The sequence below is a fragment of the Anguilla rostrata genome, chromosome 4 (genome assembly GCF_018555375.3).
Source record: "Anguilla rostrata isolate EN2019 chromosome 4, ASM1855537v3, whole genome shotgun sequence".
Taxonomy (NCBI): domain Eukaryota; kingdom Metazoa; phylum Chordata; class Actinopteri; order Anguilliformes; family Anguillidae; genus Anguilla; species Anguilla rostrata.
In genome coordinates, this window is record NC_057936.1 from 45,901,469 (window position 1) to 46,456,623 (window position 555,155).

Sequence of the window (555,155 nt, forward strand, 5' to 3'; positions counted from 1 at the left end):
CTCAGGTTAAAGAATATAGTCAGCAATCACCTCTTACTAACCACAGCTTGTAGACAACTGTACCAATGGTGACGTATGCACTGTTTTTAAAAAGCTATGATTGACAGTGCATTTTTTGTATAGTAAAGAAAACTGCAATCCACCATTCAATCTTCTCCTTGGCCACATGAGAAGTTCCATAAGCTGATTGAAGGTGGTAAGTGTGTGATCCTATATGCAGTCATTGTCACTTTGTCATGACTGAGCATGCTAAGAATATGTGTGCGCCAGACCTTGGTCAAATATGTATTTGTTTTTTTCTATGCTTTACTGATCTTGTCTGGGGTAATTGGAACCAATGGAATGCTCTCAAAAAGTGAAAACCTTTCCTTCTGGTCATATTGGCAGGCTCAATTACCCCAGGCAAGATCAATAGAGCACAGAAAAGTATTTGAATCCAAAACAAATTCGTACTTGACCCAGGTCTGGTGTGCTCTGCCATCATCAGATGGCCCCTGCTTGAGGGGGTTGGAAAGACTGCTGTAATTGTCGGTTAATACCTGTCCCAGGCACTATACCAGGGCTTCCCAATCTTTCTGTGCCCATCTTCCACTTAACAGTTAATGCAATTGACCTGCCCTTCATTAAAATGTTGGCCAACATATGATTAAAAAAAAACCTTTTAAAAAAAATAAATTAAAAAAAACCCTGTCAAAACAAACTGGACACATGCAGATGAACACTATAGCTAGTGTAATGCATGTGACAAGTGAGATTTTCAGTCTCACTACTCTGAGCATCAAGGGAAATTAATTATATGAAGAAAGTTATTTTTTTGCATGTCTCGCAATCAACAGTTTGGGAGCCGCTGGGACGGACGTTATTTATAGAGGTTACATGCTGTGTACAAGGCAGGACAGCAAAGGACCTACTGAGCATGCTCAGGTTAACTGGCAGGGGTGTGGCAGCATTGCCCACACCCCGGCCCAGAGCCAATGGCAATCCAAACAGCACAGCGGAGAGCCCCCTGGGCAGGCTCGGTTATGATAATTCCGTCTTGAACAAATCAGCGACCTTGTGTTATCAAGCCTCCTTGATCATGGGAAATACATGAAATACATGTGAAATACATGAAACACTGCATGGCATCAAACCAGTCCAACACCCTTCAGCCCTACCGTTTATTCTGCCGGCGCCTTGCTGACAGTTAGTCCATGAGGAAACCGTCTGTCTGTTCCACTGCATCGCGTCGCTGCTGCTGCTGTTTTTTTTTTTTTGTTGTTCATACCTAAATATACCATCCATCCGTCCATTATCTATACGTGCTTATCCTGGACAGGGCTACCAGGGGTGCTGGAGCCTATCCCAGAGTGCATTGGGTGAGAGGCAGGAATGCACCCTGGACAGGCCGCCAATCCTCTAAATATTCCAGAACACCAAATATAAACTGTGTCTGTCAACAGTTTACATGTACTTTATGAACCCTGAACCCGTTATAAGGCATGTGCATAGTGCATTAGGTAAAATTTCTTTGCTCAAGATTGTGCTCTTACACAAGGAGGTTGTACAGCTTCCATTTAATACATAATCCATGAACAGCATTTATTAAATTCAGATTATGACCCATGCCCGATGTAACATTAGCAATATCCAACAATCCAATCTGTGTCCTTAAGATTTTTCTTTACGCTGCTTCACTATACTACAATTAAAAGCACTCATATGAATTGATAAGCTACTGTAATTGCTCACATTATTTCCTCAAAAAAACCACGTACAACTCAAGATGCATAAAAACAACCACTGTTTTTTCCATGTAATCTGTTAATATGATAGCCATAGAGAAACCATCACATTTACTACCATGCAGTATATTTCCTGTTGGCACAGTACACCGTATACCCTCTTGCATTATTAAGCAGTAGTTGGCTGACTGAGTGAACGCAAAGTGCATCTAAAACACCTTCCGATAACAGCCGTTTTTAAGCACTCGTGCGGTAAATGCGGCTTGACAAAATTTTATGAGAAAATTTCTACTTTATTCTCCGTTCTGTGCTTTTTTAAAGCATTCTTGCGTCATCATTCCTACTTTCTCCGGTCATCAGCCCATTTGCGCTCCCCAGATTGGTCTCTCTGTAGTTCTCTGTTGACTTGAGTGATTTGAGTGATTCTCATAATTATTCCAAGCTACATTTCTCTGTCGCGTGGCCCTAAGAGACTTCTCTTGTGCAAAGCTAAACCTTTCAACCCCAAAATCCAAAAGCTACACTTCTTTCTCTGCTGACTGTTCCTTGACTCATGTCCTTCATTTTTAATTCCACTGTGAGGGCGATTAGAAAAGTAATGAGTTTCTGTTCACAGGACAAGAATCTCCAGAGGTTTTTTGGTATTGTCAGTTATGATTGCTCGAGTGAGCAAAACAGTTCTCAAAGACAGTGCAAGACAATAAGTTTAAATTAACCAAGAGATATACAATGATAATGAACCCAAATAGTATTGTCAAAGGTTTGAGCACCTGGTCCATAACTGTCATATATTATGGAGGAAGTAGTAACCAACTGTTTAACTTTGATCCAGAAACTTTCTCACTGGTACAATGGCTACTGCGCTTGTCCATCCATGCTAGATATTTAACACTGGCTGACAAACGAAACAATCACTCGAGATCTCTCTTGTCCATGAGATGTTGATATCTGTATCTCTATCTCTATCTCTCTCTCTATCTCAAAAATAAAATAATACTGTACTTTGGAAAACAAAACAAAACCTTTGACAATTTGAACTATACCTTTCTGCTGGCACCGGTGAGCTCTGCAGGCTCATTACATTACATTACATTAAAGGCATTTATCCAGAGCGACGTACAACAAAGTGTATAACCATAACCAGGCTCACTAGTTAAGCCGCAGGAAAGTGCAGGGAATCGAACGGAATGTGTCTCCCAAACTCCCAGCCTGCCGAGGCCCTCTGAGCTGCAGCCATGGAAAAATAGGGCCTCGGCCGAGTTACTGGCTCCCGGGGTCTCTGGCCATCCTGTCAGTGTTGCAGACCCCAGTTCTGGGTCCAGCAGCCCTGCAGGCGCAGAGCAAAGTGATCTAGTGACGGGCCACCTGCTACCTAAATTCACCCAGACAAAGCCAACCTGGGCAGAGGCTGCCTCTCCATTCAGCCTCAACTGAATGATGGAGTCCCAACAGACACACAAGCCATGTCAGGCATCGAGATGGAACTGATGTGAGACTCAGGCTCTGTCTCAGATAAGCCACTGATCCCCTATTTAGTCCAATATATTGTGAACTAGTGGACCATTTGAGACAGCTCCGGCGCTGTTTTCTCTGCAACATGGATTCTGGTTCATTTACTTTAGCTGTGGAGACAGGTTGAGATTCCATATCCTTTTGGAAGTAATATAACAAAACAGGCATTCAACAAAGTGTCCAATCAAAAAATGAAAAAAATCCCAATATTGGCTCCACAAATCCTCAGAGGCTGGGAAGATGAAAGAAGGGTTTATGGTGAACCAGAAGCCATGTCGATCTCACTGCCGGTGGCACCTTTGGACATGGCAAAGGCTACGAGCAACACCTGGGCTCCTTACCAACCAACATCAGCTGTGCCACAGAGAATGTGTCCACAAGTGTGCCAACTTGACCACCACGTTTATTTTGCCTTGTATACAGCTTTGTGTGGAAGCAAAATCGGTAGCCAAGCAAGTCACTGATGACTGAGGGAGTCTACTGTGAGTAACAAATAAATATTTCTTGTTCATGAATTCATGAATGGTGTATTTAAAAGTGCTGTGAACATGCATTCAGTCATAAATATAACACAAAACATGCAGTATATCAGATTGTGTACATGCACCTCTAAGTAAAAGCATTGAAAGACAGTGGGAAATGTAAGCATTAAATTATATTAAGACAAAGTGAATTATAAGCTATTTTTTTTAAACTCATAACACTAGCACTGTTCATGATATCCTTAGGAGATCACCTAAAGCCATGATGTATATAGCAAGTTACCAAGGTTACAGGTTCCATTCCCAAGCAGGATATTGCATGTTGTTCCCTTGAGTAAGGTGTTTAACCTGATTTGCTTCAGTCAATATCCTACAGTGTAAATGGATCGTATGCAAAGGATGCAAGCAGTGCAAATAGCTCTGAAAAAGAACATCTGGTAAATGACTAAAATTGAATGTACTGTAACTCATCAGAAAGAGCATGAAAGAACACACCTTTTCTGTTGCACTGGACTCGGAACTAAGCACGTGGGATTAAACAAAAACATTCCGCAAAAAAAAATAATATTGGTTGCAATGCCAGATTTCATCTATGCAGAAAGTTATCAGGCTGACTGTTAAAAAAAATGAGTTGATTTATACGTTAACGTTAAACTCAACTGCTCAACCGCAAAATTCTGGTTGGAAAAACAGTTTGTACCAGGAACCATGTAGAGATGCACTTGAAGAGAAACTGTGAATGTGGTGAACCATTAAATTAATCAGACATTTCTGAATTTGAGCAATTTTTTTACAAAGGCTATGACAGAAGTCATTGTTGAAAGGCTGCTGTCTTGGCTGTGTGGTACAGAAACGCTGTCCATGGTGCTGAAGACCATCCAAAATTTTACAGGCTGCGGAAAGATTAAGCCAAAATGGAGAAATAGCCTTTTGTGCTCCTGCAATGCCCCTCCCAGAATCACACACTCTCAGCTGATCTTTTCAAAAATACTTTAATAAGCGTCCATTATGTTTCAGTGCTATTTTAAGCACAGGTATCTCCTTTCCTTCTGTTATATCCAAAAACAGAGACATAGACATTTCTGTCCCAGCACAGTAAGTAAAGCACTACAAGCTTAGTATAATGCATAGATCTGCAGCTTTGTCTGACTGAGAATTTTTTTTCCTTTGTGATAAAATGGTAAAAAATTGTCTTTGATTTCCACTGTGTAAAAAGATTTGAGGAGGCACCAGAATGCACAAAAACATGGAGGAAATTAGGAAACTAATTTATCAACAGCAAAATAAAGTACAGAGGGAAGAAGAGCTGGTTCGGGGACGACGCTATATGAATTTAAGTGTTATTGATTACCTTCCAGGTATTAAGGATCAATATAAAACATGGCTAAAAGTACAAAGAAAACACAGCAATTCAAGGTGGTGACAATAATGAATGTTAACTCAATCACTAGAGCGTGTGCAATCAGAAAACCATTCTGTTCTGTACCTGCACGCAGTAATTATTTCACACTTTAGCCATGATCAGAGGTAGAGGGGCCAGCCACAATTTTTAGAGCGATGTCTGAGTCCACATCACATCAGCGAGAACACAGGAGCAGTGACACTCACTGAACTCCTCAGTACCGCGGCTAACCGAAGAGACAAAACCATGAAGGTGATGTGGAATAATTCATTCAGTCTGAACAGCTTTTTTGTTCATCAAAGAGGAATTACCTCCAAAAAATCTGAATATTAATGCATCTCTCACACATCAAGCAGCACTAACTGAAGCTTTCATTTGGGCAAGAGGCTTCACACACAGTGACAGCTCTCTCAAAGAGAAGGACATTCAAAGGGAAAGAGCCTCGTCCTCATTAGGGTTCAGATGTTCAGCTACTGCCCCTTGTTGTCGTGATGCAAAGTATCAGTGACAACGGCATGCAAGAATGACATGCATGATGAGCACCAAAGGAACAGGCTTGTGTAAGCGTTGATTCCTGTTACAAATCCAGGTTGATTATTTCAGATGTGTTTTCTTGACTGTTTGATATGCTTTTGCCATTAACCTCTCTCTGGTTATGACTAAGTACAGCACACTTTGCTCACACAGAATTGGCTCCTTCAACACTCTAAGTGTCCGGCCTTGTGTTAAACTTCTTTTCCAGAGGTCACATGTATCCATATATATCATTCCTTTCATCACTTTTCACAAATCTGCCATTACCAGCCCCAGTCTTTCCTTTGGTAAGAGCTCAAACAGCTGTCTCCTCATTGCAATCTTCAATTCAACAATATACCGGAGCCACAGTGCATATATGAAAGGCCATGGGTTTCTGAATCACTTTCAATGTTTTTGCATATGAAAACCACTTAAAAGAGCCTAAAATGCTGGCACTTGACTTTTTCTACGAGGAACTGGTAATGCGTTTTGTAATGCATTGGTTACGCTTCACAGTGAAAGCCATTACGTCCCTGTGCACCCTGTATTCACACTTCTCTTAAATTGCTTTTTCTTCTCTCCACCATCCATTCTGCTTTCCACTTCATTGCATCTTCATCATTTATTTATTTTCTGAAGCAACAAGCATAGCAAAGCAAAATAACTCATAGAAAAAGGAAAACTTCAGCCAGTTTATTCCTGAGTTTATTCAATAAATGTCAAAAGTGCAATGTCTAGAAAGAAGAAAAAGGTTCAAAGAAATAAAAAAGTGCAGAAAGAAATCCATGACTATCGCCATATGAGTGATTAGATACCCCATTAATACTGAAACCCTATTTTCCATCATCTGTCTTTTATTCCAGTCCATTACTGCCACTCTGTTTGTTTCAAGACAAGGAAATGGGCAGTTTTGTTTGGGCTATTGTCAGCCTTAATGAAAAAGTGTCATTTGCTCAGAGTTGGAACTGACTGCACACACTCACCAGATAATAACTATTGATTGCTCACAAGAGACAGGAAAAAAGGTGTTGACAGGCACATCTCAACCAGGTTCTATTTTTTTTACTTTTCTTGTTTTCTTTCTTTGTTTAACATTTTCACTCTCCATTTTCTGCTTTTGTCTGTTGCTTTGTTCTGGTTTATCCTCTCGTACATCCTGCTTTTCTGTCACGTTCCTCTCCCAATCATCTTTCGCTTGTATAACAGTCGCATTGAAATTCTCTCAAAGTGAGTGTGAGCTGCTTTAAAACTGTAATTAAGCCCCTCCCCCAAGAAGTGCATACAGCAGGCATAGATTATTTACTTTGTGATGTAACCAATGGTGTCATTGCTGCAGGTAGCAGAGTTGCTGCTTTAAAAACAAACAAGTGATGGGTGAAGGAAATTGAAAGACCAGGCCCCTCAAATCAGGTTTGCCTTCTTTTTTTTCTCTATTTTCAATATTTTTCAGTTTCACCAGTCTAATGAAGGGGAAAAAGTAGAGTAGCAGCTCAGCATTTTTGAGAATGATTGTTGCGAGTATTTATTTTCATTTTGGGAGCATCACAGCAAGCCAAAGCAGTTATCAAGGAATATATGCACGTGCTGATGTCAAAGAACATTAATTTTATAGGTGCGAGCATTCATAGCTTTCACTCTGCATGTTCAAGTTAACACTGCCCGCTGTTTCAATCGCGAAGCAATAAAATGCACTGTGCGAGAGAGGGCACGAGTGGATAAAATATAGAGGAGGACATTAGCAGTTCTTGCGGCTGGCTGACCACGGCAAGTTCGGGTTTTCCGCAGCCGGTTGTACTGTTACGTGTTCCTGTAGTCTGCAGGCACGACGAAGCCAAAAGAATTCCGCTTAATTCTCCAGAATGTTGCGATGGGCGTACCTTCAAGGGTCTCAGCTGTCGAAAGGCCGACCAATTAAAGGCCTGGTGCGTGAGTGGCACCTCCTGCCGGGCTGGCGCGGGTTCGATGCAGCGAGGCCAGCCTCTGGCCGAGTTTGCGTCCCGGCGCACATTTTGAGTCCCCGCCCCCCCGTCCCCCACGTCCAGAAGCACGCCTCTGGGGAAAGCCAGGTACGGAGCGGGGCGATGTCACGGCGGGGGTTGACGTGACCGCAGTCACGCACGGCTGGGCGAGGCAGCGGGGCGGCTCAGCACCTGGCCCGTCTCTTGTGATGAGACGCGCAGCCCCGGGGACGCTAAAAAGCTCCATGAAAGGCAGGCGATGAGAGGGAAAGGGAAGGCGAGGGAGAAACGATAAAACCGCGCCGCGCTCTCTCGCCGCGCCCATCGAGCCCGCGGGCAGAAGGCGCCTAACGAGCGGTCGCTCCCCTCTTGAACTCGGGTGACGCGCGGCGGCGAGGCAGACGGGCCCCTCGTCATCTGACACTGACAGAGCGCCACTAACCTGACTGGGAACTCTGGGAGAATGGCAGAAATAAAGCACTGTAGCAACTGAGGCAGCCCGTACACAGTGGACACACAGAGGGGTGAGCACAGGCCTGGCTATTATTCCCCCTCTGACAGGCACTGCAGTTACACAGTATAGCTGTGACCCTGTCCGTGATTAAAGTTGCAGGCAGCACACTGCATGCTGAATTTGAATGGTTACTCACGATCTGGGTAAAGTACTGTTTAACCACCCAGTTCCTGCATCTCAGAGCATCTCATATGCATACGTTTTATACAAACTTCATGCTTTTCCATACAGTGACTACTCTCTGTGTGAAAAAAATACTTCTCTGTGGGATTTACCTTTTCGCTAATTTCCATTTATGCCCCCTCGTTGAACTAACAAAGCTCCACCTGTAGAATCTCTTGTAGTTCACTTTGTTTAATCACTTTAATGAATTTTAAAACCTCAATCAAATTGCCCCTAAGTCCCCTTTTACTAAGCTTGAAGAGATTAAGCATCTTAAGTCTTTTCCCCATTTTTATCTTTCATTCCAGGAACCAATTTGGTTGCCCTTCTTCAAATCTTTTCCAGACCCTCAATATCTTTCTTGTAGAACAGTCCCCAGAACTGCACACAGAACCCTAAGTGTGGTCTGACAAAGATATTGTATAAGATAAGCATAACTTCCTTGGATCTATACTCAACACATTTGGCCATATATCCCAGCATCCTGTTGGCCTTTTTTTACTATTACAGCGCAGTGCCTAGTCCAGAACCTGAAAGGCTTGGATCAACTATCACTCTCAAGTTTTCAAATAAAGCGCATTCCAATTTTGTTCCTTCCATAAAGTAGTACTGCCTTGTTTTTATGACCCACATATAGAAGTTTACATTTAGCTATACTGAATCTCATTTACCAGGTTTCCACCCACTTCTGGATTCTGTTGAAATCTTTTTGGATTACTTTAGTAGTTTCCAAACTGCTTGCTGAATATATAAGAAATTACCCTCTGTGATACAGCTGTAAAATCAATTAAGAGCAGCCAATTGTAGAGGGTTACAAAAACAATGACAAAAATAACTAGATTAAGAAAATGAACAACTCAATGAAAGCAACTAGTGACCTGTCAATCACCTTTGCTGTACAGATCATTGTTGTTTGTCTGTTTACATTTAACAATGTATCCATTTGGGATGGAAAACCACTTAAAATAACTAAGACACTTGGTCAAAGTTCACTGGGCAAATTTTATACGCTGAATGGTAGCGTATGTTTTTTTTTTTCATTTTAAGAATGAACTAAAAACATTAATGTTTTATGGCCGCATTAATTGAGATGGTCTAGGTAATCAGAAAATTGATTATTTTGAATGAATTCTCAATTATTGGCAACAGGACGAGAAGCCTGGGTCAAGAAAATTCAGTTTTGGTATAAAGAATGGGCTAAAAATGCATGGCCATGATGATAACATTATAAGCCCTTGACTACAGAACTGTAGAAACTGAAGAGTAGGCCCATTGATTATTCCTGCCCGTCTAATCTGCTAAAGGCCAGTTCACCATTAGCCATCATTATAACATGAATCATACCACTAATTAGCCAAGTATATTTGAAAGTTCTGTAGAAAAAGAAACTTGAGGTGAATGCAGTTTTGTTTGACAAGAATTACTTACCAAAGCAATAAGATGCAGCAGACTATGGTATGTTCTTGTGGTTTCTTTATTACATGTCTTTGATGTGCTTTTAATCATTCAGCCTTAGTATGAATAATATATTTCTGCCAATTATTTTATAAAAATATATAAAGTCAATGGACATTAATGGCTCCTTCTAATGGGTAGAATTTGAAGCTCATCTTTAGGCGCTCTCTATTTGTACACCCACATGTTAAAACAATGTGCATAATACCACATTAGCCTCTGAGGGGGAAAAATGTGTCTTATAATCTTTGCTCACAAGCATGCTAACACTGCAGCTCCTGGTAAGGAATGAATCTAACACTACATGAGAAAATCTGAAAAACATGCTTAAGGTATTGGTTCCTTCTGAGGACATGCCTGTGTCATTTCTTGGCTTTAACTGCCATCATTGTAAACTCAAACCTCTCCAGTCCCGATAAGGTGTAAGTAATTAAAGACTATGTAACCCACGTAGAAACTGGTTAGAATTGGTTAGGAACACACAGGGTTAAAAGTTTGTCTCCAGAGTGTTTTTTTTTTTTTTTTGAATTGAACTTTTGATACCTAACAGTCATGCTTGTTTTCTGGATTCCTATTGGTTAATTAGTTGTGATCACGTACGTACGCAGCTGAATTTTTACAATCCCGAGGACAGACTGTGCTCAAACTGTGGAGAGAATCTACGGGTATTATCGACTCAGGCATTTCTCAAAGGATCGTTGTCAGATAATTTTTCCGTTGGTGAAGAATGCCTTTCTTGTTTACATTTTGAACAGATGTGGCTATTGGGTAAATCTATCGTTGTTTCTGTCGCAGCACTTTCGACACAAGCAATATCAGAAGCACTATCCTAAGATTTTTAATCGTAGACATGTGTTAACACGGCGACACGATTACATTGAGAAATACTATCTTTGGAAAAAGCCCTATATTCCATAACTGAATTTTAGATCAAACCTACCATGCACAAAAATATGAAAACACGCGTCAGTCTGTTTATAATGCCATCATAGCGCGGAGTGTTTAAAACCATAAAACCACCCCCTTAATAAAATAAATTTTAAAAACTGTAGGCTACACGTTAACTTTAAATACAGGCCAACCAGTCTGATTTTGACACTTTGTGATTTAACTGGCTCACATTTTAGTTTATAAAACTCAGAAGTAACTTAAAGATTCACTGAGCCCTAGTGTCTTACTACTAGGGGGCGACAGCTCAGGAGGTAAGAGCGGTTGTCTGGCAGTCGGAGGGTTGACGGTTTGGTCCCTCGCCCTGGGCGTGTCGAAGTGTCCCTGAGCAAGACACCTAACCCCTAATTGCTCCCAACGAGCTGATTGGTACCTTGCATGGCAGCCTTTCAACAAGTAAGGCATTCTTCACGGTCGGGAAAAAACTTTTATGACATCGTCTCAGTGGTGAAATCTATAATGGTTCTCTGCAGAACTGAGGGAATCCGTGAGTACGCTCACCGCAGGTGCTCCAACACCATGGAGAAGCGTGCTAACGGGTTTATTTTAATGGCCATTTGTGCATTCTTTTATTTCTGTGAATGCATGTAGATGTATGTGTATTAGAAAGTATTTTGTTCATTGGTAACGAAGGCTACGTGGAGTAAAACTATTTCTTCTAAACCTATTTATTGTTTATCTAATTTGTGGGTTTTGTGATTTATATGGGGGCTTGTATATATTATTTTAAATCTCACCAAAGTTAACTACGTGGTAACTTATTGCTGTAGGGTAGCTCATAATAACAAATTCACCATCTACATTGCTAGCCCAGGCCTCTAGACATGAATCACAATCAGAGCGAAGTTGGGATGTCGCTGTTCCATTTCCATCCGCGGAAGAATTTAATTAAAATACTAGTTAAGAATCTGTTCTTTACCTCATTTCTGCTGATTCCCACGAGGTAGGACAACTATAATTCAGAACATCATGGACTGTGCTTAAATTTAAATAGCCAATTCAACAATTAAAAGAAACAAACACAAATCTAGATTGTAACAAAATGCTGCCTATAGCTTCATAAAATGATTTTGTCATTATGGTTTTCTATGGATTGCATATTTTAATATTTGTGTATTGTTAAGTTACATTGTATCGGCGGGCACTGCAATGATTGGCTTGTAGATCCAACGATGCCTGTAGAAGTACAGCAGCACATACTGTATGCTATTAAAAATTCAGACGTGATAGATGCTTTCAGCCAAAGCAGTTTAGACAAACAGTGTGTATAACATGGAAAGCAAACACTACTAGAGCTCAAGATAGGTAAACACGTACATTTTACGTTACATTGCTGCATTTAGCAGACACTAATCCAGAGTGATTTACATAGATTTTCACATAATCCATTTATACGGCTGGATTAAAAAAATTTCTGAAGCAATTCAGGTAAAGAATATTGCACAAGGGTGCAATGGCACCACCCCAGTCGGAAATGAAATCCACAACCTTTAATCTACAAGCTCAGTCCCATAACCATTATACTACAACCCTATGTACATACAGTATGAAAACTTTATTTCAGATTACAGTGCCTTCTAAAAGTATTCAGGCCCCTTCACTTTACCCACATTTTGTTATGTTACAGCCTTATTATGAATTGGTTTAAATTCTTTTTTTTTATTTAATCAAATTTCATCAATTTCCAGGTGTGTGCCTTTCCAAATCATGTCCAATCAATTGAATTTACCACAGGTAGATGCCAATCAAGTTGTGGAAACATCTCAAGTATGATCAATGGAAACAGGATGCACCTGAGCTCAATTTGGATTGCCATAGCAAAGGGTCTGAATCATTACTGTATGTAAAAGTGATATTTCAGTTTTTTATTTTTAATAAATTTGCAAAAGATTTCTAAAAGCCTGTTTTCACTTTTTCATTATGGGGTGTGTAGATTGATGAGAATATATACAATCTGCTGGTCTAAAAGGTTGTGTGTCTGCAAAAAGCCTTTGCTACGTGCTGTTAACAAGAAGAAAAAACTCCAGTTAGCCAAGCACCATGAACACTGGACCAAGAAAGATTAGGAAAAGGCACAGAAACACAACCTTTAAGATCCGCAGATCATATTTGCTGCTTCACTCTCGTCAGTGAAACTGGTTTCTCTCTAGCTGCATTGTGTTCTTCTTGTAGTTGCAGTGCAGTTTTATCACAGTATCTTTTGCCAGACACAAATATTTTTCTTCAACCTCTGATGTTATCCTTCTTCTTCCAAGTTCCCGCTAACATTACTGCCCATCAGCTGGACCTTTCTGAGTGTGTGCTGAATACTGAACCTGGAAATCTTAAGCTTCTATGCAATTTCTCACTGGGAATAACCTTCTTGCCACAATGTTTACTTGTCACATCTAACACCTAACTCCTCCTTCTTTGCCATATTTCTTGCAAATGTAGTACCTATTTCTTGCAGCTTTAGTGCGTATTTTACTTGTATTACTGGCCAATAAATGGACATAAATTAAATAAATTCTAGTCTACCTAGTTTTGTTTTTTTTAAAGCCCAGATGGCCAAATACTTTTGGCCTGTATTGTGTATGTATGTATATATGCACACACACACACATATAGATTGAAATTATTAAAGTGATAGCTTAAGGTGTGATGCGATCGATGCAAGTGCACCCACATGTCTGCTGCTCTGCCCCTATCCAATCAAAGGCACCCACACTGTACGGAAGAGAGGGACAAATGCCATACGTAGAACAAAAAAAAAAATCAAATGCAAGCAAAACAATGATATGAATACACTACTGCATTTGCCAACCTTGGCCTCTCTCACAAGGATCTTTCTGAATGGTGGAAATGATGGCAGTAATGGCCTATTTAAGTTGTCTGAGAAACAACCTTGAGAAGTGATTGCAGCTCCCAACCCCTGGGGCTTTGGTGCAAAAAAAAATGTGTGTGTGTTTGGGGGGGGTCCGAGGAGGGAGGCGTACATTGCTTAGCATTACGCATGAATTTCAAAATCTGACTCAATGAATAAACCACTTCCTTTCAGGCTCTTCCACCCTCCAAATGTACATGTTACAGGCACGCAGGTATGTGTAGAGTGCACATTCAGACCCACACAATTGAACGCCTTCTTATTATGAACACTATTCTGAAGTGACCTGTATATAACCAGGTAGATAAACTCTTTCACAGTGGTGACCTGGAGACCCTATCATATGCAGGCCTGTGGGTAATAAAATGATCATGTATGATAAAATACCAACAAGTTAATATTTTTTAAATATATGTTTTTACCCCTTAAGATCCACCAGCCTGTATTCAGGCCAGTGTATGTTCATTTGCATTCTTCCCCTTTTTTACGGTGAAATTTTAATTCAATCTGGAAAATAATATGCCAAAGTGTTAAAATTCACGGTTCAATTTCTATAAACTATTTCACGTTGCCATTGTTTCAGCGACAACGCTTCCATTTTGTAAAATGTGGGGAGGCATTTTGGAAATCCACAGACGACATGAATCACAATAAATTTGTTATTATTATCATGGCAAGGGTCCAGCAAACAAAATCCACAGTAGTTTTTAGTACCAAAATGGGCTAACTCAGAGAAACATTAATAGAATGTCAATTGTTTACTTTGCAGTTCTCTGGAGGAATTATCATTGTTGTCTCTCTTCATGTGACATACGCCTCAACAGTGCTATGCAAAATTTTATCCGGCTAATATATACTCTTTTAAACAACATGAGCCCACCTTTGATATTAACAATATGACCTGCCATGTGATAGCAAAGACTTGACATGGAGTACACAGCCAGTCAATGGGTAGCTATTATAGTGACAACTCAGAAGCATTTTAGCCAATGAAATTACATTACGTATATGGTGTTAGGCTTGCATAAAATAAAAGGACAAACATTGTTTCTCCTGCATACACAAACCACAATATTTGACTAAAACGTCAACCAATGGACCTCAACCAATGTATTAGTAAAGACATGCTGTCAGAGGAGGCAAGGGGAGAGCAAAGACAGGGAGGTGGAGGGGGAGAGGAGAGGGAGAGGCCGGGGGAAAGGGAGCTCATTTTAGCACACTTCTTCCATGAGCATATATGATACAATATACAGTATTTTACACCTATAAAGGCCCATCATTTCTTTTGGTTACCAATTGTCCTTTAAGAGTCTCGAAATTGCCTTTTTAGAATACTCATTTTTGGAGGTATTGCCATCAAATTAGAACCAGGATTTGCCCAGTGTTGTGGCTTCATTGTGTTTCTAAGGTGATCTGGCACAGTCACAAGCATCTGTATTAAAAAAATTATAATAATCTTATGGGTGAGAAAAACACCTCTACTTCTAGAGTGTATGTGCTTCTGTTACTTTTTTCAGTACTGTTTAGAGTAATTCTGAAAACAAACGTTCAGAAGAGACCAGAATTATACCTGTAATCAAAAGGGTTCAACAGCCATAGCCATTTTATTTTGGGTATGTCATTTTCAGGCTTGTGTTAAAAATGAGGGCACTACAGAAGGGGTTAAACACACGCATTTTATTTTGATTCATAATCTTCAGATGAAGTTTATCGAGCAATGGCACAGTTAAACATTCAGAAACAGCTTGCGCTTTCAGCTTTCTATTTGACACGAACATGCCATGCTTCCTAGTTGCACTGTGCTTCATTCTCTTGGCGATCATGACTATGATACACATGTGACCCTTCTGCATTTTAAATTAGTGAAAGTCTGTGGTATGCCATTGTGTAGTTTTTTTAGGCAAATATTCTGATTATGTTGCCCAAGGAGACCGTAACAGCACTTGTACTGAGGCTGGATCTACTTCCAGGATACCTGTGTCTCGTCTTTACTTGTTTCACTGTAACTGCTAGTATCAAGGATATTGAGATTCTAAGGGCAATAACTGCCTGTGATAGTGAAACAGATGAAGAACATAATAAAGGATAAGTCACAGCTATTGAGGGCCCATTCAAATTTGACAACCCGTTTATAATACCGACTGAAAGTACCAAGTAACAATTACAACCGTTGCTCATTCCAATTTTACATGTTTTCTCTGTCAAGAAAGTTTTATGCATTGCATTGGATAAAGATTTCATTTTAGGTGGGACTAAATATTATTCACACAATTCTGTCAAGATTGACTCAGTATCGAATGATAATAGCTTTATGCAAACAGTCTTTCAGCCAGTAAAATGAGATTACGGCCAAAATGACAATGTGAAATACACTCCCAGAAAAGTTATACTCTGCTGATGCTGTTATTTAAGTGAAGTGTTGAGCTCAAAAAGTACCCTGATCAGTCATCTGAACTAATCAGTCATCTGAACCTCTTATTCATTATTTATTATTACCAGCCAGACTCACAGTAAAAGCTAAAGAGGCTCGGTAGCTCTCTAGACTGTATGCTTAAAAATGCATACAGCAAGTTTAAATATTTTCATATACAAATAAGATTTGTTCCATTATCCTGCATAAGTTACATCTGTGCTCATCTACTTCTATCATGAATGGTGCTTGCAGTTTGTCTATGTGAAGAAATAATGTAAAACAGGTAGACATCAGCAGCAATTTATCAGTACGGCCAGAAAATGCCAGCTACTGGGTGTGACATTGTCGCCAGAATGTTCATATGATGCTTGCCTAATTCACGCATACTACACATACATACTGTACATTTATCAAATACGTATAACTCTGGACTGATACAGCGTATGCAATATGCTACTTTCCATGTACAGTTTAGGATACAGCAGGCTATAGTGTTAAACGTGATGTGTGCACGCAGCCAAAGAACTTACAGATAAGGAACCAATTTCCTGTTGTTCGTAGGTATCATTCGTTTTTCCATTTATTTGCTTCTTAAATCTAATATGCCTTTGAGCAGGCAGTATGCTCTGTCAGAGAAAGGAAAATAGTAAGTAAATGGGGAAGTGAAATTATTTTTCCACATTGTGGGCATTTCTGTAGTGGAAGAATATAATCAAATCTATTCAGTAAAAATCTAATCTCTTCTGTACTTGGCAGGCATCATATCATAAGTGCATATTAGAGTAGCCATACAAAATTGTTCTTGTACGGTACCAAGGATGATTTCTACAACCAATTTGCCCGGCTTCAAATCTCTGCTTTTACAGTATATTAAAAGCCCATATCCAAAAAATCTTTATATCTTTCGGAAACAGATTTTTTTACAAGCCTCACTTTTTATGGATTTTCTTATTATTTTCCAGTCATACCAAAGCAATTACTTCCTGTTTTTAGTCTAGCTACTGGCACTTGGTAGCTACCAACCCAAGGTAGAGTGTAAATATGACAAGCTTTTAAGCATTAAATTAAATAAGGACTAAATCCATAAGAGCCCTACAGTTTGATAATTACAGCGAAGCTTTTTGGTTGCCAAATCAAAGCTTGCTACCAGCAATTCAGTTACAGCTGCTGTTAGCTCGAACTCCCAGGCTTCAGGACCGGCACCTTCGGATCAAGTGAGCAGTTCAAGCAGTAATGTTACACCCTCCCTGCCCACTTCGCACCAACACAGTGCAGTCAGCGGTGTAGTTCCTGCTGCTGAGAATCATCTAAGTGATCTGAATAATAGTGCACCATCCCAACCAATACTAAAAGTATTTCCTAAACGAATGTTTAGTCAGACGTCTCGTTCGTTTAATCCGAGCTGGTGCCGATCACGGCCCTGGTTGGAATACTCAGCCAAACTAGATGCATGCTTCTGCTTCCCCTGTCGCCAGTTTGCTGGCACGGCTGACAGAGACGCAGTCCTGATTAGAGAGATGACTATGAGAACATAATGTAGAGTTCACAAATAGTTCAAACATAAAATATGAAAATGTCCATGTGCGAAATAGTTCTACCCCCAGAAGTCAGTATTTTGAGGCTCAAGTAAGTGCTAGTGCTCACACCTCTGATACTTCTCTATTAAAATCTTAGCCTATTCCTAATGTGCAAATAATTTTGAGTGCGACTGTATGTAGAGTGGTAATGTTTAAGAATAGACACATCAGTCGTACATTAAAACTAGGAAAACAGCTCAACACTGTAGTACAGCCCACTGTGTGAAAAGGTGCCCACCCCAAATTTCGAATTGCCCCCCCAATCTGAGCAGTCTCGATCCGGGCCTGGTAACAGGTAGAAGAGAGGGTAACGTAGAAGACAGGGTAACTGGTAGAAGGGAGGGTAACTGGTAGAAGAGAGGGTAACATGTAGAAGAGAGGGTAACTGGTAGAAGAGAGGGTAACAGATAGATGAGAGGGTAACATGTAGAAGAGAGCGTAACATGTAGAGAAGGGGCACAGCAGACGCGCAATTGGAGCGGATCGAATGCGCAACCTGTACGGAAGGAAATCGCACATGGATGAGAGTCAGCCACCCTGCAGCAGCAGAACATTCATAAGAAAGAAATAATAGCACCCAGTGAGCGTGCTCGCTGAGTTTGTGAAGCAATTTTGTGCATGGCGCCCTGTGACTCAAGTTCCTCTGTAGTACCCACATTTGTTCTGTGACTCACCTTCAGTCGCTGGATAACTACTGAAGCTTTATCCAAGTCAGTAGCTAAATAATGTGTGTTTGTTAGACTCAGATCTCACTGCTTCTGACCGACAGAACCTCAAAGAGAAGATGCCTTCCTCACATTCATTTCTTCAATCTTTGAAAAGATCTCCTTCAGAACAATGTAAACAGACAGATTAAAAGTGAACTCACAGAGCATGTTGCCATTAAAACAAAGGGGCAGTCAGGATGAGCGCTATGGATGGAAGCCCTACCACTCCTGAAAGACCCCTGCTTTGCCAAAATTGTACTAACTGTACAAAGTAAGTATTGCACTTGATCTAACCTGTGTAGTTGTCCCAATGACCTTTGGTACGCACTTTTGTTTGTCGCTTTGGATAAAAGTGTCTGCTAAATCAATGCAATGTAATGTAATGCAATGCTTCTGAAAGAGCCCTGCTTTGCCAAATGGATCAGAAGCCCTTGGACAGCTCTGCCATGCACCACAGCCGGTCATTACTCTCCACAGACACAATAACAAACCACAGATCAGTGTTTGTATTGCCTGACAAGCGGGGAACATTTGCAGTTGGAGCAGAGGGGAGCCCCACAGCCTTTGGCATGTGTGGCCGCAACCAGGCCCCGGATAACAAATGGGGGCGCTGCATTTCAATAGCCGCCAGCTCCTGAATATGATAAGTGCCAGTGAATGGGGCATTTAACACTCTAGAGCAGGGGAGAGGGGGAGAGAGGGGGGAGAGAGGGAGATACAGAGTAAGAGAGAGAGAGAGAGAGGGGGGAAGGGGAAGAGCGACAGGGAGAGAGAGGGAGAGAGAGAGGGAGGGGGAGAGCAAGAGGGAGATAGAGAAAGGGGAGCAGGGAGAAAGAAAAATGGTTTTGCACTAAGCGGGCCCACCATTAAGTGGAAATTGAACAGTCCTTGCGAAATGATATTATCAATCATAAATGCACACAGCATAAGCAGGCAGATGATGCAAATATGCGCCCAGATCCAATCTGTCCTCGCAACCTAGCCCCTCCAGCCATGGCCTCCCAAAGCCCCAGTCCACCCCACCCACCTTCATGGTGATGTCACTTTTGCCTGCTCTCCTTTTCTTGCGTACACGTACACATTTACCTAACATGGTGCAACAGGCGTTTTGAGTGTTTAATTTGTCATGATCATTTACGGAAATGGAAACTGTTGTAACTATTTTCATGAGTAAATCATTTTACAGACTGCAGACTTGTGAAAATAACGAGGCAGGTAATTTACACCTGCCTTTGTGAGTGTTTTGCATACAAGTGAAAACTATTGTGTTCGCACTCACATAAGCATGGAGTATGGGGGCGGGGGGGGGGGGGGGATTCTAGGAGACCAGTCATTAAAAATGACATGATTCAAAATTTATGACATTTTTACATATTTGTGCATGATTCTATATAAAATGCACTTTGTATTGCTAATACAAACACTTGTATGTATGGAGGAAAAAGGATGAGGCTTTTATTCTACGTGCAGCGGAGAGGAAGTGGAGGAAATCCATGGCTCAATCCGACCTGTCTGCCTACCAGTCTCTACTAGCTACATTTTCTACCGCTGTAACCTCTGCCAAAATTAATTATTATCAAACAAAAATCCATAAATCTGCCTCTAACCCTCATCAGCTGTTCTCCATTTTCTCCTCTCTCCTCAGCACTCCTTCCCCACCTCAGTCCTCCCTCGCTGCAGATGACTTTGCAGTTTTCTTCGATGAGAAAATTGCAGACATCCGCAGCTCCTTCACGTCCACCACCACCCTTCCCCACTCCCCCAGCTCTGTTCCCTCCCCTTGTTTCTCCACTTTCTCTCCCCTCACTGACTCTGATGTTTCCCAGCTCCTACTCTCCCACCGCCCCACCACCTGTGCTCTTGACCCCATCCCTTCCTCTCTCCTCCAGACCATCACACCTGACATCCTCCCATATGTCACCTCCCTCGTGAACTCCTCCTTGTCTTCTGGACGTTTCCCCTCCTCTTTCAAGCTGGCCCACGTCACCCCACTGCTGAAAAAGCCCACTCTGGACCCCTCTGTCATCCAGAACTACCGTCCTGTCTCCCTTCTCCCTTTCCTATCCAAAACAATTGAACGAGCTGCTTCTAATCAACTCTCCTCTTTTCTCTCCCTGAACAACCTCCTAGACCCCTACCAGTCTGGCTTCAGACCTGGCCACTCGACAGAGACCGCACTCCTCTCGGTCAATGAGTCGCTTCACGCCGCACAAGCAGCCTCCCATTCATCTGTCCTGATCCTCCTAGACCTTTCTGCCGCCTTTGACACCGTCAACCATCCCATCCTCCTGTCCTCCCTGGCAGCTATGGGGATCTGTGGCACAGCACTTGACTGGATTGAGTCCTACCTCTCCGGTCGCTCCTTCCAAGTCGCCTGGGCTGGTGCAGTATCAGCACCTCGCCCCCTTGCCACAGGAGTTCCCCAGGGCTCTGTCCTTGGTCCCCTCCTATTCTCCCTGTACACCCAATCTCTTGGTCCTGTAATCTCTGCCCATGGGTTGTCCTATCATTGTTATGCCGATGACACCCAACTCTTTCTCTCCTTCCCGCCCTCTGACACTCAGGTCTCTGCTCGCATCTCTGCCTGCCTGAGGGACATCCAGAGCTGGATGGATAACCACCATCTTAAGCTGAACCCAGGCAAGACGGAGATGATCTTCATCCCTGCTCCATCCTCTAACCTTCTTGACTTTTCTATTTCCCTGGGGGACACTGTGGTGTCATCATCACCCACCGCAAAAAACCTTGGAGTGGTGATGGACAACAGACTGTCCCTCTCCCAGAACATCACGGCGGTGAGTCGAACGTGCAGGTTCTTCCTGTACAACATCCGGAGAATCCGCCCCTTCCTCACCACCTACGCAACCCAGCTCCTGGTTCAAGCGATGGTCCTGTCCCGCTTGGACTACTGCAACTCGCTACTGGCTGGTCTGCCAGCATCCGCCATCAGACCCCTGCAGCTCATCCAGAATGCTGCAGCGCGTCTGGTCTACAACCTCCCCAGACATTCCCATGTCACCCCCTGCTCACTGACCTCCACTGGCTGCCTGTTATGGCTCGCATCAAATTTAAGTCCTTGGTGCTTGCATACCAGGCAGCTAAGGGGTCAGCACCAGGGTACATTCAGAGGATCATCAGACCCTACACACCAGCCAGACCTCTCCGTTCTGCCACCTCTGGACGCTTGGCACCTCCCCCTCTTCGCGTCTGCACTTCCCGCTCCCGTCTGCTGTCTGTCCTGGCCCCTCGCTGGTGGAATGACCTCCCCGTGATGGTCAGAACAGCAGAGAATCTCACCACTTTCAAACGCAGACTGAAGACTCATCTCTTCAGGCTGCACCTCTCCCCACCCCTCCCTAGCCTATAGTTCAGCTCATTGTACCTAGCTAGGATAATTTGATTATGTTAGTGTATCTGGTAGGATTGTTTTTGTATGATTAGGTGTGATTCCAGTGCTAGTTTGTACTTTGTACTTGGTAGGATTCTTGCTGCTGAACAAGCTTACTCTACAGGGTTGGAGTCCTGATCGATGTGGTCACTTCTGGCACTACGATCCTTACTTCACTCTAGTGTTTCTTTTGCGCCTCTACATCTTGAAACCTATGCACTTGTTGTACGTCGCTCTGGATAAGAGCGTCTGCTAAATGCCTGTAATGTAATGTAATGTAATATTCTGAAAAACACCATCCCAACTGTGAAGCATAGGGATGGCAGCATCATGTTGTGGGGGTGTTTTGCTGGAAAATGGACTGGTGCACTTCAGGAAATAGATGGCATCATGAGGAAGGAGGATTATCTAGAAATACTGAAGCAACACCTCAAGACGTCAGCTAGAAAATTAAAACTTGGTCACAACTGGGTCTTTCAGCAGCACAATGATCCTAAGCATACCTCTAAAGTTGTAACAAAATGGCTTAAAGACAACAAAGTGAAAGTATTGTTGTGGCCATCACAAAGCCCTGACCTGAATCCCATAGAAAATCTGTGGACTGAACTGAAAAAGTGTGTATGAACAAGGAGGCCCACAAACCTGACTGAGTTACACCAGTTCTGTCAGGAGGAATGGGCAAAAATTTCGGAAAAGTATTGTGAGAGCCTCGTGGAAGGCTACCCCAAGCATTTGATTCAAGTTAAGCAAATAAAAGGCAATGCCACCAAATACTAACAAAGTGCATGTAAACTTTTGACCCACTGGAATTCTGATGTAGTGAATTAAAGCTGAAATAAATCTGTCTCTAATCGATTATTTTAAAATTACCTCTGATGTGAATTAAGTAGATGCCCTAATTGACTTGCCAAAATAAATGTATGGTAACACGAAATGTGCAGAGTTCTGAATAACTGAGTTTGAATATCTTTAGCCTAGGTGTATGTAAACTTTTGGCCTCAACTGTACTTCATAGTAATGAAAGTTCTGTGAAAGAAACTAGAGAGGTAACCTCTTCCAAATGAACACAGTGTATATCTGAAACAATGGCAGCAGCCAAGAAAATCTATAGGATTTTCAGACAATGTTATATCTGTTGTCAAAACAGACTTTTATTTATTTATTTATTTAATTAATTACTTACATAATATAAAGAGGTGTTGACTTATGGAAAGTTCTATAGCTGGGATTGTCTAAATTCAATTATTACATTTTAATGAATTTTTATTTATTTTTGTCAAATTGGAAAGTTAATGAAGTTTTTTTATTCCATTTTGTCTTCACAATATTAATTTACAAGGCGTTGCACAATCAGGTGCCATTAATTGTTCATTTTTGGGTGAAATTCTCATCGAACAAGCTGCAGTCATTAGATAAGAGAGGGATGTATTTGAAGCAACTGGATCATCTCTACTGAACACCCAAATAATTATTTCTGACCTTGCTCATCAGAAAAAAATATAAGTCTTTGCATTTAAAGATTACCTTTATTTAAAAACATTCCCACATGCACAAAGATATATATTTTCAAATGTAGCCTGCAAATGAAAAGAAATAAAAAAAGAAATAATGTAGGCCTGCTTACATATACGGCAACATGCTAAACAGGAAAAGCCTGTAGCTCTACAGAAAAAAGCATCAGGATGTTTTGAAAGACTTTGAAAAATGAGTTTTTCCGCTTCCACTTCACATCTAAACTAGTCAAGCCTGCCACAGCAGAAGATGCAATTAAACCAAAAGAACCTGCAAATTTAAAAAGTGAAAGGCTCTGAGTTTATATTCTTCCATTAAAATGCAACACAAAACAGCAAGGAACATGGTTGCATGTTCAAATTTGACATTTATCGATTTTTTTTTCCTGCTCGGCAACTCACATTATATGGAAACATCCCTTTTCTGCATTCACCCATATAAATTGAAATCTGCCATGCCTACATATAACCTTGGAAGGCAGTACCAGCTTAAACAGGTTGTGAACTGTACTCTTCACTGCCTACTCCATGATAAGTTATCTTCCTTGATGAACCGCAGACGAAAAAATAAGCATGTATTAATTTACTAAACTATACTTGCTATTCTACCATTATCATCTTTGTGCATTTGATTTAGAGTTCTTATTATCCTTGCTCAAATTGCATGTGCCAAGAATGAGAAATGTATTTATTTATTTATTTATTGAGGTGGCTCCTGGCTCCTTGGTACTAGAATAAACTTAAAATAAAAAAGAAGAAAACAGTATGTCCTGAGAGCTTAATTCCATCAAAATAATTAAAATTAAGAATTCAGGAAGAACTGTTGGAAGTGTGTAATTATTTTAATTGTTGTTGACCCATGGTTGTTATTGTGTATCTTTGGTGTCTTTATTTATGTATTTTTTTTGTTACTGTGTTGCTTTTTTGGCCAGTGCTCCCCAGTCTTTGGACAGTAGGCGGAAACCAGAGTACCTGGAGGAAATCCACATGAACATTGGGAGAACATACAAACTCCACACAGAAAGGCTCAGGCTGGAATTTGAACCCAGGATCTTCTTGCTGTGAGGCGAAAGTGCTCACAAATAGAGTAAAATAAGAGAAAAAGAACAAGAAGTAAAATTGCAAGAAGAATAAGAAATAAAAGCAAGTGACTGGTGTGGTGGTGACATAATTTGAGGCCCTGATTTAAAAACTGACATTGTGTGTGAGCTTCTCTTATTTAAAGTTGCTATGAACTTTTTGGACAGATCAAATGTAAATAGGGCATCCAATCTCTCATCAATAACATCTACGAAGGAAACAAATGAAAATAGGGGATGGTATTTCTTCAATCATCATATTCATTTTTTTGTTGTTGAAGAAAATCACATAAAGTAAGGATTTCTACAGCACTGGTTTACAAGAGTGGAAATTATCTCATTTCACCCACGAGCATTATGTAGATCAAATATCTACATCATATCAAACTATTGTTGCAAGTGAAAACAGCTTGAGAACCATTGCTTCTCTGGAGTGTAAACTGTCTGCCTGTTGACCCCCCAGTGACCTCATTCACTGATTGCTTTGCAAACAAGAGTGAAACAACCCATTTGCTCTGTTTTGTCTAATTATTGTGGTGTGCGTCTGTGTGTTTGTTCTTCAGTTATTTAACCCCCCTTTTCCAGTTCAAATTTCATCCCTGAACGAATGCTTTCAAAAAGCCTTTTGGTCTATAAAAACCACTGCTGGTGTTATGGCACTCATCAGGATTCAGGTTCAAAAGAGCCGAAGCATTAGAAGCACACTACTAGCGTAGGGCTTTAAAAATAACATCACAAAATGTGATTGCCACGTGTTGTCATGGAAACTGCCAGAAACGATTTTCTAGGAGTTTAAATGTAATACATATTTTCAAAAATGGGGCACAAATACAGACAAGCACACACGCGCACAAACCCATACATACACGCGCGTGCACACACTCACACTCACCCGCACACACACACCCACACATGTGGATTGCCGTCTCGCTATTTAAATGAATACACAAACAAAAATTGCCTGACTGAATAGTCTTCTGAGAGCACTGCCACCATAATCATTTAAAAGCTTTGCTGTCATTTTATTACCGAAAGCTTGGTGCAGGTGACACTGCTCAGGATTCTGAAATTAGTGATTGGATTGAAAGCTCTTAAAGGTCTGCTTAATCAACAGGAACACCTGTGACGGGTGTGCAGGAAAGGGAGGGGGGGGAACTGAGTGTTCTGACTGCTTCACAGAAAATTTGTCTGCCTAATCGCTCTCTCTCGGTTTGAATGGCTTTGTGATGTTCGCAGTCCAACTTTAGCTGGTGCAAGGTGTGCTGTCGTGGCCAGCATGGGGACAGCATATGCCCGTGGTAATTCAGTCCCGCAGTCTGAAACACTTGGAGATTCTTTGGTAAAGCCTGAAGAACACTTCAATGTGTACCCTTATTGGGGGAGTAAATACTCACAAGCATAGAGAAAAAGAGCAGTGACACTAAATAATGCATACAGTGATGAACAGGCAGTTTTTTAAGGTATTCACACAAGTTCAAACATCTTGATGCATCGGTAAATTTCAGGGGACAGAAAAAAAATGATTTGAATGTGAATTTTAATTTCACCAGGTGTGTGTGACATTGTGTGTGCGTGTGTGTCTGTGTGTGTGTGTGTGTGTGTTTGTGTGTCTGCTTGTGTGTGTGTGTGTGTGTGTGTCTGCGTGTGTCTACACCTTTCTCAATTGCAAATAGAAATTATGGAAATTACATTTTGAGGATAACTCATGGCTGAAAGTAAAAACTTGAAGTACCCTTTTGTTTTGTCTGTCATACTCCACTGTACACACGAAGCTATGCAAACCATCCACACGGTGTTGATTACAGCTCCGTGACCTTCCTGCCCATCGAGGTCACACAGCAGTGCAAGCCCAATTCAATTATATCATGAAAATTAATCTACAATGCATAATCATAATTTCACATCCATCACTCTGTGGGCAATACCTGACCCCATTTGTTTTTTCCAAATTAATTTTCTCAGCATGTGGAAATTTACAATTGTGTATTTGTCATTCTCTACCCTACTGTTTTTATGTGTGTTAATTGAGGTAAAATAAACTTTGCTCAAGGGTACAATGGCAGAGATCTAAATCTATGATCCATTAATCTGCCCCTGTTCCAACTTTCTTACCTCTGTGCCCCTTTTTATCCCCGATTCGTTTATTGCACTGGGATACAACATAACTCTACAAATTGGCTTTGTTTCTTTTTCAGTAAAACACACGAGAGAAACTCTACTCTAAACTCAATTTGGCTTTCATAAGCATCTCTGCAAAATTTCACACTTATTTCTTTCACTGTTTCAACTGTTTTCTTTTCTTCAATGCACATTTCATAAGAAATTATTATTTCTTAAATGTAATGCATTTGGGCTGAATTTTGTTTTTTATTGTAGTGTGGAAGATGAATCACTTCCATGGCCTGTTTTATGTGGAAATACATGATGTCAATAAAACCACATGCTCGTAATTGCAATCCCCACACATGATGTGGTGAGTTCACCAGAGCACCTGGGATGAAATGCAAAATCACAGTGCAAATGCAACTGTTTTTAAACGGGCCACAGCATGTGCAAAAATTGTTGCAAGGGCGTCTGGTAAACGGAAGCCTTTAATGCAATGCAGAAATATTCCCTTGTGCTGTAGGTACAAGGAAAAGATCCAATTTTGAATCAGTGGTTTGTGATCTTCCAGACAGGTGACCAGATGGCCAATGGAAGTGAGTCTAATCATCAGGGGTTTGCCGATGACCTTGTATCTCCCGTGGCCAGTCTGAACTGGTTCCAACAGAACTCATGACATTTGATAACAAACTGCCGCAATATAGCAACAGAAAAAAAGTGCACTGTGGCGTGGGCGCTAGGGAATCAGATCTCTTTGTTCAAGATATGCAAAATAAACAGTACAAGGCCCCTCAATCCCCCGTGACTGTGCTAGTGCTGTCTGAAGAGTAGAGCACAAGAAGTCCTCATTAGTTATCCCACCTACATATAAGATCCTCATGCCCCCCCCAGCTTAACACACACAAACACACACACACACACACACACACACACACACATATATACAATCTCGCGCATGCACACAGACACACACACATGCACACACACATACATAAACTCTCGCGCACGCACACAAACACACACACACAAACGTGCACGCACATGCAACCACATACACATGCAGCCGCACGCGCACACACACACTCATGCGTGCACACACAAACAAACACATATGCACACACAAACACATATGCAATCGCACACACACACACGCACATGCAAACACACACACACACACACATGCAGCTGCACACACAATGGCGCTCTATGGGTCCATATTACAAAAAGAGCAGTACCCCAGAGTGCACAATGATGCATGAGATGGCAGGATATCTATTACAGTATTAACATAGTGGCCCTCTACTGCCAGGACCTGATAAATGGACCCAGGGACTCACTCTATAAATGATTACAACAACAGACCATTATATCCCAGCCACCTCATATTGAACTGCAAAAACCCTGGATGCTACATTCAACCAAAATACATACAGCACACAGAATAGTAAGCGTATCCCAAATCTCCCAAAGCTGTCTGACCACCTGCATTATTTTCCTCCCTTTTCAATGGAGTCAACCCCCTAGTCCAGCATCTTGGGGCTATTAAACTGACATAAAGGCGCTGGTTCAAAGTCCATAGAGTAGATAATATTTAAGACTTTTACATGTTTTTTTTTTGTGCCTTTGCTTCTGCACTTGGTGAACACCACTGATGTACTTGTATACTCCTTAGGAGACTCCATTATGTTTTTTACACCACAGATATGTAAGTAAGCCATTAACATTTTTTGTGTTGTCAGAATCTTGTACATTTTACCAATATGCTACTGAATGTGCTCACTATATAAAGTCATAAATGAACCGCACACATTAATGTTTGTGTGAATAATTGCACCATAGAACATACGCAGGACAGTGCTAGACCGCTCCTGATGAAATATATATTTATATATATATATATATATATATATACACTCATCGACCACTTCATTAGGTACACCTGTTCAACTGCAAATTGCATACATTAACGCAAATATCTAATCAGCCAATCAAGAGGCAGCAACTCAATGCATTTAGGCATGTAGACATGGTCAAGACGATCTGCTGAAGTTCAAACCAAGCATCAGAATGGGGAAGACAGGTGATTTAAGCGACTTTGAACGTGGCATGGTTGTTCGTGCCAGACGGGCTGGTTTCAGTATTTCAGAAACCGCTGATCTACTGGGATTTTCACGCACAACCATCTCTAGGGTTTACAGAGAATGGTCCGAAAAAGAGAAAATATCCAGTGAGCGGCAATTCTCTGGGCAAAAATGCCTTGTTGATAGCAGAGGTCAGAGGAGAATGGCCAGACTGGTTTGAGCTGATAGAAAGGCAACAGTAACTCAAATAACCACTCGTTACAACCGAGATATGAAGAAGAGCATCTCTGAACACACACCACGACAAACCTTGAAGCAGATGGGCTACAGCAGCCGAAGATCACCTAATGAAGTGGCCGGTGAGTGTATACACCGGGCACCCGGGTTGGTCTTCTACTGCTATAGCTCATCTGCTTCTAGATTTGACATGGGGTGCGTTCAGAGATGCTCTTCTGCATACCTTGGCTGTAACGAGTGGTTATTTGAGTTACTGTTGCCTTTCTATCAGCTCAAACCAGTCTGGCCATTCTCCTCTGACCTCTGCTATCAACAAGGCATTTTCGCCCAGAGAACTGCCGCTCACTGGATATTTTCTTTTTTTCGGACCATTCTCTGTAAACCCTAGAGATGGTTGTGCGTGAAAATCCCACTAGATGAGCAGTTTCTGAAATACTCAAACCAGCCCGTCTGGCACAAACAACCATGCCATGTTCAAAGTCACTTAAATCACCTTTCTTCCCCATTCTGATTCTTGGTTTGAATTTCAGCAGATCGTCTTGACCATGTCTACATGCCTAAATGCATTGAGTTGCTGCCATGTCATTGGTTGATTAGATATTTGCGTTAATGGGTGCAGTTTGCAGTTGAACAGGTGTACCTAATGAAGTGACCGGTGAGTGTATATATACAGTGAGCACCATAATTAATTGGACAGTGACACATGTTTTGTTATTTTGGTTCTGTACTCTAGCACTTTGAGTTTGAAAGGATACAATGACAATGAGGTTGAAGTGCAGGCTGGCAGCTTTAATTTGAGGGTATTCTCATCCATATCAGATGAACCGTTTAGAAATGACAGCACCTTTTGTATATGGTCCCCCCATTTTAAGGTACTACAAGTATTTGTTGAATTGGCTTCACAGATGTGTTTCGTTAGGCAGGTGTATGCATTTGTGTCGATAGTGAATGCAGAAGAGAGCTGTTGATGTCTAGTCTTGATTCTAGACTTTGCAATTGCCTTTGGAGATTGTTGTTGGGGTGTGACAACATGAGGAAGACAGCAGTGTTGATGCATAAAGCTCAGAAATGAAAATCAATCAATCAGGAACATTGCAAAAACCCTGGGCATGTCTAAGTCAACAGTTTGGTTCATCATTAACAAGAAAAAAACAACTGGTGAACTCAATTATGTTAAAAGATCCGGTAGACCGAGGAAGACCACTGTAGTGAATGTCCGGAGAATACTTTCTATGGTGAAGAAAACCCTCCTGACAACAGCTCAACAGATCAAAAACACTCTCTTGGATGTGGATGCAGGTGTAAATGTGTCAAAGTCTACCATATGTAGAAGACTACACCAGCAGGACTACAGAGGGTACACTACAAGATGCAAACCACTGATAAGCCTGAAGAACAGAAAGGCAATATTACAGTTTGCTAAAAAGCACATAAAAGAGCCCCAAGAGTTCTGGAACAAAGTCTTGTGGACAGATGAGACAAAGATTAACATGTACCAGAGTGATGGAAAGAGGAAAGTGTGGAGAAAAAAAGGAAATGCCCATGACCCAAAGCATACCACCTCATCCGTGAAACATGGTGAAGGGGGTGTTATGGCTTGGGCCTGTATGGCTGCCAGTGGAATGGGCTCACTTGTCTTCATCGATGATGTGACGGCAGACAGAAGTAGAACAGTGAATTCTGAAGTCTACAGAAATATTTTATCTGCTCAGATAAAACCAATGCCCCCAAACTCATTGGACGGCACTTCATCATGCAACAAGACAATGACCCAAAACATACTGCTAGAGCAACGAAGGGGTTTTTGACGGCCAAAAATGGGAAAATCCTTGACTGGCCGAGTCAATCACTGGATCTGAATTCAATTGAACATGCATTTTACATGCTGAAGAGGAGACTGAAGGCAAAAGGTCCCCGAAACAAGCAGGAACTGAAGATGGCTGCAGTACAGGCCTGGCAGAGCATCACCAGGGAAGATACCCAGCGTCTAGTGATGTTTATGCATCGCAGACTTCAAGCAGTCATTGCATGCAAAGGATATGCGACCAAATATTTAAAATGGTTACTTTATTCTACATTATGTTAAACTGTCCAATATTTTTTGATGCCTGAAAATGGGGGAATTATGTACAAAAGGTTCTATAATGTCTAAACGGTTCATCCAATATGTATGAAAATACCCTCAAATTAAAGCTGACAGTCTGCACTTCAACCTCATTGTCATTATATCCTTTCAAACTCAAAGTGCTAGAGTACAGAACCAATATAACAAAAAATGTGTCACTGTCCAATGAATGGTGGTGCTCACTGTATATTAGCTTTTATTAGTTTTCAGTATAGATGCTTTATTTCATGTGACACTAAAATGCCCTTTTAACCCTACATTCAGTGTATGTAGGTGTATATTCACCTACTGTGGCCCACAGTCTCCAAGATGCAGTAGTGTTTTTCACAAAAGGCATTAAAAATAAAGAATTTAGAATTGTAGCTCCTGTAATTTGATTCATATTCACTGTGACTGGAGAACAGAGCCAACATGTTATTTTTTAATCTAGCTTTGAACCATCGCAGTGAAGGGCCTTCATAGTTCCCAGCAGCTACATACAGCAAAACAGAACTGATCAGTGCTTGGCAGACACCTCTACTGAGGGATTTCAGAAAATGAGCTTGAAAACAGACTCTGAGACCACACTTCATATTGCAAAAGAAATATAAAATTGGTTTTAAAAAAAACTCTTCTCAAAAGTTTCGTGTGAATTAAAACTGAAAAGTTTGATTTGAATTTGCAATGCGTGTAGCCTATTGAACCGCTTGACAGCTGGACAGGAAATTGCCTTTGTCTAATTCTGGCCTGGACACCTGGGCTCATGATTCTTTCCCTTGCCGGTTACGTGGCCCAGTTTCCACCATGTGATTTAAACAGCCTGATGGAAGCTGAGGCTAAGCTTGCCCTGGAGGAATGTTCTACATCAACATTTTTACTGTTCCAATGAAAAAAATATTTAAAAATCAATTTGTGGGAAAGAGGGGAAATGGCGTAGTTTGGATTGAGGTGGGAGCTGGTGCTCAGGCTGCATTATGTAGTGCCTGTACTGCAGTACACTGAAACAGCATGGATATACCATCTCTACACCATGGGAGTGGGCAGAAATGCGGACTGGCCCACGCCTTAGTCCTCTCCCCCCACCTCAACTCCTGGCTTGAGTGGTCAGCAGGGAGACTGAACTTAACAATAAAAATGTGAGTGCATGTGTGTGTGTGTGTGCGTGTGTCTATGTGTGTGTGTGTGTCCTTTGTGTTGCTCTTGTAATCGAATCTGCCATTGAAGCAATAAACCCATGCCTGTCCTGGCCTTTTTTTTATAACTTGCTGCATTGAACCAATCTGTACTCTACAAGCTGAGAGACTGGGTGTCCGTTTTAGAGGAGCTGACAGTGGGGGTGGAGGTGTCCAAAGGCTCAGGCAGGGCCTTGGGGGAGACTCACTGAGCCAGCACACAGGAGTCCATGCAGGGCTCTGCTCACCACAACCAGGTCCTTCCTCTCTACTCCCGAATAGAAGAATACATGTCGGTTCCAGCGGTCACGTCTGTCAAGTGGGTCAGCCAAGGTTTCCCAATATCTATTACGTTATTTTTGACAGTGGCTCATTTTCTTCAGAATGTGATGAATGGAGTTTGTCAGATGATCAAAACAGTAGGCCATTACCTTCCAGTCCCTGTTCCATTTCTTGAACTTGCTAATAAACCAAGAGGGCCGGATTCCTAAAAAAAAAAAAGACATTTTCTTATGAAAGTAACTGTGATCGATGCCTCAATTCCATTTTTATTTATTATTCATTATTATTTATTTATTACATATTTCTTGAAATGAAAATCTTCGTTATTTGTGAAAATAAAATGTATTTGCATAGGCTTAGTCATTTGGTAAATGTAATCTATTAATAGTAACTCTCATAGTTATGCCTAATATTTGATTGCTGATATATCTACTCTTTCCAGTCTGTATGGGCTGTTCAACAGAACAACCCAATCAGGGACAGGGATCAGGTTACAGTTTCCACTTCATATGATCATTGGTTGAACTCCATACAGGGAACCCCCAAAGAGATGAAATGACACATATCAGCAGTGGCAGTGTGGAGTAGTGTTTAGAGAATTAGTGGTGAAACCATAAGGTTGCAGGTTCAGATCTCTGGTGGGGAAATACCATTATAACACCGTTAGGTTCTTGACTTGCACCACTTCCGTAAATATCTGATTGTATAAATGAACTGTAAGCTATGTAAGCCATCCTGGATGATGGTAAATTAATAATAAATATTACCTCAGTTCCTGTGATTTTGTTGCACTCGCTGCACAGCAGAATGGCCCAGCGGGCTTGGGTCTTCTCTGGGAGGAAAGAGCTTCTTCATCTGGGCATCAGCGTGTCACACCACAAAACTCCCTCCCAATGCACACTTGTTTTAAACAAGACTTTAAACATACAGGTTGTGAATAAGCAAAAGATGCTTTTAGTAGTGTGTACCATAGTTCCACACCCTGTTCGTGATTAAAAATGACCTTCCCCCCTTTTTAATAGCAAATTGTTTTGAGTTATTAAACTCTGCTTTGTCACACATTTTGACATGTTTTATTTGAATTCCCTTAATTAACAACATTTTCTAAATGATTGAAACCAGGCCAAATCCAAATCACAGCCATGCAGGGGCATTAAATATCAATATTCAAAAGCTCTGAAATGAGAAAACTCCAGTTGTAAAGTCTTTCTTTTCCCCAGTTAATATGACGTCACAAATCAATGAACCAAATTTGGGTACTATAAAATTCATAGAAAGGTAAGCGCTTCTCTGCTTCAAAAATCCAGACCTCCCTGTAGCAATTAGTTGCTTGTTCTAAGGTTCAATAAGAAAAGTAAAGCCAACATAATTCTGTTTTTAGGAAATCATTTTCAGCGGCCTCTTGACCATTTCTGAAAAAGTATAGTGTGACTTGGCAAAGGATTAAATCTTCCAATTAGTCAGGGGATGTAATTCTGTTCAAAAACTGAGAGCAATGTTGTGGCTTCAGCATGAGAATAATTTAATATACAACATACAGTGCCGAGAAAAAGTAAGGGGGCAATTAATCTGTCCCATGGGTGATATGGGAGTTTGAGAATCTTTTTCATTAAATAAATTAAATAATAATATTAAAAATGTGTTTTGTGTTTACTCAGGTCCCTTCTTTGTTTAATATTACATTTTGTCTAATGATATGAAACCGTTCAGTGTGACAAATACTGAATGTAATAGAGAAAATCAGAAAGGGGACAAATACTTTTTCCCACCACTGTGTAATGGAATATTGTTAATGTTCTCAATCTACAGCATGTGATCTGAACCCTTTTCAGTCACCCACCTGAGGCAAACAGGTGAGTATCTCAGTTGAGGATGTTATATGGCTGTTCATGAATGGAAGGAATTGGCTACTGAAAAAAGGAGAACATATCTACATTTCTTATGGTGTCTTTTTAGTAATGAACTCCTACCTAGAGCATTTTGCCTTGAGAGCTTCCCAGCCCTTATAAAGGACATAAAGAGGTTTGCCTACATATGATCACACATGAAGGAAGGATCTGGATTGTTGCTGACAAATTATTTCTTCACAGAGCACAGGCAAAGCAAAATAATATGATACATAATACTGTTTGTATTACAACAAACCTTTTTCCAAAAGGAAACTTACATTAAATTAGAATAACTGTTTTATCATTACAATACATTAGACAAGTTTTAGGTACACAATTATGTTTTACATTTGTCCCAGAGTCATGAAACATTGATAGTGCACACAGAATGATGCAAGCTTATGACTCAAAATTAATATGGCAAAACATCATATGAGCATTATATGTTATATTTGACCAAAAAAAATAAAAATAAAAGTATACACAATGCTGAATGACAGACACATGGCTTTGTGATGACCATTACTGATTATGCAGATTAAACCTTTGTTTCAACTTGAGTTGCAGAGTGGTCATTCTTAACAGCTGAATCTGATTTGCCCTGTCCAGCACAAAAAACACAGCAGTCGCAAATGAGTTATGCAAGCAATAATGCAGCATGGGGTACAACACATCAAAGTGCACAGAGAGGATATTTTCTCATGGGAGAATATCTTATGTAATATCTTATGTTTAATATTTTATGTAACCTTCTGTCCCGTGTTCACATAAAAGCCGAGACAAAGGACCTAACCCTTGGCTGACTGAATATGTAGCTTCAAAATATGTTCACTCAAAAAACTTATTTTAGTTCTAAGTTGTAACTGCCTACTTAAAATGCTACATATCATTCATGTGGTAAAATATAAATTCCGTTTTAACCTGCACTTAAGATGCAATATTGTGCTAGTAGGCTATTGCTTGACCAGTTTTGCGTAGGCCAGAAGTGATTTCTTTGTTGTGAAATGTCAACCGTGTCTGTGGGCTTTGCTGTACATGTCGCTGTACAAGTCTCTCTGAAATTCAAATCACCATCCATAGCTTTTTTCACTCTCCAGTCCACCTGCAGGAGCCCAATCAATCAGAATAGAGGAGTCACTCAAATGTGTATTTCTTTAAGGAGTTTCCTGTGGGCAGTTTGGTCTGAGCCTTCATCATTTTTGGGTATACATTTCATTTTAAACCTCAGAAGCAATACATTTTTTTCCCCACACAGGTAGCAAGAAGGCCACATTGTATCTTGGCGATGAAGGTACAGGATTACTTTGAATTAAAAATGTTATTAAAGTGGATCCTTTAAAAAAATATATAAGTATTCAAAGAGAATTTTGCCAACATTGAAATCAAGAAAGTTGCTCTGCAAGACACCACTTTAACACCAATTGCGCACAGGGGTGCCTGAGAGGTGGGTCGAAGGGAGTTAATGACAATTCCAAGAGCCCTGCCATACAGGGGCCCTCAAAAAAATGTGCAGAAACATTTGTGCAGGGATGGGGTGGCCTGGGGTGGTGGGGCCCAATGTGAGATCTTTCCATGGGGCCCAAAATCCCAGGCAGCACCCCAGAATATTCACCTTATGGAGCACTGCAGTTGAAGTGTGTGTTCTTGCCTGATGCCCTCCAAAGGCAGTGGCTGTTTCCCACACATTAATGCAGGACTGCAGTAGATGCTTTGTGCACTGTTTGAATGAGCTATCTACGCAGCAGAATGACTTATTACCCACCCTACACCAAACAGGGCAAAGCCAACCGTGAACTTCCACTGTGGCCTACAGGTCATAACAAGCTCTCCCGTGGTTCAAGCGTGGCATTGACATGCTACTTTGCTCAGAATGCAAATGGTGGAGCACACATAGAAACAGTGAATTTAACCTTTCTGATTCCTCCCAAAACAATGATTATGCAGCAGTCAGATGCAAATCTTTGGAATTCCTGTAAAATGGTGGTTGCATGTCAGAAGAGTATACTGTATAGTCTATTTCAAGTACGTCATTGTAAAGTAATAAAAATAAATAAAATGTATTGCCAAACCCTGCAAAGTAATACCAGACTGGTAGACATCTTTTAATATGACTGGTCATTTTTAACCTACTCTAGGTCTGCCATTCGTGTGTAACCCTATGGTTATAATTTTGACTTACAGTAGCCTCCCTTTGACCACTGAAAGAGGAGGCATCATTGTTGTCTCAATGCTGACAAAAAAAACCCCACATAAAAGCAGGAAAAAATAATAAACACTGTGAAGTAATCATCGTGACCTTCTGGATGCTCTTGGCATAATTCAGGTCTGTGTGAGCCCTAGTCACAGTTTTGCGATAACTAGGAAAGTCTTGTTATCACAAGTGGCATCGCCAAAAACTCATTATACCTTCATAGATTTTCATCAACAATGATAATAAAAACCAGTCCATCTGGCTCACAAGATGCGCGGATAGAAATGCATGCAAAACTGTCCATTAGCAATTAAATGAGATTACATTATAAGCAAAGCACAGGCACAATAGCAGAAATTGCAAATGGCTGGGAGTGCAGAGGGCAGTTTTGATCAATTTTAACATGGTTGCACATGGTCCAACATGCTGAGGAGAAAGATTATTTCAGTGTAATTCTCTGAGTATTCTCTGTGTTTCTAAAATGTTTCACAGATATATTCCATAAAAAGTTGCCAGGGTCCTGATAATGCAGAGCTTTTCCCTTTCATGTCACACCATTTGTGTTCACTCTGAAATTAACAAAACGCCAGTATAGTAAATATCCAGTACTATAAATAACTCCGGTCTCGAATAAGTCTGATAATTGCTTTCCTTATAAAGATATACCAATTATTAATTCAAGAACCACAATACATAGCTAAACCTTTGTTTTTTGTTTTTGTTTGTGAAAAAAGGTTTTGTGAGTCAAAGTGTGGGAAATTCTCCGGTATTTGGATACTGATAAAGACACCACAGAAAGAGATTTGCCTTTTTTTAAAAATTAGTCATAAACAGAAAATTATATTTTCCATTTATTATTATTATTGAAATACGCGTTGGTGATGTGTGAGTGAAATACAGTATGTCCGTCAGACCTCCTAGTGATGTGTTTTAAATAAACTGCACTTGAGCCTCACACGAAAACGAAAAGGAATGGTGATAACAATGGCAGTTGATTACTTTTGAATTTTGTTATAGGATTAAATCCTCTACCACACTACTTGTTGGGCCTTTTATTATTCAAAGAAACAACATCATGAAAATGCAACTGATGAACACACCATTCCCACTTTTAGATGCATCCCACAGCAAAATGTGACTATAAGCGTTCCATTGCATGTTATAGGACGGAGTGTAGCACAGTGGGTAAGGAACTGGACTTGTAACCGAAAGGTCGCAGGTTCGATTCCCGGGTAGGACACTGCCGTTGTACCCTTGAGCAAGGTACTTAACCGAAATTTGCTTCAGTATATATCCAGCTGTATAAATGGATACAATGTAAAATGCTATGTTAAAAAAAAAAAGTTGTGTAAGTCGCTCTGGATAAGAGTGTCTGCTAAATGCCTGTAATGTAATAAAACAGATGCAAGCAGTTCTATGAATGAAGAGAGAGAAAAAAACAGAGGCATAGAAAGAAAAGTGATCAAAAGTAGAGATGAAAAACGAGAGGGCATGGAGGGCCGGGAGGGGGGTAAGCCACAATGCGGCGAAGAGGTGTAGCGGGAACGCATTTCGTTCTCCTCCTACTGTAATTACCGTCTTTGCCCCGAACTGCGGCTTCCCAGCTTCATCCCTGAGCTCCGAGCTGATTCTGCTAATTGCCGTGAAGCCAAGAACTCACTCATTTACACACAATTTCATGGCTGGCGTTTCTTCCATGTTTTATTCATCGGGTACAATGCTTGTTTTACACAGCACGTAGCAACCATCGCACAGCTCTTTGCTCTGCTGCCGGGCTCGCTGTAATCGGCTTATATTTATTACACAGGTTTGCTCTCCTTGGCAATTACAGTGAAGCTCCTTGCCACAGAGTCACGTGACCCCATTGTGGAACTTCTGTGCAGTAAGACTTGGCACACTCTCGGCCTTTCGCCGTGGCACAGGATTTTCTTGTAAGCGTGAGTGGGATCTGGAATTTCTGCAGCATTTCAGTTCAGCAGCAGAATTTTCTCATCTACATGACTTATAACAGGCAGCACGGTGGTGCAGTGGGTAGCACTGTTGCCTCACAGCAAGAAGGTTGTGAGTTTGAATCCCGGCTTGGGGCCTTTCTGTGTGGAGTTTGTCCTCCCTGTGTCCGTGTGGGCTTCCTCCGGGTTCCCTGATTTCCTCCCATAGTCCAAAGACAAGCAGGTAGGCTAATTGGAGACTCTAAATTGCCCATAGGTGTGAATTGGGAGTGAATGCTCTGTGTGCGCCCTGCAATAGATTGGCAGCCTGTCCAGGGTGTAATCCTGCCTCTCGCCCAATAGGCTCCAGCACCCCTGTGACCCTGCCCCGGATAAGTGGGTATAGATGATGGATTGATGGCTTATCCAGTACAGCACTCCAACTCCTCTTCCTGTAACAGTCTGTCTGTCACTCAGGGTGTGTTACGCCATTAAGCCAAAGTGCAACTAGGTCAGAAGGAAAAAAACTATTTTGGGACTTCCAAAGAAGCGTTCGATAATTCTGTAGAAAATTGCAAACACTCCACTGAGAATTTTACATTAATGCATGTGTCAAAATGACCCTCTTTCTGAGAGAGTTTGGACTCTACCTCAAGATGCATATACCTGGAGTGTCATTTAGGTGCTCACAGTTAGGAAAGAGCACTTTACTCACATCCAATCACCAACTCGATTATCAAGTACATCTGCCTAGAGAAAACCAAAGTCCAAAATGTTCCCCACATTCATACATCAAAATGGCTAACAAGCATAAGAGTACATGGTGTATGTTATGATGTCCGTGTATATGTGAAAAAAGGTTTATGAGCTCCAATGCATTTGACGATCAGATATTTCAGATAGAAAGAACTATAGTGTAAGAGGCCAATCATATTTCAGCACACTTGACACTATCTTCCTCTGCATGCCGAACTGAAGCTGGCAACCCCCATATGGAGAGCTGTGCTCTCCACATTCTGAGGTACCTCACGTAGCAGTCATCCCCGCCCCCACCCCTATCTTCTGCTTCAAAACCAGGGAGCTTTCACAGCAGCAGTTCAGCCTGTGATTATCTGTGACATTCAATAAGCCTCATTTCTCCTCTGAGAAACAGCGGTGGTACCTTGCCCTGTTCGGAGGGCCTCATCTTCACTGCTTAGAGCCAAGTCAACCACATATCTATTGCACATATGCCCCCATATTGTCCGTACAAAAGTGGTTTGGTTTGAGAGGGTGGGTTCTTTTTATTTTTTATTTTTTTTACATTATCCAATTCAATTTCTGTAACATTGTAAGCACACTAGCCTTTTTCAGTCTGTCAGAAAAAAAAAACATTTTTGGAAAACTGAGAGCACTGGAGAGACAAACATTAAATAAGCTGCTTAGTAACCCCTTGCAATCCTTAAAATCCCATTACCGCGGTTACGAATACGAACTGGCACCACCCGCTGCTCAGCGGGGTGATCTCACCATCAGAGTGTGAGGCAGAGAGGAGATTCGGGTGACGAATAGCCTCCCTCTGCAGCCGACAGGGAACAAGGAGAATCCACGGGGCCCGTAGCACCCACAGCTCATTGCCCCATCGTTTATGCAGACAAATGGGAAGGAGAGTGGCTTGCATTATACACAAGTAATGACGGGGAGACGGGGGGTGGCTCCCCCACTGCCCTGGATTGCAGGATTCTGTTTACCCAGCAAACACTCCACTCCGGGATGGATGGTGTCTTTTGACGGCTCATTAAGCCATGTTTGTCCACGTGCGAAGGAGCGGGGACGTGCAAGCATGTGTGTACACACACACACACACACACACACACACACACACACACTCACACACGTGTGCGTGTACATGAGTAGGCATGCGCAGTTAATATCTCCTATCGATCCTCACTGCTGGAAATTCACGGGTATCTTGTTTGTTACCATAAAATGAAATAAATAAACTTGTGAAAATGCGCATTAAATGTCTCAGGCTTTTTTCAGACACAGTTATGATATTGTATTGCATAAGCTGGCACAACATGAACTGTGAAATCAATGTACTGTGAAATTATGGAGGAAGTGGCATCAAACATAAAAGGCCACCTGAAAGCTCATGGCACCCCTGTATCAGTGGAGTCTGTGTTTCCACCCCCATCTTCCTGTTCGCTCTTATCCCAGCCTAATCCCTGCCACGCCTGGACCTCACCTTATTTTGCATCACATAACAATGGAAGTGGGAATAATTTGCTTTTTTGCAGCACGTGACCTGTTTTGTGAGGTCACAGTGACCTTCACCTTTGACGACCAAAATCTAATCAGTTCATCCTTGAGTCCAAGTGGACATTTGTGCCAAATTTGAAGAAATTCCCTCAAGGCGTTCCTGAGATATCACATTCACGAGAATCGGAACGGACGGACAACCCAAAAACATAATGCCTCCGACCACGGCTGTGCCGTCTCGGAGGCATAAAAAACACGTTTTCAAGTTACTTGAAATAATTTATGAAAAACTGGGTAACAGCACAGCTTTGGAACACAGTATGTTTAATTAGTGTTAGCTAAGATAGCCAATATTGTGTATTGTAACTTGGCCTAATTTTGATAACAGTACTTTCAATGGCAGGCCTAGGTTTTGCACATCTTAATGACTTATAGTGCTCTGTATGTGTGAGTAGCACGCATTTGTGTACGTTGAAAACGTGTTTCTTTTTTTTCTTTTTTTCATTTGACATTAGCACACCAAGGAAATTATGCTTTTGCAGATCATGTACAGGCCGACGGACCGCTGCTCTATAGACAAGAATACTTCCTCTGTGGTAACTGCAGTCTCGGGTCCAGAAAGCAAAAAAAAGACACTGAGCTGGAAAACAAAAGTGAAGAAAGGCAGTGCAGTGGCTCACCACACATTTACAGTGACAGCAATTCACAGGACTCTTCAGCGCTGGGGGTGACAAGACTACAGCTCGGTTTACGCGGCCCGTGGAGTGAACAAAACAAACGATTTACCTTAGTCGCTGGAAATAGCACACTCTCCTGAAGGGAGACAAAATAGCCCTTTGGGGGGAACAAGGTGATAATTCATTTTCCAATGCAATCACTCTAATCTTGCTATCCTGCTAATTATGGGGTTTAAATAAGGGAGGCACCTGAACCACAGACACCACAAGCTGAGTTTGAATGATTAGTGGGCAGCCAGAGACGCAAGCGTCGCAGGCTTCTGGGGTGCGCAGAAAGAAACATGGGGACTAATTAAAACCCAAAGTTGCCTTCCACTCGGAATTAGCTCTTGGTGGGGGGGGGGGGGTAGCCTGTCTGCCTGTGCCTGCCCAATTGTGCTGTACGACAGGGGACAGCCAACGCACATCACGCTTGGCACAGGCTACTCCAAGGTACCCTCGGGAGGGGAGACAAAACTGGGGGGTTGAACTTAGCAGGATTTCTCCCCCTCTCTAATATCCAGAGAGGGGGAGAAATAGTGTGAGGAGGACAAAGGCGACAGAATACCTTATATTCCAACTTGTCAAGATGAGAGCCAGAGAATCGTATCACAAAGTCTCCCAGCACCATTCTGTATATGACCAAGTGTCAATGGCGTGCGGTGGCGGGAAAGGGAATAAAAAGAAGAGGAAGCGGATTATACCCTTCAAACGAGTCCAGGGCACGTCATTTCATATTACTTTATAAAGCAGTGTGTTACCGCTCATTGCTCACTCCCCCTTTCTGTTCTCTGGTTCATCGGAAGGTTTTTAAAACGGGTCTCTGATGGCAAATTGAGGAAGACAACTGATACCCAGCCTCACACACTCGTCAGTGCTGAGACGCGGCACCGCAGATAAAAGATTCAATTATTGGCCGAGAGCACGGTCAATAGTATCGCCTTTCATCGCTTACGCACATTAAAATTTCACTTGTACATCCCATTTTACAGACTATGGTATAGAAAGGCAGCCAGAGAAATAACGACATTTAAAAACCCAGACGACCTTCATAAACCATTACAATATAATCTGATCTGTGCCCTGACAAGAATAGTCGAGAGCACAAATAAACACCTGGATCATAATTTCCACACAGTGTGTGATAATTTTAGAAGAGATGTGTGGGATGTCAGGGCATTTACTGCGTTTTCTCATTCAAGTTCACAAGTGATTCATTTTACATCTTGCACGTTCTCATTTATACAATGGGTTAGTACAATGGAATTAAATGGATAAAGAGAACTCAAGGAGTTAAAACCTGTGCCTTCCGCCCTATTTCAGAACCATAAACTCCCCACTCTCTGCTGTTTTGCTTTGTTATTTTTTATCATGGATGAATGTGGAAGTCCATCTGAAGGTCTCTCCCAGATGGCGCTGTCTGTGTAGTGGCAAGGTCCCTCTTCATTTGCATGTTTGGGACAGCCGTCCCATCAAACAGCAAACCATCCATGACTTTTAAACTATCTCCAATGAGCCGGCTGTCCTCACGCCTTACTCGTGGGTATTAAAAAATAAGGCTAATTAATAATAACGATGCACGATGGCAGCTGTAGGGAAAACCATCAGAAAAATTTAAAGTGTATATTAAACAGCTGATAGCCTGTTATGCCATCTCATAATGACGCAAACTCAATAAATTATTGATTCTGCCTGCACTTTTGAAAGAGTGCGAGAAGTGAAATCATTACAGGGTAGCCTTCAGCAAGCCTTTGCCATTGTGTCCAAACCAATTAAAGTGATTTGAGGAGAATACTGTATGAGGCTTGGACCTGTACTGCTTCAATACATTATTCAAAATGACGAATGAATGGCATTCAAAAGACACAATGAGCCCCTGATAGTATTTCTAGTCAGTATCATCAAGACGCATCATGCATATTAATATTCTCCAGTGAAAAGGAGGGGGGTCATGTTTACCAAGAACGACATGGAAGAACATAAAATTGAAAGCCTGAGCCAGTTGAAACAGGATCTGTTTATTAAATAAAATCTGATTGGTTGATGGATGTCAATAAGACCACACAAAGTAATAATATATCAGGGTGGAGGCTGAGGCATCTACTTTTACAGGCAGTGTAAAGAGATCATTTCCACATTGTAATTACATGTGAGTGGGTTCTTTCATGCACACCTGTGCTTATTTAACTGGCCAGTCTGTGTGTCCCATAATGGAAAGAAACATTAATTTGCAGAACTACTGTGAAGATGCACGTGGAGGGACAGTTGATGACTGAACAGTATTATTAGATCATGTTCATACCTTTCTCAGATTTTACTCAAGTTAAAAAAATAATTCCATGAAAAAAAATAACTTTCCATTTCAATCTGATATGAACATTAAAATCAAAAGTTAAGGTGATAAGTATTAAGATAAAATGTATTTTGTGCATACAAATGTTAGAGTGCACATTCTAAGAAACTCTGTTATTCCTAGACATACAAATTGCTGTACTCATGTTACCAAACTAAGGCAAGATTCTAGAATTAATTTACGCCCAATTTGTGGCATTAAATAGTTATACAAGTCTTTATGGCAAGGATTTAAAAAAAAACATGTAATTTAGACACACAAAAAGAAGAAAAAGAGGAAATAATCAATGTGACTACAGGAAACTTCCCAGTCCTCAAATTCTGTTTTCATGAGAGTAAAAAAAATATTCAAGTGTCACATTGCTGCAAAACACAAACAAAACTTTCACCACCTAACTCGTTATGCTCTTTAACTAAAGATAAAAGCAGCAATTATTCTATTCCTCAGGCAAAGCTTAGTGCAAAGCAGATCCTGGTTCAACAGAATCTGGCTCTATTACATCTGCAAAAACACACAAAACAAACCCAACTATAAAATTAAATAATGACAGAGTATCATTGAATAAACAGTGACCACACCCATAATGACTGTGTGCAAAAATATACATGCAGAGTGAGCAAAATAACATTTTTGCTGAAATTAGTTGTAATTAGTGTACTGCAGTTTCCAAAATCAAGTCTAAAATAGACAATATAAACAGAAACTGTCATAATTGAACAGAAAAAAACACCAACTTGTGCATGCAAACTAAGGTCTGTCAAACTTACAAAAAACCCAACTTATGGCACTCTAGCTCAAGACGTTTGGTAAGAAATCAAATCACTGAACGCATATTCAGTGCTACTTAATTTGATTGCATTCTCAAAAGATATGATATAAGCTGTTTTTATAAATATACACATGGAAAAAATGAAATATTTTTTCACAGCTGCATCATTAAAAATACATTAAAATGTGGAAATGATGTTTTGGTAAATAACTAGTCCATGATACTCTGTTAATATTGCATCGGCTGTGCATTTCAGTTTTAGAAATGCACTTTTGTGCTTTGCATGACGGACGGCCAGGGGAATGTTCATTCACTCTCACACTCCACTGGGCCTAAACAAGTCTTTTTACTGGGAGGACTGGACTCAACCCCTGAGAATGGACAGAGCAGTCCTTCTGCCTGCAGACTCTGTAAAGAAGCTCATGTGCTCAAAGCAATAGAGGCTGACTGCCACCTGGGGGTCAAAGAGATCCGGCTCAGGACCCTCCACCGCGATTCTGGTCAGGTACTCCAGTGTGTGGGTGGACATCCGGCTTCTGCAATGTGCCTTCAGCGGGCTAACGGCAGCCTGGCCCCACTCCAGCACCATGCTGGAAACGGGAAAGCAGTGGAGGATGTGGACGACATGCCGGAAGTTGAGGAACCCGGCCTGCTCTCATGACAGGACGTGCTGCCACACCTGCTGGCTGGACATCTCTGCCAGGCACTTGGCCCGGTACTGCTTGAACTGCTCCCACTCCTCCAGCAGTGTGGTGACATCCACCTGGTTGAGGGCCAGGAGTTTGTGAAGTGGCGGCTGAACGCCTGCAGCTCCACATTCCCAAAGTTCTCCAGCTCTTCTGGGTCATCCGACCACAGCTCAGACTCGAGGAGTTTCAGGCAGTGGACTGCCTCCATCTGATGCAAGGTCCCGAAACGTGGGAGGATGCACTCCGAAACGGCAGCGACGTACGACAGGAGATTCTCTTTGAAGGCTTGAGCAGTCTCAGCCTCACAGTACAGGCGAGTCCTGATGAAGTAGACCATCTGTGGATCCTTGATGGCATCCTTAAAAACAGGGTCCCCTGTGGTATGCCCTTGCTCAGCTGCTGCAGAGTGCCGTAGAACTTCTCCACCAGGGAGGCCGTGACACCAAATCCACATCACTGTTCTGCAGCGAGCTGGAAAGCTTGGCGATGGGCTCCACCATCTTGGAGAAGAACAGCAGGTGCAGGACAAAGCTGACACTCTGGAAGCTCTTCAGACACTCCTGGAAAATGGTAGGGTTGGGCTGATGTAAAAATGTTCAAACCGGTTTGATATTAAGCCAAATACCGGACCTGACCGGTAATACCAAATTTTACCACTAGGTGTTGCACGTGACTCAGCCGCTCCCGAGTCACACCAATTTTGATCAGGGCTACAAAAATGATCTGGGTGAGGCAATGACATTCTAAAACAGCTGTTATACCTATTGTGATATAGTTAACGTTTCATTACAGCGTCTGTTGCTATGCCGACTCTGCCAGCCTTGATACAATCTGTTGCTATAAAGATTCTAAGTAGACAACAGCAATTTCTCTGGTTTAACGGGTTATTTTCCAGCCTGAAATGCGATTGTATTAGTAAATGGCTGCACATGTCATCTAACTTGCAAGTAGTTGGCTATCTCCCTGGGTATAAATGAAATGTTTTCAACAGAAAATAATAATAATAAATGCAATTTTATCCACGGAAATGGCGATACAAAAAGGCTAAATAAATGTTGTGGTCGCGATCGCCGTTGCACACAGCACTCATAAGGTGGTATGCACTTATAGCTAGCTAGCCACCGCTGCAGAATTTTCAGGAATATGGGAGCACGCAACTGAAACCTCTACGGAAAGCAACCTCACAGCGATCTCATCTACGATCAGTAGGCAGTGTTGTGCTTCACTGGGTTTCCGTCTCACCGCTCGTGCTTCAGCCAAGACCAGCTGCAAAAAGAAGCAGACTTTAAAAATTTTAGTCAGTCGTCGTAGTCCCCCGACCCCACCTTGTCATTGTCTATAGAAATTGTGACCTCTCTGTTGCGACAGCCTGGCACTAAATTGGCATGGCCATGTCACAATCTTTGGCTTCTCTTATATTTTTTTCAACAGACTAAATAATATGCATACCGTCTTAAAACAAAATAAATGTTGTATGTCGCACATGCATCTAGTGTATTACTATAGCAACTACCAAGTTTGGAATATAGCCGCAGCGGCACAGGTTGCTGATGTAGGCTACTTTTTTATTTGCCAGAACGTCTCATAATGACAAATGCCGGTTCAGTCGGTTTGCATAAAATCAAACCAGTTTAAGCTTGTACACCGGACCGGCAAAACCGGGAACTGACCCAACCCTAAAAAATGGTCTTTTCCTTAGGCAGGGTCGTCTGCGTGGACATGTTAGCCAGACTGCAAATGACAGCCGGGTAAGCCTGCAGGAGAGCTCTGGCTGCCCGCTGCCTGTGCCATACCCATCGAGTGCCGTCGGCTTGCTGCATTACCTGAGCCAAGGTCCTCAGCTCTTCCAGCTGGGACGAGCAGGTCCAGTACAGCTTCGACAGGACAAAGAACATCTCGTTCACGCTGTCAAAAGCAGTGCCGTAGAAGACTTTCTTCACTGCCGTCTCCAGTCGGTGGCTCGCACATCCAAGTGAGACCAGGTAGGGCATGTCCTCCTGGAGGAGCTCTGACAGGTTTGTCCTGATGGTGCCCCTATCCGCCATGAAGCCCACCAGCGTTCCCTCTAGGTCGACCCCTTCCTCCAGAAACGCGTCCAGCGCGATACGTCTCAGGCACTCGGAATGGATGCACCCCACATCCCTAAAGCCAAAGAAGCGCATGCAGGGCATCCCCGTGTGGTCCACATACAGCATGTAGATCATCCCTTTCTCTGGCATCGTGGGGTTTGCAGAGCCATCCACCACCACAGAGAAGGGGCCTCCTGCATAGCTTGGATCAGCTCGATCTTAGTAGTAATTAGTAATGTAATTGATGTACTCCCTGCATTTCTGCTCCATGATGGCAGACTGGCCCAGGTCCACGCCATGCCGCAGCTCCAGCTTGGTCAGCGTCTTGAACTTCGCCAAGGGCAGCTCCAGCTTGGTCACGGTGTGAGCAAGGTCAAAGAGCCTGTTGAGGCAGCTTTCCTCAATGGTCTGAGCCATCGCAGAAGGCAGGTCAGGGTTGCTGCTCATTAGCTTCTCCAGCGCAGATGCCTTCTGGTGCATCTCACTCTGAAAGTGCTTCTTGACATTGTCTTTCTTCAGGGAGTTCCCCTCAATGCCGTTAATGAAGGCCGGGCTGAAGTTCCTCAGGCCTTTCAGCTTGGCTTTGTGCTTGCCGCACAGGGCACACTGGATCTTGACTACAAAGCAACCGTCGACCCCGACCTCATACTGAAGCCAGTCCAGCTCCATCTGCCACTGTTTCACCGTCTCCACTCTCAGCGTCATCTTGCCAAAGAGAGACTGCCACGACCAGGAGAACGGATCTTCAGCCCTTTATGCACTCTTTCAGCTTTGGGCCATTATCTTCATGGTGGTGCTAAATGCACCTGCCGCAACCCAAGATTCCCTTATGAAAATTAAAAGTAAGAAAAATGTGATAATGTAACAATATAAACTGTGCACTCATTGTAGACCAAAATCCTGCAATGCCCAATTAATAATCTTGAACTTCTTAATGAGTGTGGTTCACAATTAAATTGTAAAGTCATGTGGTAGTTTCACCAATAGGATTCTCACATAATTTTCAACACATCAATTGAATTAGTGTGATATTATGATGAGAGTATGCCTAAAGCATTGTAGCTACTCGAGCCAAAACCTTTTTATTGCTAGGAATTAAAGGCATTAATGGGAACCTAATTTCACACTGGAAAACTAATTAAATATGAAAAAAGCATTTTAAAAAATAACAAACCTCAAGATTAATATGGTTATTACTGAAATCACAGAGCACAAATTTTAGTCCGTACCAAAATATTGCATAGGTTAGGTTACATCAACAGTGCAAGCATACTTGCCAACCCTCCTGATTTTCCCTGGAGACTCCCGATTTTCATTGCCCTCTCCCGGTTTCCTCACAGGGTCACAATTCTCCTGAATTTCTCCCAATTTATTTATGTAAATAAGTTTTCATACCGTTTTTTCCTTTTCGTTATCACAACCTGTTTCTGGCACTGTACAGCATGTATAAGCCCTACGACTCTAAAATTCTACTGTTTCCACCCGGACAACAATACAGCTACACCAAATGTATCGTTTCCATCCATGGTTACATGAACGTGAAGAGAGCTGCTCGCCTCGTCCTCCTGTCCTGACGGTCTTTCAATTTGAGAGCATGACTTATTGATTTCACATTCAGATTTTGTTTCCCTCAAAACTCTGCCCTTGTGCTCAAATAGCCCCTGCTTGCCGAGATTTGCTCTGCTTCTGCTCAAACTGTATGCTTGCACTCAGACTCGAATATACTATTGTTGATTACACAGATTTCCTGCTAGTGAGTAACAACCGATAACAAAAACATTGTCTGGCTGCCTGAGATTCTTCAAATTAAAAGTAACATAAAAATGCTGTTGCAGTGTACTTATTATTTTGTTATTTTCATTCTTTAAAAGTCACCAGAATGCAGGAAACAAAGACTCTGAAACTCAAATTTTTCTGGGGGAGGACTCCCAGACCCCCCACTTAGGTTACAAAATCGTCCCTATTGTTGAGGTCTCAAGGTTGGCAAGTATGAGTACAAGCCAACAAGGCGGCTAAAAAGAATGAATCGCCACCATTAGCAAGCAGCTATTCATTTGCAAATTACAGAAGGTAGCGAGCTAAATCCGCTTCCTGATACATTTCTGTCAGTGTGGCGTTGGTCACTATTCTGCTCGCTATTGCTTTATGTATAACTGAATAGTTTCTTGCGAAACCCGACATTTTAACAGAGTGCATTGGCTAATGCTAAACTACATAGCTTATAAGCACTTTTCCACAGCAGGGCCAAACCGTTACCAGGGCCACTCCGTGCCATTCTGCGTTGCTCAGGACTCGTGGGAACGGTTATGTCATGGGTCTGTGTTTCCCTTGTTGGGCCGCCAGATGGCGGCACTTCGGTTTTGTGTCCTGCTTGTACCCTGTTTAATTGTATTATTGTTTTCAATTGTTCAATTATTGGTTTGTGGTTGTCTCGTTTTCCCTTCCCTCTCTGTGGCCTGATTGTTCATGGTGCCCTCTTGTGTTTCGTCTGTGTCTGATCTATTTAAGTTCCCTTCTCCCGGACTCAGGTGCTGGATCCTTGGTTGTTTGTTTGTGTATGCCTCTGATCATGTTCCTGCCCCATGTGTTCCTGCCCAGGTTCTGTTTTCCACGTGCTTTTGGACTTTTGGATTTTCTGTGTTTCCTGTGTTTTTGAAGTTTTTCTTTGTGTTGTTTGAGAGTAGCCCGAGGCTTTTTGTTCCCTGCCTTAGTTCCTGTTTTGTTTAGTAAAGTCTTTTTTCCATTTTGGAGTTTTTTGAGTTTTTTTCCCCTCACTCTGCGTTTGGGTCCTAACCCCCCACGCACCCTGACAGGTTATCGTTTCTGTTTCCATCTGTCGGACTGCTAAAACCAGGACTAGGAAGTATCTAAGAAAAACTAGTCATGACAGCAAGTGACGCGGTGGATCCCGTTGTGTGTATAATAAATATGCGCCAGTTGTTGTCGTCACTGCCCATTCTGTTTTGTTTTTGTTATGTTATGTTTCTTGGGTGACGATATGGATGAGGATTCTGTGTATTTTGGTCCATTCTTGTTTTTTATTTTTAGCGTATCCTCTACTGACCATCACTGTTGCATGCATCACAAAAACTATTACACTACTTACATTACAGTGTGAAATATCCACATTATATAATACCACTAACCTATTTAAAGACACTCAATTTCGTGTATAACCAAAATATTTTGAGCAGTAATACTTACATAGCAATGATGAAATTTTATATGTGTTCAGTAGATGGAGACAGAGACAGTAAATCAACAATACAGCTCAATCCGCTTCTGTTTTGCTCCGGAAACGATGATGTCAGATACACCTATCAGCAATTATATTGCTTAGCTATGCCCAGAAGTCCTCAATAATAATAGTATTTTCCAAGAAATTGCGAAAAATCGTTAGCAACATTTTGTTAGGTACAGTGTCTTTTACTGCTACCACAGAGTGAATGCGTAAGTGAATGCGATGATAAGAAACTTTTCGGTTACACTGACCTATAAAACACTATTCCAAAAGCAAAATTAGACATGCTATACAACATTAGAAAGCTTATACTCTCACCTACTGAATAAATGAATTGTCAATCAAGCCAGACTGTACTAAAAAGGGTATTAAACACAGCTATAAATGCGCGTATATTTCACAAACGGATTGTCCAAGACATATATGACCACTCAAAAGGCACATCTCTACACGTAAAACATATGGTAAGGCTATATATTTATTCAATATTTAGTCCCAGATATTGACTGTAGAATGACCTGGTGCTTTCAAGTTCAGCGAACAGAGGCAAATGTGCGTGGTGATGTTTTCTTTGAACAGTTAAATTTGAACGGCTTTTTAAGAACGTTCCAAATTGTTTGCATTAAACATAAACAGACATGACGATGAGAGTGAAGTAGTCCTACTCACAGTCCCTTCTGTGATCATCGATGATTAAAAAAAAAACAATAGCTAGCTAGCGAACAATAATAATATTGGCTAGCATTAGCAATAACATTATTGAAGAAACTGATCACACTTAACGGCATCTTCATTTGAAATACCCATCTGGGAACATTTCCCTCAGTCCAGAGTCCATTTTTGTTCGCCGCAAACAACCTTTTCAGACCGTTCGCTTATGTTTGCAAATGTTCATGGCGAACACAAAGCTAACGGAAAAAAGTTTGAAATAGTTTGCAAATGTTTGCCTTGTTCGTTGAATTTGAACGCACCTCTGGTATCATTTTTTAAAACTTTGTCTCATTTATTTTGTTATTCAGTGAGCAGCGTTTTCACTGCGGTATTGGCATATCTTAGGGCTATTGTCCGGTTTATCTTGTTGCTATGACGGAATACGATTGTTGAGTGGCATTTTTATTTATATTAGCTTCTTTACCGACCTAGCTTACAGAAGAGGACGTGAAGAGACCGTATGCAGAGTCACAAAACTGCCGTAATGTGAAACCAATCAGTGAATACCTACGTCATTAAGCCCGCCCACCCGAACGGTTCTGCTGTAAACGTTCTGCGCCAAACCGTTTCCAGGTGAAAATACCATTGGAACCGTTTCTCTCTGTGCTCAGAACTGTTCGGCCCTACAGTGGAAAAGCGGCTTTTGTTTAACTTTCAACAACCACTGCATCCACTTGTCCATTTACCCATTTCACGTTTCATGCTGAACAAAGTTGTCCTTTATATTCCGTTTAAAAAAAATATTGATTTAACAATATTTGTACGACCATGAAATATATGCAGTTATTTTGGTTGCTTGAAAGACCAGTGAATTTGATAACCTTGGTAACTCTGGATTTTCACCATTTGTCCAACTACTAAAGGCTTGTATATACACTGAGGCATATTACCGAACATCCCGATATGGGTCTTTACGAAATGGTGTTGGGTCCTTCGTTGAAATTACGCAAGAGGAAGTGTTTAAATTAGAAAAAAGAGTGCAATGGTGAAAACTAAATTGTTTAATTTGTGGAACCCTGATGGCATGTACGCTGATTAAATTACAGAATTACTTTACATAATAATAACGTTATTAAAATAAGCATATTACACAGTACAAAGTCTTTTTCCATAATGACCGTTGCTGTAGATAATAGGTGCACTTGTCAGTAGGAAAGTGGCTGGCTCGTGAAGTCTTATTTCATTTTGGTAAATGCACTGCATTTATATAGCGCTTTTATCAAAAGCGCTTTACAATTGATGCCTCTCATTCACCCATTCACACACACACACCAATGGTGAAAGGCTGCCATGCAAAGTACCAATCAGGTGTCTTGCTCAGGGACACTTCGACACGCCCAGGGCGGGGGATCGAACCGGCAACCCTCCAACTGCCAGACAACCGCTCTTACAACCTGCACTAGGCCACCAGTTTTGAAGCCTAGCACAGAGACAAGGGAGATATTATTTAAAACATCCACGTTTATCTTGAAGTGCGGCAAGATGTTATAGCCGTTAGGCAGATGTTATCCATTGTCATGACAAATGCTTTTTGATGGGGATGGCAATTAAAACGCTGTACAGTGATTACCTCACTACGCACAGGTGCAGCCACCCCTGTTCCTGGGTCCAATTAGCCTGGCCAATTATCTAATTATTAACCAATTATCCAATTGGCCAGGTCTAATTAGCTTGACCCAGGACAGGTGTGGCTGCTTAAACCAGCCATCCCCACACCACACGCTCTTACTTCCTGAGCTATGTCGCCCCTCAGTTTTGTAATCAGCTAGCTAACCTATTTACCGAAATTAGCGGTCTGGATTATTTTCCATTCCCTTAGTACAGTACATAGCCTACTTTATCCATTGATTATGTAGCCAGTGCAATGCATTTAGGAATCTCGCTTTTACGACTGTTTTGGTATTCGTTAGCTGTTAGGCACGATGCATATTGCTCATATTCTGACAAATCTATTTATGATGGCAGATCATGGCAACTAAAACAGCATGTCACGTGTGCGATGTGGGACATCTATGACCAAATTGCCTGGATGTCTACGAATTGAACGTGTTTGTTGGCAGGTGTGGCACTCTAATTTTAAGAGCTGAATAATATTATTTCACTGAGACGTTGTATCGATAATCAGATTTTATAAAAAGAAAAATATTTTATCAAACAGCCCAGTTTGAATTGTCTTTCATCAATGTGTAGAACCACACATTCTTTAAACATTTCAGTTCAGTGAGCACAAGCTCATGGTTTAAACATTTTTACATTCGGCGTTAGGCATATCTGGCGTGGCCGTCCGCAAAGAAGGTGTGCTGGGGATGTGGGGATGTAAAAAGGACAGATTGCCACCTGGCAATGTGGACAAAAATCATCCATCTTCAAAGCTCCGCTCAGCAGTGCCAGCGATGCCACCTGCTGTGTAGCTGTGTGCCTATTGCGGTCAGGAGTTTGAGTTATGCCTGCACATTTGGGTAAATCTCAAGGCTGTCCTCCCAACAGGTTGAAAATCCTCAGTGAAACAATCCCTTTAAATAAGACTAGCAGAATAGTTTCATTACGTTTCACACATGTATACACAAGCAGCGCATGGTAAAATGTTCTAATAACCTGCCAGCATTTCATGCTGTTTGCTTCTATTAGCAAACACTGACAGAAAACAAACATGTTACAGAAAAAAAAAATGTTTGCATGGAGGAGCACCTCAGCTGCCAAGTGACTTAGCGCGAGGCCACCTGCGGTGTCTAATTTGTGCAGACGTAATGGCTCGATTGTTGCAAAAATGCCATTGCTTAATTGTCTCTCCCTGTTCTGACTCACGACTGTTGGTGATGTGGATAACTTGTGACACTATATAATTTCCCCTGACCATTAAGTAACAGGGAATGTCTATCTTGATCAATCCGACATCTTGCCGACACTGACAGCACAGCAGGACCGGGGGGCTCAGACGACACAGTGTATTTACAGCACTGAGAATAGAGAGTGAACTTTCACAAGGCAAGGGTGACGGGGACGTTAAAGGTCACTGTCCAAACTGGAAATGCTTTATTTCAGTGAAGCTTGTCTAGTTTGTGAAATCGGTGTTGTGAAATGCATTTATTAGTATAGGTCTGAAAACGAATGTGTTTTTACAACACACATGAGTCCGTGTTGGATTTGTACACAAACACACAAATATGCTGTGCAGTTTGTGAAAGCCTGAAAGTTCTCAGTTCTGGCCTGTTTTCTGCTTTGAAATACACAGATAATGAGCTAAATTGTATGCTCAAAAATGGGGAAAACATTGACCATAGAAAAGGTATGCTTAACAAATGGGAAAGAATTGACAATAGAAAATGTTTAGTTTTTTTAGCAAGTCATAATTTCTGTTTATGTTAATATTTGTATCAAAATGATCCCTGTTTTCAGTACTTCGTGCTGACTTACTTCGCCAGGATGACACTACTGTGTGGTCTTCTACAGTGTTTTATGAGCTTGGTGAATATATTGGGGGATCTTTGACCATTCATCCATACTACAATGCATTGAATAGAACAGAATAAAATATTTCAAGATCCTTCAGATCCTCCTGTGCACTTGCCATTTGTTGATTATGAGGAATCCCTGGGATAACTGTTTTACTCAAAGGTCGGTTTTGACCAAGTATGAGCTTCTCGTGGGGATATCAATGTGTTGGTCCTTGCTGGAGTTAATTATTCCACTGACCTTGATAAGAGCCAGTAATTACTTTATTTTATAAATTAATTAGTGTGGCTTGGCCAGATAAACGCTACAGTAACAGGTAGTATTGTGTGCATTCTCCGAGCTGTGATGACAGCACAGACATTATATGAAATAAAAGTGCAAACAGGGTCGACATTTGAACTTCATCATGATATCAAATACAATTAATCCCCAGTTTTGCAGAAAAGTAGCTTCTCTGTAAAAAAGAATCCCAGAGGTACCAGGTGCCATAAGTGAGACAGCTGTAGTTGAAATGATCTCTCTGCACCTATTTGAAAAATATTTGAGGTAGTGTGCAGTGGCGTAGGTTTTGTTTGAACATTATGGAGGACACATTAAGTGGGGGGTCTTGGGGTCCTCCCTCAGTAAATTTTGAGTGTCAAACACTTTATTTCCTGCATTCTCGTGAATTTGTATGCACCAATTTGTGCCTTTTCTGCATCAATTTATGGTGGAAATGTCTTTTTTATGTAAAGGAAAACACAAAATTCAGTTTTTATTGGGGGGGGACAAATGCACGTGTTCTAAATGTTGAGGGGGAGGTATCCCCTGCGTCCCCCCCAAAATCTACGCCTATGGTAGTGTGGGTCAACCGCTTTGACTTGGTCTGACTTGGATACAATAAAATAAATTTGTTTATTAAGTGAAATGTTATGTTCAGAGTAAGGACCCACACGCAGACCAGGGAAATCCAAGAAAACGTCGTCTTTAATCAGTCCGAAGTTCGAAGCCAGGTGATCAGAGAGAGTGCGGTACCGAATCGAGTTTCCAAAAGAATAGTAAAAAGACAGGCAAAAAGTCAAAAACCAGGAGATCAGAAATAGCGAAGGTACAAAGGGGCAGGCAAAAGAGAAGTCAAAGAAAAGCGAAGGTCGAACCAGAAGCAAACAAAACCAAAAGGGGCAGGCAAACTCGAAGTCGGGCAAAGGGGTGTCGCAGGAATCTCAATAAACAAAGGCTTACAAATAATCGGCACAATGAATATGATCAACGTTCTGACATTGAACAGGTGGAAAAGACTGACATTTATACACTGGGGAAGATAACAATCAAGGAGGGGTTAAGTGAGTGAGGGAGGAGTAACAAACAACATCCAGGTGAAGAACATTAGGAAAACTAATTCAATGACAGGGGACTGACAAAACGCGGACTGGAATCACATAGACAACAATGATAATAGACGGCCTGGGTGAAGCAGGTAAACACGTGCAGAGAGAGAGAGGTGCAGTTAGAGCAAGAGACAGGTGCAGGCAATTGCAGAACTTAGCGTTAGAGCAGGCTAGAAAGAAAAGGGGCGGAGCTACAGCGCAGCATGGAAAAGGGGAGACTGGTTAATGTATTAGTATAGTGATCTAAACTATCAAAAACCCAAAACTAGTGTGTGTTAGTCCATTAGTAATATTCACATGTTAGTATATTAGCGAGGTTAGTACTTTACAATCTATAAGTTAGTAGGGATTAGTAGAAATTAGTAAAACTAGAAATAAGCAGGAAGTAAGGCGAGAATGGAAAGAAGGGGGGAAACCACGAAAACCCGGAACCACCCGAATAGTGAAATCACACAAGTACAGGGGAGTGAAGCAGCTCAGGGAACACAGACACAGAGACAGTACTGGGGAGACAAGTGACCGGAAATACAGACTACAACATGAAATGCTGTTACATTTGGTAATATACCTGTTGCCCATTTCAAGGAGCAATAGGCATATCCCTGAATGGCGTGTGTTTGCTTTTCTCATTAACCTAGACATTGAAACAAAAACAGGACTCATAATGGTAGCTCTACCATTTCATCTATCTCTGCATAGACCGGCTATGCTGACTGCTCCCAAGCACATGAAAAATGTTCTGAAAATTTTTTTACACACTGACCTAAATTCAATGAGCTGCCTAAAATCATCATCTACTGCTCTGGTGCCTTGCTCTGTGCTCACAGTATGATCTGTGTACAGTATGATCACACATCAGTTTGTGCTTCTGTGCAATCTGCTTCTTTCTTTTCACAAAAACAAGTGAAGTGGTGCTTTATTAATAAACTAATTGTAAGCAGCAAGAGGGTGTTCTGTGACCTTTTTAGCGTCTTGCTGACCGGGCTCAGAGAGCTGGGCCTGCGGTGGTATTGGCTGCTCTCTGAACCAGGTCCTAATGGTATTACGAGCGACTGGGAGTCTTGTCTTGCAGCACGGTGTCATCTGTTTGAAGCTAACACTGCAGAAAGTTGAATTCTTGGTTTCCCTTTTGTTGTTTGTGTTTTTATGATTTATTTTATGATTTTTTTCCTGTTGCGCGGCAGACACCAGTGATCCGTGTGGTTACCTGGCAGGTCCGGCAAAGGCAGACCTGCCCCTAGGACAGTGTCTGACTGCAAATCATAGGTGTAGCAGTGTTGAGTCTGCCATAGCCAAGGGAGGATGGTCATGAACCATGTAAACAAATGACAGGTTAGTGTCCTACAAGGTCTCTAAAGGACATCTTACAACAGGCTCCCCACTGAAATAAATTATATGGTATCGATATGTCACTTGTGCTTCTGTGTGTGTGCATGTGTGTGCCTCCAGGCACATGAGGTCTTGTTTGCTTGAAAAATCTATTCTGTTTTCTCTCTGATGGTCTTGAACATGGAGTTGAACAAGCCCCCGAACCCCCCCCCCCCCCCCAGGCTGTTCCACACAGTGCGGCCTACAGCAGTCTGAGCTGAACCAGCTGTTGGTACATGACCAATGCTCAGCTGCCCAGAGATCCATGGTTTAAATGGCCGTTAAATCAGAATTACATTAAGTACCACTTTAAATGGGTCTGATTATAAGCAGACACGTGTTTGCGTAATAAGCACTTCTCCATCACATTTCACAGTCCTGTGCGTTTCTCTGCGCGGGGCACTAAGGGAATGATAAACTTGTGTGCAAAACAGGCAGTGTGCCTTTATCTATTCAGTTTATATACAGGCCTGAGAGAAAACAGCTTTATGTGACATTTGATTCCATGGACCTGAAGCATTCCCGTTATGCCAGAGTTTGAATAATGCAGTTTTTCTTATCGTCTCGGTGCCCACAGTTTAGCTGTGAAATGTAATGGGGCTGACCAGTGCAGTGCTGTCACTGCCCAGTGATAAGGACACACTTCTGTGTGCACGAGGCAGTAACAGAACTGAGGCAGGAGGGAAATCCAATCTTCAGATCTTAATGCACCCGGTGAAAAAAAGCCAGTGAAGAGTTTTGGAAAAGGATGTCTATACACTGGATGTGTGTGTGTGTGTGTGTGGGAACGTGTGTGCAAATGTATTTGTATGGGTGAGCATGTGTTGCAAGTGTGTGCATTTTATGAGTATTCCTGTGTGTGTCTTTGTGTGTGGTTGTGATTGTGTGATTGTAAAAGGCAAAAATATGGGCCCGTGATATTGAAGCAGTAAAACTGTATTTCACCTTGAATATTCGGCAGTAAAAAGAAACGACATCAGTGTGTCCTGGCTGTAAAAGGCATGGCTGATGAGTTTACAGAACACCTGTGTCATTTCCTCTCCTCTCTGGCTTTCGGCAAATCAAAGCCTGCAATTGGAATACATTTCCCAGCTCTGTGCCGTTTCCTGCTTTGATTTTCCACAGTTGGGCTTCTCTGCTGATAACGCTGTGTAGGAATCCCACTGTCACTGCTTTAACCAAACTGCTTCCTTGAGGCAAACCGCATTATAGAAATTTTTGACCGCAGGATTTCTGATCTTGCTGTCACCTTACATGCCATTTTTCATTAATCATTCCAAACTCTCTTGAATAAGGTCATATTCCATTGTTTGCCTTGTTAAAGTGTGCATGTGTCTACAATTATAGATGATCAAAAGACTTGTCAAATGAAATCATCATCAAATCCAATGTGTTGATTGATTGGCAAAGTTAAAGTGAGAAAAGCAGTTTGATCTGAGAAACAGTGTAGTCTTTGAACATCAGAGTCTATCTTCAGTAACAAAAGATAGAGATGCTGAGAGAAGCTTTTGATTCACTGGCAGAATCAAGGAGAAGCCCATAAATTCAATCACAATGAAGAAAACAAAGGAGCCTTTTCATGTTACATTATCTTTTTTTTTATTATAACTCATTTTGCACCACAGTACATTTAGCTTCCGCAGCTGATGCGGCATTGTATCTTTGTAAAGCGTGTTATTGTCCTGTACTTATACAGTACCTGCAAGGTGTAACTTTGTGTAAATATTAGAAATTTTAACCTTCCTGTTCTGGTGTTGTATGTGTGTTTACGAATACTGCAGTATTAGCATCTGGCTGTCAGAGGCCATGTGTCCTTCAGCAGTGCACGTTGGTGCATCTGCACCTGCTAATGCCCTGTTGGTGGCCTTTCTCTGGAATTCTGTGAGAGCTGTTTATCTATTGATTACCGTGATTAGTAGCTGTAAACATTCATTAATCTCGTTAGCATAACACGGAGAAGCGCATCATCAGGTTTCATTTACTGTGAAGCGAAGATAAAGCTCCATTACAGAGTCAGAGAGCTGTGAAGAGCATCGATATTGCTGAGGAGAAAAGGGTTTATATCATGCATTTTCCTTTATTTCTTTCTAAATAATTGCAATTTAGCACCATGACTCCCATGACGAAAAGATTTGTCACCCTTCGCTCTGCATAGTGTTCAATTTGTCAATAAAAACACATCTTTTAATAAAAATAAATAAATTAACAATGTGCTATGCTGGGACTGTAACTGTGGAAAATGCACAACTAGAAGTAGAACTATACATTGTGACTGCAGTGCTACTGGGACTGTGGAACAGTGATACAGTGACTACACCAACCTGGCACACCAGTCACCCTCGCTTCTGAAAATGTTCTACACCAGGGGAGTGTAACATAACTTGATGATGTCACTATATTTATTGGGTTGGACAGATCTCAGTCTTGTGGGCTGGGCTGGAAACAATTAGAAGAGAGAGTCAAGCAAAGGTTTTCTAAATCATAGCTCAGCAGGACGGATGAGATCAAAACACACAAGCTAGAAAATTGGCAACAATTCAAGGAACTTTTTTTTTAGGAAGTGGATTTCCCAGGGAGCAACATCAAAGCGAAATACAAATATGTTTTTATGTATGTTTTCCATCACCTATTTATGTAGTTCTTGCTTTCATATCAGCCCGAACAATCACATGAATACACTGCAGCCACATTTTATCAGCAAAAGTGAAATTGGATGTTCAGCAGCACTCAGCACATGTAAAACGAGTGAATGTTTCTATCCCCGTGAGTCCGGCTTCCTCCGTGCTGTTCGATCTCATTCCCAACAGCTGATTTTAACTTTAAGGACAACTTTTCTATTCAAGACAAGTTGAGTTGTTCCAGCAAATCTGAAAGAAAACGAAACAAAGAAATAAAACAAGTGGTTATAGACAGATGGGGGGGATTTTTTTTTCTTTCTTTTTGCATTACACTGTGCAAAATATCTTTACCGGGGAGTGAGATCCCGGCACTATAAAGCTAGACTGTACGTGACATGCCCACTGATGGTGCGCCGTGAAGATCTCAGGCAGGGGCAGAAGGGAAGCTCTTAAAGAACACTGCTCAGATGGATGCGCCCAGAGAACATCTGCGCAAACAGCCAGATTAAGTTTGTTTGTTGACAAAGCCTTTAAAAGGTGTGTTTATTTGATGGTACGGACGAAGCGAAGCCCCTGAGCGGTTCTAAATCCCACTTCTGAAGAGCAAACACTGCCTTCCTCTCTTCTGTATGCATGAGGAACAGATAGCTAACCTCAGGCGCCTCCCTCTAGGGGCTGTAAACAGAGCTGTTATAATCATGCTTTGCTAATATGAGCCTGCTCTGTGGGAAAAGCGTCCAAATAAGTTTCTAACCTACTGTGATCAGTTAATAAGCCCTCACAGCACCTTCTGTGAGGGGGGCCATACCTCCAGTGGCTACCCTGCCCACTCAACCTGGTCATCAAATCCTCCTCTGCGTAGTGATTGGCCAGTTTGCACCCTGCGCTTGGGTCCTCCCCACCAATGACGGTTCCTTTGTTTTATTTTTGCTTTTTGTATTTATTTGTCGCCCGGTGCTGCTCAGACAGCAGGTGGAGAGCTGGGCTGAACCATAAAAGACGTTGCAGAAGTGTTGCGAGGCGATCAGTGCAAGTTTGTCCTGTTTCTGAGGGACCATCTGCTTATTCAACCCATTCCTTATACCAAGTCTGCAGGATTAGAAGGATGTAATGGAAAAGCTTTCTATTTGCGTGCGCCGACAGCCAACAGCATATTTATTGCAAACAAAATTAATCCCACTTCACGATATTAGTGTGTAGATCAGTAAACAGGAAAGTGGGGTAGAGGTTACACTGTCTGACTCTGATTTCTAGCTTGGATGGGCGTGAACCTCATGTTGTCTGATCTTTCATTTCATCTCGGTGGCAAGATAAGCAATGTAATTTTGTGATGGTGAGGTACAGACAGACTACTAAAATCAAAATCTACCCGGTGTTCAAATGCAGTTCCACGACTTTGCAGTGACCTTTGAGCGATCCTCCAGTCATCCGGGACTGATGGCATCAAAGGGCAGCTCTGGAAACCTGTCTTTGAGGACTGGCCTCTCTCCACCTCAGCATCCTGTGGACAGAAAATTACTCCTCAGCATGGTTCCATATTTCTCTCTCTCTCCCTCTCTCTGTTTTCTCTTATCCAACGCCTGGGGAAAATGCTGAGGGGGCAGTGGCACTCGAATGAGTTTCGAGCAGGGGTGGGGTAAGGAGGAGTGGGGGTGGGGGGGGGGGGTGACAAAGGGCCCTGCATGTCGTGGGAGATGGCAGCTTGGCTGGTGTCAGAGCAAAGGAAGGCCACCGCCAAAAAAAAAGAATAAAAGTGACCCAGATCAGTCAGACGAGGGCTCTCCAGACCGAGAGGAGAGATTAAAGGTAATTTCATTCAGGCTGGGACCATCTTCAAAGGGACGAGTTCATACGAAACACAGATCAACTCTCTCTCTCTCTGTCTCTCTCTCTCTCTCTCTTTCTCTTTAACACTATGAAGGCAGATTTCGATGTTAAGCTAAATTACTGGGTGAAAGGCAGGTGAAGGATTAGTCATTTGATGAAAAAATGTGCAAACACAGCCGAGATCGGTCCTCACTCAAACCGTTCTGCCAGCGTTTATGCATGTCTCTTGTTTCTTCTTTACTTCCGCCTTTGCCCGTGCTCTCCAGTAAGCCCTGCAGCTGCGTTTGATCATTGCCGTTCTATTCCTGTCTGAATGACCTTCCCGTTCGCCCAAGGTCTGTTTGAAAGGTCTTAAAGGTTTCTGCGTCTCCTCCACTGAATCAGTGAATGTGAAGTGGACCCTGAATATCTGTTTCCAGCATAATCTCTGCCATGCAGGTTTACACTGTCAGAGCAAAGCAAGTCCTGCAAAATTATTAGATGTTTTTTTTGTTCTTTTTTGTTCTTTAAACAACAGAATGAACTCAGGTAACGACCCGGGAGCAATCCTGTCTGCACACTGGCAGAAATCAGTGCTAACCAGATCACAGAATCGTGATTTTGATGTTATTTTAGAGATTAAATCTACAGGGGCATCATTTACATGCCGTTGATGAGCAGTGGGCGGGTGGGAATCCAGAGGACAACACAGGGGTATTACTGATTATTTATAGATCAAGTGAACTGTTATAGATTATTTATGTCTGGTGTAGTGTTACAGAATATGCATAGATTGTGGGGTGTTTCAAATGGTTTATTAAGTGTAAGAGTATTATACATATTAAATTATGCAGTTCAGGGGGTTTGTTATTAACTATGTAATAACCATTGGGGATCACTCATAGGGTGTTATAAATGAATGAAAGGCAACGTAATTTTATTTAACCAGGTAGGTCAAGGGCAAGTGATGACCCGGCAAATTAAAGTGGGTAAGAACATAAGGGATTGTGCTGTCAATCAGATGTAGGGGGTGACTCAGTGGCGAGGGGCAGACAGAGGGCTTTTGTGGGGTTTTGGCCAGGACGCCGGCCTTTGCTTCTTCATATTATCTTGTGATCTTTAATGAACACAGTGAGTCAGGACCTCAGTTTAACATTCTGAAGGACCATACGGTGTCATGTATTATGCATACAACATCAGCATTATTAGAGATTAGATATTGATCACAGGGATTATTTTATATTACGTATCAATCTAGGAAGCTATTATAATCCGTCAAAGGCAGTATTGTAGATTACTGTATGTGTCAAACAGAAGGGGCATTACAAATTATGTATCAGTTATAGTGTTATTGATTGCATATTGATATTAGAGAGGTTTATGGATATATATATACAGTACCAGTCAAAAGTTTGGACACACCTGCTTAAACAAGTTTATTCATGATTAAAAATGCTTTAAACTGTATAAACTTGTCTATAAACCCTTAATATTTCATTATATGATATATGTATCATATATATCATATAGTGACATCTATTCAAACATAGGGGTATTATATATTATGTACATAGAGGCATTAAATATTATGTACATAGGGGTATTATATATTACGTACACAGGGGCATTAAATATTATGTACATAGAGGTATTATATTATGTACATAGGGGCATTAAATATTGTGCGCATATGGGTATAATGTATTATGTATACATTTTGGGAGAATAAAAGCATATTTATCAATCAGCGAAAGACCAAAGAGACATTGTGATTCAGTGGAATCCCCCAGGATCACACAGATGACAATTTTACTCACAGTCAGAGTCTAGGTGCTCTCGGGGGGATATGACCTACCTAGCAACCTTCAACTGTAGTCATCTCCCATCTGTGTGTTTGTGTGTGTGTGGGGAGAGGGCTTACATTGGTGTATGCGTTTCTTAAAGATAATTCTGTATGAAGGGGCTATTAAAATGAACATTTGTTGAAATAAAATTTTTGCTCTCTTTCAAGCACAAAATCCTTTTGCACAATAGTGTTGGTAGTAATTCTATTTTAGGAGGCAGATGGGTGAACACAAGTGATCACTGACAATCAGTCAAGCTTCTGTGACTAAGCAGCTTACATTTGGGGCATTGCGCTCCAAAAGTATTATGATTATGAAAAAACATATTCAACAGAAACTCCTTAGTCATTAGACAAAAGTTTTCATTCAGTCATCAGTCAATTTTGGCACATCTATTAACAAGGGTCACCTTCTTCTTTGTGGTTCACAGAATATCGGCAAACAGCTGTTCAGTTTTCTACTACCACTACAATACATGAGGGGAGCCATTCTTTTTTTTGTTTTTGTATTTATCCCCCTTTTTCTCCAAATGGTTCTGCTATGCCCAATCGTATTCATCATCACTGATCAGTGCGACAGCCAACAGCACAAAAACATAGGCTTTTTGAAGGCTTTTCGGGAACGAGGCAGCTTTGAATGCTGAGTTTCAGGACAATACGAGAATCAAAATTGAACAAAATAAGGTCAAACATGCTAAATCAAATCAATTCTCTCCAGAGAAAGCCTAGGAGACCTAACGCCAACTGTGTGTTGCTTCTAGCCACAGCCTGCAATGGCACGGCCCAGATTCAAAATCCATGCACAAGATCAGTACTTTAACAGCACAAGTGAACCAACAGACCCAATGGGAGTCATTCTTTGAGTGTGATGCAATTAAATTCAGTCAGATATAATTTACATGTCTGCATGTTGAGTGGTAAAAAAAAATTCAAGGTTTACATTATTTAATCATCCAAAAAATTATTTGAATCACCAGGGAGCGAAGTAGACAAATTAGCATAAGAAATTAATAACAAGGATAAATAAACATCATGCCCCATAAACACAATCTACATAATCACGGTTTTCATTATCATAACATCAACAGCGGTAATCCATGTAGCTTTCTGAAAAGCCTTTGTATATTTGGAAGTCGTGCTCTTCGCTCCATATCAATGCAAACCAGACGAATGAGGCGATCTTGTCAAAAAACACAAGTGCATGAATGAATTGGTAAGCTATTATGTGCTTGTTTACCGTTTTTGGAAATGTCACCTCATTCCTATTCAGTAATTGTATTGGGGGAAATGCAATGCACTACAAAATTAAACTATTTTCTGAAACAAAACTTAGGGTGGATCAGACATTCCTTTTAGTCTTTTATTTTCTCAGTTGTATCTTTGCCTATCCCCCCAACCTCTCTATGTCTCTCTTTCCCTCTCTCATGCTCTCTCTCCCCCCCCCCCTCCCCCCTCAGTTGGATGCTGAACAGTCAGTCCCAGAGTGAAGACTGGCTTATGCACAGCCTGAGCCTAGGGCATTTGCCTACAAACCAAAATGAGTTTATAAACATAAACTTCATGGGCTGAGGGGAATAGAATCAAAAAGTAAAAGAAATACCAGTCAATCATTTCTCACTCTTTTTTATCAAAAGGGTAAAGAGATTATTTGAGATCAGTGCTGTAGTTTTCAGAGCACTTCTTTGTATCATAATTAAAGGGTGCCACCTGTTTCATATTCATAGTTTGTATCGTGCTAACACGCTGTGGAGATTCCACGATAGCCTTCATGGCTGTGACTAAATTTATATGCCATTCTGAGTTACACTTTTGATATTTGATGGTTGACATTTACCTGGCTTGAGCAGGGCCCCGGTTGCTAATGTTATCTGTTTCTTCTGAATTCCAAGCAGCAACGTTTTCAGGTGTTCAGCGTTATGTACAGGAAGGGTGAGGAGTGTTCAAAATCGAGCTGAAGCTTGGCTGAATGGGGTCTCAGTCGTCGGGGGGGGGGGATGATTTATTTCTACAATGAATCTAGCCAAGAAAAACGCAGACAGACCTTGGTTGCTGGATTTCTAAGAAAGGCACCTTAGTGAGACTTAGGTCTACTACAGAGGGCCTGAAAATGGACAAAATATTTGAACAGAGCTGTTCAAATGCAAATCAAGTACTGTGGAATGAGTTTTGGTTGCATTTTTAACACATTTTTAACACTCTGATAGGCCAAGACATTTTCTGAGTAATCCAATTTTTGGATTACCCATTATGTCACACAAGCCCTGTCCCTAGTTAGGCTTCTGTGTTAAAACAAAATATAACAGTATCAAAAATAAAACTAACATGTTGATGCTATGAAAGCAAACACCACTCGAGGTAGACGTAGGTAAATTTACAACATGCTTACATCAACCATCAAAGGAGCACAAAGCAGAGGTGGTATTTCCCTCTGCTGAAGAGCAAAATCATCCAGAAATAGAGTCAATGCCAGGCTTGCATTTCTGAACACTTCTGATTAACCACATCATTAGCATTGGAATACTATACAACCATAATGTAGGGCAGGGATACTCAAATCTGGCCCTCTGGGCCAGTAGTACTGCTGGTTTTCATTCCTCTCCTCCAATCAGGGACTGATTTAAACCTGACTCACCATGTGAGTGTAATCTCTGACCAATCAGTGACATTACTGGACTACGGACTATCAGGCAGAAGAGAAAACCGGCAGTACTACTGGCCCCAAGCACCAGATTTGAGTATTCCTGATGCAGAGGTTAGAAGCTGTGACAGACTTTTGCCACAGAGGGCCTGAACTCTTCAGAAGCGTACAGCATACAGTAACGGGTAGATAATATTCATTGTCACACTGAGTCCATGTTGCTGTGTTACTCATAATATTTTCGCCATATTACACAGGCTGATTCAGACCTAAGCCCTCCCTTCAGTATAATTTCTTGCTCTGTTCAGTTAAATCACTCACCATTGGTGTTGGTGTGAAGGAAGAGGGGAGTTAAATTACTGTTACGGTGTTATTATTATTGTGATGATTGCAAACAGCAATGATGATGTGCTGTTTCAATAGAATGGACGCTCGTTTCAAAACTGACCCTATGAATACTCTCAGAGGCTTCATGCACGTCCAGGCTTGGCCAGCCAAAAACCAGCCCCCCTTCCACCCACCCGCCTGATCCCCCTCGTCCCCATTCTGTTCAGTTACTGTAAAGCTTTAGGAAAGTTGAAGCCTGTCCCAGCACCCCTAGGGTACTCTGGGGCTCACGTCCTTAATAATTTATTCGGGAGGTTTGTTTGGTTGTCAGTTAAATGGCATTGGACCCCGTGTGCCGGATCCGTATGACGCGCCGCTTTCCTTCGCGTGAGCGAGAAAATTGGAAATGCCATTTCCTCTGCAGCGTTAATCAAAGGGAATAGTCTATGACCCAGGGGAGTACAGCTGCTGTGGTAAAAGTTTCCAAATGAACACGCCGCAAGCTAACTGAACCTGTCTTCTATTCATGGGGAATAATGCGCACGCCCCCGCCCCCGCCCCCGGATCCTTTTTTGTATTAGCGGCCAGCTAAAGCGCTATCTGCGCTTGAATCCCTCCGACACCTCCCTCAGCTTTGCCCTTCCCTCTAAAGCTACACACAGTGCCTGGGCACCAGCGTTCAGAATAGATTGCGGTGACATTTTGAAAGAATGCTCCAGCCACTTTATAGAAATTTTAAAGAATACTCTACCCACCATCTGGGAACTTGCGATTCAGCATGCTGCTTTTGAATCTACATTTATTTATTTATTTATTTATTTATTTATTTATTTATTTATCTATTTATCCTCTTATGCAGGGTGACCTGCATGATGTTAGATGATGCAAGGGCAGAGTAGAAATTTCATTATATGTGCGGAGAAGAAATGTCAAGTGCGCAAGTATAATTATTACTAATACCGCTGACATACTACGTCAGATGGTATTTCTGATCGCGCAGTTTTGCAGCTTTCCCTGTTGTACTGAAGTCAACAGAAAAAATATCTGCCCCCTTACTTTATACATCCAGATTTTTGATCTTTGTTTTTCTCTCTCCCCATTTCTGTCTCTCAGCGGGAGTAAAAGAAACATTTTCAATAATAGCAGACTCTTCAAGTCACAGAAAATGAGCTGGAGCAAAACTTATCCTAAACCAATTCTTGCACCACACCATGGTAAATCTGTAAGAAAAGACAAGAAATAATTAAATGAGAATTGTAATTATGAGCTGTATCTCAATGCATTAAATAGAGAGAGAATAGAAGTTTAGAGACCTTGAAGCAGAAAGGGGAAGAAGTGACTCAAAGCGGTTTACCATATCATTTACATCACAAAACCCATTTATCTTTTTTTTTGATCACTTCAAAGCGGTCTGTAACCTTCTGTCTGTTCTCCCACACAGAGCTCTACCATTCATAACCAAAGCCTACAGTTCTAATTCAAAATTGCAATACCCCACAGCAATACACCTGTTGCCTCTACAGTGTTCTATATTTAACTCAATCATTTTTAAACTCCTTTTTTATTTATTGTTTGGACCTATTTTATACAGCATCGGGCTTGTATTGCACATTTACCTATTTTCATAATCAAGTGAACAGATTATTATGGTGGAAATATTGTAATAACTCTACTGAGCATGAAGGTAACTTAGCTTTGCCTGTTGTTGACTATACTGTAGCCTACACTGTGTTAGGATCTGCGGAATGCCTAAGCTCCCCTACCAGTCTGACTGGCCACATGGGCTGCAATTGAACAACTGTTATAATAATGCACCAAACTGAGGTAGGCACTGAATCCTAATAGGCTATTTATCACATGTAGTTGTAGTTTCACTTGTAGTTGTAGCTTGATGGAGGGCCTAAACATTCAAACCAGAACCATTCTGGGTTACACATAACTAATTCTCAGCACTACTGCAATTACAGAGGTTCTTAGTTAGATGGACCTAACATTTGAAATCTTGATTTTTTCTGTCAGTGGGTTATCAAACTACACTAGCAAAGTAATCTGTTTGCTTTAAATCCAAAGACATACTGTATGACAAGAATGATATGAGTAAGACTAATTTAAATTATCATAAATACCTATATGGCTTGCCATAAATTTAGTATTTAGTAGCTAAAAGTTTTTAGTAAGGCTATTAAATTGCACATTTGACTACATACCAAGATGGTTTGCGCATGAAACTAACTAGCTGGCATTAGGATAGTTTGTGATTGCTTAGTCAAAGCAACTGTTTTATCCAGAACTGAGCAGTGACCACTGGGTATGCTGTCCATTCTTTGCTATATCATCGGTTAGTCTTGTTAAGCGATCACATTGAGCAATGCTGGAGACTAGTACAAGTCTTGTAAGCTTTAGGTAAATCATAAATTGTGTAATATCTTGCTGGCCGCAGTTTAATCTTCATGAGGACTTCTGTGAAATGTAACATTTTCCTATTGTGACCTGCTGAAAATTCAATTTTAAACCAGCCTAAACTGGTCAAACTGGATTAAATTGTGTTTTTGACACTAAACACTTTTAAATTTTGCTTTTAACCAGAATTAGCTGGTTGACCAGCTGTTCACCAGCTGACCAGCCTGTAGTTAGCTAGTCCACCAGTTTGGCCACCAGCTTACTCTACCATCTTCACCAGCTTTAACCAGCCACAGACCAACTTTGACCAGCCACAAAATTGTTTAGAATCCCAGCTGGTCTTAGCTGGATTCTGTAGCCTACTCCCATTTGTGCAGCAGGGTTAATTATTTAATTTCGCTTTTTAATTCTTTACGCTTGTTATATTTCCCTTAAGATTAAAGTTCCTTGACTGTGATAGGTCCATGGGCTCCTCCGTGTGTTTGACCCATTGACCCAAGCTGTCATAGTTACCCACTGATAACGTTACTGCGTTCTGTTTCACCGTCAGCAAATCAGGAACAAATGCCAATCCTACTTTCCAGGTCATTAACAGTCTTGGAAGGCTATATCGATGATGTTTAACGCTAATGTATGGCTAAATGTCAGGTCATTGCGCAGTATAAAACACGCCTGTGTACCGTATGCACACGTTTATTCGTTTGTTGTTGTAATATAAGTTTATTTAGCGTTTTCAATTATGAAGTATCTGAATGTGAGCCGTGAAATAAGAACGTTTTCCCCTCTTGCCATTTCTGAAAGAAACACATCGCCATCTGCAGGTGATATGCAGTACCACACACAAAAACATCATACGAGTGATCTCCAGGTCCAGCGACCAAAAAAAAAAAACACTCTTGTACTGCGGACGAATAAGGAAGGAGTCGAAATAAATTTCAAGTGGATAATCTGCACATCAAAGCGGAGCCGTCCGTTCTGCAGTATCCCTGTGCATGAATCGGAGATGGCCGTTTCTAACTGCAATTATACCTGCATCATCCATTTTCATTTATGCCGTCGCTGTGTGGAAATTCACTCCTGAATAAATAAATAAATAAATAAATAAATAACAATCATTGAACTGAGCGCCATACGGCGAAACGCTGCGCAGTGAAGAAGAAAATCCTTTTTTGCATACGTCAGTAATGACTATGAAGTGTGCTGTGTGCAGAAATCCTGAAAATGACTTGATTGCCTACTTCAGTAGTAAAAAAAAAAAAGACTAATACTGACAAGGAGGACCAAATGATTCTGTGAAAATAATAAAGGTTATTATTATTATTATTTTAATTTTTGCAACAGCTGCTGCCAATGCCACAACAATTGTTTTACTCTTGCACACTTTTCATTAAATCTGGGCACGGCCTCCTGAGTCCCATTTCTACTGTGCTCTGACAGTGAGTTATCCAAGACTTTTAAAGTAGCAGGAATGACCACACTCGACTGTAGTTCACTCACGATACTGAAATAAATTCATGTCATCAGATCATTCAGTCATGCCTGCTCCGGCCGGGGTGGGAGGTGGTCAGGCCTTTCATTACTCATGATTAGCTCATCAGTTATAATCAATATACTGCAATCTCAACTGACTTTGGCACAGAGGCAGAAGTGATACAGATTAGCCTTGTTTTTCAGCGTTGTTTAGCTGATGCAAACTCTCTGCGAGACTGGGGCTACCTAACCCCCCATGGCTTGCGGCTATCTCTAATAGATCACCGTTTTCTGGTTAAAAGGGCACTGGTGGCAAAAAAGACCTTTTCAACCCCTCTGGTGCTAATTTTAAAAACACTGCCTTTCCTTGGGATAAACTCCTGAGATTTTGTCTATCCTGAGACCATTTTGCGCAGGCCAACAGAAACCTATTTGATCCGCAAGAATCTGAAGAGCAGGCTACACAGCCCTACTGTTCCAGTAAAATCATATTGACTAGATATGCATCATGACCATTGAAAATGTTTTGTTTGGTCATTTATCTGGCATATGTTCTGCACATACATCCATGAGGAACATGAACACCCCATTTTTACCATCTTTCACCAATAATCCCATAAAACATGAGATTCCGCTATGCCAAAGTCCTTCCACCACCTGTACGCAGGTCACCACAGGTGCACTAACCTCAGAAGTTACTGATGCATTTTTTCAGCTGAGGTGACCTTTCATTTGAGCTTAGTAGAAAGAGAGAGAACCAATTTAAAAACGCTTATGATGGGAAATGTCCTGATTTTCTATGTGTTGCGAAATTCCGTTTTAGAGCTTGTGTGTTTTCTTCTTAGTTTGGTCTGTGTGTGAGTGTATGGCTCTGTGCTTCTGTTTTATCTGTTTCCTGTGTTTGTGTGAGGTGTTGTGTGTGTGTGTCTGTGTGTGTGTGTGGTGATGGTTGTTGTGATGTGTGCGTTGTGTGTGGGGTGTAGTGTTGGTGCGTGGGTGTTGTGTGCGTGCTGGTGTGTTGTCTGTGGTGTGTATGTGTGCTGTTGTGTGTGCTGTGGTGTGTGTGTGTGTGTGTGTGTATGTGTGTGTGTGTGTGTGTGTGTGTGTGTGTGTATGTGTGCGTGTGTGTGTGCACGTGTGTCTGCGTGCATCTGTATCAGCGTGTGTTTGTTCTTGTGCATGCCTCTGTGTGCTGACAAATGAATGAAAGCTGCGCATCTGGGCATGCAGCTTCCTCATAGAGAAAACAGGACTGCAGATCAAAGATGGAGATATCGCCTAGGAAAGAGGAAACTGGAGCTGAGTGTACTTGGACTGATCACAGAAACGCTAGAAAAAGGCAAAGATCTCCTCTGCTAACTCTGAATGTCCACATGTACATTACCCGTATATTTACCCTTGTAACAGCCAATACGAATTTCACAGAGCGCTCGACACAGACCTTGAGAAAGGAGAAATATTGCGGAATGCATAGAGCATCCAATACTCATTAATGAATGTGCCCTCCATTAATCAAGTATTTGGGAAACAAATCAATGTGTCATGAATATCACATGTGACATGAATCACCAAGACTATGGAATTGTAAATTATGAGGCCAGAAACAAATTCACAAATCCAATTTAACAGTGTGTATTAAACCATCGGTCCAAGATAGGTTTCATTGCCATCAATGTTTAAATGCTGCTCCATGCACAAAATGGAATCGCCACCCCTCCTCCATTTCTTAATGAAATGCACATTTCGATTGTGATTAGGTACGGTATCCATTCAATTAGTGTCCATGTGGTAGGTAAAAAGGACGTGACATCCTACAGAAGCCCGTATATGATTATTGAGTGTAGACAAAGCTCAACAAGGTAGGCCATAGTCACATTTATCTGTCTCACACATTGTATCTTGTTTTTGGTACAATTCCCATGTTTGTTTCCTTTGATCTCACCACCCTTCTTATTGTATCCATTAGAAAAAATAATCAGAAAATGCATTCACACAGCTGGAAATTTTACTGAAGAAAATTGGGTTGAGGTACTTTGCTCAAGGGTACAATAGCAAAGCCCCAGGTGGGAACTGAACCCACGCGGTTTTGCGACAGGCCCAGTTCCATAACCATCCTGCTGCCCAGCCACCAGTGGTGGGGAAAGAAAAGAACGCTCCTTGAAGCATGAAAACTACACTGGGACATGACGTCTGATGAGATAAATGGGAAGCATGTCACAGCAGAGGAAACCTGGAAGAGAAGACAGTGTACATCCGTCTAAGGAGACCTCTGTGTAGCAGCTCAGGAAAGGATGCATAAATGGGCACACACCGCATTTAATTAGATCGCCGCAGAGTTAAACCTCATATTCACGCAGGAAACCATGTGTCGCCTGACAGCTCCTTCTGTGCTGTGCCACCCTCGGCATATTTCCTTCCCCTCTGCTTCTGGTGTTTTTGTCCGTTTCCCCCTCCAGAAAGCGACTTTGCTCATGCAATTGTAATCTCTTTTAAGCAGAGTAAAAGGGGGGCGCAGCTTTGAAGAACTCGCCTGGCGGAGAGAGATAGGAACTTCTGAGGCCCTTTTTTAATCACTCTGTAATGGGGTCTTAGAAAGTGAAAGCTTAATTCTCACAAAGTTGCCTTGGTGTTGCGAAAACCTCGCTCGCAGTAGCAAACTCTTTTTGACATGCCCCACTCATAGCATGGAGTTTCAGAGTCCCTTGAATAAAATTAATTGCTCATAATCAACTCTGCAGCATTTTCAAAAGGTAAACTGCAGTAAGAAAACAAAGCTGTAAGGGAAAAAAGTCACCTAAAGTGAACACGAACTTGAAGCAGCTTCCATCCCTTGTGAAAAAGAACCCAGACACATGTAAACAGTTGAGACGTTTATTTCCTGGTTCCATCAACACAGAATACTCTCTTTCCCAACAACACCTGTCACCACAGCTGGTCCTTTCAGAAAGTAATGTTTGATTATTTATTGGCTCTTTGGTTCAGAGGTAACTTCAATGCCCGTAGCGAGGAGCAACAGTAAACATATGACCTGTCAAGCAAAACAACAGTCCTTCACAAAGGCATAACTTCAATCTTTTTATCGACTAAGTGCCAAGGAGAAAGACTTGGACTGGTCTAGACGAACTGGACTAGACACACAACTACACACAATCCACACTTAATGGTTTCCAATGTTTTTTTTTTGTTTTTTTTTTTTGGTGCTGTTGTGTTTTTAAAGACATTTTGAGAGGTCTGTTTTTTAACACCTCATATTTTTGCCAAAAGCTGCACAGTTTTTCCCTTGGACTTTAAATAGAGTTTAAATGACTGTAGCTGGCAGAAAACTTGTTCATCTGGGTAATTTAAGAAGTTGTGAAAACTTGAAGTTCTTGGTTAACCAGGAGTAGCCTTGACTTTATGTCAGGCTTTTTAGCACCCACAATATAATGTCATGTCTGACTTAAGTCTCATTTTGAAACTGAGAGGCAGGACAGTAGCAAATATTTAAAGACCCTGTGCAGCAGGGCCGGCTGTGGCATAAACGCTCTATGCGGTTGTTTAGGGCCACAACCACCAGGGGGGGCCACATGGCCAAGAGGGGGGGCCACACGAGCCAATGTTTATCTAAGGTAAATAACGTTATTTTTGTAACTACATTATTCTTCCCCTGTCACGGAACTAGCGGTCTAAATTTAAAATGTAATGGCAACAGAACATTTCATAACAATGTAATGTAAAAAGGATTTTACCAACCAAACCCGCTCCCCCCCCCCCCCCCGTCGAACGCATCCCACAGAATTGTTTAGGGCCACCAAAATCCTAGGGCCGGCATTTTCTTACATTGAAATTGTTCCTTTAGTTACTAAATTACAATATATATGTATACAATATACAATGTTATAATATTTTTTTCTACTTATTAGACTTTGAAAAGATAAAAAACCTGCTTTCATGTAAAACCTGATTTTCTGAATAAAGCAGACTCAAGACTGTCTGGGCGTGTCAGTTCTGTCCCAATTCCCAAATGCATTCACTTTTGATTGACAGCCCGGGCCGCTCACTCCCACTGACCTGGATCAGCGCTCATCCCACGTAACGTCAGTTGTTAGCTAACGTTAGCCAGTTATCATACGATTACAGATTAAAATGCATTTACATATCCTTTTTTTTATTTTGTGAATATCAATTGTTATTGAGCACAATGTCAGGTGGCGCGACTGGTCATCTCTCAAAACGTCTTTTTCCACCCCTCTAAATGTCTAAATTCCAGCATTTGTCTCACAGGTCTTGAGGCAAGCACCTTGACAGAGACACTCCCTTGGGCTAAAAGCATCTGCCAAAATGATTATTTTGTGAATATCAATTGTTATTGAGCACAATGTCAGGCGCGACTGGTCATGGTCAGGTGGTGCGACCAGCAAATTTACATTTAAATGCATCTATTCCCATTGCAACTGCAAAATTAAATCAGAAATATAACTGAAAATCTTTCAATAATGTATACAAATAATTTTTTCTGTTAAAAAGTTTTTTTCTTTCTCTCTATGGAAAATAAGGTGCTTGAAAACAAGAAGTGGCCGTTTCTATAAATGGAATAAAACTGCCATAAAAAAGAAATTTAAGTGGATTTTACCATGTGATATGAATTATTGTAGTGTGTAAAATACACATTTGCAGGTTTTCAGTAATGGTAAATACATAAAAAGTGTATTATTCAAAATTCATATGGTCGCGCCACCTGACATTTTTTGGGTGGTAAAATCTGAAATCTTGTTTAAAAATGTATTTATATCACCTTAAAAGCTATGAAACAAATATAAATGTCAGGGTACGTGGGGGGTTCGGACCCAAATGCAGAGTGAGGGAAAACACAAAACTCCAACGGTAACTGAAACAAAGACTTTACTTAAAAAACAGGACAAAACGGAACAAAAGGCCTCGCAGGGCAACTCTCAACCAACACAAGGAAAACTCCAAAAGTCCAAAAACACGTGGAAAACAGAACCTGGGCAGGAACACATGGGGCAGGAACACAATCAGAGGCATACACCAACAACAACCAAGGATCCAGCACCTGAGTCAAGGAAGAAGGAAACTTAAATAGAGCAGACACTGACGAGACACAGGAGGGCACCATGAACAATCAGGCCACAGAGAGGGAAGGGAAAACGAGACAACCAAGAACCAATAATTGAACAATTGAAAACAATAATACAATTACACAGGGTACAAGCAGGACACAAAACAGAAGTGCCACCATCTGGCGGCCCAACAAGGAAAGACAGAGACAAAACACAGAACCATGACAATAAATACACAGGATACCATCTTGTGGAATTAAGAATATATTTACAATCCATTTTGCTCAGTATTTTTTTTTTTTCATTTTGAAAACCTTATTTGTCATTGACACATAAATATGTAAATATATATATATATATATATATATATATATATATATATATTTTTTTTTTTTTTTTTTTTTTACCTAATGGAATCTTGTTCATGAGGTATATGAATCAATACAGCCACATGTTTAAGACAGTGATTCAGAACCTGCTTTGACAGCCATTTGTGATTTTGTACTACAAAAGTGCTTCTTTTCTGATGTAAACCTCAAAATCTGTAGACTGGGATCACAGACGATATTGCTTTTGAAGTGAAATGTGACTGTTTTTCTGCTGTTTTCTCTAAACTCACCATTTCACATTACACCTGAATGTATCTAAGAAACAACATAAAATTTACATGTTTACAAAAAAACAAATAATGAACACTTTCCAGTGAACATTTTTGTGGAGGAAAGTCAGTTAAACATATAGGCGACAACCCTGATACATGTGGTTGAAAAGTGAACATTTCCAGCTTACTAGGAAGTAGCCAGGCTATATCCAGATAGAACTGGAGCTATATTGGGGTTAACCTAGACAGTTTATGTCAAAACATCTCTCAAAATGTCTTTTTCCACCCCTCTAAATGTCTAAATTCCAGCATTTGTCTCACAGGTTCTGAGGCAAGCACCTTGACAGAGACACTCCCTTGGGCTAAAAGCATCTGCCAAAATGATTAGATTGTAAAGTGTAATTGTTGAACCATAATGCTATCCTATGGAAAAGGCAGATTACTCATTACTGATAACAGCTGTGATAACCAGCTTCATATTAAGTCCACTTTTATCTTTCTGCATTTCAGTTCATAGTGGTTCGTATTTTTACCTATCTACATTTCTAAAGTTAAAAGCATAAAGCAGAGTTCATTGTGGCTTGCCTTTGTTCAGAAAATTGTGCAATCCTTTTTTTTGTCCCTGAGAAATTTCAGAAGTTTCTTGGTGTCGTCACAACAGTCACTTTCTCTACTAGAATAAATGGAACATCTCCCTTGTTAACATTCAGAGAGGTTAACAATCTGTGTGTGAACTTATATGGGACCAAGTGACCTACATATCGATGCTCAATGCTACAGCAGAGGCGCTCCATCATGGCTGCACCCATAATTGCCATGTCCTCAAGACCATTTTTCCAACCACAACCCAGCCTAATGCCCATATATCACCCTGTGGAACAATGTGGCTTAGAGGCAGAGGAAGTAGGGGCATTAGATATGATTTATCTAATCATTGTTGTTCACAGCATGCTATGGTTAAAGAAGAGAAGTAAAATTTTATAGGTCATAGGTGTCCAGACAAATCCCAATCTGTGACACTGCGACAGATTTCGTTGAATAAGAGGGCCGTCCTGCTGATGCACAGTGAGAGTGCAGGTGGTGATCTCTCAGGTGAAAAAAATACAGCCTACACTATTAGGTCATCATTGTGAAATCAGATAATGACTCATCAAAAACAGGTTATCCTTCTTCATGAACAACAAGTTCAGGCAAACAGGAATGCCCCTCACTCTGAAAGACTCTGAAGAAACACCCCCCTAATCTTGACAGGCATATAGAGTGAGGAGTCATGCCTCGAAGGAGAAGTGGTGACCTCCATCCTACCACCGACCGGCAGGGTTGTGTAGAGGTGAATTCTCAGCAGGACACAGAAAAATGAATAGTACTAGGGTAAAACTGGCCACTAAACTGGGAGAAAAATGAGGAAAAATCTGAAATAAAATTATGAATATATTGAAGATCAAACATTACACACCCACCTCATACTTTGATTTCCTCATGTGCTCCCAACTGTGTTCTTTCCACTGGAGGCAGTGACGTCTGTGCGAATGAGGAAATGATTGTGCATTCAGTGGATAAAAAAGAGAAGCATTGGGTTTCTTCTTAGTGGCCCTTTCCATAACATTCCTTAAAAATCATTAAATGTTTCCAGAATTTAGTCAAGTAGAATCTAAGCCTTGAAAGTTCTTGAAAATAGTCAAAGTGACAAATAGCATGTTAACATTTCTGGATTTATTTATTTATTTATTGTCTGGGATTGTCTCCATAAAAGGCAACATAAAATGTGGACATGAATAAGGGCATATAAATATACAAGCAAATAAACTCTTCACTGATCCTGAATGAGAATATCCATTATATTGGGACCATTTTGTTTTTTTTTTTTTGTTTTATTTTATATAGAATACCGTATCCTGCTGTGCAGTTTTTATGGGTCCACAAAAGGAAATGGGAGGATGTAAAAATGTTTCCTTAAACCGAGGCTGTAGGTGCCACACTTACAAGGTCTGCACAGCTTAATAGATCAAGAAAACACAAGAAAACAATTTGATATCAATGCAATCATATCATTTTACATTCTTCATACCATCCCCGTCTTTGCCTTTATGAAGCGCACATTCCCAACACCAATGTACAGTATATAAAAGCAAACCTTCACAATATCATTTTCTTTATAACCATTAACTAGTTTGTGCCTTCCTCCAGTCACAACCTTCCGTCTGCCTCCAGCTGCTATGATTATGTTGTGCAATCAAACAGGTCAAATTATTACCCTTGTCTTTGCTTCGCTTTCTGACCTTTAGGTATTTGTGTTCTTCTCGTCGGCTGTCAATCAATGTCTGAGAGATTGGTGGTTGAACCTGTTTTGCTACTTCTACTAAAAAATGACTGAAATGTTTTGAGGATGCAAGTCTGGGTATAATGCATGCTTTTATTGTTTGCCTACGTTCAAAATCATGGCCCACTGAAACCCAATATGCTCTGAGCAAGAATTACCAGTCTGTCTCAGTGCACTGTCTACCCACTGTGTGTCTGTTGTATTTTCCATGATATAATTGTTTGGGAGGAAAAAAGTGAATGACAAACTTCTTTTAAATTCTCAGCCATTTAATCATTTTCATATAATATACACACTGACTCAAGTTAAATGTAATATGTCAGTTCTTCCTCCTACCAGTATGGATGCTGCTATTGAGAGGAAAGCTTTAAGTATTGTAGCATAGTTGATTTAACTGTTTTCTCAAGCACAGAAATAATAACCATTAATAAATTGATGACATTGCTCACCTTATTAGCCCTTTCACAGGGCACATCAGAATCAAGTGGCAAAATAGTCATAATATGTTCCAAACACAAATACTACACATGTAAAAACCTCACATTCACAGGTTAATAATTCAGAAATTGCTCATTTATAACTTTGCAGTATACTGCACAGAGCTGGCCCATCCATTAGGCCATATAGGCAACTGCCTATGGCCCTGGTGTGGCCCTGGTGTACCTAGGGCCCCACAGACTCACAGACCGGCTCTGATATTGTAGTATGTGATGGCTTATACCAGTAGTACAGTTACAAAGATAAATCAATGCAAACTCCACTGAAATGCAACCCGAAAAGATCAACAGAAAGAATTTCTGAACCTTAACATAAAAACATCCTTATATGCAGAAATATAGGTCAATAATGAGAATTTAGCAAAAACCTAAACAAATGACACCTGCAAGAAACCTGTAGAGAACAAGTCCAAGTAACAAAAATTGGACTGAGGTAACGCAATTATACAGGACATTCTTTATACACCATTTGAACTAATTGCTACTAATTAATTAAGTAGTACTTATACAAAGAGGCAATGAATAGGTAGCAAATTAGCAAACAAACAATGAGTAGGCTGTAAAATGTAATACACTTGGTGCAAGAGAGCATGGGATCATTTTTTAAAGACCACAGTGAGCTTGGTGTAATGCCTTATCTAAAAACCGGAACCACATCCCATATCACTGCTGTAGTATAATGGTTATGGAGCTGACTTTGTAAGCTGAAGATTGCAGGTTTGATTCCCTGGTAAAACACAGCTGTGTAAGACACTCTGAATAAAAACATATGTTAAATGCTCGTAATGTACAGAAAAGTTCATGCAGCTGAGTGTCCCTTCCTGTACCCCAAAATTATATTATCGATTTAGAGGGGTCTAGGGGATCGTTGACAGTTCCTGAATCTTTTTTTTTTTTTCTTTTTTTTTTTTGGTGAGTTCCTGAAATTTTCAGTAAAACAAAAACAAAAATAATAATTATGTAAAATCAGAATTGAAAGTGATGTTTCCTTTGCTTTGGTACACAAAGGTAATGTAATGATAATGGGAGGCTGCTTCAACATCTTACAGAAGCTAAGATTTAAAGTCTCTCTTTGTCTCACAGACCGATAGCTGTGTTCCCATATTAGCTAGAGACAACTCAACATCACAAGAATTACACATATGTTAAAAAGTGCAATGTGTGAAAGTGTTACATCAAATATTGTGTATTATTGTATTTTCTGCAAAATCATTAGCATTTATAGAGCCCGTTCAGAACTTACAGTATTTACTGACCCGAACACAAATAATCTACTGCACCAATCTACACCAGAGAAGAGATTATTCTTGATATTTATTTATTTTATATATATTTTTTTTTTTGGACTAACCTAATTCTGGATTCCTGGCATACAGTTATATCATGGGACTAGTACGACTCTCAGTTCAGCGCAATTCAGTTATTTATATTCCACTTTTCTCAAAGGATGAGATGTCATGAAGAAGATTACAGATATCATGGAAACTCTGGGAGCAGAGCAAGTCATGGGTGACATTCCGTTTCAGAGCAATGGATAAAATACAGGAAGCTGTGTTGCTTCGCTGCTTACTTGTTTGGCTTGCATTGCCATCACTGAAATAAATTCACTATAAGAAAACTATGATAAAAAAAAGCTGAGTCATTGTTCACACGTGGTGAGAAAATCAGAAGCTTGTGGAAAATACTTGCATGAAGAGGTCAAATAAAAGCAATCAAGGCTTTAATCAGGATTCTCGGGAATTCTCAGGAATGCCAGGCAAATGGAAAAAATATATCTAGTTTCACAACAATTTAAGAAGAACTCAACCACTGAGACAAAAATGTCAGTCGGTGAAGTGAATGAATGCGTCAGGTGGACTGAATAAACAATGGCTCTTGTCAGCGAGGGCGGGGCAGCCCAGGGGGTAGGAGTCTGCTCCACACTGGGGCTGAGTAACAGAGTGCAGGATGGACTCCTCTACTGCCGTCTTTGGGCTTCTTTTCCTTGTGTGCAGTACAGAAGGGCAGTATGTCACAGGTAAAGAAAATTATGAAACCCTCTCAAAACATGAGTATTTGTTCAAAATTTTGAACGTGTTTATGACGTGTTCGACTTGTTTTCAGGTTGAACTGTGTGTGATACAGGAGACCGTCATTTTGATTTGGGATGCCTTGTTTATGTGAATTTCAGTCTTGTCAGCTCTAGGGTAGCATAAAAATACATTGATATATTTAATGTTAGAAAAACCTGCTTTTAAGAGGTTAAAACCAAAAAGGTTTTTAACTGAGGCTGAATTTGGGTTGCAAATAACCTTTGAAGAATGACAATGATTGGGATGTATACCCTGGAACTTGCTGCCATGTGTGCGTGTGTGTGTACGCGCATTTGTGTGTGCGTGTGTTAATAACCAAGAAAGTGAAGTGGGTTCAATTAGGGGGATGTCAAGGGAACAAAGGTTAGGGTTTTGGATATTTTGTGAGTACGAAACTGCACGAAACTACAGGCTGCACCTCTCCCCATCCCTCCCTTCCCCCCCTGTAAATGACTAAACTTAGGGGTGTAACTAGGCAGCTGTTTAATAGGTGACTTAGTTGATGCGCCAGTCTTAACGACTACTTGTATTTTTATTTATTTTTATTTTTCCATAGATTGCGTTGTTGCCGTTCTCGTTGTTAGTGTTAATCAGTTTAACCACCAGGGTCCAAGTTGAACTATGCGGTTGTTCCCTGTACTTGGACCGGTACTTCTCTCTAGGGGTTTCGTCATACTTGTTCCTGGTTATGGTTATACACTTTGTTGTACGTCGCTCTGGATAAGAGCGTCTGCCAAATGCCTGTAATGTAATGTAATGTAATGAAACATTATGCGGTAATGGCTGATAGAGAGCATTGTGCGAGCCTTCTAAAATGCCTAAGCTATATGTTGTGAGTAGCAGAATACACTCAGAAATATTGGCAGAGAACAACAGGATTACGTCTCTGTATGTGTGACACTGAATGAGATAAAATTTCCTTTGCAGATATTTAGGGATTACAAAATTCCATTCACCCCACTCCCTCTAAAATGGCCACCCTATGGCTATGGCCACCTAAACAAAACTTTTGATTATTCAATTCAAAACTCGAAATCTGATACAGTGCAGTGACATTTTAACACACCAGTACATAATGCCAAAATTGTGTAGTACAGCCATGGAATTTGTTTGGAGATCCCTAGTTATAGAATAATTTTCACCGACAGGGAGACATGTGGCCAGCACTGAGCAACTAGAGGGAGGTGTATCATCCAGATACACTTCACACATCATAGCAAGTTAATACTGTACATGCCCATCCAAAGCCGACAAAACTAATCAAAAGCACATACACACTCCAGCAGATCAAATAAAACTGGTAATTATGCAAGCTCTGTAGTAAAAACTTGCCACTCTGTTTATTTTAGGAAGTTGTGCCATCCCCTCAAAACTTTGTTGCCGAGGACAAGATAATTCCTGTATTAGAACATCATGCTACTGCGATGAGGCGTGTAAAAATTTTATTGACTGCTGTCCTGATTATAATAGTGTCTGTGCAGGTAAGGAAACATATCTATAATATTATATTATATTATATAATATTTATGTTAGTATTCATAAATGCAAATAACTAGGGGAGTGGGGTGCATTTTTCTTGGACTGGGCAAAGGCAAGGAGGGGGGTGGGGGGGTTGGGGTCTTCTTAAAAGCCAAAATCATTTAACATGATGATGTTTTTCATTTTTCATTAAATATTCCTACACAGATAACCAGTTATGGATGTAAACAATCTCATGTTAAAGCTGGTAATCGGCACTTTAACCTCATATTCATTGTTTTATTTCAAATCCAATGTGCTGGCGTGCAGAGACAAAACAAAAAACAGTCCTAATACATTTGTGTGTATATACTGTATATATCAATCAATTCAAACAATTCACATGTGGTTAAATTGCACATTCCCAGCATTTATTAAAGGGTATTTGTGTACATTTTAGTTTCAAGGTGTAGACATTACGAAAGCACTTTTTTATACATACGTACATGCAGTTCCCGTTGGCCTGCACACTTTGCTCTTAATATCACACTGATACAAATGAATTCTGGCCTCAACTATTCACAACACGTTTTTTCCAGAACTCTGCAGACCCTTTTAGGCACTTCTTAAACTCTAACTTGCCCATCCTGTTGTTGCGGCTAACTAGTGGTTCACATCTTGCAATGTAGCTTCTGTAGTTCTGTTCGTCAGGTCTTCTGTAGTGGTTCACATCTTGCAATGTAGCTTCTGTAGTTCTGTTCGTCAGGTCTTCTGCAAACAGTAGTCACTGACACATCCACACCAGCACCCAAAAGAGAGTTTCTGATCTGTCAGACAGGCGTTTCGGAGGTTTTTTTTCAATATGATGAGAATGTTTTGGTCATCAACTGCAGAGGCCTTCCTTGGTCTCTTACAGTGCTCTCTTTATTCTTAACATTGTTCTGATTTTGGGAAGCCTAAGGTTTGGCCTATGTCTCTGACAGTTTTTTCACACTTCTCAGCCTCATGTCTTCCTTGACTTTCATTGGCACAACTCTGGTGCTCTTGTTGACAAAAGTCTATAACAGACTCCACAAGAAGCTAGAATCAAGACTAAATACTGAAAGCCCTCTTATACCTGCACTAAGGAAGCAATTGAACACATCTGCCTCAGAAACATTTGTGAAGCCATTTGTCACAAACATTATGGCGCCCTCAAATGGGGAGGGGCTATGTATAAAAAGTGCTGTAATTTATACATGGTGAAACCAAAATGTATTTAAAAAATACCCTCAAGTAAATGCTGAAATTCTAAACTTTAACCACAAGTGAATTGTTTGTTCTTAAATTATGGAGTACAGCGCCAAATAAAAAAATATGTATTTGTCCCAAACACTATGGAGCTTGCTGCATATATATCACCATGTATTTATATATGTATGTATCATTGTTTCAATTTCCTACACAGGGACATTTCTAACTGTTGCAACAACAGCAATCAGAGCAAACCTGGAAACTACAACAGACTCCACTATTTCATCCACACCAGCCATGACTACTGGGAATTCCAATACCTCAGCAACCCCAGTGGTAGTTGCCAAAAAAACAAGTTCTGCATCAGTCCCAGCAGTTACATATACAAGTACTTCACAAACACAAGTTGTCAGAGATATCACAACTCTTTCTATACCTAAAGACAAGTCCAACATGACTCCAGGCACATCCACTCATACTTTATCGACAAGCGCAACCACATCCACTAGGACTATATCAACTACAGTTACATCTACTAGAAATCCATCTACACCTGCTGTCACAACCACAAATAGTCTGTCAGGGCCTGAAGTCACATCTAGTCATACTTTATTAAACACTACAGCCACATTTACCAGTATTATATCCAGATCCAGAAGCACTTTATCAGCGTCTGCAGTCAGATCCACTAGCACTCAATCAACATCTGCTGGCACATCCAATAGTACTCCAACAACACCTGCGGTCACATCCAATAGTACTTTATCAGCACCAGCAGTCACATCCACTACTACTCCATCAACACCTGCAGTCCCATCAACAAGTATTTTATCAGTACCTATTGTCACATTTACTGGTACACTACCAACATCTGCACTCACATCACACACAAGTAATCCATCAACAGATGCAACCACATCCACTAATACTTTATCAACACCTGCAGTCACATCAACTGGCTCACTGTCAACACCTGATGTCTCATCCACTCATAAATTAGCAACACCAGCAGTCACTTACACAAGTAATTTATCAAAAATTGTAGTTACATCCACTCGTACTTCATCAACAGCTGCAGCTGCGTCCACAGGTACTTTATTGACACCTGCATTTTTATCCACCAATACTCTAACCACACCTGCAGTCAAATCCTCTAATACTTTATCGACACCAGCAGTCATATCCACAAGTATTCCATCAACACCTATAGTCACTTCCACTAATACTTTATCATCACCTGCAGTCACATCAACTCGTCCTTTAGTAACACCTGCAGTTACTTACACTGGTACTTTATCAACAACTGCAGTCCCATTCACCCGCACTGTATTAACACCAGAAGTCACATCCACTAGTACTTTATCAACACCTGCAGTTATATCCACTAAAATACCAACAACATCTGCAGTCACATCCACAATTACTCTATCAATACCCATAGACAAATTCACAAGGATTCCATCAACACCTGTAATCACATCCACTAGTACTCAATCAACACCTATAGTCGCATCCACTAATGCTTTATCATCACCTGCAGTCACATCAACTCGTCCTTTAGCAACACCTGCAATTACTTACACTGGTACTTTATCAACAACTGCAGTCCCATTCACCCGCACTGTATTAACACCAGAAGTCACATCCACTAGTACTTTATCAACACCTGCAGTTATATCCACTAAAATACCAACAACATTTGCAGTCATATCCACAAGTACTCTATCAATACCCATAGACAAATTCACAAGGATTCCATCAACACCTGTAATCACATCCACTAGTACACAATCAACACCTGCCGTCACTTACACTAGCACTTCATCAACACTAGCAGTCACATCCATTAGTACTCTAGTGTCACCTGCAGTTACAACCACAAGTACTTTATCAACACCTGAAGTTTTATTCACTAATACCCCAACAACACCTGCAGTCACATCCTCTAATACCATATCAACACCTGCAGTCATGTCCACAAGATATCTATCAACACCTACAGACAAGTCCACTAGTATTCCATCTGCACCTGTAGTCACATCCACTAGTAATCTGTCAACAACTTTAGTCTCATCCACTGGTACGTTATCAACACCTGCGGCCACATACACAAGCACTCAATCAACACCTATAGTTGCATCCACTCATTCTTTATCCAAACCTGCAGCCACATCCATGAGTACTCTGTCAACAACTGCAGTCACATCAACTGACACACTATCAACTCCTGATATCACATCCACTCATCCTTTAGTAACACCTGCAGTCACTTACACTAGTACTTTATCAACAGCTGCAGTTCCATCCACTCATACTCTAACAACACCAACTGACAAATCTACAAGTATTCCATCAATATCTGTAGTCATATCCACTCACACTCCATCAATACCTGCCAGCATGTCCACTAGTACTCTATCAATGCCTGCAGTCACATCCGTGAGTAAACTATCAACACCTGCAGTCACATCCATTAGTACTCTATCAACACCTGCAGTCAAATCCACAAATACTTTATTCACATCTGCAAGCAAATCCAGTAATACCCCAACAACACTGGCAGTTACATCCACTATTACCGCATCATCACGTGTAGTCACATCTAGTCATACATTATCAACATCAGCAAACACATCCACTAGTACTCTATCATCACCAGCAGTCACACCCACCGGAACACTACCAACACCTGCAGTCACATCCACTAGTACTGTGTTGACACCTGCGGGTATAAACACAAATACCGCAACAATACCTGCAGTCACACCAACTAATACTCCTTCAACACCTGCAGTAACATCAACTGACACACTACCAATATCTGATGTCACATCCACTGATCCTTTTGCAACACCTGCAGTCACATACACTAGTACTTTATCAACAACTCTAGCCACATCCACCAGTATTCTGTCAGAACCTGCAGTCACATCCACAAATACTGCATTGACATCTGCAATCACATCCACTAATACTCCAAAAACACATGTAGTTACATCCACTAGTACTTTATCAACACCTTCAGTCACATCCACTATTATTGCATCACCACATGCAGTCACATCCAGTAGTACATTAGCAACATCAGCAATCACATCCACTAGTACTCTATCATCACCTGCAGTCACACCCACTAGTACACCCCCAACACGTGCAGTCACGTCTACTAGTACTCTGTTGGCACCAGCAGGCATATCCACTATTACCTCAGTAACACCTGCAGTGACATCCACTAATACTTTATCCACATTGGCAGATGCATCAGCTGACACACTACCAACACCTGCAGTCACATCCACTAGTACTGTGTTGACACCCATAGTCACATCCACAAGTACTTTAGTGACACCTGCAGGTATAAACACGAATACCCCAACAATACCTGCAGTCACACCAACTAATACTTCATCAACACCTGCAGTAACATCAACTGACATACTATCAATATCTGATGTCACATCCACTGATCCTTTTGCAACACCTGCAGTTACTTACACTAGTACTTTATCAACACCTCTGGCCACACCCACCAGTATTCTGTCAGAACCTGCAGTCACATCTGCAAATACTGTATTGACATCTGCAATCACATCCACTAATACTCCAACAACACCTACAGTTACATCCACGAGTACTTTATCAACACCTGTAATGACATCCACTATTATTGCATCAACACATGCAGCCACATCCAGTAGTACATTAGCAACATCAGCAATCACATCCACTAGTACACCCCCAACACATGCAGTCACATCTACTAGTACTCTGTTGGCACCAGCAGGTATATCCACTATTACCTCAATAACACCTGCAGTGACATCCACTAATACTTTATCCACACTGGCAGATGCATCAGCTGACACACTACCAACATCTGCAGTCACATCCACTAGTACTGTGTTGACACCCATAGTCACATCCGCAAGTACTTTAGTGACACCTGCAGGTATAAACAGGAATACCCCAACAATACCTTCAGTCACACCAACTAATACTTCATCAACACCTGCAGTTACACCAACTAATACTTCATCAACACCTGCAGTCACACGAACTAATACTCCATCAACACCTGCAGTAACATCAGCTGACACACTATCAATATCTGATGTCACATCCACTGATCCTTTTGCAACACCTGCAGTCACATACACTAGTACTTTATCAACACCTCTAGCCACATCCACTAGTATTCTGTCAGAACCTGCAGTCACATCAACAAATACTGTATTGACATCTGCAATCACATCCACTAATACTCCAACAACACCTACAGTTACATCCACTAGTACTTTATCAACACCTGTAATGACATCCACTAATACTTTATCAACACATGCAGTCACATCCACTAGTATTGCTTCACCACATGCAGTCACATCCAGTACTACATTAGCAACATCAGCAATCACATCCACTAGTGCTCTTTCATCACCTGCAGTCACACCCACTAGTACACCCCCAACACATGCAGTCACATCTACTAGTACTCTGTTGGCACCAGCAGGTATATCCACTATTACCTCAATAACACCTGCAGTCACATCCACTAATACTTTATCCACACTGGCAGATACATCAGCTGACACACTATTAACACCTGATGTCACATCCACTCATTCTTTAGCAACACCTACAGTCACATACACTAGTACTTTGACAACAACTGCAGTTCCATTCACTCATACTCTATCAACACTTGCAGTCACACCCACCAGTATACCACCAACACCTGCAGTCAGATCTACTACTATTCTGTTGACACCTGCAGTCACATCCAGAAGTACTTTATTGACACCTGCAGGTATATCCACTATTACCTCAGTAACACCTGCAGTCACATTCACTAATACTTTATCCACACTGGCAGATACATCAGCTGACACATTATCAACACCTGATGTCACATCCACTGGTTCTTTAGCAACACCTACAGTCACATACACAAGTACATTATCAACAACTGCAGTTTCATCCACTCATATTCTATCAACACCTGCAATCACATCTGCTAGTACTCTACCAACACCTGAGGTCACACCCACTATTACATCGCCAATACCTGCAGTCACATCTACAAGTACTTTATTGACACCTGCAGTCACATCCACCACTACTCCATCATCACCTGCAGTCACATCAACGAGTATGTTATCAGTACCTGTTGTCACATCCACTGGTACACTATCAACATCTGCACTCACATCCACAGGTACTCCATCAACAGATTCAGCCACATCCACTACTACTTTATCCACACCAGAAGATACATCAACTTACACACCTGATGTCACATTCAATTATCCTTTAGCAACACCTACAGTCACATACAGTAGCACTTTATCAACAACTGCAGTTACATCCACTCGAACTCTATCAACAACTGCAGCCAAATACACTAGTACTCAATCGACACCTATAGACACATACAGTCATACTCTATCAAGACCTGAAGTCACATCCACTAATATTCTGTCAACAACTGCAGTCACATCCACAAGTACTCCTCCAACACATGTAATCACATCAACAGCTTCAGTCTCACCTACAAGTGCTCTATCAACACCTATGGTCACATCCACAAGTAATCTATGGACAGCTGCAGCCACATCCACAAGTACTTTATCAACATTTGCAGTCACATCATCTAGTCTTCCAACAACACTTACAGCTACATCCACAAGTACTCTATCAACACTTGCAATCACATCCACTAATACTCCAACAACACCTGCAGTTACATCCACTAGTACTTTATCAACAGCTGCAGTTACATCCACTAGTAATTTATCAACACCTGTAGCCACATCCACTAGCAGTCTTTCGACACTTGCAGTTACATCCACTAATACACCAACAACACCTTCAGTTCCATCAATTAGTGCTCCATCCGCACATGCAGTCACATCCAGTAGTACTTTATCGACATCAGCAATCACATCCACCAGTACTCTATCATCACCTGCAGTCACAGCCACTAGTACACTACTAACACCTGTAGCCACATCCACTAGTAGTCTGTCGCCACCTGCAGTTACATCTACCAATTTTTATTTGACATCTGCAATCACATCCACTAATACACCAACAACACCTTCAGTTACATCCACTAGAACTCCATCTACACCTGCTGTCACAGCCACTCATACTTTATCAACATCAGAAGTCATATCCACTAGTAGTCTAATAACACCTGCAGTTAAATCAACTAGTGCTACATCAACACCTACACCTGCAGCCACATCCACTCAGACTCAATTGACACCTGAAGTCGCATCCAATAGTACTTTATCAACATCTGCAGTCACATCCACTAGTAACCTTTCAACATCTGCAGTCACATCTAGTAGTGCTCCATCTATACCTACTGTCACATCCACCACTAGTCTGTCAACACCTGCAGTCACATCAATTAGTACTCCAGTAACAACTGCACTCACAACCACTATTACTTTATTGACACCTACAATCACATCTACTTCGACTCTGTCATCACCTGCAGTCAAATCCACCAGTAATTTTCCAGTCAAAGTAACTACCAATAAAATTACAACTCCACCAGCAGAACATTCCACAGTCACCAGTACTGAATTTAGCCCCAAAGATACGACAGACCATCTCTCTTCGGCCACAACACAATCCTATGGGGACATCTCCAAGCTTACTGTGTCCAGCGAAACCACGGCAGACAGGGGACCCACATCTTCTACACCCAAGGGTCTGTTGCTGTTCAAATTTATACTGGTGAAATCTATAATGTCATAAAGCTAAAATTATTATGCACAACACAGCAGTGAATTATGGGGTATGTTTTATCAGTCAGCAAGGTACTTTACCCCAGATGCACCAACTGGACAGATGGCTAATAGAATGACCATGTAAAAAAAACAGGTTTTGTATGTAACTATGTGAATAAGGTCCAAATGAGCCAAGGAATACAATAACCTTATAAATTCTTCCTTTTTTGCAGATCTTCAGACAGTGATTGGTCAGATGAAGGTGTCCATTATGGCTCCTGCTCATGTAAAGAATGTAGCTGTGGTGGAAGCTTTCCACAATGTAAGACTGATTTTATAGCATTATGTGGGGCCACTAAAACTACTGTCATAGTCACATAGCTTCAGTACAGCTGTGTCTAACAAGGCGATAGCTGCTAGGCCAAAGGGTTTGACAACTATTAAACTTGTTTGCCAAAGTGCTGTGAAAGATCATAAAAAAACTGGATTTATGATTTCTGTTGTTAATTCACCCATTTATTCCCTGGTTTACTCATGCATTCCATATGTCCATTTTATCTCCACAGCTCGCCCATGTTCTTCAGGATTATTTAAGAAAAAAATACAGTGATGTCAGCTCCGTAAGAATTATCAGAATCACCAAGAAATGAGAAGCCATATTTACAAGTTTTGTGTTAATCTCTAATGCTGCACCAAGAGTTTCATACTTTTTTACCTTTATTTGAATAGGAAGTCACAATGAGATTGAAACTCTTTTACAAGTGAGACCTAGCCAAGGCAAGGTAAACCAGAATTGTACAACAACAAGAACAAATGTAGGCTTCACATCATGCAGTCAAGAATCGGGAAATTTACAACTTGAAACAGGTGCATGGAACAGAAAGTATGTCCATTATTTTCCATTCGCAATCTGGTAGTGAAATGAGGAACTCAAATTTCAGTTTAGCCTCATTCCAGGGCCAGGAACCATGGTAGCACAAGCTCATCATTTCAGTCGTAGTTTGGACACTTGGAACTTTAAAGTAAAACCATTTATTAGATCTTAAATTGCAGCTGCCTTGCAACAATAAAAAGGCAAAAAAAAACGGCAAAGGATGACCAACCAACAAGACTGTGCAAGATACAATGACGGGTCCTGTAACCCAAATTAGAGACATATCTCCATGCTGCATGATACAAGAGATCAAAGTGTGACAGGGTAGGGAGACAAATCTATAAATAAAGTATCTATAAAGTATCTCCATAGTCATGTTGCATAAACCAGCAGGAATAAACCAGCCATTTTAATGACTTAAAAAACATGACAAAAACATTAACCTGTAGAGAAATCCCAGGGTGGAGAACACTTGTAATTAAAAATTGTTATTCAGAAAATTGGTCGCAAATAACACAGAAAACTTAAGAATCCCATTACGTCATGACAAAAGTCATGTCAATGAATGGTAAAAGCACACCAGAAGAATTTGTGAAGTGAAAGATTTGTATTGTGTTCATGAAGACAGAAATAATGAGCTTCTACAACCTTCAAGAAAGATAAATGAAATTAACTAATTTATTTCATGGTCCAAAAATGTATTACGTTGTGAAGGTTGGATCCTTGGTACTTGGTTGCCAGTCATTATGAGTAGTAACCTTAAACAGCCAAGATTGTGGATACTAGTATTGGTAAGGTATTGCATGGCTTTTAAATTGTTGGTATGTTCCAAAAAGGCAGCTTCAGAAAGGTTTTCACAAATCTTTTCATAAAGGTCCTTCACGTTATATTATTATTTATTCAAAGTATTTATTGTTTTTAAATCAACTTTGAACATCATGGTAATGCTACAATTTTATCAAACAGTTTTTCTTGTGGGAAATTTTGTTTTCCAGAGAAAAAATAAAGGAAATATTTTGAATGTAACAGTGTGTATCTGTATGGTTTTTTGTTTTTCAATAAAATATATTTTAAAAGAATGTTGGTCACCTTTTTCTGTATTTTGTTGTCATATAACACGCTAAATATTAACATTTAACTAAAATGTAGTCTCTCCACCGCGAGGTGGCAGTACAGTATAGTTGTTCGGTCATTTGTTCATTCACAGTGTTACATAAATACAAACATAGTATAATACGTGTTCGTGATTTAAATACAGTTTAGTCTACACTTAATGTTCATCTAATATTTCGCAAAAATTGCTGGTAGTACCATCGACTCTGATAGCTATCACATATGCCTACCTTGCCAAATAGCCTCATCGTCACCATTACCTCCGAACAGCAACGTTATAGCCTAAATAAATGCACTTTTAGCGTTTTAGACGTAGCCTATTTGTGATGTTTCCACAAGCGAATAGCTTGCTAAAAGCTTTTTTGCACACGACACCTGCACTTGGATCAATGAAGTGTATTACGGTTTATGAGTAGCATGTCTATACTCTGAGGAAAAAATGAGCAGTTTGATCAGTTCATTATTTAATACGTTATAAATATTATTTGGCCATTCCATGTTTAAGCCAGTTGGTTCCCTGTACTTTGCCGTTTTTAGACCATCACGTGGCCGAATCGCTGATCCCATCGTTTCGATCCGTATTGCAGGTAAATTGCATCATATGTTGTCAAGTGAAACCGGAGTTGATCTAAGCAGTGGATAGCCTACTACGCCAAACTGGTCATTACAATTGTGTAAAACTTGTCCGGATCATAGGCAAATCTGTCTCGCAACAACTAATCTGAAGTTCTGAACTGAAAGTGAATAACATTAACCTGCCGGTAAGGCTACATCATCAGGAACGAACGAAAATCATTAGAAAGTCTAGATGCATTTATAAAAGCCGGTAGAGCTAATCTACACATTGTACGTCCGTAGTATATGACTATGTCGTCTGTGGTGTTGTTATTGAGCTACTTAAGTACTTTGTTTGTTTGTTTGTTTGTTTTGTTTGACACTCTAGAGTCTAGACTTTTGTTTGCAAGCCACGGTCCCGATATGTTTGCAGTGTGTTAATAATGCTTGCTAATCAGCATGTGGTGAGTTATGAAGTTCTTGGATAGTTCTAAAGTCAGGCTCGCTAGAATTTACGTGAAAGCATCATATCTGTTTAGACCTAGGCTATATACAATTAATATAGGTTTCAGTTTATCCTGGAGGGGGCGGCGCTTGTCATGTAAGAAATATCGGTTGGCGACAAATTGACTATTGAATAATGGAATTCCACTACAAAGGTTAAAAAGAGAGGTTTTCAAAACAACTGTGTCGGGAGCTTTTATTATTTATATTCACTCTGTAATATCTTTGCTTGTTACCGAAGAATCAGCGTTGGGAAAATGTCTGAAGACCAGGAAGCACAGGAGGACGAACTCCTGGCTCTGGCCAGCATTTACGACCAGGAAGAGTTTCAAAGGCATGACAGTGCGCGGGGAGGCCAGGTCCAGATCTGTCCAGACTTGCCCCCGGATTTCAAAGTCAGTGTCAAAGCAGGTCGGTGTGGGACTTAAAATTTGTATTACAATTTGTTAAATTGCGAAGGGGCCTAAATCCTGAAACAAATGAAGTGTTTTCATTTTTATCCGGCAGATCTTTCTCACAAAATGCCTTATATTTCAGATTAGTGTTGCTTGTTTGGCAGCTCATTTCACTTGTCATGCATGGCTATCTGTTGTCAGGAGGCAGGTGTGCAGACTATGGGGTGTCATTCCTACCTCCGCTGGTGCTGAACTTTGAACTCCCTGCGGACTACCCTTCGACATCTTCACCTCTGTTTACACTAAGCTGCAAATGGCTTTCAGAAGTCCAGGTGAGTCTGGGACACCAGGGATTAGGATCTCCCAGTGTTTACGGCCAGCTTGACACATGCTTAACTCAGTGGAAACTAGATAAGAAAAAAAAACCTTGAATAAAAAACAAATGCAATGACATAAATCATTCATGAAGTGTACTCCTCTGACACAATTTTTATGTGTGTGTGTTTGTGTGCATGTGAGTGTGTATGCGCACGCGAATGTGTGTGTGTATGTGCATGTATGCGCACATCTGTGTATGTGCACCTGTGTGTATATGCGTGTATGCGCATGTGTATGTGTGTATACGCACATGTGTGTTTGTGTGTATGCGCACGCGCACCTGTGTGTGTATGTGCATGTATGCAAATGTGTGTGTTTGTACGTGTGCATGTGTGTGTATGCGCACGTGTGTGTGTGTGTGTGTGCACACGTGTGTTTGTATGTGTGTGTGTATTCAGGTTCAGGTTCTGGTTACTTTATTTGTACCCGTAGGTAGATTTGGTTTGCAGTAGAGTCATCCACGTGTATGCACACGTGTGTTTGTATGTGTGTGTGTATCCGTCCTCCAGATAGCAGCTGTGTGCAGGCACCTGGATAAGCTCTGGCAGGAGAGCCTTGGAAGCGTGGTCCTCTTCTCCTGGATCCAGTTCCTCAGGGAAGATGTCCTCAGCTTCCTCCAAATCTCCTCCTCCCTAGAACTCCCGTCTCAGTGGGACGGTGACAACGCACGGGCCCACAAGGAAGGGGCGGGTCACGGCGCGTGGGCGGGGCTGCATGGCCCAGGGCCTGCCACGCGGGCCGACTCTAATGCGGAACTCCTGCTCCAGCTCCTGGACTTCGACAGAGCCCAGCGTCACAAGGAGTTCGACAACCAGCTGTTCGACTGCGGAATCTGCTTCTCGAAGAAGCTGGGCGCGAACTGCTTCAGCTTCAGGGAGTGCAAGCACGTGTACTGCACCGAATGCACACGCGGGTACTTCCAGGTCCTGATCCGGGACGGGGCCGTTGACGGCCTCAAATGCCCCCAGTCCGATTGCGGCTGCGAAGCCACGCCCATGCAGGTATGGTGAGCCCTCCCTGCTGCACGAAGACATGGGAACATGTGTTAACATCCCAGGGAATGATCTAGAAAGGATTAAAGAGGGAGGGACAGTTAGGCTGGAACCATACTTGATTCAAGTTACTCGAATGCATGCGCAAGATCACTGTCACGTGTATCCTGCGGACGTGAAGAGCATTCTTTGTAAACGTCCTCAAAAATTAACGTTTCGTGTCCGCAAGGTACAATACCACTGTAAACCATGGGGGGCAGTATACATTTTATGCCGAGTGGTGTGATACTGTATGTGCTAGGAAGAATGGTGGAATCATTTGTAGAGAAGCCCTGATCTGCCTGCTAGTGGATACACCTTTTAAACCTCCAGTCTGACAAAGTAAGCAGACATGTTTACAGTGTCACTCAGGATGCAACCACTTCATGCACACAAACAAATGTTGCGCAGTAACATTCAAGTATGTGTTCAGCTTTGGAGAACTGAGCTTGCAACCTTAAGGTTGTATGTTGGGTTCCTAGGTGGGGCACTACCATTGTACGCTTGAGCTTAACATGGAACATGGCTTTAGTAAATATCCAGCTGTATGAATGGATTACCTATAAAGGAATGTGAGTTGCTCTGGGTGAGAGCATCATGCTAAATGCCTCAATGTAAAGTGTTGCCAAATGTTTTTTATGGTATATACTGTATATCTTGTATATATACCTGACTCCATCTGAATAGAGAGCAGGACACAGCAAAAATGTAATGTCTCATATTATAATATGGTTGATGTTAAACTGTAATTATTAATTAAGTGCATGTTTTATTTGGCTTTGGGAAGTAGTAATGCATTGAGACTGGGATCCTAAGCCGTGCGTCTGGCAGGTCAAGCAGCTGGTTGGCGAGGAGCTGTTTGGGCGCTATGACCGCCTCCTGCTGCAGTCCAGCCTGGACGGCATGGCGGACGTGACGTACTGCCCGCGCCACGCGTGCGCCACCGCCGTCCTGGTGGAGCCGGACAGCCCCAGCGCCATCTGCACCTCCTGCCGCTACGCCTTCTGCACCCTGTGCAGACAGGGCTACCACGGGCTGTCCCGCTGTGCGGAGAAAGGGGCGAGAGGGGAGGCGGAGCCTGACACTGGCGAACCTTACGCTCCTGTTCCTAAAAAGGAAGGTCAGGAGGGTTTGCGTCTTTCCAACCATTTGAAAAACCAGTAGCCCATTCAATTCTGCTTTATTGTCCAAGGGATTCATGTATTTTGAAGCTGAATACCATCAGAAATGCAGAGGTGGGTAACCCGGCTTCAAAGAGTAAAAAGACCATGTATTTGCTCCACCACCATGCACTAAACCAGCTGACTCTAATTAGCATAGCTCTTCAGCATGATAGGAGAACTAATTATTATGATCAGCTGGTTTAGTGCATGGTGGTGGAGCAAATACATGGTCAGTCTTTTTACTCTTTGAAGCCGGGTTACCCACCTCTGCAGAAATGTTACCATACTCCGTTTTAATAATGGGAAGTTGTTTTATAATTCACCGTTCATGTTTCTAACATAAATATACATAATGTTACATGCAGTAATCTGACTACATATGGTTTTGTATTTAAAAAGATTTGTGCTTTTAACGTTGCCTTGAAAGTCTGGCCATCTCTTAAATTACGTGAGCGAGTAGCTTCCATTTTGCAGCCATAAGCTGTCAATTTCCCTTTCAGAATCGCAGCTTTATTTTGGATCTGATCATTCAAACTGGTACATTTCTATGAACGTTAGTCCCCATGTTGGGGCCTAATTTGTGAATTCCGTCTTGCTGAATGATAAGGTATTACAGCCCCTTTCTGGGTGTAGCAGTTGAGTCCATCAAGCAGAAACTCAAATGAAGGAGAAGTTTGCACGAAAGCCTGAAGTGGATCGGCCCTGGTGGTGGATCGGCTCTGCCATAGAGCATCACTGTGCTTTGCCTGTCTGCTGCCGGTTTCACTTTCCCACCTATGTGTTGCAGATGGACTTCGAGGGCTCTGGGATGACTACGACACTGGGAGTAAGACCCGGAGGAAGTTCTTGGAGAAGCGCTACGGGAGAAGTGTGCTCCAGAACAGGGTGGAATATGTCCTCACCGAGAGCTGGTTGGATACCAACACCAAGAAATGTCCACACTGCCAGGCCACCATACAGGTGAGATGCTCTCCTGGCCAGTGGCTCCAAAGGTGGTGATATTAAGAGCCTGGCGGCTGTTCATTTTGTGACACATAACCACCCGTTTTCTAGCCTGAGGGACTGGAGCATGGAGAAAATGAACATTCCATGCAGGGGGAGAGATATTCATAATTGGCTTCTCCGGAGGAAGAATTTTTTATTTTGTTTTTGGATGCATTTTTTTCCCTCCGAGTAGACATAGTGAAGATGTGGATCAAACCGTTTTTGTGTATTTATTCATTTCATTCTGGCATGGTTGGGCAGGTCATCCAATCAAAGAATATCCATGCAAACAAGAGGTTGTTTTTTTGTCTTTCTCTTACTGTCTTCAAAGTGTTTTAGTATCAAGTAGTATCTGCTCAGATCAAGATTTATATGGTTATGAAAAATACCTATGTTTATTTGACATGTTGAGTATGTGATGGTAAGTTCACTTGGTGTTAGATTTAATTTAATTTAATTAATTTTCAAACATTATATACACCATTAGTCCTATATTATGACATGGTTCATGCAGTACCCTTTGAAGTTTGTGTGGGAGGTGTGCATCTCACACACCTATAAGAGCCTTAGGGCACAAGTCTTAAATTGACCTGTTTGAACAGCAAGCAGGGTTCTGATGAAGACCTGTGTGGTCAAAACCTCAACCCCTTGCATAGTAAATTAAGTGTCAGTATTTGTTTTTTGGAGCATTAAGCGAGTGTGCAAGTCTTCTTTGTGTTTGTGACATGTTCCTTGTGACCCAGCACCTTGCGTGAGCCTTTTTTTCTTGGTGCGTGCACGTTTGCTCCGATAGTGGATAGTCTTCTGTCTGAGTGAGTGTCTCTCTCTAGACTGGATCTGTGATGGGTGTTAATGAACTGGCCACATGGAACTGTCTTGTCCCTCTTAAAGCTGACTCGCATGCCGTTTCTTGCCTTACAGAAGGATGGAGGCTGTAACAGAGTGCTGTGCTCCAAGTGTCACCACTACTTCTGCTGGGTTTGCCTCCGACAGGACAAGATTTCCGAGCACTTCTCTGACCCTGCCTCACCCTGCTCCCAAAGCTACTATCACCAGTGAGCCCCATCCAATCCTGCTGAGGTCAGCAGCTTCACTGTGCTTTGATCAGTCTACCCAGCTCTGTATCTGCCGGCGAGCTTCACAGCGCACTTCTGCTAAAACCAGGGAGTTGACATGTTGTATTCAAGAGACTAAGCAGTGTACTCCTGCAGTTCGGATGGTCACTGATGGTGCTCAGATGTGTCGTTCTTAAGCCCTAACCGTCTTTAGGTACACTGCTCCCAGTGAGGGCAGAGTTTCACACGCCCATCATTCATTACATTACATTACAGGCACTTAGCAGACACTCTTATCCAGAGCGACTTACACAACTTTTACATAGCATTTTACATTGCATCCATTTATACAGCTGGATATATACTGAAGCAATTTCGGTTAAGTACCTTGCTCAAGGGTACAACGGCAGTGTCCTACCCGGGAATCGAACCCGCAACCTTTCGGTTACAAGCCCAGTTCCTTACCCACTGTGCTACACTCCGTTCCTGACTGCACACCAGAAAATCGCCCAGGATAGCGATGAATCCTGTGCTCCCCGTGTGCCAAAACTCTGCTCCCAGTGGGGGTAAACTGTCACTGCGTTACATAAATGTTCTAATGTTCTGACATTACTCCAGGAAGCTCTGTACAAGTATATCAGTGTTTTGGAAAGCCCCAATATTCACTGCTAGGAGGCATATTTCTTTATGAAATGATAAATTAAAAGCATGTGTACTCAATAAGAAGCAGTATATTTCAGTGTGTATTTCAAAGGCAGGTATATGGATAAACTGGAGCTAAAATAAAATTTTAATGTTGAGTAATAAGAAGCAGCCTTGTTTTGGTCTGCAGAGTATACATAATCTGATGAAAAACACGTTTTGAACGTACAAAAATGCCAAGTTACTCACACATACAAAGCACTGTCTATAAGTCATTCTTTCAAATCTAGGCCTGCTATTAAATGTATTGATGTCACATTTGTGCCAAGTTACATGCAACAATGTTGTCTAATTTAGCTCAGGCAAAGTAAACAAGCTGTATTCCACAGCAATGCTACCCAGTGTTTCCAAAATTATTTCAAGTAGCTTGGCCCTGTGTGTACAAGCAAACAGTGCATTAACGAGGCAAACGTGTGGATAGGTTCCCTCCCAGGAACTAGAGTCTGAAGTCGGAATCAGTCATTGCATGACTCACGTTCTTGTTCACTAGGAACTGGAGTCAGTGAACGAAAAGTCAGAATTTGGAGTCAGGAATGAAAGATCCAGTGAATGAATCCGGGAACAAATCCTTTTATGAGTCAAAGGTCTCGTGTCCCTGAAAGGAACTGGGACTCCCGCCACTATTCTATTTGTAGTTGTCTATTAATATAATTAAGCAATAGCTCATGGCAGGCCGTGGTATATAGTTATTATATCACAGTTAAGGGGCGTTGTTTGGCCCGACGCGAAGCGGAGTTTATTAGTTTTATAAGTTAATATGAATTACTTTCCCTGAAAGATTATACAAATGCGAAAGCGAGAGGTTAAATGTTTTATTCTTTTGTTACACTGCCAGGCATTGTAATGGACTGAGAGGTTTTCATGAGTTCAAGGGCAGCATCCGAAAGTGCTGCAGGCAGCCACTCTACCCAGTAAGCCACTAGAGTAGGAAACGTAGGAACAGAAAAATTTTGAGGGTTTAAACAACTGCACTTCTATGTATATATGTAATTTCGCGTTGCAACCGATAAGTCATTAGCAAGGTAGCTGACGGTAAACTCGGTGAAAATGCCAAAAGCAGAACTGTCTGAAGTGTGGGTGATTGTGGTGTTTAAATTGACAGCCATCTGTACTGCTATACAGTTGGTCTATCATTTTGTTAGTGTTACGTGTTACTGTGTCCTGTTTTGCTTGTGTGTGTGTATGTCTTTAAGATCTAGGTGCAGCTCACTGATAAGCTGACTGAGGGCACCTGTGTGAAGGTGTGGGCTGAGCCTATATAAGTGGCTCCTTGCCCTGTTCACACTCTCTCACTCCCTGACACAAGACACAGCTTTTCTGTTCGTTTTCTTGTTTCCAATGTTGTTGTCTTTTTGTAAATAAATGTCCATATGCTTTTGCATCTAAACTGGTGTCGTGTGCCTTCTTATGTTGCGGCTTTTCGAGCCGGCCGTAACAATTAGCAAGGTAGCTAACATTAAACTTGGTGAAAATGCCAAAAGCAGAACTGTCTGAAGTGTGGGTGATTGTAGTGTTTAAATTGACAGCCGTCTGTACTGCTATACAGTCGGTCTATCGTTTCGTTAGCAAGGTAGCTAACATTAAACACGGTGAAAATGCCGAAAGCGGAATTGTCTAAAGTGTGGGTGTCTTTTATTTGTATTTCTAAAATATAAATGAGTTTCCTGCAAAGATTTTACAGATGCAAAAGCAGTACTTTAAATGTTGTATTTTTAGTTAGCCAGCAAGCCAGTGTAATGAGTTCAAGATTATCTTCAGTCAGAGGGGGGATTGAACTTGGGTCCATGAGTCATGTAAGATGTTCCAAAGGCGGAGGCACTATCCAGTGAGCTACGAGGGAAGTAGGCATCAGACCTGCAAGGTTATACTGTTTACTGTAAATAAATGTGCGCTCTTGTATATATATGTTAATTTTGTGTGTGTATCCGATGTTTTGGTTGATGTACCTAAAATCACCAAAGACATATTTTTTTTGTTGGCTAGGAGCATTTGAGGCAGGAAAAAGAAGAAAAGGAGAGAATGCAAAATCCCCTTAGTTTGGGGCTTTATTGCGTGGACATTTTTGTGAATTTTGTCTGTTGAAATAGGGTCAGAAGGTACATAAATGAATGTTTTTAAGGGCTGAGAGTCTGTGGTTGTTGTGGTTACTTCTGTGGGGAACTCACACTGAAAAGTGCCCAACCCTCAGTGCTGTATAGGTATGGGGCATAACTTGGTGTAACTTGGCTGGATGGTATACCTGCCATTCCAATTTTTAAAAATCATTTTTATTTTTAATCTTTATGAACTTATGTATACATTTTATTTATGTATTTATTATTATTATTATTATTATTATTATTATTATTATTATTAATTAATAATAATAATAATAATAATGATAATAATAATAATAATAATATGGACCAAGTACCGCAGGTGAATTGCAAACCAGATAAGAACAGGAAAAGCAAGCTCTGTTATGAAAATGCGTAGGAGTGAGTCATCCTGGGTGGAGCAGAAGCTCAAGCGTGATTCTAGGTGCACTGACATTCTCCGTGGTCCAGCATGAAATCCAAGTCATGATGGCCTCGCATCTGTGTGGGTGGGAGAGAAATGCCTTCAGGTTTCAGCCAGCATGTTTGCAGATTGGATATTATTTAGAGACCAAATTAATCTGCTGGCTTTCTCCAAGGATATGTTATGACAGATATGGATTCTCAGTGGAGGAAATGCAGTACATATACAAGTTTCTTGAGACCTACATGTACATATCCACTTACCTTTTAATTTTGGGACAATGATAAACCCATAATTCTTGAGTTTATCAATGAACTTTGGTGTGATTGCTTCAGGAAATATTGTATTATATCCTTGTGGTGTGGGGATGGCTGGTTTAAGCAGCCACACCTGCCCTGGGTCAAGCTAATTAGACCTGGCCAATTGGATAATTGGTTAAGAATTAGATAATTGGCCAGGCTAATTGGACCCGGGATCAGGAGTGGCTGCACCTGTGCGTAGTGAGGTAATCAGTGCGCACAGGTTAAATCTGCCAATCCCACTCACGGAGGAGCCTCTGTCATGACAGTTTTAACATCTGCTCCTTGGCAGTAACATCTTGCCAACCCTCGTAAATAAATGTGGACTATTTGAACATCTTCTCCCTGTGTCTCTGTGCTGGAGGGCCCCGTGGAAAGCCACTTCGGTGGCCTGTGGCAGGCGTGTTTGCCACAATCCTGTATCAAGTTTATCAAAATCATTTCCTGAAAAAATAGTGGGTGAACATTCCATTTATTGAGATGTATGAAAAATGTTTGTGGTTGTAAATCAGGGTTGCTCAACCCTGTTCTTGGGGATGTGCTATGCTCTAGGTTTTCTCTCCAACCCTGTCAGAGACACTGTCATTCAACAGCTAGAGAGCTCATTGAGCTGCTAATCAGTAGTCAGGTGTGCCAAATTATGGTTGAAGCGAAGACTTACTAACCAGTAGAATCAACGATTTTATAAAATATATATAATATATTTTCAAATTTGAGAGAAACTTTTTTGGAAATTTTTTTTTTGTGGAATTAAGAACGTGGTACTGGTTAAATCTGATTGTGGTGTTAGTTGGTGTCAAGCCAGCTAACGCAAAGAAACTCTGGGTATCTTAACCTTCCTTCGTAGTATACCCCTAGCAGTTCTGGGTGCCTGATTGTTTACAAATATTTAAACTTGTCATTTAATATGGGATCAAAACACATACATGAATGAATGTATATTTTCCAAAATATTAACATAGAACAGCTGTAGTTAATCTTTATAACAAAAGGACTTAGGGCAGAGCTTGAAGAAAGTGAAAGTCTCATTCCTGGGTGGGGCAGCCTGTAGGCATAGGCTATGCAGGAGTCTGCTCCACTCTGGGGCTGTGTAGCAGAGCGCAGAATGGACTCCTCTACTGTCGTCTTCGGGCTTCTGTTCCTCCTGTGCTGTTGCGAAGGACAGCTGAATCCAGGTAAATCTCCACACCTCCAGATTGTCACTGATACTGAGGAGCAATACAAAAATGCGGTATCACCAGGAAGAAATAATTTATAATCAATAAGAGTGATGTTAACCTAATAACAATTGTATTCTAACAAAAGAGGGTGCTGGCACGTCAATTTTGATCCAGGCTGCAAAATTGATCCGGGTGACGCAATGACATTCTAAAACAGTTGTTATACCCATTGTGACTTACTTGAAGTTTCGTTGCAGCGTCCATTGCTGCAATGGAAAAAAAAAATAACCCATTAAACCAGGGAAATTGCTGAGTTGTCTTAGAAACATTTATCGCCAAAGAATGTAGCAAGGCTGGCAGCGTCGGCATAGCAATTAACGCTGCAACAAAACTTTAAATGCGTCACAATTGTTCTAGAATGTCATTACCTCTCCCGGATCATTTTTTCAGTCCAGATCAAAATTGGCGTGACAGTGCCACTAGGATGGAAGGATGGAAATTTGTCAAAAATAACATAATGACGTAAGTTTTTGTATGTACTAAAAACCTGCTTGTTCATGAAAAAACACCGTTCACCCTGTTTCGTCATATGGGTTTGCCATATATGTCAGCAACAGTACATTATTTTCACTGATCTCATTTTCAGATGGACCAATGTCTGTTGCAATATGATATAAAAATTGCAACAACAAAAAAACCATGCACATATATCTACCAAGTAAATGTCACTGCTTTCATAATGCACCTTGTTAGCTTGTTGCTTAAAAAAACGTCTCGAATACATCAAAGTCTTGACACTAACTGGTAACTGCTCTTTGTCACATTCTTGCTTTGTGTTTTGCTCTAGGGAACAATTCTGTAACTGGACTACCTTCTGTGACAAATGCAAATTTGGTGACTAAAACACGCACCCTTCTACCTGGTAGCAATGTCACTTCAGAAGCATTAAACTTAACAGAGTCTAATAGCAGTATCACAACATTATTTCCAGCATTATTGAACAATGTTAGCAGCACTGCCATCCTGGACTCTTTTTCCCGTAAGTCTGTGCTATGTCTTTAGTAAATTAAATTTGTCATATGAGTTTGCCATATATGTCAGCAACAGTACATTATTTTCACTGACCTCATTTTCAGATGGACCAATGTCTGTTGCAATATGATATAAAAATTGCAACAACAAAAAAACCATGCACATATATCTACCAAGTAAATGTCACTGCTTTCATAATGCACCTTGTTAGCTTGTTGCTTAAAAAAACTTCTCAAATACATCAAAGTCTTGACACTAACTGGTAACTGCTCTTTGTCACATTCTTGCTTTGTGTTTTGCTCTAGGGAACAATTCTGTAACTGGACTACCTTCTGTGACAAATGCAAATTTGGTGACTAAAACACGCACCCTTCTACCTGGTAGCAATGTTACTTCAGAAGCATTAAACTTAACAGAGTCTAATAGCAGTATCACAACATTATTTCCAGCATTATTGAACAATGTTAGCAGCACTGCCATCCTGGACTCTTTTTCCCGTAAGTCTGTGCTATGTCTTTAGTAAATTAAATTTGTCATATGGGTTTGCCATATATGTCAGCAACAGTACATTATTTTCACTGACCTCATTTTCAGATGGACCAATGTCTGTTGCAATATGATATAAAAATTGCAACAACAAAAAAACCATGCACATATATCTACCAAGTAAATGTCACTGCTTTCATAATGCACCTTGTTAGCTTGTTGCTTAAAAAAACTTCTCAAATACATCAAAGTCTTGACACTAACTGGTAACTGCTCTTTGTCACATTCTTGCTTTGTGTTTTGCTCTAGGGAACAATTCTGTAACTGGACTACCTTCTGTGACAAATGCAAATTTGGTGACTAAAACACACACCCTTCTACCTGGTAGCAATGTCACTTCAGAAGCATTAAACTTAACAGAGTCTAATAGCAGTATCACAACATTATTTCCAGCATTATTGAACAATGTTAGCAGCACTGCCATCCTGGACTCTTTTTCCCGTAAGTCTGTGCTATGTCTTTAGTAAATTAAATTTGTCATATGGGTTTGCCATATGTGTCAGCAACAGTACATTATTTTCACTGACCTCATTTTCAGATGGACCAATGTCTGTTGCAATATGATATAAAAATTGCAACAACAAAAAAACCATGCACATATATCTACCAAGTAAATGTCACTGCTTTCATAATGCACCTTGTTAGCTTGTTGCTTAAAAAAATCTTCTCAAATACATCAAAGTCTTGACACTAACTGGTAACTGCTCTTTGTCACATTCTTGCTTTGTGTTTTGCTCTAGGGAACAATTCTGTAACTGGACTACCTTCTGTGACAAATGCAAATTTGGTGACTAAAACACGCACCCTTCTACCTGGTAGCAATGTCACTTCAGAAGCATTAAACTTAACAGAGTCTAATAGCAGTATCACAACATTATTTCCAGCATTATTGAACAATGTTAGCAGCACTGCCATCCTGGACTCTTTTTCCCGTAAGTCTGTGCTATGTCTTTAGTAAATTAAATTTGTCATATGGGTTTGCCATATATGTCAGCAACAATACATTATTTTCACTGATCTCATTTTCAGATGGACCAATGTCTGTTGCAATATGATATAAAAATTGCAACAACAAAAAAACCATGCACATATATCTACCAAGTAAATGTCACTGCTTTCATAATGCACCTTGTTAGCTTGTTGCTTAAAAAAACTTCTCGAATACATCAAAGTCTTGACACTAACTGGTAACTGCTCTTTGTCACATTCTTGCTTTGTGTTTTGCTCTAGGGAACAATTCTGTAACTGAACTACCTTCTGTGACAAATGCAAATTTGGTGACTACAACAAATACCCTTCTACCTGGTAGCAATGTCACTTCAGAAGCATTAAACTTGACAGAGTCTAATAGCAGTATCACAACATTATTTCCAGCATTATTGAACAATGTTAGCAGCACTGCCATCCTGGTCTCTTTTTCCCGTAAGTCTGTGTTATGTCTTTAGTAAATTAAATCTTAAACTGCCCACTCAACCCCACCAAAAAAGAGAACTAAAAATGCCAAAATTAGATGTTTACCTGACATGGCCCTATGCTCCAGATCTAAGTTCAGGCCAGTCTGAGTTGAGTGGAATTTCCTTGTAGGTGTTTTGATTTGTTAGAATATTATTTTGCTTTCAGGTAAATGCTCTGAGTTCCCACCATTATGCTGTGAAGGACAAAATGATGGTTGTAATAGGGGCTGCTATTGTGATGTGGCTTGTCTACGGCTTAATGACTGCTGCCCTGACTTCACTACAACTTGTGTAACAGGTAAAACAAGATATTTTTTATGATCATAATCTTATAAGATGATTCCATCAGATTATTTGTTATTGTACTTTCAAAGAATGGGGAAGTCAAAGAGGTGCACTCATACACACCAGCCATTTTATTAAGTAACCCTACCTAGTACCAAGTATAACTGCCTTTTGCCTTCAGAACAGCTTGAATCCTTCATGGTATTGATTCAATAAGGTGGTGGAAAGAGTACTGAGGAATTTTAGTCCATGCTGGCTCAATAACATCACGCAGTTCCTGCCGATTTTTCAGCCATGCATTCATGCTGTGAACCTCTTGTTCCACTTCATCCCAGAGGTGCTCTCTTGGATTGAAAGCAGGTGACTGTGGGACCATTGGCGTAAACTGAAGTCACTGTCATGTTCATGGAACCAGCTTAAGATGATATTTTTGTGACATGGTGCATCATTCTGTTGGAAGTATCCATTTGAAAAAGGATAGATTGTGGCCATAAATGTATGCACATAGTCAGAAACAATGTTTTGGTGTGTTGTGGCATTCAAATGATGCTCAATTGGTATTAACAGGCCTGATGTGTGCCAAGAAAACACTCCCCACACTATTACATCACCACCACTAGCCTGCGCCATTGACACAAGGCAGGGTGGATCCATGGATTCTTGCTGTTAATTACAAATTCTGACCCTACCATCTGCATGTTGCAGCATTCAGACATTCAAGGCAACATTTTTCCTATCTTCACTCTTCCAGTTTTGGTGATCATGTGCCCACAGTAGCCTTTATGTTCCTGTTCTTAGCTGACATGTGTAGAATCTGGTGTGGTCATCTGTAGCCCATCTTCTTGAAGGTTTGATGTGTTGTGCATTCAAAGATGCCTTTCTGTATACCACTGTTGTAAAAAAAAAAAAGCAGTTTTTGTCTTTGTGTCATCTTACGATGGTCTAAGTCTCTTATATCACGCATCTTGCCCGTTCTAATGTTTGGCCAAAAAAGACTATACTTCTTCTTCACCATATCTGCATGCTTTATATACTGACACATTCACTGTTCGGATGAGCAGGCTATTTGCGTTTATAAGCAGGTTCACCTAATAAAGTGGCCGGTGAGTGTGTGTGTGTGTGTGTGTGTGTCAGGGCGGGCGAGGGAATGGACCCAAGCGCAGAGTGCGGGGAAAAAACGCAAAACTCCAAAAGTAGGAAAAATAAAGACTTTACTTAATTCAACGGGGAACAAAGGGAACAGAAAGCCTCGCAGGGCGGCTATAACAAACACAAAGAAAAACTTCAAAAAACGGGAAAACAAGAAAATACAAAAGTCCAAAAAAACACGTAGAGAACAGAACAGGGGCAGGAACACTCTGGGCAGAAAGACGATCGGCGGCACGGTCAAACAAAGTAACGGCAAGAGGCAAGAGGCAAGAGGCAAGAGGCAAGAGGCAAGAGGCAAGAGGCAAGAGGCAAGAGGCAAGAGGCAAGAGGCAGGAGGCAGGAGGCAGGAGGCAGGAGGCAGGAGGCAGGAGGCAGGAGGCAGGAGGCAGGAGGCAGGAGGCAGGAGGCAGGAGGCAGGAGGCAGGAGGCAAGCACGCGAGCAACAGGCAAGCAATAGGCAAGGATCCAGCACCTGAGTCAGGGAGAAGGGAGACTTAAATAGACACGACGCAGATGAGACACAGGAGGGCACAATGAACAATCAGGCCACAGAGAGGGAAGGGAACACGAGACAATCAGCAACCAATAATAGGACAATTGAAACCAATGAAACAATCAAACAGGACACAAAACAGAATTGCCGCCATCTGGCGGCCCAACCAGGAAAAACAGGGGGAAGACACAGAACCCTGACACTGTGTGTGTGTGTAAAACAATGGAATGGGAACAAAGAATTTAAAAAATAATGAAACTAAGAAAAAATATACAGTTCGGGACACATTTTCATAGTTTTAGCTGCCCCACAGCCATGGAAAATGGTGAAACAAACAGCATTATTATCTTTACTACTTTAAAAGCCAGAACCCCATGATTGTTTTCATACAACTGCATTCTTTTCTTTGAGTGCAGGCGAGCAGGAAGGAACGCCTGTAAACGTGACAGTGACACCTGGCACAAACAGTACAACATTTCCACTGAACTCATACTCAGGTGGGCCAGTGTCAGATGCAATATGAAATCAAAATCACAAATTCACAACTTTTTTTTTTTAAAGTGCATAAATGTTGGTAAATGTTGCCACTTTCATAATGTGTCTGGCTAGCTTGAGAAAAAGGATACATTGGTAACAGTAATTAGAAGAAACATCAATAAAAAATAAACATGAACACTTAAATGTTTTTTATTTATGTCACAGAAATCATGGTCTATTTGCATATGTGTTGCAAATATGTTTTACATTTTACCTGGAATGTAAAACATATTTGCATTTTAGATGGAAAATCCAGATTCATTAAATATTCTCCCCAGTATTTTGTTCCAGTCACCTGGATTTACTAATCTGTACAATGCTTCCAGCATTTTAATGAAATCAGCTGGTTGAGTTAATGGGTGGAAGAAAACACACGGCAGGACTTTTACATTCTGACCCCTGGACTTTCCACCTTTGTGCTTGTGTTGCGGAGTGAAATGGTGAAATGTTTTGTTTGTGTCGTGCCTTGCAGGGAAATGTTCGGAGGAACCAGCCCTCTGCTGCAGTGGAGGCGACATGAACTGCTTCAGAGGCTGCTTCTGTGATGCTTTCTGTTTGCAGGCTAATGATTGCTGTCCTGACTACGGCCACACCTGCGGAACAGGTAAGGTGTGAGGGCCTACCCTGCCTCAGCTCTCAGGTAATACCATCTCACAACATTCCCACCATAAAGACCCTGCCTCAGCCAACACTTACTGCAATAACATCTCACAACATTCCCACCATAAAGACCCTGCCTCAGCAGATCTCTCTGGTTTAATAACCCATTAAACCAGAGAAATTGCTGAGTTGTCTTAGAATATTTATCGCCAAAGAATGTAGCAAGGCTGGCAGCGTAGGCATAGCAACCGCAGCTGCAACAAAACTTTAAGTACGTCAAAATTGTTTTAGAATGTCATTACCTCACCCGGATCATTTTTGAAGCCCAGATCAAAATTGGCGTGACAGTGCCACTAGGATGGAAGGATGGAAATTTGTCAAAAATAACATAATGACATAAGTTTTTGTATGTACTAAAAACCTGCTTGTTCATGAAAAAACACCATTCACCCTGTTTCGTCATATGGGTTTGCCATATATGTCAACAACAGTACATTATTTTCACTGATCTCATATTCAGATGGATCAATGTCTGTTGCAATATGATATAAAAATTGCAACAACAAAAAAACCATGCACATATATCTACCAAGTAAATGTCACTGCTTTCATAATGCACCTTGTTAGCTTGTTGCTTAAAACAACAGTGTCAAGACTTTGAATACATCAAAGTCTTGACTAACTGGTAACTGCTCTTTGTCACATTCTTGCTTTGTGTTTTGCTCTAGGGAACAATTCTGTAACTGGACTACTTTCTGTGATAAATGCAAATTTGGTGACTACAACACGCACCCTTCTACCTGGTAGCAATGTCACTTCAGAAGCATTAAACTTGACAGAGTCTAATAGCAGTATCACAACATTATTTCCAGCATTATTGAACAATGTTAGCAGCACTGCCATCCTGGGCTCTTTTTCCCATAAGTCTGTGCTATGTCTTTAGTAAATTAAATTTGTCATATGGGTTTGCCATATATGTCAGCAACAGTACATTATTTTCACTGATCTCATTTTCAGACGGACCAATGTCTGTTGCAATATGATATAAAAATTGCAACAACAAAAAAACCATGCACATATATCTACCAAGTAAATGTCACTGCTTTCATAATGCACCTTGTTAGTTTGTTGCTTAAAAAAACTTCTCGAATACATCAAAGTCTTGACACTAACTGGTAACTGCTCTTTGTCACATTCTTGCTTTGTGTTTTGCTCTAGGGAACAATTCTGTAACTGAACTACCTTCTGTGACAAATTCAAATTTGGTGACTACAACACATACCCTTCTACCTGGTAGCAATGTCACTTCAGAAGCATTAAACTTGACAGAGTCTAATAGCAGTATCACAACATTATTTCCAGCATTATTGAACAATGTTAGCAGCACTGCCACCCTGGGCTCTTTTTCCCGTAAGTCTGTGCTATGTCTTTAGTAAATTAAATTTGTCATATGGGTTTGCCATATATGTCAGCAACAGTACATTATTTTCACTGATCTCATTTTCAGATGGACCAATGTCTGTTGCAATATGATATAAAAATTGCAACAAAAAAAACCATGCACATATATCTACCAAGTAAATGTCACTGCTTTCATAATGCACCTTGTTAGCTTGTTGCTTAAAAAAACTTCTCAAATACATCAAAGTCTTGACACTAACTGGTAACTGCTCTTTGTTACATTCTTGCTTTGTGTTTTTCTCTAGGGAACAATTCTGTAACTGGACTACCTTCTGTGACAAATGCAAATTTGGTGACTACAACACGCACCCTTCTACCTGGTAGCAATGTCACTTCAGAAGCATTAAACTTGACAGAGTCTAATAGCAGTATCACAACATTATTTCCAGCATTATTGAACAATGTTAGCAGCACTGCCATCCTGGTCTCTTTTTCCCGTAAGTCTGTGCTATGTCTTTAGTAAATTAAATCTTAAACTGCCCACTCAACCCCACCAAAAAAGAGAACTAAAAATGCCAAAATTAGATGTTTACCTGACATGGCCCTATGCTCCAGATCTAAGTTCAGGCCAGTCTGAGTTGAGTGGAATTTCCTTGTAGGTGTTTTGATTTGTTAGAATATTTTTTTGTGTTTTATTTTGCTTTCAGGTAAATGCTCTGAGTTCCCACCATTATGCTGTGAAGGACAAACTGATGGTTGTTATAGGGGCTGCTTTTGTGATGTGGCTTGTCTACGGCTTAATGACTGCTGCCCTGACTTCACTACAACTTGTGTAACAGGTAAAACAAGATATTTTTTATGATCATAATCTTATAAGATGATTCCATCTGATTATTTCTTATTGTACTTTCAAAGAATGGGGAAGTCAAAGAGGTGCACTCATACACACCAGCCATTTTATTAAGTAACCCTACCTAGTACCAAGTATAACTGCCTTTTGCCTTCAGAACAGCTTGAATCCTTCATGGTATTGATTCAAAAAGGTGGTGGAAAGAGTACTGAGGAATTTTAGTCCATGCTGGCTCAATAACATCACGCAGTTCCTGCCGATTTTTCAGCCATGCATTCATGCTGTGAACCTCTTGTTCCACTTCATCCCAGAGGTGCTCTGTTGGATTGAAAGCAGGTGACTGTGAGACCATTGGCGTAAACTTAAGTCACTGTCATGTTCATGGAACCAGCTTAAGATGATATTTTTGTGACATGGTGCATCATTCTGTTGGAAGTATCCATTTGAAAAAGGATAGATTGTGGCCATAAATGTATGCACATAGTCAGAAACAATGTTTTGGTGTGTTGTGGCATTCAAATGATGCTCAATTGGTATTAACAGACCTGATGTGTGCCAAGAAAACACTCCCCACACTATTAAATCACCACCACTAGCCTGCGCCATTGACACAAGGCAGGGTGGATCCATGGATTCTTGCTGTTAATTACAAATTCTGACCCTACCATCTGCATGTTGCAGCATTCAGACATTCAAGGCAACATTTTTCCTATCTTCACTCTTCCAGTTTTGGTGATCATGTGCCCACAGTAGCCATGGATTCTTGCTGTTAATTACAAATTCTGACCCTACCATCTGCATGTTGCAGCATTCAGACATTCAAGGCAACATTTTTCCTATCTTCACTCTTCCAGTTTTGGTGATCATGTGCCCACAGTAGCCTTTATGTTCCTGTTCTTAGCTGACATGTGTAGAACCTGGTGTGGTCATCTGTAGCCCATCTTCTTGAAGGTTTGATGTGTTGTGCATTCAAAGATGCCTTTCTGTATACCACTATTGTAAAAAAAAGCAGTTTTTGTCTTTGTGTCATCTTACGATGGTCTAAGTCTCTTATATCACGCATCTTGCCCGTTCTAATGTTTGGCCAAAAAAGAACTAAACTTCTTCACCATATCTGCATGCTTTATATACTGACACATCATTCACTGTTCGGATGAGCAGGCTATTTGCGTTTATAAGCAGGTTCACCTAATAAAGTGGCCGGTGAGTGTGTGTGTGTGTGTGTGTGTCAGGGCGGGCGAGGGAATGGACCCAAGTGCAGAGTGCGGGGAAAAAACGCAAAACTCCAAAAGTAGGAAAAACAAAGACTTTACTTAATTCAACGGGGAACAAAGGGAACAGAAAGCCTTGCAGGGCGGCTATAAGAAACACAAAGAAAAACTTCAAAAAACGGGAAAACAAGAAAATACAAAAGTCCAAAAAAACACGTAGAGAACAGAACAGGGGCAGGAACACTCTGGGCAGAAACACGATCGGCGGCACGGTCAAACAAAGTAACAACAACGAGCAAGCAGGCAAGCAGGCAAGCAGGCAAGCAGGCAAGCAGGCAAGCAGGCAAGCAGGCAAGCAGGCAAGCAGGCAAGCAGGCAAGCAGGCAAGCAGGCAAGCAGGCAAGAGGCAAGAGGCAAGAGGCAAGAACGCGAGCAACAGGCAGGCAATAGGCAAGGATCCAGCACCTGAGTCAGGGAGAAGGGAGACTTAAATAGACACGACGCAGACGAGACACAGGAGGGCACAATGAACAATCAGGCCACAGAGAGGGAAGGGAACACGAGACAATCAGCAACCAATAATAGGACAATTGAAACCAATGAAACAATCAAACAGGACACAAAACAGAAGTGCCGCCATCTGGCGGCCCAACCAGGAAAAACAGGGGGAAGACACAGAACCCTGACACTGTGTGTGTGTGTAAAACAATGGAATGTTAACAAAGAATTTTAAAAATAATGAAACTAAAGAAAAAATATGGAGTTCGGGACACATTTTCATAGTTTTGGCTGCCCCACAGCCATGGAAAATTGTGAAACAAACAGCATTATTATCTTTACTACTTTAAAAGCCAGAACCCCATGATTGTTTTCATACAACTGCATTCTTTTCTTTGAGTGCAGGCGAGCAGGAAGGAACGCCTGTAAACGTGACAGTGACACCTGGCACAAACAGTACAACATTTCCACTGAACTCATACTCAGGTGGGCCAGTGTCAGATGCAATATGAAATCAAAATCACAAATTCACAACTTTTTTTTTTTTAAAGTGCATAAATGTTGGTAAATGTTGCCACTTTCATAATGTGTCTGGCTAGCTTGAGAAAAAGGATACATTGGTAACAGTAATTAGAAGAAACATCAATAAAAAATAAACATGAACACTTAAATGTTTTTTATTTATGTCACAGAAATCATGGTCTATTTGCATATGTGTTGCAAATATGTTTTACATTTTACCTGGAATGTAAAACATATTTGCATTTTAGATGGAAAATCCAGATTCATTAAATATTCTCCCCAGTATTTTGTTCCAGTCACCTGGATTTACTAATCTGTACAATGCTTCCAGCATTTTAATGAAATCAGCTGGTTGAGTTAATGGGTGGAAGAAAACACACGGCAGGACTTTTACATTCTGACCCCTGGACTTTCCACCTTTGTGCTTGTGTTGTGGAGTGAAATGGTGAAATGTTTTGTTTGTGTCGTGCCTTGCAGGGAAATGTTCGGAGGAACCAGCCCTCTGCTGCAGTGGAAGCGACGTGAACTGCTTCAGAGGCTGCTTCTGTGATGCTTACTGTTTGCAGGCTAATGATTGCTGTCCTGACTATGACCACACCTGCAGAACAGGTAAGGTGTGAGGGCCTACCCTGCCTCAGGCCTCAGGTAATACCATCTCACAACATTCCCACCATAAAGACCCTGCCTCAGCCCTCAGTTACTGTAATACCATCTCACAACATCCCCACCATAAAGACCCTGCCTCAGCCCTCAGTTACTGTAATACCATCTCACAACATCCCCACCATAAAGACCCTGCCTCAGCCCTCAGGTAATACCATCTCACAACATTCCCACCATAAAGACCCTGCCTCAGCCCTCAGGTAATACCATCTCACAACATTCCCACCATAAAGACCCGGCCTCAGCCCTCAGTTACTGTAATACCATTCACAACATTCCCACCATAAAGGCTATTATTGGATAGTCACAGTACATGAAATATGAATCAATAGAAATTATTATGCAAAATTCATAAAGGACACTCACATGGATTTCCTGTGAACTTTTAGTGTTGGAAATAATCAAAGAAAAAAGTCTCTGAACACTAAAAGATAGTGAATGTGTAATGTGTTTACTTCACATTATATTTATTCAAAAGAATGGTGAAATTAGCTGAACAATGTACAGTATGAGCTACACAGAGGCCTTTCATTGTCTCTTGTGCCAAATGCTCAATTATAAAGTCATCGCTAATTCAAATTTATGGCATCTTTCGGTGTGCGGAGCCTTATTTATTCCTTGATTATTATTATTTTCCCCTTTTTCTTCAGGGATCATTGGTTTGTTCAGAGAACACCCAATTAAGTCTGAGCGTGTTATCATCTGAATTTTACTGTTGGAAGCAAGACATTTTTGATAATTCCTTACATGTTTTAATAGGTTTACATTAAGGAAAAGTTACATTATTTGGACAGAATTTGGGTGTGGGAAGAAACTGAGACCATTTGTATGACTTTGTCACCTATGATATGATAAATACCGTCCTTTTGCTGTAGTATCAAAAAATGTTTGCGTTCTACCCCGCATCTCTTCTGGTATCAAGCGTTGCAGGTAATGAGAGTTGTGTGACCCTTTTGTGTTGACAGATCAAACTGTGACAAGTCAGCTGAGGGTGTCCCTCCTCTTTCCATCTGGCATAGGGGATCAGGAAGTGGAAGCAGCCCTTTACAATGTAGGTCATACTGCGTCCCACTACGCTGTACAGTTAGCCAATTTCTGAATTTACATTGAGACAATTCTTACACTTTGCCAAATTAAGATTAGAAAATAATGTCTCACACCTGGAAGTTGCAGGATCAGCAACAATTAGTTTGTGGATCAGCTAGGAATTGATGAACTGATTTTTCCCTTGAAGATGAATGCAGTATTTATTTATATCTATCTGTCTACCTAAGCTCAAAGAGTTTTTCTGACTACAGAAATGTCACTTTTTCACATTTTGTCAATAATAAGAGCAGTACCCCAACAGCACCGAAAACCGAGAGTTCACTGAACATTCCGTTGTTTACATTTATCGGGCTGTGAAACACTGGTCTGCATACACACAAACACACATAAACACACACACACACACACACACACACACACACAACAGTAGGAGATGCAAACATAGGCTACATGAATACATTTATAATTCCAAACTGTTATTTTCCCCTCAGGCCAGTCTTTCTCTGGAAGCCTACTTAAAGAACAAATTCAGTGCAATCAAGTCTTTCAGAATCCTCCATCTTATGAAACCCTAAGAAGTCCAATTTAACCATGAGGAGATGTAGAGAAAGAAGCAGAGACCTACAAAGCATGGAAGTTGCAAGGGAAGTTATTATAGCATTATAAGTGAAATGGTTCTGTGTTCCTGTCTGTGTTTTCCCTCTGTCTTTCCTCGTTGGGCCGCCAGATGGCGGCACTTCTGTTTTGTGTCCTGCTCCCCCGGTTTAATTGTTTTATTGTTTTCAATTGTCCAATTATTGTTTTTGGTTGTCTTGTTTTCCCTTCCCTCTCTGTGGCCTGATTGTTCATTGTGCCCTCCTGTGTCTCGTCTGTGCCGTGTCTATTTAAGTTTCCCTTCCCCCTGACTCAGGTGCTGGATCCTTTGTTGTAGTTGGTTGGTTTGTTTGTAACGTGTTTTTGGACTTTTGTATTTTCTTGTGTCCAGCGTGTTTTGAAGTTTTTCTTTGTGTTTGTTATAGCTGCCCTGCGAGGCTTTTTGTTCCCTTTTTCCCTGGAATTAAGTAAAGTCTTTGTTCATCCTATTTTGGAGTTTTGTGTTTTTCCCTTCACTCTGCGTTTGGGTCCATTCCCTCGCCCGCCCTGACAATAAGTTTTAAAAATAATTCTATATTTTACTGTACATATCTACACAAGGTTAGGTTGTAACTAAATTGTCATGTATTCACATTTTTGCATCAATATATAATTTCTTCAAAAATGTACATTAAAATCCAGTATCATCTTATTCCTTATATATACAGTATAGTGAAAAAGTTTTTAGTTCCTCTATTATTGGTCATATTTGTCACAATGAATGGTTTCAGATCTTTAGACAAAATGCAATATTACAAAAAGGGAACCTGAGTAAACACAAGACATTTTTATGTTTTTGTTTGTTAACTTTTTTCATTAAATAAATGAAATTTAAAAATATATACTTTGTGTTTGTAATGTCTAATATTACATTTTGTATTAAGATCTGAATCCATTCAGTGTGACAAACATGCAAGAATAGAGGAAAACAGGAAGGGGCCAGATACTTATTAACTCACGTTTCAAGTTTTAACTTTACTTTTTAAGCAACTATGCCAATGCTGATTGTATCTTCTAGTTCCATATGGGCACGCTTGCATCGACCAGGGTATGGAAGGGTTGATTTGCTCTACCAACCACCGCTGGTCACTCCGGAGCCCATGGACTGCAATTTTAAAGCCACATAAGAAATGACTTCCTCCAACTCCATTCGATATCAGTTTAGCTGTAGTCTTCGGAGTGAAAATCTTTTTTTTTTTTTTTTAAAGGACCTGCCAGCCAATCCTGGTGCTTTATAGCAGTTTTTTTTTTTTGGTAAAGATTTTTTTGTTTTGTTTCATATCTGTCCTTCAAATCAATTCCTAAAGCCCAGGACTTGACATTTGTCCCAATGCCACAGTTTAAAGTCCCTTTCCAGGTGAGGTCACCAGGTGAACACCATCTTCATCCTCTCAATCAGCCCCTGAGTAAGAGTGTGTGTGCACACCTGCTCTAAGCAGCACTTGGGGAGTGAATTCAGATCTCAGGGTGATCGACCTGTGCCAGTTGCCATGGTGTACTCTATAGACACACTCACCTCTCTGTACACTTTACTGCAATCCAGTGTAAGCTGACAGGCATCTGCAGATGAGAGAGAACAGAATGTAGCTACCATGATTAGAGAGTGAGGGCCTGATTGTTTGTCCAAACATGCCCAATCCCCCAGATTTACAGAATGTTCTGCAGTCATGGTAAGGCATTCCAAAATAAGTGCGAAATTCAGAATTTGTATTCTTTTACGGCTGATGACCGCTGTCTTTTTGTTCTTTCCCAAGGTAGTGTCCTCTCAAACCAACAAAATGTACACCTTTGTTACTTACCTGTAACTTTTCCACTTTCCTGTTTGAAGACAAATGCAACCCTGAACTCTCACCTCTCATCCTTCTTGTGGTGCAACAGATGAGGCAGTAAATGTAGCAACATTAGCCCGGACTGGACAAGACTACAGCAGACCATGCATGCTTTGGTACAGAACTGTCCTGGACAATACAACTAGTTCTGAACAGTTTTCAACTGAAATAGATGAGTGGTTGTTAACAGAAAGGCTAAAACTTCTCTTTTGATGCACAGTGTGATTGACTTTCAGATTTGAGAAATTAAGCTAAATTAAGATAAATGAAAAGACAAAGATGATGAATCAATTTTATTGGTTGAAAAATAACAATACAATACATATACAAATATACTCTATTGTATAACTATTACATTTTATTTGTACAAAAAATACATGTGTTCACTGTGGAATGAGCTGGCTGCTTTTAAATACATTCTACCTTTTCGTTCTCTTCAGCCAACAAGTGAGATTACATATTATACGCATCTTTGGAGCTTAACAGATATCAACTGAAGGAGGCTGCAGAATGTCATCGCAGTTTCCATTTTGAAGTGTAAATGCAGTCTTTCTGCAGAAAACGTGATTTGTCCAAGAAAGATTGTGCAAAAGTTCCAGGTGAACCTCTTTGAGGTGTGACTGACAGTTTTATTCCTTTATGCTTACATGTTCATATGGACAAAGCCAGTGACATAAAAACAGTCAAAGATTCCATGCATTCCTCATAGCCACGCTTGCCTTTTAATGACAAAAGTGATATTTTGTGACTCCAGTTATTAAACTAGTTTGGGCAAGGTGTGTTATTTAATATTTTTTCTTTTTTTAGAAGGTAAGATGAAATGTCCAAAAGCCAACAGCAGGTGGAATATTTCAGAAAGACTTGTTCAGTATGTTGTGCAGTGTATCTATCTCTGCAGGGGCGGGCACTGCCCACCTTTTACTGAAGTACTGAATTTCAATTTCCCCGGACTGCTTGGCCAGAGACACTCCTGATAATGTGTTCGGTTTGGCCGGGTCCCCGAAAACAGCCATGGCGGTAACCCTGAAAATAAAAACAAATGCTCTCAGAGCCCCGGCTGCACAAACGAACATATGCGAAAATACTGCGCAGGGAAGAAGGAATAATGCTAACAATGGCGGTTATCTGATGATTAGAGAAGAATGCATCAGATTCTAATCTACAGCCTGCATTTCACAGAAGACAATCTACAAGTCGCTGTAAATGAATACAGACTTCTGTGTCCTGATTTGCATCACACAGGTGAAAGAGGAAAAGGTGAAATAAAAATCCCTTTTGTGGGACTTCCCCTCTCTCATGCTGAACAGTTTCATTACAGATATTTTGGTTTCTTGCCCTCAGGCTTCCTCTTTCTCTCTCTGCCCCCTGTTGTTCTAGCACAGGCCACCTTGTGCCCCCCTTTTTTCACTCCAAAGCTCCCGAATGTGGAGCTACGGTGTGCGAGGTGTCAACATGTTAGGAGTTAATGCTCACACACACAAAGGCAGGTGCATTCACGCCTTTGAATTGTGTGCACACGTTTTTTGTACTTTAATAGTGCTGTGAAAAAGTATTTGTCCGCTTCTTTATTTCCTTTATTACACTGCATATTAGTTGCACTGAATTTGTCACACTGAATGTAATATTAGACAAAGGGAAACTGAGTAAACACAAAACAATTTTTTAAAATTGTTATTTGGATTAATGAAAAAGTAATCAATACTACCCATGTGAAAAAGTCATTGACCCCTTAAACATAATGGTTGCTCTACCCTTAGCAGCAATAACTGCACCCAAACACTTCCCATAATTTAATTTCTTAAATTTGTGGTGACTACTTCACTCTGATGGTAGAGTTCAATATGAGTGTGGTTTTGATTTAACGGGGTAGGCTGCAATTGAGCTTGGTTGTTTTCAGTCAGCTGAATCTAATTATTAACTAAATTTGGTTAATTTGTTGACTGATTAACTAAAGGGGCAATAACTTTTCACATGGATGTTTGACTTCTAAATTAAATAATAATAATTGTAAAATGTTCTTTGTGTTTACTCGGGTTCCATTTGTCTAATATTACATTTTGTCTAAAGATCTGAAACCATTCATTATAACAAATATGCAATAATATATGAAATCAAGAAGGGCGCAAATACGTATTTACAGCACTATGAATAAATAAAATTTTTAAAAATGTTAAAAAGACTGAGGGAAAAAACGGTATTCACTCAGCTTACTGTACATCACACTTACTGTAGCAGACGCTTATCCTGAGCCACTTACAAGTGGAGAACACTACAACACAATAAGATACAATACTTATTTTGTACAGCTATTTCTAGCCAGCTGTGTTCTTGGCTAGAAATAGCTGTACAAAATAAGTATTGTATCTTATTGAACCTGTGTTTTGTAGTCGTCTATGACCATGAAGTGCACTTTTTGTACATCGCTTTGGATAAAAGCGTTTGCCAAATAAATGTCATGTAAAATGTAATGTAATGTAATGTAAAGAACGCTAGTGTTAGGCACCAGCTAGCCCAACAGCATGGACCTGACTTGCGGAAGGAATGAAAAGATGCAGTTCTGGAACTGCAGGGAGCAGGCAGCCCCCTCAGGTGATGTAATCCTACCTCTCTACACCGTCCCCCACCTGCACATGGCTTACCTGTCTGAATGGAGCTCCTCTGTTGCTACTGGCTCATAGTCCTTCTCCAGTAAGTCCCACACGTGCAGGTTAGAGGCTGCATCTAAGACGCAGAAGACCCCCGGCCTGGTGAGAGCCCATTGGACAGAGAGCACCGGCTGCCCGGCTGTACTACTGCTCCACTCCATCACTGGCTGCTCGCTGCTCACCAAGTGCATTCTGACACTGCCGTCCGCACAGCCAACCTGGGACAGAAACACACACACAGGCGTGTAATTCTGACACTGCCGTCCGCACAGCCAACCTGGGACAGAAACACACACACACAGGCGTGTAATTCTGACACTGCCGTCCGCACAGCCAACCTGGGACAGAAACACACACACACGCAGGTGCGTAATTCTGACACTGCATCTGCACAGCCAACCTGGGACAGAAACACACACACACAGGCGCGTAATTCTGACACTGTGTCTGCACAGCCAACCTGGGACAGAAACACACACACACAGGCGTGTAATTCTGACACTGCCGTCCGCACAGCCAACCTGGGACAGAAACACACACACACAGGCGTGTAATTCTGACACTGTGTCCGCACAGCCAACCTGGGACAGAAACACACACACACACAGGCGTGTAATTCTGACACTGCGTCAGCAAAAACCAACCTGGGACAGAAACACACACACACAGGCGTGTAATTCTGACACTGTGTCTGCACAGCCAACCTGGGACAGAAACACACACACACAGGCGCGTAATTCTGATACTGTGTCTGCACAGCCAACCTGGGACAGAATCACACACACACACACGCGCCTAATTTTTATTTTTACATTGTTTTTTACATTTTAGCATTTCTTTGAATTTTTTAAAACATTTTTATACAGCTGGATATATACTGAAGCAATACAGGTTGAATACCTTGCTCAAGGGTGAAATGGCAGTGTCCTACCCAGGAATCGAACCTGTGACCTTTAGGTTACAAGCTCCTTACCCATTATACTACACCTTCGCCCCTGTACACAAGCATGAGTACATGTACATATACATACACACACAACCATTCATACACATTCACTACACCACATTTACAGTACACACACACCCTGCTGATGAAATTCAATTGAACAGCTACTCATGGTTAAGGTATCTTCAAATTCAGAACAATAAAGCTCCTTTTTTTTTTTTTTTTTTGCTATTTTGGGGGGTTATACTGAACCCTTTCAATGGGAAGTCATTCATGGGTTCTTTTCTAAAACTTTTCTGATCAGGGATTGTACAATTAAAAAACATGTGAAGCGTAAAACAGTAAAAACAGAAATAAAAACAGGAATGAGGATCATACCAGGAAAAGAGGTTCTCCGAATGGAGAGACGTCCACCGCCGTGATGTGGACGGGTCGGAGTCCGTCCTCCTGTGGCCTGTAGAACTTTGGCAGAATTTTTAACCCGTGCCTGGTTCCGTGAGTCACCAGACCCTGCAATCGTACGATGTTATCATGTTACATATTCATGTGTGTGATGTGTGCTCATTAGGAATCTGTGTATCAATAAGGGAATAGCTCTCTGTCTGCTGTAGCCTGCACCTCACTGCATGACCCTGGATCTGGAGGAGAGAAACCTGCTGGATATACCTTCCCACACACACGCACATGCAACAGACATAAACATGGGCTAAACCAGCTAACTGTAATTGTATAGACACCATGTAGAATAGCATTAACTCACAAATATATATTTTGTTTATCGCTCCCTCCCAAAGCTACAAATATATCTTTTGCTTATTGCATCGATTATGTTCTTTTTTGTGCTTTGATGGCACTGTTCCTCCCTTTCATTACTGGGCTGTCCTCTGTGTGAACATTTTCCTCCCTCTGCTTCAGTCCTGGAGTCTAGGGATAGGGAAGTTCAGCTCTGGGAGAGAACGATTCAGGGGGCAGGTGGATGAAACAGACCTTCTCCCAACTTTGCTATGTGAATATACATGTTTTCCCAGCAAGTTGTGATATGTCAGATGACAGGATGCTAGACCCAGTACCTTGACCTCTTTATCAGTCACTCCACTCCACTGAGCACAAGCAATAGTAATTTTTGGTAATTTGTATTTGTCCTAATACTGTAGCTTATTCTTCTGCCTAGTTGGCTTTGCAGAGGTTAGGTCTGAATAGTGTTCACTGTGTGAACTAAACTGTGTTCTTGGCTTGAAATAGCTGTACAAAATAAGTATTGTACCTTACTGAACCTGTGTTTAGCAGTTGTCTACGACCATGAAATGCACTTTTTGTACGTCGCTTTGGATAAAAGCGTCTGCTAAATAAATGAAATGTAATGTAATGCAATAGACCGCCTCAGAACCACACTCCCACTGTGCTGACTGCACTCCCACCTGGTGGCCAGTCAACAGAATGCAAGCTGAAAGGCCTAAAGGTAATTCAGCAGACACAGTGCTCGCTCTGTCCAGTGTGGATGAGTAATATGTTTACCATGTCTGTGCCGATGAAGAAATGGCTGGAGTCGGAGGGGAGGAACTTTAAGAGCAGAGTGCGCAGGGGTTCTGTTTTCACTGCGTCTCTCTGGGGGGACCTGCTGAGACAGGAAATCATCTCACCACTCACATCTCCGATCTTACAATCTTACATACATCACCTTTAAATGCAAAGCGACCCCCCAACCAATTTCATACCTTCAATATGAATACACTTTCACATACAGGAGAGACAGAAATCTACTGTAAGTGGAATGAAGCCCACTGGTAAACATAGGTATGACTACTACTACTACTACTACTACTACTACTAATAATAATAATAATAATAATAATAATAATAACTATGAATATTATTATTATTATTATATATTATTGAATATAAATAGGAAGACTAAGAAGACAAAAGAAGAACCAGAAGAAAATGCAGTTGAAATAATATGGATATAGTTTGTGTCCGGTTTTTGTCCCAAAACAGCATCATCTTTAGGCTAGGGCGACTGCAAACATTTACTCATCGTCCAATCAGCAGTAACTGATGACCCTACGATGAGATTTCAGAGTTAAATCTCACCTCCCGTTGGTAAAAAATGTGGAACTGTGAAGCAGCTTAACTTTTCCGCCCGGTTTGAGACCTGTGAAAAAGGAAGCTACTGATTAAAAACCTCTCATTTACAATCGCAATGGAAACAACTTACTGTAATCAGACCAATAAAGGGATTCAGCAAAGATGCATCAAATTCTCACCCAAGTCAGTCTGTGAACCCGCTTGGTCGGCCTTCGGTAGTTCCACTACGACCTGAGGGACAGAAAAACTACAAGTCCCAGCATGTCGAAAAACAGAGTCGAGGTCGGAATAGAGGTCCCCTGAGACCCAAATGACCGGGGCCCAACCCGAGTCCAATTTCCAAACTTGTTTCATGAGAACGAGCTGGGAGAGTTCCGACGGTCCCTGATCTTGGGAATGTGTCTGGTAATTGTTCAGGTTCAGGCTTCTGTGATTTGAAAACGACTTGCTCACGGCTGGCGTGTTTAGAAAACCCAAGGGTCCAATTAGGGTTACTTTAGGGATTACCAGCATTACTGCATAGGAATTAGCAAGTGTAGCCTGTGCTAATCAGTCAAAACTAATTTCAGTTGAAACTCACCCACAGATTCATCACTCCACTTTCATCCAGAGATGCTAACTGGAAAGACAGTCCTGATGACTCTGCATTACAAACAGAAGTACAACAACCTCTTACGAAGATGCAGTAAAGAGAAACTCATTAAGCCTTTTTTTCTAAACAGAAGTGTCACTAAATGCATATTTTATTGTGACGACCCTGGTGGATAACAAGCCGGTAATGATACACATTACGTTAAGCATATTTACAGCCGCTGCTGCAGGAAAACTCCATTTGCGGTTTAGCAGAAAGAAAGCGCTGTTTAACTGCTATACAATTACAGCCATACATAACCTGTACTTGCATAAATGGTTAGTGATTGTGTGTGTAATCAGGGTATGTTCTTTGTGTTTTTCACACGGGTTGAGAGTATAACTGTATAAATTGCACACAAATGTACCACAAATGTTAATCATGTAACTATGCAGTAATTACAATAGCAGTTACAATATACCTATAAATTTCAGAAGCATTATCACAGTACATATCACATTGTAGGTAATGAGGGGTTGACAAGCAGGAAGAGAGAGTGCAACCAGAACGCTGAGCCACACAATGGAAAAGAGTTCATGATTGTTCTGAAACTGCACAGTACAATTTATGGTACTTTTTAAATAGAATGTGTGTGGGCAACAGTACCTTGGTGTGACGGAAGCAGAGACAGCTCTGGCCTCACACCCTCAGCCACTGCAACAGGGACCGGCTCCACTGACCTCACAGAGGAGAAGTGACCAACCGGCGACAGAACAGAGTCTGTGAAAACACACATGGTTTATGTACCTGTGAGTAAAGACTACACAAGGACACACACTGTTTATGTAACTGTGAGTAAAGACTGTACATGGACACGCACTGTTTATGTACCTGTGAGTAAAGAATGCACAAGGACACACACTGTTTATGTACCTGTGAGTAAAGACTACACAAGGACACACACTGTTTATGTACCTGTGAGTAAAGAATGCACAAGGACACACACTGTTTATGTACCTGTGAGTAAAGACTGTGCATGGACACATGTTATGTACGTGAGTAAAGATGTGCTGGGCACACAGTTTATGTACTGTGAGAAAGACATTGGCACATAGGTCACACACGTTCATGACCTAGAGAGTACAAGACAGAACAATGAAACACACACTGTTTATGTACCTGTGAGTAAAGACTGCACAAGGACACACACTGTTTATGTACCTGTGAGTAAAGACTGCACAAGGACACACATTGTTTATGTACCTGTGAGTAAAGACTACACAAGGACACACACTGTTTATGTACCTGTGAGTAAAGACTGTGCATGGACACACACTGTTTATGTAACTGTGAGTAAAGACTGTGCATGGACACACACTGTTTATGTACCTGTGAGTAAAGACTACACAAGGACACACACTGTTTATGTACCTGTGAGTAAAGACTGTGCATGGACACACACTGCTTATGTAACTGTGAGTAAAGACTGTGCAGACACACACAGTTTATCTGACTGTGAGTAAAGACTGCACAAGGACACACACTCACATGTTTATGTACCTGTGAGTAAAGACTGCATAAGGACACACTGCTTATGTACCTGTGAGTAAAGACTGTGCATGGACACAAACTGTTTATATACCTGTGAGTAAAGACTGTGCAGACACACACAGTTTATCTGACTGTGAGTAAAGACTGCACAAGGACACACACTCACATGTTTATGTACCTGTGAGTAAAGACTGCATAAGGACACACTGCTTATGTACCTGTGAGTAAAGACTGTGCATGGACACAAACTGTTTATATACCTGTGAGTAAAGACTGCAAGACACACACACAGTTTATTACCTATGCAGTAAAGCTGCCCCAAGGCACAAGTCACTTTAATTAACACTATCAACCTGGGTTCATGCAAAGCCGCAGACTGACAAAACAAACACCCACATTTCCTATGTGTGCACAATTACCACAGAAGACCAGCAGACCCAGATGCACAGCAGTAGCCTTCCACTCACCGGTGGAGAAGGTGGGATAGCGCAGAGTCCAGTCGTTGTCTCCAATCCTTAACGTCTGGTGCAGGGTGGAGTGTTCCCGCAGGTCCCAGACTACCACAGAGCCCACAGCGGTGCCGGCGAACACCAGCGTGGCCTTACCGGGGCTGAAGCAGCAGCACAGCACCTGCCGGAGGAGAGAACCCGGGTCTGCTGCAGCGCTCTGTGGTGAGGGGTGGGGCTTAACTACAGGGTTGCGGGTTCAAATCACAGGCTAGGGCATTGCCGTTGTACACTTGTGAGGGTACAACAGCAATGCCCTGCTCAACTCGCTTTCCTTCAGTACTCAAGTCACTTTCCTTCAGTAAAATAGCCTGCTGTATGGAAAGCATAATATGTAGCCAAGGTTTTACACGTATTAACTAAGCTGCTGAAAAATCGAAATATGTCAAGAACATCAACTTCTTCTGTAAAGCCGGGAGTAAAAACAGCAGTTTGCCTTTTCCACAAGAATCGGTCTATAATTCAGCTAAATGGCATACTGAAGCCTGCAGTAGATCAGTTTTGAGCTGGACGCAGAGATGAATGTACCTCTGATTCATAGACCAGGACCTTCTGAGGACACGAGGGCTGCCAGATGTTCCAGATGCAGAGGATGGTCTTGCTGTCCAGGCGGACCGCGCTGGGCTTGGTGGCAGGACCGTGGACAGACAGCAGCGTCTGCCTCTGGACCTGAGAGAAGCTGATCAGACTCACCTCCCGGCCTGTAAGACCAGAGGAGCATAACGCAGCATCAGGAGCTCATTCGGCACACTGTCAAGTCTTCCCACTTTTTCATTGGTGCAAACAGTAGAAAACACAAAACAGAGAAGACACAGCCTAGACCAGCAAAAAAACATTCTGCCAAATCGGCTTCATCTGCAAACACAGAAGGATGCTTATTATATTCCGTAGATCGGGCCAAATCAGTGTCTGCAACTGTTGAGAAATGGCTTCTCTGTTCCACAAACAAACAATACTAAGCCAACAGGCTTGGGTCGTGCTGGCCAACATATTAATGCAGAAAAAAGTAAATTAATTGAGATATGTTTACTTAATATAATATAAACGTGTCTATGTATTTTATCGAAGTGAATTTAATTCAGATCAGCTTTGCACTAAATGGCAATAGCGCTGCTGTCCCTAGTTGGTTCTAGTGCAAGTCATTACCCGCGTTATTTGCACTTGAGTGCCATAATGGCTTTGAAAGTCATTTTGGACACCAGAGTCTGCCAAATGAATACATGTAAATGTAAATAAGACCCAGTGGAGCGTTACCATGCAGAAATGGCAGCTTAGTGTTGAGCTGCAGACATCCGTCACTGCAAGACAAAGTGCGTGCCTGGGACTTCTGCTTCCTCCAGGAATGCATTTCAGCTCTGTCCTCCTCCAACAGAATGGCTACCACCTGGAAAAAAAACAAACAAAAAAAGACTGATGACTCCAGACTGACCATAAATAGCTTCACCTCAAATAAGTCACAGCTGTTTCCCATGAGAGCACACGGCATAAACCCAGCGCTGACATTTAATAAAGGCAAACAGAATGTGGTGGGTATGCTTACTGTATGAAGACCAATAACACTCATTGTCACCATTTTCATAGTGACTTTGCAAAAGGCAAACAGGAGGGACACTGCTTTCAAGAACAAAATCACATAAGCTATTAGTTTTCTGTTCACTAGTAAAATAACAAATATTTATACCTGAGAGGCTGAGAGCAGAAATTCTGCCAGTCGTTTGGAATCTATGTTCATTTTGGCCATGGATTCATCAGAGGCCTCACTGATGAGTTTTGGACCTGAAACAATCACAAAAAAACACTGAATACTGCCATATACAAAAAAGTTTTAAGACTGCTAAATCTTTTTAAAAAGGTTGAACACTATACAAATTAAACATGTATTTTTCTGGGAAACCTCAAAAACTGCATGCTTTCAATCCAATTTACCCTGTTCTAACATGCAAATATTCATGTTCAAATAATGACCTGTCTCAAGAACAAATTTCATATCCCAAATTCTCATTTCTTGTGAAGAATAACATAAAATGTTATTAGCAATTTTTAAAAAATTTTATACCAATTTGATTCACATTAAATCATGTTTCACACTTTACTGCATGTTTGTATTCAAAATTCTTCAGAATGTCATTGGCATCTATTTAACTTCCTTGAGAGAACATTCCAGCACAGGGAGGCTGTTTCTTCCTTTACCTCCACAGACAGTGCGGCTGTCTCCAGGATGCTGTGTCCATTTATCATCAGCCTCAATCTCCTCTGTCTGAACGTCTCTGTCCGTGTTGTCTTCATTACACTGGACATATGCCTGTCACGGGGAAGGACAAATGCTCTCACAATCGCATCATGTGAATGTAATGGAAAGATATTAATTGTCATGGAGATAGATGGCACTCGTGGAATAAAGCCCTAGGCACTAAACTGGGGCAATTAAAATTCAGGTTGGACGAAATGCCAACTGTTACATACAAAGTTAACCAAATTAGAATAGCCTGCCAATAAGCTCCAATTAAATATACATCTCATTAAAATAAATAGTTGTGATGCTGGAGGTGATTGGGAACAGGGATTGTGCTATCTGGAAATATTTTGGCGAACCACGCGAATGTAATAAAAAATGAATTACACAAAGCATGCCATTGTGTTTTTATGATTTTTATTCTCAAAGAGCTTTTATAATTTATGAGAAATTAGATGTGCGTCAGCTGGGTAACGATTAGGGGAGATGCTGTATGAAGTGAGCACACGGCCAGTCTGTTACAGGAAAGATGCTCTCTCTCTCACACAAGCACACACACAAACACACACAGGCACACACACACATGCACGCACACACACACACGCACGCACACACACACACACGCAGACAGCACATGCACCCACACACACACACACACACACACACGCACACACACACACACGCAGGCACACACGCACCCACACACACACAGGCACACACGCACACACACACACGCACACGCATGCACGCACGCACACACAGGCATACACGCACACGCACACACACACGCACGCACACACACACACACGCAGGCACACACGCACATGCACCCACACACACACAGGCACACACACACACACGCACACGCATGCACGCATGCACGCACAGGCATACACGCACACGCACACACACACGCACGCACACACACACATGCACACAAACCTGTTTAGTGTTTGTCGTCCCGAAGCTTTTAATATACATGTCATATTCATTCACTGGAGGCAGGTCCAGCAGAGAAAAAGTGACTGAAAAGTCCAGATCAATCAATCTGAGCAACTCCGCACTGCGTTTTCTGAAATGGAGCACAACCAGGTGGGAGCTCTTAGCACTGTGTTTTGGGCAGCTGGAAGACTTACATAAACACAGACATTACATGCATAATGGTAATAACACAATTACATACATACTCTATATGGTTTTGACATAATACCAAAGTCACACAGTAATACAGCACAATCAGACTTTTAACACCGACAATGAAACCATCGTGTTGGAAATGACATTAATGAGAATTTCAGGTTTTAAGGGTTAAACCTTAATCACATGGCAAAACCATACATTACTTTCACAGAAATCAACATTCATTCAGACTTACTTTTGCTTGCTGGCTATCTTCTTGCCTACTTCCCTGTGCTTGGCCGCTACAAAGTCTATAAACTTCCCATGCTGAGTGTTTTTTCTTTGAGGAACATCAGAATCTGGGGGAATTCAATTTTGTGAGCGAACATCTCCAAACTGTAATCTTTTACTTGTCAACAATCAATAAACCATCATTAGACTGTATACAATTATGCAAACTGGCAGCCTTGTTATTAATTAAAATGCTTAAAAAACAGGTGCTTCCCCAATTACAAGCAAAACGAAGGTAGATTTCTGTTTTTTGCCTGTCCCATTGCTACCTCCCCTCATGAGCCCTATGAAGCACAAACTAACAGCAGAAATAGCTCCTACTAAGAGCGTAAATGTAAAACTACGACTCAGCCAGTTTAAATTTCTCCTTAAAAACATCTGACAGCCACGTGTAGCCAAATTAGTTACAGGAAAGCAACAGAAACATATATTAATACATATATTAATTTAGCCTCACTTACTTCTTTTCACTATTTCAGACTCCTCTACTGCATGCCACTGCTGGGACGAACCGACCCTCTCATTTTCTGCATTCATGGCACTCCGGATTTCCTCAATTTCCCGCCTTTTCTGTGGGGACAGCTCCTCCTCCTTGTGTCCTTCTTCACTCATCGCCCCATCATCACCTTCCTCTCTGTCACTCTCATCAATCTCTTCAAAATCATCCTCGTAATCCTTTCAGCAGAAAGCAGCACAGACCCAGAGCTCAGTCACTTATTCACCGTTTCAAACATCAATGAGCCTACTTAAGAAGGTACGTTTCTCTAAATGCACTGTCAGTAAATTAACTATATTCCATTTTGACCCAAATGATTTTGCAGATGTTCACTGTACCTGATAGGTTTAATACATTTTTTTTAACTCATGTGAAGTCTCAAGGAAAGATATACAGTCAATACCACAGAGGGCACACATCTCAGTGGTGTGTTAAAAGTACATACAATTAATACACACACTGTAGTTTTCTTTAATTGGTCACAGTGGAATTTCTGATTCAGTGTCATTACGAGTGAACTACAATATGCCTGCTCTTCAAATGTGACATTCACTCTACAACAAAGCTGCATATGTATATATAACAAGCATTCTAACATATCAGGACTTACCATTTTCTTTAACAATGGTCCATTTTAAGCATGCAAAATAACATTATAAAATCAAGAACAAAACCGGAACACAATGTACACAGCTTTATAAATCCTTTAAAAAACCTGCAGATACATAGCTTTTGCAAATTTTTGTTTAATTTTTCATACCTCAAAGTCCTCCTCATAATATTCAGCTTCATCTTCATGCCCCTGACCCTCAGCAGATACTTTCTCAATCTCAACTTCCTCTTTTTCAACCTACAGACATAAACATATTCAGTAAATATAATTTTATCTTCACAAAATAACCAGAGAATTTGTCCATTTCACCCACATTATGGTAAAGTATTCTGCATCTATAACTTTCAATAATTTGGTAACATTAACTGTCCTGAATTGTGCTGAATGATAATCCACAGCACTGTACTGCATGGCATAGGATAATCAAATTGGCACAGCACTCAGCTCTCAGAAATATAAATATCTTCATGTTGGACCTATAATCTTTCATGTCAAATCAGCATCTAGACCAAACGCGTACATGTGAATATACAAACAAGTCCAAATAAGTGCATCTCTGTATTTTGGAGACTACACAGAGCATGTTGCAGCAATGGGAGAAGTGTGCATTTATAAATGAACATTCCCAATAGGCAAAAAAAAACAAAAAGAAAAGAAATGGAAAGCAGGAACACCAGATCACTGCAGTGTGGAAACTCCCAAGGTCATCAGTAAGACCTCTGGGGGCGGGGGGGGGAAATGATAAAATCTCCAATATCTTTCAATAGAATATTTTCCTCTCTCATAGCAAAGAGAACATTAAGAGCAATATGTGTCATTCTTGGATTAGAGCAAGTAATAGGAAGCCGGCCACATATTGCAGGTCCACCCGTGTGAGTATGCTGCAGATGTGTGGTGGCCCATTCCGCCTCTCACCTTGGTTTCTTTGGGCTCCTGCCTCTCTCTGTTTCTTCCTGAGTGCAAACGTGCTTCAGGAGCCACTTGGACCAAACCGTCCTCTCCATCTCCTTCCTCCGCGGGCCTCCTCTTCCCATGCTGGTCATGTGACCTCCTGTCACTGGAGAGGCGGTGCCGGGTCTCCTCCTGGCGCTCTGGGCGTCTCCTCTCTCGCTCTTCCTCCTTCGGCCCATCTTCACGCCTCCTTCTCTCTCTGGGCTGCTTCAGGCCACAGGGATGGAATAAAATAACAGGCACTACCACATACTGTATCAGCCATTCCAGATTTTCTCATTGAGTATCACAGAATGAGAGAGAATGCATTTGTTCACATCACACTGATACACATGACTAGGAAAAACATTTTTAAAAGAATGTTTTTTTATTTTATTTTATTTTTTTGCTTGCAATGCAGAACTCACATGCTCTTCTCTTTCTCTGTGTCTCCTTTCCCTCTCCTCTTTTTCTTTTCGTCGTTGTTCTTGGTACTCTGACAGTTAAAGATCAGTAGGTAAATAAATACATTAATAAATACACAGTTAAATGCAAAAGTATTGGGACAGTGACACAATTTTTGTTGTTTTGGCTCTGTACTCGAGCACATTGGATTTGAAATAAAACAATTAATATGACGTTAAAGTGTCAGACCGTCAGCTTTAATTTAAGGATGTTTACATCCATATTAGGTGATCCATGTAGGAATTACAACCCTTTTAATACAGTTACAACAATTACAAATTTCAATGTAAATATCATGATTGTGCTATGTTGCCCAACGGTGTTGAGCTAAAATTTACCTTTGTCCTCTTTCCTTCTAGAATGTTCTCTTTCACCGTGTCTTTCTCTTATTTCGTTTTCTCTCTTTGATTCATAATGCTTCTCCTGCAGTTCTTCCGTGTAGTCGTTCATTTCTTTAACATGTTTGGAGCTGTGGCCTCTCTCCCTGTCCCTGTGTCTGTCTTTCTCTTTTCTCCTCTCATAGTTATGCTCTCTATCTCTGTCTTTTTCTCTGTCTCTGTCCCTCTCCTTCTCTCTGGTTCTTTCCCTGTCCCTCTCTCTGTCTCCATCTCTGCCCTCCTCCCTCTTTCTCTCCCTCTCTGTCCCTCGCTCGCGGTCCCGCTCCACTCTCCTCTTTTCTCTCTCCCCGTCTCTGCTATCCTTTTCTGCTCTTTCATGCCGTCGTTCCCTGCTCTCGTGACCTCTGTCCCTGGCTCTGCTGTTGTCTCCCACTCGTTCTTTCTCTTCCGCTCTCTCTTGCCTTCTGTCTCGCTCTCTCTCGTCCCTTCCTGCTGTTCTGTCCCTTGTGCCCTCTCTCCGCCTGTCTTGGTCCTTGTCCTTATCTGGGTCTCTGGGCTTGGTTCTTTCTCCAGTGGCATCTCTCTCCCTGTGTCGGTCCCTCTCCCTGGTTGCCTCCCTTTCATGGTCTCTGTGTCGTCGCTCTGAATCCCCACTTCTGCCCTTCTTCCCCTCCTCATCTGTCCTCCTTCTGTCTTTTCTCCTCATATTGTCTTCATCATACACCCCTCTCTGGAATAGATAGCGCATGTAGTTAAACTAATTTAATTTACTGTGCAACCAAACTAACAACCTCACTTGGAGCTAAATATCTGTCACAGTAGTACATTCACAGCAGAAACAGTTGCATATTTGTGATGCTTTCAGGGCGTATACTAAGGATTCATCAGATGTTCTTATATTTTTAATCTGGGTCATGCTTTAATATTTTCCCATAATCTGGCATCCCTTGAGGCTATATGCACATCTGACAAAAAATGGTAAAATGATGTTACTTCAGCATCTGCGTAAAAGAATTGACAGTGTATGACTTACCTTCAAGTGCTTTTCCAAGTCACCTGTTTTCCAGGTATCTTCCATTGTAGGTTTCTGAATGATGACATAACGAGTCAACAGCTGATAACACACTTCATGAATTCAGACACCACACTACAAATTCCACTTCTGGAAGTCGTCCTCACTTTGCAAGTCACTCTGGATAAGATCCGACCTACTGCAAAGCGATTGTAATGTAATGTATCGATAACTACCTAACGTAAGCATGTCATTGTGACATGCTTACATTAGGTAGTTATCGATACCACCAGTTCGATAAAGGAATAATACGCATTATGCTTAGCTACATCTTAAAGAATTTAACTAGCAACCTAGCTAGCCTCTAGTGTTAGATAATTAGTTAGCTGTAAGCTATTAAAAGTTAGCCGTAGTATAGTATTTCGTAACTAGCTATGTATCGTTATTACCTTCTCGCTGTGCATGGGCTAGCGAACTGAATTTTGTCTTCTCCGTAGAAAAACCTACCTTGAACAATTTGCTAGTTATAATGTTATGTTTACAGCGTCCACCGCCATGACTCCAGAAAAGTCTAATACGCGTGCGCAGTTGACTGGAAACCAAGGCAACTGCGTCACAGCATCTTGACAACAGTATGGTAAATCCATAAAAGAGAAATCGATGCAGTGCAGTCATGTAAACAGGCTTACTACACCGATAATAGATTAATAGATTAAGTCCCGATAGCCTACATAACGAGCAAACAATCATTAATTAAAATTCATTTGAAATATGACAGAATAATAATCGCAGAATACGATTACAGAATTTAGCATACTGTCAAATGGCTAACGTTATAATTACCTGCGACTAATAGTTGTAACTAATAATAATGATGATGGTGATAATAATAATAATAATAATAATAATAATAATAATAATACGTTTAGTCTACGTAATAATTCGTAACGGGAACATTACACCAAAGCTGGTAATAGTCAACTTTATTTTGAGATCTACCCTGCAACACGGTTCTGAAACCTTTTTTTATATATAGTTTTCAACAAAAACTGTGTAGACCTAGTGGTATGAACATGTGGCCATATAGGCTATATTCCCAGCCTTGCCCTTTTTAAGTTTAGGGCATATTCTCACTGTACGCATCTTTTTTTTAATTATGGACGTACTCTTTTTGTAAGAATTTTATATTGTACCTCCAATTTATGGCACAGGGTGGCGATTTTGAGCTTTTATACATTTTTGTATTTGAATTTGACCTATAATTCAATGACAATTTCCTGTTGGAAATGGGAGAAGGGGCTGAACCTGCGGCAACTGCGTGTGCTTAAATCGACGCAGTTTCAATTCCTAGATATGTTGCTAAAGACGCTGGAATGTTTCATAGTGAGTAACGTTAGCCGTGAACGGGCGGACTTTATGGGACTACCTAGCTAGGTAAATAAGTCACTGATGTTGCATAGATAAAACTCAGTACATATCAAAGTAACACTATAAATTCAAATTAATAAGAATGTGTTAAACCTTTTCGAAAAGTCGAGTAATAATGCAGGTGCTGCAGCTGGTGGCAAGCGCTTACGAGGTTGTTCGCTTAAGCGAGTAACCCTGTGCGAATACAGCAAAGTATGCGACTGAGTCTGATCTGTGTTGAGGCTTACCGTAGAAAAGCATGGGAACATTTTAGCTGGCTTTGAATCTTATTACTGAGGACACCAGCTAGCTGGCTAGCTAATTTAGCTAGCTATGCTAGCAACAGTTGTGGTTTTTAACACGTAATGAAATTGCATTTCACTTTCTGAATATTGAAGTTAAAAGAGACGCATAATTGCCATAGTTATTTTATTTTGGGGGGCTTTGTTATTGTGATCCACTTTGCTATCTTTCTACATCGAACCTCGAACTAGATAAAGAGCTAGTTCAGAGAAGGTTGGACATGAGTGGACAAGCAAAAAGTTCTGTTCAAGGAGGAGAATCGTATGCGGCAAATTCCACCGGACCAAAGGAAAATGGGCAAAACAAGTCTAATTCATCCGGGATTAGCAAACCACCTCCCGTGGATAAGAGCGAACAGTCACACGCGTCTGAATTTACGCAGACGTGGACGCAGTTGGCAAAAACGTTTGTAATAATTTTCCCTATATACGTATTGGGTTTTTTTGAGTTCAGTTTCAGTTGGATTTTAATTGGACTGACAATATTTTTCTGGTGGAGAAAAAATCAAGGATGCAAAAACAACAGGCTAAACAGAGCTTTGGCATTCTTTGAACAAGAAGAGAAAGCCGTCAAGCAAAGTTTGCCAAGTTCGGAGTTGCCACCATGGGTAAGTCGCCAAGCTGTCACCAGCTAATGTTAACCTGGGAAACGTTTTACCATAACTTTAGGAATGTTAAAGCTGAGTCAATTTAAGCAAAACTAGAGTCGGTAATATTGTGAATGTCGGCACGCCTTTTATCATGTTTAATATTTGCATTGTAGCAATGAACAATCCAGTAAACTGTGGAGCTACAAGATTGCAATTTTTAACCACAGTAATAGGCACACTTTTGGGAGACGTTTTGACAGTTGAGGTTTGAGACGTATTAGGATTTGTTTTTGAAGAGCATCCTATTGTTGTTGCTGCAACATATTTTCCGTATGTTTTTCTGTTGGAAAGGAATTTCCATATTGATGCAGATCTTATGAGCGACACAGCTTTTGGTCTTTTTAACATAATATCCATTTCGTGCATCTGGATTCACTCTTTCAAATTATGAACCTTGCTCAAGGGTAGCTACAGTGTCGTACCTGGGAATTGTACCTGCAGCCTTTTGGTTATAAGCCCAGCTCCCTGACCATTGAACTACCCTGCCACATGTATTTACGTTATTTGTGGTCCAAGTGTGCCGGAGTTGCTTGACCTTGCTATAATATAGAGACATGCTAGTGCATGTGTGCAGCCGCTTGCCAAATAACCAGCGTGCTTAATTAAAGGTTGAGAATGTTCTTCTTTTAACTGTCTCAGATCAAAGATCAATTAAAGCCCGAAAACCTTTCCTTCCCCAGAACATATAATCAACGCCACCTATTTATAAAGTCTCGTTCCCTATACATTTACATGTAGAATGTTGCCAGAGGTTCTTTGCCACTAATTATGTCAGGAAGATGTATAAGAAAATCTTAATGAAACTCTTTCAAATTAATGCAAAATTAAACTTACTTTTGATTTTGACCCTCCCACTTTCCATTGTCACCCAGTGTAAAAATCTGCTGGGGTTCCAAAATTCTGTTAGTAAACGTTCATGCACTAAAACCAATCAAACCAAATTGGCATTTGCTCATATTGGATTTTAGTAAATCATTTTATCAAAGTAAACTACATACCATGCCTTTAATGTAGGTTATGTTCACATTTAACAGCCCCCCTCCCTCCCCCAAAAAAGACCAAAACATAATAGTCACATAACACAAGAACATAAACGTTTTAGACTAAGGTTTAAATGTAACAAGCTCATTATTTTCTGATGGCACAGCCCATTTAGGGCCTTGATCTTATGTCCTACAGTACAGATTGAATCCAGATTGAGCCAGTAGCTGTGCCTGGGAGCTTTTTTACAGTTTGTAATTTCACGGAAAGCCAGCTTCCAGGTAGAAGCGGCCAGTGTGATTCGCAGTGCTGTGGTTCCGCAGCTGTCCTCGGGGATGGCATTAGACTAAGCTTCTTCTAAATAGGGCTTCACACAATGGTCTGCAGTTTAAATCGGTCACCATGGAGAACATGCCTTGAGTGACTGGTGTTATTTTCAGCCTCACTGGTGACATGGTACTGTAACAGGAGTAAGAAGAGTGGTTGAGTTACATGGAAAATACGATACATGTGTTTTGTATTGACACGGGATTCCTTTGATTGGAAATGTATTTAAAAAGCAATTAACATAATGGTGTTGTAATGTACTATGTTGGAACTGCTTTGGTAGATAGTAATCTGTTGCAACAATAGTATTTAGGATACAATATGCATGTTTAGTAAAGTGTTTTTTATGATCAATGCAGACTGGCTTATTGAATAGACCTCCGTGTGCTTACTGGATCCATGTCAGCCTATAGGGTGAACACTGATTCGATGCAGAGGGGAAAAAATGCTCCTTCTCAATTTTCACGCTATTTTTAACCCAAACACTTGACATCGTCATGCTGTCAGGCCAAAGGCTTTACACCTCAGACAAGGCCTTTGTCAGAGCTTTGTAAGTAACCAATATCTCTCTGTCCATCTGCCTCCCTTTACCTCATGACTGTATGACACCTTCAGAAGGCTGTGGTTCAGTCGTGAGATTCAAGATATGTTCCTCTTATCGAAGTAATTTGGATCCTCAATAGTTTCGCATTGGTGGTTCTTTTAATTCACAGAGAAATGGGATTGATAAAATGGCACGTTATACTGACTGTGTCATCACAGGTCATTTGTCCCGCAGCGATTTATTCACTTCTATTGAAAAATAGTCCCAAAAAACCACAACCTGAAGGATTGTCTAGTTAACGAGGTGTGATTTAATGTGTGGAAGAAGTGCGTGTGCCTGTGCGTGTGTGCGCGCGTGCGTGCGTGTGTTCTGTACTCTGACAATATTATGCAGACTGATTAATTTGTGTTCGTTCGTCCCTGGCATGTTCACAAGTGATTGATATACATTCAGCCTGCTGTATGTGAGCACATTTTGTGCAGCTGACTTAAGCCAAGGTGCAGAACTGATTGCTGTGTAGGCATTGCTGTGGTGAAGTATCTCCCACAGTTATGTTTATCCGCTGAGTAGTGGAATATATCCTGGTATGTACGCATTGGTGGAATGGAGGGGATTTTCAAGTGCTAATACATTAATTGCAAATTGATTTTCCTGTTTTCCTGAGTCAGGAATATGACAAATAAAAACAATTGTAACTGTCCATCAAAAGGAGCACGATAGATGTTGTTTATGTTACAATCATTAAGCAGATGCTTAACTGGAGGTAGCCTATTTGTGTCAGTGTGACAGATGAAAATGTCCGCCTATGTAAGCAGAAATGATGTAGGGAATTTAAATGGGTTAGATAAAATGTCAGTACTGCGGAAACCAAGAAGTTACACTCTTAGAGGCAGTAACAGTTCAGCGACATAAGTGTGTCATCATCACAGTTAGACAGGTTTCAGTACTGCATTTGTTCTCCTGCTATTTTTAACAGTATCAGGCTCTCCTTGTATCAGGTGGAGAGACTCTGGCGTCTGCCTCTATGAGTCTCTGAGGTCTTCCAGAGTGCATCTGTTCATCAGGGCATGTCCAGACTGTCAGGCTCACTGAGCACAGCCGACTTCCTTCCAGTGAAATCAGGAGATGGCTTGCATTCTGTAACGTCTCTTCCATCACGCACTGACCTGGGTAGAAATTTGGCTTTTCCGGGTCCAAAAGCAGGGCAAAATAATTAATAAACATACCTACGTATCACTGCTGTGTGAATAATATAAAGAGTTTTGCATTACGGAAATAAATTCTGCAGGCACATTTTATTCACTTGGTAGCCTAAACTTTTTTTATAGTGATCTGTTGAATCAGTTTTTTGCAGTATTTTCAGAAAAAACAGAGGGACATATTCAAAAACCTGCCAGTCAGATAAGGTTAACTAAATAGCCTACTTGTTAACCCTGAACTATAAGTTCTGTGGTAAAATGTTTCATCTTCTTGCTGGGAGATATGTGCATTAAAATTTAAAAATCAGCATTTACAAGTATGAAGAATGCTGTTCATAGTCCAATAGCCTTAATCTTTAATAGTCATTTAGGAATTATGAATGTCAGTTTAAAATTTTAATTTCTCTTTGAATGTCTGATTTCAGTCACTTAAATGAATTGCGCATGTGCCAAAGCACACCAAAGATCAGCAGACACTGCAGCCCTCTGGGACATGCTTCTGAAGCCCCTGGTATGAAGGCTTCACCAGCTTAACGTTCGCTTCAGTTGGCTGCTATACCATGGCTGGGGTCAAAAGCAGGCTCTCAGATCGCCTTCAGATATGATGGAGTAGTAGTGCTTGTGTTGTGACTTCATGGCATTGGAATGAAGGATTTTATACATACCTCCCATGCATGCATAGACCAACAATGCGGATTTGATTTTTTTCTCAGCCATTGGAAAAAAAGTGTAACCTAGCGAAAATCAGTTTTATAACCTTTAGTAAAATCCGTTTCATAGTTTAGTGCTCCAGTCATAAGTGATATAGTGAATGACTAAACGATAAATATCTGTTTAACCAAAACTTGCATTTACATATTTCAAATAATGCTATTACACTCGGCTTACAGCCAACATTTTGATTATATATGATTTTACACTGGTTATGAACTATTATGTGTTAAAGCTAACTAACTAGCAGCAGTGAGCAAAACAAACCACCAATCACAAATTTTCCAAAATGAGTTTGAAGTGACAGTTTAATCACTCACTGTACCTCGGTTGGCATGTTTCTTTAAAACATTGATCTCCAGTGACCTTGTGACTACGTATCTTTACATGTAACTGTGGAATGTTGAGATGGCAGTGTTCTCCCAGTGCACCTGTGTATAGAATGAAATGCGTATAAAAAATGTAGGCCTAGGAGAATGTAGTGTTTATTAATGATCCTTAAAAAAAGAAAAGTTACAAAAAAAAAAAAAAGGTAGTTTGCTTACTGGACACCTGTGATTTTTGGCATTTAGTGTAGGATTGATTTTCCTGGGAAATGTATTGCATGTGAAAATGAAAAACTTTAAAAACTGTTTATATACTTTTGTGTGAATGCTATTTAGCTTAATTAAAGGTCCCCAATTTTTCTTTTTTTCAGCAATTTTATATTATTCCACAAATGCTGCCGAACATGTTTGTAAGGTTTTTTAAGGGAAAAAATATTGCAATATATTTTTTTTAAATTAGAAAACCATATATTCCAAATAAAAATTGAAAACAATGAGCCTTGATCATACAAATACTGCACAATCAATGCCAAAATTAGGCAAACTCTTATTTTTAAAACATGGGTTCTCTAATAGAATGTTTTTCTTGTAGAAGCCTATTTACTGATATATGCTGCATTGCCTTATTGATTTCACTGCCTTTATCGCTGTGCGTAAGGGAGAGGATGGACTGAAAAGTGCACTTAGACAATTTTATTTCATTCTGGAAGGTAGGTAAATATATTGGTTACACCACACCAGAATGGGCATTGTGACTCATGAACTGGCTGTTAACATAAACCTTTTTTTGGTCCACATTTTGTTCTAGATTAGATTAAGGGTGTGTCAGTTAAAATTTTCCCGTATTCATGGATTGTTCATGTTTGCTGTTGACTTATCGCTTTGACCTTTCTTTGACTAATGTGCCTAGAATCACAGGAGGTTTGTTTGCAACTGTTTTAACTTGGTTAGCCAATGCCAGTGGGGTGATTCACTGTAGCCATGCAGCCTGTTTGTTTCCAGGAAACATGAATCAGCACTCTTTTGTGATGAAAGGATAGCCTATTCATTTACACGATTAACACTTCTAAACACAATAAAGTCAACATTACTATATGGTACACCCTGGCAAACTGGGAAGGAAGATAAAATATTTCACTCAATATTAGAAACCTAAAATGGCAGGGAAGCTCATTGGAGCGTATTGGATTATTGACTGCCCATTTTGGGAATATTGCAGCAGATATAGGCTAGCTGTAAAAAGGAAAACTTGGTGGTGCAGTCAGGGCTGGTATGGATTTTATTGCTGGATAGAATATTGCACCTCTAACAAAGTGGAAAGTGATTTGTCATCCCTGATCAGGAATAAAAATTTACTGACACTAAGAGGGACTCTCCATCTGTTACATGAGACCAAGAATGGGAATACATTATTTTTAAGTGTAATTTGAAAAATGTGTTGTTTTCATTGATTGTATTGACTTGTTGATACAATAATCATTAATAATATTTTCCACATGTGAGGAAATTACAGTATATTTCAGCTAATGAAGTAGGCTAATTTGTTTTCTGCAGTCTTTTTATGCATCTCTATTAAGGTTGGAAATAATTCTGGCCTTGTGCATGTGAGAGAGTGTGAGTGTGTCGATTTTTTTATCCAGAACCTGTGGAGCTGCTTTTTGAGTGGACTAAGGGCCATCCCTTCGGGCTTCTCAGTGTGGTCTCCGTGTACACTGAGTTCTTTCTAATGGTGCAGTGTGGTGAGCGTGAGCCAAACCGTTTGTCCTGTAGTCCAGACCGGGGCAGGCCTCTGCCTCTAGATGAAGCTATTGGTGGATGCACCCGTGCAGTGCAAGGCCAAGCCGCAGGGGAAATGCAGTGCAGAACAGCTAACAGAGAGGCCATGCGCATAAGTGAACCAGAAGGAGAGCTTTCTAATTCCCATTTCTTTTAGCGAGTGTAGCCTGCTTCCTGTCAGAGAGGGCCCATCTCTCATTGGCCGTGCTTTCACAAGCAGCAGAGTGCCTGTCTCTGAAGTGGAGCTGTGTTTGATGAAGCTCCAGGTGTGGCAGGGCACCGTGCCATGGACGCCACAAAACGACTGTAAAACCAGCTGGAGCGAAAATAAAATCAATGTGAGGAAGTGTCCGGCTGGAGTGCGGGACCTTGGATTAGCTGTAATGAAAGTAAGCATCTGTGGTTGCGCAAGGTTTGTGCTAGTGTTCTGCTGAAGTACAACATTAATCATTACTGTGTTGGAAGATACTCATTGGTATTTCCCAGGTATAAGTCATGTGTCACGGAGAGCTGAGAGTATGCGGTTTTTCATTCCAACCAACCATTTCACCTGCTGATTTCACTAATTAATGCACCTTCCGTCAGAGAGGAGGGAACTAATTAGTGAAATCAGCAGGTGAAATGATGGGTTGAAATGAAAACCTCCACGGCACATGATTGGGCACCACTGCTTTACAAGTTTCTCGGAACATTTAAGCTCCATGCTGATTTGTCCTAGCATTTACTTGAGTACTCTATGTATTTATTTAATTTTGTTTCATTTTCCAGCGGCAGACCTGATTAAAGGTGCCGCAGGGCATTTACTCCTGTGCGGATTAGGCCGCGCAACAACATTATCTGGCAATTTTTGAAAGGTGCAAAAAAAAAAAAAAAAATTCAGCCTTGAAAATGTTACAATGTAGGACAATAGCATTTTTTTTTCAGTTTTTAGAAAGCAAATACAGCTGTAGCATGGCAGCTGAGTACATGCACTGAGCATTCCCTCCAGCTGTTTCCGCTGATGTCGCCTCCCTCCCTCCCTCTCGCCCAGTTTCTGTTGTACCCCTGTCGTGTTCTGTGCGACATTTTGCCTGGAGCAAATCTTTTCTAAGCAGCTCCACTCGGCAAATTGTTCTCTTTGTGTTGTGGGTATTATTTACGTAGCTGTTGTCAGTATAGCAGGGGGCTTTCATCACTTGAATTTCTTCTCAGTATTATCCATCAACAACGCTAAATGTTTACTGTAGCACTTACGGCTCAGAACTGCGTTAGGCCATGCGGCTGACTGTGCCTCCCCAGCAGTGTGAATCAAACTCGCAATCCTGTGGTTATGATTCCAGTGTCTTTTCAACTCTGTCACAGTGCCACACAACAATAGTTGCCATGATATATGAAGATTCTAGCATGAAAGAACTCATCTTTGAGAGTAATGGTCTAGTACAGTGAAAGAGGGTGTCTGTGGCTCCTATATTTAAAGCAATATAAGGCCGTGCATTTCCACTGGATTAGCCTGTGTGCAGGAGAAGCATATCATGTGATCAGTAAGCGCTCACATTCGACATTTCCCTGCTGAAGGACAGGGCGGTTTTATTTTGTGGTGTGCCCTATGGGGGTATAAGCCCCTGTTGACGGTCAGCGGTTGGTGTGGTGTGTGTCGTGTGGACGGGGTGGGGGGTGTAAGCCCCTGTTGACGGTCAGCGGTTGGTGTAGTGTGTGTCTTGTGGATGGGGGTGGGGGTTGTAAACTCCTGTTGAGGGTCAGCGGTTGGTGTGGTGTGTGTTGTGTGGACGGGGTGGGGGGTGTAAGCTCCTGTTGAGGGTCAGCGGTTGGTGTGGTGTGTGTTGTGTGGACGGGGTTGGGGGTATAAGCCCCTGTTGACGGTCAGTGGTTGGTGTGGTGTGTGTCTTGTGGATGGGGGTGGGGGTTGTAAACTCCTGTTGAGGGTCAGCGGTTGGTGTGGTGTGTGTCATGTGGACGGGGTTGGGGGTGTAAGCTGCTGTTGAGGGCCAGCGGTTGGTGTGTGTGTGTTTGTATGGACGGGGTGGGGGTGTAAGCCCTGTTGAGGGTCAGCGGTTGGTGTGGTGTGTGTTGTGTGGACGGGGTGGGGGTGTAAACTCCCGTTGAGGGTCAGCGGTTGGTGTGGTGTGTGTTGTGTGGACGGGGTGGGGGTGTAAGCCCTGTTGAGGTCAGTGGTTGGTGTGGTGTGTGTCATTGTGGACGGGTGGGGGTGTAAGCTCCTGTTGAGGGTCAGTGGTTGGTGTGGTGTGTGTTGTATGGACGGGGTGGGGGTGTAAGCTGCTGTTGAGGGTCAGTGGTTGGTGTGTGTGTGTTGTGTGGACGGGTGGGGGTGTAAGCTCCTGTTGAGGGTCAGTGGTTGGTGTGGTGTGTGTCATGTGGACGGGTGGGGGTGTAAGCTCCTGTTGAGGGTCAGCGGTTGGTGTGGTGTGTGTTGTGTGGACGGGTGGGGGTGTAAGCTCCTGTTGAGGGTCAGCAGTTGGTGTGGTGTGTGTGTGTGGACGGGGTGGGGGTGTAAGCTCCTGTTGAGGGTCAGCGTTGGTGTGGTGTGTGTCGTGTGGACGGGGTGGGGGTGTAAGCTCCTGTTGAGGGCCAGCGGTTGGTGTGGTGTGCGTCTTGTGGACGGGGTGGGGGTGTAAGCTCCTGTTGAGGGCCAGCGGTTGGTGTGGTGTGTGTTGTGTGGACAGGGTTGGGGGTGTAAGCCCCTGTTGACGGTCAGTGGTTGGTGTGGTGTGTGTCATCTGGACGGGGTTGGGGGTGTAAGCTCCTGTTGACGGTCAGCAGTTGGTGTGGTGTGTGTCGTGTGGACGGGGTTGGGGGTGTAAGCTCCTGTTGAGGGTCAGCGGTTGGTGTGGTGTGTGTTGTGTGGACGGGGTTGGGGGTGTAAGCCCCTGTTGAGGGTCAGCGGTTGGTGTGGTGTGTGTCGTGTGGACGGGGTGGGGGGTGTAAGCTCCTGTTGAGGGTCAGCGGTTGGTGTGGTGTGTGTCGTGTGGACGGGGTTGGGGGTGTAAGCTCCTGTTGAGGGTCAGCGGTTGGTGTGGTGTGTGTCGTGTGGACAGGGTCGGGAGTGAAGCAGAAGTAGACCCCTCCCCAGCTGTCTCAAGCTGTGGGCCCCCGGGGCGGACCTGCAACGTGACACCTGAGCCCCGAGCCTGCGGAGGAAAGCAGTCTGAGAGAGGCCCCGGCGAGGCACTTGGGCCCTCGCTGATGTGTGTGCTCTCACAAATTCTGTCCCCCGGAAGCCACTTGGGTACTTTTCAGTGCCCAGTTCTGCCAATTTGGACACCTTTCACGGCACAAATTGGATTTCAGCAGTAGACCTGTCCCAGGTGAAGTCTGATTGGTTGGAAAGTGTGATATTGACTCAGTGTTTATTTAAATGTTGTGGGGCGTACCTACTTGGCACACTGCCTTTGTAGTACAAAGACATCAGGAGTTAGCTTGGGGCGGCACACGCGCGCACGCACACACACACACGGTTTGACAGATACATCCCTATGCTGTTAGGTGGAGTAGCTGGAGGCAGGTCGCTGTGGACCGCTATCAGAGCATCAGTAGCCTTCCTGCTGATGAGATGTGACATCACATCTGTGTTTGTGCAGAGTACTGAGGCGTGACGGCTTTAGAATAGAAAATGTGGATGGCCGTGTTATGATTTGATAAATGGCCACCACTCTTCCTATTTAAAATGTACACATAGCCTAGTTTAGTTTATTCTTCATGCGGTGTCCAAGCACAGATGCATTACAGCTGTCCTATTTTAGTTATCACACGTGAATCATACAGCCATAGAATCGCTGTCATGCTCGGTGGGCCAGTTGATGAGTTTCTGGTCCCCTTGTGAATGAGTTGCAGTGTAGTTTTTAACTCCTTTCTCAAGTAGATGCAGTCAGCCTGGTTCACAACATGTGGTCACACTGGCTGTCAGATCAGCCAGGAAATTATCTTTCTGTTGTGGCCGTCACTTGTGTATATGGGGGCAAGGCACTTTGAAATCCCACACTGTGTTAATACGTGCGTTTTATTTTTGCTTCTCAGATATCTCTATCCATGGAGATTTGCATGGTATTGAATGGCACTGCTCTGAGCTCCAGACACCCGAGCACCATCCTTACACCTCACTGCTTTTGGGGCAGTTTCCTAGTTGGGGATGCATTACTGGGACACAGGGATACTTAAAATGTACCCAGAATGGACAGATGGATATTGTCTTCATTGCTTGATTTTTACCCATACGAAAAAATAATAGATGAGAGCATGAAGTTAGAGGGGTCTGTCTGGCCTAACATGCTTAACCGCTAAGCCTTAAACCCAGGGTGCAGAGTTATTCAATTTCAGATATCGACAGAATGTCAGATGTCAGTCAGGCAGATCTGTTAGTTTGTGGTGATTTAAAAACTTGAGGAGATGAAAATGAACACTGGGCAGAAGCAGGTTTGATAATGCAGCTCGAAGCGATAAACCTCGTGTGACGATAGTCAGGCTTTTCTATGGCAGTGTGAAGGGTTCATAAACAGACTAGAATACTGTTCACAGGCTTTAAAAAAAACAAAACAAAACGGCACCACCTCCTCCACAAGGTTTGATGAGGAAATTAATGCAGTGAGTCATGGAAATCACCCCCATTTGAAACACGAAACACCACACCACCAAGCATCTGGGTCAAGCACTGGAACTATCCCCTGACCTCAAAAAACCTGTGCTATATAGCTGCAGAAAAAATGCATAGGGAATTTCAGAAAGCAAGAAAATGTGTTCATTATGCCTTTTCAGTATGTTGTATGAATGTTGCTTCCATCTCTTGTTATAAAGTATCAATTCTTTACAAGCCCAATGAATACACTGAAATATTTTATTTAATAGTAGGTTACTGGTCATGTTTATGTATAGGTGTACCAAATGTGCATCGTTTGGTTATTTACAGCGGTAGGACTAATTTGTGTCACTTAACCATGTCCAATCTTTCCTCATGATTTTCTCCCTCATCCCCAAGCCTACTTTATGCTGCTTGGATTTAAAGTCCGTTGACAGAGGAGCTGTGTATGGCTTCTTCTGCCCTGAAAATGCAAAGCTGGAACAATGCTATTTATTCATGCGGACTCGGAAGAATGCCCCTTGCATTTATTGTCGGGGACATTTCCTAACATGGGTTCTGAAGTCATGGCAACCAAGGTCGCAAACAGCTCTCGCATTCAGTGTAATGCCAAGCCAAACTAACTGCATTTTTGGGGCTGAACGCTTTTCCATAGTAACAACAGCCAAGAGTGAGTGTCAGCGGTACCTTCTTTTTCATAATTGCTAATGTCGGGGGAGACATTTGTAAGATGATCTCTCAGAGTGTCACGGTGCTGTGTTTGTTAAGCAGTGTGCTGTTGTGACCTTCACAGGGCATGGCTCACAATGGCCAGCGAGCTCTTTGGGACAATGAAAATGAATGCGTTTAATTATAGTTATTTCATTTCATTTGGACAGCTCAGTCGCATTAGTACAGCATAAAATATTCAGCAAGCAGCAGATGCCCTGCGTTAAGTGTTTGTAGTCAGACACTAGTTCACAACACCTGTCCCCCAGAGGATTTTCAAAAGTCTGTTAAAGTGGAAAACAAAAAAAAAGTCTGTGGATGTTTGATGTGACTGCGTTGAACTGAGCATCACTGCGTACGTGTTATGGTGACGTGTTTAGGCGTTCGGAAAAGGTGCGCTGCCTTGCAGACTCTGCTGTGACCCTGTACTCCTCATTTGCATCTCATTTACTTGATTTGCTTCATGTTGACGAGGCAAAAAAAAAAACCGTGGGGGAGCCATGTGACACAGTGGTACTTAAAATTGTACCTCTAGCCAGCAAAACATTATTAATTTGTGCCTTTTGGTTGTAATATGTAGCTACCTCTGAATACCCAAATAGAACATTATTGTACTTTCAGGGTACAATTGGGAAATTTGTTCCTTAAAGAAAGAAAATGTACCTTCGCCTTACCCTTATTTCCCAAAGTGTAGAGTAGAGCAGCAGTGGGTTGCTGGTTCATATCCCCCCCAGCTGAGCGAGGTGCCTGTAGCCTGGGTTTCTTCGAGGTGTTCTCCTGTGTGGATAAAGGGGAAGCTGTCATGGTAACAGTGCTAGGTACTGTAAGCAGCTCCGCAGTGGTGCGTTCTCCTCATGTCTTGCTAATGACGGCAGATATTCCGGGATGGTGGCTGAATGTTCTGTGTGAGTAATGGGCAGCCCATGCAGGCAGCAGGGCAGCTTCCTGGAGCTTCAGAGCTGGACAGCTTCAGCACACTGCCTCTCCCTTCCGCAAACCGAAGCTGAGCCGCCGCCATAACACTTCCTCAGCACCTCCACAGAAGCACCTCCACCTCCCTGGCCCCCGTCCCCTCTTTCTCCTTTGCGATCGCTCACTAGACCTCCTTTCCTTACCTACGCATGTCCTGTACTGTCATGACCTCCTGCGGCTTTAGAAAAGGAGTTTGTTTGGATTGTGAATGGCTCCTTTATAATGTGTGTCTGTGTGTCTGTGTATGTGTGTCCGTCCCTGTGTGTGTGTGTATGTCCCTGTGTGTGTTTGTGTGTGTGTGTGTGTATATGTGTGTGTATGTCCCTGTGTGTGTGTGTGTGTGTGTGTGTGTGTGTGGTGTGGATGTGGATATGTCCCGGTATGTGTGTGCGCATACTTGTAGGTGTGTGTGGGGGTGCACATGCTTGTAGGTTTGTGTGTGTATGTGGGTGTGCATGCGTGTAGGTGTGTGTGTGTGCACGTGTGAGTGCGCATGTGTGTAGGTGTGTGTGGGTGTGCATGTGTGGAGGTGTGTGTGTGTGCGTGTGGGTGCGCACGCGTGTAGGTGTGTGTGTGGGTGCGCATGCATGTAGGTGTGTGTGTGTGTGGGTGCACATGCGTGTAGGTGTGTGTGTGTGTGTGGGTGCACATGCGTGTAGGTGTGTGTGTGTGTGTGTGTGGGTGCGTGTGCGTGTAGGTGTGTGTTTACATGTCTCGGTGTTTGTGTGCGTGCAGAAGGCTGCTCTCGCTGTGTACAGAGCTCACCCACGCGTGTGCATTGCCTGCAGGGCTTTGAGGGGAGACTGCAGCAGCCCACACTCCAGCCCTGCCATCTTAATGTCACACTACCCTGTGTGTCAGAGATCTGAGCTTTCAGACCCCAATGCAATACCACTCACTTTAGGATAGATTATACATCATACAGTATTCTTTTGTTTGCCCATATCCTGAGCAGCTTAGACACCTCACATCTTTCTGTATCTGTACCTAAAACAGCTGAACTAAAAGCTATACATTTGGATAATGTTATACAGTGCCTTCAGAAAGTATTCAGACCCCTTCACTTTTTCCACAATTCGTTACGTTAAATTAATTTTTATTCTCATCAATCTACACACAATACCCCATAATGATAAAGTGAAAACAGGATTTTAGAAATTTTAGCAAATTTATTAAAAATAAAAAACTGAAATATCACATTTACGTAAGTATTCTGACCCTGTACTCAGTACTTTGTTGAGGCACCATTGGCAGCGATTACAGCCTTGAGTCTTCTTGGGTATGACGCTACAAGCGTGGCACACCTGTATTTGGGGTATTTCTCCCATTCAGCTCTGCATATCCTCTCTAGCTCTGTCAGTTTGGATGGGGATGGGGAGCTATTTTCAGGTCTCTCCAAAGATGTTTGATCGGGTTCAAGTCCAGGCTCTGGCTGGGCCACTCAAGGACATTCACAGACTTGTCCCAAAGCCACTCCTGCATGGTCTTGGCTGTGTGCTTAAGGTCGTTGTCCTGTTGGCAGGTGACCCTTCGCCCCAGTCTGAGGTCCTGAGTGCTCTGGCGCAGGTTTTCATCAAGGATCACTCTGTACTTTGCTGTTTATCGTTCCCTCAATCCTGACTAGTCTCCCAGTTCCTGATGCTGAAAAACATCCCCACAGCATGATGCTGCCACCACCATGCTTCACCGTAGGGGTGGTATTGGCCAGGTTATGAGCGGTGCCTGGTTTCCTCCAGACGTGATACTTGGCATTGTGGACAGAGAGTTCACTCTTGTTTTCATCAAACCAGAGAATCATGTTTCTCATAGTCTGAGAGTCCTTTTGGCAAGGTGCCTTTTGGCAAACTCCCAGCAGGCTGTCATGTGCCTTTTACTGTTGAGTGGCTTAGGACGGAGTGTAGCACAGTGGGTAAGGAACTGGGCTTGTAACCGAAAGGTCGCAGGTTCGATTCCCGGGTAGGACACTGCCGTTGTACCCTTGAGCAAGGTAGGCTACTTAACCGTAATTGCTTCAGTATATATCCAGCTGTATAAATGGATACAATGTAAAATGCTATGTAAAAGTTGTGTAAGTCGCTCTGGATAAGAGCGTCTGCTAAATGCCTGTAATGTAATGTAATGTCTGGAGTGCTGCAGAGATGGAGGCTTTCTAGAAGGTTCTCCGATCTTCACACAGGAACTCTGGAGCCCTGTCAGAGTGGCCATCGAATTCTTAGTCACTACCCTGACCAAGGCCCCTCTGCCCCGATTGCTCAGTTTGGTCGGGCGGCCAGCTCTAGGAAGAGTCCTGGTGGTTCCAAACTTCCCCCATTTAAGAATGATGGACTCCACTGTGTTCTTCGGGACCTTCAATGCTGCAGAAATCTTTTTGTACCCTTGCCCAGATCTGTAGCTCGACACAATCCTGTCTCAGAGGTCTACGGACAATTCCGTTGACTTCATGGCTTGGTTTTTGCTCTGACATGCACTGTCAACTGTGGGACCATATATAGACAGGTGTGTGCCTTTCCAAATCATGTCCAATCAATTGAATTTACCACAGGTGGACTCCAATCAAGTAGTAGAAACATCTCAAGCAGGGTCAATGGAAACAGGATGCACCTGAGCTCATTTTTGAGTGTCATAGCAAGGGGTCTGAATACTTGTGTAAATGTGATATTTCATTTTTCATTTTTAATAAATTTGCTTTGTCATTATGGGATATTGTGTGTAGATTGATGAGAATAAAAATGAATTTAATCAATTTTAGCATAAGGATGTAAGGCAAAAGCATACTGCATTTTTGCATTAAAGAGAGTAACCACTACTGTACTTCACTGTGGATAAGAGCATTTGCTAAGTGATTGCAGTGAAATACTACTAATATACAATTACACAGTCCAGGTATTTACAGAAGAAAGTTAAATTCCTTGCTCAAGAAGGCGAGAGCAGCATCGTATCTAGGATTTGATCCTGCAGTCTCTGAGTTAAACTAATATTTTTAAAATATAATTTTATTATTGTGTATTTTCTCAGCAGACTTGCTTATCTGGAATGATGTACACACTTTAGATGTATACATATGGTATATAGCATGTTTTAAGTTCCTATATTCAACAACTGATCTTCATTATATTGCTGTTTGCTTAGCAGGCACCAGAGCTGTCCAGAGCATTTTAGTCTGCTTACATTTGTATATACCATCTAGTAGTATGTCTTGATATATACTGAATAAATTAAGTACCTTGCTCGAGGGCACAATGGCAGTACCACACCAGAGGTTTGAACCTGCAACCTCTGAGTTTTCAGCTTCATTCACTAACAATTCGAATTCACTGCCCCAGTATATGAGGTTTCATAGGGGGGGAAAGCACCTTTTCTTTCTTTAGCAATTTTTACTGTTCTTTCTTTAGCAATCGTCAGATTAGAAATTTGCCTGAAGTAAATGGTAGAAAACAAGATAAAGGGAATGTGTCTGATCAGACTTTTATTTCCTGTCAGTGGTGGTGAGGGTTTGTTTTCATGGCTGTCATGCCATTCATCTGTCGCATGAACTTGAACAGCAGCAGTACAGGGCTTCTGTAAACAAAATGCTATTCCCTCTTTTATTTTTTCAATGTTCTGTTGTCTGTGCTGAACACTGACAGTTCCCAGGTTGATTCCTCGAATGCCCCTATCCCTATGCACACACGCATACATGCACACGCACACACACACATACAAGCATGTATATGCTTCTCAGTATCATTCATTCTGTGCAATTGTTCCTGTCTTCCAGGTACACTTTCCAGATGTGGAGAGAGTAGAATGGCTAAACAAGGTAAAGTTTCTTGGCAGGTCTTCTCCCCCTCCTCCCTGCTGTGATTTTGCCAGAGTGCTGTGCTGGGATATAAATAGGCTTCTGTGTGGGGCTGTGCGGTGTCCCTGTGCAGCTGTGGGAGACGAGACGAGATGCTGGGAAGAAGCCGCTGCAGCAGGGAGCTGTGGAGCAGAGCTTCCTCCTCTCTCTTATCCACACAAGGCTTTACCATGTCTGTACATCCAGGTCGGGCCTGCCCAACCCTGTTCCTGGAGGTCTTCCGTCCTGTTGGTTTTCATTTCAACCCCAAGCTGGCACACCTGATTCTACGAATTCGCAGCTCAACCAGATCTGTAGCTGTTCAATGACGTGTGCTTTGTTAGGGTTGGAGTGAAAACCCACATGACTGTAGATCTCCAGGAACAGGGTTGGGCAGCCGTGATCTAGGCGATAGGTCGGCCTGTCTGCAGGGCTGCTAAGGGCCTGTCCTGTTCTATTCACCCATGCACTGTGCATATTTCATCATGCAGCGATTGTGAATACATGCAGTAGCCTCCTTTGACATTGCAAATTGAGATTATTTTGTGCGTAAATTTGCCTGTGGTTTTGACTTGGGCTTGTATCTAGCTGTATAATGTATTGGCCATTAATGGAGGCTAAAAGTCATTCTCACCTTTGCTACTGTTTGGCAAATGTGGGACGAAAAAAGATCAAAAGCAGTAGTACAAGCCAGAGGCCACACCCTGCTGTACTGCTATCAAAATCAATGAACTGAATGTGCAGTGTATGGCGCTAATTTAATTCAGCTTGTTTCAATTGGTGCTGAGTACTGTACATAATTTTTGTTTGTTCCAGGAATATGAAGCCCTGTACACTGTGTGTCTCAATGTTGACAGTGTTGTTGCCACACTTTAGGAGTGCCGGTTATTCTGTGGGCCAATGTTTGTCAGAACATGCTTTCCTTCTCTTCCCTCTCCCTCCCTCTGAGATACAGTGGAAAGTACTAAACCGTCAAAGTCTGACAAACGCAAGCTTGTGCCAGGGCACTTCTCCAAGGCCGAGGTGCTCATTCTCACCAGCTGGCCTGTGCCAGTGTGCGGGCAGAGCTGATGTGTTTGTGGTTTGGCCTTCCAGACTGTGAAGCAGATGTGGCCCTACATTTGCCAGTTTGTGGACAAGCTGTTCCGGGAGACCATCGAGCCGGCGGTGAAAGGAGCCAACGCTCACCTCAGCACCTTCTGCTTCTCCAAAATCGACATGGGGGACCAGGTGAGGGGGCTTTTGAAGGACGAGGAGTGCCAAGTGTCTTTTTGGAATATGCTGAGGCGTGCCCGAGTGTCTCCACGTTTCTCTTTCTCTTCCCACGGTTTTTCACAAATGAATTCTTTGAAATGGGTTTTAACCGTTAATTTCCCTGCTTCTAGAAAGCAAGCTTCTGTTCGTAGTCGTATTCCCCCTGATAACGCGATGTCCTCCTTCAGTTAGGGAGAGCGAAAGCTCTCGTGTGTCCTCAGGAGCATACTGGCCTCCACCACCTCTTTACACTCTCAGATCCCCCAGCTGTGCAGTGCTGTCCCTGCTTTGGGGGACTACATTAAATACACAGCTTGTGCTGGCAGGCTGCAGTTGTCCAGATGTCCAGAGCGGTTCACTCTTGTGTGACGTCCCCCCTGCGTGATAACCCCGCAGTCAGTTAGCTGGCTCCCTGCAGGGCTGCTGTCTTCAGCAGGATTCAGGCCCTTCGCTACCCTGAGGAGAAACACTCCACCCCGGAGCTTTGGTCTTAATAATGTGCGCCGGCAGATTTCCCTGCTTGTTTGACCTCAGCGTGTCCTGAGCCGTCCTATCTGAACCTGTTAGGAATGTGTTAACCGTATCCCCGTGCTCCTGACCACGTTTCCAGGAAATGCTCTGCCTATTCGAAACTTGTTTTTTCGTAACGCCTGTATAACTCCATACACATTTCATGATTCATTGTATCATATGTTGGTTTGCGAAACCCTTAGGAATGTGTGCACATGCATCGCCATTGTTCAGACTCCTCTGCTTTTGAGGAACTGCCCTGCTTTTGTTCTTGAAGAGCAATGAGAAGGGATGGCTCATACAACTGAAAAGACCAGAATGCTTTAGGATGATTGACTCCCAGCGTGGTTTTATTTGTATAGTTTATGTAGCAGCCATGCATTTAATTGGCTGAGAAATATGTTCCAATTGGCTGCTGACTCCTTTTTCTAAGTGTGCCTTATGGGAGTGTTCTTTTCTATTATGCCGCAGAATAATGGCATTATGAACATAATGTGCGTGTGTAGTTTGTTTTGACGGTGGCTGTTCTCTTTGTGCTCCATACCTACTGCAGAGATAATGATCTAAAAAGCATAAAAATAAATTTGCACAGATACTCAATAGTTTACATTGCCATAAAAATTCACCCATTTCATCAATTGAGTTTGTTTATTAGCCTTCGTTGCTGTCTGCATTCAAAGCTAATAATGCTATAAAATAGCGCTCCCCTACTCTGAGCCAAAAATTGCAATAAGAGGAGATAATATTCCAGTGGGCCCAGGTTGTCTGGCCCAACGGCGGCTGAGTCTCCCCCCACGGTGATGCTTGCGCACCCTGACGCATCTTTGTCTGTCTCTGCCCAGCCCCTGAGGATTAACGGGGTCAAGGTGTACACCGAGAATGTCGACAAGCGACAAATCATCATGGATCTGCAGATCAGGTGACCAGCGCGTCTCCATGTCACGGTGTGGTGCTTCAGCGCTCGGCGGGCTTTGATTGATGGATTGATTATTTTTATTTTGCGCTCTTTTTTCAGCTTTGTGGGAAACACAGAAATCGACGTCGACATCAAAAGGTACTACTGCAGAGCTGGCATCAAGAGCATCCAGGTGATACTCTCATTGGCTCTTTTTCTAAAATTGCTTGTGTTCCTGTTTCAGGCTAGGGCTGTGCGCTCCCTATGGTGATACAGTAATGTATGGTCACTCAGCCACCCGTTGACAGTACATGTGTCAGTGCAGTGATTATGTCAGTACCTGAGGAGGTGATCGGAGGTCAGAGAGAGGCCCGAGTCTTTGGGTTTCCTGTCTGTGTACCAGGTGGATGTGCACGCTGTACAGCAGGGTTTTACATACAAGGAAGAGGATGCAGGAGACACAGAAATGCTATCTGTTCACATGTGTTTAACCATGTGCTTTGCATCTTTTTGTCAAAACCTTTTCATGTAGTGTATGCCATTTTACACACACACAGACACACCTATGCAAACACGCATGCACACACACACACACACACACACACACACACATGCCTACGCACGCACGCACGCACGCACGCACGCACGCACATACACACACACACACACACACACACACGCGCAAAGAAAGCATGCAAAGCCAGGTTGTGTATTCATTTAATTTTTATTATGTTTTTTCTTTTATCCAATTTGAACGTATTCTGAGCTCATGTGGACCATAAAATTTTTTATTGGCTAATTAAAAAAAACTGAAATGAGGAAATGTGCTGATGCTATCCTTCGTGGAAAAATGAAAAATCTTCCATTATCAGCAAATGAATTAATAAAAAAGCGCTGTTCAGCTTGGTTATGTTTTCACTCCTATGATGTTCCATTTGGGTATATTATAATATATATCATTTGGGTGATAAGAGCTGTTTAAAATTTAAAGGCAATTTCCCCAAATGTGCCTTCTACAGTACATATTTATGAGCATGATTGTTTCTGCTGCAGAACTGACCAGGATTTTTTTGGCTTTTCTTCCTTTAGACCTTTCTGGAAAGTCTTTACTTGATCTATAAACTGTGTTAAGGAACTTCAGATTCCTGATTCTGAAAAGCATTCTTATTTTATGCACAGCTGCGTGCTCCAGTTAACTATTTCAGTAATGTTGTTGTTTTTAAATAAAGGTGTGTTTTGTTTGTGAAGTGTCTTAAAGGCTGTTCACATCTGAAAACTGAAGCAATTAAGGACTGTGCAGCTCTCTGCCTCGTTAGCAGGAATGGCTCACTGACTGCGGTACTGGAGAAAAGAGGCTAAGAGCCATTCCTTAAAAACCTGCATGTCAGGGAACCTCCTGTCAAATTAATTAGGTGTCATGGAGTCAGCAAGCATGTGGTCCATTAGAGCTGTGTGTGTGTGTGTGTGTGTGTGTGTGTGTGTGTGTGTGTTTGTGTGTGTGGGTGAGTTTATGAGTGTGAGAGTCTGTGTGTGTGTGTGTGTGTAGCCCTTTCAGCTGTGTGTGTGTGTGTGTGTGTGTGTGTCAGTTTTTGTGTATTAGATAGCCCTTTCAACAGTGTGTGTATCTATGACTCTGCAGCTTCATGGTATTCTGAGGGTGGTCATGGACCCGTTGCTTGGAGACATGCCGCTGGTCGGAGCCCTGTCCGTGTTCTTCCTGAAGAAACCTGTGAGTAACTGAACATCTCTCTCTCTCTCTCTCTCTCTCTCTCTCTCTCTCTCTTTTTCCCCTCTCTCTCTCTCTCTCTCTCTCTCTCAATTCAATTCAATTCAATTCAATAAGCTTTATTGGCATGGTAAGGGTACACTTACATTGCCAAAGCATTCACTCACATGACAAATAGAACAGACAGGCAATAACAATTTAACTACAATAAACAGAAGAAATGTAAAATCCAGACAATCCACAGAAATAAAATTCTACATCTAGAACATAACGCATACAAAATGTCAATGAACTATAATAATATTACTTTTCTGGTGTCAATGTTACTCCCTGTCCCTCAGTTTGTGGCAAGTGGCAATATATTGTGCTGCCAAATCTACACATTCCCTTCTTTCTCCAAAAAGGAATGGCAGCTTCTCTGTCTCTGAGTGCATCTCAAATTGTGGGCAGATTTTTTTCATTTTGAGGAAGAACAGTGACCTTGTCTCTCTGTATTTCTCACATTTTGTGAGGAAATGAAGCTCTGTCTCCACCTCTTCAGTGTCACAAAATGAGCACAACCTGTCCTCTCTGGGCAGCCAGGTCTGCCGGTGTCTACCTGTCTCGATAGCCAGGTTGTGTTCACTGAGTCTATATCTTGTCAATATTTTCCTTGTTTTTAAATCTTTCACTGTGGTCAGGTAATCTGCCACAGTGTACTCTCTTTTTAGGGCCCGATAGCATTCTAATTTGCTTTGTGTTTTTGTTTGTGTGTCCCAATAGGTGATGTAATTTTCTTTATGTTTTGCTATAATTTGGTTGACTCTAATTGTTCGTATGTTGCTGTTTTGAGGCTGTTTTGTGTTAGTTTGGGTTAATGAACTAAGCTTCAAGACTAGCTGGCTGAGGGGACTCTTTTTTGGGCTCATCTCTCTCTCTCTCTCTCTCATTCTCACTCTCACTCTCTCTCTGTCATTCTTACTCTCACTCTCTCTCTCTCTCTCTCACACTCCCCCTCTGTGTCTCTCTGTCTTAACCCGCCTCCTCTCCTCCTGCACTCTACTTGTGTCACAATAGATCTTCTGCAGCAGGTGTGCTCTCCAGCCCCCCCCCCCACGGCTGAATTCTGTGTCTCGATTCAGGAGAGCACATGCTCAGAAGAGAGAAATGCATTGTGGGAAATCGATCGACCAGCATAAACCCTCTAATCCCTGGACAACGCTAGAGCCAACAGGCCATTGCCCGGCATGACTGCTGGCCACGGTCCAGATTCAACACCAGGCCGCTGGGCCATTCCATTACAGTTTCTGAGAATTTCAGATACATTATAGGGTAATCATATTCATGGCCAGGCATATATATATATATTTTATATTACATTGCCAAAATATGTCTTTCTCTTGGTTTGATAATTCAGGTGAAGCAGTTAACATTATGTGCTTGTTTTCTACACTGGCTACTGCAAGAAACTTCCAGACCAGTCCCCTGCCTCATAATCCAAACCAGTTTCCTGTCCCTTAATCCAGACCAGTACCCTGCCTCTTAATCCAGACCAGTCCCCTGTCCCTTAATCCAGACCAGCCCCCTGCCTCTTAATCCAGACCAGTACCCTGCCTCTTAATCCAGACCAGTCCCCTGTCCCTTAATCCAGACCAGCCCCCTGCCTCTTAATCCAGACCAGTCCCCTGTCCCTTAATCCAGACCAGCCCCCTGTCTCTTAATCCATGACCAGCCCCCTGTCCCTTAATCCAGACCAGCCCCCTGTCCCTTAATCCAGACCAGTCCCCTGTCCCTTAATCCAGACCAGCCCCTGCCTCTTAATCCAGACCAGTCCCTCTGCCTCTTAATCCAGACCAGCCCTTGCCTCTTAATCCAGACCAGTTCCTCTTGTCCCTTAATCCAGAACTACCCCCTGCCTCTGAATCAGTGACCAGCCTCTGTGCCTCTTAATCCAGACTTACTCAGCCCGCCTCCTGTATATTCTAGCAGACAGGCCCTGCCTCTTAATCCAGACCAGCCCCTGCCTCTTAATCCAGACCAGCCCCCTGTCCCTTAATCCAGACCAGCCCCTGCCTCTTAATCCAGACCAGCCCCCTGCCTCTTAATCCAGACCAGCCCCCTGCCTCTTAATAGAGACCAGTCCCCTGTCCCTTAATCCAGACCAGCCCCCTGCCTCTTAATCCAGACCAGTCCCCTGTCCCTTAATCCAGACCAGTCCCCTGTCCCTTAATCCAGACCAGCCCCCTGCCTCTTAATCCAGACCAGCCCCTGCCTCTTAATCCAGACCAGCCCCCTGCCCCTTAATCCAGACCAGCCCCCTGTCCCTTAATCCAGACCAGCCCCCTGTCCCTTAATCCAGACCAGTCCCCTGTCTCTTAATCCAAACCAGTTTCCTGTCCCTTAATCCAGACCAGCCCCCTGTCTCTTAATCCAGACCAGTCCCCTGTCCCTTAATCCAGACCAGCCCCCTGCCTCTTAATCCAGACCAGCCCCTGCCTCTTAATCCAGACCAGCCCCTGCCTCTTAATCCAGACCAGCCCCTGTCCCTTAATCCAGACCAGCCCCCTGTCCCTTAATCCAGACCAGCCCCTGTCCCTTAATCCAGACCAGTCCCCTGTCTCTTAATCCAAACCAGTTTCCTGTCCCTTAATCCAGACCAGCCCCCTGCCTCTTAATCCAGACCAGCCCCCTGCCTCTTAATCCAGACCAGCCCCCTGCCTCTTAATCCAGACCAGCCCCCTGCCTCTTAATCCAGACCAGCCCCCTGTCCCTTAATCCAGACCAGCCCCCTGTCCCTTAATCCAGACCAGCCCCCTGTCCCTTAATCCAAACCAGTTTCCTGTCCCTTAATCCAGACCAGCCCCCTGTCCCTTAATCCAGACCAGCCCCCTGTCCCTTAATCCAAACCAGTTTCCTGTCCCTTAATCCAGACCAGCCCCCTGTCCCTTAATCCAGACCAGTCCCCTGTCCCTTAATCCAAACCAGTTTCCTGTCCCTTAATCCAGACCAGCCCCCTGTCCCTTAATCCAGACCAGCCCCTGTCCCTTAATCCAAACCAGTTTCCTGTCCCTTAATCCAGACCAGCCCCCTGTCCCTTAATCCAGACCAGCCCCCTGTCCCTTAATCCAAACCAGTTTCCTGTCCCTTAATCCAGACCAGCCCCCTGTCCCTTAATCCAGACCAGTCCCCTGTCCCTTAATCCAGACCAGTTGCCTCTTAGCATAATTAGGCCGTCATTCTTCCAGAAACTAACTCCACTCCTCCTCTCTGCCAATATGTGACCAGGCTCTGATGGATGTTCCCTGTGGAGAGTCCAGCACTTTATAGGGGCATAAATCAGGCTTCGCCTACCTTGGTGAATTTATTTTGTCATATGAGCAGTAAAAGTGTCAGCAGCTGAGGCTTTATACACACGCTGTATAAATGGCCCCAAGACCTCCCCCCCACCCCCCCCCCCCATTCTGCACATTGCAGAGGAGATGCTAGTAACGGTTCACCTTTGAAGCCAAAACTGCTTCCGACAGGCCCTCCTGTTGCGCATTTGTAGCTGCGCGTTAAACCCACCTCATGTTCTCATGCCGTCAGACTCCACAGGAAGTTCATGAGCTGAATGTGGCCGTTGCTATTATGGTACACAGCGTGCATGTGCCAGGAATGAAAGGGCCCTGTTTAATCGGGCCTTATTTCCAGCGGGCGGGTGCGAGGAGGGGTGGAGTGGTGCGGGGGCAGGCAGCCTTTTGTCCAGGGAGACAGAGGCGACTTTGGTGGCAGATATAGAAAGTTATTTTTCGCCAATGTTCCGGGACGCCTCGTTACTATTTGTGTGATGGGACGGGGGATGTGTGTGCCAGTCCCATCCTCCTCTTGGCCCTCTCGCGCTCTTATACTGGTCTTCAGAGTTTGGCCGAGTTTGGGCTGTGATGTGTGTTCCAGTGAAAGTGGGTTAGCCTGCAGCAGGAGGGGGAAACTCTGTCTCTCTCTCTCTCTCTCTGTCTCTCTCTCTCGCTCTGCTCCCCTCTTTCTCTTCCCCTCTGTCATTGAGAGAGCTGCCCCAAAGCCTCCAACTGAAAAGGGATTGTGCTGCTGAGGCTCTGTGTTGTGTTGCACATTTTGGGTCTAAACGCAGGTCTGAAAAAAGGCCTCTTAAACCCAGAAATGTAAGTAGGTATCGCCAAGGCGACACGGACTCAGTGACTGCCAGGTTCTCAGTCAGCATAATAGATTCATCCTTTGACTTCTGCCCAGGATTTAAATTCACGGATTATTTCAAGTGTGCTCTCTTGGTAAATTCAAAGTGATTAAGCAATTAAACTTCAGTAGATGTAGATCCTTACATTTTTCCTGAACACTAAAGATTCCTCTGTGCTGCGTACGGTGGCCCCATGAAGGTGAATTCACTCCGTTTGTTGGAAGAAATGGTTGTTGTTTGGAGAAATGCTGGGTAGGAGAAGCAGACCTCGTTCCACCCTGCTTCTCCACCTCATTCAAAGACAACTGGAAGGCTCTGCAGTATGACAGCCAATCCTCAGCCTGTCTGCTGTACTGTAAGTAAGGGGAGGCTGTGAGACTGGACACCCATATCAATCTCACGAGTCGGGAGAACGCACAACTGCGGAGGGCCTGCAGAAGAGTGGGGGGGAAAAATACACATTTTGAAATCCTGATCTTGATCAATATCTTTTCTGCTCTAGTTTAAAAAATGTTCTTAAATGGCCTGATTTCCATGTATGCAGTCCTGCGTGTGGAATGTTGTAGATCTATATAAAATACAGTCTTCCTTTCCTCGATAGCATCGGTGCCCTTTACTGTGACTCCATCGGAATGTGTGTAATGTTCCTGCCCGTGTCTGGAATTCTCCTCTGCGGTTCCTTGATCAGCTTCTGGCATCACATGCCCTTTGACTTTACCTGTTCCGCATAAACTGTTTATGCTCTCAAGGTATTAATTGCCCAGTCTCCTCGTAATGACATCAGAGTGTATTTATCCTTCGACTCTCAGATACAATGGTGGTTTGGTCGTGATTTTCAGTTCTCTCTGTTCAGCTGTGCATGTGTATGCATGGTTGATTAGGCACACATACTTGAAAGCAAGTAGATGGCCTTTTCTGCTATGTATGTACTTCATGTGTCCCATTGCTTACCCTGGATTTATTTTGTTTTATCAGGAAAACCGTAGATGCCCTTTAAGTAACATTGCCATTGTACAAATGGGAGCTGTTTAGAGAAAGGGGAATTTTATTAGCTGTACTTGGAATATTGGCTATGTACTGGCAGATGAGGTGCTTGAGATAGGTCAACAAAGAGAGAAGCTTGAAGTGCCAATTTGGTGATCTACAGCCTGTCCATCACTTTGGTAATGTCCTGCGTGACATAGCGTTTAGTGTGTCATTCTCATAAAGAGAGCATTTAGAAGTGTGTGGTGTTTGAGTTGAAAGGTCTGTGATAGTGTATGCTGGGTTTGCGTAAACAGAGACAAAACAAAACGGAGACACGCTTTCTTATTTATTGCTAGCTGGCACACACTTCTTTTTTTTTTTTTAGTGTCGCAATAAATCCTGGAACAGAATGTATCAATTTGCAAAGGTAAAATTGAATCTTTGCTGAGATTTTCATGTATGCAAAGTGCAGGGCACATACAGCTCGCTGGTGGGAGAACATGTCATGTTTGGCCCGCGAGGCGGGCGAGCGAGCTTCAGGAATAATACAGGGCGTGTCTGCACTCCAGTCCCAGCCTGTCCTTCCCCTGCCCTGCAGCAGGCGGAGGAGTGCTTCCCTCCTTAATGATCCCCTCTCTGCCAGCTCGGAGAGCGAGCGAGCGAGCGAGCGTGATTAAGCTCACACCTGCGCTCACGCCTGCGCTCGCGTCTGCGCTCACGCCTGCGCTCGCGCGCTGTTGTTGTTGCGCTGCGCACCTGAGTTCACTGCTCTATCGGGGTTTGAGCGCAGCCCCGTCCCAGTACCTGCTTTTCTACCTAATGTTTGCTTTCGTGATTCGCGATCGTTTAATATTTCACCAAACGTTCCCCCGATCTTAGGTTTTTTTCTGCTTTGAAGCCCCTGAGAGCAAACTCTGTTTAAATAGCTTGATATGATTTCTGTGGAATGTGCTGGTTTTGTATAACAGTATTGGTGGCTTGGTATTTCCCTTATTTGCTTTAGCCCTCCCGCTGTGTGAGGGCTCCTTTTCATGCTCTCATCATGCACCCTTTAATGGCTGTGCCATTAGCCCTGGGTAAGGCCGTCTGCCTCAAAGCTACAGCAGCAGAATTAGCCGCCGTGCGTGTGCTGCGTTTTAAATACTGGTCATTTACTGGACTGTTGACTGATGTGGTTTGGTTGTGTTGAGTAAGTGTTGTGTTGCTGTTGAGTTGCTGGGTGTGGTTGCTGTGTGTGGGTGTATGACCTGTGCTCTGGGAGATGCTCACCAGGCCGTATTTCCCAGCAGTGTCCAGTGCTGTAGGAGAGGTGTCAACCGATTCAAGTGCACTGTGTTTCAGACGGTTTTTGTGTGGTTCCAGATAATGAGTTTACGTGCGTGTGTGCGCGTGTGTGTGTGCGCGTGTGTGTGTGTGCTGCGTGTGTGCTGCGTGTGTGTGTGTGTGTGTGTGTGCGCGTGCGTCGTGTGCGTGTCGTGTGTGTGTGTGTGTGTGTGTGTGTGCAGTGTGTGTGTGCGCGTGTGTGTGTGCGTGCTTGTGTGCTTACGTGTGGGTGTGTGTGTGTGTGCGTGTGTGTGTGTGCGCTGTGCGGTGTGTGTGTGTGTGTGTATGCGTGTGTGTGCGCGTCCCGTGGTGTGTGTGTGTGTGCGCGTGCGTGCAGTGTGCGTGTGCGCGCGGTGTGTGTGTGTGTGTGCGCGTGTGTGTGGTATGGTGTGTGTGTGCGCGCATGTGTGTGCGTGTGTGTGTGCGCGCGCGTGCATGTGTGCGGTGTGTGTGTGCGTGCGTGTGTTTGCCTGTGTGTGTGAACGTGTGTTTGTGTGTGCGTGTGTGCGTGTGTGTGTGGTGCGTGTGTGTGCGGCGTGTGTGTGTGTGCGCATGTGTTGTGTGTGTGTTCTGCGCGCTGTTTGCACGTCGAATCTAGCTCGTGTGTCGGCTGTGTGTGTTGCTCTGTTGGCAGTGGTGTGTGCGTTGTGTGTGTGCTGTGTGCTGTGCGTTTGTGTGATGTATGTGCTTTTGTATGTGTGTTATGTCGAAGTGCGTGCAGTTCGTGTGTGTTTATGTCGTCGTGTGTGCAGTGTGCGTGTGTGTGTGTGTGTGTGTGGAGTGTTGTGTTGTGTTGTGTGCGTGTGGCGCGTGTCGCTGTGTGCGTGGTGTGCGTGTGTGGGTGTGTGGCGCGTGTGTGGTGCGTATGGCGTGTGTGTGTGTGCGGCGGTGTTGTGTGTGTGTGGCGGTGTTTGGTGCGTGGTGGGGGGCGGTGCGTGTGCCGCGTGGTGTGTGTGGGTGGTTGTGGCGTGGTGTGTGTGGGTGCGTGTGTGCGGTGTGGTGTGCGGTGCGCGTTGCGTTGGTGTGTGTGTGTGTGTGTGGTGTGTGTGGTGGTGCGTGTGGGTGCTGGCGTTGGCCGTGGTTGTGGGGCCCCATGACATTTCAACAGGAATTCGCCTGTAAGTGCTTCCGGCGGTTTCTACTTGCACTATTGCAGTGAAGTGTGGTGATATTTCAGATATGATTCTGATATTTCTTATGTTATTCAAGTGCCTGCAGTTATACGACTTCTAGTCAGCGATTACGGCTGTGGTTCTGTTTCAGTTAGCAGTAGTAGCCAAATCTGGTAAATGATAAGCAGCAGAAGCTTATGTCTTTACTTCAGAAATGATACTGCATATGGCCATCTCATACTCTGGCCTGGATTCAATCAATATTTGCACTTAACCTTGACAACTAAATTTAAGCTTTACAAATTGATTATGCAAAATGTGGAGGTCAGATAGATAGAAATGAAAATTTTCAATTAATTATGAGTTGAAGTTGAGTGCAAACATTGATTACATCAAGGCCTGTGTCAATATAAATATTCTCATCTGTTTGAAGGTCTTAACTGAATGGCCTTAATGCCCTGACTGATTGGTATTCTTTCTTTTCCATTCAGTTGCTGGACATTAACTGGACAGGCCTCACGAATATGCTGGACATTCCGGGATTGAAGTAAGTAATCCAGGCTTTTTAAAGTCACACAGCGGCCTGCGAATGGGCCTGTAGGGACACTGCTCTTCCGCACTGACGGGGTTGTGATGTGGGATCCCCCTCAGTCCGGACTGACAGGGGGTTGGGTTGTGATGTGGGATCCACCTCAGTCCGGACTGACAGGGGGTTGGGTTGTGATGTGGGATCCCCCTCAGTCCGGACTGACAGGGGGTTGGGTTGTGATGTGGGATCCACCTCAGTCCGGACTGACAGGGGGTTGGGTTGTGATGTGGGATCCCCTCAGTCCGGACTGACAGGGGGTTGGGTTGTGATGTGGGATCCACCTCAGTCCGACTGACAGGGGTTGGGTTGTGATGTGGGATCCACCTCAGTCCGACTGACAGGGGGTTGGGTTGTGATGTGGGATCCACCTCAGTCCGGACTGACAGGGGTTGGGTTGTGATGTGGGATCCCCTCGGTCCAGACTGACAGGGGTTGGGTTGTGATGTGGGATCCCCTCAGTCTGGACTGACAGGGGTTGGGTTGTGATGTGGGATCCACCTCAGTCCGGACTGACAGGGGTTGGGTTGTGATGTGGGATCCACCTCAGTCCGGACTGACAGGGGTTGGTTGTTGTGGGATCCCCTCAGTCCGGACTGACAGGGGTTGGGTTGTGATGTGGGATCCCCTCAGTCCGGACGACAGGTGGGTGATGTGGATCCACCCAGTGTGAGAGAATCAGCCTAGCAGCTGTGGCCTGGACAGGTGCCAGCCAGTCCTGCCTGCACTGTGATTGGCTGGATGAGAGTGGTGGGGTAAATGAGGAGTTATTATCTCGTCATCAGTTCACATATCAATTATGGACCCTAATAATAATATCACGCATCTGGCCTACCTCTCTGCTGCATTAAATACGGCCACAGACCTCCTGAATGAAGCCTGGTCCTTTCTAAGCCCCGATTAAGTCATCCACATTAGGCATTATAGATAGTTTATGTAGTATTATAGTTGTAATAACAAATAATGACTTGTCATGTAGAATACTTGTGTGTCATTAGCCCTTGCAAATGATGCATTTGCAGCACGTATTTGATCTCAATTGCATTGGGAAAGTCATTATTTTGATGCCGTGACTTGAATGTTGGGAAAGCTGCTTAGGAAGAGCCGATCATTTGAAATGCAGAGCAGTCTTGCCAGAGGCCACTCATTAAATTGGCTTTGGCAGTAACTGCAGTGCAGTGTGAAAGGAGCTCCTGAATTGAAGCCCTCAGTTTTGTGTCAGGCAGCCCCGAGGGGGCCAGCCAGCGCTCGCTTCCAGCAGCAGGTGCCTGTCCACCTGCAGCTCTTTGCCACTGCAGTATCGCAGCCCTTAGTCAGTGTATCAGCACAATGCTTAGTGTTTTCCGTAAGGGTTTTTTCGCATACGATGCTTTGTGTGCACTGAGTAACTGATGTGTTCCATAAGGTTATTTCTCAGTTTACAGACCAGTTGAGTTTCCGCTCCTCGATAACTAGCTGTCAGACATTCTTTAAGTGTCGTAGATGTTATTTGTGTTCTCTTCTCTCTGTGGGGAAAGCATCGCCGCGCTTCCTTTTACGCGATTGCAGCCGTAACGGGCATTACTGGCGTACTGTGTTCCTCTGGTGGCGATTCCTTTGTGGAGCGCGCCGTGGTGAACAGACGGGGAGTTAACGGACTCCGTGGGCGGGCGCTGCCCTCAGTCCCGGAGATGGCGGGGTGCCGGTTTCGTTGGGAACCCAGAGCAGGGGCCGGGGAGCGAGTCGCATGCTCACACCGCACCCCAGCGCACCCCAGCGCACCCCAGCGCAGAGCCTGCCACACAGCGAGTGGCTCAGCTCCCCCTGTCCCTCCTGCAGCTGCAGGTGGAGCCGCGGGTGTGGGGCGGGTTGCATGAGGAGCGCTCGGGGGAAGTGTGCGCTGAGCTCCAGGGTGGCAGCTGGCTAATATTTCCCCCTGCGCTGTCCCTGTTCCCTCACATCGCAGTGCAAAGTCTGCTTGCTCTCTACGAGTGATAAACAAGCTGAATCCAATAGGAGACACATATTAAAATATTGCTTTTGACAGTATTAATATGCATGCACTTAAGAGTATAATCGGGGCATTGGAGATTATTCAGTAGTAATTCTCTGTGTAAAATGGCTGTACTGTCTTACAAACTGGGAGATTTATGCATCTGCCACAGGAGCATGAAACACATCTCCACGTGCACCCTACCTGCCAGCTGTTTGACTCAAATATGCAAAAGGGATGCTTCACTTTCACACACCACGTGGTTTTGCTCCTCCTGTTTAATGTGCAAGCCCTTGGATTCCCAAGAGAAGCTATGTAATTAAAGGCCTTTCAACATGGTTCTTAACAGCTATAACAAGCATGGACCAGGAGCTGTTTTTTAGTTCATTTTCAGATAATGGCCCAGTTTCGCAGACACAGATTAAGCTTAGTCTTGGGCTAAAATGAGTTTTGTATGGAGAATCTCCATTCAAAGTGGAATTTAATCTAGCGCTAGGCTTAATCTGTGTCTGTGAATCCAGACCAATTTGTTTTAAGAGCACAAAATCAAGTGTCAGTGTCTTAGTGCCATTGTTTTCTGCCTTTGTATGGCTGTTTAATGTGTGGCACACATCCTTGTTACAGGATAGGTGCTGTTCTGATAAGTTAGAAAGATATTTCAAAATCTTACCGTTAACCTGAAACCTGGAATGACTCCTCCCATTTCACTGTATCTTCGACACAGAGAAATCATTCACACCTTATATTTCCTGTTATGCGGGTGGAAATTTCTCCTCGGGCTAATGTGGGATGTCCAATTAGTTGGGATGTTTTTGTTTTTTTCAGCCATTTTACTGGAATATTATGCCACTATATTTTTATTTTCCTGACTCTTATGCACCAAGTTTATTTTTCACTTCTGTTTGTGTGTTAGTGTAGGACCAGACTTGGGTTGCAGAGACATGTTCCTGGTAATTACTCTCGTTACACTGCTATATTTTGCCCACGGTGGTGAGTGGGAAATAAAAGGATTTCATAGAAATGAGCGGAAGTTGATACGAGCTTCTCCTTTCTCAGTCAGGGTTCTTGTTTTGTTTTGTCTTTTCCCCCGTACCTGCATGTCCGTTTTAAAATGGGTGCACTGCATTGAGGGAAAAGAAGCTCCATTGTAGGTTTGTTCTGTTAACTGCTGCCCCCTTCAGGTGGCAAGGTGTATCACTCTCCTCGCAACATTCTGACCATACCAGGGATTCAGTTCTGCGGTGCCTCTTTGATGATGGGTTTAGTATTTATTTATATCCGCTGTCGTAGTTCTAATGTATGTTCTTATGTGCTGTAACCTTTCAAGGGACACTTCAGGGTTGACTATGCGAGAATGTCAGTGAATGAACGTACACTATGGACAGGGCTGAATAACAACACCTTCCTATGGGCATTTTACTTGTCTCTTCCTGCAATATACATGCTTATTGTTGTGTGTTGAACTTCCCTGTGTTACACAAAATGCAGTGATTCAGATTCTCAAAAATCATTCATATTTGATCACATCCCCTCCCATATGCCCCACCCCCTTCCTCACCCCCTCCATTCTGTCCACTGCAGACAGAGACTGCTGCAGTGCACCCTGGGTATATCCGGTGCTTTCCGGCGCGCTGGCAGCACGCCGCGGGTTAGCGGCACGGTTAGAAACGGAGGCGTGAGTCAGGGTGGCAGAGCCTGGCAGACGGGCGCTGTCAGCTGCGGCGTGAGCCCAGAGTGGCGACTGCGAGACGCCCACTGCCCGAAACCCGCCCCCTCCCCCGTATCTGCACAGCACTCCCGCTGGGGAGACGCAAGGGGTGTCTCCTTTTCTTCTCCTCTCTTCTCCTTTTCTTCTCCTCTCCTCTCCTCTCACCTCCTGTCAGCTCATCTCTCGCATCTCCCCTGGGAGGGGTTAAAGAACAGGACTGGCTCCCCCCTCCCACCAAGGCCACCGCTCTGTCTGGGTGGGGCTGGGATAGCCACAGACACTGTTTCTGCTGATGGTGTGCCCCCCCCCCCTCCCCCCACGCCCACCACCCCCCACCCCCCCATTACCAGCTCCAAGTGAAGGATGTACATTTAAAGCAATCATTTATACCTCACGCTCATAAATGGCTCAAATATCCCTGCTCAGATATGAGAATATTAAAATGGGGGGTAGTGATCGATGTGCTCATTTCCAGAACCAGGCGCATCATGGGAGCAGTGGAGGGGGGTGGGGAAGGATCGATGTGACTGGAGGCAGGGTAATTTTAGATTAGTAAAGCGCATTTCTTTACAAGTTTATTAAAGCCTTCTCACGCACAAGAGTAGAGATCAGTATGGCCCCTTTGCAGTGTTCAGAGCATTTCACAGTGGTTAGGAGGCGAGATTTATACCCTGTTACGCCTCTGCCAGCTTCCTGCTCCTTTTATGATGTAGCTCTGCAGTACATTTCTTTGCTGTTTAAAACACTAAAGGATAGGGGAGTATCTGATGATGCCCCGCCCCCTCAGAACTCCACCCTCAACCCTAACCCATGCTACCGCTGCTTCTGTTCTCTCCCACTGCAGAGAAATGCCCATTCGTACGCACAGCCGTGTCTGTAGCAATCCCAGAATGCAAAAGTGACCCGGCCGCTCGTAAGGTGGCAGGCTGTGTAAAGACACGTTCCTCTTCTCTTTCCGTTTTTTAATTAATTTATTTTTTGAATCTGCCAGCGGCCTCGCTGACGGCCTGATCCAGGACATAATCTACAGCTACCTGGTGCTGCCCAACCGAATCACCATTCCGCTGGTGGGCGAGGCTCAACTGACACGGCTGCGCTTCCCTATGCCGAAGGTACATTAGCCGCTAGCTGGAGGCTCTTCCCGGTTCTGTTACTGTAATGACGGTCCTACAAAAGAAGATCCTGCTTTTTTAGAAAGGTAGAATGATGGATTTCATTTTGTACGTTGCATTTCTGCCCCTTCATGGTCTGAGTAACCAGTAACCAGTGTCTCACGCGCATGTGAGTGAGGGATGGGCCGCCATGTTTCTGAGCAGCTGTTCTCCATGCATCAGTCCAGGAGGAGACGCAATTGTTTATTTATGTAATTAAAGCGTGGGATGATAAAATGCGGGGATTTAGAGAACCAGATTGAGAATTTTCCTGAGGCCCATAAAAACCCTCATGGACACGAGAGATATGGAGTAAAGTGAGTCAGATCCTTGTTTCAGTGTCTTTTTTTAAACGTAATGTCATATTTAACGGTGTCACCTCCAGCATCCATCTGTACTGTTTTACTAATTAATCCATTAGGGGCGACATAGCTCAGGAGGTAAGACCGATTGTCTGGCAGTCGGAGGGTTGCCGGTTCAAACCCCGCCCTGGGTGTGTCGAAGTGTCCTTGAGCAAGACACCTAACCCCTAACTGCTCTGGCGAATGAGAGGCATCAATTGTAAAGCGCTTTGGATAAAAGCGCTATATAAATGCAGTCCATTTACCATTTACCATTTACCATTTACCATCCAGAGAGAAGTCTTCCCCCTACTGGCCAATGCCAGCAGACACAAGTTTTCCCTGAGTGTCCTTCTGTTAATCAAGCCCAAGCCCACATAGGTCCTGGTTAAAAGTGATGTCATTTTCTCTGGTTCAAATGCATACCTGTGATGTAGTGCTGTCTGTGCCTGTTTGACAGCTCATGCTGTATGCCAATGAGATAATCTTTCCATTCGTGGCATAGTGAGGATCCTGCTGTATGTTATTGAGTACATCTGTCCGATCAGGGCATACTGAGGATCCACTTCCTGGAAGCCCAAGATCTGGAGGGGAAAGACAAGTTCCTGGGAGGGCTGATCAAGGGGAAATCAGACCCGTATGGCGTCATTCAGCTGGGAAACCAGCTGTTCCAAAGCAAGACTATCAAAGCCACCATTAATCCAAAATGGAACGAGGTGTATGAGGTAACCAACTCAGACTGAACTTCTCATTTGAGGCGGATCATCCTAGTCCTCTAGAAACATTTATTATTACTGGTGTCAATGCCCCAGTTATTGCATAAACCATGCAATTTTAACGAAGTGATTAGTTGTTTTTTGAATGTAGAATTGTCTTTACGTTTTAAGTAATAAGCATAAATTGATTATTACACCCTTGATGTGTATTATTTCATAATGGACAATGATCGGTTTTTAACTGAATCGTCATTTGCTGAGGTTCTGTAAGAGACCTGTGTGAGCTGAGCAGGGTCTGAAATTGTTCACCAGGTCATGGTGTACGAGCACTCTGGTCAGCACCTGGAGATCGAGCTGTTCGACGAAGACCCCGACAGAGACGACTTCCTGGGCAGGTAGGCCTCCTTTCTCGCCTCTTTACTTTCCTATGAATTCTCCACCTGTCTGTCCAACTGCAGTGTTTATATCCACATATGTGCCTTACTTTCCCCTGAATACTCCATCTGACTGTCCCACTGCAGTGTTTATATCCACATATGTGCCTTACTTTCCCCTGAATACTCCATCTGACTGTCCCACTGCAGTGTTTATATCCACATATGTGCTTTACTTTCCCCTGAATACTCCATCTGTCTGTCCCACTGCAGTGTTTATATCCACATATGTGTGGGTTATTCATGAACATGGCTTATAAATACATTTGTCATGGGTCACAGCACAGTTTGGCTGCCAGCATCATAGCTCTGATTGGGTCTGGTTCTGCAGTGGGGAAGGGCTAATTGATAATTGGTAATTAAATAGGATGCATGGTTAAATCTACATACTCAAATGCATTTGTGCCCAGCAGTGATGACTTTTATGCGTTTGCTTGTAGTCTGATGATTGATATGACAGAGCTTCATAAGGAACAGAAGGTTGATCAGGTAAAGCCATTTCCCTCAGTTCAGAGACACGAGAAAACACACACACACAAATTGTCTCACACACACACACAAAAGTTCACACTCAAATGTGTATTTATATAAATACAAGTGGTTGGCCATTGTCACCACACTATTTGAATGAGGTGGAATAATATGTAGAGTAATAAATATAAGCAGACACTTTGGACGTTGAGTGTTGCACACGAGGGAAGATGGAGAGGAAATTTTGAGCAATGCAGCTGCATTCCATGAGGCCACCGGAACGTTCTCTGCTTTTGCAGTGGTTCGACTTGGAGGAAGTCTCCACAGGGAAGCTGCACCTGTCCTTGGAATGGCTGTTCCTTCTCTCCACTCCTGAAAAGCTTGATCAGGTACGATGGCCACGATGGCGGTCGCTAGTAATATTGTTGTGGTTCTTGTTATTGCACTTTCTAAATGATGACTATTATTATTGTCACTAGTAGTAGGGTACAGCATAGTAGTCATAGTCACAGTAGATCATTTTATCGAACGCCTTCAATCTTAATCATAATCTATACTCTAGCATCAGAGGAATTATTTAATATTTAGGAGAGAAACGACTACATATTAGCTTACACAATCATTTTTCATCATTTCATGGGTCCAAAGGAGTGGTTACCTATTCCTGGAGTCATGCCATCCTGTAGGTCTTCATTTCTACTCTAATTTGGCACAAACTTATTATAGTAATGAGCTTTTCTCAATCTCTAGCTGTTGAAGGAGGTTTACTTTGTTAGGGGTGGAGTGAAACCCTACTGGAGAGTATATTTCCTGGAACAGGGTTGGGATTCACAGGTCAAAAGCACTGTGTTTTAGTGATATTCTGTCTGAGTATTTCTGGCTGTGGTCTTGCTCTGAATATTAAACCTGCCTCAGGCCTTCCCGCTAGCTGTGACTGCTCCTGCCCCTACAGGCCCTCACAAGCATCCGCGCAGACAAAGGCCAGGCCAACGACGGCCTCTCGTCCGCGCTGCTGGTGGTTTACCTGGACTCTGCCAGGAACCTGCCGGTAAGTACAGCGGCTGCCTGCACCGTGAGCCAACTGTTATGGAGGGATGTTTGGGTGGAGGGGGGAGGGGGACGGGCGAGGCAAGTTCGTGCCCAACCTGTGCGCTCGTCAGTCGACTTTGTCTTACTGTAGGTAAGAGTAACACTCAGCAATCTGCCATGACTGAAATTCACTGTTAAATCCAGCTTTGATTATAATATGAGGGTATTGACAGCTGCTAGCTTTATGAAAATACTCAAGGTAATTTGTGTGATTTTAAGGACTTTTATTCTAATGTATTTTTCTGCTTGAGCCATTTTAATGTGAGTAGATTTAAAAATGTACTTTTTAAATGTGAATTTGCCTTCATTTTAAATTTGTGTTTTTACCTCCAACTCAATTTTAAATGTGTATTAGTAAATATTTTTGGATCAAATACAGTAGCAGAATTTTTTTTTTTTTTAAATAAATAAATAAATAAATAAATAAATCTGTGGTGCATGCTTTCGTGTGACACAAAAGCCTTATTGTCGTTTATGACAGCATGGACAATACGATCTGAGATAAGCTGTGTAAGCACTGTCATTCTTCTGGCTTGCGGACAGACTCGCTGTATTTCAGAAGTCATTACACTGGATAGTTCAGCCCCCTGTCTGTCTACCTTTTATTTTGTGTTTGAGTTGTGGTCGTTCAGTGAACTCATCAGCCCTGTCATTTCCACACTGTTCCTATCCCTGTTTGTCATGGCTTTTTGACCTTTTCTACCTTCGCCCCAGATCTGGAGTAGCTTCATAAACACTCATTAGCTCTGTTCCACTCTTTTTAATGGATTCTGCTATGGATCTCTCAGGACCGTTCTCCATGTAATGGCAGATTAATTTTGTGTTTTAGGCAAATGACAATCAGAGACTGTCTGAAGGGCCTGTTCCCATCATTGCTCATTACAATGCTCCTAAATGGTCTGATTTGCCAGATGTGTAAATAAACCCATAGTTCTGGGCTTGCAAGAGATGCTGAAATATCATTTGTATGCAGACACATTACGCACCGTGATGCAGACCTGTGTAGTCTCTGGCATTGTCTGTGCTAATGGGGGTTCAGCAGGGGGAGTTTAGAAAACTCCGCCCCAGCATCTCAGTGTCGTCTCTCTGCTGTCTTCTCTCCGTCTCCCCCACCGTAAAGAGCGTCTTCGAAGGGAGCATTGGGTGTGGATTCTTAAGCGAGAGGAGAGCTTCGGGCCTAGTCTTTTGTGAGAATACTACCTCAGTCTATAAAACGTTATGTGTGAGTCTCCCCTGGTATTCTTGCATTATACCGTTAGCAACCTGTGTGATTTGGTGGTGTTTTGGCAACCAAAACTAAAGTCTTGTATGCCAACAAGTAGCATGTTGACTGTCCCTATTGCACGGTTGCATTGCTTAACATGATTATACAAAATACACAATAAATTCGTTTTTTTTAATGGGGCCTCTAATTGCAACTTGATAGCAAGTATTCATGGAATGCTATATGGAAGATGGAAGCCCTATAGATATAGCAGTCATTCATTGACATGGGGCGAACTGAAGGAGATGGCCAGTGTCCTGATTTTGACACATCTGTGCACAGATACTCCTTCTAGTCGCTAATTCTGTGGCCTTTGTGTCTGTCCCTGACACAGCCATCAGTGCGGAGAGAGAGAGAGGGTGCGTCCCATTACTTTTCAGTCCTCACCTCCTTTCCTCCACTCAACCATTACCACTCGTGTCCTTCCCGGAGGTTTGTGCAGAAAAGGGGAGGAGACGAGTGGAGGAAAGAAGAGAAGGAGGAGGCTTGAGGGAAATTTGAACAGCTTATCTGCTTCTCTGTCATCAATTTCGATGTCAACTATTGATGAAATAGCCCTATCATAAGCATTAGTTTTTGTCGAGCCCACAAATAGTCCCATAGCCAATCGCAGATCTTACACGTGGTCAGCCCATTAAAAGCTACAAAATAGCTGGCAAGTTTCATGTAGCTATGTGTACAGTAGCCTATACAAACATGAACCTCACATTAAGTTTTGCATCAAGACACTCATTAATATGTAATCAGCAACATTAGGAAAAAGTAAACATAGCATACAAACATTACAATTTACAGTAATTCCAGAATCCTGATTTGCCTGATGTCTGAACATACAGGGCACTAATTCACCTCATATGCTGTAGATATACTGCCTACATTCTATTCCCAGTATGTAGGAAATTTTTGAAAACTGAGAAAATTGGGAGTCTGCCCCGCCACACACACCTGCGTCCCACTTGCACAAGTGCCGTACATTTTTATTTATTCATTTTTTTGAGCCTTAATTTTAATGGAGCTCAGTTTTCCAGCAGTCAGTTCTCCAAACAATCCGTCTTATCCCGGCAGACATCTCTTGACGGCTTTTTCCCTGCTGTGAAATTTTCTCTCCTTCTGTCTGCATATGTTTTTTACATTGACTTTTCCATGTCTGTCTTTTTCTCTGGGAGCTGGGTTTATCTACTAACCACTGTTGATTGGACGTACATGTTAACCTTTTTAATCCATCCATTTGTTCCGGTTCTTTCCGTGGTGTCCTGGTGTGTTTAGTTTAGTGTTCCTCTGGACCCTGGATTAACTTGGCTGGGTGTTGCATGCTCTTGTAACCCGCTGTGTGTTCCTTCTCTCCTCCCTGAAAAGCGAAATCCTTTTGAATTTAACCACGATGGCTTGAAGCAGGCTTCAATGAATAAGGCACACAAGGTAACGTAACGGTGTATGCAGACGGCTAGGTTATGCTAAGAGAACAGAATATCATTTATGTCCACCGGTTAGGCCGCCATTATGGTTATTTTCCCCTGCAGATCAGTTGTATCGTTTTTATTTCATTAGATCGTGTTATGCTAAGCCACGGTTTACATGCACACCTGGCTAGCTCTGCTTTCCTTCTTCTCCTGGCACTAATCATGTTGTGCTTTGCTGTGGCATTTTGCTGATTAACGCTGTGTTCAGATGCTCTGTATCACCACTGGTGCTAATCATCATCAAGTTGTAATTTCACACTCTCAGCTGTAGGGGGTGTATTTATTAATCACTTCCTTTTGACACCTGTGCTCATGTCTCACTGTACTCCCACGCACTTGGCCCTGAAGGACCTTAAATTACTGTCAAAATGTATTTTGGGTATTAAATTGTCCGCACAGAAGAGAGTTTTGAGTATTGCTGTTTTGTACCCTTTGCTAGTGACCCAATATCATATTTTAAAATAAATTGGTAGTTTTATTTTATTTCTTGTTAATAAACTTGCTGTTGGTTTTAGAATAAAGGCTGGCAATGGGCAGATACACAGTAGATCTCCGTTTAATTGTTGTTTCCATATTGAAGACTCTGTATTTCTGTCACACTGGTTTAGATGATGAGTACTATAGTGGGACTGAGACTGAGAATTAGTCCAGCTCAGTGCAAACTTGTGCATTCAGCCTGTTGTTACCCTGTCTCCGGGCTACCAGACAGCACATGCATCCCAGTTACTGACAGTTAATTAGAGTCTGGTTCAGCTTCATGAAGGGTGCTGGAGCCAGGTTGATACTGATTGGTCCCAACCATTCTTGTTGGAAGCAAAAACAAAAATTATGCGCTGTAGTTGTGTCCTAATGGACAGAGCCTTTGTCTGAAAATGCAGAACTAAAGTATAAATATAAATATGATGGTTATTAAAAATATCTAATCTTTTGCATGCTTTTTTCTGGCAAGGATTCTCTTCTCTTCTGTGTGTGTGTGTGTGTGTGTGTGTGTTTGTGCATGTGTGGGCGCATGTGTGTGCATGTTTGTTTGTGTGTCTGTGCGTGTGCATGTTTGTTTGTATTTGTGCATGTTTGTGTGTGTGTGTGTGTGCGCATGTGTGAGAGCATGTGTGCATGTTTGTTTGTTTGTTTGTGTGTGTGTGTGCGCGCGCGTGTGTGCGCAAGTGCGCTTGTGTTTGTGTGTGTGTGTGTGTGTGTTATGCTCAATTTAGACACAACAATATGTGCAGCTGTTTTCAATGTTATTCACATATGTTTTCAGTCTGGAAAGAAAGTGAGCAGTGACCCCAGCCCTTATGTGCAGTTTTCTGTTGGGCACAAAACCTACGACAGTAAGGTAAGCAACCTGGGACTGAAACCAGCGCATTTCGTAAATATCCCACCTTGGTACTGTAGTTGTCTGGTGACATTCAGTATCCAGTCATTGTACATCGCTGGATGAAAGCGTCTGCCAAATACATGCAATGCAATGCAATTATCAGTTAGCTTGATAAAATAGTGGATTTTTTGGTTATCTTCTCGAGGTTTATAGTGTACAGTTGTCGGTATGCTAAAAGCTTTATGGAAAAATAATTTGTAATGTATCTGTCTTGTAGAAAGAGGAAGCAATTATGTTGTCCCTATTTAATGGACATTTATATATACGTTTAAAATATCTTTTAGCTGTAAATGCATCAGTTCTATCATTAATTCAATGTGTGCTCTTGCCTGTGGATCTGAACTGCTACATTTTTGCCTCTCAACAGATACGGTACAAGACCAATGAACCACTCTGGGAAGAAGCCTTCTCCTTTCTCATCCACAACCCCAAATGTCAGGAGCTTGTGGTTGAGGTATGTTTGTAGTCTCATGTTTGTGTATATACACAAGGGTAAACCTCAGCCCTGCACCTCTGTGTAAATATGGAGCACAGTGCCTGGGAGCAGGCCGGGTGATGTAGGTGTGGCTGCTCTGCTGACAGGTGAAGGACGACAAGCACAAGTGTTCCCTGGGAACCCTGAGCGTCCCCCTGCTGCGACTCCTGGAGGAGGAGGACATGACGCTGAACCAGAGCTTCCCTCTGAAGAACTCCGGGCCCAGCTGCACCCTGAAGCTGAAGATGGCTCTGCGGGTGAGTCCCCTGATGCTCCTCCACACGGGATCTTCCCCACATGCTCCTCCTCACACGCTCCTCCACACGGGAGCCTCCCCACACGCTCCTCCACACGGGATCCTCCCCACACACTCCTCCACACAGGATCCTCCCCACACGCTCCTCCTCACACACTCCTCCACACACGCTCCTCCACACGGGATCCTCCCCACACACTCCTCTACGGGATCCTCCCCACACCCTCCTCCACATGGGATCCTCCCCACACGCTCCTCCTCACACGCTGCTCCACACGGGATCCTCCCCACACGCTCCTCCTCACACACTCCTCCACACGGGATCCTCCCCACACGCTCCTCCACACAAGCTCCACCCCACACGCTCCTCCACACAAGCTCCTCCCCACACGCTCCTCCACACAGGCTCCTCCCCACACACTCCTCCATATGGGCTCCTCCCCACATGCTCCTCCCCACACGCTCCTCCACACGGGCTCCTCCCCACACGCTCCTCCATAAGGGATCCTCCCCACACGCTCCTCCACACGAGAACCTCCCCACATGCTCCTCCATACGGGCTCCTCCCCACACCCTCCTCCTCACACACTCCTCCACACGAGAACCTCCCCACATGCTCCTCCATACGGGCTCCTCCCCACACACTCCTCCTCACACGCTCCTCCACACAAGATCCTCCCAACACGCTCCTCCATACGGGCTTCTCCTCACACGCTCCTCCATCTGGTCTCCTCCCCGCACACTCCTCCATACGGACTCCTCCCCACACGCTCCTCCACACGGGCTCTTCCCCACACGCTCCTCCACACGTGATCCTCCCCACATGCTCCTCCACACGGGATCCTCCCCACACGCTCCTCCATACGGGCTCCTCCACACGAGAACCTCCCCACACGCTCCTCCATACAGGCTCCTCCCCACACGCTCCTCCATACAGGCTCCTCCCCACACGCTCCTCCACACGAGATCCTCCCCACATGCTCCTCCATACGGGCTCCTCCCCACACACTCCTCCTCACACGCTCCTCCACACAGGATCCTGCCCACACGCTCCTCCACACGGGATCCTCCCCACACGCTCCTCCTCACACGCTCCTCCCCACACGCTCCTCCCCACAGGCTCCTCCCCACACACTCCTCCATACGGGCTCCTCCCCATGTACTCCTCCCCACACGCTCCTCCACACGAGATCCTCCCCACACGCTCCTCCATACAGGCTCCTCCCCACATGCTCCTCCATACGGGATCCTCCCCACACGCTCCTCCACACGAGATCCTCCCCACACGCTCCTCCATACAGGCTCCTCCCCACACACTCCTCCATACGGGCTCCTCCCCATGTACTCCTCCTCACACGCTCCTCCACATCCGGTGCCCTGCCCTCCTGCAGATCCTCTGCCAGGAGAAGCTGACGGCGTCGGACCAGCCGTCCTTGGTGCAGGTGAGGAAGGCCAGCGCCAGCGTACCCCCTCTCAGGCCCCCTGTCGCCGAACCGCACCGCCCCGCCAGCGACCACGCCCCCTCCACCTCCGCCTCCGCCTCCGCCCTGGAGCCGCAGCGGTGGGCGGAGAGCCCGGAGCAGGCCTTCGCGGGGAGCCCCGTCCGGTTGGCCGACGCCGGGAGGAGCACCTCCAACCTGGCCATCTTCGGCTCGCAGCCGTACCTGGCGCACAGGGAGTCCACGCCCAGCATCGCCTCGGACCTCTCCATGCCCTTCGCCACCCAGGAGCTGCAGCAGAGGCTGCGGCAGCTGCAGAAGTGAGCGCGCTGCGTAAAGACAGGCCGTTATTAAGAGCAGTGACTCAGCGACACACACAGGTGCCTCTGACAGGGCGTACTGCACTCAGTGTTTACAGTCTGTGACCTCATCGATCAGATATTGAAACGGACACGCTGTATTAAAGTCTTGTATCATATTTTGGCAGTGGTGCCTGCTGAGCTGAGAATTGATGGTGCAGAAAAGCTCCCCTTAAACTGATTCTTGGCTTCAACCTGTTTTAGGTTTTCCTTAATTAACAATACAACAGTTAATTCACAAAATAGCCTACTCAGTACCATCAGATATAGGCAAATAATAAAAGTCTTTTTACTTGCATTGCAAATAGAACACATTTTATTGACATTGCTTAAAATTACTCTTCACTCTAGGAGCTCAGATTCATTGAGTATTCATGACAAAGATCTGCAATGCGCAGATTTCGTTATTTAAATGATCTTGAACTGCAGATTTTGTGATGTGAAGAAAGAAGTGTGTGTTGCCATTGGATTATTCAGATTGTTGGCACACTTTTTAATCAAGTAAAAGTTAATGAAGCAGAATTAATGAAGAGGTGGTGACCAATGATCAGTTTAAAGGGAAATTTTCCACCCTCTCTATTTTCAGCACACGGCCACCACTGGATTTTGTCTTTTAAAAAATGTCGCTGTTGTAGTCCAAGTTGCCATCGATGGCTGTTTACAGAAGCAGTTCAGGTTAAGTACATTCCACAAGGGTACAACAGCACTGCTCACCTGGGACTAAAACCCTCAGCATTTTGAGTTACGAGCCCAGTTCCCTAACCGTTATGCTGCACTGCTGGAACATTCTGTTATAGGCTGGCCTCCTTCGAACACAAATGCTGCTGCCTCTTTTTACCCATAAGCTCCAGTAGACTGTAGATTGCAGAGAGCAGTGTGAAATGCATTCTGGTCTGTAACCCTGCTGGTTCTCTGCTCGCAGTGGGACCGCCTCCAGCCAGTTCCCCCTGGGGGAGATTCAGCTGACGGTTCGACACAGCTCCCAGAGGAACAAGCTCATTGTGGTGGTGCACGCGTGCCGGTGAGTCCAAAGACTGCCGGCATAAGAATAACCTCCTTCGCACTCACACCTAATAAAATGTTTCACAATAATTTTTTTTTTGTTTTGTTTTGTTTTTGCATTCAAAAATGTATTTGATTGGTCAACAATTATCTTTCATAATAATCAAACGGACAATAACTGAAATACCGTTGTTAAGACCAGTAATTCCATGGCACACTCAGGTGTCTTAAGACAGGTCTTACTGTTCTCATGAATGAATGAATGAATGAAACATTGCATTTATATAGCACTTTACCAGATGCTCAGAGTGCTTTACAGTGATGAGGGGGAACTCACCTCACCCACCACCAATGTGTAGCACCCACCACATCAGCTGAGGTGGAGACGGAGAGAACAGTTTTTAGCCAATTAAATCAGGGGATACTTAGGTGGCAGATTGAGATTGGCAGATTGGGAATTTATCTAGGACACCGGGGAACCCCCCACTCTTTGCGATGAGTGTCATGTGCTCTTTAATGACCACAGTGAGTCAGGACCTCGGTTTGAGACGTTGTCTGTCTGTCTGTCTCCACTTCTGTCAGCCATTGAAACTGTTATACTAAAGTCTTGTATTAGAACTTGGGCTTTAAAAAATGTCACGGTAGTAAGACGAGTTGATACAGCTGGATTCAGTTGATAATTGAACAGTGTTTCCAGTGTTGAAGAGTCTTCTCCCAAAATTTTAAACAACTGTATGTGAGTGACCTAACGCCTAAGCCCTGTGCTTCTGGCCTCAGGAACCTCATTGCCTTCACAAAGGACGGCTCAGACCCGTATGTGCGCATCTACCTGCTTCCTGAGAAGAGCAGGTCGGGCCGAAGGAAGACCCACATGCTGAAGAAGACCCTAAACCCAGTGTATGACCAAACGTGAGTTACGCTGCATTTGTAGTAGCAAAGAGTCACACGGTTTGCTGCAGCCTGCAGTGTCCCCTTTTATTATTATCCAGCAGTCTCTCTCCGTCAGGCTGCTGGCTTCTCCCTGGTCTACGACTCCTAAGATCTAGGGCACACGGCTCAGCTCAGCACCAGCTCACGAATAATGTTTCTGGGCTTATTGAGTTCTTTTCACAAAATTATTATTACTAATGTCCAATGAAGCTTTATTTATTTAGTTGTTTATTAATTGTCTTGCAAACAATTTTTTCATTTTTTATTATTATCCTAGAGACAGTAATTGATAGTGTTGTTCTATGCAGAATTGTAGTCATATTTTGCCAGTGGTTGTGGCATGAAATTGAGTATAGGCTGTACTTCCTGTAATGAAACTTAAGGGGGCGCTGCTGCTGCAGCTTGTGGAGGCAGGCATGGGTGATACCAGCGGCAGAGTGCTGAGCGGCTGCTACTTCAGAGCTGTAATGTGCTTCTGCAGGTTTGAGTTCAGCGTGTCCACAGTGGAGCTGCACAGGAGAACCCTTGACATTGCTGTGAAGAATGGAGGAGGACTTCTGTCCAAACAAAAAGGGCTGTTGGGAAAGGTGTGGCTGTGGCACTATTTGCTACTCCTTCTTGACTGTTATCAAATAATGACACAGTATCATGCACTGCATCTCATATGTAGCTGCCTGATAATGCTGACTCAAACTGGCTTTCACAGGTGATGCTGGATTTGACACATGAGGAGATGGCCAAAGGATGGACACAGTGGTAAACCATTAAACCATGACATGGAATTATCTTTTGCCTTGTTTTTATTGTAAAACTATTGTAGGAATTCAATAAAATAAATAAATAAAAAAAGTAAAAAAAAATAAGGATAGAATTAGTTTCTGATGCGTGGACCTGACTGTGTCATCTCCCCACCCAGGTATGATCTTACCGAGGACGGATTACGAAAAACACACCAGGCCTAGATGGGCCTACATCTGGACTTCATTATTTCGGCTTATACATATGGCAAAGATGATCAGCTTTTCTATGGCATTTCATTTTATCTAATGGGCACTCATATGAAAAATATGCACAACCGGGAGTTAAATTTTTTACAAATATGATTTACTTTGAAGCATTTCATTTGTTCCAATGTTCCTTTTCAGATATGTGTCTGTGTACTTGTGTTACGGGAAGCATGAGGTGTTATATGTAAGTAAAATTACATATTTAAAGAACACCAGTTGAACTTGGTAAAAATGTTTCTGAATCTATTGCAATTGATTTGCTGCCATTTTTTCCTATGTGGCCAGTGTCTGGGATGTAAATAGGAACTGTATCATAATGAATCTGCTGAAAGTTTGTAGTGGAAACACGGGTCAATAGTGCTTTGAAAATGAGGATTTCTGCTATTAAAAAAAAAAATGATTCGATCACAAAAAAAGGTTTTATCATCATTACAATCAAGTTTGAACATTTGATACAATTGCTGTTATCATTTAGTGAAAGTACACTAACATTTTATTATTGAATTGTATTGCCCATGTATGTGCACTGTATGCTGAATGTATGTACTTTACGTATGTATTCATATCATGTTGTATTTTTGTTGGTCATCGAAGGGCAAGTTTTTTTGTGCTTTCATGTACAGTACTTAGCCCTAAATTGTGACCTCAGGATGACGGATAAAATCTTCTGGGGTTTGGTTTGAATCCATTTTGAAAAAGCATGCTGACATAATTACGTCCATCAAAAGAACATCAATATTCATATCTTAAATGAGAGCCAATGCCTTCATTTGAAGGGAACATGTAAATCATTTTTATTGTTTCTTATTCTGTTGAATACAATAGACACGAGTCAGGAGTGAGCATGGTACCCTGAGGCATTGGAATGCTCAGTTTAATTTATTTTAATTAACTTTAATTACTTTGTTACTTCATAAATGAATGGTTTTGGTATCTGGGACCTAACTAACAGCAGAGTCATTAAGGATATGGCTTAATGTCTTTGATGGCCTAATAATTAATTCATCCAACTGTATATTTTTTTTAAAAAAGAACAATCTATAAGTATGTGTCATTTTTAGACAGGACCCCATGGCTCTGTAAATTTTGTTGATAATGATGGAATTGTTTCCCTTTTGTCAGAAAAATATATATTATTTGTCATATTTCCTGTTTTCTAAAGTGTTATTAGCTATTTAATCCATCAAATGAAAATGATCTCCAAGCTCACTCCCAGTTTCCAATGCAAGAACTTTTGCCTTCTATATGTATTTATCTTGTGCCTTAAACACAATATTAAAAGATGTAAATGTCTGAAATTTTAATTATTATGCATAAAGACGTTTCCTTGTTTGAGAATGTTTCCTCACAGATTTTAAATAATAAAGAGCCATTGCTCTTTGTGCTACCCTGGCTTTGTGGAGTTATTACAGGCATGTCACGTCTTAAACCTTGAAGAAGACGCCAGATTATTTAATATTCACGTGAATATTTAGGATATACAGGTTATTAATCAGGCAATATGATATTAATTCAGTGGTCATTTAAAGGTTGTTATTTATTTTGTTATTACTTAAAAGTTTATGGTTTGTGATTCTTTTGAATTTTTCACTCACAATGAACCAATGGATCGATGGTTCAGGTACTGCAGGTGAGAATTTTGACGAAGCTTCATTAAAAATAACTCTTCTGTACAATAGAAAGTCGCACTGGTCTCACAAATCGAATACTGTGACGTTGGGATGGACCCACAAATATAATAAACTATTAATTTATATAAAACAAAGTGCATAAAATCGAAGAATTGAAATATTCAATTTAGCTTCAACCATAAATTGTTACGTTGACTTATAATGTTACGTTTTTGTTTAAATTCATTCTAACCAGAGTGTTAATTGCTATGCTTAATAGCAAAACTAAATCAGCGCGCGGTTTATCCTACGATGGAACTGAGATTGAGGCTCATGTCACACTTTCATCATGAATGCTCAGTGTCTATGATCATGCTTGTAACTGTAAAGTCACCATCACTACTGAACTGAATGTTAGCAAGGTAGATTACTTAACCTGCGTTGCTTCAGTATGTCCAGCTGTATAATTGGATACAATGTAAATGCTATGTAAAATGTTGTATAAATCGCCCTGGATGCTAAATGTCTAATGTAACGTAAAGGTAGCGTTGCTCGAATTTAGGTTCATCGTTAGCGTGGTGTCCTGTCGCCATCTGGTGGACATTAATCGCCAACAAACGAGTTCTATCCAAATGTCCGACAATTACGAGAATAATATATTTAATATTGCTAGAAACAACTGTAGTTCACACTCAAAAGTGGAGTCAATTTCAGAGACCTTTAAAAGGGTTTACGTTCACCTTTTTGGGTGGTTTTGAATGGGTGGGTTCTCTTGCATTCCACCCTGATTCCACCTCATCCTCGTGCACGAGCGAAGAATGAGCGAGAACGTGCACGTACGCTCGCTTACGTAGTCTAGTCAAAGAAGTTCAATTTTGCGCGGGCTAACGTTACCAGCTGTATGTGTCAAACCAGAACTGTCTTAGGGTAAGTGTAAAATAAATGCCGGATAATTGTGCATGTTTTTTCGAATATTATAATTGGCTGGTTATCATAGGAAAGTTTTATTTTAGTTGGATAAATCTAGCGTCCATGGTGGGGAACTGGCACTGTTGGGAAAGTTTTGAAAGTTGTTTTGATTTTGCGCCGTGGATTTGAAACCGTGGCTAGCTAGCTAACGAGGATTGCTAGTCACACTAGCGTTAACTAGACTAGTTAACTTCATCAATAAGTCCAGCACAATAACGTTAATTGAATTTCGCTATAGTGACTTTAGTAACGTGACATTTTGGTTAACGCTACCTAACGTTAATTCATAAGGATTTTGTGATCTTCAAGGAAGCTAGACTAACAGGTTACTAACCGTATTCTTGTTTATGGTTAATGTTAGCTGCTGTAGTAAAAATGGATAACAACTAGCTAACTTATAACTCGCATTTCCATTGTTATACATTTTTGAGTTACACACAATAGCTTATTTCTGTTTCGTTGTTTGTGTTTCATCGGTACCAGCACCTTTAAGACATTGTCAGCGAGCTGAAAATGCATAAGCGAGAAGCGTTTCTACGGTCTGTCAGAAAAGAAAATGTACTGGAGTTCCTGAACTTTATCCAACTACATGTAAGTAACGTTGACGCTGGTATTGCTATAGCTAAATTGCTCATTTCATAGCTAATCAGCTAGCCTGGCAAGTGCTGTTTTTTTTTTTTTTTTTAAGTGTAGCTGGATAATAACGTGGGTGGTCAACTGACAATACCTCTCATTACATATTGCAAACCTCGGTATAACGGTGAATGTCATTAACTGGATTATTGCATTCTAGATTTTCCTACACCTTGTTCTAACGAGTGCTAAGGAATATATTATTTGTGCTGATTCTTTGGGAGTTTTGTATGCACATTTTGTTCATTAAAACCTGGACAACATATTGCTTATACTTAAGTCCAGCAGTCTTGGTCTGGATCTCCATGGCTGTCTTGAACTTTTGATTGTTGTGGTTATGTCTCAAATGCTGACGCTACCGTGATGTCACACAGTGCCGATGTGTGACACCCAATGATCTGTATGTAGTTCAGTGGTGACACCAGATTCTCAGACACTGGCATAACGCACTTCCTTCCTCCCCACATCTATACCAACGTAGGTCTCCTATAAAAATGTATTTTGTCCTATAAAACAATACATGTGCCACGTTTCGTTTTTCCACTACTAAATGATATAACAATATTCTTTAATCCCTCTTGGAAAATTTGGTGTCACTGTACTTAATGTGCCTGTCCAATTTCCTGCTTCTCACATGCAGACTTAAAAATAGGTTCTTTAAAAACTCTGCTTATCTCCTGCTGTCCAGAAGGACAATGCAGACCCTTTTGACTTGGAGGAGGTGCTGCAGGAGCTGCCGAAGGGCCAGAGGGAGGCGCTGTGGGAGAGACTGACCAGGCTCCTGGTGGACACGCTCGCAGCGTTCCCCATGGAGCGCTGGAACAATGGCATGGAGAACGACAGTGAGGACGAAATGGAAGTGGAGGAGTCTGCTGACCTGGTGAGGTTGCCACGCACACACACACACACACACTCATACACTTGCACACACTCACGCATTCACATGCACACACACTCACATGCATTCACGTGCACACAGGCACTCACACGCGCACACACACACAGGCACTCACATGCACACGCATGCACTCGCGCGCACACACACACTCATACATGCATGTACACACACACCCACAATCACACTCGAACACACTCACGCGCACACACACACACTCATACACGCACACTGACACGCACTCACAGGCACTCACGCACACACACACTCATACATGCATGCACATGCACACATACACACACTCACACGCGCTCACATGCGCGCACGCACACACACTCACTCATACATGCACACACACATGCACTCACTCACACACACACACACATGCACTCATTCATGCACACACACGAACACATACACACATGCACACAGACGCACGCACTCACGTGCATACATGCACACACACATGCATACACTCACATGCGCACACACACACATACACGCACGCATGCACGCACACGCACTCACATACTCACACGCGCTCACATGCGCGTGCGCACACACTCACTCATACATGCACACACACATACACTCACACGCACACACACACAAACACATGCACTCATTCATGCACACACGCGAACACACACACACATGCACACAGACACACTCACACGCACGCACTCACGTGCATACATGCACACACACATGCATACACTCACATGCGCACACACACACATACACGCACATGCACGCACGCATGCACGCACACACACTCACATACTCACACACATGCACCTACACAAAAACACTTACATACACACACATACTCACACGCACAATATACACTCACTGGTCACTTTATTAGGTACATCTATCTAGTACTGGGTAGAACCCCCTTTTGCCTCCAGAACAGCCAGAATTCTTCACAGCATGGATTCAACAAGGTGCTGGAAACATTCCTAAGGGATTTTGGTCCATGCTGACTTTATAGTATCACACTGTTCCTGCTGATTTTTCAGCCACACATGCATGCTGCAAACCTCCCATTCCACCTCATCCCAATGATGCTATATTGGATTGTGGTCTGTGGACTGTGCACGCTTTTGGAAATGCTAAAGTCACTGTCATATTCGTGGAACCAGCTATACATGACGTGTGGTTGGTGACATGCCTTATTGTCCTGCTGGAAGTGTCTATTTGAATAAGGTTAGACTGTGGCTATTTAGGGATGAACATGGTCAGCAACAGTGCTTAGGTACTCTGGCATTCAAATGATGCTCAGGTGGTATTAAGGGGTCTACTGTGTGCTGAGAAACATTCCCCACACCATGATATTGCCACCACAAATCTTCAGTCCAGTTTTGGTGATCACACGCGCTCTATAGCCTCATCTTCCTGTTCTTGGCTGACAGGAGCCCGGCATGGTCTTCTGCTGCTGTAGCCCAACCGCTTCAAGGTTCAATGTGTTGTGCGTTTAAAGATGTCATTCTGCACACCACTGTTACAAAAAAGCTGTTATTTGAGCATGTGTGGCCTTTCTGTTCAAACAAGTCTGCCCATTCTCCTGGGACCTCTCTCATTAACAAGTTTTCAGCCACAGAATTGCTGCCTGCTGAAAGTTTTTTGTTTATCGCACTATTCTCTGTAAAAAAAAATAAAATAAAAAGTCCCAGGAGGGCAGCTGTTTGTGAGACGTTGGAACCACCATGTCTGGCACCAACAGGCATACAATGGTCAGAGTCGCTTAGATAATGTATCTTGCCCATTCTAATATTTGGTTCAACAAAAAAAGCATGACTTATTCTCTAAAACTATGTACAGTAAAGCGTGAAATAGGGAGCCGTTAGGCATGACTTTATCCTGTGGAAAGTGGCTTCGTAGAATGATATTTCCGTACTTCAAACTTAAATTGTCTTGAATGTGTATTATCACTGATGCGTGATTTCATTCTCATTGGCTTTTAAAAACAATTGCTAGATATTGTGACGTGTTTTTTATTTTTGATTAATTTTTTAATGATGCCTTTAATCCAATTGAGGCGTTCTCTGCCTGTCCAGAAACAAACTATGGCGGTTGTTGCGGGGGTGACTGCAGTGGCTACTGCCTCTGTAGCTGTGATCCAGGAGGACGACACTTACGGTGTGCTGCTGGAATGCGCCAACATATTAAACGGTGAGTGGGGTCATGTATTTAAACAGAAACAGGTTAAGCGTGTGGATGTGCTTGCTTTTGGTCACTTCATCACGTATCGTGCTAACATTTCCCAGGTGACCACCTGCAGTAGTACTGGTCACTATACAGGTGACCACTGCGTCGTTAGTGGTTGCTGTCCTGCAGTTAGCCCTGTAGTAGTCCTGGTATCTATTTCCAGGTATCACTTTGCAGTATTAGTGTTCTGTCTCTCCAGGTGTTAGGGCTAGAGTTAGGGTTAGTAATGGAGTGGGGTTAGGGTATAGGGGGGTTAGTAACCTTGGTTAGAGTTAGTGTTTGGGTTAGTAACAGGTTTAGGGGGCTAGTAATGGTTTTAGGGTTAGTAACAGGTTTTGAGGGTTAGTAGTGGTTTTAGGGTTAGTATCGGGTTTGGGGGTTAGTAATGGGGTTTGGGTTAACGTTAATAACAGGTTTTGAGGGTTAGTAATGGTTTTAGGGTTGGTAATGGGTTTTGGGGTTAGTAACGGGGTTTGGGTTGGCGTTAATAACAGGATTAGGGGGGCTAGTAATGGTTTTATGGTTAGTAATGGGTTTTGGGGGTTAGTAATGGTTTTAGGGTTAGTAACGGGTTTGGGTTAGCGTTAGTAACAGGTTTTGCGGGGTTAGTAACAGGGTTAGTGTTAGTAACAGGTTTTGGGGGGTTAGTAATGGTTTTAGGGTTAGTAATGGGTTTGGGGGGTTAGTAATGGTTTTAGGATTAGTAACGGGTTAGTGTTAGTAACAGGTTTTGGGGGGTTAGTAATGGTTTCAGGGTTAGTAACAGGGTTAGTGTTTGTAACAGGTTTTGGGGGGTTAGTAATGGTTTTAGGGTTAGTAACGTGTTTAGAGGGTTAGTAATAGTTTTGGGGGGTTAGTAATGGTTTTGGGGTTAGTAACGTGTTTAGGGGGTTAGTAATAGTTTTGGGGGGTTAGTAATGGTTTTAGGGTTAGTAACGGGTTTGGGTTAGCGTTAGTAACAGGTTTTGGGGGGTTAGTAGTGGTTTTAGGGTTAGTAACGTGTTTAGGGGGTTAGTAATAGTTTTGCGGAGTTAGTAATGGTTTTAGGGTTAGTAACGGGCTTGTGTTCCTGCAGGTATTCTGAGCGGCCTGCCAGCCTCGGAGGTGCTGGTGCAGCAGGGGGTACAGCAGCTGTGTGAGGCCTGGTGGGTGAAGGGGCTGGAGGGGCGGGAGGAGCTGGGCAGGACGGCCTTTCTGCTTTGCCTGGAGAAGAGCCTCATGCTCAACAAGCCGGTAATGGAGCGCTCACCGCTGCTCTTAACTGGCCTGTGTGGCTTTCAGCTAGAAATGAAAACTCATTGACTTCTGCAAGGAGGCATTTACCTTCAGCTGAACGCAGGGAAATCGCACATGTTGCTCTCGATGCCAGGGGCTTGTGTCAGGGGACTTTGCATAATATTACACGGGTGCCGGTTCACCCTTAAAATGAAACTGCATGAGAGTCTTTGCATTACTAAAATGTCTTGATCCAACAATGAAAGATTTTTACAGTATCTTTTTGAAGATTTGATTAGTCTAACAATAAGGCCTTCAGTCTTGTTGATAAGTTTCTAATTTATTTATTCTGATTTAGATTCACTACGGCATTTGCTTTTACTATTTTTGATATTCCTAAAATATTTTAAAGTAGAACCTTAGCTGGGTCCCTCTTGTTTCCAAAAGAGTCCACGTCAAGTTTTTGCTAACATTTTTACTAGCAGAAATATTTGCTTATTTGCAGCCTCTGATATCCCAGTTGCTGGTAGAAGGATTTTCATCCTCGTGAGTGCGGTGTAGTTGCAGTCTGTGAGGAATGTTACTTCCTGGTGTGAGCGGACGCTGTTCTGCAGAGGGAGGATGTTAAACGGGTGGACGCTGCAGAGCGCTCTGGCGGGTCTGTGCGGTGTGTAACGTCTGCCCGTCTCTCCGGTCCCCCAGTGGGCTGAGATGCAGAGGCTGTGGAGCCTGCACGAGGTGCTGCTCACGCTGGACTTTGAGGCGGAGGACAGTAGAGAGGTGGCCGACCTGCTGCTGCAGTGCTTCCTCAGCGTGGCCCACATCCGCCGTGAGGAGGTGAGCTGAGCCGAGCCCCCCCGTCACCCCCGCCTGCAGCGCTGCGCCCCCTGCTGGGCCACTGGCTCGGTGCACTCTCTCTCTCTCTTCCTGGGATTGCTCATCATCTGTTCAGTCTTTTGCTCTCTCCATCTCTCTCCCTCTCTATCTCCCTGGGATCACTCACTATCTGTTCAGTCTTTTGCTCTCTCCATCTCTCTCCCTCTCTATCTCCCTGGGATCGCTCACTATCTGTTCAGTCTTACGCTCTCTCCATCTCTCTCCCTCTCTATCTCCCTGGGATCACTCACTATCTGTTCAGTCTTTTGCTCTCTCTATCTCTCTCCCTCTCTATCTCCCTGGGATCGCTCACTATCTGTTCAGTCTTACGCTCTCTCCATCTCTCTCCCTCTCTATCTCCCTGGGATCACTCACTATCTGTTCAGTCTTTTGCTCTCTCCATCTCTCTCCCTCTCTATCTCCCTGGGATCGCTCACTATCTGTTCAGTCTTACGCTCTCTCTCGTCTCAATCCCCGTGTTTACTGTCTCTCTCTCTCGTATCTGCTCTGACAGGGAAGGCGTTTTCTAACCTTCCTGTTCAGCTGGGATGTGAAATTCATCGGCATGATTCACGGGACGATTAAAAACCAGCTGCAGTTCTTTCCCAAGTGAGTGTCCGCCTGAGTGTGCAAACGCCATCACATCTCCTAATCTCACTGTCCTGTGGGATACTTTAGTGACTAGCCACACACACACCTGAGCAGCAGGAACAGGAGAGCTTCACTATCAGTGAAGAGTTTCTGTTTTCTTGTGCTTGGTTCATTTGCACATTTAAGCTGGCTAATCTTTGTTGGTGGTTTAGTGACTGGGGCCTGTATATTCATGTTGTGATCTTCAGGATCAGCATCTTCACTAACTTGCAGATTGTAAATATTCCTTGCCAGCTAAAACATAAACCCAACTTCTCAAGTTAAGATTTGTTCATTGGCTTATTTTCAATGTTAATTGTTTCATAAATCCAGAGTGAAGTCCATTAATGCAATGCATCTTCTGCTTTGATGGAATTAAAGGGTTTGATATTTTACATTGTTCGCTCACCATTTTGTCGCATGTGGATTAGCCTGAGTGCATATCGTCTCTGTTTGTTGTAGGGTCATCACAGATCATGTGGCTGAGATATATTTCAGAGCGTGGAAGAAGGCCTCTGACTTGTTCCTTCAGGTATATTTACAGGTTTTAACCCAAACTACAGTTTGCTATGTTACCCTGCACTATAGCTGCATGTTATTACACTGGCCTGCACCCTCTCCCCTTTATAAGATAGGCAGATAGCCTGAAAAACACACATTAAAGCAATGATGTGTCCAGTCTGTGGATTGTCGTGTGGTTTTATATAATATAAAATGGTGGGGCGTGTGCTCTGAGTTTTTGTTCATCTTGTTTTGCTCTAGGAGATCGAGACGACCTGTATCCAGGACTTCATGCAGTATGCAGTTCTCTTGTACAGGAATACCCCCGTCCATGGCAAAGTGAGACAGGTAGTACAGCTAAAGTCAATGCTGCAGGTACACACGGCAGCCTGTGATAATGCACGCAGTGAGCTCTACACCGCTGCCAGAGCCGTCTCCTGTGTGTTCTCATCTGCCCGCTTTAATGGCTGATGCTGAATATTACCCACCATTCCTGCAAGTGAGAGAGAGTGTCATCGCCCATGCAGAACGGTGGAGATTCAGCAGCCGCTGTATCGCTGGATAGAGAGCATTCTGAGCGTTCGCACGTCTGTAATGCAGAGCTGAGGTGCTGCTGGTGTGAGGTACTGAAGGTGGAGGTCGCGTGAGGCCAGAGCTGTGTGCTTCTGGCGCAGCGTCTGAAGCTGGGTTTTCTGCGTTAATGATGTGAATGTGCACTTCTGTCCCCCTGTCCAGATTCTGAGCTACTTTCACAAGCAGAAGCTTCGGCAGGGTGTGGACGAGATGCTGCACAGGCTCTACAAACCCATTCTGTGGAGAGGCCTGAAGGTACAGCGTGGCTATGGCTTTCTAACTGAGCTCCTGGGAAGTGCGTTCCACAGAACTGCTAAATTACGTTGCAGAGTGAAAAGAACTGCTGAAGAAGTTTGGCCCCTGAATGTCTTCCAGTGGGTGTACATATAGGGCTCCAGACCGCCCACTCTCATCTCTACACACTCTAGACGAGGGTCTGTTTTCCAATACAGTGCCAGTGGTTCAAACACCGTGGCCTGAGCAACATATTTTTGGCTTTCTGGCTTAAGTGAATTCAACTTCATGCTCTTGATGAAAACTGCTGAGCAGTTTTTGACAGCGTTGACAAACACAACGTGTAAAATGTGCAGGATTTGGCACCTTTTAGTGATCTGCGCTGATGGTCTGCTGACGTGTTGCCCACGCAGGCCGCTAACTCAGAGGTGCGCGCCAACGCGGCCCTGCTCTTCACCGAGGCCTTCCCCGTGCAGGACCCCAGCCTCAGCAGCGAGATGATGGACAGCGCCATCCAGAGACAGCTGGACACACTGTTTGTGAGTTACTGCCTTCCCCACAAGTGCTGCTGGTTAACTCAAATAGTAAGAAAGGACTTGCTGTTGCCTGCTGTCTGCTGTCAAAGTGTGACCGTTGAGATCATAACGTGTCGTGTAACGTTTGCAAAGCTCGCGAGGAGCTGGAGTTTTGACGTTTGTTGTTGAAGATTTTGGGTTTTTGCGCTGAACAGTCTCTTCTGGAAGACCCCCAGCCGTTGGTTCGCTCCACAGCGGTGCTGGGCGTCTGCAAAATCCTGGCAAAGTACTGGGAGGTGATCCCTCCCACCATCCTGACCGACTTCCTGAAGAGGCTGGTGCTGGAGCTGGCGGCGGACGTGAACTCGGCAGACGTGCGGTGCTCCGTGTTCAAGGTAAAGCCGCGGCGCTCTGTGATCCGATCTGGGTTAGACTGACAGCCTCCAGCGATTACGGGAGGGCCTCAGGTCTAAATGGACAGACTGCATTTATATAGCGCTTTTATCCAAAGCGCTTTACAATTGATGCCTCTCATTCGCCAGAGCAGTTAGGGGTTAGGGGTTAGGTGTCTTGCTCAAGGACATTTCGACACGCCCAGGGCGGGGTTTGAACTGGCAACCCTCCGACTGCCAGACAATCGGTCTTACCTCCTGAGCTATGTCACCCCAAGTCTAAAAATGTGATTCATTCCGATTCTCACATCTTGCGCTATTCAGAGGCTCGGCAGAGCGCATTGGAGGTTTGGGGAAAATGCTACGGTAGGCTAAAAAGAGCCCGCCGCTCACGGCCGCGTGACCCTGCTGTGATTGCCCCTCAGTGCATGACGATCATCCTGGACAACAACATGTGCCACCCCTTGCTGGAGCAGCTTCTCCCAGCGCTGAAGAACAGCCTGCACGACCACTCGGAGAAGGTGCGCGTGGCCTTCGTGGACCTGCTGCTCAAGATCAAAGCCGTCCGGGCGGCCAAGGTGAGCCCGCGTCGCGGCGGTGCCCGCGTCGGTGCCCGCGCTCGTCTGAATGCGTAGTGAAAACGGGTGGGAATAAAGGAACCTGGCTTAGCTGAACTCATCCCTGGAGAACACGGGGAACCTCGTCAGCGTCTCTGCATGACGGGCGACGGAAGGCTCGTGCTTTACTGAGCGTTTACATTACATTACATTACAGGCATTTGGCAGACGCCCTTATCCAGAGCGACGTACAACAAAGTGTATAACCATAACCAGGAACAAGTATGACGAAACCCCTAGAGAGAAGTACCGGTCCAAGTACAGGGAACAACCGCATAGTTCAACTTGGACCCTGGTGGTTAAACTGATTAACACTAACAACGAGAACGGCAACAACGCAATCTATGGAAAAATAAAAATAAATAAAATACAAGTAGTCGTTAAGACTGGCGCATCAACTAAGTCACCTATTAGACAGCTGCCTAGTTACAACCCTAAGTTTAGTCATTTACAGGGGGGGAAGGGAGGGATGGGGAGAGGTGCAGCCTGAAGAGGTGGGTCTTCAGTCGTCGTTTGAAATGGGTCACAGTCTCAGCTGTTCTGACCTCCACAGGGAGGTCATTCCACCATCGTGGGGCCAGAACAGACAGGAGACGTGTTCTGGAAGTGCAGGTGCGAAGAGGGGGAGGTGCTAGGCGTCCTGAGGTAGCAGAACGGAGGGATCTGGCTGGCATGTAGGGTTTGAATATCTTGTGAAGGTATGCTGGGGCTGATCCCTTGACTGTCTGGTATGCTAGAACCAATGTTTTGAATTTGATGCGAGCTATAACAGGCAGCCAGTGGAGGGTAGTGAGCAGGGGAGTTACGTGGGAGTGTCTGGGGAGGTCGAAGACCAGACGAGCCGCAGCATTCTGAATGAGCTGCAGGGGTCTGGTGGCAGATGCCGGTAGTCCAGCCAGAAGAGAGTTGCAGTAGTCCAGGCGGGATAGAACCATTGCTTGGACCAGGAGCTGGGTTGAGTAGGTGGTGAGAGGGGCGGATTCTGCGGATGTTGTATAGGAAAAATCTGCATGCCCGGGTTACTGCTGCAATGTTGTTGGAGAGGGACAGCCTGTTGTCCATCATCACTCCGAGATTCTTGGCGCAGGGTGATGATGTCACTACGGTGTCCCCTAAGGAAATGGAAAAGTCGAGGAGGGGAGAGGATAGAGCAGGAATAAAGATTAGCTCCGTCTTTCCCGGGTTGAGCTTCAGGTGGTGATTGTCCATCCAGCTCTGTATGTCCCTCAGGCAAGCGGAGATGCGGGCGGGGACCTGTGTGTCCGATGGGGAGAAGGAGAGAAAGAGTTGCGTGTCGTCGGCATAGGAATGATAGGACAAGCCATGGGCAGATATTACAGGGCCAAGGGATCTGGTGTACATGGAGAAGAGAAGGGGACCAAGGACTGAGCCCTGGGGAACTCCGGTGGTGAGGGGACGGGGTGGTGATACCTTACCCGCCCAGGCAACCTGGAAGGAGCGGTCAGAGAGGTAGGACTCAATCCAGTCAAGGACTGTGCCGCGGATCCCTGTTGCTGCCAGGGAGGACAGGAGGGTAGAGTGGTCCACAGTGTCAAATGCAGCGGAGAGGTCTAGAAGAAGAGGAAGAGGTCTTAAAGAGGAAGCGTGGTCATGGCGAGCCGCTTACTCCCGATAGTTGCGGATGACCTTTTTTAAGATTAATGACAAGCCATTTCTGCCCTCCTCACATCACCCCCTGGTGCTGAGAGTTTGAGTACACCCCCGTTCCTCCCCCCCCGAACATCCATCCGTAAGCAGTGCTTCTGCCCACCTCCGCAGTGTGCTCGAACCCTTCACCTCCGGGGCAGACCTGGAGGCGGCCCAAACCGACATTCCAAATGTCAGGTCCATCATTTCACAACTTATCTCTTGTGGCATTTCATTTCTTCTTTTCTCTTTACCGTGGGCCTCATCAGCAGCTGGGGTACAGCAGACAGGCAGTGCACTCAAAAACACTTTCGCCCAGGCGATAATGAAAGGGCTGATGTTTTCTGAAGGAGGCCGTTGATTGCATTTTGTTGCATATTAATGCAGAGAGGTTTGCCCCTCGTGTCATGAAGTGGGAATGCATTTAAACTCCAGGGTCTCTGCAGCCTTGATTGTGCTCGATTTTAAATGTGGATAATACAAGGTTGCGAAAGCGCATTGTGCTAGAATGTTCTTTTCCCTTAGATCTATCCATCCTAGTACATTGAAAATGCAATGACGTATGGTGCCATTAGCATTCTGTTTTCCAAGGCATGCAAGCTCGCTGATAAACTGTTAGCACGATTGTAAATCATGTATTAATGTCCTGTTAACATTTTATCTTAGGCCATTATAAAGTAATTAATTCACAAATAAGGTCACTGTAAACTTTTTTAAAATTCAGTGATGTCCTTGACGCCCTTTAATTATGCGTTAGAATTACTGCACCGACCTCACGCACGGTGTGCGGCGACGTGGGCCTCCCTGTGACGTGACGTGTGCTGCATACGTCGTTCTGCTCCCTTCCAGTTTTGGAAAGTGTGCTCTATGGAGCATCTCCTGGCCCGGCTGGCGATCGACTCGAACCCCGTCTCCAAGCGCATCACCAGCCTCCTTTTCAACTCCTTCTTCCCCGTCAACCAATCGGAAGAGGTGTGGTGCGAGCGGTGTGTGACGCTCATTCAGATGAACCCCACGGCTGCCAGGAAGTTTTACCAGCATGCGCACGCCTACACGGCCCCGACCAACATAGGTGAGCTCCTCCCACCAAGCTAAAGTGCCTACACAGCCCCGACCAACATAGGTGAGCTCCTCCCACCAAGCTGAAGTGCCTACACAGCCCCGACCAACATAGGTGAGCTCCTCCCAGCAGACTAAAGTGCCTACACAGCCCCGACCAACATAGGTGAGCTCCTCCCACCAAGCTAAAGGGCCTACACAGCCCCGACCAACATAGGTGAGCTCCTCCCACCAAGCTGAAGTGCCTACACAGCCCCGCCCAACATAGGTGAGCTCCTCCCACCAAGCTAAAGTGCCTACACAGCCCCGCCCAACATAGGTGAGCTCCTCCCACCAAGCTAAAGTGCCTACACAGCCCCGACCAACATAGGTGAGCTCCTCCCACCAAGCTAAAGTGCCTACACAGCCCCGACCAACATAGGTGAGCTCCTCCCACCAAGCTAAAGTGCCTACACAGCCCCGACCAACATAGGTGAGCTCCTCCCACCAAGCTAAAGTGCCTACACAGCCCCGCCCAACATAGGTGAGCTCCTCCCACCAAGCTAAAGTGCCTACACAGCCCCGCCCAACATAGGTGAGCTCCTCCCACCAAGCTAAAGTGCCTACACAGCCCCGCCCAACATAGGTGAGCTCCTCCCACCAAGCTAAAGTGCCTACACAGCCCCGCCCAACATAGGTGAGCTCCTCCCAGCAGACTAAAGTGCCTACACAGCCCGACCAACATAGGTGAGCTCCTCCCACCAAGCTAAAGTGCCTACACAGCCCCGACCAACATAGGTGAGCTCCTCCCACCAAGCTAAAGTGCCTACACAGCCCCGACCAACATAGGTGAGCTCCTCCCACCAAGCTAAAGTGCCTACACAGCCCCGCCCAACATAGGTGAGCTCCTCCCACCAAGCTAAAGTGCCTACACAGCCCCGACCAACATAGGTGAGCTCCTCCCACCAAGCTAAAGTGCCTACACAGCCCCGACCAACATAGGTGAGCTCCTCCCACCAAGCTGAAGTGCCTACACAGCCCCGACCAACATAGGTGAGCTCCTCCCACCAAGCTAAAGTGCCTACACAGCCCCGCCCAACATAGGTGATCTCCTCCCACCAAGCTAAAGTGCCTACACAGCCCCGCCCAACATAGGTGAGCTCCTCCCACCAAGCTGAAGTGCCTACACAGCCCCGACCAACATAGGTGAGCTCCTCCCAGCAAACTAAAGTGCCTACACAGCCCCGACCAACATAGGTGAGCTCCTCCCACCAAGCTGAAGTGCCTACACAGCCCCGCCCAACATAGGTGAGCTCCTCCCACCAAGCTGAAGTGCCTACACAGCCCCGCCCAACATAGGTGAGCTCCTCCCACCAAGCTAAAGTGCCTACACAGCCCCGCCCAACATAGGTGAGCTCCTCCCACCAAGCTAAAGTGCCTACACAGCCCCGACCAACATAGGTGAGCTCCTCCCACCAAGCTAAAGTGCCTACACAGCCCCGACCAACATAGGTGAGCTCCTCCCACCAAGCTAAAGTGCCTACACAGCCCCGACCAACATAGGTGAGCTCCTCCCACCAAGCTAAAGTGCCTACACAGCCCCGCCCAACATAGGTGAGCTCCTCCCACCAAGCTAAAGTGCCTACACAGCCCCGCCCAACATAGGTGAGCTCCTCCCACCAAGCTAAAGTGCCTACACAGCCCCGCCCAACATAGGTGAGCTCCTCCCACCAAGCTAAAGTGCCTACACAGCCCCGCCCAACATAGGTGAGCTCCTCCCAGCAGACTAAAGTGCCTACACAGCCCCGACCAACATAGGTGAGCTCCTCCCACCAAGCTAAAGTGCCTACACAGCCCCGACCAACATAGGTGAGCTCCTCCCACCAAGCTAAAGTGCCTACACAGCCCCGACCAACATAGGTGAGCTCCTCCCAGCAGACTAAAGTGCCTACACAGCCCCGACCAACATAGGTGAGCTCCTCCCACCAAGCTAAAGTGCCTACACAGCCCCGACCAACATAGGTGAGCTCCTCCCACCAAGCTAAAGTGCCTACACAGCCCCGCCCAACATAGGTGAGCTCCTCCCACCAAGCTGAAGTGCCTACACAGCCCCGACCAACATAGGTGAGCTCCTCCCAGCAGACTAAAGAAAGCCTCGCAGTGTCATGTGTGATGCACCTCACATTCTGTGTCTCGTCCTGTTTTATGTTTCTAAATCGCTGTCCTAAATCGTTTTTGGCATAGGAGTAATTCATTCTTTCTTGCAAGTCAGATGCTTAAAGTGCCTAATCTAAATATTCTCCCTAATCTGGTTTGATGTTGCACTTAGAAGGTAACTGAGAATAAAGGGGTTTCTTCTCTTTGAACTGTAGCCATCAGACACTGCCTGGGAGGACAGGTATGCAGTCTGCCGTAGTACAGGTTTAAAGGGCACAACTGTACAGCATCAGGACTTTCAGTAATCTCCATCTCTGATCAACGCTGGTCTCCCGCGCAGTAGGTGTGGCCGCTTGTTTAATGTGCCTTGTCATCGCAGCCAAGCTGATGTTGACGATCCGGCGCTGCCTCAACGCCTGCATTCAGCGGAACGGGCAGGAGGACCCGAACGAGACGGAGAGCAGCAACAAGGAGAACACCAGCGTGAGTCAGACCGCTGCTCGTGTGTCCGAATGCACTTCACTTACCCCACACCCCGAACGCCCCGAAACCATCTGACCATAAGCACTTCATATTCGGAGGCGGCAGTTCAAAATGAGACCAGACGCTGGCGTTCGAGTGGGTCGTTTTTAAAGACACCCCCTGTTTGCTGTCTGGACCCCTATAGCTGCTGATGCCAGCCTGCAGTATCCAATTCCAACCAATTCTCAACCGGTTGTTGTCACCTCTTCTCATCAGTGGGAGTTGTGCTTCACCTCTAATTGGTGTTTTAGAGAGCTGCTTATTATTATACACTCTGATTGGTGTTTTAGAGAGCTGCTTATTATTATACACTCTGATTGGTGCTTTAGTGAGCTCCATGTTATTATACACTCTGATTGGTGCTTTAGAGAGCTGCTTATTATTCAGGGTTCGTACGGTCATGAAAAACCTGGAAAAGTCATTGAAATTTAAAATGCAATTTCCAGGCCCTGGAAAAGTTATGGAAAATAATATTTTTTGAAAAGTTTTGGAAAAGTAATGGAAATATAGCTACAGTTGCATCAAATACAATTGCTAATTAATCCAATCATAAAAATAGTATGTATAGTAATAAAACGTAAATTGGCACGTAACCTTCGTGGTATTTTGGTGGTGTGAGAAGTTAATTCGGTCTGGCTCAGTCTGTTTACAGGCACGCCCAACAGGCACGCTTCTGCTAATGTAGCAGTTAGTAAACGTAGGCCCTACTGTGCCAACAATATGCCAGGGAAGTGCAGCTTCAATTATATATCAGGGCTCGAAATGAACTTTCTTTACTTGGTAGCACTGGTGCTACCAATTTCAAAAAGTTAGGAGCACCCACCAAAATGTAAGGAGCACCAACAATATATGCAATAGATTTTTTATTGATAAAAAACGACAATAACAGTACGGTTTACAAGTAACAGTTAAACTGTCACGCCTAAAATGTGTCGACTCTTCAAGGAATTGCGTGTTATACATTCAAACGACAAAGCGCTTCTCGTCACATTAATACCGCTAATTAAATCAACCGCCAGTAAACTGCATCGGAGAAATTAGCTGTTTCAACCGGGTCGCTACACAAAACGCTACGTTAATGTTTCAAAAAAAATAAAAATGCCGTAATCGTTCGCTTCAACTTTTCAGCTTTCGATAACGCTAATAAATTGAACATAAACTTTTGTCTTCAGGTAACAAGTAAACGCATTAGCTCTCTGTGTCGCGTGACAGTGGAGCGCTGCAAAAGGGAGTGATTGAAGGCTAATATTAACCAATTTAAAATCAGCATTAAAGGTAAGAATGTCAAGCTCACGATTGATTAGAAGGGTCACCGTCAGCTCACAAGGCACATACTGAGTGTACTAACTAGCGAATGTACAGAGAAAGAGACGTTCGACTGAAAAAAAAAAAAAAAAGGTTGCACCAGAACAATTATTTGCACTCGCACAAATGCTCCCAATTATATTTCGAAGTCGCACAGATTAAATTTTGGGAGCATATGCGACCAAAATGGTCGCAATTTCGAGCCCTGTTTGAGACATTGACGAAAATGTTAAACTATTCGAATTAAAAAATGAAAGAATGTATCTAAGTGTGTCTGTCTGGTGTTTATTTGTTTTAGAGAGGCACCATATGTTTCAGATGCAGACCTAATTTTACTTAGTGTTACAATAAATAATTTTAAATCGTCCCGCTGAGATAAAGTCATTTGTTTTGGTCATGGAAATTCAGTTAAAGGTTGTGGAGAAGTCATGGAAAAGTCATTGAAAATCATTGGTGAAAAAGTGTATGAACCCTGATTATTATACACTCTGATTGGTGCTTTAGTGAGCTCCATGTTATTATACACTCTGCTTGGTGTTTTAGAGAGCTGCTTATTATTATACACTCTGATTGGTGCTTTAGTGAGCTCCATGTTATTATACACTCTGCTTGGTGTTTTAGAGAGCTGCTTATTATTATACACTCTGATTGGTGTTTTAGAGAGCTGCTTATTATTATATACTCTTGATCGGTGCTTTAGAGAGCCACTTATTATTATACACTCTGATTGGTGCTTTAGTGAGCTCCATGTTATTATACACTCTGATTGGTGCTTTAGTGAGCTCCATGTTATTATACATTCTGATTGGTGCTTTAGAGAGCTGCTTATTATTATACACTCTGATTGGTGCTTTAGTGAGCTCCATGTTATTATACACTCTGATTGGTGCTTTAGTGAGCTTCATGTTATTATACACTCTGATTGGTGCTTTAGTGTGCTCCATGTTATTATACACTCTGATTGGTGCTTTAGAGAGCTGCTTATTATTATACACTCTGATTGGTGCTTTAGTGAGCTCCATGTTATTATACACTCTGATTGGTGCTTTAGTGAGCTCCATGTTATTATACACTGTAGGGTGGGTAGTAGTTACTCTTTAACAGGTGAGAGCCCTGTGCTGCAGCTTAAGGATTCCTGGGGCCATATTCATAAAACCTTTCAGAGTAAGAGTGGTGTATTAGCACTGCAAGTAGAGTGTAAGGCTCCCGCCTGGACATATCTCCTAAATTACTATTTTATCCTTACTTTAATTAAAAATATCGATTGGCAAAAGCAGGAGTTCAAATGATGTGTGAGCCGTGCACTTTGAGTTGAATGTTAGCTTCTTTGTGCCTTTGATTAACTATATTGGGCAGGTACACTTGAACTAGATTTTTTTTTTTTTTTTACGGAGACACTGTAACATAGACACTTTACAGAGAAAACTAAAAAAACCAGGCATGAACCCCCTTAAAAAAAACGAGCAAATGAGGTACAAAAACATTTCCCTGTGGGAAGAAAAACACTCAAAAGATGGTGGAAATATCATGTAGAAATATGAGATGCCTGCCTATCTGTATTAATACTACTTTGAAGGCCGAACTGCCTAACACAGCAGAGAGATTGAAGTGTATTAGGTGTCTCCTCTGTATTTATAGCTGTCATTGATTTTTGTTTTTGTGTCTGATGTTTGTTTTTGTGTCTGATGTTTGTTTTGTGTCTGATGTTTGTTTTTGTGTCTGATGATTGTTTTGTGTCTGATGTTTGTTTTTGTGTCTGTTTGTTTTGTGTCTGATGTTTGTTTTGTGTCTGATGTTTGTTTTTGTGTCTGATGATTGTTTTGTGTTTGATGTTTGTTTTTGTGTCTGTTTGTTTTGTGTCTGATGTTTGTTTTGTGTCTGATGATTGTTTTTGTGTCTGATTTTTGTTTTTGTGTCTGATGTTTGTTTTGTGTCTGATGTTTGTTTATTCTGCGTTTTGGCCCCCTTGGCTCCCAGGTGCTGGAGGACATCCTCACCCTGCAGGACACAGCCACCATGGCCAGCCTGCTGGAGGTGGTGGTCATACTCTGGAGGAGCATCCGCAGGTCCCTGGAGCTCAACCAGGAGGCCCTGCAGTACACAACCGCCAAGTTCGCGGGGGTGCTACCCGAGTACTTCCGTGTCTTTCAGGTACTAAGGAACCTCGGTCACGTTCCTGTGGGAGCGTGCGTGTTTAAGTTGGTGGACGGCAGAGTGGAGTGTAGGTCTGGGCGATATACCACAGTGATAGTTATCGGATGCAGTAACAATTATCGCCACCATGTGGTGTGTTGCCTTTCTTTTTTTTTTTTCTTTTTTCTTTTCTTAAATTGTACCTCATACAGTAGTAAACATCCAAAATTCAGAAGCTTTCAAATGCTTTTGGGGAGAAAATGGCACTACTGTTATCTGTTGGGTGTTGATAAGACCGCCAATTAGCAGCAACACCAAGTGATCATGTGATGTGCATTTCTCAATCACATGGACGCTGCCAGGCCTTGCTTCCAGCCTTAGCTGAGCGCTTGTTTGGTTTCTCATCTTCTCAGGAGGAGCGCTGCACCGTCCCTCTCATCCTCATCGCCTCCTTCATCCCCGCCGCCGCCGTCCCCACCTTCAGGTCGGTCCGGCTCCTCCGGCTCGTCGCCGCGCGGTGACGCTGGCCAGCGGGGGGCGCTGACGTGTCCTCTGTGTCTCTCCCACAGCTGCGGGGTGCTGTCGAAGCTGCGCAGGCTGGAGGCCGGGGCGGCCGCGTCCCAGTACAGCACGCTCATAGACTGCCTGTGCAGCTGGGGGCAGGTGTCCCACATCACCGAGGTCATCGGCGAGTGGCTGAGCGAGGGCCTGCCGCGCAAAACGGTGCGCCCCCCCCTCTTCTCCCCTAAAAATCATCATCTATGCTGCTTTTCAGTCCGGCTGTCCTTTGTTATCATTTATGTTGTTGATTAACCCAACCCCCCTCCCATTCAGAGCAACATTCAGCTTTGAACTTTTTAATGGCCTTCTTGCATTAACTAGATATTACTACATAGCTCATATCAAAATATCTCAGGATACTATTAAAAAATGTGTGTATATATATATATATTTTTTTTTTAATTATTTTTTTTTTAATTGTTGTTTTAAAAAAAAAAAAAAATTTAATCCTTAGTTCCTGGTGGAATCCCACCTACAGTTAAATGCAAAAGTATTTGCTCAGTGACACAAAAGCAGTGAATATGAGGTCAAAGTCCAGTGTGCCAACTTTAGTTTGAGGGAATCTACATCCATATCGGGGGATACGTGTGGGAGTTGCAGCCCTAAATGTGAGTACGTGTGGTGCTGTGATCTCTCAGCAGGGGAAGAGGGACTCTGACCGCAGAGTCCGCATCCAGGAGACCGTGGATGCGAAGCCAGACCTGGGCCTGGAGTACCTGGAGTACCTGCTGACCAGCACCTCCAAACGGGACTGCCTCCTCGCCCTCAAGCAGACCCAGCTCAACCACCTGCTCAAGTCCCTCTCCTCCTGGAAGGTACCTCTGTCCCGGGTTCTTCTGAGGTCACAGGAACGTCAGCACAGGCTGGGCGGCGTTGGGCCGATGGGCATTGAGTAAACCGACAAGCGCCCGTCACTCTAGATGCTAATGCCATTAGCCGTTAGCCCCATTCATTTATGAATGTAACCCATAATCCACCGAGGAGCTTTGTTGCAGTGGAAATGAAAAGCCTGGCAGAGCTTGCTTACGGTGCATCGGAGGTAATGTTTCACATTAATACCTGCCAGGGAGGCGGTTGAAAAGTGGCCTCAGTGTTCTGCAGGGTTACATAAGCAATGAAACGCTGGGGGCGGGGGGAGGGGGGTGGGGGGGGGGGGTATTTGTGCCTTTCCAGCGGGGCCTGAAGCACAGAATGAGCGCATCTGAGCTTTAGTGCTCATGCCCTACGCTCCTTCCCCTCTTTCTCAGTCTGCGCTCGTTCCCCTCTTTCTCAGTCTGCGCTCGTTCCCCTCTTTCTCAGTCTGCGCTCGTTCCCCTCTTTCTCAGTCTGCGCTCGTTCCCCTCTTTCTCAGTCCGCGCTGTACCTCTGCCTGAGCTCCTCGGACATCGGAGGCAGCCAGGCCCAGGCAGAGACCGCGCTGCGAGCGTTCAGCCTGCACGGTCGACTGAGCGCCCATCTCCAGCACAAGGTGAGCGCTCTCTCTCTTTTCCTCCAGTTCACACTTCTGTCCTTCAGTCTCTTTTTGTTTTGACCTTTCTCTGAACCTTTATTAGAGCCTCTCTTAAGTTTAAAGCACAACCAAGGATTTGCTGCTGGCACTGTATGAAAGCGCCCCCCCTGAAAAGGAATAGTTTTTAGCAGTTAAAAGTTGAAAGTGTTGAGTCTAGTGGTGAGGTGAGCGTTTGCCTTTCCTCTCCTGTGGAATAGGGCTGGGTGATTACATATATCACAATGATCATTATCGAGCGCAATGATGGTCATGACGACCAAGTGGTGTAGTGCCTTTCTTTTCATCTTATTCTCTAATTATTCCTGATGCGGTAGTAAACAACCAAAGTTCAGAGGCCACGTGAAATGTTTCTGGGGAGCAGCGTCACCACTGTTATTAGCTGGGTGTGAACAGTTAACAAGACGCTTTAGAAAGGAATTAAGAGAAGGGAGCAGTGGTCTGCACTGTAAGGGTCAGCAGTCTTTATTTCTCCCTTCTGTAGTTCTCGGAGGGCAGGGACTACTTCCTGGGCCTGGAGAACTCTGCAGCATGGGTGGCAGAGAGGGCCCTCCCCTTCATGGTCGCCCCTGACGACGGGAGCGTGTCCCAGCAGCAGCTGGCGCTGGCCAAGCGTGCCGTGGAGGTGAGTGCGTGGTGCAGGTGCCGCAGCCTGCGCACTAAATCTGGGGGTCACGGGTTCAAATCCCACCGGAGGCTCCCTTCTTTTGTACCTTTTTAAGCAGAGCGTTTCATCGCGCGTATGTTCACATCTTACTTTAGCATAAAAATGTCCACATTGCGTATCTGACATTGAAATATATCTGCACTACTACATTCCTGCAGGATAAGGACGTGTTTTGAGCTGACTGAACTGTGATGAAGTTATAACTAGCGCACGCTGGTTATGGACGTGCTTTGTGATGCTACGCTCGTGGGGACCTGTGGGATTGCTGCTGCAGTTGTGCTGTATTTGTTTTCTCTGCATTGTCCCTGGTGTGGCTGGAGCGCGCTGCGAGTGAGGCGTTCATTAATACCGTATGAGCCCGAGAGGGACACGCTCTCCAGGCTGCAGGTCTGCTGCGCTTGGTGTCTGTTATATAAATAGCCAGCAGGCTTTCAGCGTCTTCCCACTGCACATGGGAGAGCACATCAAAGAGACACAGGACCGGCGTTTAGATTTCCTTTCTCTACTGTCACACTGAAGCTGGCCCAGTGGACTCTCCTGAGGATCGGTCACTCTGAAGCAAATGAGGTGGAAGCTGGCCCAGTGGTCTGTCTCCTGCAGATTTGACACTCTGAAGCAAATGAGGCGGAAGCTGGCCCAGTGGACTCTCCTGAGGATCGGTCGCTCTGAAGCAAATCAGGCGGAAGCTGACTTGGTGGTCTGTCTCTCAGGGCTCCATCTCTCTAAAGCGAATGAGGCGGAAGCTGGCCCAGTGGACTGTCTCCTGAGGACCTGTCTCTCTAAAGCAAATGTAGAGGAAGCTGGCCCAGTGGTCTGTCTCCTGCAGATTTGACGCTCTGAAGCAGATGTGGAGGAAGTTGCCCCTGTGGACTCTCCTGAGGATCGGTCGCTCTGAAACGAATGTAGAGGAAGCTGACCCAGTGAGCTGTCTCCTGTCGATCCATCTCTCTGAAGCGAATGAGACAGAAGCAGGCCCAGTGGTCTGTCTCTCGTGAACGATCGATGTTAAAAAGTGGCCATGCACTGATTTGGGCTTAAAAATGTTAAGGTTTCCGTGCGGCTCTTACCCTTGTACAGTACGCCCCACTAGTGATTGATTATTGTTTTTAATAATAAGCATATGTAAGCATATGGTGTCTGTAAATTCCATGCCTCTTGTAATACTCAGACCTCCCTGCATGCTGTCTCATTCCCTCCAGAGGAAAACCAGCGTATTTTACATTCTCAGCTGCTGCATGCAGTTTATTACACACCGAATCCCTGCATTACTTACCTCATGTCTGAAATATATGAAAGTTTTTTTTTTTTTTTTGATGGCATTTATGAAGGAGTAATGGAATGAATGCAAAATGTGTCGACTCGTCCACCATTTTGCATGCGAGCCGCCCTGCTGTTTTCAATATCAGCATCCCCCGGGTCACATGCTCAGTTGTTAATGTGCTGTTCTGTTGTTATTGTGGCCTTGGTAATACCCGATTCACAGTGCCAGTGGGGTGCCTGAATTGTAAGTGCGCAGTCGGTGGTAAAGTAGACGGCAGATGAATTCTGGATTTTCTCCGTGCCGCTCGCTGTTGGCCGCTGCACTGTCCTCCGCTGGGACACTCAGCTCTCAGGCTCTGGCTTTAATGTTGAATTGATGCGCTTTGTTTGCAGACGTGCCTGGCCGTGTGCAGAGACATGGTGATGGTGGGACTTGCGGACGAGGAGTTCAAAGGGCAGGTCCTTCACCTGTGTTCGGTGGTGCTGCTGTCAGGTGACTGTCTGGAGATCGCGGGATTGGTTACTCGTTCATGCTACTCGGACTGCTTCATTTGACTGTTTTTCACCGACATGTTGAAAGTATACTGGTCTGGCACAATTCATCTGCAGTAAATGCAATGTTTGTTAGCTTTTTTTAAAGGCTTTAATTGACATTCAATCATGGAAATGTGGTTTTAATAGAATATTTTCACTTTAATTTATAATTTTGTTAATGAAAAATCTATCAATTTGATATTTATACCTAAATGGAGAGGTTTTTTGTTTTTTCAATTTTTATTCTGGACGGCTTGTGGCTTAAGTTACTGATATGAGCATTAACGTCACTTAAAATGGTTTTAATCATTTTGAAATATGTGAATGTTTTAAAATGGTGGAAAGCCGCGTGCTGTAATGTGCAGATTTATCTGCTCGCCCAGTCCTCAGACGGGTGTGAACGGTGCTTAAGATGGCAGCATGGAAGCACGGTGAAGCAGCGGACATGTTTGCACACCCCCGCTCTGGGCGTTCTGCTGCCCCTGGGCCCGTCCTGACTGCTACTGTACAATCTGGCCTTATTACGCTCCCCCAAGGTCTCAAAAGCTATGGTTTAAAATATCCCCTCCTCACCCAACCGCAACAGTCATGTGACTAAGGCAGTGGCACTGGGAGGTCACTTTGCATTGTGTGTCATTCAGGTGGCATCAGATAACATATCCTCCCTTCCCATGGTGCACTGTGAGCTCACTGGCAATGAGTCGTCCCTTATGAAAATGAAATATGCTCTAATTGCTTGAAGCAAAATGTATTATTTGCATATGGCAACCCTTCATAGTATTCGGACGAGTATACAAATCATATCATGCTATTTTTAGACATGTAATATTTTATTAAAAAATATAGTCTGGTCTGAAATCCAATTATCACTGCATTTTTCCACTTTTGTGTTTGTCTTGTATGGTAGTGCAGTGCGTGTCTGTAAAGGACATGTTCTTGGTTCCATGGAAGGCTGGCATTGTAGCGCAGGAAGGCCTCTTTGTATGGCACATCGCACAGGTGGCCATTAGTATACCCGTTAACACCAGTGCCGGCCCTCCTGCTGCCGCAAACTGCAAGCTCATTGGCTCAGTGCATGCCCCCTGCTGCAATAAACTGAGCTCATTGGCTCAATGCTGGCCCCCTGCTGTAACAAACTGTGAGCTCATTGGCTCAATTCATGCCCCCTGCTGTAACAAACTGAGCTCATTGGCTCAATGCTGGCCCCCTGCTGTAACAGACTGCGAGCTCATTGGCTGACGGCCGTTGTTTAAAGGAAAGTTGTGTGCTCTGTCTTGCAGAGAAGGGCTACCAGTGCCTGCCACAGCTGTTGTCTGTGCTGAAGGAGGTGGCTGAAGACTGCCTGGCCCAGTCTGCCCAGACCCCGAGCGACCAGCTCAGCGTCCTCCTCAGCGTCGTCGCTAACGTCTTCCAGAAGGTTCTGGAGACCGTGGCGCGGACACTGCGCAAGCAGCCAGAAGAGGGCCTGCTGGTAAAGAAATGGGCTGAAGTGGGGGGTCAGAGGTCATTTTGAAAGGCACAGGGTCTTGTGTAAACACACTGCCATGAATTGTGATGCCTTTTACTTGCACTCTCTATTGCAGTCACATGGTTTGTAGTTAGGATGATGTGGGAGTTGATCATATCGTTTCCATACTGAATGAATAGGGGATAGTTTCCTCCTCTAAACTACATTTATCATCGCAGTTGTGTAAAAAACCTTTATATGTCAAATAAAGGAAATCTCAGGAACAGCTGGAAATGGTTTATTCATTTTATTCATTTACCAGCAATAGTATAGTTCTTTTTTTTCTTTTTAAACCAGCATTTGTTGAGCTGTTCAGTTCTATTGTATTGTTTTATGATATGATATTTACAGTACGCAGAGTTGGGTGTGAGTTTTCTGTGTGCGTATGACTGAAGTGACATGTTTTTACTTGACAGCCACAATAAGCAAAAAAATTGACCCAAATTGATTCATTTTTTGTAAATGGTAGTTAGTAGATCACCTCAATATTGCAACTGTAGTGTTAAGATATGTATATCTGGTATAAGAAGCTGTACAGATCTGCTGTGTTTAATAAAGCTTTCTCTTCTGTTGTAGCTTTGCCATTCAACTATGGCAGTTCTGGGAGACTTCCTCAATGTCATCCAGGACTGGAAAACGGCCAATTCAGAGGCCATACACGGGGTCTTTTCAACACTCTTTGCTGCCGTCATTGTGGAAATACGGCACTCTTTTCGCAAGGTAAGGCCTGCGGCATCTGAAGTCTAAATTCCGTTTTCCCTACATTCGTACTATGCAAGTTTCATATTTCACGGTTTCACGTTTCAATCAGAGACTGCCTGCTTGTAGCGTTTGCGCGACAGATCTGAGCTCGGATTCCTCTCGCAGGTCTCGTGTGCGGAGGAGGTGACGACACCGGAAACCGTCCGAGACCTCCCCCCGCTGTCCAGCAGCTTGCTGGCGGTCGTTCTCAAATCCCCCCAGGTCGCCAGGTAACAGCGGAATTCCGCAGTGCTCCGGCGTTCCGGGCGGCAGCGTGGCTAATTGCGTAGTGCGCTACGGGCTTTATCAGCAGGAGGCTGCGGGTTTGATTCCCAGACAGACCGTAGTGTCCTTGTGCATGGTACTCAACTTTAACTGCTTCGGGAATTATCTAGCTGAATAAATGGATAATGTGCTAAATATTGGCTCTCTATGGTGCGTTATATAAGGACAGCTGCAAAGCTGTCTACATCAGGGTTGTTCATCCCTCTTCCTGGCGATCAGTCGTCCTTTAGGATTTCCCTCCACCCCTAACAAAGCACACCTCATGCAACAGCTAGAGATCTTGTTGAGCTACTAATTAGTAGAATCAGGTGTGGAAAATCAGGGTTGAAATGAAAACCTACAGGATGGTAGATCACCAGGTGCAGGGTTGGGCAGCCCCATTCTATATCATGTAAGATCTTTTGCAGAACATTCATGACTGAGTAAATTCTGTCCCAGGTCATTTCTGGCTGAAATCAGTTCATCTGTGGAATCGGAAGCAATTGACGGAATAACTGGACTGGCTGCAATCTTGCACATTTTGGCAGTGGTGCGACAAAGTAAGTCAAAACTGGGCACGCTAAGCATTGGAAATTGTAACTGATTAATATGAAGAGCAGGCCTTCATTTCTAAAATACCGCTAATATATGTACAGAGAACGCTTCACTTTCTCAAATTATGACTTCCACTGTGAATGATTAAGAGACATTAAGTAAGTAAAAATGCATTTATTTTGGTGTGCACATAATTATTTGTACATGCTGTTTGTTTTTAGCAGGCAAATTGAAATCTGATCTGAAAAGCATAGCTGTGCCAATGCAGAGGCAGCTGCAGAAACACTACTCCATCACAGCGGAGGATAGCGGGAGTATTGAGCGGTAAACCACTCCCCGTTCCCTTATTCCATCATTACTTTATTCCTGATTCCCTTATTCCATTGTTTCCTTATTCCCAATTCCCTTATTCCATTATTCCGTTATTCTTTTTTCCATTATTCCCTTATTCCCTGTTCCCTTATTCCTGATTCCTTTATTCCATTATTCCTTATTCCTGATTCCCTTATTTATCGTCCTTGTATTCCCAGTCCCTTATTCCATTATTCACTTATTCCATTTTTCCGTTATTCCCATTCCATTATTCTGTTATTCCCCATTCCCTTATTCCATTATTTTGTTATTCCCTTATTCCATTATTTTGTTATTCCCTTATTCCATTATTCCCCATTCACTTATTCCATTATTCCTTATTCCCTTATCCCCTGTTCCCTTATTCCCAATTCCCTTGTTCCATTGTTCCCTTATTCCATTATTCTGTTATTCCCTGTTCCCTTATTCCCCTGTTCTCCATTCCAGTATTCTCTTATTCACCGTGCATTTATTTAGCCCCCATGCACCTGGGAATGGAGTATACTGCAATATATTGAACATACACAAGTGCACACACACACACATATACACACACATGCCACACGCCTTTTTAAAATAATTTCTTGAAGATGCACTACTGTAAAATATATAAGTCAGTGTTTGAATATATTGCAGTATATTCTACATGGGTATACTTGGCATTTCTGTAATGTGCACTACATGATCAAAAGTATGTGGACACCTGACATCTCATCCAGAATTATGGTCATTAATATGGAGTTGGTCCACCCTTTGCTGCTATAACAACCTCCACTCTTCTTGGAAGGCTTTATACTAGATGTAGGAGCATTGCTGCTGGGATTTGCTTCCATTGAGCCAAAAGAGCATTAGTGAGGTCCGGCATTGATTGGGTGATTAGGCCTGGCTTGCCGTTGGCCTTCCAGTTGATCCCAGAGGCGTTGGATGGGGTTGAGGTCAGGGCTCTGTGCAGGCCAGTCAAGTTCTCCCACACCATTCTCGACAAAACCATTTCTATACATATGAAAAACAAGCCCCAGACCAAGGGGTGTCCAGATACTTTTGGTCATATAGTGTGTATTTGTTGCCATACATTTAAGTCAGTGTACCAATATCTTGTGGTATAGTGTACATGGATGTACTTGGCATTTCTGTAATGTACATGCAAGTTCATGCCTTGCTGCAGTAAATCCTCAGGCTGTTTTCAGTTGAGTTTCTTTCTCCATGCTGTGCTTTTCAAGTGTAATGTTCATTCTCAGCGTTGCTGTTACACTGGACTGGGCTGCTCTTTTGAGCCTTGTGGTTGAAACTAGTGGCTTGACTACTGCGGTTTTCATTTAAGGCCGTTGCTTGGCTTGAGTCTCCACTGGCCGCATTACGGCTGGCCTCTCTGGTGGAGCTTTGGGAGTGCCACCGTTGTAACATCATGTGCTTTACCTTCTGTTGCAGAGTCATTTATGAGTCCGCTGTCAGGATGGTGAATGAGATTTTGATGCCGTGATGGGGGGCGCCCCACACCCCTCGCACCTAGTGCCAGAGGAATGGAAATGTGTGGACCTGCGATCAATAAGTTATTTTGTGTACTTGACCAAATATATTTTGCCCAGACTGTATTAATACATTGAGAATAAAAAGGTCTGCATATGTTTGTTTGTTTCCCGCAGTTATTGCATTTAACTTTGGGCATGCACACGCACACACATACCGTGCCCTCCATAGAGTTTGGCTCTACTGCACAATTGTATATTTGTTATGAAACAATTATGTGGTTATAGTGTATTTTCTCAGCTTTTATTAAAGGGTATTTTTATACATGTTGGTTTCACCATGTAGAAATGACAGCACTTTTTATACATAAGTCCTCGTCCGCACCACCCCCACCCCCCCCCCACCCCACCTCATTTAAGGGCACCATTACAGAGGGTATTGTATATACAGTATGTGCATGCACAGTCCATAATTGGTTGTATGTGTGTGCATTCAAATGCAATTCATTTGTAATTTTCTAAGAATAAAAGTACATACACCCTGGGTAATTAGTAGGTGAGATTTTCATTTTTAGAATTAAATCTGTGCGGAACATTGCTTAACTCGTATGTCTAATGAAATGAGCAGTTTAAATCCTCCCAACTAAACGTCTTGTTTATAGTGACAAATCTGTTATCAGCCTGCATTGTTCAGTTTGGGGAAAGCTACATGAAACCCTAAGTGTCTGGCACAATGACAAAGGAAATGCAGTGCTATTTAGAATAAAGGAGTACTTCAAATATTAATGAAACCAAAGATTCAATGGGCAGTCTATTGTTCTGTGCACATTAGTGTAAGAAATTATAATTATTAAGCATTGTGTAGACTAAAGCTATAAGGTTCAAATTTAGTTTGAAGCTACTCTGATCACCTTTATGCATTTTACTTCAGAACTTAATTCTGAATCGTAAAAGCCAGGAAATGCGTTGATGTCAAATGAGACTATCATAAGACATAAGCATTGCATGAATGGGCCGGAAAATGGAGGATCTCGGGTAGATTTGAAATTTGAGAGACAACCAAGCTACAACCCCTTATTGCGTGGCAAAGTGTAAATGGCTCGACCATGCAAGATGCATAATTACGTAGTTATGCATAATTAAGTACAGATGAGAACTGCATCCTTAATGACTAATAATGACTATGCATTTGATTGATACAAAGTAACTGTGCCATGTGTACCTATTCTTCAGTATGCATAATTTGAGTGTGGCACTCAACTGAAGTGTCTTGCAAAAAAAAAAAAAGGCCTGGTATTGGTCTCACGGGGAAGGTGCTAGTCTTTGGTGCACTGACACCCTATGGTCCAGAACAGGAACCTAATCATGCTAGTGCTGCTGTGACCAGAGAATCTAGAGTTGTCCAAGGGGGATGATTTTGGTTGGCACAGATTCTCAAGAACCTTAGGATGTCCAGTTTGATTTTGACTTCTCTGCCAGCAGTCTCTCTGTGTCAGTTGCACATGAAGTGTAATCTTCACAATGCATTAACTGCACAGTTCAGTTGGACTGCAGAGAGTGAAAAGAAGTGACTGCCTGCATGTCTAGACTGCTGATATTGGCGATTGCCTTGGTCCAGCTAGCATAGCCTATGTAATGACGCATTTCAGAATGAGGGGAAACAGATAATTAAGAAAAATAGTTTTTAAAAACATGATACGACCTTCGGTACGTTTTTTTATTTATTTTTGATTTGAAATATTTAAATACTATCGTAGCCTTCAATTGATCAACCACGTGCGGTTCTTGTTGATAGCACGTGAGAGTGCACGTGGTCAGGACAAATAATCTGAGGTATGAAACGCAAGTGCATGAATCGGTAGTCCACACTATTGGACAACATTAAACTGCTAAGAGTCAGTTACAGTCCACTCCATGCAAATGTCTCCCATTGAATCGCTTTTGATATGCATATGAGCTCATGAATACGGCAACAAGAAAAAGATATGGGCTGATACAAGGCAATTAAATTCAAGCCCATATTTTAAAATATAAAACTGCAGCCTATATTATTATTATTGTTGTTGTTGTCGTCAGTAGTGGTTGTATAGTAGTCCTAGCGGCCTAACTTATTAAAATATTTCAAAATATTACACAGAACTATCGGAATAGTCGTCATAAAGTACTTGTGCATGAACAGGATTTAGGAGTATTTTATTGACTGCATCCGCCCTATATTTGGGTGTTTTTCAGCACACCAGTGTTGCGCAAAATTCAGCCCGCGACAGTGTAGCCTCGTCCGTCGTCTTTTGCCTATTTTTTTTCTGCATGCCGAATTGCTTAGCATGGCCGCTATATGTTTATATTTTCCCTCCTTCTAAATTTCTCTCGTATCACAGTTGCATGCAGTGATTATTTGGGCTTGTACTGTAATCGCAAATTCGCAACCACGGCCCTTTCGGCATGTGGATTTTGACGTCAGGCCTGAAGGAGGGGCCTGGCCAGGGGCTGCTGTTCTCAGTGCTGATTCCAGCCGCGACGAGGGGCTGACTGCAGGAGAGAGTTAAGCACGGGGCCGAGTCGACAGCATCCTCCCCTCTCCCTCTTCTCCCCTCGTTTCTCTTCGCCACCTCTCAACATCGCTTGGAGAAAAAAGGTCAACGAAATGGTGTGTTAACGAATATGTGCGATGGATCAATAAAAATGATGGATTCACTTCTCTCCATTCTCATCGTCCTCTTGGCTTTCCATACCCATTTGATCGTCACCGCTGACAGGAAATTCGGTAAGTTCATTAATTTGCCTGTTCAGTTTATGGCAATATTTACATATCCTTTTGCCAATGTAAGAGCAATGCTCTCGACGTGTTTCTATAAAATGTGTTATCTGATTCACTGGCATTTCACAGTCTGTTAAAGGACGAAATATTTGTAACCCTCTGCCCGAGAAACGAGCTATTTGTTGCCGTTTCTACGCAGTCTGATCACAGAAACTTTGAACGAAATAACATATGTAAAGGGATTCTTCAAAACCGAATGCTCAAAATGTTTAGCTTAAAGCTGAACGTGAATTTCTTCTGGACACTGAAGTTGAAACGTCTGGTTGGCAGGGCGGTCAGCGTGTACAATAATTTAAAATGTAAACGTATGTGGCTGTGACTTTGTAAATGCATGTAGACAGTTACAAACATATATTGCATGTTTTTTCGGTTTTCGAATTGTACTATTTATCAAAGGTTGGTCTTAGACTGTTTTAGTCTGAGACTGTTTTAATTGTCACAATTATCACTAAATTTATAATCAAAGTAACACAATATTAAACGTGCTTTGCATATAGGCTTTAAGTATATTGCAAATCCACGTGGAATTAAAGATTGTTGTTGGAACATACTGAAGATGAAAGGACGAAATGTCTTAAGCAGTGAGCGGTTATGTAATCGTGGTCCGAGACCAGTACATTAAATTGCAATTCAATCACTTAGCAGACGCTGTGTTATTTAAACCGGCGTGACAGACATCTTGTTAAACGGTGTAAAAACATCACGTGAAGTACATCTTTAAGTACAAATAGCAATCTGCTTGAGCAGGCTTTATATAAATATTTCTGACTACACCAGACCAACCCAAGGCTTTTCCCTCGTAGATGTATCCAGTTGTTTTGTATCTGCTAGTTTCAAATAATAACAGTTTACATGTCTCACCACACCGACTGTTCTCCGGTTCCCAGCATAGTCTGTGTGGAAAGTAGAACCACTTTTTTGAGGTTGTTGTGTCTCCTCTGCCGACTCGGGTTCCACAGGGCATCGCCTGCGCGTGATTGTTTTCCATCCCTTTTGTTTCTGAAAATGGTTCAGGTGCTTAGGTTACCTCTTTAGTTCACCGCTATAAAAGGATGTTAATGCTCCACCTGGAGTTAGTTTAGCCACGATTATGCTGCAGGATTGAAAAGGGTTCAGATTTAAAACAGGCACGACAGACACTATTTGCGCATGATTATTTTATTTCTATTGTAATTTGTTTCTATTTCCTTAAATTAGTAGTGCTGATATTCCATGACCAGCATTGGTAAGTAATGCTAAATGCTTTATGGCACTTGAGTGACACACTATGTAAACACACAATAGTGATTCTAAAGCAGTATACACCAGTTCATTGACAGTATGCTTTTTCACTTTGATGTTTCTATACTGGCTTACCGCAATTACAATATAATACATAATGAATGTACTCTTTCTCTCTCTCTCCCGCTCCCTCTCTCTCTCCCTCTCCCTCCATTTTAGAGAATAACTGATTATCTGTTTAATTAGATTCTCAAATAGGCATTGTTACAATACATACAGTGCCTACGTTACTGATTTTATGCTTTGACATGGTGTGTGTTTGCATGCAAGCACACTCGTGTTAATTTGGTTGATAAATAATTTCAAATGAATTCTTTTCAGCATTGTGTACCATTATCGCAAAGCAGTCTGACTGGTGTCACAACACATCTCATGTTCCCTGTGGCCTTTCTTGAATCAATACAATTTAGAGCACAATTTAGTCTAGTGCATCAAGAAAATAAGGCATTCCCATAAACTATAAACGGGGTTAGTGGTTAAAAGTGAGCAGTATTAATACTATATCATTGGTTAGCTATAACAAGGCTCTTGCCACTGTATCGTATATTTACTTTATTGCAGAATGAATATACTTCAATTGTGTTTCTTTTACCTTCTCATTTTTCTTTTGCCAGGAATTGAACCTCTGTAAAAAAAGATTTTTTTTATTTTAAAGAAAGAAAAAAAAGAGGTTTTGCTGTTCTAAAATGCCTAGAGGTCAGTTGTTATGATTTAATGACATTTTGGTTGAAACCTGTAACTTAAAGCAAGACATTGCAATGTGAAAAAATGATGTGTTCTATGGTAGATATGCATATTGCTATGCTGAGTTTAGCATAAGTTTAGTAATTCTGGCAAAATCTAGCTTTCCTAACTATCCTGCAGAACCCAGAATGCTCCGATATAGCACGAACATCTTTACCCCTGAATGCAGAGGTTATTTATTTATGTATCTATTTTATTTTATTTTATTTTGCTGAGAACCAACCTTGTACTCATAGGTAGGAGGCAGACTCTTCCCCTAGTGCATTCTGGGAACTGGGGGTAGATGGGAATGCAACTATGCGCTTGTTTTAAACTGAAAGCTTAAGGAACAGTGACATTTCAGTTAGATAATAGTTAGATTCAATTGTTCTGGACAGCCATGCACTTTCTTAAAAAATGACTTGTTGCCGTTTGTTATAAATCAAGTTGGCATTCATTTCTCAAGAGCTGATGATACTGTGGGGGTCATACACTGGTGTGTGAGAACTTCACCTATTAGCACCTGAATGTACATGCTACAGTTATTAGTACAGTATTATAAAACATGCATATGTTACAAATTCCTGTTGTCATTGGGCAGTTATTAATATGAATATTAATATTTAATATGCCTATTTTTTAGTGGAATCTTTTGCAACAGACCTCTGTTTCTTCCTTTTCTTATGCTTCTCTGGACTAAAACGAGACATTTGGAAAAGTGTGGCTATCTAACGTTAATTATTTCTGAGTGGACTAGGTAGAGAAGAGCCAAGTTATATGAGTGTTCATTTCCACTGCCTGGAGCAGCTGCTAATGTTTGCTCCTGTCTCAGTGCTCTGTCACATGTGAATTTAGCATGGATTTGAGGCCAAAGGCCCCACCTGTCTGTCCAGGTGTTGTTTTTTTACCTTTAGCATGTGTTGTCAGTGGCAGTTGCTAAGGTACCCTCTGCCTCAAAGGACTTCCCTCAACTTGGATTAACCTTGTCTTTTCAGTGGAGGTCATTGAGATATAAAGGGTTGTTAAAGGGTTGCATGGGCATTCACTCACCAAGATCAGTACTGATGTGCATGTCACTCAAGTACCTTTGCCATGACCTTGTTCTAACCGACCGTTATGTCGTGGTTAAAGCCTATGTAGAAAAGTAATATGAATTCAGTATCTACCATTTTTTGGTGTGTGATACTGTGATCTTTGCTGCAGTAAGTGTCCGTATTGGACAGCTCCTCAGCAGTGGTGGCTGGTGATAAAAAATTTGGGGGAGGGGGGGGGGGGGCGCAGTTTTGGGGGGGACAAACAAACTGAAGCAGCACTTCATAGCTAAGCAAATAAAATAAAATAAATAAATAAATAAATAAATCTAAAAACAAGACAACACACTGTAATGCTGCCTAAACACTGACCAGTAGCACTACTTGAACATATTTTTCCCTCCTTAATAATATAAAACAATATGTAGAGATGACAAAATGCCAATTTCACCTACATCACCTAAAGTTACCAACAGGGAACAGCTCAATTTCTAAATATTGAACTACTAAAATCATATTTACTTCCACTGTTACATTCTATGAAGTCATAAAAAGAATAGGAAAATATTAGCTAACTCCAAGGACATTTATAGAGCCTTCTGCTGCCATCTTCTGGACAAAATGTGAATATGTGAATGCTGAAGTTTAAAGGAGGCAACAAAATTCACCAACCCACGGAATATCATGGGATTATCGAAGCTCTCACTCTCATCGCGGCCATGCAAAGCCAACTCAAAGGCTCCACAAAATTTCACACAGTCTATTATTCTGGACAGGATGTGTCGATTTTGTCACCTCTTTGTTGTGCCTTCTAATGCCAATCCTGTAGCCTTCATCTAGCTGTTCAGCAATGCTAAGCCTGCCAAAAAATATAGTCTCATTGTCTAGATGGCTACGGCTACTTTCGTGCCATTTGCACTTTTCAGAAATATGTTATAGGTCTTGTACCCCCGTCGTTGTCCACAACGCTTCGGTTCCGACACTTTGAAATAGCAATCAGGGAAAGCAAAGAAAGGAATTACTTACACCACATCCAGCTAGCCATCTCCGTTTGTCATAACAAGAGCAGGAGAAGCCCCGGGTGTAGGCTTGTCCTCGATCACTTGCCTGCTGCTGAATTTCTAAATTGGGTCGGTCCGGTCCAAGCTGCTTTATCCTCTTTATTTCTTCCAGTGAACGCCTTGTGAAAGGGCGTTTTTGTAAGGAAATAACCAAATTTTCTTTGATTTCCACGGTTCTACTTGACGTTGCCATCTCCTGAAAGTACCAGTCAGCTAGCTAAGGAGCAGGAGTGACAGTTGTGCATAGTTATATTAATGGCGGGTGTGAACATGAAAGGTAGCATCGAGAATTGTCCAATCACATTAGATCAAAAAACATAAGAACAATACCAATTCGCTGCCAATAAAAGTAGGAGTGTCTGGGGCGCAGAGAGCTGCGCCCCGTGGAAAATCTGAAGCAACCATTTAGAGAGCAGCCTCAGGTGACCTGCTTGCAAAAAGTTGAAGGACTTACATACACACTCATTTGGCTGGCGCCCTTCACCCAGGAAGTAGGCTATATGTAATCACACAGAAATTAACCAAATACAATTTAATTTTGGAATCAATTTTTAATGAATGCTGACAGGCGCTGACAGACTACCAGGCACATTGTACGAGTAAACAATTTTAATTTTTTTATTATTTTGCATTTAGGGGGGCGGCGCCCCAGCGCCCCGCATTAAAGAACCGCCACTGCTCCTCAGCCTAATACGTTTAACACAACTCGATTTGAAATTATTTGATTATTATTTGATTATTTGATTAATAATAATTTTTTAAATAATTTTTTTGTGGTTGTGTAACCCATTTCAGATTATATAACCTGCACAATCCAGAATGCATTGCTTCCTATCTCAAGAAACAATATCCCAGCGTTGCCTCAAACTGTCTCTCGTGTTTAATAATACATACCACGGAACATTCTGAGAACTTTCTACTTAACGTATCACTGCAGCTGCTTAGCTTTTATTATTATTATTATTATTATTATTATTATTATTATTATTACATATAGCATCTTTCAGTGTCTTCACAGAACATTTCAATGCTATATTCCCAGATACCTTACTCTTTTTGCAAAAGAGCACCTGATTATTCTAAGTAAGATTTGTTAAGCCACAAACCGATGACATTGGTCTTCCCATCAGTATGCATGCACATTTTCTACTGTAAAATTAGAATTTATATAAATCTGTAAGATTCTGTGGTAAAATTGGGATTTTTCTTTTCCATTTCAAGTATTCATTTCTCTTGTAAACCATGATGTTGTATCCACTTCAACTGATGGATTCATATTATGTCACATTTGTCTCACATAGGCATTTTTTCTTGCATTGTACTTTAAAATTCCTCCTCTGCAGCATAATGAATAGACGTTGATTTTGGCTAACATGGAAAGATTTAATGGTCATCTGCTGTCCATAATCATACCTATCATAACTGCTATGATAGTCCTGTTCTCTTTTTTAACAGGATTGTTCCCTGTGCTATGCTTATGATTCACTCATTTAAATATTTAACTGTTATGTAGTGTTGTGAGTTGGCTGTTCTAATGTTGCCAGGTTTCACTTGATGGGATTATGAAACCCTAATCACAAAGAGGAAATGGAACTGGCCGTTGATGTTGGTGTATAATATTTATAGCCTTTAAGTGAAAATAATTTTTAGTTTGAGTTTGCGATCATACTTACAATGGATCCATGTACTGCATGTAAAGCATGTGTGTACGTGTGTGTGTGTGTGTGTGTGTGTATCACACATACACTTATTTAGTGAGAATATTGACACAGGCTTTGAATGGATTAATGTAGAATGACCGTCAATGAAATGCATAATGACATTTCTGTATATTGGAAGGCAGTGATATGTTCCACCATGGACCAGACATTGTGGAGGAGATCCTGTGCCTCAATAAGATGCCAAGCTGTTCAGTGAAAGCATCCAAATCACATCCCAGCTCTCACAGCAAAGCCCCCCCACCTCCCAAGAGTTGGCAGAGAAAACTGCTATGGCATCCAACATGCAAAATGCAAAACTGTTCCAGATATCACAGACAGAAATCCACCTCCTGTTGTAAAAGGCTTGTTGCTGAAATCCACTGTGGTTATGCTGTATGTAATCATACACTTAAAGCTCCAAAAAGATTGCGTATCAAAGGTTTTTCACATAATGCTAATCGGGCTCATTCCTACTGCTGAATATATACAAAACATCATAGGCATGATGTAGTCAACTTAGAAATATCAATAAAATATAAAAATATCAGACATAATGGGTCAAATTATATGCTTGCAGTCTCTGCACATATATTATTGCATCCAAATCGTGTTACTTGATTGTTACGTTATCTTGTTACAGTTAATCAATGACTTCCACTGCACAATTGCAGCCATAGCAATGGCCTTTAAATGTATAATGATTTACTTTGTTTTATTTAAAATGAGAATAAATGAGAATACCATGTAAAACTGATCAATTTTCACAGTCCAAGTTATTAATTTGCTATCTTGCATTATCAAAGAAGTTGTGTGCGTGTGTGTGTATTTAATGGTGTGTTGTCATTGTGTGCTTATCTTTCCAAAAAAACATAATTTGCCAGTCAACCATAATGGCAGATAGCACTGGTATCAGAGGTGCAAATTCCCCAGACAAAAAAAGTAAGCACGTTAAAAAAGGAGAGCAACCCTATATGCAAACACATGCACATTTATTTGTGCTATTTGCTTCACTCATGTATGTATAGTCAAATCTATTTGGCTTAAAAAACAATGAAAAAAAATATATTGATATAATAAATACATTGATAGTTTATGGATATAAAAAATGATGCTGGTTAGCTTGTTAGTTATGCTATAGCTAACAATATATATTTTTTGGGAAGGAGGGGTCTCCTACACTTCCTCCTGGCAGGTTAGTGTGGTGGATGTGTGTGTGTAAATATCACATTCATGATTGCATATCATCTGGGCATCTTGGGTTTGTGAAAATGTAATTGGATATAAGCGATCAGCTTTCTTATAAACTGCTTCTGGGAATAGAGAAATCATAAAGAAGGAAACAAATCTGTGTTATATAAATATGCCGTGCCATGAAAAATAATTTTCCCCCTTTCTGCTTTCCTCTATTATTGCATGTTTGACACACTGAAGAGTTTCAGATCTTCAGACAAAATGTAATATTAGACAATGGGAAACTGAGTAAACGCAAAACTCATACACCCATATCACCCATGCAAAAAAGAAATGGCTCCTTTAGTAACTCAATCAATGAATTAACTCAATTTAATTGATAAATACATTCAGCTGATTGAACTCAGCCAGGCTTGATTGCAACCTGCCCCACTGAATCTAAACCTCACTCATATTGAACCTTCTCACTAGATTGAAGGAGTTACCACAAAGCATCTAAAGGTACACTATGCCATGGTCAAAGGAAATTTCAGATGAGATAAGGAAAAAGATGTTGATACATATCTGTCTGGAGAGGGTTACAAAGCCATGTCTAAGGCTCTGGGACTCCACAGAACAACAGTGAGATTTCCAAATGGAGTTCACTTGGAACAGTGCTGAACCAAAATTTCTCCAAGGGCGCATCGACAATTCATTCAGGAAGTCACAAAACATCCCAGAAGAACATGCAAAGAACCAGAGGCCTCTCTAGCCTCTGCTAAGGTCAGTGTCCATGACTCCACAATAAGAAAGAGCCTGGGCAAAAATGGGATTCGTGGGAGAGTAGCAACACTGCTAACTAAGAGAAACATCAGTGTGCATTTCACATTTGCCCACAGCTTAATGGCTAAAAAAAACAAAGACAAAATGAAAATGTTTTGGAATGGCCTATTCAAAGTGTTGACTTGAACCCAATAGAGATGCTGTGGCAGGACCTGAAACAGACCTACCAATTTGTATGAAACAGTTTTGCAAAGAACAGTGGGCTAAAATTCCTCCACAGCGGTGTTGAAGACTGTTGAATTATAGGAAGTGTTTGAGTGCAGTTATTGCTGCTAAAGGTGCTGCGTTAAATTATTAAGTTGAAAGGGCAATTACTTTTTCACATGGGTAATATGGGTGTTTGCTAACTTTTTTCATAGAAAAAATGATATTATATTTTGTCTAAAGGTCTGAAACCATTCAGTGTGACAAAAATGCAATAATAGAGAAGGCAAACCCTTTTTCATGGCACAGTATAATATAATATTTCAGATAGATATTCTGATAGATTGCATTCTTACAACTGCTTACTATATTGTAATATTGTGTTGAATAAATTAATTTATACAGCTTTTTTCCCCCATAACATCGATGCACAATGCCATCTTGAACAAAAGGTTTTTTCCTCAGGACAATTTTTTAAGCTCATGTTTGCAACACAATCACTTTAACAAAACATTGTAAAAATTGCAATAACCTTGTGTGCAAGCTGGGTAACATCTTCTACCTGCTGTTATCAGAGATTTGTAATCTACTGTAAAATGGAGCAAGTAGAGATAAATAATAAAGAGGGACACTGTTGTGTCCTTCTCCTTTGATTGCTATGGACAAGTGTACCATTATGTAAGTCACAGTGAGGTGAGAGGAAAGGTCATTTAGGATGCATCTTGGCTTGCAGTCATGATCAGTTACCAGGATTCTGAAAGTGTATGGAGTACACGGGACATTTTGGCGGTGGTGGAGCAGCCAAAGGTATTTATCATGATACTTGGAAGATTAATGCTTTAATAGAGGTTGTTTCTGCTATTGATTATCACTCCGGCCATCTCTGCACCTACAACAGAAGGAAAGATTTCCTGTCATACAGCGGACCGTTTGTCATGGCAACATGACAGGGCTGCAGTGGCTAGTTCACCTTTTCAAAATTGTCGGCGAAAGTAGGGCTGTGCTGAATTTGTAATGAGACCACTAGATAACAATTCTCCTTGTGAACCTTCACATTTTCCAATTATTTTTTTCTTAACAAGTGGATGCAGATGCTTCAAAAGATTTTGGATAGGTTCTAGCTGATAATGGCTGATTACACACAAGCATTTCATCTGCACGTGTCACAGGAATACCTGAGATGATCATAACATTAATGTTTGAAAGAATGTTTATCTTAATAGCTGCTATCTTTTACTTTGACTTGATAGATTGTGTTTTTGGTTGGTTGAATTACATGATTTATGTTCTTTTTAGTAACTTAAAAAAAAAAGTTACTAAAAAGTTACTTTGCAAGTGCTGGGGTAACTACCGTATAATGAATTTAAAAATGTTTTTTTCACAAAATAATAGAGGAAAGCAATGGCAAATGCAGACATACTCTATTAGATTTAGTTCCAAATGGAATGTACTCTGCTTTTATGTGGTAGAGGCCTTTCAGTGTGTGAGTTCTCGCTAATGTTGGGTCGTAGAAAATGTATCAAGTTTTGAAGCGTGCCCAGTGTGTTCAGCATGTGCAGATTGTGGAGGATGTGGTCATGTGTAAGCATTCTCAGTGGGAGAACTCATACGCCACGCTGCTGCTCTGCTGCTGTCAGAGCCCCAGTTACACCTCCAGACGCTGAGGGAATGGAATACTCCAGTCATTAACCCTGTCCCGGAAAAGGTCACGCTGCTCATTGGTGGTGCCCGTTCCCATAGCAACAGGTATCAGCATCTTTAATTCATGTTGATTTTTCTGTGGCCGCGAGTCGCGGAGACGAGTCTCACCGTTGCGTGTCTCACAAATAAATATGCGAGCCGTAGCTCATTAGTTGGTGACATCCTCATCGGTGAAAGCGTAAATATTTTTGACATTCTCTGCACGTGTGAAATGAGCGAAACCGCGGCGGCGGCTCGGCGCTGAAAGCCAGAGGCCTTTCGCAGAGCACGCTGTTCCCGCGGCGAGGACGTCTCGGGGGTCTGATGCTTTCACCGAGGGCCCCTGTCTGTTCTTCCTGTGCCTTGCGCACGGCTATACCTGTGCTCCTGCTCCCAGGAGGGTGTCAGACGCTATCTTACGCTGAGGCCTGTTGTATTTATGCTGCTAGGCCCCCCCGGGGAGATTTGAATTCAACACGGTCGTGAGCGAGGAGCCCAGGAGATGGACTGTCACTGGAGGTGCTCAGGAGAGCGCAGGCACAGTAGTGTCCTCGTTAAGGAAATGCATTGTGGGGTAGCTTTTGGAGTGTATTCACATGGCGTTCTCTGTGCTGTGTGTTCTGTGGGCTTCACTTTAGAGCACCTTAATAGCTGCTGTAGTGCGGTGCCACACTTAAACTGACTAAAAGCTCAATGTTAAATCTTTTCATAAATCCAGATGGATGAGCTTGTGTTCCAGAACACTTTAATTACAGAAATGTTGCTTCTGTTGCACGTTTAAGACCGATGCGATTACTTGGATCTCTGTCAGTGGACCTTTGCTTATGATAGGTGCCCTTTTGAACAGTGGTATCCAGGGGATGTCTTCTCCTTTGCAGTTATGCTCTAATAGCTATGTCTGGGCCTGTCTTTGACATTTGTATTCATTATCTATAACATTCAAATAATCATGTAATTGCCTACTTCCCTATTATGTCCAAGCATGTTCTGTATCACCTGTTTCAATCATGGGAGCATCAACCTCAATTGCTCATTAGGACAAATTTTGACACAAAACAAAAAAATGCTCGGTTAATCTTGGTTCGCACAGTGACATTACATCCACCATGATGACCATATACGATGATGTAAAAATAGCGTTTCAAAGAAAGCTACAATGTACTGTAGGCCATGTGACAATTAGAAACAGCAAACTAGACGAACCTGTGGGAGCAAGAAAGAATATAAGGAAACATACAAACTATTTAAGTCTTTTAAATACAGTTAAAAAATAGCATAGCGTGACATAGGCCTACTTTATCATGTGGCAAACATTGCAGAAACTCTGAACTAAGGTAGGCCATTAGCTGCTCTGCAAGATTTTCTGTTGTTTATGTTCCTTTTTTACGAGCACTCATTTTTGTGTCATATTGCGTTTTTAGAACTACGCCACACCATGTCCACCGCTTCAAATTATAAACTGCTCGTTTTTGTCATTGACCCAGGAGCTCATTTGTTATTTTATTTTCATTTATAACACAAGTTGCTAAGAAAATGTCAAAAAAATAATGATGTCGTCCTGATATGGGTCCTTGTTTTTTTATATTTTTTCTGTGATTTTTTCAGAATGCATGTCTGTAGCTTGCTTACGATGTGCAAGCCCATTCACTGTAATGAACTGGTAATAAATAATGACGAGGGAGCTGGGTATAGAAATTGGGGCTTAATTGTAGATTTTGTACTTCAAAGTTCTTTAAAAAAGTTGATAGGGCTGCTTTTTACTGCCAATGAGGTGACTAGTTGGTAATGACCTGAGACTGTAAAAGTAATTTTCTCCAGTAGCTTACCAACATAAAAAAAAAAAACACATTTGTCTCATTCTCTCATTCTCCTGTTTTAAAAGTCTGTCAAGAATATTTAAATAATAGTAATTCCACATAAATTAGCATTGTGGGTGACAGAGTGGCTTAGAATTCCCTCCACAGGTGGTTCACACACTTGTATAAAACCGGTTTAACTCTGAAGCGATAAGAGCCATACTCATGGCAGTTAATAGGAATAGTGGTATTGCAGTGTAAGTGAAATGTGCTGGAGCGAACACCCTCCTTCAGTTTGGTTGTGCTGCGGGGGGGAGGGGAACCTGTGCCTTGTGCTGTAATCTGATGGTGCTGCACACGGAAAATGTCCAGTGTTAATTCAGCTCTAACAGAATACACATTGTCCAGTTGGGACCATATGTACTCTGTAAGAGTTGAAGTAACACTGAAAATTCTATCGTGCTCATTATAAGTGCATACTACAAACACTGAGCAAGAAAGCGAAGCCCAGTTTAGTCGCCTCAGGAGTCATTAGAGTTAGCAGCATCTGGTAATGACCTACTTTCATTCAGACAAAATACAGCACCTTCAGGTATTGCAATAATGAGCTTGGCTCTAGCTACAGTACACGCATGTGTTTGAGACAGAGATTATACATGTTTCCTTTCATATAAGCCCTGCATTATGCTAGACTGAGTCTGATCCAAAAGTAAGCTATCACCCTTCTTTGGCTTCGGTCAGAAATGATTATGTAAGAAACAAACCTATTTTTAGAAACAGAAACTATTTTAGAAACATTTTAATTTTCCTGAAAATGTCCAGACTAACTGTAGATGTGTGTGATGTCATTTTGTTGATACAAAATAACAATATCCCATGTTTTTAATAATTAGTTATTACATCTAATGTATAAAAAAAGCAAACATACATTGTTTAATTGCTCAGAAAGGACATCCTTTTATTAAACAAGACAAACATTTCAACTGCTATTCTAGAACACAGAGAGCTGGATCTGGAATTATTTTTGGTTCAAATGGTTAATCACTGTGCCTGCCTGGTTCGGGACATCACTCTTCGTAGACCTTTGAAGGAGAGCTAAAATCAGGTCACCACACTTGGGCTATTTTTAGGACAGCTGTACTTTATTTAGCCCTCCTTTTTTAAGTTGAGCAGTGTTTTTTGTTTTGTTTTTTGTAACGGCTGTGCAGGCTGAGTGTGGTTCAGGGAGAAATTAGCTTGGTTTTGCCCTTTGTAGAATCCTGCTGGGTCCCATCTAAACCAATTGCATGAGTCATGTGGTTAATGTTATACTGTTTTGTTACAAAAGAATACTAACCGCCAGTCACAGCATGAGCAACATTTTAGGAAGCTCCGAATTTGAGGGGCTTCTGAAACCAACATCTGTTGTTGTGATCATTTCAAGTTGTGCATGAAGAGCATCTTCAGATTTCTATCTTCATTTACCTTGCTAAAGTACACAACTGTCGCAGTGATTGTAGTCTTGGCAATGTACAATTAAGTCTGAATGTTTGTAAGTCTGTTTTAATTGGGATTCTTTAATTGGGAAGTGGGCATCTTTTTCTGTATTGTTTAGATCATTACTGATCATTACTGTTGTAGCCGATGAATGAAACTGAATGTGCTGAATATTTGGGGATTCATTTTAAATGCAGTTACTGTACAATTTTATTTCTCAAGATGGACCAGTTAAATTTGAATATCTATAATACTTTGAGGACCATTGTTTACTACATTAAATAAATGAGAATGGCTTGCATGTTCAACCTCATGATGTAAGTGAAAATATCACATTTCATAAACAATTTTATAGGAGGTGTTACTGTTTACATGTCAGCTTGTGCCAGCTATCACCACCCAGGACTTCCGGGGCATTTTTATAAAGGTAACGATGCAAAGCCCTGTTCGATACAAAATGTTTTTATTCATAGGTTAACATATGTCTTGTGGAGAATTCAAAGGTGATTTACCCCATTTGTATGATGCCATCCTTTAAAGTGAGCGGTTAATAATGTTTTAGTTCAGCATTCATGTTTTTAAAAAAAAAATAGAATGTGTACTTCTTGTCTCTTGAAATGTTCTTATGCTAGTACGAATTAAATAATAACTTCAGAGATAGCTCCTTAATTACATTTTGTTCTCTCCATTTTTGGATGAGCTGTGTGGACTCCAAATGGTGTTCAGCTTAATTTGACTTTGCAACATATTGGTTAAAGTGGCTACAGAACTTCTCAGGTTTAATAGGCTTCATACTGACACATACGTGATTAGGCAGAAGGCTAATTAATATTGAATGCTGACAAGCACTGGCTGAAAATGCAGTGAATTAAGCTGGAGTAATTACACAGAAAAGTTGAGTGTGCAGAATTTAATAGTCAAATGAGCTGCCTATTGAAGTGGGAGCCTGTCGAGAGCTAGCGCTCCTCAGTGTGGTGCAATCCTCAGGGGACAGGTTAGGGTGAGGTCCTCCTCAGTGTGGGGCGACCCGTCACTCTGCTATCGTCAGAGGACAGGTTAGGGTGAGGTCCTCCTCAGTGTGGGGCGACCCATCACTCTGCGATCCTCAGGGGACAGGTTAGGGTGAGGTCCTCCTCAGTGTGGTGCGGTCCATCACTGCTATCGTCAGAGGACAGGTTAGGGTGAGGTCCTCCTCAGTGTGGTGCGACCCATCACTCTGCTATCGTCAGAGGACAGGTTAGGGTGAGGTCCTCCTCAGTGTGGTGCGACCCATCACTCTGCGATCGTCAGAGGACAGGTTAGGGTGAGGTCCTCCTCAGTGTGGGGCGACCCATCACTGCGATCGTCAGAGGACAGGTTAGGGTGAGGTCCTCCTCAGTGTGGTGCGACCCATCACACTGCGATCGTCAGAGGACAGGTTAGGGTGAGGTCCTCCTCAGTGTGGGGCGACCCATCACCTGCGATCGTCAGAGGACAGGTTAGGGTGAGGTCCTCCTCAGTGTGGTGCGACCCATCACTCTGTGATCTTCAGAGGACAGGTTAGGGTGAGGTCCTCCTCAGTGTGGGGCGACCCATCACTCTGCGATCTTCAGAGGACAGGTTAGGGTGAGGTCCTCCTCAGTGTGGTGCGACCCATCATCTGCGATCTTCAGAGGACAGGTTAGGGTGGCGTCAGACTGACGTAAAGGCAGGTGGCCTTTGGGACAGCTCAGCCAATGACCTCTTTGCCCTCGCTTCCTCTGTTTGTTCCTCTGTCACGTGACTCTCTCGCCGTCACCACCTCTAATCCCATTGGAAGAGTGGGCGAGAATGCCGTGTGCTTCGTCAGCTCACTGTCGCCAGTATGAGTGAAATCGCTCAGTGAAATCTTTCTGCTAACACATGTCGTGTGGAGAATTCAAAGGTGATTTACCCCATTTTCATGATTGCATCCTTTAAAGTGAGCACTTAGTATTAATGTTTCATTTCAGCATTCATGTTTTTTTTAAATAGAATGTGTACTTCTTGTCTCTTGAAATTGCCTTATGCTAGCAGAAATTAAATAATAACTTCAGAGATAGCTCCTTAATTACATTTTGTTCTCTCCGCTTTTGGATACGCTGTGTGGACTCGAAAAGGTGTTTAGCTTAAACTGACTTTGCTTCCATCTAACATATTAGTTTTATTGGTTACATGTTGGTTATACAGTACATTGGTAACATGTTGGTTGAGTGTTGAACGATGCACCAGTAAATATGATAAAGTGCACACAGTGTGTAATCTGGCCCACTTCACTGGTAAATATTGCTTGTGATTCAGGAGGGTAAAATGGTGTGATGATGTATGGCTGAAACATTGGAGTGCAGTGCAGTATGGGAGAATGCTTTGTCATAGTTCCCCTTTTCCTTTTTTATGATTTCTTATATTTATGGTTTCAATAACAACATGACGCTCAAGAAAAGACCAATATAGGATGGGACATCGCTTGACGCAGTCAGATAAAAATATTTTTTTTAAATGTGAAAAATTCTCCTGTGTCAAGTAGGATGTGTTTCGGGCTTCTCTGGGAATAATAATCCCATGTTTAATAAAATGTGGGTGGAAGAACGAGGTCAGTCCGTTGAAATAACATGTCTGTCTGAAGGGGATTTATATTTTTGGCTTTTTTCACAGTCGCTCCTTGTGAAAGCCAAATGCTTAATACTGTGTTTGAACTGTTACACTTTCATGGGCTTTTGTTAACAGTAATTAACACCACTTTTTTGCGGTAAATAATATTAATTGCTATCCAGTTTAATTTAAGTTTGCAAATAAAGACTTTACTGAGGTATAAGTGTTAACCTCTTGTGCCACTTATGGAAAGTGGGGCAGTGTTATTATGCAGTACCTACAACAACACATGATATGACATCTTTATTTAGGGGCGGTTAGGTGAGATGCCCTTGGTGAAAACATCCATACAGACACACACACTTCCACATGCGTCCATAAACACACACACACACACACACACACATACACATACACACACACACACTCCCACGTGTCCATACACACACGGACACACATACACTCCCACATGCGTCCACACACACACACACACACACACACACAGACACACACAGACACACACACACACAACACTCACACTCCACACACACACACCACACACTCACACTCACACCACACACACACACACACTCATACACTCACACACACACACACACACAGACACTCACACACTCACACACACACACACACACACTCATGCACTCACACCCACACACACACACAGACACTCACACACTCACAGACACACACACACACACGCTCTAATGCAGCTTTTAGAAGCAGGTTTTTGGCTGCGGTCCTGCCTTAAAGGCATTGCTGACCTCATCCCCAGGGCGAGGACACATGTCATTGTCAACAGGATGATGTAATGCCGCATCACCCCACCTGCCCGACAAAGAAGAGATTGCCATTAAGATACTGTACCTGATTCCCAGATGTGACACAGCCTCGACTGTTCCACAAAATTGCTGTTTCACCTGTTTATTAAATGCGCTTTTGGATTTTTGGAGTGTTGACATTATTTAATGTGTCCAATTATGGATAATCTGGCATTTAGCAGATGCTCTCATCCAGAGTGATTTACACAGCTATAGTTAAACAAAATTAATCTGGAGAAAGCCACTTTGCATTTGCTTTTCATCTTTCTGAGATATATCACTCTAATGCAAAGTGGCTTTCTTCATATTTTTTAAAACTAAAACCCATCAAATCCAAATCCATCCTGTAGGCCTTAGAGGCCCGGGCAATGCTTATTTTTTCTCCTGCTATTGACGACTTACACAGCTTTTTTGCATTTTTAATATATTTTTTGACATAGTATTGGGATGGAGGGTATGCCATCCAGCCAAGTTACGCCTTGGCGAGGCATGCCCCATACCTATACTGCACCGAGAGTTTGGTACTTTTCAGGGTTCCCCACAGAAATAACCGCAAGACTCTCAGCCCTTAAAAACATGCATTTCTGTACATTCTGACCCTATTTCAACAGACGGAATTCATAAACAACTTCACACGTCTACACAGTAAAGCCCCAAACTAAGGGGATTTTGCGTTTTCTACTCCTTCTTTTTCCTGCCACAAATGCTCCTAGCCCACAATGAATATGTCTCCCCATTGGTCATTTTACGTACATTAACCAATAAAAACATTGGATACAAACACAAAATGAACATATTTACAAGTGTGCACGTTTAAAAGAGTACAACTTTGTAGCTCTGACATCTACTTCCCTTTTAGCTCACTGAGAAGTGTTTACCTTTTGGTGGAACTGTTTACAGGACTGAGAGACCAGTGACCAGTGAGAGCGAGTGTCTGCGTATGTGGTCAGCTAAAAGCTTTTATGTTTTATTTACAAACAATTTAGGAAACATTGCATAGCATTGCTTTGGAATACAGCTTCTTTAATTTCTGTGAGGCAATATAGTCTATATTGTTTGTCGTACGGTAACTTGGCATAATTTTGATTATGCTTTGACAATGCTTTGTACATGTGAGTAACTTGCCATTTTTGTACATTGAAAATGTGTTTTTTATGAGATCTATTTATACAGCTAGATATATGCTGCAGCAGTGCAGCTTAATTACCTTACTTAAGGGTGGTTGTGTCCTACCTAGCAATCAAACCTGCAGTCTTTTGGTTTCAAGGCCAAATATGAAGAGGAGTGTGACTTTTTAACTAAACTAGCCAGCGTGTGCCTTTTCTTCGAAGTCTTTTTTTTTTCTTTCTTTCTTATGAATGACTAAATAATGTCAGAAGAATAATTTAGTTTAACCTAGGACTCAAACTGGGGTGTGGGCTTTGGACATGAATAATGGAATTTTTTTGGCTTCTATCATGTCTCACAGCATGTACTGAACAGTAAATGCAGTGATATAATTTGGTAGTTACTTGATGTGAATGTGATCTCCACGGGTACTTTGTCTCATAATCGAACCTGAGACGAAGGCTTTAGGGCAGAGTTGGGTAACTCCGGTCCTGGAGTGCTGTTGTGTGGCCAGGTTTTTGTTTCCACCAGTTACTGTGGTTAAATGAGCTAATTGGCTATATACACCAACACTGGCTCACGCGGAGATGAGATCGAAGTAAAACGTTTCATGCGGGAGCACGAGAGAGTTTTCGGCTGCCATTCTTGCACTTATCAAAAAGTGTAGCTAAAATGTCAGACAGCGTAAATGTTAGGGCTAATTTAAGCAGAGAAAACCAGGAACGGCTACGGTCCCCCGTCACCCACCTCTGCTTTTGGGTAACGGCAGGCAAGATTTATTCCGAGCATTTGAAAACTTCATAATACCCCCTCCCCCCCTCATTGTAGTGAATCACTTTTAACGCGTTCCCCTCTGCTCTCATTGTTCTACTGTTCTCAATCTCAACTCCCACACATTGCACACCGGGGCTCCATTTTGATCTAAGAACGCACGCCTTCATCCCCTCGAATGGCGAGATGGATTTCAAGTATGAGGGAAAACCTTCAGGTGATTCGCCAGCTGACGTCGCAAGCCTTTTTTTCCTAAGCGCTAATTAGGTTGTGTTCCTAAAGCACAACATTTTGACAATAGTGATGCTGCCTGTAAATGTATTTGCAAGCATTCTAACCCTCAAGGGGGTTTGGGGGGGACTACTATGCAGCTCTCTTGTGTTTAGTGCTTCTGTTCTATCCTCTATTCAGTCTAGAATACTTTGTTGTCGAATGACTCATGTTTTTTAATGTTAATGTTATTTATTTTTGGTTTCTATTACAGCTGGTCACATCTTTTACCCAAAGTTTGAGGTGAAATTATTGTTTGTTAGATTAGGCCTTGGTGTGACTTCCCTGTGTGAATCCTTGTGACAGTTGGAGTCTGAATTGATCTGTAGCCAGGTATATACTGTGCATGTAATTGCAGTTCATTTATAATGGAGAAAAAAAATCCTCTGGCATGTACAGCGATAACCTTATTGCCTGAACCCCAGTTTGCTTTCAGACCCAGAATAATCCAGTGATGGTGTTTGTAAGCCTGTCAGAATGGGGGGATAATTATTTTCAGTATTTTCCGTAGGGAAAGTGCTGTGTTTTTTTCCTTACATAATCGCAGTGTGCACCTTGCTGCCCTGCAGCATCGCTTTAGAAAGTGTGGAGTCAAAGAGCTTGTGACTTCAGCCAATTCGGCAGCAGCCTCAGCCTGCTTAACTCCGCTGTCCCGCAGAAGCTTTGTCTTTTACTGCCCGGTTGTCCTTCTGCCCTGTTATCTCAGGCCGGAGTGTCACAAGGACACTTTTGTGTCCCATCGTAAATCTCAGTGAGTGTAAACACAGCCTGACAGCTTGCGTTGATAATCCCTCCGGAGCTGCATCTGAAAAGGTCCGCGTGGCACTGAGATGTCAAACGGCGACATTGAGGTGCCTGGGGCTCACCTGAGAAATTGCGTTTGGCGTTGTACTCTATAGCCTGCTGCTTCTGACGCTGTTCTGTGTTTCATCCAAAATGGTCGGTCCCTTTCTGCCTTGTGTCCTGAAATTTTCACCTGCCAGCGAAGAATAACTAGAACGGATTAACAAAGCAGGTGACTGAACAATGAAACCACTTTACTCCCCTCTTGCGAATAAGCAACAAAAATCAGTGGTTGCTATGTGGTTGCTGTGCAGTGCCGCGCTGCACAGAGTTCACAGTCAGACTTGGCAGGGAGTTGACTACAGCTACAGGGCCACCGTTCTCCTGCCCCTTTGCTCTCCTGTTGTAAATCACTAAAAGATGCTGTGATCTACATGAACTGATCAAAGTGGTGTGCAGTCCAGATTCCCGCAAAGTACAAGTATGAAATATCACCAATCCGGACCTGCAACTGTAACCTGGTGCTGTCTGTTAATAAATCAGTCTGGAGCACCAAGTTTCCTATGCATTAATATTTATATAGTGTAACGCGGTTGTCAGCCATGAAATATGAGACTGAAGCAGACAAAGGAAGCTGGCTAATTGGCAGTATATAAATAGATGTGCTCTTAGCGCTCATGTTGAAAACTACATGGCATGACGTGACATTGTGGTCGAATGTTTAAGGAGATTTTTCTTCGATTAACCTTGTTGTCAAATTCAGTGATTTTGCCTAACCTGTGGTGGCAGAACCTCCCGTAGGGATTGAGAAGTATGTCTTAAAGATCCAAAGTGTTATATTTTGCAACTACATTGTATGATTGAACTACATTCACATCCCAGCTAACTACCTGATATTGAAGTGCACAACTAAGGATTTGTACCATCACTGATATCACATGCTTGAAACGTAATTAGAAGATAAAAATTAAAAAAAAAAAGAGAGAACAGGTATACATTGGTATTCCCTTATATGATGTACAGTAACCTTTTGTTATGTTAATTATTTTGTGCTGTAAACCTGACCAGTTTTTCTCTTTATTCTGCTTCCAGGCTGCCTGTTGGAGAATGGGCTGTGTTCACCGTATGAGTTCTGTGTCAACGGTAAGCTCATTTTATATTGTCTCTCCCACACAGGCTGCAGTGTCTTTTGGATATAAAAACTGACCAAACCATTAACATTTTTAACCATACACAAGCCCTTTTACAATGGTTTGGTTATCAACCTTCAGCAGATTCTGGCACTGTTATTCCAGATACTATAGACTGATCATTCTGAGTCGTATTCCTGTTCAGTGTATTGCATGGTTTCAGAAAAAAAAAACAATTTAGTGATGTTTCCATAGCCTCTCCGGTAGTATGTGCAGCACAGCTCCCAGGCTCTGGAAATGGAGCTTACACAGAGTGTAGGCAGAGCCTTCAGTTTAATGAAATCAGTTTTCAAAGTGATTGACTGACGCAGAGAGCAGGAAACCCAGTCTCACATAAAACAAAGAGCGAAACGTAGCCGTACGCGACTAATTATGAAACCCGACCCTCGCGCTCCTCCAGCGCGCGGGCCCATTCAGGAGCCCCTCTGTGCGCGGATTCGCCCGCGCAGTCATTTCCTGCCTTTGAGACGCCTTGTGTGCCTCGCAGCAGGGCTTCCAGCTTCCCATGAATGCGCGTGACGTCGTCGCGCCGCGCGCTGTGAAAAAAAAAAACCTGTTCGTGAAGGACCTGCTTTTTCCCGTCGCAGATAAGAGCTGCTAGTTCATGTCGGTTATGATGTAGATGATGCGCATCTTTTGTTGGAAGTGGAAGTTTCTTTGTCTGGTTTGCTTCCTCTAAGGCTGAGGCCTAATCTGTCTTTTTGGCCCAGGCTAATGTATTCGCCATATTGTAGCGCTCTAGAATAAGATATTTTCTCAGATGATGTTTGTGTCAGACCAAATGGTGCCAGCTTCCAGAGTTATACAGTTATCCAGTTCCTGACCCAAACTCTAATTGTGTATGCTAAGGCTATCTCGTTAGCCGAGCAATTAAGGACCAAATGCATCAAATCGCATTGTGATTTCAGAACCATGTCTATAAATACATTTGGAAATGCTTCCTGAATGGCAGTGAGTTTTAAAACTCTGTTGTATGATATTGGCAGCGCTGAAGAGCTTTTTCCAATGCGTCAGACATCACTTGAATTCAAAATGCGGTAGCTTTGTACTCAGACCTAATGCATTGAGCACAGGTTCCAAATCACGCAACACAGTCAAGCGTTTAAGCCTTTGAAACCCTGGGCATCGAGAGATTTGGGCAGTCATCTCCGAGCCCACGATGCCCTCGAGACGTTTCTCACTCAGAACGCATTAGCATGTTTGTCTTTCCCAGCTTGGCATGGTTGAGTCCAGGAGAAGGAGAGCTAGGCTCATCCTGCGGGCCTTGGACTGAGCTGTGATTTCACAGACGTCAGTTCTGATTACCCAGAATCCTGCATCCCCCCCCCACCTTCAGCACCCTGACAGCATGTTTTTGATGGGGCACACAGCTGGCTATGTCTTTTTAAACCCCTCTCACACACATGAAAAATGTTAAAGGGTAAATGGTTGCCCTGCCATGAACAGCGAGGTCATCACGGTTTCAGTCTCTAGTGGAAAAGTGCCTAAAGCCACCATTTTGGATGTGCCTAAAGCCACCATTTTGGATGTGCCTAAAGCCACCATTTTGGATGTGGAAAATTGCTGTCGTGTTAGGTGCGGTTTAATAAAATGTATAATGTTCTAACAGCACTTTGTGTCTGTGCCAAGGAAGACATGAAATTGCCTATGTCTACCCAAAATATAGAAGCGCTTTTCATGGGAAATATGCTCTCTCACTGATGGACGTATACATTTGTTTTGTCTATAGCAAGGTGCCAGGGACTTTGTATCTCTGCAGTCCCCTGTAGGATGGAATGGTTAGCTCCATTGCGCCACATCCTCATATATTGTGTCTGTACATTCACGGCTGAATGGCTCTTTACATTCAGCTAAAGATGAAAATGAGGCCATGCATGAACTATACATAGTGTTTTTTTTATTCTTTCTTTCTTAGTCAGAGTAGAAAGAGGGACCATTAGATGCTATAGCAGCCATGTAGCCTGTCTCAGAGCTCAGAGCTAAGTGCAAATGGAAAATAACTGCTGAGAGAGGATCGGATTTTTCCCTGCTTCTCTCCGCGTATGGAAGATTAATTCCTCAACCTGTTTCCTGGTCTATGACTGGGAACTGGGATGTAGAGACGGGGCGGGGGTGGAGTAGGAAATGTTGGGGGGGGGGGGGTGAGAATGGAAATGTGGTGTATATTTAAACACGGAGGTGCCTTGCTGCAGAGGTTGATGCCTGCAGTACGTAAGGGGAGTCGAGCTGACTGTGTCTACCTTGGTGGCAGGATGTATGATGTTGGGTATGGGTGGGCGGGGTTACGGTCTAGTTTGTGTGGGCATTGAGAGGTCTGGATCCAATCTGTGGTGATTAGTAACGGGTGAGGAGGTGTTCGGAGCGAAGCGTGGCGTTCACTAATCTCTCTCGCCGACTGACAGACTGGCAGGCCATCAATCATGCAACCAATGGGGCCTGACCGCTGGGGGTTGGGTCAGGGGCTTGGGGTTCTTGGCGGCCACACCTGTCTGGGTCCCCGCCAATCAAAAAGCGGCATCAGAGAGTGACAGCAGTGGCAGAAATGATAGCAGCCTTCTCGGTTACTTTTCTGCAGTCTTTTATTGGTGATTTAACAAAATACATATTTTGATGATTGAACTAAATGCAAATATCCACTTGTGTCACACAAATTTCACAGCTTTGTAAAAGACCTGGCTTATTTCTCATGCTTGTTGTCATTCCATGGCACAAAAGATATAGTTTTTTCATATGCGATTCTTTTCCTGGAGGAATTCTCTCTCTGTATTTTATTCAATTGGCTTGAGATCTTCATATTTACTTTACAAAATACCAAAGGTTATGCATTTAATCTTTGACTGCATTTTTTGCATTGCATTTTCTGTAGCTTGTATTCATTAGTTAATAACATTTTCCCATGTTCTGATTGGAACATGACTATATTAAAATACATGTATCATTGTATCATTGAGCTGCTTCTCTTTGCTTTGTATGCTTGTATAGCTGCCTTTGTTCATTCCCTATGTCTTAGTGGCTTTATTTTGTCATATCTTTAATATCCTAAGCTTGTCATGAGCAACAATGATTGAGAGAATTATAATGTGGCAAAGCATGTATTATCTTTTCAATACACATACATAAATCTTTCAGTCTTTTCAAGAGCCTTTTCCTGCTGTTAATCTGATCTGTTCAATTGTGATTTCCTGGTTTGAGTGTTGGGGTACTCATGTCATGTGACCTAAGGGATTAGGCAATAACATTGATTGATGCCTGTCACATGACTCTTCTGGTAATACTTATGAGGCTGTCTCTTGTTAAATGTCCTGTTTCTTATGTTGTCCATGTCTGATCACGTTAAAGTTCCTTACTGCACTAATTCTGGAGTACACACGTTCTAATTTTTCTGGGTTGCTACAGTAGAAGGTGGTCTAAACACCTGCTAAGTATCACCTGCTACTGTTTCTGCTACAACACTCACTCACAGACACACGTAATAAAATCACATATATTTTTAATATAATGTATAATGTAATATAAAAGCCATATGACCTGTGACATAGACAGTTTGAGGCACACTGTAAAAGGAGCTTTACTGTATCTCTGCATTTGCTTTCTATGTTAACTCTTGGACATTTTTTGCACCTGTGTGGTCTTTTGGGCAGTAGCTGAGCCATTGCGCTGAGCACATGGTGATGGCAGTGTGTAAGGGGCAGTTCTGCCCCCTCCCTGGGTCGTCTGTCCATGCCGTTTCGGGGGTTAATGGCATTCCGCAGGCGGCCCATCCCCGATTTATCTGCATTTGCTGTTTGTACAACGTTTGCCATCTTCGCGGCTAACAGGCTGGCGGCAGATGGTCTTCGCGGGACCAATCAATGGCCCGGCTGAACAAGCGAGCGGCACCTGCTGCGTTCTTACATCGGCGGTTAACCAGGCCAGCTGTGGGCAGGTTGCGTCGCTGGCCCGAGGAGACTGTTTGGCTGGCGTCCCTCTCCGCTGCGGCCGCAGCACCCGTGCAGAAATGCGACCGCACACGTGCGGTGCTGACGCATTTTCCTGCTGGAGAATCACGGTCAATTAAATACGCGCAAGCGAACCGGACAGCTGGCTCCCCGTTCCACAGTCTGTCTGAAAGCGCAGTCTCACTGCGGATCACCATCGACTTTACGAGGATTTTTGTGTTCACGCTGATTTTCGTTGGGCCTTCCTCTGTCTTTAATGGATCTGCCTCTTGCTGTACTAGAAAATGGCCTGAAGTCAACCTCCCCTGCTAAATAGTGCTAATGCACTCAAGAAATTCCATCTGGTTGTATTTTCCACCGAACCGTAGGAATTCTATAGCTTCTGTTCTCATCTACAGTGAGTTTTATATCAAATGAAAGGGAGTTTCATTTAATTTTTTAGCCGATACGATTATTTCTCAGGTTTTTTTAATTAATCTGACTTAATTAGAGTTATGCAGAATATACAGTGGTGTGAGAGAAAAAATGCAGAATATGCAGTGGTGTGAGAGAAAAAAGATAATTATTTTTTAGGGTTTCAGATGCTTCATTTTCCTGCTGCCGCTTATGCATGTGCATATCCTGAAAAAGGAAGTGTCTTGCTGAATGGCAGAGGGATATCTCCATGGAAACGCATCCTAATTGATTTGCTTGAAAGATACGTTTAGCTGGTAATGCGGTTCATTTTCACTTCAAAGTGAAGTGTTTCTGAGTGTCCAGTTTCAAAACCAAACTGGATTACAGTATGTAACTCATGGCACTTGTGATTTGAAGATATGAACTGCTCTGAAAAAGAGCACAAGAAATGAAATGGTTATAGTTCTATATCAGCCTGCACTACAGTCCCTTTGACAGTGTAGTAAAAGAATGAGGTCACAGGTCGCAGACGCTAGACTGCAGGGCAGTGGCTGCAGACGAGAGTGACAGGGAGCCTGGGAAAAGGCCTGCTGCATTTGGGTGCTGCTGGATGCTGTGGCTGGAGGTCTCTGCGATGTGGTTTAAATGTTTGAGGAGTTAATGTGCGGTGCCTGAGTGCCTGATGGGCCGTGGTTCAGCATTTCATTTTTATTAAAGTGCTTTAAAGTGTCAGTATCGACCACTGGCTCGCTGGCTCTGACTGCGACTCAATCCTTTCTGCTGGAACATCTTCTCATCCACAGTCCTTCCTCCCTCTGTGTGGATAATGGGGCGAAATCAAAACCAAGCCTGTTCAGCTTATCGTGAATTACCCGCCACTGCACAATCAATGGCTTTTGAAAGTTTTTAAAAAAGCATTATGAAGTTGAATAAAAAAAACGGATGAAAACGTAAAGTTCAGAGTCCTTTTGAATTCTGAATTTTCAGGATTATTGGAATTCTGTATAGTTAATGCATGGTGAGCTTTAGCACAAGCTAAGGGCTATCTTCAAAGCCTGGACTAAAGCGATTTATCCCTGTTTTCAAAGAAGAAAAGATTTAGGGCTAAAAGAGTCATTTTATGAGACGAGAGATGTGAGTTTAAACCACCTTTGGGAAGGGAAAGGTTTAGCCGTAGCTACAGACAGTAAAGTCCTGTAAATCCTAAAAACATCTATACTGTCAACATAACTTTAAATATAGAACAGTAGAATTCATACGATTTTTTGATTCAATAGCACACACTCTAAGGTAGAGCGTAACATCAGGCATATAAGAGGCTTCAAGTCAGCATATCTGGAAATTTGCAATATAATTTGAAAGTCTTAGATTTCAAATTTGAATAAAATGATCTAACATTGCTCAGAGCTGTTTGCTCTCTGAAAACATGACAGTTTAAACAATGAACAGAACAGAAGAAGTTGCAAGATAGGTACATTTAATCACTTCTGTGATTCACGCAGTTTCTACTGTTTAATTGGTTTGGGTAGGACTATGTCCTTATTTTGCCTTAGCATCATCTTTGTTCACTCAGCCAGTCTTTGAAAGACGAAAAAAAAAAGAAATCTTCTTGGTGCTGCTGTAACATTGAATTATTTTCCATTGTGGACATACATTGTTCTGGGCCTCTAATGTTCTTTCTCTAACCTGACCCTCTGCCTAATTATAAGCAACACATTTGGTTGTGAATGTTAATTGGATAATTGGATAATTTAATGATTGCCAGCTGCTTCTACCCAGTGATTGTGTCGCCTCCCAAATTGTAGCCATGTGTATATGTGCTATGCCTTTGTTCAGGCACATGTATGTGTACATATTTGTGCGTCATAATGGTGCACTTCAAACGCAGCCAGTCACATGCAAACAGATGGCTTTCTGTCACAGGCACAGTAATAGCTTTCCACTGATAGCTCTGTGTCACAAATGGATGGGTGTGAGGCTCACGGTGATAGCTGTTGGTGCCACTGAAACGGCTTTTTGTCACACAGGGATGAATGTCAGGCTTACAGTGATGGCTGTCTATCACTAAGAGGCTTGGCACAGATACAGTTATGAGACTTAATGTAGACGGATGGCTGTCTGTTACACTCATAGAGCTGGGTGTCAGGCTTATTGTGTAGTGATATCTGTCTGATACACTCACAGGTGTCAGGCTTATTGTGTAGTGATATCTGTCTGATACACTCACAGGTGTCAGGCTTATTGTGTAGTGATATCTGTCTGATACACTCACAGGTGTCAGGCTTATTGTGTAGTGATATCTGTCTGATACACTCACAGATGTCAGGCTTATTGTGTAGTGATATCTGTCTGATACACTCACAGGTGTCAGACTTATTGTGTAGTGATATCTGTCGGATACACTCACAGGTGTCAGACTTATTGTGTAGTGATATCTGTCTGATACACTCACAGGTGTCAGGCTAATTGTGTAGTGACATCTGTCTGATACACTCACACGTGTCAGGCTTATTGTGTAGTGATATCTGTCTGATACACTCACACGTGTCAGGCTTATCGTGTAGTGATATCTGTCTGATACACTCACAGGTGTCAGGCTTATTGTGTAGTGATATCTGTCTGATACACTCACAAGTGTCAGGCTTATTGTGTAGTGATATCTGTCTGATACACTCACAAGTGTCAGGCTTATTGTGTTGTGAAATCTGTCTGATACACTCACAGGTGTCAGGCTTATTGTGTAGTGATATCTGTCTGATACACTCACAGGTGTCAGGCTTATTGTGTAGTGATATCTGTCGGATACACTCACAGGTGTCAGGCTTATTGTGTGCGCTGTGATGGCAGTCACAGGGACTGCTGTCAGTGGGTGTGTTTGCTGTCAGGAAGCAGCGCTCTGCTGTAGTACAGTGCCATTCATCACACAGCAAGCACAGTAAAAACCGACTGGACCTACAGCTGCGTGAAAGTGTGACTCCCCTGCTCAATCTAGCACATCTCTGTCAGCCTGTGCCGTGCTGCAGTTCCTCTGCTGGGATCCTCTCTGATGGGTGATTGCCGCTGATGGGCGTGTTGCAGTGTTTCCCTCTCAGACAGCGAAAGAGCAGAATGTGACCTAAAAACATGTCATCTACTCATCTTCCTGTGCCTTTATATTTCTAAATTGTGACTGTAATGTGTGCAACAGTATTTGTGGTGATATTGTATGAAATTGCAAATTAATTAGTAAATACATTTTATTATTTATGAGTAACTTAAGACCTGTTTGCCTAGCAGACTCCCTTTGTGCGTTTGTGTTGCATACATTCATACAGCAGTTTGCTCATGTGCATTTCTGAAGGGGGCAGCAGTGGTGGTCTCCACTTGACTCCAACCCACGTCCTCCTCCTCCTTCCGCAGTGAGCAATTGTGAGCAATTTATACATCTATACAGGTGGTAATATAGGCTGAGAGACTGTTTGACATAAACAGACTAGGTTAACCTCAGTATAGCTCAGGTTTTACCCAGATATCACCTGGCTACGTTCTAGCCGGTTTGGAAACTTTAACCTTTCCAACAAGTGTTGTTAGATTTTCACCTTAACACCTGGACGGTATTTCACTGTCTTCTTTACAAAACTGTTCACTGGGTCTGGTTGGCCAACAAATTCTCACTGCTGTGCCATTACATCCAGAAAAGAACAAAAGAATAATGTTGCTTTGGTTATTTCTTATCACCTGAGTGAAGATCTGGCGGTGGGGAGGGGTGCAGAGAGAGGTATTAGAGTGACCGTCTTGCATCCAGCTCGGTTCAGTTCCTGCTGCAGTCCGGAGGTGAGCCAGCTGGAATTGGCACAAACGAATGGCCCAAGTCTCCTTTCCCTCCTTTGGGTTTCCGCGCCACGACGGCATGTTCGGCAGACGTCCGGTCTTTCCCAAAGGCGTCTTGTCTTACTGTAATTTGGCGCCTTTCGTCAGTGCCTCTGACGCCCGGCAGGCCTGCTCTGATTGGAGCGTGGCGAGGACACGCGCCTCTCGAACAGCGAGCCGTGTCCCCGTCGGCGGGGTGTCGGGCTGTAAATCGGACGTGGTCGTGTTCCGCCAGGCGGGCTCTGTTCCGCGCGCCCAGGGAGCATGAAAAAAAAAAAAACCCGCCATCTGGACGAGCGGCCGGCCTCGACGGTCCGGACGTGGCCCGACGTGGAGCCGACGTGGAGCCGGCGCGGAGGGCTCGCCGTGACCTTCGTTTCCGCTCCGACGGCGTTCCGTCGCGGGGCGGTGGCGGGGGGGGGTGGGTTTGGGAGGCAGACGGACCGTGCCCGGCCGTTATTGCAAGCCCCCATTCGCAGACAGATAGGTGGTTCGGTACCCATCTGTTCCGCTGTTGGCAGACAGGCTGTGATGTTAAACAGATAAGTCGCGTAAAATTCGTGTCTGTAATTGGTCGGCTCTAATGGCCCTTTTCCTTAGTTTTAATGATCTGTGGCTCACCCGGGCCTGAAATCGATTATGCACAGCCCTTTATTTATCAACCGGATAGGCTGCATGCTGATGGAGGCTATGTGTGTAGCATGCATAAAGTACAGTCACGCATAAAGAGACCCAGGGCTATCAGGACTTCAGTAATGGTTCCATATAGGAAAATACATTACGGGTCATTCCAGGAAATCGCTCTGGTGAGGGACAATTGACATTTGGGCGATGTCTATCGATTGAAAATCCCAGAACTGAAAATTAAATGCAGATCTTATACTTTTCTTCACAAACACAAATTGACAAGCGCAGTGCCCAGTTTTTTTTCTTCAGAATACGGTACAAATAAATGCAGTCCTGAAGACTCCTCTCCCTTAATTGTTTCAGTATTGCCTCCGTGGGCACGGTTGACGCGTCGGTTTCAGAACCTCAGGAACACTCCGTGAGGCTGGCGGGTCTGTGGAGAGAAGCTGATTTGAATGCCGCCAGTGCCGCGTCGCCGGTGTAGTTGTTGTTGTTGTAGTCAAGGCCGATGTTTTTTCCCCCGTTGTGTTGGGATTGACAGAAATCCTCCTGAAACGCCCGTGGTGGTTGACAGGCAGCGGTGTGGCGTGATTCAGCGCTCCCTCCTGAGAAATGCGCTCTCTGTGCTTCAGCAGCCTTATCCTCCCTGACAGCGCCGTATGCGTCTCTGTCGGGGGGGGGGGTGGGGGGGGGGGTACAGGGAGTGTGGCTTCAGGGATATTAAAGGTCCCAATCCTCACCTCTCCGGCCAATAAATAATTGTGCCTCTTACATTCCCCTTGTAATAACAGACCTGTTCTTGTGCATTTTCTCTTGCTTCTCTGCCAAGTGAAGAGGCTTTAATGTGGAACATAAAGGATTGTGCATTTTACCCTTGGGCTTCATTATCTGGATTTAATATAACTGGGTTCTTAATTAATGTTAAATGCAAACTGAGCACGTAAGAAAGACATCACTATTTCTGCCTACGAGTTTTTCATTTTCAGTATGCAGATTTGGAATACCAATGGCATGTTTGAAGCATCATTCTGGGCATTTGTGGCTGACCTCGACATGTCTCAGTCACTGTGACTTCTGCAAAAGCACTGCAGCATTCTTATTACTGCCTTCATTTTTCTGAGAGATTCAGGACAGGCGATGAGGTGATTTAAGCTAGTAAAATAAAAGCCGAGCCTGGTAGAAAAAAAAGTGAACGCAGTAACAAATAGGCTGAGAGATGAGTGCCTCAGTGAAACAGAGATATTGAAAAGACTGTTAGAGACTGAAGTGTCAGGGCTAAGCTAGCATAGCGGCTCAGCGTTTGCACTGTTCACAGCCAGCAATTAACCACCTGGCAACCCCCGACAGCCAAATCCAGTTTATCAATTACTGACCACAGTCTCTGAGACCGCGAGTCGCAGCACGGCGCCAAAGCACACGGACAGACCCACGCATTCATTGGTGAATACGGCGGGCCAGCCAATGGGAGGCTCACACACGGGTCTGTCTGGGCGGGAGAGCTGTTGCTACGGAGCGGCGTTTGTAGTGATTGATGGCCACCTGCCTACGCGGCGCCTTTGATTGAGTGAGAACTGGGCTCGCCGCAACCTGGCCTTTGATTGAGCGGAACTGGCCGTGAGAACGTCGCCACGGAGACGGATCAGGATGGTCTCTCAGCCTTGGCGAGGGGCTGTGCCTCTCGATCTCCCAGATTGACTTCAGGCATCGATGGACAGCTCGCCTCATAGCAAGTTTGCGGCTGCGAACACCGCAGATGGAGAGCAATGACTAGGCCAGGCCATTAAGACCCTCTCCTGCTGTATAAAAGTGTGGTTCTCTCTGTGTGCGTTATTAGCCACGTTCTGTATTTGTCCGTCTTAATTTTTTATCAGGTTTGATCTCCAAACGTGGTCTGTCAGTCCCTGCTTATTTTGTAGTCTACCTGTGTCGATAGAAAACCCACACGCCTTGTACAACTGGCTTAAAGGGCCAGAGGGGGCGCTAGTGTGTAGTAAAGCGAGGCACTCCCTGTTGATGGGAGTCCTGCCGGGGTGATACTAAAGCTGGTTATGTGTGGTCCTGAGAAACCCCTGGTCAAGACCAGCACTGGAGCAGTCAGCAACCTGGACCAGGGGACACGTTACTGCAAACACTTTCATTATATGAATTGTAAAATTATATGAAAGGTATCTCTTTTCTTATGATTGACATTTTCATGAAAATTTGTAGTGGCAGATCAGGGTGGTGGTCCCCATTCTTAAGAAGGGGGACCAGAGGGTGTGTTCCAATTTTCGTGGAATCACACTCCTCAGCCTCCTTTGAAAAGTTTAAACTAAGGTGCTGGAAAGGAGGCTTTGGCCGATAGTCGAAGCCCAGATTTAGGAGGAACAATGCGGGTTTCGTCCAGGCCGCGGAACAATAGGCCTCTCTCAGATATTTGAGGGGCCATTGGGAGGTTGCCTATCCAGTCTACACGTGGTTTGTAGATTTGGAGAAGGTATATGACCGTGTGCCCCGGGGTATCTTGTGGGAGGTGCTGCGGGAGCATGGGGTGACAGGGTTGCTTTTGCGTGCCATTCGGTCCGGGTTCACCCGGAGCGAGAGCTGTGTTTGCATTCTCGGTATTAAGTCAAGCTTGTTCAAAGTGGGTGTTGGACTCCGTCAAGGGTGCGCTTTGTCTCCCCTTCTGTTTGTGGTATTCATGGACAGGATCTCGAGGCACAGCCGAGGTATGGAGGGTGTCCGGTTTGGGAACATCTCTGCTGTTTGCAGATGACATCGTTCTCTTGGCCTCATCATACTGTGACCTTCGATGTGCACTAGAGCAGTTTGCAGCTGAGTGTGATGTGGTCGGGTGACGTGACGTGGTTTGCCCCCTTCAAGCAAGAGAGGAGCAACTGCCCCAGGTAGAGAAGTTCATTCTTGGGGTCTCATTCACGAGTGAGGGGAAAAGGGATTCGGAGATCGATGGCCGTCTTGGTGCAGAGGCCACAGTAATGCGGGCACTGTATCGGACAGTGGTGGTGAAGAAGGAAGCTCTTGATTTACGAGTCAATCTTCGTCCCTACTCTCACCTATGGTCACAAGCTATGGATAGTGAGAGTGAGATTGCAAATACAATCTGTATGCCTCCGTATGGTGGCAGGGCTTACCCTCCTTGATTGGGTGAGGAGCTCAGCTACCGGGCAGGATCTCAAAGTAGAACCACAGCTCCTCCACACTGAAAGGATCAGTTGAGGTGATTTGGGCATCTGATAAAGATGCCTCCTGGACGCCTCCCTCTGGAGGAGTTCTGGGCTCAGCCACCGGGGCGGAGACCCAGGGGTAGACCTAGGACGCAATGGAGGGATTATTGCCTTGGGATCCACCAGGATTTTGCAGAAGTCGCTGGGGAGAGGGATGTCTGGGTTGCTCTGCTTGCCCATTTTCCACCCTGACCTGGACTAAGCGGTTAGAGGATGAAATTTGCTTATAATAATTTGGAACATGTAACACATAATGCATCACTGAGATATGAAAGGGATAAGAGCGTCTGCCAAATGCCTGTAACGTAATACAGGTGTATGAAGTTACAAACTGTAGGTGTACAGCAGGTAATAGCGGCTGTGGTGTGTCTGTGTGTGTGTGTGTGTGCGTGGCGGCTGTGCTGGTGCAGGGGTCTCCTGCCCCCCCCCCCCCCCAGCACACTGAAATAGGTTAATATTTACATTAAGGTTCCAGTCCATCTCCTCTCAGAAACAGCGCATTAATCTGGTCCCCTTGGCGGGTGAGAGAGAGCGCTCGTGCATCTTCCTCAGTCCGCCGCGTCGTGCCCCGCCTCCGGGTCCCTCCCGGCCAGCGCCCCCCCCGGCTTCTCCGGCACACTGCCGCGCCGCTCGGCAAGGGAGACGCCGTTTCTGCCAAATGGGTTTTTTAATACCGCCGAGGCGTTCGACGGCGGCTTTGCCGGCGATGATGTGGACAGCGATTCGGCGAGAAAGACAGACGCGCTAATTTCCCCTCCCGCCAGTAGCTTCGGCTCCTCCGCAGTGCGCTGTGTCATCACGCACACCCCTCTGTTCAGCTGAATGTTTCACTTGTCTTTTTGATGGCGCGCAGTCTATCAGCCGCCCCCAGAACACCGTCATCACCTGTCTGGCCACTCCAGTAAAGCAGTTAATCTGAATTTAATTTGTGTGCGCGTGTTTGTAGTGACACAGGTTGCTATGCAGCGCTTATGGTTATGTAGGACTTCATTACGTGAAGCTGGGTAGAGGTTATTTGATAATCTGACCATTGAGTCGCTGTACTGTCTGTGCCTCTGTACCTCTGTGACTGTCTGTCTGTTCATTATTTCCTGTTGTTTTTGTGTGTGTGTGCATGTCTGGGTACGGGACAACTGAAAAGAACATGGGTAGATTTTGCTGCAGCTGCTTTTCAGTCAAACAGGAAGGAAGTAACCTGATGTCAGGGCTGGTAGCGCGGATGCTGGTATTGCTGAACGCTGACAGTGCACATTGTACAGAGCATGTTGTTCATTCATATCTGACAGAGCACCAGTCATCATGTCACTGTTCAGTTCTGTTCTGAACAGAAAACCCCCAGAAAGATTTAAAATGTCTAATTTAAATAATCTCACCATGTACCCTGGCCTCTCAATATCCAGTACACTCCTCAATGACATTCTCCATAGAGCTAGATCAGTGTCAATGTGTCAAAATTACAAACATAAGAATACACTCGATGTCATATTCACATAAAAGGATCAGTATGTTCTTATTAGATGCTGACCCTTTTATGTGAGTTCATTTATGTAATAAATGAAATATTTCCCTATTATATAACTGGCTTTCCTGTACCACTGTGTATGAATAAAAGTGGCTTGATACGTAAGACAGTGAGGGATGTGTGGAGGAACTCCCTTGAGCTTCATATAAAAACAGGCAAGGGAGGCTACAGCCACACAGTATGCTCAGCTGGTTTCATTTAGTTTGTGTAGTTGTAACAGCCTCAATAAATTTGGGGGAAGCTTTAAAATGTTTTTATTATAAATGACTGTGTGTGTTGCAGACGTTTATTTTGTTTTTGATTACATTTATCATACTGATTTATATATTCTCCCTGTATACGGAGTTGCTGGGCGGAGGGGCTTGGCAGCAGCTGATGGGGACCTTCCTCCAATAAGTGTGAACTACTTCAGTCGCCACCTTGTGGTGAAATGTGTCTATTACATCACATACTGTATAAGGATTATTCTTATGTGTTTGCAGCTATTGTCGTAGACAACATAGCATTCAGTTATGCTCTTAAATAAGTCCTTAGTCATTCTAAATATCAAAAAAATGAGTCATATTCACATTATCAAAAGATAACAGAGTTTTGTAACCATGACACTTAAACCACTTAGATCCATTAACGTTTCCCCATGTAAGATTACATTGAAAGAGAAAACTAAGCCCTTGATGTCACTGAATAATGTATCCTAATTATCTGTTTCAAACTCTAAAAAGAATAATTATTGTTTTAACGTTTTTTATTCAAATGTCACATTGTGCACTATCCATTTCCACGTATGCGTCATATTTCAGGTTTAAAAACAAGTTAATTTCAGTGTTAAAAGTCCACACTGCTCTCTCCTGTGGTCTTGCCTGCATTCCTTAGATATATGTCCTGGGCATTCAAGGATGAAATTGAAATGAGGTTTTACTTCGAAACACACAAAAATCAATCTGTTGTGTATAGTATCAACAGCCAAGATTGATTCGATTTGGACCTCTTTAATTTGTTAAAACAAAGTCTTGAGGGTGTCATGTTGCCTTTTATTGAGAATTAAGTGGCCTGACTTTTAGAGGCTGTGTCAATAACGCTAAAATGTCTTGGAGTAACTCCAAAACTGCTGTACACAGTGAAATCCTCGAACCAAGTCTTATCTCACTGAATCAGAGGCTTTTTATTTGATTATATCAGGAGTTGAAGGTAACTGAACAGGATTATGATCTGTTTGAAATCCAGTGCTGAAGGTATGGTGTACACTCACTGTCAGCAGCACCCGTTATGTGCTCATTTATGCTTCCTGTGGAAGTCAGATGTATGTGACAAACCCTTTGAGATGAAACAAAAACGATAATTACGGTCATGTTGTAAAACGCAGGCTTCTGCAGACAGATGGGTAAGAGTAAGGCTCAGTCTTGTTACTGTGCATTGTCTGGAACACACGACAGGCTCTTCAGCACAGAATCAATGTTAGTAGTTTAGCTGCTTTCGCGGAGAAGAATCACAAAACTGCGGTCTGTTGTTCTGAACTGTTGTTCTGAGGAATGCATTTGTGAAGTTCTTGTCACGTTGTCCGTTTTTTCAACCGCATTTCCATCCCCGCTTCCTCGTTTCTCTGGATGTGGCGCACCTAATCGCACCTGTGGGCTCGCCTCGTTTGCGCAGAGCCCTCCGTACGAACGGAGAGAGTGCGTTCGAGTCATGCGCGGCAGACGGAAGCGTGTGTGGCCGCACGCGCAGTCCTTTCAGCTCGCGGCCTGGCGCTCGAGCTGCACGGTCGAGCTGCGCGGTCGAGAGCACCACGCGCGCATGTGATACGGGCAGACTGCCTGGTGGAGGCGCTGTTGTGTCCCTGCCTGCTGAGCCCCCTCCCCTGAGCGATGCCCTGGGTATTTCTGCTCCTCCCTGGTTTGCTGCTGGGTCCTGTCCGCGCCGGCACAGTCAGAACTGGATAGCAGAACCGCTGTGTGACAGCCCGTGTGGTCGCTCGTTAAGCTTCACAGAACATTTACATTTATTCTTATGTAATATTTTTCATTCATTTCAACAGCTGAAAAAACTGTCACTGTTGTGAAATTCCAAGAAAAAGCATTAGTGTGTTTCGCATTGAAAATACATTATCTCTCTGTGCAGCACTAAGCTAAGGATACTGCAATATATGAGAGCACAACTAAGGTTGTTTTGTGGAGTTTTGTTCCAAATAACAAGCATGTGTTCGTGTGAGTGTGTGTGTCTGTGTGCGCTGGCTTGTCTGAATGTGTGTGTGTGTGTGCGTGTGTTGAAGTGTGGGTGTGTGTGTGCTGGCATGTCTGTGCATGTTTATGTGAGTGTGTGTGTGTGTTTGTTTGTTTGTATGTGTGTGTGTCTGTGTGTGTGTGTTCAGGCACAGGCGTGCACGTGTGTCTGTGTGTCTTTGTGTGTGTGTGTGTGTCTGTGTGTGTGTGTGCACATGTGTGTGTGTAGAGTGCCTGGAGGTGACCCAGCTCCATTCTGGCTCTGAGTAGCAGCTGGCTTTTCCACAGGGGAACAGGAGCAGGCAAAGGGCAGAACACAGCATGAGAGGGAGGCTGCGATCGATAGAGCCGCAGGGACACAGAGCTACAGAGGAGCCCAGAGGAGAAACAGCAGAAACAGGGACAACAGAGAGACTTTCATTGCAGGGACACTGTAATGACGAATGGGACAGTTTGCCCTGGGCATCACACTCAAGGCCTGAAAAGAGCTGCTGCTTCTGACATGATTCAGGAGTTTTTGGGGGAGAGGTGGGCTCTCTGGGGCTCCATCTTTCACCTCTCCTTGTTTTTTTGTGACAGCCGTGCAGAAATCTCTTTAGGAGCAGAGATTTTAGGCAGACAGGAGGGGTGAGGGAGGTTACGAAAGGCGGGCCGGGCTGACCCTTGGGGAACGCCTCTGAGACTGGACTCCTGATATTGCAGTTTCTGCTCTGCTGCAACAGGAGTAGTGCTCAGAGCAGTGCTATCTAAAGCAGACTGAAAGGAGGGGAATGCAGTGCTTAATGTTTTAAAGAGTGCAGTTAACTGGGTGTATAATATTGGAGGTTGGGCACGTGGACAACATCCAGTCACTGTTTTGGGGTTTCAAAGTAGGAGGGGTTCTGGTGGATCCTTAAACATTGAGGCCTGCCTGTGTGACATTTTCAGTGGCACTGGGTTCAGGAGTATGGGAGTACAGCTGTAGAAATGGCAGCAGTACGCGTGGAACACAAACGTGTTGGACGTAGAGGCGATGAAGCATTTGTCAGTAAAGCACAAACTGCATCATGGTTTATGCAAAATATGAGTTGCTGACCATGTATACTATAGTTATAGAAAATATTGGCCATTGAAGAAAATGCATCTGTTTTTCCCAGCTTTACTGACACAAACCTCTCCTCAGAGGGAGTGGTCTGCTCATAATCTGGTCACCTGACCGCTGGACTGACAGCTTAATTCTCCCACACCTGCTGACGTCCGCGTTCAGACACCAGCAGAACGGTACACAAGCCGGTTCTATTCACTCTCCAAGTGGACACTTCTCTGCAAACACAAAATAAGCATTTTTGTGTTACTACATTTGTTGTCATTTCTTCATTTTTTTTTCCAGTTTCAGGCTCATTAATTTATGGTCTGAGAAGGCTTTCCAGAAAACCAGATTAGACACTTATTTCACAAGGAAGGGCTTCCCATTGTAATCTAAGCAATCATGATGCAAATGATATCACAGAGGGCATGCGGCCCTAATTAAAATGCAGTAAATGAATAAATCAGTGCAGAGCCGTGGTTATGGGTGGCTACACGCAGAACACACCCTACTGAATCGCAAGTCTGCAAGGGCCACGGTAATGAAGCAAAAGGATTGTTTTAATCTAATGACAAATTAATTCATTTGAACTGTAAGCTAATGTTGAAGAAAATGAGCTGTCAACCCTGCAGGTCCCTCAGAATTAAAGTTTAACCAAACTCACTAAATTAGTATGTGGCAACACTGCACCAGCGTAAAAAATTTGGACGTTTAAAAAATATTATTGGCACAAAAAGCAACCTACCTTGTGATGACACTGAAAAATCGAGATTCATCACTCTTGTTTTCTGTATAATTAATATTTTCACTTTCACATTACTGTAGCTATATCCAGCAGGATTTTCTAGTTCTTATATGGAGGTTAGCAATCCGCAATCTGCTTTACAGTTTTCCATTCAATTACTGACCAATCCATGTACTGCTTAGCTTTACTGACATTTGGGAATATGGGCAACAGGTTGGGAATGAAAACATTAAAGAGAAAACATAAGAAATGTTGTATTGTAATTATGTTCATAGATAAATTGCTTGTTTTAATTCATGCATAGCCGGGAAAGGCATACATGTTATTCTTACTGAAACGATTAAATGCTATGCGAGTAATTAAATGCTTTTTTACACGTTAACTGATGTGCCATGCTCTTTAAATTCCTGAGTAACTCATGTGCATCCCGTAGCCATGTCCACCCAGTAAACAAAGTACAGTTGCAAATATTCATTCGCTTTGTAGATATCAAAGAGTTCTGTGTGGATTTTTTGGCCTCAGAATCCAGCTCTTTCTCTCCAGTTATTTCCACTTCTATCCTCCTGTGTCCGGGGCTTCAGAAGCTCTGTGAAATGACTGAAAACCCGAAAGGCAAAGATTCATCTCGGTTCAGAAACGCTGCCACTTTCCGCTGCTGTCGGTCTGCCCAAGCTTGTCTAATGTACGAGTCAATGTCCCTGCACAGGGGTCTCTGTGGAGCCCATAACTACATGCAAGGTAATGTACTGTGCCCAGAGAGGTCAGGACCAAAGACCCTTCCAGCCGATCCCCGATGGCATTGAACATGACCAATCACTCTGGCATCTCTGGCATGGTCTGATTTGTTTGTTAACTGAAGCCACGGTGCTCCCACAAACACTTTGCGCCAGGAGACCTACCACCTCTGACGCACAGCAGTTTATCATGTGTACTAAGGGTGATCAGCATGGTTCAGGACACCTCAATTCACTAGAGGAGGCGGTACCTCTCTGTAAGATAACTTAAAATGGTCTTTTGCAGACACAGATAAATATACTATATGTATATATGTTAATATAATGTATATGGCTCCTGGAATTAATACCAGAGACTCATATCCCCTACAGGGAACAAAAATGAATTGTTGGGTCTTAGGTGGTTAATATAAAAATAGTCAAATACCAAAAGTATTTCTTAAGTTGATAAATAATTCATGTATACTGACTTTGAAGCTCTCTACATATTCTGTCTTTGATCAATGAATTCTGTCTTTGATGAATTACCTGTCCGCTAAGGTATACTCCAAATGGTTGCATGTTTGATTTGCATAATGCAGAAAGGATCATGTTTTATATCCCATAATCCATGTCAAAATATTTGTCCCAACATCTTTGTGCACCTGGATTTTTTACCATGACTGTTGTTATGAACTCTTGGTAGCACACCGGTTGTGTTTGGTATTTCAGTCAAAGTCATCTATGTCACTGAAGCTACATAGTGGCTTCCCTGGGCTCATATGTGGGAATGGAGAGTGATAAAGAGGCAGTGTTCCTTATATGGAAGGGGGTGGCATGCCAGTGGCTTGACAGGCATGATTGGTAGAAAGAAACAGAGGGGAAAATGAGTGAACTGCTATATACAGCCACCTGACACCAAGCTACAGATAAAATATCTTCTTGTATCTCAGCACTGCTAGACTGCAATAAAAATCCCTTCAATCATAATGCAAGCATTCAGATTAGCGTAGCCTTCCTATTACCCTGTGCTGCAGTTCAGGCTATAAGCAATGAATCACATGACAAACAGCGAGAAGGCAGTTTAAATCAAGGCTGGCTCAAAAACTTGAGTATGCGTTGCATGCATGCCATACTTTTCAAATGCTTTATGGAAAATAATGTATTCTAAAAACAGTTCCAGTACTATCAAATTCAGCTGGTTTACTATAATAACAATTTAGTGATTTAGCAGACACAGTAAGTGCATTCAGTTAAGGCGGATGAGACACCTGCGTGTCACAAACATTGCAAGTAAAACATGTCTTCAGACAGCTGGTACACTTTCATAAGTAAAGGTACAATTGAGGTACAATTTTGTTCTTTAAGAATAACAATTTTGTTCTTTTTTCCCAGATATACCCTGAAATGTTCTAATAAGTGAACCAGCAAAAAATATTTTTCACCTTCCTGAGAGGCATCAATTGTAAAGCGCTTTGGATAAAAGCGCTATATAAATGCAGTCCATTTACCATTTACCATTAATAAGTATAATTTATGAACAAAGAAGGTGCAAATGAATTATTAAACCCATGGCTAGGGGTACAGTTTTTTGTATCTATAGGGTACCACCCCAGTGACAAGCGGACCTTTTTAAACACCATTTTGTACCTTTTTTCTGAGTGTGTAGTAATGACATTGTTGTCTTTTTTTACTACTTTTTCCCTTTTTGATGTACTATATGCAATTTAACATTTCAGGTTGAGTAATGCTAATGCTTCAAACATTGAGGCAACTAGCTTCAATTGCACTGAATTGGTAGCAGACTGAAATGTTGCCCTCAGTCAAATGGCCAATGGGCAGTGGTGATTGTGCAGTGATGGCTAACACATGCTCTGTCTGAAAAAGAACAGGACTTTTCCATGGCTGATTGCAGTCATTCAGCACAGATAAAAGCTCCCCCTTGGTTGGTCAATGGGCAAAGCTTTCACCTGGATCAGCTTTTGCAAAATGGCATTGGTCCCAGAATGGAGCAGTATTCTACAATGTTATTACAGCGGAATACATGGTTACTAAAGGTGTTATGTTTTTTTAAAAACATTTTTTAATTTTAATTATTGTGTATTTATTTAATTATTGAAAGAACTTGTGAAATAACTGTTGGAATATAAAATATAATTCCACATATAACATTATTTAAATGGTCATTGAAATAGCATTTGGTTAGACAGGATTATTCTGATATTCTGATCATGTGCTAAAGCAGTCCTATAGGTGAGTTAGATAAACAGGAGTTTTACAAGATTTGCATGTGATCATGAGTTAAAAATCGCAGTGCCCTGTGTCCAAATTTCTGCAATAAAACTCAAAAACATTTATGCTCAGATCCAATTAATTACAAAAAAAACATTGCTTTCAAAGACAGTGCACATCTTTTTAAAATGTGGCACACGTCATTTTTCGTTTTCAAAACACATCTTAGAAAAATGAAAGGAATGTGAAAAGATATTGGGTCATTTATATTCCGGGAGAGCTGTTATTTCCCCTGTGTATTGCGACCCTGAGTGTCCCAGCTTTTCTTTCTTGTCCTGATAGTCGTTGAATTATGAAGCTGATAGCAGCCTCTGCTTGTGTTGCCTAGCAACATGCATTGAGTGGCGCTTGGGCCCTGCTGATTTGGAGATAAGCAGCCGCAGATAAAGGCTCTCCATTGATGGCCAAAAGCTTATCTTAACGCCGATTTAATGCTGTCAAAAATGCAGGCTATTAGCGCCCAAACAAGAACACCAGGTTCACAACCCCCGCCCCCCCCCCCCGCCCAAAAAAAAAACTAGTCTCATGATCTTTAGTGAACCAGCAAAAAATAAAAAATATTTTTCACCTTCCTCTTGAAGGAAGGTGAAAAGAGACAGAAACCGATGTTGTCTCCGTCCGCTCAACACTTACTTGTAACACTGTGTTAGCGTGGATCAGAGCGGCTTTGTTGTATCCAGGTCGTGGTGTACAGTCTTCAGATTGCTGTTTCCCGAGGATGAAGATGGCGCCCGTCGGTGCCGGACCGTGGTGTTATGGGCGGAGTTCTCTGAGGGGGTCTGTGGTCTCGTTTCAGACGGAGTGTTTGGAAGGTGCCAGAGGGTTCCTGTGACAGACGTACGCCCGTATGAAGTGTCACCATCAGCCCTACTGCGCCTCCGGACCCTCCTCCAGAAACTGTCCCTCAGAGGTACTGTGAGTCATCTACACCGTTCACACACACACAGAAACTGTCCCTCAGAGGTACTGTGAGTCATCTACACCGTTCACACACACACAGAAACTGTCCCTCAGAGGTACTGTGAGTCATCTACACCGTTCACACACACACAGACTGTCCCTCAGAGGTACTGTGAGTCATCTACAACGTTCACACACACACAGAAACTGTCCCTCAGAGGTACTGTGAGTCATCTACACCGTTCATACACACAGACTGTCCCTCAGAGGTACTGTGAGTCATCTACACCGTTCATACACACAGAGACTGTACCTCAGAGGTACTGTGAGTCATCTACACCGTTCATACACACAGACTGTCCCTCAGAGGTACTGTGAGTCATCTACACCGTTCATACACACAGAGACTGTACCTCAGAGGTATTGTGAGTCATCTACACCGTTCATACACACAGACTGTCCCTCAGAGGTACTGTGAGTCATCTACACCGTTCATACACACAGAGACTGTACCTCAGAGGTACTGTGAGTCATCTACACCGTTCATACACACAGAGACTGTACCTCAGAGGTACTGTGAGTCATCTACTCCGTTCACACACACACAGAAACTGTACCTCAGAGGTACTGTGAGTCATCTACACCGTTCACACACACACAGAAACTGTCCCTCAGAGGTACTGTGAGTCATCTACACCGTTCACACACTACTGAGAACACATCCACCACACAAGCCAGGTTCAATACAGCGTCAATACAGAACATTCTGACCAAGAGGAAAAAATAATTGTATGCGTGTGTGTGTGTGTGTGTGTGTGTCTGTGTTTGTGTGCATGTTTGTGTGTAATGTGTGTGAGACAGAGAGAGAGAGAGAGAGAGAGAGAGAGAGAGAGAATAAAAATGTTTTGCTGGTGCACATAGTGTTCGGGCTGTTTTTCTTTTATTTTCCATTTCTCTAACATCATAAGAATCATGTTTTTCTTTTTTCCTCCCCCTAGACACATTTGATGCTAATGGTGCTCGTAGTCGTTGCACATCCATTTCACAGGCCGTTCAGACAGCACAGCTCCGCAACATTATGTTGCACCATGTAGCAAAAAGCAGAGATCTAATGGCTGCATCTTTTTACAGCATGCAGGCACTCATTTTCTAGACGAGTTGCTCTGTTGCCTCTAATCACATTAGGCAGACTACCCTACCCAGTCAATAAGTGGATGCCGTCTAATTAGTCTGCTGAAACAGGGCAGTGGCTTGGTAACCCAACACGTTTCAGACGCCTCGAAGGCAGTGAGACCTGAAGTCCGTGGGAGCCCACTCATTCTAACTTCTGGCCTGTCATCTCTCCAACATCCTCCCCTCAGAGAGGAAATGACCATTCCACCCTAGACATTAGCAGTTAAAATCACCAGCTCGTTGAGGACAAAGCAATACTGTAAACAAGCAAACAAGACAATGATGCTCTACTTCGACTCCCACATGTGTCAAAACAACTTTTTTTTTAGCGTGTTATGAAAAGAGAGATACCACGTATTGAGTGAGTGAGGCAGAGACTGCTCTGTGCTGACACAAGTCTGGTCTGTAGGGATGTCGGTGACAAATTAGTTTCTATAAGGGGAGAGATGGACACTCTCCCTTTTACTCTGCGCTGCAACTGGGGACTGCTGTCTTTCCTGTTGTCTTTTTTTTTTTGTTGAGGCTGTGCGTTCAGTTTACTCACACCCAGAAGTGGCTCATGTATTTTCGAGCACTGGTCTCTTCAGCATAGACCCTAGGCCTGGTTTTGGTCAGGTCGCAGAGAAATTTTCGGAAAGTGGAGATGACAAAGGCCGGGTGAAAGAGAGGCTCTTGTTTGCTGACCCATGACAGGCTGGGAGTGTGGAGCTGAATAGTTACTCTAAGGTGCATGTTAATGACATCACACCATATCAGTGCCTATCTCACCTACCTCTCACTCTTTTTTCATATATTTGACTTTACTTGGAATAAATTATTGCTTATTTGAAATTCCACCACACTTACAGTGTGTACAGCAAAAATACAGTTGAGGCCAAAAGTTTACATACACATTGGCTAAAGACATTCAAACTCAAATTTTCACAACTCCACACATTTCATGTTACCATCCATTTCCTTTGTTAAGTGAATTAGAGTATCTACTTTAATTCCATAAGAGGTAATTTCAAAATAATAGCTAAGAGACTATTATTTCATGTTGTATGTGCTATATCAGATTTTCAGTGGGTCAAAAGTTTACATACACTTTGTTAGTATTTGGTGGCATTGCCTTTAGATTGCTTAACTTGAATCAAATGCTTGGGGTAGCCTTCCACAAGCTTCTCACAATACTTTGCCGGAATTTTTTTCATTCCTCTTGACAGAACTGGTGTAACTCAGTCAGGTTTGTGGGCCTCCCTGCTCGGACATGCTTTTTCAGTTCAGTCCACAAACTTTCTATGGGATTCAGGTGTATCTTTAAGCCATTTTCTTTAAGCTATTTTGTTACAACTTTAGAGGTATGCTTAGGACCATTGTCCGGCTGGAAGACCCAGTTGCGACCAAGTTTTAACTTTCTAGCTGATGTCTTGAGGTGTTGCTTCAGTATTTCTTGATAATCCTCCTTCCTCATGATGCCAACTATTTTCTGAAATGCACAAGTCCCTTTTCTAGCAAAACACACCCACAACATGATGCTGCCATCCCCATGCTTCACAGCTGGGATGGTGTTCTTTGGATTAAAAGCCTCACCCTTTTTCCTCCATACATTGCGCTGATCATTATGGTCAAACTGTCATTAAAATCATAAAAAGCCAGAATTAAGTTTTCAGGTGATCACCAGGACGAAGACGTAGCCTTTTGGAGGAGAGCTCTCTGGTCACATGAAACAAAAATTTAACTGTTTACCTCAAGATATCAGCTAGAAAGTTCAAACTTGGCCTTCCAGCAGGACAATGATCCTAAGCATACCTTCAAAGTTGTCACAAAATGGCTTGAAGACAACAAAGTGAAGTCACCAAACCTGAATCCCATAGAAAATATTTTTATTATGAAAAAGAGCAGTTACTTGTACAGGATGTTTGTTGAGTTTGTCAGCTGATTACATAGTCATAGTAAATAGTAAAAAATAGTAAAATAGTCATGTCACTGTTGTATACATGCTGTTTTTATTATATTTATATTTCATGCCTATATTAGATTTATCTGTATATTATTATATGTGTTTTTTTTTTTTTTAAACATTAATCTGCATTAATATGTTATTCCAAACATGGACATCTTTTGAACTATGGCTCATTATGGCACTCATTTACACTTAATGGAGTCCTGTCAATTCCATTTTGTTGTTGTTACATCCTATCACTGCCAGGGGGCAGCAGATACCTTCCTCTCTGGCTGTGCGAACCTTTTTTAATTGGCTGCCCAGGCTGCACTGAAGCTTCATCTTTTTTTAACATGCATAACTGAGAACTGAAAACCATGAAAAATAAACAGCCATCGTTAAGAAATTATCAACATGGTAATGAATGTTTGACGTTAAGCAAGGCTGTGGATTCATTTTAATTACCTCATGAAAATTAAGTTGGTGGATGAGAGGAGATTCTTTTTTGTTGATGCATCTTTCCTGATGCAGAACAAACTGAAGACATGGGAGGCCTTCTGATTTCTGGAATGTAATGACCATCACTGTTGCCTCTGTACTAGGGCCAAGTACATCACGCAAAAACCCAAACTGAAACGATTCACTGATATTGGAAATAGCCTATATCCTTCCTGTTTTTGTTTCATTCTATTATTTTCTCATCGGTGGAAAAAAAAAATTCCCTCTGGAAATAACCATCTCTGTAATACTGAGTCCCTACCTTTGGACAAGGTGATTGTAAGTAGTGTATCTTCAATCAATGCCATTGATTTGTGATTCTCTCCCTTGCATCTAAGTGGCCTCAGAAATCATGCAGCTTGTGCTTTGCACATCAGCCATGTCATTAGATCAATAGAATTGACCTGGCGAAGAGGTTTTCTCAGTCTTGACATTCTCCCTCTTTAGCTGTATTCCTTTGAGGAGGGTGGGGGCGGGGGGTGTTGGTGGTGGGGGGCGGGGTATTGTCTGGTATTACATTTCCAACACAATGCCTCAGAGTGCAAGGCGCCGTCAGCACAGTGAAAATTACTTTGGTATTAGACGCTGCCATGGCCATTACGCACCAACGCGTCTTTGTTATTCACAGATAGCAATTACAGAGTGTCCGGCCCTTATTGCTTTGCCTCAGAACTGTCCTCACTGTTTTATTGCGGTAGGATGCTGGAAATAGCTGCTTGATTCAGATATCGATAGAGATGGGGGCGTATTACCCAAGTATCAAAAGCAAATTTAGACCTGTTTGGTTGAACTAAGTGTCTGTCAGTGCGCTATTAATGAACCACACAAAGAGGGCTATTTGGGTAGTGTTTAGTGTGCAGTGCAGTTCCTCGGCAAAGCTTCGCAACCCTGGGACTGTCTCCATCACTGTATTTATCGATAAAGAGGACGTGACCCTCTGCCTGCCTGGCCAAATGCATTGTTATTGGTTCCTGAGCTGCAGAGCAACTTAGGCTTTTTTTCTGTACGTACTTCTGTAACATCATAGAAGGAGAACTCCGCAAGCGCTGGTCATCCTCATGACTGGAGCATAATAAGGAAGGCTCATCTTATAAGCATATTGATTGTCGTAAACGTTGCTTGATTGCTGAGCCCATGTAACTCCACTTAAAAAAACCATCCAGATGATACAGCGATAAAGCAATGTGTTCGCATGTGCGACGTAAGGAAGGATTAGCAACGATAGGGAAGGATGTATGAGACAGGGCTAATGCGCGGCTGGTGCGTTAGTCACAGAGATGTATGCTGCAGTTGCAGGGCCTCCCGGGGTCCCAGGCTGAGCGTATGAGCCGCTGTAAACCTAGCCAGGTGCGATAATGCACAGTGGCATTTTCATTAACGCCATGCGCAGCCCCAGTGTAGGGGCTCAGAGGGGGAAAGGCAGTGACCACGAGCAGGCCCGGGTGTTTTTCCTGCAGTTATCGGGGGGGGGGGGGGGGGGGGGTGTCCTGAGAAGGGCCGCCATCTCGTCCCGTCAGCGCCTGACCTCACGTGTGCGCTCACACGTAGACGGGACGCGATTCATCAACCTGCGTTTTTCCTTTTTCCTCTCCTTCCTTTTTAATGGCCTCCAGGTTCAGTTGTTTCTGTGTCTGCCAGGGCCAGGAGGCCTGAAGTAAGTTTTTTGCATCTGCCCTCCTGACCTCTGACCTCTAACCCCTATTCTGTCCTCTCTGGCAGCCAACCTTGTTTTCCACGCTTTATGACGAGGCTCCCTGCCATTCCAAAGTGTTGTGTGGCGTGACCGACGCCGAACCCTGGAAGGCTCGCTTGAAAATCACGCCTCCCGTTACTGGTGCTGAACCCCAGGGCCGAGGCCTAGACCATATTCCTCTCCGAGGTGCTCCTCTGACCTTGCGCACTTACCTCAGTGAAAGCTTGGCAGGCAGAACAACATCCTGCACCATATCACTTAATGCTGAGGGCCAGAGACAGACAGACTCCTACGCTCTTCATTAAGGCCCTGTTTAGTCATGTTTGAAGGCGGCTGGGAAACGAGGCCCAAGGATGGTTTTCGGCACGCGTGTCGAGGCGTCCTGGTGTCAGCTGCAGTGATGCGTTGAGGTGGGGGGTGTGGGGGTGTGGGAGTGTGGGAGTGTGGGGGTGGGGGCAGGTGTTGCAGGGCTCTCTGTCTCTCCGTGCACAGCAGCTGCAGGACTGGCCCACGCGTCGTGTTCTAAAGAGATTTGAACGGCTGTCATGGAGGAGAAGGATCTGTGGCGTTAATCTGCACAAGCTGACAGGTGGAGAGCTGGCAGCAGCGAGCAGGTCAGCTCTGATTGAGTCCAGAGCCACAGCCACACTGAGGGCTTTCAGGGGTTAGAGACACAGCTCCATTAGGCAGAGTCACACACACGCTCACACACATGCACATACACACACACGCTCACACACATGCACATACACACACACGCTCACACACACATACACACACGCTCACACACATGCACATACACACACACGCTCACACACACATACACACACGCTCACACACATGCACACGCTCTCTCACACACGCTCACACACACATACACACGCTCTCTCACACACGCTCACACACATGCACACGCTCTCTCACACACGCTCACACACACACATACACACACGCTCACACACATGCACACGCTCTCACACATACGCTCACACACACATATGCACACACGCTCACACACATGCACACGCTCTCACACACACGCTCACACACACATACACACACGCTCACACACATGCACACGCTCTCTCACACACGCTCACACACACATACACACACGCTCACACACATGCACACGCTCACACACACACGCTCACACACATACACACACGCTCACACACATGCACACGCTCTCTCACACACGCTCACACACACATACACACACGCTCACACACATGCACACGCTCTCTCACACACGCTCACACACACATACACACACGCTCACACACATGCACACGCTCTCACACACACACTCACACACACATACACACACATGCTCACACACATGCACACGCTCTCTCACACACGCTCACACACACATACACGCACACGCTCTCACACACACGCTCACACACACATACACACACACGCTCACACACATGCACACGCTCACACATACACGCTCACACACACACATACACACACACGCTCACACATGCACGCGCTCATACACACACGCTCACACACACATACACACACGCTCACATGCTCACATACATGCACATACACACACGCTCACACACACATACATACACACACACGCTCACACACATACACATATACACACACGCTCACATACATGCACACACACACGCTCACACACACACACATACACACACGCTCACATGCTCACATACATACACACGCTCACACACACATACACACACACACGCTCACACACATACGCATATACACACACGCTCACATACATGCACATACACACGCTCACACACATGCACATACACACACGCTCACACACACATACATACACACACACACGCTCACACACATACACACACACACTCACATACATGCGCATACACACGCTCACACACATGCACATACACGTTCTCACATTCACACACGAGCTCACACATACACGCTCACACACATACATACACACGCTCACACACATGCACATACACACACTCACATTCACACACGCTCACATACACACACATACACATACACACACACACGCTCACACACATGCACATACACACATGCTCACACACATGCACATACACACACACATACTCACATACACACATACACACACATGCTCACACACGCTCACACACATGCACATACACACACTCACGCACACACACATGCATACACCCGCTCACATACACACACACTCACACATGCTCACACACAGGCACATACACACACACACTCTCACACACTCACACACATACATACACACACACATGCTCACGCACACACACACACGCTCACAGACATGCACATGCACATACACACATGTGCGCTCGCACACACATGCACATACACATGCTTGCACATACACATGCTTGCACACATGCACATACACATGCTTGCACACACGCACAGACCCACGCTCACACACTTGCACACACGCATGCTGACATGCACACACACACACACACACACACACACCTCTGGACAGCACACAGTGGCTCCCCCGTTTCTCCAACAGCCGAGTCAAATAAGCGGAATTATCACTGCAACAGATTGTAAATTATAGACGGAATACTGATGGCGGTTTGTTCCCTAGAGAAAGGCTCTGTGATATGCAAGAAGGGCCGATATCAATGACAGTTTGCAGTGTCTTATTATTCATGTACTGAATCCCAAATAAAGCTGAATCCACTGTGATAACACCCCTATTTAATACCTGTGCTGCATTGGCTGCAGCCATCTTTCATCAATAGCCCTGAGTAAGAAAGTGAGGAAAATTAGACCCTTACACTAGAGTATGTTTCTGGCCCTGAACAATCCTTGGTTTCTTTAGCAGTCTGTTTGTCCTGCTGCAATGAGTTTTGAGGCATTTGGCCGGATGTGAGCAGATAGTGTATAAGGTGTTTCTGAACCCTTCACAATTCATCGTGTTGCTGCTGTCAGTAAACACATCCAATGGCAGCCATATTTGCCCAAGTCATGACCTGGCCGTTGTGCTTCTGAGGCTTACCAGGGGTTTGCATCTTGCGGTGAACCCTCTGCTGGTGTAGTTTTCTCTTCATTTTAGTCCTTGACACATCTATACCTGCATGGTTATTGTTAAGCTCACCAGTGCGTTCTTTCTCCATAACAAAGCACCAAACAATTAATTTTGATATACTGTACCTCATTCATTGTTTTCTCAAGTGTTCTTTCTTCTTCAGAAAAAAATAAAATTTTTGTATAAAAGTTTTTGTTGTCTTTGAGACTTCTGAACTCAACAAATGTTGTTTACCAAGAAAAATGCTAACACCTATATATATTTGTAAGTCAAAGTTGTTGATTGAATCCAGGGCTTTATCTGACACTTCATTTGCTTAAATCTATTCTTCACACTTTCTCACATTGTTACCAATTGAAACGAGTGTTAATCAAAATGCAATATACAACTGAAGCTGGAATTGGTCTGGAATGCAATATACCATGGTCTTTTTATATTGCCGCCTACATTTTGAAAAGCAGTTCCTAATAGCAACAGGAAAATAATCACAAAGCACAGGTGTGTGAAAAATACATTGTGTTTGACTTGAAAAAAGGTTTTATCACAATACATAATTATCACATTTTAAAGAATTATGGCTTCTGTCTCACTTTGAGACTTGACATGGACTTGTTTTAAAATGTGTCAGACAAAACGTAATAGTGTCAGGGAAAGAAAATCGAGCCCTGGCTGGAAGCCCAGTCAGGATTGCTTATGTAATGAGCAATAATATGTTCTTACCGACTCCCTCTTGGACCCAGTGCTCAAGCTCCCAGATTGGCATACCCCACCTCCCTCTGATACAGTGTTAGCCCATAAATGGAACAGAATACTGTGTTCAGTTTTACCGCACAACAAAAATAACCTCAGGAACATCGCACCTCCCTAATTCGTTCCACTTAGAATCAATCTCGTTCTCTAAATTTTACATTTATTGACTGCTAAGTGTAACCTAGTGATAAAAAAGTTATTACTGTGTTAAGTTATTCAGTAACAATGTAACAGGCTACTAGGCCACAAATGAAGAGAAGCTACTGTGTAATCTGATTTTAAGAACATTGATTTAGGTCAACCCTTTTTTATATTTGATGGATCCTCACACAATCACACACACACACACACACACACACACATGCATTCCTTCAAGCACAAACACATGCACGTATGCACGCACACGCACACACACTCATGACCATGAACAACTCCCAGCACTGGCACATTCATACATACAGATGCACACGCACACAGGCACACACACATACACATAAATATAAACACACACCTCCCAAGACAGACACACACAGATGTACACACATACACACATCTCCCAATGCACACTCTTTCTCGCTCCCCCTCTCCCTCTCTCTCACAAGAAGGGTGAAGCCCTGCAAATTTTAGGTATGCTAGGAAGATGGTGTGTGTGCCTCCTGAAATGAGAGAGCAGACAAATGAATGGCTCTATTTGTTGCATTTCTGTGCATTGTATTTAATGAGGAGCAAAGACTGTAGAGTTTAATAAGAGTTTAAGTCCACATGGTGATTTACAGCTCGGTATTGAATCCGGCCACACCAGCGCGGTAAGCACAGTATCGACAGCGTCTCCCCACGGAAACTTAAGTATTCATTACTGTTGCAGAATCGCGCGTTTCCCATTGATTGCGATCTATCTGGCTCTCTCCCGCATCGTCCGCGATTGCTACCCCTTCCTCCACCGCTGGCCTCGTCCCGATGGCGGCACGAGTGAGCTTGTTTTAGGAGACGACCGCATCCCCTTCCTGTTATTTCCTAAAACACATCAGCCCAACTTATTTATTTATGTTCTTACATAACGCTCTGTGAATAATTTAGTGTTCATCAGAAGAGATTGGGAGCGTGTCATGTGCCACAAAGAGTGGTGTCACGAATCAGTGGCTGGCAGTTGGGTCATACGCTAAGAGATACTGCGTTTAGTCAAATGTGAAGCAGACAAGGCCTTGACGATCGTGTCAAAAGCTGGTGCTTGGGGGAAAATGATTGGTCTTTTTTTTTAAACACAACTGTGATGAGAACTGCCGTTGCAGAACGTTTGGGGAGCCCAGCCTGGCCAAACAGCAGTAGTGATCTGCCTGAATTTGACTTCAATTTCAGACCACGATCAGAGATAATAACTGCTCACCTTGCGAGTCTAGTGGAAACGAATGTCAATAGCATAATCATAGTCCATGTGTTAACTGCACCGGGAGATTTTGCCACCTGGGTCTTAAATTTGCATTCATTTGCTTTAAAATACTAGTTTTATTGATTTATTTTTTAGCTACGAGATTAAGCGCTGTGTGCAGTTAAACCCACTTTGGAAAACAGTTTATTTACAGGTCTGGAAATGGTGGTTGGATTTGCAGTGGTCTGCTAAAATTGCCCCTGAGTCTGGCCCAGGCTGTGGAGCATGGAGCTTCAATAAGACCTTGTACTTACAGCAGAGCTATCTGAGATGGTGAATCCTTCATTGCAATGAACCACAGAACCAAAGGGCCATATGGTTCTATGATCATAATTCAATATACTGGTTGCCAATGGAGGCAAGTAGGTTGTCTCTGTGCACTTATGTACTGGTGCAGGACAGCGTTGTACTGCATCAGTGGGCCTCTGCATCAGCACACTGATATGGGTCACAATCCTCACACATGCGCACACACCCACACATACACACACACACACAAATGCATGCACACACCCACACATGCGCGCACATACACACACACACACACACACACACGTACACACACACGGACACAAATGCACGCACACATACACACACACAAATGCGTGTACCCACACAGATACACACTCACACGTGCACACATGCACTCACACACACACACATACGCACACACATGCATATACATACACATGCACACACAAACACATACTGTATGCACGAATACACATAGGCACACATACGCACCCACACACACCTCCTCCTGCTGGACCCAGTGTGCGTGTGTGAATTTTACGCTCACGCATTGTGTCTCCCTCATCCATAACCCCCTCTGTGTGTTTTTTCCCGCTTGTTAATGGAACAGACTTTTTTGTCTGCTGCGGTCAGATCAGTTTTATTGTGAAGCGCTGTGCTATTCATTCACCTGGTCATGCGGATGAAAGAGGGGCATTCACACGCAGCGCCCACACGCACCGCAGCGTCCGCACCAGCGCAGCGTCCGCACCAGGGCGCGGCGCAGCCAGGAGAGGGGAATGACGGTCTGGGGAATGATGAAGTGTCACGTGGTAAGATGGCGTGTTTTAATGGATGGCTGGCTGTAGAACGCAGATCCTTTTCATCCGCCCTTATGTTCGGGTGCCTCTCCTATTGCATTTGAAGAGCCCTGAAGTTGACAGTTCGCGCACGTAACGCATCGCAGCAACGTGAGCTGTTTGCATGGTAACACCACTGACTAGGTGACACAGTCTCAATGAATGTGACATGTCACATAAGCGATGTTGTAATCAAAGCAGTGAACTGTGCTTTATTTTCATATTTTTGTTTGTTCATTCATTCGTCACTTTGTAGTCACATGTGGGCAAACATGGTGGTGCAGGGGAGAGCACCGCAACCAAACAGTAAGAAGGTCCTGGGTTTGAATCCCGTACTGGGACTTACTGTGTGGGGTCTGCGTGTGGATTTCCTCTGGGTACTCCGGTTTCCTCCCACAATCCTAAGGCATGCAAGTTAGACTACTTAGGGGAGCATTCACAGGGCGCTTCTGAAAAAAAGCATGCATGACCAGTCAACCCTACCCTGCATAAATAAAAGGTTAATTAATAATGTGTCAGCAAGCCCATTACAACCTAGAAGTGAATACAGAACTTCCTCTCGTATGTTATTGCTAATTATTATTCAAGACTTTTGTCTTAGCTACTTACAAATACAAATGACAGTGTTAGACAGGATGTGTGTCTATTTTATGAAGTCATCGTTGTTAACTCCCTCACTGCAATGTCATTGTCCTTTTCCTACTGCAACGTGTGTCAGCTGGGGCTGTGTCATGCCAATCATTTTGAAAGAGAGCCGTGCAGCCAGCTTCCCAATAAGTTTTGGTTCCCTAAAATGGGTGAATTATGTTTAAAACTGTAATTCCTATAAGGTTCACCCAATTTGTCACGGTTCGGGGGGGTTAGGACCCAGGTGCAGAGTGAAAAACGCACGAAACTCAAAAGGATAGATTCAAATAAGGACTTTACTACAAAACAAACAGAACAAACAAAACCACGAGGGGCAATTCCAAAAGAAAACTCAAATTCTTACAACAGAAAAAAAACTAGACAAGGGAACTCAAATTTCCTCAAAAAGAAAATCCTAAAGACACAAGGAACAAACAGCTAGGGCAGAATACAGGCAGGCGGAACACATACAAACGAAACAGAAGCAGGACAAAAGCGGGCAGGTACATGTAGTCAGAAACAAACACAAGGAACCAGCACCCGAGTCAAGGGGGCAAAGAACTTAAATAGACAGGGGTAACAAGACACAGGTGAACTCGAAGAACAATCAAACCAGAAAAGGAGGGGATAACAAGACACAGGTGGGAACAATGATAGAATAATTAAAACCAATAATACAATTAACACAGGGTTGGAGAACGAACTGAAACACAAAACTGAAGTACCGCCATCTGGCGGCCCAACAAGGAAAAAAAGAGACAGAAACAGAGAACCATGACACAATTATTATGTAAATACCCTCAACTTAAAGCTGACAGTCTCTGCACTGTAATTTGCTGTTTCATGTTTGATCCAATGTGCTGGAGTACAAAATAAAAATGACAACAACAACAACAAAAGTCTCACTGTCGAAATGCTTAGGAACTGCACTGTACTCTAAGTATTGATCATTGCATTGTGTGAATGTGCCTGAGAACCCTGTGTATTTGTCCAAATGAATTGACAGTTACCCTGAGCATTTCTGTGAGTGGCTTCATTTCATCCTGGCAAATAAATGTGTTAAAAATTAATGGGTGGAAAAATAAATTTTCAAAACTGCTCATGTCAGTAAGATCCGCGCTTCAAAAACAGCATCAGGTGAAATTGATTTATTTCTGTGTTTAATGTAAGGATTAAATTTAAGCTGTTACCAATGTTGCCATGTCTGTGGTTTTCTTGCTCACTTAAGAAAAATGTAAGCCATGGGTAGCTATTTTTGGTATGCTGTTAAAATGCATTGCCACTCCCTAACATTGCCACTGTGTGTGCAATTATTGGTACAGTGCTGACTTAAAGTAATCTATGTTTCTTCCTCTTCGACATATGACGGAACATTTATCATTGTCAGATTATATGACAGCAGGATTCTTTTACATACTACTACCACTACTACTGCTAATAATAATAATAATAATAATAATAATAATAATAATACATCGTATTTATGTATATACCCAAAGAGGTATTTACCTCTTTTAATGAATCTTTCAAATTGAACTGCCTGCAGTAAATATTACACGGTTGTAGTATAATTAAGGATGCCCCATTGGAAGGATGTTTTGGTTCAGATGCTGGATGCAGAATCTATGTTACGTGATGCAAAATGCTGGATGCATTCTGTTCATATTGGCTGAATGACACATCGAGCAGCCAGACTACGGTCCGACTTTCAGCATGTCACACGCACGTGTGTAGACCCTAAGCACATCTCCCCTTCTGAGACGACTCAAAGCCTTGTTAATTCTGCTGCTCTCCTGCTCTGTCCTGTTCAGCCAGTGTCCCGCAGCAATAGTCCCGAGGCTTTCACAGCCAAATTACATTTAACCCAAATTTCCCTCAGAGGTGCTGAAGAAAATCAGCTGAAAGCAGCTGTAGGGCAAGGGCTTCTCCAGACCCTGATTTTCTTAGGAGGCAGTTACTGTTGGATATCTCCTCTGATTTTGTGTGTCACTTCAGCACATGTTCAAATGAGCATTTCCATATTGTGCGTGGTTTTAATGTGCATTTTCTGGCACGCCATCACAAGAGAATTATGAACATCAGTGGCACTCCCAAAGTGGATTGAAATGTTAAATGTGGCTGCTGTTCAAGATGCTCTATACATGCTTTCTGTGTTTCAACTCTGTAGGCTCTGATTGATATTAACAATGAAAGAGTGTGAATTCGTCAAAGTGCAAATGGTTGTTTGATTGCATGAAATCAAATGCAGGCTCATACCAAAAGCATAAGGGGTCCAAGTTAGATTTACTGTTGTTAACCCGTCTTTCCTGTTCTTATGCATCTATAGCTGGGAATGGAGAATGGGACAGCACTTTGTTGAAGCAGAACCATTGTTTAATTGACAGACAATGTTATTGTTTTATAATGCATTAAGGCATCAACCTGGCTCTTATCAGCTGCATTAATTAGGTTGAAATTTGTTTCTAAATTATTCATCCTTTTCAACACCCCCCCCCCCCCCCAGCACACACACACACACACACTCTCTCTGCTTGCTTTTAACATCAATCGGAAGACAAAACTTAGGGGGAAGAGCATCTGCATTTCAAAAACAGGATGAAACAAGGCGACACCAGACAGGATCTAATGGGCCTGGAATATTTAGAAGGCCGCTCTGTCGCCAAAAAAAAAAAAAAAAAAAATCAGGCTCACGGAAATGTCTCTCCTCTTTCAAAGCGGCAGCACTAATTAACAGAGGCATTTTGCTGGAGACGTCGTCCTGGCTTTAACAAGCAGGGCCACTGCGTACGGCGGAGGGCGCTACCCTTTTGGAGGGATTTAGAGGCGCATTTGCATGATATTAAGTACTCTGCCAGCGGTATAATCAGAGCTGCCGATTTCTGAGGGGCACCCAACCATGTACAGCAAATGCAAAGCGCGGGGATTCGGCTTTGGAAAGCCGCGGTCAGGATTTTTCACACCAATTTCGGAGACTCTTTCAGTTCCGCCGTCACCCTCTGAGGCGTGGCCGGGGGGCCGCTGGTGTCTCGCACCATACTGTTTGCTGTCTGTTCAAAAATCTGCTGAACTGACCACCATCCCTGATGGACAACTGTACACAGTATGTACTGTATGGTAGCTGCTGGCAGTAGCTGGTTAAATTTGGAGATGCAGTTTGTAGGTCGCTTTGGTTGAAAGCAGCTGTCAAATGATTACAGCGAAATTGAAAATGAAGTTGTATTCTTTTTGAATTGTGTACCGTAACTGCAGGAGAAGGATTGTCTCTATTCCAGAACTCTGGGCCGCATCTGTCCGCCTCATGTTCACAGTGCATCATGGGACATTGCTTCTGCATTGTTTATAAGCTTTTTCTAGTAGCTGTGAGAGCAAATTAGAATACCTAATTGTGTGCTTGGGAAAATTAGACTAATGAGGTCATACCTAGACAATTTTTAAATAGGTTTCTGTCCTCCAAGTAATTCCGCATTGTCACCCTTGACAAATAGCCCTCAGGAATTCATTCTGCTTTCTCAGAATGCAAAAAAAAAAAATCTAATGCTAATGATTAGAAATATTTTTTCATAGACAGCCTGCAGTTCTGTTCATTAGCGTTCCTTACAAATATGCAGAAACTTGAAGTAATGTGTGCTGCGTCAAATCACAGCGCATCTTAGCCACCGCATTCCTCTGTGCACAAACTCTCCTCAGACCCATACGCAGCTCTGGCGTCTTTCAGTTATGGGGCTGGATTTGGGGTTACATACCACTCTGTGTGCCCTCCATTCTAGGCACAGCTCTTTAAGCATTCTCTGGCAATTAGCAGAGACGACAGAACTCTGGGCTCGAATGACACATGACTTTCATTACTGGTTACTGATTGGCTTGGGGAAGCAAAATGAGAAGATCTTCAGATGTTCTCCTACACTGACGTTCAGGAATGAAACGCTTTCGGCAATCCTGGGCTGTTTACTGCGTATGTCTACATGCCATTCCATAAATTTCAGACATGGTGCAAAATGCTTTGCAAAAAAAATAACTCAGCCAGGCATCCTACGTGTTTTTGCTGAATATTTTTCAAATTAGCGTGTTGACTTCAGCCAGCAGTCATGATGATAGAGTTTTTCAGAAAAGCTCAGCCTGCTTTTCTCCAGTGGGTTTTTTAGTCTGTGCAGTAAAAACACCCATGCTGTGATTAAAGACCCTTCAGCAAAGCCTGAGATAGTTACCTTTGTCAGTTACACACTTCCCCATTAAGAATATGCCAAAACGTAAAAATGGGGAAAGCATCATTCTTTCACATATTCCTGGTGAAACTGCATAAAGGAAGATTAGGGAAATATAAAGCTGTATCACTGTCTGGTCTTTGTGCACTCATACTGAAAGCCAAAATCTTTAAACGCTTTAGATCATCGGATGCTCTTCAAGTCAACATTATTTTTTGTGCTTTCTTTTGAGCATGCTTACAATCAAGCCCATGTGTGTGAAGCTCGTTTATTCTTCTCTCTATTGTGGTATGGAGCAGAATGCTTTGGTCACCTGATGCATAGTAAATCCGTAGTTTTGTTTGTGAGGTTGGGCATTAGGGACAGATGCACAGGGGCAAGAGCTGAACTCCTGTGCCACCTTCTCCACAGGCTTGAGTTGGCAAGATGACGCAACCCAACAGGCGGTTTCCAAGGAGCTCTCCAAACTTCGGAGGGTTTCCTACGGACGCTCCGAGACTGGCCCAACCAGCGGTCCCAGGTGTGTGCTCCTACCGTGCTCCCTCCCTCCACATTTCAAAGGACTGGCCTCAGATGCCGATTGGCTGCATTTGTGACAGACAAGAAGAGCAACAAATCAGTTTCTCCATGCAGAACCAGTCAGACCGGTGTGTCGGTACCGCCCCCCCCAGGCCTTTGATACCGAACGTGCTGTAGGCATTCACTTGTGCCATTGCTTTCTTCACTGGTGTCACTCTATGTTGGCTCTCTACAGGAAGCCGAAACCTGTGGAGGTGGGGCTAAGCCGGTCCCTGAAGAAATACCTGCAGGACCTCAGCTTCAGGCCCCGCCCTGCTGCCCCACCCATCCCCAGACTGAAGGGCGATGCCCTCTTTAGCAAGGTGAGAATCCCAAGCCCGCCCACATATGCTGCTCACCCTGTTGTCAACCCTGCCCCCATAGAGGTCGGTGATGTCACTAGCACTTCAGTAATCAGTTTAGTTACTTGCTTAGTACGGTTTTATGGATATCCTGCATGTGGTGTGCTTATGACAGGGTTCTACATATGCTGGTAGCATTAGTGTACACGCAAGCACCTCACATTTCCTTTAACCCCACGCTGGCCTAACTGATCTGCTTGCTAAATTGCACGTGCAGATGCTTGATAGCAGGGTCATCACATTGCCCTCTGCGATGGCACATAAGCACAATGTACAAGGGTATCAAAAAATAACACATCCAGGCCTAGATATTTTGTGACTCACTTCTATAACTATGTAGGTACATTACTTTCTATTTGCGGTTGTTGTCATCTCGATTCTCTTGTGACCATTAGGCAGGAACAGGGCTGAGTTCCTGTGGTCCTCCATGCTGCCTTTGTTTGCCAGCTTTGCGTTATGCTTAATGTCGCGCAAACCAAAGGCAGATGCCCTCATTAACAGTGGGCCTGTGGGAGACCCCCGAAGCGATCTGCTTAAATCAGGATAGAGGGCGATACGTCTGTATGCTTAGCCAAAATGGCGGCGGGCTACCCTGCCGATCCGATGGCATTAAACCTCTGACACCAAAGTCAGGCGAGAGCTCCCTATTCATCAGACTGGAGCACTGACAGCTGTGGAAAGCTAAAGAAAGTATGCCACACATTTGGAGTGTGTTAAGAGTACCGGATAATGCCGCTTGCTTTTTCGTTGTCTTTTCATTTTTGTTATGTATTACTAGAGATAGATTAAAGTTGGACTTAAATAGCAAGTAGGTAATTGTTTCTTTGTTCCATAAACATGTTTTTATGTAAATACATATGGTGATATGATATTACAATGTGTAAATGAAAACAGCAACTGTAGCTCAAATAAGCCCCAGATTTTTCAGGCCATATCCTTTTTCAGGAGCGTTGGATTTTACCTTAAGAAGCATAAACCAGTGCATCGGAGTCTCTGGCCTCTTTTCAAAAAATAATTGCTGGAGTCAAGATAGGATACAAACAGATGCTTTAATTAAAACAGGAAAGATAAGCCAGCTGAATGATCAAAGAAATATTAACAAATAGACACGAAAACCCAAAGGGAGAAAAAAATCTCTAATCTGCCGAGACGGAATACACAGTGATACAAACATTATAAAGCTGGCTTCAGTGACCTGACTTCAGTGTGTGAGCTGCTGTGTTTCAGCCCAACATACCCTGCTGTGCAAGTCCTACTGAGCCTGTACACGTCATTATTACTGAAGGCTTTGCCAGGTGTTTAACTCTTCTGCTACAGCCTGTCATGGCATCTGTGGCATCTGTTGGTCCAAGCAAGTACATTAATGCATTATAGGAATACAGGAATATTGTATTTCACTCTGTTCATTAAAGAAATACAGCACAATAGAGAGGTTAGCCCAAATGCTTCTGCTTTTGTTATTTACATTTTGTAGAGCCCACAACAAAAACATTTTTTGAGTGATCATAATTACAGTATATATGCATCCTGTTTACAACAGGACAGCTAAAATTATTTATTTTCATCTTTCGATATGTGAACGAGACCATGCTAGTGCTACCTACAGTATCATGGAATAACTGTTAAAATTTCACACAGCCACTTCCACTTGGTAGTGGCTAACCTGCTGACCTGCTAATGCACTGTTGTATTTGAAGTCTGCAAGCATGTTTTTCAGACCAGGCCTATTTGCAGTGGAATTGCCTCAAGTATAGCTTACCTCCAGATCAGAGGAAACACAGCCGCAGAGTCTAGAGCATTCTTAGAGTTAACATCCAAACCCTGATATACTGAGGCATATATTGTGCCTACACAGCTTCCCCTTGTTTACTGCAGTTAACTAGCTTCATCCTAACCCATCACATAACTGTCCTATTCCAAAAAATCACAGGATTTTCACATGCATTTCGATGCCATCAATTTTTACGAAACGCAAATGTATATAATGCATTTGAAACTCTCCAATTAACCAGTTAACATTGCTTTAGAGATATATAGCTGTATTCTGTGAAGCTAAAATCCAATAATCCAATGAAGTACTGTCCTCCAGATCAATTATATTGAGTGCTGTGCGCTCAAGTGCTTTTCATAAAACTATTACCAAGACCGTGTCAACCAAAGCAAACAAACCTCTAGACACAAATATTTGGTGAATGCAAAATGAGTTGCATTTTTGTAATAAATTAAGAAAAAATATGAATATCTTCCACGAAAACAGGAAACATGTAATATGTGCTCCAAATCCTATGTGGCAGTGGTTCGCAAAAATCAATTCCTGGAGATCTACCATCCTGTTGGTTTTCTCTTCAACCCTAACAAAACACGCCTCATTCAACAGCTAGAGATCTTGCTGTGCTGCTAATTAGTAGGATCATGTGTGCCAAATTAGGGTTGAAAGGAAAACCTACAAGACGCTACGCTGTAGCTGTCTGGGAACAGGGTTGAGAACCACTGCTATAAGGCATATTAAAAAATATGGCCACCGGGCCAACACAAGCATTTTCCCTTATTGAATGCTCTGCATTTATATAAATGCTCTGCATTTATATAGCGCTTTTATCCAAAGCGCTTTACAATTGATGCCTCTCGTTCACCAGAGCAGTTAGGGGTTAGGTGTCTTTGACACCTGGGACAGTCCCTATTCGTGAACTGGCTGGAATCCTGCCTTAGAGACATACAGTATGTACTATATGTAATAGACAGTACTACATAGTACACACACATATACATATATATGCTTTTCCCATCAGGCTTTGTACCAGGACACGCCCCCTGCTCCGAAGGCCTTTGCCCCACTCCCAGCCAAGGGCCCCCCTGCAGCAGCAGCTCCAGCAGGCCTCTCCAGTGCCCCGCCTGGCAAAGCCAGGGTGCTGAAGCTCCTGGCCGCCCTGGAGCAGCACCCGTGGAGGAAGCCGCCAGCCCAGCGACCCGCCGTGGCCCGCCCCCCTGCCACGGCGCAGGGCTCCCTGGTGCACGGTGGGAGGTGGCGCCCGCTCCTCGACACCCAGGCTGAGAGCGCTGGCCCCAAGGGACACCTGGACATGTTCGCAGGAAAGGCCCTTTTCCAGATGCTTCCGGAAACCTCCAGACCTCAGAGGCCCAAAGCTGACAGGCTTCTCCTCAAGGCCAGCCCCAGCCAAACGATGACCAAGGAGCCCCTCAGTGCCCTGGATGGTAGGCTTGCTTTCGTAATGGCGCATGTCCTCGGCACATCTCTGCTTCCACTTCCTGTTAAGAGCCTTTGTTCATGACACACATGTCCATTAACATCTGTGAGATATTTCTTCTGGCTAATTATTTTTTAAAGCCAATGAAATGGAGTGTCGTTTTTCTCATGCAAATCAATGTTGATTTAATTTGGTTTGCAAATTGTTGGAAATGGTAGAGCAATATTTACTTTATTATTCTTCTTTGCATTTTGTATATTTCATCTGAATGTATTAAATGGTTTTTCGTTTTGCATAGACTTGGGTATTATGAAAAGATGGGTAAAATATGTCTGTGTGCCTTCTCAAAGAATATGTGTCCTCCCATCAATGGCTGTAGTTCCTTTCCTTGAAAACAGGTTCTTGTACTCTAGTAGAGAATATTTTTTTTCCTCTAATAGAGTGTGTTTGCATCTCCTCAGGCAGTATGTTTTCTTCCTTTCAAAGAAGACAATTGCTCTTCTTAGAGAGCCTTTTCTTCCTGCTAAATGAAATGTTTTCCTCCATCTGAAAGAACATGTTTTCCCCCCGTTAGAGAAAAATGGTTCCCTTGTCAAAGAGGACATGTTTTTCTCTCCCTCTCTCCCCCCTTTCTCTCTCTCTCTCCCTTCCCTCCCCCCTCCCCCCCCCCCTCTCTCAGAGACATTTATCCAGAATGTGGTGAGGCAGTTGGGCAGGCACAGTGTGAACGTGGATGCCCTGAACCCCAAGGAACTGGACCAGCTGGGTGACATCATCGCTGACACCCTGCAGGTGGTGGACGGGGGTGGGGCCAGAGAGGACACAAAGAGAGAACCGCCGTCCTCCACCGCGGCGGACCGAGATGGGGAGCTGAGCGAGGACACCGTTCCCCAAGGTGCCCTCACACCGCAGCTGCCTGTGCATGGCCTTGTTCCATATGGGGTCCGCTTTAGCTGGGCGGGTGGTTAGTTTGGGGTGTGGGGTGAGGGTCATATAGGCTGAAGTGCTAGCCCTTTTATATTCTACAGTGTACACAGTGCTAGCCACAGCTGCCTCTGCTTTCCGACACTGACAGGCCACACAATTCCTAGTGCTTTGATTGTCCTGATATCCTTTCAGACATCTTGCAACCATCTGTCAGGCTGACAGGACATGATTAAATCCATGTTTCTTCATAATCGAAGGCCCAGATTACATATCTAACCTCTATGGTGCTTTGTCCTTAACTTTGAATAGTGGCGCAAGCTTTTTTTCTTTTCTCGACACACACACACACACATCAGCTAGAGTTTGGCAGTCACCCGAAATGAATGAAAGATATCGTGTTGGAAAAAGGTAATACCTGTAAATAATAAATGTTGTTTGTTAGACAGAAATGTCTTTGTTAATGACATGGCCCTGCAGCAGTTTGCTTTAGACTGACACAGCACGCGAATGGACTGGAATACACATTTTAAGTGTTTCGTTCCCACATGGTTGGTAGCGGTTGTTGGGACTTGCTCAGTAACTGGAGAGAGAGCTGTGAGGAATTCCATTATCAATCAATATCGCTGATGCATTGAAGCGATACTAAAGAGGATTTATTTGGTTTTTTGCAATAAACTGTTATTTTCTACTGTTTTCTATTGTGGCAGAGCAACAAATTGAGGAAGGGAAGCCCGACTCCAGTGAGAAGGTACCTGCTGTGATTCTTTTAACAAGACGAATGGTTTTGTAACGTGCATAAATGTCAAGCTGAACAATGAAAGTGTTGGTATTACGCTGCTCTGTAAAGGTTGTTCAGGCTTCAGCTTTGTGGTTACTCTGTGGAAAGAGAGGATAACTTTGTTTTATTTGGTCAATAGAGGAAAGCCTGAAAAACCGTACAGTACATAATGAAACTATCATTATGTATGAGAAACAGTGAATCTTGGGACATTATTTTTGCCTCCGTAGGAACACATCACATAGCTAAGTTGTTTGGTCGGCTGTTCTTTTTCAAAATAATCAGTCATGGGATGTCATGCCTGAAAGTTATTGTTAGTTAATACATTTATTGACCATAGAAAAAATATATGATAGCTTGGGTTTCTTCGCTCATGTGGGTAAGGTGACAATGCAAAATAATGTTGCTATGGTGCACATTCTTTTTAATAACATCTTGTGAAGATACAGCACCTTTAAGAAGTTTTAATGGTACCCTTACGGCTGCCTTGTGGTACTCCACATAAAGAAGCTACTATGCCCTCCATAACATTTGCGGAAAAAACATATTTTTTCTTGATTTGGCTCTGCACTCTACAATTTCAGATTTGTAATCAAACAAAGTACAGATCCTCAACTTTTATTTAAGGGTATTTTTATACATTTGGTTTCACTAGCAGTTTTATACATAGCCCCCCCCTCCCATTTTCATCGCAAGATAATGACATTATAGATGGCACTGTATTTTTGAATCTTATACATATGTAACCACAGAAGTCATTTGATGTGAACAGAGAATTGCAGTCTGTGTGTGTGGATTGCTTAGCTCTCTCTCTCTCTCTCTCTCTCTCTCTCACACACACACACATATTTTTGGATACAGAACAAGATCTTCCTGAACAAGTTGTTAGAGTACCTGGACAGCAGCTCCTCTACCGACACCCCCAGTTTGGACGTCCAGAGGGAGGAGGGTCAACCGGGAACCCCCGGCAGGGCGGAGGCTTCGGGCGGCCCTTCTGCTGATGAGAAAGGGGTGGGGACAGAGAACGTGATGAGCAGGACCGTCCAATCCGGGGCCACCGTGGAGAAGGAGGCGGGCCCAGGGGATTCCGCTGAGCTTCTGGAGGTGGAGCGCTGGATCCAAAGCCCCGCCCCCATCGCCATGTCTGCGATCCCGGCCGAGCCGCAGAGGAAAGCCGCAGCGGCGGAGAAGGAGGCGGAGCTAAAGCTCGATGTCCATTCCGTCTCAGCCCCGGAGAGCCAGAGTGACTTTGGCTACATCATAACGGACTCGGAGTGAGTATCTCTCGAAAAATTCCAGAGTCAAAACAAATAAAAATAGACTTAGATCCCATATTACCAAATAGCCTGTTTAGTATGTGTGGCACATTCACGGTCTCTGTTCCCTCCAGTTCTGTATATGGAAGTGTAATTAAAAGAGCATTATATGAGCTCTCTATAAAGCTAAGTGGATTAATTTCGAAAGATCTCTGCTGTGGGTTTAAATATGGTAACAGAATCTGTATCTCTCTAAACATACTCCGGCATTGCTCGAAGAGGAAGAAAGCATTTTGCATGTTTTTAAAAAAGATACATAAATGGGATGAGAAACATCATCACTTAGATACAGCTATTTATGTATTTGTTATGCTGTTAAGCCAGGGTCTGTGTGCTAACAGAAGCTTTAACCTGAACAGAGTTCCAGCTTCTGTAGTCTGTAGGCATGGAAATCAGATTTTTAAAAACATACATGTTTCTAATGCCTTTGAAGTGCGTTAATTGGCAACAGACATAAACCAGCTTGGCTCAAAGGGTAAATGCATTTCAGAATCTGAAGTGTATTAATTATGTGCGGTTGCTCTGCTGATATTTCTGTTTTAGTTCTGCGTCGTGTTTGTGAGTGTGGTGTTCCTGTGGAGTTAATACGGAACAGACAACGCACGGCAGTCAATAATTAAGATATGGAGACAACAGAATCTCCACCTATCTGACTGTTTCACGGGATGCATCAAATATCATTTAATGATGTGCCTGGAACACGAACGCAGCTCAGTGAACTACCCTGCAACGTTTGAGGTTTTATCTGAACCTGTTCCGAAAAGTGAATGGAAGGATATTAAGGCGTGTTTATGTCTCACGGGTCTTCCTGTGTGCTCGTGGAGTGAAGCTGGGAAACATGAACCAAGTATGAGGATGACGACTATGAACAAGACAATGAAGTTGAGAGTGATGATGTTGGTGATGTTCATAATGTTGATGATGATGATGATGATGACCTAATCAAATTTTACTAATCATACTAGTTAGTCCAGGCCAGTCATATTTATTATCTACCAGATTTATACAACAGGAAACCCTCTATATCTCATTCAGGGCTTGACTAAATGTGAACAGTAATCTTTAATTAAACAGTATTGGGAATGTCATTGTCACAGTATCAGTGACGGTGCACCACGGCACAGTGTGGAGTCTTTCCTCTCGAATCTATTCTCATGGCTTTAAAAACCCCTGTTCAGTGTAATGGGAGAAAGTGTCAGCTGTCTGTCCTTCGTCTGTTAAACAGAAAGGGTTTCTGTAGGTGGGCCCACGTCAGGAGGGATGGGGAGGGGGGGGGGGCAGGTTTTCAGGCAGAGGAGCGGGTCACCTTCGGGGCAGGTGGGGGTGCCCCTAGCCTCTCTCAGCGGCGGGCCCTGCTGTGACCAACCCAAAGCTGCGGCCCTGGTGATTGCACGGCTGTTACCTCAGAATCTCTAGTAGCGTGGCGCTAACCCGCTTATCTGACATCTCCTGACATTGGGGGGGGGGGTGGGGGGGTGGGGAGCATGCCCACGGGGAAGAGCGCCAGCATCAACAAGCAAGTCACTTCACGGCCCCAGCTGTTAGATTTACACCGGTGGGATTCGGACGTGCCTTGAATGTCTCTATCAAATCTTTTAACTGTATTTTTTCCCCCCTCCCCCCTTCAACACAACGCTTGTATAGAAATATCAAATTTTTCTTAAAGGAGCCAAGTTAAAAGAAGTGTGTTCATTCATGTGTTTTTCATGCCTTTTCGTTAAGTATCAGTTGATGATGTTTTTTAGCATTTCTCCATCTCACTGAAGCAGTCTCTTTTAGTCAAAGCCATACGATAGCACAGCGTCTCAGAACTGGTGTCAAATATTTGAACATTTATAACAAACCACATCCAAACTGTTTCTTTGGGAAATGGGTAATTTCCCTCAACACATATAAGCAGGCACACACACACACACACACGCACACGCACACGCACACGCACACACCGTACACATGGACACACACCCGCATGCACACAGTGACACACACCTGCATGCACACACACGCATATACCGAAACATTTGAAAGGCGTTAAACATTAGGTATTTGTGATGGCATCTCATAATTGTATTAACTGGCTGCAGGTATGTCGGACACTGCCACAGTCCCGCTGTCACGGTAACAAAACGGCTCGCTCAGCCTTTTGCGCTTACCTTTCTGGGATGGATAGCGAAGCCACACTCTTAAAACAGAATTGTTGAAAATAGCACATAATGTGTCGTTTTTTGAACACGGCTCAATGTCTGCAGTGTAGCACAGTGGGTAAGGAACTGGGTTTGCAACCGAAAGGTCATAGGTTCAATTCCTGGGTAGGAACACTGCCGTTGTACCCTTGAGAAAGGTACTTAACCTGAATTGCTTCAGTACATATCCAGCTGTATAAATAGATACAATGTAAAAAAAAAAAAAAAAAAGAATGCTATGTAATAAGTTGTGTAGGTCGCTCTGGATAAGAGCATCTGCTAAATGCCTGTAATGTAATGTAATGTACAGTGGCTCTGAAGTGCAAAACACAAAAACAAAAAGAAAACGCAAAAACAATAACTTTCGGTCCTGAGGTGCAGATGCAACATACAAAAACAAAAACGTGCAGCCCTGAGGTGCAAAACAAAAACATACAAAAACTAGTAGCCCTGAGGTGCAGATGCAACATACAAAAACAGAAACTAGTAGCCCTGAAGTGCAAAACAGAAACATACAACAACAAGCAGCCCTGAGGTGCAGATGCAGCATACAAAAACAGAAACTAGTAGCCCTGAAGTGCAAAACAGAAACATACAACAACAAGCAGCCCTGAGGTGCAGATGCAACATACAAAAACAGAAATAGTAGCCCCGAAGTGCAAAACAGTGCACTTTGGGGCTACTAGTTTTTGTTTTTGTATGTTGCATCTGCACCTCAGGACCACTCCTTTTTGTTTTCGTATGTTGCATCTGCACTTCAGGGCTGAAAGTTTTTGTTTTTTGTTTTTGGGTTTTGCACTTCAGAGCCACTGTAGCGCAATTGGCCAAAGGACGCGATGACTTAAATCAGCATATGGGCACACATTAGACAAAAAAAAAAAAACACCTGTTGTGACTACATGTTCTTGTGGGAAAATGGCTGGCTTTGTATTTTGTATTTTGCATTGGTACCATTGAATTTAATGGAGCGGGTGGCTGAAACACCTGTACAGGAGCCAACCGCTGTAGGCCTGAGTGAGCAACATCACTCAACAAAGACCATGAAGTTAGCTTCAAAGATGCAGCCCCGCCTTGGTCCCTTGGGCACACATCTCGCCAGCATCCTTTCTCTGCAACAGACATTTGGATTAGTTATTGTTTCTTACTGATTTGGGTAATGCCTGTTATATGTGCCTCCTTTTCTCAAACTGGGAGATATGTCAGTGGATAAGATGTGGAAAATGTGCAAAATTAGCTGCGGCAATAGGAGCCTGTTCCATAATTTATGCCATAATAATCATATTTAATATCAGACCTTTTTTAAAAAGTTGCTTTTGTCTCCCCCTAGTGATCATAGCAAATTGATGGGAATGTGAGTGCTTGGAATTGGGAAGTCAAAAATATACTTTATAGGTGGTATAAAATATATTGAATATTTTTATGAATAAAATATATGTGTATTCTCTGCATATTTAAAGAAATACTTAAAGGTTATCAGATCTTTTGAAAGCATGAGTTTTTTTTGTTTTTTTTTACAATACAAACATATTCATGCACTGCACTCAAGATATATGCTGCTAAACCACTGTCTTCCGTGTATACGTTATGTAAATGATGACATTTTTTAAATTGTGTCAGCGGAGGGTGAAGAGTCTCGGTCTCGACGCGGCGCGGAAGTCCGGCTCTTGATTTGGCGAACGGCGCGTTTCCCCGCGCTTTCACGCTCCGGGGTTCCGGCTGCTTCCGCGCGGCTCCGACGGCAGAGCCGGGGCCGAAGCGCAGCTGCATGGGAGAGCCATTACACTTCCTAACAATTCCATTTGCACCTTATTGTTTGTCTCATTGCTGGAAAATTCAGGTGATTTATCATGCCTGAAGAAGCACCTGATCCCCAATTCCCTGGGCACGAGGCTCGGCGTGTGACAGGAATGTAATGTGTGGGAGCCTGCCCGCTCTTAACAGGCCAAGGTGACAACTCTGTTGGGACCTTTCGCCTGCTGAGTATTGACGAGTTCCATTTTTAACGGCGTGGTCTGCCCCCCCCCCCCCCCCACTTCCACAGCTCACTCAGCACAGACGAGGGCTTGCGGCTAATGGACCTGCTGGCACGTCGCGTCAAGATGCGTTTCAGCGACTTCCTGGAACTGTCGTACGTATCTGCGCATTTCCTGCGTTTGGTTTTCTGTCACAGTGTCGCTCCGTTCGCCGTAGCTGGGTTCGGTTGATAAACTGCCATTATGGTCATACACCTTCAATCTGGATAGCGGCTTCCTTACGGACTGAGCCTCAAGGCTTTCCAGCTGCAGCTTAGAGTGTGCTATCCAGAGTAAATGAAACATCTGAAAAACTGTGTACGTTACATTTCTTAAACTTCAGATTGCACCTAACAATAAGTATTACAACATAAAAATATGCTGCACTATTTATATTAATGTAGACTTCTTTTGGAATTGAAAATACCCGAAGACCCGGAATTGTGTATCATTCATTTTATTTTTAGAGAGCCAAATGTTTGTGTGATTCAGCGTATTCATGATTCATGAAAAAAACAACACAGCCAACCAAAATTGTATTAGTATTTCTGGAAATCTTAGAGAAGAGTATGAAATTACCAGATATAAATTTAAATAGACTAATACAGGCTGTTCATGTACGGTTTTATTTGGGTTTTATTGGTTTTTGCCACTGACATCTGACATGCCCTTTTTTACCTCCGACAATGAAAAATAATTGCCATTGTCAATCATATTGGAAGGAAACCAGTGATTATTTGCTTGTCTCTAGGACAGGAACACATTGGTTAAGCTCCACGCTGCTTTTTGATATATTCATACATCCGGTCCGTATGTTTGCATTTTCACACCAGGGAAAGACCAGTTTACACATGCCTTGCTTCGTAACGCGGGGTTATGTTCTTCTTCACTGAAAGTGCCAGTGAAACTAGGTCAGGTGGCCCTGTCCACCTGACCTGCTTTTCTGAGGTTCGCGCTGTGGGTTTGTGCTGTTAGTAAGGCAGGTGAAGCACACCTGTCTCTCTGGATCCCCGAGAGCCATTCTCTGATTACTGCGACTGGAGCTGTCTGACGGAACTCGACGGGCCCCCTCTCAATGTGCTACATTGAGCACCCGTGTCTGAATTTGGTCTGTCACTCTACTGCTCAAATCCCCCCCCCCCTCACCTCGTTCATCTTGAAGGCAGGGTGTTGCCCAGCACTTTGGTGAACATTGGTATCTCTGGCTATGGGCTTTGGCTGGTTTCTGCTCGCCTCCTGTGCGTGCAGTGCTGCTTCTTTGCTAAGCCTTGTTTGCGAAGCCTCCAGCCCTTGTCAGTGTGCTGTAGACATCTCGACGCTAGACTGAAGCAGCGTAGCTCTACCATCCTCAGCTGATGTTGTATTGACCTTCAATCAAATCATACAGTTAATTTATTATGCCCATCATTTCAGCTAGCTTCCTCAAAATACAGTGATACATTTTTTAGTAGTCCTGTCCATACAGACAGCAGACATAAAAATATTCGGAATGCAATATGTTAATTGTATCTCCAACTATGACAAAACGGCAAACTAAATAAACTGAAAGAGACAGCATGCGCTTTGAGACTTGCTTGTTTTCCTGTTATTTATTTATTTTTGCTTTTTTTTTCAACTCTGTTCACTGTTGAAAAATGTGTAGGCGTCTGTTGTATTGTGGCATTTGTACGATTTAACCTCCTCCTGGGAAAATAAATCAAGTCTAATTACCTCTGGATTCAAACATGGCTAGTCTAAAGAAGCTGTGCTCACTTTGAGATGTGGCTAATGAATTCAGACCGCTGTCTTATTTCCAATCCTCTTTTAAAACCTGTTGTGTATTGTAACAGACAATATATACTTCGCAGGCAATGCATTTGGAAGCTACCAAATGCATTGTGATTCCACAGATGCACTGTCGTATAGAGTAAATTTAAAGAGAAATTTCACACACACCAATTATTGACAAGTAGCCCTGTGGTGCAGCAGGGATAATACTTTATTAATGAGAGTGAACTTTCCTTGACCCCATCCCCGCTCCCTTCTCATTCTTTTTAAGATTGTTATATTTTCCCTGTAGGTATCAGCCTGTGCATTAACTTAGAAATGCAATGAGCCTTTGAGGACATTCTTACTGAAATTAACCCTACGTGTGGGTAATTATTTCCAACATGCTGAGCAGCCCCAGCTTATACATTTATAAGGCCCTACTGCAGAAGAGAAGCCTGATGCATTGTGGGTAGAGTCTGTGTTATAGATTTTGGTATGGATGCTATGGTTCTTTCTGGATCGTTCCTCTGCAACTTGTAGAATTCAGACTTGTGGAGTCTATGTTTACTTACCGAGCCTCTAGACTAGACTGTGTTATCCTCTCATTTAGTCTGTCCCCTTTAGACAATCCTTTAAAAAAAAAAAGATGACAATGTGATGATTTGCCATTTTTAGCATTCCAGCATATTGTGAATGTTCTTACATCAGATATATCAGAAATAAGAAAATGTGATTATGCACTGACTATGCAATAATAATAATAATAATAATAATAATAAATGTATATGTGAAATAGATAACTGTTACTACTATTTGTATGACATTTGATACAGGAGTGAATTACAAAAACCCAACATGATGAAAAGGTGGAATTTGAAGTTTTTTTGTGCCTTTCTGTGTCAGCGCTGTTCGGTGTGAACCCCCTGAAAGTGAAATAAAAGAAAGCCTGTAACCACTAGCCAAGAAACATCAATACCTTGAAAAATTCAAACTCCGTATCTTATGTGTTCTACCCTCCATTAGGGTGGCTGGGCTTTTTTGTTTGCCCGAGGCCGCTCCGCTGTACACAGCCTTCCCAGTGATCCGTGCCGTCGCCACACGCGTGCGTTTACACACAGGTGCGCTTCCAGCAGGTGGATATTGCGGTACGGGACCCCGCTGCCGAGGCCGGCGGCAGAAGCGCGTCTCCATTATTGCTTTTCAGAGCGTCTCTCCTGAGGTGGCGAGGCCGTCGGCGTGGTCGCGAGCGCGGAACGGGCGTTCCTCTTCGCGCGGTCGAAGACAGCTGCGTCCGTCCGAGGCGCGTCAATCCCGGTCTGCGTTCTGCTCGTGGGCAAGATGCGGGGCCGCGATAATGCGTCCATTGTGCTCCCCGCCTCCGTTCTGAAAATAGCACGCCGTCCCGGTTTGTGAGATGCTGAAGGGTTATAAAAACAAGCTCTTTGTGTGTCTTCCCACTACTCCCAGCAGGACAAACAACATGGCCGATCCGTTCAGAACCGCCCCGGAACCTGGTCCGGGTCGAGTCGCACTGCTTTGTGGAAACTTTTTTTTTAAATATAAAAGTTTTGTGTGTGGGTTTTGTCCCCATTTTCATTGCTTGGCCTTTCTTCTTTTTTAGACTCGGGAGAATAATTTCCATTTTGAAACAATTTAGTGTAGTCATCACCTGTGTGTGTGTGCGTGCGTGCATATTTAACTACAGCCAGCAGGGGGAGTAATTTGTTCACGCACAGAGTGTACTCTGGAGACAGGGAAATAAATGGCCCCTAATCCACCTTTTTTCCCCTTGTTTGAAGAGTGAGTTGATAGAGATCTTTTCCCATTTGTTTTAGTCAAACTATAGAACACAAAAATATACTGAATACGGCACTGTCAAAATTCAAGTTAGTCTTTCATAAAACCCAGGTTGGTTTTGGTGTTTTTCAAATGTGTTTGACGTACAAAAAGATAGAATCATGGCCATTTAGGGCTTTACAAGCCACATCAGTCCTCTGACAGTCGTATTGACAGACTGCTTTCCTGGAGCTGTATTACAGAAGTCATAAATCTTCTTGGAAATGAAGAGATAGAGTGTATGAGTGCTACGGAGAAGCCGGGTCTGTTTCTCTGCTGGAGTTCTGCTGCCCGTGGTCTTTGGTCCCAGACTAGCTGTGCTTCCTGCTTTCTTTTGTCAGAAACCACCGACTACTGTTCAACCCCACAATACTCACGACAGTGTGCCACACACATGCACGCACATGCACACATATGCACCCACGCATGCATGCACACACACACACGCCCAAATTCACACACACTCCTGCACACACACCTGCAAAACACATATGCACACTCACACACACACACATATACAGACACACACACACACACACACACACACACACACACGTGCGCACACACACACACGCACACACACACACATCAGGAGCTCAGTTTCGGGAGAAGCGCCCAGGGAGTAATGGAGTTTTGGGGAGATCAAAGACACGAGCAGGGATGTGTGGGTGAGGGGTGCAGGGGCATCCCAGCCATTTGCAGACACCAGAGCCAGCTAGGGGACAGAGGGAGGCCCAGCCCAAACCCCTGTGTGGAGAGAGACTGTGGAGCTGGCTGTAGACCTGAACAGCACTCAGGGTTCTGCGTTTCAGGGCGTACGGGTGCAGACGAGGCAGCACCGATGCGTCTGCACACGCCACATTGTTTCCAGCCTCTCCGTCACTCACCGTCCAAATGACTCGCTCGTAAACCCTGGGAAAATCTCGCCGCGGTAATTTCGTCCCACAGACCTTTGAGGCCCGCCACAGAAGCTCTTCAACTTCAATTTTTCACATTCAATGTGCTGTTGAACGTTGACACTGAAACACTTTGCATTCTGATTGAATCTTCCCCCCTCAGCCAGCTTTCTTCCCACCCATCATGCTGGAAAGAACCAAAATGGCCGCTGCCATGTAGACTAGCTCATTAAACTACACATTGTTGTCGTGGAAAACAACAAAACATAAATCCGTTTGATTGAATGTGCAAACAATTGGAGCACTATGACAATAGGATTAACCATGTATGTATGGAAAGCAACACATTACTTTTTCATACTGACTGACAGTCTAGGAGTCCGTTAACATTTCAATACTGCGGTGAAAATGGAGCGTCCGTTTGATGGCAGACAGTGGCCATTTTAACTGCACTGAGGTCGCCGGGGGTAGGAAGCAAACAAGGTTTTGAGCCACAATATGGCAGGGCTTTCATGTTTGTGTTTGGGCGGGGGTTGGGTGGAGAAGCTTTCAAAATAGAAAGAAAAAAGTGCAGCAAACAGGTCTCTGCCATGAAAGAAGTGGTTTTTATTGGAAGCACAGAGGCTCTGCAGTCACTTTATTCCTCCCCCCACCCCCGCCATCTCTTTCAGAGTGCAGGGCCCAGCTGTGACCTTCAAAGTGCGGCCCAACCCTCAGCACGTCTCCGCCGCAGATGTGGCCCATGCGGCAGGTAGGTCTGCTCCTCTCTGCCATTAGCGCTCACACCCCCGGGAAGCGTGTAGCGCGCCTCACGTGTAGCTCCACCTCCATCAGGTCAGAGTGGACAAAATGGCCTACAGAAGCTGTCTGAGCATTTCTCATTAAAAAATGTAAAAATAAGAAGTATGTATATAACTCTGTGTGTGTATATAGTTCTGTGTGTTTATATTTGTGTGTGTTTGTGTGTGTGTGTGTGTGTGTGTGTGTGTGCATGAGTGAGTGGGTCCTTTTCAAGTACACTGTTTTGTAGACGTATGTCAAATACAGAAATACAGTTCCATCCTATGAACTGACATTGAGGCTATATTTTTGCTCCCAGATATGAAAAAAAGAAAAGAAAAAGATTTTTAGTCTATTGTCCATGCCATGATGGTGGCTGTGAGTCTATGTTTTGTGACCTACAGTAGACTGCCCCATGGGGATCTCAATCTTACATTAAACATACCTACTCAGTGGCTGCATTTGAAAGAATTTGCTGGTAATCCTGTTCAGTTAAACAATCGATTCTTCCAGATTGCAATCAAAAAATCTCCACATTTCATGATGACAGACAATTCAGTGGAATGGCAGGATATGTTATACAATTCTGATGTTCCATACGATTGCTAATTATGACTTTGCTTTGCTCTTTTATTATATTCCGTAGCTGAACATGTCCGGACAGGCACATCTTTTTATAGTGAGACAGCCTGAAGTGTGCTGACAGAAAAGTGTCAAATAGAAAGAGAGAGAAAAAAAGTCCAAGCATAAAGCTGCACCTCTGACATCATCTGATGTAGGACCAGCTCAGTGGTCTGACACTACTTCTCAGGATGACAGAAACAGTGTGGATCTCAGAATCCCCGAGTCGCTGTGGTAAAAGTGAACATTCGCACGTAAATTAAGCGTAAGAAAATCAGCACACGCGCTCTCGCGTAATCACAGCGCGTGACGGCGCTCGGTTCAGTAACGAGACAGCAGCAAACTGTCTCTTCCAGTACGTAGAATTTAAATTTCTTAAAGATTAAGGTGAAACGCCAAGCCCTGGCCTGTAGCCTTCACTGGGTAGAGCTGGGGCCGTGTCATTAGCTGGCTGTGACCAAGGGCTCACAGCAGCATGACACAATTACTGCTATCCTCCTGCTGGGTAAGGGTGGGCTGAGGCAGGCTGGAGTTCCTTCGGTTGGTACTGTATTTATGCTCCATAGTTGTGTACAGATTACTGGTTGTTTTTATTCGGAGATGCGCCTCTCCTCAGACCAGCGCTGGCTCCCCTGTTGTACTGCCTGGCCTGAAGCGTGTAGTGCAATCTCCGTCTCTCGGGTGTACGGTATTTGGACGAGTGCACCTGTCCAGCTGCAGCGCCCCCGTGCAGGTTTTAGCATAATAATAATAATAATAATAATAACTAGACAATCCCTGCAGAAATTGTGAAGTGTGGTTGCCACCAATGCGAAGTCGACTTTGTGCTGAACAGTCTGGCGTCTGACATGAAGCCAAACATGACCCCGTTTAGCCAACGGCTGGTTCTGTCGAGGCTGTATTCGCTAGCAGCGGTCAGTCTTCTCCAGATTCGGTGAGGGAGGATATCCAAAAACACCAATTTTGAACATGGAAAAAGAGAGTGAATTTCCCTGATTTCTTCCTTAATGTGCCGCATTAGCCTAACCCTGTCGTTTCTCTCCAATCCAATGCCGTTCCCTCTGAGATGTTATTGTTGGATCATTTTACTATCATCCTTTTTATGAGAAATATCATGATATGAAATGCCAAATTGCCCATTCCTTAGTGAAGCTGTTTCAATGAAATGGGCTTGGTTTGCATACGGGATGAATGAGGATTTTGGTAAAAAAAACAAAAAAAAAAAAACAAAAGGGAAATATCGTGACACCATCCTGCGGTTTAATTTGAAACGTTGCGAGAGCGTTGGGCTGCGGTCGTGAGTCCGCTCTGAGACGAGAGGCGCGTGCGAGCGGAGCTGTCGCCGCGGGTTTCGTCTGCAAAGATAACAACGCACCTGCCGTAACCCCGCGGATGAGACGAAAGCGGCTAATTCTCCAGATAGCACCTGATCCTGCCTGAGAACGTGAGACTGGCCTCTGGGCTACAGCGGCTGGAGACGGAACCCGCTACCCCTGCTTCACTGATCAGCTGTGCACATCTCGCTCGCAGTTCTCCTGTCTGACTGCAGCGTCAGCAGGGGGACCGCGCGATTGTTGATTATCAACACGTAGGGAGGCCCGTTGGGAGCGCAGAGTCGGACATAAATGTCAGACAAAATGTTAGGTAAACACGGCTCCCCCTTCCAGCCGATCATCCACAAATTATGAATGCGCTTTGTGAATCAGACCGGAATGCACGCTTTGGCATATGGAGCCGAGGCTCCTGTTTGATCAGCGCTAGTCCTTAAGACTTGATTCACGATGCAACGTCAAACCCTGTCTGATGAGTTGTAAAATCAACAAAATCGACGAAGGTATTGCGCTAGAATTAAAAATGCCACTTTAATTTCTTAGTCAAAGCTGTGTTAGTTCATACGCAATAAATGCCGGTGTATCAAAACATTGTCCTGACAAATTGCAGTGATATCACCACATTGGAGAGAAATAGCAGTATGTGACCCCTAAACTGTTTTATTTCATGTTTATTTTGAACCAGCACTCATTTGTAATTATATTTCTTTGTGTATTGGATGTGCATATAGATAGTACACCTGGCTTTGCTCAGGAAACGCAAAGGGAGCACTGTCATCCTGTTTTGGACACTGAGACACAGTCAAGGACAAGTATTTGTCCTTAATCTCTATTTAATGGATGATATATGCTCAAATATGGATACACTCCCAATATGTGCTCAAATGTGTGTGTGTAAGCATGCATGCGCACACACACACACACACACACTTACATTCTCAGTGACTCGCATATGTAGTTGCTTTTTCACGCACCAACAGAAAAGTAAAAGAAAACAAATGATTCAAAACAGCAATAATGCAGCCGACCATATTGAATTCATATGTTGATGAATGCTCTGCTTTGATACTTTTGAAATCAATGCTCTGCGCATAGGTTATTTATTTTGTTGCAGATACATATTATGAATGTGAAGACTACTGCTCTGTTGATCTGTCATGACTGTGGGATTACTATGCTAACAGTTATGCAAATGTGGGAGGAGAGATGCGATATCCTGGTGGAAGCCATTTAAATGATCTATGGCCGCTCTCACCACCACCTTGAATATTGAAAGCATTTTGGGAGGTCCCCCTGCATTGTTGGTTTGATGGCTGCTACCCTTGTTCTCTGTTCAACTGGAAAACCTGTGAACAAAGGCCTATTCTAACTAATCCCGATGCAGCAGGAAAATAAAAAGATTAACGGCTCCGCAGTAAACTCTGGGAATGTTTATGAAAATCATTTTCTGACACTTGGGATGGAAATGAGGCGAGCGGTTGATGAAGTTGAGAGCGGAGCTGCAAATACGTTGTTAAAATGTGCCGTTAAGCCCTCTCCACTCCACCTCGGCGTGAATGGCTCGCCTTGATGAGACGCCCGTACCTCGGAATCGTCCGCGAGCGCGTAAATCACCAGGGGCTTTGAAATTGCTTCTGTCAGAATAGGTTACGCTCATTGCTAACCTTTTTTTCTCCTCCCTCTTTCTGCTGACAGATTTGGGCTTTCACACATCCCCTTTGTTTTTGCGGGGCGCACGTTGAGGTGTATACATTTATTTAGCGTTTTTTTTTACTCTTCGCCGGCGCCTCTTTTTTTTTTGAACGCAGTGAGGATACGCCATTGATCTTGGCGAAAATGTGAACCGCACACAGTGGCGTGGTGGACTTTGATTCGGCTTGGCGTGACTCGCCGCGTCACGGAGCAGAAAGCCTTATTGCATATTAAGCCTTCTGCAATGCAGCTCTGCACTGTATGATGTAGTGTGCTGCAGAAGTCCATTTTGTAGGAACACGGATACAAAAATGTGCTTATAAAGAGGGTGTCTCATTTTAAATGAGGATTCTCATCAGTAGGAAATAACACTCCAGCCACTGTTGTGTGTCCAACGTGTAAAATGCTAAATGAATGGCATACTTATACAATATTTTGTAGGTGGCTGTCATGCCACCCTAACATGTCAGTCTTAATGGAGTTATTCTATAATATTATCATGGATCTGCAAATGCTGGACATAGAGTTTAATGTACATTCATGAAGGAAAAGTTGTTTCGTTCTTACATCATTATAGTTTCTACTCTGTGAGAAGGTTTCTCTTCATTGAAATACAAAGAAATGGTCACCCATTGTCCTGTCCTAACCATGGTAAGCAGAAACATAATGTGTTGGAGTGTAGTTAGCGGTTTGAATTATGATTCTCTTGTCTTGTCCCTCCTTGCATGACTTGCCCCATATAGCCAGAGGAGACCAGTAACCTGTTAGCCAAAATGGATAAGCTGCACCCTGGGTTCCAATTGGGAACACAGGACTGTGTTATTTTTCACTGGGTCCTGCTGAAATGTTTACAGTGTACAGTCAAGTCATGATCGGGTGTAATTGTGTGGGGCTCAGTGTAAAGTGCCTCCTTTTAAATCCTCAGCAAATGAAGATCACGAAAGCCGTTGGCTGCGTAGCCAGAAACTGGCGTCAAGCGGAACAGAGACAGGGCGTCGGGGATTGTTTTTTAAGTCACTCGCTCAATGCCGCGCCCGCCAGCCGTCCGCGAAGGGAAAGAAAGAAAGAGAAAGAAAGAAAGCGTCGGTCAAAGGGGCGAGCAGATTGTTATTTCAAGAGCCCGGGGCCCGCCGGCCCCCTCCCCCGTCAGATGCTCAGAGGAGCGTTGGGGGCAAAGGGCTCTGTTGTCAGGGCCGTGTAGATGGTGGGTGGCAGGGGTGGTGACCTCGATTGTCTCCACTTTTATTTTGGGGTGGGGTGGGGGGGTGAGCTGGAGCCTGTAGGCCACTGCCAAAGCTACGCCCTGACCGTGAGAACGCACACCAGTGAATATGGACAGGGGTCAGTGCCACTTAACACAGGGATGTCACACCCCCCTAAAATATAAAGCCAGTGTTTTAATGCCTTGACTTTGGCAGAGGTGGGGTTGCATTGCTGGCTGTCCATTGGACAGCCCCCAGAAGGTATTGGGAATTTATTTAAACCTTTTATGAGTTTCAAAAGTCACATTTGTGTATGCACACACATACCATAAACACGTAGTGTGTATATGTTTGTGAATATTATGAAATGTCATGCATATTAAAACACCTTATTAAAATGTTGCATGGGTCAGGCATTACATTTGCTGGTGGCATTTATTGAAAGTGCGATCTTAGATTCTTCTAGACTGTTCTCTTACTGAACCAGTCTGAACCTGTTGCCTGTCTATTTTGAGTCGTTTTACATACTTGCTCTGTTCTTGCACCTGCTGGTGTGGTGTGAAGCATGCTAAAGGGTTGTTAATGCGTGTGATTAGCGTCGTATTTAATGTCTACAGTAGATTGCCCCAGCTTTCTGTTGTGGCATATTTAAAGGAATGAAAGCAGCCACATTCAAGGAACTGAAATAATATAGTAGTAATACGTTTTATCATTATAATGGTCAAGCTCTAGGAACATGAGGTTTAGCCTGCCGTCAGCTGTAAAATTAAAAATATTAATGGTAGTGAACTAAACATGGCTGATGTGACCTATATGCTGTGGCATAGAGTTTACCAACATCTGGAATTCTGCGGGTGGAATGTGACATCACTTTTGTACGTGATAGTGAATGAAATTACACTTAATTCCTAGAGGCAAAAAGCACAACCTCAGGCAGTATTTTAGAATAGGTCTTGTAGGCTTGATTGGACTCAAAATCGGAGGACCGAGAAGCCCATGACATTTGGATACTGTCATTGTCATGTTCTTCAAACCACCGGCCAACTACTCCTGCTCTGTGAGTACGGACATTGTTATAGTGAAAGACAGCCCTCTCTGCAGGAAAGAAATGCTATAACGTGTGGCGAAGATGGTCACTTAGTAACCATTGAGTAACAATCAACACCAATTTTGCCTTATATGGTTGTGAGTGCGCCAAAGACATGGCATTACAGAACTACAAGAATCCTTCACTATTGGAACACTATTGTGTTTCAGTTTTTTTTTCCACTACGTCTATTTGAAATAGTATTATTAAGCGATGATTGACATCGACCTTGCCTTCAAAGCGTTTGACTGCACCAAACGCGTGGTGTTACAGGATCAATAGAACTCTTCACTGTTAGAGCGATGTTGTGTTTCAAATTTTTTGTTCTCTACCTGAATTTACAGTACTGCTGGGAGTGCCCTTCACCCATTCACTGTACATTTAGGAGGGCTGCGTGGAACCAAACATTACAGGTCCTGTGAGTTGAATGCACATTGTATTGACCTGCAGGAAAGTTCTGAGCACATCATAGCTGGCGCCATCCTGGTTGACGTTTCACACTCAGTTAGAGAGCGCTGAAGGCATGCATCGCTGCAGATTCAACTGAATTCCTCCATATTTCCCCCCAAAAACTAAATGATAGGGCTGCCAAGAAAGATAATGACCAGTACTCAATCTTTGTTGCTTAGTGTCTCCAGTTCAATCCCCTGCTAGTTTCCTGTGCCGCCTCCCCCCCTAGTTCAGTGTCCTAATATGGATGTGATACGGTTGCCCTGACCTCACACAGTCGCAACGCTGTCGAGGATTTTTGGTGTAGATTTGTGAGGAGCCAGTCAATGCCGTCTTGCGTGTATGCGTCAGGAGAATGGGAGGGACGGCGTTACTATTCCCGCGTCCCGCGTTCCGCTCCGCTAATTCTTTGTATTGCGCGTAAGAATGGAGCCAGCCTGCTCCACATCCCCCCCCCCCCCCCCCGCTCCCCATTCGTTAAGCCTCTGTAGCCCTGAGGGGCATCGGGTTGGACGTCACAGTAAATCGTGACAAATGAAATCACGTCGTATTATTGCCTCATTAGCACGGCGTGCAAAGTCGCGATGAAAACCGGGGAGTGTGACTTATAATTAGGGAAACATTGGCAGCGAAATCCTCTTCTTCTTTTTAATTAATTAATTTATTTATTTTGCAGCTGAGTAGATTAGCATAGATCTCGTACGCTGACGGAGTTGACCTTCACTCCAGCAAACACTTGTCAAAATGCCAAATGTAATTACCTGGCTCTTTAGGAAAAGTAAGAGAGTTTATCTGCCCGGATACTCGGTGCTGCCAATGAGAAGGGTCGGTGGAAGCCTTCAACAGCCATCGGAGTCGGCCGTACCAAGTGTACATTTGTCCATAGGTGAGGTCAGGCTAGGTAATGAATTAACAGACTTGGATGGGAGAACTTTATGTGCGGCAGGGAGAGTATTGGAAGGGTTCTGAATATATCATGAGAAGAGAGAACTGAACCATACCTGTATACGGGTATATGCACAGACAAGCTTCCGATGCAAGTCTACCCATCCACAGGCTGTATATTCACATTAGACCATTCTGTCTCATCCAAACCCCTTCTTAAAACATCAAGAACATGTAACATATAGGCTACCTATCAATCCGGGCAAGAAGCCACACGTCCCCAAACAGATCTCTCTTTAGTGATTGTGATTTGGTGTTTCACTCTGAATGCCCTCCACAGCTACGCTGCGGCGTAGCGCTCTGGCAGATAATTACTATGCTCTGGCTGTGCGGAGGCAGTGTCGCGGTGCTCCAAGTGTTAAACGTCTGCTCTCGCAGTTCCCTCCACCCGCGTGACACCAGACTGCTAATGTCATGATCAGTAGTCTAGCCTTCATCCCTCCATAATGTCGCGGAATAAGGCCCACTTGAAGAATGACACATCGCAAATGATCCTTGTCGTCTCTGTCGATTACCGATATAGTATACAGTACGCGCGCGGATTGCCTCCGCAATTCTTTCTTTTCTCTCTCTCTTTTTCCTATCTTTCCATAAACACCTGGCTTAGGAGAGGACTTGCGGGGGGAATGCGGGTTTGATAATACTGTACACAAACGATTCCATCGATTTCCTTCCCTTTCCCGCCATGCAGTCCTTGCATCCATTTGCAAAATGACTGAGAAGGTGGCTCTGGACTAACATCCCAGCATTTGTCAGTACGGGTATTGTTTGGGATTACCGGTTCCACCATCGGCTTCATCGATTTCTCTCCTCATTGCACTGAGAATTGGCATCCCACAGGAAAATGGGTAACTGTGCTAAGCCAGGAGGGAGATTGTTTCCGAACTCCACCGAGCAATTAACAGTTACTTTGCCTGTCAATCAAAAACAATCCCACCAGGCTTAAAGGTAATCGATTACATTTGTTTCTCAAGACTAAGTCCAGGTCTTTCTCCCCCCCCTGTTTTTACATTTTACCTCGATTGACTTCACAACTTTGTATGGTCAAAATAATCTGGAATATGACAGTACTAGTAGTTTTTGACCCAGTATTTCTTCTGTGCTATACTGCCTGGCCGAAGGTACGTGGACACCTGACATCCAACATTTCATCCAAAGTTATGGACATTAATATGGAGATGGTCCACCTTTTGCTGCTTTAACAACCTCCCCTCCTCTGGGAAGGCTAGATGTTGGAGCATTGCTGCAGGGATTTGCTTCCATGCATAAGTGAGGTCGGGCACTGATTGGGCGATTAGGCCTGTCTCGCAGTTGGCTTTCCAATTTTTTATTTTTTTTAAATTTTCATTTCACCTTTATTTCACCAGGCAAGTCATTAAGAACAAATTCTTATTTACAATGGCGGCCTGCCAATTGATCCCAAAGGCGTTGGATGAGGTTGAGCTTAGGGTTCTGTGCAGGCTAGTCAAGTTCTTCCATACCGCTCTTGATAACGCCATTTCTAAATGGACCTCACAGTGTGCCCGGGGGCATTGTCATGCTGGACCAGGAAAAGGGCCTTCCCCAAACTGTTTGGGAAGCACAGAATCATCCTGAATGTGATTGTATGCTGTATTATTTAGATTTGCCTTCACTGGAACTGAGGGGCCTAGACCAAACCATGAAAAACAGCCCCAGGCCAAGGGATGTCCAGATACTTTTAGTGATATAGTGCAATATTAGTAATATCCTCTTCAAACAGTGCTTCCGTTGTAGCGTATGGATCTGAAATGGCCCCGGGCGCTCTGTTGTTTCCATACGCTGCCCTTCACTGTGGGGTCTTCAGCGTTTCCTGCTTGCGTTTGTGCGCCAGGCTTTGACCTCCGGCTGGAGGACGGAATCCGCACACGCCACGCTCCTCTGCTTCCCTACCTCGCTGAACACCCCGGCCCAAGTCACTTCCTGTCTGTCTCAGAGTCTTCATCCATGGCTGCTCTGCCCAGCTGAGCGTGCTCTCTGACGGTGATCAAAGTCTTCCTCAGACCCCCCCCTCCTTCTCCATCAGGGGCTCTGGCCAAAGGAAAGAATCGTTCACCCTCCTCCAGCCCAGCACCACTGGTCCCGATGGCACCTGCCAATCACACGCGGCCCCCCACCCCACGGCCCTGCGAGAGCGTTACTCACGCACCCGATCCCGCGCTTTCAGAGCTCAGTCAGATCAGACATGTCTGAATGTACGTGCGCTGCTACGCGGTCACCGAGAGCTGGGGCATCGCCATAAACTCCAGGTCACTGGATCCCCCTGTGCACTGCGCTCATCGCCATGGCTACGCTTACATCGGGTGAATGGCATGACTGACACGCTGTGCAGAATCCGTCTGCCTCCATCTCTTTGTATGAGAACAAAAAGGGATGCATATTTTCCATGTAGCGTACATTTAGCCTCACAGGTCAAAGGGTCGAACATTTATCCTTCAGTCGTATAAAGAACATTGACTCTCACCCATGTAAGCTTTCACCATTTTCTGTTTTATATTAATTAAATCTCTAAGTAATGCTAATTCATATATATGTGGATTGGAGCTCCTATTGGAGCCTGGTGTTATGGCCAAAATTGAGTTTCTAGGCTACACACACATGCATGTGTTTGGTGTTGGAACAAGGTTGTTTATGCTAAAAAGAACATCATACCTGTGATGAAATATCATGGAAGTATCACCTTAGATTCTTCTTTTCCTCTTCACAGTGTGTGGGGACAACACACACCTGTGTCCTCTGTCTTCTGTGCCTGTGTCCTCTGTCCTCTGTTTGAAGCTTTGTGGCTATTGTCCTATCAGTGATTCGTTGTATGTTTAGCCATTTATGTTTTTAAAAACCCATGACCTCATTTGTGTAGGTCAGCAACCGTCTGTCTCTTTTTATTTGACAGCTCTTTGGCTTACCTCATGGTGACAGATGACAAAGGGAAGTTATATGTGTGTTACCTAACTTTTTTTACTCTAGTGACACAGGATGTGAGTCAAGGCTCATATAGAATTGAGACTGAGATTAATTTAAGTCAGTTACATTTTGTTGCAGTTTTTATGTTGTTTGATTTTATTTAAAATATGTGGTGTGCCAATCATTTTGGCACTTCTATTTTTGAGAGGAAATAGCATTTCTCAATAAAACAAGCCTTTTAAAATAATAATTGTAATTTGAATAAATGTGAGCATGAAACATCTCATAATCTGTGAAGTTTGTTTTATATTTTATTATTATTATTATTATTTTCTTTCTTATTTTTTTCTTCATTCTTTATCAAGGGTGGCAGTAATTGTGGACCTGACTGCATATGTACACATTGTATTACGCTGATGTATCAAATGTTCTCATGCAGTGCACGTAAGTGTAAATACAGGGGAATGTAAATGCATTCACCTGATTCATGAGCCAGTAGTGCCAGAACCGGCAAATAACATTCCAAGACCAGTGAGTGTATACAGTATGCAACTTCAGTAGTGCACTAATGCAAGTCAGCTACGCAGCAACATTTACAGTGTATATTCGCACCACATACAACCATATACAAGAACCTGCATCAACCCATTCCTTTAGAGGAAACCCAGTCAATATTGGTATAAAAAAATCTTTAAGAATGTAATATTTTTCAAGGCCCAGATGTAAGCGAATGGTTGTTATTATCACATGGGGTTCTGTCCACTTAAAGGGTATGTGTTGGAGGGGATGCATTGGCCTTTTCCCCCACTTTCCATCATGGAGGTTTGTAGAAGACAAAATGAGCTCTTGTTCTGGAACAGTCTCGCTCTTGTTTAACATTTGCATTTGATCTCAATTATCGATCATATTGACCTCCCCGTGAACTTGAGGCTTCTCGATGCACTGAAAGGAAAGCAACTGTTACTTGAAAATCCAACTGTGCACACGTGGCTGAACCACATGCTGAAATGCATGTTTGGATTTCTCAAAGTGGAGTTAGACAGAGAGGCCGTCAGACTGAGTTCATGTTCATCAGTGGGGCTGCTCTATAGAGGGCATTAGTAAGTGTGAACACCGTTTGCTGGTGAAGCACTTTTCCAAGGTATTTGGAGAATCCTGACATTAATAATTCAACGCTATTTTCAAGTCCAGAAGTAAAAAATCAAGTGAGCACTGAGATTTATAATAGTGAAAACAAGGTAGAACAGAAGGTAAATCATTTGGACGTGGGCATAGTCCCAAATATTTTAACAGTTGTGAAACATTCTGACACCAATGGGAAGGGAATCTGCAAAAAAACAAAAAAAATTAGACAATATTTTATAGTTTTGGACTTAAAATCTAATTTATGTTGCTTTTTTTGCTCAATGACACAAAAGATTGCTGGTGAACAGTTTAACTAATTTCAGGATTTGTCAATGGAGTGAGTCAATTTCACTTTTAAAGCAAAAAATGATTTTAAAACAAAACTTTAAAAAGGTAATAGAAAAAAAAAATTAAATCTCATTGCAAGATTAAACCACTTGGTAAGACACTTTTTGCTACGGAGTTCTGAAAAAGTGTGAATTACATTTTTTTTTTTTTTTCGAAAACCATTTTAGATAAATTGTTGATATTTGACAGACTTATTATGGCTAAATTATTTAGGATTTTCCCTGTATTCAATAGTATTCTTCTAGTTCAAAATAGTATGATCAGTCCCGGAAGGAAATCAAAATATCATAGTCAGAAGTTCTGGAATGAACGGAACCACTTCAAAAAAATCTTTAAAAATGTGTTTGCAGGCATCTGTGCTTCAGTGAGGGAGTTTGTCTGTGCTTCAGTGAGGGAGTTTGTCTGTGCTTCAGTGAGGGAGTTTGTCTGTGCTTCAGTGAGGGAGTTTGTCTGTGCTTCAGTGAGGGAGTTTGTCTGTGATTCAATGAGGGAGTTTGTCTGTGATTCAATGAGGGAGTTTGTCTGTGCTTCAGTGAGGGAGTTTGTCTGTGCTTCAGTGAGGGAGTTTGTCTGTGCTTCAGTGAGGGAGTTTGTCTGTGCTTCAGTGAGGGAGTTTGTCTGTGCTTCAGTGAGGGAGTTTGTCTGTGCTTCAGTGAGGGAGTTTGTCTGTGCTTCAGTGAGGGAGTTTGTCTGTGCTTCAATGAGGGAGTTTGTCTGTGCTTCAGTGAGGGAGTTTGTTTGTGCTTCAATGAGGGAGTTTGTATATATAGATAAAACCTCAGAAATGATACTGTGCTGGTACTGGTTTTACTTTTAGCAGAGGTCTGTTTGATGCAGATGTCTTTTTTCTGTTTATAATTATATATATTTTTTCAGACGTATCCCCTGATGTAGTTTTCCAGGTTATTTATTTCTTTTGCTTCACTGCCACACTGCGTTCACAGTTCTTATGTTTTATAGGGTCTCATAAAACCCCTTACCGTTCCATTATATACCACTGCACTCTGCACATGAAGATCAAACCTGCCGCTGCATCCGAAACAGAGTAATGCTTCACCAGCAAGGAACGGGCGATGAGAAATATATATGCTGAGTCATTTTAATGCTCAGCAGGATTTAGGGTGCGCGTCCGTCAGTTCCGCCTGTTGGGGTACCGGTGGCTGAAGCTTGCTGTGTTCTGAGCCGGACAAATCAATAGATATCAGCTCTCCCCAAGTCAAGTCAGCGTTCCGGCAAAAACGAGGCCCCCGTCTTCTCGCGGGTGGCTGCGGCTCGTCGCCGGCAGAGCTGCGGTCCCCCACAGTGCGCCGCCAGCTCCTCCCCCCCCCCCAAATGTCCTAATGTCTAGGCTGACGGTTCCCCGGGTGACCAACGCTGGGGGAGGGCTGATTAGGCCTCTCCTGGTATGTGGGCCCTGATTGCAGCTGCGTTCCAGCTCACGCCTCAACCTTTCTTTTCCAGACAGGTTTCCAGAGTCTCCTCTCTCGCTACTGATGTGACCGCCTGTAATATCTAACGCTCTTGGTGTTGAATTGGGAAATCGTCTTAACTATACCACTACTCTGTTTGTTTTCTGTTTTTTTTTTTTAAGTATGTTTAAAAATGAATTTTTGGAAATGAGGGTGGTTACTGTACACATCTGTGAGCTGTTGTTTTGCATACTGTAGAAACTACAGTTGTACATAAACGGAGGGAATCATTTAAAATCCCTATTTCTTACCCCTTTCATGGCAGGCCAAGGGGACAGGCATGGAGGCACGCGTTAGGAACACACAGAGTCATTTGGCACATAAAGAGGGACTGACTGAATAGCCCTGGGCATTTTTTACGTTGAGATTCAAGAAATCCATGGCTTTCATTCTCATGGGTTTTCTTTCTGCAACAGCATTCTTGCAGCAGGTCATTTTTTTGCATATTGCGCTGCTGTTTAATACTGATGCTGCACTGTCAGCACCCACAGGCATTTCTGTGGAGGAACTCAGAAGTGCTGGAGACTAAGACAGGCGAGCGTTATGATAATAGCTTCGCTGAGACTTGTATTGGACGTGTGTAAAACTGCAATTCAGTGTGGTGCCCTGAATGAGCAGGAGCGTGTACTTGGGCACGTTGTGCCTAACGGTCTACAGCCGCAGCAGCCTCTGTTCTGCCTTATTGAACAGGTACAGGTGCAGAGGCTGCTGGGTGGGCTTTCAGTGCAGAGACACACGGTACGGTCTGGTATGGAATCCTGACTGCGCCGGTGCCAACTGCACCTGACAGCAGCGCAGAACCGCGTGTGATTGGACGCCGCACGGCTGAGGGGCGGTGGGTTTGAGGCAGCCTTGTCGTCCGTGTCTCCGTCCGCGCACAAGGGCAGCTCCTCTGGCCAATCAGGCGCATTCAATCTGCCTGCGCCGGCTGCACAGTGAAGTAGAGCAGATCTTTGAGGAGATCCCACACTTTCCTGATTTGTGCAGACAGGCCTGCAAATATGACTGGCCATTCCTGCGCAGGATAAAGCCAAAAATAAATAAATAAATAAAAGAATAAACCCGCTACCGAACATAATGACTTTGGATTATGTTGAGATTATGGCACAGCCATTGTGTAAAACTGGATTACGACACCGCGCTGCTCGTGGCAGCGTGCGTGCAACAGGTCGTCCAGATTCATCCTAGGTACCCTTGAGCTTAAAGACTCGGCGCCGCCTAGGCGTTCTGTGGAAGGAGCTGGAGGCATTCATTCCCAGCAGGCTCCCCTGGGTCCCGCTCGCACGCGTGGGCGGCAGCCTCATCCCAAAGCGTCTCAGCGGGATTTAAGTCACGTGACCACGGCGACAAGCACTCGCAACCTCAATTTCCTCTCCCTTAACCCGCGGGCTCGCACCGGCAGCCTGCTGACAGGTGGCATAATCCCGCTTCCAAAAGATCCGCCGCCTCCACTCATCTCGGCAAGGGCTTCAAATCAATACAGCATTTCAGGTGAGAACGGCTACGTGTGAGGACTAATTCCTGTCGAACACCAGTGTGGTTCATTTAACTTTGCTGAAAGATGACAATTTGATTGTCTGTCACGTGACCGTGTCACCTGTCATCTGCTTTTACACATTCTGCTCCTCCGTTGTCATTATTTGTCATTAGCAGGGCTGCTATAGAATACATAGGACTTGCTTTAAGCCAAACAAAGTCCATTATAAAAGTCAGAGTAATTTTCAAAAAGAGCCATTCAGTTGTTTCGTTTTCCGCCTGAATTGTGGAAAACGCAGCTCGTTCCTCGCGGCATCTTCACAACGGCTAGCTGCGCTAGCCGACCGGTCTGCCGAAACCGCGTCTTAATTGCGCCGCCGCCGCCGCCGCGCGTTTAATTTGGCGCTCGGAAGCGCGGAGATGGCTGCTGCGCGGGCGCCGGGTTCGAGGGGACCTGTTCGGAGGCGCGGGCTTTTGTTCCCGCCGTAATGGCGCGGCCTACGTGAAATGCCCCTTGAAAGCGGAGGCTGTCTGCTCCGCCGCGCTCGCCGCATTACGGGCGGGAGACAAAGGCAGCCGCGGAACTTCAAAGCCCACCGGTGACATTTGGAGCGCTCCGTCTTCAAAGCTCCATTTGCTTTTGTAGTTCCCTCTTTGAGTGTAACTAATATGTTTTGCCGATGGATTACGGCTTGATTAATACGCCGAGTGGACATTCCTTGTAATTTCATTACGGGTTGCCATGAAAGAAATAGTACACATCGGCTGTGTGTTTTGTTTATGTGATTTAAAAAAAAAAAAAAATACACTTCAGACATTTCGTACATCAGTGGAAGAAATAAAACAAAAGGCTTGCATAGATTTCGTGCTGATTGATGTGGTAGAACACGCGGTGAAAGGGGTCTTAAGTGCCAGGCTAAAAAGGGGGCCTCTTTCACTTTGATTAAATATGAAATGATTGTGCTTCATTGATATTCCTGTTCCTTTCAGAGCGAGCATTAACAATGTTTTTTTTTTTTTTTTTTCTTTCACGCTAACCAACTGCCTCTAAAGCAATACTGGATCCCGGCTGTGTTTCATTTTATTAGTGACCTGGACTTGAGTTCACCAGGCAGAAGCTACAGTGCGAGGTCTCCACTGCGTGGAGACGCGGCGGCCCAAGCCCGGGGAATGCCTATTGTTGATGTATTTGACACCTTCCTGTGTTCGGTGTGTCCACCTCCACGCCCTGCCACGCCGGATGCCTACTGATGTTTCCGTGCCCTTAATTATCGCCCCGGCGAAAACCCCTGGCGCCTGGCCGCGGCTCAAACCCGACTTGACGGCCTCATTTAAATTCAGAGGGTGACCCCCGCCCGATGTTTCCTTGTTTTATTATTCATAGATGTGGCGGCGCTGTGGCGCGGCTGCGACGCAGTGAGAGAGAAGGCAAGCTCATCCTCAGCGCTGGCTTTGCCTACACGTGTTCCTCTTATCCCTTCCATCTCGGCCCCGCTGGGGTCGGTGGAGGATTCTCCGGGGGTCAGTTCCTCAGCCTCCCAGCTCCCCCCCCCCGACGGCCCCCACACCCCCCTCGCTGCCCCACGTCACCCGTTAGCATGTGTGACTCATACTGTTTTCCTGTCACAGCTGGTTGGTCCTCACCCACCCATGGCCAGCTGTCCACTGGCAAGCCTTCTCAGTTTTTTCAACCTTAGAACTACATCACTGGCAAAGACGGAGGGATGCACCAAACCCCCTCCCTCTCCCTTTCCCTCTCTCTCTCTTCTCTCCCCCTCCTCTCTCTCTTAATCTCTCTCTCCTCTCCTATCTCTCACTCTCTTTCTCTCTCTCTTTCTCTCTCTGTAGCCCACTATATTACAGTGCAGGGGAGTGCATATCGATGCTGTACTCACATGAACTTCAGACATCCTCGGCATTGACAGGAAGCTGACAGTAGTGTAGGAATACTCGATTAAGTGAACTCGGTCTTTTTGGGCACTGCCACCGCTTGCCAGGCATTGAGCTTGTCATTGTGTGCATCGGAATTAAAGACACATCACAGTTAACAACATTGCTTGGCCATTTAAATGCTGGAACCAAGGTTTTACAGTGTTTGGAACAGTGCATTAAGCATTTATCAGAACTGCACGTGATTCTATGCAATCTAACTCCCCATTGTTGGGATTTATGATTGCAGATTTTATATAGTCTCTTGGGGGCAGGTTACCACATCACTGTTTAAAAATATTGTAAAGTATATCATAGGTAATGCGTTCCTTTTATGTTATCATAAGGCGATGTTGCTTTCTTATTCATGTATGTATTCACTTAATTATTTATGTAATTGTGTGTAGATTTATTGGACAGTGGGGTCTAAGTATGTCAGGTATAGCTTTGATCGGAATGAATAGAAATTGTGCTTTATAGAACATTTCACATTAGTTATTCTCCCAGAGCTCTCCTGTTACTGAGGGAAGTAGGGAGAATCTGAGTTTCCATCTTAAGCTCGCCGGTAACAGAAAGGAGAAACGGGCCCAGGAGTGGTCTTAAAGGCAGGAACTCGCTCTGCTTTCTGGCCTCAAACGCTTCGTCCAGCTGAAGAGCGGGGGCGGGGGGGCGGGGGGGGTTGGGGGGGTGGTCACTGAAGAAGCGATCAGCTGCTGCCCCGGGGCAGACGACGCAAACGAGAGATGAGTATAAACGGGCCGAACAGCCTCAGCGACCATTCTGCCTTTCGGAGGAACGTTCGTCAGCGCAGCGATTCTGAGTCACCGGGAGACCAGGGTTCCTGCTGGAACCTACCGTTGGAAGATGTGGTTCATTTGAAAAGAGGAAAAATCACTGTCTTTGCCCATTTTTAAGTGTGTTCCAAAGGTATTGTGTTATGATTAGGGCCACCAGTTTGTCTCCCCTTGATTTCTTGCACTGTACTTCAGTCTACCACAAGCTAGAGGTCACGATGGCCTCTTTGTCACACCCCTTCTAGAGTAATTATCCTATTTGCACCACCGCAATAATCTAAGTTGATAAAGTAATTGCCATTAATTAAGCACAGATAATGATTGCCAGCGATGTTTACAAGCGACACTCACATGTTAAATTCAGTTAGACAACTAAGTACCGTGGACATGCTGCAGTATTTTGTACAGGGCCATGATAGGTTTTGTTAGAAGCTGTGGGAAATGTCCACATAAAAATGAAAGAAGTTATATAACATGTAACTTGGAAAAAAAAGTTAAATAATTCAATTCATGATTCAACTAAATAATCATGGTCTTCAATCAAGACTTTAAGTAGAATCAAGTGTCTTAGTGATTGGCTAAAAGAAAAACCAGGCCTTTTCAGCTAAGATTGGACACCCCAGCTTTATGTGGATGAATACTTATTTTTACTGCTCTGATACTCCATCCTGATTCTGGAGATCCACCCAGTCTGCTGGTTTTTGTTTTTTCCTGATTCAGACCCAGGTAACCAGGTGACCTGAGTCAACTGCTTTAACTGATCAATCGCTATGCTACTCCAGTGCTGAGTAACAATGAAAACCAGCCTGCTTTTGGGAGCATTTAAACTTCTGTCCATGTTCACTTTTCTTCCTGACTCTCCCCACATTAGATAAACTAATTGTTCATAAATGTCTCAATTAGAAGCTCATCTGTACAATTAGTCATTAACGTTGGACTGCCTATGGGGACCCCTGGAGGATAACCATTGAAATACAAGTTTAAATCCTTGCCGGTCACATGGTGGAGATGAACTGGTGGCCTTAGTTATGATATATTTAAATGATGGACTAAACATTGGCACATGGCACACCAGTAGTTATGTAGAGTAATATTCCTTTTTGGTATCATGTTCACAGTCTGTGGTTTTAATGACCGTTTGCAATGGAACAGCTCCTCTCACCCTCGTTTCAGCCCCTGGTTTACTACTGAGTTACTACATCACAAAAACTCCAGCTGGCACAAGGCTCAGCTCCCAGAAACACCAGCTGATTGGCTGCTCTTTAGGCAGCTGAGGAAAAAGTGCTCGCCGGTTGTGAGAAAAGCTAAAATAACTTATTTTAAACAATGATTTTCTCTGCGTGAGTCTGACCCAAGGAAATTAAGTAAAATAGTGAAACACCTGGAGAATGATAGATAAACTATCTGGACCCATTCTTCCTAAAGTTTTAGCTCCCATAATTGCAGCCTCTGTTTTACAACTCTTCAGTCTCTCAGCAGAAATTCCCAGGGCGTGGAAGGCATCTGCTGCTTGCCCGCTGTTCAAAGGAGGAGATCAAGCGGACCCTGACTGTTACAGGCCCATTTCCATTCTGCATTATATATCAAAACTCCTTGGAAAAACTAGTCAATAACAGACTAATTTCTCTGAATAATTGCACATCCTCTCAGGACATTCAGTCAGGCTTCTGTTCTGGTTTTGGCGGTATCACAGCAACATTGAAAGTTCTAAATTATGTCACCAATGCCCTAGACAATAAACAACTCTGGCCTGCCATGTTCACAGACCTAGCCAAGGCCTCTGGTGCCGTCGACCACTGTGTTCCCCTGTCTAGACTGAGAAATGTTGCCATTAATGAGCAGTCACTTGCTTGGTTTAATGATTCAGACAGGGTGCGATATGTGAGAGTAAAAAATAGAACCGAACAGGCCCTGCCGGTCACTATGCCCGTCCCACCAGGTTCTGCTCTACCCTCCGCACCGTTCTCTATTTATATCAACAGTGTAGCACAGTCAGCTGGGGCATCCCTCACCCATCCTCACGCAGATGACACTGCACTATTCTCCATTGGACCTTCTCTAGATTCTGTTCAAGATAAGCTTCAGCAAAGCTTCAGCCATATACCGCATGCTTTCTCTGCCCTGAACCAAAAGCTTTTTTTTTGGGGAAGAAGACACCACTCTGGATGGCGCTGAGCTTCATTTGGTCACATGGTGTAAATACCTTGGATTCTGCCTGAATTCTGCTCTCTCATTCTTACCTCATACCTCAGGCAAAAATCGAACGAAGACCTGGATTTCTTTATAGACATAAGTCCTCCTTCAGCCCCACTGCCATGCTGACACTGATAAAGATGACCGTCCTCCCTACACTGGATTATGGAGATGTGATGTACAGATCTGCCTCCAAGGCTGCGCTTGATAGACCGGATGGTATGTACAGCTCAGCCATCAGCTCCTCTGCTCCTCTGTGAACCGCTCGTCACTGCATACAAGGTGAAAAATTCACCAGGCCTGACACCTTGCTTCCTGTCCTCTCTGCTAGAATCCTCTAACCTCACTTACAAATCCAGATCCGCCAGCTACGTCTAACTAGCGACCCCCAAAGTCCAGACTACTCTGGACCACTTCTCCTTTCAGCGTGCTGCAGCGTCACACTGGAAGGAGCTGCTAAAAACCTGGACAATCTTTTCTCATTACCTGTTGACCATGGACCTTTTCATAGCTCCTGCTACTAATGCTTCATGACTGCTGTGTCGTCTTGATTTTATTTAATGTCAGTGCTGTGTTTGTAATTCCTGTTTCTTGATTTTATGGTGTATTTTGCTTTGTTTGGTCTCTTAGCTGGGCCGTTATTGTAAATGAGAACCTGTTCTTGCCAGATTAAAGATTGGTTAAATCAAAATAATCTAATCTGCTTGCAACTCAGCCCCACGGGTCCTTCTGAAGCAGATTTATAAATGGTTCCGATTTATTAAGTGCAAAAACGTTTTTAATCGCCAATAATTACCCAATTTAAAATGAGAGTCACCTATAGGATATACTTCCAAATCCTGACCTTACCTTTCAGGATATCATTTGGTCTCATTACAATTCAGCAGCCCTTGTTTGGAGAAGACAAAGGCTTTCTGCCAAGATAAATTCAAAATGGGTCACAGCTGATCCGCCTTAAAATGAAAGTACCTTCGCACCCAACAAAAAAAAAAAAACGGGGGGGAAAAGATGAATAATTTATAGGATGAAGGAGGAATGTCACTTCCTCAACCCTGGCTTCTGGATCTCCCTTTGAATCAATATGCTCACGGGTCAACACGTGGCCTGCCCTGACCCGCTAGCGTCGCGTCTCGGGCCCCCCCCCCCCCGGCCCATAACTCTCTCGTATCCACGGCCGTCCCGCGGGGCCGCCGGCGTAACTTAACGGCGATATCTGGTGCGGGCCGACCAACGGAAAATAAAAACGTAGGGAAACTCACCGAGCGAACGTCGGGCTCTCCCACAGGTCAGCGACCGCGGTTTCACAGGAGCTTCTCCTCGTGACCGCGTTCACCGGCCAAAAGAAATAAAAATTAAAAAAAAAAAACAAACGGCTGAAATAAGTGAGAAAGGTGTGAGAAACAAACGAGTGTGCGTGCGCTTTGCTTTTCTCTTTTCCTTTTTTTGCCCGCGTGGCTCTTGGATGAAGCATAAGGGAGCTGTCAGCTGCTCTCCGGCCCTCGACTTCATTTAATCATAATTTCAACGATGCTTAGATGTCTCTGGGTCCGCTCCAAAAGAGAATAAATAATAAATCTTTGACCGAAAGACCGTGCGAGAAATATAAATCGAAATTGAGCGGCATTGAACCTCAGCGTGCTCCTTAATGCTTCGGGGGGTTTCCATAGCGATGTGTTGGCTAGAATATTGCTTGTCACAATGTGACAATTTGCATATTGGCATATCTTTCATGATACACAGTTTTAGAAGACATGTAAATTGCTTGTATAAGGGCCAGTGTATCTAGACAGGAGGCTTATCGCTGTTCTCCTACTTCACACAACCGTCTCCTTGTCAACACATGGGAGAGAACTACCTCCTTTCCCATAATGCAATGTAGGAAGTGTTGCATTAGCGCCTTGAAGTGTTAATGGTTTCAGAATTACCTTTCACCCAATGTTACAGTAACAAGAAAGCTTTTCACAGAGATTGACTCTTCCTCTCTATCTCTCTCTCTCTCGCTCACTTGCTCGCTCTGTCTCTCTCTCCTTTCCCTCCCTTCCTCCCTTTCTGGGACATTTTTTTCTTGTTATCATTAAAAATGTCAGACGAGACCCAAGGTTGAGAAGTCATTGCTGCTATGAAAGTCAGTCTAAACTTTCTCCTTCATTTCCTTTGGCACTCATCAAGTTGTGACACTTCCCCAATACCCCCCCCCCCCCCCTTGGCATTTTCAGTGTGTTTGATGAATTATTTCTTTGTCTAACAGTACTACTAGTGATCAGCTAGCAGGGATGATATTGGAAATGAAAGGGTTCCTGTTTCTAATGGGGGCCTGGTGATGCGTGTATATGTACATTGGTCTCCTCTTAGCAGCTGGCAGAATTTCACTGACAGGCAGCACTGTACCACTTTTTAAAGGAAATATTGGATTATATGTATCTTAACAGAATGAACTCCCGCCTCGATCGATAGGAGCGCATCGCTTATGCATCAGCAGCTGAAGAGGTGCGGCCACCAGCGTGTGGTGGGGCTCCAATTAGAGAGATAAGCGGCTTTGTTGGAAACGCCTCGTGCCACTGATCAGCTGCCTAATGCCTAGGGTAGGGATGCTGGGGGGTGGGGGGGAGGAGTCAAGAGCAGGGATGCCAGGTCTAGGAAAGCCCAAGGCGGCGAGGCAGAGGTTGTTGAGTTCGCGATTGCGGACTGGGGGTGGGGGGAGGCAGATTATGCTGGCAGACCAGTGGGGGGGACATGGCGCAGGTGCCATACCCTAACACATACAACTGCTCCTCTTAACTGTGCTCTCTGGTTGACACAGTCCGGGAGAGCTCGCCTTCTTTGCGATTTGGTAAATAATTTCCCCCAATAAAATAAAAGAAAAACACGACCCAAGGCAAGTCATTTTCTACCCACACCTAAAGGCGTCGTGGGGAATGTGCGGCATGTGCAAAGGTTGCAGGCCACATCTGCGTTGATGTTGCGTACCTCCCCAAGAATTTAAAAGCAGTAGTTAGCAACCTGCCCGTATACTCCGCATAGATGATGATTGGTCCTGTAACTCACAGGGTCATGTGTGGTCACATGTTCAGGAATTTCAGGAACTAACAACCTGCACCTGTGCAACAATGCTGCACAAGTATAAATGCTCTGCCAGTTTGTGAATGTTACACACAATGCAAATCACATATACTATGCAGATGTATAAAATAGCCCTATGTCTAGAATGTAGTCCTATTTGGAATGAAAACTGCAAACCTGGCAACCCTTGTCAAAAGTAGAGGTGTCACTGAGCCAGGGTTTTTTTTCCTGCTCTTGAGGCTCAGGTCCATTTCCCCTCAGTTCCTCCATGATAACCCTCTCCCCCCTTTTGGAAAATAAGTATACTGCTGTCTGTCCTTATAAAATACATTACAAGATCAGAAAAATGTACTGCAGCACTTCACAATATTGGTTGTGCTCATAATGCTGAGCTAGTAAACAGGGTTGATGTCCACGATACATTTTCATCTGTGTTTACTCCAAATTGTTTAGTTTCTGGAAATTGTAAGATGGATTTTTGCAAAGACTAGGAGAGGCAGCAGGCATCCCAGCTGTAGCGTATCGAGCTCTAGCCTGGAACCCCAGAATCTGTGAGCCCATGCAGTAAATCTGGTTTGATTTAATGCTGTTTTTGGGCTATTCTGTGGAGCTGTGAGCAGTGTCTCTCAGTCACAGGTCCAGTGTGGTGGTTCTTTCCTGTTCAGCTCTGTGACAGACTTGAGCCTCTCTGGGCTAGATGATTCAAAGGGGAGGCTGGGCCTGTGAAGGCCTGGTCCCTCACAGTCACTCACAGTCGCTCACAGTCGCTCACAGTCCCTCAGAGTCGCTCACAATCCCTCACAGTCGCTCACAGTCCCTCACAGTCGCTCAGTCCCTCACAGTCTCTCGCAGCCGCTCCTGAGGCCTGGCTGGCCGCATCCCTGGTTACAGCATGCTGTGTGCCGTTTTCTCTGGCCCCGGGTCCCGGTTCCCCGCATCGCACTTGCCCCGTCTCGTCTGGCGTCTGAGTGACACGTGCAGGGTGGCAGCGCCTGCTCTGATACGCTCACGTGCGAGACCCGCCAGGACTCCTCCCCTCTGCTCTGGCCCCGCCCCCAAACGCGTGAGAGCCAGCGGAGCAGGCAGAACGTCAGGACACGAGCTTGCGCATTCCTGCTCTCCGCACAGGAACCTCTCACCTCTCTCTCTTCTTCGTTTGCCTTTCCCCGCTGAGATGGTAGTGCTGAAGCGCTCGCTCCGGCATGAATGACAATATTCATACTTCGGTCTGATTGGCTGATTAAATAAGAAGGTTCTGACAGGTATATCACCCACCTTATATCTGCAGAGCGCTATATATCATTATATTAAGTAGGGGTGATGCGTATTGAAGTTGCAAAAGAAAGAAGCATTCACGGGGTGAAATTTCATATATTTTAATCTGACACGCGTATCAGATAGATTTTTATTGCGCTTCAATTTTGTGTTTGTTGCACACAGTTCTGTTCTTTAAGCAGAACAGCTGGGTGCTGCATATACAATGCCTGCTTCTATTCCCATTCAGCAAGAGCAGAGGAGACAACGTTTTAATGTTTATTGCAATTCCAAATACTGTTTATATACTGATTCCAGAGTATATTCTGGAATCGAACAGAACGGAAGACTCCCTGGTGGCTTCTATTCATGCTGTGCTAATTACCCGTAGTCCTGTACTGAGATGAACCGAAGGCATAATAAATCACCATATGCAACTGTGACTTCTTCATGATGATTTCCATAATCATTCAGCCTTATTTATAAAACATGTGGCATCACATTTGATTTGTACAGATCAACCAGTGTGTTTGTGTGTGCGTGTGCGTGTATATGCGTGTATGCACGTGTGTGTGTGTGTGTGTGCGTGTGTGTGTGTAGGCGTTTGTGTATGTTTGTGTATGCGTGTGTGTGTGTTTGTGTGCGCATGCGTGCGTGCGTGTGTGCGTGTATGTGTGTGTGTGTGCACATGCGTGCGTGTGTGTGTGTGTGTGTGTATGCGTGTGTGTGTGTGAGTTTGTGTGTCTGTGTGTGTGTGTGTGCGTGTGAGTGTGTGCGCGTGCGCGTGCGTACGTGTGAGTGAGTGTATATGTGCGCGTGTGTGTGTGTGTGTGCGTGTGTGTGTGTGTGTGTGTGTGTGTGTGTGTGTGTGAGTGTGTGTGTCTATGTGTGTGTGTGTGTACTTGTGTGTGAGTGTGTGTGATTGCGTGTGTGTGCGTGCTTGCATGTGTGTGTGTGTGTGTGTGGTGTGTGTGTCTATGTGTGTGTGTGTGTACTTGTGTGTGAGTGTGTGTGTGTGTGTGTGTGTGTGTGCGGTGTGGGATGTGTGTGTGTGCGTGCGTGCGTGCGGTGTGTGTGTGTGAGTCTGTGTGTGTGAGTGTGCGTGTGTGTGATGTGTGTGTGTGTGTGTGTGTGTGTGTGCATGCGTGTGTGTGCGTGCGTGTGTGTGAGTGTGTGTGAGTGTGTGTGTGTGTGCGCGCGTGCGTGTGTGTGTGTGTGCGTGTGTGTGTGTGTGTGTGCGTGCGTGCGTGCGTGCGTGCGTGTGTGTGCATGCGTGTGTGTGTGTGTGTGTGTGCTTGCGTGTGTGTGTGTGTGTGTGTGTGTGTGTGTGTGCGTGCGTGCGTGTGTGTGCATGCGTGTGTGTGTGTGTGTGTGTGCTTGCGTGCGTGCGTGCGTGCGTGCGTGCGTGCGTGTGAGTGTGTGTGTGTGTGTGTGTGTGTGTGAGTGTGTGTGTGTGTGCGTGCGTGCGTGCGTGCGTGCGTACGTGCGTGCGTGCGTGCGCGCATGTGTGTGTGAGTGAGTGTGTGTGTGTGTGAGGGACAGATCCCTGCTTTAGCTCTTTAGTTCCTCACTAGGCAGCGGGCCTAAAGGGGACTCTGCCTGGGTGCTGTGGAAAGGGCAAGTCTGAGCCCCCAGCCTGGCGCTGGTGCCAGGGGCCGGTGAGGGAGCGGGTCTTGCGCCCTCCCCGGCAGCGCTGGATGGAACCATGCCCGCCTCTCCCACAGAGCCTGGTGGCAGGGGGGCCGGGTCGGCACAGGCCTGGCACAGGCCCGGCGCAGCAGCCCATCGCCTCCGACAAATGAGGATGTGGCGTCCTCCCGGTGACTTCCTGTCACGCAGCCAAGCTCTGCTGCACAGGGAGGGGAGGAGGGTGGGGGCGATGTTCTCGGGGCGCAGCGGGCAGCGCGCTGAATACCAAACAGCCGGCAAAGCAAAGTGGGGGCGCCGGCTCCTTTCCGGGACGCGCCGATTTGTTTTTTATTGCCGTTTCCCCCTTGTGTATCTCCACACATCAAATTCCACCCCCCCACTAATTTCTGCATTAGGAGGAGCGGCAGCCGCACTCCTAGGGCTTACGGCAACCTGCTGGAAAGCACATTATCATTGTCTTTCAGGAGGTGTCTGTTCACCAAGGATATATTGGAGAAGGGCGGGGGTGGGGGGGGGGGCAGCTTGGGTAAAATACTAATCTGCTGTTCTAGCAGCAGTGTGGTGTAATGCAGAAAATATTGAATTGATTGTTATTCTGGCCATATGTTATATGAAGGCCACCTGCTTACAGCTACCGCACAAGTGATAAAAAAATAAAAAAACAGTTCAGATTGCAAGAGAGCTGTGGCAACCTGAACATCAGCTGTACAATTTCAGAGATTACTCAGAGCATCAACCGGAATGAAAAATGGTGATAACTGTAACTTCATCTATCCAATTACATTGAGCTCCACAATGTTTGGGACAAAAAACATTTGGCTCTCCTTGACAAGTTTAGATTTGTTATCAAACAATTCACATGTGGTTAAAGTGCACAGATTGTATTTTCGGGTATTTTTATACACTTTGGTTTCGCCCTGTCAAAATTAAATCCCTTTTTATGCACAGTTCCCCGATTTCAGGGTTCCATAATGTTTGGGACATATTCCTCTTATGTAAATGAAATTAGTCATGTTTAGTAATTTGTGTCATATCCTTTACATGCAATGACTGTTTGAAGTCTGTGACCCGTAGACATCACCAGGTGCTGAGTATCTTCTCTGGTGATGCTCTACCAGGCCAGTAATACTGCATTTTTGTTCATAACCACAACAGTGGAAAGAGTGCTCTTTGTTAGCAGCAGGACATGTACTGTATCTGTGATGTTAAAACACAGGAAATTTGTTGTCAAGTATGCAGTGTAAAAGTGTAGTTAGGTGCAGTCTATCTGACACTTAAACCTGTATTCACTCTATATTTGTCCTTAAGTTTGACTTAAGGCAAGTGTTACGATATTCATGACAAACCCATTTTCCCCCCATGAATTCTGGTGCGCACCGAACTCTCCAAACTGTATTTGTGAGGAAAAGAGCTGATGCTTGCATTTAATTGAGATTCAAATTTAAAGGACAAACGTTGATTCTACCCAGGCCTTCTCTCTTCTCAGGATATTAGTTGTCAAAAGAATGGATATCCCTCCCACGTTAAAGTTGTGTTTTTTAATTTTACATTTGTTATTAATCCTTTAGAAGCAGATGTCTGCAGAAAGATAATATTACACATACAATGTTCCTTCCTCTTGGCCCTTTGCTGGGCCATCTGTAGTCAGTCCTCGCCATGTTGCGGAACTGTGTGAATGCTTTTGACACCTTTGTGAGTTTTTTATGCAAATGTTTGAGGTCTTTAGCAGTGATAAGCAAGCATTTAAGTAATCGCATGCAAGTCAGGCTGCTCAGTTTTCTGAGCTTCTTGTAGAGCTGTGTCCTTTTGCTGTTTGACGGTGGCTGTTGACGAACACGTGCACGTCATGACAGAGTTAGACACAATGAATACATTTTTGAACAGACATCATTGCGGTAAAATTGCTTACATGCTTTTAGTTCAGGGATGGCACGGTTATGGTCAGGGGTGGCACGTGGTGCAGTGGGTAGCACTGTCGCCTCACAGCAAGAAGGTTGTGGGTTTGAATCTCGGCTTGGGGCCTTTCTGTGTGGAGTTTGCATGTTCTCCCCATGTCCGCATGGCTTTCCTCTGGGTACAGTCCAAAGACATGCAGGTAGGCCGATTGGAGATGCTAAATTGGCCATAGGTGTGAGTGTGTGAGTGAATGGTGTGTGTTCCCTGAAATAGATTGGAGGCATGTCCAGGGTGTCTCTCGCCCAATGTATGCTGGGATAGGCTCCAGCACCCCCTGTGACCCTGACCCGGATAAGCACATATAGATAATGGATGGATGGATGGGGTTATGGTTAGCACAGCTCAACTATTTTCTGGTTTGGAGAGCACGCAGAAAAATGTGCAGTGTTAATTCAACACTTAATAGAATAGAATACATTCCAGCATGGGACCAAATGTTATCTGTTGAGTTAACACTGTTAGAATTTAATTAGCACTGGACATTTTACTGTGCAGTGTCATATTTATATGGCTTTATGGAAGGCATGGCGTTTGCAAAAGTTTAATTTGGGAAATGAACATTTTTGTGATGCTCGTTCATCGAGATGTCATTTGTACACTTACTGCTGCATTAAGATTCTACATTGGGAGTACATGAGTAAAAAGCCTTGCTGAAAATTGCAGCTAAACCCATCTGGGATTCTAGTCTGGCTTAAAATGGTTTACACTGCGGTTTCAATACTTCCAGCTGGTCATTGCTGATCTGTGGCTGGCCAACGCTGTTCAAGCTGGTGGAGTAAGTGGTCAAACTGCTGGACTATTTAGGCTGGTCAGCTGGTGAATAGCTGGTTGACCTGCTAAAAGTGTCAAAAACACAGCGTAAACCTGATCGATCAGCTTAGGCTGGTTTTAAGTTGGAATTTCCTGCAGGGAGTAAGTTCTCTAAATGTATCCAAAGAGACATAAAATATCCTTCTGTAGAAGTGCCAAGTGACGTCAGTAGTTGTACATTATATAATTATTGTATTAATCATTAGACATTAAAATTTCAAACAAAATGAGAATTTAGTAAATGTTCCCAAAACATTTAGTACCAGTCAAGTGCTTGTTTTACATATGCTATGATGTATTTATTATTTAAATGTTTAAAATCATATTTTTACATTTTCACTAGGTTTTGTACCTGTTAGCACCCATAGCTGGTTCAAAACAACAAGACTTAGTTAATTACAGCTGAAAAGTATTGTCATGTGTGGAAATGAATGTGAATCTGACTTTACAAATAAATGACCTTGGAGCGTCCTCAGAGATATCCTGTGTGTATTTCGCAGAGCGAATGTGTGGATTTTTTGATTTGCAGATGTACGCAGTGCCTCTACATTTGGCGGAGAGTAATAGAATGGCCTAGACTCACTCTTTGTAAGCCTGTACCTTGATTGTTGATTGCCTTTTGTCCTTGTCTTCTCATGTTTTATGGATGACTGTACTGACTTACTCTATGCAGCATTTTGAGTGCAAAACAAATATTGTTGTTGATGCTGTTGTTTTTTTTGTTGTTGATAAATTACAGAAATGCATTGAGATGGATATGAGCTTGAAAGTCAAGTCTCAGAGACAGTGCCTGTACTGACCGAGAGTATTTGAGGGTGAGAATATCACGTCTGTCTGTGAGATGTTCACGGCTGCTTTTATCATCTCTATGAAACAAAGGGGGAAATTAAGACGTGGAATAGCCGCTCCCGCAAGCAGTGGGAATTAATGAAAATAATTCCAGATCCATAGAACTTTCCTTCTCCAACCAGTGTTATCTCTGTGGTGAGATGGTAGCACGTTATTAAAATTTGAATTCAATATTAAAATACTTTGGCATAGTCTTTTTTCTTCCCGGTAGTTTAAAAGCTAACTTTTATGTAACTGGGAGTTAGATTGAATTTAAAAAAAAATAATAAAAAAATAATAATAATATAATAATAATTATTATTATTATTATTATTATTGTTTTTGTTATTATTATTATCAAACTATCTCACAGAACATACTATTATTATTATTATTATTATTATTATTAATAATAATAATAATAATAATAAAATAATAATAATAGTAGTAGTAGTAGTAGTTGTAGTAGTAGTAGTAGTAGTAGTAGTAGTAGCGATAATAGTAGTAGTAGTAGTACTAGTAAGTAGTTTATTTTCTTTACTTGACAACAGTTTATTTTACAGTAGAAATCTCAAAGTGCTTTATATGGGAAGTCCAGTAAATTCTGATTTTATGAGTGCTAAGGAATGACAGGGTCATTGTGTAACAGCCTTTCCCAGCACAGGGGGTCCTCCCTGCATGGCTGCATCTCCCATTCATGATGCCTGCCTGCACTGGCCCCACTGCGGTGGAACAAACTTCCCAAAATGATCCGGGCACAATCACTGGCCTGTGACGCACCTCTTCAGCCTGCACAACGGTTCCCCTTTCATTGTATGACCTTTTGTCCTATTTCAGATCATGGCATTTTATGGTTTTAGGTAGCTTATCTTATAGATGCAGTTATGTATTTAGAATTTGTACTCTGGCTTTTGGTTACCATAGTTGCAACTTGCACTAGTGCTTTAGCGATCTTTACTCGCTGGTCTGGGATTACTGCTCAAACTAATCTGGTGAATACATTTATGTTTCCTCAATATTGTAATTCACAGTGAATGAGAGTTAAATTAATGTAATTTAATCTCAACAGCTGGTGGTTGCCAGGGCACCAGTGGGTTGTACTGTTTAGTTCAGTGGACACATCACCATGTCGTGGTGCTGCCAGGGATTTTTGGCCCCTTGAAACGATCTCACATTGGGTCCCAGTCCACCCAATCCCTGCACAATTACAGCACAATTTTTTGAGGGCCCCTGTCAGTCAGGGCCCTTGGAATCATCCTAAATTTCCTGCCTCCATGCGTTGCCCCCGCCATCATCATGCTGAGCCACACTGGGTAGCAAGGCTGTCCTGTCATGTGATATAAGTGCCATTTGGATGGTGTCAGGGTTTTTAAATCGTGGCAAAATTCTTTGTGTGTTCACTGGTGCTGGTGCCATTGCCTCTCATTGGTGCCTGGGCTTGAGTGACAGCGTGTATGATTTCTAATGACAGCTGGAACAAATTTCAGTAATGAGGTCACCTTGGGCATGTATTGGTCGGGTGCTGTCACCCCCTGTACCCCCCACCCCCCTCTCCCAAATGATTTTTGAAGAATGTGTAATTCCCTTGTTGAAAATATAATTCCTGGAAATTCTGTGTCATATTATATGCAGAGGGAATAGAGAAAGAAAAACTGTCAGTCTGCACATTACCTGAGGGACCGCCTCCCTCTTCCACCATCTTGCTTAAGAGAGCCAGAGCTTTCTCCTCAGAAAATGGCACTGGCCTTCATGGAAGGACAGTAGCACCTTGATTTCCTATATTTTCCTAATAAATTATTGAATTGCCTTGTACCTGCACACACACACGCATGCACGCACATACACACGCGCACCCACACACATACACACACACACACCCGCACACACATGTGCCCACACGCACACACAAACACACATGCCCAGACACACACACACACACACATCCACACACATCCACACACACGCGCCCTGACACACACACACATGCACACACACACAAAAACTCTGATTAGGGGACTGGATTATTGACCCGAAAGCCACAGGTTCAAATTGTGAGCAGGACACTGCTTTTTTACCCTTAAGCGAGGTAAACAAGATGCACTTGGCCTGAAATATTACGTACCCAGTGTGGAGACAAATGGGTATTGTGCAAAATTGTAACATACAGGAGTTACCCTGGATAAGAAATTCTGTTGAGCAGAGTAAATAATGTCATGCGTAAATGTAGCATAAACACATCCCAATATATAAAGCTTGGAGTCTCATCATACAAGCCAGCTTAGTACCTCAAGGGCAAAAACAGAATGTCTGTGATTTTACAACTTAATCCCATAAATACTAAATATACCAAGTGTGAAATGTGTGCTAACACCACCCTCCCCCCACCCCGCCCCATGACAAAAACATACTCAAAATGGTGGAGTTAAATTTTTGTGTAATCAGTTTTATGTGATTATAGCTATTTTAAGACTATTAAAATAAGGAAATTCATTATTCTCCCAGACTTTCTGTGTTAAGGGAGAATTGCTTATCATTGTGCTGGTATAGTACCAAACAGAAGACATAGTATTTGGAGAGGTGAACAAAAACCTATAGTACCGTTGCTTTGGATCAACAGCAGTGTGTATAAAAACTTACTCATTCTGTAACTGATACTGAAGGCCTTTGAAGTTTATAAAACTTTTGGAAGATAGCTGACCTTTTTCTTTACGCAGTACTGTTTCTATCTGAGGAAAAAGCCCATGAGACGTGTATGAAGCTGAACCCTGCCTCTCTCAAATATCCTGGTTCTTCGGCAATATATAACAGCTTTGTGAAGATTGTTGTGTGCTGTTGCTTTATGATTTACAGTACACTGTACAGCAAGTCACCCTGTGTTCAGCTTGCTAACTCTCATCAACTGTAAATACTGCTGATACTGCGGATACTGCTTACCTGATTAGATTTGTTTTACATTTTACAGAATATATGTGTTATAGTGTACTCATATTTTATTACACATTCTTTAGCAATGCAACTTTTCCTGTCAAACTTTATTCAGTGGGTGTTTTTGTACATATCGTACATGGTCTCTGGCATCGGGGAGAGGTGGTGATCTGCGGTGGGGCCCAGGCTACGGCAGGCTTGTTAATCGTGCGCCGAGCCTCTGTGGCGTGTGAACTGCGGGATGGCTCAGCACTGACTGCCTGTGAAAAAACTGTTATTTTCACCTCGTCCAACACCTTGGGTGAGTCCTGGAGGGGCCTCGGGCACGTCTGTGTGTTTGGTCATCGGTCTGGAAAGAGAAAGAAATGTCTCTATTGTGGAAGGTGTGACCAGGTAGCGGACGTGTGAAACAGGAGGGAAGGTGGAGGCGGAGGGGAGAGGCACAGGAGGGACAGAGAGACCGATCGATAGTGAGCTGGAGAGCGACTGCGCTGCAAATATGTTTTTACTGTCATACATACAGTTAAAAAGAAGCATTCTGAAACATGTACATTATAAATGAGTGGCCACCAATTGAGTTGATTTGAAAGGGCTCTGGCCTTGAATTTCTCTTAAAAATTCAATGCAAGCATTTTATTTATTTATTAAAATTTTTGTTGTTGTTCTTAAGGGGTAGCTTGGCGAGTTCAGCACTGATCAGAATTAACTAGCCTGTGTATAATAAAAAACAGCATTTGCAGGTATAGTGTGAAAGTGATAGAAAGAAAGACATAAAGAGTGAAACCGAGAGAGAGAGAGAGAGAGAGAGATATGCAGGCATAACATAACATAACATAATGACAAGAACAGGCCATTCATCCCAACAATGCTCGCCATTTTCCTGACTAAATTGTACCTCATGCTCTGATTACTTACAGACTAGATATAATTTAAATGACGAAGGGGGGGGGTCTGGGTTTAGACTGTGGATCTGAGCCCCACTGTGTGCCTGTGGGCTGTGGGCTCTCTCCTCTGGACTCCCCACTGCCCACTCCCACAGAGCAGCACCGGCCCCCGCCCGCCACCCAGCCCCCTCTCTCTGCATCTGCTGACCACGGCCCGGCTCACTGGAGCACGTTTCCTGGGCGTTAGCACCAGTGCAGACACGCTCTCTGTGTGGGGCAGCTTCAGGGGAGGCTAACGGTTACATATAGAGAACGCTCCATTTCATTTCATTCCTTTTTCATAGATTTTGGTGTTGTCTTGTGCTTTCTGTTGACATTAATTTGTTTTTTTGTTTTTCTTTTACTTTCAAATATGTCAATACTGGTAAGTGAATTACCATATATTGGACTAGCCAAATTATTAAATGTATTTTTTCTCTGGGCTACAATCACGCATACTCTAAATGCTTTATTTGAGACTGCAGTTAAACAGTTAACTAAGAGCCACACGATACCATGTCTTGATTAAAAGTGAATTATTAATCAGTTTGCACAAGTAGCTCAGTGTAAAAATATATAAAGCAGCTCCTTCTCTGAACTGGAAGGCTGAAACAGAGCAGCACCTTGCTCGTTGCTTCGCTGCATTTTTGGAAGCGCGCACAATCGCGTGCACGTACACACACAATACCTGCTGCATGTAATCTTTTTTGCATCGCACTGTGAATGGAAGAGAGGCTAATGTAGTAATACTGTATATGTTGATCTGTCAAACTGTTTGGCTGAAAGGCTGTCTAGCTCATGTGTTACTCATTAGTATCTCAACACCTACCACACTGAGACTTTAGTTTAAACTCACTCCATATCGTAGATGAGCCGATGGTTCAGTCCTCCACTTGAAGCATGGACGAGATACGGACACTTGGGATGAGGGTTGCCTGGAGAAAATCGTGCAAGGACTGAGCCCATATGTCTAAGCTAGCGGCAACTCTGCAATACATGTGCACCATTAACTGGACAGATAACTGTTGTGCAATAACTGTAGTGCGAGGTCATTTATTTCCATGTTAGAGGTCTCATATGGCTTTATTTGGACACAGCTGTCTAGCTCCGGTGAATTTTCCAAACAAGTGCCTCCATTGATTAGTATGAGTAGGCACAGGACAATTCAGATGAGAGTTTTTCAGCCGTACACATTGTGCTGTAGAAAGATGAGAAGTGGCCATTATAATTACTTTTCTCTCATTGATCAGCCTTGTTCATTTGCTATAGCGGTCGGTGTTTGGAGAGAAGCCCTTTATCTTTTATTAATTATATAGGGTGAATATGACAAATGTGAACAGAACTCCTATTGCTTTCAAGCTATTATAACCGCCATTCAATTAGGCTTTTTAAATTTAATCGCATGAAAAATGTGTTGAAGTCTTTTTTTTCAGATATTTGTGCAAACAGTGCTCTTCTCACCAAGACCATAATCACCAATCTGTGCAAACCAAGTTTTATGAAGTGATTTACGAAACTATTACATTATTTTTTTTAAAACATCTTATTCTTAGTAAAAATCTAAATGTTTATTATTATTATTATTTAATTTGCTATTGTGGTCATGATCTAGAGCACATTCTTACGCAATGTATCATCTGCAAGGTGCTTGCTTTAATGGAGACATATTAACAATATTCATAGCATGGCTTAAAAACATTAAAAAATCTGTCAATTATTTACTGGCCACAAGATTTCTACATGTCGGAATGATAAGAATTCAAATAGACTATGCTGTGGAGCTCTGCTCAGTAGAAACCAGGATTGATTTAAATTTTGAACATTATTAGAATTCTCTGTCACAGAGTTAATTAAAAATGAATATCTCATCAGCTTGTGGAACAGTGATGTCATCACATTTTGAGATAACCATTTCTTAAGTAACATTTTTCTTAAATTAACTTAAAATCCATATATTGCTGTGAAAAGGAAGTCAAAAGTTTCTTTTAACCCTGAAACTGAACTGAAACTGAAAATACACTACAGTTTTTGTCCACATTTCCAACAAACATGTTTCTACAGATTCAGAACTTCACATTCCAGATTCCCTTCTCAGTAATATACAGACACAGTCGTAACCTTGAAGACTTGGTTTTAATGTCCATTTTCTTTCAGTATTTAACAGCTGATTTCCTAAATGAAAATGTGCGCTGTGCATTGCAGCTAGATCACTGGTAAAGAATGTTCTCTTCTGAATATTTACTTACGTGTATAAGCTCAGTCATTCAGTAAAAATACAAAGCATAAGTAAACATCCATATGCGATAATATTAGACATTGCTGTGCTTGATAAAACATGTATGTGATTTGATATGTAATTGCAGCTGGAAAGACAGGCTGAGACATGATTGGTGAGGAGAGATTCTCTGAAGTAGGAAGTATGTTCCAGACCTCCAATCCCCAACAAGTGCTTTCTCCATCACGAACTGCCTGATTGCCAGATGTATCTTGATATTCATTGCTGTAACCAAGGGCCTGAAGTGCTGAGCTTCTCAAACACATGGCATTCTGACATTTCAGATTAACACTGCTTTTTTTCTCTTTTACCCATTACAAAAGTTAAATAGTGAGTTAAATAGCAAACATTAAATATTAGGATTGTAAAGAAAGCTTGGGGAATGTCTGTCCCCACATTGCATAATAGAAAGTAGGGAATCTAAATGTGGGGGAAAAGAGCTTATTATTCCATTTTCAGAGTAAAATTGCCTGCCTGAAGAGGGGTTTGACCGTTGCGCTACCGAATGCAATTCTGTTATCATCCCTGGTGTCAGTTTTGCTTGGGGAAAAAAACGGCTTATGAAATGTATTGAATTTATCTCATCTCAAGTTCAATGGCATTACGTTTGAGAAATTATTAATATAACCCCACAATCCACAGTGTGCAGAGAACCTTTCAACTGCTAATATTTTTTATAGATTGTCGGTGACGTGACAAATGCCGCTACCACTACAAGCTTATAGGACTAATGTCTTTCACAACACTTAACATTTACTCAAATGCCAATTATCATTTATACACACAGTAGGACAGTAGGTGTTTAAGGGCGAATTTTCATTTTACAGACTGTCCTTTTTTACAGCTATGTCGGGCCTGAATTCAATAAAAATGTGTTGTTTTTTTTCCCCTTCACAAACACACTTTGGCGAGTTCTGCAGTCACCAAATTTAGCTCCCGCAAGCTGTGTTTGTGGAGACGAAACTGACACTTACATCCATTGATTGAATCCTGGCTCTGATGTGCCTAACACTTGCGTTTAATTGGGAGTCACGGTCAAGGGCATGTGTTGATTGAACCCCGGGCCTAAACCTGGAGCCCTTCAGGTGAAGCGCGTTGCTCGAGTGTTCCACAGCATCTCGCTCGGGGTTGGAATGCCTGCAAGTGACATCTCTTTAACGGCAACGCCACGCCGCCGCCAAGATGTGTGTGTGCTAAGCCCTGTACCTCAGAAGCACTGTAGCAGGGCCTTCTTATGAGTCAGTGGCGATACGGCTAGGACGCTACGAGACATTAACGGTGTTGACCTCGCTACAGTTGACCTTGGCTCGCTGAAATTCAGGACTGTGACAGGAGTGGAATTCAGAGAGAGCACAAACTTGCAAGCCAGACTGACCTTCAACCGTTGACCCTTCTCATCGCTTCTCTGTGACCAGTTATTTCAGTCACACAAGAGGTCCTCTATATGAATTTATGACTCTTGTAGCCATTCTTGGTTGGATGTTTATCACATTTAACACCCCAGATAGTACAAGATGTTTATTTGAGCTTTTCTATTCTTTGTATTTTTTTTTAGTGGCGCATATGAATATGGATACTTTCTTCTTGCTTGAATACTCAAAATCTCCCTTCATAATTATTGCTTTTTATGCATTTGACGTGCACTTTGGGTCCCATATTCAGTGTTAATGACATCATATTGGGCTTGTAAATACAACTTTCAATATTCAGCATGTTTAGGTGTCCAGGTCTCAGCACTTAGATATTTTAACACCTGGCATTCAATTCACGTCTATATCAGGTATCATTCTTGTAAACACAGAACAATTAAAAGATTGAGTGACACCCTCCTGGTTCATTTAACATCTGGAGTGTCTGCAATTTAGTCCACTGCTGGGACCGGCTCGCTTTTGCCCATATTTTAAGCTCACCATCCAGAACGCATGAATAATTGGCGTCGGCACCTATCAAAATGAAAATTCCTATTGTACACAGAGTGTCACAGAAGCCACAATCTATTAATCAACCAGGAGACTCGGGACTGCTTAGCTATTCAATTGGAGTCTCCAGACGTGTCTGCGTTTGATATTCTGCTATCTTTAAAAGCCTCTGTTTGGAAGATCTAATTATAAATATGTCATTCAGCATTTATTTGATGGGGGTAATCACGGTGAATGGCCTGTAATGTACATGACAAGTGAGGCAGCCGGACGGCTGCACGTGCTGATTGCCGACGCCCAGATTACAGGAATTAAAGACGATGCCTAATAGCAGCGCCCGTCCAAAGCACTGTCTGTGCTTTTGTTCCAGCGCTGAAGCTTTTCATCTCACACGGATTACGTAAACATGAAGCAGACAGCCTCGAGTCACAGTTCATATTTATGAAGTGGCCCAATTGTTCTGAGTAGGCAGCGATGTTCCCTGAAAATTATTGGTTGCTAGGCAGCGGAACTGGAGAGGTCAATCAGACTGGTAACTTCGGCAGTCAGAAAGCACAGCTGTGACCATTCAGTGATCAGATATCGATAACATATGATCACAGTGCCTTCTGCGATTGCCCTCCCCTCCCCTATGAAAGATGTCATGCTTTCAAATGCATCAAAATTCCATATGTTTATTTTAATTTCATGAAAAAAAAATTTTTACAGTCCTTTTGTACGAATCGAAGGCACGTGCCTGTCTGCACTTTGGATAACTTTCTCGACCTGAATTGCCAGTACGGCGAGTCTGACTCGCTGATAAGTAAGCCAGTGGTCTGTGGCAGAATAAACATACCATCAGTCTTTTGTATCTCAGGGAAATGAGAACCCAAAGAGGCTAGACTGAGGCACTCAGGTGGATAGAATCTTCAGAGATGTGCTTATATTTTCCAATGCCACTTTTTGAATTCACATTACCGTATGAAGGGTGTTGAGTGCTAACCAAGGTTTTGGTGTTCAAGTTCGTACTGGTCCTAAGCCCATTGCCGTGTGTAATACCTGGAAGCAAACTGAACAGGATGTGTTTAATTCTTTCATTCTGTCAGTCCTCAGTTGTAATAAAGCCCCCCCTCCCCCCCCCAATGCTGCTAATCTGCTTCCAACACTGAAGTGTAATATGTAGGAAAGAAGTCATTTAGCTTCAGTCCAATACCCAGGTATTTTACGCATTTGGATTTTTAAAGTAATAATATCGAAGATTTTCATTAAAATAAATGTCTGTTAAGTCACTGTCTATCGCTGAATTAGGTAACACAATGGTGATGGAGCCTATTATTATATTCATTTATATTATTATTATTATTATAATTTATGATTAAAGAACTGGGTGTCTGTGGCGACATTCCCGGGAAATAATCAGAAGCAGCGCATAGTTAGTGACGCGTTTTCCATCACCCATCAGTGGTTGGTCCGCCAGAAAGGGTAGGTGGAGCTAACGCAACGGGCTCACTCTTCAACTTACTTGTGTGTGAGCGGTGCACTGTTTTTTCCGGTGTCTGCTAGCCTTACAATAGCAGAGAAGGGGGGGCGGGGGGTTATGGAACCCTAATAAGTTTTTGTGTAACATGAGAGGTCATATTATTTGTTGATGTAGATTTCCTATTACATTTGATGACAATGTAACGTTACTAAATTGCATAGCTATTTGCACAGCTGACGCTAGCTACCGGACCATGTCGAGAAAGGCAACATTAGTTTCGACAACGTTGCGCACAGTATCCATCTCTCATATCAGGTAACGTTGCATTAGCTAGCTAGCTAATGTAATTAACACAATCTAATGTCAGCTAACAATTAGAAAAAAAACGCTAGCTAACGCTACCGACCGGTACCGACCTCGCAAACCGTCTCTCGAATGCAATGCTACCTTGTTGCAAAGTAGCAATGTAGCTAACTAAAAAGTCAGTTCAGATCAATGATTCGCAACAAGACTGGATGAAACTTGCAAAATTCCAAGACGTCTGATTGTAAATGTTCTAAAACTGCACTTGGCGATTTGTCAAGGTGGGTCTTTTGAGTCCCCAGGCAACGGCTTCAGACACTCTGCAACGAACGAGTTCACACCGCTGCAATTTTCTCTGCAACATTCTAAAACCGTTTCGTCTCATTGCGAATCATTGATCTGAACTGGCCACGTTACCGTTGTTTACATTGCTATCAAGTTCATCAATATATTGATCAGAATAAAGCCGTAAAGAGTATAGGTGGAGCAGAGCCGGGTCTGATTTCTGTGTAAAGATGTCAAGCCGGAGAAAACTAAATAAAAGAATACAGCAGTATGGATTAGTGTTGTTATTATTTTATTACGCTTCCTCATATATTCCTTCAGCCTGATGCCCTTTTTTGGTGAAATCTCCTTTGTTTTATTCTTTTTGTTCTGATTGCTAATTTAACACCCAGCTCAGCTTTATTCTTGAACAGTTTAGCTAGCAAAACCAGAAACACCAGGGGTAACATTTTGCAAGGCAGTTGTTTCAAAAATATTACACAACAGTCATTCATGAAAAAGACTGTTTATTGTGCACGAGATACATAATTGCACGAGCCACAGAGAATCCGCAATTCTCTCTGCAGTGTAAGATGTTCATACGGCAAGGTGGATAAGAACGTTGGAAATCGTCATCACTAATTCTACCCTAGTCTGCTACAGCATTTTAACGCTCGCAGTGTAAAGACAGTTTGTTAGCTAATGTTAGACAATGAATGAGTATGTACAAAGGTTACTTTATAACAACCATTTTATTCGTAAATAATAAGTGTTATAGTTGGCGTGGCCCAGGTGCCAACTGACCGACGTCACACAGGCGGTTGGATCCGGTTGGATCTCTGGGAAGGGAAAACACACCTGCAATTACCGCTTCTCGCCATTGGTACCGCCATAGAGAACGAAACGGAAATCTTTGAGATTGTAACTTTAAATCAGGGTCTTGTTCATACTTGTTTTTGTGTGCAGATTTTCCTGAAAGTTGTTCAACTCAAAACAGCGCCACGTCACTGTTTTATTACTGTCTTTAAATATGGACCCAATACTCAGTATGGTAATGAGTATTCAGACAAATATATTTGAGATATGCTTTTCTTTTTCTGATATTCAGCAGAATCAAGAATCAGCAGAACACTTCACAGAAAAGTAGAAGCATAATGGTTTTTTTTTGGTGGCGGTTTAATGTTTTGCTTTTTTTTTCTTAAAAAAAAAACTAATTTTCTGATGCTTTGATAAAATTAATTTTTACTTTTCATAGTCTGAGGATACTGAGTTTTTGATCTCAGCTAAGCAGTGTAATGGAGATTCATACAGAAAATAAAAAATTAAGTTGCTATTCTACCATAAATCACAGACCACTCAAACATAATAACTTGTACACAATCAAAATGATGACTGTACAATTATTTTCTTCTTTGCAACTTAGAAATATTACCTTTATGATTACTGACATCTTAGTGCCTGATTTACTGAGGCCTGTAGCAAACCTTGTAGCACTTGCACAACCAATAACATGACCGCTGATTGGTTTGATATTTGTTTTGCACCAATCATTGGTTGCGTTGTTAGTTTGGCACGTGCTAAAAAGGTTTTACGCATCATGCTAAAAGTCTTAGTAAATCAGGCGCTTGGTGGTTACTGTAGGCACCTCACGATGGATGAGTAGAATGTGTGAAAAGCGTAGGGTGACGGGTTAGCGGGAAGGGCCGTTGTCTCAGACACAGCAAACACCTGTTTGCTGACTTCCTATTGTGTGGATGTGCACTCAGCTGACTGAACTTAAACATCCCCAAAACAAAATGAAAAAAGAAGCAAAAAAAACGTGTTTTGCTTGGATAGGCTGTCAAGTCCAGCCCTGCTGTATTTAGCTTGGAGAGCCACGCAGTGACTGCCAAAATAGGCGCCAAAGGATATCATTGAGTGCCTCTGTTGGATAAGAGAGCCTGGTTTGTTATGTTTTTGTGGATTTTTTTCCCTCTCTGACACTTAACAATATAAAATTCCCCATGTAGTCTAACATATCACTTAACATGTTAATCCAGCGGCAGAAAGGATACTTAAGCAGGATTGCCTGCTTCCATTTCCCAGTGCTAAGTGCGTAAAGCCCTGGGAATTTCAACATACTGTGAATCTATGAGTCCAGTTGCTAGAGCAAAGCAAGCCTGTTTGTATGCATTGGTTGTGTACAAATGCCCTTGCACAGTGTATACTGAGAGAAGAAGTGCGGCTGACCTATGCGAGATTATAAACCATTACAAGTGTTGTGTAAGAGAATAGGTAAAATGTGAAACATGAAATGCTTTATTTTATGTAATTAAAGCCATTGCAAATATCAAAGGTATAGGCTAGACATTACAATGCCTACAGGTCCCCAAACCATCTTCCCGGCAGTGTTACAGTATGATCCAGAATGTGATTCTTATCTTTATTAAGCTTCTTTTCCAGACCCATCATACCAATGCACTATTCAAATTATACGCATTCATTAATTGCTCAAAAGCGTTTTGTTGCTACTTTTACTGCATGTAATGTAACTGGTTGAAAACAGATATTCCTATGAAGTAATATGTGTGATAGTATCCATTTTTAGTACAATGGATACTGGCTTCCTTGGTAGATAGCCACGTTATAATGGATTATGGGAAGCATTTTATCTCTCTCTATTTCTCTCTCTCTTTCTATCTTACATTCTCTCTGTTTTTCCCATGCTCTCTGTCTCTCTCTTTCCGTCTTTCTCTCTCTCTCATCTCTCATTTGTATGTTCTCTGAGGTGAAAGCCCAGTCTATCAGGGCTCTCAGCCTTGATTTCATCTTACTGTTCATCAAAGCAGAAAAACAGCTCTGAGAGTAAAATGAAATGAAAAGTACAAAGAGAAAGAAAAAGAGAGAGAGGAGGAGAGAGTACAAGTGAGAGAGAGAGAGCACAAAAGAAAGAGAGAAGGAGAGAGAGTGCTCAAAATGAGAGAGAGAGAGAGAGAGATATTAATTAATTATGTCCCTTTTACTGGTTTTGAGTTTAGGGAGTATGTAACACATAGGATTTAAGTTGACCTTCAACTTACTGTGTTGCATATACAATATGTGTTTTAATTGGCTGGAGTCTTTCCACCAATGGTGTTCTTGCTGAAGTTTCTAAAAAAATAAATGCTATTTGAAGTGGTGTTATTTATATTGCTATTGATTCTAGAATAAATTTGTCACACAAGTGGGTGAATCACATGTAAATATCCTCTAATAAAATGCTGTTCAGCATATTCAGTAATAGTTATGGGCTAAAGCGTACTCTTGTAAAAATTTCACATTTATTAGTTATTTGAAATTTTACATGATGTACGTAGGCTTTAAAAGCTTTAAAATCCGCTAGCAGTTACAAAACTGAAACCATTCAGAATTCTTATGTATTTGTCATTTACAGATTAGAACTGTGCTCTCCACTTTTTTAGCATATACTGTGTGATGGCTCATTAATGTAATTATTTTTGTTGTGCGCAGTTAACTCACACACACAGTACGCGTTTAGCCTTCTAACTCTTTTCCCTTGTGGTGTATTGGGCAGCAGTGCAGTGTAATGGGTAACGAGCTGGTCTTGTAACCTAAAGGTCACAACCTGCATTGCTTCAGCATATGGATGTAATGTAAATGCTATGTAAACGTTGTGTAATTTGCTCTGAATAAGAGCATCTGCTGCATGCCTGTAATTAAATGTTTAGGGATTACTGTTAAAAACGGTTGCTGTTAAAAATATCTGAGGGTTAGGGTTACTTTCGGGGTTTTTATATTGTTTTATTATGGTTCATTGCACACAAAACTGTCCAGTTGGACCAGTCAAATCATACGCTGAAACTAAAATAATATCCAAAAACACAGAACACAAGCTATCCTTTTTTACTTCTACTGAGGTGCATGCTTTTCCTTGATTTTCAACAATTTAACTCTCAATGCAAATGTTGAAGCTTTTCCTTGAAAATACAGTTTGGGAATCGCATATATTAAATATCCATTCACATAAATATCTATTTTTGTGAATAACAGTAAAAAAAAACAAAGGCTTGCATTTATTTTGAAGTTGAAAGTTAATGGTAAACACAGATTTGGTCTAGGTCCATAGTAATGTAAATGCTGTTATGCTTGCCACTGAAATCTTAGTCCTACCAGCTGCTGTACTTCCTATAAACACGATGCAGGGCCAACAAACAACACAGTAATAGGACAGAGGACAAAAAGGTCAAAAAGCAATCAGAGGGTTCTCAGGTGGTGCATGCAATCAAATCATTGGTTACCAGTGCAGTGATGCACCCCGTGGTCTTGCTTTGAATTCTGACCACTCCAGTGCAAACTGTGGCCAGTAGTCCTTCAGGGCAATTCATTGGTATCATTGGAGTCACCCAGGGAGGGAAGGAAGGTTGTCCATGACAAACTTACAGCTGCGACTGATCATTGTAAACTGGGGAATATTAATACAGGGATAGAAAGTTGTAAGGAAACAACTCATGCATCGAGGCTCGAGCCACTGTGCTGTACTGCACGTCAGTGTCAAACATGCCCAACGGCAGCTATGTTGCCTACCCAACATGTCAGCAATTGCACACGTTTTCGTGAAATTCTCTTGTAAAAAAAAATGCACACGTGCACACGGCGGTGAGTCAGGAGCACGTGCAGCGTTCACGTGCGCTTGCACAAGCAACTTGTGGAATGGCAGGTTCAATATAAGACTGATCGCTGCTGATAACAGCAGAGCATCATCCCTCTTCGGCAATAAACATTTTCATTTTGTTTCTGCTGAGGCAGAAAATGATTTGGTGAATAGGTGACCTTAGACGTGGGGGCGGGGATGTGCACTTCCATATTAAGAGTCGAATCAGAGACTGTGAAAAACACATTTTGGCCAGCCTGGGATCCATTTTGGAAATATAACATCACCAGAGAGTGTTTTGTTCTTGTCTTGATGACCCAGTGATAAATACAGAAAACAAAGTCTTTTGGGGGGGAGGATTTCTCCTTCAATTGGAGGGGGGGATCAGTTACCTTTCAGCTGATAAAAATATGTGGTTAATGTCAATGTATGAATTTTGGCTGTTAATCTGTCCCTGTGCATGAGAAAGAAGATTTGTTTTATGTTGAGGTATTATTACTTTTGGATGTGAGTGCTCCACTGTGGAAATAATTAACAGCAGCACAATGTTTTCAGATGCCCACAAGTCTCAGGTTCAGTACTGTTACATTTTACGATGTGGACTGTAGCATTTATCAGTCAGCTTTGTGGGTTTGTCTGTTTTGTGTGAACTGGGCACTACAGTACTATACTGTAAGTGGTGCCCATCCAAAAGCTCTCCACAGGTTCAATTTTCCAATGCATCACGTGCGGACAATTGTAGAGTTGTTTGTATTTGGAGATGTTTTGTCATACATGCAATAAGAACGCTTTTTGTTTCGTCCTCTTCTGCTACATCCGTTTGAACCACTGAACCATGGACTTTTTGAACCATGTTAAAAATGCACATAGCTTTAATACAGAACAATGTCACGGTATGAAACTAAAGCTTGATATCTGACGGCTATACTCTCTCAGGCTAGGGCACCGTACTCGTAACCTCCCAAGGTCACCATTTCCATAGAACAAAAGATTCATTTCAGGCCATCTGCCCGTGGACAAGTGGTATCGTACCATTTGCAACCCAAATACATGTACGGCAAACAGAATAAATGAAGATGTGCTACTCTCTGAGTGGATTGATGAAGTTAATTCAGATCAGCATATGAGTGTAATCCCGGGGAGTATGCAGTATTGGATGAGCTCCAACAGGAGACATGCACTTTTGAGCACTGTCTGCTTGCTGTACAGCCTGAGAGACCTGCTGGCAGTGGCCTGTTTATTTACTGCTGGGGTTGTGCTCTTCCTCACCAAGGACATTGCAAATTGTGGCTGCAAAACAACAGAACGCTGATTAAAATCATCTTTACTTCACAGGCCTGGGCCTGTCCTAGAGGCCTATCCTGAGGAGTTGTTTTTAAGTATAATCATTTTATTGTATGGAAACACAAGGATCCACTCTCCTTTGTGTGTGTGTGTGTGTGTGTGTGCATGTGCGTGTCCATAAACAAATCAGAAAAAGAAAATGAATATTTCAGAATATATACTGGGGATAGAGATTATAAAACTGTCCCATTTAACAAGAATAGAGCGGAATTGATGTATTGGACAAGCTAATTGTTGGCGAAGCCATAATCCACATTATTAGCCATATACATACGTGTGTTGTTTTGAACAGATACTGAAACCTGCAATATTTAAAAACAGCTTAGTTATAAAAATATTTGATCAAATTTGTCAAATCTGCAAGTTAGACTGAAACAATTTCCAATTAAAAAAAATGTCATGATTGAAAAATTAAATATATCAGCATTTACATACAAAAAAGGTCAGACTAGGACGATGTATAATGCACCCCTTATGTTTGTTAGTACAGTTAGTTTTTGTTCCTTTCATTCTTGTCAGTGGAGTTGTAAATTTTATCTGAAGAAAAACACATTTTCAACGTAAAAGAATGACAAGTTATGCACACATACAATGCACTATAAGTCATTCACACTGGCTAAATCTAGGCCTGCCATTAAAAGCACTGATATCAAAATTATGCCAAGTTACAATAAACAGTAATGGCTACCTTATCTAACACTAATTAAACATGCTGTATTCCAAAGCAATGCTTCCTAAATTCTTTCAAGTAACTTAGCCCTGTGTTTTTTCATCTTACCATGTGAAGAGAATGTGGTCATTCAAAGCATGTGTCATATCGAAGTGTGAAATAGCAATCATTTATAGTGGGAATAATCTTACTTTCAGTGGTTTTACAGCAATGTATGTTTTTATGCCCCCGGCCTCTGTAGGAGACAGGAGGGGCATTGTGTCGAGGCCCCGTCTGTCCGTCCGTTGTCCGTCAACAATATATATGTAAAACAATGGGTGTGACAAAGGGTGTGGTGCCGTAAGTATAAGAGGCTGGCACCATCAGAAACGCAACAGTAATCCCCCCCAGTGTGTGTACTCACTGATTTGATGGCCTTCCAATGAGACTTCATTGACAAAATTATCAGGAAGCTCGTAGAATTTGAGCTCCCGAGGTCGCAACTTGTGTAATCCTCTGTCATGCTCCGTTTTGTTATTTCATCTGAGATCCACTTTTTGTGTTTATGAGGTTTATAAGGCATTTTGATATGTTTAGCTGTAGGTAGGACTCCTCTTTGCTGTTTTCTTTAGCTAGATCACTGACCTTACGTGACAATTCGAAAAGGAGAACTAGGTCACAGTTGTGACAAATAGAAACATTTGACAGTGGACAATAGCAGCACAGACAGCAATTTTTGCATAGCAGCAAAGAACAGTAGTACGAGAGAAATGGCGAGATATTATGAAATTGAATAGTTGAAACTATATATTTTCTGCAGAATGGGCATTTAGGTGAAGTTTGACATGATCACAGACTATAGTGCAAACAAAATATAGTGACCATGAGCGAGATGAGTTTCCTTATTGAACGGTGTATATAACAGACGGACGGTATTACTAATTACTTGTTTATATAGTTGAGAAATTGCGTACGAGAACTGCATTTGTACTTTTTTCACGTTCACTACCAGTAGTTATAATCATGAATGAGCCATGTTTTTAAATGGAATTTTTTAATGAGGTGTTGCATAGTACATAGTGCATATGTACATAGTAATTGTTTGTATGAGGGTAGATAGAGACAGAGTGAGGTAACATGAATGTAGAAATGTGGCATTTGCTGATAAGAACGTGCTACAGTAGCCTAGTAAAGAAATATAGTTAGTAGAAACGCCACAGTGGTCAGCTGGTGTAACTTTTTAAGAAAATCAAAAATGTGCCGTCATGAAATGCATATGGCTGCCTGTCCATGACTTTTGCTAAATATATGCATTGAAGATTCAGATATTCTGATAAGTGCAAAAGCAATAGTTTAAAAGCAATAGACAATTGTAAATCAGTGGGTTTACATGATGTTTGAAAAAGTCGATTTATTGTTTTAGTCCAGCTAAAACTGGACTAAAACAATAAATCATGTAAACGTTGTCCGACTGAAATCGTACAATGTGGTTGGGGTTCGATTTACAACGGTATATATACGCTTCAGTAGGCCAAAAATTGGCTTAGGCGTTCTGCGCATGTTCCGTAATTTGCATAGCAACTATACACTTACTGTGGCCAAGCGGAATCGATAACGTTTAAGAAAATATATAACTTTAAAAGATTTAATTCAATCTTCTACTGGGACTTTTGCCGTTTATTGAGGGTGTGACAGAAAATTTCAGTGCTGCTGACTATAATCAAATGTTTTTCACATTTACCGTTCGATTGAGCAAGTACCACCATCAATAAAGGCTAACAGCACAGTACTAGTATTATTGTCACTTCTATCACCACTGTAATGAACTAAAAAAGGCGAAAAAAAAAAAGCTCCGGTTTGCCCTCCCCAGTATCATGGCAAAAAAAACATATTTCTGGACGAACTTCATGCTAACGTAACTAAAGGAGTTAAACATCCCAAAATACATGGATGGAAGAAAAACGCAGAATGGCGAACTATTCAAAAAAAGTTGCGACAAAATTGGAGGAAGCAGGATTTATAAGAAGCCTTCGTCAGACACACCTTGGTCAATAAATCGATTCTTTCCAAGTCATGTATATTGGGACAACGACAATAATCCAATTAAATCTCATCTTTGGCCAAATCAAGCTATTAATATAGATCGATTTCAACTGTGCATGTAAATGCACTGAGTGTCAGAAATGAAAGATTTGCATGTGGGCGACCCGGGATCATCCAACCTTGTGCTTTCAAGGGAATGGTATTAACTGTGCACCACTGACAAAGTAGTTAGTTGGGGTGTGAATTTTCTTGGTGAATTTTGTCTGTGGTTTTAAAGAAGGCAGGGCAGTAAGCACAACTCAGTTCTGGTTGTATTTCATATGGCCTGGCTATATTGTAGCCGGCTAGAAAACTTTCACATTGAAAGGAAATGTAGCCGGTCAACTGAACGTGTAGATGGTTTGTTATAATACAGTCTATACCTTTGGTGACATACAGGCTAGATTTGGTGCAAAAGCAATAGTTGAAAAGTAATAGACAATTATTAGTGAGCAAGTAAGCATTTATAAGAAATGAAAAATTAGTTTCAGGTGTGATTCAATCCTATAACTCTATAGCACTGTATAGACTGTGACATTGCCACTGAGCCACAAACTTACTTGTTCTATTGACTGGAAATTTCTTGGAGAAAAAGATGTAAGTCCATTTTGTGTGTTTATGTGACATTTTGTTTGGCTGGTGTAGGTAAATGATTGGCAGGTGTAGGTAAGTGTCCAGTGGGGAGACATATTGTTTGTGGGCTTGCAGCATTGTGATGATGTAATCGGGCAGGGAAAAAAAAGAAGGAAAAGAAGGAGAAAACGCAAAATCCCATAGGTTTGGGCCTTCATCGTGCGGACGTGTGAAGTCGTTTGTGAATTCTGTCAGTTGGAATGGGGTCAGAAGGTACATAAATTAATGTTTTTAAGGGCTGAGAGTCTGCGGTCATTGTGGTTATTTCTGTAGAAAGGCCTGAAAAGTGGCACACTCTCGGTGCTGTGTAGGTATGGGGCATGCCACACCGCCAAGGCATAACTTGGCGGGATGGCATACCTGCCAAGTTACATGAAAGAATAAAACGAATGAAACTGAAAGATTTAACTTGAAAAGAAGCTTACTGAAAAACGACTTGAGGAGTGTAGGCATACTAATGGCTGCTGCGAGCAGCAGCAACACAAACAGCAAATGGTATGTTTTACAAAAGACGTGTTTAGGTTTTTGAAAAATAGTGTCACTGGGATGTTTATAATGACGTTAATGGCAACGTTGATGATATTTTATTGAATTTGAATTTTTTCAACAGTGTCATGAGGGCATACTCGCCGCATTTGGTAAAAAAAAATAAAAATAGCCATGGACCAGTTCTCTCTACAAAACCAAATGTATGTGTATAGCATTCTGTTATTTCGCTTGTGCTGAGAAACGGTGCTGCCCTTAATTATACAGTACGAACAGATCCTAGCAATGAACTTAGTCTTATTTGTAATTCATAATAAGCAATTAAATGACGTGTACGACTTCACAGCAAAAGTTTTTATTTATGTCAACAAGAAAAAAAAACAAGATAAATAGGAATATTTGAATATAAAACATGCATACAATCTACAATACAATATTCTTAAGTTAAAAATATAAGAAATAAAGGCAGCCTATGGCAAGATCAACAAACAAAAAATAACAGCAAAGAAAAAAGAATAATGTTTATAATTAAATAACAATATTAAAAAAAACTAAAACTTTAATAAAGAATGAGAATAATTAAAATAAAAATGTATATTAAAAATATATAAATAATCTACGTTTATTTAACTCAACCTTAACTTTAGGCAATGTGGGGACATCAAATTTCATGGTGGTGTATTCATAGCCAAGGTTGTTTGTATTAAAAATGATTAATCTATCGGTAGTTCTTAATTTTCAGAATTAAGCCAAACACGAAAGCCATTATGAATTTTCCTGCTCTCCCCTATGTTTGCAAAAGTGATTATTATTATTTTTTTAACACAGCAGAACCAAACTGAAGCATCATGTAGAAAATAATGTGAACAACTCAATGACTCGAAAGTTTTTTTTTTGATGAGCTTACTCAAACTGAATCATTTTAATTAGTCAAACTTCCCAACACTAATTATGACATCACATTCAGAAACAGGGCATTCATTTTCATTGCCCATACTTTGCTAATATGACACCTAATATGTGTTTGCCGTGAAACATCAGGTAGTAATTTGTATGTAATTTGTTGTTTGTTTTCTCCCTCATTGCCAGACCATAATATAAATACAGAAAATCCCCCCCCTCCCCTCCTCCCCCCAAACTATGAGCCCTGTATTCTTTGTGTTGATTGTTTGAGGGGTGGCACTGTTCTGTTATCAAGTGGTGCATTTTGATGCATGCGTCGATCATTTCCATTTCTAGTCTCTGTTCTCTTCCACAGAGCAGAAATGAAGACGTTTCAGTTGGGGTGGAGGTGGGGGTGGTGTTGTGAGGGGCATGTTTAGCCAGGGGTGGGGGCGAGCACCGAGGTGACTCTTGCCGAGGTGGCGAGGTGACGGCCTCACACAGGCACAGACCCACAATGGCGAGAACGGTTCCCCTCGTAACTGTTGTGCCTGAACTGTACAGGAGCTGGCCGCGGCGGCCATATTGGATGGAGCCGAATGAGCCTTTGTTCAAATTGAAATGGAGTCCTTTCTGTCTGTCACAAAAAGATGCTGTGATTGGAGAACATTCAGGTAGCTCCCTGTGTGCTCGGCCATTCAGTCCACTGCTTTGGACAAGACAGATTTGCAAGGACTGAATGGAAGTGTTATGCAATTCTTTAAGTAAGACAGGGGGTAGGGTTTAAAACTGCAGCACTGATTCAAAACTCTCTCACAGATTAGAGCACACATAAAAGGAGAGAGGAAAGAGATCGAGAGTTGGGGGGTGAGAGAGAGCGAGCGAGGAGAGAGAAAATGGGACCGTGAGAGGTGGGAGAGTGCGAGAGGAGAGAGAGAGACAGTTAGGAGAGACACAGTGAGAGTGGGAGAGTCAGTGATGGGGTTAGGAAGGGAAGTGTGGCGCGAGAGAGGGAGTCTTCTTCTGCCCCCCTTCCTCACCTCTCCATGAACAGAGAGTTGAGAGGGCCAGTGGCACTGCTGGGGGTCTGCAGAGCAGGGCAGCGCAGTCAGTAACAGGGCACTGCAAGCTGGAGAAATAAAATGTGGGATTCTAGGGGCCAGATGGACGCCGGATTCCTTAACTTACAAGATATGAATGTAATTTGCATTTGTGCTGTTTGTTATTGTTGAAACGGCAGCAGCGCTGGAGAGCACAACAGGTCTGCATCTGTCAGCTCAGACATACAGTATATCAAATAAGATAAAACATGTCTGTAACATAACTGTGAGTTCAACTGTTAATAAAAAATAAATCCTTTATAATATTTCTCAGGCACGGTTCCATCTGCATAGAGAATTACATATAAAAGTGCCTTCCTATAGCACATAGACTATGCGTATCCATAGCTTTGAAACTATGGATATTTTCAGGTTATGTATGCTTGTGTTTGGATCTGGAATCTTGTAAAAGGATTATCACTTTATAAATGCAGCCTAACTGAAGGACCCGCACGACGTGTATGAAATGTAAGATCAGAAGACACTCGACAGCCATAGCGTGTGACATCCTATATAGAAGTTGCAAACAGTACGCTGGGCTGCGATGCGTTCTGTATGTTACATTTGCATTTAAAGTGGGTGTAGAGAGACCGTTGCTGCAGGTGTGAAGAATAAAAAGCAGCGCTTTGAACCACAGCAAATTGTGGCCTGCCAGATATCGCAGGAAGTCTTTTCGCCTCGTTCCTGGTTTACGCTGTTCTGCCGGCCCTTGTCAGGAGCCTAAAGTGGAAGAAAAAACAGCCGGTAACAAAGGCTTATTTATGGCGGCTGAGCGGGGAGCTTAAAAGCTCCAGGGTCATTGCATGTTTATCAGCCCGCTCATCTCTTTCAGCTGGACGGAAGACTCCCCGGTCCCGCGAATCTCTGCAGTATTCTCGACGGTGTCCTCATTAAGACAAAACACCGCTCCTGACCTTTCAATCGACGTACTCTCCCCTCCAATGTGGCCTAATTACGGCTTTTATCATTCCCCCTCTAAATAGCACGGGCAGATACTGCTCCAGCTCCTATCGGACGTTTCAACAGGACCGAAAGGTTGAAATATGAAAAGGCGCGGACTGAGTAAACAAGGACGGCGGAGCCAGCTCTCAAACCGAGCGACGATCTGTCGCCATTAATTATGACCGCCGGGTGACAGACTGTCTCTCAAGAGCCTGGCAGCCCTCAAATTGCTTTATTTGTCATTGCATTTGATTCGAATGGCATTACATGGTTTGGGGATTTCAAGTGAATAATAATTCCCTTTCGATTTTGCCTCTCATTTTTTTCCCCCCTCCTTTTGATTGACGACTGACCGTGGCAGTCATCGCATTGCTGACCGGCACCAGACAGAGCAGACAGAGTCATATTTTTGTCCCTGTCTTTTTTTTGTTTGAACTTGTTTTTTTTCATCCTTGGTGGCAGAATGAGAGGACACACACGACGTGTCCTCAGCCACCCGACCCCCTTGTTTAAAATCTCCCCTCCCTCAGATTCTGATTCACTACCACACCGCAGAGATCCGCGGTTTGATTCTCGGGCTTTTTCCGGCTCTGAATCGCTTTGTCAGCATTTTGCTTTACTGAACACATAAGGAGCTTCTACTGAAGTTATGAGGATATTAGGGCACCGCACCTAACTCGGAACAAGGGAGCCGTGCCATTACTGTGGTCTCCTGTTTCCATTAGAGCCGTGCACTGCTGACATGGGCTCACCCCGTCATTAGGCTGGGAATTGTACCAGTGGGGTTCTGACAAAAATACTGAATTCTGAACGGAAGGGACCGAACGCATTAGCTTGAGAAAAATATGAATTATTTTGCTGTGTTTGTGCAAAACTCGAGTGCTTTATTTGTGAGTGATTTGGATGTAGGTAGCATTACCTTCACCTGGCATTCTCCTGAAATGAAAGCCCTGCATATTGTACTGTACTTCCCTGTTGTGAATGCATTATGCACATGCACGGGGTTTCGATCAATAATTTGTAGGCTGAAGTTGAGAGTGTTAATTAAAGTGCAGTGTTTTATTGTTGCAGTATAATGAGCATTTTGAGCCATTTGTACATTTGAACAATATTATTGTCTGGATTTTTGAAAAGCATTGCTGGGTCAATATGTTTTTAAATTTTTGTTGCCATCAAGGGAGTATTTGAGGGAAACTTTGTTTTAGTTACCCAGAGATACATACATTGTGTCAAATTTACTTTTCCTACATTTTAATGGCTTTTGAAAAGCTGTTTGATGAAAGGCTTCAGCACACAAAATATTTATGCAATTTTATTTATATTATGTGGTAATTTTAATGTTGCTAAACAAGGAATAGATACTGTTGTATTTTTTTTAATTTACCTGCTTTAAATAACCTGCTTCCAATAATTATTTCATACGTGTGTATTTTAATCAGAGATCCCGTGCTGCATGGTCTGTGCATTGTTCTTAATAATGCAGAACAAATAATTAATTCAATAAACTTTTTTCATCTTTGTCTTTGCATAGGAAAGGTCGCTGATTTTGTCATAAAATGACAAAACAAAAACCTCTTTTTTCAAGCCTCGGTTTTGTTCAAAGAATTGAGAAGCGCCTGAATCCTCATCATTTAACTCCTGCATTGTGTCTTCATACCCAACCTCAATACAGCACTGTTGGAAATGACAGCATTCTATATAACGTTGCCTTACACACTGAAACGAACAAAAAAGGTAATATTAATAATCAAACTCGCACTTGTACGTTCCTAGTACTGCAGTTTGTGCGGTCTGCTCCCAGTTCCGGACCAGCGTGGCAGATGGAGATGTGTCTGATGCGTGAGCTCACACAGGGGAGGGACACGTCGCTTTTGTGCTGGTTGAGTCAGCTGACTTGAGGTCCCCTCCACCAGCCCTGAGCTGTGACAGACCTGAGATCAGTCTTGACAGAGCCATTAAGTTGTCTCCATTGTTATTGAGATCACAGACGAGACAGGGCCTGATCCTTTCAGGTTAAAATAACCACTGAGAGGAGCCTCCACCAAATTATTCCTCTGAAGCGACGTGCTTAATTATATGGAATACTGCATAAATTGTCAAGTGCAAATAATTATTCTGATAAATTAAAATACTAATTAAATAGGCTATTGCAGAATTTTGAGAACATTGTAGGGTTCGGCTTTTTCGGGTAATTTGCATATCCTTTATCTGGGGAATATGATTTAAAGGACTCCGCACTTCCACTCCGACGCATTCACATGCAAACAAACACAATGTAATTACGCTCATTTTTTAAAATTTTATTTTCCATTGTGTAAATTATTAGAACCCCTGTGATTTGATCTCGCAATACAAACTATTCTCTTCAGGTGGTGTTTGCTTAGCTAAATCTGGACAAAAAGTATATTTTAATAAGTATCCTTGTATTCAATTTGGGATATTCAACACTTTTTTTGTACATGGAATTATATGCTAATGATTTCATGTGGAAGTTTGATAAAGGGGGTGTCAACCACAGTAGTGGATTTATATTTATTTACATTATATAAACCAGGCACACAATCAGAGCTGTGTAACACACATTTTGCACTTTCATGTATTTATTTTATTTTTTTTTGGAACTTTATTTACATATTTGTTTATTTCTCGGTTTTTATGTTTGTTCCATGTGTTGCAAAAGTTCATTTTGACATGTCTGTTAGTATTCAAACTGAATAATGAGGCAGGGCCATTCACAGTCTATGGTAGCACAGTTTTTTTGATTAAGAGATAAATAATTGAGACACTGGAACTAGAAAATAATCCCTTTAGCCTTTCATGCTTTCAGATGACAAGCTGCTACAATCTAACCCTCGAGTCAACAGGACAGATTTTATATGTTGTATTCAGTCTTGTAGTCCTCCATTTTGAGTGCCTTGATAATGTAGCTGTATTAAGCCAGTGGGAAGAAGCAAATGAATGGAATTTGAAAGACCGGGAAATCTTTTTGTTTTGAGAAATCACTTGATTTTATCCTCATAAATAAATGAATGGATTGATGTTATTGTTTGTATTTCACTAATAGTCTACAGGTAAGACCTCCGGGGTGTATGCCATGCATGCATTTCCCTTGAACTGTTAGCGCTGGTTACAATTGAATGCTTTACAAATCTATTGTAAACCAAACTTATTTGTGCTCTGTCTATGTTCTCATGCAGTAGGTTTTACTCCAAGGAAAAATGTTTTTGGGAAACAGGAACAGCAAAAGCAGCCTTTATGTACATGAACTTTCAGTGCCCTGTACTAATGACTCTACTGTGGGTGGCAATATTCATGCTCTGAATGCAGCCATAACTCTGAATAATATATTTCTTTACATTTTTACATTAAAAGTATTTTTAAAGCTTTGAGTCCAAACTAGAGTAAAAGTGATTTACATTTCAGTGTATGTTTCATTTACCAAATACTAAATTAATCACCAAACAGAATAACCAAAGAGAAGCATATCCTACTAGTTCAGATGTGCTAAGTTAAGGCCAGTCCTCAAAGCTGAGAGATTGCGTGGTGTCCTCGTTGCCTCTGTTCTAACGGGGGCTGAAGTGCAGGAGCCGCGGAGCTGTCTGACCTTGCGTCTCCTTCCTCTCACAGCTCAGAGCAAAGGGCCGCTGGAGGAGGAGACGGGCCTGCAGATCCTCCAGGTCGGAGTGAGTGATGTAAGTGGAAGAAACTCCTCTTTTTTTTTGTTTAAGGGTTTGAGTGGAAGTGCTTTTTATTCAAAGGTAGCATCCTGCATGTTGTCATTCTTCGCTGTGAAAAAAAATAATAATGTGCAGGTTAAGTCATACATTTGGATTTAACAGTTTCAGTCATCAGTGTGTTATGTAATGTGTGGTGTTCTCTGAAAGTGTTTGTGTAGGAATCAGAATTGAGCAGTGACCATCTTAGGGTGTTAAAACTAGTTTAGACTGAGGTTCACAATATTTGAATGACACGTTTCACGTTAATAGGTTGGCTAGCTGTTTTGGTGTTTTTGTTTTAATGTAAAACCTTTTATGAAAATCCATATTTTCAGTATAGTATAGCTACATTTTCTTGCAGGTAATAAAGAAATAACCCAGACACGGTGGATTACTGCAAACCTTTTAATAAATGACACTACAGGTTGAAATACCCCACTGGATGCATCGGTACTTATCTTTTGAATACTTCTGAGTCTAAATGGGGAAAAGAAGTCTGTGGCTCTTTGCATTAATGCCAGCAAACAACATCCCACTGCCATCAGATTGATGATAACATCATCTCACTTTTTTCCCCCACGCAAAATGTATTCACACCAGCAGAGAACATTAGGATTGCATGCCATTTTTTTTCTTAAATAGACTGTGGAGACTGTGCTGTCTGTTATTGATTCAATAGACAGTCTGCTTCAATGACCGCGTGCCAAATGTAAGCTGTCAATCAAAGTGGCAATCCGAGGGAGCTAGGGCTCCACGGAAACAACCGGGATTCAGCTGAGAGGACTCAAGTAACTCAGGTCCATTGGCTTGTGAGTGTCATTAATAGACCGATCCTCTGGTGTCACCCAGTGTGCTGTCACTGTGAATTTTTAAATATCAAGCAGTGCCGTTTTGCCACTCTATCACAGTATCAGAGAACTGTGACTCATGTCCTGTGCTACTAGCCTAGCGCATACCTGTTGGGGATTGTGCAGCGTTTAAATAAGCGAAGGATCGGGATGGACAATTAAAAAACGTATTTCACATGCATGTATTTGAAATGTGTATTTGCATTTGCATTACAAGGCTTGTAATGCAGATTGCTGGCCTCACTCTTATACACATCTGCGCTACTTCCACCATTTTGATTGTAGTTTATCAGTGCATTTATTTTGGAGTCCTTTTTGCATTTTTGCCTATCCCAACTGACTGTTGACAATGTGTTTGTGCGTCTTTAAAAATTACATATAGACTGCAAAGCAGCTCATTGGTAAAGATGCAGGCTTGTGAGTGCTGTGGACTACGTGTCACCAATCTGTGCCAGGGCTATTAAAGGGGCTATAAACCTTCACACCAGGCTTGGGTTCCACAGGCCAGACAGGGAGGGGTGTGCACCCACTCCTAGCTAATCACCAGGTGTGTACTGGTAGCCAGCTGTAGTCAGTGAGAGAAGGGCCAGTTTGTTGTGTGGCTCGTAATGTGGGAAAGAGTCACTGGCTCACATGTGAGTGTGCTGATGGGACTTCAATCGCAGTTCCCCTGTATAGATGCAGGGTGCATAGCTCTTGCACAAGTGCGCAGCACATAAGCACATTCAAAATGGGAAGATAGAGTTTTTTTGTTAGGAATGGAGACCATTAAAGTGAGAGCTAGCGGGGATGATCTTTGCCGTGGTCTTTGCTGTGTATTATGCATTGCGTGGATATGATAAATACACACAGTATTTCTTACAGAAATCGGTTAGTTGGATATTTCAGGTGATGGATACTGGATATCTGTTTGAGAGAATTTGTTAGAATACAGGCAACATAAAGGCTTTTTTGCAATATTTTTTTTTTCAGTGCTCTTGCACGTGCAAACTACCTAAAGCTATGGAATTATTGTCAGGATTCACCATTAAAGTACTTCTTCCACAGCCTTTGTTCACATTAAAATGAGCTGTACCGTCACATTTGAATGAGTCTGTGCTGACTGCCACATCAACACTGCTAGCAATAGGAATAGTGATAGTTTCCCAAAGGAATATAAACTGATGGTAGCCAGGCAAAGACCTTTCTTTGGAGAAATGCTCTCCCTGTTTTCAGGGAGATATTAATAATAGCCTGTTCTCAGCTCTTGGCAGAAAACTGACCAATACTTGAGATGGAAGCTGATTATACTGAATATTAATTTGAATTATTTAATTTAAGGAACAGTTATAAAAAAAGAAGTCAAAAGAGTACTGTACTTCGGTATTTTTACTTTTGCACCCAAACACAAACACATGCATACACACACGCACACGAGCACGCATATACACACGCATACAAATGCGCGTGCATGTAAACATGCACACACACACACACACACACACACAAACGGATTTATTTTGCCAGACCTAGAGCAGGTACCAGATCCTGATCAGCATTGTGTTAATGGCTTGATCAAACATGGCTGATATAGAGGCCAGCTAGAACAAAAACCAACACATGTCCTGGGGGCCCAGGAGTACTTTACTTTAGAATTGGGAAAGATATTCTGGCAGATGGCTGTATTTTAAAAACAAAGAATTCAGCATTTTATTACAAAATATAATGTTTTAAAGCGAGGTTGCTTATGGTGTGCCCATTAAAAAACCATCAGTTGCCATTAATTGAATATAAAATATTCTTGTGTTGTAGTGTTTCTTTGATATATGCTTTCTGCGTTATTTTCTTTAGATTTTAATGACATAAAAGCAATCTTACAGCGCTCCTCAACAACAATGAACGAAGTGAAGGGAACAATAACAGGATTATCTGAAGCACCGTCACTTTACGGGCAAACACTGCGTTCCCTAAATTTTCATTTCTATGAAAAAATAAATAAAAATTAGCAGAGGATAATATTCAAGATCAGAGCGATGCAAAGAGGGCAATCTACATCCATGGTGATAAATATTCATATTTGTTGGCTTCCGAGGTGAAAATCTAATCAAGGGGGCTATTGATGCGCTGGATTCTTTTGAAACCAAAGACATCAGATTCAAATGAGGTTTTATATGGAAATAAGGCTCGCTGAGAGTCCTCGGGGCCCTGCTTCTGCAGCGGGAGGATCCGGAGGTGTCCGCTATATTGCACATTTCTGCCAGCATTTTAGATGCCCCCCTTTTTCGAGCTGCCTCCATCACTGTCTCCAGTCCCACATTCCCAAACGTGGCACGTTGCATTATATATTAATCAGCCAATTGTTTGGGATGTATGGCTTTTCACGTTATGCCGGTTTGGTTGATATTGCGCCCCGATAACTTTGTGCTGGAAGCGAAGGGGCGGGGACGCGCCGTGAAGGCGTCCTGTCTGGAATCGATGCGGGATTGAGTGGCGTTTCCCTCACTCTGGGGGCCCGTGGCTTTTTGAGTAATTTGTGATGAAGCTCGCCGCGAGACACCGCGAGCCCCCCGATAGGGACAGCCCCTCTCCCGTCAGCGCTTCACTTCACATCGGGTGTTTTTTTGGGAAGATCAAGCCTCGACTTGTCCAGAGGCCACCATCACATTAAAGCACAAGTCCGGTCTGCCGTGGGGGGTGCTGCTGGCCCCCCTGGCCCCGAGGGATCGGGCCTACCCAACAGATCCAGGTGCTCTAACAGGGGCCCTGTTCTTTTTGCGGCAGTGTGCCTCCTTTCACTTTGCTACCCAGTAAACAAATGAGGAAACAGCTTAGTAGATTTCCAGATACTGTAGACATCAATAGCAGACACTTAGATGCTGTCTAAGATAAGCAAATGTCAAAGGACAGGGTGGAAAATAAATCAATAACTCCATACATGACAGAAACCCTGGGCGCCTCCCGATGTGTCTAATAGCAAAGTGTCGGAACCCAAAGATATTTTAGCGGTTTCGAGGCCAGTGGGTGTCATTCCAGATTAATTCACATTCATATAAATGTGGGAATCTCTTTGCGGGAGCTGTGGGATCTTGCTTATCAGGTCACCGTGTGAGACTTTCCCTGTGGAAAAACAGGACTTGTTCAAGCTGAATGAAGTGTGCAGTTTAAGAGAAGGATATCTTATTATTATCTCTAGCCTACTGTTTCATTACATAGCAGCGATGGACTGTTTGTTTCAAATATAGCAAATATATTGTAATGCGTTATTAAATACTGTCTCAGTAATGTGAATGATTCTGTTTCAAACATACAGATATTTAACATAATTAACATACTGACCTGGTCCAGACATTGCCTCGGGCAGGTTCATAGTGTGAAGGTTTACATTATTAAGGTTTACGTGTGACACAGAATCGACATGCCGATTTCCCGTTGGGGATCAATAAAGTATTTATCTTTAATGTTTAGAAATAGTGTTTAAATCCTCAGTGTTTACCAGACACACCTGAAATTCATTCACTTATTGTAGTTTGCAATCAACTGACAGGCAGCCAGTTTAGTGCCATTTAAAAGCTGCTTTGGTGTACGGCCTACACTGCACGCAGGGTTAATGTAATGAAGCGCTGTGGCTAAATGAGGGAAGATGCTTAATAAGGCTTCCATTGTGTATAAAGGCCAAACACTGATAGAGATGTAATTGCAGTGTTTCCTTCTTTAATTGCCCTATCACCATAATCTCATCGGAACTGAGATGTCATCTGTGTGTTGAAGGGTTAACAATAAGAGTGTTAATCCGTTTTGGAAAATGAGTAAACATCATATTCCTTCGTCGTTGTTTGGCCACAAGGAAATAATTAGGAGTAAATGAGAGTAAACCGTGACCTTTTGTAGCCTTTACTTAACTTATCATTAATTTTTCATTTGAATGCAGATTCCAATCTGCATTTGATCAAAGCTCCACAGTGATTTCCATTTGCCAATTTGTCTAAATGGCCTAACTTAAAAAATTAAAAATAAAAAAAAACTGCATTTATAATCAAATTGCATCGTTCAGTTGCTCACTTTGGATGTGCAAGGTAGGCTTATCAAAATACATATCATCGACATTACAGAAATGCAAACAGACACACACACACACATATATATATATATATATATATATATATATATATATATATATATATATATGAATATATATTTATTTATACAACGGTTTGTCTGTGCTGAAGCGTGTAGCGTGTAAAAATTATTTACTTACTACAGAGATCCAAACTACCTCTGGAAACAACATCAGCACACGAACTGTTTGTCAAAAGCTCATGAAATGGGTTTCCTTGACCAAGCAGCCGTACACAAGCCCAAGATCACCACGCACATTTCCAAGCTTTGGCTGGAGTGGTGTAAAGCACACAGTCTTTGGATTCTCAAGCAGTGGAAACACTGAGTTTTGAGTTGAGTGAGGAATCTCACTTCACTATCTGGCAGTCTGATGGATTTTGGTTTGACAGAATGCATAGTGTCAACTGCACTGGTCCGAACAGTTCCAACTGTAAAAAGTTTGGTGGAGGAGGAATGATAGTCTGCGGCTGTTTTTCATGGTTTGGGCTAGACCCCTTATTTCCAGTGAAGAACTCTTAATGCTAAAGGATACAAAGACTTTCTGGAGAATTGTGCGCTTCCAACTTTGTGGCAACAGTTTGGGGAAGACCCTTTCCTGTTTCAGCATGACAGTGCCCCCATTCACATAGCAAGGTCCATTAAGAAATTATTGTCTGAGTTTGGTGGGGAAGAACTTGACTGCCTGACCTTTTCCCCATCCCTTTCGACTGCGAGCCAGGATTTATCGCCCCACATCAGTGCCTGACCTCACTAATGCTCTTGTAACTGAATGGAAGTGAATCCCCACAGCCATGTTCCAAAATATAGAGGAAAGCCTTCCCAGAAAAGTGGAGGCTGTTATAGCAGCAAAGGGGGACCAACTCCATGCTAGCGCCCATGGTTTTGGAATGACATGTTCAACAAGTACATATGGGTGTGGTATTCAGGTGTCCACACATATAGTATACATGCACACAACGGGCGTATTCTGCACAAACACCATTTCTCCATCCAGGCAGTTTTCACGTCACTGAAGCGCGGCCTCGTTGACAGTCTGTGGTCCAGTTTTGTCCGTAAAGGTCTCGGCTTGGTGTTAGCTGGCTGGTGACAGTGGGGGGTGCAGCGGTGGGGAGTCCAGCTCAGCATCCTGTGCCGTGTGTGACGGGGGAGGTGTGGCAGACGTGTGAAGATCAAATCACTTCAGTTGAATTTTATCTATATAGCTTCTTTTTTTTTTTTACAGAGACACTATCACAAACATACCTTACAGGTAAACAGAAAATAATAATATAAAGAACTACTGTAAATACTTTGCGAGCAATGGATATCTCCTAGTTCTTAAGAGTAAGTCACTGTTTCGCTGTCAGTGTTTGAACACTAAGTGTACCATTACATGATTGACCCACTTGTTTGAGCAGCACATGGCTTAGCCTCACCTTTTTATGTCAGACATAGCATATCTCTTCACTCTGTTCTTTAAGCAACACTGTCCACATGAGGGTCACATGATTATGTGAAATGGGTACACATGGAGGCTGAGCTTATTAAGCTGCAGATAAAATAAAGTTATTTTGTTCTTCATCCTGGTTTTTAAGAGTGATGTCAGTGATGCAACGTGTTAATTTTCCTCTTATCTTTTACCCCCAATTCAGAATGCCAGATCACGACTGTACGCCTGTCCAATCACTGCAAAATCCTCTTTTAACTTGGGACTATCGCTAGTATCCTCTGAAATGCATGCAGCCGGCCGCCATAGATGTGTTAGTTTTTAAGCTGTGCAGTATTTTCAGTTCCTTATCGCCCATTATTGGCTGAAATCACACTGTGAATTATAAACAAGGCATTGGTTCATTCTCATGTGCGGTTATTTGCAAGTAGAGTGCAGGACCAAAAGACATGAATACCATCTAAAATAAGGAAGCAAACTTAAGCACAACTGCATCTACAGCTCTGAACGGAGTGATAATTTTGATGAGTGAACAGGGAATGCATAGGACAGAGCATCTGAATACTGCCATACCATATGAAGGCTCAAAGCATTTGAATCTTTGAGACTGGTATTCATGTGGATGACTGGAACCTGCTTCTGTAAGATTTATATGCAATCACACATATTCACATGTTGTATTTTAAGGACCTGTTGTTTTAGTTAAATGTGTATGGGTAGTCCTTTGTCTTTTAATATCTATGTGTAGTCAATTTGTATGGGGAAATGCATTTCGTTAATGCCAATCACTTAATACCAATATAATTGTTTATTTCTGACTGGACTTTGTGGATTGTAGTCTAATGTGTAATTCAGTCATTTCCTTGGCAAATCTGTTCCCCTAAAACAAAGTCTTGCTCTCACACATCATATAATCCAGCTGGAATGTGCAGCAGGCCTTGTTTTTCCAGCCAGTAAGCAGTGGATGATTCATTACTCTGTGAATCTCGGTTTTTGATCTTGGACATCATGTGTATCAGTGCACGCTGGTAAAAGGAAGGCTGGGGTGGGCGCTCAGTGGCCAGATTACATTAAACCGGCCATTCGATTAACATTTATCCAAATAGAGAAGAACTGACATTTTGACAACATCCTTGTTTTGTATAGCTATTCTGCTGATGGATAATATGAAGAGTTTCACATTAACCTGAGAATATATGGGATATTTGTAATGGTGCCTTTGTGTGTGAATGTGTATGCAAGTGTGTGTGCGTGCATGCGTGTGTGCGTGCATATGTGTGTGTGTTTCTTTTTTATCACCTTGGAATTGCATTACCTTCTAGGAACCTTTAAGGATTTCCATTCAATTTCTCAGAAGCCACATAATGGAATTTGATGCAGGAGGAATAAATATTAGCATATAGCTCCATCATATGTCAAGTAGGTAGGAAATGTTGTTGAGTGCCATTTTTGAATGGGGGGAAGGACCTACTTATCTGCAGAACTGCAAAGGTCTCTGGGAAAACGTAAGTGGTACCCATCTTCAGTAAAGGTCACAGATGACCTCACCTCCTTTAATTTCCTTCCTGACGCTTTCCACTGGTCTCCTGTCAGCACAAATAAGAGCACTGACAATCAGGATGCAGAGGCTGCTACACCCAACCGGGAAGCTTTTCAATCTAGTCGTGTGACCAAAACAAAATTACCATACATATAATGCAATACCAATGCGTGGGTCGTGTGAATGGTTGCATCTGCAGAAATATTTCGGCAGGTAGCTGCAACCTGATCGGTAAAATTTCAGCAACAGAAATAGTTTCATTTGATGTCAGTCATTAGGCCCGTGGAATAGCCCTCAAAAAGCTCACGCTCAAATACATGCTTTCCGGTCACATCCAGGTGAGTCCAGGTATCCTGTGTGTGCACGCTATTGAGGTTTCTCTCTGTTGAACTGCAGGTATTAATGCTCATTCCTTTCCAGCTCATGCTCATACCTCTGAGGTCCTGCAAGGCCGTTCTAGCGCATCACTCTGAGGGCACACGCATGGGGGTTTGATCATGAGGGTGGACTCGAGGAATGCTAACCTGTTTTTGAATGGGAAGAGCCCATTTATATTTCAGCCCTTAGCTTTTAATGCACCCTGGAATTTGCTCAGTGAAATTCCAAATTTCGGTGGATAGGTCTTATTTTAGATTTCATCCTTGGAGGGGAGAATGTCATCAGAATCTCAGAAGCTGCATGTCTCCGGATGTTAAGAAAATGGTGTATTTGGAGATTGTGGGTGTTGCATGAAGCAAATCACAGAATGCACTGTGCACTCAAACTGCATACACCTGCTGTGCATTATTGTTGTATAAATAAAGTAATAGTTCATAAATACAGTTTGCCGTTAATACAGCTACAGCTTAAACCTCACATATTCTGTTTCCCATACTGGAAAAATAACCTGGTAATGCCACAAATGATGAGGCTACATCTCACCACCCAGTGAACATTTTTGTGGTGAAAAGTCACAGAGGTATTCATGGCAAAACCGGGCTACATTTGGTTGAAAACTGAAAATGTAAAATCTGGCTGCCCAGGACATAGCCAGGTGATATCCGAGTGAAACCTGAGCTATATTGGGGTTAATCCCGTCCAATTATGTCAAAACATCTTTCACCTTTGATTTCCACTCCTCTATGTAGATTCCAGCTTTTCTCAACCAAACCCTCAACCTCCAGGTCCTTATTTCAGTGTTCCAACCAATGCATGACTAGCCATGTCTACACTAAATGGTACTATTCACAGATCAGCATTACATTCCTTGCTACTTTGTACCATTCACTTCATTATTATGAATGTTTTCATAATATTTTCAGCCACATTGTAATGACTAGTATGAGATTTGCGGTTCTTCTTTTACTATAGTTTGAGTTGAGTAAATTGAGCTGATTTTAATCAGGACATCCAAACTATTTAGCAAGTGATTACACTTTGTTAATTTCCCTGAAGCATTTCTGTTGAGAACTCTTGTATTACCTACTTGATCAAAAGCAGCGGGAAGTATATTTTAAATCGGTTTGCAAAGTGGCTCTTGCTGAGATGGGAGGTGAGTTTTAGTCATCCAAAGTACTGTCGCTTTTTAAAGACAGCTTTCCCAGGAGAGAGTGATTCAGGGTTTATTCACCACAGAGACAGAGACCGAACGATCCAGCCCTCCACTACAGCTCTGACCTTGCCGGCTTTTATCAGCTAATTATTTGAGAAAAGATTACATCATTTCTTAGGGGATACAAATATTTATGTCTCCGAAAGACAAATATGTCCACCCCTCACGTAGGACTGACCTCAGTTCTATCTCTAAAGGCCAGGTTACAATTTGATTACTTTCTATGGTCTTTCACAGCCAGGTCAAAACACAGATTTTATGCTCCAGTGCTTGTTTTCATTGAATGTCTATTTATCTTGTCAGATATGTATAAATGAGATTACAGAATGCAGAAGACTGCTACGTCTAGGGCTCCTGAACACCACCATAACTCAAGCAGCACCTATTTGATTTTATTTCATTCAAAGCAACCATTAAAAGGTGTCTACATGTCAATATCGTGTGCAGTTCACGTGTGTTAATGTCTGCGCTTGGTAAATTGGTCTAATATGTTGTTTAATTTTATTGGAACACAAATAGAATTGGCATGTTGAAGCATTCTAGTGTGTTCAGCACAAACACAACCGTGATAAATACCCATCATCTCTGCCTGTTTTCCATAATGGTACAACAACTGTAATGGTTTTCTTTGTAGCCAATGTCCTTTGTATTGTCAATATATTCTTCTGCTTAATGTGAAAATAAGGAAGCTTGGCTGAACTAGTTTATGTCTGCTGCCTTGCGTCCAAATCCAAAAGTACATTCAGGAGAATGCATTTCAAGATTGTTGATTTGTTTTTGTTTTTTTGGTTTTTGTTTTTTTTCCATCTGTTGCTTTTCATACAGTGATAGTCATAAAAGTACTACTGCAGGGATCCTATTTCCAATAGCAGTGTGTGGAATGGCTTCTCTTTTGTCTGAGTCTTCTGAAGGAGTTTTAAAAAAAAAATCAGATTCAGACAGTGAGAATGAATCTGAAGGGGTCATTCACACTTGATCTAAAGGAATACAGAATGATACAGAATAATAAACTATGTTGATCTGAATAGGGAATCCACACAGCAAGCAGAAGCAACGGGCCCAGCTAAGCCCGTTTCTATTTCTGTCTGAGGCATTTGTCACAACCAATCTGTCGCAATAATTGACGTGGATATTGACGTGTCTTCAGTTTTAGTGAAGGTTCAGAGGTGTAGTCCAAAAGTCTGTAGTCGTACGTGGCCTGCTGTTTTCTTCTCGCATGCAGGCTCGTACGCATGCATGCACACACACACACACACACTGACACACATGCGCATACACGCACACATAAACACACACACACAAACACATGCACACACACATGCACGTATACACACCCTGTATTCTGTAACATGCATATGTGTCCATCTCTGCTTTACCAGGCAGGTGAGTAGCTAATTGCACAGAATAGAAGAAGCCTTACTGTCCCATAGGAGTCATCAGGTTGGCTTTTCCATAGTGGAAGACTCCTGGTTCTTTACACAGCTGGTGTTAGGCCACTGGATATGTACACAAAACAGATGCACATGCATGAGCAGAAGCAAATCATGGTCAGGCTGATAGCCAAAGCAGTTACACATACACACACACACACATGCACACACACGAACACACGTATATGCACACACACATACACACAAACGCATACACACACACACATACTCACGCGCACACACACACATTCATGCACATGCACACATACATTCACACACACACACACACACACTCACATGCACACACACGCACACACACACACACACTTGCACACACACATTCACACACACACACACACACACGTGCACGCACAAACACACACACTCACACGTGTACACACTCACACACTTGCACACACATACGCTCGCGCGTGCACACACACACACACACACACACACGCTCACACGCTCACACGCAGCAGTCTTCGCAGCTTGCCTCGAAACCTTGAAGGGCAGGAGTAATCACACCTCCGCGTTTGTCACACCCGTGTCCATTAAAACAGAGAGACGGCAGAGGTGGGGAAGAGCCTTGCCCTTTTAAATCACTAGCTGGTGTTATCCTGTCTTCACTGACTCATTTTTAACTGCCCGGAATGGTCTATTATAACCCCATCAGACCGTGGCCACTCTAGACACATAAGTGCCTGTGGGAGGCCGTCTGAGGAGGAGGCATGAGACACGTTTCGAGTATTCTTTAACGCTGATTAAAAATTCGCCATTTCAGAGATCAACAGGAATGAACTGATAATTTCCATTGATATTCCATTTACATAACTGTCTGCTTTTAACTATGAGAACAAGGGAACTAGTGTAACTTTATTTTACCATGTGCCTAAGCTTAATAAAAGCTGCATGCTTTCTTTTATTTCATACGCAGAACTCTTTTTTCAGACAGATCTGATTCTTTCAGTAAACTGAATGCTTTTGTCTGGCAGGATAAGCTTTTATATTACCAAGAGGAAATTATAGGTTGGTGTTTTGCGGACACTGATTTTGTTGTGCATTCTTCGGGCCCAATTTCAAGTGGCTTTTTTCTTGAACCATATGAACACCTGAAACCTGCTTGCGTTCATAACTCAAAGATAAAGAGACAGTGCCTTGCAAACTGAATCTGGTCTTCAGTTTATATTGTTTCATTTATCCTGACGCTTCAGGATTTAACTCCCAGAGCAAAGCATGGGTTGTCCTGGGTTGGGTGATCAATCGTGCGCTGCTCTCTTGCAAATGAGCCCCTGGTATTTTAAAATTTTTATAAGCCAGAGGCACGGGCGAACATGTGACACCATCATGCATAAAAATTTCAGCAGTACAGGAAAGCGCTTTTACGGTTTAAAAGCCTCTTAAATGCCAAGGCCAGTCCAGATTTCTGTGTGAAATGTCATATCATTGGAGATGCCCAGCTGTGCCAGTAGCCTTGTTTAGATTTGTCTCTTTAGAGACTGTCTGGCAGCGACTGATGAAAGCCACGAACAGATCTTTAATTCACAACCTTTTACCATTCCCTGACCTTTGGACTGGGGGGGAGGCTTTGATAGTGTTTCATATGGTTTGTCCCTGGCCTCAGCCACAGGTTATGGCACCATTCATGCCTAAAAGTTAGGCCAGCAATTATATGGAGGCGAAATATTCAACACTATGAACCACTGTGCTGTATGTTGTGTTGTATGTGTGCCAGTTGTGCTGTATGTGTGCCTGTCACACACAATCTGCCATACCATGATTCAGAATAACATGCATATGTGACCAGAGCGTTCAAATGTATTCATGTGAAACTATTATTGAAATAGATATATTTGAAATAATACATGCTTTGGGGAATCATTTCGGTGGATGTGCCAAGTCTCAATGACTTATATAACTGATTTATAAATCAACAGTTTTCTGTGCTTGGCTTTCTTGTCATTGTGCCACCCTTGTGCCTTTTAAATGATTCCAGCTTTCCAGTTGTCACATTGTGATTTAGTTAACGCACATTACAATTTGCATTTTAATGAAAAGCTACTCTTTAGTGTGACACAGTATCCTGAAAAAATATTTCTTACCTATATTAAGAATGTGTATGGTTTTTAACTGAAAACTACAAACATATCAAATGGCAATACCAGTGCCCTGAATATGCAAGAGCCTGTTGCTTTCTTCTGCAACCACATGGAAGAACTCTGTTTTATTGAACGTCAACAAAAAAAGCTATCATGATGTGTTTCATTATAAGAAGAGTTGGACTCTAAAACAGGGGTCTGTGACCCTGGTCCTGGGGAGCCACAGGCTCTGCTGGTTTTCTCTTAATCTTAAAATCAACACCCAATTTAGACCCAAAGAAACCAGGTGAAGTGAGGTAACTGTGCAAGCAGTTACTTTAATTGATTAATTAAGTATGGAGTAACAACAAAACCCAGCTGAGCCTGTGGCTCTCCATGACCAGATTTGCGGACTGTTCCTGTCCTTGCAAAGTTCAGATTTGAAACATGGCAGGGCCTTGTTGAAGAATGGCTTGTTCACTATGGAAGGGATAATCCCCGAGGAGGTGGTCATCTATTGGGAAATAATGACCGCCGCAGAGGCGAAGTTCAAGGTCACTGCGAAGGTCATTATTTCCCAATAGCTATCCCCCTCGTAGGGGATTAACTCGCTTTAGTACACGACTAATTACCTAACACAATGGTTACCAACAATGGTTGTATATAAGTTACTTTTACCTTTATTGATTTTTATCGACTTTATCAGCTGAAATTGAAATATTCTTACATGGCCCTTTGTGCATAAACCATTACTCAATCAAATTTATCTCCCTCTGTTTTGGTTTTTGGTCACGCAATCTAGATATACAGTAGCGTCTTTCCAGTCCTTCTCAATCTTGTTCAAATGCAAACTAATGTTAGTTTTATGCTAGGTTCCCCATCGCTCATGCTACCTAGCTAATATTAAAATTCAGTTGGGTTTTAGGTCAAAATGGCCTCATGCTTGACATGCTTGTTTAACATGCTTGCCTGTTCAAGAGTAGCTATTGGCTAATGGGGTATTGGAGTAAGATACGAAGAAAGGTAACACTAGTAACAGACTCTTCGTAGTATATATTTCTATATTAAATGTAATAATGAACTCTCTCCTGACGTCAATGGCATAACACTAACTGGAACAGCTGTACACAGAGCAGCTGTATCGAATAAATAGCCTAAATAAAATATTGTAAACGTTTCTTGTTGGGGAGTGAAGCTATTGCTTCCCTGTAGAGGTCGCAGCTGGGGAGGAGTTTAAATGTCAGGCTTCAAGGGCTTCCCGTGGCATTTTGGGCTGGCATGCTGTATACTAAAGAACTGGCATACCTTTGGTGGCATGGCCTTGTGTGGCATATGCGAGAAGGTGAGCCATTCTCTGCCATTTGTCAACCTGTCCTGTGGGTCATTTCGAGGGTTTGCAAATGTTGGGAAGGGGGATACAAGAACAATGAACTATGTGGCAACTTCTGTTCTGGTGGTACTCTCCTGCCACTGACAATTGTGAATGTCTCCAGCCAGCATAGTAATGAAAGGGGCCCTTCGGTCAAAATCGATGATTTGATGTTGTGTAATAATGTAACAAGCATTACCTCATTCCTCCCACTGACTTACAACAGCCATTCAGGGCTTGTATATTCATAAAACATCTCAGAGTAGTAGTGCTGATCTAGGATCTGGTCTCCTCTGTCCATATTCTAACTTTATTTATGGGTTTGGAAGCGAAACTGATCTTAGATCAGCACTCTCGCTCTAAGACACTTTTGAATAATGGCTCTGCAGCTGCTGTAGTTGCAATTATGTCACCAGCGGTCGGAAGGCCGGGTTTGGCTCTGGGCTAGCCGGGCTTTGCAATATGTGTTCACAGCCAATCAAATAATGTCTTACACATGCGTCATGCAAATCTTTATAGCCAATGAAGTAACGTTTCACACATGGCATGCAAAGTGCCAAAATATAGATTTCTGCCAGAAGCATTAACTTTTCAATCTTGTGAGACTCAAGTGTTAATCAGTCTCTTGCCCCAAACTGATGAAACATCATTTATAATTAATATATTTATAATAACTTTTTCTTAAAGCAGCATTGCATCTGTTATTTAGCTTAATGGTTGTAACAGTAGTTAAACACAGAGGAATAATTGTGAGGGGATTGTGGGGGGGGGGGGGGGAGGTGTCTAACATAACATGCAATGACACTTATTACACATTTACCAGACGCTCTGCTTTTACATGCGACGCATAAAACACAAACGACCCAGGGAATTAAAAGGTTAGCATTTAGGTATTATTAAATTATGGCAGTTAAGCTGCTTTTATATTCTCTCCATAGTTTAATTGGATTGATGGTCTTCTGAGTCACCTTTTTTTTTAAGCGCCATAAAAGTAGCTCAGATCCCCCTTGAAAATGGAGCCTTTCATGGGGGCTTATTGGAGTCGGTAGCATCCGTGTGGTAAAAACAAGCGGCCAGATAGGGGTGATTGAGGTGACAGCTCAAAGGGAAGACAGAGTGCCAATATCATGTGAGATAATACCCAATGAGTTACAGCAGCTGGCACAGAGAATACAGCTCTGTTTTATCAGCATGCACGTCAGTGCTGGAGACGCGGTGCAGGGTATTCAATATGTCTGTGTGTGTGTGTGTGTGTGTGTGTGTATGTGTGCGTGTGTTTGTGTGTGTATGTGTGTGAGTGTATATGAGTGCATGTGTGTGAGTGTGTGTGTGTGTGCGTGCGTGCGTGTGTAGGTGTGTGTATGTGTGTGAGTGTATATGTGTGTGAGCATGTGTGTGTGTGCGTGTGTGTATGTGTGTGAGTGTGTGTGTGTGTGTGCATATGTGTGTGCGTGCGTGTATGTGTGTGAGTGTGTGTGTGTGCCTGTGTGTGTGCATGTGTATGTGTGTGTGAGCATGTGTGTGTGTGTGCGTGTTTGTGCGCATGCGTGCATGTGTGTGTGTGTGTGAGTCTGGGCCTGCGCTTGTGTGTGCGTGTGTGTGCGTGCGTGTGTGTGCATACGTGTGTGAGTATGTGTGTGCATGCATGTGTGTGTGTGTGTGAGTGTGTGCGTGTGTGTGCTTGTGTGTATATGCGCATGTGTGTATGTACGTGTGAGCATGTATGTGTGCGTGTGCATGCTTGTGTGTGCACACGTGTGCATGCGTGTGTGTATGCCTGTTTGCTTGCGGGCATGTGTATGTGTGCCTGCCTGTATGTGCACGTGTGTGTATGTACATATATTCATGCGTGCGTGTGTGTGTGTGTGAGTGTGTGCATTTGTGTGTGTGTGTGTGTTTGTGCGTGTGTGCATGCGTATGTGTGTGTGTGTGTGCATGTGTGTGTGTAGGTGTGTTTGTTTATGTGTGTGTGTGCGTGTGTGCATGCGTATGTATGTGTGTGTGCATGTGTGTGTGTAGGTGTGTTTGTTTATGTGTGTGTATGCATGTGTGTGTGTGGGGGGATCCTCTGTAGTCTGTGAAGTTTGTCTCTCTATGACATCTTGCTGCTCAATATCACAAAATTGTATTGCAAAGGCATCAATCAGTATCATTGATTGATACTGACTGTCTAAGAACATATGATTCACCAATCTAACCGGTGCTGTTTTTATATTAACCTACATGTTTATTGTTAAACTGTAATGACCTTATTAAAGACCTTTCTACAGTCAGGTCATGCCCATACAGTTTAGCTTTATAGGATTTAAATGACGATTAACCAAATTTTATATATATATATATATATATATATATATGATTTTCTTTTAATTTGGCACTTTCATCTGTGCACATGATTGTGTATAGTCAATTATAATTCATTACAGAAGTGAACGCCTTATGACACATTAATACCAAATCGCATGTACGCCTTTCATCAAAATCAGTGTGGTCATTATCTATATTGCTGAAAATAACACAAAGCTTGAAACAGAAAAAAAAAACTAAGGAATAATTGCAATGCATAGATTAATATTGATTTTTCTTTTTCACATTTCTGTACACAGTCTTCCTTTTTGTAAAAAGCAAATGTTAATTTAATCTTCATATTAATCTTGATTTATTTTTAACACAGCAATGCACTTAAAAGATGTGATTCTAAAAAGAAGTAAATTGATTTTTGTTGTTCCGTCAGATTGCAAAAAGCACTCCCTTTGCAGTAAATTAAATATTTTCCTTTGCCTCTTTGACTTTTATTGAATTTAATTGAGAATTAAACATTGCCAAATGCTAATTCCTCCCACTTTATGAAGTGAAAATGGCCTGTTAGATTAGTTTTAATCCTTTTACCTGCCTGTCTCAAATGTTAGGATTTCACTAGCAGCCTACCTCTGCCCACATTGACAAAGCAAATGAAGACATTATTTTACTATTCTATTCTGAGTTTGTGAGAACGCTATTTCATGAAACAGCATTTCAGCTTCACTATTAATCATTGCTTGTTGAGAAAAAGCAATGATGTATTAAATAATGAGCTGTATAGTTGTCTGTTTATCCTATTTCATTCTTTGCATGGGCTACAAAAAGCGCTTGTAGATTCCTTCTTATTAAAAAAGGCTCTTTTCTATAAAACTAACATAGGTGTTGAGATGATTTGCATTAGACACATACAACTGTAGCCTTTGGCATTGAAAGGAAATAATCTTATAATACTACAGGTCATATACTATACACATACGTGTGTATCAATGATGTTGTGAGTGCAATATTAGAGAATGCAGAATTGAAAATAAGATTTGTGCAATAACTAAAGTAATGAAGAAGGGGCGATTCAAGTGTAAGGTATGATTATTCACTCAACGGGATTTTAGCTGCTGAGGTGATAAGCTGTCCCTTAGTCAGGGAAATCATTATCTTGATCTGTGTGTTCTTTGCCGTTGTGGTGTATAAGTTATAGGGAGGGCACATGACTGGTACACTCTCTGGCAGCTGTTTGCCACAATAGGCCATTATATAAAAGAATGATGCGTCTCCTTGCTAATAAGCACTGGATATCTCGAGCAGTCAGGTGGGCCTGGGTTACAAGACTGACATTCTGTAATATACTTTGCCAGAGGGTTGTGCTTGTGATTGTCCTGCTCATTGATTTCTACAGAGGAATAGAGGCATGCATGTAGGCACACACACACACAAACACACGCACACACACACAGGCATGCTCACAAACTCATTCCTCGATGAACAGTGACAAATGGCTAATCGCGCTATGGTATGTAAATATATTGCAACCTAGCTTAACGGTTGCTTGCACAGCCTGCACTGTGTCAGACTTGGGTGGGCATTAGGTGTTGAAAACAAAAGCGCCTCTTATACGACCGACTTCATTATAAATTCACAGCAGTTGACAAACTTGCTTAAGGGCAGAAGCTGTAAAAACTGCGCGGCGTGCAGATAGCGGCGCGGCGGCGCCTGGTCCGCACGTCCCCAAACTGATTGGTGTCAGCTCATTAGCATTGGCCCTGTTTCCCCAGATTAGCGGTAATTAAACTGTGAAATCAGAGTGATTGCCTTAAGTCGGGACACCATATCAGCCTGTCAGGAGAAATCACGGGGGACGGATCAAGGGCCCTGGCACGTCTCCACTCACCCCTGCCACCGGAGAGGGGTTGTGGTGGTGGGGCGGGGTGGGGTGGGGTGGGGGGGGTGGGGGGGGCACTGCGGCCGTCCAGTCTTTCCCGCCTTGTGTCGCGGAGACTCGGGAGGCGTTGTCATGACAATGACAGGGGCGAGGATAAGCGCCTGTTCCCACTGGTTGTGCTTAATGAAGATGATAATGAAAATTTATGCCAGCATTACTCCACCCCCCCCCACCCCCCCACCCCCTTCCCTGTAGTGGCACACGTAACCTCACGACTAATGACAAAACACCAAAGTGACAGCAATTGTGCTTTGACAAATGGGGTAAACATTTAGAAAAAGCGGCGCTGCACGCAGGGCACTGAGAGCTGTGGTGGTTCCCTTGTGCTGTTTTCAGACGAGGTGAGAATCAAGCGCTGTCCTCTGAGTGGACTGGTCTGTGTTAGCAGGATGTACCAGCATAAGCCGGGTTATTATGTGTGTGTGTGTGCGTGTACCTGTATAAAACATATATGCATATAACCTGTATAATGTATATGAGCTCCATAATGTTCCGAACAGACATTTTTTTTTTCTTGACTTGGATCCATATGCCACAATTTTAGATTTGTAATCGAACAATTCACGTGTAGTTAAATTGCAGATTCTCAGATTTATTAAAGGGTACTTTTTAGCATTTTAGTTTCAGCATGTAGAAATTAGAGCACTTTTTATATAGTCCCTGCATTTCTGGGCACTGTAATGTTTGGGATAAATGGCTTCACAGGTGTTTCTGTTTAGTCAGGTGTGTTCACTTGCTTCTTTAGTGCAGGTATAAGACAGCTTTCAGGATCTAGTCTTGATTCTAGGTGTCTGATTGCCTTTGAAGTCTGTTATTGGTGTTTATCAGTATAAGGACCGCAGTTGTGCCACTGAAAGTCAAGGAAGCCATTATGAGAAATTTGATTAAAAAAAACAGTCAGGGACATAGGCCAAACTTTAGGTTTACCAAAATCAACAGTTTGGAACATCACTATGAAGAAAGAAAGCACTGGTGAGCTCAGTAATTGCAAAGGGCCTGGTAGGCCAAGTTGGTTACCGAAGAATTCTCACCGTAGTGAAAAAACCCTAAACACCTGTCCTAGTCATTCTGTTGCAGCTATTAGCAGTTACATCATCAGTAAAGACAAGTGAGCTAGTACATGTAGCAGCCATATGGTAAAAGTAACAAGCAGTAACCCCCCGCTATCATGTTTGAAAGATGAGGGGGAATGCTTTGGACATTGGGGAATTCCTGTGAGTACACTTTGCTCTTCCCATCACTTTGATTCAAGTAAATCCTGGTCTCATCTGACCACAAGACCTTTTTCCGGAGGGTACTTCTTACCAAACTGTAACCTGGCCATCCTGTTTTTATGGCTAACTGGTGGTTTGCATCTTGCAGTGTCGCTTCTGTAGTTCTGTTTGAGAAGTCTTCTGCTGACAGTAGTCACTAGCACATCCACGCCTACCTCCTGAAGAGTGTTTTTGATCTGTCAGACAGGTGTTTCTTTATTATGGTAAGAATTATTCAGTCATAAAATATATTGTTCTTCCCTGATCTACTAGGCCCTTTGTATTTACTGAGATTACCAGTGCTCTGTTTCTTCTTAATGATGTAAAAAAAAAAAAACAGTTTATTTGGTAAGCCTCAGGTTTCTTTCATATTTCTCAGCCTCATAATGGCTTCCTTGACTTTCATTGGCACAACGCTGGTCCTTATACCCTGAGAAGCTGCAATAACAGGCTCCAAATGCAATCAAAAGCTTAGAATCAAGACTATACACTGGAAGCTCTCTTATACTTGCACTAAAAAAGCAATTGAACACACCTGACTAATCAAAAACACCTGTGAAGCCATTTGTCAAAAACATTATGGTACCCTGAAATGGGGGGCTATGTATAACAAGTGCTGTTATTTCTACATGGTGGAGCCAGAATGTATAACAATACCCTTTAATAAAAGCTGAGAATCTGCACTGTGACCACATGTGAATTGTTTGATTAAAAATCAAAAATTGTGGAGTACACAGCCAAATCAAGAAAAAACATTACTTTGTCCCAAACATTAGGGAGCTCACTGTATATATGGTGAGCACAGGCCATTATCCAGCTTACAGGTATTTACCGTAACCCTCCTGGGAATATTAGCCTAAAACCTCTTAATTACAAGGCCAGCCCCTTAAACCACTGTACTACACTGCTGCCCAGGGAGCATTATGCATTACGTATCCCAAAGGAAATCACAACAAAATGACAAGTTTAATTAGATAAAGATGAGAGTTGGTGTAGGCAAGTGTTCACATACATTACAATGAAAGCCACAGAAGCAGTCTCAGTCTTTCATGGTACAGGAGGTTCTATGATATATAAACAAGCAATTAAATAATGCATGGATGAGAAGCTTTGTGAAATCCCTGCACTAGCAGTACGTGTGAGGCTAGGGAAAACCCAGACAAGTTTGTGGGCAGCATTAAATATTTATGGGGCGAAAGCAGACCAGGTCTGCCCTGGCTCTTTGTGACACCTAAAAGACAGTATGCAGGAGACAGAGCTCCTGAACTCTGACACCCGACTCGAGCACCTGCCTCTCTCCTGGAGCCTGCTCCTGCTGGAGGACCTGGAGGTGCTTTGTTGTCAGAATACCCGTCTGCTCTTCACTCTCATGCTTCTACTTCTAATGGATACAGTACCTGATATCAGACACAGAAGCGCTCCAAGTACTCTACGGTACGTTGGGATTTTTCTTCCGACTCAAATGTTGACTCAATCAACATTTATCTTTTACTTTTACTTGCAAAAAAAAGTCAAGGGTTAGTTTTTTCTACACAGACGCACCTTGGCAAGAAAACAGATTTGGGCTACCCATGAGCTCGTCAATCTGTGTTTGTGAATTTTAAAGACAGACCACGTGCCTAATTTTTAACCATGATTTATTATGAGTTATTAAGTTATAGGAAAATGTTGACTGAGTACAGGCTACTTATTTATTGTGTTTTGCATTGATTGGCTTTGACAAACCTATCATCCAAAAATGTTTTACTGCATAAATGGTTGCTGACTTGCCTTACACAGTTTTCATTTATGCAGAAAACATCCTGCAGAAACTGTAGCATTCTACTCATGAAACGGTGCATTCAGAAGCAGAGACACAGCAGTTTAGGCTTTGCTCTGCTCTCAGGACATTATTCAAAAAGGACACTGAGATTCTCAAACAAAGAATAGCTTCAGGAAAAAAGTAATCAACGAGGAAAAAAGCAATCCATTTCTAGATAGTTTCCCCCCTTTGAGCTTTATTAAGTGATGTTTTAAACTGAATACAAAATTTGTATTTGCTAGGAATTTAATATTGAATGATATGCTCAAGTGATTATAATATCTCGCACAAATTTTTCACAGAAACCTCATTAAATCTCTAAATGTAGGTCTTTTCATATTCAGGAAGAAAAATTTAGCCACTGCTTAATACAAGTAGACACACAATAACAGAATAAGCACCTTCGAAGATGAAGACTGGCTTTAATTCTTAGTTTGTGAGTTCTGCTTAATGCAGTTGTTTTGTGATATTGCTGGGGGGGTCCATTTGAAAGGCTAAGATTTCAGACACATCTGAATGGGCAATAATACAAGAATCTGCTGACGTGAGTTCATTTGGCCTTCATTTTAATTTCTCAAAGTCACCTGAGGTAATACCATTTGATTTCTGGGAAGCTGAGTTCAAATGGATGTGATGCACACGTATTGACATTGTACTGTACGTCTTGGGTCACAAGTTTTCCTCAGTGTCCTTGTCAGGTTTCCATTTGGAGGCCTGAAATTTTCATATGTAGTATTGATTCAGACTGCTTTTGAAAATCGAGGTATGAAGTGAGTAATTAATCTGGCTCAATAAATTATTTGCTGAGTATTGAGTATCAGAGTTGAATGTACATATAAAAAGGTCTGTCAGCCGAAGTGAAGTTTTGTCTCATTTGTAAAGACTCTGAGGTTGATGGTTGAGCCTGATCAAGTGTCTGACCTCTGTGCTCGCACACTTGAGTGCTGACAGAGCGAGGGTCAATTCCATTTCAGCTCAAGTCAGATCAGGAAATGGATTAAAATTAAATTCATGAATTGAAAATGCCAATGATGTTCTGTATGGGAATGGTGATGAAATTCTATGTATATGTAATTTCTGCTCATTTCCTGAATTTACTGGATTGAAATGAAATTGACCCCAACCAAATGTACTGCTGTGCGTGAAACATTTCGTATGTGTCCTCTGGAAATTTAAGGATTTGTGTGCTTGGCAGTCAAGTAGTACGTGTTGGATTGCATTTACGTGTGTGGAGGCAGTGGGACGAGATGTATGTGAGCTGAACAGTCAATGTGCAATGCATTGACGTATTGTCTGTGTCATAAAGCTTGTGAATTCTTCACCTTAAAGACCAGCATACTGTCTGCACTGCATGACGCTCAAGGTTTTTTTTAAAATTTATTTTTATTTTTTATTTTACCATAAGTACACTATAGCAGTGCAGGGATATTGATTATTTGTGGGAAATGCCTGTATAGATTAGATTTTAAGACTTTTCTGTATGATGTAAATGTTGCATGTAATATTTTATGTACTATCCCTACTCAATCTTTATGCTGACACACGATAACACTAGACAGTACTTTCAAGTTGTGTGAATTCATTCTCTTCTAATGGTTGTATTGATACGACACAGAGCAAATTGGAGTAGAAGTGAGATACCATTGGGGTACCTGATTAATTTTGAATCTGAATTATTGATCTGTAGGACATACCGATAGCTGAACTGGTGGGAATGCCAGAGTGCCTTTCATAAATCACCCAACAACCACCCCTTATTTTCAAAGGAAATGATTTTTCCTTTTGTGAACTACTCTTTTTAGGTGTATTGCTGAATTATCCACTTTTAATCAAAATAAATACTATGTCTACCTTCAAGTTAAAAAGGATTTGTGCAATAGATAAGAAATAAGATAACTATGTAAACAGGTAGTTAGATTCAGACAGTTGGAGATCTGTGAAGTTGCAGTCACTACATAGCGTATCATGCCACCAACGACGGCAGAATGTTTTGGTTTCACCTTTAATAGGGTAACATTCTTTTACAAACACTGTTCAGTTGGTAAACCACAGGAAATAGTTCCAAATGCCATAGAGCGTAAGCATATAGAGGTCACCCCCAGTCAGCGGTCCAAACCATGATGCTTTCATGAAGCGACAGCAGCTGACACTGTAAGAGTCCAGCAGGACTCAGCAAACAGAACTACAGCTGGAAAAGGGCATTCACAACAGACCGCGGTGTTGCTGCACTGCACACTGGTAATCACACACACATCTCAAAACTCCACTGAGGTCTACTGGGCTGGGATTCAAACATCCAGCCAAGTGGCTTGGGTTTACTTTCATAACAAATCTAATGAATCTGCTTAAATTCTGTAATGATTTCCTTTTATTTTACACCAACATAGTTATACGAGCGCTCGGACGCTCGGACGCACGCACGCACATGCACACACACACACACACACACACACATGCACCTACACAAAAGGAGTTTCACATCTCTGCCACGTTCAAACTTCTGAGCTGGGCTGCTTAATGACATCCTATTTGAAATGCTTTATTCTGAACTTTTGTTATTTTATTGTCTGCGATTATGTCTTGTGCATTATCATTTTCGCTCCTTAATCACTTCAGAGGTGTCAGTGTGCGGTGGAGAAAAGAAAGGGAGAGGTAATGAATTGTCTAGCTTGTGGGGGAGAACCTTTTGGGCGCAGTGTTCTAAATAAAATCCATTTCTCTTCCAGATAATAGCTGTTCATCAAATGCATTCACGTAACTCTGATATGAGGCTCTTAATTGCGGAAGCTGACCCGGCATAAACCTTTTAGCACATCTGATCTGTTTCTCCCATTGTACACCGTGACCTTCTTTCAGCATACCCGTAAAGCACTTCCGCTTTAACTTTATATAAGTATGAAGTTTTAGTTACTTTAAGTAGCGCTTTAGGCATTTTGTCAGGTCTGATGCAACACTTTTTTTTTGGTCGTAGCGCAAAGTTAACATCGCGGCGAACTGCACTGAGTTTTATTCCACAAACTTTAATCTGAGCATGCACAGAGGAGACTGCCCGGCCGTAGGTCTCCATGCATGGACTGTTCCCGTCATCACAATTATCAGGTTATTACATACTGTGCATTTAAAACTGGTTTAGTGGAATTCTCATTGGCCCCAGTTTTAACACAGGGTTTATTAAGATGTCATTTTACTTGGGTTTTAAGGAATTGTCAAACTAAATAACATTTACCGATTTAATTCCTGCTCTACTGCTCTTTTTACTCCCGAGAATCAATGTAGGACAATTTCAGCCTCATGTAATATTATACACCCTATTTGAAATGAAATATGTATTGAGATACTCACGTCCAGGATTTTCTATTCAGCCCCAATTTATGGTACATGTTTACTAGAAATACCCAGGAGGAAAAAATGCTGTACATTCCCTGACTGACACTCTTTTCCTTTCTGGAAGCCTGTACACTTTTTACACATTGCGACATCGCTGTCATCATGCTCTGTCTTAGAATGCAGTCTGGATCATGCAGGGGATTAAATGCGGGGTTTTAGGGATAAGCAGGAAGACAGGCGTGGAATTCACCTTGATCAACAGTGTATTCGTGGCTTTGAGCTGCTCGGCGCGCTAATGCTCTGGCTTAGAAGTAAACAATGAGCAGGCCTATTTTAACAAGCTAATCTGAAGGGAACACAGAGGGGAAGCAGCCAAACTACATGCGCGCCGTACGGCACAGTCTGCATGCGAGGGAATACTGAGCCTAGATCCAGCGCAGGTGAACTGTCGTCCCACCACTGCGCTGACAAGCAGGGCTGGGGTTTCAGATTAAAAGCGTCCGTCTGCAACCGTAGTATGCCAGCGCTCAGGTGGCCAGCTAAGAGGTTTGTTATTGCGCTGCTGGCTCGTGCAACGGAACCACGTATGCGAACAGTTTCGCAAGATTTATTCTCGAAACAACGGGAAAAAAACTGAAATATTTGCGAGTGAACGAAATGTTTTTCTGTGTGGTCGCCAGGTGGCTAAAAGCACAGGCGGACCTTTAAAAGCGTAGCTTCTCTGCTAATGCTCGGCAGCCGGCCTTAGAGGAACCCAGGCCACAGAAAGCAGGCCTGTGAGCCAGACCAGCGAGGGAGGGGAGGCGGAAGCACAGCTGGCAGCCCCAAAGCTGTCACCCTCCCGCCCGTCCTCCGAGCTCCTTCAGAGCGCACTTCCTCTCTGTCAGACCGTAAGGAAGTCCCCGCACACCCTGTCCGACTGAACGCGGTGACCTGTGAGCGAGCAGGGAGGGAGAAGCACAACACGTGTGTAAAAGATGAGATTTCATTTTGAAAGTCTTACAGGGAAGTGCATTTTCATACGTGAGCGGGCAGGGGAAAGAGACACACAACATATGTGTAAAAGAGGAGATTTTATTTTTGAATCTGTTGCAGGAACGACGTTTTCATACATTTAAGGCTGGTCACCGCAGTGAGACGTTCAGTCCTCAGTTAATGTCCGATTGTCCTGTGGTTCTAATGAGTGTAGCTATTCTGGGACAATCCACACAGTTTTAACAGCATTTGTTATATTAATATCCGCCAGCTTCACTGAGGATTGACTGTTGTTTGTTTTGTGGCCGCTGAACTGAATTACTTAGAAGAAAGAGATCGATACTGAGCATAGCAAGTGATGATTCTTGGAGTAGGCCTAATAAATGTGAATTTCAAAGAGAACATCCAGAAACTACAGGAAATGCAATTGCAACAATATTTGCTTCACATTTTTAACATAAAAGGAGCAATTCTGGTGTCTGTAAAAATAGAAGTCAGTAAGCCTCACTTGTGTATTTAGCGTATTTAGTTTCCTCCTACATCATGTATTGCCGCTGTAGCGACAATAATAACATGCTGGTATATCTGATAGCGATGCCCCCTGAAGTATTTAGTCCAATTTCCTGGTATTACAGAAAGCGTCTAATCCTTTTTTCCTCCTCAGAAATGTAGCGCCGCTAACAGCATCCCCTGGATTTATTAATTATTTATCGCAATCACTCAAAGGCTGTAGCAGATTTTTGTAAGAGTATTAATTTTGGTATTTATTTATTAGTTTCCCCTTCACTTGTTCAGTATGTTTGGCTGCGATTTTAAAAATCTGATTTTATTATGTATGTGTGTTTGGGACAGACTCATTTCTTAGCATGAAGCAGATGTTTGTGTAAGAATTACTCCCTGACCTTAATCCGGCCGTAATTATTTTTTTCAGTTTTTTTTATTTATTTTATTTTATTTTTTTGCATTGCAACACAGTTGCTTCATGTTTTTCACATACTCAGAAACTGCCTAAATGGTGTCCCTGGTATAAGTACCATCACACTTCTTAATTCTCAGAATATACACTTAATTTTCAAGTGCATGGCCCTTTTCTGTGAAATAGGATAAAATATTCCTTGTGCTCACAGGAATAATGTCCCTTAGTCACAGATATTGATTGAAAGTGTGGACATAATTTGTCCAGAAGGCTGATTGGATAACACTGCAGCTCTGGGCCGACGGCCCTGGACTTTTCTTTCTCCCTGTAGTAACTGGAGCTTTATTTGTCGAGGAAACACTGCAGTGCTTGATAGCTAACCACATTACACTGCTGCACACACACCACAAATGATGCTAGAGGGATATTGGGTAGTATTAACGGTATATTAAATTGCACTTGCCGGAAACTCTAAACTTTCTGGCATTTCGGAGCAAAAATGCATTTCTTTTTGCATTTTTGGAAAAGGAAACTACTATACAGCATTGGTATATTGTAGTGATCAAACTGAGATTATTTAGCATATAACGGTCTTTAAGGTTAAAGTCCTGTCACATAATGAAACTCATACTAGAATGAATTGCATCCCTTACAGGGGTTTTTCCCCCTACATTAAAGGTGTATGAAAGCATCTCCGCCAACCAATCCTGCTGTTCCTTTCCTCATTCAGACAATGATGCAATCTCACTGTAGCACCTAGCAATACTCTGTTCCAGCACAAACTTCTCAACTTTATTTCGCTTTATACTCCTCCATGCAGAAGAGCAGCTGACATTAAAAAAAGGTTTCAAAGCCATTCAGCTGGTCCTGTCTCTTACCAGTAATTGCCTTCATCGAGTGTCTCTTTTGGTCAGGGGAGATTCACAAGGCAATATGCTCTTCAGCCAAAAACTCGAAAATACTCAAACTCAGAAAAACTACACAGCAGGGTGACATTGAGCCCAACCATTTCGGTATCCTGAAAGTTGTTCGATTACTTGGGAAAAAAATGACATCTCCATGGCAACATGTTAGAGAAGCAGGGTAAATGAGGGCACGGGGTTGGGAACGGAATCAAAAGTAGCATTCAGGTATGGTAACGTTTAAAATTTGGTGCACTGGGTAGCACTGTCGCCTCATAGCAAGAAGGTTCTGTGTGGAGTTCTGCTCGTGTCCGTGTGGGCTTCCTCCGGGTACTCCGGTTTCCTCCCATAGTCCAAAGACATGCAGGTAGGTGAATTGGTGACTCTAAATTGCCATAGAGTGAATGGTGAGTGAATGGTGTGTGTGCCATATGATAGATTGGCAGCCTGTCCAGGGTGTATTCCTGCCTCTCACCCAATGCACGCTGGGATAGGCTCCAGCATATAAAATATGTGTAAATGGTTAAGTAGTTGGCATGGTGACAAAGCAGGGACTGTGACATCACAGCAAGGAGTTCCTGTAAGAACGGTCACTGTCCTTAAGTGACTTAAGCTTTTTAGATTTGGTTTTAGGACCACCATTGCTTTAGCAATGGCAGTACTAATTCCAACCAAAATATTATCACATGCGTTTTGCTGTATAGCTTGGAATATTTGTGACTTTAAAGATTTTGCATCATACATTAAAACTCCTTTATGTTCTAAATTTAATTTACTGTCTCTGCTCTTCTATACCCAAGATTTAACAGGCTTGGTTTCCGTGCGCAGTGTGCAAATCTGCCCTTGAATGACATATTGTTCCCAATTGGTACCCATGTTATTATTTCACTGTTGACAGAGGAAGCACACACTGTGCAGACATGGAACACTGCTTATGTTGTATACATTCTAATATACCTTAAGATAAATTGATTAGCAACTATGGAATTCTGTGTGTTGTGTAATGAAACAGGAAAAGGATGCCTCATTAGTTTTGATGCATTATTGCAGCGAATGTGGTATTAGAGACTGAAGCAATGAGGTAAAGTGAGGCGCAGAGGTGGTACATATTTCATTTAATGTAATATAGCAAACCACATTATTAATTGGCATTTTGAATGGGTATGGAAAGTCATTATGAACTTACATTAATACATTTTACAAGAGCACAAATCAGCTTGCGCACACATTACTCTGGATAAATTATAGGTCAATGTCAACACAATGAGAATGGGAACGGCGTGCCTAACTTACGAAGCCCTGCACAGTGCTATTACATTAAATGTGTGTAGGAATGTTAATGGGGTTGGGGGTGGGGTTGTTGTGGGGCCCATGAATGCAAAAAATAAAATAAAATAAAAAATTGTAGTCTCGTGCCAAATGCAAAAGAATGTGTTCACCATTTCTGAGAATAAGCTATATAAAAGTCTGAAGCCACAGTCAAACCCTGCAAGGTTTGGTCGTAAATATAATTAACTTACAGTAACCTGTGGGGATTAATTTACTTTTATTCCATCCTTTTTATTTACTGTATTTTGCATAATTTTTTACAAAAAATGTTTTTTAACATTGAGCCAAATCCCAAATGGCCAAAGTAAAGTAACATGGGATTTTTGAAAGCCAGATTTCAATTATAATAATGGTTCACAGCTGAATGCTCAAAGTCAGGGAATGACACAATGAGAGTCGCAGATATGTGTAAAAATACTCAATACATTCATGCAATTTCTTTTATCAAATGAATCATTATCTTCTTCCAGCCAAACTCTTCAATGAAACTATCTACAGGCACAAGGTAGTTATCTTGCCTTTGGTAACATTATGAAGAATGCATTTTCTGTTTTGTTAAGAGCTTGGAGTAATCTTGAAAATGTGGTCCATGTAGAGCTGCTGCGATGAAACTGGATCCACCAAGTAAAGTATTACCAATAATACTAATAATATTAAAGGTCAAATACAAAGAAATGAAAGGGGTTTTAAAACCTGCCACAGTTTATTTCCATTTAATGTTCAGATTAAGAAAATGTGGCTTAATTAAATTTGCAAGCAGAAACACCCAGTAATTAGTTTAGCAAGGCAGAAGCCATATCAAATTCCCCTCGCAATGTCTCCTCTGTCTTATGCTCTGTAGTAAAGTGTCCCCTACCTTCAAAGTCTATTTAAACTGCAGCTAATTATAATGCTTAAATTTGTGGTGCAATTAATCAGCTCATTAATAGCCACAGCACCACACTCTGACATTTAAACTGAGCGGCAGTAAAGCAAACGGAAACATAAAAAGCAAAAGCCGCCAGAAAAAAGGAAGGTAGTTCCGCGCAGCAGCGCGGTTTCTGGGTAGCGGCTCACAATGCTCGTTCCTCTCTGCGCAGCCCAGGAGCGAGCCCTCCTTGTTTCTTTATCCGGCGCACGTGGCGTGATCCCTCCCAGTCCGAAATGTACCCGTTCCTCAGCCAGGGGAGCGTTTCGGGGGGAAAATGGGCGCGGCCTGTTCTCCCACCGCGAGAGACGCGACGCGTGCTCGTCACGTCCTGCGCGTGGCACGGAAATGCCGTCTTCCCGCGCCGGGGTTCTGCTGGCAACGCGACGCCGGCGGTTCGGTTTCCTCTAACTTCTACCGGCAGACTGAGAGCGACGTCAGGCGACTGGTGCTTGTCAGGCTTTTTCACCTCACGCAATTATCTGGGCCCGGCGCGGCGGCGTTAACCGCCTCGGTGCCGATCAGCGGAGAGCCACGCCGTGCGCCCGCGCTCCGGTTCATGGGGAAAAGGGAAGCGCGTGTGAAAATTTCTCCGTTCGTTCAGCGTTCTTCCGTCGCGGTTGTCGCACTATAACTGCGGATCCACAGTAGTAATGCGATAAATAGTTTAAGGTGTGTCGTAAGAAAACCTGAGGTTCCTCTGAGACTGAATTTCAGCATTTCACAGCAGGCCCCTTGGTAGAACAACTGAACAGACACGCAGTTAAGTATGCTTCGTATGTCTCGTGTGTTTGAGACAGAACTGAGAATCACAGAATAGCAGTCTCTCTGAACATCCTGGAGGCTGTGTTACCGGGTGAGAATGATGATAATGACTAGGCTAATTGTCGTAATTCTGGTTCTCATTTCTTCTATCGAACTTATTATTTTTTGTCATAGGAAGGCATGCATGGTTCTACAATAAGTTGGTTGTATGAAGTCACATGAAACGCTAGAACATTCCGTTATCCAAGGTTTATTTCTGAGTAATGTGCGGTAATTCTCTTGTAATGAAGGCGTTCAGGGAATAAATCATCCATCGCATTATATAGCATAAAGTGGGGCTATGATATTGCTGCAGAGAGCTTCGTTTAACATGAAGGAATATTAAAAACAAGTGATTCTCGCAAGTCTTGAATTTAAATGTTGGCATTATTATTGGGAATAAGAAAGAAAACCCATAATAAAAAAATATACCAAAATTGCAGAATGACACAAACAACATGTTACAAATGTTCCAGTCTGCTCATTCATAAAGGTCACCTTTATTATTACTAAACATCCAAAAGGGCTCCCTCATAGATTTTCCCAATAAAGATTGATTTGATATTCTGTATCAACACAACCTTACACTAGATATGCTACATGTAACACAGGCAGGTCTATGTATCTTCATTTAAAAAAAAAAATTTTTTTTAATGATTTTTATTTAAAAATGTGCTAAAACAAAGAACTGACAAAATCCTTGCCCCCCTTGAATGGACATACAGTATGACTCTTCCTGTACATTTTTTTTTCCAGTTTCTCAAATCAACTTCTTTACCACAGCCTCGAATTGCTGGGCCCAGATACAGTCATGCGTAACTGCTGGCAGTAGCTCACAGTTCAGATAATCAGCCAACAAATAATACTGCCATTTAAACTTCATAAAACAGTTATTAGTGCCACTGTTTTTGCACTATGGCATGGTTGCTTTTTGTAAAATAATGTGTCTTCATTGCCCACCTCTTGTAATTAAAATCACGAGGTCTTTTATTTTATTGCTATTTACCTTTTATTTTATTTGCTGTTTAATTTATTTCGGATTTAGAGTCACTAATTGTGCTTGGCACAAGCCACTTTGCCATTAGTACTCTACACAGGGAACACTGAAGTTTAGGTACACTCAGATTTTCTACACTACCTGCCATGCATGTACTACAGCATGGTGAACTCTGATTGGAGGAGAGGCCCATTTAGCAGTTACAAATTGTAGGTGCCTGGTTAGTTCTTGGGGGACAGTTATGTATGTACAGTTACCATAGTAACCATGGTCAATTTCAACCCACCCTATACTTTGAACAAAGCCAATTATGTCACATGACCCACATGCTAGGAGCATGGCCCAGACTGAATATCGCTAGACTAGGAGGCGCAGCTCTGAACATGCATGCTTTAATGACTCAGGAGCCCTGTTTATCTTTGAGGTTTACAGCACACGTGTAATTCAATATACCATTACTACTCTCTAATATCCCTGAAGTATCATTTGTGGTCTGTGTGCATCAGTGTAATGTGGTTAGCTGTCTAGCTTTACAAAAGGGCTAACTTTAATATCTAATAAACCCTAATATCTAATGGTATTCAGGTAGTGTTGTTATCCAGAGGTTTACTGGTAATTTAGCAAGTTCTCGACTAAATGACTCATTTTGAGTTGAAATGGATAAATGTCTCAACTGGTAAAAATACCAACTTTGAGTGAGTTTTTTTTAAAGCAGAATGAATGAATAAAGGCATAGTTGTGTTCATTGTTTGAAACAAAACTGATTATATCGTAGATATTTATCTAAATTTAATCTTACGCTGTATCAGCTAAGCTGAAAATTGTAAGTCATGATGGTAATTAGTTCAAGACCCGGCCTTGATATCAGCAAAATATTCATTTAATTCCCAGGTGAAGGGAGCATCGACACATTCGGATTTCCCAAGTAAATGTAGTCAATTTATAACTGTATGTAAATGTAAGTTACTTGCATCACCATAGACTACAGTGTGCACCAAGCATATAAATAATAATAATTAAACTCTGGAGTCATGTCAGACGGTTGATACCTGAGGGGTGGAGTGGGGGTAGGGATGGGGGTGGGATGGAGGAAGGGGGGGGTGCAGCTGTTCTTTAAAATTTCGATGAACCGAAGCTTATAACGTAGTGACCTTAAATAAGCAGCCGGGCGCTGTTTGGGGAAACGGGACGCCATGGCTCTAAGCTGGACCTTGCTGTGGCAGCTATTCTTCCAGTCAAAGCGCAGCCCGGTGTGGCTGTGAAAGGCCTTGTTTTGTCCGGGGTCTGGCCTGCCAGCTCCAGCTGTCGCGCGGGGAAACAATGGCGGTGCGCGGTAGGAGTGGTATTGAATGGAAAGATAAACTCAAGAGCCCTCCCAAGACCCGTCATCTGCATTTGACAGGATTTCCTTCTTTTCTGGTCTTTCTCTTCCCTCTTTCTTTAATCCCCCACTCCCTCGCTCCCTCCCTCCCTGCCTCCCTCCCTCCCTCCTTGTTTGCTGCAGCTGTGGCTCTCTCTGCCATCATTATTCCTCAAACTAATAAGTAATTAGTATTATACGTGAGATTTGTTTGCCGGGGGAAATGTTCTTCTCTGCTTACTCTGTCAGGGTTTGCTTTTTTTATTATTCTGTGGAAAGTGTTTCTTCTTCAGTGATAAGCAAAGATGTTTTCCAAAGCCTCTTGTGTACATTAAAAAAACTCCAGGATTCCAGGATTTTGCTGTGCAGTTCATAAAACCCTACAGCAGTGAATTTTGATATTCATTCATTCTTCAAAAAGCTTGCAAAAAAAGCATTAAAATCATTTATAAAGCCAAGTTCTGCTGCTGAATAATTTACGATCATCATTCAAATTAGTGGTTGTCTTTCAACACACATGGCACCTATTGAATGGGCTTTCTTTCAGTTCTGGGGTAGAACGTAGAACGAGTATAGCACATGATACAAGTTACTAGAAAGGGGCTTTGAAAATGCATTTAAAAATGATTTAAATCTTTTTGTGTCATCTTTCTGTGTGTGTGTGTGTGCATGCGTGTGTGTATGTGTGTGTGCGTGTGTGTGTGTGTGCGCGCATCCATATTATTATTTTTTTTGGTTTTCAGCTTCCTCATATTTTCCTCATGAGTTCCAATCTAATACCAAGAACATGGGTAAGAGAGTAAGAAGGAGTCAGAGAGAGAGAGATAGAGAGAGGTAAAGGAATAGCAATTCACAAAAAAGAAACCCCAAGCAGCATTACAAATGAGTGACAAACCCAATGTCCATTCATATTCAATCTCCACCACAAGCTTATTAGCAAATCATCCCACCTTAAGCAATCGCTGTCGGCAACATGTGGAGGCATTACTATAGCAACCAGTGGATATGACATGTGCTACAGACAGGGACTCTGAGGCCACTGAATATAAGGAGGGGCTCAAACCCACACTCCGTGGTCACAAAAAAAGGAAAAAACCTCCCCTCTCTTTTCAAAGGCGAACCATCACTGGAGGGGCTCAGTAGTCCCGCTGCCGAATTCTGTAAGACTTGAAAATCTGGCGGGCATTTTCTTTTTTCTTCTCTCTCTCTCTCTCTCTCTCTCTCTCTGTCTCCCTCCCTCCCTCCCTCTCTCTCTCTCTCCTTTTTCTCTACTCCTCGATGAGAGCGTGACGGCGAGCTCAGCCTTTGTTGCTGCTGAGGCGGATGGAAAGGTTGCTGCTAACTTTTAGACCGGGGATTGAGAGAGGGGGGCTTCAGAGCTGCTGGTGCCTCCCGCGCTGCTAGTGCCGGTTAGAAAAGCTCTCCTCTGGAATAGCCGATAGACCTGCGCTTCTGCACGAGGTGGGGGGAAAAAAACAGCACCACCCTGCCCGTCACTTTGCCATGGATTTAGGTAAATATATTCAAGCGTGCATGCAGCGATACTTGTGTCTCTGTTTGATTTGTGCGCCGTGTGCTGTGGGACTGTGGCTCTCGGACGCGTCGCAAACGTAGGCTTCCGGCGTCGTCCCTCTCCTGCTAGCTTCGCGGGTTTAATTACCTCCTGCGAACTGGGCTGTGACATTCGGAGTCTATCGCGAACTGTCATCATCAAGTGACGGTCTGTGTCTGCTGTAGCGAGGTGTTCAGTTAATGCTGCTTTCATCCGCTGTGCTTTTAACCATTGATCTTTGGGCAGTGTGGTTGCATATAAATCACTATCTCGATATTCACGTCACTTTATCCATCTAAGTGTTCCTGTCAAGGCGGATGGATTTTCCTCCCTTGTAATGTTGTCGCCTGGGAAACGGGCATGTTCGAAGCTTACACTATTGCGTAGAAATTATGTGTAATTGTGCATGTCATTAAATTTGGATTTTACTCCAACTGCTAAATCTACGCGCCTTGCATTCGAGAACACCGACGTGCACATCTGGTTAATTCGATGTAAAGTTTGCACGTTCACAAAAGTCATTCACGGGTTTGCAGACTACACTGGAGAGTGATACATTTTATCGGTTACCCTCTTCTTCGGAACAATCGATGCCATGAGTTTTTTTTATTTTTTTTATTTTTTTTTTAAAGCTAAGACAGAATTGTTACTTTATTTTGTCATGCATGCTGACTTTTGTGACATTTTTGTTACACTTTTCATTTCCACCGTTAAAATCTCAAAATATACTTGTTTGAAGTAATTAATAATTTAGAAGTCAAATAATTACTTACAATGTTGATGAATATTCATAAATATAGTAGACTTCCCAACTGAATACAATGTTTTTATTTATCATGTCCACATACAATGGATTTGATTATAACCAAATTGTATCGCCTGTATTGATGTTTAATTTTATTTTTCATATAATTTTTGTATTTTATTTTTTATTTTCTTTCCTGTAAAGTATATAAACATGGCTGGTTTTATTCATCTCATATTTTCTAAACAGACATCTTCTGTTTTCATAATAACCTTTTATGTTGGTTATATTGCAAAATATTCCCGGACTATTGATTTAATATAATTATCAAGATATTTATGAAAAGGATCTAATTAGCACCACTGCTCTATCGGCAAATGCTACCACATGCTCTGCAGTCATGACAGGAATATGGATTTCATCTGGTGATTGTCAGTTTAACTTTCAATTTTGCTTAAAGGACATAATTGCATGATTTCTACCTGCTGCAGTATGTCCTACTGCATTGCTGCTGAGGTTGAATCGTTGAAATCTGTTAATGACTTTTGTCTGAGTGAATATACAGTATTTTGAAGTGGAACATTATGGCATGTAGTCAGAAATAATGCAACTCCCATTATACTGCAATATTCTTTAGCACATTACACTGTATGCATTTTGCAGGGGACTCTGTTCGGCTCTCTGATAAATTCTATTTAAGTGAAAATAAGTCAGACCTTAGAATGAAGATAACCTTTCCAGACCGTTAGGGCTTCCTTCAACTGTAAATGGGCACATCTGCCTAAAATGTGTTTCCAGTGATTCATCATCTAAAAGCAATTTGTAGCTTAAGTGATTCTCCATTTGAATGGGGCAATTTGAATCTTTGAGGTGAAAATATTACGTGTGTGTGTGCATGTGTGTCTGTGCGCGTGCGTGTGTGTGTATGTGTTTGTGTGTGTGTGTATATGCCCATGTGTGTGTGTGTGTGTGTGTGCATTCTTGTGTTGGGTTGTTTACTGAAAGGGGTGACGATAACTTTTCAGAAGTATTGTGCTTCCAGAGGTTGGCGAGAGATCATTGTGTCTTCTCGGCTGAATGGGTGCAAGGCTCTCGCTGTGACCTTTCTCAATCATTTGAATAAGCCAGAGCTCCAGAAACCCATCTGCCCTTTGTCTTGTGCGGATTTGGCTAATCCCTCATACCCCCTCACAGAGAGAACGAACCCTTTTCAATCCCTCCATCTCCAGCCTTACAAAATGGCAAGGACTAATAAACGCGGCCTGTTTCAGGTGGTGAATCGACCAAGCAGCTCAGGCTGGAGTTAGTTTGTTTCCGTTTTTTAGAACCTTGTAAAAATACTGCAATCAGACAGGGTGCTCATGCCTTACACGTTTAAAAAAAAAGTTTTTATTTGTCATTCCCATCATTATAAATTATTTGGAAATTGGTATTGTATTGAATATACGTTTGAGCTTTAATTTGAATTATAATTATGACAATAAAATAATATTTGACAATGTGGAAATAAATATCCATTTTGAAGGCGAAAAAGTAAATATATACAGAAGCTATGTTAAAAAATACAAATTAAGATTATATTTTGTTACTGTAGTTTAATGCAAAGTTTGATGTAGTAATTTTCTTACAAAGGTATTCTGCTGAATTTTAATTTGTTGTATTTCGAAGATAAAAGTTTTTCTGTTGACCCTTTTTTGTTTCTTTTTGGCAAAAAAAACAGGCATGTCCAGTAAATGCAATCTAATTGTTGTCTTTTTGAAATGATTTTAAATAATGGGAAGAAACTGTATAGGTCAGCTAAGTTGTTCCACACAAATATGAAAGTTTAATTTCATCTCAACAAATCAACGAAAGTAATTTGTCGTTAGACAAAGCCCTCTTTGCTTTTCTTTGGATTCAATGCTTTCTGTTTTTAAAAAAGGCATTTGGGCCTGCTATTTAAAAAAAAGAAGAGTTCAGCAAGGATGCTTTTCACTTGGAAAGTTTCCTATAATAGAAGATATATTAAGAAAAAAAACAGTTATAAATCTTTTTGCTTTGAAAAATATTTGCACAGTATTTTAAAAGTTTATTTAAATAATAATAATAATAATAATAATAATAATGCCTTCAAGGTAATTTTTGAAACAACTTGGTTTTTTGAACATTTAACCAATTTATTCACTGACGACAATCACTTCAAGCGTGTAATAAGTCCGATAGAAATGACTGCTGGGCCTGCATACCATTTTTAATGACACTTTAAAGCAGGAAATGTGTTTAGACCAAAAGCCAGGAACTCTTGGAAAATAATACTTTAAAAAAAAAAAAAAAAAAACGTTTTCAGGGTCAGAGCATGAAGAACCTACCCGTGTAACTGGGCCATTCATTGGTTCATCTCTCCAAGCATTTCCATATTAGTTCTTAAGTGCCTTATTTCCCTCTGCAACACACATCTGATGTAATTCACCTCATTAATTGTTGGCACCATATTAAATTGATTTTGTGTAATGTTTGTGATATTTTGTTTTAGAAATGATTGTGTATTTTTTTTATCGTATCGCTCTGACTGACATTCTTCTCTTTCCTTTGAAATAACTGGCCTGATCGTACGGCTGGACATCTCCAATACCCTCAGCTCATTTTTCTATTTATGTTTATTGTTTTTCCGCCCGTGTTTCGCCAAACATAATTAGAAAATCTAAATGCATTTGCTCTGTTTAGTTATAATTAATTGTAGACATTATTTAGCTAACCGCAATCTTCTATTCATCAAGATCTTTTCATGTAATTCGATTGAAAGTGTTAAGCCTATTGAGAGTGAGGGAGGGGTAGATTCTAAAGCCGCTTCGTTGGAAATGCACCCTTTCTGTTGCTTGCTCTGCTCTGTTTTTCATGCTGTGGTATAATGGCCTTGTGTGCCGTTAAACCTTCCAACATACGCCGTGCACACACGTTACATTTTAGTCTTCAATGTAGATAATTTTTTTTTTCCAGGTAGTCATTGCATTTGTACAAATAGAATGGGGTGTCAAACTTACGCAGCTGCTTGAACAACTTTTTTTCACAAACAAATCCCTAAGCACAAGGTCCCTAATCCCTCTACTCATGTCAGACTCTGCGGATATGTTTGTATCATCACTATAGATACAGAGAAAATGTTAATGAGTGTTAGTATGAGCCAGGTATCTCAACACCTTGGGCTCACTGGTGCTACTATCTTAGGCAGTGGTGGTGGTGGTGGTGAGGGGGGGGGGGGGCTTTTAAGCCTTTTTCTGTTTGGAAACAAGGTAAATTGCATGCATAGTTTTTAATTGACAGGAAATGCGCACTTTTTTTTGTCTGTACTGTAGTTGTGAATTCACACGCACACACGCACATATATTACACACACACCACACACACACACACATGCGCACACACGTATAAGTAAGCATTATGCAAAACAATCGCCCCATCCACATCTGAAAATGGGCTTTTTTTCCTTCTTGCCAGTCCTTAGAGTGCTGCTTTTTCCCTCAGTGCTAAATTAGGGGCTGGGAGCGCAGATGCGTGGCTGAGGCTGGGCTCTCGCTGGGCCCATAGTTTTCTGCCTTTGAGGCAGTTTTCTGGCTGCCTTTTTTCAGATCTGGTGTGAATGCTGCAGCTAAGAATAAATAAAAAAAAACCTGCTACTGATCTACTCGGTCCCTCAAAAAAAAAAAAAAAAAAAAAAAAGAAGGGACATTGAGCCGCGCAGGCATTCCGAAACAATGCTCCACAATGGCTCACAATGCTGGCGGATTAGCCGAGGCTGTCACCTCACCTCCTGGGGCTAACAATCTGACAAGCCTCCCTCTGTAGAACATTACCAGGCAGGACTGTCCTGGAGTCCCTTTCATGCCATGTTTCCATTAACTCACAGTCCGGACCCCAGCCTAATCCAGCTAACCAAAGGCAAGGGGGCTAATTAGGGACAAGCTTCTTACAGTCAGGACGGACGATAATTGCTCGGTGGTCTCTGCGATGCCGAGGTAAAATGAGCCTTTTGCGGTTCGTGCAGAGTCAGTGTTTACACCGTGCAGGACAGTGTAGAAAATAGAAGCCACAGAACTGAATGCGCAGCACAAAAATTGCTATTAGAACAGAATAATGAATGGCCTAACTAGGCATTTCTAATGGTGGGAGGGGCAGGTGGAGATGTGTCTCAGCTTGGAATTTTAATTTTATTTATTTAATTTTTCCTTTTTTTTTTGTGTAACACTGTGCAAGTAGGGTGGCAGCACCAGGCCCCTAATTATTCCCCTCTGGTGAAAGCCAGCAGCTGTTTGTTCCTTAGGATATCCTCCATAAATGGATCTTGGGGGGTAAAAAAAGGGAGCCGTTGGAGTGGCTTGAGTGAAACAAGGGAGAGTGCCTCTTTCTTCTGCACCTTGCCTTCATAACCGCGGCGTGGATGGGCGTCTCAATGCGGCCGGCCCGGGCCCAGCATCCCGCCGTTGTTCGCACCGCGGTGGCTCCACTGAGCAGCCGCTGCTTCCCTCGGTCATGGTTCAATAGAAGTGAGGAGCGGAATGAATGCGCATTCACAACAATGAGAAAAAAAAGAAGAAAAAAAAACCCTTTCTTTTGTAGCATCTCCTGTGTCTGTTTCTGCAATGCACGGCATTGCCTGAGCCTTGCCACAAGTGTGAATGGCATCTTTCAAATATTGACATCCGTCTGACATTGACAGCTGACATATGTCAGTCACAAAAATCTCATTTTTTAAAAAGTGCTTGAAATAAAATCAAGCTATGTGTGCAAGTGATCATCCCTCCAATAACATACTGTATGATAGACACATCACCATCATGACATCATGTATGTAAATGTGAGAATGCTACTCGCTTCTGTGTGTAAAATATTTCTTTAGTATAACCATAGACAAAATCCAAGGTTTATGAAATATAAATTTAGTCATTACGAGCATGGTAAATATCAGTAAAAATGTGTCCGTCTTCTATTTCAGAAAAGCAAACCGAGCCAGCTGCCCACCGAGTACAAGGGCTCGGAGTCGGTGAAGTTCCTGGCCCTGACGGTGGTCTCCATCGTGTGCATCATGGGAGTCTTGCTGGGCTCCGGACTGATGTTCTGCCTCCGCCACCGATCCCACCACAAGCTGAAGGAGAAGCTCACCAACCTGGGCGCAGAATCCAGCGCTGAGGCCCCAGCCGCCTATCAGGTGAGAGGATTCTTCTTTATCACCTTTGACCCCGTGCTGTGTCTCATCCCTGGCTCACCGGCTGGGCAAGGCGTATTGATCGCGCGTTCTGATTAATTCCTATTGGTTGGGAGCTGCAAGTGTGTACACGTACGTGTGCACGTGTGTTTTATATGCACAAGTGTGTGTGTGTGTGTGTGTGTGTGTGTTTGATTTGCATTTTGAATTTATATTTGATTTGATTATTTTACACAACATTTTGGGTACTGTGTTTGTACAGGAGTTCAGTACCTTAATGGAATGTGGTTGTTTTGCATGAACTGAGTTTGTGTAATGGTCCAATATAACTTTGTCAGTTAGGATCCTAAATGGTTGTTTCTTAGGCTTCTGTTTTTGCTTTTATCTATTTAACAATTTAATCAAATCATGGTTAATGAGCCTCTCTTGTGTGAATTGTTTTAAGAACCATATTCAAATTGCTTTTTAAATAATTATATGAAGCAACTGCTTTGACAAAACATTGCAATCCACGCAAATGCAGAATATAATAAATGTATATTTTACTCGCAGGTTCATGATATGTAATATTTGAAATAATAGTTGAACATTAATTCAAATTATTGATGTGCATCACTACATTTTTTGGTGATGTTGTTTAATGTAACCTAGTTAGTTTTTAGCGTTTGAATTTAAACTTTGTATGCACATTGTTACTTCATTATTGTAGTAGTTTAGCATATCAGTTACATTGCATTACATGTTCACAGTCTAATGACTATTTTATTTTCTTGTAAAAATAATATTTTCTTTTTGTTTAAAGCATGATATTTTGTTACCATAATTCATTTTGTTGCCATAAGAAATTTTGAAATGAAATTAGTGCACATGAACCAGGAGTTAATCCATGTCAAATGTACATTAAAAGTGTCCTTTATTATCTGTGTGGTGAAAATATCATGAGCATTTTTACTACTGAGTATTATTCAGTAGTAAATACTGTCTGCAGTGAAAACTTTGCAAGTTGTGAATCAGACTGAGCTGGAGATTAAATATGTATGTTTTCGTCTTCAGTTTTAATTTAAAGTTTAAAATTTAAGCAAGTGTTAACTTTTCTTATTAATTTCATTGCATTTTAAACTAGGTTTAATATCTGTATATACAGCACACTACAGTACATTAATGTATATATTTAAACAAGCTTAAAATCAGCACTCAAGTTTATGGGCTTTGTTGCAAGATTGAATCATGGCCGTATTGTATGCCTTTTGATTAATGCTGATTGTTACGTTTCCTTGGAATAGTACATTTTCTCATCAGCCACGTTGTTTGGATGACCTGTGAGACAGGCAAGCTGATTGAAAGCGCATGCTATTGCTTCCTAGGAGGTCTGAACTGGGGTATTAGCATCTAGGTGCCTGGCTCATATAATGAACAGGACCAAAAACTGACAGTTTTAATTAATGTCATTATTAATATAATCCATAATTAAAATTTTGCCTTTTAGCAAAGAAATAGTTTATATTTCACTGTCTGACATTTTCTTCACCCATTCCTTTCTTGGGTCAGGAGGGGCTTAATCTGCAGTCTGTTTTTATAATGAGCTCAGCTAAATTTAACATTGAAAGTCTTCACGGTAATTTTACAACTTCAGAGTGGAAAACTTGACGGTAGTTTTACAACTTCAGAGTTTATGTACTCCTTTAAAATATGTCATGCTACGTTGCTGCCTGCCTTAATTACATGTTGCACTGTGATGCGGACTGTCACAGCGGTGTGCTGGAAGAACAAAATACTTATGTTTTATTGTAGTTTTTTTTTTTAAGTGGTTTGGTATTTTGGAATATAAATATTTTATTTATATAGATCTTTTAAGGCGTCGTGAACACAAGATGCACATACTTTAGCTGTCTGTAAATCACACAGAAGGATAATTCAACCAAAGCGCAAACTCAAAATAACAACAATAGCAACGTCATGCTGCTCTTCTTTTTCTTTTCTCTTTTTTTTTTTGATTGATGGTGAAGATGTCGGAGGAGCCGTGCTGTGTTTCGGGTGTGCATGTTTGCGCGCGTTTGTGTGTGTTTGCGTTTGTGTGCGTTTGCGTTTGCGTGTGTTTGCGTGTGTTTGCGTCCGTTTGCGTGCCTTCGGTGGCGTAGCGTTAACAGCCATTCCCATGGCTGCTGTGTAGTCTTCCTCGCTGTAGACCACGGAATTAGCTGGATGCTCTACATGCAATTAGAGTCTGCTTTGCTGCAGCAGACGCACACCATTTCCTATTCTGATGCTAGGCACACTTCAGAGCACCTGAATGATTATGATAGCAGCCCTCAGTGTTGTTTTCTGTGGCCTTGGTTTGAATATTAAAATGAGCTGATTTTGTGATGAGAATATAAATTCATATTAACATGGAAGTGATATATATATATATATATATATATATATATATATATATATATATATATATACACATTTTTTTATATGTAGACTTGTAGTGTAATGAGAAATGTAGTGTAATGTGAAGTGCAATGATAAATGTGTGTCATAGCAGTGAAATAAGTGTGGAGACAATGTGAAAATATATTTTAGTTCAATATATTTTCAGTACATTCAATTTCCGTAAGGTATAATGGTGAAATATTTTCTATTCTCCTTTATGTCATTTTGCATCACACTGCAACTGTGCTGTAATTCCCTTAAACCGGGACAGTGACATTACCTGTTTCAGTTCATCTGAGGATCAGAAATAGGTGAGATGTCGATGAGAGTTCGTATTCTGTCATGATAATGAAGGGTATCTCATGTTAATGAAGGGACATGCTTTTTGCTGTCAGTACGGGTGATAGTTACTCAGTGGCATCTGTGATGCCAAGTTGAAATTAACCTTTTACTGTTCTTAAGAAGTTTGTGTTGACACAGCCCTGGAGAGCGCATTGCATATAAGAATTTAACACGTTGAAATGGTTTGGAATTATCAGGTCATTTTCCGGATGAAGCACCACCAGGCCTTATCACTGTATAAATGATATTAGCGTTATGGCTGGAACAACTCAATATCATGTCACAGGTGTGTTTGATTGCATTTAATCCATCCTACCTCATTTGGGCTACATTTTATTTCGCATAAACCCAGTGAAGCCAGATGACTTTAGCATGCTAAATAGGCCAGCGTGCAGTCGAAACAGAGGGGAGATTTATGTGAGCGTACGCGACCGTTTGAAAGACAATGGCGGGGCGCGCGTCGGAGGCTAATCAGGCGGACTATGGCCCCGTTGAGGAGCACGTGCCTTCTTTCAGCGACCCGTGGGCCGGTCCCCGCTTCCCAGGCTGCCGAGCGTCTCCCTCCTCTCACAGGAAGGGGAAGTCCGAGCGGGAAGCAGCGCCGTTGATGCTTCTGTGAAAGCGCGCAGACATCGCCGCCAAGTTCAGATGTGGCCTGTCACACCCCTCCCCCTCCCCCCCCCCCTTCCCCATTAGCAGGCAATTATTAATGCTGGGGAGCTGGGGCTGGAGCACGTGCCGAAGACGACGGCTCTTTGCAGACGCTCCCTGGGCATGGGGTGACGCATCACTGTCACCCTGCACACAGGCTCCTAACCCCTCAGCTGTATTTATGAGCACCTCAGGTTTTTTCTCTTATTCTTCTTTTTTGCGTCACACATTCTTAGGGACCTGCTTCAAATGGCAGTGTTTTTTTAATGGATGCTGGTTTTGTGGGTGCCTGTGTAGGCGTATAATTGATTTAATGGGGCTGTCTGGTCAGTCCCTTTTATGTTGCTGGCTATTGCTTGTGTTATTTTTTTGTTTTTGCTTTTTCTTGTGAAATACTTTTTTTTCACTATCTAGCCAACAAAAAAACTTGAGCCAGTGATGACTGGGGATTCTGGGTTCACTGCACAAAACATTCACCCATTATATAGCTACTGCACATGATACTTGATACATGTATTTAGGTGTATGAGTGATGTCCTCAGATCTGCATGGGTTATTTTGTGGATCAGTACACCCTGACACACTTCTGTGAGGTAAACTAACCCTTTTAAGGGTAGGTTTTTTTGGGAATGTTTTTTTGTGTTCTGGAACTCGTTCAGTTACCAGTGGTGATCGTTACGCCAGCATTAGAATGTTCGCGTGTTTGTGATCTTGCACTCGAAGGGTTAATGGACTCTTCCTCTCAGCAGTGGAGCAGCTTTTGAATTGAGACCGTCTGCTGCTGTCCTTGCGATTCAGCAGATCGCCTCGTTCGAGCTCGCCGCGCTCGACCTCCCCCCGCCCGGCCGCCATCGTTGCTCCCTCAGTACGGGTGACAACGAGGTGTTAAAGTGTTGGAACCTCAGTGTGCGTTTGAGTGCATTTTTTTTCATTCACCTCCCTCCCACGTCACACTTTCATTGCGTTTGTTTGAATGTAGACCGTCCCTGGTTTGTCTGGCGCACCCTGCATTGTTAGCAAGACAAACTTCCATTTCCGTGTGTGATGAGCTGAAAAGGAAAATTTTACAATGAGATAGATAGACTTAGATAGAAAGGGCCCGTTTCGAAGAATGACGTTTGCTCTGATTTGGATGGAATGACTGAGTGATTATGTAAAGTCTAATGATCTAATCCTAACAGTGTCCCTGATCCAAGGGCAATAATTTCAGTTGATCGGAGTCATTTGCAGAGAAGTGCTCTTCACGTCTCTTTCACAATGACTGGTGAAGGCAGGTTACAGTGCTGCAAACCTTACGTATTTCACATGGAAAAGAAAAACAATTGCTCAGTTACCCATAGTATTGAACAACATTACCTTTAAATATGGATAATGTGCCCTCCTGTCATCAGTCTCTACTTATGAAAAAATGACTTATGAAAGTACCCCACCACTTGCCATTTTTGTTACCTATAGCTGCTGTTTGGAAATATTATAGTGCAACATTCCTACTTTAAGTATTACTATAATAATACTACTAACATTATACCATTCTGTATTGTTTCTGTAACTATAAGTAACACTTATATACTCACTTTATCTCATAAAGTGAGTATGTAAGAGTACATGAGGGTGTACATACATGTACATAGTTATCTTGTCAAATTTCTGTACATTTTCTTGTGTGTGTGTATGCTTGCTTTATCTTTCTTTAAGCTGCAAGTAAATGTTGTGCTGTTCTTTCTTTTTTTTTAAAAAAAAGACAAACAACAGTTAAGTAAGAGTGGTTTCTCAAAAATTAAGTCATTAACCTTGTTACATTCATCTACTGCTGAGCCACACCAATGTATGGTTTACGTGAGGACTTCTTAGGCCAGCATTTTTATGGTTTTCAAAGGCTGAAAAATACATTTTATTAGATACGTACAAGTCAGTAGTAAAAATTGCAATGCAAACAGGAATTTAATATACACACAAGAGCGCAATAACACTACACAACAGCTGTTCACCAAAAACCATCAAAAGCAAAGCAGTCTTTTCACACAAAAAGCATTATTTTTGTGTATTTTTTCCATTTTTATTGTGACATAAAATAATTTTTAAAATACATATTTTTGAATCTCCGTTGAACAGAAATGATCAGAATACATCCAGATATAATGTAGTGTATTTGTTCATATTATATATTGTCATGCCATATCGTCCCTTACAGAACTGGAATATATTATAAAACATAGAAAAAAATATACGACCTATATACTGCAATTCTTCATAATATATTGGCAAATATACTAATTATTGCTACTTTAAGATATAGTAATATATTGCACTTCAGTGAAATAAATGTATTATTATATTTTACACATATGTCCACATATTTATAATTTATTGCATTTCTATAAGGGATAAAGTTTGTTACTCTGTTATTTCTTTGTGTTTTGTGTTTAAAGTACACTTGTAAAATAATATAAATACTCAGGCGCATACTGAGAATTCCCAGCCCAGTTGCTGAATTTTGCAGAGAATTTATTGAATTTTGCTGTGTCATTCTATAAGGGTTTCTGAGACACTGTGTCCTCAATTCCATGAACATTTCCCTGTGAGCGCCAAATTAATGCTATTCTAATAAACATCTGAAGATAAATTTAGACCACCTTTGAGGACACATGTTGAATGAATCCAGGCCTATATCACATCCTGTCAGATGTATCATCACACTCACTCAAACTGTGGAATTGTACCTGTATATGTATCTTTCCAAAATCCAAGTAAATATATGCTTTTCAGCCACATATAATTTAGTATGTGACACAGAAATAATAGTCTAAATGCAAACTAACTGAATGAGGCACAGCATTTTGCCATAAGATGCTTTCATTTTGCCATAAGAATAATAAAAAAGTTCAAATAATTACTGGTGCATTTCAGCTGCGGCTTTACCTTCATAGGAAATCATGTGTATTTTCTTACATTTTTTATTAAAATAATCAAATGAAAAATAAGAAAAATGAAAGCATTACTTTCAGTTTAGGGCACCTTTGCTGTTCTGCCTGGAAAATAATTTTATTCTTTAATTCCATACTCCATTGTGAACAATATTTAGGGGAAAAAAGGAAAACATATCCATATCATGTCCAAGAGTTTTGACAACGTCACCACTCAGGAAAACTTTGGAATTGTGGTACACCTTTTACAACGAATCAAAATTTAGATGTCAATACAGACTGAAAACATGGCCCCTTAACAAGCTTTAAAAATAAGAATACGGCAGATGTCTCCTGAAAGAATGATAAATTATTGATTAAATGCGTGTGGATGGAAATCAATAAGCCCCAAATGAAGACGGAATCGGTTGCCCCCCCTCCTCCCCTCTGCGTTCGGTGAGCTCAGATCATAAATGCTGGTTTTAATGCAGCGCTGACCTTGACTTGGGCCTTCATTTTTTCCCCCTGTTTTTCCTGATTGACACAATTAGACTCTTTAGTTGTATTTTTATTTCTGGGGTGAGGGGATTTGCATGCCCTGCTGTGTCTTCTCTGAGGCTGGCTGCGTTAACCTCCGGGCCCCAGAAAGGTCATCGATTAGACGGGGGAGGGGGTTTTGGCGCGGGCGGCGCCTCTTCCGCGCTCGTCGGCGGAGCGCATCCGCCCACCCGGCACAATGGCGGCAGCGAGGGCGGCTGGCATTGTCGGGGAGCGGCGGGGCCCCTTCCTGTGCGCGGTACCCCCAGAGTTCCTGTGGCACATAATAGAGGAGTATGATTGATCCTGCTGTGCCATGGAATTAGCATGCCGGGAAGGGCAGATCGCTACCACCCCCCTCCCCCCCCCCCGATGCCAGCCAGCCACCCCCCCACCCACCCCCTCGTCTGCCGCCGTCTCCCGAATGGCGGGGGTCTGCGCCTCGCCTCGCTCGCCTCTTCCCGATGCGCACCTCCGCCGCGCGCCCACGGACTGTCACCCGCCATCAAGGCGTCGCTCAGCAGCAGGAATCCCCGGCTGCCGCCGCCGCCGCGGAAACCAGCACCAACCCCAACACTTAGACAAAGGAAGGGATGTTTTATTTCAGGAAGTGCAAAATGCTCGCACATGACCCCAAAGCAAATACGTTATAGAGGTTCACAGCAGATTGGGGCTGGTAGTCAGTATGATCTTAACTGAACATTCTAATGCTGATGTAATAATCACTACTGGTAACTGAAAGTAACAGAATTCTAGAACATTGACTTGGAATTTTGGAAAAAAACCATTCCAAAAAAAACTATTCTTCAATGGGTTATTGTGCCTGTAAAATGCTTGTGTTGGGTTTTATTCAGCTTTTTGGCGATGCTGTTTGCTACTGGTCCTCGGCGAATCCCAGACACCCTGACAAAATTTCGTCTTAGCAATTAGCGCCAGGGCAGTCTGAGGACAGGTAGAGCTGATTTGCATATGAATCATGTCCGGCTGTCACAATAAGGCTGATTTTATGCAGGGGCCATATTGACGCTGGGCTGAAAGGCCGGGTGAATCGCTTGATTTGGTCTGGATTTCAAAGGAGACCACCTGCTATTAGCAATCCAGCAGCATTTATTATAGAATGCATGCTTCCATTCAGGGTTTTGGTAGAAAGATGGGAGATTTTGTAAAGTAGGGATGCACAAATGCTCTAACAGTACCATTAAATTAAGGGAACATACTTCCTCACTGCTCATCACTAACACTGTTAGAACTCTTATGTGGTCAATGAGGTCACCATTGCTATTATTGTTAATGGTGATGATACTTGTTCTGTTGTGCTGACTGTGAATATTTGGACTCTTATTGTTTTTATTTAAAATATGCACATTTTTTGAAAATAAATATTCTGTAATCACATAGATGAAAGTGACATTAAGTTACATAACAGGATCGATAATAATGGCCATATGTGTACTTTAATACTGTGACAGATTAAAGGGAATTTTGTGGCATTATGCAAAAAAGAGTCATATTAAAATGACCAAGCTTATTTGTGAAACCAGAATTTGGAAGCGAAACTGAAACATACTTCAGCAGTTAAAGAAAATTTTGTTTTTGGAAATGACTCCTCTCTCAAACATCATCCTTCTCAATGTTTATGTTACTTCATTTCACAGGTTCAGCATGATTCAGAATTACTTAAGGTGCTGACAAAACCACAGAACTGTGGTATTTTCATCCAAAAACAACATAAAACCACTTCATATTAGAAACAGTATTTTATGACTGTCCTGTAATTTGCTGGTACGCTGCACTATATTGTCATCTTTTTATTGCACACTGTGGTAATCTCTGTGTTTCCATGTTTATGCTCACTGTTGCCCACAAATACAATATGTGTGTTTGTGTGTGTGTGTGCATGTGCTTGTGTGTGTGTGCATGCATGTGCATGTGTGTCTGTGTGTGCATGCATGTGCATGTGTCTGTGTGCGTGTGTGTGTGTGTGTGCGTGTGCATGCGTGTGTGTGTATGTGTAGCTGAAGTTGCTCTGTAATGCAGAGGTCCTGGTGTGTGTGTGTGTGTGTGTGTGTGTGTGTGTGTTTTTGTGCATGCATGTGTGTGTATGTGTGGCTGAAGTTGCTCTGTAATGCAGAGGTCCTGTTGTGTGTGTGTGTGTGTGTGTGTGTGTGTGCTTGTGCATGCGTGTGTGTGTAGCTGAAGTTGCTCTGTGATGCAGAGGTCCTGGTGTGTGTGTGTATGTGTGTGTTTGTGTGTGTGTGTGTGTGTGTGTGGCTGACGCTATTCTTTAATGCAGAGACCAATATTTTTTTAGACCATAGGAGAGTTGTATGTGCATGTGGGTGAGAGAGATACAGAGTGAAAGTGAAGTGTGATGTTGTGTTTGTGTGTAAATGTGCACATTTGCAGTGGTTGAGGACATATACTTGAAAAATGCAGTATTGGTGTGCTCTTCATGTTAATGGTTATATTTCTGTTAGTGTGGCTTCACCATCACCATCACCATCATCTACAATCTACAGCAATTCAAAAAGTCTTCAATTAAAGCATGCATCCGTAACTTTGTCTGTTGTCATCCTATTACAGTAATATGTAGATATTATGTCAGAAGTCATGATTTCTTTCACCACTTATCAGTTTCTTCCCTTGTTTTGAAGCAACAAGCGCATGTAGAAACACTCTAAAATAATCGACACCAGTGTTTTATCACTGAAGGTGTGTTTACGCAACACAAACACCTCAGCTTTGAAAGTGTTTTTTCCCCTATTTGCGGGTGTCGATAGATGAATAGATTTAAGCGTGTGTGGCGTGTGAACTGTGAACCGTGTCTCAGGCACTGTTCTAGGGCTGTGACCTTCCTCCTGATGCTGTGGCGTGTGCCGTCATGTGACACGTGCCGTGGGCTGTCTGATCCACGGCGATTGAAGGCAATTTAGAGACGTGGCTTTAAATAAACAGAAAGGGTACCGGGTACGGAAGCGTGCACCGGCAATGGTTTCACATGATTTAGCATTAAGTGACAGGCTGTATTCCCTGGGAAGAGGGACTCATTTGTGGAACCCCCCCCCCCCCCCTTCCCTCCCAGGAGCTGTGTCGACAGCGCATGGCGGTAAGGACGGCGGAACGTCCGGAGCCCCTGCACACCTCCCGAATCAGCAGCGTGTCGTCACAGCTGAGCGACGGGCCCTCTCCCAGCCCCTCCGCACGGAGCAGCACCTCCATGTGGAGCGAGGAGCCCGCCCAGTCCAACATGGACATCTCCACCGGTCACATGATCCTGGTAAACACTCCCTCTCCGTTTCTGTCTCCACCGGTCACATGATCCTGGTAAACACTCCCTCTCCGTTTCTGTCTCCACCGGTCACATGATTCTGGTAAACACTCCCTCTCCGTTTCTGTCTCCACCGGTCACATGATCCTGGTAAACACTCTCTCTCCATTTCTGTCTCCACCGGTCACATGATCCTGGTAAACACTCCCATCTCCGTTTCTGTCTCCACCGGTCACATGATCCTGGTAAACACTCCCTCTCCGTTTCTGTCTCCAATAGTCACATGATCCTGGTAAACACTCCCTCTCCGTTTCTGTCTCCACCGGTCACATGATCCTGGTAAACACTCCCTCTCCGTTTCTGTCTCCACCGGTCACATGATCCTGGTAAACACTCCCTCTCCGTTTCTGTCTCCACCGGTCACATGATCCTGGTAAACACTCCCTCTCCGTTTCTGTTTCCACCGGTCACATGATCCTGGTAATCACTCTCTCTGTATCTGTCTCCAATAGTCACATGATCCTGGTAAACACTATCTCTTCATTTCTGTCTCCTTTGGTCACATGATCCTGGTAAACACTCCCTCTCCATTTTTGTCTCCATCGATCACATGATCTTGGTAAACACTCTCTGTCCATTTTCTCTCACCATCTCTCTTTATTTCTGTGTCAAACCATCCCAGTTTAAATTTCTGTTTGCTTTATTAACATGGCAAATATACAATTGCGTCGTCAAAGCATGTACTGTACAGATAATACACCAATACCCATAACAACCGGAAACCAGGAAGCTCAATAATAATAATAATAATAATAATAATAATAATAATAATAATAGGCGGTGGCATGGTAGTGAAATGGGTAGCATTGTCGCCTCACAGCAAGAAGGTCTGTTCAAATCTCGGCTGGGGGCCTTTCTGTGTGGAGTTTGCATGTTCTCCCCGTGTCCGCATGGGTTTCCTCCCACAGTCAAAAGACATGCAGGTAGGCTGATTGAAGACCCTAAATTGCCCATAGGTATGAGTGTGTGCGTGAGTGAATGGTGTGTGTGCTCTGCGATAGATTGGTGGCCTGTCCAGGGCGTATTCCTGCCTCTCGCCCGATGCACACTGGGATAGGTTCCAGCACCCCCCGCACCCTGCTCAGGATAAGCGGGTATAGATAATGGTGGATAATAATAATAATAATAATAATAATAATAATAATGTATTGTAAGTCATTAATTTTATAAATATTATGTATTACCATATTTATTATATCTTTCTTTATTATTTTCATATGTTAAATTGATAAGGTATGGAAGAAGTGCTTTTCCGGCAGGCAGCAACATGCTAGACAGCCAGCGCTGAACACCTCTGTTCCTCTCCAAGGAGGAGGGGTAATCTGTCTGTGTCCAGTCGGATAGGGATTCGTGAATTGAGCTGTGTTATTTTTGGAAAGCAAGTGCCCCCTACTTTATGTTGTTTTGATGAAGTGCGGCAGTCTCTCAACGTCTTGTCGAATCACTGTGGTCACAGCTTGTCCTCTGAGGCGGCTCTGTTTGTTTGTGTCAGGCAGTTTGTATTGCCAGGATGTGCTCAATGAGTCTAGTCTTGGTCAAGCTATTAATTTGATTAATGTCTTTCACCACAGATAGATAATCTGCCACAGTGTAGCGTATTTTAAGACCTGATAGTACTCAACTTTGCTCTCTCTCTCTCTCTCTCTCTCACTCTTTTCCTCTCTCTCTCTCTCTCTCTCTCTCTCTCTCTCTCTAACCCCCCTCTTTCTTTCAGTCTCTCACACTAATTCCCTTTCACCAGTTTCCATTGTATTTTGTTGAAGCCAAATGAGGTGTGATGAGAGCCATTCAAGAATCCAATATGGCTGCTCTCCTGATTGGCAGCTGCATTTTAGTTTTTCTTGCTGTTTTCTTTTTTGCTGTTCGTTAGTAAAACTTTCATTCTCGGCTGAGGGAAAGTTGTCAGCTCAATTGATTGTTTTAATTTAATGCGACGTTTTTTTTTCTTTTAGTCATTTGGAACAAGTTTAAGAAATCACTGAGCGGGTAGCTCTCAGTGTGGACCTCATTATACGAAAGGCATTTGTCTAACGCCACACTTCTCAACAGTGCAAACTATTTAATGTGGTTTTGATTAATGGTGTGTTGATTTTTGTGTGTACATGTGCATTTGTGCGAGTAGTGGAGTGGCTTGGTTGAGTCTGATTTAGAGCATCTGAGACGGGATTTAAATATATTATATTAATAAATCACACCATATTTTTTATCCGATCATGATTATCGCATTGGGTCACACGGTGTCACTTTTAAGGTATATGAAGCTTTAACACTAGTGGCCCTTGTGAGCCCGGTTACAGCTCACTGCTTGCACCATTTCACCCTCCACCTTAACTACGTCGGCCATGAAAATGCCTTCAATCAAAGAACACCTGCAGAATTTTTATTGTTGTCAGGAAATTAAGCTTTTATCATGGTTTTCAGTAGACTAAGGCTGCCCAACCCTGTTCCTGGAGATCTACCACCCTGTAGGTTTTCACTCCAACCCTAACAAAGCGCACTGCGAGAGATCTCATTGAACTGCTAATGAGTAGAATCAGGTGTGCCTGAAAGCCTACAGGACTGTAGATCTCCAGGAACAGGGTCGGGCAGCCCTGCGTTCCCGTCTTTGCCGTGCCGCCCACGCGTGTTGACGTCGTGCTGACGTTTCCCCTGCTCTGCGGTGGAGCCCTGTTTGCGCGACGCGCAGCGGGCTGTCCCGTATGCGTGCAGGCGGCACGCAACGCTCCCTGCTCCAATATTTCCGTACCCTTCGGCGCTGCTCCGCGGGGCGGGTTCAGCAGACCCCTGCTGTTTGCTGTTCGGACCGAGATGATGAATATCCGAATCTCGGGGCTTTTTTTTCTTTTTCTTTTTTAAGGAAGCCGTTTGTATTTCAGGCGCAGGCCCCCGTCGTCGCGCGGGGAAGGCCGAACGCTCGACCCCCGGCACGTTTTTATCTGGAGTGCGGGCGCAGCCGCTGAGGTGAAGGGAGACGTAATGACACTGTACGCCCTGAGGTTGGATCAGCATGTACCTTAGATGTGTGCATATTGGCAAATACAAAGCAGCAGCGTAGCACGGGGAATACTGAGAGGAAGTGCTGGAGACTCAGCCGGGGCCATCTGATGTGTTCCCCTCACCGGGTTATACCACCTTTCCCTCTCTCCTCTCCCTCTTCCCTACCTGTAGATCTACACGCAGAGCATGAACATTTTACCAGCTACCCTAACCCTGTGAATTAAAAGCTATGATGCTTCAAGCACCAAACACCTATATTTACATTTTTTTTGTATCAATTGTCTTTTTAAAAAAAAAATGCAGCTGCCATTATATGGAGATTGCATGTCATTGGACTATTGCATGTCCATCTATTATTATTTTGGGTATTATAATGGCAATAGAACTGCTTAAATGTTGTTAGCTACGTCCTGTTTTTGCTCCCTGCTAACTGTTCTTGCTTTTGCTCTGTGTCCGCGCATAAAGGCTGAAATCATTGGTTTGCCATGTTCCATGTATCTGGTAGAACAGCAAGGCTATGAGGATTTCAGTACCTTGGACAGCTCCTGATACAAACGCCATATACTACTGTATGCGTGTATAGACATTATGTTGTCAATATGCAAACATTTTCAAAAATACAACAGTGATGTAATGTATGCCAATTTATGAAAGAAATGTATATATTGCCCATATATTGTGAAGTGTTGCAGTATGTTAATAATTCATTATAATGATATTCTATTGTAGTATACTTCCATTAGATTCCATTTCTGAGCGGGAAGATTTGTTTGTTGTGATATCATTTCTGAATGATTCTTGCCTCTTTATCACTATTGTGCCAATACTAAAGTCTTCAAAAGAAGGTTTAAGAAACCATCAGCAGGTTTATTCAGACTTTGATATTGGGTGCTCTGCGTGTGTTTGCACATGTGTATAATATAGGAACTGCTGGTGATCGAAGGCACTATTTGCTTCTCTCTTTGCCACAAACTGTTTCTTTATCCTCCATTTCTCAAGTTGCAGTAGATTTTTATTTTTAGTTCTGAAAGCGTTTGAAAGCAATGCATACCCTCCATCAATTTCTTTTTATTATTATTATTTTTTTACTGTGGTAATAAATCAACAAGAAAACAAATTGATAAAGAACATGATTAATAGCAAACATTTTTTTTACTGAATAAGATGTATGTTTGCAAACGTTCAGACACTTTTTTTTTACATCGCAGCGATGCCAGGGCGTGTGATGCTGTGGAACAAGTCATTGGACTAGAAGCACTGTTCTGAAACCTAAAACAGCACACTGTAATTATTCTACTTATCCATTAAATATAGTCTCGCAACGAGAGCGGCGCGGTGTGTTCATTCACAATGGGCCTCCGATGCTTTGGTTACTCATTTATTCTCATTAGAAACCTGTGATTTGAATACCCTAACAGCTGCTGGGAGAGACGCCGCTGCACTGGGGCTGCGATGCTGGGCTCCCTGCTTATTGCACGCTCTCCTGAGTGGATTAGCTGTCGGAATTATGCACTTGTGCGAATGAGCCTCCGTCAAAATTAGCATCTGACGGTTCGCTGTGTGCGCGCGTCGGCCCGTCTGTACTGGAAGGGGATCCGCGATCGTGGAAAATGCGCGGGGAACAGAGAGGAAAAAGGAAGGATAATTGGAGAAGAGGGAAATGCATCTTATAGAGCAGTTGTCTATGTGGGTTTGAAGTGGGGAGGAACTGTGCATTGCACCTTAATTGCATCTATTGCAGTATTTTTCTGAATTCAGTGTATTTGTCCTTCTCATTTCTGTAGCTTAGCAAGACTGAGACCAAAAAGTGGTATTTTATGAAAAGCCCTTTTTGAAGATTTTAAAACTACCATTCTGAAGTTTTAAACATTTTAAATGTACTATTTGGGGAACCTTATTTGCTTTTCAAATTTTTTTTTTTTTTCATTTTTGCACACTAAAAATAAAATGATATTACATTCTAACAAAAGCATTCAGATACAGGAATGTTTTAAAAGAATAAAGGCACAAATCGGAACCTCTTCTCAGTCAAAGCTGTAACAGAGGGTTTCACGTGTAAAGGATGAAAGGCAACTTCTTATGGCTAAAATCTTTGTGGTTAGGGCAGAAACAAAGACCAGTATTCTTTCACAATGATATTGTCATGAACACAATTTTTATTTCCTTTTTTATATCTGTCAGCGCTTTCTGTTTTGAGAAGGGCCCACATTTTAAAAGCAACATTTTACATTAAAAGCATTGCTACATAATTTTTCCGCCTGTGTATATTTATTAATTACAGGTTAGGACATACTTTCATCAGATAATGTTTATCCACATAGGACTAAGCATAAGCCATCCAGGATGGAACTCAAGTATATTTGTCCCCACAGCTGTACCCTGATACACCACTTCTCCTGCTAGTGCATTACTTAATTTTGATTTTCATTGAGCACCTTTGACAGCTCTGAGCCGAGCGAGGGGGGATTAGCGAGTGTTTGCCTCAAACACACTGATCTCGGCGCCTCCTGATTGGCTTGCTGTAATCTCTTTACGCATTACGAAACCCCATTACTTCGGCATTAACAATGGGCAGACCAGTCGCGGTCTGGGATGAAGCTGATGTCAGATAAGAGCAGTGCTGCCGGTGAAGGGTCACTGGTTTCAGCCACCAAATAAATAAATAAATAAATGAAAATGTTAAAATTCAGTCACTTTGGCGTTTTTGTAAAATGAGGGTTAAATAGAACAGGTCTTTGCAAGCGTGAGTGTTAAAAAGCTTCCAAGGATTATCTGTGTATTGAAGGCGTGGTGCTCTTGATCTGAGCATCTTGTGTTGGTAAGAGGATAGCACCGTCTGGTTTCTGCCAAGGGTTGATGGGATCTTGACATTCAACAGTTATTTTTGGAGAATGCGCTATGATTTGTGTTTGAGTGCATGGGAAATATACGAACGCTGCAGTTTTGTGGAAAGAGGATCAGCTTTCATGCTCTATTTGTTACAGTTTAAAATGTGACTTTCGCTGCTGCAGCGTGGTAAACTGGCTCGTGAGGAGGAGGGAGATAAATTTGGCATTTGATGAGTGGCATTCGCTTTGTGATTTGAGATGTGATCAGCTGTATGAAGATGTCACAGTTGTGAGGTATTTTCTTGTTTGTCAGCCCATTTTCCTGGTAAACGGGCGGCCTGGATGTGGGTCCATTTATATCGGAGTTCTGAGTGGCTGCTGTTTTGGGCTGTGTTGTTTAGTCTGCCCTGCCGGAGAGATGCTATGTTTCGGAAGTAGAATACAGACACCTCTATTTGTTGGTAAGTCCAGGTGAAAGACAGGTTTTGATTGAATTCAGGCCTGGGTGATTTGAGCTGCAATGTGGCAGTAAGGAAGCTGATTCTAAATGGTAGTGCTGCTGATAATGAATGCTAGTGCTGCTGATTCTAAATGGTAGTGCTGCTGATAATGAATGCTAGTGCTGCTGATAATAAGTGTTAGTGCTGCTAATAATGGATGATAGTGCTGCTGATAATGAATGTTAGTGCTGCTGATTCTAAATGGTAGTGCTGCTGATAATAAATGCTAGTGCTGATGATTCTAAATGGTAGTGCTGCTGATAATGAATGTTAGTACTGCTGATTCTAAATGGTTGTGATGCTGATAATGAATGTTAGTGCTGCTGATAATGAATGGTAGTGTTGCTGATAATGATTGTTAGTGCTGCTGATTCTGAATGGTAGTGTTGCTGACAATGATTGTTAGTGCTGCTGATTCTGAATGGTTGTGCTGTGGTAGCTGTAGCTAGCTGATTGGGGAGAAGGGAGGGCTGCATACTGGGATAGCCACACAGACTTACTAAGGAGGGAGAGAGAAGTCGTGGAGAAATGGTGATCCCTTTCTCTGGCACATCAGGAGAGGAGGAGCTCTGTGTTCTAAAGTCCCTGCTTGAACCGGGGCTCAGTCGGACCGGCACGTTGCCAGACCACACACCCCCGCCATTGCATCAGTTTCGCGGTGTGAGATGTGTCAAGATGCTCTTGCCAAAATTGTTTGGCAGCATTTGGGTTTTTATACAATGAAATGTTCAGTTACAGATAGAGTACATTTGATCCCTATCGGACTCGCATGAACTGTGTAGGTTTTGTAAATTGGGACAATTTTGGAGACCTATGGGGTGCTACATGCCTTTCTGACTGATTTCATCGACTTCTGGAATTTTTTCATTGTTGGACACACACGTCCATGCTGATTGTTAGCCATTTCTTAGATCAACTCCAAGCAGAGATGCATGGCACACCTTAAATCCCATTGAGCTTTCTCCTCCACTGAATAACATAGACCTATGCATTCTCAAAATCAGCCACCACCCCAAAGCAATTCTTGAAAGAAATGTAATCAGGTTATTGACCAGAGTGTCAGTGAAACCTGGAAATTGCAATAACTTTCTGCAGGAAGATGCCCCATTACAGTGATGCTTGTACATTCTAATCAAAGTTCGTTTTTACTAAATAATGAATGCAGCATGAGAGGTAATGGGTGCTTTTTTGCATAATCATCCAAGATATGACTGTGGGCCTTGAGGAAAAAATAATTTCTCACTTTTAAAAAAAATTTAATTATGCAGTGCTCACCCAAAACAAACCTGCGGTGAAAAAGAAGCTTTTCTGAAATGGTTTCTGTTGCTGTGTTCCTAATACAGGTGCATTACTCTTCTTTTGATAGTGAGTCTTACATTAACAGCTTACATTAATTGAGCTAGCACCCTTCTGATTTCTGTCTTATCTCTCAGCTCTTTGCTCAGTGCTCTTGTGACCTGAGCTACAGCCTCATTTCATTTTGCTACTTGGAATGTGTATTCTGAAGACAGTTCATACACTTGTTTGTACAAATCCTTTCCTGCTCTTGCCATCCATTCAAGGTTGATGGATGACTGAATGAACTTTCTCTCAATGTCACCGATGGCTGTACTTAAAGCTGCATGGATATCAGCTGCTATGCATAGCTGGAGCAGTGTGGAAACCATACGTGCATCACATAGAGAAGTTCTGGAACATTGAAGCATGTTTCCAGAGCGCCGTGATGCGACATAAAAATATAATGCAAAGGTGTGATGATCAAACATCGCCTGGGCAGAGAGAGTTTCCGTCAGCCGTCAGAGTTTTTGTTCTAGAGGAAATTTCTGCCAGTTTGTGCCCTCTACAATTTGCAATGGTGGTCCTCAGTGAGGAGATGAATTGTGGAAAAGTACTCAAATATGTGCATTCACAAACAAATACACCACAGTGTTTACCTTTCTGTATAGATCCCTAGTGGTGAAGTCATGTAGATGGTTGGAATATCTGGTTTGCTTTCGGTTAACCTCTTGAAATGTTTGCAAACAAACATGATCAGTATGCACACTCATACACAGGCAGCAACTCCACAATCGATGTAAAATCAATGCAAACCCAACCTGAGCATCTTGCAAAAGACTTACAAAGAGAAACCTTCACCTTTCTGTCTTACCTATTACTTCAGTCAATTGGGGCTTCCCACAGGTGAGAACCTACCATACCTACATAATCAGATGTTTAGGAACCTTTGACCGGCACAATAGAAAAGCTTTCTGTTTTAACATTTCTGTGTGTGGATTTTATATATATATATACTGAACTGACCTTTGTGATATACACCCACAGAAATGCAATTATCACACAGTATGGCAGAAAACACAGAAAAGTATATCAGTCTGTAGCATTCAGAAGTTTCTGCTGTTATAAAATTTATTTTAGAAAAATATATCCTGCACCGGTTGTATAAAAAAATAAAATCGACAAGAGTAGAAAATGTAGCCTTGAAAAGCATCACATGGTCTTGCTGACAATACTAGAATGTAGCCTTGAAGTGTTGATGGAGCTACACATACAAGATGAAACTGCACGTACCTTAGGTGTACTTGGTAAGTTTCTTAGTGAGACACAGTGATTCATTCAAATCACTGAGTCACACAATTTCTCCTCTCATCGGCCTCTCACACCCCAACACTATCTTCACTGCAAACACAAGATGATTCGTTTAGGAATAAAATAAAATCCTACGTTGCAGTTTGCTGTTATGGGTTGCAGTATGTGTTCTGCTCAGTCGTTTACCTGTAACCGTATTATCCAAATGTGATGATATGTAGTGTGTTTCTGAGTAATATTACGCAAGCTACACAGCTTTGTGTTGTGTAAGAAGTGTAAGAGAGAGGTACGAAACAGGAGCTAGTCATATTGAGGTTAAGCTTCCTGTTACCATGTGTGGCCTCCCTGATCAGAGTGTTGCTTGTTAGCGTCTTTTAATCTTCCGTGTTAAAGTGTAAAATAAGCTACTCACCTAATTTTCCAATCAAGGCTGAGTGTGGTTTGTCTAGTCTAGTCAGTGATAAACCATTAGCCTGTTTAGATTTGCATCGAATTGTAGTGTCGTGACTGGGAGGATGCTCAAAAAGACTGAATCATACAGATGGCCTTAACATTTCTAAACCAAACAAAGCCCTATAAATGGTGCTGCAGGTATGAATTCATCCTTAGTCATTTCGAATTTGAAAAAATTATTCCAGTCTCCATTTGGATGTTTTTTTTATTTATTTGAATTTAAAAACTCCTACACGCTGCTCTGCAATTTTCAAACAGGAGGATGTAAAACAGAATGTGAGTGATGGAGAGTATTACATCTGAATGCAACAGAGACATAACAGTGGGAAGGTAAAGCAGCAGTCCTGGTTTTAACCTCTTTCTGACAATGGCACCATAACTGGGTATTGCCGTCCCGTTGGGGGGCTGGGGGGTGGGGGGGGGGTTACAGCTTTCGAATCAGTTCATAAAGGTGTAATCTTCTTTCTCATGCAATACCCTCTAAATCATTTAACCCTGTGGGGTCCATAGACGGGACTATCTAGCGACAACATGCCAATGCGGAGTCTCTCTTAAACAGCTTGACTCAGGCCGGTCCCAGTTTTTTCAGACGAGCTGATCCCCCCTCCCTTTTGTCTCCAGTGAATTCAATTTCTGCGTCTCAGCACGGCAGCTTAAAAACAGACAATCTTATCAGCGGTTTCACAAGCGGTAAAAGGGGTGATTGAATCACCCTGAAGTATTTTTCGAATGGCAAAAAAAAAAAACCGTTGGGTAATCTTAATTGCGCGCGATTGTTGGTCTTCCTCTCGCCGCGTGTTGCTCTGAGGTGGGAAGGGGGACGCGATAAGCATTCTGCTGGCTGGATCATGGCCGGATGCCGTCAGGTTGACGGGGGGATTGGTGTTTCGGTTCTATGTGGACAGGTGGAGCTTTCACTGCTACAGTAAAAAAAATGTAAAAATTAAATGCAGCGTGTCTTTATGTAGAGGCCATACTCAAAACCTCAGGCAAATATTCGCACAAATGCACACACACACACACACACACACACACAAATGCATTTAATACCAGCTATGGGCAGGGGTATGAAGTTGTGTGTATCAGATTTACTTGTAAAGAAAGTTTTATGAGGAACCTGAAGAGGTTCTCCGCCAGTGTTTTTTTACGTGGCCTGATAAAAGGGGAGGCTCAATGCCTCCCCTGAGCCCCACACAAAACGCTGACCTTGCCTGCCTGCACTTCATCCTTCCCTCTCCCGGGCTCTTGTTTGATACGTCGACGCTCCAAACGAAGGCTTACATACCGCGGGGTCTGATTTACATGGGCTGTCTTTGTCCTTCGCTACCCAGACTTACATGGAGGACCACTTGAAGAACAAGAACCGGCTGGAGAAAGAGTGGGAGGCCCTGTGCAGCTACCAGGCCGAGCCCAACGGCTGCACCGTCGGCCTTAAGGACCAGAATGGCAAAAAGAACCGCTCAGAAGCGGTGGTCGTGTGTAAGTGCAGCTTTACCCTGCCGTCTCTCCGTAGCCAGAAGCACGTCCGATCTCACTGCTTTTTTTTTTTTTTTTTTGGTGTTCAGAGCCTCTTATTGTGAACCTGCTTAATTCAATCAACCAAAACAATTTCTTACGTGTTTATTTCGACTCATCGCTCGGGTGCATTGTAAAAAATGTCCCATAAAAAACAGTGAAAAGACTGGCAGTAGCGTTGCCAGTGAAAAACATTTTAATGAAGGGAAAACACTGTATAAATCGTGTTCTTTTATGGAATGGCCATTAAATCATGAGTCGTTGCTGTTATTCTGCATGGCTTTGACAGTGTTTTCAAAAAACAATGAAATCCTGTAAATTTTTTACATTTTACCATAAAGACAGTTTTTTCTACAGTGTTCTGCCTCTGCATGTATAGTTGGGTAATTTCGAGCTGGACTCCCTGTAACGACTTTCACTTTGCCCGAACAGCTCATGTGTTACCGCGAGAAATGCAGACTGCCAATGAGAAAGGAAAAGAAATCACTGGAACCAAAAGCTGGCAGCTGGTTTTCCAGGACTGGCTTAGCTTTAAGTTTGAAACATATCATAGTTATGCAGCCTCTCAAATGAAGCTGGTGAGGAAGCCAATCATATTGCAGTCGTACCTGGTGTGTTGATGTGGACAGAGTTGCTTGAAGGTGCCTAAATCTGTTGTTAATCCAGCAAGGGTCAGTGAAGTAATTAAGCATTGTGTCTTTAAAAAAATGGCCAACGGAATTTAAAAAATCAGTTGTTGTGAACATTGGGTCTGAAAGCAGCTCAGGAAATAAATTTGCCATTTTGTATCTGTATGAAAACAGATTTCAATTACAAAATTTAATTCCCATCGTCCTCACATTAACTCATCCAATAACAATCTCATAAGAAACCCCTTCTTATAAAACTCTGTATCACCACAACAGTGACACTGAAGTTGATGCTGGCTCATCGATGTTGGAGTAGGTCTGCCATGGGATTTGGGGTGTGGGGTTTGAGGCGTGGGGTGTAGGGTGTGAGGTGTGAGGCGTGGGGTGTCGGATATGGGGCTTGGGGTTTTGCTGAACGTGGAGCATGTGGTTTGGAATGTGACACAGTGTGGGACAAGGGGTGTGGGGCATGGGACGTGGAGCTCCGCCCACTCGGCAAGCCCCTCCCACAGCACAGTCGTAATTGCATCAGAGACAGAGAATGCCTTTTTTTAAAGTGCATGGGAGAGAGCAGCCTTTGAGTTTGCGTGTGGCTGAGTCAATATGCTCTCCTCTCTTCTTCTCCGCACTTTTTCATTTATTAGCCCCTCGTTTTGACTGGGCGGTGAAATCGTGCTCTTTGGAAATGTGCTAGCAGAACAATTCCCTCAGAGATATTGAACAGATACAGTATACCAAAAACAGAGCATTCATTCACTGTAGATATTTCAGTTATAACTTATTTATATTACTCTTACATCTTTACTTTTCAAAGTTTAGCGTTTCTCCAGTGGTTTATGTATTTTTTGTGTTGCCCTATTGACGCTCGTGACCTCCACCATAAAGCATCCCTTTATGGGGTGCATCAATGCACAGTAATCTGATAATCATGAATTATGCATCAACTGTACACTTAAATCCCATTGCAAGTGTTAATGTACTTTACAGTCAACAGTGTTGTGATGGGATGGTAAATGCTTTATTTGTGTATTTCAGATGACCACTGCAGGATAGCCTTGAAGGCAGAAAACAACCTTGGAAATTCAGATTACATAAACGCCAGCCCAATTGTGAGTATATATCCACATGCATAATTATTGCAGGAGATATATTGTATTTACAGTAGTATTATAAAAAATAATGATTTATTGAGTTATTGTGTTATGAATATTTGTCTGGAAATGAAGGAGAGCAGGATTCATCAGGTGGTTCTATAATGTACTTTTTATTTTTATTTTTTTAACTCTCATGCTTAATGTACCTCGACAGACAATAGTGACCACTTTTAATGTGGCCTAATGCACGCTCCAGTGAGATGAATTTTGGGATTTTTTGATGGATTTTTAGCCTGAACTCATCATGAAACCGTCACGCGCAAAGGAGTACATAATTCATACATTTTTTTTATCTATAGATTAATACCGTATATTCCTCCAAAATCAAAAATAAATCTAAAACAGAAGCAACAATGGATTTGGTTTCTGAACACATCTGGCGGAAAAATGCTGGCACTTTTTAAATGTGGCAAAATAAATGCAGTTTATGATTTCCCCAGAGGCTGTGACAGAAAGAGATTCCATTAAAAGAACAGGAAACTATGCATTTCAAATGCAGGAGTCTGAGAGAGGAGCCGAGATCCCATACCCTACTGCACCAGCAACCCCCATTTTAAACAGCGAAGGCTGAAAACGATGGAAATAACAAGCTGCATTGCACCGGCGTCCGTCCACTGAACCCAAACAATGGGAGTTCTGAGAATAGATGCGTGCTGCTTTCAGTGTGATGTGAGAGGGGTGAAGCTCCCTGTAAACGCCCCACGGTGTTAGACCTTTATTTCCCCCAATCAAGTTGTACTCCTGAAAATCTCTTTCTCGGGTTCTCAAATATCAGTGCGTCCGGTCGTACAAATGGACACGCCGTATCTATATCTATAGTATATGATATAGCGATACTAGATAGTACAGTACTCAGCAATTGCCAACCTTTTCACAATCTGACATCACAAAACGTCAAATTTTGTTTAGAGAAAGCATTTGCCATGGAGCAGAAGGCAAGCCGAGCAAACCGCTGCCCCTTCCCACCCCCACAACCCCCAACGTCGACCCCTCAACCCCCAACCTCGACGTTAATACCAGACAGAAGCAGAGAAGTTCTGAGCGATCTACAGCCGTGCGGAATAGAGGCCTGTAATTACAGCACAAGGAGGCACTGGCTGCGCACAGCAGAATTGTGATAATTATATCTGTCAATGATTGTACTTTGTCCTCATTAAGCATCAGGGAAATGGTCCACAAGTAAATAGCGTATAATCTTTTCCTTGGAATCTGGGTTTGTGGAGGCGAAGGGGGAGACTGCTGTCGCCATTCTGGGGCAGACTGACACGCTCACATCCAGAGCTCAGCTCCCTCACAGCCACACACACCTGTTAAACCACATCGCTTCGGGAAATGTTTTTTTTTTTCTCTTCGGGAGTCTTATATATACTGTATATTTGGGCCATTTTGGTCTGGGTGAAGGGGGCCAGTTATTGAAGGGCAGTTAAAGACCTCATCAGGTGGCAGATCTGGGCTCCAGGGAGTTGTGGACTGGACTGTCTACACATTGAAATCAGTACAAACATTCACACCACGTGGGTGGAATGTTCCAATTATATAGTTACAGCCACAGGATCTGATGTGATGTCACGTAATGACAGCAGAGAAAGCAAAATTTCTACACTTCTACATCAGTTACTGTGGAAATATTTAGAAAAAGTTTTTGATTTACACTCTATCATTCTATAGTCGCTCTACACATAAAATCTGTGCTGTCACAAATGTTACCTAACATGGAAACACAGAAGCAAGCATTTAATTCTCTCCCATTGGTATCATGATCGAGCAGAAATCTGATAATAACAGATAGAATTCTGGTTGTGTGCGCTCTGTGTATCTTATACCATCACCACAGTCTTTGCTCTTAGCCTGAACATGCCAGCCACCTGTTTTCTATCTTTGACTTAATCTTGGTCTCTTGTTCTTAGTCTTTGGTTTTTAGTGTAAAGACTTTTACCTTCAGGCTCAACTGCATCTCAGCTCAAGATCAGGGTGTAGATTCAATCTAACCACAATGAAATGTGTCCTTCTCTGGGAGTAATGATTTTGAGTGAATAACAGAATGTAGTCAGCAGTATTTGAACAATGTTCTAAGAGATGTAAAAAAATAAATATAAATGCACTTTGTAATTTCCTTGAATTGAATTTACTAGAAATTAGTTCTAAGAGGCAAGGATAAATCATATTGCTGTGCGGCTGAATTTGGGAACAGATGAAGTGTGCACATTTTGTGCTTTTATCAGTAGCTGGAATGGTCACCCCTGGAGTGCCCAGTCTGAACCTGATGAGTTGAGATCTTGTGAAAATAACCCAGCTGTGTCCATGGACTGTGTCCCTTCTGTTCTTTATCTCAAACTGACTGAGATGTGCTTGATATGGATATGTGCTCAATGATATTTCCAAATGATTCTCGTGCCCTGCTGTTTTAGCTCAAATTAAAGAAGCTTGCTGTCAATGTCTTTATGCATTTGTATGATTTGCCGTATTTACCCACATGTGACTGTTGTCACACAGCAACTTCTGCATACTGACAATCAGATCCATTTTTTTCCCAGTTGCTATAAAAAACATAATTAATACTTTATTGCAGTGTGGGTACTTTTGGTTGGTCTCATTTGTGTTTTATGAGTGACATGGTCCCTGCCCACTGCCACCAACCCCCCCATCTACCTTCTCTGTTTCTTTCAAAGAGTAGTGTTGACTGCACCTGCAGACAAATTGGTCCTTGTGCTAAATGAAAAAGAAATGCTTCGTAGAACCTGTTGTGTATGGAGTTTTTCAGATTTCGTTCTTGCTATGGATTGCCTATTCCTGATGTGTTTTTTTTTTTTAAACAGCATATCTCCTTACTTTCATGTCAAAGCCCTTGTGTCCATGCAGAGATGTCACAATGATGCTGCCTGGGTCCTTGAACTGAATCCATTCTAGAACAGCTCTGTCATTTAAAAACTGTCATCTGAGAAATGCAGGAAATTACAGTGCCACAGTCTTGTATTACCTTGAATCTTCTTTTAGTCGACCTGTCTTTCATTCAGCCACAGTGTATTAGTGAGCCTTTAAAAGCAAGATTAGCGTCAGAGCACACAATCTTGGATTGTTGCCTTTTCTAGTATTATTTTAATTACAGTCCCTTTTACCGTGCTTGTCCTAGCTCGAATATTAGCCCTTCCACATTTTTTATTTGTACGGACTGCAATTAAGCGTTCACAGAAGAGATCCTCTGGGTAAATCAGTTAATGTAAAACCTCCATTACTGTAGTTCACGAAAAAGAAGAGATCAGGGCCACGTTTCGTACACACAAATGGCCGTCCTTCCATTAATTGTTCTGAGCCGGATTAGTCCATCGCACAATTACGGCTTCCATGTAGTGGCTCTCATTTACCGCGTAAGAGGCGTGCGTTTCTGTCACTTATTGTCCGGCTCGCGACACCGGAAATGGCCGCTGGTTTCTGAGCCATCGCGGTCCTGTCCAGAGCAGCGACAGACAAAGAGCGCACTGACACACTCGCCTGGCTAATGAGACTCCACCGCCCCACCGCCTTAATCCAACACACAACCTTTGCAGATTCACTGACTGCCCTGCATTTTTTTTTCCCCAACCAACTGTAGTTTTCTGGTAAGCAATGCATTTAATATGCAGACACAACATTGAGCTTAATGCTTGGGTTCCCCCCATTTAACTGCCACAATGCTTTCGAGCGTGTAAGATTGATGGTCACGCGGTGTTGCTCTCCAAATTAGAACAGAGCTACTGAAATAGCATCCAGCTCATTATAATAGCCCTTGCTTTCTATTTAAAACTAATTATGTACAAAGCATTGTTTCCCAGGGGTTTAGAAATGACAAACTTATTTTTATTTTGTTTTTGTTATCCCCCCTCCCCCCAATTTAAACATTTGTTCTTCCGTATTGTGCAATGGAATTTTATTGGCATAATTATTAGATTGGGTCTGGTTTTGTTTTGGAATATTTCTATTTGAGTCCTCAAACCGGCAGGACAGGATGCCGTACTGAATTTGAGATGCTGTAAAATTGCGACACAAGCGTCCCCCTTTTTCAAAACGAACACATTTGTTTTGCCGATCGCTGAACCAGAATGAAGAAAGAAACGTTTCCACTCGACTGGGATTCATATTTAAGGACGGATGTTGACCAGACCCTGGGGTTTGCAGCTCGCGCTCTGAGCTGCTTTTTGAGGAGCCGCTCCGTCAGGCCTCCCTCCCGCCTTTGATTAGGGAGGCCATTTTGCTCTCCAGGTTTACTTTAATCATGAATATGAAAGAGCGGTCATGCTTTGAATGGGGAGCGGACAGAAGGCTGCCTCTCTCCCGGCCTTGTCTGATTATCTCCGGCCTCTTCAGAGCAGGGAGCAGCGCCGCAGCCGTTTCCTCTCCTTGACAGCTTGCGGCATGCCTTCTCAAATCCACCCGAAATCCGTGCCTGATTGGATAAATTCCTCACAGAAAACAACCAAAAAAATAAATAAATCTTTTATGAGGGAGTTATAATGGCGAATCTCATTAAACCTGAGCGGGTACAAAGACTCACTGTACTCCGTAGCTTATAATGATTGCTCTCTTTCTGTATGAAGAAATATTACTAATATTAGCAACGCTAATTAACAAGGTGCTTTTGTGCATAGCAGTGGTAGACATGTACTTTCAATTATGTTCAGTATATACTTGGATTATGTACTTTTTACAGACAGGGAATATGCTGTACATCAGGTAGGATGAAGAGATCCGTGTCTAATCCATTGACCTTTAACGATGCCTAAATGTATCAAGCACTGTTAACACCACATAACACCACTCCGCCCCCCCCCCCCCCCCCCCACCCCACTCCGGTTGTCAAGGAAACAAAGATGATCACATTGGTTGAAGGTCTGTCGATTGTCTGATATATTGAAATTCTTTCTGGTATAGAATTGAGTAGAATTCATTCAGTCAGTGCACATCATAGTGGTCCCATTTACAGTGTCTCTTTGTATCCTCTTCCTAACACAGTGTTTCCCCTTTCTCACACAGTGTATCCTCTTCCTCACACAGTGTTTCCCCTTTCTCACACAGTGTATCCTCTTCCTCACACAGTGTTTCCCCTTTCTCACACAGTGTATCCTCTTCCTCACACAGTGTTTCCCCTTTCTCACATAGTGTTTCCTCTTTCTCACACAGTGTATCCTCTTCCTCACACAGTGTATCCCCTTCCTCACACAGTGTATCCCCTTTCTCATTCAGTGTATCCCCTTCCTCACACAATGTATCCTCTTCCTCACACAGATGGACCATGATCCTCGCAACCCAGCCTATATCGCCACACAGGGTCCACTGCCATCCACCGTCGCCGATTTTTGGCAGGTACAGTGAAGCCACCTGTCTTCTACCTGTTACACAGCTGCTAGTTTTGTTAGCTAGGTTTCCATCCTGTATGTTCAGCAGGTTGCAGCCAAAACTGGCCTCAAAAAAAGTATAGGGTGTAGGAGACCTCAGGGCTAAAATGGATGAAGGGGTACTGAGCTATATCCTTGTGCTACAGGTTTATGCAGCCAATGGGCGACTTAAGATCATTCATGGTTTATGTACAGATTTGGAGATAGTATACAGTAAAGGTTCTCCAACACTGTGACCAGTTATTTTTATATAGAATATTCAGAAGCAAATATTATCAACAGCGCTATGTATTAGCTTTTACAGTGTAAAAGTAAAATAACAGTGGCCTCACAATGGAGTTAATTAAATGCATTGTAGGGTGACAAGAATTAAAGGTCGTCTTGGAGTAGAAGGTAACTTGATGCCTGTCATCTCCGATAAATGATGTTAAATATACAAATAAACATTCATTTTAGGTGACTTCATTCTCAGCAATGAATGACTTTGAGCAGTTAGATGCTCCAGAATAAAAATACAAATACTTTTTGATCACAAAGAAGGCCCTTCCTGAACTTCCAACAGTGATAATGGTGTTTGATATCTCCTGACTGCTTTAAATCAGAGGAACGGATCTTGTTTTGTTCATTATGTGTTAATAAACCAGCCATGATCTACAACCAGAGATGTTTGAACAATTGTGTACTAAAGAATTCCACTTGTGATTCAGAATTCAGTTTAGCTTATTTAAAGCAACATGGAAGAGCACAAATATTCCTCAGGAAATTCCATGTTTAGCTGATGAATCTGTGCCTATCGCCAGTCATTTAATGGTGCGATAAACAGAATTCACAAGTCACGTCGGACAAAAACATAAGGCAAGGTTAGTATCTTTAGATCATGGCCTAGCTATCAAATGATTCTTTAATGGTAACGTCGTACAGTAATTAAGGGGGTCGTTGCACCTGTGCCGCAGCAGAAACCATCAAACCCGACGCGTTGTCAGGGAGACGTGAGCATTGATTTAGAGGTCAGCTGTTAGCCTGTTCAGGTGCGGTTGTGGTGGCATTAGGGTCCATGTGCCTGTGAGTTCAGAAAAGACCTCGGTAACACCTTAAAAACCAGAACAGAATACTCTATTTTCATACTGGTAGAAGAGGAGCCTTTTACAAAAAGAGCACAAAGCCGGCTCAAAGACCGAGAGACGCAGAACAGTCCGAACTGAGAGCAGTGTTAACCAAATCCATTCCCATTGTGGGGGTTCCAAATTCATTGCTATTGTGGGGGTTCCTTATGTTTGCAGGTTGCTGGCAGTTTTTCTTTATTGTTTGTAATGTGTTGAGTTGAATTGAATATTCATATTTGAAATGGGTTGTTCTCTTTATCAGAATGTCTGATACTGCTAGAATTAATCACAAGTCGCAAGTCTGAGAGTGTGCTGTGTTATTGAAAAAATCTGCAGCATTATCTTTCAGTGTTAAAATTTCTGTTATTATCCTGGTTTTCGTTAAATGTGGTTTGCAACATGTATACGTTGTCAGTTATTTGGAAGTTTTTTGTCAGGTTTTGGAAGTTTTTTGAAGTTCTTTTTCTGCTCTTTGTTTGTTTGATTTTGCCCACATTTCAATGTTTCAAACAGATGCGAAGGAGAAAGTTTATATATTAAGCATCAACATGAAGGTGTATTCATAGGAAAATATGGTTAAAACTCACCTTGTACCTTTAAATTATGGTATAGCATCTGTGGTGTAATGCATTTTCACATAAAACCTAAAGTGAATTAACAGTTTCCTGAAACAAATGCATATGCATTAGAAAACTGGCTCTCAAGAATATTCAGTGTGATTGACAGTGTCAGTTTCAGTGACCCTACAGTGGTGATTTCTAAATCCACATTACCTTAATCAAAGCCGTTCCTTGGCATTATTTTGTCATTGAAACCCTCAGGTGCCATTGAAGTCCTCTTCGAATATCTCTGCTGTTTGTCACTGATAAAACAGTAAAATAATGATTATTATAATTTTTTTAGTTCAGGGGTAAGTGATTTTAATATGCGGGCACAGAGACTGTGCTAACCTTCTGCCTGTGGTAAAACTGTGTCTGCACCCCTGAAAATAATGTAACATGGACAAGGCCACTCTAATCAAACAGGGCTCTCACTGGTCTTTGAAAAGCTCTTTATAATCCTCGCCCCCGCATAACCAAAAACACCCTAACACCCCCCACCCCCCCTGCAGCCTGCACTCTTTTTATTCAGTCTACATGATTACTCCAGTTATACAGCAGTTATTTTCAATCTTCCTACAGCTTATTGAACAAGCCAATCAGCACATTACACCAAATTTGGAACAGCATTATTTTTTTTAAAGGCAGTGAAAAATGACTTCTAGGTAGTTTACTGTGTCCATTGAAAAGCCGCCTGTTCGTGGAGTTAATAGGTAGGTATTTGGTTTGGTCTTTTATTCTGAGCTTTTAAGCAATAATGTTTGTAAGTGGTTTTAAAGTCATTAACTGGAGTGTACAAGGGACCCACACTAAAATGATTACTGTACAACTCATTTATTCTGTTTAATTTAATTTAATTTTTTTATAGTTTAGAAATGGATTAATACAGCTAAGATTGAGTTTGGACAGCAGAAAAACAGTGTAATTAGGTAAATTTCTCATTGAAACATGTTTTTCAAGTAGACGGTCAATAATTCTCAGAAGAGCTTATGAGGACTTGTAGTGAAAGTGCAGATCCCTGCAGTGATCAAAGACCAGGCTTCAGTCAGTACTGGATGCTCTCTAGACCCTCTGGGCAAAATGACAAGATTAAATGGATGCATGGTCTGTTCTCCTCAAGTTCACATTTTGACTATTATGACTTCTTGGTCATTTATTTTAAATGATATTTAGGCTTTCAGCTTAGACCAGTACATCTGAAAGTATCAAGCTGGACATCATTTTTTACTTCAGTTACATCACTGAAATGCATTAAAAATGCATTTAATACATTTCAGAGTTTAAATAGACTAAGGTCCCTATCCCTCTAACATTGCCTGTGTTTTGTAACAATTTTTTAGTTGTAAATTATGTAAATGTGTAACTTGAATTGCCACAATTTAGTACATTATGTATGCAAAATACAATTACCTCTGTGTGATATCACCTTAACTAGAATGGATGCAACATTTATTTAGGTGCCTGGTGAAAAATGTCAGAATTACTAGTTTAGAACTTACTTAGATATTAGTTGTGAAAAGCAGAATATGAATTTGTTTTGTTAAACTGAAGTCTGATAAGTAATGATGAAACTTTGATTGGATTGAATAAATGTTTAAAGATGAGCATCATGTTTAAAGTTCTTTCAGTTGAATCAAATATCTTTGTAAAAGAGATTAGTTTTACATAGAATTTCTGTTAAAAGATCTTGTGAGAAATTGAGGAAATGACTGTCTTTACAGAATTTATTTTTTCAAAAACTACAGCAGCCCAAGCAATACTGCTTATAATATTGAAATTGATAAATTATCCTTTATTAAATAAATTGATGAAATATTCTAAAATTCTAATGATAAGGAGGAAAAATTATATAAACTTTCAAAAAAGTGAAGGAATATTACAGCAAAAACTGTTTGGTCTTTCATTTTATTTTGTCATTTTGGAAAGGGTTCATTCGATTTCTTTTTCACCCCTCCCATAACATGTCTTAATTCCTAAAAAAACAGATAATTCTTTAGTTGGGCTTTTCTCCATGGTTCTTTTGCCATCTCGTCCTGTATACATGCAGTTCATGAACCATGGGGTTTATCCTTGGTGGAATCTTTGTGATTTTTGTGTAATTGTGTGATTATTTTATATTTGTTGCCACTGTGTTTTTTGTTGATTGTTTTATTTTTATGGCCTAAGTTAGCCTATGTCTTTTAAAAAATGCTCACTAAATTGTGCTAATTAACCATGGCAATTGTGCTATTTTAAATGCCTTAGGGAAGAGGAGAGGTTTTTCCACCCTAACTTGTTGTAGATTTAGGTATGCATTCTTAGGCAGTGTCTGGCTATGCACTGTGTGAGGCCTGTACTCTTGACCAGTGTTGTCTTAAGAAAGCATAAATTGCACAGGACCGGTGATTCCTTGGGCCTTTTAGTGGTGTGATGAGAGCATGATAATGGAAATTTGTTCAAAACACTAACCCAACAAATATAAAACTGATTTCGAACCAAATGGCACTGTATGATTCTTATTTAAATGCAAAGCATTGCTGTCTGACCTTAAACCGTCTATTTTCCCTGGAAGGATGGAGGCAAAAGTACATGAAATACACGAGACTCCGGCATTAGAGCATTCATGAACCAAATGCTTCAAATTTCATGTTTTTTTTTTTCTTTTATTATTTTTTTTGCATGTATTTTATGAAATGAGTTTTTGAAGCGGAGGCATAATGAGGCTGTGTGGTGGGACCGGCTCTGTGCTCTGGGTGTGGGTGGGTGGGTGCGTTTGGAGCCGCCGCGCCGCGTGCGGTAACTAGCCAGTCACACTGCGGCCGTGGGCCCCGTTCTCTGTTGTCCGCAGATGGTGTGGGAGAGCGGCTGCGTGGTCATTGTCATGCTGACGCCTGTCGCTGAGAATGGAGTCAAGCAGAGCTACCACTACTGGCCGGACGAGGGCTCGAACCTCTACCACATTTACGAGGTGCCTATGAGAGACTGCCTATGGGAGTGTCTGTTTGCTTTTTTTTAAATCAGTTTTTTATTAATGTTATTAATTTATCTGCAATCTACCAGATGGTTTTATTGTTGCTTTTCTAGGGTGTTACGTATGATGCAGTCTGGAATCCAAACTAACAGCATGAAATTATGAGTATAATGGCATTAATCATTCTAGTTAGTCATTTTTTTGAACCTTTGCTGGCTTTTTTGTTGTTTCGTTTTTTGTTTTTGCAGGTTACACAACATTTTCATTTCAACCATAAGCAAACTCTGTGTGATGTTGGTAGAAAATTATGTAAGGCTAGCTAAATCTGTCTTTCAGAGTACCCAATCCCAGAGGCTGTTTATATCGGTCATTTCACTTATTGTTCTGTGGGAAATGACCAGTCAATTTCATGTGTTGTTTTTTCAAAACTACAGAAAATTTCAAAATGTTCAGGTTATGTGTAGGCACATAGAGCATCATCTCATTATTCATTGTCCAATGTTATTAGAGGGCAATACTGTGAAGTAGCAGGTTCAAGCACAACTCTCATCCTGTATCTTTGACCAAAAAAATTTACCTTCAAATATATCAGCATAAATACTGCCCAAAACACATTTTTGATAAATGTCAAATTTAATGAACAACTATTTTTAGTTCTAGTTCAGCATGTATGCTCCATTTTCATACACAGAGGCGCTGATACTTGGGTCAGAGCTTATGCAACTCACTTTTTCTCCACTGAAGGTGAACCTGGTGTCGGAGCACATTTGGTGTGAGGACTTTCTGGTGCGGAGTTTCTACCTAAAGAACCTGCAGACAAATGAGACACGCACGGTGACTCAGTTTCACTTCTTGACTTGGCTGAACCAGAATGTTCCGGATTCAGCGAGAACTCTCCTGGACTTCCGCAGGTACAACTGCTTGCAGAGCAGTGGGCAACACCTGCTCAGCAGGGCTTTACTTGCTTTTGGTTTAATCATGTGAAGGCTACAAATCAATTCCTTTGTGAGTGTTTTTTATTGCTTTACCTCTGGTCCTTTTATCCTTTTCTTTTCCTTTGGTAAAACTGTGAATGGTGTTTTAACAAGACCTGTGGCTTCGCACCAATCCTTTCATTGCTGGCTTTCCACCTGTCTCATACCCAATGTCAAATCTCCACATAGTACAACAATCCTTAGCCAAGCATCCCATTAAACACAAATTGTCACTTGCAAAGAAAACTTCAGCAAAGCCAGTGACTGAATTGTTGTAGGCCACTCTAATAAGAATGTAACAGGCCCTCTGGGAAAATTGTAAGACCTGAAATCATCCTCCAAATGTGAATGGACAGCAGTAACAGGAAGTGAGGATGGAACAGCAGTATATAATAAGGTTGACAGGAAATGAGACTGTACAATAATCCATTAGGCTAACAGGAAGTGAGGATGTGCAGCATTACATACCGCTAACAGGAAGTGATAATGCCCTGCACAATATGCCACACGGAGCAGGAAGTTTGAATCTACTGTGCTGTATGTGTTGTGGATAATGGGGAAACAATATTTACCAGGAAACAGGCACCTTAAGATGCTTTCCTGTTTTATATTATGTTGAACAAGGATAGTCACATGAATATTAAGGGCTCTGCAATGTGCAGAGTCTCTGTCCAAATCCAGCCAGTTTTAATGACTACTGCTGTTATAACTGGGCATATATGTGTGGGTAGCAGCTTTGTGTTGCAGAATGTAATGCTTTCACCACTGCACTACCAGCTACCAGCCTTATTAGTTTGACTTCACTTGTACTTGTTTTTTAACAATAGTTATACTGTTTTAAATTATTTCTGCCTACACACACACTCACTCACACATACACACACACAATTTCAGCAAATTGGCATCAGATGAGCTTGTACATCTCATGTTGACACGTCTAATTAAATATTTTCTTAAGCCTATGGGGAGCACATTTGCACTTTAAAGAAAGATTGCTAAGCTAAAGGATAATTAGAGTTACATGCAGGGGCTTTTTAAAGGATAAATTGCGCCTTAATTTCTCTCTGCGTGCTGCAGTGTTTACTAACACAACTCACATTCAAATGAGCGCACTTTTACTTTTTTTTTTTTTTTTTGGCCAGCTAATTAGCGGTTGCCAGTGTCATTTTTGTGATGTTGCAGCTAGTAATATGAGCCCAGTTGCATAGTCACAAAAGTGATCATTGGAAACTGTGACTCTGCAGCCGGGGCCTTGTGGGAAACTTTCCACAGCCTCTAACGACCTTTGACCTTTGCTTGCCCTTGATTTGCATGATGAGTCCTTTTTATTTTACTCTCAGTGAACTAAACATCTGGTTTGTATCAATAATTGCTTGCCTTTATAATAAGTTTTGTTTGTTTGCTTGTTTATTGACTGCTGTCTTGGTGGGTATCTTTGTGATTTCCATTTTGTTTTTGTTAAGGACAAACTTAAAAACATAAATACTTTTGATTCTTAATTCAAGCATTTCAGCAGGAATGTCAAGGACCATATAAAGTCATAATATAAATGATCCTTTAAGTGCAGATTTATTTTGTGGTTTTCTCAAATTAATTTGCTTTGTTTTTTAACGATACATCCTTTTGTATTAATATATAGCCCATTCTTTAGCCCATACTTTTCTCATCCATTAAATATCCCCTAAAACATTTTCATATTTAATTAATTCTTTTGAAATCATTAAAAATTGCATAAAGCTAAGGATTCTTTAGAAATATTGGAAGTACTGTCTCCCTGACATTCCTACTTAATGAGCTTTAAACTAAAAAAAAAAAAAAAAAATCTTATTTCATTTAAGAAAGTGAAAAGTGGACAGAATCCAGTGTAGTGGGTGTCCATGGCAACAGGCAGTTAAGCAAATTAAACTGGTTCCTCTAAAAGGAGTTTTGCCCCCTCGCCATTGTGCAAGTGTGTAACATTGTTAATTGTGCAAGGTTAATGCACTGTGAGTGACAATATGTCACCATGGCATCAATCATTCCTGTAATGGCATGTCCCAATGTAGATTTTAAAATGCTATTCATTTGTTTTAATTGTGGAACATGGACTTTTTTCCTCTTCAAATTATTTTGATTGACATGGGATGGACTGGGGTTCCAGTTTGGCTATTGTTCCTAACATTTTTCAGATGTGCTCTCTTTCAATAAGTAGCCCCTATTTTTTTAAGCATGTAATTGTGGAGAGGAAAAATGAGTATGAATCAGTAAAATAAACATTTTCACTCATTCTCAAATTTAGTTGAAAATATATAGTATATAAATTTTGAAACGTAATATTTATGATTTTTTTTGTATCTGTTTTATTGCAGAAAAGTTAACAAGTGCTACAGAGGTCGGTCTTGTCCAATAATTGTCCATTGCAGGCAAGTATAAAGAAAGACTTTTGTTGTTGAAAGACTATGAAGCGCCATTTATTTGGAGGGATTTACTCATCTATAATGGATGCTAAGTACTGTATAAATAAGTTGTGTAGTAGTGTTAATAAGCAGCTGACATGTATTCATCTATTTCAGTGCCTCAAACACATTGTATATGTTAGTCCTGGAAGCTGGGCCTTTATTGTTTGCTGTTTATCAGAATCCCCATTAGCTGCACACTATAGTGTACGAGCATCACACCAATATCAAAACTGTCCAAAACTGAAAACTCGTAGACTGACATTGATCTGGCTGTTGAAATGACTGTACTGAATTGGGGAGGGGGGGAAACCAAAAAAAAGAAAAAATTGAATAAATCTGACTATATACGTCCTACCTTTGGATGTGAAAATAAAGATACAGGAATGCGTGGGTTTATTTTCGCGATTAGAAAATGGCGGATCATGGAGGGAGAGCCCTCGTAGTTCCTCAGACCAGAGCAAATTTCCCAGTGCCAAACCCGAGATGGTGACCATACTCTTTGATGACTGTATTGTAAGCAAGCCCCCCCAAGCCAAACCCCGAAATCCACACCATCCTTCCAAAATGAAAATCCATCAGAGGCAAAGATGCCTTAACTGGGTATCGGCCGTTGTTGTACAGGAGAGCTTCTGCGCTCGTTGGCTCCTCTGCGATGGGCCCCAGCGTGGGGAGTGTTGAGCGCGCCTCCATTGAGACGCCTGCTCAGTCCAGGCCGGGTGTGGCGCGGCTGGGCCGGCGTGCTCCAGCGGCGGGGGCGTCCGCTCCACCGCGCGGCCCGGCCGTGGAGACGGGGACGAGGCGGCTCTCGGGGGGCTCGCCTCTCAGGCGCGTCGGGCGGTGTAATTGGGCCGCGCGGCTTTTCCCGGGTCGGCGTTCGGCAGCGCCGACGCGTTTGCCGTCGCCCGGAGCGCTGGCCCGAGGAGACAGGCAGGATTTATGAAACCCCGACGCCCGCGCAGCTCTGTCTCCATTAGAGGGACGTGCGCCCCCCGCTTGCAATTAAAAGGCGGGCGGATTTAACGCCTGCGCTCCCCTGAAGAACGCCGCGCGACGCTATCGCTCAGGCGACGGGACAGCCTGCTTTCCAAAACCCATTTTTCCCAGCGTGCTCCCTTAGCTCTCTGTCAACAATTGATTGTTGTTCTTTTTTTTATTTAAATGAAGAAAGGTTATTTCCTTGTTGAATTCTCCTTCATTTTATTAATTTTGTATCAATCAATCCAATCATTTTGGGCATTATCAATATAGAAATTTGTGTTAAATTTAAGCGTGATAATGCTCTGCCATTCTATGCTTTTTGTCATAGAGGTGAAATAAACAGTAGGGGCTGGATTCTGCAAGGCTTCTGTTAATTGCAGATATGAGTGACATGGATAATGCAGACCGGTGTCTGTGTCTGAAATTGGTTCTGTGAGCAGCGAGCCCTTTGAAAACAAGACAATTATATTTACTCACAGAGAACAGTCAACAACAGACATTATTTTTAAAATCTGAAATGAGCAATTTGTTTGCTGTTAAGAGAAAAGCAGTACTAGGTTGTAAAAAGCCATTGTTTAAAAGGCTTGTGTGTGTTTTTTTTTTTTCAGTCATGCTAATGGTGTTTTTCTCTCATTACTTGCAGTGATGGTGCTGGAAGAAGTGGAACGTATATTCTGATTGACATGGTTCTCAACAAGATGGCTAAAGGTGGGAGTCGAAAAGGCTTTTTTTCATTCCTTATGCTTGTATGGAGATGTTACCATGGCAACAATAAAGCCTCAATTTTCAGTAGGTCTCGCAATGCATTCGAGGTTGACTGAAGCCTTCTCTGAATGCTCAATGGATGAGGAAGAAGGAGGTGCATTAGAAACTGGAGTAAATTATTTAAATAATTCAGACCTTTGATGGGCATTCAGTTCCTATTGTTTTAATGTGCGCACTTGTAATTCTGCTAATTTGGTTTATTAATAACAATGAATATTATTTAGGTAAGAAAATGAAAATAGAAGGCACTGTATGTCAGAATAATATTTTTAAAGATTAATTCAAAATATACTACTCACAACGCTGACAAGTAAAATGATGAGAATTGATTCCTATGAGTACTATAGGCTTTCTGGTTGCATAGGTGCATGTTTGGATGTGTGTGTTTCTGTGTTACATACACACACACACATATATATATATAAATTACATATAATTTATTTGACTGTGTAATACCAGGCTGTGTCACTTTTTGATTCCAGAAGCAGCCTTAGTTTTTGCATAATGCAGAATAAATCATGTGAAACTAGCCAGGGAAACAAAAGCAGACCCCATCCCACCGACCCCCCTGGGGAAGGTCACCCATTTATTTGTTCTTGACCTGTTCCCCTTTTTTGCCTATAGTGTGTATGATTTGAAATCTCCTGACCGCTGCAGTGGCTCTGGTCTTAATGAAAGATCAAAGGGCAGAGCGGCCATCTTAACCCCGCTGGGAGGGGCTTTCCCAGGCTGTCTAAAGGTTTTGTTCTGATAGGAATCTGGGCCTGGCCTGCCAGTCCCGCTCCTCTTTGTCTGGGCTTAGAAGTGTGAGGCCCAGGTTGGAGCTCCAGCATGATCAAAGCCCTGTAGCCTCGACACAAAATCATTCTCCCCTCTCGTTTTTTTTTTTTTCCATCCCTTTTCTTGATGAATGAATTGTAAATTACTCAAGAATGCCATTTTTCCCCCCAAAAGCCCCCTTTTCTTGTAGAGCGTTCCCTCTAACTTGAGAGTCCAACACGTCTTTAACATGAAAGTGTAAGAGTACTTTCAGAACGGGCCCAGCTGCGTTACCAGCGACTGCTTGGCTCTTTCAAAACGCTCTCTCCGAGGACGAAGGCTTTCTCTCCTATTTTCTTGAGGAGATTTTTTTTTTTGTCAGTGAATCTCAAATGAGTCATTATGTCCTCATTCTTCCACCGGTTTATTAGAATAGTTTGGTTGTTTAAGTCGTTCAGAGCAAAGGTGGAAAAGAGTTTTAATCAGGAAGCCCAGAGCATGAATTTTTATCATAGTGTTCGCCATTCAGCTGTTGCTATTGAAGCATTGTGTTCATTTAACTGTATAATATGCTTCTGGTAATCAGCGTTAGACTTGAGAAAATTGTGTTGTAAGGAAAAAATGAAAGTGAAGAAAATTGTATCAAATGGCCTTTTCAGTTATTTGTTCCAAAGTTCATTATTTTTCAATCCACGCGGTCGAATTCACTCAAATGCGTCTGCGGTATTTATTTATATATATATACCGCAGAAGATGTATTTGTCACTCACCGGGGTTTCGCCGGGGTCTTTGTTTGTCTCTTTTTCGCGAAAGATAAATGAAATTTTGCGCCGCGCGCTCCCGAGCGACAGGGCTGCATTGTGGCCTGTCCATTCGTCTCGGGCCCCGATGGCGGCCATCTTCCCCTTGACACGGGCATTTGTTAAGTGGGGGCCTGGGGAGCCCAGTGCCAGTTCCGTGCCCCCGCAGGGGCCGGAGCCTTCCATTGCTGGTCTGGGAACAGTGCCATGTGGGTCTGGAACTCCGCTCATCCTTATCCCGATTCGGGAACAGCTTGTGTCCTGCCCCTCCTTATCTTTCTGTTCCCCGAACAGTCCTCTAAGATGCTGTTTCCCAAAACTTTTCATCAGAGAGCCAAAAAACAGCGAGGAAATGCCAAGTTCATTAAACGTTTGAAACCGCCAAGATCATTAAGCGCCTTTTTTTGTTGCCCTATTCGGTTTTCATTGTTAATCCATCATGAGGGGCAATTCAGCTGATGAAAAAACCCCTCCCATTTGTAATTTGTTATAGCAGTAATGATAACTCGATTAGGAGAAACAGGATGATAAATATTTGCTCTGTAATGTATTCTGAAGCTCTTTTATTGCATAAGTCATTTATTTATTTCAGCTTTCATTAATCCTCAACCGGGAGAGCCCATGGGATGCCATTTTGAGAACTCCTACTCAATAACAGTCACATACCCTGGTCAGCCCAGATTGCTTAGTGCTGTGTAGATGCACTGCTTTCATGGCGCATGTATTGATTTGTTGCAAGTATCTTTTGCTTTTTTCACAAACTGACACAGAATATTGAATTGCATCATCTGACAACAAGAACCTTTAAGAAAGAAAGCCGAACAAAAAAAAAAAGTGTTTTTCCCTTTTGTTGCACTTTTTCGAGCAGACTACAGAAAGGGTTGGCGGCGGACTGCTGCCAAGCCTTTGGAGGGGCGAGTGTAATAATTTTCAATCTCTGCACAGGTCCAAAGGGAGCAGCGAGCGGGAGACTGGCAGATGCAGGCTGGATTATCTGCAGCTTTGAACTTAGTCCAATTTGCGATTTGTTGCAGGTGCTAAAGAGATTGATATTGCTGCTACGCTGGAGCACTTGAGGGACCAGAGGCCTGGTATGGTCCAGACAAAGGTACTGTCCTCATCCCCACTGGGAGGGCTAATGGATGTTTCTGTGGGGGAGGGAAGGGTTGGGATGGGGAGGGCCTCACACCCTTTAAATCAAGCCAGCCATCGTTGTGCGTTATGGGTGAGCCATTTGTTCTTCAGTTGCTGCAACACTAGGTCAGATCTGTCCCGAGCTAGGTGAGCAGGTTGGAATTTTAAAACATATTGTTCAGGTGAAATGCAAATTTTTAAATATATTTGGTATTTTGTGTGAAATGATTGCCCCAACCTGCACAACACATGCAGGAGGGTTTCCCAATGATGTCATTTTTTTTCTCCTTCACGTGTCTGTTCAGAAAAAAATGGCAAATTCTTTGCTGGAGCAGGCGGTACACAGGTGCCAGAATAAATATGCTAATGTACTCCTGAGCTGTTCACCTCAAGGGCCCTGCAAAGTCACACATGCCCTGCAAGAGGCTGCTGAAGAGTCATTTAGAATGTCGCGCAAGTTTAAAGCAATAATTTGCTACACATTTTAATATGTCACTCGGTGGTACCGCGCTTGCAATAGCATAATTGAGCAATATCGGATCCCTGTGTAATCTAAAACTTGGCCTCGGTACTGACTTGAAAACAGTAATCAGAATTAGCGTTCAGAGAAATTGCCGTCTCCTTGTCAGTAGGAGGGTAGTTCTGAAACAGGCGAAGCTGCTGGCTTTGGGCTTGTTGTCAAAGGCACATTTGTGTCTGTGCTCTGCTGACCACAAAGGCTTTTGGAGATATATCTGAGGAGCAAAGCTGGAAAGACAAGCTGCAAATTTGTGTAGTGCTTTGTGTCTGGGTCTGTGCGTTTGTGTGCTTTTGTATTTGTGTGTTTTCTTGTGTGTGTGCGTGCGCGTGAGCGTGTGCAGGCGTGTGTGTGAGTGTGTGCATGTGCATATGCGCAGGCGTGTGTGTGAGTGTGTGCATGTGCATATGCGCACGTGGGTGTGTGCACGTGTGTATGTTTATGTGTGTGTGTTAGTGTGTGTTAGTGTGCGCGTGTGTGTATGTGTGAGTGTGTGTGCGCACATGTGTATGTGCGTGCCTGCATGTGTGTGTGCATGTGCGCATGTGTGCGTGCGTGTATGCGTGTGTTAGTGTGCGCATGTGTATGCGTGCGTGTGTGCGCATGTGTGTGCGTGTGTGCCTGCATGCGTGTGCACATGTGTGTGTGCATGCGTGCGTGCATTCAGTTTTCTTCTCTCCTTGCCCTCTGAAGTCCCTGCTGATTTCTGAGCTCATCTTTTCCACCGCGCTACTTTTTAAAAGTGGCTAATTCATTTATCCAGACGATCGTGTGGCGAATCTCGCACGTGTGACTGTATGGCAGCAGGGCTCCCTCCAGAGAATTTGTCTTGATGGGTTTAAACAAACCAGCCACTCCAGCCACTGAATACAAATGCTTTCAGAGTCATTTAAGACTGTCCATTAAAAGTCAGCTAGGAAATGTCAATTACGTCAAATGCTTGGGCAGAGTCAGACTGCGTCACTTGGTGAATGCCATTCGTGTCTGCTGAGATGGCAGTACGGTTTGGACCAATTACACAAAGACTGTGTGATTTACCCCAGCCTCCATTGTTTTTAAAATACGTACCCAGGAGCAGGACTGACGGAGCCAAAATGAGTCAGTGACTTGGGGCAGAAGTATCTGGTAGTACCTGTAGTGTCATTTTTAGCATGTTACTTCACATTTCATTTTATTCATTTGGCAGGTGCTCTTATCCAGTGCAGTTTGGAGTGTGGGAGCAACAGCAGAGCAAACACCTTTTCTATATCAGAAATTGTGTCAGACCTGCCTAACAACCTGACTTTCCACAGCACGTGAAAATGCAACAGCCCAAAAGTGCAATTTAACTATGCTAACCAAAACACTAAAGCACTAAATACTACAAACTACATCCATAACAAGCCACAAGTAGAGAAATATAAAACCATAGGAATGTAACCTGAATCAATAAAAATAACACTTAAATTATTCAATTATTACGCACGGTGGGTGTGAATGGGTGGTAAACCAGGATGCAGTCCTCAGTCTGCGTCTGCTGTCCCGCCCACTTTGTGCAGTCTTCTCCGGCCAGTGCAGGCCAGACGGATGCTTGTGACTGGCAGTAAGTTGCTCTTGGATTGTAGCGTATTGCTGTGGGTTTCTCCGTGGTTTTCAGGGAGAGTGCTGGTTGTCTTGTAAGTAAATTGTAAACCTGTATGTAGTGGAGAACTATCCATAAATCTCAAATAACTGGGTGTTTCAACCAGTGTCTCTAAGAATTCTCTTTGTCATAAAACCATTGAAATACACTTAAAATGCCTCTTGATGGGTTTCCCCAATACAGAATTTTTATTTTATAATAATCTATGGCAGCAAGTCTCTTTATACAATTTTTACAAATATGTACAAATAAAAAAAAGACTCCCTGTGGTCCCTGTGGTGTTTGAGTTTTGACTCCCCCTTGTGGCTAAAACTACACAGCTATTCCACAGGCAGGCAGCCCCACATGAGCGTCACAGGATGCAAGGCTAAACGTGAATGTAATTATGAAGTGTATGGTGCATGGAACATTGATGCATTGATGGTTACTCATTTATGTGCGTGTGTGTGTGTGTGTGTGAGTGAGACCGTGTGTGTGTCTGCATGAGTACGCTTTTGTTCTTTGCATGCATGTGTGCATGTATGCTTCGCCCCCCTTTCATTTTCCCACTGAAATTAATTTTGCGTCTATTTATTTTAGAGTGTAATTCAACCATTTAGCAAGTAAAACTAAAAAAAAAAAAATCACCACTTCTCATGGAGTCCTTTTTAGCCACTGAAGGTTAGTGCCTTTCTCCACAGAAAGGCTCACACATACTTGACACAAATAGGGACACTAATTTTACCTTTCATTTACCTAAGTCATTCATTAAATAGAGCTGACAGTGCTATTTGCTGAAGAGTTAACTTCTCCAGCTTTTAGCAGGTTTAATGAAAGAGTGAGTGCTTTCTAAATAGTGCTGCTTGACTGGTTTGAATACTGAGATGCATGTATTTGCCCTTTCCTATTTAAACAGAATACTCAGGACTCTACGGAGCTAAACATTGATTGTTCAGATTGTAATTTGTAGAATACATGTAGCGATAAATATATGCCCAGTAATAGTTTATTTCTATCTCTGTACCAGCCATTAGATTTAGTCTCTTTCTGCGCAATGGTAAATGTCAATTGGCTTTTATCTTGGCGACTCTTAAACTTTTTTTTTTTTTTTTTCAAAACGCCTACCTCCCGTGCATATATTTCAAGGCCCACGGCAGGAACGAGGGGAGGGATATTTTCAAACGGTAGCTTCAGGAGGGTTTTAAGAAAGATTGATTGGTGCCAGAACCCTTGTGCGGAGATACGCAGTGACTCACACTTGAAAGGGTGATGAATCAGACCCTATTTAAAGACAGCACAGTCCCCTCTGCCACTTATGACAGTACATTTTGTGATGGGCATGTTACACATATCTGCTCAATGTAGGGCAATCAGTGGAGTTTCACCTCTCCGCTTCCCCGGCGAAGACTGCGTAGGTTTGAATGCTGCTCATTTATAAATAAATCACAGTGAGCATTTAAACTGTGCGGGGCAATCATTCCTGCACTCAAGCCTTTTTTATTTATTTTCACCTGTTGATATTCTGTGACAGGATGTGAGCATGTTCGACTTTTCAAAAAGCCTGGGTCCCAATTTGATGTGTTGCAGAGTATGGTGCGCTGTTACAGGATCAGCTTTCTCCTGTCCATGTCTTACCCTTATGAATTATGAGTTAAAAGACAAAACTGATTCTAGATCAGCACTCCTACTCTGAGACTATATATATTTGAGTTCAGAATGAGAGAAATCTCAGCACTTCATATTTCTCTCCAGGCCCCATCACTGGAATTTCTATATGGCATGAAATCATCTCCCTTTTATGTGAGAAATACACCATTTGATATCGGCTTTTGATATCAGCACTTTCTTAGCTTGCTGCAATGCTTTTTGAAATATTTCCTTTGATATAACTCTGGTTTCATTCTGTGCCAGTTCTCTTTTAGATATGAATGTTTTGCTTCAATGGTACGAACACTGTAAACACATATTTGCCTGTTTATTTTTGCATTGATCTGTTGTCCCAGTGCCCTGTATCCCAGTATCATGTTGAGCAAGCACACAGTTTAGCGTGATATATAACATAAATTAGGTATCATTTATCTTTGATATCAACCAGTTTTCGGTAGTCAGGCTATAATTTGAGAATATTGCTTGTAAGTGGAATGATGCTTTGATATCAGGATGAGCAGTGAACATGAAACAGACATTTGAAACATGTGTAAGCTTATGATGTCAAGAATAATATCCTAACCGCAAAGATAAAATTAATGATATTTTTTATTGTGGTATCAGTAAGAAAATATTTTGTTCAAAATTACAAAGCAAACTTTGTAAAACTTTTAAGGACATGTTTTGTAACCGCCACCGCATGTTTATATCCAGTAAGCTGACTAGCATGTCTTTCTGATGAGAGCACTATCTCCAGATAATGGTTTGATATCAAGATCTGCTGTCATTGATATCAAAGAAAATGTAGCACATAGCAAGACACCAAAAGTCAATATCACCTAAAGCCAGCTAATCAATGTAAATGAATGTGATTGACTAAATATATTAAAATAAAGAATTGATATGGAAGAAGGAAAGGCTGATGCGGGGGGTGATCAAATGAAATAACTTGCCATGTCACTGGCCACTGTTGTGGCGTGAGAAAGGGACCCGGCTGTGTGCAGAGGTCAAAGGTTACTTTCCACCCGTCAGTCCCCCCTTGCCCCGTTTTATTGGGAACTGAGAATTGGGTTTGACTTAAAAGAATGGGGGAAAGTTGTGTGTGGGGGTTAAAGTTGGTATTAAGGAGCAGCTGGCCTGCTCTGCTGAATGGTATGCAAATGGCCGGCAGTGTCGTGCTCACCAGAAGCAGGCAGTGAAACCTGTCCTCTCCTCTGCCTCTCTCCCCAGGAGCAGTTTGAGTTTGCACTGACAGCTGTTGCAGAGGAGGTGAACGCCATTCTCAAAGCGCTTCCACAATGAAAGACGCAAGCTGTCCCTCGCTCCCATGACGACCGCTCCTGGCCCTTTCTTCTGCCGTCTCCGTCTTTGTGAATGTCGTAGCAGAAACGTGACCTGATCTTAACCGTGTCGTAATCTGTTAGAAGCGTTTCAGTGCTGGTAATGAAAACTATTTTCACAGATATAAAAGTGTTTCTCTATTGTAAATGGAATAAATATAATGAGTATCGGAACCTTGGTTTTTAGGTGTGTGCATATTACATCATAAATTGGGTCGAGTCAATTATTTAGACTGGTGCAGCTTCAGGAAATTGTAATGACTTTAGCAATTTTTAACCTTTGGTCTTAAACCATTATACTCTTGGTTATACTAATGAACTCTGTACCTTATTGTGTGTCATTGGCTATAACTGTTATGTACAGTGGGCTGTGTGTGCTGATGGGCTAGTTTTAGAGATGTATAAGAACATGAACTATTTGCAGCCATCACTGCATTCATTTAAATTTGGTGACAAATAGCGAAACCTCAGTAACAACAAAATTATCAAGCAATATGCAGTTAGCCAAGATAATCAGGATTTTAGAAAAGTGATTTATATGAATTTTCACATACCAGGTTATATCTTTCATCAGTGTGACCCATGTATAATTATTGAAATAACCCTATGTACAAATTCATCCATTCAGTGGTATGAAAAACAGGTTCCATAAATTGTACAATGAGAATAATCTTTTGTGTGTAAATAGCGTAATTCCACCTGATTAAAAATAAACCTCCATCATGGTTTATTCATGCCATTATCCTGCTACAGTTCTCTGCTTATTCTTCATTCTTCCAAGGGGCGCAGGCTTCACAGAAATAATGCTGTGTTGTTTCACTGTTCACTGAAGCTCCTTGGCATCCTACTGGACTTATTTTTCACCAGTGTACCATATTATAATGCCTACGCCAACATAGCTATTATTTTACGAACGTGCTTTGATTTCCATGATAAATCAGTGCTAGGCCCTTGTTTGAATTCTCTTATCATTGTAGTGCACCATAGTTTGATTCAGATTATTGCTACTGTAATATTGCTTATATCACAGTTGCAATAGTGACCATGCACACGAGAAGGCGAAATGCATACAGTATACTGTACATGTGAGTTGTAATTTTCACCAAATAAACACACCCTGCTACAGTAAGCATCATATTAGCACAGGATCAGCTGGAGGCAATCTGCGTTAATCAAAATGACTGTAAATGCCAACTTGTAAGCAGCCAGCAACAGTCATTTAATGTGCGGCTAATTAAGTACTTTTGTAGGGGAATTTACAACTTAGGTGTTAATTTTATCTCATTTGCTGGGTTGTAGAATTCCTCCAGATCCTCAGTGTAAAAAATCAAGACTGCCTTCTGCAATTTTTGTCCAGTTCCATTGATCTGAGCGGTATTTGGCCCTGGAGTCTGTACTTGCACATCATTTCTAATCCACACGTCCACTCACCACCGATTTGGGAGAACATGCCAGACTCGTTTTTAGGAGTCCCACTGAAGACATTTTATTTTATTTTATTTTATTTTATCACACTGAACACTTGCCCTATCCTCTGCAGCTGAGAAAGCTCTCTTTTTGATGATGTCCTCTGACACGCTCTGAAGGGATTCTTTCCTTAACAGGGGTCAGAGTCTTCTGCAGCATGTTACACAGGCAAAAATACAGTATTTGGGCTTGCCTTTTTAAATTTAACTGACACAACCTGATCTAGTGATGTGCATTACTGACTGCCTGTGTGAGGAAATGTGTATTATTGCTTGAAGGTTTCTCAGTTTCTTTCGTCCATTTCAGTGATTGATGCATCAAAAGGTTCAACAAGAACTGGGTCAATGTTGCCTTACAAGCTTCATATTCACTATTATGCATCCATTCAAACCCTTTGGTGACAGTAGGAGTGAATTAAGCCTTAATATGAGCTCATTCAGAGCAGCACCATGGTCTTCCTACATTTACCACATTTTTATGGCAAAATGAAAGAATAGGAGCTTTTTGAGAGTGTAATGGGTAAAGTCAATGATCCTCTCAGTAACAACAACAAAAAAGATTATAATTTCTGATTACTTTGTTTAAGGAGCATCTGAAATCTAAGTAATCCAGGACACTGGCCTTAGATTAAGCCATGTAAAGTTTAGTATAATTTCGCAAAGCTGAACATCCCGACATTAGCAGTCTTTTGACTGCAATCCCTGAATACTGTCATTCCTACAGAAACCTAGCTATAAACATAAATCATGTTGGAAACCAATAGCTAGTGTAGCTACATAATAATAGCTCACAGCAAGACTCATAGCATGTAGCATGATGGTCTTGTAAACAGTTCTGCGTACAGCTTGCACAACATATCTCAAAAGGCTGGATTCAGCCAAAATTCTTCTTCAACAAATACACCAAAATGTTATTTGAAAAATGTATAAAAGAAAGACTTTTGTTAGTTTTAAAATATACTATAAATACATTTTATATATTTATTTTGATCCAGTTAAGAAAGTGACGCAGTCGGTTCATGTTAGAAAAGGTGTGTTGATTGCAGCACAGAAGTCTAGCAGTGGTACAGTAGTTACAGGTGCACTAAGTACAGGGGAAACGGTTTGCTGTTGAATTTGTTTGAATCTTCTGGGGATCCTCCTGAGGTTAATGAAATGCTGCTTTAGCTAACCATGCTATCCCTTTAGCTCAGTGACCTTCATAGGAGTCACTGGGCAAACTCTGACTAATCCTGAGTCCTCATTGGTCCTGCGATAAAATTGTCTCTTAAAAAGTGAATTACAGAAATGTGTGACAATTATATTCATAAAATCCAACTTTGACGATGTTACGATGTCTCTAAGTTGATACTAAACATAAGTAAATGACGTGCTGGTTACGTGGAGGTACTGCATGTCTGAGCGCTGAGAGGGAATCCCCGAAACGTGCTGTGCTTTAAGAATAGCATTTAATTGATAACCAATTTTAGGCATGAAGAGTGTAAGAAATTTTGAAATGCAATCTTATTTTAGTGGAAAATGTCTGTTATTAGCTACGTTCACGAGACGGGGTAAGTTTAAACAGGTTCACGTGGGTTCGAATTGACATTCATTTGCGATTGAAATCGCACAGGTGTGTAAGGTGCAGAAGCCTCAAACCGTGGGCCTACATAAGCAAATTTTCTCAGCATTAGCCATTTTTTAAAATAAATCCAGCATTAGCACAACTTGGGAAATGATCTGAAGATTATGATAAAGTTTTAAATCCAAGGACACTTTTATGAATGAGGCCTGAGATGTGTTTCAGTATTTATCCAGTTCATTTGAACAGGCACCATGCCTTCCCCTAACTTGAATTTGCATTGTGGTACCTGGGCAGAGAACACAATGCAAGTAATGCATCACAGGAAGTTCACTAATCAAAATGTAATGGTCCAGCAGCACATGTCTCACTGCTAACTTCAATTTAGCATTTCAATAAATCGAGCTTCTTTTCAAGCTGAAAAACTCTCAGAGTAATTTCAGTTATATTCATTTACTTGTAACGTTATTGTGTATTCTTCATTTGGCAAAGCAGGTACATTCTGACACATACTGAAGAAGCAAAATACAAAAGCTTGGGAAGTTTGGTCATAGTTTGGAGATATCATAAGAGCAGTGCTTCTGAATACAAACATAAACCTCAACTGCAATACATTCTCTCAGCAGACACTCTTATCATGATCGTTTACAGAAGTAGAGCACATCAGTGTTAGTTTCAGGAATACAAAGTATTCATCACCAAGAATTCCCAAATAGCTGTGTAGCCTTTACCCAAATAGGGAAATAAGTACACAAATAGTAAATAAATAAATAAATAAATAGCAGACATTCTCCATGATGCATGCAATGACAGACCAAGGATATTGCATTACATGGGAGCAGTTTATTTATTTGCAGTTTTAACAGAAAGGAGGCGACATAATTGCTGAAGAAAAAAAGGTTCCTATTTTAATCTTGTCCTCCTCAGCTGACGCTGTTGTCCTTTCCAGTATGTTTAAGATGTAAGCTGCTACTTCTTGCCACATGTTATTTGTTTATTGCTTTTGCGATGCTAGTCTGCTATTTTCACCGACCAGGCAAATCTCTTTTCTTTCATTTTCTCTGACTGCTCCACTTGCGCATTTTCATTTTTATTTAATTATTTTCACATAATCGCTATAATTACAGGAGCCATTGTGCACTGTCTCTGTAAAAATGGGAATAAATGCTCATTGTCTGCAGAGTACTGCCAATCCTGTTATTATTGTTAATTTTTACTCTCTTCAAAATTTTCATTCAACATTTTTGAGACAAGAAACGGCCTTTTCTTTTTCCGTTGAATATAATTAGAAGAATGTTTCTCAGATTTCTGGCTGTAAAGAACCAAAAAAAAAAAAAAAAGTTCCATGCAGTCAGCAACTTTAAATGTATTAGAGTGTAAAGTGTGCTACCTAACACAATCCATATATCCTCAATGGGATCAACATTGCTGAGGTGCTATTCAGTGGATTTTGTACATCAAAGTATGATAGCAAGCTATTATACCACTCTCAGTCAATATTTGCCATATTTTTGAAATGACTCATGTGCTCTGTGGTGAAATGTGTTTTTTCGCTGTCGGTCTTGCACAAAGCCCCGTGTTTTTTTCTGAGCATCTACTGTACCTATCGCCGAGTGATCCCTTAGCCCAGGAAAAAAAAATGAATCGCTGCGCACGTCCATCTGTCATACAGGTGACACGGATGCTTGGGAAGAGAGAATCAATCCTGTCTGTCTCAGCGGAGCACCGCGGGGCTGACACAGGAAGGGAAAGGGTCTCCGTGGTTTCACAGGCGGTGCTAAGTAGCCGATTGGTCCAAGATTATGACACCGTCAGGCCAATTAGTCAAAGTGATTTCAGCTGCCGCAGCTCCCCTATTGTAGCGCTGAAGCTCTTCGCTGCTGGGTTTCCGTCGCCTGGGCTTGCGGCGGTCCGCGGCCGCCATTTGTCCCCTGCGGTCAGGCTCGCTGATGAAGGCTGTTCTCCACTCTCTCGGAGCCTGCTCGTATTCAGCCACTCATTCGGGGGCTTTTAGGGACAAGATGGCTGCTGCCTCTTCAGGTCTCAGAGAGTTTTGATGGCGCATTACAGGTTCAAAACAGTGAAGAAAAAAGCACAGAACATTCAATTGCCCTTTTTTCCTCAATTTGTTCAAGAAAGACCCCTAACACTTCTTGAGTCTTTGCTGTCTACTCCGACATCTCAGTAACAGCTGAAATTTGGCAGTTTTTTCAATTTTGTAACTTGTCACATTATTTTTGTGAGCCCTTGTTCTTTCCAAAAGAGACCACAGTGAAATGTCCAGTGTCAATTCAACTCTAGCCGAGTTTATACGAGTCCACTCTGGCCATGATGGACTCATATAAACTCTGTTACCATTTTACTTTACCATTTTACACACACACACACACACACACACACACACACACACATGCAAACACACAAGGTTGTATCATGCATAGTCTTACTGCATACTGAAATAACTCATATATAACTATATATATATATGTGTGTGTGTGTGTGTGTGTGTATGTATGTATGTATGTATGTATATTGTTATGTCCAAGTCTCACTTTACCTTGTGTTAAAATATGCATTGTGCCACCTACAGCAAACATGATCCACTCCCAGGTACGCTGTGATATCATGTGATGCCACACACAAAATTAGAAAACCCACTTCATTTCTGTCAGTGTAATCATTATTGACAGTCCAAATGAGCAGATATGGCATCCTGCTATAGTTTGATTCCTAATTTGCATGGTGACTGAGATTGGTCGACAGGTTGGTCCTCCTCATGGGTTTAGAGCATACTATCGCCACTGCCAACAAGAGCCAAACAAACACGGTATGATTCTGGCTCTAAGCACACACTAATCAGCTTATGAATAACTGTATAGAAACCATAATTACGCATGTTTAATTGGTTATCATCTGAGGCATACAAGTTTATTAGAAAATTATTAATTGTAATTGCTTCCTACCTAGCATCATGCCATTTGATAGCCTGTCATCAGCCATTAGGGTGTTTGGAGGATTAATATATTCTGAAATCATTCAATATTACTTGAGCACAATAATTAATTATTGCTTTTCATGACTGGTTCAGCTCGAACTGATTTGTAATTAATGCATTTCAAGATTGCTTTCACTGTCCTCAGAGAAATGGTGAGATATTTCTATACTGATAAAAGGACACTTTCAATTAAAGGTAGCACTGGTGTCGCATAACCGGCTGACAGTTGGAAACCTCAGTTTCGGTCATATACATTTTATCTATGCTGGATGAATCATGGTGTATATTGAGATCCCAGTATATGTCTGCTATGTGGAGAAAGACTTTGATACACTCTAATTATGCTCTGATTTGCCTGTAATAACGAATGGATTGCAGGGTAATGTTTTTTTTAATATAACGGTGTCAGGTTTTTTTTTTTCCCAAGGTAATCTCATGAAACTATTTTTTCATACACATCAAAAGCTTTCAAACATACATTACATGCATCAGTGGGGTAATTCCATCTTGGTACATACCGCTTTTATATTTCTGATGAAACAGCATGGTATTAATATTATTATTAGTAAGCATAATTAGAACAGCCAAAATAATGCGTCATTTTTTCAAAATAATTAGATGTTGCTTTATGTGTTTATCAGGCTCCCACAAAAATAACACAGTGACCACTTTTGGAGAAAAGACATTAATCACTAATTTTTCAAAACACTTTCCTTCAGTGAATTTGAAATGAGGCCCCTCTCACAGGCGCGTTTATTTCCCCTGAGTCTAGGGCTCTTCCTGTGGATACTGGCATTTCCAGCAACAATGACCTCTGGCGTGAGTGATGGCTGGCATGCACAGTGTCGAAGGCAAATCGCTGTGAGCCACAATCGATGCGCCGAATGTAGCTTTTTCCTTTTTACAGCTCCTTAAACAAAATCACAAGACTCGTCTACAAAGCAAAGCAGCTTATTAAAACTGATTTTGAATGGACTACACCAGGGGTGCACAACGTGGACTGATCCGGGGGAACTAGCTACAGTCGCAAGCTGAAAGTGCATCCTAAAGATTTTACTGTGCTCAAGTACAGGAGTGCACCAGCGCATTTTACAGAGCTGTCAGAAAGCTAAAACTAAGGTAACAGTCGGAACAAAAACCAGCATGCAGTTGTGCACCCTTGGACTACACTTGTAAGCAAACAGTAGGAGCATTGGGAGTAAAGCTGGATCATCTTGCAGAAGTGAACCCATCAGGGGTGCAGCCAGGGGTTTTTGGGCCGATGGAAAGATCTCTCATTGGGCTCCTGCACTCCAGGCCACCCCTTCCCTGAACAATTACTGTGACGGCCCCTGTCTGTGAGGGGACCTGTCAGTCAGGGCCCTTGAAATTGCCATAACTCCCCCCCCCCCCCCCACATAAGGCACCATCTGTTGAAAACCGAGGCCTGTTTTTCTGGCCCAGTCATGGCCCAGTGTTGTTTTTACTGACTCCAGTTCTTACGTGAACACACTCCTCTGGAGCCGAACATCCACATTAAAATCCTATATGAGAAAAGAATTAGCGCCGAAAGACTGCAGACAGAGAGCTGGAAGAGCACAACCTTTCTCCGTTATTGCCATGGCAACAGGATCTTGGGCTCGATTTGGACACTCGGTGGATGATCCATCAGTAACGAACCAGGAGTTAGATTAAAGTTGTCCCTGAGTGCATGACTCATTCAGGCCCAACAGGGTCATTGAGAGACCCAATTACCCCTGGATAGCACTTCACGTCCCTCTGACAGCGGGAATCCCAGTGTCCCAAAATGCAGAGCAGACCTCTTGGTGAGAGGTTTTTCATTTGCACTTTACCCTCCGTTACCACTAGCCCTGTCATCTCTAATGGTCTCCCAGCTATTGAGACTCCATAGACTCTGACTGGGCCATGCCCAGCTGCCAGCACCCATTTTGCTATTTTCAATCTTCTGCCTCACATGGTTCTCATGAACGTGCGCTCCTAAAGAGCCATCACTTACAAACACACCGTTAAATATTCTGGCGCGTATGCAATCCTAAAGAGTTGTTCTAAGCTCTTTAAGGTGTAAGATCACAAAGATGTGATTAGAATGTTCTGAACATTGTAATACTGATGTAAAGTTCACTGGTTATTGAAAGCAATGGAGTTCTATAACACTGCCTCAGAAAACACATTCCAAAAAACCTACTCTCAAAGGGTGAAGTATGCAGGTGACTGAGGATACAGTGTAAAATAATTATGTAATAAAATATGTTAAATCATTGCAGAGATCCCTTAATTCAGGTCAACAAGTATTCCCTGCTTTTGAGGATATCGGGGGGTTCTGGAGATATGACTGCTCTTGCGAATTGCACCATGCTGTTAAAATATACAGTGTTTTCTCTGCAAATACCAGTGGGCATTGAAGGAATGCAAACTGTGTGAATGCATGCACTCTCTGTGTTATGTTTTGTTTAAATAAAATCATTTCTTGAACATGAAAACAACTCCTGGTATGCAACATTACTTCGATATTTTCAAACACCGTAAGTCGTAGGAAAATAAAGAGCAGCCATTCTCTGAAAAGACAGAGTGTGATATTTCACAAAGTGATCAATGAACAAGGAGGTCTATTGACTTCAACATACATCCAATGACAGCAAGCATGAAAAGGGCATAAAACACACTGTTAGGTTTTATCTATGTCAAAGCCAACACAAAATTGTAAATGGGATTTGCACTGACATAATCCTCACTCTTTTTTGGTTATGTATATACAGTGTTTCTTCAGAGGAAAACCCCTCTTGATTCCAGTAATTACTGAATCACACTTTCATCCTTTGAGGACAGTTGGGCTACAAGTGTCTGTTGCATTGATGTCCAAAGTTTTCCCAAAACATCCACAAATACTGTGCTTATGTGCATATGTTTTCACTTCCCAGTAGCCGTAGGGCACAAGTAATGCCTTTGAAAGTCCACGGCATAATTTCCCCCCTGTTGTACAAGAATACCTGCTGACAAGTGGTGCTCCGCCCTAATTTTATGTATATTTATACCCACCCTTGTTAGATTGCAGCCCTTGTGTCCTACATACTAAATATTCTTAAATAATACTTAGAATACTCTCTGGGACACATATGACAGTGTATAACAACTTTTATTTTCCCTGAATCCTATGCCACCTTTTTAGATTAATTGTTGATAGTAGGGACCGACTTCATCAAGATTGGCCCTTCCAAAACAATATGGGTGTTTTTATAGCATTTAAAAGATTTTATAGCTCACAGGTTTTATATTTTACAGCATTTTAGCAGAACATCTGGAAAGGAATTGTTTAGGTAGCAAAACTGACATCTTATAATTGAAGGTGTTTAATTGAATGTGTTGGAATGTGTCTAACACTCAGTTCACTAGAAAAAATAACTAATAAGTTGTCTTGTCACAATATTTAATTCAAATGAATGCTTTCCGACAATCATTTTGCAAAAAAGAAAAGAACTTCTATGAGCAATAATTTGGTGCATTGAAAGTTTCCTGTGGATGAAATATTTATTTCACAAAGAATTAATTAAAATATAAAAACTGAGGAGGGGAGAGCAGACTGGGGTGATCCTGCTTCACACTTATTTGCTGGGTAACATCCTGAGTAGTCTGGGATTCCTTCCAAGCCGCCCAAATAGAGCTGGCCGTTTGTGAAGCGCAAGTGATTTCCATGAGGTAATGAAAGGCAAGCAGATTGCTGGAGCAGCTTTTCAAGTCTTTCCAGGGCCTTTGATACCTTTGATCTCTTTTAAACAAACAGCTTTTAAAGAAGTGCTGGTGAGCAGAGGCACCGTCCTCTTCAGCCCTTTCTCAGAGTCCTTTCTCCTCTGAAGAACATCGGCGTGGATTAGACTGCGCTACCGCGGCAAATAAGACAGCAGAGACAATGGCGCTTCTATGGCGCGCATTTCATTCCGTCAGGAGCATTCTCAAGTCACGCTGTAAAACCGGGCGTGCTAAGCTCGGATATCAGCATTCCTTTTTGTTTTTATTTCACATGAATTCCACAAGATTGTAATAAAACGAAATGTGGCGCTGGTGTTTTCTTGTCTTAGGATATGGTTCTGGGTTCATGTAGCACGCCCCCCCCCCTTCCCCCTCCCCCCTCCATTTAAAAAGCAGCAAGACTAGAGAGCTCTTAGTCACAAGATGGCATCCACCTGAAGATGTAAGGTCTTTACATTCTATTTGGTGGAAGAGTGTGGAGGAGGAAGGAGACACGAGCTTGAGCCTTCAGCCTCGTGTTGGCTACTGTCCGAACGAAGACCAAATGATCGGCACGCGTGGACCAGCGTCTCACGTTCTGCCCAGGGTGTCATCAAACATGTCAGATTCATTTAGAGACAGCCACACTTGACAAATGTTCATTCTCCTCGCTTCTTACGCCAACATAGTGCAACAGCACATTTCTGAGTGAATCCACAGGCCAGGCCAAAGCAGACGGGAGTGTGAAATGTGACAAACGACAAAATATTGTACTTACAGACATACATACATACATGCCGTCACATAATGCCAATCTGGACTATTGTGGTCTACAGGAGGTCATGCAATAATGGGCAAGCTAAAGCACTGTCAAATCCGATGAAACACTCACAATATAAATCATATAATAACATGCCCTTCTGCTTGTGTAATTACATATACTGGCTAGTCTGTTATGCAAGTATAAACATGTAATTACTGACTGAAAATATTGTATTTTTGGGGTTTACAAACTATATATATATATATATATATATATATGTGTGTATATAAATTGTTCATTTATTCAGGTCCCATTGAGCTGAAATTTCATATACGTGCAATTGCAGTTACCACCTTAAAATTGTAAATTACATTTGTTTAGTATTTGATCATTTGAATGTTTAAAAAATGAAATGAAAAACATTTAAGGAAAAAGGGCCTTTGTTCTTCTGTTTACGTGTTATGAAAGGTTACCCTCGTATAAAATCACTAACCAGTGGTGCTGATTGATGATTGCATTTTGGTGGCATTTGTGCCCTGCCTCACCCTGCTGCCCAAGGACCACAAATTTAGGCGGATTAATTTCAGCACAGAAGATTAATGTGCGACTCCGGCGCTGGCGTGGGTGTGGGCCGATTGCAGCATCCTGCGCGATGCAGAGGGGGTTTCTCACGCGGCGGCGGTGACCAGAGCGGCGGGGTGTAACGACCGGGGAAGGGGTTCAGAGAGGACACCGTTCGCTCCGCGCCTGAAGAGCAGGGTGCATTTCTGAGCAGCCAACATCTGGAAGATAAAAAAAGAAGCGAGCCTTCAATCACAGTGGAAAAAATCTCTCATTATTTAGTTATTAATAGGAAATGGCTAGACACTGACATTTTACTCTCTTTCATCCCAGCAGGCATCAGGGGACACTTCTGGCATTTAGTTTATCATTTTCATCAGTGTCATCCGTAGAGTGACCGCAGTGACCCCAATATTGCACACTGTCACTCATCATGAGTGAGTTTATCAACACACATCTAATCACTATCCACCAGGGGATTTTAACCATTTGCATACTAAGATTGCTTTCTTCTGCATGGTGGAGAGCGGCTCCCTCTACATAATTACTGATGGGTAAGGAGATTGTTATTGGGAATCAGGGTGGGAATATTATTGGGTATGTGGGGGGAAAAACATTTAGCAGGGGGTAAGATGACACAGTGAGGGGTTTGGGATGAAAGTTGTGCGTCTGTTGCTGCACTCAGAAAAAAAATGGTTTGAAAAAGTGCATGAAAGGTGCAAACACTTGTCACTGGGATGGCACCCTATAGTTGCATAAAATTGTACCCCCGGTAAGCAATGCATTATTTATTTTTACTTTTTTTGCTTGTAAAAAGTACTTATTAGTCCCCAAATAGAGCATTGTGCTCGTGATGGAAAGACATGCTGGAAACATGGGTGTTGGTGAGTATTTTATACAAGTCTCACTGGGGCCATGTAGAGGTCCATAAGGGAGCTCACCACTGTGTGAATCCTCTGTCGTCCACCTCTGGTACAGACATATCCCACAAGCCCATGCTTCACCCTGGAGCCTGGTGCTTAGTTACACCTCTCACTCTATCTCTCCACCAAATTCCAGTCACCTCCTGCACATTGGTTGGGGTTTGCTCTCCATGAACATGAGGGGCCTCATTTATAAAGTGGTCTTACAAACAAATTATATCTTAAATAGTGGCATATGCAGAAAACCATGACTAAATAGCTATCCCACTTTAAATAGTCGCCCCACTTTAAATATAAAACTTTGACTCGGATATGATTGTATCTGTGCGTAAAGTTTATATGAAACGTAAGATTAATTACCTGCTGGTTATGTGGAGGTACTGCACATTTGAGGACTGTACACAAATCCCGAAGTGTGCTGTATTTGCACTTTCAGGATAACATTTCATTGATAATGAATTTTAGGCACAGAGAGTGCAAGGTATGTTGGAATGCAAACTCATTTAGAGGAAATTGTTTTTTATTATTCACAATACGGGGTAATTGTAAAGCACATTAAAATTTAAATTGAAGTCGATTTGAGATTTATATGTTACAGGTCTATAAGACGTAGATACGCCACCAATGTAAGCAACAAGTGAAAGCACAACATGGAAAATTATCTTGAGAATAAGTTTAAATTCAAAAATATTTTTAGAAATGATGCCCCAGGACTTATAAACACCATCCTGGGCACTGCATTTTTTACTTGTTTATTTTTGGAGCATTGTTGTGTGAAATCCAACACAGCAATCTGAGTTTGTTAATTGCACCATCTGACACGTGACCTCTCTCCGTAGCTGTCTCTAATCTCTCCTGTTTCACATGCTGATTTGACAAGAAAGTTCTGGAACAATAGTATCATGAGCAAAGATGCTTGGTGGAATTCAACCATTGCCTTGCTATCTAATTAATATTTGAAAAACCAAAACAATATTTGTGACTTCACAAGTTTTTAGTGAAAGGTGCTATCAATGACAGGACATATATTTATTGGGTACAATAAGGAAAATAAATAGCTGTCCACACCTGTTTTTCTCTTTTTTAGGATGAGAGGGGGGTGCTGGGGGCATGTCCCTTGAACAGTCTATCAAATTATTTTCAGATTTTCCGATGGAGAGAATTATGAATTATGAAGTGATTCTGGGTGACGTCTTTTCAGACGCACTCAAACATGTCTTGGCATTTTTTAAAAGTCATTTTGAAGTCATGGACTTGTTTGTTGTTCACAGAACTTCTTAAACCATATGACATTGTGACATTTCGACCATATTGCTGGTGATTTTTATGGTAATTGGTACTTTTATACTCTTCCATCATCAGTGGTTCATTTTACAGGGTATATGTGAGAATGGTTCCATGTGGACAGTTTAAATGCTCACATTTTTATTGGAAACAGCTGTACTCTTTTGGTAGAAAATCTTTAGTGCTGAATACATTTGGTGAGGAAGGGAAAATACAATGTCTTTGGTGCTGATTAATCTTGATACAGGCCTGTATTTATTGCACGCAGATTCAATAACATGTTATTAAAAATGCTTGGAGCTATTGTGACGTCCCCTTCCTTTCTTTTTTACAGAGAAGGACGAGCTTTCTGCATTTTAATGAGAATGTGTTTCATGTTTCAAAAACAAAATGCACCGCGCGAAACAATAAGCAGTGTAACTGAATTTCAATACTTACAAATTTACATTTAGAATACACAAACAGGGGCCTCAGCTGTTCAGCTGTTAAACAGAAACAATATGTGCACTCCCAGCCCACTGAGGTTAATCCAGTTTCTGTGTACATGTTCTTCACTGACACTTACTGCTGCATACACTGGGCTCAATTATTGTTTGCAGGAAAAATTATTTTAAGCAAGTGAACGAAACAAGTGTAATATTAGCGTATATATTAAACTGTTGGCAGGCATACATTTCAAAATGTGTTCCACATTAGACAAAAAAATTGTGTCACTGTCCCAATACATTTGCATTTAACTGTACATATATATTGGACACCATACTGGATTTGAAATTATTAGGTTAAAGTGCAGCCTGTCAGCTTTTATTTGAGGGATTTGTATTCATGTTGGGTGACTTTTTTACATGAAATTTCACCTTTTCGGGGACAAAAAGTAATTGGACAATTGTCTGTTGCTGTTGTCTCGCAACATACCAGTAAAGCAGGCCATCATGAGGCTGAAAAATCTAAATAAATTGATCAGATGAATTGTCAAAACATTGGGTGTGTCAAAATCAATTCTGAAGTACATTCTGAAAACTGTTAGAGTTCTGGAACAAAGTCTTATGGACAAATGAAAGGAGTGTTTACCGGTACCAAGGTGATGGAAAGAAGAATGTGTGAAGAAATATTAGAACTACTCATGATCCAGAGCACAAAACACCCCACCCCCCAAACTGAGAAACATGGCAGAGGTAGTTTTATGTATGTTCATACAGGGAATATATTTTAAAAAAACAATCCAGTGCAGACATATTCCAGATTTTTGCCTTCCAATAATATATAAGCTATGAATAAATTGCCCACAGAGAGGTTTTTTTCTATTTGAAAATGTCACAATGCACATATTCTTCTAAGAACATCATTACACAGAAAGATTATTTATTTCTGACCCTGGAGGTCTGTGAGAGAGGAGTGAGTGCCAGGAACTGGGCAGTCATTCAAGCCTGTCCAAGCTCCATAGCGCACCGACAGTCTGGTCGGTGGAACTCTGCCACGCCGGAGTCGAATTATCGGCACGCGCGCGGAAGCTCATCCGTGCTCGCTGCGCCCAGTCAACGAGCCAGACCTGCCACCGAGCCAACATCGCTCATGCTTTCGCACGGGCACATTACTGAACACGCCCTCACGGGAGATTACCCTTAAGGTCTGGCATGTAGAGACCTCTTCAATCTAAAAACCAAGCAAGAAAAGGTAACGCCAAAATATGGGCCCCTTTCAATCTTACAAGGAAGTAACACCAATACCTAAACAAATTTTACATTGAATTAAAGTTAGTAATAGTGGGTAATTTCACTGTAAATCTGACATTTTGACTTCAATCAAAAATATCTGTAATATGTAGTTTCTTAAGTAGGCAAGTGGGAAAGGAATTTTTAATTTACATGCAGAATACTGACTTTCTCCCAGTCCATGTGCATTTACAAATTCTTTATTACTTACTCTAATTTTTTTTTTTTTTTCCCAGATTGCAAGCGGCTGGGTAGTTTTTCCTTCCAAAACAATGAGGCCAGGATTTAATCAATGTTCTTCATTAAATCTGATTAACAATCAAATGCACATTTTGCTTTATTCTTAAAAAGCAGTTTATTTTGGTGATCCCTGTATGTGGAAATCTATTCTTGAACTTTGATATTATTGTGAAACTAAGGTGAAGGATAATGTTGATAGGTCCCAGGCCTGGGTTTCAGTTCAGTGATGTCACTGAAAAAGATATGAAATCAGAACCTTGTGTTTCTGGTAGCCCCATTGGGGAGCACATAGGCAGCCTGTCGATTGGTCAGGGAAGGAGGGTTTTGCAGGGTGTCCCCATTTCATTGAACAAGAAAGGCTCCTCTTGGTGCATAAGAGCATGCAATTGAGATGAAAGTGCAGGTTTGTCTCCATCCTCCCAAATTGGCATAGGAAGTTGCAGTGAAACAAGTCAACACATTTCACTCGGTTTTCCAACTGTAAATAAAAAACATACTTTACATTGCATTGTATTTATATTGCATTCACTAAGAAGACTCTATTACCCAGAGTGACTTACTGAAGTGGAGAAATTCATTGTAACACAGTACACAATCCCTAGAACCTTTTCAAATGAAGAACAAAATGTTGAGCCAAAACTTCCTAAAAATGGTTCAGAACTGAGATGAGATGGTATCCAAACTGCTTGTACTGTGTAATTTTCCCATTATATTTGTACATTGAAAAGATGATTAAATGCAATTTTTTCCTACTTATATTCAGTTTACAAACAGACCATCATAGGGACTGGTGTATACAGTGGGTGGAATTTGTGAATGGAAATAAAAATATTCAAATGCAGCATTTGTTTTAGATAACCCCTGTAGCTGATTTTAAACATTTTGTACTTTGCACATGATTTAGTACATGAATATAATTTTTTGCGTGTAGATCAGTAAAGTTTTCATTAAGAATTCCAAAATGTAACAATCACATCTTTTCTCATATGGTTAAAACTACTGTCTGTGGCAAGGATAACTGTATTCACTGAAATCAGACTTTACTGTAGGTATCTCTTCTGAATCAAAAAACAGACAAAAGTGTTACAGGCATATTCATTCAGGAAATCCTAATACTCCAAAGCTCCTAATACTCCCCCCCCCCCCCCCCCCACCCCCCCCCCCCCACACACACACACACACCTTTAAAATAATGCCTCTTGGGGTTTTTTTTGTCTGTGTTTTGTCACTCATCTAAAAATAAACCCCAGGGGTCGAGGAGTTCATAGTAAATCCCCCATGCTTTTCCAGAACAAATAACAGATAATGACCTCTGACCTTCCCTTTTGCATAAGAATTGACATCAGTATTCTGGAGTCGCTGCTGTGGCAACTGAGACTTGGCAAATGGCAGCTCCCGATTTAAACCGCCCGATTTTTTAATGAACCTAAAAAGAAGAGGGGGGACTTGGAACTCATCTGCATTTCAGATTAGGGCGCTCAGAGAAAATCAACCATCCATAATTCATTACATGTTTCCTGCAGAGCCTAGAGACGGCGGCGATCCTAGCAACAGGATCCTAGCAACAGCAACAACTCCCCCCCCACAGCCTATCACGAGGCGAGATGTCTGTTCCCATTCAGCCAATTGGGAAGGGGAACTGAGAGGGAAAATGATGCGCTTCCTTTCACAAGTGGTGAGACAGACCGAGGCCGGAGTCTGCCGCTCTCACCTCAGACTCAATGTTCAGGTGGAATGTATTCTCAGGGCCTTTACCATGGAGATGTGCTCCGTCTGTTTGCTGTATCATGCTGTTTTCGTACCATGTCTAATAATAAACTCCACGAATAGCATTAAAGCAGTTAAGTAGCAGTTTAAAATAATACTACTGGAATTTCAATTCCACTGTAGACTCTGTAGAACTGTAGAATACGGCAATTATAGACTGTTATGGTTTTGTGGGTATACACAGTGTGTGTGTGTTTGTTTGTTTGTTCGTGTGCGCGCATGCCTGCATATACTGTATGTGTGTGTGAGCGTGTGTGAGCATACATATTTACACACATATAGACAGATGGAAAGAGAGAAAGGGATAGAGACAGTAAATAGGTAACTATACACAATACCTCATTTTCACTTTTTAAATGATTTCCCAGGGAAACAGGCAGAAAGTCTTTAGAGAACAGTTTTACTGCTGAAATGCAGACACCAAAGCTTTATTGATTGACTGATTCTGTATGGTGTCACTCACCTTCATTCTGTGTGAGTATTGTTTGAGCAGGTAAGCCTTCTAAATCCTCTTTTCACTCTCAGATTTGGCTAAAGAATGGATGTCCTGATATTATCTCTTTCTCTTTCTTTCTCTCGTTCTTTCTCTTTTTCTCTTTCTCCTTCTCTCTCTTTATCGCTCTCTCACAGACAGAAAATGAAAAACTGTAAGTTGGGGATGCAGGTGGATATTGCGTTTGTTGTAAGACTGGTGTGCATCATATGATGCACCTGCTGCCTCTGACGGTCTCAGGCAGCTCAGATCAGAAGACCTGTTCTTTCTCTTTTTTATTGAAACTATTCCCTCTGAGAGATGCTCATTCAGTCTATAGCTGCTCTGACAAATAATAATTTTTTAACACAATATTTCTCTTAATTTAAATCATGGTCACACTAGGCAAGTGCACTGTAAAATGTTCAGTGTTAAATCAACTGGAACAGAGTGCATGCGGTCCCAGTTGGTCTCATATGTGTTCGATTAAACTTAATGCTGGGCATTTTACACTGTGTGCAAAAGCACCAGATAGGGTTTTGTTTGGGCTTATTGTGTAAAGTTGAGGACACACTGAATTTGCCCATGAACCTGGTTGGTCTATACTTTTCCATGAAAGCATATGGCTGCACTGAGCCTGACAGTATACAGCAGGTAAACAGCAGTTGGCTTGTGCTGAATATCCAAGCTGTCTGCACTGATCCCTCTTGTACACAGAGACAGAGAACACAAGCTTTCTTTACACACAGGCACGCACAAACGCACACATGCACACACATCCCTCTTAGACATGCAATCCTAACAAACTCCAATACTCCATCTGCAATTGTGACACAACAGAAACAAAACACATTTGAAAATATTTCACATTCACCAATAATGTAAATATGTGAATTGTTGAAATAGTTTAAGTCTAAAAAACCACACCCAACTCTGACTTTATCCCTCGAATATTAAATGACAAATCCTAAACCATGGTCATAAAGTAGTATTTCCATAACACTGTGCTTTCTTCTTTTGATCTTCTGTATTAGTACTGATTAAACCTTAACACGCGTTCATTTTGGTTTTTTTGGGAGTCCCTTTTCCTGTTTCTCGCACATATGTTTGTAATCTGATCCTGCACAGACTAACACAATATCTGCAGGACATGGTCCTAATCTATCAGCCACTAATATGGTTGTATTATTGTATATTAGCTGATATATAATTATGAAATGCGAGCATTAGTAGTAATAAAGATATGCCATAGGCCACAGTCTGAAGCTCTTTAAACCTGCTGCTTTAAACCTGGCAGGTGTTTGCAGTACACCCACCTGTCTGTCACTACAAAATGGCTGTTGCCAGCATCTCTCCTTAACTTCTCCATGAAGGACAATTTATAGAGCAGGCGCGCCTATGCAGCGTTGGCTGATAAGAGGCTGCGCCCTCGTCACCAAACTGTGACAATCACATTAGAACTAACCATTGCATTAAGAGTCTTTAACTGCGCTAAATCAGTGTTATCAGTCTTTAGCATAATTAATTATGGACGGTCTAATACCAGCGCCATACCATTGCTGTAATCTCCAAGAAGCACCTGTCTCGTCTAAAATATATAAATAATGTGAACCCTCCAAAAAAAAAGTTTTAAAAAAAAGCATATCCAATTTTGTAAATGTATAGGTCTTGGTGAAAAAAAGCTGCCCTCTCTGACCTTCCGAGGGAATATGTCTGTAGATGTTTGCTCAGCGGTGCCGACACGGAGTGAGCTTGCACTTTCCTTTATTCCACTGCTTGTCTGAACACAGGCAAAAATCACAGATCACTTTGACAGGCCTAATGAAAGCAACTCCAGCGCGCTTATCCAGCGAGCAGCGCGTGTCTGCTCGGCCGGCAGCCCGCGTGTGCCACCGCAAACCCCCGAGAGATCGGCGGGGGTGACGTCACAGAGAGAACAACCATGTTCCCACTCGAGAATTAACGGAGGAAGCAGGGGAAAGGAGGGAGGCGACTGTCCTGGCCAAACCATAAAGCGCTCGTCCTGACCCCGGATTGTAAAAAGAGAGACACAGAAGGGAGTGCCATTTGGCGTTAATAAATTTGCAGCAGGTTAATGTGGGTCACCCTTTGTTTTCAGCGCTGGTTCAGAGTGTTATGAGAATAGTGATAATACGTTTGTGCTTTATAAATGCGCTTTTTATAATAGTTAGTAGCTCACAAACAGACAAGCAGTATACAGGCAATAAGCAGACCACCAGAATTAGTTTTTTAACATTTCATAAATAATTCTGGATAATTGATATAGATGTGCACAGTATTATATATATATATGTGTGTGTGTGTGTATGTGTGTCTTCTCCATGGATTGTCACCTTGTCGTGGTGGAGAAGCCTGTGTGGTCCTGAGATTCCGAGAGCGATGCTGTCTGGAGCTATGCTCCTGGTAGGGTCACCCAGGGCGGTAAGGTCGAGGGGGAGGTCTTTGACGAAGAGCAATCCAACCAAAGACCTCAACGGTGGAACAGGCGGAGGATGATGGCTGACTTTAGGGAAGCATCACAACGGCTGGGAAGGTGGATGAAGGCTGCAGCAGACAAGGGCCCCCAGTCGTCTTGGACTCCATGCCACTGGATCCTGACCCAGATCTGTCAAGGACTGTGAGGTGGCTGTCCGTGCACCAGCCTCCCCACGTTAAACAAAGTCACGCACAGGCGTGGGAATCTACTCTAACATCCCGGATTAAGTTCTATGGCGACCAGCAAGTGACGACGAGGGCAGGATTGTGAGATCTGGAAGCCCCTAGTCATGAGCCGGCACATCAGGCAGACGCTGGGCTCTTGGAACGAGGCAGAAAGAGCCCTTCGGCAGCTGCACCCATGACTGAGCAGCCCTCTTTAGGATCCACTCTGCTCACCCCGCTTGGGGAAGTGGCTAGAAAAGGTGCCCTAAAAATAGCCTGCCTCAGACCTCCTGACTGGATTACTGCGTCCAGTACATGTGGTCAGAAACACAGAAATATGAACTGGAATGGAGCCTGGAATGTGCGCACACTGATGGATAGTGCAACCAGTGACAGACCGGAGAGGAGAACCGCGATCATCGCTAGAGAACTGAGGAGATGCAGGATTTACCTAGCTGCCCTTTCTGAAACCCGACGAGCAGACGAAGGACAACTGAAGGAGGAGAAGGGTGGCTATACTTTCTTTTGGAAAGGAAAAGCTGCTGATGAGCCCAGGATCCATGGTGTAGGATTTGCCATTAGGAACCAGCTCATCAGTCACCTCTCTGAACTTCCTGTGGGGATCAGTGAGCATCTCATGACCATCCGTCTGGTGCTTGCCAACAACCAGATGGCAACAGTTGTGAGTGCCTATACCCCTACTTTAGACTCTGAAGAGGAAGTAAAAGAGACCTTCTATGCCTGCTTAGACGAGACACTGTCAATAATCCCCAGGGAGGATAAGATTATTCTCCTAGGACACTTCAACACCAGGGTCAGCCAGGACCAACCTCTGGAAGGGTACTATAGATGCTTTCAATGGTAACAACGTAAACAAATGTTACTGCGCATGTGCATTGTTCTGGTCCAAACATAACTTCCAGCAGACTTCCGCAAACAATCAATAACAACAGAGTCCTTGTAGACTATTTCTGATAACAAGCAAAATAAATAACAAGTAAATTATGTTAGCTAACTATGTCTAGCCAGTATTATTTGAGGTTACCATTCAAAGAAAAGAACCGTTACTTGGCCAAACTCAAATGCAATAATGTTACACTACCAGAAAAACAAGTGACAGAAACAGATAATGGTTGACAGTATTGCACCTTGCTGAGCATCATACATTCCTTGCATAATCCATAACTGTTCTGGGTTACATGCATATTCCTATGTAAAAAGTGCACTCTTTTATTGATATTGCTTAAAAACGATGATTAGAGACACAAACTGGGGATAGTGGGCAGCATGTGTAGCTAATGCAATTACTGTAGGTTATTTATTTGTATAGCATGCATTGATGGAAAAACATCATGGCTCTTAATGGTTTGGGTCATCTTGCTAGGTTACCACAACAAAAAATGATCAGGCAATGTAACGCTGTCAAGTCATTGGAAACAGGTATCATAATGTTAGTTCAAAACGTAGCTAAAGCATATCAACTACTAGCATTGATCTAAGGTTACTGTGGATAATTTATACAATATTAGCTACGTTTAGCTAGCTAGCTACAATCAATTTAGTTAGCCAATTCATGACTATTGCAGGCTTGTTACTGGTCAGCTAGCTATTAGCTATCGCTTATCACGAGTTTGTTACCTGAAACAAAGTCAGTGCTGGAGTGAGTATTCAACCACCTTCGTTCGACAGACAGGGAAGCGTAAACTTATTTGCAACTATATATGAAATAGGTGAAATATCGGTAACAACCTATACCTAGTTATATAGGAAAAAATGTCCTTGTTATCCCCCTGCGATTATTTTTTCAGTACTTTCACAATCTTTTTTCTTCTGTGCTGGCAAATAAGTCAGAGGTGGTCCAACGCTAGCTTTTGGTTGCTAAGGGGATGTGTATCGACCACCCCATGTAAATGAATGGAACTTGACATAAATTTGCTAGTATCCTGTCGTGCGTATTTGAGGTTAATATGAGAAAGGGTGGTCTCTATCAGCACGTCTGGGAATCCATACACATTCACTGTTGTAACCCAAGTCGCAGGACGCAAAATAGCCGTTAGGAAAGCAGTTTAAAATTATGAAGCAACGTCTGCACCATTGGCTTTAATGGGTCGCGATGAGATACTTACGAGCGCGTTGCTTGTCATAAAGGAGTAACGTGGTTGAACTTAACACTTCCCAGTTGTCTTTGGGCAACAACAAAACATATGTGCATAATTTTTTTATTATTCAGTCATTTCAATGTACTTTAAAACGTATTTTTCTAAGCCTAAATTTCCCACTATAAAAGTTCACCGAACCGTCTGGGCGTGGTAATGTTAACTGTCAGTTAGCTATGATTGACAGACCGTGCCCCGTTACCATAGCTACCCCCATGATACGCGTTCTTTTTGGGAGACTTTTCACAAGCTAGCTAGTTAACGTTAGCGTTAGCTAGCTAGCTAAATGAATATAACCAGAAATAATCTAAGAGTCCTTAAAAGGCACTCTAATTTAAGTGAACCTAACATTAGTCAAATATTTGCATTGTCTTGCCTGTAAGCCAGCGGCGCAAACTATGGGTCTCAAGTTATCCAACAGAAAAACAAACTTAAGGCATCTTGGAGACACCCCCGCTCCAAACAGTGGCATCTCATTGACTATATCATTGTATGAGCCAGGGACTGCCGTGACATGAATATCACAAGGGCCACGATCAATGCAGATGACTGCTGGACAGATCATCACCTCATTCGCTCCACAATGTCCATCAAACTCAAGAGGAAGAGGAGGGTTCAAAAGAAGCAGATCCGGCCAAGACTGAACCTTGAAAGCCTGGATGAAGCTGCCACCCAGCAGCGACTTCAGGCCTCTCTTGGGGAAAGCCTCCAACAGGAATATCCTGATGACATCAGAGAGCACTGGAGCCTGCTCAAATCCACCATCCTCGATACCTGTAAAACCACCCTTGGGTACATGTCCAGAAAACACCAGGACTGGTTTGATGAGAACGACACAGAGATAGAACAGCTCATCTCAAAGAAAAGGAAAGCCTTTTGTGCCTGGCAAAATGATGTAACCTGCAAGGCCAAAAGAGTGGCTCACTCCAGAGCCAAGGCGGACATCCAGAGCCGGGTGAGGGAGCTTAAGAACTCTTGGTGGACAGAAAAGGCTCTGGAAATCCAGAGACTGGCTGACTCGGGTGACACCAGAGGCTTTTTCAGCACTACTAAGGTTGTCTATGGTTCAAGCTACCGCAGCTTATACCCCGTGCGCTCAAAGGACGGGCAGGAGCTGCTGAAGGACGAGTCCATTAACGCCCGATTTGAAGGACCACTTCCAGGAACTCCTCTAGCGTGACAGCACAACTGAACCAGACATTACCAGCCACATCCCCCAGAGTCCCATCAGAGAAGACATGGGAGAACCTCCCACCATGACAGATATTCAAGACGCCATCATCAAGCCGCCGGTCCAGATGGGATCCCAGCTGAGATCTTAAAGGAAGGTGGACCACAGCTCCTGTACCACATCCACGCCCTACTCCTCAAGGTCTGGGAAAAAGAAGAACTCCCTCAGAGCTCAGAGATGCTCTGATAGTGACTATATTCAAGTAGGGGGACAAAGCTGAATGTGGAAACTACAGGCAAAGTCCTTGCTCATGTCTTCGCAAACCGACTGCTACCACTGTCTGAGGACGTACTCCCAGAATCACAGTGTGGCTTCTGCCCATCCAGAGGTAGAGCAGACATGATATTCACAGCACGCCAACTCCAGGAAAAATGCCATGAACAAAGGCTGCCTTTGTACATGGCCTTGATAAACCTGACAAAAGCCTTTAACACGGTAGACTGTCAGGCTCTGTGGAGCATACTATCAAGGTATCGGCTGCCATGATAAGTACATCAGAATATTGAGACTTCTACATGACGGCATGTCAGTCACAGTGCTCAGCAACAGCGGTCCTAGCCCTTCACTGTGGAAACGGGGGTCAAACAGGGATGCATCATCGTACCCACCCTGTTTGCCATCTTCATTGCTGCCATACTCCACCTCATTGGCGAAGAGCTGCCACAGGGGATCCCAATCCTGTACAGAACTGATGGCAGGCTCTTCAACCTTAATAGGTTCAAGGCCAAGATCAGCCTTCTCTCCTCAAGTCTTTGAAGACCGAGACCTAAAGGCCCACACAAAACTCCTGGTCTACAGAGCCGTTGTCCTTCCCACCCTGCTGTATGGACCGAGTCATGGACCACCTACAGCAGGCACCTGAGAGCCCTGGAACAACACCACCAACGATCCTTATGAAAGATTCTGAGGATCAGCTGGGAGGACAGACGCACCAACATCAGCATTCTGGAGGAAGCCAACATCACCATCACCACCACAATAATGCAGCACCAACTCCGATGGACAGGCTATGTCATCCGCATGTCCAACACACGTCTCCCCAAACAGATCCTGTACTCCCAGCTGAAGGAAGGTCATTCGAGCCCCCAGCGGGCAAAAGAAACATTTCAAGGACAATATCAAGACCAGTCTGAAGAAATTCCACATCACATCGAGCAACTAGGAGCATATTGCACTGGACAGGCGCTCCTGGAAGAAATCCATGCAGGAAGGAGCTGCACGTCATAAAATGGAACTCCGCTGTGCCGCAGAGACAAAGCGACAGCACCGTAAGGAGAGAGAGAAAAAGGCTCAACCACCACCATTCTCCCCTGCCCACACTGCACCAAAGTATGTGGATCACGGATCGGCCTCTACAGCCATCCAAAGACCCACAAGTAGACGACCCAACAGAGAGGACAGTCATACTCGCCTCAAGTGACCGCCGATGAATGATGTGTGTGTTTAACTACATATTGTTTTTCGGTTCTTGAAAAAAAGGCAGCCATCGGTGCATTCTTGTTGGTTAACTATTCTTGCAGCATGAAGATGTTCTCAGAGTGGGGACTGGCCATTACTTCTGCAATATGATGTACCACTTTTTCTGTGCTGTTCACAGCTCAAGTTCATTCAGACTATTAAGCACTCTATCATTCCTCCCTAGCTTCAGCCAATCAGGAATCTGAGAAAAGTGTGACAGAAACAGCTAGAATGAGACAATGAGTGGGCTGACATGTCATTAACATATTACTCGTACCTCAATGTGAACGGGGGGACACCTTGGTAATTTGGGTCAGTATAAGAAACTAATACCCATCCCCTCCCCACCCCTGCAATGTGTTCTCTAAATGTTTTCTTGAATTTTAATGAAATTAATTACATAACTGGTTCCTTCATATGTGCAGGAAAGCGATTGAAACTATTCATTTTCAGTTTACCTCCTTAATGTGGATTCTGTTATGAAATCTGAAACGGTCTGCCTTGTCAGTTACTGTGTCCCATATCTATAATAAACTGAGATGAAAACATACTTATACAGACAAAATGGGAGACCAATTTCTTTGATTTTAAAGAATAAATACAAATATGCAAACCACTGATCATTTTCCATTTTATATACAGAAATGTTTTTTTTTTTCCTTACAGTAAGAAGGTATTTGCTGTGGCCTTTCCCAGGAAGCATAACTGCAGGCTCCATCTGGCAATTTCTTCAACTTTTTTCTGTTTGATTGTAAATTTCTGTCATAAATTTGAACTTCAAACTCAATGCACTATCCGACTGAGGTCTCCAGATTGTGATGGAAAGATAAGAAAGGTTGATTTTGTGTTCACTTAACCATTTCTTTAGATTGTTGCTTTGCTGGAATGTCTATTTTCTACACCACCGAAGTCAATTGTTCTTTAAAGTCAATTGTTTTTGCTCTGGCTGCGGGAACCAAGTCCCAGGCGTCATCGAGGTGCTCTGCCAAATCTCTGATGCTGCTTCTGGTGTTGTGCTTTTAAGAGGAGGCTTTCAAGAGCTGCCAAGAACACCGGATCAGTGCAGAGCAACAGAATCTGGAACAACGAGCCAAAAGTTATCCTTTCACGTTTGCACACATTTGGCCGACTTTGATTCACAAATTTCAATAACTATGCATTGCGCTCCCCGCAGATTTCGCCTCTGAATCAGTGTACAGATGACACGCTCATGGCCTGAAGGTGTAGATATATACAGTATATATGCAAAACAGGCCCTGTAGGGGGATGGAGGCTCATCCCAAAACTGTGGGATGAAACACTGACCTTCGATTCTGCCTCCACCCGCCCCTCCACCACCGTGAGAGAGGTGAGCAGGTTTACGCCTGTTCACCGTCTCCCAAAAAATTAGCTGATCACTGGGACAGGGCCTCATTAGGAGACATTATGTTTTGTGTTTATCAGGCTGTGTCCTAAATCAGCCAAAGCCTGGCAGCCAGCATCCCCTGAAGGAGCCGCCGCCGCCGCTGATCATCCCAAAAGGCAGCCCCAGCAGGCAGGGGAGCGCTGCCTGATCCCAGAGAAAACAACGCTGCCGAGTGCATTTCTAAAGGCCTCAGCCTGCTCCACAGGTGCCAAAATGTCTCATTTGTTTGTCACTCGTTCAGTCCACTCATTACATCTGCTTTGGAGCCAAACGTGTGAACAAAACCCTACAGACTTGAGTTTTTGCAAATTAAGTTGCTTCATAATGAACCTCTATAGCCGTATGTGCTTTGGTCAACACCCCGTCTTCGGAACACAGATATTACACTGTGTGCTTATTACGTACAGTGCAAGAAGCCCTGTGATCCACCGCGAAGGCTAACAAAATCCAGAAATGAGCGCAGTGCTATAACTGCCCATAGGAAAGCTCCAGTGAGCGGAAGACTAATTTGGCCGGTGTTATTGATGTCCACATCGGTGTACCGGCTCTGAGACTTTCAGACAGCATAGGGCAGGGGTGGACCACTCCGCCCCTGCAGGGCCGGCGTGGCTGCAGCTTCCAGTAGACATCAGTTACACTGGCCAAATTGGCTCATTTGCGGGATACACACTGGTTTAACCGTAGATCAGACCACAACAAGATGTTTCATGTTGGGACAGTGTTCAGCAGTCATTCACAAACTTATCAAGAAATGTAGCTAAAATGTTGGTTACTGAATGATCAAGCTAATTCAGTAACTAAGAGGAGGAGTTGGTATTAAATTCAAAAGGATACCGCCCTCCTTGGACCCCCCCTTGGTCTTGGGGGTTCTGCTTATGGTGTACATGAAGCACTGCACTTGATTTAGAGCTAATGACTGTTACAAATATAAAGCTTTTCAATACTTCTGGAAAAATAAGTTGGGGGGAGGGGAGGGGGTGGGGGGTCATTTTTATTCTGTAAATATCCTTCATGGTTTTCATTTCTGGCAAACACACACAGACTCTACAGTTCACTACACATCTGTTCATTACTGTGATAAAACCAATTTGCGCTCCAAATGTCCAAATTTATTGACAATTTTGGGAATGAGAGCTGCGGTCACGGTTCCTACGTATCTCCGGTCTCACTTCGGGAAATCCCATTTTCACATCTCCCTCTCACGCTCCACTGGCCAGTCTCTGTCTCCCGCACTGCTTAGACCAATCAAACGCTTCCGGCTGCCACCCGACGAGGTGCCCTAATTGGCGCCACCCCAAATGGGAGCCAGAGACCCACAATGAATCAGCACATTAGCAGCGATCGAGGGTAACCCCTCCTTAGCAGTGGTAGATCTGAATCTCACCTGTTTTATTTTTATATTCTGTGTTTTTGATAGATAAAATATACAAAGGCAAACTAAAACAAACCTGTCTGGCGGAGTTTTTTTTTTTTTCTCCCTTCTCATTTTTAATGCCTTTAAATTAATCCAATCTGGTCCAATTAAAAATCCAATTAAAATAGTCATTTAGATAACAATGTGCACCTCTTGTTTCAACTCGCCTCAATATTAAAGTAAAAAACACTGCAAGCAATTACAACAACACAGAGTAGGCATTTACCCCCCTTTCTGTGATAAAGCTTTGAGATTTTTTCAGAAGAAAACTGAATATATGTATTCTATCATAGTTTCACTGGCAGTTCAGCATTTTGGAAGTGACATTATTTACAGCTTACATGGTAACAAAAAGCATTTGTTCTATGATTAAAATTTGATATGAGTCACTGAAAGTACTCATGATCAGATGACAAAAATCTGCTGAAGTTGGTACTTATTTTCAAAAAATGAAACAGCCCGAACTGGAACAAGAGTGTCCAATCTTCTCTGAAAAGGGCCAATGTGAGTGCAGGTTTTTGTTTTAGCCCCGCGCTAAGACACCTGTTTCAACGAATTACCTAATCATAGTCTTTAATCAAAACCTTGTTAAGTGGAATCAGGTGTCTTAGTGCCGGCCTAAAACAAAAGCCTGCAGCCACACTGCCCTTTCAGAATAAGATTGGACACCCCTGAGCTGGAGGGAAGATCCCGTGCTTATCAATACATTTGTCGATACAATATTCTGTATGTGAAATAATTTGTGTACAAAATCATTTCATATAGCCTTTGAGCATTGGAGAAGACAGCAGAAAATGAAAGAGATGACAACTGGACCAGTGTTCACTGACATTAGCTTCTGTACAGATCACCTGGTGTTTATGATCACAGGTGAGCTGATGCAGGTGGACACAGAAGATTAGATTACCCAATATATGTGGTGTAACAGACTATAAAGTGAGCCATCTTCATGCTGCACCTACTATAAACTAATGCTCCTGAACAAACAACCTTTTTCACCATCAGATAAGGTAATTTCAAGCATGGATGTTCACGTCAAATTTTGAGTTTGAGCGTTCTTTGGAGGTTACTGCCAATGTTATTGGAAATCGATGTGTTCTCATAAAATCATAACATCAGCCACCACAGTCCACCACCAGAAGTGCAAACCTGGGTATGCAGTTTCCAAGCTGTATATACTGTAATACATTCACAAAGAGCCAAAATGGATTTGTTGGTTTCTCTGCTGCCTTCTTGTCTGTCCATCACGAGCAAGATATTTTACAAAGAGTCTCCAAAAAAATAGGCTACAAAGTATTAAGTTTTCTGAAGTTTACCCATGCTAAATACTTAAAATCGGATGTAGCACCATGTACATGACAAAAACAAAAGTGTTTTTGCATTTAAAATCAATGATTTGCATAAAACACATTCAAGACTAACTGATACACAATAATATGAACGCCATTAATATTTGGCAAAGTTCTTTTAAGAAGAAACTTTTTTATTTTTAAAGCTTTATAACTAACTGCAGAGTGGAAATAAAATTGGAATATATTTTTGAAGAAGGGACATCTCTTTTTCAACCATTCACTGGTTGTATATGTGTGTATTTTTTTTCTTCAGAACGAATAAACAAAAAAAATCAAGCAGAGATAAAAAATAATTAATTACAAATTTGATTGCATCCTTTGTTATTCAGATTGTTAATGAAATGATTACTAACATGCATTTCAAGGGCTTGTATTAAGAAAGAAAATGAAAGGAAAGGACAAATCAAAGCAATTGTACTTTTAATCATTCCCACCTAATGTGTTTAGCATATTATCAGTATTCCGTAGGTATTTTTTATATTTGTTTAAAATATGATGCATTAGATTAGTACCCAGAAAACAAGCAAGGGTAGTTTAATATTAATATTAGCCTGACAACATCACAGTTTCTAAAAGGCACCAAGGTCTCGCATTTATTGCTTGTTTAATTTATCAACTTACTATTATGCAGAATTAATCTTGCACAGACCAATATAATTTTTAAAAATTTCTAAGGTATTTACACTGCAGGTATCAAACTCACTGCTGAAGTATCAAATACAGGATCTCAGATACTTTTTAAAACAGCGATGTTGGCATTTGGCAAAAGCAGAGAGGGGATAAGAGCATAGCAGTCCAGGGCACCCAGTCTGACATGATTGACAGATCGCCTGCAGAAAATTGAGACAAAAATAAGGATGAAATAGAAGCGGAATACTGTGGTGAGAATGTGTTTTTCCAGAGACTTAGGTAACACTTTTGAAAAGTGTTTGTTCTTCGGTGACTCGGGGGACCAGAGGAACTGTGGTTTCGAGTAGAATGCTACCCCAGGCTCATTCTGCTTTTAGAACACTGGCACAGGGGGGGAAATTCTTCAGGAAGTAAAGGTAGGCAACTCCCCCGCTCTGCACGTACAGTACAGCACAGAGGAGCTGGATAGCCGGCCAAAGCAAGTGCATTGTCCTTTCCAGAAGTAATTACAGCACACTGAACACTGTATGAAAATGCAAATGCGGTTTTTCCTACCTGTGTTTTATGGTTCTCACAATGAATGTTCCCTCTCCCTTCACTTCTCCCTCAATAAGCCTTTGTAATGCCATTCATTCCTTGGCTTATGTGATGCATAAGCAGTTGTCCACCAGTGAAAATTTGTTTTGTTGTTGACGTATCCTCAAAGTAATTATTGCCAGGATTGATAAAAACTGACAAAGTTCAGTTCTGTTGAAATATCACAGGACACAGGAAGATTTAGTAGAAATCACAAATCAAATCAATTTGGATTGAATTGCAAATGAACATACATATATCTGTAATCAAATATTGATCATACATCTTCAGTCAAGCCCCCTTTAGTCAGGGGTCTGTTCTGTATGCTATGGATTCTCCTTTTCCGGTTACGTTTGATTTGTTTGCAGTGTTGAGGAAACATAAAGAGGAAGCTGTGTGTGTATGTGCATGTGTGTGTGTGTTTGTGTATGTACCTGTGTATGTCTTTGTGTGTGTGTGTGTCTGTGTGTGTGTGTGTATGTCTTGTGTGTGTATGTTTGTGTGCGCATTCATGTGTGCATGTGAGATAGTGAGATGCATGTGTGTATGTGCCTGCGTTGTGTGTGTGTATGTGTGAGAGAGAGACAGAGAAAGTGATGGAGTGTGTGTGCGTGTGTCTATGTGAGAGATAGAGTGAGAGAGAAAGTGTGTGTGTAAGAGAATGAGCGTGTGTGTGTATGTGTGTGAGAGAGAGAGAGAAAGTGATGGAGTGTGTGCGTGTGTCTATGTGAGAGAGGGTGAGAAAGTGTGTGTGTATATTTGTGTGTAAGAGAGAATGAGACAGTGTGTGTGTTTGTGTTTGTACACGTGTGAGACAGAGACAGAGTGAGTGTGTGTATACATGTGTGTGAGAGAGAGTTTGAGAGAGTATGTGAGAGAGAGTGAGTGTGTGTATATGTAAGAAAGAGAGAGAGCGAGAGAGTGTATATATGTGTGTGAGAGTGTGTGTGTGTGTGTGTGTGTGTGTGTGTGAGAGAGTGTTAGAGTGTGTTTGTGTGTGTGACTGCATGTGTGTGTGTGAGAGAGAGAGAGTGTTAGAGTGTGTGTGTGTGTGTGAGAGAGTGAGTGTTAGAGTGTGTGTGTGTGACTGCATGTGTGTGAGAGAGAGAGAGTGTTAGAGTGTGTGAGTGTGTGTGTGAGAGTGAGTGTTAGAGTGTGTGTGTGTGTGACTGCATGTGTGTGTGTGAGAGAGAGAGTGTTAGAGTGTGTGTGTGTGTGTGTGTGAGAGAGAGTGAGTGTTAGAGTGTGTGTGTGTGTGTGTGTGACTGTGTGTGTGTGTGAGAGAGTGAGAGAGTGTGTGTGTGTGACTGTGTGTGAGGTGAAGCTGGCCCAGGAGAGCAGTGTTTTGTCTTTGTTTATGTGAGACGGGTCGATCAGTCAGCAGTGTGGGGGCCAGCAGGGCTCCCGCTCCGATGTTGATCTATTCTGGGTAAACAGCCGCCCACACTGGAGCAACTCTCCAGGTTCATGGGACCATTCCGAGTAGAGATTTTCTCCCAGCCCCAAGTTGGTGCACAAACAAGTTTCCCACACATGATTTCATCCTTAACGATGCTTGCTTCTCATCAAGACTTTATTTATTTATTTATTTATTTATTTAGTCGTATTTGGGCAGCGAAGAGATGTCTGTTCCATCCGTTTGGAGTTGTGTATAGTGTATGCCTGCATTAGTTTCATCTTATATTTTTACAAACATACATATGTTTGTGTAGTTGTATTTCCTGTTGTTTTGGCTTCTTTTCTAAGTAGATAAATTAAACACAGATTGATAACAGATGTATTTACAAATATTTGTTGACAAAGATTTATCTATTATTTTATTTCCGTCATTATTTAAATAAAAATACAGGAAAAGGATGTTTATTTTCACAAATAGTGATGCGACTGTCAAATGTATTAAAAATAATTTATTTATGAAAAATAAAATATATTTAGAGTTCTGTTAAATAACATCCTGCAGTTTATTTATGACAAGATTGCAGGAATAGTCTGGGCTGAGTCTGGACTCTGAAGTTCTCTGAAACATTTTAAATCATTAATTTTCTTTTGATGAAATGAAATGAGCACAATGCATCTTTAATTGTGCAACAGGGTGAGCCATATAACCCACTAGGATTCAATAAACTCATGTTATATCTCACAATTTATTTCAACGGCTTTCGAACGCTCTCCTCAGCCTAACACAATGAATGCTCTCATGCAAACCATCTCAATAAACTGGCTGCATGACTTTTAAAACGAAGTGGTTCACTACAAAGCTCATGAGCACTTGGCAAACACAGCTAACGGAGCTGCGTGTTAATCTCTCTCTCCAGTTCGTTTTAACACTGCCTTGATGTATACCCCCCTCTAGTGTCAGCCAACGCACTGATAAGGTAGAAGACTTTTGGCATAAGCCCATGTAAAATTCCCTATATTAAAATTACATGTTACTGTCAATTTACTCTGATTGTTTATCATGTACTCATGGAGAATTTAGTTTTTCCATCCAGTATTTTTCCCATATTTAAAAAAAGGTGTAAATGTGATTTGAATGTAATTAAGACCGCAAAATGATTTGTCCTATGAATTGTGCACCAAATATTTTTAATTGTTTTATTTTTGCAATGCAAAATGCAAATATGTTATCTTGAATGTTTTTGAATTGTTTAATTTTGTCTTAGCTATTTGGTGGTGAGGGGAAGGAGGGGTCTTCACTTAAGTGTGTGGTCTGTGTTTACAGAATTCCTCAAAATAATCTGATTGTGCAGAACAGTTTGCTTAGTGCATTGTTCACTTTTACTGTATATTTTATATTTTCCTACATTCAATATTCAAGGTATAACATACTGAAACAAACCTTGCAACTGTAGTTTGAATATTTGATTCTAATGCTTTCCCTATTGTGGTAATAGAACATGTAATAGAGCGATGTGTCCGGGCGGTGACCCTGCCCTAATTTCCACCCGGCCATCCTCGCGTCCCGTCTGAACGGACGGGAGAATCCTGACTGACAAGACTGAACTCGGTCTGAAGTAGGAGACGAGAACACTCTGCGGACACGGGCACATTCATCAGGCCACAATGCCCTCTGCCCGCCTGGGCTGATTATCAAACAGCGTGGAGTGGGCGAGAAACGTGCTCGTCCTGTGGACTGAGCGCCACCGCCCACCGGCTTGCTTCTCAAGGACAAGTGGGCTGGACAGGTACGCTTTCCTCAGGAGAAAAGCCCACAGAACGGCTCGATAACGCGGTGGATTTTGCCCAGAGAAAACTCCACTCTTAACGGTGCATAACCACTCAGGGGCACCAACCACAGAACATTCCCAATGACCTGAACAATTACCCAGACGCAGCTATAGACACTAACTCTGTATGTGGATAGATGGGGATGGTCTGTGCTTCACTATTGGTATACCTTAAAAAAACCACATTTGTTTACTGCGCAAGGGTGGTACAACTCCTTGGTGACACTTTCTATGAATGGCCCCTCATAACAGTTATATATCGTTTATAGCACCTTCATAAAATCGTAAATGTTGATAACTGCATATATGCCTGTTGACATTGACATGAGTATTTATGAATATGTATCTAGTGGTTATGAAGGTGCTACTGTATGTAGAGCTTATTACGGAGTTATATAGCTCGTGAGGCCACATAGTACTGCATTTACTTTTGAATGGAATTAGTAGCGAAGAAATGAGCACCAAATCAAACTTTTTTTAGTCTAAGAAAAGAGGTTGTCCAGTAGTTCTATTCAGCAGTGGTAAGCAGGAAGAAGTCATTTGTGACCACTTTTCAGGGACAGTTCATCTGTTCTACTGGCCGAAAGTCAGTTTGTGACCTTCCGGGTTAAAATTGTTTTCAATACATGGTTCAAGTGAGCATTGCATTTAAATTTGCTGTTAAAATTTGTCATGTAATTTACTGCATCATTAAAATTAATATTAAAATTATTAACATATTATTATGTTAATATTAACGTTAACATAAATCTATGAAAGAATACTAATTTCAGCATATTAGGAGGGTTCCAAATCTGTAGGGAAGCTTGCGTGTGATATTTTTATCGTACCTGTGAAATAATGTGACTGTGATAATACTGATTTTCACTGTGTGGGGACATTGGCTGTATCGTTTCAGTTCATCAATGAGAAAATGTATTAAAGCGATGGCTTCAGAATTTCCCAATAAGATCTTCAAAAGACTGACTGCAAAGACATTTAACCAATTGAAAGCAACGCAGGACGGTGGGCCACTACTCCAGGACTCTTTAATTAAACCCTCTGAGACCATCAGAGACCAGGGCTAGGGAGGGAAAGCCAAATTATCCTGTAGGTCATGTGTGTTTTTCTCAACTGTATGAATTATACAGCATACACTGTTCCAGTATGCGCAAAATGCCACAGTCTTTTAACAGCGAGTCATTTATAATCCCTAATTTGGTTTTCTACTCCATCTCAGCGACACCAGGGCTGTTTTCAAAAAAAGGTATGCCATTTAATTCATTCCAGCATTATGTTCTAAGGTTAGAAATAAATAAAGGCTGTTTATTAAAAAAAGAACAGAAATGAAAAAAAAAAACAATTTCATTCAGTAATTACTCTGCCCTTGTTGTTTATTTTACTGACATGCAGGTAAGTTAATATAAAGAAAATCATTACACCTTAGTGTAATAATTTCATTTGAAGCTTTATGGACACATTTATGTTATTATATATATATATATATAAACCTTTGGTAAAATAAAACATAAATTACATCCACAAATTACCACAAACAGAACAAAATTGCTGTCTATACCTTGCAAAGCAATACAAATGAGGAAAACAGTGAGGGAAGGCCGAGCTGAGTCTTGTGCGTCTATTAAAGAGCGCGTTAATGCAAGCGGAGCAGACAGAGAGGAAATGAAGGGTCTAGAATTCTCCACAGCGGTGCCTAACACAGTTCTCTTGAGCGCAATCAAAAAGATCTTTTATTCAGCATGAAAAATCAATGCACTCAAATGTGTTTTACACAGGCCCGTTGTCTATGCATCCCTGCTGATTAAACGCATTACGCTACAGCAACATATACTTTTTCTATGACAGAAGGCCATGATCTTCAGAAGTAAAACATCGCCAAGTTACTTTAACTAAAAACCCTGTGGTTTTACCGGAAAGCTCTATTACGTAATTATATAGCGACTTATACCTGCAATACTGACACAGTGCTTAGGGCAGGTTAAGTGGTTACTTTAGTGACAACCTGCTCCCTCATTTCCTGCACGAATTATGTGGCATTTCACCTTGCTTTACCCACCTTTCTCATCACCTTTCTCTGGCCCACCTTGTGACCCCTGGAGACAGTGAAAACATTCTGCTGAATATCCATCATCCTTTCATCAACAGCTCATTGGTTATTGGACAGCAAGCGTCCAATAACCAATCATTTGACTCTGTCCCTCAGCCCCTCATTGGCTGCGCCCATGTGAACCCTGCCCTCCCTGTGACAGCTCAGCTGGTGGGAAGAAGGTTGCTGCAGGTGCATGATTAGGTCACTATTGCAGGGTCACATTGGTGCCCTCCAGGACTCCTTTGCACCAAGAGACTGAAGGCACATCATGGATCAAATACCTTTAACTATGGTGAAAGCCAAACACCCACCTTGATCAAATTATTTAAAAAGTTCAAACCGGTTTTCTGACTGAGTGAAATCTACTTCAGGGTACCCCGCAGGTTACTCTTTAAGTGGTAACTAAATCGAAGGATCTTATCCCTGGGCTATGATACTGACTTGCAGTCTATATTTATTTTTTTTTTTTTAGAAGTACTTAAAAACAAGCCTGGGCTATCCATCATTTGGACTTCATACTGGAAGTTGGGATGTATTGTATGTATTGGTTTCTGTATATGAATATTTGTATTATTCATTTGCTCCATACCTTTGCATGCTATAAAAGGATGAATGGAAATGTTAAAATAAGAAGCAAAAGAAATGGAGACATGGTACATCAGAAATAAAAAGAAGTTGTTGGCGTTGTGATACGTATCTTTAATCTGTTGTCCAGGTCATTGCTCCTGGGATGTCCTAAAAGTCCACTCCAGCCTGAGTTTCTTTTGTTTTGTTTTGGGTTTTTTTGCTTCCACCCTCTGCCTCAGCTTCTTCTTTTTGGCATCTAGGCGTCCTGAGGAAATTGGACTGATAAAGACTGTTCTCTCCACTTGCTGTGGTAGATGATGTTTGTCTCTAACAGGTTTCCTCCCAGTATTCACTGTGATAAAAAACTTTAGGATTCAGATATTTTAAGGCAGCAAACAACTGCAATTTACCTGGTTTAGAAACATCTTGTTTCGTCACAAACTGCAGAGCTCGACTGCGTCCCCGTAACATTTATAGAATGTAGATTTACTTTCAAGACCAGGAGTGAAAACATGCCACTTACCTTGACTGAATACGATTCTGCAGTCTACTGAATGTCAACAGATTCATTCCTTCTGCTGTTAATTTGATCTCGACTTGCCGTGTTACTGCCCTGGTTTGTGGCACCGATATATGCTAAAGCTCATGTTCCTGATAAGAATGTGAAATACCCGCACGTTCTTTAAAAACAGAGCAGCATTCTACACTTACCTTTGTTTAAATATGTTTATAAACAGCCACATTAAAGAACATTCTCCATGGCCCAATGTTGAATGGCATTCAATATTCTGAGAAAAAAGCACACCAAATTTAATAAAGCCCTCATTATTGCCAAGGGCCTCAGTGTCTGTGTATATATAAGCTAATTGCTGTGACTATTATGCAGCTCCTTGGGCTCTGGGGGCAGCAGGGGTGACCATTAAGACAGCTTCATTACCTTAAAGAACAATAGAGCTCTCTTATGCACGTCAATCTATTCCCTTAATGTATAGCTGAGTCGGTCAACATTACTTCCTTTGTTCTCCGGCTTTGTTTAGCGACCAAATCAAAAGCAGCCAATTAGAAGTATTTTCTTAATTAAGGTGTTACACAGCATATCTTTAAAGGAAAGCCAGATCCACAAATCATCCACCCAGCACCACATTCAGTTTAGGATGGTCTCTGCTAAATGCGAAGTGAAGTCAATGGGTTCACACAGAGCATCAAAGACCTCAGTAGATCTCACAGTCTTCACCATAGATGTAAAATAACTATGCGTTAATAGGTGATAGGTGGGAGCAGTAATGAAAAAAAGGTATTCTAAATCTACAGCAGATGCTGCTGTTCTTCTGTGCTTCCATTCTTCATTTCTTCATTATTTCACCTCCGTGGCCAGTGAGAACTTCTGGCACACGTTCCTGCACAAATGAGGAAGCCATTGCTCACAAAAATGAATTCTGGGATATAAGTGAGGGTCATCCTTGTAATTGTCCTTTAACAACCATGAAATTTTCAGCAAGACTGTATCAGCATGGAGCCCAATCTACAGAGGAGCTGTGGGGGTTGTGGTGTGTTCCCTGCCAGGGGGGAATTTTATACACACTTCACCTTCTGCTAATTTGGGGGTCAGTTAGCCTTGCCACACCAGCTTCTAAGTGTAGTCCGCACTTCCTGGAGCAGCTGGTTTGTGTAGTGGAAGCAAGCTGTCCTCAGGATGTCATACTGAACAGGAGCTGTACATTAGAAATGTGCATCAGATGAGAATCTCACACGTTTATTATTCTGTATCTGTAATCTGAAAGTACACGATGGGTTCAGTTTGGACCTGAACAGAGTGACTGCTGTTTTTCAGATTGGATGATCATAATAGGATTTGTTCAAATAAGAAAATGGCAGGACATTTAACCAGAACTGCACAAAGCGTCAGACTAAGCTGAAGCTATTATGTTCAGTTTGACAAAGAGCTTATATTAGCACACATTGCTTTTGATTACACTGACAGTGAGAGATATTCATTATCAATTTTTAGTTTGCTTCAAGTCCTAAAGGTTAGAAAATGCATTTAACAGAATCCCATTTTGTTTCAAAAGCTGTTTTTCTGTGATTATGGTTTTAATAAAAATGTATATTTATGTTTCTGAAATTTGAAAATTCCGTTATCTGTTCTTAATGAATGAAATGTCTGATTTGTGTGGCTGCACTGAACAGAGTAACATTATGACAGCAGAATCCAGCAGTCCTGCCCCTCTGGCCCTGTGGGTAGCCTTGCTCTCCTCCGTCCAGGACTGAACACAAGGTTCGGAACTGCACGTCAGGACGGAAACAAGCCTCGCAGGCTACATTCCTCCTCTTCCTCAGGGGGGTTCCGGAGTGCGTTCCTCAGGGAACAGGGGAAGGAGGCGGGGCCAGGGAATGCATTCTGCCTCTGACGTCTACGCTCCTGCTCCAGGGTGTCCGAGTCAAATACTACCTGTGTGGGAGGAGTCACAGCAATTAGGGAAGGTCACAGGTGAAAGGTCATCACTGGCTCTGACCTCACAGAGGCACAATTATTGGACCCACCATAGAGCAATGGCCTCCAGGATGCATCTACTGTCAATTTCAGCTCCGGAGGAGAAGATGATCAATCACTGCCATTCATAAAGGGTGTGGCCTCTCCATCCAGTCATCAAAGCTCTGCCTAAAAAGAACATAGAATACTAACAAACCGCTCGAAAGACCAAAGGGTTTCTGCACTGAACGTTATGCTGAACAATTTGGTCAAGGAATACATAGTTCAAAAACAAGCTGATTGTCAGCACGGTTTCAGAGGCTTGGAAAAAGTCTTCCATTGGTACACAACAACAACGTTTAACGCCATGTCTATTTCCCTAGCAATCCAAGCATAAATAGATTTCCTTGATCTGCACTTGGCTTACGGTACACAATTGAGAGCTAAAAATGAGATGCATTCCTTATTATACCCGGGCGGTAGAGGACAGGAGTATAAAAGTCACTTGTGTGCCAAAGACAAATGTAAAGAAACTTCAAACACCCCCTCAAGCCTTGTCTTTGCTTTCATATGCCCGCCTTATATATTCCATTCATATTTCATATGGCAGTTTATTGTGATTAGTCATGTAAATAAAATGAGATTTCTTTATTCCTTTCTCTTGGTAATTTACATTTATATTGAATTAGCAGCAGAGGAGGTGGAAAAAAAAGAGGAAAGACTGATTATGCTGTGAGATTAGAGGCAGATCGCATCGCCATTGTGTTGTGTAATTAAAGCGGGAGAGCGGGAGAAAGCGCCCAGATGCTCCCTGGCAGGGTCCATTTTCATTTAGAAAGGTCCCTGCTACCTTTCAACACTCCTGAAAATATTTAATAGCCCGGCCTTTCACAAGTCACACATCCTTAGAAAGAAATATCAAACCCCTGTTTGGGATAACAAATGGCGCGGTGGGCCCGCGTCGGCGCAATTAAGGGCCGGCCGGATGAGGCAAGGCGTGGGCCGACGGGACCGCTTTGAAAAACATCTTACTCTGTTATATCGCTTCGTTAGGCCAGCTGCTCCTGAGTGCCACTGCTTTTAAATTCTTTTTTTTTTTTTTTTTAAGAGCTCTCGGAGAAAATTGAATAAGTGACATCGGTTTCCTCACCCCTTCACACGCGCTTTTTACCCGCTGTGTACGAGCGAGCCATGTCTGGAATTAATCATCTGACCGATCCAGGGAGAAAATGAAATAATTAAACAAACCCACGGTGCGAGATTAAATTATGTAAGGTACGTTTCTTGGCGCATTTCGGAGAATGTGTTGTTTACCACGATAAAGATAATATCACTCTGCATGTTGTTGAGTAGTCTTTTAAGCAATTTGTGGGAGTAAATACATATTTAGATGGCACATAACAGGCAAACAGATAATTAAGGTGAAAGACACCGGGAGGTGGAATCAAGAGTTTTGCAATTAACATAGGGGGAGAGGCTGTTTAACTGATCCAAACTGATAAGTGCTGGTTTGACTGACAGCTGTGAAATGAGTTTCTGGCATTTACCCCAAAGGTGAACTTAATTCCCATGGATCTTCTGTAAAACATACCCACAGGTCCAAACACACAGCTACTGCTTCTTAACTAATCACCCCAACAGAAGTGAGAGATAATAAAACAAAGAGCAAATAAGAGGAAACTCCATTCACCTTAATATCACAGCAAGACGCAGTGTTCACTGGTACAGCAATGAGGCATACACTCATTTATGTAGGTTCCCTCCATAAATGCCCTGGAAAGGGTCATGATTTATGGATCATTTTTTTAAACAGAATTGTTAATGCATTCACAGCAGTCTTTTCAAAGTTCTGAGGAAATTCACTTGTGAAACTTGTGCGTTTATTTACCTGCTCGCTTTAGATAAAGCCAAAGGAAGCACAGCCCGTGTCCCTGTGATCGTGGGGCGAGAACGTGCCCACGTTCTTCTGTAGGGGAGCTGAAGCGAGCTCCCTAAAAGCCTGCCTGACACCAGCCAGCGGGGGCCAGCCAAGCCTGCTACCCTCCCCTCTAATTACTCCATCTGCAGACCTGCACGGGCTCGGTCTCACAGTTAGGGAGTCCTAACTGTGTCAGTCCTCTCGCCGCAAGAGGAAATGTGACAGATGCATAATGGAGCTGAGGCGAGGCAGGAACGGGCAGAGAGACTGGGGGAGACGTGGGGGGGGGAGGGGAGTAATGAGGCTAATCAGAGAGGCAGGATCACTGCAGAAAGACTCAATTTGCCCCCGGATGAGCGGACATCTTATTACCTTGAGGTCACGCTGCGACCCCTGTAAATTCATATTAGCAGCGGCGCATGGGCAACGGCAAAAAGGCATCCAGACACGTCTGCTTCAGAGGCCGCAGCAGAAAAAAAGGAAGGTACAGCCTATGGGCTGGGATCATGGCACAACATTGGTATCATGCATATCCCTGCACTGCAGGTGATGTATTACAGTATCATATGCTACATGCCCAATGCAGGCATGGTAAAAGTACTGTATACTGTATGCTCCTATCATGGATAAATAGTTCCAGTGAAACCCTTATGTGTCCAGGAATAAGTACTTCTATCCGAGAGTGTAGAAATACCAGATCTACCTTCATGACAAATGGCAAAAGTACTGCATGTACCCAGTAAAAACAGTAAATGCACTATATTCTTTATACCCTCACAAGGAACTTTAAATGTACTATATTCTGTGTGTCCCCATTAGGAACAGTAAATGTACTGCATTCGGTATGTCTTCACTGGGAACAATAAATGCACTACATTTTGCATGTCCCCTTTAATAACAGTAAATGTACTATATTCTGTATGTCCCCATATGGAACAGTAAATGTACAGTATTCTGTATTTACCCAGCATAGATGGGAGAAATACTAGACATTCCGATTTATGGAAGGGTAGAATAACAAATATGCCCCCAAAAGAAACTGACACGCTAGAAGCACTGTTTATGTCCCCAATAGGAATGGCAGAATTACCTTGCCAGAAGAGCTGGCAGCAATACACAGGTGGATTATGGATCTTGCTGCTTTGAATTGCAAATTATATTTATTCCCATCTGAAGAGCTGCACTGAAGATTGGATCAGATTGTATCTGATGAGTAATTCTCTGCTGTGTGTCATCCTGATGAGAGAGAGATGTCTGACTGTATTCACACTGTTAGAGCAGTCAGGCTTTACTGATCGATATTAGCTCCCGTTATAAGGTCATTACCTGGGCGATAAGACTAATGCTCCAGTAACGAATCTCACAGAGCAGCATAATCCATTATCATTTAATTACTTTGCACAATGACAACAACAACAACAATAATAACGACAATTAAAAAAAGTTACAGAATATTCAAAGTGCAATAATGATAACGAGATCTTTTAATACTCAGCCGTTTATATCCGTGATCAAAGACCGTTTTAATGTTCAACTACAAAATACTAATACCCCGCATCATTATTCACGCATGAGCATACAGCCATTGCGGTAGTGTATCATTTGTCTGAGTCTCAAACCAGGATGCAGAGCTCAGACTCTGGCCCCTGATGAAGTGGGCGGGGCTGAGAGAGAGACCCCAGGGGGCTGGGTCTGACGGTAATGTGTGCTGTAATGAGCTCTTTAGTTAAGAGGTGGAGCAGGTCCAGCCAGCTTTTCACAGGCCGCTCTCTGGCCTCTGCCCGCTAAGGGGGCCTAGCAGGCTGATGGCGGACCAGGGGGCGGAGATCAGGAGCTGTCAGTCAGAGAGAGTGCTGAGGGGTCGCAGCAGTGGTATAACTGTATGTTGTACCTTTATCAAGCCAAGTTTGAATGAACTGCTCTAGTTCTCAGATTTTCAATTTTAAGATATGATTAGTAATAATAATAATAATAATAATAATAGGTGTTACACTCATGGTTCTGTTGGTACATTCTGAGTAGTAATGATTACTCTAAGAATGAATACTCTTAGAATAGTCTAGTCATGTTTTGTCTGAGCTTTGTAGATATCATCAAGACATGCTGAGTTTTTTTTTTCTTCTTCTTCTTCTGCAAGGAGCGTCAGTTGATGGCCTTTAGCCAATGAGAGGCAAGTGTCTTTTATAGTTAATGTATGTGTTTTTTCCCCCGTGATTTTAAGATGATATGCTTGCGACGCTGCTTTTCCATTGTGGCTTCGTTCAGTTCCTTCACATGCATATTCAACTCATTTGTATTTCAGCGTGATTGCCCCAACTTGCATTTTAATATGCACATATTTAAAAAGCTGCCCCCAAATAGGAATGTTTCTTACCGTCCTGTGCCTCGAGGGTACATGCCAGAGAACCACACATTCATGTTCTCTTTCATCGTGATTTCTAGTCAGTACCATAGAGGGCTATGTTCTGTTTTTAAACATCCCGTAAGGTCTTTGACCCCAATCAGAACTAATTTTTGCAAAAGCATGTAAGCGGCGTCTAAACAATCATTTCAGTTGGATTTTCCAAGAGGAGTGTTGTCAAAAACGCCTTACTTGTGCAGGAATGAGTAAATATAGCTGAGTGTTTCTTGCTTTTCGATTCTCCGTATATTACAATCTCTACTGATTGCATGCGGCCGTTCAAATAAAACACGCGTCTGGGCACAAGGCGTAGCTCTTATTAACTTGGAGCCGCTTGGAGCGGAAGCCTGAGAAGATGACGTCGCAACCAGGTGGCAGTGTCTGATGCCAGGTTTAAATTCCAGTCGGAGGATAGTGGATGTGCACAAATGGTTTTACTCTGTCTTTCTGCGCCTGAAAGGGGACCTGGTTGTTGCCAGCTAGCACAGGTTAGAAAGTGGTGCTCCCAAATGAGCGGGTTGCTGTGCACAGCTGGTGATTCTCGGAAACGAAAATAAAAAGGTGTTATTTATCTATTCAGCAATAGCTAACCCACTGTTCGCGCTCATTGTTAAAATAGTCCTTTCCCCTCAAACATAAAGGCTTAGTGAAGCTTTGAGATATAACCAGACAAGACACATCTACGTTGTGGATAACAACCTGCGTTTAGAGAGGAATGGCAGCTGAAACTAACACATAGTTCTGTAGATTCATCTTGTTTCTGTCATAAGGATGTTCATACTAAGTTACAGAAAAAGTAATATTGATAATACATATACTATTCTTACAATATTGCAACCATTATAGCTATTATTCAATTATTGATTGAAGCCTAATTGAGTGTCCATTCATATTCGGTTATTGGAACCAACCTGTTCAAACTGTATTTTTGCCCAACAAACTCTGACTCTTCCCTATCCTACACTGAGCCTTTATATTAAAGTGGACATACTTACAGTGTATTATTTTAACACCATACCCTGTAGTCCTATGCAATGTACCTTAAGTCCATTATGCACGTAGCATTACATCATCAAACTCCCTCTTGTGCTCACTCTAGTATAGAACCTGATGTCATGTTATTGGTCTGCATAATGACGCTTACCATTGGTTGTGGCGCTACAGCAATAACTCACAAAATAAATGTACACTTAACTTGTAGTTCATGTTCTGTATACTTAATGCAGCTTTCCCATGTGTGCCCATTGCACATTGCTCAGGACGGATAACGTCGGTTAAGTGTCAGCTAAATCACTAAATGCAAATGTGAGATGTAGAGATCACCTGAAGTCATGAGCAATGGCGTCTGTAAACACCATAAATGTCATCCAAATGAATACAGAAGCAGAGAGTTTTGTCTGACTTCAGTTTCATCATCCCCTGCAGGGGACCCGATCACTCAGCTTGGGGAAATGCCAGTTAGCAGAGAAAAGACAAACTTTCTCTGTTTTAGTCATCAAAAGTGCACAAAGGTACCTCTAACCAGCCGGAAAACAGCAGTATACAAGGTTAGGGGGAAAGTGTGTAGGTGGACTTGTGGAGTGATCTATGATCCGAGGGTCACCTCCTCAGCTGAGTAATATGAATAAATTTGAGAGTGCACATTTGAATGTAGTTAACTCGAGGGTGTTTTTGGTCTTGCAGTGACTTGTATGGCTATCTTCTAACGCCTACCGTTTCAACTTTAGCAAAGTTCACACAGAAAACATTGTCTGGCATTTCATTTTGAATACTTCTTTTAAATAGGATTTTGTGGACAGAAGAGCGAACAGTTCTTAATTTGTTGAAAGTAGTGTCTTGGTTTTCGCTGTACCTGCACGCACCAATCCAACATGCATGTTTGAGATGTGTTTTTAAACAAATATCCATAATAGAAAATAAATGGTCAAATATTGTTTCATTGTAAGCAAGTCTTCCAGCCAGGCTATAGCATACAAGGCTTTTCAACTGTCACTGTCCCTGTCCACATATAGATGGTTTTGATGAGCTAAGGATAGGGGTTAAACAGTGCCACCCAGTGGTGAGACTCATTACTACCTGCACAGCAGTCCCATAGGAGAGCACAGTCCCTCTGTTTGCTAAATGAATCTGTTTATTCCTCATGCCCATAACCAAGGGTGAAAAATGGTCCATGCCTCAAAAAGGGATTACCGCAAAACCACTCAGAACTTTCTGGGACCTGGCAGGACCATATAGAAGCTGAAACATGAATGTGATACTGTGAATGAGTCATCAGTGTATCCATCAGTCAAAGTTGTCAATGATTCTGATATTTAATCAATCATGTAGAGTGATTAGTAGCTCATTGTAGCTCTACCAATTATCAGGGCTTTGAAACCTCACGTAGATCATCACTGTTACTAGCCCACTGGCCAGAATACAACTGGATGCAGCCAGATATGGTGGATCTAGCCCTCCATTCAGGACTTGAAGGACCCAGAAATGTCTAGCCAACTCTTTACTTTGCAAGGCTTTTCTGTGATTGGCTGTTTGCACTGGATTAACAGCAGCAATCACAATGCCAGTGCATGGGAGGTGTAATGCTTAAAATGAAGATCTCAACCTCCACTGCTAGACAGCCACATTGTCTGCTGGTTTTTAGCATGATTCAGTTTATTCACTGACGGGATAAGGGGCCCATATACTTTGTTTTCAAGGCATAGATTCAGTAAAGGAATATAAAGCATCAATACCTCTATGGGTTAATAAAAAAATATGACAATACAATTCTCATTAAAATGATTAATTATAACTTTTTTAGATGTAATTGCAGTTTTATATTTGCTGCCAGAATTTTTGGCATTTAAAATGTTTCACATCTACTGTTTTGCTTTTGACATTTTCGTAGAAGTCTGAAAAATGTTCTTTATGAATAAAATTAGTTATTTGCATTAATTAGCATTAATTATTGCATATGCAACATCAGCTGTACTGAGGTACTTATTGAAGAACTTCACAATACATTCCCAGACACTTTTTATAATTCCCTTTTATAACTCAATTTTCATTTGTACTTCCACTGCAAATCATCTTTGTGACAGTGTCTCTGTGAAAATCGCTATACAAATGAAGTTGAGTTGAATTGAATTGAATTTGAAATATTTCTCTTGACATCACTTAGAAACTCTTCTGGAAAATACCACTTTTGCAAATGGTGTCAGTCCATTCAGCAGAGATTGTAAGATTGACCCTTATTTGACTCCAATAAATAAATGAGACCAGCTAATTTCTTATAAATAGCAGAATGATGTGAATTACTAATGATATTGATGCAACAAAACAAATATAAGTCACTGCAATAAAATGTGTTTGATCGAGCTGTAAATTTCCAATACTTTCACAAACTGAAAGATGGATTTTACCCAGCATATTTTACCATTTTGATCAATGAGCTGTAATACATATATATATCCTGAAGAGGGAGGTATTGTACTGTGAAAAAGCAAAATTCTTGGTAGGCCATTGCCAAATTTCTCTAAGATAATTAAGCATTAACCTAAGAGGTGTTACCAATTAGTGTATTTTTATAAATAAAATAACAAACATGCATTTTGTCAAGTGCCGCAGTAGCTATTTATTAGCATGGCACTAGCCCTTAAAATCACAGGAAGATACCAAAGGTGTGATAACAAAAAAAACCCTAGTATTTGTTTTTTGTTATTTTGCTCCTTACCAGCAAATGCCTTTATTATGCAAAACCTCCAAAGACTTATACTCAAATTAATTAATAAATAAACATTGAAATCTAACATTTTGGATCCTAAATGTTTTTGGCTGAAGCTTTATTCTTCCCCACTCATCAGTAGATGTGACCGGTCCCACTGGCCAGCTGCAAAGGTACTCATAACCTAGCAACGCCAGCATTCATGCAGCCATCCAATCCCCTTTCAGGTGAAAAAAAATGTAATGTCTGTCACAGCTGTGGTGGAAGGGCAAATGCTCTGTTTATCTAAGTTACAGGAACTCCAAGAAACACAGTTATATTACCCAAAAATGCATGTGATTCCACCTTCATTTGGGAGGACAAAGCCATTTAAACAGATGGGTAGAGAGAGAAAAGTGAAGAATTGTGTCTGCAGGTCTGTAAAGTGCACCACTGCACATCTGATATCAGGCTTCAACCATGACCCTGATGGCTAAGACTACAACTTTTACAACACAACATGTACACACACACACACACACACACACACACATGCACACACAACAAACACAAGCACACACACACACACACACACATGTCTCTGTGGGCTTGTCATGCTGTCTGCTGTGTAACCCCAGCCAGCACTGTACAAAGGCAGGGACCCTGCAATATTTTAGAGGAGAACATTTTTCCATCAACCACCATTTTAATGCTTCATAAGAGCACCAAGAAAAGGGATTTAAAAATCCAAAAGCTGAAGAATGTAGAACCGGCTGAATAAATACAGTACTGATCCATCAAAAGCAGAATCTGTAAAAGACGAAGAGGGTGATTCCACAGACCTCAGCTGTGGAGAAATAAATCTGCAAATCTGAGGCAAATTTAATTAGCACCATGACACAGGGTTCCAAGAACAGTTTGTGCTTCATGCTGAGGGCTCGTAATACACATGAACTGAAAGCACAGCATCAGCTCAGAAGGTAATTAGCCCCATTTCAACTTTATCTCTCACCATGGGAGAAACACAGACTCACTATTTTTAATACAGTGTTTCAGTAATAAAAGCATAGATACAAGGGAAATGAAAACGATAGACAAATGTGTATACTTATAATGTGTGTATGAAGTAAAAAATAAAATAAAAAGAGGCTTTCATCTGTATTCTGGGATGCGCTGTCACACTGGCACTTTTAAAATGGAGCAGTGAGATGTTTACCTATGAGGCCTCACTTTATTCTGCTGCTATTAGCAACTCTACTGGATGAACATGATTAAGGATTAAATTCCACCATTACTCTTCACAACTCTGATGACAGACACCCGTGGACACTTCCTTCTTTTCAGACATTGGTTAAATCGGTGTATTTAATGTTGAAAACTATTTATATTTTCCCCCAAAAAGAGAATTCTAAGGAATTCAAAGGGGTTTGACAAAGAAACAATACAATGTTGTTTTTCATGTTAGGTGCCAATGTTCTGGTCTTCTTCAATTGTACCAAAGACCTTTCCTAGTCCCTTTCAAATGGCAATCTGCAAAAAAGCTTATATATGCTATATGTATTACACTAATGCACATAATATCACATAATATGTCCGTATTGTATTTATATTACAGTAGGTCCACTCCTATTTCTTCAGAATAAAGGTGGTAAGGATACTGAACTAAAACTAAATTCCAGTTTTAATCCAATGAAAAACAGTGGTATGGGGAAACAGACAGATCCATTTCCTTTTTATTACAGTCAACAATTTTAATGCAACCAGTCTGTACCTACAGTATACATAGAAGCACATTCATTTAGATCTGTCTCTTCTAGATAAGCGCACAGTGTCCAAAGATGCACTGGACCGACTAGCGCAAAAAATATATAATTATTATGAACCCAGAGACAAGTTTCACTGCTGTGCATGCACAAAATGAAACATACTGTTAATGTTAGCAGTGATCACCCATTTGATTTTAAAAACTCAGTGCATTTCAGCAAATGTGAAAGTGAAGGTGAGTTTTTTTTTAAAAAGCAAATGGTAGCAATTTCATTGTGTCAAGCAGAGGTGCAAATTAATAAAGGATCAAGCAGACTCAGTTGGGGAATTGAGTCCCTCAGGCTGAATGATTGGACTCCAGGAACAGCATCCCCAAAATAATGGCACTTGATTTTATTGGTTCCAGATCCTCTTACAAAGTAAAGCGAAATCCCCAAGAATACTCACAGTGCATTTGTATTCTGAGGTCTTTCCACAATAGGCATATTAATATGAAGAGCAATTATTGGCAATCATGCAGAAATGAAAAACACCTTTCTAAATAAAGAAATAAAAAAGAAAATGCTAAATGAATACCATTGATTAATTAATTAATAATAATGGCAATTGCAAAAAGCAGCTACAGGTTGACAGTTAAGAGTTAAGGGCTGGAAACATGTCAAAACAATGATGATTGATTGAGTGATGGAAATACCAATTGCATGCTTCAGTTGGTTAAGCATAGCCATGCTCCATCTGGATCATTGAGAAACTGCAGTATGGCAAAGTGCATACAGGGGCGAAAAGGTATAAAAACCAATAAGATACAGAAATCTTGTGTTTTTCCCGAAAAATAGTGGTCCCAAACAAAAGATAAAAAGCACCTGCTCCGAATTTCTAAACTAAAATGTAACAGCATTTTGTCAAAAAGGAACTTTGCCCTGAGGAGGTGGACATGGGGGGGGAGAAAACACACTCACACATCTGAGCAATCAGATTGTTTCAGGTCATTTTCTCCACCCAAATCTGTACCAGGATATTACTTGTTAATCAACTCTTCCTTCCCATTAACGGTAACAGATGTTAATTTTCCATCTTCATATACCTCTACTCGCTCCCCGTCACTCCCTGACATTCTATGAAGGAAAAAAAGACAAAAAGAAAATGAGAGGAAGAGAAGATAAAGCACACAGAGGCTGACTTATGGACAAGGGCTGCAATCACAAAAACTAATAAACAAGACCATGCAAGCTGGTGGTTAACAACAAAACTCCTCTCCAATCATACCATGTAAGAGATTATTCTGGCAGTTATGTCGAAATTAACATCAAAACCTGCTTTAGTAAAACTAAGTTTTACTAAAACCTATTTTGAAAATATTTCAACTTTCAAATTTCATATTCCAAAGTATCTGACTGAACTTTGAGACGGATACCATATGCGCCCACTGCCACACAGAAGCCAGTCGGTTCATTGTGGTGCTCATAAATACAAGAATCTCCTTTACCTTTTAGTGGTGATTTTCTTTCCATTCACGATGCTTGTGGAGGTTGACACAGACTGGTAATTTCCAGGCCCGCTTCCACCGAACGAGGAGAAAGAGGTGAAGCCTCCTTGTTGTCCCATTCCAGGCATTCCTCCTGGTCCTCGCATCCCTGGCAGTCCACCTCCGTGCATTCCTCCCATCCCACCTCCAGGCATTCCTTGCATTCCTCCCATCCCACCTCCAGGCATTCCTGGCATTCCTGCCATTCCACCTCCAGGCATTCCTGGCATTCCTGCCATTCCTCCTGGTAATCCTCCACCCATTGGTCTGAATGAGCTACCTGTGCAAACGGCATTAACTTCCTGCTCAGCCACAACAAAAAGCCATTCTTAGCAGCACACCTACCACACCAGTCTGCACCGGTCAAGCAACACCTGCTCTGGTCCACATCAGTCACATGCAGCTGAGGTCAGAGATAGATGAGTTAGCATGTGAACATCTGCTACAGAATGTGACATCACCTCTGGAGATGGAAGAAGTGTGATTAGTTCCCTTTGGTCTTCAGCTAGGCAGCAGAGTGTAAAACCTGCAGATAGTTACCTGCCCCAAAGGAAGGGAAGCCGCCAAATCCCTGGGAGAAGGGCGCCTGCATCTGACCCATGTTCATGCCGCACGCGGGCATCTGCCCGCCCCCAAACATATTGGCAGCATCATTTCCTGTAGGAACAAAAAGAGACCAGGGGTACAGCGAGGAGAGTCAACCGCAGTCACTCTGCACAACAGCAGCGGGGCGACATAGCTCAGGAGGTAAGACCGATTGTCTGGCAGTCGGAGGGTTGCTGGTTCAAACCCCGCCCTGGGCGTGTCGAAGTGTCCTTGAGCAAGACACCTAACCCCTAACCCCCAACTGCTCTAGCGAATGAGAGGCATCAATTGTAAAGCGCTTTGGATAAAAGCGCTATATAAATGCAGTCCATTTACCATTTTCCATTCACTCCACAAGCACACGCTGTGACATCACTTCCTTTACCATGGAAGAACACTTCAGCAGGACATATTACCCACTGCTTAGGGAATGCTGCAGTAACCAGTGTTTAGACCAGAGCATTTAAAAATTAATTTGTTAAAGTGTTATCTGTTTGAGATGAATTAACACTGGAAATTTTACAGTGTTATTTATGCTATAATGGTTGCAGTTGTCATCACAGATAACAGATTAATTTTTAAGTCATCTTCTTCATTCATTGTATTCATAATCACTTTATAATTTTAAAAACATTTTTTAAACAAAAATAATCAGTCACTACTTTTGATTCGGTTCGATCTGTAAGGATTTGGCACAATGCAGTGGAGACCAGGCTGCAGAACTTTGAGTACATTGGGCATCAGAATAGTTTCCTGCTTTTACAACTGCATATGGGGTTCTAAAATGCAAGAAGAAAGTAATAGACTAGAACAAGAAAGATTACACTGGGGAAATATGAAAAAAGTTGGAGTCTGCTTTATAATTCAGCTATATATCTTGACAACAGTTATTTATTATACTTCCTGTTCACAAGAGCATCTGACCTTTTCCATTAGAGACCCTTAGCTCATTCACATGTGAATCCCCTGCAGTTATGTTTTTAATTCTAATTATTGTATTAGCCTACACAGTTTGGATTGTACCACTGATTCCTCCACACCTGGAATTTACTGGAGGGTGGACAGAGCCATAGTCCAGGGAATACAGAATGAACAGCAGCAGCTGCTCTTCAACACAGTTTAAATATAGAACCCTGTTTGTACACAACCATGGCGGTTCCTCAAATAGCCTTTATAACAATTCGCTTTCCAGTAGAACAACACGTGGGTTACAGTAACTACCACCTGTTTCAATCGGAAGCATGCTGTTGTATATGTCATCAGTAGGTTTGTCAGAAGAGGTATAACAATGGTATGCTCCAATCAGTATCCTGCTCTGACATCAGGTCATGAACTGCAATGTGACTGAAGGTTCTTGGTGTGAATTCAAACAGTAGACTGGCTAAGCCCTCCATTTCAACTGGTCTGTTTTCTCTTGTCAGAAGGCAGCCCTTTCTAACAGAATGACTGCAGGCTGGTGTCCTCCTTGGGTTCTCTGAAAGCTATTTCCACAACATTTTTGGGTATGATGCATAGTCTTACATTGGTGCACGGTTTAGAGTGGGGTCTCCTTATTTAGTGCTGGGAGCACAAACCAGACACTGATGTCAGATTGAAAGCACACAGAGATGGACAACAATAGCTCCTGGACTTCCCGGAAAGTGATAGCAGGAACTGTGGATATCAGCAGACTCTATATCCAGTCATCCAAAACTAGAGTACCATGGAAAGTGACACACACTGTATAGCTTCAATGTATGAGCTGAAAAACACAAAGCAATCCACTGGCTGAAGTAAAATCCTCACAGATTCAGAGTGGCATAAACACAAATGCATAATTTAGTCCAAATGTTTGGCAAAAAAATAATTATTTGAAAGAAAAGAATACAGGCAGAGATCTAATATGCTCCAAGGGGATACATGAAACTGTGTCCACCAACAATAACATTAACAATTTAATCATCAAGAGAAAAAGACTGATTTCCACAAAATGAGGTGGAATAAAACCTTTTCAAGAACATGCTAGTGTGTTTTCAGATGCAGGCCCTGCTCAAAGAGAAGGCTGAAACTACTGTAAAAGCCAGGCCACAGCAACTCTCTCAATCCTCCACGTCACTACAAAATCCACTCTGCATGAGCGGAGTACACCATCCGGCTGTCATAACAGCTTGAACTTACTTCCTCACAAGTTCGAGAGGCTACCACCAGTAAATGAACACTATAAACCCACAGCAGGAAAAGACAGATTCATTAGGATTCTCACTGCTCCAGTATTTGCGCTTCATTGGAATAAACGCGAGACAAAACAGAATTCTATTCCACTAAATTCCAGCCGTGCACAGAATAAGACCGTGTCGTAGCCCCGTTGAGCTATCAACAGGAGAAAATGAATCAGTTTGTCATACTGAAGCAAGTGAACAACATAGCTTCCATTGATATTCCTGTCAAAAAAACTGACAAAATGTGCTAAGGCTAATGTAACAGAGAAAAGTAAAGGCATTTCCACATTTACATCTTTAAAAATCTTATGGATCTTCACTTAACCCCTCTTAATGAAACTGTCGTTTTGAATGCAGTACATGTTCCAGCTAGCCTATAGTCTAATTCAAACACTTCAGAAACTGTTTTGCCTTGATCTGTAAAAAAAAAAAAAGAATAGTCAAAAATCTATAAGTAAAAAAGCAGAAAGAAATTAATAGAAATAAATCCTCTGGATTATCTCCATCTCCATTATCTCCACACGTCACCGAAAGTGTCTTTCATTAGATGTGAATAAACCAGGCATCAAGACATGAATGAACAATAACACAATAAAGTACAACAAGACAGCTGTGCCAGTCCTTAATGATATGTATAAATATGGTAATAACAAAGCTTTATGACACGATAATACAGTTTAATTCTCATTATGGTTCGCACGATGGCATTGCAGGTCTGAAGTTAATTTGTTGTGTTAAACCCTTGGCTAACAGGGCACCAGATTTACAGCCAGGCACTCTTTGGGAGTGCCTGCTGTAAATGGGATGAATTGTTAATATTTCTTCATTAGCATTAGAGCGTGGCGTCAACTTTGCTCACGTTAGAGATGGCAGGGGATTGAACAGACTTACCGAAAACCTGGGAAAACGGGTCTTGCCCACCAAAGAAATCCCTGAAGACGTCCATGGGATTGCGGAATCCACCAAACTGGGGACCAAAGGGTCCTGTGTCAAAGAAAAAAATGGAAAGAAAGTTCTCACTCGTCAGGAAGGACTGACCATCCAGAAGGAAAACCGAGAAGGAAAACTGCAGAATTTGTGAATACTTGAGTATTCAACAATTTACATTCACTGTGAGACCTAGAGAAGGGAGTCACACAAAAATGGATAATCATTGAAATGATCAAAATCAAACTTTAATAGGGAAGTGGGCAGGGAACTGATGATCCTTGATATAACCCACCTTGGTTCACAGGGGGTTAATAACAAAGAATTATACCTACAGATTCTACTAAATGTTGTTGATTTAAATGGTTGCTGAGTTGCGAGGGATTTTCCTGCGGACTGGCTACCGCAGGATGACTCAGGCCTGGGAGCAATGCAAGCGTGACACCTATAGGAGGCACTGTTTTCAAAGGAAGAATTTGCACTCACCTGCGCCTCCAGTTAAGCCCTCTACCCCAGATTGGTCATAAATGTTCCGCTTGTTGACTGCAAGGAGAAACAAAATCAAGGTTTTAAAATGACAAGCATAATCAACGCTGCTCCCCTCCCAGCAGGAAGCCGAAGAGGCAGATATTGATACTGATATTGATTATTGGTTAATGAGGGTCAACTTTAGTTCATGGCTCATACACTAGCCATTTTGTGGGGCCAATAGGATCAATTATCAGTGTTCACAGACAGCACTACAGATACATATTTTCAGACAGTGTGCTCAAAGTGTGCAACGAATACATCTGAACAAGATACAATGCACAAGGCATTAACAGCAAATAAATTAATCCTCACTGAAGGAATTCCACCTGACCGTACCGTTAGGAGCGACTCCAACGGTCATCCAGTGCATTAACCCTGTTCGCCTCATGGCTGACCATGACTGAACTCTGGCTAAGCGGTCAGACCATGCAGCCTTCAATGTGCTGACTGGAGTATCCCACTTATGGACTGCAGCTGGAATTGGTCACCTGTGGTCTAAAATTCAGTCTCAATGCATCTCACAGCAGGTCTAGGTCAGTGGGTCTCCAGTCGTATCTGAAAAGTGCCAGCAGGGGTGCTGATTTTTCTATTAACCCAGCACTAAGACACCGGAGATACATTCTCTGGATAAGATAGGGTACTATTGTTCTTGATGCTTTGGCTGTTTTCTTTTCTTCTTTTTTTTATTGACTTTTTCAATATAATGTTACCCAAAAACAGCTTTAAAAAAGACGGAATGCAATTAAGCTGATTTATTTCTATTTATTTATTTAATTTTTTTGTCTGATCTGACAGATGAGATGTCAGAAAGAATGGTGTAGGCAACAAGTCGGAAATTACGTCTCACACTGGGAACTTCCTTCAGCTGAGAAGTTTTACTCTTTATGCAGGACCCGGGGTAACTATGCATCTCAGTATTGCACAACACTGAATATGTTTTGCTGAATCCTTTTAATTTAACTTTAGTGTAACTCAGCACAGATAACACTTGATCCATACTCTTTGGGCTGTTGTTTAGATTCTGGATGAGAGCGCATAACATCACAACAATCCTTTTTGTTCAGAAAGAAAATAATAATAATAACTCTATATATGAATGGATCACAGACGCAGTATTTCGCGAATGCGCTGGTAGTGGGCGGAGACTCTTACGGTCGGACAGGACCTCGTACGCCTCTGAAAGCTGTTTGAACCTCATGTCTGCCTCCGCTTTGTTGTTGGGGTTTTTGTCTGGATGCCAATGCAGCGCCTGGGTTCTGTACCTGATGGAGGACACACACACACACACACACACACACATACACATACACGCAAATGCACACACAAAGGCATACACACACACAACACAGAAACACAAACAGACACATACAACACAGACACACACACGTGTGCACGCGTGCAAATGCACACGCACACAGGCAAATGCGCACACAAAGGCACGCACACAAACACACACGCACGCACATACATACACAAACATAGGATCAAGGGATTGCATGGAAAGAAGTGAACACAGACTACCATGGTATGTAAATACTGAGTGAAATCCAATACAAGGAATGGTAATGAGGGAGGAATAGCATGAAACATCTGTCATTGCAGCGTGTAAAGAATGTTCTCGGCATACGCTTAACATCCACACATCCATGTACACTTAACATCCACACGTCCCTGTACACTTAACATCCACGCACCCCTGTACACATAACGCATCCACACATCCCTGTACACATAACGCATCCACACATCCCTGTACACATAACACATCCACACATCCCTGTACATGTAAAACATCCACACATCCCTGTACACATAACATCCACACATCCCTGTACACATAACATCCACACATACCTGTACACGTAACATCCACACATCCCTGTACATGTAACATCCACAAACTGAGAGGCAGCTGGCTTCTCAAATGTATTTTCAGAGTGTTTCAGGCAGACGCATTGAGAGACACTGAAAGCTTTCACAGACTAATCTGGTAATAGCTACAGTAGTTTAGGTTTATTTAAACACCGGAGTTGTATGTCTTTAATCGCTTACTCTGTTTACTCTGCTTGTTTTCCCCAGATATACTGCTGACCATGCAGCAGCAATAGCTCTTGTGAAACATGCCCATGGGATGCCCAGCCAAAGCTCTCTTTGGTGTGTTTAACAGCAGGTTCATGGTTTGTCACAGTGCTGGTTCTGGCCATTCTCAGATTCTTCAGTCACATATTAGAGCTTACTGCAATACAATATCAGCAGCTCCTTGACTAATCCAGGTGAAAGCAGACAGTATATAATATCTAAGGGCCTATTCTCCCAGCACAAATGTCATCCAGTGAGATGACCTGGATACTGCAGATTGGGAAGGCATTACTTTGGGTGGGGCGCATTTTGGCTGATCTCCTCCAGTGACGGGCTCCTTCAGAAGCACCGTTCCCGGGATGCAGTCACCTGCCTGTTCTCACACCTGAAAATGTGCTTCTGTAACGGGCACCGCCTTCCCCTGCAACCAAATGGGCGGGACTTTAGCACTGGAACACAACAGGGGTTGGCTGGGAGCAACAGGGCCCAAGGGCGTGTCTCGGGTGGGGGGAGGGGGGGGTAACAGAGGTGCTGCAGGGGGAAAATTGCTTTGAGGGCTATGCAGTGTGTCTGGAGCTTGTGCTGTGGGGTAGGCAGTTCGCGGAGTGAAGCGACTGACCGGGGGGGGCGGGGGGATGGGGGGGTAGAGCAGGATTACTTGCCTTTTGATTATCTGTCAAAAGGCATAAGACAGGAGGCGACATAGCTCAGGAGGTAAGACCAATTGTCTGGCAGTCGGAGGGTTGCCGGTTCAAACCCCACCCTGGGCGTGTCGAAGTGTCCTTGAGCAAGACACCTAATCCCTAACTGCTCTGGTGAATGAGAGGCATCAATTGTAAAGCGCTTTGGATAAAAGCGCTATATAAATGCAGTTTATTTACCATTTACCATTTAGGAGCATTTACACTGCTGTGTCTTTATTTCACTGCCCACTAAGGGCACTGACTCTCCACACAAACCTCCCAAAAAATATGCCTGTTTTTCACAGCCAAATGAATGATGTTAAAAGACATGGAGATGGAGAGATGGAAAAAGTGGCCAGTAAACCCCACACCTCCCCCTGAATAAAAAGGCACTACCCCACCTCTAGGCTACATATATCATAACAACTAAATAGCACATTAAAAAGCCCCAAATTAAACAAATATGCCAGGTGTGTTTGGGGCGAAATGGCTTCATTTGGCTGATTCACAGGTGATGCACCAGCCGTCATTAGGCGCAAGTTCCCAGGAGTGCTCTCCACATTTACATAAAGGCAGACCTCCAAACAAGGTAACAGCGAATTAACCTTTAACACTTCTATTCTCCGGTAACCTTTTGAACAGAGACAGAACAGAAAAGAAAAAATAGAAAATTAACTGGAAATAAAGGTCAATCGGTGGGGGGAAACCGCTGTTAGGCTTCACACAATAATTCCACGATAGAATTTAAAAGCCATCGAATTTAAAAGTCACTACCGAGAAAGGCTTCATTTCCAGCGCCTTCACTGGCGAGACCCAAAGGTGCATGTAAACATCCACATCGCCCACAGAGGGCCGAATCAGCAGGGTTAGAGCAGGGATGAGAACACAGGAGCTCCATTCTGCATTCCACTTACCCTGTTCATTTGTGTGGGGATATAATTAGCACATTACACCCCTCGCAGCCACCACGGACATCATCTAGTGCAAGCAGCAAAAATAGCCACCGCGCATGCCGAAGCGGGGAACTCACGCTTTTTTAATGTCCTCTTGCGACGCATTCTTGAACACTCCTAAAATCTGGTAATAGTCCACCATGGTTGTGCAGAGTCCACGTCCACAACAGCGTCAGGGGGTCAAACCTGCGGAGGAGGGGTGGGGAAAAGGGCGGGACGAGGAGAGGTGAGCCCTACCCTGCCAAACCCCTGCCGAACCAGCGCGGTGCTGGATCAGTGTGTGACAACCAACCCTGACCCTGCGGTGCTACTGTGCTGTGAACAAGCAGGACGAGGGGGAGGAGGGGAAATGTGCCTCATGTTTTAACCACAACTTTATGTAATCGGAGACACTGCTGCAGGCACCGCCCAAATGGGAGACCACCTGACGCCAAATTAATTCCAGCTTGGGGAGGACATCCCGCATGACATGAGGCTTTCTGTTTAGAGTGGTACCAGAGGTCTGGACAGGAACATTATTCCATTCAATTCAAGTGTCTACAAAAAATACAAAAGCAGTTATTATTTCATTCTTGTATTAAAGTAACAATGGAACAGCCTTAGCACAAGGAAATTCCAGCCAAAAGGAACCCCATAGGCATGTAAAAATGATAGCATGTTCTTTTAAAGGGTATTATGTGATTGGTGTGCACTTCTGTGTGTGTGTGTGTGTGTGCGTACAGTACATGAGTGTGTGTGTGTGTGTGTGAGAGAGAGAGAGAGAGAGAGAATGTGTGTTCATGTGTGTGTGTATGGGTGCAAGTGTGTGTGTGTGTGTGTGTGTGTGTGTGTTTGGCAGGGAGTGAGGGTTAAAAGGGATGGCACTGTTCAGTTCTATAACTCCATGTGCAGTTCTGATTGCAGAACCAACCGGTTGGAGTGGTCGGGTGGAGGAGGGGGGCATGACAGAAAAAGTGTCTGTCAAAGTGCCTAAAGCCCTTTTCTCACAGAATGTTTTTCATATTCAACGTTAAATCATTAAACAGGTCAGCCCATGTAAGAACAAGAACACCTGTGGATAAACACTTCTAATCATTTACATGCAATTCAGCAGCCCTGTCCAAAATTTACCCACCGCATCTGCGGTCCCAGGGAAACATACAAAAAACTGCACTGATGTGACTAATGATTGGAGATGATCTTAGCTGACAACAAAATAATGCAATAAGGATTGCATTTCCATAACTTGGGTGTAATGCACGGGTAAGAATACAATTTAGGTAATATAGTTCAAACTAATGATTTGTTTGAATTTCTGGAAACTTCAAGTTGAATTATGATAGCTTTTTTAACATTTAGGGCTACACAGCATCTGTTCAACTTAAGTTTAAAATGCCATCTACAATGTGAACACTGGGCTTGACAGCAACAGTTCATAAATGTCCACTAAACCAATGATTATAGCAATGAGAATTATATTATTCCATGTTCCTTCATCAAGCTTAATTTTAAGTGAAAACGCATACATTTCATAGTGAGTGTACACATTAGTTATATACCAACTGAAATTGCAGTATGAGCTGACTAAGTTGGCACGCATCATTTTACTGAAAAAAACGGGGTGGGGGAGATTCGGGCATAACATGTCCACAGGAATCTACTTGCTCACTGAATCATCAGACAGCTGCTTGTCAGCATTTCAGTCAAATGTCAGAAATGACATCACAGCTCATAGCTCAGTTCAGGGGTTGCAACTCTGGTCCTGAAGAGCCAAAAGTTCAGCTGTTTTTTTTTCCACCTTAAAATCACCACCCAATTCAGACCCAGGCAACCAGGTGAAGTGAACTAACTGTGTAATCCACTCTCCAGGACCAGGGTTGCAGACCCCCTGCCTTAATATAACCCTCCTGTAGACTGCCACTGTGATCAGATGCAACTTTGATAATGGGGCTTCTTCTATTGTACAGCACAAGCTAAAAGCTTCTTCCTGTTTTCCAGACTCAAGGTCTGTGGAACAAGGTGACTAGGGCTGCTTGTTAAAGCATTATTAAGACGAACATAGGAAGGACTATTATCAATATGGACCTCTACATACAAGTATAAATTCCAGGATAAAAATGTATTTGGTTTTAATAAACCTCAAAGAATATGTTCAGTTTGATGGACAGTTAAAGTAAAGACATCAGTATAGTACTGCAGATGAATGCAGTCACTCACTGACCGTGTCTGAGAAGCTCAAAACCAGAGACGCATTCTACTTACAGTATAAGCAGATATTCTTGCCTGGAAATAAAGTTCTAACCCTTGGGAGAGTTCACATACAGCAACGTTGTAGACATGCAAATTTACCAACAAAATGTGGATCACTGGTTATGCAGGTTTCAGCCGATAATGACCTCTATTGCCGTACAGGATCTCTAATATCTTGTTAAGCTGAAGAGCAAAACAGCGACATTAAGTCTGAGCCTATGTGGTAGACTCCAAATGGAAAATTAGAGTATTTGTACAGTATGTGTCTCAGTGAATATAAAACTGCACATAAGCAACAGTGTATTTGTATGTGAGTACACATTGTATATAACACCAGTACACATATGTACCCAAAAATATACAGAGATATACAGGATATGGCAAAACCCTATATGGAAAACCAAAAGACATCACATTGCAAATGCACTTATTCTTTAGAATAAAGACATTATTCTAAAGGTTAGGCCAAGAGAGACAGTCAATCAATCATGGCATAACTAAAATTAAATATATTTATGCCCAGAACAACCAATGTACCCAGGGCACAAGATCCCCAAAGCCACTATTCAAAGCCAGTATTCAAAAATTAATTGCCAGTTACCTGTACAAAATAATATAAAATATAATATTAAGAAATGTGCGGTAACATGGATAGGGGCTGGGGGCCTGGCCGTCCCTTCATTGCAAGGTACACAGTAGGTGTGTGATGGCCAAACTGCTCCCTCAATCAAACACAACAGGGAAAAACACTGAAAAGGATAATAAAGAATACATTCTGAAGCTGACTGTCTGCACGCACACTCTTGCAGCACTTCTGACAATAATGATGAGGGGCGGGGGGTGAGGGGGTGGGGGGGATTGAATTCTGCCTCCAACAGTGATGGCAGGAACCCCCCCCCCCCCATCCCACCTCTCCCAGCCCTCATAGCACTGAAGGTGAACTTATCCATAGAATGGCTGACATCTTGCTGATGGTTGCTAGGCAACTAATTGACATATCAGAGACACGGAGGAAGGACAGGCATCTTGACAATGGGAGCCATCAGGCGCTGGCAGTACTCCTCCTGCTTCCTCAGCATGGGCCAGAGTGCAGGGAACAGTGGTGTCAGTACATAGTCTGCTCTGTGCAGAACTGGGTCCCACCGCTCACAGGCACAGAGGACACAGAGGAAGCCATTTTATCAGAGGCACTGCACTGCTCGTGTGAGGCAATATTATCACATTTACAATCCCCCATCGTTTTCACGACTTAAGCTGCAAATACTCATTATGATTTTACTGCTGCGGTTAATGCTCATCCATAATCTCACAGAGGAATGTTCCTGTTCACTGTGAAAATTACAAGACGCTGTCATGATGCTGTATTCCACTATTACCAACAACAACCGACTCAAGGCCTTAATTGGCAGCTGACTGAAAGGAAACCAAAAAAACCACAGACACTTCAGCCCCCTTGGGAATGAGTGTGACACCCCTGCCCAAGGAGGTATTCCCAAGTCCAAATAAAAAACAAATATGATGCTCACAGTATCCATTTCTATAAACAAAATTCCTAGGTTTTGTTATATTTACATATTAAAATACTGTGCAAAACAAATGCTTCATTTTAGGGTCATTTTATACAAATAAGCAAGTTGCTGAGGATAATTAAAATTATGTGAGGTATTTCCACAGTGCCTAGCAACAGTTGGTGTTTCCCATACTTCATCTAATATACAAACTACTGTAAATGTAATGACAAAATTGCAAGCCAATTCCCAGCAACTGCTATGCAAATTATAATTTGTGTTCCAGAACTGCCATGCAAAACAAAAAAAAAAAATTATTTTCACTCTTGTTGTACCTTTTGGAGAGTGACTCATCACGATGCTAAGGCAACCTGATCACACAGGATTCAGGAGACCACAGACTCATGTGTGACTACAGCTATTAGCTAACAGGTTCCAGGCTGAAACATTATCAAATGACTGCAAATATAGTTTGCATGCTAGGCCCATGCAAACCCAGCTGCAGGCTACGCACTATCACAGCAGACCGTTTGCTCCATCAGGCAAACAGACATATTTATTAAAGATTCCTCTTGCAGTAGACTGTTAATCCAACTAACTAACTTACAGACCACATCAGATGGCTGGCATCATCATACCTGTGCTGTGAAGCCATGGAGCTGCCCACTCACTAATACCTCAGCATTCAGCAGAGCAGCACAGACCACACTTTATTTTACACACAATCCATTGATACAGCTGGATATTTTACTTAAGCAATTCAGATTAAGTGCCTAGCTCAAGGGTACAATGGCACTGGCCCAGGTAGGAAGCAAACCCAATTTTGAGTTGTAAACTCAGTTTCCAAACCATTCAGGTACACTGCCAAAAGACCAATAAAGTACATGCAGTACGCATGGAAAATCTGGTAATAACTGTGCTAACTGGGCATGGCACTGATTCATATAAATAGTTACTATCAAAATAAAGAATGCAAATAATGCTTGGCAATGTATTTGGCAGACAAATATTAATGGCTGTTTGATTAACTATTAACAATAGCAGCTGAATCATTACTTTGTAATGAAATTGTGCGAAATGTTATCTACCTTACCTTTTTTTAAAACCCCAGGTAGCCTAATACCTTTAGCCTGTAGTGCAAGTAAAACAGACACTAAAGTTGCAAGAAATATGGCAAAGAACGAGTTAGGCTTAGATGTACAGAGCCAAGTAAACTTTGCAGCAAGAAGGTGCAAGAAATCGCAGTGAGAAATTACAAAGAAGCTTAAGATTTCCTGGTGCAGTGTTCAGCACACACTCAGAAGGTTCCAGCTGATGGGCAGTAACGTTAACAGGAGAAGACCAGGAAGATCAAGAGGCAAAAGACAAAAAAATCTTTTGTTGTCTAGCAAGAGAAACCATCGTAAAATTGCAACTACAAGAAGAACTCAATGCAACTAGAAAGAAACCAGTTGCCCTGACAAAAGTGAAGTGGCAACTACGATTTGCAGGTCTAAAATGGTGTATTTGCAAAATGATTGGATAGACTTCCAATAATTTGTTTATTGGTAATTAAAGACAAAGAAGGCTATTTTGAGAAAAACCTCTGTCTAAGATTACTTTTGAGCAAAACTCATCTTTTTGAGTTATTGTAGGTAGAAATACAAAACAAATGGTCGTACTTTGGTTTGTGTTCAATAAATGTGCATACATTAACTGAATTCTTCTCTGCCTAAGGTTTTTTAAAACAACCACAGGTGGCATAATACTTTTGGCCTGTGCTGTATATAACCTTTATCTAAATTCCAAACAATATAAACAACATGGTAAAGGGTTTCCATCTACTTCTGCTTCATCACATGTGATTTATAGCAAGCCAATATAATGAAGGCATGGGGACATAAATCAGGTTTATCTGTGAAACATGAAAACGAAAAAAGGTTTTCACGCAGTAAATTATTGGTATTTATTGTTTTGAACATTTTTGTCATTGTTATATGTTGTTATAGAGATTGATAGGGGCAGCACGGTGGTGCTGGGACGGACGGAGTGTGGCACAGTGGGTAAGGAACTGCGCTTGTAACCGAAAGGTCGCAGGTTCGAATCCCGGGTAGCACTGCCGTTGACCCTGAGCAAGGCCACTAAACCCTGCATTGCCATGCAGTATATATCCAGCTGTATAAATGGATACAATGTAAAGTGCTATGTAAAAAGTTGTGTAAGTCGCTCTGGATAAGAGCGTCTGCTAAATGCCTGTAATGTAATGTAATGGTGCAGTGGGTAGCACTGTCACCTCACAGCAAGAAGGTCATGGGTTTGAATCTTTCTGTGTGGAGTTTGCATGTTCTCCCCGTGTCCGCATAGGTTTCCTCCAGGTACTCTGGTTTCCTCCCACTGTCCAAAGACATGCAGATAGGCCAACTCAAGACTCTAAATTGCCCAATGCATGCTGGGATAGGCTCCAGCACCCCCTCGACCCTGCTCAGGATAAGCGGGTATAGATAATGGATGGATGGATGAATATAGATGGACAACAAATAGAAATATAAAAGAAGAACCCAGTTTACACTGGTGTAGGCACTGGTTATGAAATGCATCTCTTCAAAGTTCAATTTTTAAAAGTTTAAAATGGGTCAATTTGACCCAAACCAGACACAAGGGTTATAATACAAACCACTCTATCTGAGGACACTAGGTAGACAGTCATTCACAAGGAACCAAATACCAAAGACAGTTGATTACCTCATTAATCTAAATGAAAAAATAAAATAAAATTCACCATGAATCAAGATGCCACATGATTATAAATTTTTCATGAGAAATTTGCTGGAATTTAGCCAAGATCCACCAGGCATTGACAGATTACATAAATGTAAAGTTAATGTAAAAAAGCCAATTCAAATGTTAAATACCGGGCCTGTACATTTCATAGTACTGATCAAAGCCTATGGATAGTGAAGTGTAGAGAAAACTGGCTGAAATGGAGAGGTATCTGTATTAAACCATTTCCCAAGTTAACAAATAAAATAAAATTAAGGTTCAAATGTTTTAACATCAATTTCTAAATATTTAGGGAACATTCACTTACTAAAAAACCACAGTGGCTTCATAAAATCTGTATCAAATCTCAATTGTTTTAATATCAGGTCACAAAGTGTCAGCAGTTAATTTCATTGTTCTTAAACAAGAAACATTTGTTGACTGAATGAATGAGTTATTGACTGTACTGAAATTATATAGATAGATAGATAGTATTCTAATAGTATTCTAGTTAGTACTCTAAAGCACTGCACCAACAGGTTAACTGAAACACTGGACGCCATTCCTAAACAGGACCAGTAGTAATACCATCATGCGCGCGTCTTTCTGACAACCAGTTCAAATCAAGTGGCAGTGCTGTACATAATCAGCCACGCGATAGTTGCAGCGTTACATTTTGCTATGTTTTAGTGTTATCATACAATGAGTATAAATTGATTTAACTGGTTAGCAGCCGTGTGTGCGGGACGATTTACTTACCTTCAAGAGATGCTTTCCGAGAGTTCCTTTCCTCTCTTATGTTAGGTTGCTGCGCGCTTTCCCGACAGTTGCGTTTTGTACTGTGCGCGTCTGCGGAAGGTCTGTGCATATTTGCCAGAGCTCGTCTCTGAGTGGTCGATCGTCACTGCCTCCAGCAGTCGAAGTGGGAGTGGTGTGTGATATGCATTCTGTATGTTCTGTATGTAATGTTGGAAATCGGAATGGAAATTGCTAGTGTGGAGAAGAAAGAGGTGGAAGCGAGAAACAAAGTATTGACATTGCAAGGCAATTTATATAGTGTGAGGTGTCACAGTGACCGGCACTGTGATGATCCTTTATTGCAAACAGCATAACTTCGCCACAGAATGAATGAAGGAAATAACATAACATAATAATGATGAGAACAGGCCATTCAGCCCAATGATGCTCGCCATTTTCCTAACTAAATTATGCTCTGATTACCCACAGACTAGATAGTATCTAACACTGTATCAATTCTAGTCTTGAAAATCCCCAACTAAATGTACCCAGCCAGTAATTTACTCATCCAATGAGTTATCCTTACTAGCTGAAACCTGGATCATTCCAGAATTCTAATTGTGATGCTGCTCAGGTGATTTCTAAAGGTTAAACTACATAACTCTTAATGTAAGTTACTATATCGCATACCTTGCAGATTCCATTGCCCTGCCCGTCTGTATGACTGCTATCTCCGTGTGGGAGATAAAGTCCATTTAGACATCCAGCCTTGTCAGCAGCGCAGGCCTAAAAAGCACAGGGATTGTGGTTCAATGAAAATGAAGGATACCTATTAATTACATGCATTGGGGTGGTCAATATCTAATTACTCCCGGGAAGAGACACTCTATAGCAGTGGTGTCAAACTCGTGCCATGGAGGGCCGTGTGTATGCAGGTTTTCATTCCAACCAATTAATGCTGCCTTAATTGAGTCCAATTACTCATTCAGCCATATGCGTTTAACTGCATTGAAGCACAGAATATAAGAAAATTTTTATTTAGACAATGCGGGTCACCATAGACGTCGGGTCACCATTGTGCACAAACCTGCATCCCTAATTCATCAAATAATTTAAATAATTATATAATCAAGATCTGAGGCTGGAATGAAAACCTGCATACACACGGCCCTCCATGGCACGAGTTTGACACCACTGCTCTATAGGCTGCATAAAGCAAGAATAAGTACTCACACCAGATTCATTTGTAAAAAGGTTAGACATTTCTTGACTAATTGTGTCTGTCTGTACATTCATCAGTTTCTTACTCACCAGAAAACTGTTTAAAATATATATTTCCAGCAATACAATGCATCTCCAAAACTCCTATACAGAACCAAAGGACAAATGGTAAATGGACTGCATTTATATAGCGCTTTCATCCAAAGCGCTTTACAATTGATGCCTCTCATTCGCCAGAGCAGTTAGGGGTTAGGTGCCTTGCTCAAGGGTTTGAACCGGCAACCCTCCGACTGCCAGACAATTGGTCTTACCTCCTGAGCTATGTCGCCCCTACAAATAATTATCAGTAAGGGTGATGACACCTTTTACAAGTTATTTCTCTCTACTAGTAACCCGCAAATGCTGCCTCTCACTAACCACACTGTTAATGCCATTTTATCCAGTATTATTGTACAGGCGTAGCTATCATCAGTGTTTCTGATGTGAACTAAAATTTTCACAAATTACCGGTATGCAAAGCACCCTCCTTTATGTCTAAACCTGATCCACCACCTAAAGAAGGCATGCGGCCTACAGCATTGCTGCAGGGGCTGGCATGGCTAATGTGAATACACACCATGGACTTTACAGACGTAAATAACAGTACCATGCCATATCATACAAATCTATGCATTAGTCATGTTTGGATACTGTCTCCTGAGAGTCTTCTGTGCATCCTGTCAAAAAAAAAAAAACAGCTTGAACAAAACACAGCATTGTAAAGCTTATACAGTGTTGTGAAAAGGTATTTTCCCCTTCCTGATTTGCTCTATTATTGCATATTTATTACACTGAATTGTTTCAGATCATTAGACAAAAAGTAATATTAGAGAGAGGGAACCTGAATAAACACAAAGCACGTTTTAAAAATAATTTTATTTATTCACTAAAACCCATATAACCCATGAGAAAAAAGTAATTGCCCTCTTAAACTTAATAACTGGTTGCACCATATTTAGCATAAAAATTACTGTAATTTTAGCCAACTCTTCTTTGCAGAACTGCTTTAATTCAGACGAAGAAGCAGGTTTTTGAGTATGAACTGCTCATTTCAGGCCCTGCCACAGCATCTCTATTTGGTTCAAGTGAGGCTGTAAAGAAAAGATACTCTTGTAACGGCCACTCCAAAACTTTATTTTCAGCCATTCAGACATGAACTTGCTTTTGTGTTTTGGTATTGTCCTGCTGCATAACCCCATTATGCTTCAGCTTCAGGTCAGACAGATGGCCAGACATTCTCCTTCAGAATATTCTCGTACAGAGCAGAATTCATGGTTCCTTCAAAAATGATAAGTATTCTAGGTCCCAAGGCAGCAAAGCATCGCCACACCATCACCCTCCCACCACGTTTGACTGTTGGTATGATGGTCTTACGGTAAAATGCTGGATTTGCTTTACACCAGACATAATGGGACCTATGTCACCCAAGAAGTTCCACTTTTGGCTCACCTGTCCATATAACATTATCCCAAAAGGCTTGAGGATCATCCAGGTGCTTTTTTGCAAATGTGAGACGATCATTGAGGTTTCCCTTGGTTAGCAGTGGTTTCCAGCCTGCTACTCTCCCATGAATGCCATTTTTACCTGGTCTTTTTTCTTATTGTGGAGTCATGAACACTGAACTTAGCTGAGGATAGAGACACCTGCAGTTATTTGGATGTTTTTCTTGTTTCATTTGAAACTTCCTGGATGAGTCCTCGCTGGACCATTGGAGAAATTCTGGCAGGCAGCCACTCCTGGGAAAATTCACCATTTTGAGATAATTACAAGGATTCTCCATTTGGAGATAATGGCTCTCATGGTTAAGAGTCCTAGAGCCTTAGAAATGCCTTTGTAACCATTTTAAGACTGACATATTTCAACAGCTTTCTTTGGTAGTGGCATTGTGATTTTGTGGTGACTTATGTACTCTGAAGGCAGGGTGCAATACGAGTGAGGTTCAGATTCAACAGGGCTGACTGCAATCAAGCCTGGCGGTGTTCAGTCTGCTGAATCAAATGATCAATTATCAAATTTGGTTGATGGAGTAACTAAGGAGGCAATTACCTTCTCACAAGGGTGATATGGGAGTGTTCATGAAATAAATAAAATAATCATTTAAAAATGTGTTTTCAGTTGTTTACTCAGTTTTCCTTGGTCTAACATGACATCTTGTCTAAAGACATAAAACCATTCAGTGTAACAAATATGAAATAATGGAGTAACTCAGGAAGGGAGAAAATACTTATTTGTGGTACTGTACAAACTATTCAGTACTGTTTCTCCACTGACATTATCAACAGTTCAATCTTCTGCACACATCGTATGTCACATAGTCTATTCATAAAGACAGTGGAGTAGGTACGAAGGTGGATCCGCCCACTCGTACTCTCTTCTTTTGGCCTCTTTTGAGCCAAGTGAGCAGGGAGAGCCCATGAGGACAGTATCACTCCTGTAGATCTCCTCTGAATGCGTAGTACATTATGTGGGCACCAGGTGGCACTGGTGTTCCACAAATTGCAGAGAAAGTGACCTGCTACTAATGGGACACTGCCTATGGAGAAATAACAGGTTGCATCTTTTTTCACCTGCACAATCTTTAAATCAGAGCTGTGATCACACTATATGCAGTCATCCTTTTTCTGTTAAGAGATTTCGCAGGACCTTCTGGTTGTATCTCTCTCTCTCTCACACACATACAAGAGGCCCGTCTATCACAGGCGCAGATACATAAAATAGGCCGACTTTTCCTTATCGTTGTCTTGTTTATAAAACTCTACAGTGTCCTGTTAAAACTCCACAAAAAGAAAAGGGGCCTTTTGAAATTTTCACCAACTTAAAAAGCGTGCAATGAAAAATGAGTTTTTCTTAAAGCCCAGATATACGTCGCTTCATAATTGAAAATTCTGCAGTAAGGATAATTCTGTACATTATAAGGGGGGCAGAGAGCAGAAGATTTAGGCTCAACATCACAGCGACGCACTCCTGATAAACCAGTCGAGAGGATCCGGTGTGGCTGCGTATCTGAATAACGTGCTCACTTACCAGAGTAAAACTAGTAGAAACTCAATATTCTATATACCAGATTATATCTGTAAAAAAAGAAGCCTATATACAAGAGTATCTTTTCTTTACAGCCAGACATGCTTCAGGGATCAAAACGACCAATTTCAGCAACAAAAAAATTATAAAATCAAGACCCATGTTTCCCTCCTTCACAGGTAAATTATGCAGTCTTTCTTATTATAAGTACGATTATTATACTTACAATCATATAGCTGTACCATATAACCATCTATTATACATGTAGGTTTGTATGCATTTGTTGATATACAGTTTATTATTAATAATAATAATACATAAAGGCCTGCAATTGAAGTAAAGCAATGACATCCAAGGCACAGTTATTACTGTACTTTTTTTCACACAATAAAAACACACACAATTATCTGTAATACATGTAGGAAAATCCATGGATTCCTCTGCCCCCAAGCTCATTATCGCAACTTATTGGCTCACTATTATTAAAAATCGCTTTATTAATATTCATACTTTAACTGATTAAAAATACTGTGAAGTCACCCTGAAATTTTACAATCATCTCTTTTAAAAGCCTTAAGTACAGCCTGTGTGCAGGCGTGATTCATGACCACCAACATTAAGTTCGAACCGCCATATTCCATTATATAGTAATAGGTTTAAATAAATCACTTTGTAATTGAGACCGATCCCTCATATGGGCAGGACAAGTTGCTTTTTAAGACTCAATTACCCCCTTTCCGAGTTTCCTTCTAGAAGGCGCGGGCGCTGGCCGTGGAGGGGGAGGAGTCATCGGTCAGCTATTCCAGGGATGGACCCGATCCAAAGATGAATAAAACCACTTCCCTGCAGCCGCAACAGGCATTAACAGATTTATGACAATTGCACACAACCTTAATTTGTATCCAGCCGGTAATGCGTTTCAGGGCCAAAATACTTCTGCTGGGCGTTCCTTGACTGGATGTTTCTTTAATTATATGTCAGAGGCCATGAATGAGATTTTGAGATTTTTCCTGGGAGCGCGATGTCTGAAGGCTCGCTCTGATGATAAAACCACGAGAGGACAAACGGCGACTTGCAGATTTTTTTTTATGCAAAAAAAAAAAAAAAAAAAATTTAATCATATTCATACATTTTTTTTCTCACTCTGTTGATACATAGATTTTTGCCTGTTCCGCCTGTTCCGCCGTCCCCCCCCCCCCCCCCCTCCCCCTCATAAGTCATAAGGATCAGAGAGCTTTAATTACAACGCAAGATCGGGCACATAGATTGTTCACTTTAATAGGCGGCGAAAGCTTCAAAGGTAAAGCCTCGGTCCAAAACACAACAAAAAGAAGAGGGGCAAGGAAACTATACAGACGCGGTAAATGAGCGTAAAATAGTGTAAACGTACACATATTCACAAATCCATCATCGGCAGACAGCTATCTCTGATCATATCTCAACATGTAGAATCCACACGACAGGCAGGCCAAATACTGCATTATATGATGTCAGTGTAAAAACATAAATCACTAAATTATTCTAAATAATTCCAGAGGGGAGGGGGAAGGGATTTGGGGCGGGAGCCTGTCATGAACCTCCCAGTCTCATCGCAGCGCTGGATCCACGGAGCGCTGGATCCGCGGAGCGCTGGCACACAGCGGGGGGATCCGGTCAGCGGTGTTCCGCTCGGCCACGGCTCGCTCGCGCGCTCGCACTCTCTTATTGCCTGTGCATCCACATCAGAGCTGAATCTTTGGTGAGCACGGGGGGTTTCTTTGTGTGTGTGTGTGCAGCTGGAGTAAAGTAAGGGGGGTGGGGGGGGAGGGGGGTGTCAAAGAGCGCTAAAGCCTCAGGCCAGACAGTCAGGAGACGCTTTTAAAAGCAGCTTCGCTTTTTTTTTCCCTGTCGCTCTTACTGGATACAGTATGTAAAGTCGTTTAAAACTGAAATTAAAAACCAAAACACACTCGCTGCACAGCCGTCATTTCAGCTAAACCTACAATCCTCGCTTATTTCTTTTCCCCCTGCAATTCATTTCAGAATCTGGTTCTAGTGTGTGTGTGTGTGTGTATATGTGCATGCGTGTGTGTGTGCATGTGTATATGCGCATGTGTGTGTGTGTGTGTATGCATGTGTATATGTGCATGTGTATTTGTTTGGACATTAGGCCTGAGTATGACTGTGCATGTATGAGTGTGTGTGTGTGTGTGTGTACTTGTTTGGACGTTAGGCCTGAGTATGACTGCGTGTGAGTGTGTGTTTGGACGTTAGGCCTGAGTACGACTGCGTGTGTATGTGTGTGTGTGTGTGTGTGTGTGTGTGTGTGTGTGTGTTTGGACATTAGGCCTGACTATTGCTGCGTGTGTGTGCGTGAATGTGTAAGCCGGTATGGTTGTGAATGTGCCAGCCTGTGCTTGTGTGTGCATGTGTTTGCATGTGTGCGCACGCGCAAACGCGTACGCTAGCTTTCTCCACACACAGTGCTGTCTCTCAGCGGGCCGCGGGCCCCGGGCCCTCCCTCTCGCCTGCCCCCGGGGCCCCTCAGCTCAGCTCGAACCCCGCAGAGGACTCGATGGCGTACAGGAGCTTGTTTCTCATCAGCTGGTCGTCGCAGAACTCGGGGAGCTTGAGCAGGTTCATGCAGGTGCTGGCGGTGGGCAGCCGCTCCAGGTCATTCCCCCCGTTATGGATGCAGAACGCTGGGTACAGCTCCTGCAGACACAGACACACGCACACACACACGTACAGACACACACACACACACGCACATGCACACGCACACGTACAGAACACACACAACACGCATTTACCACCAGTCCACTTCAACACACAATGTCACAAGATGTGGGAACCATCAGCCAATGCAAAGGCTTAGAGTACATGCTATGCCACAAGCTATCGACGCAACGGACTTGCACCCGTTTCACATTTCGGTAACTCCACTGAAATACCGTGCAAGAGGACAGCGGCCGTTCACACCTGGTGCACACAGCGCATTAGATTAGGCCATCTCTCTACTTACACAGGCAAAGACTGAACAAATACGCTTGTTCCACGCTGTCTGGAGCTTTTCTGACAGCCATGTCGTTTTCACACACACGCACACACACACACGCACACGCACACAAACGCACTCGCACGGACACACACACACAAACACACGCACACACACACACGCACACGCACACAAACGCACTCGCACGGACACACACACACAAACACACGCACACACACGCAGACAAACGCACACACACACAAACACACACACAGGCACATGCACACGCACACAAACGTGTACGCACGCGCACACACACACACTCGGCTGGACAGACAGCGCTGACAGATCTGACGCGACTCCGACCGCTTGCTTGGCTAATTTTAAAGATGGCGGGCGGCTGAGGCGCGACAATTAACGAGCCCGGCTAAATGGACCTGAAGGCTTTTCCTTAACAAGCCCATTTTTCTGACAATTACCGTATTAAACCGTCATTGCTTATTGAGAAAGTGTCATTTTGAGGGAGATCATTCTGAAAAAAAGGCTCTCCATCATAGTTCTTAAACGGCTTCTCCTGACAGCGCTATTTCTTGTCTAATGAAAGCCGGGACATTTACGGCGCCTCATTAAGGGTAAGCGGGCTGCAGCGGAGGCCAATCGCAGTGCAAACCGAGGGCACCGATCCCTGGCCACGGACGCGGCACGCCGCATTCCTCCCAAAGTCAAAGGAATGAAACGAACGGCTTCACCGTGGTCTACCTGAGGATCGGCGTGAAGCAGTGGGTAAGGAACTGGGCTTGTAACCGAAAGGTCGTAGGTTCGATTCCCGGGTAGGACACTGCCGTTGTACCCTTGAGCAAGGTACTTAACCTGCATTGCTTCAGTATATATCCAGCTGTATAAATGGATACAATGTAAAATGCTATGTAAAAGTTGGGTAAGTCGCTCTGGATAAGAGCGTCTGCTAAATGCCTGTAATGATCGCTGCACAGGAGCTTCCTCCTCCCTCCACCGCGGGGCTCTCACTGCGTTTAAGAATTACCACAGCGGCGGCACACGGGTAATAAAAGCAATCAGCGGCCAATCGCAGCCTCTGGTTATGCTACAGTACGCAAAGCAAAAAGCCTTTCAGGGATTTCAACCCCCCGTTTTTAGTGCCCACTTCAATCAAGCGATTAAGAAAGGGAAAACGCTCTATAGCAGAGCAACTGACAGCTGATGACGCTGAGTAAGTCTGTTCCAATACGAAGTTCGTATCGTCACAGATTTTCTTATTATACTGTTGGTGAAGACTAAATGAAAGGAAGCAACGACGGCCATTGAGAGGATGCACAATCATCACTGCTGACCTTCACCAGGTTTCTATGATCACAGCTGCTTGAGCGTGGGGACAGGCTGAGGAGCCTCTCACTGATAATGCCCCTCCAATGCAGCAGTGACTTCAGCGTACACCCGTCAGCAGGGGGCGCTCCAGAGCCACACCTCGGGCCGGATCAACGCTGCCTCGTCGCTCTCCGTGCCCCAGTTAAGCCAACAAAGACCACTTTTCACACCGCGCCGGCTCTTAACTCCAATGTTTATCGAGCGGACGCCGCACGCTGACACACAACCCAGCACAGCACTACAACGCCCAGGGTCCTGAGCTTCCCAGCGCATGCGCGATGGAGATAAGGCCCAGGAGGCCCAGCAGGCCCAGCCTCACTGCGGCCTAATTTGAAACGATCGTCCTAGTGTTACCTCCTGATGGAAATTTCAAGACGTGCCCATAACCTGCGAGCGTTCACGGACGGTGCCGCTCCTTGGTAAACCTCCAGTGTACGGTTAAAGGGCTGTGATCACATGACCAGCGACGGGACAAACAGGACGCCCTCCTGCCGAACTCTCACCTTGAAGCCCAGCAGCGGGGGTCTGGAGCAGCTGGTGACGAACTTCAGGAGCTTGCGTTTCTCCTCGTCCGTGAAGCTTTCCACCACCTCCCAGAAGATTTTGATGACCGGGTGATTGGCCGAGTAACCCCCTGAAGAGAGAGCAGAGATTAGCCGAGCCTGCAGCCAATGAGCTCCCAGATTTCACCGCACAGCCTGTCCAAACCCACTGGATATTTCTACATCATTTGTTTCTGATAAACTCAGGGGCTGAATTTGGTCAGTGACAGAGCTGTGGGACAGATCACCCTGATGGATCAGACTGTGTATACCATCACGACCCTTCAGCCAATCCCACAGCTCAGCGCGTAGTTAATGATCACATTTTAAGACCATCTGCTTCACTGGCCAGCCGCCGCCACATTTTCAGCCATGCTCTTTTGCCTGAATGTGCACTAAGAGCCGATCTCTCACTGGTAGCTGAAAATGGCACCGTCTGCATGCCACAAGTTCACAAGAGGAGACTCGGCCCCACGAAAGGAAAACAAAGCCATGTGAAAATACATCTCAATTTTACTTTCTAATTATTATTTTTGGAATATCTCAAGATTTATTTGCATGTCAATTTTTTAAGCAACGGTTATGCGGGGAAAACCCATGGAAATGAACCCCTCCTATCTGTAAACAGTTGCCAAAAAAGTCATGAAATGTTGAATTCCACAGAGCATGCAAAGCGGCTCGCCATTATCCCACACTAACAACAGGGGAGTTCTCCAGGACAACTCTTCTCTCATGCAGCCTAAAGCCGCTTTCACAGTGTCCTTTGGAAAAACACTGCCGTCAATCTGCAGCATGGAGAAGACAAAATAACAAAAATAATCAAATGGGAAAACCTTAATTCACTCACCGGAATAGTTTGTGAACTTCTTCAGGTCGTCGAGGCAAATAGGAACACGTGCACCAGAAATCAGGACCTACGGAGAGGCAGAGGAGGGGATAAACACCGTGTTTTTAGCGCTTGCTGTGCACACAGCACACAGACGTCCCGTGTCACAGGCTCCGCCCCCCTGCGCCGCTCACCTGGATCTCCTGCTGGTCGAACATGCGCAGCCACTCCAGGTTGACCACGTTGGCCAGGCCCTTGCGGAAGGCCAGGCAGTGGGGCCGGATCTGCTTGTTCAGTCGGTAGTCGGCCACCAGGTGGATGTAGGCTATCCGGTTGGCGGTGGAGACCGGGATGTCCTTGCCGCCCGGCTTCAGCTCCACCACCTGGAAAAACGCAGACGGGAACGTCAGTCCGCTGAGCCACTGCCCAACCGGCCCTGAACACACACACCACTCTCCGTCCAGCTGGGACCTTCCTTATATGGTGCTCAGTCAAGGCCTTTCATCTGCTCTCAGGGCTACTTCAGATGAGGCAGACTCTAGACTCTGGTGCACAAAAGCAAAAAATTTATTTATCCTCATACTGGCAGCTCAACTAGGCCTTTCCCATAATTTATAGGCACCCATGATAAAAATGAGCAACGAAAAACAAAAAAGGCTAATTATATTACTTCATACTGATACAACTGACAATAGCTCAGAGATAATTTAAGTAATTAATTTAATCATTTTAAAATTATTGGCGCCTGTTCTCCTGAACTTTGCCCCCTCCCTTCACAAGGATTAATCTACTTAGTGGAATGATCCGTTTTCAGCCAAGTTTGAGGTTAACAAGGCCCCAGGACCAGTAGATGCAAATAACCCAGAAATATCAAAGATCCATCTGGTTATTTCACTGCAGGTATGACACAGGCATGCAGGTGTGACTTATGAGAACATGCGTGTCCTCATTCTGACATCAAACCATGGTCGTACATGCTCACCAAAACGCTCACTCTGACCACAACACCCAGTTCCAACCGTAGTTCCACTGCACAAGCCTGGCGAGGTGCGAAGCTATGACCTGCCTCCTCGGTGACCTTTGACCCTTTACCTGCCTCACAACGTGCTGACCCAGAGCCCCGTGTTAGCGCGGAAAGCGCCGGAGCGTAATGACCAGGCCCTTAATGATGGGGCGGGGGGGCGCCAGCGGAGCGACTGGTCCCCCGGGCTCTGAGACCTTGTGGCCCTGCTCCACAAGGACAGCTCCTCAATCCATAACCGGGCGAGAGGCACTGGAGATGGGCTTCAGAGAGCAAGCGGACATCATCTTTAATTAGCTTTAGTGTATTAAGCTGTGGGTCACGCTCATTAAGGTCTGAAGGAGGGGGCCATGGCTGGATCCAGCACCATCTTCTTTTGACCTGGGACGCATCTTCCAATTCAAGACATGGTCCTCTATTTTCTAACTTACAAAGGCCAAACTCACAAGCAGAACATTTTATACCCATAAAAAACAGAACGCCTGAAACTACAGTGAACAGTATCATGCTGGTGCATGTTCCTGAATCTTAACGATCATTTCAAATATAAATTTTTATCCTCCGAAGATTTTTGCAATCGCAGTCTGTTCCTCGCCGTATGTTTTTGCTTTCTGCAGGCCAGTCTCGCCCCAGACAATTGTGCACTTTATCTTGCTTACTTTGGCACCAGCCAGAGGGCAAACGCAGGGCAGTCTGGCCTCACATGCCTAATCTTCAGAAAATAGTTTTCTGTGCGGTGTTTGCCATGCGTGCGCGTATCGGGCGGCCGGGGACTGCATTGTGACGGCGGCGTAAAGCGTATTTAAAGAGCGGCTAATAACGCCGCGCGGCCCTGAGCAAACAGCCCACCGCGGGTAACCACGGGCTGGAGCCGCCGCGGGAGAGAGCCGCGCCGCTGCCGCCGAGCGTGCGCGCGAGCGCGCGGGTCAACCGCCGACGCGCCGGGGGGCTCGCCGGATTTGAGGGAGCCCTTCGTCGCTATGACGACCGGTCTTGTTTGTTTCTCTGGGCGATTGGTCCCGTAACGGTGAACGGCGCCGCTCCGTACCCGCCGAACGGCGGGGTTCAGATCCCGGCCCAGGCCGGAGACGTGCTTTATCTCCCTTATCTGCCGCCGCTGCCGCATGATCGGAAGGAGCTGTTAACACTTAACGTTAACGCCGTTTGGCTGCCGGGAAGGATCAGGAATATGGGAGCGGTGCACAGGGAGAGGGGGAGAGAGAGAGAGAGAGAGAGAGAGAGAGAGAGAGAGAGAGAAGGGGGAAGAGGAGATGGGGAAAGAGGAGAGATAGGAGGTATAGAAAAGACAAGGGGAAAAAGGGAGAGAAAGAAAAAGAGAGAGACATTTGTGTCACACCTGCGCCTCCCCCAGGTCGTTGTTGACCACAGTGAAGTTGAGGCCCAGCTCCTCCACGTCGCCCTCGTAGCTCTTGAGGAACAGAAGGTTCCGGTACATCTCGGGGTCCAGCGAGGCCAGGTGGTGGATGTCCACGTCGGCACTGGTGCCCAGCAGCTTGGACAGGAAGAAGGTGGCAAAGGGTAGCTCCACCAGCATGTTCTCATACAGGGCCTGCACAGAAGAGAGGGAAAAGACTCCTCACACACAGGCATTCAGCATGTTCTCACAGAGCTGCACAGAAGAGAGGGAAAAGACTCCTCACACACAGACACTCAGCATGTTCTCACAGAGCTGCACAGAAGAGAGGGAAAAGACTCCTCACACACAGACACTCAGCATGTTCTCACAGAGCTGCACAGAGAGGGAAAAGACTCCTCACACACAGACACTCAGCATGTTCTCACAGAGCTGCACAGAAGAGAGGGAAAAGACTCCTCACACACAGACACTCAGCATGTTCTCACAGAGCTGCACAGAGAGGGAAAAGACTCCTCACACACAGGCATTCAGCATGTTCTCACACAGAGCTGCACAGAAGAGAGGGAAAAGACTCCTCACACACAGACACTCAGCATGTTCTCACAGAGCTGCACAGAGAGGGAAAAGACTCCTCACACACAGGCATTCAGCATGTTCTCACACAGCTGCACAGAGAGGGAAAAGACTCCTCACACACAGGCATTCAGCATGTTCTCACAGAGCTGCACAGAAGAGAGGGAAAAGACTCCTCACACACAGGCATTCAGCATGTTCTCACAGAGCTGCACAGAGAGGGAAAAGACTCCTCACACACAGGCATTCAGCATGTTCTCACAGAGCTGCACAGAGAGGGAAAAGACTCCTCACACACAGACACTCAGCATGTTCTCACACAGAGCTGCACAGAGAGGGAAAAGACTCCTCACACACAGACACTCAGCATGTTCTCACAGAGCTGCACAGAGAGGGAAAAGACTCCTCACACACAGGCATTCAGCATGTTCTCATACAGGGCCTGCACAGAGAGGGAAAAGACTCCTCACACACAGACACTCAGCATGTTCTCATACAGGGCCTGCACAGAAGAGAGGGAAAAGACTCCTCACACACAGGCACTCAGCATGTTCTCATACAGGGCCTGCACAGAGAGGGAAAAGACTCCTCACACACAGGCACTCAGCATGTTCTCACACAGAGCTGCACAGAGAGGGAAAAGACTCCTCACACACAGACATTCAGCATGTTCTCACAGAGCTGCACAGAAGAGAGGAGGGAAAAGACTCCTCACACACAGGCATTCAGCATGTTCTCTCACAGAGCTGCACAGAGAGGGAAAAGACTCCTCACACACAGGCACTCAGCATGTTCTCACAGAGCTGCACAGAGAGGGAAAAGACTCCTCACACACAGGCATTCAGCATGTTCTCACAGAGCTGCACAGAGAGGGAAAAGACTCCTCACACACAGGCATTCAGCATGTTCTCACAGAGCTGCACAGAGAGGGAAAAGACTCCTCACACACAGACACTCAGCATGTTCTCACAGAGCTGCACAGAAGAGAGGGAAAAGACTCCTCACACACAGACACTCAGCATGTTCTCACACAGAGCTGCACAGAAGAGAGGGAAAAGACTCCTCACACACAGACACTCAGCATGTTCTCACAGAGCTGCACAGAAGAGAGGGAAAAGACTCCTCACACACAGACACTCAGCATGTTCTCACACAGAGCTGCACAGAGAGGGAAAAGACTCCTCACACACAGGCATTCAGCATGTTCTCTCACAGAGCTGCACAGAGAGGGAAAAGACTCCTCACACAGGCATTCAGCATGTTCTCACAGAGCTGCACAGAAGAGAGGGAAAAGACTCCTCACACACAGGCATCAGCATGTTCTCACAGAGCTGCACAGAAGAGAGGAAAACTCTCACACACAGACATCAGCATGTTCTCACAGAGCGCACAGAAAGAGAGGGAAAAGAACTCCTCACACACCAGACATCAGCAGTTCTCACAGAGCTGCACAGAGAGGAAAAGACTCCTCACACACAGCATCGCATGTTCCACAGGCTGCACAGAGAGGAAAAGACTCCTCACACACAGCATCAGCATGTTCCACAGAGCTGCACAAAAGAGGAAAAGACTCCTCACACACAGACACTCAGCATGTTCTCACAGAGCTGCACAGAGAGGGAAAGACTCCTCACACACAGGCATCAGCATGTTCTCACAGAGCTGCACAAGAGGAAAAGACTCCTCACAACAGGCATCAGCATGTTCTCACAGAGCTGCACAGAGAGGGAAAAGACTCCTCACACACAGACACTCAGCATGTTCCACAGAGCTGCACAGAGAGAGGGAAAAGATCCTCACACACAGGCACTCAGCATGTTCTCACAGCTGCACAAGAGGAAAAGACTCTCACCACAGACATCAGCATGTTCTCACAGAGCTGCACAGAGAGGGAAAAGACTCCTCACACACAGCACTCAGCATGTTCTCACAAGAGCTGCACAGAGAGGGAAAAGACCCTACAACAGCATCAGCATGTCTCACACAGAGCTGCACAGAAGAGAGGGAAAGACTCCTCACACACAGGCATTCAGCATGTTCTCACAGAGCTGCACAGAGAGGGGAAAAGACTCCTCACACACAGACACTCAGCATGTTCTCACAGAGCTGCACAGAGAGGGAAAAGACTCCTCACACACAGGAACTCAGCATGTTCTCACAGAGCTGCACAGAGAGGGAAAAGACTCCTCACACACAGACATCAGCATGTTCTCACAGAGCTGCACAGAAAGAGGGAAAAGACTCCTCACACACAGACATCCAGCATGTTCTCACAGAGCTGCACAGAGAGGGAAAAGACTCCTCACACACAGACATCAGCATGTTCTCACAGAGCTGCACAGAGAGAGAGGGAAAGACTCCTCACACACAGGACATCAGCATGTTCTCACAGAGCTGCACAGAGAGGGAAAAGATCCTCACACACAGCATTCAGCATGTTCTCACAGAGCTGCACAGAGAGGGAAAAGACTCCTCACACACAGGCATTCAGCAGTCTCACAGACTGCACAGAAGAGGAAAAGACTCCTCAACACACAGCACTCAGCATGTTCTCACAGAGCTGCACAGAGAGGGAAAAACTCCTCACACACAGCATCAGCATGTTCTCACAGAGCTGCACGAAGAGAGGGGAAAAGACTCCTCACACAGGCATTCAGCATGTTCTCACAGAGCTGCACAGAAGAGGGAAAAGACTCCTCACACACAGACACTCAGCATGTTCTCACAGAGCTGCACAGAAGAGGGAAAAGACTCCTCACACACAGGCATTCAGCATGTTCTCACAGAGCTGCACAGAAGAGGGGAAAAGACTCCTCCACAACAGGCATTCAGCATGTTCTCACAGAGCTGCACAGAGAGGGAAAAAGACTCCTCACACACAGACACTCAGCATGTTCTCCACAGAGCTGCACAGAGAGGGAAAAGACTCCTCACACACAGACACTCAGCATGTTCTCACAGAGCTGCACAGAAGAGAGGGAAAAGACTCCTCACACACAGGCACTCAGCATGTTCTCACAGAGCTGCACAGAAGAGAGGGAAAAGACTCCTCACACACAGACACTCAGCATGTTCTCACAGAGCTGCACAGAAGAGGGAAAAGAACTCCTCACACACAGACATCAGCATGTTCTCACAGAGCTGCACAAAGAGAGGGAAAGATCCTCACACACAGACACTCAGCATGTTCTCACAGAGCTGCACAGAAGAGAGGGAAAAGACTCCTCACACACAGCACTCAGCATGTTCTCACAGAGCTGCACAGAAGAGGGAAAAGACTCCTCACACACAGACATCAGCATGTTCTCACAGAGCTGCACAGAAGAGAGGGAAAGACTCCTCACACACAGCACTCAGCATGTTCTCACAGAGCTGCACAGAAGAGAGGGAAAAGACTCCTCACACACAGACATCAGCATGTTCTCACAGAGCTGCACAGAGAGGGAAAAGACTCCTCACAACAGACATTCAGCATGTTCTCACAGAGCTGCACAGAAGAGAGGGAAAAGACTCCTCACACACAGACACTCAGCATGTTCTCACAGAGCTGCACAGAGAGGGAAAAGACTCCTCACACACAGACAATCAGCATGTTCCACAGAGCTGCACAGAGAGGGAAAAGACTCCTCACACACAGCATCAGCATTCTCACAGAGCTGCACAGAGAGGGGAAAGACTCTCACACACAGCATCAGCATGTTCTCACACGAGCTGCACAGAGAGGAAAAGACTCTCACACACAGGCATTCAGCATGTTCTCACAGACTGCACGAGAGAAAAGACTCACACACAGGCATTCAGCATGTTCTCACAGAGCTGCACAGAGAGAAAGACTCCTCACACCAGACATCAGCATGTTCTCACAGAGGCACAGAGGGAAAAGACTCATTCACTAGCATAGACATTAAGAAGGTTAATCATCAGTGCTGCAGTCCAAAGCAGTGAAACGACTTACCAAGGAAATGTCTCCAGTATGCGTAACATGCAAAATAAATACGGTACCTCACTGCAGTAAAACCGAGCATGTTTCATAGGTATTGCTGACTGCAATGTTGGACCCAGAAACATTTTTTCTTTATTTTCAGTAACAGCTGATAATGCATGTACACAGGGGGAAAAAAAAACAAAAAAAAAAAACAAGAACCGGAGTGATCACTGTAATTCTGAACCTAAGGAACATCACTTAAAAAATAAAAAAAACAAAAAATGAGGTACAAACATGCGATCAATAAATGTGATACGGATACTAAAGGACCCATTAGATGACGGCTCTGAAAATGAATTCCACAGCATCACATAACCATATATAATCCGGACTGATCGGGACTATCGCTTGATAATCAGGAGTTAGTGGACATCTGAAACACGCAGGCCCCGGACTTCTCTAGCTCTAACTTTATAAATGTTCATTCTCCCCTTGACCTTAAATGCCATTAGGAACCACAGCTGAGCAGGTGAGTCATAAAATGTAAAGCTAATGTACTAGAGCAGCCCTAAAAAGACCACATTTAAACCTTTAAGGCATTAAAATATACAGGTCTTAATAAATGATTGCACTAAAAACCCTGACCACATCAGCTAAATGGATTATAAATTTAAAACATTTCCATAATGCATGCATCTTAAACACACACGGAGGCATAAATCAAGGTATTTTCTAAACACCGGTTAATTATGCAACTTCAAACACAGTCTATTTTTTATGCAAAATAATCCACTTAGCATTTCTCACACTAGCCCTAATTCCAAGCCATCTGTGGCGGGTGCCCCTTGAAGCCTATCAATAACGGTCTGCTGTGAAGATATGGCAATAAGTATATGGAAAAAACCTGTAGCATATTTTTCAAACCTCCATTATTTATGGGTGTTTATTGCCAGAAATTGTGCCAAAATGACTCGAAATAAAAAGGATTAATTATGGCGCGGGCCTTTTAATATAAGTGAGTGCCGCCGCCGGGCAATTAATGCAAATGGTGCCACCGTCAGAGGACTAAATGTGAGCAACATCACAGGTGGCTTCTGTTAGCTGCCAAATAAATTTGTTAATTTACAACATTAAGAATCAATAAAAATATAATGCTTTTGAAACGCATTACTATCAATCAGATTTCCTCCCCCCCGCCCCTCAGGCACACACGCGTCCCGGAAGCCAACCTCTATCCCGAGGAGATCAATGAGGGACGGGGGGCGAGGCGGGCGCGGGGAACAGCTGCCGCGGGCCTGAAGGTTGGCGGGACGCGGGGCGGCCCCTAATGCCTCCACTTTTAAGATTGGCATGGGGGGGCTCTTTAACGCCCCCGGCCGTTCAGCAGGGGCGTCAGACGGAAGAGCGCGCGTTAAAATAGCGGCTCGCTGAGAAATACCGTAATCGCAAAAGGGCACGGTCGCCAAGGAGACGGCTACCGGGGACGACGACAGCGGGTCCGTTATCAGAGCCTGCGGTAAACGGACAGAGACTGAGAGCCGATGCACAGGAGGGAAGTATGCACTAGCACAGGCAGTATGCAGTATGCAGTACTCATACTAATAGCCACACTAACAGTAACCCCTTTGAGCTTCATGCCTCCTTCACTGCTCACTGCAATGCACTGGAGGAGTCCCAAATAAGGCCACAGAAGTGCAGGGAGAATCACTAAATTTCACAGGCTAATTACGCCCAAATCACTGAAAAGCTTCAAGCAGGCCGATTTCTGAGCAAAGTTCACAGGGATGTTGATGCCAGTACAGTGACTCAAAAAAAGCACAGTCTGCTTATATCCTCCATCTCTCCAATGGTTACTGTTCATACTCAGTACTACAGTATACTGCAATTAGGTGTGCTCGAAAATCCAGTGCACAATAATCTGAACCCTTAATTATCCTCAATTAGCTTAATTTAGAGGACCGAGTGAGAGGAAAGATCACAGGCGTGTATTAAATTCCCCTGTGCTGAGCATCCCCAATAGGGCACTCCTGACCATAATGCATTACCCCCCACAACAACACAGGACTTCCACCATTAACTGAGAAATTAATCTCAAGCGACGAAGGCCGGGCTCACGCACCAGAGCGGTGACGCAAATCTAATTTATATCGCGTCTCTCTGCCTGGGTTAGAGTATAGCAGCACTAAACAAATATATCAATGCGCTACCCCAATGACTACTTTGTTAAGTGTTTATGGGAAAGAGGAACTTAAGGCAGGGTTAATTGAAAGTCAAATTCAAATTAATTTCTCACCCTAATTGCCTAAACCATTAGCGGAATGGCGCAGCGGGCACTGGCAAGCCATTTCTCAAAAACTGAGCGCAGGGGGGTGGGGGTGGGGGGGCGAGAGAGGGGGGGGGGAAATTACAGCATTCTAATAAGCGGGCTGAATCGTCTCGGATAGACTGGGATGCCTCTGACTGTAAAACAGATCAAAATGCTATTACCACATGCTTTTGAGTGCTTATTTATGTCCTGCCCGGGCCGACTGATTTAGCACCGGCAAAATGCAACCGCTACACAAACAAGCGGCGGGAATCATCGCCTAATGGAACGCCTAATCGCGGAGCGACCGGTGTCATGAGGTAATCTTTTTCCCCCGGGGGGCGCCATGACCTCCCAGCGGACCGCGTCGCGATAAACAATCAGCGGCGCTCGCGTTAATGAAAAACCTAAAAAACCGTAGGCTCTAATAAACAGTGCCGGAGGAGGAGCGGCCAAACAACGCCATCCACAGATCACACGCCGGCCAATCGCTGGCTCACACCGCACAGGACCCGCCCCCGTCCGCTCGCACTTCCAGCTCCCAGCGGCGGACCGGGATCTGGGGGGGGGGGGGGGGGAGGTCCCTGCCCAGGCAGTGCTCTCTGATAAATTAATTAGCTGCATTTACATGATAAGCATCTATTAAGGATGCCAAAATGCGATCGGACTGTATTTAAACTGAAGGTGGAATGGTGGGGGGGGGGGGGCAATGTCAAAAACGCAGTCAGGGGTGCGGAGTGTCAACGAGATTCCACGCATGGCCGACTGCAGTAATTCTGCGAGTTGGTTTTAATAATAAAATCTGATTTAATTAAACAAATACACGGCGGATGAGTCAGCTTCGTGGCTCCGCATTGGCTGCACTCGACCGGGCAGGGGTGCGGGACCAGGTTATTTAATCACACCTCTAATCACAGAGTGCTTTCATTCAGCAGCTGGGTGCTGGGGGGGAGGGGGGGGGCGGGGTTGTGACTTGTTTTCCTAGTAAGAGGATGACCTCTGACCTGTGACACACTGGAGTCCCACAGGGAGCTCACATTCACAGGAAGAGCAGGCTGGGACACAGGCTTCAGTCACTGTATCAAGCCTCAATAAACTCCTGACTGGATTTAGCTGCTTGATATTATTAGGGTGAAATGTGTGTTTTCTTAAAGATAAAATCACTTCATAAAAGCACCGTCACAATGAGCACAGACTTCAGTAACGACCTCTGAATTTATCTGCTCTTCGACGGTGAACCCAGTATTAAAAACATTTGTAAAATCAGATTTTTTAAATGAAGAAGTCACATATGAAGATGACAGTTCCCCCCCCTCATGTCCTATTAACCTTCACTACTAATAAAGCTGCTCGCTAATGTTATCTGAAATAACTCTAGGTAAATTTTCTCCAAACATGTTTTGGGCGACAAGGAGAGTTGACCGAATGAGACTTTAAACTCCATTAGATTACAGCCTAGGAAAAGATACGCTTGACGACAGAGCAGAATAAACACATCGCATGACCACTGGTCCGCACGTGCCCCAATATCACCGCCGTAAAGAAGGAGAATAATTACGATTCCTCACGCGCTTTGTTTACAGTGGTCTTTCATTTCAGTGACATTCACAAAGATACTGATGGTAAAACATGTGGTTGTGCCTTATCACGGGAACAGTGGACCCCACCGAGCTTCTGCTGCGTTTTTCACAGGTCCGAGCCAATGGCCATTATCAAACGGCAATTATTTCACGCGCAGGACAAACACGCGCGGGACAAAGCACACGAAACGGGAGTGTTTTAACGGCGGGGGAGAGCGGGGGGGGGGCGTGCGGGTTTGAGTCCGCAGCGGCGCACACACGGGACGCTCTCCTCTGTTGACAGAAGCTGCGCCGCCCGGACAGGCCTCCTCCGTTGCCTGGTTACGAGCGCCTCTACACACACGGCCTCTTTCCGGAGAAAGAGAAACCTTTGGACCGCGGCAGAGGACAGACCCCTGCAGCGGGAGCGCCGGTGTCACAGAAAGATCTAGAACAAAAAGCGCTGGCAGCAAATCCACTTGGATGAAAGAGCGTGCTCAGTTCAGCGCAAGAACATCTCACACACACGACCGGAAGACTCGAGCAGCAGTACCTGACCTCAGATCCCTGAAAGAGGAAAGAGATGCAGACCACTCACTCAGTCACGGTTAGTTTCAATGAGCGACAGCACCCACGAATGCGCATGTCTTACCTTTCCTAATATCCTCCCCAGGAAGTAGTAGTGCCGGGCGAAGGAATCCCCCACCAGCATCTGGGCGGTGGGGCTGGGGTACAGGAGGCCCTCGTTGGTGGTTTTGAAGAAGCCCTGGTTGGGGTTGAACCCCGATTTGAGCAGCTCGTTGAGGAACTCGCGGAATATCCCGCCCCCGTCGATCCCGGCCTCGTCCAGCCCGTGAGCGTTCAGCAGGTGGACCCGGATCCTCTTCTTCAGATCCGGCTCTGCAGCGCACACAGACGTTCCTTACGTTTCAACGTGAAAGGCACCACGTGCCCTCAGAGCCGAACAGCACGCACCTCCACAGACAAACACACACGACTGCAGCACCGACAGGTCAACCGTCAGAGAACCCCCAAACAGGCCTGACCCCCGACGGGAACACCGAGAGGACCTGACGCTGGACACGCGCTGAGCACGCGCTGAACACGCGCTGGACACGCGCTGGACACGCGCTGGACACGCGCTGAACACACGCTGAACACGTGCTGAACACGCTAAAAATGAGTTACCTGCATTTCCCCTTTCTGCACAGGAAAGGCACCCCTTTGTCCCACAGGAGGTGGATTACTTAAGCACAGTGCTGTCAGAATATTTAAATCAAAACCCTTAAAAAGGTCATGTTTCAGCCTAATTAATTGGCATCCATAAATCCCCGCTGCTATAACTTATACAGACATTCATACATTGTATGGATCAAGTGATCATCATGCTATATAGAGGCCCTGTCACTTTTTAATCACATTATTCCACAGAAGTGCCCTTTCAAATATTTTCTCTAATGGCTCAAACAGAATGACAGACTAAAATAATTGATTTGAGATATTAAGAGATCCATTATTATAATCATGATTATAATTATGATTATTATTATGCTTTACAGAACATCAGTGCATACTGCACTGCATTCATATTTTTCATTTTTCATTTTCACCTTTAGTTTAATTCCTAATTCAATTAACACTACTAAGAAAAGGTTTCATTACTGAGAAAAGGTTTCACCCATTGTTGTTAGGGCCATTTGAGGTGACTAAATTTCAAAGCCTGTAATTCAGTTTGAATCTACTACAAATATCTATAGTCACTTCAGACGAATGTTTAATAAGGTAACTAATTGTAATTAGACTGTGATTAATTAAATTCAGAGGGAAATTGCAATGATGCAATGCAATCTACCAACAACATAAAAGCCTTTGCTCAAATGAATGAGCATAGTACTTGGAACTGTATATAAAATTTTCCTCCCCATTTCATTTAATTCATTTTGTTCAGATTAATTTCTTATTTAAACTGCAAGTTCTCACAACAAAACATCAAGCCTAGAATACAAGTTCGGCAAACAATGTTATCCAAACAAAACACAGCACTTCTATACAAACGTTCTTTAAAAACATAATTTTTAATCAATTCCAGTCTCCTTATATAAAAAGTTGCAGCCACAAGGAGACAAGCAGAACTTTTTAACGATCTCTCGTTTGCTCTTGTGACTATTTGAGAATGTCGAAAACGTTCCTTTAAAACACTTTCTGTTTTATAGCGAGCCCGTCCGTTATGAAAGATAAGGCTTTAATAACGTCCCAGCGTCGGGAGCAGCTGCCAGCTCACATTACAGGCGGTAAGAGCCACTCAGTGAAAACGGCATAAACACCGCTCTTACCGCACGCATCCACACACAGCCTCCCAGAAAAACAGTCTCACATTCAGCTGGCATAGTTTCGGTGAGGAAAGCGTACCGTTCTCCGGAGACAGCTTGTCGTACGCGTCTTCGTAAATGTAGTTCCGCCGAATGGTGACGTTGATTCCGTCCAAGAACGGACCGTCGCCTTGGACGTCTCTTTTGTCTGCATAGATCAACCGCTGGAAGATCTTCAAAAAAATAAACGAAACACGAAGAGGAAAATATTACCACAAATACTACCGCAGTCGGATTACAGAGAACCCCCGTCTTATATAAAATGCTCTTTAGTGTCAACTTTGACAACTCAATTTATTTCACATTCTGTTTCCTGTTGAAAGGGCTCCCCCCCCCCCCCCCCCCCGAAGCAGCCTGGCAGCCTATTGGGATTCTGGGCACAAGAACCAGCACCAAATCAAACCCCCACATATATCCCTTTATTAAGAGAAAGTTTTTCTATTAATTTAAGGCCATACATATTTTCCAAGTTATCAATTGTGGCATGAGAGGACTTTACAGTAGCCATTTTGCATCATGGCCATCAGCATATGATAGATGAGTTGGCATGAAAATAGCAGAATCTTTTTTTTTTATCAAACTGACAAGAAAATAAGACCAAAAGGCTACAAATGACTAGAGCTCACTTAAACAGCAATAATTACAGCAGTACCAACGCCCAGGACTACTGACAAAGAGTCTTAACAGGTGTGAATCCATAGGCAAGGTGAATGACGGGTAATGGAGATTTACTTTGACTCGTTCTTCAAAGGGGACGACGAAGGGCAGCTCTGTGAGGATGGCGAGATGTCTCTCCTCCGACACGGACAGCTGAGCCGGCTCCATTCCAACTGCGACACACAACGAAAAAGAAACAAAGAAAAAACGACAAAGAAAATCAACAGCAAGACAACAACCCACCAACCGCTGGCTCACTCTGAGGGCCTATTCACTCACTCAAATATCGTCCATTATCCCAACACCTGCCACTCATTCCTAATGTATATAACCATTTATAAATACATCAAGTGAGAAAATATACTCCGGAAACAACTGAAGAACAGACAGCAATTATTTGAAACTTCCAAGGGTGAAAAACATATTAAACATTTTTTTTTATTATCATTACTCTGGCAAAGTCCACCATTACAGCGCTCCCAGGTAATCTTTAAGCTGTAAATGAAGGCGGAACTGGTCTGGATCGTTTCTCATGCCGAGCCCGTAGGTCAGCCGGCCCGGTGAAACCCACACGGTTTATCTGAGGTGAGGGTCCGCAGGGCGCGTTTCTGCTGAGCTGGCCGGCGGGGCGAAACGCGCGTCGCGGCGGGGGCCCCGCTCGGCCCCCCTGAAGGGCCCCGCCGCTCAGAGGCAGGCTATTAAAGAGCGCTCAATCCTCCCGCCGACGCCGCGGCCTCCCCCCCCCCCCCCCGGTTACACGCACTTTTAATTAACTCCACCGTTAGCCGCCCATCAGCTCGCCCAACAATTTTCATTAAGCCGACGTTTGTTTTATATTAAACTCAGGGGGTTCCGAGCGTTTAAACCAAAAAAACTGCCAGAGCAGCACGGCCGGACCACTATCCGCCTACTAGAGCTCAATTATTCCGCTCAATTAGTCAATTCTATCCGCATTTCTCCATCAGGTTTCCATCTTTGAGGAGAAATATGGGCCGCGGTGGTCAATACGCAGGCCATTCATCACAGGAGGGCCTGCCCATTTAAGCAAATGAAAAAGGCCAGGCAAACACACCGCCATATGTGCCTCATCAGTACTTTCACACTAATTGAATTCAGCCCGCATGGACTGGAGTGGCGTTAAGCAAATCATACACACATTGTTAGCCGCTTGTTTTCACACCGCCTGGCCCTGGCCGCGCTAGCTCCAGAGCTGGGGCCGGGGCAGGGCGCTTCAGCAGAGCTGAGGCTGGGGCAGGGCGCTTCAGCAGAGCTGGGGCAGGGCGCTTCAGCAGAGCTGGGGCCGGGGCAGGGCGCTTCAGCAGAGCTGGGGCCGGGGCAGGGCGCTTCAGCAGAGCTGGGGCCGGGGCAGGGCGCTTCAGCAGAGCTGGGGCCGGGGCAGGGCGCTTCAGCAGAGCTGGGGCTGGGGCAGGGCGCTTCAGCAGAGCTGGGGCCGGGGCAGGGCGCTTCAGCAGAGCTGGGGCTGGGGCAGGGCGCTTCAGCAGAGCTGGGGCTGGGGCAGGGCGCTTCAGCAGAGCTGGGGCTGGGGCAGGGCGCTTCAGCAGAGCTGGGGCCGGGCAGGGCGCTTCAGCAGAGCTGGGGCCGGGCAGGGCGCTTCAGCAGAGCTGGGGCTGGGGCAGGCGCTTCAGCAGAGCTGGGGCTGGGGCAGGGCGCTTCAGCAGAGCTGGGGCCGGGGCAGGGCGCTTCAGCAGAGCTGGGGCCGGGGCAGGGCGCTTCAGCAGAGCTGGGGCCGGGGCAGGGCGCTTCAGCAGAGCTGGGGCCGGGCAGGGCGCTTCAGCAGAGCTGGGGCTGGGGCAGGGCGCTTCAGCAGAGCTGGGGCTGGGGCAGGGCGCTTCAGCAGAGCTGGGGCCGGGGCAGGGCGCTTCAGCAGAGCTGGGGCCGGGGCAGGGCGCTTCAGCAGAGCTGGGGCCGGGGCAGGGCGCTTCAGCAGAGCTGGGGCCGGGGCAGGGCGCTTCAGCAGAGCTGGGCCACATCGCGCTTCAGAGGCAGGGGAAGGACAGCCACGCGCACGGGTCAGCGCTAATCCAGAGCCAGAGGGCCGCTCGCCTCACCGCTAAACTCTCTCTGTGGGGTTGTCTTTGCCCCCTGACCCCCCCGATTGCAACAGCTACAGGTGTGTGGAGGTGCCCTGACTCAGAGGAAGACAGGGTTTAATGGTATCCTAGTCAGAGCCACAAAACCTACAGCTACAGCTTCTCTCTTTCTGCGTCTTTCTCTCTGACTCTTTCTCCGTTTCTGACTCTGACTCTCCGTTTCTGACTCTCTCTCTCTCACACACACACACACACACACACGTGGGCAGAACTGCAGCACTGCCATTTCAAAACTATAGCAGGTGACATGACTTGCTGAGAATGTGTTCGTTCTTGTTCTTATTCTAACGTGAAGGAGTTTAAGTTCACACAGCGGGCCCCTTTACCATCCAGGGTGGACTGCAGGGGTCCGATTCGGCCCATTCTGCGCGTCCTCCACACGTGCCGGGCCGACGGGACGTACAGCTGGGTCACCTGGAGGAGGCGTGATTAAAAAAACAGCAGCGTTACCGAAGAACAACACCAAAACAAGTTCAAACCACAACTCAGTTTTTCCACTGCCCTGAACTGCTGCGAGACCAGAGACCACCCACACACACAAACACGTGACAGCCTCTGTCTGTGTTGAACTATTAAACTTAAACACGTCCCTAAATTAAGAACACCTACATTTCTGTGGCGAATGCAAACATTAGCATTTCTACAAATAGCAAGCCCTTATCTTGATGTCGCTCAAAATGAACTCGACAACAATAGCTTTGACATTACTACCCTCAAGTCCCCATTTTCAAAGTCTACTGCAGGCTGTTTAAACAGTAAAGGCTAAAGCGCACATTCACACTGAAGCCCAAGTAGAACCGCTGCAATTCCCCAGCTCACTCACAGAGTTCAGATGCACAGGGATGGCGGAAATGAATCAGACAGCGCAGGCGATGCCCGAGAGGACCGCGCGGAAGGCTAACGGGGGAGAAGCTACCTTATCTGCTCGGATGTTGACCTCTTCGGACAGCCAGTGACCGCGAGGGCAGAAGGGCCGCCTGATGTCTCTGGCCTTTATCATCTTGACCAGGTTAGTGATGACCTGTGAAACGGGGGAAAACATCAGTCCGGTACTCCAAGAAAAAAAGCGGCTTCTTCTGAAAATGATGGCAAAACAAGCCTGCATCGTTCTCATTTTGGAGCTGTCAGTCAATCAAAGAAGGTGCCATACAATATCATTCTCCGGATAACCATCCTATTTTGTGGGGGGAAAAAAACTACAGAAGTACCGAGGGGAGGAATCTACATTCAATCAAAACATTCAAATAAATCTTCACCTCTTAATCTGACAATAAACCTGCTTCAGGTCCTTCAAGCTATTAATATAGCTTTAGGAATGTCTCAATTTACCATCCACACTTAAACACAGCAGTTTATATGCAAGGTACACATCAGGAGCTTTCAGTAAAAGGCCATTTGAGCATTTCACCATTGGTACGCTAAGAGACAGCTCCCAATTCAGCACTCCTCTCCAGCAAAACAACAAGCCATGATTCAGAATCCCTTCTCTGTTGTGTTTGAGAGGGAAACGTCTGAAAAACTGGTGGGCCCCTCCAACACTGCATACAGCTGAAAGACATACAGCCCAGATAGATCTCTACCGTGACAAAATTCAAAGCGAGGCGTTCTGCAGAAGGCGTTATTAATCTCGACCCGTCATCCGCCATGTCTGACGCGGGCAATAACGGCAAGTGGAAAACGCTGTAAAATCAAGCCCATCGGTTTGGGCTGCGTCGGCCCCCGACTCCGTAGAATGAATAAGCATCCCTTAATTAGCCCATCGGGTTAAGTGCAGGCCTTAATGGCCCTTTCCCAAACTCCACGGTGACATCTCTCTCCAAACATGGCCAAGAAGAACGTTCCATTAGCAATATTAATACAAGCTTAGTTGATCATTTTCATTCAATTAACTTCTTCCAATTAAATAGATAGCTTGACAATAGGAGTGATAAAAGATCCAAAGGGACAGCTGATGACTCGAACCAAACATTAGCGTGCTAGGGGTCAGCGGTATTAAGCGGACTGTAAATCTAGCATTCAATTTGGAAAATGCATTTCCCCTGCTCCGACTTCTTTAATGGGTCGTTTTAGCTGACAGGAGGCGTTTGCACCAATCTTTTATGAAATTTCAGAAGCGTTCGCGCACACCTCCCGCGAAGCGGCGTCCGCTTCGCCGCCCTCTCAACAACTCTCCCCCCGGGCCAGAACAAAGCACCTCCGTCAGGGCGCGGGAGAAGCCACAACAAATGGCTCTAATGTGGGGAGAGGCGTCCAGCGCGCTCGGCTGGCTCTGCGTAAACAACCTGTCCGCCTCTCGATTAGCGGCCGCTAATTGGCGAGCCCCGTCCGCGTGGCCGGGCATCGCCAACACAGCGCGCCCGCCAAACGCTCTGGAGACCACAACCCCCCCCCCCCCCCAGCCAAACACAAATCCAACTGCACTGCGACCAATTCACTTTTTTATTGAGCAGTACTAAAACTACAAAGTACAATAAAGACCTGAAAATGTTATATAGATATTCCATATATGCCCAGTAACTCTGTAGTTCTGAACTTCCTGTTCGGTAAGACCCTGGTTCAGCTTTGCCTGCCAGACTGTTTCAGCACACAGAGAGCGGTAAATAACAGGCTCATAACTTTTCATCGCAAACACCAAAGGGCAGAGTTTGCTGCCAGCCTTTTCCAAACGAGTCTTACATGTTCACGGAGCATAAGTCACTCCAGCACTAAAGGGAATGAAGTGTTCCCCCCTGAATGCGCGACATGTAAATCCTCCCCACAATGGAGAACGGTCTACAAGCCCCGCATTCCGGCCTGCTCCCATAAAGTAAACATCAACAAAGAGAGAGCCGCTAACTCACTTCAGTCTGACTGCCTTCTCCTGAGCCAGCGGCTGCCTGCGAGACAGACCCGCTTCTTAACACTGTACAAACATATTATACGCAAAATACTGTCCAGAAGTAAGAGATGCTGTCTGCAGTGCTTTAACTGTAGTCAGCAGCAACTCCAGTTTGCAGTTCCGGTATCGAGTAAAACTGCTGTATGGGTTTACAGTAAGACTACATTCTCATGTTTTCTAAACGAGCCATTCCTAATCCGGGTGAAAAAAATGCCAGGAATTTGATTTCCAGCAGAAAATGTACACATGGCACACAGGTGATACGGCACACTCAAAATCTGACAGACAGCAGACAGAAGTAGCCTTGTTTTAATCCCAAGACTAATACGGAAGCGTCCATCGGAAGCCTGCTCTCTGCATGCTTCCCCATTGGCTACATTTATTCTCCCAGACACCGGGGGGAGGGCGGGGAGGGCTCACCTTAAAGAGCTGCACCCAGCGCTTCTGCTCGGCCTGAATGCGCTGCTGCATCTCGCTGTTGGTCTTGACGCCCACGCTGCGGAAGGCGGCGATGTACTCCTCGCGGTGCTCCGTCTTGGTCTCGGGGTAGGCCAGCTTGATGATGCCCAGGCAGGCGTCCCGCAGGCACCGCGACAGAGTCACCAGCTCCGCCAGCGTGAAGGGCATCATGGACGACTGGCTCTGTCCTGCGGACGGGCGAGGCCAAAACAGGGCTGGGGTCCATTCCAGGTCAATTCGGTCAATTCGGCAAAAGAACCCAACTCCACACATTAAACAGCACTGTGTAACGGGATTTTTCAATAGACCCTTTAGGGTCTGAGATCACAGCCATGATTAGAATGTTCTTAAACTGAACATTCCAACGCTGATGTAACAATCACTACTGCAACTGAAAGCAACAGAGTTCTAGAACACTGACTTAGTATGCTGAGAAAACATACTCGTCAAAGGGTTAATGAATTTAATTTCACTTCATGCCATTTACTCAAATAGAATCAACCAGAACTTAAAAAAACATTTAAAAAAATAATTTGTTGAGCAGTAAGTTAATCTGCCAAGAAATGAATTCATGTCTGAGAGTAAGACAGGAAAACAGGGCTACTCCAGGGCATACAGAGTAGCCCTGTGGGTCTGCAGCTACCTTCTAGGGAGTGGCCGAAGAACTCGCTGTCGTGCACGGAAATGAGAGAGTGGCTGAACAGAGAGCTGAACAGATAGAAGATGGGGATGATTCTATTGGAGTCCTCTAGAGACATGGGAGATCCGCGCGAGATCACCTGCAGCAGAGGCACCATGGACCTGAGGAAAGAGGACAGCAGAACGATGAAGGCCGCTCGTCTGCACAGGTAAACTCACTGCTAAACTCACCGCTAACCCTACTGCTAAACTCACTGCTAACCCTACTGCTAAACCACCACTAAACCACGGCTAAACTCACTGCTAAACTCCCGACTAATCTTACTACTAAACTCACCGCTAACCCTACTGCTAAACTACCACTAAACCACGGCTAAACTCACTGCTAAACCTACTGCTAAACCACCACTAAACCACAGCTAAACTCACCGCTAACACTGCTAACCACCACTAAACCACGGCTAAACTCACCGCTAACCCTACTGCTAACCACACCAACACGGCTAAACTACCGCTACCTACTGCTAAACCACCACTAAACCACGGCTAAACTCACTGCTAAACCTACTGCTAAACCTACCTCTAAACCACGGCTAAACTCACTGCTACCACCAACCACGCAAACTGCTAAACCACCACTAAACCACGGCTAAACTCACCGCTAACCCTACTGCTAAACCACCACTAAACCACGGCTAAACTCACCGCTAACCCTACTGCTAAACCACCACTAAACCACGGCTAAACTCACCGCTAACCCTACTGCTAAACCACCGCTAAACCACCGCTAAACCTACTGCTAAACCACCACTAAACCACGGCTAAACTCACCGCTAACCCTACTGCTAAACCACCACTAAACCACGGCTAAACTCACTGCTAAACCTACTGCTAAACCACCACCAAACCACGGCTAAACTCACTGCTAAACCTACTGCTAAACTCACCACTAAACCACGGCTAAACTCACTGCTAACCCTACTGCTAAACCACCACCAAACCACGGCTAAACTCACTGCTAACCCTACTGCTAAACCACCACTAAACCACGGCTAAACTCACCACTAACCCTACTGCTAAACCACCACTAAACCACGGCTAAACTCACCGCTAACCCTACTGCTAAACCACCACTAAACCACGGCTAAACTCACCGCTAACCCTACTGCTAAACCACCACTAAACCACGGCTAAACTCACTGCTAAACCTACTGCTAAACCACCACTAAACCACGGCTAAACTCACTGCTAACCCTACTGCTAAACCACCACTAAACCACGGCTAAACTCACTGCTAACCCTACTGCTAAACCACCACCAAACCACGGCTAAACTCACTGCTAAACCTACTGCTAAACCACCACTAAACCACGGCTAAACTCACTGCTAACCCTACTGCTAAACCACCACCAAACCACGGCTAAACTCACCGCTAACCCTACTGCTAAACCACCACTAAACCACGGCTAAACTCACCGCTAACCCTACTGCTAAACCACCACTAAACCACGGCTAAACTCACCGCTAAACCTACTGCTAAACCACCACCAAACCACGGCTAAAGTCACTGCTAAACCTACTGCTAAACCACCACTAAACCACGGCTAAACTCACCGCTAACCCTACTGCTAAACCACACTAAACCACGGCTAAACTCACCGCTAACCCTAAACCCTAGCTAAACCACCAACCAAACCACGCTAAACTCACCGCTAACCCTACTGCTAAACCACCACTAAACCACGGCTAAACTCACTGCTGAACCTACTGCTAAACCACCACTAAACCACGGCTAAACTCACCACTAACCCTACTGCTAAACCACCACTAAACCACGGCTAAACTCACCGCTAACCCTACTGCTAAACCACCACTAAACCACGGCTAAACTCACCGCTAACCCTACTGCTAAACCACCACCAAACCACAGCTAAACTCACCGCTAACCCTACTGCTAAACCACCACTAAACCACGGCTAAACTCACCGCTAACCCTACTGCTAAACCACCACCAAACCACGGCTAAACTCACCGCTAACCCTACTGCTAAACCACCACTAAACCACGGCTAAACTCACTGCTAACCCTACTGCTAAACCACCACCAAACCACGGCTAAACTCACCGCTGAACCTACTGCTAAACCACCACTAAACCACGGCTAAACTCACTGCTAACCCTACTGCTAAACCACCACTAAACCACGGCTAAACTCACTGCTAACCCTACTGCTAAACCACCACTAAACCACGGCTAAACTCACCGCTAACCCTACTGCTAAACCACCACTAAACCACGGCTAAACTCACCGCTAACCCTACTGCTAAACCACCACTAAACCACGGCTAAACTCACGCTAACCCTACTGCTAAACCACCACCTAAACCACGGCTAAACTCACTGCTAACCCTACTGCTAAACCACCACTAAACCACGGCTAAACTCACTGCTAACCCTACTGCTAACACACCCTAAACCACGGCTAACTCACTGCTAACCCTACTGCTAAACCACCACCAAACCACGGCTAAACTCACTGCTAACCCTACTGCTAAACCACCACTAAACCACGGCTAAACTCACTGCTAACCCTACTGCTAAACCACCACTAAACCACGGCTAAACTCACTGCTAACCCTACTGCTAAACCACCACTAAACCACGGCTAAACTCACGCTAACCCTACTGCTAAACCACCACTAAACCACGGCTAAACTCACCACTAACCCTAACCGCTACTAACCACCACTAAACCACGGCTAAACTCACTGCTAACACCTAACCCTGCTAAACCACCACCAAACCACGGCTAAACTCACTGCTAAACCCAACCCTCTCACGTACCTTGCTAAACCACCACTAAACCACGGCTAAACTCACTGCTAACCCTACTGCTAAACCACCACCAAACCACAGCTAAACTCACTGCTAACCCTACTGCTAAACCACCACTAAACCACGGCTAAACTCACTGCTAACCTTACTGCTAAACCACCACTAAACCACGGCTGAACTCACCGGCACACCACCGCTAAACCGTCACTACAGCTTCACTCTGAATAAGAGCCGTGCTCATCCTTCACACACGTGGACACAGCTCACGTTCTCCAGCCCTGAGCTCCTGAAGGCTCTATTCACAGACCTGTCAGTGATGTGGTGCGTCTGGCTCTTTACAATTCCCCAGCGCTCAGTCTCCCCCACAGACTCTTAAAGCCCATCTCTTAAAATAGTGGGGGGGGGGGGCATTTTCCCATAAAGCCTCATTACATTCCACTGTGCTCTTTGTGACGGGTCCTGAAGGAACAGCCACTGTGAGAAATGTTTTCCAGCAGATGTTTTTGAGCAGAGGGAAGGCTGTCCTCACACACCCGGACGCTGTGTGTACCTGTGTGTCTAGCGATGTTTCCCTGTGAAATACCCCTACGGAGGGTCTGGCTCTGACTGAGGAGGTTCTTCTCCACTAGCTGAACACACTGAGCCCTGCGCTAGCGGCGAGAACAGCTCCGCGCACAGCTCACACACCTACCCCGTGATCATTTTCGTCGTCATCGAAGTAATGAGGTGCCAGAGGTGGCGCAGAAACCTCGCGTTGAAGGCCAAACTGTAGAGAAGCCTGGAAGGGGACAAAGACAAAGACAGCGTGTCATAAAACACAGCAAGCGCGAGCTGTGTGAGTACGAGCTGTGCGCATTCACCTCAGCGGCAAACGAGGAGCCTCTAAATGGCACTGCGCAAGAAAGAAATTTAAACAAATGAGTCCAAGGAAATGATAAATGATGTAATTATGTGCACCAAAACACATCTCCAACACAGAATTTACCTTCCAAAAACATCATTTTCATGCTATTGTAATCAGAAAAAGCTGTACAAAATTACTTTAAAATCGAACATAAAAGATTAAAATTATTTTAACACCGTATTACCTGTTTCACAGTTTGTGTTCAAGAACTTGAAATGACTTAATTGAGCATTATCTGTCACAGAATCCCATTCCAGCTTTTTATTCACCCAAGCCCTTTTTTTCTCCCCAGAAACGGCAAACGTGTGCAATTAAGGAATGGACACATAAAATAAAGGAGAGGGCACTGTTAACCAGCCAATCCCACAGGAAGGCCTGGACCTCCGCACCCCTCGTGTGCGAGGAGAGGAGAAAAAAAAGATGAAATGAGCCATTAAGCTTTATTTAGGTGAGGCTGCTTCCATTAGTAAACTAGTTGCTGGTGAGCGCTGCTGCCGGGTCATAAACTGCCCCCGGCTTCCTGTAGAGCCCATTTAACTTAATGAGCAGGAGACAATGGAGGAGCCGCGGGGGCCCGGCGCGCTTCCACACTTCCACACAACGGCAAGATGACGCGGGCGAGCCGCCACAGCCCCCCTCCCCCCGCCCCCACCCGGCCGGCCGGCCTAACGGGAAGCAGCGGCCCGCGCGCGGGCGCCTCTGGGGAGCGACCCCCGCCCCCGGCCCCAGCGTCTCACTGTCCAATCAGACCACGGGGGTAACGGAACGAAAGCTAAACAAAGCGGGGAAGCTAGGAGCGCTAAGAGCAGCGCGCGGCGGGCCGTGTGCACCAGGGGTCAGTAAAGGTGATGAGGGGACGGCGGGAGGGACGGGGTCGCGCGCACACACACACACAGCGCGCGGTGGGCCGTGTGCACCAGGGGTCAGTAAAGGTGATGAGGGGACAGTGGGAGGGACGGGGTCGCGCACACACACACACACACAGCGCGCGGCGGGCCGTGTGCACCAGGGGTCAGTAAAGGTGATGAGGGGACGGCGGGAGGGACGGGGTCGTGCACACACAGAGCACGCGCGGCTGACGGAGGCCCGGCCCGATCTCCCTCCACAGGAGCGCCGGCCTAACGGGACGGGCGAAAACTAAAACCAGCGGGGCGGGGCTTGGGAAAAAGAAAAAGAATGACTGACAGCGGTAAGAATAGAGCGGTATAAATCTCACATAACCCCCACCAGCCCACCATGAGGTGGTATGTGTGTGTGTGTGTGTGTGTGTGGGGCGGGGGGGAGACCGCCCTTTTTTTCCCCATCTTTATAGCACGCTGGTGTTTGATTGAAATTAGAAACAAAGCACTAAAATGCTGCCTGACATGATGATGTACAGCCGGTTAAGACACAACCCTCTCCCCCCCCCCCCACTTCAATCAGGAAATGAAGCCCTAATAAACACCGCAGGGCCAGCTCCGGGTACGAGGCGAGGCCCGAAATATAAAAATGACCTTGATGGAGCACCCCGGCCATTTCCCCCCCAACACGCCGGAGAATTATTCAAATACGGCCAGCAGTAAAACACCAGGCCGCGGACGTCCGGCCGGGGGGCTGGCTGTAGTGCTCAAAAAACCCAGCGCGGGCTTCAACGGACTCCCGAAATCAACGGGATTAACACACTTACGAAAATAACAGCACGGCTGCCTTTAAAGACGACTGAAAGGCATAAAGAATGCATTTCGCTAACAGACGCGGAAGCGTTCGTAACAGAGGTGCAGCGGGGAAGGCCTCGCGCTCGGCCCAGATGAGACGCAGCTTAGGGGCCATCTGGACTCGAGCTCCGCAGCGGCCCGGCGGATTGAGACATCGCTGCGAATCCGGAAGGCTCCTTTGAAGGAGCGGCGCGGCCGTGTCCGAGACCATCTTGCGGGCGGAGATGAAACGAAATGGCGGGCGCCGGTGTTGGTTTCTCACGCAAACGCCGCGCTCGCAGCCGCTGCCTCAAAAGCAAATCCGGGAGACTTTGAGCCCGCCCGTCGGCACGAGCGGGGTTCGCGGGGGTGTTTGAGGCAAACCATTACAGAGAGATTATACCCGAAGCAGCTGGTCAAACCATGGCACGTCAACACTCAGGTAAACATCAGAAATCTAACACCCAGAATCAAATGAGCGGAGCTTTGGCGGCTCCTTCGAGCAGGCATCTATTAAATGCATCACACGGCTTAAGGAAGCCTTTTTATTTTTTTTTAGAATGCTAAAATGACCACGGAAGGCAATTTGCTCCCCTTTGCCTCTTGTAAAGCTATCCCGTCCTCTTCTGCGGTGATTCATCTTCTTCAGTGAGCTAATTATTTTGTACAGATATCCAATAATGATGGAGGGCGAGGAGCAGGATTTATGGTTTGAGTGTTAGCGCTGAGGAAGCTGGCTTAAGTGTAAAGGGGAGCAGTCCTGCGAGCGCTTTTTCAGGCGAACAGTGCGCTTTCCCTACAGCGGCTTCCTAAACTTAAGGGCACAGGTGCAGCGCTGGCTTTGCTGAAGGTCAAAGGTCAATGCGGACCCTGCCACAGAAGGGCTGCAGCGACAGGACACAGTCACCGGGGACCTCCTCCCTCACAGCACCGTGCAGCACAGCAAACCAACCCCAGCGGAGAGTGAGATAGTGAAGGTGAGCTTCCTGGAGCTCCGATGGACATGTGCCCAATCAGATCACCTGATTAATGTGCCCAATCAGATCACCTGATTTAAACAGATACATTACCGTGGGCGGAGCCATGGATCAATGATTACAAGGTTTGAAATACAAAGCTGAAATCCAACCAGGGACAGCACAAAGAGTCCTGACCAGCATCTTTAACTCTGACACAACATCAATGGGCGGGGAGGAAAGAACTCAACTCAATTTTCCATTTGCTCCAAGATAAATAAAAAAAAGGAAACGTATAAATGGTCACTTGCTGCACTGGCCTACAACCGTAGAGCGGAACTTTGCCGCACACGTTGTTTACGCGGTTTGAGCGCACGCACAGCGTCTGTGTATGGTCTCCACGGTGACAGGGCCATGTGGTGAGCAGTCCTGCTCCACTGGGGGCTACTCGTGGGCGAAGGAGAGCTGTGATTATCTGTGCTCGCAGCCCTCTCACACGGACGTGTTAATTTGAAGGCAGAGGCAGCAAACAAAGGTCAGGGGATGTAACAGCGCTCGCACACAAACAAAAAGCCGGGGAGCTGTGGGAAAGCAGAAGACACGTACGCAAGCACAAAACCGGCCGCGGAAAAAACCAGCCCCCAGAAAGGCCTCGGACAGCAAACCCTGCCACCGACCTGGACAGGGCTGGGCTGGCAGGCCGACCGAGATACCGGCCACTGACCCTCACACAGGGTCACCTAAAGCAGCCTAGTCCCACAGCAGGACATAGTCCCACAGCAGGACATAGCAAGACCGGCATCACGCTCCATGATTACACACCTACAACAGGCATCCTAACACCTGTTCATTCACCTCAGAAAATGACATTGATGTCCAAGGCCAAGATAGCACCGACCAATCTGATTCAGGCAAACTCATCCCCAAAATTACGCGTGCTCTTACAGAGGGGAGCGCTGCAGCACACTTAGGCAGAAGAGTGTAAATATCTCATCTGAGAATATGGAGGCTCGCATTGTGTAGAGAACTGAACACACAACCGCGACTCAGCAGGTTTTAATGCTGGGTGAGGCTGGATTTGATGAAGGCCGAGGGAGAGGAAGGGGCGGAACCGGATTCGTGTCTAATTACAGCCCCGTGGAGGCGGGACCGCGCGGCGGTGCGGGCGGGAGGAAACGGGCTGGGCCCGCACTCGCTGACCCCACACCGGCGGGCCGCGCTCTCCATCCTCCAGCGCCCACCCCCCCCCCCCCCCTGGCCACTAAACCCCAGCACGGGGCGCCCACTCCTTAAAGAGTCAAGTAATTATTAGCCAGGGGAGCCAGTTACCTGCCGCCATAAAGCCAGCCGCCCTAATTCAGCAGCAACTATGATCTCTCCATCTCACATCCTGCCCTAATGCAATTAGCCCACAAAGAGCTAATTACCCTAATCGAGCAATGACAGCTTCACTGACATCCTGCTTCCTCTGCTAGCCATAAACGCTAGCGGGCGAAGACAGGAGCTAATTGGTTTGCCTCATCATTATTTACATTAGTGCTTGCATTAGTTAAAAAGCAGGTCGAACGGCTCGCAGTATAAATAAATGGGTTTGAACTGAAAGGGAATCTGCTTGTAATCAGAATTTTTTTTAAGCATTTAAGTTTCCTCTACTATACTGCTATGAGAGCAACCAAACCAATACATCACATTTAAAATTGCAAGAGTCAGGCCCCCCACCTGGAATAGATGACATACAGATAGACAGACAAACACACACACACACACACACACAGACACATATACACATACACATATACATACACACACGCACACACACATTAAATACAAGTCTAAAAGAAACCTAGGGCATAGGTGCATACTGCCACAAATAACTAAGCACCTCTACTCCTGATACACATTTTTGGCATATTTATGTTGAAAAAAAAAACATCTGTCCTGTTCCATTTAATATTAAACAACCTTTATTATTGGTTTACCAAATCATGTGATCCATAGTGGCTTAGTGAGAACCATAAAATTTTACACATTCCTTTACCTTTACCATTACCTAAAGCAGTTCAGGTGACGAAGATTGCAAGTACAGCAACAGTGCCCTCCCTGACTCAAATAGGTAAACCCCTGGTCCACCAAATTGGTACATCCCCAATGATGACAATATCGAATGCAAATAACTCCAACACCAACATGGGACTACAATACCCAGCATCCCTGCCTGCTCACCTGACTTTGGGCACCATCATGCGGTGCTGCACCATGAGGGTGTGGCAGATGGAGGCCATCATGGTGAAGACCTCCTCGCTGGCAGAGTCCCTCCACACCAGGTTGAGCAGGGCGTTGGTCTGCTGTTTGGTGTCCAGCTTCCGTAGGCACTCCTCCGTGATCAGCTGCACCGATATCCTGCTGTCCTCCTGCACAGGCCAGGGGAGAGGGACAGTAAGCATGTGATCACGTGACACAACAGAAGACAGCTGATTTGCTGGGTTTCCGTTTATACTCTACCCGTGGCTCACAGCCCACGAGCCCATGACAGATCTGCAAGCTCTTTGAGTCACCCTATGAAAAGGGCTTAAGAACCTGTGCTGTACGCCTTCCAGTTTATATCCACGTTCTGTGCGGCCAAATTAACTCTGACTATAGTGTACACCTCCTCCTACTCTCCAGATGCTTTGAATAAGCTGAAGGGCGCCTGGGCGCGTGTGTGTGCATATGTGCGTCCGCACGTGCGTGGGTTACCTGTGTGTGTAGACATATGTATACGTGCGGAGCATGTGGCTTATCCGTGGAGTGTATTTTATGTGAATGTGGTATCGTGTGGAGTGTGACGTGTGGGTTACCTGTGTGTGTAGACATATGTATACGTGCGGAGCATGTGGCTTATCCGTGTGTACGTGTATGTGTATGTGTGGAACGTGCGGGTTACCTGTGTGTGTAGACATATGTATACGTGCGGAGCATGTGGCTTATCTGTGTGTACGTGTATGTGTATGTGTGGAACGTGCGGGTTACCTGTGTGTGTAGACATGAGGCTTATCCGTGTGTATGTGCATGTGTGGAACGCGCGGGTTACCTGTGTGTGTAGACGTGGCTTATCCGTGTGTATGTGCATGTGTGGAACGCGCGGGTTACCTGTGTGTGTAGACGTGGCTTATCCGTGTGTATGTGCATGTGTGGAACGCGCGGGTTACCTGTGTGTGTAGACGTGGCTTATCCGTGTGTATGTGCATGTGTGGAACGCGCGGGTTACCTGTGTGTGTAGACGTGGCTTATCCGTGTGTATGTGCATGTGTGGAACGCGCGGGTTACCTGTGTGTGTAGACGTGGCTTATCCGTGTGTATGTGCATGTGTGGAACGCGCGGGTTACCTGTGTGTGTAGACGTGGCTTATCCGTGTGTATGTGCATGTGTGGAACGCGCGGGTTACCTGTGTGTGTAGACGTGGCTTATCCGTGTGTATGTGCATGTGTGGAACGCGCGGGTTACCTGTGTGTGTAGACGTGGCTTATCCGTGTGTATGTGCATGTGTGGAACGCGCGGGTTACCTGTGTGTGTAGACGTGGCTTATCCGTGTGTATGTGCATGTGTGGAACGCGCGGGTTACCTGTGTGTGTAGACGTGGCTTATCCGTGTGTATGTGCATGTGTGGAACGCGCGGGTTACCTGTGTGTGTAGACATGTGGCTTATCCGTGTGTATGTGCATGTGTGGAACGCGCGGGTTACCTGTGTGTGTAGACATGTGGCTTATCCGTGTGTATGTGTATGTGTGGAACGTGCGGGTTACCTGTGTGGAAAGTGCTTTGATGTTGCTGTCCTCCTCGTCCTCAGAGTCGCTGATGACCTCCAGTCGGCTGCAGGTCTCTGACACAGGGAGCAGAGGCAGCAGGGACTGCAGCGCCCGCAGATACAGCAGCAGGCCTTCCTCTGACAGAGTGTCTGAAACACACACGCAATACTGACTCCAGGGCCTACAAACGAGCACACGCACACGCACACGCACACACACACACGCACACACACACGCACACACACACGCACACACGCACACACGCAATACTGACTCAAGGGCCTACAAATGAACACACACACACGCAATACTGACTCAAGGGACTACAAACGAGCACACACACACGCATGCATGCACACACACACACACACGCAATACTGACTCAAGGGACTACAAACGAGCGCACACACACGCATGCATGCACACACACACACACACACACGCACACACACACGCACACACGCAATACTGACTCAAGGGACTACAAACGAGCACAGGCACACGCGCACGCACACACACACACACGCACACACGTAATACTGACTCAAGGGACTGCAAATGAACACACACACACGCGCACGCACACACACACACGCAATACTGACTCAAGGGACTACAAACGAGCACACGCACACGCGCACGCACGCACACACACACACACACACACACACACACACACACGCAATACTGACTCAAGGGACTGCAAATGAACACACACACACGCGCACGCACACACGCAATACTGACTCAAGGGACTACAAACGAGCACACACACACGCGCACGCGCACGCACACACACACACACGCACACACACACACACACGCACACACGCAATACTGACTCAAGGGACTGCAAATGAACACACACACACGCGCACGCACACACGCAATACTGACTCAAGGGACTACAAACGAGCACACACACACGCGCACGCGCACGCACACACACACACACGCACACGCGCACGCACACACACACACACACACACACACACGCAATACTGACTCAAGGGACTGCAAATGAACACACACACACGCGCACGCACACACGCAATACTGACTCAAGGGACTACAAATGAACACACACACACACACACACACACACACGCAATACTGACTCAATGGTCCTGCCAGTGAACACACACACAGAAAAACACACAGACACGCGCACACACACACACAAATACATACAACACAGACTCATGGGGCTTGTCAGTGAATGCACACGCGCTCACAAAGACACACAATACAAAGTCACGGGGCCAGTCAGTGAAAACACACATACACAGACACACACAAATGCACACACAACACAGACTCATGGGGCCTGCCAGTGAACACACACTCACACACACACACACACACACACACACACAGTGATGACACCTTGAAACAATAAAACCAATGATGCCTACAAGCAAATTCACACACAACGACAGCCCAGCACAACAAAACTCAAAGTTCCAGACACTAAACACACCTACACGGACAGACACAATAGCCCCACATCACACCTGAATCAACAGTCTTCCAGTGCACACACCCTCAGCCTCCCACACTATGTGACACCGAACTAACATGCATGTAGACAGCCACAGTACCTCCTTACACCTGAATAAAACATCCAGCACACACACAAAACTCCCACACCGTGTAGCAAGACTCGCACAGAGAGACGACCACATTTCCATGCCTTTTAGTGCACCAGAAGCTGTGCCGCTGTTTAGACCAGGGCACAGCTTACAAATAGTACCGTGTACTAGAGCTGGGGTCACATCATTTCAAATTCAATTCATGAACTGAAAAATGGCCACAGTGTTCAGTGAAGACATGTTCAGTGAAATTTTTTTTGCCGAACAGACACAGAAATGAAATGGTACTGACCTCCAAATCCAATGGGAACGAAACCACGCGACACAACACTTTCAGCCTCACGTAAAACCCGAAACCTGTCTCTCCGTCAGCACAAAATGGCCGACCCAGAGCGGCCTCCCCTCCCCCATTGGCGCTAAAGGGGGGGCGACAGACGGCCTCGGAGAAGCGGGCGGCGCGGCTCTCTCACCCAGGCAGGTCTCTCCGACGGCCAGCACGAAGTAGAAGAGCCAGGGCGCCCGCTGGGCGGCGCCCGCGGTGGTGCCCACCGTCCCCGGCAGCGAGGCCAGGAAGGCCTCCAGGGGGAAGGAGAAGCGCCGGTCGGCCAGCGCCGGGATGAAGAAGTGGAACACCTGCTCGGTGAAGGGCGCCGATATGAACTCCTCAGTGAAGGCCGAGAACACGTACTGTCTGCGGACGCAAGACGCCACACTCAGGCCTCACTTCCACAACAGATATTACACGCGTCTAACAGTGACGTCTCACTTTCAATTTAACTAAACTGCACTAAATTAAACAACACGCCTTTTAGGTCAATCAGGACACTAGACAAGCAATTCAACTACCATAAATAATAACTGTAATTGCGTTTGTTTTTCACAAAACAGTGCAAATCATCACTGCTATGGACCAAACCAATTAATTAATTCACAGGTGGCTGTAATACATTTTTGTATTAGAGCCCAAATGAACAGGTTAAAATACAGAAGTACTTTTGAAACAGCAGGGATTTTAATTCTAATCAAACAGAGTTGTTTTTGATGCAGTGGGTCTGCTTAAACATGAGGCAGGACGAGTGTGGCAAGTGCCCACAGGACAGAACCCTAACCAACTGCACAAAGAGAGGAAAACTGCATGCCATTAAGAATGTTTGGATTTAAGGGCAAATACTCGATATTTTGTCTATGCGTTTAGTCAGCACGTCTGCTGAACTTTTATTGCTTGTTGTAAACAGGTCGGTGAAGCAATTACAGTGTCCCTGTGACCTCGGGGTCAAGCAGAGGAGCTTAAATTTTCAGTTTACTGTGTAAGTTTACTGTGTACGTCCCAGACAAAGAAATTCCTGGCCCCTGCGTGGGCCTTTCCCACGTGCCCGGGGGGGTCTGTGGTGCTGGAGGGGTCCGTGGTGCTCGGGGGGTCTGTGGCGCCCGGGGGGTTCTATGGTGCTCGAGGGGGTCTGTGGCGCCTGTGGGGGGGGGGGCGGTGACGCTGAGTGGTCTGAGCGGCAGCTCGGCCGTCCGCGTCACGCCGCGTACCTGGCGTGTGGCGTGCAGGTGCTGTAGGTAAAGTGCAGGGGTTTCAAGGTGTGCTCCAGCAGGGTGCCGGCCAATGGGACACGAGGGGCGTCGCTGTACTCCAAACTCGAGGGAAGCCTGTAATTCACTAACATGTACAGTGACCTGTAGTATCCTGAAACACAAACAAAAAGACGTGCCGCTGCTTGAAATGCCTCACACAAATTCACGTATGTCCCCCCCCCACCCCCCTCCAACACACCCTTAACAATTGGGGGACAACTTTACCTTTGTGTACCATATAGTGCAAAATTTGTTCGATCAAAGACGCTACACAATTAGCGTCCAGAAGAACGGGCAAATAAGTTCTCTCTGAGGAAAATATCTCCAGCATTCTCAAGGGAACGGTAACATTCACACTGTCTGACTTGCAGGTCTGCAGAAGTCTAAAACAACAAGAGGAAAAAACAACAAGAACATTACTTGTTGAGTGTCAGTCATGCATGCATATCCAAAAAGCAAAGTCAATTTAAGAACATTCTCATTTATTCACTTATTGTCTTCAGTAGTGTCAAACTGCACATGAAGCAGACAAACAGATGTGAAATATTTTATTTACATGCTGAAGGATTTATCTTGTCAATTACACTGATACAGCAACAACTTTCATGTCAGAATTCCTTCTGAATTTTGATGACAGCTTTAGCTTTGTTAAGCTAAAGAAAAACAAGGCATACGTGTTGCACATCTGCATGTATGTGAATGCGTTGCATGTCTGCATGGAGAATGGCTGCATGGCCTGAGATTCTGATGTACCTGCAGGAGAGGCCCAGAATCCTCTTTATCTGAAAGACACACGTCTGTCTTTCCACTCCAGAAAGCAGCTTCACAAACTGGACGTGATACTTCACCAAGTTCTGGCACATCCATATCTACGAGAAACAATGGAGGTTCATTTCCACAAGACTGCCCCCTGCTGCGCGTCATGTACACACCGCAGAAGGGAGCCACGTGCATTTCACAATGAACCCCACGGGCAATCGGACGACGAGCGACGCAGGGCGCCAAGCGCTGTCCTTACCAATCTGCTGGAGTCTTCACTCTGCCGGTAGAAAAACAGGAGCTGCCGTACTAGGAGACTGAGGCCGGGTCCTTCGGGGGCGGGCAGCGCCCCTCCCGACTGCACAGAGCAGGCACAGTGGTCAAACTTGCTCCTCTGGATGGCATACTGCGGGGAGAGGAGGGCAGCATGCAATCACCATTCTGACAGACGTCAATGGAAGAGTTTTTACATTCAAGCAGCGCCGAGACTTGAGTCTGACACAGTCAGCTGCGTCCAGTTCCAGGGAGCGCCGCCGCCGCTCTCCCCTTGGCAGCATACCTGCTGTTTTCTGTCCTTGTACCCTCGCACATACGACTGGATGATTATTGCATTTTTCAGTCTTCTCCTTTCATCCTAGGAAAAAAAATACAGAGGAGGTGAGGAAACAAATATTGACCATGCACTTACTAACAAATCTATTTAATCAACTCTTTTACTTCTTCAGCAAAAAAAGTCCAATACTGCATTAAGGCCAAGTCCACTGATAGCAGGCAGAAGACACTGGCGTTAACTACGACCACAAATCCACTGCTTGTTTAAGCCCGGAGGTGAGTCTATCATTCCAGCCAGGCTGTTTGTGCTACATTATGCATTCAGGCCCCCGGGGAAGTCTCTGTGTAACTATCACGCAAGCGGGACACAAGTGCAGTGGTGAGTGTAAAGGTAATTACCCCACAGCATTTCAAACAGAGCGCCATCGGTCTCTGGAGAGTACAAGATCCGCACAAATGCACTCTAAATGTTGTAAATGACTACATAAAATTTCCCTCCACATGCAATCCTCTGTGCATGAGTTTTCCAAGTTTTTTCCAGAAGTATTGAAGTTGAGGCAAGCAAAGTTGGAAGATCCACGTTCAGAAAGTAAAAGTCCTCCCCAGTATTTTGTTACAATCCCCTGGATTTTCTAAATTATCACAATTCTCCTGCCAAGAGGTACAACTAATTAGTGAAGGCAGCAGGCTGAGTTCATGGGTGAAAGAAACACATGGCAGGACTTTAACTTTTTGACCCCTGGACTTTCCACCTCTGAAGGCACAGTCATGCAATGTTTTTTAAAAATGCTATGATATTGCTGCAGTATGTAAATCACAGTCTGAGGTTTGCTGGAAGTGTTTAAGATTCACGTTAAATGGAGCTTCTCATGTGAGAAAAAGCACACAGTCCTTAGATGATATATAACCAATGTGGCAAGGTTCAGCGGTCCACATACTTTAAAAAATTCAGTGGACCAAGGTCACCAAGGTTGTATGTCACGTACATACAGTAATACCGAAACCACCTGATCAATTCACAAGTTACTTAACCAGCTGGGCAGGTAATGTGACAATAGAAAGCCTCAACCACAATAAGACACAATGCTTTCAGCCTTTCCAATCAGACCAATCAAAACACAGTTAACAGGCTCCATTTCGACTTCACTCACAACCGCTATTTAATGTAGCATGCTTACCTCTCTTTTCCTCCTTTCTTCCTGTGTTCGATGCAGCAGAGATGCTTTTTCCTCCTTCGAAACATGACAAGCAATAGTGAGAAAAATGCAACAGTTTGGAAGAAACACACAAAATCATCAATTTCATGTGGAAGACTATGTTGAATGCCAGAATGTGTGTGCAGGGAGCGGGGTAGACTGAGGTTTGAGGCACAATCGGTTTGCCCCCGAGTTGGATACACCTTTTCTCCAGGACTGAGTGTTCTGTACAACCCATAGTAATGTGTACTTTTTCACTATCACCAGTGTAATTCAATACAAAAATCACATCAAAATGAAAGTTTTCTTGTGCTGAGTGCACTTACCACACCTGTCTGTCATTACAGGGTAGAATTACACACAATAATACTATATGATATAATCAGAAAGGCATGTTCTCTGCTTGATTTAAAACACACCGGGTGGCATGTAATTAGACGCATTATGAAAATATAATGCATTCTTTTCATCAGATTGAAACCTGAGGAACAGATTCTGTTAGTGTATCTAATTTCAGTCTTGCCTTTTTACTTGCTCCTCCAAGAGACACCTTGGGCCTTGTTTTGAAATCTCCCTCAAAGCTGAACATGGTCAAAATGTTTCCATTGAACCAAAGTCCAGATGACGAAGCAACGTGGCCTGAAAATAAAGAACAAAAAAAAAAAAAGTGAAATCACAGAAGCACGTGAACATGAAATATGAAAATTGCTAGGTTATTTTCAAATTTCAACAAGACACAGAAAGTCTTACAGAGATTCAAAAAGCACAAATCCCTGGAAGTCAGGCCTCAATGCTACATTTTCAGTAGATTGCAATTCCACAATTCAAAGAATTTTTGGTTTGGCTGGCAGGGCACCAGTTAGGCATCTTTAAAATAAAAGCTTTTTTCCTCCATGTGTTAAATCAAGCGCAGCGTTTTACACCAGATTGCAAAAGGGTTCTTCAGGCGGTTGAAATATAAGCTAAAAATAATGATAGTCTAACTTGTTAAGGCTGTAAGTGCAAACTGCTTCCTCAACTTACACACGACTTACACACTTAGGTCCATTATATTTATGCAATTATATTACACAATATGTTATATTATTACATCACCTAATTCTGACTTCAACATAGATCTATTTGAGGATCTTCTATTCCAGTGCTTCCACATAAAGTTAACTCCTTATTAGTACCAGACTCTGTCTTGAGCACAAAATCCTTCTAACATAACAGGTTTCGTTTTGGCCTTACTCCGCAAAAATAAATTAATTAATGTGACTGATGCTGATGTAGACTGAATAGGTAACTCTACTACTGCTTGTTCTCTCGGTTACCTTGATGGTTGAAACAAAGCACCAGTCTGCAATTTGTTGGATGTCTGAGTATTCCTATCACCATCAAATGCATTATTCGAGACCAATGCGAAACTCCCTAGCTATACCATCACAGAATGAAACGCAATCAGCACACCCACACAATTTGTAATATGAAGCGGATGAAGTGAGCTATAACTCATAATCAGATGGTGTAAACCAGTAGTAGTTTAAAAAAACTGTAATTGGCGACAATATGTAATTCTTAGCTTATTTCCAACACAGCTAGCAAGCAAAATTTTTTAAGAAAACCAGCAGGTCTGGCTAAGCTTCCACTTTCATTTTCATGCTTTAGTTAGATTGCCAGAGCATTCATCTGTGACTGTGCATAGGCCTTCGTTCGACTCAGTGTGAAGAGAATAGCTAGCTAGCTAAATCTCAATGTGAATGTCAGCGTGATAGCCCAGGGCAGACGATGTGGTATGTACATGAGTCAACTTGTTTATAATGAGGCAACGCACAGTTCGTTTTGGTAACATCAGCTTCAGTGGAAGTGACAGAGAATGTTAGGTATGTCATTCCCATACATCAGCTATTTAAGCGAGTGATGCAGCAACCCAGCTAGTTAGAATACATAACGCTGTATATCAAAACTGAGGCTGGTTGCTCAACTTAAAAACGATTGTTCAGGATCCAAACGACACTAAGCAACCATGGTTTAACTTAGCTAGCTAACAAGAAAGAAGTTAGTACTAGTCTGTCTAGCTAGCTACCCAACATTAGCTTGCTAACTTATTTGTCGTAGAATCTCTGCACGCTCATAACTAGTTAGCTACCAATTACTTTGAAACGATTGTAGCTGACTATGGTCAAAAGTTAAAGAAGCAGGCTATTTGCAATCAATTCTGCTCCCAAACACAATAAAATATTAGCGAGCTATATTCATTCCCGTTCTTGATGCTCCTAAATGACTCAGCAACTGGCTAGCTGATGATTTTATAAATACTGCTGTAGCTAGCTAGCTCCAGCCAACTAGCTACCCAGGAAGATAGCCAGCGAGAGAAAAATGTACCGCAAGAACAAAATAGGTTTATGATTATTTACACTGCCAATGTATACATCTAACTACTACGTTAGCATGGTTGTTAATTTCATTAGTTAGCTAGTTCTAACTATCAAAAATAAGCCCGGTTATGTTTCTAGCGAACAGCTAACACCAGCTATTACAGGGGGGTTAGCTATCTGCTGCTAGCTAGCAATAGCTTTATACACTGGGCTAACTATTCGGACATCTTTATTTAAATGTATTTCACTTCTTGGGCTACTATTGCCTATATAAAATGTAAATCGTTTTACCTGTAAATAATGAAAGGAGCAACTGAATTACAGTCAGTCTTAAATGTTGCAACCACGTAAACACAGATCTTTTCCCTTGTTTTTCCCCTTTCCAGAAACACCACCAGTGTCGCTGACGCCCCGCCTTAGTGGTCCCATTGTGAAAACTGATTGGGCAGTACAGTCATTTCTACCGTTCCATTCGTTGAAAATAACGTCACTAAAAGTGAACGTTGCAAACTACTTCCTTTCACATTCGCAATAACCCGCTTCCTGAAGTTGTCACCGGGCATGCTGATTTTAGTACTATGTCCGAAAATACAAAAGGGGTGTGTTGAAGAGCGCCAAGCAGTTTTTTTGGGTCCTGATTGGATCTCATCATCATGGTCTTAGCCAGACCGCAAAAGGCAGTCAAAATAGTAGAACTGACAATCAATTTTGACTAGAACAGTGGTCTCCAACCCTGGTCCTGGAGAGCTATTAGGGTCTGCTGGTTTTCATAGTGACTCTTCACTTCATGAATCAATTAGAGCTGTTAACACAGTTAACTCAACTCACCTGGTGTCTTTTGTCTCAATTGGGTGCTGAATTTAAGGTGAAAACAAAAACCAGCAGACCCTGTAGTTCTCCAGGACCAGGGTTGGAGACCACTGAACTAGAACTTATAACCCATTGACTGACTCTCCGTCTCTTTGTTTTGAATTATGTTGGCGATGCAATATATAAGAGGTGCATATCATAAGTATGACTGTCAATTGTATGAGGAGGGTCCCAAAAACATGTTTTGTCACCCCTTCTGAGGTGAATGCAAATCTAGAACTGATAAGTATGGCATGTGTTACCTGTGCGCAGTGTGACCCATATTCATTGAATGAATGAATGCAAATAAAGCCTAGAATAATCTTTTCTAACAAATTTGTGTAGCCTATATACCATATAATATTAGGCATGGCTAATCACAGTCAAGGCCTACAGCCACAGCTAACAGTTTGCACACACCCAAAGTAAATGGCATGTGCAAAGTATGAAATGAATAAGCAGAATAGTTAAATAAATCATTTCATCCTGTGAAAAACTGACTCATGAATGTTTGGTGTTAATTAGTAGTATAGCTTCTGACCAAGGAGAAGAAAATGATAAAATAAAACTTACAGGTATCAATGTGATATCAATCTCTGTTTATTTTCCTTTAACCTTGTCAAGCAGTGTTGTGAAAATGAGAATGCACAAAACTCCACTTTGTGACCATCTGGAATTTCACTGCTTCTGGCCTGTGATGAATGGTTTGAATGCACATATGCATAGTTCATGACTGTAAAATGGACTTCATTTACAAGGATCAACAATAAGGCTTTCCCGATTGCCCGGGGCAAGTAAAATGCCACACCGGGCTATTAAATCTAGCAACTCACTTGCCCGATCAGGCAAGTGGTAAAAAAAACCTTAACATTGAACCTTGATTTATATAGCGCTTTCATCCAAAGCACTTTACAACTGATGCCTCTCATTCTTTCACACACACACACACACACACACACACCCACACACACACACACACACACACACACACACACACACACACACACACACACACACACACACACACACACACACAGTGAAAGGCTGCCAGTCAGCTTGTTGGGTGCAGTCAGGGGTTAGGTGTCTTGCTCAGGGACACTTTAACATGCCCAGGGCGGGGGATCGAACCGAACCCTCCGACTGCCATACAACCGCTCTTACCTCCTGAGCTATGTCGCCTCTATGACAAATGTGCCAAATGTGAGACAAATGATGGAGAATGTGGATGATGTGGAAGGCTATTTATGTTTCTGAAACATGCATTCAGGGCCATATCGCCACCACATCATGATTGTTGTATTTTGAAAGTACATATTTCTGAAGCAAAGTTATAAAATTCACATAAATCTTGGGTGTTGAATGTTAAAACGTCAAATTCAACACTCACATCCCAGAGGGATTTTTGATGCAAGAAAACAGTACACTGTTTCTGCTTTCTCTGAAGAAAATGCACAAACCCTTCTCAGACTCAGAAATGTAATAAGGCAACACTTCTTACTCTTCCTCATATTCTGAAGGATTTATGAGATAATGAGTGCTTTCATTCTCCTTGTAAGTTTGAAAATGATACATCGGGGCCATTTTCCTGATATTTCTGGTGATACATCCATATAAAATCAGTGACTCCTGATCACCCATTGGGTCACTCCTTTTCAGGAATGTCACAAAGGTCCCGCATTTGTGCCACAGTCTATGTCCAATTAACCCATAATTCATCATCACAGCATATTAATTGCTTGATTGTCACAGAAAGGACTCCCATTTTCCCTGTGTTGTTCCAGTACCTTTCACAGCAGTTATTTGTGATTTATTGTTGGTCTTCTCTTTAAAATATTATGCATTTGAAAATCATGAGTGAATAAGCTATGGTCTTTTTTGGCTAAAATATTCTAATAAAATTTGTCAATATACTGAATGTGAAAAAACAATGGTGTCAAAAGCTATTTTCTCCATTTACTGAAAGATGTTGGCTGTGCTGCCAGTTTGGCATTTGAGAATGAAATCTATTGGATGAGTGAACAAGGGCAAAAAGGACGGTACCTCAGACTGCCTTCACCCTCTTGATAATACTTTATCAATTTTCCTTGAAATATTTTATTTTACTCATAGTGGGGGGCTTCATAAGAATCTACAGACCTGTAAGTCTGTTGTTTTTAAATAAAATTAATCTTATGGCAAATTCATGTCAAATAGTGGACAGTGAAAAATGGCACCATCTTAGGTGTTGCACATCTAGCTAATCTACTTAGTGGGGGGAATGCGCTTTTGGAAAAGACATCAATGTGATTTAGTGCTTCAAAGCTGTCACAACATGTTTAGCATCTTTACCGAATGAGCAAAAGCTGTGTTCTGAGGGTAGCAACCAGATGAGGTGAAACAGATTTTTGGATGATGGATACATCACAAGGGAAATTAATTGGAGTTTGGGTAATGAATGAGAAGAATGGAGTGCACAATTGGGCACAGTTCATGCCTGCTGCCTGAGGACACTGCTAATACAATCACTAAAGAACTGGAGGTATAGCCCTCGTTAAATGGAAAGATATAACCTGCCGAAGAGGTCATTTCAAACGATGTTCACCACATTTGACCACATATCTGAATTAAAAAGACTGCCCTCTATATATGCTTATGCATTAATTGTGAAACGAAACTGGGTGTGTTTATACACAGAACAACTTATAATGTTTCATGTTTAGTAATAACATTAACGCATTCAAAACAAAACCAGAACAAGGAATTGTTTGTCAAAAATTATAAAGCAGGTGTGCATTTGGCGGCAAAGAGAGTTTTGTAGCATTTAAAGCAGGATCATAATAATAATTATGATCATAATAAAATTAATATCTACAAAACAACTTTACAATCACCACAACATTCATCTCTAGAGACCTAATTTGATGATGATTCTCTGTCTGTACTGATAGCTGATGAAAATGTCTAGGGTTCAAGAACAACCGCTGCTGTACATCTAGATATAACTGTAAGGATATTTGTGTCCTAATCGCTTTGACTTCAGTCAGTTTTCACAGTTGTTTTGTATCCTTTTTAATTAAAAGTTTTAAGCAACATTCGTAAGATTTTCACAGGTTATAATATTACACTGGTTTGGTAGCAGTGGATTAAAAAAAGGTATGCATGTGCAAGATGGGTTCAAGTTGGACATGAGGCTGAATTCAGCAACTATTACTTTCCAGATCAGATGATTATACTAGGGTTTGTTCAAATAAAATGTGGCAGTGACATTTAGTCAGAACTGCACAATGAGTCCGACTAAGCTAAAGCTATTGAATTCTGTTTGACAAAGAGCTAAAATGAGCACAAATTACTTCTGATTACACTAACAGTAAAGGATGTGTTGTTACTGGCTTTTGGTTTTCTTTATGTCATAAAGCAGGATAATGCATTTTACAAAGCCCCAATGTTACACCACAATAGTTTTTTCTGTGATTAAGGATTTAAGAAATATTTAAATTACACACACATACACACACAAGCGCCTTTTGTGACTTAATCTCACTAAAGCTAAGTTAAAAAATAACATTGTGTTTTTGAAGTTATGTGTTTTTATAATGTCATAATAATAAATATTGTGAAAAATATTTACTTACCAAGTAAAGGTAAGTGTTTAATGATATACATACGTTCATTTGTTATCCTTGGCAAATATAATTATTTTTATAGCATCAAAACATTATATCAGTTTAGCCTTTCAAATTATTTTCAATAATGCAATAGAATACAATGTTTATAAAACAAACAAAAATATATTTATATAAGTCATACATTTCACATAAGTAAGTTTTCATGTCATCCATGCAAGAGGATTGTGTGGTATATATTATATGAAACTCACAGAAAATCATAGAATCAACAATGTATAACACAAAACTCATTATTTTCAGTATACTGTATGTATCACAGCAAAACCAAAATCTACAGGCTGTATTGGACGCAAGCTTAGCCACAATATAAGAAATGTTTGATGTGGCAGAAAAGATGACAGGTATCATGCAACAGAATCCTTTTTCTAGTGAGATTAGCTGTCATTAACAACTGTATTAACATTCCATTAATCTGACCAGGCTTATTCTGAATAGCATTGTTAATGCCAAAATGTGTTGTTCTTGCATTTCTTAAAACGTCCTTAATATGTTATAGCAATAATTATTTATTATGTAAGTAACATACTGTAAGTAGCTCTTATTACATTTTTAATAGTGGAAATAGAAGGTTGTGCAATTCATATCCCAGGTAGAAAAGAAAACAGCCTGAATTGCTTCAATTACATCCAATTGTGCAACTTAAAAAATGCAAGCTAGACAAATCCCCTGGATATGGGACTCATTTTACTCAAAAAAAAAAAAGTGTAAAGATAAAACAATCACACACACCCCACCCACCCCACCACCACCCCAGACACTTCGTGTCCACAGTGTTCGCATCGGTATAATGTTGCATTTCTACGTCTTACAACGCTGAGGTCTTGTGATGGTTTTGGTATTTATTTGTGCTTTTGCTGTGAAACAACTTTATGTGGAATGTGATGACTTGTGAATATGAAATAATTCGCATTTCATTTGCACAACAAGCTGCTGTGCTTCGCTAGGCACAAAATTGAATCATTTTAATAATTTAAATAACTTCTGAGAAAAGGCCGTCCTGAAATAATCTTCCTGATAAAGTGCCCTACTGTTTCCTGGCATGCCCTTTTGATACGTGTGTAATAAATCACTCTCAGCTACTGGCTTAAGAAGGTTGCTCTAAGGGCATCTGAGATCGCCTGTCATTAAATCTGATCTCGTGGAGATGCGGAGAACTCAAGTGTTGAAATTTAACACACTTGAAATAATAGGATATAAACGTCCAATTTGATATAAAAAGATGTTGTTTTGTTTTCAGAGCAGTAGACCTTCATAGTACACAGATGTTTGGCATTATAGAGTGGGGATTACGAAAATCTTACACTGTAGTGCATTACATTCCACAACAGACCTGTGTAAATCATAATTAGAAGACAAAAGTGTAAAATTGTGAGTTATTTACGTATTCCTTTATATTTTGCTGATAAATCTAAATAAAGATTTACGGGTAATTGTTTGTACCATGTGTGAACTTAAACATTTCTGGTTTGATTTGGATACTGAAGGTAAAGGGAGACCCTAAGCCACTCTCAGAATCCATCCAGCCATTATCTATGCCCGCTTATCCTGAGCATGGTCGCAGGAGGTGCTAGAGCCTATCCCAGTGTGCATTGGGCGAGGGGGTATCTACAGTGAAAGTGAAATTCATCTCATCTCAGAATTACAATCATGTTGAGAACTCACATTTATGCCCAAGCATGTCCATGTAAGATAGCCTCCCCCATATTTTGCTCTTACTGATTTACATGGGTAAATCACCTGCCTTAATCAGTGACAGTGTGCCTATTTTAAAGGATAATAACTGTTTCATTATAACATATAATATATAACACCTTTTCCCCTTTGGGTAAGGTTTCAGTGCATCAAAAGTGCCAGCAATAATTATGTATACAAAATACATGAGCCTACAGCATTTAATGACTTGTCCTCAATCATTGTGTCATTATTATTATTATTATTATTATTATTATTATTATTATTATTGTTGTTATTATTATATTGCTATTAATAATGATAACAATAAGAAGAAGAAGAAGAAGAAAGCTCATCATCATCATCATCATCATCATCATCTTCATCACCATAATCATTATCGTAATGGTCACGTATTTAATAATCGGTATTACACTAAATCGAAACAAAATGGATGCCACTTAACTGCGCCGGAGGTGGACCCCTCTAAATTATCTAATAATATTGTCATTCTGCGGGCGTGTATACTTCTCTGGATAATTAGTTTTACAATCAGTTCCAGCTGCCCTCAGAACACACATGTAATTATTGCCGCAGTTGGACTTGATCCCCTAATGATAACAGACAGCATAGTCTATCGTTCAAGCGCTTTTTCCTGAAAGAAATGCACTCGGAAAAACCTTATGCAACAAATTAAACTGACAAAATGATGATGGTCCACAAATGCGATTAAAAGCAGCCCAATGCATTTTAAGACAGCGGCCATTTGTGCCAATTTAATTGAATGCATTTATTGCTATAAAAGAGACAGAACGGGTCCTCTTAAATTGCCTTTTCATAATGAACACATTTACAGTGGGTAATTAATATATAAACTATTTCGATTTGTCACATTGATTTGTATTTCAGTTAATTGTGAAAGTAATTACTGGACAAATTAACAGCTTCAGAAAAGACCGGGCTTTTGGGGTCTGTATCCATCTCAGAGTGCAATATTAATTTTCTCTTCTGTTGATGTGATGAATAAGAGTCATAAATCTATTTGATCGGTGCAGGCCAAGACTAAATGGCTTCATATTTCACTTGTGGTTTAATAGAAATATTCATGCCTTCTCTTAATGAAATTAAACCAAAGGAGGAGGGGACACAGCACAGACGGCCAGTAAAAGACACGGACAATCTTTTTGAAAGAAAGATAAGCGAATAATTCATCTGAAACAGTATACAATTTAAAAACAGAAAATATTTTTAAAGCGTTCAAAGCTTTCAAAACAATTTTTTTTCGCAAATGTTAGAATACAGCGCGTTGTGCATTTTACATTAGCTTGCTATAGGCTAAACGTACCTCAGAATTTAACGTTGCCATTGTGGGACAACTTTATTGCGAACTGGTTATGGTTAATCAAATTTATCTTAATAACAAACGCTTAGTTGGTGTGTACAAGACATTATAGATCTTCGTATTTTGGAAACATTAAAAAATCTGATCTGATGCGAAGAAAAATTTATCATATTTGCCTAATTTCTTAATTCAATTTAGTGATAGAGTCGTAGTATATATTTTGTATACGTCTCCGTCGTTTCATAGCGCGGCGGGTAGTGCATTTCATTATTCATTTGTCGTTTTTCAAACATTCAGCTATCATTTTGTAATCGGTCGTGATATCATCTATACGTCCTAATTAAAACGTAATCCTTTAGTTAAAACTGCCTGTGACTTGTTGATTTCCCCAGTGCAAATAAACGTTTGACGCCGTCCCACGAGAGTGGTTAGCTGATGAATTGACAAAAACTAATCAGCTTTATTGGGAGACAGGTTAAGGGCAACAGGGTGTCAATAATTCTCATCCCGACCTCTTCCTCCATTAACTTAAAGTGGCTGATTAGAGCGAAAGACCCCCAATACATTTCACGCGCTCAATTGCTTAAGGAAACATGCATTTTCCCTCCATAGATCCACTATACGCATTCCAGACAGAGAGACGGAGAAAGAAAAAAAGCCATCAGATGTCACATTTATCACCGAGGTTTATCACAGTGTCATCTACTAAATGTCACACTGCAATGTCTTAAGTTTTGATAGCGCTGGGTTGTGTCCTATAATGCTATTACCTATAAATTGTGAGAACAATTTGGATTATTGGGAGTTTACATAATGTAGTCCCCTTACCACAATAAAAGAGTTTTATATTGCAAATTTTCAGTCTGCGAAATTTGGGATAGTTTTTTTTTTCCGTGATAATCGTTGTTTTGTCGGTTAAATTGTATTGTGTCGGCTTGCGTTGCTACCAATTTGCTCATAGTAGCAAAGTGTTGTATAAAATGCGTAGCCTAACCTTGAATTAACTATTAGCTTTATAAATCTGGCAAATTATTTTTAAATGGCTTTTAATCCTATTTTTAGGACGTGCTGTTGCTTGACGAAAATGCGGATGGATGATTAAATTAAAATCATCAGGCAAAACTAATCTTAAAGGCTCTTCTTAAGAGTATTTATTTATTTATTTATTTTATTTGATAGCCGATTTCCATGAAGTAAAACGGGTGGTTACAGCACGAGGCTGGCTTTTATTTTTAAATTTCCCCTCAAAATAGGCCTATCTATGTCGGTCGTGGCACATGACAAGTTTTAATCACTACTTTTGTCAGATTATTTGTTGGAATAATAAGCAGATGTTCCTGTCCTAGACTCAGCAACCCAACGAGAACGGTTGGCAACCAACAAGGATGACAGTATGCCATAAAATTGAGATGGTCAAACATATATATCCTCATAAAATAGTATATCTAATTAGCATTATGTTTTTAATACAGTCGGCATACTGCACGTATTTAAGACAAAAAAAAAGTTACAGCATTGCAAACTAGGAGTACACTTCTAACTAAAATCACGCACGCTTAAGACAAGGTCAAACATTATACCCCTTTCTGCTTTTTGCGTGAGAATTTCGTTATTTTTAGTCCACAGCTAGCATATAACAGTCGCACCACATAGGCTACAGTTATAAAGTACATATAGGCATAAAGCAAACTCAATAATAGTGAAAATGTGTGGGTATGTAGAAATAAATTAAAAGTAAATATAAAAATTGTATGGAAGTCTGACGGCTCCAAGTCATTGTCCATGCATTTAAAACATCGACATCAATTATGTCTTTCCTTTGAGTGATCATACAGGGATTTCGTGGACATATGTGAGAACAAACTGTTAACATGTGTTTATGATAGTCATCCCCCTCCGAAGGTTTACACTCTCAGAAAAAAGGTACGATTCAGTACCTAGAAAGGTACAATCGATTGTCACTAATACTTTTAGAGGTACAGTTTTGTACTTGTACAGAACTTGTACCATTGCGTACCTTTGTTTCTGATAGTGTAGGATGTGAACGAGAGGGTCAGTGGAATTCAGTAAAGACAAAGCAGTGATATGTCAAATAAGGATAACCTTTCTTGGAAAAATGATTTTGTTGAGGGCACAGGTGACAAATATTTCTAAGTAGGTAGCCAGTGAAAGAATAATTACCGTGAAGTGATAAAAGCATTAATGTCTTCTGAACACGAGACAACAGAAAATGTGGGGTATGGTAGTGAGGTATTGAGGACAATAAGTTAATTTGTGGTTTAGAGGGAAAATCTATTGTTCTCCTCCACCTACCAACGCCGCCGGACTGGTACATCCTTCTTAAGCAGAATAACTTTCGGCATATATAGATTAATAATAGTTCAATTATTAACCTAACCCTGCAGGAAAGAACATACTTGATAAATATATGTACTATGATACGTGTAAAGTACTTTGCTGAGTAGGCTAATCATTTGCATGTAATCAACAAATTAATCTAATTTTTCACGGAACATTCTGAAGACCAGTGGGACTTCAGGCTACAAAAAC

General features: G+C 42.9%; 9 protein-coding genes and 1 long non-coding RNA gene across 25 annotated transcripts; 6 read left to right on the top strand and 4 right to left on the bottom strand.

The window, feature by feature from the left end:
* The first annotated feature begins 80,691 nt into the window (after nucleotides 1-80,691).
* LOC135253452 (mucin-2-like) lies at nucleotides 80,692-92,191 on the top strand. The gene is made up of 5 exons (XM_064332753.1): nucleotides 80,692-80,772; nucleotides 82,177-82,308; nucleotides 83,733-90,239; nucleotides 90,492-90,580; nucleotides 90,825-92,191. Exons 1-5 carry the CDS (start codon nucleotides 80,703-80,705, stop codon nucleotides 90,906-90,908), a joined length of 6,882 nt encoding a protein of 2,293 aa, XP_064188823.1. The 5' UTR covers nucleotides 80,692-80,702; the 3' UTR covers nucleotides 90,909-92,191.
* A 214-nt stretch (nucleotides 92,192-92,405) lies between these two features.
* Nucleotides 92,406-100,957, top strand: LOC135253453 (E3 ubiquitin-protein ligase RNF14-like). 2 transcript variants are annotated; one of them, XM_064332755.1, is made up of 7 exons: nucleotides 92,406-92,832; nucleotides 93,546-93,715; nucleotides 93,901-94,031; nucleotides 94,587-95,078; nucleotides 95,940-96,228; nucleotides 97,059-97,231; nucleotides 98,177-100,957. In XM_064332755.1, the coding sequence occupies exons 2-7, from the start codon at nucleotides 93,562-93,564 to the stop codon at nucleotides 98,312-98,314; spliced, it is 1,377 nt and encodes a 458-aa protein (XP_064188825.1). In that variant the 5' UTR covers nucleotides 92,406-92,832; nucleotides 93,546-93,561; the 3' UTR covers nucleotides 98,315-100,957. The 2 variants fall into 2 exon arrangements, with proteins under 2 accessions (XP_064188825.1, XP_064188824.1); XM_064332754.1 differs by lacking the exon at nucleotides 92,406-92,832 and adding an exon at nucleotides 92,840-93,006.
* Nucleotides 100,958-102,858: 1,901 nt separating this feature from the next.
* Nucleotides 102,859-116,331, top strand: LOC135253454 (papilin-like). 2 transcript variants are annotated; one of them, XR_010329620.1, is made up of 16 exons: nucleotides 102,859-102,985; nucleotides 103,818-104,009; nucleotides 104,308-104,499; nucleotides 104,798-104,989; nucleotides 105,289-105,480; nucleotides 105,779-105,970; nucleotides 106,169-106,300; nucleotides 108,346-108,426; nucleotides 108,939-109,070; nucleotides 109,795-110,476; nucleotides 110,773-110,964; nucleotides 111,175-111,306; nucleotides 113,432-113,512; nucleotides 114,026-114,157; nucleotides 115,177-115,262; nucleotides 115,750-116,331. XR_010329620.1 is itself a non-coding variant. In XM_064332756.1 (11 exons), exons 1-11 carry the CDS (start codon nucleotides 102,871-102,873, stop codon nucleotides 115,831-115,833), a joined length of 1,590 nt encoding a protein of 529 aa, XP_064188826.1. In that variant the 5' UTR covers nucleotides 102,859-102,870; the 3' UTR covers nucleotides 115,834-116,331. The 2 variants fall into 2 exon arrangements, 1 of the variants encoding a protein (XP_064188826.1); XM_064332756.1 differs by lacking the exons at nucleotides 109,795-110,476; nucleotides 110,773-110,964; nucleotides 111,175-111,306; nucleotides 113,432-113,512; nucleotides 114,026-114,157.
* A 1,667-nt stretch (nucleotides 116,332-117,998) lies between these two features.
* dync2i1 (dynein 2 intermediate chain 1) lies at nucleotides 117,999-134,143 on the bottom strand. Of its 4 annotated transcripts, none has more exons than XM_064332760.1 (22): nucleotides 134,029-134,143; nucleotides 133,543-133,596; nucleotides 132,510-133,239; nucleotides 132,135-132,202; nucleotides 131,692-131,934; nucleotides 130,924-131,013; nucleotides 130,129-130,342; nucleotides 129,633-129,735; nucleotides 129,200-129,329; nucleotides 128,215-128,326; nucleotides 127,706-127,800; nucleotides 127,279-127,408; nucleotides 126,553-126,725; nucleotides 125,986-126,148; nucleotides 124,634-124,747; nucleotides 123,977-124,038; nucleotides 123,576-123,627; nucleotides 123,403-123,463; nucleotides 122,827-122,929; nucleotides 121,690-121,821; nucleotides 120,360-120,583; nucleotides 117,999-118,743 (listed from the first exon to the last, which is right to left on the bottom strand). In XM_064332760.1, the coding sequence occupies exons 2-22, from the start codon at nucleotides 133,585-133,587 to the stop codon at nucleotides 118,572-118,574; spliced, it is 3,216 nt and encodes a 1,071-aa protein (XP_064188830.1). In that variant the 5' UTR covers nucleotides 133,588-133,596; nucleotides 134,029-134,143; the 3' UTR covers nucleotides 117,999-118,571. The 4 variants fall into 4 exon arrangements, with proteins under 4 accessions (XP_064188830.1, XP_064188829.1, XP_064188828.1 ...); XM_064332759.1 differs by having other exon boundaries at nucleotides 131,692-131,931; nucleotides 133,971-134,127; XM_064332758.1 differs by having other exon boundaries at nucleotides 122,827-122,926; nucleotides 133,971-134,127.
* Nucleotides 134,144-134,815: 672 nt separating this feature from the next.
* Nucleotides 134,816-183,208, top strand: esyt2b (extended synaptotagmin-like protein 2b). 2 transcript variants are annotated; one of them, XM_064332767.1, is made up of 23 exons: nucleotides 134,816-135,838; nucleotides 151,770-151,811; nucleotides 152,925-153,059; nucleotides 154,436-154,512; nucleotides 154,609-154,681; nucleotides 156,128-156,217; nucleotides 164,275-164,330; nucleotides 169,041-169,161; nucleotides 170,090-170,266; nucleotides 170,570-170,652; nucleotides 171,132-171,180; nucleotides 171,462-171,551; nucleotides 172,115-172,210; nucleotides 174,872-174,934; nucleotides 176,237-176,311; nucleotides 176,721-176,807; nucleotides 176,936-177,085; nucleotides 178,476-178,843; nucleotides 179,805-179,903; nucleotides 180,662-180,793; nucleotides 181,296-181,401; nucleotides 181,521-181,570; nucleotides 181,731-183,208. In XM_064332767.1, the coding sequence occupies exons 1-23, from the start codon at nucleotides 135,452-135,454 to the stop codon at nucleotides 181,774-181,776; spliced, it is 2,652 nt and encodes an 883-aa protein (XP_064188837.1). In that variant the 5' UTR covers nucleotides 134,816-135,451; the 3' UTR covers nucleotides 181,777-183,208. The 2 variants fall into 2 exon arrangements, with proteins under 2 accessions (XP_064188837.1, XP_064188838.1); XM_064332768.1 differs by lacking the exon at nucleotides 174,872-174,934 and having other exon boundaries at nucleotides 134,817-135,838.
* A 1,061-nt stretch (nucleotides 183,209-184,269) lies between these two features.
* Nucleotides 184,270-212,066, top strand: ncapg2 (non-SMC condensin II complex, subunit G2). Of its 5 annotated transcripts, none has more exons than XM_064332763.1 (29): nucleotides 184,270-184,358; nucleotides 184,884-184,991; nucleotides 185,722-185,913; nucleotides 187,989-188,103; nucleotides 189,215-189,372; nucleotides 190,057-190,191; nucleotides 190,745-190,839; nucleotides 191,323-191,392; nucleotides 191,623-191,709; nucleotides 192,097-192,189; nucleotides 192,582-192,707; nucleotides 192,899-193,078; nucleotides 193,501-193,653; nucleotides 196,189-196,411; nucleotides 198,914-199,017; nucleotides 202,339-202,512; nucleotides 202,908-202,978; nucleotides 203,064-203,217; nucleotides 203,697-203,870; nucleotides 204,407-204,523; nucleotides 204,697-204,729; nucleotides 205,047-205,187; nucleotides 206,883-206,982; nucleotides 208,304-208,494; nucleotides 209,107-209,250; nucleotides 209,398-209,501; nucleotides 209,995-210,095; nucleotides 210,312-210,414; nucleotides 211,870-212,066. In XM_064332763.1, the coding sequence occupies exons 2-29, from the start codon at nucleotides 184,914-184,916 to the stop codon at nucleotides 211,919-211,921; spliced, it is 3,468 nt and encodes a 1,155-aa protein (XP_064188833.1). In that variant the 5' UTR covers nucleotides 184,270-184,358; nucleotides 184,884-184,913; the 3' UTR covers nucleotides 211,922-212,066. The 5 variants fall into 5 exon arrangements, with proteins under 5 accessions (XP_064188833.1, XP_064188831.1, XP_064188836.1 ...); XM_064332761.1 differs by having other exon boundaries at nucleotides 184,271-184,358; nucleotides 203,694-203,870; XM_064332762.1 differs by lacking the exon at nucleotides 184,270-184,358 and adding an exon at nucleotides 184,477-184,725 and having other exon boundaries at nucleotides 203,694-203,870.
* Nucleotides 212,067-214,379: 2,313 nt separating this feature from the next.
* On the top strand, nucleotides 214,380-432,585 carry ptprn2 (protein tyrosine phosphatase receptor type N2). 2 transcript variants are annotated; one of them, XM_064332769.1, is made up of 23 exons: nucleotides 214,382-214,671; nucleotides 235,082-235,132; nucleotides 256,567-256,680; nucleotides 273,506-273,614; nucleotides 273,849-273,975; nucleotides 276,804-277,227; nucleotides 277,900-278,115; nucleotides 278,855-278,895; nucleotides 279,787-280,199; nucleotides 284,466-284,552; nucleotides 289,589-289,668; nucleotides 345,280-345,344; nucleotides 385,820-386,032; nucleotides 395,963-396,157; nucleotides 406,904-407,051; nucleotides 408,752-408,825; nucleotides 414,130-414,207; nucleotides 418,769-418,888; nucleotides 419,636-419,802; nucleotides 422,214-422,267; nucleotides 423,925-423,989; nucleotides 426,640-426,713; nucleotides 431,734-432,585. In XM_064332769.1, the coding sequence occupies exons 1-23, from the start codon at nucleotides 214,569-214,571 to the stop codon at nucleotides 431,803-431,805; spliced, it is 3,090 nt and encodes a 1,029-aa protein (XP_064188839.1). In that variant the 5' UTR covers nucleotides 214,382-214,568; the 3' UTR covers nucleotides 431,806-432,585. The 2 variants fall into 2 exon arrangements, with proteins under 2 accessions (XP_064188840.1, XP_064188839.1); XM_064332770.1 differs by lacking the exon at nucleotides 284,466-284,552 and having other exon boundaries at nucleotides 214,380-214,671.
* Nucleotides 432,586-469,456: 36,871 nt separating this feature from the next.
* Nucleotides 469,457-475,219, bottom strand: LOC135254309 (uncharacterized). 2 transcript variants are annotated; one of them, XR_010329832.1, is made up of 3 exons: nucleotides 475,058-475,219; nucleotides 470,618-470,735; nucleotides 469,457-470,525 (listed from the first exon to the last, which is right to left on the bottom strand). It is a non-coding gene; the product is annotated as an uncharacterized LOC135254309 (long non-coding RNA). The 2 variants fall into 2 exon arrangements; XR_010329831.1 differs by having other exon boundaries at nucleotides 474,839-475,219.
* Nucleotides 475,220-480,682: 5,463 nt separating this feature from the next.
* dnajb6b (DnaJ heat shock protein family (Hsp40) member B6b) lies at nucleotides 480,683-497,184 on the bottom strand. Of its 2 annotated transcripts, XM_064332772.1 has the most exons (9): nucleotides 497,028-497,184; nucleotides 489,870-489,978; nucleotides 487,230-487,339; nucleotides 486,033-486,089; nucleotides 485,511-485,603; nucleotides 482,377-482,493; nucleotides 481,982-482,116; nucleotides 481,798-481,930; nucleotides 480,683-481,426 (listed from the first exon to the last, which is right to left on the bottom strand). In XM_064332772.1, exons 2-9 carry the CDS (start codon nucleotides 489,932-489,934, stop codon nucleotides 481,330-481,332), a joined length of 807 nt encoding a protein of 268 aa, XP_064188842.1. In that variant the 5' UTR covers nucleotides 489,935-489,978; nucleotides 497,028-497,184; the 3' UTR covers nucleotides 480,683-481,329. The 2 variants fall into 2 exon arrangements, with proteins under 2 accessions (XP_064188842.1, XP_064188841.1); XM_064332771.1 differs by having other exon boundaries at nucleotides 481,798-482,116.
* A 5,356-nt stretch (nucleotides 497,185-502,540) lies between these two features.
* ube3c (ubiquitin protein ligase E3C) lies at nucleotides 502,541-545,612 on the bottom strand. Of its 3 annotated transcripts, none has more exons than XM_064332773.1 (24): nucleotides 545,370-545,612; nucleotides 543,242-543,357; nucleotides 542,701-542,754; nucleotides 541,530-541,604; nucleotides 541,230-541,376; nucleotides 540,965-541,080; nucleotides 540,437-540,594; nucleotides 540,170-540,323; nucleotides 539,104-539,324; nucleotides 537,039-537,190; nucleotides 535,480-535,667; nucleotides 530,415-530,501; nucleotides 526,894-527,051; nucleotides 526,212-526,465; nucleotides 523,830-523,934; nucleotides 523,240-523,327; nucleotides 520,878-520,975; nucleotides 520,186-520,318; nucleotides 518,429-518,676; nucleotides 509,394-509,606; nucleotides 507,210-507,398; nucleotides 507,037-507,103; nucleotides 506,151-506,281; nucleotides 502,541-503,981 (listed from the first exon to the last, which is right to left on the bottom strand). In XM_064332773.1, exons 2-24 carry the CDS (start codon nucleotides 543,305-543,307, stop codon nucleotides 503,811-503,813), a joined length of 3,273 nt encoding a protein of 1,090 aa, XP_064188843.1. In that variant the 5' UTR covers nucleotides 543,308-543,357; nucleotides 545,370-545,612; the 3' UTR covers nucleotides 502,541-503,810. The 3 variants fall into 3 exon arrangements, with proteins under 3 accessions (XP_064188843.1, XP_064188845.1, XP_064188844.1); XM_064332775.1 differs by having other exon boundaries at nucleotides 526,212-526,438; nucleotides 545,370-545,611; XM_064332774.1 differs by lacking the exon at nucleotides 545,370-545,612 and adding an exon at nucleotides 543,469-543,626.
* Nucleotides 545,613-555,155: the final 9,543 nt, after the last annotated feature.

Coding starts and splice junctions, on each gene's coding strand:
- dync2i1 (XM_064332757.1), bottom strand. Junction 131,014..131,691: donor AGGAGCCCAAAGAAACCAAG/GTGAGAGGCGGA, acceptor TTATGTCTGTAG/GTTGAAAAAGAGGAAGTTGA. Junction 118,744..120,359: donor GAGGAGCTCCATTCAGACAG/GTAAGCCATGTG, acceptor TTTTATTTTCAG/GGTTACCGCCATGGCTGTTT.
- LOC135253453 (XM_064332755.1), top strand. CDS start 93,562: ATGTCTGAAGACCAGGAAGCACAGGAGGACGAACTCCTGGCTCTGGCC. Junction 94,032..94,586: donor AATGGCTTTCAGAAGTCCAG/GTGAGTCTGGGA, acceptor TCCGTCCTCCAG/ATAGCAGCTGTGTGCAGGCA. Junction 95,079..95,939: donor GCGAAGCCACGCCCATGCAG/GTATGGTGAGCC, acceptor TGCGTCTGGCAG/GTCAAGCAGCTGGTTGGCGA.
- ube3c (XM_064332773.1), bottom strand. CDS start 543,307: ATGTTCAGCTTTGAGGGAGATTTCAAAACAAGGCCCAAGGTGTCTCTT. Junction 539,325..540,169: donor ACCTGCACGCCACACGCCAG/GTACGCGGCGTG, acceptor TTGCGTCCGCAG/ACAGTACGTGTTCTCGGCCT. Junction 527,052..530,414: donor ACGACGAAAATGATCACGGG/GTAGGTGTGTGA, acceptor CTCTTTCCTCAG/GTCCATGGTGCCTCTGCTGC.
- LOC135253452 (XM_064332753.1), top strand. CDS start 80,703: ATGGACTCCTCTACTGCCGTCTTTGGGCTTCTTTTCCTTGTGTGCAGT. Junction 80,773..82,176: donor AGAAGGGCAGTATGTCACAG/GTAAAGAAAATT, acceptor TGTTTATTTTAG/GAAGTTGTGCCATCCCCTCA. Junction 82,309..83,732: donor TTATAATAGTGTCTGTGCAG/GTAAGGAAACAT, acceptor TTTCCTACACAG/GGACATTTCTAACTGTTGCA.
- dnajb6b (XM_064332771.1), bottom strand. CDS start 489,934: ATGGTGGACTATTACCAGATTTTAGGAGTGTTCAAGAATGCGTCGCAA. Junction 482,494..485,510: donor CCCGTTTTCCCAGGTTTTCG/GTAAGTCTGTTC, acceptor TTGTTCCTACAG/GAAATGATGCTGCCAATATG. Junction 482,117..482,376: donor CTTCCCTTCCTTTGGGGCAG/GTAACTATCTGC, acceptor CCGTTTGCACAG/GTAGCTCATTCAGACCAATG.
- ncapg2 (XM_064332761.1), top strand. CDS start 184,914: ATGCATAAGCGAGAAGCGTTTCTACGGTCTGTCAGAAAAGAAAATGTA. Junction 184,992..185,721: donor TGAACTTTATCCAACTACAT/GTAAGTAACGTT, acceptor CCTGCTGTCCAG/AAGGACAATGCAGACCCTTT. Junction 191,710..192,096: donor TCCATGGCAAAGTGAGACAG/GTAGTACAGCTA, acceptor CCCCCTGTCCAG/ATTCTGAGCTACTTTCACAA.
- ptprn2 (XM_064332769.1), top strand. CDS start 214,569: ATGTGCGATGGATCAATAAAAATGATGGATTCACTTCTCTCCATTCTC. Junction 280,200..284,465: donor TACATCATAACGGACTCGGA/GTGAGTATCTCT, acceptor CCACTTCCACAG/CTCACTCAGCACAGACGAGG. Junction 386,033..395,962: donor AGGCCCCAGCCGCCTATCAG/GTGAGAGGATTC, acceptor CTTCCCTCCCAG/GAGCTGTGTCGACAGCGCAT.
- LOC135253454 (XM_064332756.1), top strand. CDS start 102,871: ATGCAGGAGTCTGCTCCACTCTGGGGCTGTGTAGCAGAGCGCAGAATG. Junction 105,481..105,778: donor CATCCTGGACTCTTTTTCCC/GTAAGTCTGTGC, acceptor GTTTTGCTCTAG/GGAACAATTCTGTAACTGAA. Junction 106,301..108,345: donor CACTACAACTTGTGTAACAG/GTAAAACAAGAT, acceptor CTTTGAGTGCAG/GCGAGCAGGAAGGAACGCCT.
- esyt2b (XM_064332767.1), top strand. CDS start 135,452: ATGAGTGGACAAGCAAAAAGTTCTGTTCAAGGAGGAGAATCGTATGCG. Junction 135,839..151,769: donor GTTCGGAGTTGCCACCATGG/GTAAGTCGCCAA, acceptor CCTGTCTTCCAG/GTACACTTTCCAGATGTGGA. Junction 170,653..171,131: donor AGAGACGACTTCCTGGGCAG/GTAGGCCTCCTT, acceptor GTTTGCTTGTAG/TCTGATGATTGATATGACAG.